Genomic DNA, 576716 nt, shown 5'->3' with positions numbered 1-576716 from the left:
TGGAACACGATCGCTGTTTTATACAATATTTAAAAAAATATTGCTAACTAATACGTTAGTGTGTGGCTGCACTGGTGGCGCGAGAGGGGTAATCTACTCACTCTTTCGTTTTTCCCTCACCTAAGCGTAATCGTTGGGATTCATAGTGCATTCCCCTTGACGAGGGGCGGTCTTGGCTGGGAGTGGGGGCTTGCGTGTAAAGCCCACTATCTCTTCCTTTGCCCAATATATACCCGTGTGGATGTGGGGGCGGTTACCGCACCACACGAGGAGGGGCAACGGAAGTCTTTCCGCTTTCGGTCCTTTCTTAGTCGTGCGAGGATGATCACTATAGAAGTTTTAGTTGGTAGTCTTTACAACCGAGTTGCCGGCTCGTATCGGACATACATTTATACAAACTTTTTTTCTTGTTTTAGTGTACTGAATTCGCCTCTAAAGTTATGTCCTCATATATTGAATCACTTTGTATAAGCCAACTTTTAAAAATTATTAGAAATGTAATATCGTTTTCTGCGAGATCAGGTAATTTACAACTCATGGTTTCTTCGAGATGTTTTATTTTTTCGACGAGTAAAATACGATGCAGCGATACAAAATTTGACCTTGAAAAACTGGTCAAAGTTAATTATACATGCATATTAATAAGCATATATTAATTATACATGCATTTTATAAACGAATCTCCACTGATCCGACGGTATAAAATCAAGCTGTGATGGTTTTGTACATAATTTTAAAACACCCGGTACGTTAACCAGTTCTTATCTTTTTATAACGCGCTTAACTTAATATTTTCAGAAAAAATTGATACGGAGGCACAAAAGGCATTAAATGTAACAATTCTATACATTCTGCTTGCGAACTGTTAGTTTCAGTAATAAAATTTACTACCGACCCTGTGGGCAAAAAAAATGGCGGTCCTGATTTTAGTTTTTAACAGCTAGAGGTATTGTACCTCTTTTTTTCATAAAATAATAAGAATGCCTGACTTTTATGTTGAACCTATCGATTAAACAGGTGTTAAATTTAATGTAAGTGTATATCGATATGACAGTATCATGTTTCAATAAGTTAAATGGTCGTTAATTATACCTTAGGATGAATTCATTTACATATATCAATTTCAAAGCTACATGCATCAATAATATCGAAACACGTCTTAGCCCGATTATTAAATATCATAATACAACAAGAAGTACAATACGGGTGAATTATCTCTATCACTTCTTGGAATCGACTTGAGTGAATGAATACTCAATCATTTCCAATAATTCTTAAAGTTGCCTTATACAGGGTGATTTAGAGTATATGGGCATAAATTTAGAGATGAATTCGATACACTAAAATAAGGAAAAATGTGATGTTAAACTCTTCACTCCGTTATAGTCGTCGCTTAGAATTGATAGATGAGTTGTCATTACAATGCAAATGTTTATTTATGCAAATGCATAATTTGATGTAATCAGAAATAGAGAAGTCGAATTGAAATAAATATACTTTCTACCTTACGCAAATTTAGAAAATGTAACCGTTATTTTGCATACTTCTTATGCTAAATATATTATCCATATTTTATTTCTCTATATATGTACTATTCTGCTCTATATGCACACAAACTTTCATTAAAATCAGTCTTATAGGTAAGAAGAATTCCTTTATACTACAGCGTGCAAATACTTTTTGGAGCCACTGTAGGTAATGAGTGCTGTCTGAGCCGGAATGGGGAAAAGTAACAGGTGCCTCTTACTAAAACTGTATTCTTACGTCAGATGATTAAAATCAGGTATGTCTAACTATCTGCCATGTACCGTAATACAAAAAAGAGCACTCGTCAGTTTTCCCCACTTTATCGCAGGTTGTCTGAGTCAGGAAGGATTCACGGCAAGAACGAGAGCTGAGAGACGGAAGGGGAGTCAAGGCCGACAGAAAACAAAGAGAAGGAGAAACGTAAAGACTCTATCTGGCCACTTTGGTCCCTACTGTAGTACCTGTAGTGGTCTCTAGTATGCGTAGATACTTGATGAAATGACAATTTTCGATTTAACACATAGAGATAATACTGACATGAAACGAACTCTTATTCATGTGGTCGGACAATTGTAATACGTACACAAAGGTTTGACGTACATTGAATTTGAGTTTAAATGTTTTAAAATAAGAATTAAATTTTATATAAAAGCGTTAAATAAACTTATAACTTAAACGCTAATACATTTTGTTTATTGCAAAAAAATTGTAACGTTCTCATCCCTGTTAATTTTTTAATAGTATTTTCAACAAGGACAAAACTTTTAGAAGTGTTTTCAATAATTGCTTGAATATTTTATGAACAACCATCATTTTTTATCACAAAAAATGTTCACTCTATAAAATGTACGACATTTTATAGGAAATATGTAAGGAACATGTTCATAATTTATTTAAGTAGGTACATTGGAGGAGGTAACGTTAAGAAAAAAGTCAAAGATTGATTTCAAATATTGAGTTATTATTCTGATTTTTATCCGTGTTTCACTATACCAGTAATATAACACTTATTCATTCTATAAGTGTTGGTTATTATTTTGTTTCGAAAACAGTAGAATATTTTGTCTAGTTAGCTTATACATAGAGCGTTTGTGAAATAGCTAACCAAAACTTTAGAAACATTCTATTTGTCGTGGGATTAAAAATAAGTAATTTGAATAGAAGTCTCGAAATACTTTTCTTTCGCATTATAATAACTTTTTTATTTATGTCAGCATTTTGCAAGAATGCCTGTTTGGGTTAGAAGTATAATTATTGCTATAATATCTTTTTGTTAATTTTACACTGTGAAAGAGCATGTAACCGGTTTAATCTGTTCGTTACTAATAAGGATCGCTTGAAATTTACATTAAATTAGATTGTTAACTTAAAAGATTAATAATTTTTTGCAAAAAGTAACATAAAATAATATTAACCATGAAGAATCAATCGTACTGTATTATTGGTGTGTCTATTATTGGTACATGTTGAAAAGCTTCCAACCGATCCAGTAATGATCTACTTTTTACTCTTATGTTTACAATAAGTAATACCTGATGGCATACTTATTTAATAACACTTTGTTAAAATATATAAGTTTAGTCTAAAAATCACATGACACGAAATGGCTCGTACGCAGATAGGCAATTACATAAGTACGGAAGATAGCATGTAAGACGAGAAGCAACCCAGTTGAAACACGTACCTCCTTTATTAACGTAATTATTAGTGTATTTTCCCTTCCCTTTCATGTAGTCTATTCATGACATGTTTCTTCGTGGGTGGACTATATAAACGTATTTATTTCTGTTCCTCATTCTTCTATATCCCGCAGGAGCTCAGTGATAAACATCGCGCATAATGTTCTGATAGCACTCCGCAAATTGTGTTTGAAAGTGATATAAAGGAAGTGTTTCTTTGAGTTTGATTTCCCCTTTTGTTTTCCAACCCTGTTACATACAAATTTTACAGTGTGCTTATTTTGTGAAAGATGTGTCGGTTTTCCCTGATTTGGATAAGTACGTCCGTATTGCCCCTAATGTTTTGTGTCGGTTATGCAGTTGGTCTATATGAAACGGCACCGCACATTATTGTGTTCATCGCTGACGATTTGGTAAGGTTACAATAAATTTTTGATGAAAATTACATTAACGTTAATTCTGTTACTTAATACATTATGGTACAACCATAACACAAAGGTATAACACAAAGGGTTTGACATTGTTCTCCGTTTCATTTCTCCTAAAATTTTCTCTAAACATTTGAAAACTACTGATTAAGATATGTCATAAACATATATTTAAATTTTACACTATACATATCTAACAAGGAATTTAGTAGATAATAAATAATTACCTGAACTTATTATTTTATGCAGTCATCGAATCATCATTGTTTTATGTGAGATCAGTGTGTGACAGTTCATAAAGTTTGGGATATATTAATTAAGTAAACCGACTTGTTTGCATCTGAATAACATATGTAAAAATTTAAGAAAAATATAAAGAATCAAACTTGGTTATCTTTGGTTTCATTTTCGAGATAATCAAGTTTGAAAATTCACTTCGTGTGTACACGCGCACTGTTAAAATACAATTCACCGAATGACGTGTAATATATATCGCGTTTGTAAACAATGTTCTGCGACTTTTGATCCATACTTGAACCGTTGGTTCCTCGTGAAAATTCAGTTTTCGTTAATCTGTTACAACGATGATTTACACGAATCGGGATGACGTTGATAAAATCTGAACTTTCGGAGCCTATAACGAAAACTTATCTGCTACCGTTCGTTACTACAGAGAGCTGAATCAAAAGATTCCCGATTGGAGAACGATGTTAAAAATTAAAAAAATTTTTTGAAATTTACATTAAATTAGATTGTTAATTTAAAAGATTAATAATTTTTCGCAAAAAGTAATATAAAATAATATTAACCATGAAGAATCAATTGCGGTGACACGAATGTGGTCGTGTTCATCATCGAAGTTTTACCGAAAATAGTGTTAAAGAAGACGTTTTTAATAATCCTAGACACAGTTCGCGAGTGCTTTCTTCGCGGTATGACGTAAGATCTAGTAGAATTCGTCGCATATTACGCGATAACAGAATGTATCCGTACCATTTGACTCGAGTGCGAGCATTGTCAGAACGCGATTTCACGTCACAAATGGCTTTTTCTCAATAGATACTTCAACAACATTATAGAAATATAGAAATTATGTTATAAAGTTTGTGGATAGATAAAGCACAATTCACTAGAATAGGTACTTTCAACATTCGTAACACACACTTATGGCTACTCAGAAATTCACGTGCAGCGCATGAAACTTATTTTCAAGAGAGATTCGGGGTTAGTGCCTGGCTTGGAATACTCAATAATTATATAATTGGCATACATTTTTCGCGACATACTTTAACAGAAGAATCTTATTTATATTTTCTACCTGAAAAATGATCAAGATTATCAGATAATGCGCTTATGTTAGTTGGAAACGAATAATTTTCTAATATGATGGGATTCCACGATATTTTAACCAAGGAATAAGAAACTTTTTGATTTCGTATTGAACAAAAAGTTTATGGTGAAGACATTCAGAATCGGGGCCAATTAATACAACGTATTAATCACGTATTTGAAAACTTAGAAAATAAAAACACGTTGTTTATAGTTCATGCATCCGTAATTAGACAGGCACAGCTATGCATATGAGAGCAAGGCAATTAGTTTTAGCAATTTTGTAATTAATAATAAATGAAATTGTTAATAGAATAGATTTTTTGTCCTTTCTGGAATATAATGATTTGCATATATCGTGTAAGCACTGTTTACAAATCCAGTAAATATACGTTGCGGGGTGAATCGTATCTTAATCGTAAGTTCGTAGGTACGAAGTGAATTTTTAAGCTCAATTATCTCGAAAATTAAGCCGAATATGAACAATTTTGTTTTACATATTTTTCTTATTTTTTTAATAAGGAATTACCTCCTACCCGCTTGTTCATTCGGATGTACTCTGTATAATACATGCATATTTCCTTAATTTTATAATTCGTTATATTAAAACATAAAAAGGCAGCCTTGTGCAGAGCGATGCTCAGTTTAATGATACTCACACTATAATTTCTTCTTTTAACGATCCTCAAGGTAGTCTCTCGTATGACAGATGTAATTAGTTTTTCTATACATGAACGCGTAAAGGTGATATACTGTTTAAAATAGAATCGCATAATTTTTAATGTCTAAAATCATTCATCATTTCAAGAACATATAGTAACCAGCAATTCTATTTTACAAATTCTTCAATAAAATAACACATGAAATGACAGCTGACTTTGTTTCATTGTTCTTCCTCATCTTGTAAACAAATTTACTCATTGAAAATTTAGAAAATGTAGGTGCAGTTAGATGTGCTAATACCACTTTGCAATATTGAGAATAAAGTATATTCTAAACTAATGATTTTTCGTTATAAATAGGTTAATACTTTTGTGTAGGAAATGAAGAGCTGTATCCATTAGTGCATCAAAAATTATATGATTATTAAATACAGTAGAAAACTAATTAAAGCGAATTATGTCTCCCTCGAAACTGTTCAATTCTTGTTTGGATAATGTTCATACAGTGAATAGTTTACGAATAATTCGCATTTATAAATTACAATCGGACACTCTACATGGGGTGAGAATTTAGGGGATAATAATACAATTGGAACACGTAGTTCAATTATTTTTATATTACTATACTATTAGTTATGAGGTTGTGGAAATTCATTCGTTTTGAAATGCCAATACGATTTCGTATACGGGACGAAATCGTAAATAACAATTCAAAAAATAAATCCCATTATTGCAGTATCAGATAATTAAAATAAAACGTGTTGTCACATTATTGAATTTGTCTTTCTTTATAGTTTAAGAATATAATAAAGAATATATATAGTGCTATTTAAAAAATATATAATAATTCTTGTCTTTTTTATGAAAGAATGGTAATTTAAATATTTTTGTTTACATTTGTAAATTCTTTATTTAATATCAACATACTTTTAACTGAATCTTTTTTTGTTAAATTGTAAGAAACAGTACAAATATCGTGGCAACCGATTCCTTTATTACAATTTTAATTTAATCAACAAATAATCACTTTAAAAAAACAGCACCTCGAAAAGAGTATTTTTCAAAATAATAATTAAACTATAGACGTAATGTTGGATGTGGTCAGTAATATGACTTAACATCAAATAGCTTTGAGTCATGATTTGGTAATACATTAAGTGTGTTTGTTATTGTTATCATGCTGAAAAATAACATCTTTTATAGTTAGTTCCAAATTTTTATCTACTCTTCATTAAGAAAGTGTTTACAATATTTACATAATCTTTTAGAGTCATTCTTTTATTTGTACTTAACCCCAAAGCATAATATTTCCTCCTCCGAATTTTACTGCAGGAAAAAGTCAAAATTAAGAAATTGCTCTTATTAAAATAACATGTAATGTTAAGTTTAAAATATACTAAAAAGTACGTGAACTTCTTTACATAAGATTGGGAGTGTGTAACTTGGTCGGATAAAAGTAAAATGAAGATTGGAAAAGAATGGAAAATAATGAATCTGGAGAAGATAGAATACAAAATTAAGTTAACGATTTCAGATTCCAGGCAGAATCTGGAGGAGAAAACATTATAATATGGAGTTGTATGATTACATTAGGTATAGGTTTAAGAATATAATAAAGAATATATTTAAGTGAATCTTTTTTTAGTTCTTATGAACTGTAAAAAGGCAGAACTGTATATTAGTTCTTAATGAACTCATCGAGTGAATGGAAGAATGACTGCAAAGAACTATGTAAATATTTTAAATATTTAATAGTGTAACAACTGATTTGTATTTATTTGACTCCAAAAAGTGAAAAAAGAAGTCATATACCAAAGAAGAGTCGAATAATCGTTACATTTGAGCAACATTTTCTAACGTCGAATAATTCAGTTAGTTTCTCAATATAATTCAGTTTGAGTTTCATATATACGATTGTAAAATGCGTTTTCTTAAATGAATATACAAATATAAAAATATTTGAAGTATTTGAACTGGTTTAGGATTTGATCAGAAATGATTGAAACACTACTTGGCATAGAGGTCAAACATTCTAAACAAAATAACAAAAACTAAAAATGATCAAAAATACAGTTATGATGTAACGCAAATATCCCAAATGTAATGTGTAACCGCTTGTGTATCGCTTATGTCTGTCTACTTTGCTTAATTTACTACAATTAATCTGTAATATAAAAGCGTTTTGAATTAAAATTGTCCTTAGTTAAGACAATTATCGTAGCTTGAAAATTATCTACGCCTCCGCAATTAATAAGGATGCTAGTGCTTATGACTCATCATAACCGCAAAACAAAAATTGCCCTCTTCTCCATACTGTTATATCACTTACTGAAATGTATTGATATAAATGTAACATTATGTCGTTATAATTTATTATATAACTACTACACTGTAGTGATTTATGTGTATTTCTATGGAAAATAAATACATAGGTATGTGGAATCTAGATCAAAATTAGATTTAAGAAATTAGAATTTAGATAGTAAAAACATAGGTATACAGTGAACGATGGAAAAACTGATCTGTGTCAAATATGTAACAAAGAAACTCAGTATGAAAAATATTGCAGTTGGTATGGTATTTAAATACTTGTGGGCAGACAAGGTTAAACAATATATTCAATACAAACGAATCTACACGTGCAGAAGGTGAACGATCAGTAACTACTAGTAAGACGAATGATTTGCAATGGTAGCAATTAATATACTAGTATTTTTCAGGTCAGAACAAAAGTTTAATTTTTAGACTTGTAAAGAGGCAAAATTATAACTCGCAAAGAACAATCACTTTTTCGCAAGTTGGTTGGATCAATGCATTATCATCAAAATAGAATGATTTAAATCACTGTAACATACGTTTTGAGTCTATCTTTTGACTGAAAACGCCAGTGAAATTACAAAGTTGGTCGAGACGTTGTTAATTTAATTATTGGAAACAAGTGCAACAATCAAATATCAACGTCTCATTTATTCTCGTCTGCATTTCGAAAAATACCAATAATCGATCGGTACAAGATTTTAAGAGGATGATGACGTGGGAAAATAGAGGCAAAGTATAAAATTTTAGCTTCGTATGTTTAATAGTTTTCGAAATATTAATAAAAAGAACTTTTGATACTATACATTGAAAACATTACTAATGTGACTGTTTACGCTGTAGTCCGAATCTAAAAATATAGATGAAATTATTTTAATTATCCACCGAACACTGATTTACACACCACCCCAATGATAATCACGCACTCAATATCCTACCACATATCATTCAGTGGTAATCATGTATCCAATAGTCCAACACACTGCCAGCGACCACTAGATTACGTAGGCTAAACCAATACCAATTTGATAAGTTCGATGCCTGCATTGCAACATACATATACCAACTGTTGTTCGCCACTTACTAAACAGAAGATGCGTGATCGGCTTATGTTTTCCTTGTCGAGAGGTATGCTAGCAAAGACAGACACTGGTAATTCGAAAGGAGTCCTCGAGTGTGCATTACCGTTAGATATGTATATCATCGCTTCATCATCGAGTGATCCTCTTGGAGGGAAGTGGAGCGCGGAAAGACGCGTTTTAGAGGTATTGGTTTTGCGAAATACAAATGTATTTTATTCTACCAAAGTGTTCGACTTTTACCAATCAGAAAAAAATACTCGAGGAATTGACAAAACATGAGATGTCATTGACGAAAAGTAGCGGAATGTATAGAAATGGTCGAATATGAACTAGAAAATGTTGAGGATATTCGAAACATCCAATTGATTAAACTATAGCAGAAAATACATGGTTTGAATTTCACAACATTCCAATGAAAGATGTTCCAAGAATGATATATTATTTTGTTAAAGAGTTCAAATATGAAGATACCCATAATGAAATTAAGAATTTAGGTACGAGTAATATTTCGTCAGAAACAATTCGAATTTTTATTTTAATTTTATTTTTCAGCAATAACGGATTGATTAGTGGTTATAGAAAACTTGTTGAAAGACGAAATGAAATATAATCGGCGAAAGTACGAAAGAGGTCGCGTAGTCGAAAGCCATTGTATTTTTCGAGCTCTGGGCATAGAAACTAAAGACCTGCGTTTATTAACAAGTGTTAGCAAGAGACACGATTAGGCATTAATAATAGAGATTTCTTATCTTATGTATCTAATAGTCTATTTATTAACAGGTGTTACCAAGAGACACGATTAGGCATTAATAATAGAGATTTCTTATCTTATGTATCTAATAGTCCATATACATGCTTATTTCATGTACATTTAAAGACACGTGTAATACTGACCGACAAATTGAAACTTTTTTTTCGCCTTTCAATAATCACTGGACAATTCTTATAGAGTCTTGCTTCTCAAACAAGACTCCGAAAAACAAATTCCTGTATCACCTTCAGTTTTCAAAAAACACAAGTTTTTTTGTAAAAATTCTGGATTTTCGACAAAAATGAGGTATTATAGCGGTATACAATTTATTAATTGTTCTTGGTCATAAATAGTTATAAATTAATGTTAAAGTTTAGGAAAATTCCGATTAGCTGATAGCTTCTCCGCAATATTTTTCTTTTTGTACGAAAAGTTCTTTATTTAGCTTTCTGAAGAAGAAACTACCCAACGAAAGTAATGGAACGATTTACATTTTGTACAGTTCCAACACTTTCTTCTTCAGAAGTATCTACAGAATACAATTCTGGATTTCTTTTCGTGTTAAATAAAGAACTTTTCGTTGAAATAGAAAAATATTACGGAAAAATTGCACCCGTCGGAACTATCTTAAATTTTGACATTAATTTAGAACTATTTATGACCAAAAACAATTAATAAATAGTATATCGCTATAATATCTAATTTTTATCGGAAATCTAGAGTTTTTACAAAAACATGTGTTTTTCGAAAACTGGACGTGACACAGCAATTTGGTTTTCGAATTCTTGTTTCGGAAGCTCTACAAGGTTCACCCAGTGATTATTAAAAGTCAAAATTCATATGAGACAGTATAATTATTCAATTAATTCTATACATATTGAAACAGAAGTCAATATGTAGATGATTAAATCTCAATGGAGACCACTGCGATTTAGACTTTAGAAGGGAGGAAACCAAGAAAAGAATATAAATTATTATTTAAGGATCAGGAACTGATATGTTGTCATTGTTCAAAATTACGGTAAGTACAGTATATTGTAACTTAACATTTTTCTGTCGCAGAAATTAAAACGTAATGCGGGCTGTATTATATTGTTTTAAAATAAGCGGGCCGATTTTAAGTGAGACGCTATTACGTCACTATACTACTCGACTATACTACAGTAAAAACAAAAGCTTTAGTAATATTTATATAGAGAAATTACAATGGATAATATCGAAATGTTTCCATTAATATTTCGAAAATTATTAAATACCTGAAGCCAAAATGTTATATTTTGATCTGTCTCCCGCGCTTTTAAAATTTATTGGCGATCTCGTATTTTTTTGGAAAAATACTCTTACTTTTTTCTAAAAAATTAAAACAGATAAATTATTCAACTATTGCACGAGTTGTAAATTCGTGTGAGTGGAATTCAGTTTTTAAAAAAGATATCAGGTTTCGAATTAATCTTGGTTTCAGAACTGAATTAGAAATTGATGAAATTATTGAAGGATTCAAAAAAGTTGAAGCATGCTACTGGCAATTTAAATTATAACTGTTAATAATTATAACATTTTAATCATAATATTAATACCAATATGTCTTGAATATATTAATACTGCATGTGTTGACACATTACAATTCCACATGTTGTGGAAACAAAAATAAATTTTTACGATGTTTGAGACTTTAAATCAGAGGTTCTTAATCTTTCTAAGCGTGCTGAGCACTAAAACTATGATGGAAAATAAATGATGCACGTTCCACTTTTATCGCATGATGAAATCTTATTGACAGGCTAAAAATTTTATTCTATAACCTGCATTCTTTAGTTTCAAATTAATCACTTTCACGTCTTTTACAATATATCGATGAATAGTTTTATCATTTTAATATTTTATCTTGGTAACTATTATCAAGTTATTTTTATATGCAAAAGATTCTTCATTTGTTATCAGTGCTCTAGAAGAAAGTTCTTACTCTTTTTGATTTCATGGTACAGTTTTCTCAAACTGATCGTAAGACCATTATCTATAGTCTAATTATAAATAATTAGAGTAAGAAATTAAAAAATTATAAACAAAAAAAAATGCATCACATTTCTTGTTAAAAATTGGCACACAGTGTGTTTGATTTCATGGCACGGTGGTTAAAAATCACTATTTTAAACTGCCCTATTGGGTATAAAATGAATTGCATTTAAAAACCTTCAAAATTAATTTTTAAATAAAATCAAGTTATATTGTATAATCAAGTTATACAATAATTCTTCTTAAAAAAAATTATATCATTGTTTTCTATTATGTCAAATCCCCTTCTTGGACATATAGAATTTTACTTATATATATATTTTAACATATTTGACTAACAAGTATACCTCGGTCTAATGAAATATTTTCCATTTTGTCTGCATATATATAAACTGAAGTTGCGAGAAAAATACACTATTCCAATAATATTCTTTTCACTAAATTAAATCAGTTTCCGGTAAAAGGAGTAAAAAAATGTTAATATTTCGTAGGGGTGGAATGATGTCGGCTTTCATGGATCAAATCAAATACCAACCCCTAACATTGATGCTCTCGGATACAATGGAATTATATTGAACAGACACTACGTATTGCCATCCAGTACACCTTCCAGAACAGCGTTCTTTACTGGACAATATCCGATACGTATTGGTATGTGTATCAATAAGTAAATGCTTTTATTTTGAAAATGAAATATATTATTAAAAATGTTAGAGCTTCCAATATTTAGACAACATAAAAAAACAAACCAAATAGATATACAATATCGATGAAAAAAATAAATGTGGTGTACTTAAGGTTGAACATCACGCAAAAATCAATAATCAGTAATTTTCCCAATCAATTGTTGAAAACTTGTACTTTTCATATAATTTTCGATGCTGAATGTAATCGAACGATATTGAATAAAATAAATGTAGATAAATTTAGTTTTTAGTTATTTCGAAAAAAAATATTAAGGAAAAGTAATCGAATCAAAAATCGCTTATTTTTTTTACATCCCTCAAACAATAAATAAACAAAATTTTAACTCAGAAGCTTCATTTTTGTTGGAGTTATTTAAAGAGAAAAATAAATTTTTGTTTTTTCAAGATAATTATGGTATATTTTATGTACCATTGAATTTTCGTTATTCTATATTATATATATACTATTTTTTAACTTTTTAAATGGTTCATAATAACACTCAATATTTTGTGAATTTACTTATTTAAAATAATGTAAGAGATACTAATGATTGGTTTATATAGGGATGCAAGGAGATGGAATACGTGGTGGTGAACCACGTGGTCTACCATTAAATATAAAAATTTTGCCGGAATATTTACGAGGATTAGGATACACTACAAAGTTAATTGGAAAGTGGCATATGGGATATCATACACCTCAATATACACCATTGCATAGAGGTTTCGATTCCTTCCTTGGATTCTACAATAGTCACATTACTTACTACGATTACAAGTATACGAATCAGGTAAAACAAACAAGATTATAAACAATTTTTAAAAATATAGTAATTCATGATTTTTGCTGTTATTTTTATGTTATATATATTTTGAAAGTAACAAAGTAATAGGAACCTTATGACTCCCTCTGTTCTTAATCTTTTCACTCTCGTCAAGCTATTTTCAACACTATTTGCAGAAACTGTCATGCCTCTTTATTAAACAAACGTAAGTTTTGATACAAAATTTAATTTTCAAGATCAATACAATGAAAGTGAACTCATTTAGAATAAATTACAGACTTTAATTTAGATTTAATAATTAAAATATACCAAAATTTTTATGAAATATTTAAATGATACATCATGTACTAAATGATCGTACAGTTAATTATTATACAATTCGTGGTTAAGAGAATGTATTAGCGAGACAATCATCTATCATTAGTTTTCAAGATAAAATTTATAAAATTCTATTGCAATCTTTTTTCTTCTTTTTTCGTGGGGGAAGTCTTCTTAAGACTTCTTCGACCTCTTTGGGTGAACTTAGAGGGAATATGGGATTCGCTATTCTAACTAAAACTGCACGGTGACTATCCTTGTACGACCACATAGGATAATTGGGAACTGCCAAAGAAATAAAACTACACGGTGACTATCCTTGTACGACCACATAGGATAATTGGGAACTGCCAAAGAAATAAAACTGCACGGTGACTATCCTTGTACGACCACATAGGATAATTGGGAACTGCCAAAGAAATAAAACTGCACGGTGACTATCCTTGTACAACCACATAGGATAATTGGGAACTGCCAAAGAAATAAAACTGCACGGTGACTATCCTTGTACGACCACATAGGATAATTGGGAACTGCCAAAGAAATAAAACTGCACGGTGACTATCGTTGTACGACCACATAGGATAATTGGGAACTGCCAAAGAAATAAAACTGCACGGTGACTATCCTTGTACGACCACATAGGATAATTGGGAACTGCCAAAGAAATAAAACTGCACGGTGACTATCCTTGTACGACCACATAGGATAATTGGGAACTGTCAAAGAAATAACATCCGATGTTCTCTACCCTATTTCCCCCCGTGGGTGACTCGTAATTACAATGGCCAGATTTTATTTCCTAAATTGCTGAGTGGTAGGAGTGGGAGAACATAGTACGGTAGAGGCCGTTCCTCTTCTTCATATATTATGCGTTGAAGTCATCAGATTGGGAAACGGTCGCGAATTGTATCGCGATTCAATTCCTTCAACAGACAATGCGTGAAGGAGGAGGACGGCCTGATCGTATTACCTTCTTCCAGTTAGCGATTTAGGGAATCAAATCTAGCCACCGTGCTCGTAACATTAGCTACTGTATCCAACGCAGCAGTGTCATGCTGCCCTGAGTGACGACTAGGTTGCCTTCCACACGGGGGCCCCGTACAAGACAACTAACTGAACTATTTCCGTGTAGAAGCGGCGGACCCGATCAGTCGGTTCTCCTAAATTTGAAAAGAGACTGCCCAGTACGCTAACTATCCTCTCCAAACGAAAGTTGAGGCAACCGAAGTGCCCGCAAACGTATGTGGAAATCCAGCACCTCGGTCTTATGGAGCATCACTTCTAAACCAATTCCCCTGATCTGTTGTATTTATAAGCTCGAGTTAACTTTGAACTTCAGAATCGAACATAATGCGAAGTGTAATTGCATTGCTTACTTTTAATGTTCTTATTCGGATTGTCTTGAGTTTTCGTCATTTATTTCTTCGATCTCTTCAAACGATATCGAAATGGACAACTGCTCTGAGGGTATTCGGCATATTTTCCTCATACGCTTTCATGAGTTAATTTCTGATTATTTTTTCCTGCTATAAACATTTTTTTGTAAATATATATTATGTGATAAATAGTAAATACGAAGAAGTCTCGTAATTGTCTCTCCAGAAATTTCTATTTGAAACTTTAATTTAATCTAATAAATGCCTCTGTTCAAACTTTGCTAGTTACTTTTCCGAAACAATTAAAGGAAATACTACTTAATTTTTTTTTTTTTCAAATATTATACAAGATTCGAAGAGAAGCTTTCATTTACCCTAAAAGAGTTCCGTCATAAATTTGAGCACGATGACCTTACAATTGCTTTTGATGCCACTGCTTTGTGTGTAATTAAAAATAATATAAAAAACGTCGTGTTTGGATATATTTTCATCGAGAAAAATTCGGTAATCCGTTGTAAATAGTCTCATATAAATACAACGATATGTATACAAATTGTTGTTTTCCTAATTTATTTAAAGAAATTTGATTCCGGTGTGCGTGACAGCGCTCTCGACTATCTATTGTTGGTTACATATTCGCGAAGGAGCGGTCGAATAAAAATGAAGTATAATTTACGAATGAAAACGAGAAACAAATAGATTTCATTAGCAGTAAGACAACTAACGAAGGTTGAACTAGGATCCTGTAAGTCCGAATACGTCCAATCATGTCACAGAAAGAAGTCGAGGACCGTTGCAACAGCGTAATAGGGACCATAGACGTAATGGTTTATTTTACGATGAATTCTACGTCAAGTTGCAACGATAACCGTATGACAGAATTGTACTACCATCAGTTTTATAATGACTCGACATACTACAATTATCGTTCAAACAGTCCTATCAGCCATGCTTGTACAAATTATTGTACGATAAATCGTTACGTCTATGGCTTCTATAAGAGAGGAAGTAAAATAGAACGGTTTTAGCCGGCGGGTAATTGTCTCTAGCCGGCTAATAGTCTTGACGTCAATATTGGCGACAATGGATTCTGAATCAATGGATGCTTGTTATAAATAGAAAGAATAATACAAGAATTTTATAACTTTACTAAACTTGAAACTAATGGCCATTCGATTTATAATCATGAATTTCTCTTGAGAATGAAACAATGTACATACATATATGCTATTTAGCTTTTCAATCGTTTGAAACTTTCGTGTTATGTAACAAAAAACGTTGTAATGTGAGTGAACATATTTATGATAAGTTCTTGAAAATTACATCGATATCAGATTATATTACTACACGAACTCGATAGGGTTGCTTTCATTATTTACCATTTGACTTTTACTATTTGCATTTTATTCTTCTTTATATATCATACTGTTTCAAACAATTAAGAAATTTTCTGCGTGGAGATTTAGACGAATCGTACTGAGAATTCAAAAACTATTATAGAATTTGTATTGAATCTTTAGTTTGTTTAGTTTGTGTACTTTGTATGTGTATATTGTGAACTTCGTTTAAATAGATTGTTCCCCTACTTATTGTAAATTGTTTATTGTGACAATTTTAGGTTTGTGTTTTTTCAGAACATGAGCGGATACGACATGCATCGAGGAGACGATCCAGCACACGGGATTAATCGTGAATATGCAACAGACTTATTTACTGAAGAAGCAATTAAAATCATCGAGAACCATGAACTTCTCAGACCTCTTTATCTTCAGATATCACATCTTGCAGTTCATGCGCCTTTAGAACAACCTGACAATCGATACAACGATAGAGAAATTGTGCACATTCGCGAACCAAATCGTCACAAATACGCTAGTACGTATACAGGGAGTATAAATGAAGATATTCAAACATCACCACGAGTATCTCTCAATAAAATGATAGAAATACTGGAATATTGCCTCGTACACTTTCTATTTTGATATCAATTTCAAACATTATTAGGTGTATCTTTTCTCTCTATTGCTCTGCATTCATTTTTGAGTCGAACACGAAGCAAGAGTGTGAAGATAAGAGAAAAGAAGTATCAGATTACACAGAATTATGGTTATCTCCAAATAATTTTTCTTCTCTTACACTATTACTATGAGTCTAATACTTTTGATTAATTTTTCCGTTTTTATTGCTTCTTTTATGTATAGGCCAAATGGATAATGCTTTGATCTCATCTATTTTCTTAGAGAAGCCTCTGTTCAAAAATGCGTGCGTCACAGACGAAACAATATTAATAACTGACTAACCGTTACTTACATAGAGTGTTACTTAAAATCGTACTGTCGTACTAACTGGATATCCACTTAAAAAACATTATTATTATACCTTTACTCAATACATGATGGCTATAAATGAAAATTTTATCTCTAATGAAGAAATTAAACATCTCGTAGACAATTAATTGAAAAAACAAATGGTGGACCTTTCTTTTTTAATTAGTTATCTATGAGATATTTTATTCCGTCAGTTTATTTCAGATATCCGGTATAATTCAAGACTATATCTTGGAAATTTACATGTTATAATGACAATACAAGATTTACAATTCTATTGATAAAGTATAAAAATTTTTTAATTTTCATTATAAATTATTTTCGGATTTCAATTCACATATATACCAAACATTCTAAATTGGTTGTCGATGTACACCAAAGTTCGGGATGTACTCCGAATTCATTTTGGATATACCAAGCGGAAGTTAGTCGAGCGAGAGTTAAGATGGATGGTGAATGCGCTTCTGGAGTAGGTTGGGACATGATAGTGACAAATGATGCCCTCGCAAGCAGAGCGCTTGTTTCAGCTCTCGAGCAATTGGTAGGCCAATTGACGTCATAGTGAAAGGTGACAGGTGTTGAGCAACTGCAGGAGTGGTACGTTCAAACTAAAAAACCCTATTACACGTGCACCTAAAATACACGTGCAAACGTGTAGTCAACACATACACTTTTTAATCCGTATACTTAATACACAAGTACACGGTTATACATGTACGAAAACATAGGTATAGTGTCATGTGTGTGTATTAACATATACACATTTTATTTTTCAATTAAATATCCTAATGTTTATATTTTACATAAACGAGTTGTATGCATTTATTAGGTTACAGTTGAGAATACAAAATATTTAGTCTTTAATCGTTTATTTTCATGTGAAACACTAAGGTATTTATATTTTCAGGGAGTTAACGATTTCTTCTTTACATTACTATCTTTCCAGCATGTGGAAAGCATTGTTCTAACATAGTTGAGGTTACTGGAACTGTTAAGTATTTTTTGGCAAATTGGAAAATTATTTGGTGTTTGTTTTTTCCTAGCTTTTTGCCATTCGAAAAAATTGAAGGACACTTTTCTCGCTTGATTTTTCTGTACTTACTATGCTTATATGTAAATATTGGGAAATATTTTAAGGAAATATTTTATTTCTATAAAACAAATCTAAATAAATTTATTGAAAATCATTTGTGGATAGTATAAAAAATAAAATAATTCCCAATGTGTTGAGAACTATTACAAAACTGCCATTTTCCTTCTCTTTTAACATAAGCAACAAGTGTGTCTCTTTTTCAATTGATGAGGAGTACATGTTTACTATACTCACGAAAAAAATTAACTGAACTTCATAAATCCACATAAAATATTTACAGTGGCAGTGAAAAATTCACACTTTCGTGTGGACAAACCTGCGAATTTTGCTACCGTTGCTGTTATGAATATTTCGCCTTGATCTGTGGAATTTTATAGTGTTTCAAGTTGAATTAAAAGTGCACGTTTTAACGAGGGGTTACTATATAATTCAATATGGTCGAAATCTTTTATTATAGCTCATTTTCGTTTGCATATTCACGCCAATCCATTGGTAATTGTACTGTCATGAAAATATAAAAATTAATTATAAAGATTAAAAATTGTTTAGAAAATATAAAAATTTACATTGAATTCCGCACAAATGAAATTAAATTCTGTATATATGCTTTCGTTGTTCAAGACGATTAAAGGAATTCAGAGCTAGAGATGGTACTATAATAATTATCAGGGAGAAAGTTGACAAACTATGCAGAAGATAATACGCAGTAATTCCTTGTCAAAAGTTGGAATTTTTGTTTCTCTAATTTGAAATCATTTTCACTTACACCCTCCGACTCATACAGTCAGCATTGTGTAAACAAAAATCGACTGGCTATCGAAAATTGTTATATTGATCATTGTATTTTCATAGGAATATTATAAATAGATTGGTAAGATTTTTCAATAGGAAAAAATCTGGATCTGATATTCAGTAGTCTTTGTTAAGGCAAAAAAAAATAGATTTTTGGAATATAATCCCCTATCTTCATCGTTACAACTGTGACTTTTACCAAGGAATTATTGTATGTTTTTATACGAAAAAATAAAACTTGCTGCTACATTTTCTTAAATTTATACAAAGTTTCGATACAATTGGAATTCAAATGCAAAATCAATTGCCAGTGTAGGGAAAGATTTTTACCTTTGTTACGATACAAATTATTTCTTTAACATTTGTAAAATTTTATATCTTTTACTTTCCTATAATTTATAAACGATGTAATCCCTTTGTATTAGGAATGGTATCGAGATTGGACGATTCAGTTGGACGTATCTTTCATGCATTAGGCGATAAAGGAATGCTCAGGGACTCTTTGATTCTGTTTCTCACCGATAATGGAGCAGCTTCCGTCGGTAGATATAGAAATTGGGGCTCAAACTATCCCTTGAGAGGGGTAAGATTACGGCATAAAGTCGGAAAATTTATCATGTTAAAAGTAAATTAACAAAGCTGATTATACGAAGCATCGGACTCATTTAACAAATTTTTCCCCTTTACGAACTTGAAGAGAATAAATGCGTATTATTGATACACCATTTGCTTGAAACAAATTTTTAATCTTTGGATATAATGTCCGCATATGACTGATTAAATACTATCTATACCAAGACGATTTTAACGCTCGGTCGGTCACTTGCATTAAATATTATTTTCTCTATCGTTGCAAGTTCGCAATCAAATTTAATGTAACGTATTATAAATTTGGCGTGCAGTATTTTATTTCTCTTTATTGCAGACAAAGTACACTTTGTACGAAGGAGGTGTGAGAGGTGTTGCAGCATTATGGTCACCAAGAATACAAAAAGCAGCCCGAGTTTCGAACCAATTGGTACATATAACAGATTGGTTGCCGACTCTTTATTCGGCGGCTGGTGGAGATTTAAAAGATCTTGGTGAGATCGATGGCATGGATCAATGGTGCGTCCTCAGTGAAGGACACGGTCATGGCAGAGACAAGCTTTTGTTAAATATCGACGAAGTTTTTAAAACCGAAGGAGCGATATATAGTCGGTTTAAACTATTGCGAGGTAATTTTTACAAAATAAAAAATTATATAATTGTAGTAGTAATTCAATTATTGTGGACATTTGTGTTGGGGATATGTGTGTTGAAAGAGCACCTCAATCACTGTTTATGTATTTTCTTTTTTTGCTCAAGCGGTAAACAACTATGAATTTGAAACCCAACAGGTTGAATTTTAAAACGATACTACGATCGTATTGGTATGGCAGCTACTAATATGTAAACTAAAATCTTTTCTAGTTCTCATTGTGTTATTAGGTTATTCCACATGTAGTGTCATTTCTTATTTTACTTTAGATAAATGTCCGTATATTATTTCACTGATGTGCTTATAGAAACCTTTCTTTTCGTTCAAAGTAGTTAAATTAACATTTTTCATTTTCAACAAATTATATAGTAAAACGAGTGGTAGCAAAAATTATTCGCAGAACTTTATCAAGGTATAGGAAACGATGCATTTACAGAATGTTTCTTTTTTTTACTTGGGGAAAATCTTTCAAAGATCTTCCCGCTGGTCTGGGTACTTTATCCACCTGCCGCGGTGGTAGTTCTCGATCACTGCCCTTAATAGAACGAGAACTCGGTGGCCTTTGTCCGAGTTTTTGTCTAATTACCTCGTAGGGTAAGATGTTAATGAGAGACGACTAAAACCGAGAGGGACGACCGTCCCTCCTGGGACTCTAACTGGCATTAGGCCAGGTCGAGTCCACCCCGCAACAGGTGTCCGGAAATGCAGATGGTAACATAGTTGCCTTATTTATTAGCCGAGCACGACACAAATCCCTCTGTATAGACAATTAAGATAATATATAAGAAAGAAGTATGTGTAGAATCAAAGAATATAGTTTCTTTTTCTACACTATTGAATAAAGTGATAACCTTGTTAACGTTAACAGTAGTAGTATAAATCATTTCTATCTCCTCCGTGCAATATTCATAGCGTTAGTAGCTACACATATTCCACAGCAACGACATCTATTATCTATGCCTTCAACCAATACACCTCATTGTCTTATCAAAGGAGGGTGTTAAAAATTCCAATTTTTGGCATTGCCTTGAAATGAAAAATTCATATAGGATCTTTTAAAGTGTCTACCAAGAAACAAAAAATGTCCTTATCACTTTCCCTAGAAACGATGGGAAGGTTGTCAAAAATATGTTCAAAGTATGAACATATAACGTCATATAACGTCAGTCACGCGGGTGACTTGCAAAGCTAACGGTTTATAGATTCGGCTATATCGCTCAGTCATTGGGTAATCCACTTAGACCCATCGAGTGGACCATTTCCATATGGAGATGGCGGACCCAGTTACCTCCATCCCTTGCTCCAGATTAGAAAGGAGCCAGCCTGGTACGCTATCTACCCTCCCCAATCGCAGAAACAGGTGACCCAAGTACCCCATAAAACGTCAATGATTGTCGAGGTGAAGTACCAGATGAAATATCTGGGACTGATCGTCGACAGTAGCGTCACCCACTCGGATCAAAGGGGGTGGTGGCTCCCGTCGAAATACGTGGAAACTCGGAACCATAGGTATTATGGAGCACCACCTCCAGATCTATCCCCTTGATACGTTCAACGACGCATTGGGTAGCCTCTTTGGTTCATCGGACGGCCCTCCTCCAGTAACGCGGGACAATAGCGTATCCAAGGTTCCATGGCAAGGGGTTTAACACAAAACCTTGCAGGACACCGAGTACACCTATCTCCACTCTTCTTGTACCGATTGGGATACTTTACCCATCTGCCGTGGAGATAGTCCTTGACCATATCCCGTATATAGGCCATTTTAAAGCATTTTAACCGTCATTGCATTACTTCCATCATTAGTCTGGCGGTTCTCTCACCATTAAGTTACGGTTTCCTTCTTTATTAGTTCGTTAACCGCTGTTTCACATATCGTAAGTTACTCAGGTCCAATAAACTAAACAAAAAAGGAACAAGGGAACTAAGTTTTTAAGAAAAAATTCAAAATTGCAATTTTCCAAAATTTTCACGTGTACATGCTCTTTTACTATATCCCCCCTTTTATTATACGGTATTTTTCAAAACGATTAGTCGAAATATAAATTATTATATGTACAAGTCCTTAGTTGTCTGTATTTAGTAGTTTTCTTTTATTTAATTTGAAAATATCACCACGTAAATAACCGTCTAGACTAAAGCATCTCCTTAAGAAAATACGACTGACTTTGATATCTTGGAAAATGTAACCCTGGAAAGATTTATTTATCTTTAAGTTTTGTTTTTAAGGCTCTATTGACAACGGTTATTACGATGGATATTACGGCGACTCTGGCAGAATGATAGAGACCCTACCGGATTATGAGAGTATTGTGCTGAAAAGTTCTGTCTCTCAAGGTATTACCTCACATTTAGGAGGTCCAGTGACACAACCGAGTACAATGAAGCAGTTACGACGAGAAGCAACGGTTCAATGTCGACCAAATACGACGTATTTTAATCGACACATATTCACCACTTGTAACGTTACAGAATGTTTATTTGATATAGTAAACGATCCATGTGAAACAAAGAACATTGTCGAATCTTATCCTAGGGTAAGTAATAATATTGTACAAATAGTATAAACTAATGTACCAGTGTATGTGCAATAGAAAAAGATTAATTTAACGTAAACTACATTTTATACATTTTATTCATTTTTTTTTTTTAACCATTTATGTATCTTAATTTTCGGGAGAAAACGCCAGCACTATTTTAAAGTGTAACTTTACAGTAGCTTATATAAAAGAGATGAAACATTTTTTTATATTATTGCATTTTACAGAATTTTTTCTTCATCCTTGATTCATCCAGTAATCAATTTCTTTTATTTACATCACTTTTGTACTAAACGGCTCAATTATAGTTCGGACCAATTATTAGAGTCATTCTGCTTTCATCCTTCCTTTCTTACTACTTTCATAGAAATTTAGAAATAACTTTTGTTTTAAATTTAGCAGTATTTCTGTATTAACTGAATAAAAACTAGAGTTAGACAAAATGATGGGGTTATGATAATGGAATGGGTTAACTCTTCGCTGGCCTTAACGATCTTTATTGACTTTGATCCGATTATACTTCGATCTGAATTGCCTCTCTTCCTTGTTAATCAATTAATTTGTTTCACAGTGTCATACAAAATATCATTCAACACTCATAATTCAGAATAAGTACATAGTAGTCACCGACCACAATGTTCCAGTTTTCGGTAACAATCAAAATGTGTTGTTCATAGATTGCACAGGACTTGGACCTTTACCTGGAACGTTATGGAAATATATTAGTAAGGCAAATCAAATTACCCATTGATTGGTTCGCTGATCCAAGAAGAAGAAACAACACGTGGGAACCATGGATGAACTCAGGGGCTGCGGTGTACGTTCCTAACACCGCAGCAGTACTTGGGAATTTAGTATACTGTATTCACGTATCAATTATTTTTATTTCGATGTTGTTGAATACTGTTTGATTGTGTAATGTTCATCCAGATAATGGATGTATTTTAGATGTTATGTGACATCAACAAACTATTTAAAATTAATTAACTTTACGACAAATGGTATGAAGAATATCTTTCAAAAACAGGGTAATAGTTTGAACACTCTATAATTTTTTAAACAGTATTATAATTGAAACAATAAATCGTACAAATAGAAATTGAGGACACACGAGTCATACTCTCTCCAAATTTGAGAATAAATATTTAAATAAATTTTATATATGTTCTACATTGCTACTTTTATTTTATTTTGACAGTTTTCTTTCATATTCAATGCTTTTAATAATTCTCCTTGTTTTTAATCAAGTTTCTATGAAACTAAAAGTGTTTAGTTAAGTTGTTAGTTAGTATGTGAATGAAATATTACAAAGAGATGTCGTTTTTCATAAAATACGGATGATATTTCCAGTTGTGCTGCTTTCTTTACCTTAGAAAATGTAAAAATATGGCTCAGAATACTTTAGCCTGGCTGATAAAGTATGGCAATAAACGTGATTAGCGTGGCACGAATTGAAAAAAATGAGTTCATATCTACACCATAATAACTTCATTCATCGTTCTTCATAATTCAAATGAATATGTAAGTAACTTAACCTTTTTAAAGGAATGTCTTTTTCCATGATGTCTTCATCATCTGTAGTAACTTAAGGTATTGACGTTTTTAATATAATGCGTTTAATATTTATAACAAATCTGGTATAAAGTACAGAGAGTCCTCGATTTACACGGTTAATTTGTTTCAAAGCTTTTCGTGTCAATTTAATTGTATAAATATTTCGGGCGTAATTTGATTACATAATCTTAACCTCAAAAGACAATTAAAGTTGAAGAAGGTCAGAGGTACTTCTTTATGTAAATCAGAATTGATAAAAGAAAATTTATTTAATATATAATAAGATACATATACAAATAATGTGTAAGTAAGGATAAAATCGTGTATTTATAAATCCATATAATTCGAGGACTAGCACTATTCGGAAGAGTCCATGAAGAGAATATCAAATATTTTTTTATCGTGATTTTGTTGATACAGAATTGACTTCAAGGTTTTTGAATGGAATCGTAGATTCCACGTGAAAAGAACGATTTTAAATTTGGTATATATGTTTGATCATTTTTGGAATAAATGTATACTTGTTCGTAATAGTTTTAGGGTTTTGATCTATTATAGCAAGATATTTTATTCTAATTTGTAAATTACTTTATTATATGCAATAAGCATATATACTTGAATATTTTCGTTAGTTTCATAAACATTTTTATATAGATATCATCTTTTAATTTATCTCACAGCAACGAAAATGTAATATCGAAAACTAAAATAGAATGTTTTCGAAAAATATTATACATGCATTACGTATAATAACATTTAAATAATTTTCAACCAAAACGATACAATGCTTTATATATTTAAATATTTTATGATTTAGGTGAAGATTGTATTTGGTTATATAATCTTAATTTTAAAAAAGCTACAGTATATATTACAATACTTTGTTCTTTTAAAATATGTAAAATTTCTTAGCGACTCGAACTTTTCGAAATATTGAATTTATTTGCGAGGAGTTGCATAATTCGATGTGACATATTTTTCAAACGCCATAAATCTGTAACGCTAGGTGCATATATAAAAGTTTTTTACACACGATTGATTTATCTGCTTAAGAGTTTACTCGTACTTTGTATTTATACAATTATTAATTAATGTTAAATGAAAGGGAATGTACAATGAATTGTAAATTATAGTAAGAATAAAACAATCAGTAAAAACAAATTGTTTGTGTTCGTGAATTTTAGATTTTACGCCACATATCGGTGAGAATAAATCGATGATTTCAAACTTTTCATAATTTCGAGCGAATCATTTCTTATTTGAAGGTATAGAAAATTCAAAGATTTGTAAAAATTTTAAATATTTCTGCAGATGTTGTAGGAATGTTTTAATATTGACATTGGTATTAATGAGGTGTATGGCAACGACGATTATTCGTGGACTTAATTAGTAGCTTATTACAAGGTATCTCTTCTTATCTGTATAACTGTTTAAATGTTGCCGTTAGTTCGTACAACGTTGTTCTGGCAACCTGTGAGCATATTAAAAAATATCAAGTATTCCGTTTTAATAAATTCGAATAAATACATTCAAAATGATTAATGTTATCAAAAGTATCACGGGCATTATTTCCTGTATAAAGGACTTCTTTGAAAGTATCGGTATTTGTAGCATTAGAAGACCGTATTTGTATCAGTCGAATCGTTTTCAAAAAAAAAACAAGAACAATGACGTATAATAATCGTGGCTAATTTTTTACCAATTACCAATTAATTAATTTCTTGTTAAAAAACAAAAACAATGATGTATAATAATTGTGCTAGTTAATGTCACTTTGCCAAATAATGTAACACATGTAAGAAGTTATGTTAACTTTAGCTAATATTTGAAAGAATATTTGAAAGTTCTTTGGTCTGAATACAGAGATCTTAATTTTTTGAGAATGTCCACCTACATTTCTAAACACACTACAATGTACTAATACTGTTGGCTGAAATCAGTAAAATGGTCTTAACAAACTTAATGGTATTAACAAAGATAAGAAGATCACAGTGACATTTAAATGTTCAAAACGACTTCAGCCATGAAATGGCCACATTCACTATGTAATCCTAGCTGTAAATCCTATTAATTTTTATAGATATTATTATAAAATTATTAGTGCTAATTATCAGTACTATAATTAACAATATTATTGAGAATAATTAAAATAGGACACTTTACTTAATACGTGGAACGATTATTTATAAACACGTTCGTATTTGTTATACAAACATTAGATTAATATGCGTTATTAAATAATTCATTTGGCAGTATGTTTGTAGGTGTGTAAAGAGACGACGTCCTTGTTTTTCATTATGAAATATGTAAGTACATATGTAGACATTTACGATAACTCGGTGCAACCTTCGACGTCAGATGTCTACATAAGCAAAAGTGATATTAGTCAGATCGTAGCATCTCACAGAATACTTTCTCCACTGGTGTTATAAAGTCGGCAATGTATAGGTTACACGGTACAGTTGCGTTCTTGACGCTAAACCGTTGTTATCGAGTGCACGATTCTTATCAAGAGAAACAGGTCGAAATAGTTTTTACGGGAAAATTTATACATTCTTCGTGCTAACGTTTGTACGGTTACTTATTTTTTGTATGCGTGCATCTTAAGCATTTGACCTCCTGTGTTCATATGAATACTAAATTGTTTGATCAGTGATTTGATGTTTACCTGAGTAAAGTTCGTGAGAAGACCGATTTCTAGTGATATTCTCTTAAAATAAGTGTAATAATAAGCGAATAATTGTTAAAAGTAAAGATGCTGGAAACAACGACACGTATTGGGCTTTCCGTACTGACTGTAACCATTCTCTCAGGGTGTTTGTACATAGTACTCCTGCCAAAGTCACAATCCATGAAGCAATCAAGTATGCAGCGCCCAAACATAATTGTTATCATCGCGGACGATCTGGTAATACTACTGTTATTTTCAGATGTTGTGGGCTTAATTTGGTAAATAGTAATAGTTTGCAGATTAGAACATGTTTATTTCAGTATTAATCAAATGGCTATAGAGGCACTCGCCCCATACACTGTCCATCATTCGCACTTATTGTTAGATATAGATCCTTACAAAATATACTACATGTTTAAACCACACGTTTATAATCAATGTAGGAATATTTTATTTTTCTTATTAAACTATCTAGAGTAGGATGGAATTTGTAATATAACCAAAAGGGAAGTGATTCTTCGTTTAAAGAAACAGGATAATAATGAAAGGATCCATGACTAGTATCGTCTATTTGCAACACACTGAATGTAAATAAAAGAATTGAGTTGAAAGCACATTAGTTCAAAATTTTACGACAACACAACATTACTATTAATTTCAACAAAGGTTATCTAATTGGTAGACACAAACCTAGCACAAGTCTTTGATATTTATCCACAACACGACTGGGGGTTATTATTACGTTGTTTTCATGGAAGAAGACACATTGAATATCTTTTATAACCATGAAAACAAACTTTTGTGTCTTATGTTGGTAGGATTCATTTTAATCTCTATACTGATCAAGTATTTTTTACATCCCTTGATAAGAACTTGGCAAGAACCCCTAAAGTTTTAGTTTCTTTTTACAGCCCTCTATATCGAACACTTGTAGTAAAAGCTTTTCATACGAAGCTTCATTTTCGAAAAAGTAAATTTTTAATATTTATCGTGTACATTTCAGCACGATGTATCAAATAATAATTACTTTAGAGCAGTGATTCCTAATCACCGTGTTACGCCAGACAACAGTGTCGTAAAAACGGCTTCAATGCGCGTGAAGGTTTGGTAATAGATTCAATGAATTCTTATTTTATATAGTATAGCTTTTAAGATATTTTTAAAAAATTAAAAATTTGTCCGACTTTTTTTGATAAAACATTGACATTTCGAATATGAAAGTTTATAACTTTAATCCTTTCACAAGGAAGTGTATTGGATGAGTAAATGAGGCGTCTGTTTCATAAGCAGGAAGTATCGGTTCAAATCCCGTGACCTTAGATTGTTCTTTTAACTTTTATTTTACATAACTAAATTTCTTGTTATAGTATTACGAAAAACAAGATCGTATGAAATTTAATCATCCCAAATAAGAGTTGTATAGTTTTTCAAAAGGCATAGAAATCTTTTATCGAAGTTCACCAATATTTTTGATGACACATATCTCATATTTTATCGACTATCAACAACTGTGAAGTCGTATATAATATATATAATTGAACATATTAAGTGTCTAAAGGATCTTTTAACAGATGGTATTGTATTTCTATGTGCATATTCGACAAACTTTCAAAATCGATTTGATCAAAAACAAAATCTCGTACGAAAAAGTTTTATTCTGAATTTGGTAATTCCTAGTTTAAAGGCGAAAAATTAGGTTCGCCAGCAGTCGTAAGTTCAAGATTGGTTGAGAACAAATGTTCTCGAAACTGGTTGAACTTAAAAAGGCCGCTTGAAGAAGATACTAAATAGAAAGATAGTGAAACTTCAAAACAATGTTGCATACATACCAATGTTGCATACATACCGCTAATACAATGTATAATTTTATATATTTTTCATTAAATTTTGATGATAGTATCATCAATGGATTGGCAAGGTTTTGCAAACATGATGTCACTTGAAGACGCGCACTTCTTAAAAATATTATGTTTTGACCACGTTCGCGGATTTGTGGTAAAAAATCACAATGTAAATTAAATTTATAGAACAAAAAAACAGTCTAAAACAATTTTTTCAATACATTGCTATGAAAGATTTGCTACATACCAGTAGATGTAAGAAACAACAGAATTGCTAGGTAAATGAATAGTTTGGTGTAAGAGTTCACATATAAAATTTCAAAGTCCGTGAGTCATGTTTTTAATTAGAACTATTTTATGAAGCGAGAAAAAGACATTCACAAACAAAAACTTCAACCATTTATACTCAAGAAGCAACCGTTCTGTCATCTTTTTCTGATATAAGCTTTGCAACACCTATGTAATACGAGAAATATATATTGTTGGTGTACTGTTGAAATACCGCCAAAAATGCCATTTAAGCATTCACTGTTCGCGTGCAGAAATATATCGATATGGGCAATTAGCATCTTGAATAGCTAATAAAATAAGGTGAGTCACTTCATCTTTACATTCCTCTAATTTTAACTCACCTTTTGTCTTCAAGGTCACTTTAAGGTCGTAAAGTTATAAATCGTTGAACTGGTTTTGATGCTGACTACAATATTACATTATAAGAAACACATGTTAATGTACAGAAAAATGTCGGTGACCTTGAAAAAACCTTTAATATGACCTTGGAAGAAATTTTTTTGTCGTCATTAAATGCACGTTTCGAAACTATTGACAATCCGTTTTGTAAATTTTTTCCTGCATTTAATAGAACACCCTGTCTATGGAGGTGTCAAATAGAAGAGATTTTACTCAAGCCATCATATATACGTGAACAAACTGTTGATACAATAGTGAAGAAAATGTTTGAAATGTTGAGAAAAGGGAGTCAAGTTCGTAAAATAGAGGGGAGTGAAATTCGTAAAATCTATCTATGGTTTGAAACAACCAAGAAGGCAATGGTATTTAGAATTGAAGCAAATATTTGAGAATTTGAAACTGATATCTACAGAGATTGATGCTTGTGTACGCTACAAAAGAACAGAAAACGATCAAATATTAATAACTGTCTATGTAGATGATTTAATATTGGCGTCACTCCATCAAGAATTTATAAATTTTTTTAAACAAAAATTATTATGTGAGTTTTAGATAAAAGATCTAAGAAAATTAAGATATTGCTTTGAAATAGAGTTTGCGCGGATAGATAATTATATGTCACAAGGCAAGTACACTGAGACAATATTGAAACATTTGTGATGACGAGAGATTGGTAATATCTTCAGATCCAGTTGACAAGAAAATTCCATGTAAAGAACTAGTTGGAGATTTGATATATAGTATGTATTTGGCGATCAGTACAAGACCAAATATGTATAGCATTCTAACGAAGTTACTACTGAAGTGAAAGCATGGACACTGGCTGTAAAGAACTTGACTTCAATTGTACTTGCTTGGGAGGAAGTGCCGACCCACATGATGGGTCAGAAGAGGAACTGGAAGGAAGCAAGCGCTATTATCGTTATATGAAGCATGGTGGGTTGCACGTACCGGCAAACGCAATCTATTGTATCGCATAAATATTAATAATTAATCTGTATTATATATGTTGGGGAACGAATATTTTATTTAATTCACGTGGTTAAATATTATTACATAAGCCTTAAGTAAAACGGTATTAATATTTATACTGATTGAAATAATACAAAATAGGAACGGCAGAAAAAAAAACAACTTTTTTAATAAGAATTATGCAAATCTAAAACAAGCGAGAGCCAGATACGAGAACCGAAACAAACACACTTGGTACCACCTATCGGTACCGATCAAATAACTATTGTAAGATTATGGTGGAACATTTGATTTCTCAACATCTCTTGTTTCGAACGTTATGCCCATCTGCTGTAGACATCGTTAACTAGGCCAAAGGTTTAGTAAGTAAATCCTTAGCCTGATCTTCTGTTGGTACATAAACAACATAGACATTTCCAGCTTCCTATTCTTGTCAAACATGATCAAAGTGCGTATCTATTTGTTTCGTCCTCTTATGAAACTCTAGGTCCTTTAACATTGCTATAGCAGCTTGGTTATCTACTTTTAATTCGGTAGATTCTTTCTGTTTCAAACGAAGCAATAATTCTTTGCAGACTGAATGATCAGACTATTGGTCCACCACGAAGTTGATCTTTTTTCCTTTAAGACCCCAGCATAATCAGAATTACAGTACCTTATTAAATCATTTGGCGATTCTCGATATTGGTATAAAGAGAGGTCCATTATACATTTAAGATACTTCATGATTCGTTTCACTGATTTCCAATGAGACTCCAGATCCCTATTTGATCATTTTGTGAGTATGTTGACAGCGTATATAATATCTGGTTGAGATATTAAAACAATGTAGTTCAAACAGGCAATTGCTTCTTGATGTGGCAACAGCTTATCTTTTCCTTTGATAATATTTCAGGTTCCATTACTCTAATCGATAGATCCATCTTGTCCTTGTTTGAATCTATAACGATTTTTCTTCAAATGGCAGACACGGACGATCCATCCTCATACCCTTCCGGCTGTTGCATGTAGACATTTTCTTTGGGAGAGTTATTAAGGAACGCTGTCTGTCAGTTATGTCAGTCACGTCAATGTACTAGTTCCATGTTATATTTGACACTTGCAGCTAATACAACGGACTCATAGCGTACCATCGGTGAAAATATCACAAAATAATCAATGCTTTGAGTTTGACTGAAACGACGAGCAACTAATCGTGCTTATAACGCTCTACAGTACCATTTGGTTTCATTTTCGTTTTAAAAATCCAACAATACTAAACGATGGGTTGTTTGGCAAGGATTTAAGATCCCAAGTTTGGTTCCTGTAAAGTGAGTCCATCTCATCATCCATTGCCTTCTTCCACAGATTTGCATCTTCTTTTGAGACAGTACCTTGATTGTTTTTATCTAAGATACAATGTCAGGCACTCCTTTTTCTATTAATATATTCTTAAGGTTTGCCGAAGACCCTTTAAACGTCTACAGTGGAATTCGTAACGCTAATCATTAGTTATATTGGTGCATACAATATATTGATTTTCAAATAACGCAAGTGTGTTGTTCCAAATTTTTGTTGCCTTCTTTTGAGGCATAAAATCTCCCCGAAGCCATTTATATTACAACTCATATATGTATATACTATATAACACTGGTTCGTTGAAACACTTTTAGCACAAAGCTAAGAAAAGTAAACCAATCGCTTCGTTTGTCCACACTTTTGGCGCATTCAAGATGTGTGGCTAGGCAGATCTCAATTAGTAAATGTAACGTCAATTCAACCAATAGTGGAAATATTGTAACTTTACTTTATATTTCCGTACAAATTCGGAATGGCTTACCAACTTACCAGCGTTATACAGTACATATGTAAAGATACAAAAAGATTCGTATCGTTACTTGAATCATATATAAATATAACTGAATAGTTTTATATTTATACGTTTACCCGATTTAAACAAAAAATTCTTAAAGAACCTGTAAGTTTTAGCGTTTCAAATTAAGATTTGTCAGGATGTCCTCTTAATGAATAAATGCTTTTCTGGTGCGAGTATTGTTAATGTATGTAAATTAGTTAAAACTTATGATAAAAACGGGAAAAATGAATCAATAAGAACATATTAAGTTAAGAAGATAATGACACAATCCTTGTAATAAATCAGTCTCATGTATGATTACGTAGAGAGTAGCGCAAGTCACGTGGTAAAATGTTAAGAAAGATGATTTAAGGAGATGATGTGTCTTCAAGCATTCATGTTTAGTGGGAAAATTTAGTGCTTATTATCTTCCAATAAATCTGGTGTAGATTTCTTATACTCGTTGGTAATTAAATATGTTGTGTTTAAACGATTTAGTATGCACTATTTCAGATATTAATCTCTTTATATTATTACTTCTGAAATTAATAATAGTTCTTTGTTTCATTCCATCTTATGTTTGTTATTTTTACAAAGTTCATTAGCAACAGTTTGTTGAGCTTCTTTTATGTTCTTGCAACCTAGTTTTGTTTCCTTTTGAGAGAATGTCCTATTTTATTATTCCCTAATTTTATTAGATTATTTAATTTGTTGCATGGTTTTTGATTTTCTTCTCTTTATTTTTTATACTTTATATTATTCAATTTGCTATATTTATATTTAGTCAACATTTATTTATTCATGTATATTTTTTCTTTATTTAGGTTAAGAATAATATATGTGCACCTAAAGAGGATGTCACGAAAGTGGGCCGAAACATTGTCTAATACAGTACACGTATACTTCCACAAGATTTCCGGAATTTTCTGCAGTTATATATCAATAAAGTAGAAATAGCTACCTTCTCTGAACAATTTTAACAAATCTTTATTCCCTTAATATATTTCTTATCTCCTTACTTATATTGTTTATACTTAAAATCCTTTCCTCGTAGTAATAAAGAATACTATAATAAAATAATAATAAAATAATCGTTTATTTTCGAGTAATACTGTCAAAATTATTTTTCAATGCCATAAATGGTTTCTGAAAAAAGTATCAACTTTCTTCTAATAAAAATACTTGGATTCAACATTTCATTAAAAGTATCCAATTATTTGAGAGTAAATTTACTTTTAGCTTTTAGAACCAAATTTTTAAATCAATTGAAATTTGCTCGTACTCTCATTATGAACAAATAACAATTTATTGATTCGGTAAATTAACAAATATTAAATATTTCAAATTTTTTATTAAGGGTTGGAATGACGTAAGTTTTCACGGCAGCGATCAAATACCTACACCAAATATAGACGCTCTTGCCTACCACGGCGTAATATTACAACGGCATTACGTTTTGCCGATATGTACTCCATCAAGGACAGCTTTCCTTACTGGACGTTATCCTATTCGAACAGGTATTCCATTAATAGATACGATTTATACTGCTGTAGGCAGCAGTCATATTGTATGTTGTAAGGCTTACAGAGGGAAGGAATCGTCGATAACCTGGATAGTTTAATGATTAGAACAGTCGTCTGGCTAGCGGAAGAACCGGGTTCGAATCCCGGTCCAGCAATTCGATCGGTCTTTATTCCTTTTCTCCTACACGATCGATATATGCTCTGGCATTTAAGTTGGTATATTTTTACCTAACCCAAACCAATAATATCTAAGCTACTGACTAGCCTCTATAAACAAATATCCAAGATGTAATACATATTGAAACTGTAGCGAAGAAAAATCAATGGTATCATTTGTAACATTGTGTTTCATGATTACTAAAATGAAGGAGATTCGTGCAATACATCTGACTTTTAAGCATACACGCTCAATTCATTTTTAGACTATTTAATATACAAGATAACTGTTTGTATAAATTTCGATTATTTAAATGTACAAAAGTGTATATACTTAATGGAATAAATGTAGCATCTACTTAATATTTTCTCAATCATCCGAGTTACGTCTGACACAAGGGTGGTCATCGCACATCTTAAAGAATTATATATGATTATATACGTCACATGTCTTGAATTTGATGCCATATTGCTCGATCGACTTCAGGGGGAACATAATATCTTTTATGGTTGCCTTATTACTACATTATTGCACATAATGTAGAGAATGGAAATATTAATAGAAAAACATAGTAATTTAAATAATACGTTTCCTTTAGTTTTACTTCATACATAAGTTACAAACCTACAAATTTGATTTAAAGATACCTTTTCTTTTAATATCAAAGGTGTGCTCGAAAAGTATCCAATCTTGTGTTGTAGTAGAAGAAAGAATTAATCTTTGTTAATAACAACGATGCCTCTTTTAGAATACTCTATCTTCATCACGCTTCTTCATGCAGCTACAATCTTCTTTCAGTGATCCTTCCTCTTCTGGAAACACTCCTTAAAGTTAGCTTTTAGAACAGCCAACAACTGCTTCGTCACATTCTGTCTTATGTTCTCTACATGCTCGAATCTTCTTTCTATTGGAACATTTTTTAATTTAGGGAACAACCAGAAGTTGCAAGTAGCCAAATCAGGACTTTGGTCAGATCAGGTTGACGAAGTTGCACGATATTGTATTTTACCAAAAATTGACGACTTCCATCCGATAATCTTTTTGATTTTCCAACAGTAACTATGAAATTCATCCCTAAATCTTGATCTTCTAAGGTCTTCTTTTATTTTTCACGCAGTCAAACGATGATTTTCATTAATTGCAATTGGCACTCATTTCGCATTTTCAGATGTTTTAGTCGTTATAGACTTGCCAGAACGAGGATCACTTTCCATTAAAGTACGACCATTTTTGAATTGTCTAAATCATTCGTTCATTAGTGTATCGCTTGTAGATTTATTACAATGAACTTTTAGTATGTGTCGGTAGTACATGTATTACTTTACGAGTCGAACCGATGGGAATTCAAAATACAAAAGGTCAACTTTTAATAAAATTTAATGTAGAACTTAACTCGATGCGTTCGATCATTTTAAAATGCAACACTTACAACTTTTAATACTTACAGAACTGCGCATCGTTGTCGACTGAAAATCTGCAGGGTCGTGTCGCTCGTTACAGATGCTTATAAACGTTCCCCCTAAATGGTGAAAACCTGTTTTTCACAATAGCACAACCAGGTAGAAAGATATATTCACAGGTTGTATACTTTCTGGCACACCTCGTATGTACCTGATATTTCATCCCGGAATGCAGTAGTTGCTGCACTTTCACACCATTAATTTGAAATTTAATAATTGAGGGTTGGATCTACTACAATGAAGGAAACATTGTGGTCATTATTTCTTGAAGTTGTATCTATTGAATATGAAGATGAATGTCGCTAAAAATTAATCATTAAAAATGATCATCAAAACATCCATTGAATCTGAATGTTCAACATGTTTTTCTCACTGAGAGAATCTATTTAACACTATTATTATTAAAAACTAGTTCACTATTATTAATAATATCGTGACATTAGTAGGTGTAAGCACTACTTTATATAGATTTAATAATGCTAATAAATAAGTAATTTTGGTTCTTCTAAAAAGAAAACATGAAATCGTTTTGAATAGTATCAAACAGATTCGAAACATAAACATACCTCAGTACCTTAAAAAATTACTCTATATGTATTAGAAGGGTGAAAATCAAATATCACGGTGTGATTATATATTATTATAATGATTCCTAGTACCGATCGATCCACTACTAATATTTTCTGAATGAGAACTATAATCATCAGATGTACCGAAAGGATTAACAACTTGTTCGACATATAAGTGGTGATCATGATGCTTATTTTTATTATTAATACTACAAAGTGTATCTTTTTTCTACAGGTATGCAAGGTTATCCGTTGAAGGCAGGAGAGCCTCGCGCAATACCTTTAAATAATACTCTTTTACCAGAATATTTACAAAAATTGGGATATGCAAGTCATCTCGTAGGAAAGTGGCATGTTGGCTATTACACTGATTATCACACACCAGCATATCGTGGTTTCGATACTTTTTTCGGATATTATAACGGTTACGTTACATATTTTAATCATACCATTGAACAAAATGTGAGTTCTCTTTTCAAATTTTGACATAGTTATTTATAAGGTTTTTCGGAAATAATTTAGAATTAAATCCTTTTAATATTACTTTTAAATGGAAGTATGGAATTCCTTTACAGAATAATACTGGATATGATTTACATTACGATATTCCTGGGAAACTATCTGTGGATTACAATTATCAATACATAACCGATCTTATAACGGAGAAAGCTGAAAGTATAATTATGAACCATGATCAAAAGAAACCACTTTATCTACAACTGGCCCATGCTGCTGCTCATTCCAGTGACACTGAAGCTGTAATGGAAGTTCGTAATATAAAGGAAGTAAATTCAACTTTAAGTTATATTGAAGACTTCAATAGAAGAAAGTTTGCAGGTGTGTAATGTAAAATATGACTCCTACTGGCTTGTCAATGCCTATAATGGTTTGCATCATGTGAATTGTCACATTTATTTGTCTCGGTTTCTCTTATTTTCGCATACATCAAGAACAAAAATGAGTAACACTAAAACCGAGTAAGATATAATTAAATCATGGGAATAACAGTAGATCATTTTGCAAGAAAAAAATCGAGACAGTGGCAGGACATGATCGCACTCTCTCGCTTTTCTTCTTTCCGGAAGCCGCACGAAGAGTAGTCGGGAGCTCCGCCTCTGGGCGTCTCTATACACGAAGAGGGGCGTGGTTAACGCCCTCCTCCCTCCTAACAAAAACACGAGGCGCACGCGAACATCGCAATGCACTGGGGAGAGGAGAAGAGGGGGCATCGAATATTATGCTGCTCGCAGTTCTCAGTGTGCTTCTGAAATAGTGCGAGTATTAACTAAGATAACATCTTAGTGAGTAGGCTCTGACATTTCCAAATGCAGGGACCCTTACACTAGTGTATAGGCTAGCCTTAACCTCATTCCAAAGAGTCGAACAAATTTTTCGAAGATTATCTATACGTTAAAAAAAAAAAGGTTTGGTTAGGTCGTGGTTTGGTCACGTTGCCTCGTTTCCCTTCTTTCCGAGGGTCGCACGAAGCGTGATCGGGAGCCCTAATTTCACGATCGCCCGCACCTGACAGCATGGGAATGGAAGCTCATCATCCGTCCGCCGTTTTTAATCACAAACGATCCTTAAAGCTAGCCACCTACAGACACGGCGCAGCAGTGTCATCTTATGCCGGAAGTGACTAGGTCGCTCGCCTAAACGGGCCCCATAAAAGGCTACCGAATGGACCAAATGAAGACGACGAACCTGGTTGCTCGGACCCCACAGGTTAGGTAAGATCCGATCTAGGCCATCGACTATTCTCTCTAACCATGGAGCCAAACTACTAAAATATCCTTCAAAACGCTACTGGCTGTCGAGGATACATTATCTAGGACTTCATCTTGACACTGACCTCATCTACCTGGATGAGGGGAGGGATAGCTCCCACGTGTATCTCTAGCACCTTGGTCTTATAGAACGCCATCTCTAAACTAATCCCCTTGATTCGTGCAACAACGTGCCGGGCATCGTCCTTGGCCTGCAGGACAACCCTCTCCTAGTAGCCTCCAATGGCCAGCATCAATATCTTGTCAACGTAACGTGTTAGGCATTTCTTCTCAGCCTATGAATCTTCCGATGTTAAACTGTTGTCACTGACGTCTTGATCATTTGGGGATATGTGTGGGTGCATGATAAATAATGCTGCTTTGCGAGAAGAAATAGGAATTTATCGAACAATAACACTTACATCTACTACTTATTATAATAACAAAGACGAGTGTTCGAGTGTTCTTCAAGCGTGGGCAATCGATCGCTGTTTCATTGTTTCTGAGGTCGATTCTTACTCTAAAGGGTCTCGTCGGCAACTATAGATAATGTCAACAATAGTCTACTACAATCATTTATCATTCATCAGTTTCCAGTTAATTGTATTACTCACAATATCTTTTTCCAATCTTTTCTTCGTGGTACTTTCTTTTTGACTTGTACTCAATAAACAGAATTATACTTTGCTAATACAAGAAAATCTTCGTATTCGCGGTTTCTTGTAGTTTCTGCTGATATGGGATTCATACTATAATATAATATGCCCGGTAGAGAATATCTGAGGATTAGGCAAAGTGAAGGGCTGACACTCCTGACGTTTCTATCGTTCAGTACATAGATACTTAACTAAATTTTCAGCTCTGCACAGTATGTGTGTACCACTCACAGCCGAAATTTTAATTATTTACCTGAAATGGAACATATCGCAGTCTTTAACAGTCGTAGTACATTATCGCAGTCTTTAACAGTCTTTCTCGTAGGATGTTTACAAAACTAATAGTTTTATTTAATCGCACCGCGTTATATCAAGTACTTCAAGCATGTAACATCTTGATGCGTACCGCGAGGGCAGAGTAAAATGAACTTAGTCACTGTCCTCTTGTACGGTACAAATCTATGTAACCGAGTGTATAATATTCTACTTTCAGGTGTGGTTACCGCTCTGGACGAATCTGTTGGTAGAGTACTTAAGGTGTTGAAGAAAGCGGAGATGTTGGAGAATTCGATTATTGTCTTTATGTCTGACAATGGTGCACAGACTATAGGATTTCTAGAGAACTTTGGATCGAACTATCCATTACGAGGGGTAATAAATTTTCTTAATACGAAATCTTATATGTTTTGTTTCTGTCATATAACTATATAGTTTAGTATTATTGTGTGTATTTTTAGTCGCAAAATACATTGGCTATTATAATACGTGGCCTAATGCATAATCTAGTAGAAAATTCCGTTAGTTTAATAATGGTCTCGTCACAACGACTTTTGGTTCTTTCTATTGTTTTTACTTAATAAAAATTTGTACACAGAACATAAAAACCATTTATCATCTTTTATTTGTGCGTAATTAGTATATAATTATACACAACTTTACTTGGAGCAGACATTATCTAAAACAAAATTAAAAGTGCCCAAATCGTTAATAAGTTGAAAGTCGAACGCAATCAGGTGCTTCTTCAATTGTCTCCATTCGATATCTTCTTGTGGAAAAAATTAAAAGTTGATACATATCGCTAAAAACTAAGAGAGAAAATGAAAGAACGAATAATTATGATTTGTGAGAATATCTGGTCAGAAATAAAATATAAATTTCCTAGTCCAAAATCACTCCAAGGTCATAGAATGCTAGATCGATGAATTCGTATTGAAGTTGGTTATAATATATTCTAATAAAAACTATATGAACTCGTTTAAAAAAAAAACACGTACTACCTTGAAATCGTGTAAGAAAAGAATATTTTTAACAACATTTCTTTTCCTGTCACTGTATATCGTTTCAAATAAAAAAACTTTATCTTGAGAAGTTTTCTTATACAACGATAAATAACGGAGATAATTCAGGACTCTATTTCTCGTAATTCATTTTGTATAGTGAGTTCTGCAGTAAATTGTTCATAAAAGTGATATCTTATATAAATATATATGTTATATTTGTTTCTTGTACTAATGTTAAAAATAAAAATATTATGAAAAGATATCACAATTTTCAGTTGAAATTCACGCTTTTCGAAGGTGGAGTTCGTGGCGTAGCATGCATCTACTCACCATTAATACAACATACCTCCAGGATTTCTAATCATTTGATCCATATAACCGATTGGTTACCAACGTTCTATTCAGCTGCGGGTGGTAATTTGGAGGATTTAGAAGGAAATCTTGATGGTATTGATCAATGGCCTACCATTGTTTCCGAAAAGAAGATTAATCGCAGAAGTATATTATTAAACATCGATGAAGTAGAAAATACTTCAGCAGCTTTAATCGGAAAATATAAACTAATAAAAGGTAATTCAAATATACGATTTTTATCTCCTGTTTCAGAACTTATTTAATAGTTTTTAATACAGGGGCGAAGCTTCAGTATGGTGATTATTATGGTGATGGTGGCACGAACGAATTGTATCCAGAATACAACACATCAAGTGTTTTACAATCACTCGTAGGCAATGCGATTACCGAGTTATCGAAATCTACATTAAAAGTTGAAGAAATAATTAAGCTTCGAAAAGAGGCAACAGTAAATTGTGAGAATTTCACAATCTATCCAAAATGTTTAAACAGATGTCTGTTCGATGTATTCAGTGATCCGTGCGAGACCACAGATTTATCTTCTACATATCCGAAGGTATGTACTTGAACAAATTTGTTTAATTCTGAAACTGATTATCTAAAATTATTTTACCATTTTCATTAATAAATTAAACTAAATATACGCATGCTTTTTGAGAATGCATCAAATATCATGAAAGGAAGAAATAATCTACACAGACATCGAAGACTATTGCATTAACAAATGAAATTTATAGATTTGTCTTAAGCATTAGATACGACACTTTTATTTCCTTTCCGCTAGTGCTAAATTGTTATTAATTATTTTGCGCCCCAGAATACAATGTTTGGCCTTCCAATCAATGTTTTACTCATATTGGTATACTTCCACCATTTTTTCTTTTTTTTTTTACGCAGAGGAAACCTTTGAAAGACTCCTCCGACCTTTTGGGGTTGGGCCGAAGAGAGTGCGAAATTCCCCGCACCCGAAAACATTGGGTGCCCCTCAAAAAGCTTCCGATGCCCCCCTCCTCCGTACAACGTAGTTTTCACGCCCTCTCACTTCTTCGTAAGGAGTGGGCAGGACCATGTTGCCCCGCCGCCACTTTCCGTACGGGGCCGCACGACCACCCACAGTCCCTATAGCCACGCCCAACGTCACGGAGGCGGGGAAAGCCCCCGTCCACCATCCACTGTCGGCGTGGTGGTTACCTTATGTCCGTCCTCGAGGGGAGGAGCCGGTCCTTCCCCCTAGAACGGTTCACTCCCATGGCAAGGTCGCCCACTTTTCGGACGACACTTACACCACTTGATTGACTGTTGATTTTTCATGGAAAATTTGTTTTGTTTTATGGCCACTAGCAATTTTGAACCGTGCTATTTTTCTTTTCTTCGCGTAAAATTCGTGAATTATGTTCCAAATTATTATTGTATCTTCCTTGGAACTATGGAACTTATTTTTCATCTTTCGTGCCTGTTTCTTGCCTGGAGATGATATTCTTGCCTTGATGATCGCCAGATTTGAAATCCTCCTTCCGTGTGCTAATTATCATCCTTTTTAACAATTCAATATACAGTAAAAATCGGATAATTGCATGAAAATTGGGATCCAAATCAGGCACTTATCCAATAGACGTGTTGATTTTTAAACTTGATATAAAAAATATGTCTCTTGTTTCTTATTTCAATAATTAATTCTTTAGATAAATGGCTTTAAAATAATTGATATTCTACTGCAATTTCTCTATTTAATAAATATAAATCACAGTAGCTGAAATCAATTTGAAAAAGACACATGATCTTCTTCCGTTTCTACAAAAAACACTTGTTACTCACATTCAACGCACGAAAACTTAAACACTATGAGAGGTCTTTTTTCGGCCATCATTTATGTGGTGATAATTGCTTGGATTTTTCAACTAAAGACAAATCGGATATTTTAAAAAAATATTCTTTCGCCTGACTTAATGTTCGAGGGGTTAATTAATGCTTGTATAGATTTGCAACAAACATAAATAAATCTGAACTAAGTCTAAAAGTTGAAACTGTATCTAAATACTGAAACTGAAAACTCTTTTGAAAACTGTTCTGGGTCTGAATTTATTTTCAAATTCATCTATATTGATTATATTATATTTTGGTTGTATAGTGGGACGTGGTACTCTTAATGGGGTGTCTCAGGGACATGGTGGGAATAGTTTTCGCACCCAACGATTTAGACTTGGGTAATGCTTAATTCAAATCATATTTATGCTTGGGCGTCCTCTACTTGAAATGCCTTGAGTCTCTTTTCGAACCGTTCCGAGTCGGTAAATTATCTATGTCTGGTTATTTGTAAATCATGTAAAGGGATTGATTATTTTGTATCTTCGGTTGAATTTATTGATTCAAAGGAGGAAAAATGAAACCAACAATCATTTCGAGCGGTTGTAGCTACTGGGACATAACCATGCAATATCATCGATATGATTTATTGTAATATAAAATCAGTTACTTTCCTTGTGATCGTTTTTGTAAAATTTATATCGTCTATGCTGCCTAGAAAAAATTTATTTCTTAAACAATTCATTACCCTTGCTCATAATTGCAATCGGCGAATATTAGTTTTATTCTTCTCTTACTTTCGTTGCTTTCTTTTGTTAACAAACTGGCGCTAAGTTTTGATTACGTGTGGTTTACATTTTTATTTGAATTCACTCTATCGAACAAATATATTTTTGGCACATTTCTAACAAGTTCCTTGACAGACAAAACTATTTTCCAGATAACACAGATTATATAACATGGCAATACACTTAAAACAAGCCACCTTAATAACTTACCTGCCACCTTTTGATGATAGAAAACATATGTCGCATCGATCTTGCTTGGTTTCAGAGGGGACATAATTTAATATCAATGGTCCTTTTGTAGAGAAGTAGACGAAACGCACCGATCAATATCTTTTTTTAAATAAAATAATATTTTTAGCTTCTAAGAGAGGGTTTTAAGATGCGTACAATGACCTACAATTAAAGTCAATTCAGGATCGACGATGGAAAATAATTTACTTTGAAAAAATGATAGTACCTTTTCTAATTGTTTAATCTCGCTTTGTAACCACTATACGAATCGTAGAACAAAACAGAAACTAATATTCAGTCAAGTTACACGTTTTTCAAAGTGTGGTTTTGTATTATTCAAACTTCCAAAATGCATTGTGTGAAAGTGGAGAAAGTTGATACGATTTTCATTTATAACAAATGTTGCGAAGTTATGAAAGAAGCAATGTATCTATATCTTGAAAATTTCCTGATTTGTAGTAGTTTTAGCTACATGGACAATGTTTATTATTGTTAATATCCACCAATGTTCAAGGTCAACATTTTGAACACTTATATTAGCAGTGTGCACATAAATAAGTAAATCACCAGAAATGGGATTGCTTTCTTGAAATAAATTATTTTTCATGGTAGTTTATCTTCAAGTGTTTTTAGGTATATAAATCATTGTATGCGCTTTTAAGTGTTCTATTGGAAAGTAAGTAAAAGAATATGCCATTTCATTTAGAAAATCAAATTGATCTTCGTATCTTCTTTATACATTCACCTGCTGAAAAACTATTAACATTAGACTATGACTTTCTTTGAAACCAAGTAAGATTGATTTAATGCGTGTTTTTCCATAGCCATAAGTGAGCAAGTCGTTTGGGTAGCTGGTTTTAAATACCTCATGTTGTATATTTCCTTTTTATTCTTGCGTTAAGCATTTTTCCGTAATTATCTAAACAAGTTAATCATTCGCGTTATGCATCCATCATTGTCAATAAGTAGAAAAATATGAAAAGATATGTGGTTTGATATATATTCTCGTTTTCTAAACTACGGTTCAGATATACCCACTTCTGGTAACACGTTTGACATTTCTGATATTCTATGTCATTTCTGATATATCTGATCTCTCTTGTAAAAAGAGAGTATAGATGAAAAATATTTGTATATACAGTTGTACATGGTTGCAATTACTACAAAACTACAAGCAGCGATATACTTATACAAAGAAAATCTATCAAATATACTCAGCTAAAGAAAATCTACAAAAAATAATGAAGCGAAATTATCCACAGAAAACTATAGATGTAGTAACTACATATATAATCGTCTGCAGTCTCTCCTCTCCTCTTTTGATTCGATAGTTTTCTGCCATGTCTCAAAGCTCAATGCCGTAGATCCATATTGCCTTGATGATTGTTTTGTGAGTAGTGAGTTGATTAGTAGCTCATTTTCTGCACTTGGTTTGGATTTTCTACCCGTTAGACAGCCCATATTTGTGCTTTAAGTATTTAACAACATTAGTTTGAGGTTTGATTTTGTTGTTGATTGAAACACTGGGAGCCGTCTGTTTCCTTAACGTGAAAACTATGCGATTGGATTGCTCCTCATTGATTTTAATCTTCCATTTACTGAACCATCGTTCTACTATCGATAAACTTTGTTGGACCATTGAGAAGGCAGTTTCATGGCCTTTACGTTTGGAAAGAATTACAGAATCGTTAGCAAAAGTTGAAAGGGTTGTTAGTTGTCGTGGTTAGTATATCAGCGGAGTATAGAATGTAAAGAATAGATCCGAGGATACTCCGAAAGGAGTAGATTGATCGCCTTAAGATTGGACAAGGAATTTTCGGTTAGTTACGTATGATTCGAACAACTGATAATCTGATGATGAGAAGTTTGTTGCAATTTTAAATAACAAGCCCGTATGCCTTGTTCAATGCTTTCTCGACATCTAAAAATATAGCTGAACAATATGATTTGTTTCCAAAACATGTATTGATGTTGTTTACTAGTCTGTGTATTTGGTGGATTATAGCGTGTTGGTTATGAAACCCGAATTGGTAGTCCTGTATCAGTCTTATTTTCTCAATAATAGTCTTCATTCTTTTCAAAATTATTCATTCCAATATTTTGGGAAGCTCTAAAGAATTAATTTGAACTTTAATTTGATGGTGTTGTCGTTGTTTGATGATATAATCTATTCAGCTATTTCGTCTAAAAGTTCCCTTAAGGATTCGATTATCTGTGCTTCGATAAAGATCAGTGATGGTTTTCTTTGAACTGATTATGTATGTTTCTTATGTTTCGATATCTGTTTCATTTTATAGGGCTTCGAATGAGTTTAAGATTGATACGTCTGTCAACTATTTGGTAGGAGCTTTGCGTTTTAATGTGTTATCTACTAAGTCTGTATTCATGTTGGCAAAATCACTAGGTACTGTAGTCTTTTTCTTTCTGTGGTTTTGAATAACTGTATAAGTTTCACCAAACTTTTGTAATTTTAATTGGAGATCAGTGTTCTGCCTATTATGAACATTTATGATCATGCCTATGATCGAGTGACTTTTTATGACCAGTAGCAAACCTAACCATTAACTAATCTTTTACTATTAACTAAGTCAGTTTAGAACAGACTAGTTGAAAAATAAAACGAGTTTGACATAATTGTAGTTTAATGCATTTACATTGTGACTGGAAAATTACAATGAATAATTCACACACTTTTAGCTGTTTTTATAAGCTCTAAGCTTATAAAATTTATAAATTGATGTATAATGTTTATAATAAATGCATGAAAGAGTTACGAACGTTTATAAATTTCACAAATTTTATAACAAACATAAGAATGAGTTGTTCAAATTTATACATTTCTTAATTTTACAACAAAAGTATGAAAAATTCCAAATTTCCAAATTCCAGATTTCCAAATTTGTACATACAAAAATCTGTATTTTTGAGATTGTAGCAAACCTCAATCGAAACTCAGATTTTCATAGCATTTTGAGGTGCCCGCTCGAATGCGCGAGGCTTGAGATTTTAGATAAAATGTAGATACGAGAAGTTGCGTTTTGAAGGGGGATTGCTTTTACAAGCTGCGACCCTTAGACGTCCGTGTACGTTAGTTCACTAATTATGCAGTAAAATAATGGCAAATAAAATATTAATTAGTTATTTTTGGAGAAATTTATTTATGAAATGAATTAAGTAACAGATTCAATAACACCTAAATCTGCTAATACTTATGAAAAAAAATGTCATCGATCAAGAGTTTATTTTGAAAATGTTTCTAGAGGTCTTTGACACTATTAAAACACTTATGACCTGTTAATAACGTTTATAGATATCATTAATTAATAGGTCCAGAGTGTGTCAATTTTGAAAGGTACAAGTTAGAAAGAAAGTTATTTTTGTTTCAAAAGTTCCAAATAATCTGATTATATCTTTTACTGAGTTTTGAACACCCACTTTCGTTTGAATATTTGTAAAAAGCAAATTTGTTTGTATTCATCGTATAGCAAAAACCATTATTTGATCCTTTTCAATAAAGGACAGATTAACTCATATTTTACTTTATAAAAATTGCTGATAAAAATTCTTTTTCTTAAACATTTATTTCGTCCATAGATTGCCGAGGAACTGAATCTTTATATAGAGAACTATAACAAAGTTTTGGTACACCAGACAAATCAACCAGTGGATCCAGCTTCCTTACCGAAATACTTCAATGGGACATGGATGCCCTGGATACCTGATAACTATTATCCTTTACACAAATGATGGTAATTCTATATTTTTATTAATATTTGAATTATCATTTTAACAATTTTTGTCCAGAACGAAATAATATCTTGTTATAATACATGCACATGCATAATGAAAAAGATTGGTTTTCTTACTATTCCCCTGTCTCTAGAAGAAATTTCATTTCATAGAAGAGTCGTCCGTACAAATATATATGTATATAGAACTTTGTGATTCGAGAAGCGAGCGATGGCGGTAAGAAGGGACAAAAAGTTTATCACCGGAGGACTAAGTTCGCTTTTTTCAGTGACGTTATTATTTACAGATTATGCAGATGAGACGCTGTCGTTTCAAACTACGTTGATATCAATTTAATTGTATGACATTGAATTAATTAATCTTTATCCACGTGGATACGCAACTTGTGATTTTCGATATTGCAATTTTATAAACAGAACAAAGGTACTGATACTGTAGATATATTATAAAAAATATATTAGTCTATTACTTACTTTATTGAAAGTAGTAAATGTTTTTTTGGACGATAGTATTATTATTATCTTTCACGAATTAGTACTCTCAAGTTTTATGCTTCGAATTGTTTAAATTAAGATGTAAAATTCTTGATTTGGAATGTAAATAATGTTAGCTTGTACACTCGTCTGTAATGTTTCAAGTATGAATAAAAGTACTCTTTGTTTCAAAGGCTTGAATATTATTCAAATAAAATTCTATGTGTGTTATTATCCGAACAAGATTATATTTGTTCATCGTATTATTTATGTGTGAGCAAAATTTTCTTCTAATAATAGGTTAGAAATAAAAAGAAACAAGTAATCGTTTTTAAAATGATTAATAAATTAAATATTTATCGAAAACGCATGTTTATTCTTTGCACCATTTAGTTTATTATGCAGGTACAAAGATACTCGTTTATGAAAATAATTATTCGTATAATATAGTTGCAATCTATTATTTTCAGCATATATATAGTGATTAATGAAAAAAGTCTATGATTTTAATGATTGTCTAGGTAAGAAGTCACACGTAGAACTAGCTACCTAATCGAATAAAAATGTAAATGGTTAATCACAAAAAAATCACTTAAACGTTGTGTTTTATTCGTTACCCACTATATGTCACTTCGGTAATCGATTACATAGTACAATGTATTTTTATTTTTAAATCACAACATGAACATTGAAATGTATTGAAATATATGTATTAAGTTTCTCAAGGAATGAATAAGTTTCTAAAAGAAATCCACGAACAACCGATACATTCATAACAAGTCACTGTTTGATGCAGTTTTAGTGCGGTTTGAGCTAGACATGTAAATAGTACATTCTTTAAAATAGTAAATATTTAGTAAATAGTACTTCTTTAAAAATCAAAACAGCCAAGCAATTACGATTAATGGCGAATGTTACTACATAATGATGAATTGTTTGTGATTAAAATTGGTCGGTATAGATGTTTACAAAAACTTTAAAATAAAGTTTTAAATAAAAACTTTATTACAGACAATGTTCAGTGTTAAAGTTCTTTCAAGAAATGATAATGTCAATTGGTCACCAAAATCGTGTAATATGACGTTATTAGTTTTTTTTATTAAAGTTAGCCAAAAACAAGTCTACAAGAATATTTCACAAACAACAGAGAAACTTAAAGAAAACATTCAACCGATTATTGAAGAAATTGAACAGTTGTAGTGTTCGGATATGATAAAAATTATGGAGAAAAGAGTAATATCGTATAAAAAGAGGTTGTAATTGAAAGTTTATCAGAAATGATAAATATAATATAATAGAATCTAGGTGTGTTTTGGTCTCACTTACATCGAGAAAACCTTATTAATTGATTGATAACACTCTCACAAAGATATTGTTGAAAAATATAAAGGTTTTCAGTTTGCATTAGTGCATCCCTTTGTGTATCTCGTTTATTTTTCTCATTGGACGAGGAAAGTACGAGATACAACATACAATATGGTGCATAACACTTCAAACTTTCAAGAGTTTTAAGCTCTTCAGCCAATATGCAAGAAAATCAATTAGACGAGCTGAAAGGGCATGATAAACAACGAATTTAAAAAATTCTAATGGCTCTACCATCGTATTTTGAAGTTATAGTAGGTTATTCAATAAGTTTTGTCGTTCGACAAAACTTATTGAACACCCTTTATTTACAAAGAGATATAATCAAAAGAGTGATTTTCAATCGTTATTGAACTTCACTGCACGCGTTTTATTTGACTCACTTGTTTACAACAAGCGCATGTACAAACATAGGGTGATTTATAAATGAGTGTCTATACTTCAGAGCGTGAATTTACAAATTAAGTAAAAAATTTCTTATGAACATAAGTCCTGTATTGCTTAGTTCTTGAATTATGAAGAATTAAAGAAAGTGGTCCCTTCATGCCTCAACACATGCTATTGTACGCCTTAGCGTTGAGTTCTGCATTGGTTCAAAAATGTCAGGTATTCCTTGAATAGTCTCAAACTCATGTTGTATTATTTCTTGTAATATAGCTAGTAACTGGAAAGATGACGCCTGAATTAAGGAAAATGTAGACAGGAATGAGCAATTTTTACTTGCAATTAGTCGCAGACGTTTGAAGGTTGACCGAAATTCTCAAATTAATGCAATTCTTAATTTTTTACAGAGGTCAACTTCTCAATTCTGTACAGTAAACGGTTTCAAAATAAAAATGTTGAAGGACGAGACGGTCACTTTGAAGGAATGATAACAAGCAGTTAACAACTGTCTCTATATTCATATATTCGTATATTGTTTTTTACCTATTTTGACCAGTATGGTTATTTAGTTACAATACTTTCTATCAAGATCCCATCGAAACATATTTGGAATGTTAGTATTACACAATATTTATACAGAAGATCGCCAATTTCTAATTGACGGTATGATGGATCTTATTTTTCAACTAATACAAAATTGAAAAGGGTCTCTTTATTATTAACATTTTGTACATTTTATGCGTTCTATATTAATTATGTAATCATTTTTTATTTCTACTATTATAATACTACAGTTGTGTAACTACAGAAAATTATCGTCAATTATGTTTCTTTGTGTGTACATAAAAATGCAAAATGCCTATGTGACAACTTTAAAATGTTTCTTCCAAGTTTCGTTACTTATTGCAATCTTCCAACTCGTATGATTAACTTTTTTGTATACTTGTTCGAGGTTTAAAATTTACGAAAATTTAGGTGGTTATACGTCACGCAATATTATATTGTACATTAGAACGTTTTAGTCTCGCGAGAATTACTGACAACTTATTCTGTATAGATGTTAATATCGAGCATAAAATACTTTTATGTCGTTTCGTTGTATTCAATTTGTCAAAATAATAACATTAAATAACCAAAAAAAATTTCAATTAAAAAGCAAGAATTTTATACAAGTCAATTTCTCGTTCTCGAAATTCTTCACAAAGATTGTGAGTTTTGAAAAAATAAGCAACTATAGTGACAGAAATGTGATTCCATTTGACTTAGAATGGGTTATATATCTAAAGTTTCTTTTTTCTTTTCCAATCTGATTTTTATTCTTATTTTGCAATTTGATATTATTTGTTAGGAAAAATAATATCAATTTCAGCATATACATGCGTTAGCTTTGTATATAATCGCGTAGGGGGTTGACGTGGAAGAAACTCGTGGAATGAGAGGTAACTCTTGCGATCATACTGAGGGTTTGAAGGTTTAAGTCGGTTTTAATAGCCAAGCAGCTGTCGCCGGATCTGTTTGCCCCCTTTTTGTGGTAGACGTCTTCGACGAATAATGGCAGGAAATAATCTGAAACGAACGAAGCGGCCATCCTTCGCAGTCCTCCACCAATAAACCGTTTTTAACTCGTTTCATTCTCCCCTTTACATGTCGCTGAATCTTCTTAGTCGTCATTTTAAGCGCATCGAGTGAAAGTGCGAATATAATTAGTATCGACGCTCTCGTAATGATTCACACGTCACTATAGATCATACAATATCTTCACTTTGCATGAATATTTCAAGTTCTAACTCCGTATTCCTGAATAATTATTAGGTTGACACGTGAAATACCATTTCTTCTTAACCAACTCATTTTATCATGTTCGATTTGAATTCATAAGAAATATCTTTCGAATATTGCAATTTATATTGGGAAACTAATTAAAAAGTATTACTTTTGCACAATTTATCACTAAATATGTTTAGATTTAAATGTTCAAAAGTAATTCGCTATTAAATTTATTTTCTTCTTAGCATAGTTATGACATTCCTTTTATATTATATAATTATATATTATTATTATTATTATTGTTGTTGTTGTTGTTTATACAGGTTAACGTTGTAGCGTCAATAATTAAAAGAAAAACGCGGTCCTATTTACAAAACTAAAAGATATTTGCTTATTTGTCCCTTCTGTTTCAATAAATATTCTTTCTCGGCAAAAATTAAATTCTTTTGAGTTTTCGTTAGAAATTTACCACATGTTCCATATTATAATAGACACTATTTTTTCCAATCGTTGATTAAGATTGCTTTTTAACCATTTACATGTAAATAACTACTAACTTTATCGTAGGTGCTTTAACGTAGGTTTCATTAAAAAAGAAGAAACATTACTGCTAAATACGAAAGAGAAATGTTATGGAGATATAATAGAATCTTAAAAAACTGAAATTTCGAAAGAAAATTTACAATAATTTTAGATAAATTGAATATAGGAAGAATGTATTATTTTCAGCAATATTAAAATTCCAAATACCAGGTGAAACATTTTAATACTAGCACTTAAGTATCTCCACTGCACTTAGATACATGGAAAAACTATTTGCTACAAAGTTAAACTATTCATAAAGCAAAATATAGTGAGAAGAAAGAGGTACGTCTCAAATTAATGTTTCTTTAAATGGAATCATACTTTTTTTTTTATATATTGAACTATTGAGAAAAGGTATTCGAAAGATAGATGCAGTAGTTCCCATTATTAAGAAACAAAATCGAGACCGTTAATTCACTTAAAAGCGGAATACGTAACGATTTTTATCCGAGGTCAATAAGAATTATCCATGCGGGTTATATATATAATATATAATATTGTATGGAGGTAAAAATTGGACTTTGAAAGCAGAAATTACTGTTCTTGACGAAATTTTAAATTACTCGATATTTCTCAGAATAGAAAATAATGCTTTGATACAAACATTATTGTATCACTTTCTGATGTAAATTAGAGTAAATCGAAATATAACAAAAGTGGACGTAACTGTATTACAGGCGATCAGTCATCGAATTTCAAAACGATACACTAATGGAAACTAAAAACCTTTATATTTTTCAACAATACCTTTGTGAGAGTGTTATCAATGGATTAATAAAGTTTTCTCGATGAAAATGAGACCAAACCACAATTATACTCTGACTATTGCACATATCATAATTTATATCTATCATTTCTGTTTTAGTCTTGTAAGTTCATAAAAGAACAGTTGACACATGATTTCATAAATTTAATTCGATCACTTTACAACCATTAGAAATGTATATATACATAGTATAAGTCAATCATTTCTATAATTATTTTATAATAATATATTATATTAATGATTACTTGTTACTTAAATAAATTACACCCTTGGTTAATATCCATTTTCTTTAGTTGCAAATGAGATATAAATTCTTAGGTAACGCTAAGTTTATTTGATGAAATAATTTTAATAAAAGAAATTGTAGATTCAGAGAAAATACACCAAAGTTGGATGTTTAGTCTTCTTTCTGTTACAAACATAGTGATTGCTGTTACCCCGAGTCGAATATTCGGAATCTTCGCAACAACTTCAAAACATGTTATTTAGCACATTACGAAGTCAAACTTTTACCGAATCACGTGACTAAGGGCTAGAATCATTTTCACCCCATAAATACTCGATATATGTATACAACTTAAAAACTGAATCGAATAAAGAAAGATTTAGTCTGAGTTCTGCAAATACTTAATCTCTCGACCTTAGTCTTAGAACTCTTCTTCTAAACTATATATTATTTAAAAGCTACCAATGAAATATGTTATATTATTAATACACCAACGGTTTACTTTATTCCATACAAATAAAATGAAGTGCATAACCACAACGATAATCTGTGTTTCACTATTACAGATATTATCCTTATAAGTATATAACTTTTTAAACTTAAATTTCTAAACATTAAAATGTAATATTCACTAATTTTCCTTTCTTGAACATATGGCAACAACGTATCCTTGCCATCCTGTTACATTTTCAACAATGTCTCAATAGATGCAAAATATTCCTTTATTGTACACTTTTCTGTTTATTGCAATAATTAGTAAACAGACCTTTTGTTCTCTGACCTTAGTTATTTCCTTGCGGAGGGTAGAAATCTTGGATTAGAATTTTAATTCATGTTCGTCGTGACTATTCACAATCGTATTTATTGTTTAATGTTTATAATTTCTATACGTTTATAATTACAATATTATTTTTCATCTATTCAGAGATAGTATATTGGTACACGGATGCAGGTAAACGGTTCGCCCTTGAAAAAAGAGGGCGGGTAATTCCGAGCCAAACTTAACGACGTAATGAACGTCTGACAGAGGTTTATTTATCGACGATGAGAGAGTAAGGAGAGTCCAAAGGAACGAAGACAAGAAGGGAGGTCGTCGTTTATTATTCCGAGTCGGATTGTACTAACTTACAGTGTAAATGACCGAAACAGTATCACATATAATTTACTTTCATTATTATTCAAACCACCAACTATGGAAATGTTTAACGAAAAAATGAAAGAAACATAAAGCGGTAATTGACATTAAATACGAACTGAACGCTTGGTACAAAATGAACCGGCTCTTTAGACCTTTCTAGATAGATACTTCCGTTGATATTTGCAATAGCAACTTCGAGTTCTGCAATAATATACGATACCGCTTTCTCTTCGAAATTAATTAGCAAATCGTACACTTAAATGGTTCCACGTTTTGTAACTGTCCCTTACGTTTGTCAGTTTATCGCGTTCTCGAAGATTAACTCGATTGAATATTTAATTCAAAAGAAGGCACACATTTAACAAAATTAATTCCTTTTCGACGCAACTAGAGGAAGTTGTTGAAATAATTTCAGTGGTTTGCATCTTGTACAACAACTTAGGGAGTCTTGGAAAAGTTTGGAATCGTTTCCTTTCTGTTTACCATTAGTCCATTCTGCCAAACATTTAGATTACAATTAATTAGTTACATTTACATATTAAAAATGTACACTTTATCCTGTATGGATATCCACGAAATATTTTATATAGAAATCTCATTTATATTTAAGATACGTTGGAGATAATTACAAATTTGTAAACCATTCGTGCAAAGAAAATATTCGGGCTATAAATGATTTAAATACGTCAAATCATGCAACGAAGCAATTTTCTTAACGTGGAACGAATTACAAAGTCATCGGTACAGATAAAAACGTGATAAAGACGTTTGAATCAAAAAATTAACGAATAAACTTTCAATACCTTTTATTCTCGAATACATAATGTACAAGCTGTACTAAAATAAAATTACGACCAACTGAGAATATTTTACAGAAAGGATAAACAATAACAAAACATAAAAATTATTCTATTTTTTAATCAAATGAAGTTATCAGCAAATTGTAAATTCCATGAAAACGGATAAACTTACAATTGGAGATTTACTGGGTAGTACTGGTTGGTATTAAATGACGATGATAAATATAATTAAGTCCGTTAGAAAAAAAAATGTTGTTACGCAAAAAGAAAAGAGAGATCCTAGATTCGGTAGTTGCGAATAGAATGCAATGTTTAAAAATTGTTTCCGAAGAAATGGTATCCGGCGAACCAGTTCGAAGAGTGTACTAAAGACAACAGGCGCGACGCTAGACGGAGATCGTACGCGAGTAATACCGTTAATAGAACAAAACAGGCCCCTTAACTTTTGATACGAGTATTTCGTTAGCTCGTATCATCTTCGACTGTATACATTCTCGTCTCCTCCCTTCGTTGTTTGACCGTGTTCACATTCTGATCGCCATCCCTGTGGCCGGTTCCTCGTCCAACGAAAAACGAGTAGGTGAAGTAGGAGGAAATAGAGTAGTAGTAGGAGGATTCCACCTCCACGACGACCGGCAAATCCTGCAGGACGGCTCGACGGACACCTGTAACCACGCAGACTCCCTGCTGAACGGGACGGTGCGAAGGAACTTCCCCAATAGCAAACCGTATCGTTCGCAGATCATTCAAGATAGGGTGCGTTGACGCGTTCGGGTGTCGATTGATCTAAGATTAATCCTGAAGTGACAGTGATTTTCGAATTGTGACATTGCATCTCGTATACGGTATCGTTCGTCTCGAAGTCATTCGTGAATGTAACTCAGCTAGGTGTACACGGTACGTTTTCACCGGGACCGTTTGAAAATAAACTTTAATTGCAATGTTTGTCGTATGGCTGGGAGAAATTAAAAACCACGATTTCACCGGTGATTTGTAACCAGCTGCTCTATCGCCTCATCGACAGCACCAATTAAAGAAATAAACGTGCACGTGGAGTGTATCTCGATTGGAAATTTATACGTAGGTATCCTCTTTGCCCTCTTTGCTGATATTCCTGGTACAGGCAGGTCTGGAACTTCACCGAGTGGTTTACTTCGACGTTTTATCGCGGAAGGAACAATCGATCGCCGAAAACAACATTAGCAATAATAAACTCTCGGTTCGATCGTTGAGAAAGGTTTTGCAAGTATTCATTTTCGAATTGATTAAAAATGGAGGCGGCGAGGGTGCCACGTTCATCCGTGAAACGATGTACCGATCATCGAGAAAAACACAGTGGTCCCTGAAAGAATACGAAAACGTGCGCGAGATAAACTTCCAAATTTCGAACAATCAGTGAAAAAGAAGTCCTAATGCACAAACGCGGGGAAGAATGTTGATTTTCTAGAATGTAAAGTGAGCAAAAATGGTGGTAATGAAGAGAAGCGGTGTTAAAGCTGGGTTGCTCTTGTTCCTGTTGCTGGTCCAAGGTGGCAAGTGCATCAAGTGGCTGTGAGTACCGTAACGATGCAATTTCATTACCAGCTATTGCCATTAGAATTGTTATTAATCGAACAGAGAGTCGGAAACTTGAATTTGTAATTTAATTTGTATTGATATTATTACGATAACGAACCAATTACAACGAGTATCTTTGTCTTTCTATTCGTTTCGTATACGAAGAAACGTATGTAGTACTCGTATTGTAGAAATTAAAATTCAACTTTGAAAGATCTATCTTGCCCAAGCGCCACGGGTCCATCGGTAACGAGCATGTCGATGTTCTCGCATTCGTTCACGAGGGTTCCGGAGAAGTCCGAAGATTAATGTAGGTCCGTTAATGAGAAACAAATAGGTTAATAGCCAAGAAAGATATACGTACGGGAAAAAAAGAATGGGAACGAAACAAGAAACGATTCTCCTACTCTATTATGAAGATTTCTTTCCTACTTGTTTTCTTCGTTGTGCGTGGCCTGCGGGAACAATAAGTCTCAACGAGGATTTATTATGCATTCGAAGGTCTCTTATGCACGAAGCATAACATCGAATTTCAGTTTATTAGGGAATCGCTTGTTCCTTGACTACCTTCCTCAAGTTCGCATAAATATTCCACAAGTAAATCCGTAAAAGTAACGAATATCGTTCTTTTGCCTCCTCGATCCTCGATTAATACGTACGATAAGTCAATTGCAACCGTTATTTGAGTTTTTCAAATTCTTTCGCCCGATCCGCGCGATTAATCAATTTCCCATCCGCTTCGGGGGAAATGCAGATTCCTGTTTTAATTCTCTCTTCCACGAATCAATTATTAATCGACTCCTTTCGTTTTGTCCCTTCCCTCCGTTACCCGGTCAATTCTTATGAATCATCGCTCTTTCCTTCCTCGACAATTCACTGACCGCTCATGAGGCATGAAGATATCCCATTATCATTCACGCCGGAGGTGATCGTCGGTCAAATCTCCTGTATTTCACGTAACTGCTCGTTGACGTTAATTATCGTGTGATTCGAGGCGAATTTCATCGAGGCATGGAATAGGGTGCAGAGAAGGGCCGCGAGGGGCTGAAAAAGCGGAAACAGAAAGAGAGAAGGTTGCTCGGCGTCGGATGATGAATGGTGGAGTGATGGTAGTTTTGCGTGCAAAACCAAAATGCAAGAGGAACGGGAATAAAAGTACGAAAGGAAGACAGCCAGGGTTGGTGCTTGAACAGGGTGGAAGATTAGGGGTTGCCCGCAATTGGTGATTTATAAACGCCGTTTCCAAGAAGCCTCTCCTCGGATCCCTTCTCCAGCACGTGCAATCTATCGGTCCCCTTCCTTTGTTTATAATCATCGGGACGGACAATGAAGAATATCAAAGGGCGATCTCGGCAGTTATGGCTATGATTCGATTCGTTTTTGTTGCTTCGTGGGGCAGAATGACATCGATCCTGTCGTTTCCAGTCCTATGGGAGATCTGTGGTCTTGAGAGGCCAGCCTTTGTATGAAAATTTATGAACAGGTCTTTTACGTTAATTTTAGTCTTGCTCGCAGGACTTTTATCAGAACACCGCCACGCTCGAACGAAAAACTGTGGCAAATCCTGTTGCAAGCTTGAAACAAATGTTCTGCTTTCTACATATTTTTGGAAACCTTTTTTTCGGAATTCTTTATAAATTTAAAATCATAACTTGGACAAACGTAGGTCGAAAATTTACCTTCGGTTACTTTTTGCGTGGAAGAATTGAGTAGTAATCGTACATTAGTAACGCACATTTTTTTATTGCTTACGATGTTGTGATAACACACGACTCGATGTTTACAACGTAATCTCTTAAAATCGTTTCCTTAATGTTCAAATTTTTCGATCGAAAGCAACCACGCATTTTCACGGATAATTTAAAAGAAGGTGTCCATTAATCATTTTCTTAAGGGTCGGTATATCATTTCTATGCTCTTGGACCATCTCCCTCGTTCTTCCAGTGCAGTCTTTGGCTCTTATAAAGAGACCTGTATACGGGGTTCGATACGAACCGGCATTAACGATAGATTTATAATAATTTGCATGAGTATCGTGATTAACGTAAGACCGGTATGAGATCGCGTGGATGTTGCTATTTATAAAATCACACGTAACGAACTCTGCTCTACTTCTCGCTGATTCTTTGCTCATAAATCATCTCATCCTTGTGCAAATGTAGTTCATCGTGGGAGGCATTATTCCATTATTGTATGCCCTTGATAAACTAAACAAGTTTAAGAATGCATTAGGAGATATCGTCCAAATGATCTATTCTAAACAATATTGATGCACGTAGTACAAGAACCGTAGTACTTAATTTGTCACTTTGTACTCTATTTCCTTCTTTATTCGTTAACGTGCTTATTGCTTGCATGCCTTTTGAAATAATATGAACGTAAAATAAACACGCGTAAAGCGAAATACACGAGAGAACACTCGTGCACAAAAGATGTAAGGTGCAATAATGAACGTATCGTTTTTAAACCTAACCTTAAAGGTAACACTCTCTTTGTTATATTCGATATCTTTTTTTGTTACAAATAAAGGTAACCTGAAATGCTAATTTTTATTCGATCATATTTTTACCATTTTTGTATATTTTAGAAACTGTAAAAAGAATTCTAAAATCCATAGAGATGTTCATTTCTTAATATAATGTACAGGAAAAAATACAAATCTATTATTTGATCGTTCGGAAATTACAAAATTAATATTTTTAAATATTGATCACATTCCGATTGTACGAACTATATACAAAAAATAGTCTTGAAAATGAAATACCCCTTAAATGTAAACAACGAAGATATCAATTTCCAAATTTTAGGAATCTATTTTATGATACTGTTAAGACGATACTTATTATTTCAAACTGTTTACGTTCAAGTCGTAGAATTTGTATCTTTATAATCAAGATAATGAAATAGATGAATTAGTGTATGATTTTAAAGGAAGTTAATACAATTACAAACTATTCTGAAACAAAAGAAAAATATATGAAGCTAGATTGGTATACGTGGATATTTGTACAATTAATTACATATAATATTTGTTAAATGAATTGTATAAATTAATTTAGAGTGGAGAAATTGTGCGTATTGTTATAAAAGTCGTGTTACGAAGGTAAAATTCCTCGAAATATCAATGGTCATTCGTTTATAAATTCTGAACCGATCGGTTTCTACGTTTTCAAGAGCTTGAAGGAACCCGGACTATTATCAGGCTTGTAAACACTCTGTTTTATGATCCATATGTCAAAGCCAATTTTGGAATCCATAATGCATATTTTTGTACACTTCCTCTCACTGTAATTTTCAACGGTAGTAGACTTTAAGTCTAATCGATGACGGTATCGGTAGAATGCTAATGTTAGTAGTACAACATGTATAGTTACCGAATATGGAAGCATATGATATTTCAAGTATTTTTTACCCTCGTATATTTGAATATGTAAAATAGTTTCAACTGCTTGGAAATACAATAACGGTCTTAATTTTCTTTCTTTCTTGGATAAAATATAGGTTCAATTTATGCATATTCTTAGTTTTAAATTGTATGCTTAGGCATTTGCTGAATACCCATTGATTTATTTAAAACGAACAAAAACCTACAAATTTCTTTTCTAATTACATGTTTCTATTTTTTAATTTCATTGAAGTTTATATTTCATCTAGGACCGATACACATAAGTAAAATAATTTCATCGTGATAAATTCTAATTATTAATACTATCGAATATTTCATGCGGTTCACGTGTAATTAAGAAAGACTAAATGATAAAATGTTGAAGAATATTTTCCACAAATTTAGTTTTAATTAACGCGTAGGAGGGTATTCGTTTTCTTTTTCGGTAAAAAAAATCATTCTACATTTTTTGTAATTATGTAATGTCCAGTATATAAATGTTAAACATTATGTTAAAATTCAAAATAAAAACAAATTTACAGTTTTTTGGAAGCATATACGCGTGGAATTTCTCTACTCTTGTTTTAGGTTCATTATTTTGTATACTAATAGTATGTATCAATTTATATTTTCCTTGATGTATTTATGTGTTAAAAAGTTTTACAGGTATTACCGTAGAAATTATAGAAGAAACTTTAAACTCGTCTTCTTTTGACACTATGTTTTAGAAAATAGTATCCGTGATAACTTAAAAAGTAAATGAATAATAGATTTGAAATTGTATACACATGTTCTATAAGCATTCCATTATAGCAAGTACCAAAATTACAATCATACGTGTTTTTACAATAACATTGAATCACACAAAATGTTTTAAAATGTCAGTATTCTTCATATTATTCCCCATCATTTTGTTGCATCGCATTGTTTAAAAATGATTGATGTAATTCAAAAATCATTTTGAATCATTTATTTCTGACCAACAGAATGGATGTTACAATGACAGCCATGGTGCAATTAAAAGTAAACACAACTTATGTTTCAACTTACAACTTTTTAAATATTAATGATTTTGTTATATGAAAATTTATAGATTCTTTTCAATAATGTATGAACAGATAAGCAAAATTATCGATTAAAATATTTCGTAGTTTCTTAAAAACAATTACAATTATTATCTATTTTCCATGGAACAAAACTGAACTTTGTGAATTAAAAAGAAGACAGAACTACTGACTCAATATTAACTGTTGAAATTATACACAGATAATTTTTCAAGTTTTAACTAATTATAACAAAATTCAAGTATTCAATATTCTACGAGCTACAAACTGTCACCAACATCGTATTTCGAAAATTCTGCCGAACTAACGAAATTCTTCGAGCCCTTCTTAGTTATCTTAATCAACTAATACAAATTTTTTTAAAATTTATTTAAGTGTGACTTACCAGAATAAATATGATAGAATGGTAGTCAATAAAATGAAAGCCTATAAAAATGTAAAACTTGATTTTAATTATAACGGTGCATTTACTGTATGTATGTAAATGCAAAAAACCACAAGCCAATTGGACCCACCATGTTTTAAATAATTATTGTCAACTAGAAAATTATCATTCCGAGAAAAATGCGTTTAAAGTTTTGAGTAGATATAATAGACTTTCCACGACACCTCCCTTTTCTTCAAATTTATTCTATGATTGAATAATTTAATTTTCGGGAACTGTTTTCTCAACTAGTTTCTTTTATCATGTCGAACAGACATTAGACACGTAGTCATCTGTTACATTGGCAAAATATTTCAATCGTAGTTTCATTTTAATCCCCATCAGTATCACGATTTGTGGAATCGTATTAATATCGTTACTAAATGCATATAAATATGCATATGCAACAAGGTATCAGTATGATAAATTGTCAATTGCCTCAAAGAGCCTTCATAAATAGGATTTTCTGACGATGTTGTGAAATTTCTTTGGATTTCAAAAGCTTAATCCATATATTTTGTAAATACACGAGGGCTATGGTTTTAATTGTCCTCTTTATAGAGGAATTTTCAAAAATAAAAAAACTTTGAAATTGACTACATGAAAATTAATTCAAATTAATGCTACACCAACGTTATGCGGAACTAATGTTCAAGTGTGGTTACACCTGTTATTGTTACATAATAGGTTGTTCAATAAGTTTTGTCATTCGATAAAATTTTTCAGATGCCCTTACTGTAATATATATTAGACATTGACGATCGATTTTTAAAAATTTGCAATAATTTCGGAAAATACGAACAAAAACGTACAAACTTTTTGTACAAAATTCAATATGCCAAATACAAATTGTGTTACCATTTCGATCATTTTTATTATACAAAAATGGAAATGTTTGATCGTCAATGCCTAGCGAATCTATACTAATTTCAAGCATTTTTTGAATTTTTGTTTCAGGTAATTCTCTTTAGCAGGAATCCTGCACACTGTAAGGCCATTTTAAAAAAAGTCATTCAGAGCGATGCCATTAAAAATCCAAATAAATAGCATTTGAAACAAAATTGACACTGTTTTTTTTTTTTATATAGTTCATATCACTGCAAAATAAACTATAAAACCTTATATCAATTAAATGTTTACCTTCTTTTGTCGATGTTTGAAACTATGAGTAACTTTTGAGCGTATCAAATATTATATATATTATATACAGGGTGTTATCCGACGAGTAGCATTATCGAACAAGTAGTAATTCTACGTGCAAAAATAAGTCGAAAAAAGGAATAACATTTTTCCGTCTGAATTGAATTGAAACATTTATTATTAGTTACATTACATTAGGTGAATTGTTGAACGTGTCAACCTTTCTAACGTGTACATAATCTCGCTCTTCTTATCAATGACTAATGCCACGTCATTCCATCGCTTTATTTGAGCGAAAGCATTTATTATTCTTTCTTTTAGCTCTGAAAGATTCTCACTATATTCAGCATACACTATTTCTTTAATATATTCACACAATTAAAAGGATTAAGATTTGATGATCTTTCTAGCCAATTTGCCAATTTAGCACCATACAGACTGGTTAACAGTAAGAGCAGTCCGTAGCCGTGCGGCTGAAGATAGAATCATGCTATGTGCGGGTTTATAAAAAGTTTTAAACTCGATTTTCTCGTAATTTAAGCTTAAAACGGAAAAATGTTATTTCTTTGTTTTGAATTTATTTTCGCACGTAGAATCGCCATTTGCTCGATTGTGCCACTCGTCCGGTAACACCTTGCATATTATATATATTCGAAGTATTCTAATTCCTTTTGTTTTTTAACGTAGGAGAAATCTTCGAAAGACTCCCCTGACTCTTTGGGGCGGTGTCGTGGGCAGTGCCCGGGGGAGAAAGGGGCGTGGGAACTAAAAACATCAAAGATTCCGGTGTCCCCTTCCCCGGCGCAACGCGTTTGCCACGCCTTCTCACATTCTCGTTGGGAGGAAAGCGATGAGAGGCCCCCTTCCACTTTCCTCAGCGACTATATTCCACATTCCGTAGGGGGCCGCACGAAGGGCGGTCGTAAGTCCCAATCTCATAACAGCCCGCGGTCCCTATAATCGCGTCCAACGGCACGAGGACGCATGACACCCCTTTTACCACCGGTGCGACGTTTATCTTGTGTACGCTCTCGGGGGGAGGAGCCAGCGCTCCTTCCAAGAGCAGCTCCTGCTTACGGCGGGACCACCCACCTCCCGGATAAAGCAGGGGCAGAGACACGAGGCCCAAGGCCAACATGCTTCCGCCCACCACTATTAGGGGGGCCTACCTGTACCGACTCGAGCTCGCTCCCGCCTCCAGTCCGCGACCTCCTTCTCCGAAATTACGGTTTGCTGCTGGACAATGCCAGCAGTGCGCTGTCACCTCCCTGCCTATACGATGCAGGTACCGCCCGAAACAACCATGCCCAGACAACACCTGCATCATACGAAAGGTGAGTGAGCTATAGGAGGAGTGGCTGGACAGCCCCGACAGTCTGCTGGACGAACATTGGTTCGGTCAGCCGCTGTTACGGTAGCAGCAGCGTAGACTGTCGGGCCTCATATCTGAGGACTGCCATTTTCTGTCCCGTTAGGACCGCCCCCCGCCCACGAGCACATCCAACAGGGGCAGCCCCGACAGGATAGTCTCCACCTTATAAGACACGGTCCAGTATTCGTGGGCAATTCGTAATGCTAGCCACTTATGAACTCGGCGCAGCACTGTCTGGCTGCGTCGAGAAGAGGTTAAGTCGCCCGCTCATACGGGAGCCTCGTACAGAGCCACTGAATGGACTGTGCCCACGTATAAGCGGCGAATCCGATTTCTTGGACCCCGCAGGTTGGAGAGAAAGCCACCAATCCTCTTTAACCGCGAGGCCAGGAACCAAAAATGCCTCTTAAACCGGCAGTGGCTGCCGAGGTGAAGTCCTAGATACTTTATCTCGAGGAACTCGATGTTCCTCAAGCCCCATCTAATTAACTCCAGGGTAGGGTGTTAAAGGGATTGGTGATGTCAAACAACTTGTCCGCATCATTGAGAAGATAAATGGGGCGGTACGCGGACGGGAATTCGCGGATCTGCCTTCCTTCTGAAAGAGGACCATTCAAACCACCTTCCAAGTGGAGAAGTCCTAACCTCTTAAAGCCAGCTGCCTATGAATCTGGCGGAGCAATACCGTACTACACCAGAATGTAGATAGGTCGCCCCCTCGAACGAGAGCCATATACAGGGCCACTCAGACCCCGTAGATTAGGGATGAGCCGGCCCAGGACATCCAGTATCTTTACCAATCGCGGAAGCAAACAGTCGAAATGCTCCTCAAAACGCCAGTGGCTATCGAAGATCAGTTTCGGATAGTTTTTTAGATATTTCACCTAGGAATTCATCTCGATACTGGTTTCATTCACTCGGATCATGGGAGAATGCTCAGTAGCATGTATCGAAAGCACTTTGGTCTTATGTAGCGTCAGCTCCAAATCGATCCCCCTGATCCTTTGGACGAGACGTCTGGCATCGTCTTCGGACCTTCGGGCAGCCTTCTTTCAGTGACCTCTTATGGCTAGTACTGACGTGTCTTCAGGGAAATGCGTTTAGCCGACGCTGCTTAGGGGCCTTCGGTCTGCAGAACGGAGTCGTAACCGAGATTCCATAATAAGAGTCCTAACACGGACTCCGTGCTCTTCGAGTTGCCACCTAATTTCCCCTTAGGGTAGAGTGTTGGAAATTCCTAAGCATTAAATTTACAAAATTCTGTACATTAGAACATCTTCAAACAGAACATTTCCAAACTTCTGCAGACCAAAAAAAAAAAATATCTCTCCCATTTTACCCTGGAAAACGATTGAGGCCAAGAGAGATTAGATGGAATGAATCACATCAATGAACAAACGTTCCTGCTGGAATTCAAACTGGCACTCAACACTTATCACTGTTTCGAGCAATTGGCCCATATCGTTGAAAAGTTAACCGAGTTGGTACCATTTTATCTTCCGGAGAAGGACCATCCTAGCTACCTTCTAGGTGGAGGGGAATCGCCCAATCTCCAAGTAACAGTCGAATAACTACCGGAAATCGTCTTCAAAGACATCCTCAGCCAAGAGCCAGATTTGACCTAATACATCGTTTGAATACGGGGAAATGTTTTTCGCCTCAAACTTCCAGATAACCATAGCCAACTCCTCCCAGGTGATCCCTAACTCAGCGAACCAGATGTTTGGTTCTGCAGGGGGGTGTAGCTCTTCCTCTTCGACTCTTTAGAAGAGGGCGTTGACCAAGTCCTTGAGCAGCTGAGAATCAGTGACTTAACATACTAAAAACAATAACAGCCAAAGATTAGGGGGGACGGTAGATCTAAACACTCTATTATTAACATATAAAGAAATAATGAGTAATCACCTATAATTAGGCTTGCTCAAATATATTATACTAAAGACTAGACGCAGTAGTCAATAATACCCTCAGAATAATAATAGGATTCTCTTGCTACAGCTGAATCAATGGCATTCTTGGTGAAGCAGTAGAATCACCATTAAGGTAAAAAGGAAATTCCTAAACATAACTTGCAAATTCTGTACAGCTCATCTAACAGTAGAATACATAATTATCCATTATAGAAAGTACAATATGTGTAGAACAGTTCAACATAGGACCTACCTTAGAAAGTAACATAAAGAGAAATAATCCAAATAATAACAATCCAACTATAAAATAATCCAAATTTTACAACAAACTATAAACCTTGCCTTCGATTCTTCAATAACCCACTTGAGTTGTTGATGTAAAAATAAATAATGGAAAGAAAAGAGGGTTAACTATGTAGATTATTTGAGATAATTATTTACCAAATTATGCTGTTAACGTGATCGAAAAACATGCTTTCGAGAAAAATACGATTAAAAAGTTTCAGGTATCGATGGATTATATTTAAAAACCTTTACACCTTATTTACCTCACTCTTAATCAGCTATTCCTAGGCAATATTCTAAATCGTATGAAATTCTAACAACTACTTTCGATGTTGATAAATGCCCCTTTCATCATGATCGCCTTTCGTGCGTCGCGTTTCGTCTTTCCGCTCAACAATGATTATTCGTTACTTGCAACATTGATACACTCCATTGAAGATACAAGTTGCAATACTAAGCGTACTGTTGATGTCTCCACTAGCTGAAATTGTCCTCAGTGTAATTTTTCAAATAAAATTCAAATTTTCGTGGTTGTTCAATCGTTAAGTTCGAACACATTGTTCAAGGAACTCTGGTCTAAAAAGATCTCCGTGAACCGACTTTATAGTTTTTACAACACCTTTCTTCAATGGCTTTTTATGCGTATACTTGTCTAATTTTCTGAGCGCTTCTACGCGTTACCAACTGCACCAAAATTCAAATCCTGCAGACGCAAGTGCAACTGCAGATAATCGTTATCGTCGGTGGATACGTAGATAAAAGTGATATCATACGCATACCAATATAACAGCTGCTATTTTATAGTAACAATTTTTATGTCTCTCATTGTATTTTCATAAAAATATTATCAATATATCGACGAGGTTATCCTGTCAAAATCAATTTTGAAAACACGACCTTATTCGGTTTATTTTTAATCCAAATCTCTCAATCGGGAGAATCTTGCAAATCCATTGATACGATTATTACTCTCATGACCAAAAGGGCCAAAAGAGTAAGCAATAAGCATTGCTGTTTGATTCGTTTTATAAGGGCAACTATGCAGTTATTTATCGGGGAACTATTCTATTTAAGTAAAGATAACAACATTGATATTATAGTAAGATGTCTCAGAAGTACATTAAACAAGTAACATCAATGAAAATTTTATTCTTTTTTATATCTTTGTTTTACCGGTAACAAATAAAAATATTTTTACATGTAATGCTTAACAAGTAAGATTTCTTGCTTAAAGGTAAATTAACCCTTTGCACTCAAGAGGCGACAATGTTTGTTTATGTTTGATTTCTTTGAACCTCCAAGCCTAATGGGTGGCAATACTGATACGTGAGTGGGGTCCAAAGCCCATTATGAGTTCTTCTAGAAACTGCAATATGATACTCCATCAGGAAACGATTACCTGCATACATGAAGAACTTGATTATAAAGGAAACGAAAGCAGTGATGAAGATAGCAATGAAGTAAAAAGGTGAAAAATTAGAATAATAGAGAGCGAATATAAAACTGACAATGATATCGCAGAAAACTCAAATACTCAGAGTTTAAAATGGATACGTTGCACAGAATCCGAAGGAATATCATCGAGAAATCGTTTTATTCCAGTGAAAAAACTCCAAGACCGTAAATATGTATCTGCAGATATGAGAGATTTTTTACGCTATTTTGTACAATTAAAACTCATATCTGAAATAATAAAAGAAGCAAATAATTATAAGAAAAACAAGTTAAAAGAAAGATCGCTATCGTCGAACTTGAGACAGTGAACATGGCATGATATTACTATTGAAAAATTTCGGGCATTTATTGTTGTAATTACAAGTATAAAGACGATGTCATTCATGTGAGCTACACTCTGTCATTGAACGATGTGATCTATATTCTATTTTATCCGAAAACATTCACAAGGGATATAAATTTACTGGGCACTTAAAATTAAAATTTTTAATTTAATTAAAATTTTGTTGGCACTACATTTGAAAACTATTTTGACATAAAGCACAGATTCTGGAATATGTTTGCAGTTAGTGAGCTGCTTTCTTAAGTACATAAATTAATAATTTTTCAATATTTTACATCAAACGAACAAATTTATTTAGATTTGTTTGTACGAATCCATTATCAAGTTAGAATTTTTGTTGTTACTTACAATCCAAAAGAAAACAAGTATTGTAGTGTCGAGTTTACAATCCCCACTAGTTCGTCCCCACTAGTTCTAAAAACTGGCTTCGTGGTATCTGCCGCTTCGATATTCCCTATTTAAAATAAATAAACATATCCTGGCCATGTAAAATTATTTCACTCGCATTCAATATTTCTCACCCTAACTGTACACCCATTCCGAGGCGAGTGAGAATTCCTGGAACATCTACCTCCCGCGATAACTATCCAGATATGATCCTGATCCGCGAACTGTACAGTGTATATTAGAGTCTACACGGTAGCATATTCCAACACAAGCTATGTATTTGTGATATTCTGTTCCATTATAGCGCTATCACAATTCGTCAACGGATAAGATCTGATCTTTCAGTATCAACTAGAATTCCACTGCACCTGTATAAGATGTTGAATAAAATGCCTGGTTGCCAGGAATACTATACGTTCACAGACCAGTATTGTACAAGTTACATTTTGACTCAAAGATTACATAAAGAAAAATTTAATCGGAACGATCCTGACAAATGAATAGGAGTCGCCAAATACGATAAAAGAGTCAAAATTTTACAAGAAATCTACGCTAACTAATCGCAGAAGTAATACATTGATTCTGGCGTGGAAAAATGAAAGGATTGTGACATTATTGATGAATTAGGATGATACGAATATGATATTACTCGTACAAAGACTTTTACGTAGTAATGTTAAAATTACTATCAAAAGAACCAATACTATTATTAACTATATTAAACTTATAACCGATGTTAATTGAGGAAATCAGTGTGCCTAAATATACTGTTTTATAAGGAAATCTTTGAAGTGGTGGTGTAAGTTACTTTTTTAGATATTTTTAAAAACAAAATAGTATGTTTTGTACTCTAATTCCTGTGCTTTGTATAAATTAATAAAAAGACAAAGAAACGAACGGCTGCATAGTCATGTAAGTCATTTATAATATTTAAAAAATCTGGTTAGCCAACTGAGAGGTGAATTTCGACAAACTCCTGATCAGGCTACTACTTTGACTACTAAGTTCAATGAAATCTGTCTGAATGGAAAGCTTTACGTCATTCAAACAGCAACGAAAAAAGATTGCAAAGTTCACTCTTATAAAAGAAAGCCTGGTGAAAGATATGAAACCACATATTACTGCGATGTTTGCTCTAATACTAACAACACATTTTGGAGATTGTTTCGTAAAATCTCACATAATGGAAAAAATATAAAGTTTAATATTTAATGAATTTTGTTATGTAACATGTGAAGCTGTCAAATATTAAAATATAATACTTTTATATTAATTTTGGCGTGAAATTATTTTATTTTCTCCTAGTAAAAAGGTTGTTGATCGCAAAAAGTTAAACAAGTAAACTTTAATATTTTAGTGTTAATAAGTAATATATTATAATGTAGACATATAATATATCGATCACACTAATATCTATTAATTTGTATAATATGAACATATCGGTCTTCATGGATCTGTGTATCGACTGTATTAACGCTTTGTGTTTTGTTTTTAAATCAATTTGCATCCTATGAATTGTCTTTTTTCCAGTTTATCGGGATGCCATATATTCTTTTTACTAAAAAACATGGCTCTCGAAGACGTTCTCAATGTTTAAACGAATTAATTCTTATATTTCGATATCATGATCATCACATTTTGTATTACACATTCTCCTTATTATTATTTCTTTGTTCCACAGTACCTTAAATATTAATATGTATACATTCGTTAAATAATTTTGTGTTTCAAAAAGAGCTATGCTACTTAGTAGTTGAAAGATTAATTTATTGAACTTTATATCCGTTGCTTTAATACCCAACACATAACATGTGAAAAAGTTTAACGAAATAAATATCACAAATATTGCAAAATAATTGATACATATATATTATTAATGTTATTATGTTAATATTTGGACGTTCATTCGTAAATTGACTATGAATCGTTTTTGTATGCGAAATACCTACAAAAATTCGTTATTTTCAATTAACGAATTTACTAATTGTAAGGTAGAATTGTAGAAAATCGCTATTTTAAATAAGAGAAATAAAAAGAAATGTGAATTTGAGATTGACAGAAAATAACACAATTACTTTGAAGGAATATTACAACTACTGAAAAATAAAATCTATAAGCAAACATATACTCTTGGAGGTTTGTCGTGTAAAAAGAAATTAATTCTTTTTTACCATTTTCGTAAGTCCATTTTCTTTAAAATATGCTCCCAAAACAATTTGTAGAAGTACCACAAAATAAGTGATATATAGACGTTTATATAGACAGAAGTGGTGCGCAATGAAAATTAATTGTATCGTAGTTTCGAAATTAACTTTCTACGAATATTGATATTTAAATAAAACTAGATATGCTAGAGTACGATAAACTAAAACAAAAACACATAAGAAAATAACGAAAATAAACTATACGTTTTTAATGTTATATTCTGGCAATACCGCAACTAACGAAGCACTGATCAGAAAATTTACTGACATCTGTATATAACTTTTGACTGTAAAAGATATCACGGATTAATTATTACAATATTCTTAAAAACATTATTATAATATTATAATAATGTAATGTTACAGTATTACATATTTAATATTAATCGACTGTTAATTCTCTAGCTTCGGGATTCGGATTTTTTTACTGTACGATTTTATTCTTATATTAAATATACATGAATCGGATGTTAAAAGTAGTTTAAATACTCCCAATGAAAATAATTTCGAGCCATTAAATTAGAAGAACGAGTAAGCTAATCAATGTCGCCATTTTTCAATACAACTCGTCCAGGAAACATTTCTTGCAAAATTTAAATTGTATCGCGTTCTGTCACATATAGCCCCACCTCGCTGGAACAACATATTCTCCAAGTCTAATCGACCCAACTCAGGTTGAAGACAATTTTCCAATACCGCGCGATAACGCCCACCAGTTACGGTTACCGTATTGCTTCTCTCATCTTCGAAAAAAAAAAAAATGAACCAGTAATGCTTCCTGACTAAATTCCACATCAAACAGGAGCTCTATGTGGATGTAATGATTATTTATGAATAATTCACAGATTCTCTTACTCCCAATAACGACTATGTTGCTTATTAACAAATCTACTTATTTCGAAATGAACTTAGTCACTTATTATTAAATTTTGCCAAAAATTGGAATCGTCAATATCCAACTACAATAACTTCATATTCTGTTGAATATGTTCTCTTCTATTATGGTTAGTGCCTTATAACTCTTGTATTAATTCAATTTTTTAGAGATAGAAACATTTACTAATTTATTTGATATTATTGAGCGGATATTACGGATGTAATATTTTTGTTCATAAGTGCATTACAAAGATCAAATTCCTCGGTCTCTCAGATATAGTAAAAAAGTTTCTAAATTTTTAATTATACAAGCAATAGTGCATTTACTTAGTACATCTTTTAATAATAAGTTTTTATTACAATTACTCATTGCTGACACGTTAAATGTTTAACCACAAAATTAGACGATTCACACTACACAACTATTACTCGAACATTGAAATAATTTCAAGAAAAAAACAAATAACGGCAAAACAAAATAGTAACGCTTTTTTTATGACACTCTGTATATTGAAATTTTGACAGGTCTGCCATTGAGAAAACATTTAATGCCTTCTCTGAAGACATTTTTTCTTTTGTTTTGACGTGCAACCTTTTTTTAGTCAAACCTCTAACAATTTCGTTATACTCATTATTTTCTAGGTTTTTAAGCATGCCTGCTTTCGTATGAATATCATACTTTCTTAAGGTCACTTACGATGCATTTAATAATTTTAATAATGAAAATTTATGAATTAGAGACCGTGTCCTCCTTACTTTTTCTCTAATACTAAATTCGAATAATTTCTTTGTAAACAGACACGAATGATAATTGTGATCTTGTTTCAGCACTTGCTGACTGAGTAGTTTCTAAAGGAGTAGTTTTGCAATCATTGAGACCTTCACAGAATATGTTTTCTAACTAGAGAAAGAATGCACTGAATGATTGTACTAAATAAATGAAATCTAAACAGTAAAAAAGGAAATGTTAATATAGAAAATAACTCATGCAGTAAATTTGTAAGTGTGTCAACGCGATAAGATAATATTTCCTGGCACATATTGTGCAGTTTTGTCTACCTCCGAGAAAATTATATACATGGAAACATAAAAATTCATAATATTAGTCGAATCGTACACAAATATACGTGAGAAATTTCAGATTAATAGTTTCACTTGTTTTCTTCGAAAAAATTTTCTAACATTCCGTAACTTTTAGCGTTCCAAATTAGCATGTTCCTTTGACCAGTTAAATCTTTATCCATTTTTTTTTAAACATTCTGTAGTACAGCTACTCGACATTTGAACGATTATTAAAATTACTAAACTAGTGATGTTGAGTAGCTGTACTAAAATATTTAAGATCTATTTTTCTCTAGACATTCCGTAATACAGGTGCTCAATATTTGTACCATTATCAAGGTAATTGAGGCGTCGGCATGGAAAATGTGCAACAAATCGAAGTTTCAGCCTTTGTTGTAACTGATATAATCAAATAGATAAAACAACTTGAACGATCAACGAGCAATTATCTCGATTTCGTTTTCTTTTTCGCGCGATAGGTTTGCTGCCGCGCATGAAAATACCTAACCGAAAATGGTTGGCGCCGACTTATTATTGGCTCCGTAAAAACGCTAGTTTACGATTCCAGGAATCAAAATGAATTTCGAAATTGCATCCGACACCGGAGGTACTCGTCCATTCGAGCGTTTCGAAATGTACGTCACCGCGTTTTATTGAACCACCGCGCATTTTCATAAGAATGTTCAGCCGTGAACGGCCGTGAACTTCTTGGAGAATAAGCTTGTCCTTACACACTTCCACGTAATGGAGGGTATAGGAGAGAAGAGTGTTTCCAATTTATAGGTGCACCCTTTTTTTTTCGGAACGATTTAGGATGAAGCTATTGTGAAAAGAACGCGGTTGCCGATTGCATCGATTGAACCGAAGAAACCGGTAGCGTATCTACCTTTAACTAGTATATTATATTAAGCAAACTGGTTATTATAATTAGGTATATACGGAATCTGTTTTAGGGAACCATGTGTTAGCGATAAGCACTGTGTTACTCTATGTATTTAATGGAAGAAGCGACGATTGAATGAAACAAAATTACGGTGTCAACGATAATCACGTATGATCTTTATAGTTGTACGTTCGGTACCCTTCTTATAAGAAACAACCGAATACAGACAGGAAACGTTTTGATTAAAATTGTGAATAAAGAATCAATAAAACAAAGAATAGAATCTAGTTATTTTTTCCGTGCTACTCTAACTGGTTGCACAATCGACAATGTCTAGTAAACTAATGTCATTTACCCATGTTGCCGCAAAAATATTCAAAAATTACCAAATCCACCCACCCTCTTGTGAATTTATTTCAAATTTTGCACATTCGTGGATGTGTATATATACTTTCACCTAAGTCTATAAAAAGTGGAGCAACAGAGTGAAAGTACCCCTCAGCGAAATTCGAAATAAATTAATAACTCTTTAACGATTGAAGTCATTTCAGCTGAAGACTTTAACTGAAAAACAATTATTGATTTCCGTGGATATATACGCATTTTTTACAGTTTGTCGTTATTTTAAATGAGTTATATTCATTTATTCTATTCATCTGACCAGAAAAAATGCATACTCGCTAAATTTTAACGAAAATCTATATCGATTGTACCTTGTTTAATGCTCTTTTAATATTAAAACTACCGACGGTGAACGTATTGCTATCAGATCACGTACGTATCTTCGATGTTAGATGGAGAAAGGGAAAATTAATTTACGAGTACCATTAGTTGTCTATTTTAACAATTGTCCACGAATATTGTAGGCAAAGACACCGTTGATAATTGAGTAATTTTAAAAAGAAATTTGAAACAAGTCAAATTGACCTCTTTGGTAGTTCTAGTGTTAGATGACATAAGTCAGATCGGAGAGAAATGTCTAGCTTATGATGTGTAGCATTTTATTTGAACCATGTTTTACGCTCACGATAAAGGAGTTGACGCAAGTGCAACTCGCAAAGTAGAAGTAATGTTGCAAGTAACCTTAATATGTTTTACACAGTACTTGCGACGCTCTTTAACCAAGAAATAGCGTAAACCGTGCAGTGAAGAGATCCGAAGCCATAATTATCACCAGCTAAATCGTATACCACCGACCATTCGTTCCAAGACAAATCTAAATTTTCTAGTAGTAGAGAAGGTTATATCCCTGATTTTTAAATCATGAATTGTCTATACAATATTTAGAAATTATATTATATTCTCATTGCAACAGATTTTACACTAAGAATACCTAAATTTATTACACCAGTACTCATTTACTGGCTATTGTATGGTACTTAAGATAGTATTTAGAAATTGCAAAATTTTTAAATTGCTATTTTCTGTACAAAACTGTCTGCAAAAAATACAAATGCATAAGATAGCGAATAGAAATATTGTACAAAAATATTGTACATGAGTTATAAAATTTTTTACGCCTGAGTAATCTATGACTTTTGTGATGCAAGTGAGAAACAAAATATTATTCGAATAATTGTTAGAAAAATTTGATTCAATCGAAAACGAATTGTTTTACGAAGATTGGATGAAATGGTTCATACGTAAGATTCCTTATATTATTTTTTTATTTATTACGAAATATATTACCTTTTTTGTTTATACAATCACAACGTATTAATACTTATTTCATTGTAATAGCAAATGTGCCTTCTTCTCATCAAATAACCTTCCTTAGATTTGTAACGGTTTATATGGTTCGATCGTCCTTTTTTTTAACTTTTCATTTGTACACCTTGGTATTATATTCGTATATTTTGTATCTGTATTTAAAAGCGTCCAACTTTGCTTTTTACTGTTCACTTTGAGTATGAAGAACATAGCAAGAGAATTTATTTATGGAATTGTAAGTTAATTATTTTACATAAAAGTACAGAGTAACTTATAATTAGAGTAAGATAATGCATTTTAAAAATGCCCAGCGTCTTCCATCAAAAACGATTCATATAAATTGGGGAATAATATCTATTTCTGATTTTTTCATCTAATAATTGAGTAAAAATATTCGGGACACACAAATACCGTGATATGAACAAGTTAATTAAACAAAAATGAGATGATATATTATTCGTTGTAAATAAAATTGAACATAGCTCTTGTAGAGGAAGTCGATATCGATACAAACTATTATACAATGATAGTATTGAAACGAAACAGGTAACGAACGATATTTCTCATCCGTAGCTCCTTCCACAAGTTGTCGGACTTGTTGCATGCTACATAGGTGGTCTCGCGAGACAAGATCTCACTACGATCGTTGAGATTGCATCGAGAATGCGTTCATTGGCTAATTGAAATGGTTACAAGCATGATATATACTGCATATGAATAATAACTCGTAACAAATTTAAGCACACACACTGCAAATTGGATACTGAACTGTTTCCGTCACCGTATTTACTACGAATGATTTACGAACACATATTATGCAATTTAAGCTATGTTTCGCATAATGGTTCGTGTAAACTCTTACATAATTTGTGTATTATTCAATTTATTAAGCTACGTTAGAGAAAAACTCGCGAAACAAAAATTTACATACGAATATTTATTCATCCTATCATCCTGAACACGATACGAAAATTGGGGTAACAAAAATTATGAAGAAGGTTTATAGAATTATAAATTCAAATGAACAGCACCGTGTAAGTTTCCGACCTGTCAAGTGTCTATCACATGTGTGGAAGAAAAAGGAACACAAGAAAATTTGTATCTCATTATTACAGTAAATCGCATTTCCATATTAAAATAATTATCGCCTATCAGTGTTTCGGACAAGCAATTTACGTAATTGTACGGCCACTCTGTCAAGTGTCATTTCTAGAATGTTGAATCTGTCTTCTGAGATTGTTTTCACTGTTTCAGACGCGGTCGTGATTTATTCTTTTCCAAAACAGCCTCAAGCCAGATTTAATGCAATTTTATGTTGCAGCAAAGAAAAAAGTACACTTACCATTTGCCCTTTAGCCATTTTGGACAGTATTCGTAAAAATTACCAAAACTGTTTATAGAAAATGCATAGGATTTCGTTTAAAAATTTAACAAAAATGTAATTTTCTAATCAAATTTAATTTTATGTAATGAAGCAAAAATTAATTTACACAGAATGAAATTTGAGCTTTGATTGCAGCTTGATTACGATGCATTAATATTTAGGACCAGTGTAATTTATTAAATTGTTATAAATGTTTGCCTAATAAATACTTTATGCTTAATTGTCTGAAGGTTCTATACTCTGGTATTCAAAATAATTTATTTACATTAAGCCGTTTAGATTTGAAGTAAATGTCATTATGATTTCATTTCATGAAGAAAAGTTTGCCAATTAATTCAACTACTACAGATCGTATGGTTGGCAGTTTTACAAACGATTAGTAAAAAGCGACAAATTTTATAGATAAAACCTTTACACAGCACAGAGGAGTTATTGGCACACGATAGCAGATACAAATACTGTTTGTGCCTCATCGCTTAATTGATCGAGACACTGAGTTGTAGTTAGTGTTTTATTAACTAAAGTAAATTAATATTTATAAATAAGGTAATGGATATAAGAAAGCGAGGGTTTAGATGTACTAATAGAACGATAAAAATAAAAAGTAAAATTTATCAATAAACGATTCAACATGAAGACTGTTACATTCGATAACGATGCATTTATTATGGTGGCACAAAATTTGCCATCGTTACAAAATAAATGAGATTATGATTATTTTGACAAAAGTGAAAAAGTAAAACGTCTGGAGGACCGTAATGATTTCCATGTTTGGAAAAGAGGAAATCCCAGTCTCTTACTAAAATATATGATCCGGAATGTTGAAAGATCTTGCTTATATAATAATTATACATTAAATAGCGAATTACTTCAGATATCTTCGCTTGAAAGGGGGCGTTTACTACTTCTCCCCACTACATCCCGACATCGGGACGCCTGGTGACAGCCCAGAACCACGCAACCTGACCACCTACTCTGCCGACTTTATTTCCAGGGTATCGCACGAAAAGGCGGTTGTGACTCCGCCCTCACGACCGACCACAGCCTCCACGGTCACGCCCGACGGCAAGAGGAGGGGAGGGTGGGTCATTCCCCGTCCACTGCCGGCACGCCCTTCATCATGTACTCTTGGGTGCCGGGATCAACCCTCCTGCCGAAATACGCGATGTAGGAGAGTCTTTCACGGCCTCTGTCGGCAAGCTCGCGACATTACCCATTCACAAAAAGGGATCACGGCCGAGTATAGCCCTTACCACGTCCCACAACGAGAGATACCCTTCAATTTCACCCACCAAAACACAGCGCTCACCCGCTTAAGCAGAATAGGCCTCTAAGATGTGCCGTGCCATGTCTTGGTCGCCAGAACAATGCTAGTAGCGCGTTCCTTTTCTATATAATGCAGTTACTGTCCGAAGCAACGATACCCGGACCGCATCTGTACCGTACAGTAGGTGAAGCTACCAAAACCTCTGCTCAGCCACTCCGGTCAGACAACACCGACAGTCCATTGGCCTGCGATAGGCTTGATCAGCCATTACTATCACCAGTAGCATAGACTGCCGAGCTTGAGGACTCTTAGCAGATGTTTTAATAAATCTCATGCAAACCTGCGAGCAAATCCAACAGGGGAAGCCCCGACAAGACAGTCGCTTCTGAAGACAGTCCTATAACCGTGAGCGACTCGTAAAGCCAGCTGCTTATGGACCTGGCAAAGCAATGTCATTTTACCATGGAAGGCGGCTACATCAACCACCCACAAGTGGTGGAGCGCCGTGTTCTGGTAAGGATAATTGGGAGGAACCTCTTGCTGCCAAGCGTAGTGAGGACCATGCTCGGCGACACGAGCTCCCCAATAGAGGTCACAGGAAGCCCTTATAGCTAGTCACCTCGCGCCCCTGCATCTCTAAAACACGCTGCTGATCTCAGAGGGTTAGCCCTTCTCCCCAAGAATGCAAGATAAATGCTGCGCTGGTGGCGGACGGAAGATGAGCCACGCCCCCGGCCCCATGCCACTAGGCGTGGCTATCGGATCGCAGGCGGTCGTAAGATTGGGGTTCAGCCACCTTTTGTGTGGCCTACCGGAAAGAAGGACGGCGCTGAACGTGGCCTTTCCCCGCCGTCGGGTGTCCTGACGCCGTTATATTGGGAGTGGAGTAGACTGTATACTGTCGGAGGAGGGAGAAGTGCACGCTCCCGCAGATGTTATGTTGTGTACATCTCGCGGTGTCCCCTCGAAATCGTGAAAGTACGGTCACCGTGGAGATCACAGTGGGTAGACTCCTCATCCAATGGTGCCGTATACGGGGAATTCCACAGTACCTTCCATCCCATCCTAAGAAGTCTTTGGAAGATTTTCGCCACGTAAAAAAAAAGATCGCCTATTTAAACGGGGACCTTATACAAGATCACCAAATGAACAAATGTTCATGTAGAGGGAGCGAACCCGACAGCTTGGACTCTGTAGGTTAGAGAGGAACCAGCCCAGAGAACTGACTATCCTCTCCAACTGTGGGACCAAGTAGCCAAAGTGCCCTTCAGAACGCCAGTGGCTGTTGACGATCAGTCCCAGATATTATTTGGAACTTCATCTTAAAATTGGCCTCATCTGCTCGGATTAGACCTCTCTATTGTCAGCTACCGTCAAAGTACATGTATCTCCAGCACTTCGGTCTTATGAGTTATAAGTACCTCCACCGCAGTCGCTTCCATCTCTACTCCACTTGCTGAAACCGCTCCGAACTCCGCCACACACCTCCTTTGCCAAAAAGGGCACAAGGGCAAAAGGGCAAAGGGGCAAAGAGCACATTTGCTGCTCCTTATCCTATGCGCGGTGGTTCGCAGCACCTTGACGATAACAAACATGGTTGCAGTTCACCGTGGAGGTGCATTGCTGTTGAACAGCGATGAGCACTGGACGAGGATCTCAACTCTCACGGCCATCCACCCTACGAGAAGCCACCTAGCCTCTATCATCCTACGGGCAACAAAAAGAGAACACCAGATCTACTGATCCCAGTCCAAACGAGGACAGTCGGATTTTTTTGACCTTAATATCCTCCTCCGAACAAGTCTCAGCTACTTCTTCATCTAGCCCACTTGCACGGATTTCCTTGTGCTTGATGAGTAGAACAACTCAAACACCCAACCAGCAAGAGCCTCACCCATTAACTAAGCGAAGTGATTCGCCTTAGACTCGCTCTCAGAATCAGGGATCTCGAGAATGAGGCCCTCAGTCACCGCTTGAGTTAGTTGCAGTTCCTAGGAAGTGCCCTAAACGGACCTTGGACTCATTTGCCTCGCACTTCCCAGGCTTCTCAGCTGTCTTAGCTCCCAATAGAGGGGCGAGGGCGGCTGTTTCAACTGGGCAGCCTTCTTAGCTTTCCAGCCAACCACCGCGGCTCAAGCCTCCCCCCATAATGGAAACGGAACCGAAGTCGCTGCCGTGCCCTTCCTAATCCTAGCCGCGAAACGAGGCGCGGCAATGGCGGGAGAGGGTTCACAGCTGCTGTTGCCGCAGATTTTCGGTTCCCCATTACCTCTGGGGCGCCGTCTTGGATAGCTCCACCACTTCCGCCTTCCTTGGTGGCTACTCTTCCTCCAGGCAAAACTAGTTCCGCCCGGAAGACCACCAACTTGGCGTTTATCAGACGTCCTATACGACCGAGGAGGTGCTTCTAAGAGGGGGTGGGCGTCGTGCCACCTCTCCCAGTTTGCCCCGGCCCGACACTTCCGCCTCCGCTTTTACCCATGCCAGTTCCTCGCTCAAGTCGACCACCTGCCCCTGAAGCTGGGCATTGAACTCGCCCAACCACCTGCTTTCGCAGCTCAATGGTCCAGCTCTATCGCTCCATCAGAGCCAAAAAATCAGTTTAGTGTCATTACAGCAATGTAATAAAATTATTGGCTACCTGATTTATTATAAGCTAAAATTAGAATCGGTTTTTCAAATCGGTTTATACATAAGGCAATGCTCATAATTTCAATTACAACATTAATACCAATATTAATCTTAATTTAATTGGCCTTAATATAAATCTAAACGCAATACATGAGTGTATAAATGATTTGAATACACGTACAGACCCAGGAAATAATGGTATTCATCCACTCTTTATAAACTCAGGCATATATATTATGTCCAGAATTCTGTGAATTATTTATAATAAATCCCTCTTTAGTGGAGTTTTTCCCAATTTATGGGAAACTTGTGTTATATATCTTACACAAAAGGATGGCGATGTCGAACATAAAAAATTATGGGCTTATTAGTACATAAAAGAATTTTCCAAAAACTTTTGAAGGTTTGGTTAAAAAGAAGCTCTCCTTCTTGTATAAAAACGTAATTATTCAAAAATAGCATGGCTTCTGTGTCAATCGTTCCACTTTCACAAATCTCATGATTTACCTTCATTATCTGTCAGTAGCTATTAAAAGTATTTTTCAGATTGCCGCTATTTATACAAACTTTTATAAACCGTTCGACTTTGTATGCTACGCAACACGTCTTATTAAGTTATCTCTTAATTTATTTCCGTGTTTAATTATTCGTTTTCCACACATTATGTTTTACTCTACATTTAATTATATTTTTATGAACTTTAGGTTCTTTTATGTTAATAATGTAAGAGACCTTAGTATCACTTTTTTCGTCTAATCTATCTTTCACTATAAATGTTACCAATATTGCATTTGCTGCAGTTTAGTTTGGGTTTCATTATTAGAGCTTCAAGATATTTTAAGGATAGCAATTCTCATACAAAATATTCCAGCACTATATGGTTTCTACAGAAAAAACACCTACATAGTGTAATAAAAGATGTACAACATAGATTTCTGTGTTTTGCTATCCCTAAGTTAAATCAACCAATACCAATTTTTGATCATGATTTTTGTTACATTCAGTGTCAATTAAATCTACTTTTTGCATATACTTAAAATTTTGAATAGGTTAGTTATATGCCCAGAAATCTTGATGCACTTCAAATTAAACGCCTCTCTTTCGGTGTCTCACAGAATCCAATGAAATTGTATCATTACCCTACACTTAGACGTAATCTCTTTCATGTGTTATCTACATACGTACATCTATTTGCCTTTAAATTTCTTTTCATTTGTATACTAAAAGATTCGTGTCTCTAAATAAATAAATATATATAAATGCAGTTAGTTAATGTATCTTCTGGAGAACGGATCTGAATATCAGTCGATTAAATTCAAAATAAAATGCGAATAATTCTTATGCCAGAATTTTTATTTAATCTATTTTCTATTCATAACTTACAATCTATATTACTCAAAGTCGTGGCTAAGACTAATGAAATAGTAAAAGCGACACGACTTTCGAAATATTTCTGTGTTATTACAAATAAAATAAAATCTAATCGTTATGTAACGTAACATTATGTAATTTACGGTCGTATTCCTAAATGAATGAAATTTAATATCGGCGCAAAAAAGGTGGAAGTAACCAATTGCATGGTACCGTACGAGATACGTAAGGGGTTAGAGCGAACAATGAAGGGTCAATGTGACATCCAACTGGAACAGCGTAAATGAGAACGTTTCTCTGTTTTCGTAACTGAAAGATCGCGGAAAAGTCGAAACGTAAGGTTGAAATTCTCCTCGAGTGGAGCTGGTTCGCGCGGTTGCGGGTTCACGGTGGAAGTGCCGACGGTAAATTCTTCGCGCACGGTTCAGTCAGAACCGTAAATCAGGGGTGAATTTCGAAAATTATAGGGCGTGAGGCTGAAAGGTGCCTTTAAGCGGCGCGGGTGGATACGTGCGCCACGGCGCAAACCGTACGAAGGATAATTACGGACACCTGAAAGTCAAAATGGTTCGGGCACGGATACGTCTAGACATAACAGCCCTGGGAATTGCCAGCTCACCAACCCCGTGTCAGGAACCTACCCTCGAAATTACCCTATCAAAAGGTCGTAGCTCTAATTCATTATTCCGTCGCTGACTGCTGCGGAGACTGTGGTTTCCAAGATGCCGTTCGCGTTATAAGCTCGTCTCCATTGACGACACTCTCAGAACTTGTTACCCGCTGTACCTAGAAACGAGCAATCGTAAATATTGACGTCTTCTGTTTTTGCGAGAACCAGTCTGAATTTACGCGTCGACATAGGGTGAACATTTGGTCCAGAGCACGATGAGAAGCAGTCCTTTCTCAATTTTTTTTTTCTAAAATACTATCGATCATTTTTGCAAATTTTGCGCACTTATTTATACACGTTCCTAGAAAACATTTATTTTTTTCGTAAAGAAATATCAATTCATTAAAGAAGTATGCCGAGCAAGATGCTTCGAGGAAAACGAATACGCGCTCTTTGCGCGCGCTACTTTTTGAATTTTTCTTTATACGAAATAAAAAGATTTCACTGTTTATATTTAATTATAAATGATTTTTTAACCGCTAATAGAGCTAGATTTATTTAGTTAGATCTATAGTATAAATGCATCAGAAAATTAATCATATTCGCTAAATATAGAAAGACGTGCCATTTTAAAATCGAGTAGTTGCGTTCGATAAACATATTGGAAGGAATTAAAACGAAGTAAAATGAGTATCTATTCTGAATACTATGTCTGCATACGTAATCAAAATGCAACGAATATTTGTAATGTATTTATAATTTTTATGCAGAAATTATGCCAACTTCTTGAAAAAAAAGACAAATTAAATTGTATTAATATCGTGTATTCCTTAAAAATAAATACTATTTTTTATATAAATAAATCGTATATTTGTACTTGAAAAGGCTGGTTCTTTTCCTTTCAACCATTAATCGCTAGTAACATTTAAAAAAGATTAGTAAATATAATTGAGATTGCAGTTGAATCAAATAAAATTCACTTATTGTGTTAAATTTCTTGATCAGTGGTTCATTATTAGCGTTGAAATTTTTATGCACACTAGCTCAGAAAAACTATAATAATTTTGAGAAGATCAACTTTAAAGTTAAGTCCTGCTACAAGCAACATCCAAGTTCACTACTACAATCCGATTATTAATTTAATTACATCAGATTATTCGCTAAAAAAAATGAATAAAAATACCAAAGAATAAGTTAAATTATTTTTACCTTAAACTTTAACACCACGTGATAACCACGTATGAATTAACTCGGAGCTGACAATCTGTCAGTCCGGTGCTACCTACGGATAAATAATGGATAATGGGCATACGACAGAAGAGTATAAATCAATCTGCACTAGAGAACTAAATATTTATTCATAAAAGTAAAATGTGTAACAAATTATCTCCTAGCTCACGCCTGTTGCGTCAGGAATCGTTTAACGCTGCAACAGTCAGCTAGTTGAAGCAAACGGTTCACGTGAACTGAATACTCTGATTTTCCCCTGCGCGTTGACACCTTTCGATTCCTACAATCTCGTTAGTCTTTTGAATTTCTTCTAATAATTTGGAAACACATGTCGAACTCCTAAAAGTCAGTCTCGTTTGAAACGAACAGCCTACAATATACCTAGAAGTAATATTCATCACAGTTTTTTTAGTTCGAGAATATTTTGATATTCTTTCTATTATTATTGCAACTTTCTTAAAATTGTTTTTTCACAGACTTCGAAGAAAACGGGAGGATTCTGAAATCGAGGATATAGAAAGTAATGTCGATGAATTTTATTTAGAAAATTTGTACAGTGGTAGAGACAATAAATTAATGTATAGAATAAATTTTTATATGTTATACATATAATGAATCGCTAAGAGAAGAAAATCTAACTGTTATGTCACATTTGAAGATAGATTAAATGGGAAATTACATAAAAATCGTTAAAATAAAAAAAAGAAGCAAAAACTACTTAATAATATTATATTTGTTGTACTAATGTTCTACTTCGTATATTAATGAATTAAACTATGTTAACAGGGAAGAATTTTTAGCAATAACAAAATTGGGAATTGGGAGAGACTTCATTCCTCAGAGTACAGGACCACAGAAAAGGGGTGGAAAAAATAATCAGATTCTCACAAGCTGTTAAAATTTGTCTTTTTACAGCCATCTTGTCGTTGTATGTTTCTGGTTTTTTTTTTTTTCAAGTTTCTATTATAAATGGGAAAATATTGGAAAATCATCTGTTACACAATACACTGAGTGCAAACACATCTTAGTGCAAATGAAAAAAATACTATTTTAAATATTTACATAAACAAATTGAAGACCAATTTAGAAGAATCGATTTTCTATATTGTAACTGTAATTTCGTATTGTTAGTGTTTCTGAAAAGTATTTATGTGATGTTCTTAGGTCAGTCTATGTTTATATTAAGAACAAAAAACTTCGCATTATAGCGAACGAATTATTGTTCAAAGAAGTAGCTTCTTATTTCCTAATACCCATGTAAAAATCTAAAACGGCCTTAGAATGAGCCGGCCTTATTACATGCATTTGTTTACATCTGCTGACTTGTTTCGTTGGATCGACTATAGAAGAAGCTGTACAAGTTTTTGCGGAAATCACTTATCAGCTTTCATTCAAAAATAGGATGTTCGTCCTAGAATATGAAAGCACGGTTTCGCTCGACGAGACTTTACAAAAGGAGTATTTACTCATATTTTAAGTCTCGAGAAAAAGAACGAGAGTTTATCATAGTAAGAAATAGATTAATTCTAAGCGGATGAACGTTAAGGTGTTTAATACCTGGAACGGATGTGACGGAGGCATGTGGTTATGGAGATTTTTGTTTCTACGAGCAGCATCTATTCTCCTCGAGTGATCTTAATTCCTGTACTATCCACACGTTGAGATGATTACTTTCCGGAGGAAAATACAAATAATTAATAATTGAACAATTAATAACAAATAATGTTGTACATGTTATAATGTTTTATGTTCTACCGATGCTCTACTGGGTATATCATTCAATGAAGGTAAGCAGTCCGTTAGTTGTTGAAAAGGCAATTTACGAGCTACTTAGCTGTTGATCTTGAGATTCAAATAAATACGATGTTCTGTTTCTTATTTACTACTTTATATTGGGTGGTCTGTGATTTATGGTACAAATTGGGTAAAGGAGATTCTATGGCTCAAAATGAAACAAAAATCAAGAATAAAAAAATTGTGTTAGAGGCTAGACAAGAAAATGTATTTGAAAATCAGTCGAGTGCCCGTGCATCTAACTCGTAAGTACTCATAATTGATATTACGGATTTCATAACAAACCGCTGCTGTGAGTTTTTTGCACATGTATAATGTCAGCGATTATTTACTCATTTCTTGGTACATTTTTAACAGCATTTGCCTTTCTTCAAACTGCCTACTTTTTTTTCAATTGTTGAACCTAAAATTTTGATTCATCAGACCATAGTATCTTTTTCCAGAATGATATAGGCATGTTAACAAACTTTTTAGCAAAAGCTATACATTTCTTCATATTCTTTTTGTTGATATGAAATTTACGTCTTGCCCTATAAAATTTTAGTCCCACTTCATGCAACCTTCGTTTTACAGCTTTTGTCGACACATCTAACCCTATTACAATTAGAATTTGCCATGAGGAGATTGATTTGCTCTCGATGATCTGATCATGTATGCTTGTCCCTCCGTAATTGGTTGATTTTTCGTTTAAATTTAATTTGTGTTTGCACTGACTATAAATATTTACTTTAATAAAGTAATTTATCCTCTTGTGAGGATAAATATTAAATAAAGTTTAAACGTGTAATTATAATGCTGTATTGATTAAATTTAATTGATATTCGTTTTCATCTATCCACTTACTTTGCCCTTGACTGTATATCTGGGCAAGACCTATTAGCACAGACCGCAATAACTCCCACCGGAGACCCTCGTTCTATTGTCGCTAAATTTTGATTCATAAAGTTTCCATATACAGGAATATGGCTACTACGACTTCCTTAAATTAATATTATAGTTATCTCTTTGAAACCTTGAACGTGAATTTTCTCCTCTTTCTTAATCATGACTGCTTCTAGTCTAAGTTCGTGTATGCCATAGATCTAATCCTTTTTCTCCTATCAGTTTCCAGTCATCGTCTTGCTTTCTTTTTTCCTTTTTTCTTTTCCTTTTCTCTTTTCCTTTTCTCTTTTCCTTTTCTCTTTTCCTTTTCTCTTTTCCTTTTCTCTTTTCCTTTTCTCCTTTCCTTTTCTCTTTTCCTTTTCTCTTTTCCTTTTCTCCTTTCCTTTTCTCTTTTCCTTTTCTCTTTTCCTTTTCTCTTTTCCTTTTCTCTTTTCCTTTTCTTTCTTCGTTTTCTCTTGTCTCTCCCCGGGAAAACTCTTTCATTCTCTTACTTTCTTGTTTCGTTCATTTGCTAAGGCAATAAATCTTACAATTACATCTTGAATTCTTGTCTCCCTTTGTGAGTGTTTCCTGCTCTTGGTATTTTCCTATACCTGTGTCCTATTCTTGCTGTTTGTTTTCTTCCTTTCTTTCAGTTTCTTTCCTCTTATGTGCCCATTATATCCAGAGACACCTTGTATCGCACTAGAAGCTGCTGAACATTTAATGTTCTCCATGGAAGCTGTATATCAATTTAGTAGTGCTGTATAAAGATATACCAAACAGCTACTTCTGTGTGATCTTGTGAGCATACATTCCAAGAGGATTGCTAAGATTCGATTTAAATTGGGTTTCTTGATCCGTAATACAAAGTTGTGTGAACTAAATCTTAAAATCCAGGTCTCGAAGAAACATATGGTGACCCTCTTCGCTGTAATTTTGCTACATTTACAGCTTTTAGCCATCTGGAATAACTGATTAAACACTGTAGCAAATGATTGTGGCACTATAGCCAAAATTGCTGCACAAAGCAAAGGTCCAATGATATTCAATTTTGAGCGAAATACGTTTTGCACGTCGATGTATTTTCATTCCCTAGTAAACTAAACAGGCCTGTTCATTATAATATTTTGTTATATTTGACTAATATTTCACTAAGTATGCCAATAAATAAAGACAAGCAGCTGTTAATTGTTAACAACATAATTAAAGAGCTGTTTAACGACAGCTACTCTCAAGATTTCAAATTCTATTTCTTGTTCGTTAATTTATATATCCAATAATGTCGAAACCCAAAATGTATTGTCCACGAAGTATCAGTATCTTCTAATGTGCGTTGAAAGTGAATTACGGTACGTTGTGTAGAATGTTTTCTCCTTTGGGTAGACGTTTTCTCCTTATGCGGAAAGAATTAGTATACCCTGATGGTGTCTCTGAATCATCCGTCTCAGACGTCAACGGCATAGAGTATATAACAAGATAATATATAATTTTATATTTGAAATCATCTTTAGAGTTGGAGTATCCATTATATTTCCTTTATAGAATTTGAGAATCGTTAGAAGTTTTTAAATGTACAATAAACCATTTTTAAAGTGTCTACGACCGATGAATGTAAAACTATTTAATATTATACATATCTATGCTGGACAAATTTTCTACAAATCTGATAGAAAATTGAAAATGGTAAATCAAACAGAAATTCTTACGCAGTAGAATGCAGTTTATTATTCTACTTATTTTAAAGTAGCAGAATATAATTACGTATAACGGTGTTCCCAATTTGTCGTATAGTGATGTCAAGCTTGTCTTTTGTTTAATTTCAGAGCTCTTAGTCGCACAGGAGATGGTTACACGTGGACAAGGGAAGCTTGCACCAGTGCTAAAAGCTCCGGTCTTTTGGAAAGAAAGCAAGCAAGGGCATGCAGAGCAACTCCGGACGTGATGCCCAGTCTGGTGCAAGCAGCGATGGATACTTCGACGGTATGCCAGCAAGCATTTCGACATCGTAGGTGGAATTGCAGCAGCATTGAGCGCGCGCCAGATTACACACCTGAATTACTTACCGGTATGTTCTGCATCGAGACGTAAAATAGTGAGGAACATAACGATTGCGCACATCATATTCTGCTATGCTTCCAAATATTGACAGACGAAAATACAATTGTAGCAAGTTGCATTTTCATAGTATGCATTTTCATAGTATGTGCATTTATATCCATGTATCACCTGTCGTATAGTAAATGCAAAATAAATACGTATAAATATCGTAAAATTACATAACTTATGAAAAATAACTAACATTTACTGCTCCATTAGACTATAAACGAAATATAAATCACATTATATTATTGGAATCCTGGCAAGAAACTCACAAACCTTGGTTTATTAACTGTTCAGACACGAAACAATCTTTCCTCCGTATGACTAATCAAACATTTAAAGATTCGTCCGATACAATGCAGTGATTCAAAATACACATATGAATTAACAAATAGACGAAGTTGCAGTGTTAATACGAAGATTGTTTTAGAGTGTAATCACCGAAAAGATATATTCGTTTGTGAAAATAAGTATGTAAGAAAAATACGTTGATTCCGTACCGTATCCAGTCTCCAACGACTAGCGAAGAGACCTACATGAGTAGATTGGTATAGTAACCCCTCGATAAGTAGCCACATTTTCCACATAGTAGAGAATGAAGTCCATTTCGGGAACTAAAAGGTCATGGGTCTTAGGTTTTTTACCTATAGCTTTTATTTTTGTTTTGATCGTAATAATAATAGTTGCACATGCAATTGAATAAAATCATGTTGCGTTTATAATTATATACTCTCATAATTATTATGTTGCAGGAAATTGATTTTTGCCGCATAATACCTTCATTAGATAATTTAGAAATGATTCACATAGGATATAAATGAAAATAGTCCAACTACCACCTAATTTAGTTACACTTTTATCGAGAGAACCGTACTCATCTAGTGACAATACCCTCGTGTACCCATAATAAGAGCCACGCTAGCAGTTGCGATCATTTTTGATGTATTTTATTCACAGAGGGTTTGTACGGAGGATTTACACGTAGCCAGATCTCATTCAGGAAGTAATTCGCTATCGTTTCTTTTTGAAAAGCTCCACACAAATTCAACAATGTATATTTTATTGAGAAGTTGTATAGCGGTATTGGACCTAAGGTGTTCACAATATAATGTACCTAATCCAACGGTAATTTATAAATGCAACACGATTTACAACAAGAGACTAAGAGTACTAAGAATACTAAGAGTACTAAGAGATTTTTGACTAATAGTCGAAAAATTGCAAATCGTGGCGTGAACCAAGAGCTTGCTGAAATTGAATTGATTCTCAAACGGGACAGCTTTAAGTGTATACAGAGTGTTAATAAAAGTGTGAAACCATTTTTCAGAATCAATTCTTTACAAGGAGATGAATCGTAAAGACCTTTATCTTTTGGTAATCCAAAGTTTCATTTTCGAGATCAAGCAGTTAAAGTTTACCGATATCACTCCCGATATACAGAGTCACGAGAAAGAAGATACCTGAATATCTCAAATAATTCTTCTTCTTTCATTATTTTCATTTACAAATTTACTACTTTTAAAGGAGGGATTTGTTGCCCAAAACGTACCTCTTACATTGTGCTACAAAAAGGCTTATAACAAATTATTTTGTCGTTGGTAAAAGATTTAACATGGAATAATACATGTCTTAAAGATTATATTATATTATACTTTAATATTGTACTATATTATATTACAAAGAGGAGGATATATTTTATATAACATGGAATAATACATGTCTTAAAGATTATATTATATTATACTTTAATATTATACTATATTGTATTATAAAGAGGAGGATATATTTTATATATTTTAAATTTTAACATAATTGATATTGAACTGATCATGAACTCTCACAATCACTTTCTCTGCACATGCTCTGTCGAAAACAATCAGTCAAGCCAGAAGCATCACCCCACTCCTGCTAGTTCTCACGTACGCCTACGTGCAACCCACAACACGCCTATAACAATTCGGTCGTCCTGTACGTCTCGGCATCCTTGTTGAGATTCCAAATCAGGCTTGCTTACACATACGTATTATACATCATATTAAGTCACTATTATAAATCGTTATTATATAACACCTAATAATGTATTATACAACGTTTAAATTATATAATGTTCGGCTGTGAAACTTAAAATATAACATTGGGTAAAAAGTTATGGCACATCGTCTTCCTTTAGCTTCTCTCTTTCAGTGTCGCGGGGGGCCTTAGATATTTTCTATAATATGGTAATGTAAATATCGAAAGATCCACCATTCTGTAAAAAGAGAGGTGTTATATGTTGGTTTGTAACTCATAAGTCCTTTTATATTTGAATACTAATTGTTTATTTTTTGTTATTGCTAAAGCTATACTTCGGACCAATACGATGTCACCTGCATCGTATTTTCTAGCTTCTTTTCTCTTTTTGTTGAAACAATCCTTCGTTGAAACAATCCGTGTTTTAACTCGTTAAAAAATTTTAATTCAGAAGATGTTTATTTCACTAATATTTCATTTACACGGAATATAACTTTAATGTATTTCGTTGATTTTCTTCATTTTTGCATGTTACATGCAAAGCATCGAAAAACAAAATTTATTTATTTTTTACATCGACAAAGAATCCAAAGTTAGCAAACGCGATCGATGCAAGTGAATCTACAACAATTGGAAAATGTGTGTATCACTGAGTAATGCAAAATAATACTTGGTCGTGTGTTCCATTGAATTTTATAAAGAATGACCCACTCTCGATAAGTATTCGTCATCTCAAAAATAATTTATAATTATCTTGCAAATCCATGGAAGAAATACATTTTGCTAAGTAAACCAAAAGTAGATTTATTTGTTTTGACATTTTCGTTAAATATACATAAAGGTTTCAATAGATAACAAAAAATTTAAAGCATTGGCATTACTAAGAGACCTTATAAAACAAAAACTCATGGGTTCATGTTCTACAATCGATCCAAAAATGATAACAAGTGTAATTAAATCAAATTTTGTTTATATTTTCTTAACTATAATTCTTTGCAATAAATATTGTTTCCGATATGATAAATAAATATTGAGAACTCACTCTTTGTCGATCACACTTATTAACAAGGTTTAGTGTTCTGTTTCGTAAAGCATAAATTAATTTTAAATTTAACTCGATAAATACTACACAAACATTTTTTAATACGACTTTTTGTATATTTTTTCCAAAATACGTTAAAATCATCGTAATGAACACGGTTGTAAACGAGTACACGGAAACACAAATATAGACTTGGTATACGGCGCGGCGTGGTCGTCTCGGATAGTGGTACGACTTGTCGTATAAAAGTTGACACACGGTATAATTTATTATTCAACCAGTCGTATCAAATAGATCGCACGATTATACGTGTGTAAGCCCTATTATCCTTTCGGCCGCTATGTCACCGTTCATTCAACTTATATATAGGTCTGAATGTTATGTCTCGTGCTTATTATGGTATCAACATTTATAGTTCTTTGTATATATGAAACTAAAAATACATTTTACATTGCATTAAACTGGTCAAAATCGCAGGAAAAGATAGACGATATGTAAATATTCGAAACAGTTCAGGAAATATAGTAAATAAAATTAATCCTTGTATTAGTCTTCGTTTAAAATACATTTTTGCACATAATAAATAAATGTCGTTAAAAGAAATTAACTTCCATATTTTCTAGTTAAATATTTCCTATTTTTGTTTCTATGGGTTAATTGTTAAAAAGTTTACGAAACAAAGTGAACCAATCTTAGAAAAGCCATCTTTCCTGTTTTAACCAAAAGAATAAAAATGGAGTCAAAGTAAAACTGAAATGCTGCAATTTGGAATTGCTTTATATTATATCTGAATTATCTTATATCATATTATATCTGAAAATTCATTGAGGATATATTTTTTTCTTTTGTCACTTTGTCCTTTAATCGTGTGCACCACACTGCATGCAGCTTTATTTTGAAACGTTTCATAAAAGTCAGTACATGAAAGTTTAGTAATATTGAGAGAGTTGGAGTTTGTTACCATTTTGAATAAGTAATCGCCAATTTCATTACCTCTTGTACCTACATATGCATATAGAGTGGAATCTCCAAAAAAATTTTAACAGAACAGTCGTTTATTCTTTCTTGAATTTGTCTATAAAGTTTTTCCTTTATTTCTAAGATAAAGAATTTCATATTTACCTTAGAACTGCTATTGCTGTTAATGCATGTGTTGTAAATAATCAAGATGGTATCTTGTCGTTCAAAACGATACAATAAATTTCCGTAATGTATTTATTTGATTAATGCACGAATTGTCGATGATAGAAAATGATCTGGCATTCATAAACTGACAAAAACACGTTCTTAACATTAAATTCTTTTAGTATACGGTTTTCTTTTTTACGTAAATTTCATTTTGCAGACTGAGCGATCATCGATATGTTTTATTATCTCGAGAAAGTTCAATTCTAAATATTGCGTCAAAAGATACGAACTCCTAAAATTATTAGTAGCAAAATCGAAGATACAAAACACTGACGAAGAAACATAGGTACATATATAGCCCAGTTTATTTATCGTGGAAAACTAATCCTACCTATTCATTTTCACAGTCTAAAAAATATCTCACTGTCGACTTGTGCAAAAGACAACATAAGCTCCGGAATACGAATCGATTTTATCCTTTGAAGAATTTCACGATAAATAGGAAGACCTTCAAGAAGCACCTCAATTAGTAAATCATTACCAAAGCGATGCTTCGTTCCATCCTCCTTTCTCATTTTACCTCCAGATTAATCGTTCGTATTTAATGATAATTATATTGTAAATAAAAGTATTCCTCGTAAAGGGATCCTTCGTTAATGAGAAACCGAGAAGCCCGCCGTGAGTCTCGTTGCCCGTGAAAAACAGAATTGTCCGATATCTATTTGAGAACTCGAAGAGCCTCCCTTTTCGTACGCAGTACGCCAATATGCTAATCAGCTCTCCTTCAATTATTTCAAATCGCCGGCGACGAAGGGAGACCGTGAATGCCGCCTCTAAAGACACCACGAACTGTGCTATTACCGATTTACTTCGGGTGAGTCGAAGAGATGCGCCTTTTTACCTCGTTAATTGCCGACGTCTGAAGTTACCAGAAAGTCGCAGTATCATTTGGATTTTAACATTGAACCTAATTGACGAAAGATTTAATAGCTCACTGAAATTTCTTACATCTGTTTCGTGTTATAATTTTCAAGCGAAATTGACCGTGTGTAAATAAAACATATAGGGTGGAATCTCCAAAAAAATTTTAACAGAACAGTCGTTTATTCTTTCTTGAATTTGTCTATAAAGAAATCTATATTATAACATAATATAGATTTATCTGTCTTTTTTCACCTTTCTTTCGACTTTGTAACCGACGAATATTTGGCAAAGACATATATTTTATTGCGTTGGAATTACTAAGAAGAGTATTCTATTTGTAATATAAATTTTCTAGAATGTACAACGTTCTCACAGAAATAATTTAACAGTGAAATTGTTTTACTAGGTTCAAACGTGACTTCGCTTTGCAAAATAAGAATTGTGGTTTTTTAAAACGCCTGGTTTACTTTTATCGATTTATTTATATTGAAACTTGACAGAATTTTGACTTTTCACATCGATGCAACAAGAAAGATACACGAATAAAAAGGCTGCACAAAAATATAATATTTCCATTATTTACTTATATTTACCAAATCTAAATTCAACGAAACTACTTAAATATAGTTATAATTTTCACATCTTTACAGATATCTTTACATCTTCTTTTCTTTTGCTATGTCTGTCAGTATCAGGGTGGCCAAGTAAAATCCTCGTGTTCTACTGGCCTTAATTCCCCTTCCATCTCTCTGCCTCTTGCCATAAATGCTACCTAACTCATTATCAAAAAGCCTACGACAGAAAAGGAAAAATAACGTGTTCTATTTTCTTTTGGGTATACGATCAAGGCCGATAGAATGCGAGGAAAAGGGGAATTGTAAAGATAATACTTGACCACTTTAATCAGCATTCGACAACAATCTAGTGCTATATTGCACTGTATTATAAAATAGAATGCTACATTGCCTGTATTTCTCGAATATATTTCATTTGAACTTTACGAGTGTTCAAAGCAGAGGTCAACAACCTATGAAAATCGTATAATTTTAATAAATTGTATCGGTATTCCACATGTAAATATACATATGTGAATATATGTTTATAAGTTAGAGAATATTGAAATATCGAAAACAGATATGAAAAAGAAACATTAAGAATTTAAAAGCATCGAAAAGCTTGCTTTCGTCATCCTTTTTAATCAATGTAAAACAGATCTGTAGGAGATTTTTGTATTATAAGAAGACGAGCTTATGGAAGTAGTAGTTGTAGAAGCAAAGGTTTATTATTACTTCATATCTTCGTTTATTATCTATAAATGAATGTGACTCGATATCTACTCATTGACATTCTCACTCGCCCCTCTCCAGAAGAAGATTGTCGACCCCTGATCTAGATAATGTATAGAATTTTTTTCATGAAAACCGTCATTTAAAATAACTCCTGAATAATGATACTGATTTTATCGATAGAATTGAGGGTGAAATTATTTCTATGTTGTTAATGTTTGATAGGTTTCGTTTTTTATAGATTATATTAAAACCCAGTAACCCAGTTGATTGTTCTAATTGGATACTATACTTTTTTATGCATACCTTTTTAAATAAAAGATATAAATATTTTTTAAATAATAGAATAACATTCTCATTATACGCGTATATTTTATTCTTTATATAACGTGATTCAGAAAATTGTTATATATATTGTTATATTGTTATATTGTTGCATTGTAATGGCACATATATGCGGAAATTAAAATCGCTCGCAGACCAACGTCACAAACAGTACTTTCAATTTTCTTAAATATACGTGAATTGAATTACACTTTGCTAATGCAGTAAGATCTTGTATCTATGGTTTTGTGTATGAACAAAATATATTTATTTCAGTATCTCGAGTATACGAAGAGTTTACTACTGTACATTATGACCGTTAGGAAATTTAAAGTAGGATTTCTTGGAAGGGATTGAGTGAAGTGAGCAAACTATTCGCCTTTCCTCTGTACCATTCAGCTCGTAGGTAGTGTGCCAACATCTCATCTCTGCATAGTACATAAGTAGGGGTCCATATGGCGCACAGTGGAGTATTTCGTCCGAAAAAATTATTCTTTTTATTCTAACGATGCTAAATGTACTTACAAAATGTACTTACATGGTACAGTCTAATTATTTCATAAAATTTTGTATATATATATATATATATATAAACGTACAGGGAGGTAATAAATTTAAAAAAGACCGTTTATATGAATAATTTATTTCAATTATTTATTTTAATTTATTTTCGCATTTAAATATAGAGATTTTCATTAAATGCAATTCACATACGTTCTACATTTTCAGGTGTTTTAGTTGTTGCAGGCCTACCAGAACGAGGATCACTTTCCATCGAAATACAATCACTTTTGAATCATCGTTAATCATTTGAATCATTCGTTAATTTGTGTACTACTTGTCTATTTACTACCACAAACTTTACGAATCGTACCAATTGGATTTCGGAACAAGATTGACCAAACTTTTGACAAAATTTAATGCAGACTTGTTGTTCGACGTATGCAGTAATTATGAAATACGACACTCACAATTTTCAATACTTACAAAACTACGTATCGTTACCGGTTAAAAATCTGCAGGACCGTGACGCTAGACACGAGCACTCATAATGGTCCCTCCTAAATGGTGAAAACCTGTTTTTCACAATAGCACTGCCAGGTAGAAAGATATACTCACAGGTCGGATACTTTCTGGATACACTTTGTATATACATAATCTAGAAGCAGTGTGATCAAGTTTTCTGTAATTATTATTGATTCTAACGTTAGAAAACACTTCCTTTTAGCTTTATGAATCAGAGAATGACAGGGATACATTTCTTTATTAGCACCCTTAATAACTTCTCATTGACTTCTCGTCATATTTACTTCTTTTTGGATAATTAATCCGATATCTTTAATAATTGTAGAAACACTTAAATTTTTCTTTCTACATTCATTTGGGCTGTGTATATTAATTCATCGTTATTTCTTTAATGTTCGGTCTTTCATCTCTTATATCACTCATTAAATTAATTAAAATTTTTCTTCGGGTAACTTACATATTCTCTGCTTCCGTGACCGTGATGAGCAACTTAGTGAAATCATTAAACCAATATCTATTCTTTTCTAAAAATATTTTATTCTTCCTGTACGCAGACGATTGTCTGTGTTTGATTCCGAATTTTATGTATGAAAATTTGCTTCATATTCTTCCTGTAAATAATTTTCTTGGTTTAGCAACAAATTTTTTGTAAATTCTAATTTGTTATTAATGTCGTTCTTCGTACAACTGTTTTCGCATCACTAATTTAACTCCAGATATTCCTAATGATAAATGAACACCTAGATTAATTTAGCAATTTTTCATAATGTTCTATAGTTATATATCAAGTTTAATTTATTTCAAGAACAGAACATATTTCAATAAAGCTACAATTTTTTAAACGTAGTACGATTTGCTGCAGATGTGAAAAATTTAGTTTTTATAGATGAAAAGATGGACAAATGGTGCTGCTTAAATATATTGAAGAATAATCTGAAGGAAACTAGAAAAAATGGGTATTTCAAACACTTTTAAGTTTTATGCAGACAATGATCCCAAACATACGTCAAATGTAGCAAAGAACTGGTTCTTCTGTAACTATAATATCATCGAACACGTATGGTATGAATTAGAAAAAAAATTCGATTAAATATCATTTTTAATAAGCAAAACCTTAAGACCACATTATAAAAAGAATGGAACAGTATTTCCCCCATAAGTCACTAATGTCGTATTCGTTGACACCTACTAACAAGAAAAAGCCGCAAACTTTCAATTTTCTTGAAGAAAATTGTATGATCATTGACGTATTAAAATAAAACGCTAGATTTAAGAAAAAATGTTCAACAATGTTTAAACAGAGTAAGTTGATCGTACGTATTTAATGAGGTACAGCGATTGTTTGCATAACAAGAAAAATTACATTCTTTTTATTCCAAAAACTACAATACATATACCTATATCGTCCTCTCAACAAATAATAAAAAAATTCCATTTCTTCAATTACATTATATAATCTCTGCAATAATCTACTCGTCGAATACATTATCCGCATTTCATTGTCGCAATATCATAACAAATACCGTAGTTTGAGCTAAAAACTAACAGTACATATATGTAATTTAAATGTACAAAAAACTACAAAATGCTCATATGTAAAAATATATAAAGCTAAAATCGAATTTTTGTATTATTCGTCGAGAATGCCCAGTAGATATACTAGGATGGACCTTATTTTTCGAAAGTGGAATTTTGTTTCGTGTCGCTCCCCAAAAACTGGGTCACTGTGTGAAGAAACAATTGGATTTTGAAAATTTATCTTTATTTTTGTACCTCGTTTTCCTCGGTTCTGATACAAATTTCTATATAGTTTTCTTCGTATTGTTCAATTGGTCTTTTTAGTGACTAAAATCCTATATACGACAACGTTTGCATTATGATGTTATCAAGTTATAAAAAACAAAAGCTTCTTTTATTGAACAGGAACAAGGGAACAAGCGTTCGTATACGCGATGTCGGCTGCATCCGCAGTTTGGAGACTGGCTAGGGGATGCGCATTAGGCAGTCTCGCGGCTTGTTCCTGTGCAACACCACCACGAAGGGAACCACCTTCACCGTCCGCGTTGATCTCACCTTCATCCTTCACTGCGCCGTCCGTTTCTTTCAATACACTCTCGGCCAGGAACTCTTTCAAATGGGGCGGCTGCGGCGACGACGTTCGGTCAGCATCCCGCATGGCCAAAAGGTTTCTTCAGGGTTCAACACCGCCTGGTACCGGTTCGACAGCCAAGTTTATGCACGCTGTCAATATGCACAACAACCGGGCAGGTCGAAGGGTAATTAAAACGCTTCTACTGATATACAATAATGAAAGAGTAAGAAAAATAAGGTCTTTTCGTACCACACTAGAACCTCCCTTATTCGAATTAATCGAGGGACACGAGTTTGAATAGTCAACTGTTTGAAATAATCAAACGATTGGATTTTCACAGTGAGAGGGGGAGCATTTATTAACAAATATTCTAGGGTTCAAGTGAAATAAAATAATTTAGATGAAAATCGATTTCTATCGTTCTCGTTCTTGTTTCCTAATCTCCCTGGCCCACATACTTTTCTTCGTATTATCATTGTTAAGGCGAAATTGCTTCGGTCGTATAGAACTTCGAAACTACTTCTGAAATAGAAAATGCATGGTGTGAGACTATGAATATTATTAGAATTACCTTCTTCTTTATCGTTCTCACAGCTTTCGACAACTCTAGGCAACTTACTTGGATAATTAAAAAATAGTAGTGCCAAATTTAATTTGGCACTACTTGGATAATTAAACATTCGGTTGATCGAGGTACGGATAATCAGTCATTCGGATAAACTGCGTTTAAATAATTGAACGATCGGTTACACGATGTTCAAATAATCGAGGTTCTACTGTAGTATCAATTTGGTTTACCAAAATAATTTACAATTAGTGTTTCATTCGGAATACTTTGAAAAATATTCGTTAAATTTCATTGACACTGACGTATCGTCCGGTATACAAACAGAACACGATTTATTATGACAATACAGTTTTCAAGTTGCGCTTAGTTTTCAATTTTTATTTCCATTTAATTCTAGTAGCTAATGTTTTAATTGGTAACTGTAATATTTCCCTATACTTATTTGCGGCAGATAAAGAAGATATTCGATATGAATTGAAATTTTTAATGTTGTTCAAATTGTACATATATGCTAATGAAAATATTTAATGAAATATGTTTCTGAATAATTCTGAAAAACGAATTACCAAAGAAGAAACTTGATATTATATTATGATATATTAAATATCTAACTTAGATGGCATATTGATGCCTTTAAGGTATCGGATACTTTATCAAAGCAACACGTTGTTTTAATGTACTTGGATAGTAAAAATCAATTGATTTAAAAATCGATAAACACAATTCGTATGTAACATTATGTACGCTATTATGACAAGGCAGTGGAACAATCTTTGACCTTGGAATGCAAGTGCCACGGCGTATCCGGATCCTGCAGCGTGCGTACCTGTTGGAGAGGTCTCGGTTCTTCAGGTCCTTCGGTCGCAGGAAATCGTTTGCTTCGAAGATACGCAACTGCGGCAGAAGTTCGACCTAGATCCGGCGGAAGACTACCACCTTTGTACCATCATGATAACCTCTTGTACACCACTAAGAGCCCCGACTATTGCCTTCCTGATAAAATGAGGGGAAGTCTTGGAACTATCGGCAGGTAAGCTGAATCGTTTCTTCTTCTCTTGTAATGTTCAATGTGTGATCTATAGAAAATCCTAAAAAATCGGTACAATATCAGCGAACACGTGGATATGATAATAAATAGTCGGGTGACACTTTTTGAATCGGTTTGAAATCAAATAAAAATCAATAAGGTTCTCTTTCTCGAGTTGTCTGATCGGCGAGGTCATTTGATCTAACATCGCCAGTTTAAAAAATATAAAAAAACGAATCACAATTGCCTGTCGAAATATTAGGAGACGAATTTCTTTGTCTGGGTATCAATCATTTATTAAAGGTATGAATAAGTGTTCAGAAGTCGAAGATCACCATATTGTGCATCCACTATATGCATGTTAATCAATTACATTGCATTGATATTACAATGTAATAAATGTAAAAAATTAATGTAATTTTGTAACAATCTTGTAGATATTTCTCTAAATGTTAAAAAAATAGAGATCTTGCAAACAGTGTTCGAAATAAAAGTTATGCATAGTTTTACGCGAAATAGAATTCTAAAATAACAAATGTAGATTCATGAGAAAGAAAAAAGTTGATCCCGAAATGACCTTGAAAACGTCTGCTAAATTAATAGTATTAAATTTATAGTATTATAGTATTAAGCCATTTGAATCTCTTTTCAAAATCATGAAAGATGCGTTTCACACTTTTTTCTTATTGGTTGTTTATAAGATGTATTATTATGTGAACTTAAATGGAACCCCCTGTATACAAATATAAATAACAAATAAAAAAAAACAAAAACAAAGTTAATCATGATTAGCAGTCGCAATACATTTTCCATTGTCTTCATCGAAAATATCATCTTTCCTCGATAAACGTCATTTATTTTGCGTCAATTTCTGATAACTGCATAATTTTTTCCCCTTTCATATAGATAAATTTGGATAGTTATAAATAATCTCGTTCAAAAATCTTATGGCCAAAAAACATCTACGACAACTACTGTATGAAACATGAAGCAACATGTAGCAGGAAATTCTTGAAAAACCAATTGCTTCAGATATTACAAACCGTTATCAAACAAAAGAACAGATTTTTCAACGAAAAAACGATTTAAGAAACAGTTGCTCAAATCATTATAAAAAAGAACTAAAAGAAAAAATACAAATGAAAAATGCAAACACTTACATTGTCTATTATCTTCCCTTGACAAACTGAAATGTTCTAAGCTATTTTAAAATTGTTTATCATACTCGATGGTTAGTTTGCAAAATGATTCTAAACTTTTGGTTGACAGTGTACATATGTATGTTGGAAGCGCCTGAGTACCTACCCATTGAAATAGAAACGCAAGAAGAAAGTATTAATTCTACAACAGTAATCGCAAGTCGTTGCATATGAAATGATTGATCTTAAGCGGCCCATACACGGTTGAGGTTTACGAGAGTTTTATCCGTTCGTTTATCGGGATCTTTCTCGAGAAAAACACTCGGGCGAAAGACAATCAACTAACAATAAGTCGTGGGCCACCTATGATCCGGATGTAGCAAAATTTGGTACTCTCGTGACTTTGTTAAAAATGATTAGACCAACAGAAATTGTGGACCACCTATGATCCGGATGTAGCAAAATTTGGTACTCTCGTGACTTTGTTAAAAATGATTAGACCAACAGAAATTGTGGACCACCTATGATCCGGATGTAGCAAAATTTGGTACTCTCATGACTTTGTTAAAAATGATTAGACTAACAGAAATTGTGAACCACTAAACAAACATCATTATCTTGACCAAAGACTAATCATCCATACGTGCTTAGATGCCTTACTAATGTTAAACTGATAAACATTTCATTATTTGTCACGTTATCATATTTTACTACAATCGGTTGATTATTGTTTCAAAGAAGGAAGAATTTGTATTCATCGAGTCGACACGCTTCATAGACAAATGTCAACTTGTAACAATTCCACTTATTCAGCTTTTGTCCGCAATACCTCGTATAAGTTACCTGCAATTGGGTTATATTCAACTATAATTCTGGATTGCTCGATATCGAAACTTTCATGAACTGTACTTTCTCTGAATGCTGTGCTAACAATTTCAATCCTAGTCGCTGCAACGTGTCTCAATACAGCATTACACAAGAAAATTATACGAATATCGTTCTTATTTATCTTTCAGTTCGTCTGATAACAATATTCACGTCCGTAAATTTACAAAAATGTGACTGAATAACTCTTGCAGGGGAGCTTTAGATTGATACATGATAATTGACATCTATAATATACAAGGTGTCCCAAAAGTATCTAGATGTTCTTGTTCAACACGGTGCGTTTCAATTAAATTTCTTAATCGCATAATCACATATGTATGCACTTCAATATGGGATGCAAATATGAAGTCAAAGATAAGTAATACGCAAAGCTCGAAACATTAATTATTACTTATTCACGTGTGCTTGTAATTAGTCATGTACAGATTTAGACTACCAACGTAGAAACTATACTATCTGTAGAAGTATAGTTTACAAAATTTTCTTGAAATCGATCATAATCGTGATACGTTATTTGAAAAATACATTTTTGCAAATACACCATGAATTTATTCCCGCTCTAAACTGAAATTAATACAAATTATAAGAACAATTTTAACATATTACAAATACATTCAACTTTTATAAAAAATACATATATAAACATGTCACTAACCAAGAACCTTACTCATACAATTGATGAAATCCCTTCTGATCATACTTATTACTATTTTACATCATTTAGTATAACAATTTTTTATATCAATAGATATTAATCGTTATATATATCGTAAACACATATACACTTTCTAAGTGTTAAGCAAAGCCTATCTTAATTATTCCTTTTTTAATGCTTTTTAACAAAGCCTATCTTAATTATTCCTTGTTTAATGCTAATATAGTTTTGCCAGTGATATTTGGTAACTACTGCTAATTGTCTCTCATATTTCACGGTGTAAAATTATTATGATTTTTATTCGTAAATTATTTTTTTTAATCAAATTTATTTTTCAACTATTTTATGTGTGACATTTGAGACATTTCATTGTTTAAAACTTGAGGCTACCATTTCAAGATAACCATTAGCACTGAATAAACATTGCAAGTAAACATTTCGTGTAGCAAAATGCATATAGATAGGTAACATTGCTCGATACAACAAAAACCTGCAAATAATTATGTTTCAAGATATTTTCAATCCATGATATATACTATTCCTTGGTTAACAAACCAATTCTGTTACCAAAAGTACGAAAAACAATTCGAAATGAACGCTATAACTCGTAAACCAAATATTTTCCTCCAGCCTGACTTAGGTTATTTGAAAAAGCATTGAATAGAGTAAAATTGATATAATTTATTATCGAAATTTGAAAAATGTATATTTTGCTAAAATGATTAATAACTTTTTCTAATCGGTTAAATCGGTAGAATGGATATAAATTGTGTAAAATAAAAATAACCCATACAAATTGTATAACATCTGAAAGCAGTAATTTTTTCTATTTTTTTCGTGACAATTTCATTAAAATATCTTCAAACGTTCAAAAATTAATTTTAATTAATTAATGTTAATTAATTAATTTTGATTTTCACCGGGCAACAACTTCATAATCTCTGGTGCCCCTCTCTTTAAATTTAGAAGAGAATTTACAACGAGAATTGATTACAACCACATACATTTATTTGGAAGAGATAAATTTTTCTTGAAGTAAATCCACAGGTGAGGGGCGGAGAGCTTTAATCGATTTTAAATAAACTCCTTTCTTTGAAATTTACCGTATTTCATCAATATATACAGAGATTCTTTAAACACCCTGTATATTAATGATTACGAATCGATCATTTCAAATGCAATATCTTGGTAACTAATATACATAGACAAGATTGGTTACACGATCTAGTGAAGTAATGCATTCAATATATGTATTATGGAATAAGTAGCATCCCGTACAATACCGATATCTTATGATCGGAAAAAGTTGTAATGAAAGGTTTAAAGCTCTCCAATAGAAATACGTACAGCTCTCAAATAGAAATGAATACCTTAAATAAACAAATGCAAATATTCTGATATTCATATGCCATTGTATACTCTTTAAAATCTTGGACTGCATTGTACATTTCAAACGCATAAAGGTATACAAATATGTAAATTCTTATTCGGTATATTATCTAATAACTTGAATTATATGTGTTCAAAAAGAGAATGTAAAAAGTAAATCTGACTTACTACGAGATATTTGAACGAAATAATATTAAATAGATTTATTTTAATTCATTATAGATACAATATTGTACAGTACCAGTTTACCTAGCTGAGTACATCGTCGTATCATATAAACATTGTAACATTTACTTATTTACTCTTCTTTGTCTGATTCTTAGCTAGTTACATTAAGTAACTTGCGTAATAATCACCCAAATGGAAATTATTTAACTGTGAATATTATAAGTCTAAGCACTACTTTTAGCCTTCTGTTTCAAAATAATTTGAACGTGCAAAGAGCTAATATTGCCGCCAATTTCTTCAACCTGTTACACAGATACAACCAGAAATTGCAACTCATTCAGAAATAAGTTTCTCGAAAAAGCAAAATGATTGCAAACTGTTCTAACTAGAAAAGATTCTCATACATTAGTTTTGATTCTGGTTTTAATATCGGTACTCGTATCGGGCCTATATCTACTCTATAACGCTTTCATATCGGTTTTCATACCGGTTCTTTATCTTCCCCTTGGAGTGAATATTCTTTTTTTAAAACTATAATTGCTTTATTAAACCAAAGTACTCTGGCAAGGTCCGACAGACCTCAATCGACAAATATTGCTTTACGACTAATAAATGCATTACACCTGATGCCCGAATTTTTGTACACCTTTCCAATGATTCACTGGGCACGTGTTAACGTACCTACTGCTAGTGTTTTCTGAGCTAATAATTACATATTCTAAAATAAAGATGCAGTAACTTCTATGACAGGCCAGTGAAACAATAATGTTTCGATCAAAGTAAGTATAACTGCTAAAATTTGTATTCAGTATCGAAATGTGCCACAATGAAAAGAAAGGATATGAAATTTGACATATATTAGAGAAAAGAGTGCAAAATAGTCACAGTGACTGAGAAGCTGTTAAAGCGAGTAGAAAACAGTTGAAATGAGTGAAAAATGGTGAAAATCAGTCAGATATATTCAATACTTGAATCGTGTTAACGATTTTATACACTTTTAACATATTATTGGGGAAAATAATGCAATTCGATTATTTCTACAAGATTTTATTCTCGATAAAACTTTTCTATAAATTGGATAGAAAAATATTAAACGCATTCGTTTTTATCAACATAATTTATTTTACTATTCTATTCTTAAATGCATTCTTTTTTTGCAACAGCAAGTAAAGAAATTTGTTATCTATTATTCTGTCGAACATATTGTTAATTTCAAGCATTTGTTTGATACATTAGTTGTTTAATTTTGAACCATTCAAATATGTTTGTGCTTGCAGTATATACAAAATAGTTTTATAATGATAAAGTAAAAAATATAAAATTGTTACTTTTCCGTAGCGAGGCCGAGTGAGAGAGAATACTGCGTCATTGGCGAAGCTTTCTAATCAAATGTTAGCTATTAAGAAACAGAATGATTTCGTTCCCGTTTATATACTATCACGGATTCGATAAGTTTCTCGTAATGAAAAAACGTCAAAAAGTGTTTCACTTTGCGGAGAATAACCTTATAAATACACAATGGCAAATATGTAGAAAAATTTTCGTTAGTGAAAAAAATTCTATCGCGCGTGCGTATCTTATCGTTCTTAAATAATTGTAATGATTCTAAAAACTCAAAAGGTGAACGAAAAATCGCAGTTACGTTAACTAAGCTTAAAATTGTAGGAAAATTGGTACATGGTTATTGTCGATTCAGTCGATTTTTGATCTTCGATGATTTTAAAGTACAGTGATGTGTCTTACTAATCAGCTAAAACTATGTAAAATCATTAAAATTACATAAAATTTTGAATAGGATAATTTTACAATTCTCCGATGTTAGAGTCTATGGACTTAAAATTTATTTTATCATAAGCCTTTGTAGACTAAGTCTAGGCAAAAATGTTAAAAAATATATGTACATGAAAAATGTATATGCATAACTTAATAAATATCTTACACTGGATTTATCAAGACTGGAAAGTTCTGTCTTAATAGTTAGAAAATTAGTGGCAACTTATAATAGTCAATAACATAAAAAACAATGTATAATTTTATTGTTTTAATCCTTGGAAACTTTAAATCCCAACCTCTTGCCTATATACGCTTTATGAAAGATATACTGAGGAAAATGTAAGGGAAAAAACTTGTTAGTGGTTAACTCCAATATCTTGTAATATCTTTGAACACTTTACGAGCTGCGATTCGACGCAAGTGTAACTTTATTTCTGTCTCCGAACTAGTCAACTAATCGTTATCTGGTACTAATAAAATACTTCCATCGTGTACATCCGCTCGATTCTTCACTTTTTTCTCTGACCATCGTGTTATACCAGCCACACACAACGAATTCCTTCGCTCGATCTTAGTTATCTTCGGCATAGCCAGATACTGGCTTGTTTATGCGACTGTGCCGGTAATTACCTATGAGAGAAGACCTTCGAGATAGGACAGAAACCCATTTTTCGTCGTGATCAGGAAACCTGTTCCCGAAATCAAATAAATCCTCTATTTTACGATATTTGAACAATCTCCTTGATTCAGTACCGCTACGAGCATTCGATGACGTAACATCTGAGAATTGTACATTCGTCCACATAATGCAATAATTATAATAAAAAATTAATGAAATTTATAACTTCGCTACCAATCATTTTATAATATATTGAATTTTCTAATTTGTAAATCAGTATTTTCATTCTGTTGAATAATTTGAAAATTAATTGAAAATCTCCTTAAATGAGAGAAACAAATTAATTCCACTTCGTGATATACGTCATAAATATTTGATTAAATTACAAAAATTGTTTAATGTTGGTTAGAAAAAGATATTCAGTAATTGTTCATCAAAATAGTATACATTGAACAAATTTAAGTACATTTTATTTTTTGCTACTTTTTCGCCAGAAATTAAAATTAAAATCATGAATGCAACAATTAGCTTATCATAATTATCTCGAATTTAATGAAACGTAACGTGGTTGTTATATTTCTTTAATAGAAATGAAATTCGACTTATTAAGATTTTCCAGGCCCCCTAAAATAAATATATGTTATCTCATTGATAGACATATTTTCCTTATCTCAAATAGAGACTTAAGTGTTAAGAGCATAGGATGTTCAGTTCAAATCGAAAAGTTATCGAACATCGCATACGAAGTTGCTCGCAGTGTTATGTATATTTGATACCGATTTTTATTCTAAATCAAATCGTGACGTGTTTTTACTTTTCGAAAACAGTGGTTTTAAAAATTATGTTATGGTGTTAGAAAAAGTGAGTGATTCATTTGAATTCAATATTTCTGACTCGGTTTAAGTCTGTTATACGTGAAAAATTAAATTTTAATAATAATATGTTATTAAACTAATAGTGTGTTGATCGATATATCGATTAGCTTTTAAAAAAGTACGAGTTGTGATTAAATTTAAAGTTTCCTATTCCTGAAGAAATAATGTTACAATTTGCATCTTCTTCGTCCATATCAGTAAGTGTTAAATTGAGTTGAATCGCTCAAAAATTATCCTAACAAAGGGTTTGATTTTGTTAATAAGAAAAAAGTGAAATCTGATAATAAATAATTCATAATTGATTTGATTAAGGAGTATCCAAAGTTTACAGTTCATATTAGAAAACATTGCGAAAATTTATTAAAACAAAAAACTTTAGCAGAAGGAAAATTTGTGTCTTTATGCTGTTGCCAAGTTCACCAAGCTTTAGTATGATAAAATAAGAAAGAATGTGGAAGATCTAAATTATTTTTATCCGAATTACTATACCTCATAACAATTAAAAAATTGTTATCCCCACGAAAAATCTATAACCATCACTGAGCAAGAACAAAAATAAAACTACAAGATTTGTTAAATCACCCTGCTTAATATGGTTATAAAATGGAAACGTAATGAAACATACATCAAATCAAATAGCATATAAATAAAATTTTACTTCTATTGCTTTTGACCTCGCTGACGATTCTGATGTATAATTTATTATCAGTTTGATTCCGATTAAACTTTTTGATAGTAAGTAGTCTTATGGCAAAACGAAAAAACATCATCGACTCGATTCTATAGTCTCGTACAATTTTAATTTATCAGAGAAAATATAAATATTGTCATCTTTTACAGAAAAAATGAAGAAAATAGATTCTCCCGAACCTTGCAAAAAAACTATTTATCAGTATATTTTATCGTATTACTGACCATGTACAGTGACAATGATTGAAGGTAAAATTTGTAATATTGTTAATATTTACAAATTTTTACATGCATAAAAAATTGTTACTTACAAAAGAATATAAAAAAATCTATTATCTATAAATAATATTAAATTTGTAAATATTGTTTATAAATAATATTTTTTCTTATATACTCTTGTATGTAACAGTTATTATTACATATCATTCATAAGGAAAGAAATAAAGTACTACAATAACGTGAGTAAATAATTCATTTTGTCTTTTATTGTGTTTTTTATGCATTTAGGCCATTATACAAATAATTAATTTGAATTAATGCAGTAGGTGTACTGGATAAATCGCGACCTTCTCCCATTCCAATGCCACTGTACTACTTACCTTCCCTCGCTCCTCCTAATCAAGTCGAAGAGAACCCGATGTGGCCACACTAATCGAACCTATCTTCTTTCCTTTTTTACACGGAAAAATCTTTCGAAGACTCCCCTGAGGATAGTGTGAGATTCCCTACAACCCCGAATGTCCGAATGCGGAACCTACCCACTAAAACACCACGGTGACTGCAAATAACATAACAACCGGTATCCCCCTGCTTACTGTACAATACAGTGTCTTCGCGCGCTCTGTTTCTTAACCGAAAGGGGGCGTTTACCTTTCTTCCTATCACTGTGTCAGAACGTCCGGGGGCAGGACAGAGTCACGCTGCTTCACCGCCCCTCTTTCCGTGGAGCCGCACGAAAGAATAGCTGTGACTTCCAATCTCACGATCAGACGCAATTGGGCGAGTGGTTCCTTCACCTTTCACTGTCCGCGACTTATATCTTAGAATGACTCAAAAAAGTATTCATAAGATATTGTAATACTTATACTCCCTCCCTACGATGGAGGGAAGAGTGGAACTGCCCCTTTTGTGTTTTAATATTTGTAGGTTGACGTGGCGCCGCCAACTTACAACTCTAATTTCAGTCACTGCATTCAAAAAAGCAATACAAAAAGGCAGTAATATTGTAAAACATTTCCATCGCTCTAATTTAGTTATATAATATTAACTATTCTGATTCTGATTTACTATGCAGATTAACTGCACTATTCTACATTCTTACGCCCGGCACTCTCACTTTTCTCTGACTTAACCAGTGACTCTCGATTGCTCTTCATACTTATCTACTCAAACACACAGTAAACAGTCATACCATGTATCACTCAACCTAAAACTCCATGTATAGCTTACTGCTGACTTAAAGTCCGCGGTAACAGGAATGCTAGAAAAGTGGAAGGGGTACACATAGTTCGCTATTCGTCGCAGCAGTTACAGACATGTGTGGACTGACTGACGAAGAAGGTAGCGAGATAGAGAGAGTAAATGAGAAACAAGTGGCAGACTAGTGTTTTTACAATATGCTAGGAGAGCATTGATTATACAATTACTAGTAGAAGTAAATAAAATTATTTTCAAGAAGAAAAATAATTTGATAAAAATTTAATTTAAACATAAGTTAAAATAAATGAAATTCATTTTAAAAGAAATTATATACAGGCTGTGGCACATAACTGTTGTTACGATTTTTCAGGCACTTTTAATAGTTTGATGAAAAAATGTTTCAGACAAAAGTTAATCAGTTTCTGGTCAGTTACAAATTTAAATGTAAAAAAATTTTCTTGATAAATATCATAATAGCTTTCATGTGTTGAAAATGTATTTTCCATTACTTTTTTAAAAAGATGTATATTTTTCTTTAAGAAAAAACTTAATTTTCTAGTATTTATTATTCTGTTCACCCTCTATTTTTTATATGAGGCAATAGCAATATTAAATTTTAATACCTGTGGAACATTGTTCTCTTGGAAAACATAGCTTAATTCTTTTTTGTGAAAAATGACTAGAGTTAAGTCGAAGTAATAGAAATGATTTTGAAATATAATCAATTTTCCTTAATGGAATATAATATTCTTTTTTACATTAACTTTTATGAAAAAAACAAACGTTTTATGCATTAAATGTAAGCATGAACGAAACCTCAATAGTTTATAGTCTCCAAGCTTCATATTTACATATTAAGATAGGGGCGCAATTAAAATCTGTTCCTACTACTATGGTAGAGGGCGTGGCTAAGGTTCAGAATGTGCGGCTTAGGTGGGGATGGGCGGTCCGTTCCTTCTTTGCCCCTGTACCACCCCGCAAGACTTGAAGTCAGCAGAAGACGATACCTGTAATTGTATCTTATTTCGGAAAGGAAAACACCGACAATGATTTCTTCCACTTTAAATCTTCGAATCTTTTTCAGAAAAGACAAAGTTAATCCGATCATTTCTGTAGAAATTTTCGACGAATAGTCTGTTAGTGTTAGCAAATTTTTAAGAGATGTCGAGGGCAATTATACCCAAGCTATTTTTTACCACACGATTTATGACAGGTTAGATACTGCGTGTAGACATCCAAATGTTCTTGCACGAGTGGAACTCAAACCACTTGTCAATAAGTAACGGTTTGAACGGTACTGAAAACTCAAAAATACAATAGGCCCGAAAAAGCCACGTCATGCAACGCAACGTGCTCATATCTCGAAGGACTCGTGAATTTGTTGAGTGAGAAAGGAATATTCTACTTCTGAAGACAATATTAAAAAGAATCAAGAAAACATTAGTGATGAAAGAAAGAGAAGAGACAAGTGTTCCTGAAGAAGAAGAGGCACCAGAGAAGAAGAAAAACGAAGATTTGCATTTGACATACGAATTAATAAAACAACATGTGTACAATATATATATGCTACCTGTCGTGTAATTCGTTATACAATTGGTGAGGGAGAACACTCTAAATTCTTAAAAGTAAATAAGTACATATAATTAAATCGAATCGACTTCCGTCCTTTTAAATCTAGTGGTGAGACATTGATGTGTGAGACAAAATATTATGTCTTATGTTCTAAACACTGAAGCCACCAAAGACTCAAACAAACTATGATTTGCCACCGCCATGTGCCCTCTCGCTCTTTCGCAGTCTCGCATTCGCCGTAACAACTACAAAAGCAGAGAATATTGAGACTACTTACAACGAAACACGAAAGACGACTTACAACGAGACAATACTGTATCCATTTTCATCAAAAACCAACAACAGGCTTAAGTGAACAAAAATTAATACTTTCTCCTAGAAGGTAGGGTTCTAGTTGTTATATGTCTGAGCGACTTGTAAGCAACATGAATGTAATTTTATCCATCAGATAGAACTGTTACCAAACTGTAGCTTTCACAAATAGTGACTATTACATCGAATGTCACGTGAAGAGGCTGTAATATATATGAAAAAATCGAAAACATTCACAATTGGGTGAAACAATTTGAAGACACAAATACTGTTGATGACTTACCACAAAATGGTTTGAAAAACAACAGATAGGGAAGATAAACGGGTTGGGCAAATGTTTGCCACAAATCTTTATCTATTCCTGCGTCGTGAGGAAATATTGGAAAAGAAAAATTAAATTATATCCCGTGAGACCGTTCAAAGCGGCTTACGTACTCAGAATGTAAAATATTGAAGCATAATTAAGAAACCTCTTAATTGTGCTTTCTCTCCGAGAAGCACATCGAGCAAAAGACTGCCCAGGCATACGCAAATGTCGGTCGAAATTAGAACAATGTAATTTTTTCGAAGAAAGCTTCTTCTTGGATAGATATAGAAGTAATACTCCTCAAACTTGGTCAACTTCCGCGATCAGACATCTTCAAAGGACTATTAAACGGCTTGTTTAACAATGCAGAGGTGCACATTTAGGGTTACTTCTCGAGGCAAGGATTTGGCACATTATCTGTTTTCACAGGTAATTTGGATGCCCAAAAGATAATAAAAATTCATCAGAGAACTTTAATACCATCTGCAGATAAGAGGTAAAGCGTATACGGATATTTCTTGTTCTTCCGGATAATTTACGAATACTCAAATATTCAACAAATTGATTAGTAAGAACTCTAGTTGGTACAATAATTCGTTCACAGTATGATCATAAATTTCTAACAGAATATTTATTCGTTGAAAGTAAGCAATTCGGGATCAGCGCGTTTTATATAAAGTAGAAACACAATTCCCAAGAGGTCGTTACTTGTTTAATTCTTGTCAAACTCAAGATCTCACTCAGGGATAAGTCACTATCTCCGCCAACTGGGAAGATCTTCGTATGAAACAGTGAAACGTAAATATAACACGAACCAGCTGCCACTTTTTAACAAAACCATCAGCTGACATTTACAGATCACAGACTTGATAAACAATAAAATATTTTCATTTTTGGTTTTATTCCGATGAAGACATATTAAGTGTTATAGTGAAATATATACTCTCCAAATCTTAACAAAAACTTCAATCAAATCTTGTTTAATTTCAGATGATATAAGTCGTATCGAAAGAACGAGTTATATCAATTACAAAATATTATTACACTTAACAAACCCTATGTTGAATCGGAATCTAAATATTATTTATATTTTACTTAAATTTATTCATTTTCTTCATTCGACATTTCATTTGAGCTATTCTCTATTGCAGCCAATCGCAGTATACTTTCAAATCATTCTCTACTTTTAGTGCTTATAAACTCCAAAAGAGTCCTCTGTCTTACTTCCCTTCTTCTGATATTCCTGGCTGTATAACTGTGAAAACTTCATTGTTTTAATTAACTACTTTGATTAAAACTTAAAATTATTAGTATTAAAATTAAATACTTTAATTTTACAAATTCTTGAATCGTAAATTTCATGTCTTCGTGCTTTGGAATTTTATGAAATATATCTTTCAATATAGTACACCAAGTCCTCGATGAATAATTACACAATTTTCCATCGAATGGTTTAGGATCTTTTTTGCTTTTTTCACAATATTAATATACTTAAGAGGTGTTTGAATAACTTCTATTCATTTTAAGAGAATCTTCTGAAACTCTTTATACTTACAAATAAGAAATGGATAAATACTATTATGAAAAAATCCACGCCAACAAATTAACCCGAGTTAAGTTGTTTTTGCACCTAATATCTCAAACGAACAAATTTTATTCTACATTTTCGACCTATTTTTTATGTGAAATCGCCCCTTTGTTAATTATACCACCAATATTAGGACATCCTGTAAAAATAATATTACAATTAATTTTAGTATATTTTGTAAAGTATTCGCGAGTATATATATTGAAGCAAATACGTATATATGTATATCTGTAAGCAATAATTCTTTTTTATGTTTTAGTGAAAGTCTCATTAAAGTATCTTGACTCGTTCAAAAGTTATTAATTTATGTCGATTTTCGCCGGATGGCAATTTCACTGCCTCTTGCTCCATCCTCGTAAAGGGAACATTTACAGATAGATCTACAAGTATTCAAAATTTGAAGTAAATACATAAGTGACGGAAGAATTTTGTTATTTTTTACCAAAGCCTTTTATCGGTCCCCTGGTGTTCGTTACAACTGAGTTCGACTGTATATTTATTTGATAATATTATTCTTGCTGTTGAAAAAAGAAACACGTCTGATAATTAAATTTATCAAAACCGATAATCGCTTCTAACTCTGATATGGTTACTTTTTGGATCAACATTGATGAAGCATTATTAACTGAGCTAAGTGAGTGTGTCCTAAATATTCTGGATAGAATCCTGATAAATAGAAGAGTTTTACTTCATAATTCGTAAACATCCAATTTTTTACCCTTTACTTTGCTTCGTTTATTTTTATCAGGACTGAACGTATGCAACGTACCATAAATTTGTGAATATCCTGCATCTTGCAGCTCGTTTCGACAAAAATTGATACAAAGTAAACAATTTATCGAAAATTAATTCTTAACGAAGGATGCTCCAAGGGCTCCAAGTAATTTCAAAAGTCGTATCACAATCGTTGTTAACGCAAGTAGGAACAAGTAAAAAATGAAAGACCCTTCTTTCGTCAGTGATTGCATTCGCTACGGATTTTCCGGCGGTAAGGCGAAAGGAACCTCTTTGTCGCCCTCAATTATTCACACCTCGGTCTTCATGAATTAAGATCACCCACGGCATTCCCGGAATGGTGACTGGTTCTAGCAGGCAGAGAAAGTGTATGGATAGACTCACAAGGAGAACCATTTTGGGTGATACTTTGTTTCGTTCGGTCCGTTCTATAAATCACGGCTTGAGTCAGCATTTGTGTTCCACGACAAAAATTAAAATCTCTTTCTCATTCTAATATCGATCGATTTTAATTGACGAAATAATAATTCTTACAATTGACGTAAAGCCTATTATTTTACAATTACAATAGATACTAACCATTTTAGTATCTATTTAACCTAAAATGTTCATGCTTACATTTTGGAAGCTGATACTAGATCAATATAATCGTATTTATATTATAGTAAACTTTAACATTTTTCCAACGAGCAAGTTTATATTAAGATAATGAGTAATGTAGCTTTCAAAGGATCATGTGAAATAGACGCGGCTAAAATTTATATTTAGAATCTTAAATCAATGTGCAATGAAAATATAAACAAATTTTAATATTTTCTTTTCTATTTTCTATACAGTTGACACTTTTTCGGTACTACCGTATTTCTTGGGAGGATGTGAAAACGCAATGAAACAAAATTTGTTCGGAGTGACATTTGAAAGCATTGTATCGTAGTATCAAATGTATTTGTGACTTAACTATAAGAACAGCTTCATTTCCTCTAATCTTTACTTCAGGTTGTATTGATAAATGCATTTTTACATTATAACCCAAAATATAGTTTTCAATATCAAAAAATGAAAATCGCTAAAACTTTCTTAGCATAGAGAGTCGTTTGAACAATTATGGACTGTTCGTGACAATGAAACTTCGAATTTGTATACATATTTAACATACTCAACTATAATTCTTAAGCATATGTACTGTACATTGCTTTTTAATTTATGATTCATGAAACATGCCATATATTCAACAACATTTAATGGTACATTTTCTTTGTTAGTATTAAGAGTATGTATCATCCACCTGCAAGAAGAAGACACAGTTGTATTTACTTACATTCCCACTCCAGTTACAATCCACTAGCCCACCTAGCATCATTATCATTAGTGTTATTGACAAAAGACGATGATATAGATCGGTAGCAATCATTTCAAGATCGAGTGAAAAAAAATAATTCATAGCATTAACGTAGCCTTCGAATGAAAACGTCGAAGCAGAATGATTTCTTTACTTCTTAGAGTAAGTCAGTGAGATTCTTCTAATAAAATGTGAATTTAATTCAATATCTTTAATAATCGTTAATGTTTTAAAATTCATTTACAGCTAAAAGAATTAATTTGTATTCATTAAAAATAATATAAATCCATTTAAACTCATTCCTATCTATATAAACTCTGCATAATTACAATTTACACAAAAGTAACTCATGTAAAAATGAAATAAAAGCATAACTTTTGTAATGTAAGAAAACAATATCAGAACATTATAATACATGTTTTATAATATAATTGACACTAGAAAGAAAACGAACGATACCTATCCAAATAGTTTTTTAACAAAACAGAATATATTAGTATATTAAATCGTATTATTAAATTAATATGGTATAATGTATTCTATAAATCGATATTTTATTCACAATGAAAGTTCAAACGGTTCGTTTAATATTTGTTCTATATTAAGACAGTTCTTGTAAAAAACGTGGAAATTTTTTGTTCGAATATTTAATCATAAAGGAACTAACGGATGACTAGTTTTGAACACGCTAATATTTCATTTCTCGCAACTAATATATGATGCCAGTTTCCTTCAGGCCCCACTGACTAGCTTGCCAGTTACAGCTTACAACCGGTAATTATAATCCTCCGTATAATTACACAAAGTGGGCGTGGTGAATGTTTATTACAGCACGGCTTTGCCCATTTCTCCGTGTACTTTTCAAAATTTTTTTTTTTGACACTGTACGCATTGCAACTTTGTATCACACATAACCGTCTCGTAACTGTCCCTGAAGCATTTTTATAGGATCGCTACGTTCATCGTGCAATGAACAACTGTTATTAAAATGTTACTGTTCCTTTCCTTAATTTTCCTAAAGTAATATTCGCATATTTTGTAAAATCGTTTAGAACTCGTTTTTAAGAAAAGACTTAATCAAGACTATCTTTCTGTAACATAATTTGTGTTTAAGTAGGTACAATAGCACTCTGCATCATTGTGTCCATAATTATGAGTATATTTATTACGTCTTGAACATATAAGTTTATAATGTTAGAAATTTTTTCATTTTTCATGCATTATAAACATCATAACATTATAAAAGTTTATCAATTCGTACATTTTATAAATTTAAAACTAATGTATAATAAAATGTGTGAAATTTACTAAGTGTCATTTTTATAATTACAATTAAATACGTTTAAAATTATAATTATACACTTTTAATTGCCTTGCAATTATGTTAAATACACTGTTTATTTGGACTCCCCTATACAATTACACAGAATTAAAAAATAAAGTACTTTATTGACAACTAATGTTTCTTTTATCAATTATCAAATTATTCAGTACTTTTAAGTTAATAAACTAGCAAACAGTTGTTTCAAATAATAAATAATATTAACTTTATTCGCATCTTTATGGAAAATTCATTATTTGTGAATGACATACAATTTATTTAATAGTTTCAACAAAATAACAAAACATAAATTAATCTAATAGTGCCTAATTTTGACAACAATATGTGTGTCGTATCTTCGGTTTGAGTTGCAAGTGGATCATTATCAAGAGACCAGTTTATTGGCTGTACGATGATAATTGAGTCCAATATTTGATTGTAATCAATGTTATCATTATTCAGGTCTTGGTTATCGTATGTAATTAATTACTACACACTTTTATTATGATCATATATCTAATAAAACTATTGTTTTTATATATTATATTTCTATACTAAAACAAGAAGATAAAAAATTTTCCATTAAAATTTTTATTTCGCTAGATGTATAAAATAAATATATATATTAAGGGTACCAAATCCTTCATCTGGAAGAAATAAAGTTTATATCGGATTTATTCGGATTTAATACGATGGACAAGAATCCTTTTTTTTTTATTTGAAAAACTTTTTATCTAGACTAAGAGACAAAGAAACAGCCAACTTTGTCTTGCTGAATAGTAAATATTGTAAACTTTACAGGCCAAGGAATAAAATCGAGAATAGAAAATAATGTAACAATTTTTACATTTTCTAAAATATATAAACGTTAACTTGAATATTAAAATTTTCTTGTATTGCAAAATCGACAAGGAATTTAAAGCCCGACAAGTAACTTTTTCTGTTAGTCCCCAATTACTAAATGTTTCCGGATTAAAATGAGAATAATCTGTACCCTAAAATATGAATTAATATCGTAGAATAACAATATATAAAATACACTGTACAATAATAATTTTCTGTTCAGGCAATGTAATGGCAGCAGTTCTGGTTACGAGGGTTGCGAGTATCTCTGTTGTGGACGAGGACATATCACTAAAACGGAGGAAGTTCTGGAAAGATGTGATTGCAAGTACGTTAGCTGTTGTTACGTAAAATGCAAGACGTGCAGAAAAATCGTGAAAACCTATGAATGCAAATGAATCCAGAGAAACGAAAAAGTCTAATCAAGACCGACGTTCATCGAGTCTAAATAAAAGATACATTTGCACCATTATTCATGGGAGAACTGCAAATGCAGTCCACCATTATGTTTAAAAAATTAAACTTATTTATATGGTATGATTAATTGTCGTCAGAATTTAAAACGATGAAGGAATATTACGAAACACATATTTGTAGCTGTTTTTAGAGATCATCGTAATTGCATCGAAATGTGTACGAACAGCGGGTTAATGATTATTGCGGTAATCATCAGTAATGAGAGTGTTTACGCAAACGTGATTAATAGTAACACTTCATAGAACCCTTATTTATATCGTCTGCTATTTATTGAACTTTGTGTCTTCAATATGTTGCAAATATAGCACAGTGTTGTCGGTCAACAAATTCTAAACTGTTAAAATGTTATTATGAAAACATTCGTCGCAAACTTTGTGGCACGGCAGCAAATTAAAAAAAAAAAAAAAAAAAAACAAATCAAGGAATACTCACAATTTGGTGACAAAGTATCAATTTACAAAGTCAAGTTCAAAGGCAACACTGTTTTAGCCGCATGCTAGACATAAACGTGATTAGTACAATGTAAATAAATTGCTAAATTTGACGTAGTTTATATGAAAATTATATTCTACAATAAATATTACTTGACATACAAGAGCATATTTTTATTTCTCCCAAAAGTGTCGATTTTATTTTTTTCATTGCATACAAATAGCGTGCAAAGTGTCACAACTACGTTCAAAATATCAAATGTAATAGAAAAATTATTGAGAAGGCATTGTGATACATTTTGTGTCCAAGGATTTTGAATTCTTGTCTGGATCATCTTCTTCATCTTTAATATCCAAATCTTTGATAAAAGTACACAAATTTATACCAGCTCCGCAATCCGGTTCTTTTTCCGATGCCCACCAAAGCTCCATCTAGAAATTGTGTAAAAATATCCATGACACTAATTTATTACGAAACACGATTATCGTATCAAATATAACTAAACAGTTTCGTGAATTACAATCGTTTACAAGCAAAAATATCCATCATCCTTGCCTTTGTATTTTTTTCATGTAATGTAATGTATCACTTGACACGATCATGTTATTCGTTTCAATACAAGGAGTGAACATTTTTTGTACAAATTTTTGTAAAATATTAATTCTAATTTACTATGCGAAGTGTTTGTTGAGCATTTCAGAAAGGATTAAAGATATCAAAGAAAATGTTCTTACAAAGATTGTTCAATATTATATAAGGGAGAACATGTGCAATATGAAGGAACATATGTAGTGTTTTTGTGGATGGAAGAATGGAGGAGATTTCAAGGTCAAGTTAATTTTCTTTGATAGCATTGATGGAATGCTATATTTTTTTATATATATAGCATAATAGTTCGTGTTAAGACAAATTCGACGAGTTACTAACGAAATCGTTTTGTTCAGTGAAAATTTGTAAAATTGTCCAGTAATCAGGTCAATATGTTCCACATACCTATGGCTAGCTAAACTTTACCAGATTATGTTGCCTGTGACAATGTTTTTTTATTAATATTTGAAAATCCTTTGAAATTACACATTTAAGCACTTTATCAATTTTCCATGACGTTCTGGTTTTTCCACAAAAAAGTTTTGAAATTTGTTTCGATTGTAATACATTTACATTGTTTTCAATGTCAGACGGACACATTAATTATTATCGTTATCTTATAAATAAAAGTACGTAAACAAAAGTAATACACGATTATCAATGTAAACAATTTTACTGTATATTCGCTTTAACTGTGTACAATATATTTCTCTAAGCATTAAAAGTAATGTAAATAATCTAAACGCCTAATGTATCGTTTTGAAAATGATTTGGTGTTAGAAGAATATAAAATAAACAGTATATGGTTCTGTTTAAAAATTTTAATGTGACTTCATAGAACTTTTAAATAACATCGCAAGATTAAATAATTATCATTATAATACGTACTCCTCTGTGCCACACAACTTTTACCTCAAACCTTTTTCTAGTACTTTTGATACTTGGAGAAATAATCGACTGTATACATTTAAACTGGATATACGGTACATGCAATATCCGTAGTATATATAATAAAAATGAAACACATGAAAATACCTTAATATTTATGGGCGGCGCAGGAGGAAGAGGATCGACTTTTATGTTCATGAATCGCAGAAGATCATTGTAATCTAATTTTTCCTCTTCGTTCTTGTGAATGCTAAATTTGATTGTCATTAGTCAGATTGTGCTTTTGTCCAAAAAAGTATTATAATATGTATTTACATACAAATATTAACACCTTCGTTTTTGAGTTATGATCATTTTTGTGTTTTAATCGTTACAATTATAAATTAAATTAGCGTAACGTATCCCATTTGGACATAAAGGTAGCGAATTTTATAATCAATGTTTAATACCAACGAACAGGTTTCAAGTATTTGTAAATTCTTTTATAATGTGCTATAATTCGTTCTAGTCTATTCTCTCGATAAAAGTAACACAAATCGGAACCAATTTACTCTCGTAAATTGGAACCTGGAAGGAATGGGAGTCCAGTTGTTACGAAATGAACTCACTTATCCGAACAAAAGCATAGCGTGTCCTCACACGCTTTTTGTGCTATTGCTCGAATGAGTCATCCACTAATCCAAATTACAAGCTGCGTACAGTACATGTTGGAAATATTTAATAACACTTTCTGCACGGGCAAATGAACGGCCATTGCGACACAAAAACTAATAATACAAAAAACAAAGAAAAATAAAAAATACTTGCATAAACTTTTCATCTAAAGTTATACCTGGATTTTATGGTACAACCAATGTATTAAACATTTCAAACTTCTCCCCATAAATAGCCCTAAAGTAACTTAAAGATTAATTTGTATTATTTTGGAAAGACAAAAAGAATTAACATTCTTTAATAAAATAGAATCGTTTCCCTAAATGTATTTATTTTTTCCCGATCTTGTCAAAAACCGTGATATTGCATAAACATAAACATTGGGGGGAGGGAGAAGGCAGACTAATATCGTTGCATGAATCCAATGTGAAAGATTAACGATTGAAAGCGGAAATTACTGTATTATTAATTTACATACTGATCGAGTGTAGAATGTAAAAGTTCCACGTCAACTGGTATTCTGGATCCACGAAGTACAGTATAAATTGTGTCACGTGGTAAAAATCCTGTTCTTTCTCTATCCCACCGATGAAGATCTTCTTCCAATCGATCGAGATCGTTCCATAACAATCGCAAAAGTTCCGTATGCATTAGTCTTCTGTTAAAAGCATAATTGTTCCATGTATACTAATACAGAAACATGGAAACGAATGTAATTAAAAGAATATATGTAAAACTTGATTACCTTACGTATTCTCGAGTCTGGAATTCTTTCTTTTCGTGCGAAGAATAGTGTCGAGCAATTGTAATTGTTTCGTGTTCCGTTATCTTACCATTTGAATACTTGAATAAGACTTCTCTAAATTGAGTTGTATGAATTATAGTGAACTTAATATTATTGTGAGTGTAAAAACATTTGCAGTTAAAAATAATTAATAAATAGAAACACCTTATGAAATATCCTACAGGTAATTTTTCGTTTCGAGTAAACTTACATCGTATGCAAAGACAAAGATAATGAGGAGAAAAATTGTCTTTTTAAATTACTCGTTCTAATAGGATCGAACACCGACTTATTAGTAGTCAATCGGCCAAAATGTTTTAACTTATCGTCAAAATGAATTAATGTTGAATCTTAGAACATCCTTCGCTTAATTTAATATTATTTTATCGTGAAAGATTTTTATCGCGGACATATATATAGATAATTTAACTGAAAATAAAATACCTGAATTTCTCATAGGGCAGGATTTGAAGATTCTTGTCAATTGATGTCATCAGTTGTAAACATTCTTTATAATGTGGTTTTAATAGTTGGCGTAACTTTTCCATTATTAATTTGACATCAGCTTGCGGAAACTAAACAGTAATATATCTTAACGTCTTTGACAATGAGATTTGCGATTAGGGAACAGAAACTAATCGAATATTTTAGAATGTAGATTTTGAAAAACAGTGAAACATTGAAACAGATATAAATTATAAAAACCTTATCGCAATGTAATTCCATGTAACGAAGAGCATAAACGTCGGCTGAGATAAGTTTAAAGATGAATTCGTTTAAGTTAACATGTGCTCCAATATAGAAATCCTTCGGTTTGTAATAATCTGGTTTCTTACTTCCTAATACCTCTTGATTAGGCAACATCACCAGTGATCTTTTCTGGAAAAGACTTCGCCTAAAACCTACACGTACGTGATACACATATTTAATTATTAAACGAATGTCATTGAAACATTTGCAGAAAAAATAATCGAAATTATGATGGTGTCTGAGACAATGATCTTTTGAAGTTTTACTCACTTAATGTCATCAGTTCGCAGCACTCGATGCAATTATATTTTTGTCAAAAAATTATTTACGACTATTCTAATATTGTCCTTAAAATCTAATACATAGATATGTAACTTAACTTGTGTACTTTAAACATCTCCGTTGCGTTTGATAATACGAAGAAATGTTAAATCAGGTAAATATTTAATTCGAAGGAGTACGTATTTTTCTAAAGGTTACCATTTCCGAGATTTTAAGCTGAACGATTTATTTATCATTCCGGTGTTACAGCTGATATCAAGACGTATGCATTGATGTGCGATAATATGATCTTCAAATGACATTGAATACGGACAAATTCGGAAATGTACGACTATTGGAATATTTCTTAACTTGGCATTTAAATGATAAACATGAAATCAACGAATATTCTAACATTAAGTTATCGATTTTCTTGAAAATCGACCGAAACTGTGGTTTGCGCAAACTGAGGGTGCATTTGCGACACACCGAGTGCATTGTAACGAAAAAAAATTGTGCAGTTCATTACCTAGACAAAGAAACTCTCTAAGTGGTAGCGATATTTATACACCTCGTTTTGTATTAATGTAAGTGATAGAACATGCACAGGTCTTGAACAAGAAGGTATGGCAAAGAATCAATTCAACTCCAGAACTTGAGGTAATGGCAAACAATGAGATTAGAAAATAAATTTGTTGCACCGTAATAACAAAATGTATTTAATTTTCTTAGGTAGACAATTGTAATGTGGAATGTATATTCGAAGGATTTTTCTAAATATCTTAACAAATTCCATAAAAATTAAATGTATAGCAAATGGAACTACTATAAGATAGATAATGTTTGGCACATAAGTTAGGCACAGATAGAAGTCCTGTAGAGATGAACTACTATAACTGTGCAAATGATATTGCAGTTCACTGAGGTATGATAGATAAAAACATAGGTGAAACTGTGAAAAAGACACTAAATGGCTGCACAATAATAAATTGAGGCATAGAGTTGAAGAAACAGAGTTACTGCAACTAAACAAGAGCAATATCAGACTTTTCTGACTTCGCATTTGCAAGAAGTATAAATCAAACGGAATTATTACGTACGCAATGTTAACTGTTTCTTTTTTTAAATCTCTGATAAATATTGTATTCTATAGATTTAAACTATAAGACTTTTAAAGTATAACTTTAAGTTTTAAAGTATAACTTTAAAACAAGGCTGTACGCATATAAATGTATTAACGACTATTGCAAAATATACATTTCCATATTTTTTATTAATTGTAAAAATAGTTCATAAAGTAAATATCTATAATTTTTCAAGAAAATATTAATACTGAATAAACTATTCTTAAAAAGAGATTTTACCTGAATTTCTTATTCCTAATTCGAAAATAGAAATTGTATCGTCCATGAGAAAAACTCTTATAATGAACAATCTGTTATCATTTTCTGGCATCTTCGTTATCATCTTAGCTCTAAATCTCAAAACATGGCTGTCGAAACCTTGCCTAAAATTACACAAGAAGTTGATTACAAAAATTTAATTAAAAAATAATCTTATTTCATGATACACGTACTTATCGTAATATAAAAATTTAACAACGTCCATCTTAGGTGGTTGTGGCATCACACTGAAACAGTTTCCGAGAGAATCATCGTAAGAACCAAAACCGTTGTAAGGTGGAATATATTTTTCTATTTTTGTGCAAATTTCATCATCCTTTCGAGGTTTCTCCAGAGGCGTAAAGTCATCCAAACCATATTTCCTCCTTCGATACAATAAAAAAAGAATAATAAACTTTAAATAATATTCTTTAATTGCATATTGCGCGAAGCAGTATACAGAATTTTCACTAACTCTGTCAATGCATAACTATAGTTTTTTTTCTGTTCAAGTAAAATTTATATTTATCTCATTCACTTTGTGGATGACTCAAAAAGAGGCAAAGGATGATATCCTTAATTAAATATAGATTACATTATTTCTCGTAATATATAAAAATTTGTTTACACTTTGTAGAAAAACTATTTGTCTTTTTTTTTCAGGAATACGTGACAGAGCATATAATAAGCTAAAGAACAATCTTAGTCCATCTTTATTCTTTTATGTTTCGAATAAAAAATTTGTAATTGTGTCTTACAATTGGTACCTAGAACGTAGGAAAAACAAATTGATCAAAAACTAACAATTAGTATGACAGTAAGAAATAAAATTTTGCTTCGATACAAGAAAAATAATTATGCGTAGGATAGTTCTGTTTAGTCGATATTAACAAAAGATAAATGGTTCAAAACCATCACGTTAAAAGATTTTATTTCCAAGTCATTGTTTTCCAACTATTCAAAATTATTTATATTTTTTTAAATACTATTATTTATTTACTTGTTAATGCAATTTTAAATAAGATTAAGTGCTTTTTCCATTATTTTTATAGTTATCGAGACATTGTATAATAACTCCCAGTTGTGTGAAATTAAATCCAATCTGTTCAATTCCATACTATATGACTCATTTCCCCTTCATATGGAGAAGCGTTCCTTCTAAGAATTAACTCCCTTTCCCTTGGATTGTTACGTCACGTGTTACCTGACAAAGAGAGCGAATAGCATTCACCAAGTGTGAGCGAGATAGAGCAACAACATATGAGTGTCAAATTACCAACACACAGTGAGTTAAAACGAGGTGGAGTGTGAGCGCAAGAGTGGGGATTATGACGAGGGGCCATCTCTTGGTTACTCGCTACTCGCTAAAAAAACTAGCAAAAATTTTGATCCTGTATTAGATATAACTAATGTGTAATAGTAATATGTTGCATCTACGCCAATGAAGCTCTGCCTACCACTTGTTTCTCATTTACTCTCTCTACCTCGCTACCTTCTTCGTCGGTCAGTCCACATGTGCATGTAACTGCTGCGACGAATAGCGAACTAGAATTGAATGTGTGCCTAACAATAGATGAACCCTTTCTACTTTTCTAGCATTCCTGCCATGGGACTTCAAGTCAGCGATAAAGAATACACAGCCCATAAAGTCCTGGCCCACTCACTCGAATCAATATTTGTATTGCTTTTAAGAAGCATCGTAACAAGGAGGATAGTAATAAAACAGTGCCCCAATGTCTGTCAGCTGAGCGTTTACTCCACTGCCTCCTGCTGTTGCAAGTCGGCCTACTCTGCATCCAAACCAGCTTCCAATCGCTACTATTGCTCCTAGTCCTAGGATACTATTACTCTCTGAAGTTTCTAAAATAAATCTTATGGGATTCATAACAGCAATGTCCCATCGGTTGAAGATCTTATCGACATTCTACTTCTGACGTTATCAAAGCACACCTTGCTTCACCGACATTTCTTATCAGACAGCACTATTTACTTAACGACATCAAACAACACTTAATTTATACAACAGTAATTAATCTAATTCGTTTAGGTATCGCGCTTGAATCACATATTTTACATATATATTATTGGAATAAAAATACTTTTTTTGAATAATTATCTACACTTGGTTGAACATCTACAGTCTAGTAATTGTATATAAAATAATGTAATGGCGTAAACTATAAAGACAACTAATGTAAATTTATTTGTGATAGATTATTGATAAAGTTTTGATTGATGATTAAATTTTCGAAGAGTTTAAGACTTTTAAAAACTTTTAAGATCAATAAAAAGTGATACCTTCCCGATAAAAATGAATCCTAATAGTAAAATCTGATTCGGATTTTTTTTTTAATTAAAATCACTTTCGTAAAATATCTAATGATCTATAATTAAAAATATCGTGTTTGGATTGATTTTTGTCGAAAAAATCTTGTACCGTTCCGTTGATCATAGATGTTTACAAATACTAATTTCTGCTTTTCAGTGACAAAATAGAAATTGCTAATTTCCTTGAAAGTGTAACGAGTAGCAATCCTTATCTGGAACTCAAGCCAATGAGGATTACTTGCACCTGTGAGCGCCATCGCTCACACTAATTGTAAGTAAACAGAAACAGTAGTTGAAATGGCTTTGTTTAATTTATCGCGAATAAAATTCGTTCGGTTATTCTAAAGCTACTAAGCTTCACCTATAATATTCCTTTGTAAAGGTATCCATATCCGTAATAGTAATCTTCCTTCCAAAAATGTTTATTTGCGCACCGATACTAAGCTCGTCATCTTTGTAAATTTCTCTGCAAAGTTTTCCACTGTTCAAAGGATCTATCGAATAGTAACCACAGGTTGCATCGTTTCCCATGACATTTAAAACGGTAAATGGATCATCAGCGCCACTCGGATCCAGGTCGGTGGAGAACTGTATTCAGAAATCTATTTGTTAATTACTCAACTTACGAGTTCAACAAAATCAAATTTATATACTCGAATTAAGCAATGCTATCTATACTGCCATAAATGCACGAAAAGCAGTGCAGAAAAAGGAGAGCCTTCCTAAACATATTTCGATTTCCAGCTTGAACCTCAGGTACTCGCACATAGAGTCTGTCTCACAAAAGCGTGTCGCTGATATTTTTGTAAATATGATTTTTTTCGTAAAAAACTTTGTATAAACCGAGTGTACACATAAAACATTAATACGCTTTTACTTTAACAGCGAGTCTAATCACCTCCGTTAGCAACAATAGCTTGACATCTCTTTGGCATGCTTTCCATCAATTTCTCTACGTATGATACGGGTCGTGATCTTCATATTTGACAAATCCGATCTATCAGGGTTCTTAATTTTAATATACGTTTCCCTTTAAGTTTTTGCTTCATGAAGAACCACATATTTTCGATTAGATTTGAATCCGAGGACTGGGATGGCTAATTCAATACGGTGATGCCGTTTGCCTCTTCCCATTCCCTACAGATGTGACTTCTGTGTTTTGGATCGTTATCTTCTTGAAAAATCCATGTGTTTTCGGTTTGAGTGAACCAATGTTTCACTGATGTAAGAAGCTCCTTTTGATACAATTTTAACATTTGAGCAATGAAAATGTTGGATTTTTAGCAAAAAGTTTGAGGATCACTTCATCTTCTCTGGTGCTGGTAGTTCGCTTTAAACCACGATTCGGGAAATTATCGACACTTTTCGTTTCCTTGTACCTATTAATAAACTATAGTAACTTGTGCAAGTATTTTGCAGCACTTGCAAAACTCATTTTTGACCCTTTTGGGTAACTAAACAGGAAAACCGCCTCAAACCGTTTCATACGCAGCACTCATCTCGGAAAGATCTGTTCTCGACAACGATAGAAACTTAGTCAACGCGTATTCGAAAGGGGCGTATACTATATATGTTTAGATTATCACGGTTTCCGCTTCAGTGGATGTCAAGTTTTGAAAATATCACCAACACGTTCTTATGGGGCAGACTGTATCTAGCACAAAATATATATTTATTATACACAAAAACATTACCTTTGGAACCTTCATTCGTCGCATAAACATGAAACCAGTATCTCGTCCAGAATTTGGTGGCAAAATCTCTTTTATCTCCATGGTATTATCGGCAAGGTAGTAATGAATTTCCAGAACGTGAATAATACCATAAAGATTATCCGTGTCGTCCCAATAACCATAAAACCGAAGCACCTGTCTATCATATTTCATGAAATCGCCACGAGTATCGACCTTTCGATTGGGTTTTTTGGGAAACGTTTCCTGTTTTCCGATTAAATAATTAAGCTTAAATCGTTCACAAAATGTTAAAAAAAATGTGTACACTTAATGTAGCTTTATGATAAATATATTTAATATTAATGTTGTTAAAACTAATTAAGAGATCACATTTTAAAACTAATCAGTGAAGTTAATTAGAATGTTCGATCTTGTAAGTGTATTAAAATATGTGAATACATGTAAACTATACACGAATACAGGGATTCAAGGATCTACAGATATACAAACTTTAATCATTTTCCTACCAAAAGTTACAAGTGGGCACTATTCGTTAACTGTGAATAACTCTTTAATTAAACTGCTTAATTCTTATATTGCAAATTGTATTTTACAAAGTTGCGAATAAAATAATCTTTTCCTCCTTTTTAGTATGAAACACAGATGTTATTTGTTCTAGGCAGTGAGTATTGGATGCTCTTTCACCATTTTGTGCTTACAAATTTTCGTTGTTCCATGTAAGAATCTTTTGGTATTTCAATTGGATCTGGGACCGGAATTCCCATGCGATTTAAAAATCGTCTTGTAAATTTATCACAGTCGACAATTTTATATACTCTCCCGAAAATTTCGGGTTCTTTACCAATGTTTAAATCGATTATGTCATAATATCTATATCTGACTGGATCCGGCATTGGGATTCTCTGTCGTCTTAGTAGAACACCTATACAAATGCAGTTACATAACATTAAAATTACATTTTTTTTAATAGCAAAATGATCTGATAAAGCTGTAAAACAATTCGTTTTTCATTATGCATTTTCATAAAAAATACAATACAATGTAGCAAAAAAAATTAATTCTTTTTAACAAAAAGTTTACATATTTACAATTAAATTGCAGAAAATCAACCTCATACTCAAAATCGTACATGTTGTGCAGTAATATATAATTATATACTAATACACAAACATTGTGTACAAAATTTTAATACTTATTGTTAATAGGATATCCTTTATCATTTATGACTTCTTCTAATCAATGTGGAATAGGACTTTTACTATTGCTCAGATTGATGAGTACCAAGTCTGAGTATCCAAATACTCAGATACCCACAGATTCAGATATCCAAGTATTTGGATATATTCGAAGTTGGTTAGAGTATTTGTATATCTACAAGTAATTACTTCTAATCTATATAATGATATAATAAAAATAGATTTGATAACATATAGCGATGATTTTTATACAATAACAGCTTTTAAAATCACAATTGCTGTAAGCAGTTTATCATCTCAATTTTAATTGCAGTGGAATTTCGACACAAGTAGTGTAATAAATTCCATTGTCACCTTGCACTATTCCTAGATCCTCAATATAAAAACTTGGAATTTGAATCAGAAAGACTTCAATGTAAAATTCAACAAAAGATAAGAAACATGCTACATGGTGTGTCAGATGATTATACTTGAAATTTAAAAAATTCTAAAAAAACAGTACTAAATTTTATATACTCAAAAGAAAATAATCAAGAACCGCCGATTACTAAATTTCAAATGTATTTAGCGAAACCACAAATTGATCATAATCTTGATCACATAAGGTGGTGGCAATCGGAGAAAAATAAATTTCCAAAAATTTTACAGGTAACGCAAAAATATTTACGCATTCCGGCATCTTCTACAAGTGTAGAAAGAGTTTTTTCGACCGTAGGAAATATTATAACTGCGAAAAGATCATATTTTTTTTCAGATACTGTAAATGACCTAATTTTCTAATACCAAAACAGGAAATTATTTTCATTATAGTAACTAAATAAAATATTATTAAAGATATTATTTCTGCATTCTTCAATTTTAATCCTATGTCTGGGTTGTTCGAAAATAAAAATAGTAGAACAATGGAAGAACTCTATTTATATCCGTTTCCTTGCTTATTAACATAAAAATTGTGTGACTACTCATCACACACATAAACACATTACTTCTCACAATCCCCGACTAGTGGGATCACCCGACTATTCAGTCATACCACTTGCTTAACCTCTCATATCTCATACACTATTGCCAACTTAAATCTATAACCTATTTTATATCTAACCTTATAACCGTTCAACCTTTCACATAACATTCATATCCTCGCTTATAATGCGTTTAGTAAAAACAGTCTCACATAAGTAAGTATGCTCCTTGTTCCCTTTACTCGGTAACCAAATAAAAAGAGTTCCATATTCGAGATATCAAGAGAAAAGAACCGGATCAGAATACTCGAACGTAGATATGTCCAGATATAAATCCGGACATTCGGATACTCAAATCCAAATTTCAAATTCGATACTCGAATGTTCGGATAGTGAAAGCTCTAGTGTGGACTTAATCACACTTAGGAATTACTTTTCTAAAAACTTGTGTTCAATATTTATCCATGCTCTCTGCAGTGCTATTTCCAACTAATTTTTATTGAGTGCATACACCCTGAACTTGTGTTGTTTTTCCTAATTAATAATTCCTAAATGATAAAATAATACTTCTAATTTTTGTGCATTACTTTTCAGATATTTTTTCAAAATATTCAAATAAATCCACTTGCCCATAATGCCATCTATAAATTTCAAAAATTAAACTCCATTTGCTGAAATACCTCCCAAATCATAACAACTTTATGCTTAGAATTCAAATTTTATATCTACCATTCGTCATTTAATTTCTGTCAAATTTTAATTCTACTATCTGAACCAATAGATTCATTTTACTTTCATCTGTGTAAGTAATATTCTTCCAAAAATTATATTCTTTATTGATGTATTCTCTTGTGAAGTCCACAATGTAAGGTTTTTTATCCATCAACGCAATTATTGTCATTGTTTTCTTAATTCTTCGAACAGTTTCAACACTTATAAATTATTGTGAAGATTTTAAAATATCAGCTGCAATTGTTTGTGCACTTTCTTTTGGATTCTTTTTTATATTTTGAATTATCTATCTCTAATCATTTTCGATTAATTTCTACTTCTGACTGATTTTTGTTTTATTTTTTAAGCGATTTGTTTCCTTAACCCGTTTTACAATACATTGAACTATAGAAACACTTTTATTTATTGTATTTACAATATTTCTATAAGACATACCAGATTCCAAATGATGAATTATAAGTTTACGCTCTACTATTGTTGTTTCCTCTCATACTTCTTTTATCATTTTTATACTTTTTTTAGAATCATTTCCAAACGTAGTATGTGAATATTTAACATACTATATATTGGAGAAACAAATAACTAACAATTAACAATAATACATTTTTTCAAATAGAGGTGGAAATAGTTTGTCATATAATTTTAAGTGTGAGGTCAATTTTCTACATATTTTAGTTGTAATTAATTTTTTGTTCTGATTCGTTTAATAAAATAATAAAAATGTATTAAATTTTGTCACTAAAGTTACAAGAAATGATCTCCAACTCGGAAATTCAAAAAATTCTGAAACTTTGAAGGTATATATAGTATACATGTACCTAGATATGGATATCAATCCTGAAATTTTTTGTTGCTGCCCAAATTCACTATAAAAAGTAGAAATTGAGCCTCAAATGTTTGACTATTTTTTATTTTCTAAATTTATCAATGAATAAATGATTGTCAATATTTTTAAACAATTGTATAAAAATTACAACAGAAGCATGTGTGTATACATGTATATATACACACACATATACATATATATAGTTTCAGAATTCTCTGAATATCCAAGTTGGGGATCATCCCTTGTTAACTAAGGTTTTCATTAATGCTTACTGTACGATTTTCACTGTGAGTAACTGTATATTATAATGAAAATGTAATAATGTAATGATTAAAAATATAATAATGAAAGGTACAGTAACAAATAGACAAGAAAACAATGCACCGTTGAACCTTGCTCAAGACCACTATTTTCCGTAGAAGGTTCAGAAATTTTCATTGTTCCATCCTCCAAGAAAAAGCTGATATTTACTATGCGAATTTGATAAGCTGTTTTCCATCTTTCTTGAACAGTTTCTTGAAAAAAGGCCTTAAACATCAATCTCTAAAAAAACGAATTAAATACAAAAATGGTGTTCTTATATTGTTAGGAGATTTCCCATAGCAAGAATGCTTGTTATATTATTGTTTTGGTCATGTAGCTTAGTGATTTTAGACTAAATCAATGTATTTTTTTATTTTTTATTTTAAAAAACCGTTGTATTTTAACATGAAAAAAAAATATACAAAAATTACGTGTTTTGGAAACGTAAAAAAATCGTTAACTTCGTTAATCTTACTTAATTGGTGAATTAAATTAGGTCTTGGTTAGGCAGCAGTAACATCCCGGCCGCTGTGAAGCGGTCAGTCTTACAAGCTGCAATTCAAAAATTATTGAAATGGATTAAATTTAATCAAATTTTTTGTTCACCCGTTATTTACGCAGTTTGGCTGTTGCAACTCACAAATTGTAGGCGAGTAACGATGAAATGCTTTCGCATCATCGTCCTGACATATGTATATGCTTGATCATTCTATCTATAGCAATATGTTTGACAAATATCTCGGAAATTAAACCCATCAACGGTTATATGTAAAGGAAGAAGTTGCTCTAAATCTCATCCTTTTTAATATACTGAAAAATAATCGAAATCGCCTCGCACATTTTGCAGTTTCTTCAAATTATATTTTCGTTAAAAACTAACAAAAGCACATTATTTTGTCAAGCTCTCCCAATCTACACTTCTTTTTCGTGTTAAAATACAACGCTTTAAAAAAAAAAACAGAAAAAAATTCGTTAATTTAAACCAAAGTTACTAAATTACAAAATTACCATTGTTTTCGCTATAATTTATATTTTTTAACAAGCTTTCTTAATGACTATTGATTTAATTCGACTAATTTATAAATTATCATACTTGACCATCGTAAGCAATCCACGACGGCAATTCTTGAGCTTCTCCGCGAGGATAGAGCGATGGAAAGCTAATGTGATCACCTTTATCTACTTTTTCTGATAAATAATAAACTCCATCGCTTATCTTACCGAAATATTGATTCCTGTGAAATCTTGTTCGACTAAGCTAAACAAATAAAGTACACCGTGTACTTTTAACTTGTTTTCCATTTTAATACGAATTCTTCATTAGACCCCATTCAAAAGTTATTACTTTCATTGGTAAATTGCATATCAAATATTATACAATTCAAAAGCCACTTACATTTTTATCAAATTCGTATCCTGGCAGGCAGGGAAACTCACGACCGCGTTGCATTATAGCAAAGGTTGTACAATTAATACATCAAATATAATTTTAAGTAAATAATTAATGACACTTCACGCTATATAACATCGATATAACAAAGTGGTTACTTCTATTTAGTACTGTTATGTTTCCTTGACGATGGTTCCATGGAGTTAATATAGGAGTAAAATGAACTCTAGAAAATTGCAATTTGAGATACTTATATTTATTCTTTATTATCATTACTGACTTGTAATATTATACAGGTATAATTTTCTATCAGTATGCACAAAAACATAATTTATTTAATATATAGCAATATACAATATAGCAAAAACTCTGGTATAAATATAACATGTATATATTATATCAATTTGTCGCAATAGTTTATGTTAGCTGTAAACTTTAAACGATTCTGTTTAATCATTAGTTTCCATATTTAACAATATAACCAGCAAATCATAAGCTTAATCAATAAGTTATCATTTAAAATATATAAATGCATTGTATATATAATTAGTAATAAAGCATAAATATTAATGATATGGACAAGTATAATCAAAGAAAACACAAATATCTAGTACTTGTAGTTTTAAACATAGATAAAAATAAATTTTTAGTAATAAAATATATTTTGCTAATAAATTTTTATGTAAACTGCTAAGTCATGTACTCTATAAGTAGCGAATGTAATATTATGCGTACAATAGTGTTATGTATGTAAACATTTCTGTGCATATCATATAGAGTTTAGTGACAGATTTATGTCACTTATTATTGACAAAAGTGTTCTATAAGCGTAGATAACAAAATATACTTGAAATATATAGTACATAACTTGCCTCCAGAACTAAAAACAACAGTGGACGGTCTAAGTATAAATAAATAAACGTAATCATTATCACTTTCTCAGAACTTTCATAATGTTACTGGTACTAAATATTTCGTAATTTTTTTAATGCTTTTGCATTGTGCAAAATTTGGTCTGATCACATTATTTGAGCTTTCAACGTTTAGAAAGATTGCATTGTAGCGATTCAAAAACACATAAGCAACTGGCCAAATCTCCACTTGCTTTTCTTCATTTTCTAGTCCTTAGTCTCTGGTTGCAAATCGTACCAGCTCGTGAACGATTTTGTAACATCAATTTCACTCAAATTTAAATGAACTTGGCCCATTACATTACTTCCAGTAGACAACCAACCTTTTTGAGTACACACTAATACTTCCAGCGTGCGCGTATTTAAATCAGCTTGAGACACAACATACTCGAATTGTTCATCAAAAATTGGATTACAGTTATCCTTTATCACTGCTGTTTTACGTTTAGTTTCCTTATGGCGGTCGGGAAGGAGATAAAGTTTTACATATGGATCTGGTATATTGTGTGGATCATTCTGTGGCAGAGGTAAATTACTGCAACAACAAAACATTCAATTAACAACTTACCAAATTTTCTAATTTTCACATTAATGGTTTACATACGCTATTTTATGTATAACAATTATGAGCTTCTGCCTTTGTACACTGTAGCGTAAAGACATTTGTATTCGTCCTAATTTAGATTCGCCTGCAGATGATGATATACTTAAATTTCTGTGAATTAATTGAGGACTTTCAGTACGAGAAGATGGTGCAGTATTAGTGATTATTAATTCTTCATTTGGTATAATTGGTTCTTCAGATAAAATTGCTGCACCTGATCCAGTACTCTGTGTCAAACTATTGACTGATTCTTTTGAAGGTTGCTTTTTCAGTGGACTAGGTGGAACTAAAAAGAGAACATATTGTATTACACTTAAATATAAATAGATAAGTAGTACACTTACGACTAGAAGATACTGTATTGCTAATATTTGATTCTTGACGTTCAATTCTTTTAGTCAATTGATTAATGTCGTGATCATCATCGTCCTCTTCTGAGGTAGGCTCAGGTTGTTCATATTTCAATATCTGCAATTAAAAATATATATATGAATATAATATAATATTTTCATCTTACATGAATACATATAAAATAAAGAAATCGTACGCTTAATGACATAGACAAAATTAGTTTACTGTCAGCCTCAGCCATTTGCAGATCATAAGGCTGTTGTGTAATTTCGAGATTATTTTGGCCCAAAAGTAAAGAGATATTGTAACTCATTTCTCCCACTACGAGAGTAGTCTTTTCATCTGTGATCTAAAACCCAACATACATAAAAAAAGGCTATGTTTATAACAAAAAAAATAAAGAAATAAAATTTGTTAAAAATATATATAACCTTTATATGCAAAACACCTGTCTCCGGATTGCTAACTAAAAAGGTGAAACCTTGTTCCCAAATTGGATCGCAGGAACGTAACATAGTAGCTGTTCTTCTTGTGATTCCACCAATACTTGCTTCAAGATAAACATCAGGCTGTTTATTTCCCCGAATACACTAAAATTTATTAATGTAAACTTACTGTTCTAAAATTAAAATTAATTTTTATTTTAAATTAATTGATTCCATGCTTACTGGTAAATTTTTAGCAGAATCAATATAAAGAATGAGAAGAGCTGTACTCATCGATGTTACTCGAAGTTCTTGAGTTTCAATTAATGCCTATATATATTAAAAAGATGATAAAAAACCAGATATCAAATGGTCAAACTTATAATGTTTTAGAAGAACATACAGCTTTCAAATCAGCAACATTTTTTGAAAGTTGAAACCATGTTAATCGTAGATGAACCATACCATGTTTTGCTTTTTCCAATGAGACCCACTGAACAAAATACATTTTCATTATTATTGCATTAAATATATTATATTTTATACTTACTGTATCAATGTTTCCTTTTTTCTTCACTCGACTAACTTCAATACTGGCCCTATATTATTACAGCATAGAAAAATAATGCTTAGTATGTTATACAATTTATTTGACATATTATATAGTAGCTATCATTAACACATATCTTTTATGATCATGATAATTATACAAGTATAGTGAGATGATTAAAATGCTAAAGTCCATGATACAAGAAATTTGTCATGCATTTCATACATGTTATGTAGCATACATACAGTTGCTGTTATTACAGTAATACATAATTTATTACTCTCATACCATGCATTTTACACATAAGCAATAAATTCTTCTATATTACACACATTCATAGTCATATAAGCAGTACTTTAGAATAGAGATAGTTATATGAGTACTCTTATGTTATAAATAAAGTACTGCCTCATCAAAGGAATAATTTATAAAGAAATAAAAAGAGTAATGTGGTGACATAAATTCTTATTTCGCTGTTTTTGCGACTGACTTTCCAACAACATGCACTATAAGAGCAATACAATTTCAATTTTGAAAATACTGCAGATTTATAAGCACGCAATCTACAGTAACCAAGAAACAGAAATGTTGCCCTAAACTAATTACAGAAGAATTTTCATGTGCATTCTATTCCTGGTAAACATGTACTTGCTACAAGTAGCAATACCTGCCAAGTGGATCATCTTGACCTGCGTTGTCTTTGTCAAAGAGATGGGCAACCACTGTGTTGTAATAGGCTCCCAAGCTCTTTTCCACTATAAACTGTCATCATACAATCTAGTTTAGTTTTTTAATTATCAGCTACAGTCACCTAATCACTCTCATAAAACCAATAACTAAAATTAAAAACAAACTTTGAAATGATAAAGTTATTTCATATTACATGATTAATTAACAATTCTATACCTATAATTAAACTTATTATTGAAACAAAAGAAATTACAAAAATGGTTAATAATTTATAATACAAATACCAAAATATAAATACAAAGCAGAAAATAAATGATGAAGTAGTACAAAAATGCATAATAAATTTATATGACTATAAAACACATTTTTTAAAAATACAAATTATAAAAACTACTATTTACAATGAATGCTGAGAAATTGCAGCAATCTTTTCCTTAATCTCCTTCAATGTTAACTATATTTTACTTGCTTTTACTGTTTCTCACTTGTTCTTCTATTTTACACTCGTTCTCATTGCCCCCATTTATATCTCTGAATGGACAAAAGCAAACAAATTGGAAAGATAACAGCACTCAAATTGTACTTACCTCTTCTGAGAAGCTGCCATGACTTAGTTCCAAGTAGGCAGCAATTTCTCAGTATTCATTGTACTAATGAAGAAGTATGTGTAATAATGTAATAAATGAACAAAGCAAATCTACACATATAATACACATTATATATGCGTTACAATACATAATGCTATAATTAATTCACACTAAGTGCTATAAATAATTAAGAATCATATTAATATAATAGGAAAGATTTATAAACATCAGAGTGATGTGTAATAATATCAATCACTTGCTGTTTATGATTTTTGTTAAATTAAAAAGTATTATATTGTAACTATTTATAAGTACATCTACTACCTGCCAAGGAAGTCATCACACTGAACACATGGAATACTTGCATCCCTATCCCAAAGAAACACCATAGCCTTCTGCATTATACATGAACAGATCACAGCCTGTGTGCCAATATTATGATGTATATAAAATTTTTAAAATAAAAATATTGTTTTATAAATCTTCCATCTATATACTAATAATAATTGCAAATTTATTACTGTTTCAAATGAATTACAATATTTTGAAAACATTTGTGCCATACAGAATGACTATGAATATAATTGAATTAAACAAATTATTTTAATAATAAATAGAAAAACTATACTATGAAAAGAATAAGTGATATTACTAGAATAAATACATTTAAACTCTATTCTACCATGAAGCATTAAGAAATTGCTGACACAGTAAAATGACACACATACAAACACCCACTCTTAAATCCAAGCCATATAAAAGATAGCATATAAACTAATACAACACCAACATGCTCATATCTTATAAATAAAAATGATTGCTTTAATATGTTGATATGTATCAGATCTGTGGATGATCAAGAAAACTCCTGTACACCTTACATAAATTAAACGTTAATAATAAGCCACTGTTTGAATTATTTTGCTTAGTGACATAATATTTATTATTGTAATAATCATAAAGAGTTATGATAATTAATAAAACAATTGAATGTATGTATACAAAACCTTAATAAAAATCAAGGTAAAGAAGTCTCTAGATACTGCAATGTAAATGCATTAAATTATTATGTTTTTCCATTTTTTTCATTATAATGATCAGTAGGTCCACCTTTAATTTTAAAAGTTACACATATCTACTTTTCCTTTGTAGCACCTAACTTCATTATAACAGCAGTTTCATTATTGTTCCATTCATGTAGTTCTGCTTATTTTAATTCAGTTTTGTTTAGTGCATGTTTTTAAATAATTTGTTTATTTCATTCTTCAAGTATTTTGTAGAGTTTGCATCTGGTTCTGAGAATGTGTTCTTCATTTTTTAATTTCATAATTAAATTATGAAAATGATGTCAAGTTTCCTCTTTAAGATACCACTAGACCTTCACGTATTTACATTATCCTTATAAATTATGCATTGTAGAGACATCTTTTTACCATGATTCTACTGAATTTTAAATTTGTCTTGAATTTAATAGTGAACTAATTGTAAAATCGTAAGTAAGTTCTGTTTAACTTATTGCTACACATAGAAAATTAAAAATTATGTACAAATCCTTCAATATGAAGTATTCTTTTATAATTACGCAAACTTATGGTATAGCAAATATGGTGTATAGAAGCTTTACTCACACTTCGTGATATTATGAAAATATACATTTTCAATAATGTAATAAAATAACATTGTCATACATAAATATAACAATTGATACTAATTTTTTATGTAAATTTTACCTTCTATATAAAATTTCAAAATAATATATAATACTATATTCATACCTTCCAAGACTTTCATCACCCTTGGTGTCATCATAGTCCCATAGCAGCACAGTAATTTGTTGAGCGATGGCTGATGTCACGGCGCACTAATCCCACATAACACATCACACATCACATACACACATACATACCAAAGTAAGAAACTAAATTAAATTGACATGAAGTAAGATGTTTCCAATCTTTGTGTATAACCTATTAATTATATTTTGTTACTGTAAGCATAACAATAATTTACACAAATACAAATAAAGTTATAGTTTACTGATCATGATAATAAATGTTAGATCAGCAACATCTTATAACAAAAACAAGAACATGGACATACATATTTGTACAAAAAATAAACACATAGTAAAAGTAATAAGACAATAATTTATGATTTTAAGATCATAAATATGATCAATAAAAAAATAATGAATTATTGAAATATGTGTCATAATTATTCTATACTTTGTTTTGTTCTCTTCAACTAAAAATACCTATTGTATTACGTGCTTTAATTTATTTAAATCATATCATTTCTTACCACATACAAGATGTTGTGCTTGAAATTTCAATAGACTTACAAGAAAAAATGATTGCAAAGCACATGCATTAAGGACATCATATTTAATACTATCAACATATGTTTTGTTGTATAAAAAATTGTACATACCTCACACCAAAAATCCCATTTTGGGTTTACAGTGTTATCTATAGTTTTTGTTCTAAATTCTTGTGCTCCAACATTTATAATGGCATATGGATCAGACTTGCCCTTACCCAATACTCCAATATCTTTTTTCATGAGATGTTTTGCTTCTACTACATGGATTCTTAAAACTCCCTACAAAAAAATGATGATTCATTAGTATATCACACAATAATATGCATTAACAAACTATAATATTTAAAAAACTCACTTCGGGCTCTGGTATTTTTAATGATTCAACTGGTACTGCATCACTTAAAGGTATAACAATTTTATTCGGGAGAACAACAAATGCTGCTATTTGTTCCACTATAGTTTTTCTTAAAATTTCACTGTAGATGGAATATGTGATTATTTATAGTTTTGTTTAGTATATCATATATATACATGCACAGATATATGCGTCATATAGTACTCCGTTTTTCTTACTTAAATCCTGGTAAGTCGAGGACATCTGCAACTCCAACTAAATTAAAATTAACAGCTGGGGGATTTAGGAAAAATGCTTGTATACCGCCAACTAAAGGTATAGCAGGTAATAATGGTTTCATGACAATCCTCATCATTCCACGAATCTAAAAATTACTTTTAAAAGTTAACTAATAAAGTTACTAAAGAATTTATGCAGAAAAGGTTTATTTTCACTGTTCCTTACCTGGAAGTCCTTAATACCACCTTTTATATTACCAACAGAAAAAGTGATATCACAATCACCAGCATACCTATAGTATTGATTATTTAATTAAATAAATCATATAAATTATAGTTAAAATACTAAAGTCAAGTATATTATTAATTTGAATACATACATAACGTCAACATCTACTATCACTTCATTTCTTGAAGTGTTTTTATCATATGCTTTAATCCCATAAATTTTTAAGGGCTTTAAATGTGAATAAAAATTAATCATGATCCTGATATATTAACATCAGACATAAAGATATTAAAGTGTACTTACAATTCGACCTAAAACTAATCTTTCAAACTGAAATCCTTTTATCTTATACTCTATCAATTTTTCAATGATAGCAGGTTCTATACTTTGTTTGCACAATTCACGAGCAAAATGATTTATACTTGGCCAAACTTTATATAAAACCTTAAAATATATATGAAATTAATTGCAATTATTATAAATATAAAATCTGAAATTATACAAAATATTTTTAAATGAACTTTTCCATACTTTATTTAACCATTCAGCTCTATCAAAGTCAGGAAAATAAACCCAGGAAGGCAATTCATCTAATCGACTCATAATTAATTCTTTTTCTTTAGCCATTACAGTAGCTTGGGCAATAATTGCTTTTAATTTGTTGTCTTTTCGACGTTCTGACTTCCATGCTGCTAAAGCAACAGGTGCAATTAACCATGCTATGCTTAGGTTTAGGTATCCCCATCCCCAAATAATACCAGCAGTTACCAATTTGGTAACAAATGATACAGTTAATGAACCTAAATTCATATATGGCCAAGAAATTGGCTTAGAGATTTTATTGTCTCCACATTTGCCTTCCATTTATATTAAATAATAGTTATTGGATTATCAATATCTTATTTATAATGACTACTTCTTACAATTATTTACATAACTCCTTGTTATGTATAAAAAATGTATATTTTTAGTTTTTAATGAATTTATGTATTTGTATCCTTTCTGTAAAAGACAAATAATTATATATTTGTTTAATAAAAATTTTTGTTATAATATGAAATTCTTAATACACAATATACATAAAAATTCTGAAAGACATAAAATTAAAATAATCATGTTAATCGAAGTATATTACTTAAAAACCATACCTTCATAACAAATTTGATAAAAAATGTCTATTATTGGGTCTAATTAGTACTTACAACAAAAAAAAATATATGTAAGTACAATGTATGAAATAAAATAGCAATGAATAATTATGACAATACACTATGGCTTTATAGTTCTTTCATTTCAATTTAATTGTGATGAAATTAATACTTAAAGATCTGTAAAATTGTCACATAAATTATAAAAATATGAAAATTAGTGTTTTATTATTATATTATAGTTACTGATTCTGATACTAAATATTTAATACTTACAAAATGATTAAATTATTAAATCTTGATATAGATAAAATAAATTATGATTATATATGCACATTAAGAGGCATCATGATTTTTAAATAAAATACAATACAAGTTATGTTGCTACAATTGTACAGGTCATATAAAAGTGATTTTGGTCACATTATAATCAGTCTAAGCAGGATGTTAATATCTGCCTCACATAATACTTTACAGAAGAAAGAAGTCATTGAAAATATTTCATTATCTAATTTTTTATTATTACTTACAATTAGCAACGATTAATGCAACGCATTTAATGTGTAAATAAAACAATATGTACATATAAAATGCTTAATTAATTATATTTGACAATATAAATCTTGAATACGTATTACATGACTAAAATGCAAAACTAAATACGCAAATGTAAAATGATATGCTACCGTTAATGGTTCTATTAAATATTAATTCTTGTGTATAATTTACTTACAGTTATAGAAAAGTTGTACGTACGTATATGTATTATTTATGACTTCGTCTAACTGTTGGATAGATAAGCACAGTAAAACGTAATAATACTTCTCGATTAGCTTTACCAAGAATGTATGTTTTCAAGGTTCACTCAATTATTAGAGTGAGGAATCTCTTGAAGTGACTCAACTACAGTGTAACTATATATAAATGAGATTCTACTAGCAGCTAACTTTACACTCATCGGGAGGAATGTTGTGAACGCCACCAGAAAGCAATTCCCATATTTTGCGAAATTCAATATTACAAAAACGTTTTTAATGATTAAAAAACAGTCTATAATACATAAATAAAATTAAAAATGATCAGATATTTTGTGATTAACAATATATATTTAAAACATTAACAATCTGTAAGGAATAAAATATTTCTATTCTTTTTTTTCTAACAACAAGAGTTTCGTTCAAAGTCGAGCAGTAGTAACCCTGGTCGGGTTATGTTTTCGTATACCATACAAAAAATAAATACAAATATAATCGAATTTATTACGGTTGCTGTGTTAATTCTTGAAACATACGTACATATGTACATATAGAAAACATTGTTTGCTTACATTGTTTACATTATACAGCAAACATTATAATTTCTATGGCTGTGAAAGCTATATATTTTCCAAATAAATGAGTTTATCGGCCACAAAGAATTAAAAACAAAAAGGTGTGTATATTTTTATAAATGGAAAAAAAAAGTGACCTTATTCTAAAGTAAAATATTAAAGATATTTCGATTATATTTGAATGCTATCAAGGACATGAAAACTGCTCTATGTAAAATGTTATTTATATTTAAGTATAAACATAATTATCCTCGAATCCTATTTATGTTTCCCTAAATGCTCCTTAGAAACAATTGTTAATTGAGTTAATGATTTTTTGATTATTTATCATTTAAATTAAAATTTTTGCAAATATAATCATATTCGAGTATTTTATATAGTAGTTCTCAAATATTAATTTTAACAGGTACACTGAACGAAGTATAAGATGGATTTATAGTTAATTTAAGTTAAAGATAGAGTAAATGTAAACATTAGTGCCTATATGATCTTCGCATGATCAGAACGACGTGCCATTCTAACCATAAAGTAGATAAGTATCTATTTAGTAGTTTGACGCATATTGGACAAGCGGGTTAAAATATGAACAAACACGACAAACGTTTGAAAAAGCGATGACAGATCTTTTATTAAAAAATGATTACAAATATTTATTTATTTATTTTACATTTTTATTGCATATTAAATGTAAATGTGTTATAAAGGTTGACCTATAAATTTTATTTCATTGAATTGTAGGGTTACGGTAGTTTTTCCAATAGAAAACTTTGAATCATACTTTTTTTTAATAATATGAATTTAAATTTGTCGTATTAGTTAAACATTGAAAAAAGTACACAATGAATGAAGTTTGAAAAATTATTTATTCACACATACAATATATAAAAAAAAAAAGAAAAAAAAAATATAAATAATACTCATTATCACTATCGCTTCTAACAATATCATCTGGTATTATTATACCATGTAATTTGTTTTGTACAATTTTGGGTTAAAATGTATAACAGAAACAATATACCTCATTGAGTCACTCTTATCTGCTTTTAATATCTTCCTATATGTTATAAATTACCCACAGTGAGAAGAAGAAATCCTCCAACCAGGATTCAATGAATCTTTCTCTAATCATCTTCTTCGCGGATAATGAACCAACGCTACTTTCAGTATCTGTTAATAAAATATTGATTACTCAAGAACCGTTTTTCTTTTAAATTTTAAACTCATGCGCAAACATTAAACATATATTTTACCCAACTCACTAACTTTAACTTTAATACCGATAGTAGGTACAGCTAGAAATAATATTGCTTGAACCTGGTTGTCTTATAGCCATAATATGTTATTACATATTTATAAAATAATTTGCAATATAATGCGTGTCAAAAAATTACAAAAGGAACCATTAAAAGAATGAATAACCTTTTAAGTAAAGAAACATTTATTATTTAGAAAACTCCTTCTTAAAATTTCAACTCATGCATGAATATTCATAATTTATCTTACCCTTTATTAAAAGCATCATACATTGCATGTTTCACTGCAAACAAATTCGAAATTCGAATATTGGAAAAGGCATGCCACGCATAATTGATTTATCTTTCAGACATGGCTAATACCTATGTAACGAGCCGTTTGTTTTGTCTTGCATAATTCTTTTTTTATATCTTTTATTTCCTTTACCTCCTTCCTACAAATATTACTTATAAAGAATACTTCAAAATTATTTATAATTTATCTACGATATTGCGCCTTAAATATTTCTAGTTTTTAAGTATCAGCTACAAATGTTTTGTTATGTAAAGTAAAAATGTCAAGTCAAACACTTTTTTATTAATATCAGATCACACTTTCTAAAATAATTGTAACTAATTTCCCTGTTACATCCATACAACATTTACAAAATTATAAATAAAAACTTTAAATAATTCACCTGTTATAGTTCGTGAATACAATTACTAAGAAATGACTATTATTGACATCAATTTCCGATAACCTTCAATTATTTAAACTAGACAATACGTACCTATAATTGCCTCAAAGATAAAACACATTAAAACTAATCAATAACACGAATCACAATAACATGAATATACATGTATTTCTTGACCCGTTATTTAATTAAATTATTTTGAGAAACACACGATAAATAAGCTATTATAAAATCCTATTCTAAGATTAAATGATTCAGATCTATATTGATACCGATAACGTTATTAAACTTTGCGATATAAAAAATGTGAACGTGTTTGACTAAGAAAATATAAAATTATACTAATGTATTGGAAATATATAAATACTATAACAGTACTATTATATAACAATCCTGATACTCTTGCATTCTCTTTTTGCATACACTCTGTTTAATTATACGTTCAAAGAATTATACTAGTAGAAAAGGATAAATTCAATGTAAATTACAGATTGTATGACATTTTCATAGAAATGTTCAAATTAAAAATACCCACCATGTCACGCACAGTGCATAAAAACGAGTTTTTTTACTAATATTATAATACATTTAGGTATAAAAATGCGTTTCTAGATATTCGTTTTTAAACCGAATAAATTGAAAATGTTTCAAAAATATTTTTGTGAAATTTTTTCAAATTTATACTTTAAACACGTCTGAAGACTGATTTTACAGTATTAAATTAATAACAAGAAAAATTGCATTTTTTATTCCAAAAACAACGGTATATACACGATGATTCATAAATGCATATCATACTTCAGGGGATGAATCTACTCTATTACTAATGAATATCTGATATTAAAGTTTAGTTTATCTCAGTGTATTATTAATATTATATGATTAGTGCTACGGTTTAATGCTAGTGCAATTTTTCAGTTTAATATTAGAGTTTAGAACTTAAGATTAGTGAAATATTGTTAACTTAAGTGAATAAGATATAGTACTAATTAAGAAATCGCGTAAGCAAGAACAGACATTACATAGTGTAGTACGGAATATGGTATAAAGAATTATAAAGAAATGTAACGTAGAATGTGAAAGTTTCTCCATCGAGTAAATCATTCAAACAATTGGATTGCTAAATATACTCGTTCATCTATTAGAACGATTATCAGAATTCGTAAAGAAAGTTTCGATTCTGGTAAAGATATGTTCAGATCCCCAGAAAAAAGCGGTCAAGGAGCGTGGATAAAACATTTCATTACTCGAAAAAAGACAGAGGAACAATAAGGGACATTATCAACGAATTTTAAATAAAAAATAAAATTTGTCCAAATGAACCTAAATTATTTGTCGTTATTCGAGAGAGAATTCCATGGAAATTAATAGAGAAAAACAAACAGTATCCGTAAAGTTTTAATCGAAAAGCTAAGTATTGTTGCTTGACAAGGAAAATATCTCAAAACTTTACAACGTTATAGAAAAGAATGGATTTGTAAATCGAACCGAGCTCATTTTCGAAGCATGAAACACGACCGGACATTATCATGGACAGATGAACTCAATCAATTTCGAAAAATAGGCAGTAGAAAAATTTTTGTCACATATTGCAATACTGCAATGATAACGAACAGTCCTCTTTATCATTCGAAACAGATAAACAAAACGTCGACAAAATACTCAACAAAAAAACGATATGATTTTAAAGTACTATAATCTTCGTATAGAGCTTCGCTTGAGTAGGTTGACTATTGCTCCTGTATCAAATAATAGTCTTCCTGGTTGAGTATTCTTGAGTATGATGTATTCTGAATTCTGGTTGTTTTGGTTGTTTCCTTTGTAGTTCATTTCAATAACGTTAGTCACTCTTACCCGACTGGGCTGATGGAAAATTTCGGCGCAATTGATAGCAATTGTTCTTTAAACGTCCAATCTTTCCATTGGTTCTTTATTTTCTTGTTTTAATTTAATGTTGCGTGTAGTTGGGTTGGCATATTTGGTTTGGATAGTATATTTGAGTTCGCTTAATGCTTGTCTAAACCGACTAGTGTAAACATTCTAAACATTCATGGAGATTTCAATATCTTTTACGAAATCAAAAATAGAAATTGAACGAAAAATAAAAAATCTCTTGAGTCATTTTTCGAGCTATTCATCTTACTGACAAGGTAGATGTTCACTATGATGCCGACGAAGTGGAAGTGCACAACCAATATTGGCAAAGACAATCGGCAAAATTGTTGAGCAGTATCAATCAATAATAATTGGCAAATAACTACACAATGAGAATGTTGCTTAAAATCCATTTTTATTCCATTTAGATTTTCCCTTTGCTAGATAAAAATTAATCAGATAAAATGCAAAGCTTTCCCATGTTGGCCAAACTCAGTTCTCAACAAATATATGCTGTAAATATTTAATATTGTACTTTAATATGTTGCTACTAGTATATATACAATGGTAACAGTCAAAATCAAAACATGTTCACATTATGTAGATCAAAAAGTTCGACAATGACATCAGCATCGTTTAATCTTGTGATAAGATTTTATGCAAAATCTTATCGTGTGATTTGTAAGGTAATTTAATCAGATAACACATTAAGCAATATATGTATATTTATTGTGATTTGCATTACTGAATCAAAAATCTCATTTTTCGGAGATTTAACTGTGATTTAATTGTAGATACGTACTGTTTTGTTTAAATAATTCGAAGCTGACAATTTGACTTAAATTTATAATTTAAATGAAGTAATCTTACTATTTGTAACTGCTTAAACGTACTTTAAATTCAATAATACAGATTTTTTATTAAAAAAAAATAACAAAACACATAAATTAATGATATATACAAAAAGAGTTATGAAGAAGAATTTTAGCATTAATTTATATAGTACAGAAGTTCAACTGTAAGAGTTGGTAGTGGGTGGAATTTAAACAGCATCGGCTTTTCACTCATTATTCGTGTATTGTTTTATAAATAAGAACAAAAACGATGCAACATAAGCGACATTCGCACTTTGCAACCGCATGAAAAGAACGCCATGTCTCAAGCGTCAAATGAGTGCTATTCTGATCAGTGACAAAGTCGAATATCGAAAAGTGGCCGGACACGATGATTTCACAGTGTACAAACACGTGAAATTACACAAGACGGTAAAATAATTAATTCAACAAATTACCGATTTGCCATAGTGTGAATATTACAGATAGTACACACTACGATAAATTGGTTGATTCGTATGTTTGAGCTGAACACGTGAGAAAATTGCATATCAAAATGCACATCTCTTGCAAAGGTTTCGTTTAAGACACTTAGAAGAGTGCCGCAGAGACAAAGTTAGATTCGACTCTTCCAAAACTCCAAAAAGGCATCTGTATTGCAGACAGTGAAGCTAGAAAATGTAGCTGAATCCCACGTGTAAGGAGTAGGAAACGACAAAATGGGAGGAGCGAAAGAAATACGGATGTTCCTATTGTATTGTAATTAGATGTACCGTTACACTTTATATCTGGTATACTAATATCACTCCGCCCATGGTGTCGTCCTTTACCCTTTACATATACGATTCAGTTTATTTTTCTGGCTACGACGTAACACAGCGACGTTGCCGTTGCTTAGTGAGTAGAGGACAGATGAGTTTTACTCAAGAACGCATACATTATTCGTACTGCATCGGTGTTATCACATCGATTTTCTTTTTTTCATGGGGAAATTTTCTAAAGACACCTTTGACTCCTTGCGGTGAGATTGGTGGTAGTGTGGGATTCCCCACTACTCACTAAACTCTCACGACCGCACATGACGATCATACTCGCATAATTTCGAGAGAACAGCATAACATCCGGTGTCCAACCCCCCTCCCCTCCCGTTTCTTCATCAGGGTGGAGTAGAGTGACACTCTCTATATCATGGCGTCGAAACACCCGGCAGTGAGGTAGGGTCACGCTGCCCCGCTGCCCATCTTTCCGGGGGACTGCATGAAAGGGCAGTCATGAATCCCAATCTCACGCCCACCCATGATCGCGCCAGGCAACAAGAGAACGGGATACTGGCTCCTTTGCCGTCCTCCATCTTATATTTTTGGGGAAAGATAGAACCTTTTCCTTGCGCGTGAGGAGTGGAGCGACGAGTTTATTATGTTATCAACGAGCACGCGCTCACGCTGCACGGCCTTCTTGTATGACATTACATGTTTGCAGAAGGAGACAACGACCATCCATTCTCTCTCGCCGGCGAACATGACTCTTACCACACCCGGCAACGAGAGGTCCTTCTAAATTTTCCCCATCAGAACACGTTGCTTATGTGCCCGTGTGGGATACGACTCCAAAGTGTGCTATGCCGTGTGCTGGTTACCAGGACAATGCCAGCAGTGTGTCGTCACTTCTTACCCTATACGATGTAGGTACTGCCCAAAACAACCATGCACCGACATCACCTGCACCATTCGATAGGCAAAGTTACTAAAACCTCTGGTAGCCACTCCGGGAGGAGTAGCCGGAAAGTCCGGACTGTCAGCTGGCTTAACAGTGTGCTGGGCCAGCCACTGCTGCCACCCAAGCAGTATGGACTATCGACCCTTCATCTCGTGCTCCTGCTTACCCCGAAGAAAAAACCGAACGCCTTTGAACACCCTATCACGCACGCAGCTTATTTTGGAGGGAAATTTGAGTAGTCTAAAAAACTCTCTAATAAAAACAACTGCTATACCTATAATGATCTTTTAGTCATGATAGGTAATTGGCCAGGTCGCTTGCAAGCCTACATTGCTGTAAAAAATGAATAGTACTAATTTAGAATAGTACTATATTTCTTCTTTTGTAATTAACTGTGTAAATGAATTCTGATTAGATAAAATAATGTTTTTCATTTTTTAATAACTCAATATTTGTAATAGAATTTATAATGGTAAGGATACAAAGTCGAGCATGTTGAACTGATGAGGCAGACCAAGTTATGCATATTTATTCTTCATACAAATGTAGCATACTTGCAATCGAGTAATAATCTGTAGAACATTACTGTATTCAGGACTGACCTTAGAAGCTGCTGAACCTCATTGAGAACAGTTTTGGTAGGATCCTTAGGATCATAACCAAGATTTGTTTCAATAAAATAATTTATTAAAACTGTTCATTCTAAACATAGGCTTCACATAGGAACAAACTAATTAATCAAATTAGGTTAAACCTAATTCTGACTGTAATACGCTATACCACTTTAATTGTGAATAAAGATGTCTGTATAACTAACTATAAACCTTATTTTGTGTAAAAGTTTATTTCTTATATACAATTTCATGTATATACTACCTAGTATATATAATTCATAGTATTTCATTCTCTATATAACATTAAAATCATTGAAAAAATTAGAAATACATGATACGAAACAAATTTGAGAAATAAGTAGATGTAATCCAGAGTCTAATTAGACAACTATGTACTTGTAAGATTTTAAATATTGATTGCAATTAATTTCACTTAATTTCTACAACTCAGCATCTGAGGGTTAAACATATTTCGTAATTGGAATATACAGGATGTTTTACAAAGATAGAACAAGTAAAAACGTACAAACCCCTCATTTGTAAAGAAATGGAAAAATTCGTTTATTATTTTGCAATCTGATACTTAGTTATCGCGATATTAATAGTTATAATTTACTGATATAGCTAAATACACTGACAGATGAAAAACATGTTCATATTCACACGCGTAACCACTTTAATATTTGGACAATAAAATTTCAGATTTCTCTTTACACCAGGTTTACATGGTTTGTGTTGTTCAATCATTTTGAAATCCTGTATAAGAACGTGTATTGAAATTCATTTTCAAAGCGCAATCAAATATATTTGATAAATAATAATTTAATCCTGCAATTAATAACCCATTTTGAATTGTATATATCAAAGAGCAATTGACAGGGTATTGTTATTTTAAAGTAGTTTAGCGATTTATCACACATACATAGGTTAGACGTTTCAAAAACCTAGACTCGCTTCGTATGGGTTGCTATACACGCACATGATACATATAATGATTTGTGGAGTATATCGTTTAGCTGTCAAACACCTTTGTTCGCGAAACCGCGTATGACATACTTATGTTGAGACGAAAAAATATTTTAAATTAAATCATTTATTCCTTAGCTTGCAAGAACCCGTGTAATTGGATACTCGTACTATTGTCAAGTACTTCAACATAAAGGAGAAATTAAACAAAAAATATTAAATTTTGTGATATGAAAATTTCAAATGCATATTGAAAAACTTTGAATTGTAATAAATAAGAAAGAAAATGTATACAAAAACGACTGCACAACGAAATAACACCAAAAATTACTATACAAACTTTGTTGTATAGCCTATATAATTTTTAACGAAAATGTAATTACATAAAATTGAACAAAAACACATTATGTAAATTTTATTTTATTTTATATTGACAAAACTATTCTTTGTATGACAAAATTGAATTCACAAAATTTACATACATGCATAAACCATTCTATCATTCATAGAAATTATCAAAATTATATTACATTTCCTTATACCTACAAATTACAAGTTTATAAGAATTGATTTAATTTGTTTTCATGTTAGATTACATATGTAACAAACTACTTATCTCACAAAACTGGCCATCTTTGAGAAAGTTTGTACTCAAGCTCTGCTATTGTAGTAACTCAAGGTTTTAAACAATAACTGAATAGAACACTTTTAGAAATTATATGATTCTATACATTAAAATATTAATTTATTAATAAATTTTGTATTGTACTTTGCATTTTAAAAGTACATTGTTGACAAAATTCTTGTTGACAAAATTTATACAAATCTTTGTATTGTCTTATGATCTTGCATTTTTTCCAGTGCATGTAGATTATCCCACCAAAGTGGTAATTTATGTTTAAGAATTAACTTAAACCATGGAGTCAATGGTGAATTAAGCTTTTCCACAAACTGATTGCATTCAGATCGTGACACCCAATGAAGCTCACTAATTTCATCAGGATTTGGATTTAACGTTATATTGTCCTTTTGCGCAAATAACACATAATCTATTTCATGTTCACCCCAATAACCATTTGCTGCATGATAATGAATTCTTGTTAGATACAGAAAATCTGATGGCTGAACTTGTGACGAAGGAATTCCTAATTCGTAACTGAGTCTTCTTTGTGCTGCTCTACGAATTCCTATTGCTTCATGTTCTTCGGTTTCACCAGGAATTTCAGCTAATGGATGACTACAACATGTGTTTGTATAATAGTTTGGAAACGTTATCTACAAAAAAATAAATTATCGTTTCTTAATCTGTACATTTTATAAAATGAATAGGTTTTTCCATTAGCAATTAATAGTTCTTGTGGGTATGAATGATTTTTACCTTATTAGCAGAGCGTTTTTGAAGCAGCAAGTCGCCTGTAGAATTGAAAAGGAAGACACTAAATGCCCTATGAAGCAGAACTTGTCCTTTTGAATTAACAGTATGACAATCTCGTTTTGTAGCTTCTCCAATGGGCTTGTCTAATTCGTCAACAAGAATACAACGTTCCTCTAAAGCAGCCTCCTGTAAAGGAGCTGTTTGTACACTACTAAAATTTCTTATTGTAGATGTTAGTTTCTGTGCAATAGCAGATATTTCTTTGATAGGTTTAGCCATCTTGGTGGTGTATGCTTCTTAAATACAATGTTCAGTTTGTAAATGCACTACTTTATATAGAGTTTTTTTTTATACAGCAATGCATACAACGCGACGTATGTATGTAAATGACAGGTTAACTAAATCAACGACCTTGTGTCAATTCGACAGATAAATGACGACAATAACATAAAAAGTTTAACTAAAAGTATAACGTATGTTTCGTAAAAAAGAACTTTCTTCTGTAAAAATGCGGCCACATACTTTCAACATAGATACAACAAAGCTTTTAACTTGACGTCAACATCTCTTGAATATATAATATTCTTCTACATGCTGTGAATACAGTCAACTGAGTACTAACCAACAATTTTATTCTTTATATACTACGTGCATTTGTTTTATCTAAAGACTGTGATAATAAAGTTTTTATCTGGTTATTGATAGTGATCACAAAGTTCATTTTTACGTTGGGAAGAAAAAAGTATGAAAAAAGAAGTATTTAATAGCGACAGGTGAAATAATCATTTTAAAATATACATATATATCTCAAGTGAAATTGAAAAATATGCTTTTTGCACAATTAAACTATTTGTTACATTTGTTACATTGGGAAAAAAATACACCTAAAATTAAAACTGGGCATATTTTTATTAGAATAACGAATAACGAATGACGAATAACGAATAACGAATAAAGAATAACGTTTCACATATGTAGATAAACTTTTATTTGTAAGTTACAAATAAATTTTTATTCAGAAAAACTTTTCAGATAAACGTATATTTGCATGCAAAATTATTTGAATAATGTAAATAGACAAATAAATATTTATTTGTATGAGAATATTTAATTTATCTGTTCCATTCTAAGCCTTTATATGCTTGCACATGTATATGTACGTACATGCACGTAAGTACTACGCCGCATAGATTCATACCAGCCAGGGGACAAATGGCCGCGTTAATGTGACACACGTGCGTGATGTGTCAGATGAGCCACTTTTTTTCTCACAGGCGTATATACAACAATCCCGTGCATAGTGATGGGAGTCAAAATATAGCGGGCTCTGATGAACGTGTTGGGTGATTATAAGTGATGTGTTACAAATGTAGTTTCATTATCACGCGATAAACTCCAGTTCGAAATCTTTTTTTTAAAAATCCAGAAAATTATAAAATTTTACATAATAGTAAGTTGTTAAAAAACCATGACGTGACACGTTTCAGGTAAGCAACCCAAAACAGCTCCAATAGTTGGATTCTTAATACCAGTCAATGATTAATTTATGAGGTAACTTAAAATTATATATATATATTTTTTTAAGTTACGTCATAAATTAATCGTTGACTAAATTAAGAAATATTAAGTTGTGTGTGTATGTGTACGCGCATGTGCGCACACACATAATTTTATATTAACATATGTGTATGTGATTGCTAGTTTAAAAATAGACGAAGAAAATAATGAAAAGTAACTAACTACTATATACATATTCAGACCAGAATGTATAGGGCCCATACCGCGGTCCACTTTAATATACAAACCGAAACATCCGATATGGCAACACTGTATCAGTTCAATTGTCCGATACTCGGTAGTCCGATCAGTGGGTTTTAAAATATGGACTATGGATTAGTTTGTCAATATATGTTATACCGGTTACAATTTGTAATGGTAATTTATATGTAAGTGCAATTCATAGGAACTAACAATTGTAAAGGATCATAAGCTTTAATTTTAACTGACCAGATTTTTACTATTTAAATATATTTAGTGTAAAACGGTAATGCTTTAATACAATTTATGAAGTGTTATATTGTTTTGATAGATGCCAGACATATTCCTAAGTATAATAGTAATTTACAACTTATAATGAGTACCCTTGTATTTCACTACTCTAAGGATGAAAACTTAAAGAAAAAATGATTAGAAAATATACGTAGGAAAAATTAGATTCCAAGTAAATATTCTGTCGTGTGTCTATAACGTTTTAGATGACATGATTTAAAAAATCAAAAAATAAGATAGCAATAAAAACTGATGCCACACGTTAGATTTTTTGTGGGTTATCTTTCTATTTAAAAGAAACCAAAATCGAGAAGTATTCAGATTCTTATCGAAAATATTTTCTAAACTTAGAAGAATCAACAAATAATGATTTATTGCAGAATAAAACAAGAATTTTAGTGAATTTTATACTACCAAGGAAATAATATATATATGTATCTTCGAATTTACATATAGATACTGATTTTTTCAATCTATCCAATCAAAATATATTACTGTAAAACATACACTCTCCAAATTTTGATGAAAAATGATCTCAATTGTACCTTGTTCAATGCTCTTTCAGATCATCATCAATTGCATTGATGGGAAACGTTTGGTTTACAAATGTAATATGTATCTAATTTGGCTTTTTTTTCACGAGGGAAATCTTAAATTTTCCTCGATTTTTGGATCGGGGTTAAGGAAAGTATGGAATTTCCTACCTTGGACCTCTGAGTGTGAAGCCTACTCATCAACCGCCATTAGAAGAAAGATGAAGTTACATCTACTCTTTTCGTCTCCCCCTCTCACAACACAGGACAAAATCATGCTGCTCCACTTCTAGGAGCGCCACAAATTTGGAACTCACGACCGTTTACAGTTTCTTCAACTATAGTTTAGTTTCTTACGACTTTCTAGCGAAAAAAAAACGTGTACAAAGTATTTTCTGTAAAAACCTATTTATATTACTTTTGTTGTCTCGGTTATTTTATTGTTATTGTTATCTTTATTTATTTATTGTTTGTGTTGTTTTTTGTTGTGTTATACACCATGTCAAGCAACGAGCTATCTCTATATGTTTATTGTAGTCAAAGACGATCAAAACTGTGATCAGTCATCGGATGGTGGTACAGCATCCAATAGTAATGGTGAACCAAAGATGGAAGATTCTGAAACCGAAATTGATATACTAGAAGACATGAACAATACAGTTTCAGAATTTCTGTTTTAGTAATAATAAATATTCTTCAATATGTAATTATTGTAGAAGATACGTGTGTAAAACACATTCTAAAATAAATACCATTTTTGTTATAATTCATGATTTTTTCTTAAACGTAAATACGATTATAAATCTACTAGAAACTAAAGCGACCGTCACTGCATTAGTATAGCGTCGGTGAGAAGCTCGAACGATCACCACTGTGTTAGTACAGCATTGACAAAGAACTAGAGCATGAAGAATATGAGCAAAGATTGTGAATTAGTTGAGTGATATATCAGTGTGGATCAGAAGTGGTTCTGGCACAGACCTCCATGTTTCAGTGGTGCAAGGGTTAAATCCTTCCTCATCATCCCAGAAGGGGCGTGAAGCGGGTGACTAGGGGAGCAGTGTTGTGCTGCGACCTTTACTGTTGCGCTTACATTCCCTTTTTGCAGCCTCTTCTACGACATAACATGTTCACAGGATACAGCGCTCTCCAACTCAAGCAAGACAACATAATTTGAATTGATCTAACCCTAACGTGTTTTCAACAGTTATTTTTAGCTTTATCACCTAACAAAAAGTATTAATTATGTATTGAAAAAATCTGAGAACATAATTATCTTTATGTTTTTACTTTACTGTGTATTACTAAATACTTACTTGTATTCGACATCTTCGTTAAAATTTGTTGAAGTCGATTTTTGTGCAAAAATGCATACTTCCAATGCTTAAAAAATAATAATGATAATCCTGATGTGGTAGCCTTAATTTTAAAACAATTAAAGTAAAATAGTTGTAGAACTTAATTAGAAATATAAACGGCTTTGAAATTTTTATTAAAAATTGTTACAATAATTTTTAATTATGTGAGTGTGAAACACTGTAAGAATTTACAGAAAGTTATTAATATCAATGTCATCATGCGATCTTCTTTTGGTATCAATTAATTACACTGCTTAAAAAGCTCTTTTGAATTTTATATTTGTTGGTCGATTAGTCATTAGGAAGTGGTATACTATTTGTATACTATATTTTTCTCTTACTTTTCCTTTTGGAAATTATGTGACATTTTTGTAATGATTTGTGGTAAGTATTTAATTTTTTTACATTAAGCTATGTTTTTATAAAATAGTTCAATTTATTCGATGATATGTTTACTTTTAAATGAGTTAGAGTATTTTCTAAGAGTGTGTTCTTTAGTGCATAAAAAATATTTAAAACTAGTGCAAAATTATATTGAAATTATATTAAAATCGGACAGAAAATCTTCGCCGATAATCGCTGAACAACTATACACAATCGAATTAACCATTCATGAAATTCGTGCGGCAGGTTTCAGAGCAACATCGTACGTCCAATTGTACAAGATGTCTACAAAAGGTAAAATTTTTGTTCTTTAACTCTTCTGTTCATTTTCTAAAACAATCAAACAGGAATCATACTATACTTGTTTTTACTTGACCAAAACACCTTATTGATACCGTTTTTAATGTGCATGCGCAAAATATAGTCATATTAATCGCAATAAAATAACATTAATCTGCCAATATCTTCATAATATCTAAAGTTTAAGATAGATTGTCAGTTCAAATACACATAGTTCTACAACTTTTAATACACCAAAGATGTATGTTAAACTTAGGTGTTCAATATAGACAATATAGTGTCTATAGCAAACGCGAAATCTCAAGACTGTGTTAGTAAAAGTCAAAAATAATTTAATAAAGTATACAGTATTTACAATATATTTATTACAAACACATAATATGAATAGGTAACAAAGTTATTACAAAAGTGTATTACAAAAATTACATTATAAGAAGTCCTCAAAAAGTTTAAGTATATATAATGATGTGTAAACCATAATGATTTATTTACAATTTAAATTTATGTTTAAATTCATTAATTACTTAATTAAGGGATTTAAAATAATTTAGCTGAATACACATTGGTAATGAAGCTTCAAATCATACACTCCTTTATTCTTTAAGATAATTATGAGAAATTATTTGTATTCTTTAAATATTTGATATTTTGTTAGGATTGTCTGAACCTAATTTTCTTCTTCAGTGCACATATAACTTATATGTGTGGAATTTTTTCATTATTTTTTTTGAAACCTGATGTTTACATTCTCTATGATATTGTCTATCCTATGAATGTAAGCAATAACTCCAACATCTGAATTTTTCTGAGATTCAGTATTTTTTTAACATTCCTATTCTTTTTACTACTTTTTAGAATTAATATATCAATATGGTAGTGCATTGTGCATTGTGCAGAAAAATTGCAAAAATCTCTACAAAAAAGTAGTTGATTCTATGAAAATATTATTAAAAAATAAGAAGTTACAAGCAAAATGAAAACAACAAATCAATAGACAAAATTATAAATTTGGTGTTACAATGCTATTGTAAGTTTCATTTTACACCCAATAAGAGAAAGAGCAAAAATACTGAGTAGCTCAAAATAAACACAATGTCTATCGTTTTTCGATTTTACCAAAAAATACTGTCTTTCAAAACATCTAAAAAGTTGTAATATTTGAAGACTATAACTATGAATAATGTTTATTTTTACCTACATCAAGAGCAAGAACGGCTCAATAATTGTTTATTCTCTTCGATAACAAGAAATAAATATGTTCAATCCAATAATTAGATTAATTGCTTTGTGATAAAGAAAAGAATCACAAGCATAAAAATCCAAAGAAAATGGTTAGACCAACCAATGGAAGTAGAATTGATTATTACACAATTCGTTGATTGTTGTAATAGTGTGTGTGTTTATTTAGTTGGAACAGAGTAATTTTTAGAATATTTAATATTTTTAAAATGCAATATAATAGTGAGAAATGGTTTAAAAATTGTGTTTTTTGTAATTTGTCTATTGCTACATGCAAATACAAAAGACACACTATTTTTAAATCATTTCTCATTATTATATTGCTTTTTAAAAGTGTTGAATAGTCTAAAAATTACTCTGTTGCAACGAAACCATCAACTTAACAATGTATCAATGTTGGTACTGAAAAAATGTGATTGGCCATTTTAGACTATGATTACACTTTACACTGCAATCAACTTTGCGCGATATGGTGATCGCTAGTGGCGTTGCACGACTGTTCACGTTAATTTTTGTTCGAGCGATAAATATATGCATGATCAATTTAAGTGACAGTACAATATAAATCGAAGGGTCGTCGATGTCATCGCTTGTATCGATCAAACGTCGTTGAAACAAAAATTAAGTCGAGCATAATGAGCAATCCACCACCATAACCTTAGTCAGCATGTCTTGATTTCGCAGATAAATTTTTAATCTAGATGAAATTTTATCCGAATCATATTTTATTTATAACAAATAAACACTATGAATAATGATTACTCGAATAAAATAATTTTATATAAAGAAAGATTTATTCAAAATTATTAAAATATGTAACGTTCAACTTTGCCTAAACTATGACACAACTAAAAACCTTTACATTGAATTATGTCACCAATTGAATCGTATCAATGATCGATAGTTCTCGTGAGTTCATCTTCGATCAATCGAATCGCTTCATGGGGTAGTTGAATAGTTCACGACATTCAGTGTGCCTGGAATAAAGACCGTTATATAAAAAATCGTTATTCTTTCTTTAATGTGTTATTTATTGTCTACGTTTTGGTATAATTTAAGTAATTTTACATTGACTTGTTAATTTACTAACAAAAAGTGAGATGAGTGAGAACGCAGAAATCACGGGAGTAATATCGCTTAAAGATGCGGCCAGAGCGGAAAAATTTAAAGAAGAAGCGAACGAATGCTTCAAAAGTGCGTTTATAAAATGTTACTCTTAATGTGGTTTTACGGTTTTCCTCACACTCTATTATGAGACTCAGGAAGAAGTCGTAATTACCATTTGATTAAAACAATTTAGTCACGTGTGTGTTTAAAACTAACCCAACTTCCGCAACATAAATGATTATTAAATTATCGAACGAAACTTCATCATTGGATGTAATTAATTAAAGATTTAAAACAATTGTATAATTTATCATAATTTTTGGTACAGTCATGTTTTAAACAATTATTTTCATCTTTTGAAATCCTTATAAATGTGACACTCAATTCATATGACATGTCTTTGTGTATTGTTTATCCCGTGTCACTTATTTCACATAATATTGTATAATAATTTACTAAATATGATTTCATCATAACTGAGTAAATAAGGATTCTTTAAAACTTTTAATTATTAGTAAGAACATATAATTGTCATCAATTGTCTAGAATTGCTTTCTTCTATTATGTTTTAGATCAGAATTATACCAAAGCCATAGACTTATATTCTAAAGCTATAGAATTAAACCCAACAGTGGCAGTATACTTTGGAAATAGAAGTTTTGCTTATTTAAAAACTGAATTTTTTGGATATGCGCTTCTAGATGCATCAAAAGCTATTGAGTTAGATAAAAATTATGTAAAAGGATATTATCGTAGAGCTGCAGCTCATATGTCAGTTGGCAAGTTCAAACTAGCTCTTAAGGATTACAAAACTGTTACTAAAGCAAGACCAAATGATAAAGATGCAATGATGAAATATACTGAATGTGGTAAAATATTAAAGAAATTAGCCTTTGAAAAAGCAATTTCTGTAGAAGAAAATAAAAAGAATATAGCTGATACGATTAATTTAGAAACTATGGGTAAGTTGTCATGTTTAATGAGTTACTGAAATTATTTGATGCATTTAAGTAAATTTCTTAAAAAGTTTCTATTTACTTTGTGTATTTTATAGCCATTGAAGATGAATATACAGGGCCTAAACTTGAAGATGAAAAAGTTACTTTACAGTTTATGCAGGATTTATTAGAGTGGTACAAAAAGGAAAATAAATTACATCGTAAATATGCTTACAAGATTCTTTTAGATGTTAAGATATGGTTTATGGCACAGCCAAGCTTAATTGATATTACAATTCCTGAAGATAGTAAATTTACTATCTGTGGTGACATACATGGACAGTACTATGACTTACTTAATATATTTGAATTAAATGGATTACCTTCGGAAACTAATCCATATGTATCCTTTATAATTATCCATTTATTATGTTCATCACTATTTTTAAATTTCTGATTTATAAAACATACTTCTTAACATTTACATAGTTATTCAATGGAGATTTTGTAGATAGAGGCTCGTTTTCTGTAGAATGTATCTTCACTTTATTTGGATTTAAATTGTTGTACCCAAATCACTTTTTTATGTCCAGAGGTATGTAAGTATTAGTTCGTTTGCACCACTAGCAAGCGATACACATTCATTGTAAGATATGATATTTAGGTAACCACGAATCTGCAACAATGAATCAAATGTATGGATTTCATGGTGAAGTTAAAACAAAATATTCTGCTCAAATGGCAGAATTATTTACAGAAGTGTACAATTGGCTTCCTCTTGCACATTGTCTTAATAACAGAGTTCTTGTAAGTTTATATTATTATGTACAAGATTGTATTGAATGATTTCAATAATTTTAGAATAGTTTAAACATCAATTATTACATGTAAATCTATAAATTATTTTTTAGGTAATGCATGGTGGTCTGTTTTCAAGAGACAATGTTATATTAAAAGAAATTCGAGAAATTGATAGAAATAGACAACCACCAGATGATGGATTAATGTGTGAATTATTGTGGTCAGATCCACAGCCTCAACTTGGAAGAGCACCCAGTAAAAGAGGGGTTGGTGTTCAGTTTGGACCTGATGTAACACAGAATTTTCTGACTACAAACAATCTTGATTACATTGTAAGGAGTCATGAAGTAAAAAATGATGGATATGAAGTTGGTCATGATGGAAAATGTATCACCGTGTTCTCTGCTCCAAATTATTGGTATATTAAGTATATATTTCATGGAACTAATCGTTTTTAACATTTCATATTATACATTCTAATTTTACCTTCTTTTTGAAGTGATACTATAGGTAACCGGGGTGCCTTTATTACACTTAATGGCAAAGATATGGAACCCCATTTCACATCATACGATGCAGTGGTATGTTACAATTAATTGATAGTTTTATTATTTTTTAATTAAACTATGTGAGTATGTTTTTTTTTAGCCTCATCCAAATGTAAGGCCAATGGTATATGCTAATTCTCTACTAAACTTCATGTGCTAGTGGAACACCCTAGGTACAGTTGATAAATAAATGAATATGAGTAGACCAATCAAAGTGTACGTAATATATTTGATACTGAAATGGAGAAGGTGAAAAATGCTTAGGCTTCTCCAAAACAATAAATATTGTATTCTTTCTAGGAACAAGAAAATTTTCTGTATCATAATAAATGCAATGAAGGCATAATATTGATGGGTACAAAAATGAAAAAAAGTTTGCTTGTTTTGACAACGGGCAAATAGATGTATCACATTTTCTTGTCTGTAATAAGAATAATGCCTCATTAGCAATTTGTGTTTCATTATCATGAAATGACGCAAAGAGAATGTTTCTATTTTGTACCCTCAATAAAACCACCTTGTTCATTACAGATATTAGTGTTCACGCACAAACTAAATAAATGATCTCAAAGATCTCAACGGATTAACTTATATTCTAATAAGGTGCTGAACATACAAGGTACATCACATAACTTATCTACAATGAATAATTTTGAAAGTATATGTTCTATAAAAAGTTTTATACAGAAATTGCATGGTAACAAAGGAAACATGTGATGCTGAAAGAATTTTTTTAAATGGAATGTGTATCTTTTTGTACCAATATTTAAACAAATAGTGAATTTTTGATAAAAAAAAGTATTAAATTCTATTTGTCCATTTAAAAAATTTAAGATCTTGATGTCTAGTAAATAAATAAGTTGTTTTAAACAATCGTTTTAGCATTATATATTTCCTTCAATACCGTACAATTTCTACATAAAACATTTTTTTAAAGAATATATACATCAAAAGTTATTTGTAGTGGATAAGAGTTATGTGACTCACCCTGTATAATGAACACACCTATTGTAATTTTAGTTTATTCTTTGATGAATAATGGTGGTTTCTATAAAACAATGATTATTATGAAGATATCTAACACATATGCGATCTAGCATGACTATATACAATTTTCCAGCCAGTCACTATTCGTCACATTATTTGTGATAACTTTTTTATGAATCTAACGTGATTGGAAGGATTTCTTTGATTTAACATTTTGTTTTTTTGTTAAGAATAAACAATGTTTATAATGTATTTGAGATTTATATTGTCTTCCTTACAACAATGAAAAATTATACCTTATGAAATGAGATGGAAAATTTCTTCTGGCAAAGAATCTCGATTTTGAAGAGTAACAGTCATAACTTTAGATTTTTTATCTGCATGGAGGTCTTGAAAAAATGGTAAATATCTCTGTGGCACTTTTTGCATTTCAGGTATTGTTGCAATTATAAAAGGTTTGCTTGAAGTTTCAAAAAATAATTTCAATACTTTCTCATGAAACTTCTGGCTAAATAATTCCATTTTACCAATTTCATCTATAATTAGTATATCCTATAGGAAATAAAAGCTTAGTGACTTAACTATAAAATAAGTATACAAATAATATGTAAGCATAATCTACTCACTGCATTCGAGTCAAAGATTGGTAATGCCATTGTTTCAAAATCATTAAGAAATACATAGTAGATTCCCACTTTATATTTAGATCGTTGTGCCGGACTTATTACATTTCTGTTTGCAAATAATATTACCTTAGTTTTATCTATTTGACTTTTATGTCAAATTAAATTTTTTATAATTACAAAATAATACTAACTTAATTCGTGCTAATGTTGATTTTTCCCCAGGATTGTTCACAAGTACTGTGTCAAATCCAACCCTCCTACCAGTTCGACCTTGTACTTCTTCCGTATAAAATCCATCAAGATTATAATCTTTCTCCTTCATCATTGAAATTAATGTTTTACATATTGTAGTTTTTCCTATACCTATAACAATTTCAATGTCGTTGAAGTAACTATATTCTAAGTAAGTTTTTCATGTTTATAATAAAAATAATTTAAAAATTTACTTTACATAACCGAGATATATTTGTACATTTTAACTATATAGCATTGTTAAAATTACACAATATGATATACCTATTAATGTTATCTAAAAGTTTAAATATTTTAATAGTTAAAGCGTCAAAAATGCAAATTTTTTAAATATTATAAAGGCTAATTTCATGTGACTTTTGGAACACCCTGTAATTTAAAAAGACGCGGACTTACCGGGGGGTCCGGTTAGAAGTACACGCGAGATACGCAACGTGGCGCCGGTATCCATACTCTTTTTTTTTTTAAGTTCAACTAGTGATTGTGGGCACAATTGCATGTAAAGAAAAGATAATAAAACGTTTGGAACACACAGAAAAAAGATTGTGATTTTACGCGACGATGAATTACAGTTAGAGATGTGTGTGTTAGGAACACCGACAACAAATTAGAAAAAAAAAATCGGTAAAGTTATCACGACGTGGGCCACTGAATAGCGATCAGCTGATCATGCTTGAGTAAGACAATCCGCTCGAGTGGGCACAAACGCTTGTGTGAATGTAGGTACCTACGCACTTTGCCTGCGTCGGCAGTGCGTCTGTGCGTGAACGCGCCTCGTGCGACTCATGTTTGTGTGAGTCGTGAGATTATACTCGCGACACGTCTGTCACAGAATAAATATAAGATTGACCACGACGAAGCTTATAACAGTTGCAATTTCTAATAGTCCCGCGAGCTTGATTGCGCCACAAATTTCCCGGCTCCTTAGGTTTCTAATTAGAAAACGTGAGATAGCCTTAGAATCTCGAACAGCACGAAGGATCTTAAACGAACAAGAGAATACGGACGTTAGTTACAGGATACATGGAAGAAAGGGACGAAAGGTGAAGACGACGGTTCTATCCGTTTTCGTGTACATATCAGTATCTATAAAGGAGAAATGGCTCGTCCTTACGCCTGTAATCCGCTTTCGTACCTCATCACACGACAGATTGACAACAAAGTCGATCACTGCAAACGTCTCGTTAATGCTAGATTCGAAACTTCCGAAAACCTATTTCGAAAGGATCTATTATCTCATTATGGATGTGTTAATGCACTTGAATTTTCGAATCAAGGAGATCTTCTCGTCTCCGGTAAGGAATTCCAAATATACTTGGTTTATTTTGTTTGTACGATATTATAACCGTTGATTTTGAAAATTAGAGTTTGATGGAAAATTAAAATTATTTAATATTTAGAATAATTGTATAACATCGTGATGTTTTTTTATGAAACGAACATTATTTTTTTAATGTATCTATCATTTAAATGTATGTGGTTGATTATTGAAACAAAAATATATCATAAAACATGAAATTACTTGACCTATTAATTTGACAGGTGGTGATGACAGGAGAGTTTTATTATGGAAAGTAGAGCAGGCGATACAAGGTGTGGGTCGACCTGTAGTAATGAAGGGTCAACATATTAGCAACATATTTGCCCTTGGTTATGACAGTAGTAAAACAAAAATATTTTCTGCTGGAAATGATGATCAAGTTATTGTCCATGATTTACGAACGTATGAATATTTGATTGAAGATCTTTGTACATAATCATTTACAATTAAATAATGTTTCTTTGTGTCTTATAGACGCGATGTTGTGAATTTCTTTTTACATCAAAAAGCTGTTTATGGCTTATCAGTTCATCCACATAATGACAACGTATTTGCAAGTGCCGGTGATGATGGAAGAGTTCTAATTTATGATATACGAGGTTCCAGCGCTATGGAAACTTTTTGCGTGGCACAATGCAAAACTCCTTTTCACTCTGTAATGTTTAATCCTATGGAGCCTAAGATGCTTGCTACTGCCAATGACAAAGAAGGTGCTAGCTTGTGGGATGTACGAAAACCTTTAGAGTAAGTAATTGATCTCAAACAGTTTATTAAAATGAAGAGAAAAAATAATAATTAAGTCTTTTTTATATTTATAGACCTGTGTTACGTTATGTTCATCAATACTTATCACAGAGTTGTATGAGTGTTAGATTCAATGCAGCAGGTAATAAAGTATTAGCTTTGAGGAGAAGATTACCACCTGTACTGTATGCAGTAGATTCTCCTACTCATTTATGTTATTTTTATCATCCTGGATATTATAATAGTTGTACAATGAAGTCATGTTGTTTTGCTGGAGATAATGATGAATATGTTCTTTCTGGTAAGTAGTAATATTATAATAGGATATAAATAAAACTAACTCAATTCACCTTTAGCAATTATATAAATAATTCAACTTATTGTTTTAAGGTTCGGATGATTTTAATTTATACATGTGGAAAATTCCTCCTGAAAATGAAAAATGGGTAGATTCTGCACATATGGTTTTACGTGGCCATAGATCTATTATTAATCAAGTACGATACAATCAAGCTAGTTGTATTTTTGCTTCATCTGGTGTTGAAAAAATGATTAAGATTTGGAGTCCATTTTCTCTTGGACATGGTTGTTTAGGTGGATTGAAGGTAATATGTAATAAGTAAAGTGTACTTTCATAAGGATTCACCTTGTTAATGATTCATATTATTTTTTTATATTTCTGTTTGTAGAGAGATGCTGGAACTCAAGAAAGACAACGCAGAGTATTTACACATGATGAATATCTTGGATTAATAATACGTAGTGGCCAATTCATAACACATGATTACAGCCATCAATCAACCAGAGAAGATACAAGAATGATGGCTTTCTTCGATTCTTTAATACAACGTGAGATTGAAGGTTGGAGTTCTGAATACATGTCATCAGCACCAGAAACACCTAGTGATTCTGAAAATAATCCTGTAACTGGACGTGCTTATAGTGCAACGGATTCTGATGGTATATCTGTTTTATGTTAAGTATTTAAAATATGATTATACTGAACTTGTAAAAACAATTGTCATATATTCGTATAATCGTCTTTTTTTAGATTCAACAGCATCTGATCGTCAATTAATGTTAAGTATTTTGGGATCAGCAGTAACATCTCGTGGATCCTCTAGAGGTGGAGTAGCTCCTGAAAGACCTTTAGAACCTCCAAATCGTATAACTCGACTTATAGCAAATCGCAGAGAAGAACTTGTGAGACTTGCTGTTATGGATTGTGTTGTGTCATTAAGTAATGCTTCTACTGCAGCACCTGGTCCATCTACTCCAGGTTTTGATAGCATTGGAGAAAATGCACAAATTAAGTGTAGGTCTAAATCAAAATTAAAGGGTACAAAAAGAAAACATGGTAAAATTTCTGGAAGACGAAAGTGTACTGTGTTACAAATTAATAGCGACTCTGATAGTGATGAACAACTTATTGACACAACGCAACCTAGTACCAGTTCTGGTGTAATTTCTAGAAGATCACGATATGTTACAAATGCAATTGAAAGTGATGCAAAACATTCAAGTTACAGCAGTTGCAGTTCAGAGGATAATGGTAGTTCTAGTAAACGGAAACATTCTAAAACTGATTCTGACACTTCCGTAATAGTGCATGGAAAGAAGCACGGAAAATGTAAAAGTAACTCAAAAAGTGATACTAGTAAAAGCAAAAGCAAACGACAACAGGTCGATTATGATACAGAGGAAGAGAAACCAGATTGGAAGATTTATTTAAACGGCATTACTACAACAAAAGTTCAAGAAGATGGTCCATCAATGCCTGTAAATAAATCATGCAAAGTTCCTTCAACTCCTGATAGTGGTATTACATCAGAAGTATCTACAGTTGAAAAGAATGGTGAACAGACACAGAAAGAGCGAAATGATGCAGAAAGTTCAGATCAAGAAAAAACATTGAAAAATTTAGAATATATTAGAAAAAGAGTGGATGCGCTAAAAAGGAGATATTATAATCGATCTATAGGTTTCACAATATGCCAATCACAACTCACAACTGATTCAACTACAACTGATTCTTCCGATTAAGCTCCTATTACCTTCAAACCTTTAATCCCTTTCCCTTTGTACATAATGAATCTGTGATTCCTTGAAGTATATTTTTATAATACTAAGTTTGATCACACGCGAATATGGTCGGTTTTTTTCTATCTTCTTTTAGATTTTATTATTTTTCTGTTATTTTCATAAGTGTCCTTATTAATCATAAGGATCCTTATGAAGTATTTTATTGGAATCTCTTATAATACAGGACACCTTCATAAATGTTTTATCGGAATCTCTTATGATACAAGACTGTTCCAGAGTAATAATACTTTAAAGAATCGGTAATAAATGTATTTTCACCGTATTTAACGATCTTGGTCGTGAACTAATCACAAATCAAGTATTTTATAATTGGTACAAAAAGTTATAAATTTAGTGGTCTCGCATCTTTGAAATTAACGACCGACATAGTAATTATTTAGAAGAACTCGATTTATTACGGCAAGGTAAACATGTTTGGATATGACCATTAAATAATATGTAATCGAAACTACAACAAAACACCGCCGAGAGTTATAGGTAAATTAACGTTACATTAGCTATAATAAGGCGACTCAGCTAATGTGTATTGTTGACATGGTTTGTAAGTGTGATGGAAAATAATAAAACAATAAATTGATATACCTTGTTTTTGTATGTTCAGCTTTCAAACAATTTAATAATTTTGCATTATTTAATCCTCCATTTATATTCTAAAACATGGTAACTTATAAGTTAAGTTATAAATAAAGAAAAAAATGATGCAAGTTTATGTATTATTTTATTATTTTGGTTTCAATTGGAATTAGTGTAGATGGTACAGACGAATATTGACCAGTTTTTATATGTCATTGTGGTTTCCAGTTATGTGTTCACTTCCTTCCTGTGGCTATGAAATCATTTTAGTCCTGGTAAAACGTTTGGAAGTAGTACATGTAGTTTCTGTGGCTTGTAGTTTTATGAACATTAACTATTGTAAACGTTACACTTTAATGTAGTTTTATTAGTAAAATCTAATATGTGGCTTTTTGGTCTGACACTTGTAATGTTGAAATATAACGTATTGACATACAACTTGGATATTAATAATGCTAAAGTATTCAATAATCCTACAATTTTGAATTATAAACGAGGAAGTTATTTTGGATTTTCTGTTGCACTTTACACAAACAAAGAAGAATCCGTATTGCTGATTGGTGCTCCCAGAGCAAATTCAAGTACAATACAAGATGCAATTGAAACGGGGACTGTATATCAATGTCCAATTAATGATACATGCAAAGAGTGGAATGTCGATAAAACTGGAAATAATCAGCACAAACAAAAATCCAATGTAAGTCAGTTTAAAAATAATGCATGGATTGGTGCAACAATTGCTGTAGAAAATACAATTGATCCTAGAATTGTGGTATGTTAACATTTTATTTATATTTTTATAATTATCTTTTATTCTCTTTCATTTTCTGTTGAATATAAATTTCTAACTATTTAAATTTATAAGTAGATTTGTGGCCCACGGTGGAAAAGTGTAAATAATAAATCTAAGGGTAGTATTTATATGAATGGTATTTGTTACTGGACAGTAGTTAAAAATGTTCGATCGTTTGATAGCGAAGCTAAACATAAAATATTACCACTCATGGATTTTTCAAAACAGATTATTAATAGGCATTATAATTATGGTATGGGCCAAGCTGGTTTTTCTTTGCATATTACATCTAATGAATCACAATGGACTCTAATATTAGGAAGTCCTGGTGTATTGGAATGGAAGGGTACACCCATATTAGTTGCAAAACCACTTCACAATGAAATACAAACGATAATTCCTGCAATTACACGTGAAGTAGGAGTTCAATCGTTTAATTATTTTGGTAAATATCGCATCAATAATATATGTACATGTTTAGTAATATATATTTTACCAATAACGAATACATATAGTGTCCTAAGCTATGCACACATCCATCTCTATTAAAATGGAAGGGAGTGGCTTTTTTTAGAAAACTCAAACGATTTCATTAACTAAGGTCGCATATTCTCTATCGAATGGTAATAATTTAAGCTTCTGGTATCAACCTGGTACTTTTATTTCATATTCGGATTCTACGCAAAAATATTGGTCTCAGAGTTTTGTCTCAGATTTTCCGATAATGCGTCTATTGGACGTGAAATGACTGAAAATGTAAATCAAGAATAGGGCAGTTGTGTGAAAATTGTTTGTTTAAATTATGAATTAAGTTTTTAAATAAAAATTTTTTTTTATTTACAAATTAAAATTAAACTGCAAAATTAAGATTGCAATTTAGAATTATAACCCAAAAGAATACAAAATACAGCCTTTTATAGATTTTTTATATTAATAACAATTTAGAAAACAACGCCTTTTCATAAATAAATAAACAAATAATATGGAAATTTCAAGACGAATACAACGATTTATAAGGTCATTTAAGGTTACACAAGGTCAATTGTAATGGGAAATAAATTGTTGCAAGGCTTTCTTCAAATAATACATGATATTATTATGTAGATCTAGTGCTACAGCGGGTAAATGTTCGTTGCATTTTCGTTATTAATCTCTTTCTTAACTCGTTTGTGGTTTTAATTACTCACGCTTTCTGTTTCTTGAATAGTTTTTAATATATTTTCAAATACAGAGCGTAAAGTGTAAACACAATCGAGAAATCTTTCACATACAAACGCATTGTTTCTTTGATAATTTGATGACATTCACCATAGATGAAAATCATATCGACTTTTTCCGCTTTCATGTAGCGATCCACATTTCGCAAAACACGCACTTTGATCAATAAATAAATTCAAACTAATTAGTAAACACACAATGTTATATGTGATTCAATGTTTACTTGCGTTAAGCAGTACACTTAAACATTAGAAAAGCGATATACTAACAAACAGGAAGGACACGAAATTATTCAGTGTATACAGTACTGCCCTGAAATAATTTGTTTTCCATTACCTTGTATAAGCTTCAATGACTTTCAATTATAGGTCATTCTATACGTCTTGAAACGTTCATTCTATCAGAATATATGTAAGTAAAAAGAAAAACACATCATTCTGTTTGAAACAACAGGTTTGACATTTCTATCTTCACTATGCCTCCGCCTATAAAAAAAATTATTGATATCACATTATGGGCCTTTGTACATGACTTAAAATATGTGGGTACACGAAAACATAAGCATACTGGAAAATATCCAATATAATACATTTGAATTTATTATACAAATGTATTATATGGTTCGGTTTAAATTTATACACCTATTTATTTTCCTGAATAGTATCAAGGAGCACATATCGCGATGATAATTATTTCACCTTGTAATAATCTTCGAAAGTTTTGTAAAGGTCACATTTAAATTTTGAATAAGGAACTCTGTATTTTTTTATTTTACATCGAATACACGTGTATTTTGCGCGATTCGTGTCGAGTTATCAACTATCATAATTGATGTGGCCTCGGCATTAGTGTTATCCGTTGTAGGTACAACCTTGAGGTGGTTGTTCAGTTGGACTTTGTATGCCTGTAGAAGAAAAACAATTGAATTGAGCTACATGGATGTTGTTTTGTTTACCATTATTATAGTTCAATCGTTGTTACAGTGTCATTAAAGTGTTTTATTGCTATTTAATAATAGTAATAAAACAAAGAACTTCATCGTAGTAAGTTTTTTTTAGAAATACAGGCAATAAGATATTTAGTACTAAAAATAAAGTAGAATTTGTATTACTTCGAGAAAATGGATACTTATCTTATCGCAAAGTTTTTATAAAATTTCATGAACGCCATTCTAATCGATTAAAACCAACCACAATGATGATAAAGTATTGTGCGTTTTATTGCATTTTTACTGGCATTAGTTTTCATGTTTGTAAATATAAAAATTGTTGAATGTTTTCTGAGCATTGAAAATGTGGAACAAAATTCGAACAAGATCGTCCAAGAGATGTTAAACAAGTATAAATTAAAATCGTTTTGACTTGTTAGAGCACATAAACTTTTAATTTATCAGTATTGTGATCATTAACATCACCAGATTTATCATTGTGCAATTTCTTTCTATGGGGACACATTAGGCAAATAGTTTTTTATACGTCAGTTAAAAATATAAACGAATTGCATCAACTTATTACTATACAGCATATGGAGAAATAACATGCAAAACATTAGAAATAAGTATACAAAAATTAGAAAAACATATTGTTAATAATGGAGAACATTTGGATGGATCACCCTGAGATGGAAGTATTACACATATATATATGCGCACGCACACATGTGTGTGATGTATTACATAAAGACCAACTGTGCAACTTCTTTGCAGTATTCATCGAGTAATGCTAATGGGGTCATATCAATTGTGATAGTTAATAATTCAACAAGACAGTTTATACAGAATATAGGGGTAGGTGATGTTTTGAAAACAGTGCATTGTTAGCTATAAAAATATAAAATAAAAAGTATAGGATTCTGTTTAAAATTTAAATACGACCTTTAGAGTACTTGTAAAGGTCATTTCAGTCAAATAATTATCATCACAATAGGTGCTCCTTGATACCATACAACTTTTGAATTTTTAACACTCAGGGAAATAATTAAGTGTATACATTTAGGTTGAATATACTTTATAAAATAAAAACTAGAAGTAATATTGTTCAAAGAATCAGAGACTTATATTGACATCTAAAATACATACAACTAACATATAACTATACGTATAGAAAAATAATTAAATACTAGAGAATGCTCAATGCAAATTTCCATATACTCCAATTAAAACATTCACCACTCAGTAAACTAAGACGAACTAAAAACTGAATTTTCGAAAAAAATTCTATCATGAAGTAATTAATATTAATAACATTAGACATAGCATTAAAAGAAATCTACTATTTTTATTTTATATTGATTTAAAATGAAAAACTAATAACAAGGGGGTATACAGTATAAACAGAATAATGTTGACTATATTGTCAAAATCGCACTGCTCTAGAAAGAAAGAGAGATCGTACAGTGTAAGAGGTGCCAAAGATACGGATACACCCAAAAATATTGCAATCATATATATTATTGCATCAAATGCTCTTCACCCAACAGTACAGTGTAATAAATCAGCTGAAACACCTGTAATATGTGTCCACTGTGAAGGAAACCATACCACAAGTTACAAAGGATGCCCACTTTACAAGGAATTATATAATAAAGGATTCCTCAATCCATACCTCAATCTTTGACCCCTCTTATATTTTCTGTATACATTCGATCTACGCACTCCATCAGAGGTAATCACTACATTTGTGAATGATATGGTCCTATTATCATCTGATAAAAATTTGTAAGTAGATATTCACATTCCTTCAATGAAGCTTCAACATTTTGGTTCAACAAATGACGATTTAAAGTAAATGAAAATAAATTCACATACATAATATTTACCCTATGAAGACAAAATTGTCCGTCAATGATATAATGTTATAACAATTATCACAATTCTAACCAAAAATATAGTTAAATACCTGGGATTAACGTAATAACAGCATATCAAAGCTAAATGCAAACAACTGAAGTAAAAAGTTAAACAGTTCTATTGGCCCTTTAGTAAACGATCAAATCTAAGTTTTGAAAATAAATTACTACTCTACAAAGTCATTTTGAAACTCATCTGGACTTACAGAATATAGCTATGGGGAAAAGTGAGCAACTAACTACATTAAAATATTTTAACGTTTCCAATCAAAGACAATAATAATAAATACAAATGCACCTTAGTATATAATCAACAAAACGATTCACTGTGATCAGAATCTCCACAATTAAAGAGAAAATATTAAAATACAACAACTCACGTATGAGCAACCATCTAAACCCTTTGGTCACTCAATTTTTATATGATATGATGTTATATGATAATACAGCACACAAACAAAGACTAACAAAATACTATCCTCTGGAAGTTCACAATAGATTTATACAGGTTGAGCTGAAATTCGTAATACAATCAAGCAGAGGGTGATTCTGAGTGAAAAAATAAGAAAAAAATTTATAACAATGTTTTTCTAGTAGGATAATTTCTAAATGTGCAGTTAAATCAGAAACAAATTTTACGGACGACAGATCAAGTAGATAGTTCAATTGCAAAAGATATTGAAGTAGAGAACATAGAGAAAATGCTAAGAAATACATTAGATGTTATGACAATATTAAAAGAGAATATCTTACAATTTTGATATAAAGAAAAAAAAGAATATTCCAGAACAATATTCTTTAGCTCAAGTGGCATTAGACGTGCTACCAACTCAAGCAAGCATTGAAAGGTTATTTTCTCTTCTTAAATATATACTTTCACTATTGCAATGTAATTTAAATACCAATACTTTTAATGGTGTGCTAATATATTACGTACCAATAAAAATGTAAATTTATAAGTTAGTTGCTTTTAAATATAATTATTAACAAAAACATGCCTTACGTTTAATTGAAATACACTTTTTCATGACATATTTCTTATTTTATTATTATATTTAAGAAAAGAAATAAAATTAATTGAATTCTATGTTTTGTATGTGTCCTTTTCTCTTCTTTAGGTACCGCGAAATGTTGTAACTATCCAATTATGAAGAAAATTTTTAACAATTTGAAACAATAATAGAATGTATAAAGAGGATTACATGCCACATAAACTAATCGATTTAACTGTACAAGATCGAATCTGAAGCGACGATGATGTGTAATTATATTATTTTGTAATCTTGTAGTTAGTTTTTTATTTCTTACTTTTCAGTTTTGAAAGACTGTAATCTTGTAAATAATTAATATAATTATAGTATTTGTAATAAAAAGTAATTCATTTTATTAAAAAAAATATAGAATTATAATGTACACCCGTTATGACGCTATTCCGTTACACGGTACAAAGAAACGAGGGTCGCTGCATTAGATTACCTGCCGCCAGTCTTTCGATTTGAAATCTAGTTTATTTTTACTCACCGCACTCATCTCTACTCACCTCTCTCCTCGCTGTTTCACTGTAATCATGTATTTACTTAGGTGGTAACATTACACGCGTGTAAACCCAAACGGGGTCCAGTGTTTGAACACACTTTAACTTGTTACGATTTACAGATCGTCGGAATTATTTCTGAAGCAAAACTTATAGAACATTGCTGCAAAATATATAATATAGATAATGGCATACAAGAAAATATATAAATGAAATTACTTCAACTTCTATTGAATGTCGAACGGAGTTTTCATGTATACTTCTTATACGTGTATAAATAAGAGACAAGAATCATCAAAGCATTTAGCGTATTTTTATAGTCGATTTGATACGAGTCCAATGCGATAGGTATATTGGATTGTATTATAATACATCTACAAACTAATGACTTGTATGCCGGGAATATCTCGACCCGAGACCGCTACGGTAAGGCAGCTTTGCCAAGAATATTCCGTCTTCGAACCACAAGGGGTTAAGATACGTGGGAGGTCAATCAGTGGTACATACATATGTACATAGAAGACGCACGATTTCGGTCACTTATGTACGTGCAAGATTTATGCCGGTATATGAGCAGAAAAAATAGCACAGAGCTTATGTAGCTGTTTAGTGTATCTATTTTCCAACTTTTCTTACTTTACATTCATTTTAAAGATTTATGTAATAGGGTCGTGGTTAAGGCAATGTCTGTTGGCAGTTTAATAGCGACAAAGATCAGATGAACAGACATGCAAAATGAAATTTAGTCCTAACAGCACTAAACAGATGTCAATTTTTCACTGATTAGCTTCCCCACCACTATTTAGGTTCTTCGGCACGAGCGGCCAACAGGTGTATTTTTAAAATCAAGCTAGCTGACCTTCAAAATGATGCTGCACCCGTATACAAACTAAAAACTTTTATATTTCTTATTCTATCTTTGTGAGAGTATAGTCAACGAGTTGTTAAGATTCTCGTAATAAAAGTAAGACCAAACACGACTATATTTAGAATATTTTTAATTGTACATAATTGAAAGTTCTTAAAAAATGTTACATATAATCAAATGTAGTTTGATTCCATTTTTATCGGGAGAACCTCACCAATCCCTTGATAATACTCTCATGAAAAAACGATAAGAAATATAAAAGTTGTTAGCTTGCATTAATGTTGCAAATTATGTTGTCATTTGTCCACTCTCTTTGTTGGACAATTTACACGTAGCTAGGTCTTAACCTGAGATATGAAAGATCTATTCCAAGAATAAATTCTCTATTTTTCTTTCTTAAATGCCTGTATAGATCTGAAAATGTATTTGTTATAGAGAGATTATTATACCGAATAAGATTGTTACTTCTTGTAACAACAGGTTGTACCAACAACCTGTACCAACAGTTTTATAATTTTTAAAATTTTCCACATACTTTCTGAACAATTTTCTGTATAATTATTTTGAAAATCAGATCACCATTTGAAATAAATGAGATCATATTTTTAAAAATTTTAAATATTGTTATCCAAATCTTTAGAACTTTTTTTACAAAATAAGATTTTTTTAACTTGGATACTTTGAATTGACATTACAACAAGCTATTAAAGATCATGGTGTGCTCAGTTACAGATAACTGAGTTATGTGTTAAAAACTAAACTGACAAGTCTCATAAATGTTTTAATGGTGTCATTTATATTTTTGGAATAGTTTTATGATGTCTTATATTTGTTAAATAAATTTGGAACTACTGAAATGATGATAAATCCTAAATAATTTTGCATGAACTACATTAGATTTCAACTTTATAAAAATCTGTGACATCAAGTCTAAAAAGTGATTCTTTGGGAGTAAAATAATTGATTAATATTTAAATTAACGTATTAGAATATTTGTAATAAAATCAGTTTGATGTTCATATTACATTTCAAGTTTGATTCTTTATTTCATTGTATCAAAATCGTACAAAAATTAATGTGGTTGAACTGGTATTGTTACAATCTATCAATCGATAGAAAAGAATATGCTGTGTTATTAAAAAAAAATTGGTAATCTTGAAATAATTTTGAAGCCTTTACTCAGCCATCTTTCTTTTCATACAACAGTTATTTAACCCTATGAATTAGTTTTGATCAACTCACAGTAGTTTTCAAAATATATGTATTACTAGATTAAAATGGGTCATTCTGTATATATCACATACATGTACCTATACATAATAAATGCCAAATTTGTAAAATTATAGGTTTTTTGAAGGAAAATATTTTATAATACTTTCTTTAGGTTATTCAGTAACATCTGGTTGCTATTTTAAACAAGGAGAGTTGTGGTTTGCATCTGGTGCTCCAAGAGCTGAAAATATATATGGAAAAGTTATTATATTTCAATACCCTAATGATAAAAATAAACCATTGACAGTAAAAAAGACTGTATCTGGTGAACAACCTGGCGAATACTTTGGAGCTGCTTTAACATCATGCGATCTTAATGGTGATGGTAAAGATGAATTAATTGTTGGAGCTCCACAATGGGCAAAAGACATAGATGAAGGGCGCATATATGTATTTACCACTTCACATAATGTATGCAGAATTTGTAGCAGAATGTATTATTTAAATTTTTTTTTCATGTATACAAATCACTTACACAAATGCCAAATTTATAATTGGTTAACAAAATCTTTATAATAATTTAATACTTGATGTATGCATTGATTTTTATATATATCGTTAATTGTAGGAAATTGTTGAAAAACAATCATTTAATGGAGAAATACCTAGAAGTCGGTTTGGTTCTGTTATAACTTGTCTCAGAGATATTGATTATGATGGTTATGCTGACTTTGCTGTTGGTGCACCATATGAGGAACACACTGGTGCAATATATATTTTTAATGGCAATAGTAATGGATTACCTAAACTTTACAGTCAAAAGATAATGGGCAGACAATTTGGAGAGAATGTTCGTGGGTTTGGAATTTCAATTTCTGAACCTCGTGATATAAATGGTGATAAATATTCTGATATTGCTGTAGGAGCTTATCTCTCAGAACAAGCAATTTTAATCAAATCCAAGCCAGTTGTAACAATAACAACGAAGTTAATGTATATTGACAAAGAAAAGTTAATACAAAATTCTACATCCTTTCAAATCAATGTGTGTACGTCTTATAATGCAAAAAATGCCCCTAAACATCTCCGTAAGTAAATGGTAAAGAGGCCACAATAAATGTATCTATAAGCATCTTTAACAAATTAAGTTTTATTTAGGAATTGTTGAGATTCTAAAAATTGATGAAGTGTATGGAAGAGCTTTCTATGGTGTAGTAAAAAGTAATAATAATATTTACAAATTTTTTGATACTTTATACAAATCTAAAATCTTATGCAGACAGCTTACACTACATCTAAAAGTAAATTATTTTATAAATATATTTTCTTTTTAAAATTAAACTATTATACTATATTTGATTAATATTTTTAGGAAAATATTCAAAATATGATAGATCCACTTGAAATATCTGTATCAGTTATTTTGGACGAAGATATACAATCTAAAAATAAAGAAATTAATCCACATGTTCTCTGTACATCTTGTGCAGTTATAAATAAATATCTCTCTAAAACTAAAGATTTAATCAAATTGCCATTTGCTATGGACTGTGGTGAAGACAATATTTGTATATCAGATGTTAAGATAGAACTTTCAATAGACAAATTTGATAACAGGTTCACTATTGGATCTAAATCTGCTGTTAAATTTATAATAGATGCTTTCAATTATGGTGAGCCAGCATATGAAGCTAAAGTATATGTATATATACCAGAAATATTGTCGCTTGCAAGTATGCCATTTTCATGTATGGAAAGTTCTCATATGCATAATACTTTAGAAGTAATTTGTGATATTGAAAATCCACTTAGAAAAAATGTAAGTTGTATCTCTTACACAATACAGTTCGTAAATAATATTATACAATTGGTTTTTTTATTAGAAAACGTTAGTGCTGGAATTGGATATGAGCAAAGTTCAATTTGATATTGATCATCTAGAACTATGGACAAATTTTACCATGCAAAGTGATAAAATACATAACTCTTTCAACAACACACATGCTTTATCTATTTACTTTGATATTGATGCTGATATAGTAATAGCAGGGTTAATATGACTGAATATATTTATTATTAAAAAATAAAATAAGTTTCATATTTATCCTTTACATATATATTTATCAGGAAAGCCAAAGATGATTTATACTCATATTTTCACAAAGATGGAGAACAGCAACTAGATAGTCTTCAATTTGAGCACATTTATGAAGTTCAAAAGTTTGGTGTCAGTCCAATTGAAAAAGTTACATTAGCAATTAGTATTCCAACATATTGGAAAGATTCTACTGGAGATATACCGATTATTATTATCAACAGAACAATTGGTCATATGGATGGACAACAATTTTACTGTACATATTTAAACTTTACATCTTCGATGTCTTCCATTAATAATTTTAAAAATCAGGTTACAAATTCTGATTTGAATACACAGAGAAAATTTACAGTGGCAACTAATCCGTCAATAAATTTACCCTCTGAAAATAGATCAGTGTACATTAATTGTTCAAATATTAATATAAAGTGCACACATATTAGTTGTGAATTGGGTCCTTTTATAGATTTTTCATCTATTGCTAAACTTTCACTCACATTGGATCTTCATTTATTAAATTTTAAATGTAAAGTATTTTTATATTTGTTTAATGTATTTTTAATTTTCGAGTGTGTACTAGAATAACTAATTTATAATTTGTGCTTTATTTTTGATTGCAGCAAATCTGATAGAAGGAAAAGATATCATACTTGTTCTATCTAATGGAAGTGTTAATATTGTACAACCATATAATATCGGTCAAAAAAATGAACACAAACATGATAGCACTATTGTTGCTACAATGTTCTTAGGTTCGCCCATAATTAAACCAACTGCTACTTGGATAATACTTGTATCAATTATTTTAGGAATTGTATTTTTGATATTTCTCATTTTGATATTGATTGCAATTGGATTTTTTAATAGAAAAAAAAGGCAGGAACTGAAAGCATTACAATTCGAAACAAGTGTAAGTGTACTTTAAATGAACAAATTTTGTATCTTAGATTTGTAGATACTCAACACACTTGTTATGTTACAGAAAAAACATGAAAATATTCTGGAAACAAGTTCATCAAAGAAAATTTTTAATTAAGAGATTGATGAATGAAGAAATTTTTCATTGTATATATCTTTTTATTTCATATGCATTAAGTAAACAGAATAAATAACAAAGTATTTTATATTCAATTAACACGCATAAAGCATATATATTTCTAAGGCCACAAATATTTTTATAAAAATATAATAAATCTTAAAAAAACATCAATCTGATTATAAATCTCCAGCAATAAAGCTTGGAAAGACTATACAGCAAATATCATATTTTGTCATGTTTCTAATTATCGTGTAGGATACATAATATTCTATAAAAACATATTCGGAGTGGAATTGTCTTAAATAAATAATCTATATACAAAATACCAATTTGTTTAGTATGAAATTCAGGCAACTTGTACTCTATTCCTTTACTTTGTTCCTTCAAATGTTCTATGCTCAAAATTAAATTAGCTGCCTTCTATATTAAACATTTTTCATATAATCCAAAAATGCGCACATTCTTGCAATATTTTAGCTACTTAACATTTACGATAACAGCATATTTTCAATTATATGACAATAAAAGAGCATAAAACTTTTGTTTTATATATATATATATATTTTTTATATGGATTTTTATTTCAACTTACATTAATTGTCCAAACCTAAGCCTTTTGAAATTTCATCTGCAGTTAATTTAGATCCTGAAGTATGACTATCAGAAGATTGAACAGGCTGTGTAGATGGTGGAGTACTTGGTGTATAAGTTGGTGGAGGCGTTGAACGATTTTCTTCATGAGGCTTCTATATAAAAAAAATTATGCAACTAAATTATAAAATTCATAAATTTGCAAAGGATATAGCAGAATAGAGGGGTCAGGAACAGCTAAACCAAATTCGACTTTTAATGAGTGATTATAATAAAAAAATTTGTGTCAAGTTTTGACTAATTCTTGCTATTTTATTAAGTAACAAATTTTTCAATATAATGTGGAAATCTTTTAGATTTTTCATTTGGAAATCCAAATATTAAAACATAAAAGATCACCAAAAGTACTGAAAAATTCTGGTTTTGTATTAAAACTACCCCTTATACATTCACAATAAGTAAATACAATTTTAAATCTCTTACTTTTAATAACTGTGGATAAATTACAAGAGAAATTGTGCGTTGTTTTGCTACTATATCGTCTTTTCTAAATCAGACAATTATTTCTCTTTAAAAACTATGTATATTTTTTTGAGAAAGATATATATTTTTAGTTTTTTCACAATGTATTGATTGCTATACTTATTGCTTTTTTTAGCTGTTATTTTCCTTTAGGTATCTTTAAATAATAGTAACAAGAAGTATAAATTTAGTTCCACTATAACTTCATACTAAATCAGCATTTTTGAGATTTTTTATTCTACAATTTGGATTTTTAACTAAAAGATTTATAAGACTTCCATATGTGCTTTGGTAACTAAAGTGTTTCTGTTTTTATTAAAATTTGTGAGGCACTGAAATAGGAAAAATTGGTAAAAAATGTGGTTACTAATGTTCGTCTTTTAATAGCTCTCAAATTAAGATACAAAGTTGAAACTTGACACAAATTATTTTTTTTATAAGATATTGAATGATCCATGCAAATTGAATTTGGTTTACATATACTTCTTCTACTTACACCATGACCATGTTTGGTTAAACCTCCCAAAGCAGAGTTGAATAAAGAAGAACCAATCGCAGAACCTATTCCAGACAAAAGATCTGAACCTGAACTTGATTGTTGGTTAGGATAACCACTAGAAGGTTGATAATTTCCATAACCTCCTGAAGGTTGATATCCTGATTGTTGATTTCCACCACCTCCGAGAACACCACCAATAATAGATCCAAAGGTTCCTGCTAGTGAGTCAGTTGCTTGATTTTGTGGACGCGCTGGTGCTGCATTATTACCACCTTATTTAACATATATAATTTAGTTTATTAATTTGAATAAAAAATTTAAGTATTAAGTAATAGTTAAATTGAATCAATTATTGAATCATTAATTCTTAGTTTGATAGTTTCTATAATAAATAATATCAGTTTACTCTTTCTTAGTTTAAATTATCATTTACGATGTTTTAACCAAACTCTTATGTTACAATGGAATATTTTAATAAAGAGTTAATTTTTTCAGGAAATGAGAAAAGTATCAGAGTTATTCTTTAAATTGTTAAAATTTGTTAATTTTTGAATCGTAATATGTGATATGGTACCTAATGCTCCAAGAATAGAGCCTAATACACCATCATTTGGTTGTTGCGAAGGTTGTTGTTCAGGCGGTTTATTAGTATTTGTCATTAAGCTGCCTACTAAAGCGAGACCAAGAGATCCAAGGTTTCCTAAACCTCCATCACTTTCTGTTTTTGACTTAGAAGCATCTGATTTTTCATGATCTTTTTCACTTTCTTCTTCTTTCTTTTTCTGTAAATTATAATGAATTTTAAATATTGCAGAAATACAATTGTATTTTTTAGAAATTACAATATTGTTAGGTATTGAATATACATACCTGCAACGCATGTGCAGCTGTAGCTAGGCCTCCTGCAGCAACTAATCCTCCTAATGCTAGACCAACTTTATCTAAACAACCACTGAATGCATTTTCTTCTTCTGGTTTTTCATATCCAGGTTGATAACCATATGTGCTTTGGGGATTATAACCAGATCCTCCAAATGTAGTAGGTGGAGGACCATAGCCAGGTACAGGAGGTGGACCATAGCCAGCTAGAGGAGGTGGACCATATGCACTTGGAGGAGGAGGACCATACCCTTGTGGTGTTTGTGAACCTATTGTTGGATATAATCCACCTGGTGCTAAAATTAATAATTAATATTTCTAATATTTCCTATATGATTAAAAGGAGTAAAAAGGTATAAAATGTTTTATTACGTGGTGGTCCAAAGTTAGCTGCTGGTATATCTGGTATAGGTGCAGTTCTAGGAGAACGAGGTGGATCAATAGGAACATTTTCATAAGAGATAGAATTTAATTCTACATCGCCATCAATAACCAAGTGTGTAACTTTTTGATATGGTAGACGATGAACAAACTCAGTAAAGTGTTTGCCATTTATGGCAATTTTATAACATGTATAATCACACAGAAGAATTATTTCAAATTCTTGTCCTGGTTGAATCCACATGGGTCCTTCATTCTCTTCCATACCCCAATTCATTGATTCTATATGATTTCTAGTAATAAATCCTTCTGAAAAACGTGGCGAAACATGGATGGCTATGTCATCCCTTGGATTTAATGTTGGCCCCAATTGAAAATTAACAGCAAAACGTACAGCATCTGCAGGAACTTTTCCTTGAACTTTTACCATTTTTCCAGGTACTAGGCCATTTTGAACAGCTTCCACGTATGGAACTGGCTATTAATATTAAGAAATTTATTAACGTAACATTAATGCTTCTATAAATACAAAATATTCTGTGTAAACTAATTCCTACATAAATCTTGTCATTTTGAGTTTCCCTTTTAAATTGTATTTACAAAACGTAGATATATAATGTTATAATAAATTATAGAAATATATAATATTTTATAATATATTCTTTGATATAATATATATCGTACTTTTTATTTAGTTTATGCATTTCACTATATAATGTAAGCAGTACGTACAAATACAACTAAAATTTCTTTATAATTTTGGGGATCATTTCCGAATAATTAATAAATTTTGACACATGAAAGTTTTGTACATTATACAATGTACATATATCGAAAATTTATCACAACCCCACTGCGAATACTAAATTTGTAATAAATCAATGATACCTCTTCAATATTATTAAATGAAGTAGTTTTATAATATAAAAGATGAACAATACTCACAGGATTTAAAACTGGTTCAGATGACATTTTTATCAATTGTTTCTATATTAAACGTAAAAATGAAATTTATGTTTCAATAGAGAATCGAAGGGTAACAAACACTTTGCGCATTAGAAGACGAGCTGCGAGCTGCGACTTCCTTTCCAATTCTCTTAAAACATTTCTATTTAGAGTGCTGACGTTTCCAGCGTGAACTGTGCAATGCGGCACAAACTATATGTGACGTATTCGCAATGCGCCGTACTTTCTGCGCACATAAATTTTCAAAAAGATCGTTCATAGCATAATGTCCATCTGCAATGTAGGAATGCACGAATTCAAATTCATTACATATGCGAATAAAGGTACCAATTAGAATAAATCATTTTTAAAGTGAACCGGAAATACGTGGCAGTGAACCAATTATAGGGTAATGATGGTATTATATGTGTGTAATTAATTTAATATAAAGGAAGGCAAGGAATCATTTTACATTATTTCAATTAGTAATTGAAGTAAAATTACGAATTATTTAATTCGTTGAAATATATTAAATAGTTATAGAAATAGTAATATAATTACTTTACATTACTTAAATAGATTTTTTTAAAGATTTAAGGACGCCTTAATTGATTCGAACGTTCAAGGAAACTTTGGTAATTCGAAAATCCTAATTTTTTTTCAAATTTTATAGGTTTTTAGAGGATCTGAGAGAAGTATCAGGCAATCCTTTTGTTGAGTACAATTTAGTTCCCCAAAGTGAAAACACTCTTTAAAGGTAGATAAGGGTTTTTTTTATTTTAAACTATAGTAAACATACAAAAATGGATAGAATAAAAACATTTAATGGTTTTGTATGCTATACAAAACAAATATCGCATTATCCAATAAGTTCAATATACTTTAATAATGAAATTGAATATATATTTATCAACAAGATAGAAAGTTCAACATTTTTTAAAATAATATTGGTGGAAATTTCGTTTTTACTTTCCGGGTCAGCTGAAAAACGATACATTTAAATCGGTAATAAATTTAAACAAATTGATAAATATGTCAATGTTCCTAATTTTTTACCAACAAAGTGAAGTACAAATAAAAGAATAAATTGTTGACAAATATGTGTTATTAAACTGTAAATGTTTTCATTTTAATTTCTCTATCTATGTTTCTTATAAGTTCATTTTCCGTTGACAAAATCTCATAATAAGAGTACCGTGACTGCACACGCACACGAACACGCTATACACTCACAGAGTACCTTACCATACCTTCCACTGCCCGTGGGAAGTGTGGTTTTACTTAATTTTATTCATTATTTTTATATTTGGAAACTTTCAAACACATATCATGGCACCTGTTAATATCTGGTGCCCCAGACTACTATTTGAGTTGTCAATATCTTCAGCTGGCTCTGCAAATACTCCATAGAAATAATACGCAAGTTACCAAGGTACAATACACGCATATACATCACATGCTATGTATAATATAAGATATAGAACAGGCATGTCCAAATCAATGCTCGTACGAGCACATTCAAACGTGCCCGGGCAACAATTTCTGCGGACAGTTAAACCACGTCTTCTACGAATAACGGAACAGATCACACTACTGTCACAGCTAGCTATGAAATCGGAATCGAACAAATGAATAAAAGAGGCTGTAGACGTAACGATCTATCATGCGATCTATCATTACTTAAATAGATTTTTTTAAAGATTTAAGGACGCTTTAATTGATTCGAACGTTCAAGGAAACTTTGGTAATTCGAAAATCCTAATTTTTTTTCAAATTTTATAGGTTTTTAGAGGATCTGAGAGAAGTATCGGGCAATCCTTTTGTTGAGTACAATTTAGTTCCCCAACGTGAAAACACTCTTTAAAGGTAGATAAGGGTTTTTTTTATTTTAAACTATAGTAAACATACAAAAATGGATAGAATAAAAATATTTAATGGTTTTGTATGCTATATAAATGAGTAAATATTAAAAAATGAGAAAACTCTTAACAACGTTATTGAAAGATTTTGCGTCAAATTTGATAAGTAAGCGCCTTTCAGAAAAATCCATTTCTTATTGGTTTATTTCCAAATGTATACCCTCCAAAACGAATTCGGAGTATAAATATAATGTTTAAAAAATTATTTTTCACAATGCTGAGTAATGCCAATTACTCAACGTCTCTATTCAGTGTATTGAAACAGCGTTAACATGAAAAATAGTTATAATTGTATTTCTTAAAGTATGCGTGTAAATGTGATTTTGTTTTTAGGTGAATTATTTAGAAATGTAGAGATGTATATGACGTTTTGTTAAAAAAAAAAAAAAAAAGAATGGTCAATCCCAGTCCTTCTCAAATGCTCAATTGCTATGCCTCGTATAGTCATGTGTCGCGTAATAGATTCTCGAAAACGATTATTGCACCATCCCTAAAAAATTAATAATTAACACTTTATGCGTTACATTTATTATAACAAGCATGACCATACGTTGGTTGGTATATTTATTATATTATGTATAGTAATATATTTATTTATAATATATTGTACTATTTATAGTACATAATTCAACATTACACTTTTTGGAATATATACCTTACAGTAGTAATATAAGATTTACAACTTTATCAATGATACATCGACATTTCTTTATCTGTATTAGAAATTATTTACAGATTTGCTCCAGTTCATACATATTCCATGAATATATTTCGAATTGTTTGGCGGTGTAGATTCCATACTTGGGAATCAACATCGATTTTTGGAAATACATCCGGAAATTTGAATGTAAACTCTCTAAATTTTGGTATCTTTTCCCCGCGAGAGTAGTATCTTCGTCATCCGTTAATGTTTCACAGTCTCGTTGAATAGTAAAGATTGCAAATTTTCGAACAGCGGTAAGATGTAAGTGACTTCGTTAAAATTATCGCTTAAAGGTTGCGTAATTAATTGGTAGAACAGTTACTGCCAAGCACGCACGTATTATCGCCTACGCTCATTTTCGCCCGTACATTGTTTAACTCTACAGGAAACTAAATAAACCGTTCATTGAGATATAGCAGTCTCGCGCGAAAGATAGTTTTCTTGGTAAAGAAAAGGTAAACAACTAAACGGGAGCAAATTAATTTTTGTAGCCGACGAGCAACGTTTCCTTTCCCCATATTAACCGATACATTATTAATTTATTGTGGTATGAAAAACCTCTACAAATAATAAATATTAGACGCAGATAGAATGTTTTGTCTGTATCTGATAAAAGCAAAGATGTAAAGCTTGCTTCAAATTGTGCCCACTGAGTGACACTGACAGTAGACTTGTTGTCAATGGAGATTAAGAAGATATAATAATGTAATAATTAAACGTTTTGGCTTTGTATGTAGGCCTTTCGCAGGGAAAATAATACAAATTTGAAAATAAAGATCTGTCACAAATAAAATGAATTATATAAAACAGAAGTTTTTTCGTTTAATGTGTAGATACAAACATGTACTTATATACTACGTTGTAGAATTGAGGTGAGAATATGTTTTTCGTTGTTTTACATTTTTCGAAATCAGGAATTTTTATGAAATTGGAGTAGGATGTAATGAAATTAATGGGTAAGGAGTGTTTAAGTCATAATTATTCTGGTTTCGAATTTGTTTACAAAGTATAGAATGGTAAAGTTTGCATTTCTTGTCTGTTTTCGCAAAATCTTAAGCCTTCCTCTGAATAATTTCTGTACAACTTTGCAGATTGTAAATGAAAATCTCAAAATGAAAATAAAATATTTGAAAATATATTTGACAATGTTAGAAGATTGGTCGAAGAACGAGAAAATTAAAATTAAATGAAATCACATTGATAAGAATTATATCTGGATAAAACACTAACCTGGAAGCACCACATATAGTATAGTAGAAGATATTTCTCGTAGAAGATTTGTTTTTAGTTTACGTTGTCTTCACAATATTGTTTAGTTAAAAAAAAGAAGAAAATGAGTAAATATTAGTATATTAATTATAAACACGATTGCATATGTATTTCAAAGTTGTTACCGTCGATAAAGAAACAAATATATTTTTCATCGTTCAATTGTAAACTTGGTGGGATTTTTTATCCTCTGCGTCCATTTACTGGGTTCAGGTAATGAATACGAATGAAATTTCCATTACAAATTGTAAACAATCGTATTGTGACTACAAGTTGGGTATTTTATACGATTATTTCAGAGTCCACACATATAAGGTGTGTCATTATAAAAGGTATGTGAAGCGTGTAAGGGCTAGGCAGTGGCACACCCATAATAAGTAAAATATAAGTAAACCAAACGATTCAATCAAATTACCTTCTGTTGTATCATCGATTTCTGCACACAATTTTATAATCTTTTTAATAAGAATATTTCTTTCTAAAATAAGGAACAGATAACACGCAGCATAAAATTAAGGGCGATAATCGAGTAATCAGTTGCTAGAAATCAATTCTGCGAACTATCACAACGAGTATATAAGATGTTTCAGATCTTTGGGTTATCCAAAGTTAATTGGTTAAGAGAACTTATGAAAAGAAACAACAAATTTGTTTCTGAGATATTCAGTTTTTTGTAGTACTTTGTACATTACATATACTGTAGAATAACTTATGTTATGTGTGTTCAGCTTGTCTGCAATTAATAGATAATAGAATGGATTTGTTTTGTTTCGTATTGATTCTCTCTACACTCACAGTAATAACGAGGTTACAAACAGAGGTCATTTATCAAGAAGGTTTATATACTTCAAGTCGTATCTTCGGAGTGTCTTGAATCTACATTTCTTACGGTCTTCTTAAATTTATATTTCTTATAGTACTTATAGTACTTATAGTTTTTACGTACAGTAATTTTTTTTGATTTTTCATAGTTCATAATATAATTTCAGAAGGCTCTTTAGAGTCAATTGCGCAAACGACAAATATGCATTTCAGGCATAGATATACAAACGCTAACGTTACATGTTCATAGGTAAATATAAAGAATTATTAACTCCCAGATTAAAATGGACAATATATAAAAACAATTCTATGTATGAATTTTACTAACCAGTTAAGTTTGCATCTAGAATTCAGAAACACCTTGTACAATTAGTTATTGGAATTGTCTTCGTCGTGTTTATCAGAAACAATTGATTTCTGGAATCAATAAAGATTGTCCGTTGTTCGAGCATAACTTTTCAATTTTAATTCCATTTTAACTTTATTTAGTAATTTGATCATTTGAACACAGTTATTGTTACTTACATTCGAATAATGGTTTATACACTAAAAGCATAAAAATACATAAAACTGTTAAATTTATATCGTATTAAGTGTTAATATGATATTACGACGGATTGTGATTTGTACACCAAGGTTTTTCTAGAAATGAGACGAACTGTTATAGGTAAAAGGTCTAGAAATAATTTTTTCTACGAAGAAATCGGTAGGTAGAGGACTGAACCAATGCAAGGACTCGCCGACGAGATCAATAAGCAACGTAAGCGGACCCTTCTTCGCAAGGCTTTCAATGCTTTCTTATAAGCAACCATCCACAGAGGTTTTACACGCGTATACTCGTCCTATCCATCCCTACACATCCAGGTGTCTGCCATTGTAAGATTGGCTGTGTACATACATGCACGTACTCAATCGTTCACGGTACGCATTCACAGGTACGTCTTCCTACGAAGGTAACAATGACTATATTGTACACAACTGTCAGAAATGCCTACGTTGTACTTATATATACCGTATAATTTAAATAAAATTCTTAGGCAGTGATACGATAATTTATATAACATTTTCTATTTGCTATAAAATCAATAGTGGATACACCACGTTTAGAAATATTTGTGTATTATTATCATTAATGTTTTGGAAATAAATGAATTATTGCATGAAAGTGTTAATTTGTACACCTCCAAAGTTTCCTGTGAATTTTATCACTTTAATTGCTCCTTTCGAAAACGCCTGTGTGCGTATAGTTTCAAATACTATAACTCTTTTCATTTTTCTAGGTAATATAATACTTGTTACATATATTCTTTTACACGAGAGAAGAGATGCAACGATTAACATAACTGTATATGTTACACATTTGTACGACAAATAAACTTAAAGTTTGCAGTGGATGTAAAAATCAGGAAACGTGAAACTTGTTTTAATTTATCATTGCATTTGTATCGTACATAGGCATGAATCAGTAATCGATACGTACTAAGTGTTTCAGTAATTTTAATACCTTGTACAACATGGTGAGTCTTTTAAAGTGTTCAGCGTTCTCCCGAACGATTAAATCATTTGAATAGATGATTCTGAAATTATTTTAAACCGCATATATCTCGTCGATGGATCAATAGAATCATTTCTTGGAACGTATCGCGCGATATTAACAAACTTTTCTACCGCGTGCGGCTAATGACAGTGTAAATGTCCAGAAAATGTTTTCTCTTTTAAATTTTAAGCAGGAAGTTGGTACGAATGCTGGCATCTAATTTCGGATTGCAGCTTTATGTATACGATTTACGTACTCGTGTCGGTTCGTCTATCACTTTATTCGAGTGGTTGTGCGTTTGTTAGAGGCACGTATTCCTAGTTGTAGGATCCTCAGCTGTTGAATAGTAAAAGTGTACACGTAGATAAGTATGAGAGTCGCGTAAAATGTAAATAGGCTCGAGGCCGATCGTCAGCCGTACCCGGTAATTCTCTATATACATATAATATTTTTAAGAACAACGAGATGCAATTTCACAAAGCTGTGTAATTTTATTAAACAATTTCTGAAATCTTCGTACAAACGAAAATGTGAAAATTGTAGAAAATGTGGCGATCGTTTTGAAAGTATAAAAGCGTTTCAATGACTTCCACTTTAATACGACTATCTATTCCGCGTAAAGATACATACCATTTTGCTTCTTTTTATGAACTTGTGGTCTGAATATGATATGGATAACTACGTACTATTGCTCGAAAGTTGTTATTTGTCTTGATCTTAAAATTTACTTCAATAGTATTTATTAGTAGTATTAATTAGAAATTTTAATGGAACTTTGATTAGAAATACGCAGATACCGTTTCTTCGTCTTTATTGTTTGTTTATATCGGTTAAAAAATGGAAATATTTAACGTTTCGAACCGATGGTGATTTATTCTTTAGATAAAAGTTTCTTTCTATGACGTATTCAAATTTTTAAGTCGACCGATTAAGTAATTACAAGATAACGTACACACCGTACCAAAAGCTGTCGTTTCAAGTAAAAGTGACTTTGAAGTTCCATAATAGTGTCAATTTGTTGAAAAAATATTTAAAAGAATGGATTTTTTAATCTGAAAGTACCAGATAAGCCTGAAATTAAAAATCAATGTCACCAAGTAAGACGCATTATTTTCTTATAGCCCTGTTCGAGTAAGTTATAACAATAAAGAGAGAAAAACAATAAACGCGGCAAGTTACACACAATAGCTGTGGCTGTAGTAGCAGCACTATAGAACGATGGTGGAGGTGCCTAACACTCTTTTCAGCCCTCGGCCGGCAGTTGTACGTAGCCCGTAGTCTTCAACGGGTCGTTCGTCGTCGAATCTGATATACATATATACGTATATTTTCTAATATTGCACGCTTTACACAATTTCATTCACGTTTAATGAACAATGAAAAAACATTTCGGTTCTTGAAAGAGATTCTTTAAATTAGCAACTCGTATCTTTGTAAATATGGTGCATCGAAGTGATTCTTCAAGTGAGGTTCTAGTTACTTTGTGCTAGTGGATCTTACCATCGTATTTCAAAAGCGATAAGAAATTTCATCAATTCGAGTGGATGTTCAACTTCCATTTATTTGTGCAGTAAAATAAGGGTAAAGTAATGGTAAGAATATTATTAGTCTTTCTTTTGTTAAATGACAAAAAATACGAATATTTGTGCGACAAATTATTGTAAAATGTGTTATAAAATTGTGTTTAATATTTTCACTGTTTTTACCAACGGGAGTTGCGTACAATATTTTGACCATTTCTATCGATGAAAATCGTATATAATATTTTTATTATGTTCATCGATGAAAATTCTGTACAATGTTTTTATTAATTTTAGAGTCGAAAAAGCTGTACAAAACTGAAAACATTGAATTTACATTCGGAACTAATTCTCGATTATATAAAAGAGAAATATTTACCAATAACGATGATAACTTTTTCTCCGTCGCCTTTTCCTTCTGTTTCTTAATGACAAACAAAAAAATGAGACATTTTGATGGGATCAAAGGTCGACTAGAGATATAAACATGCTTTCGAAAGTATGAGTAAAAAATGAGTTTGAATATTACAATGAACATCGCGTTACTACGATTCTTAATGCATGATAAAGTTACTAAATATATTTTCCAACGCGAAGAAGCATCTTTATTTGTTGCAATGTTTAAGATAACAAATTTTATACTTCTTACGAGGCGCGTGAATTTCTGTACCTACATTAATCGGTAATCGGAAAGACACGAATTTCAATAATACTTTTTAACAAAAACAAATCACAACTTCTTCGTTCAACGTTGTTTTATTTACGCCTATCTTGAATGTTGTTGAACTTTTATTTTATTTTTGTAGTCATTCCAATTGATTTTATTTAAATTAAATCAAGCGCTATATCATAAAAATTTGAGCCTACTTCTTCTTTGTTAGTAACCTGATAGGTTTCTATTCTCAAACAATCCATGCGTTTTAAATGTCATTTATTGATTAACCGAACGATCAGAAATGGCATGTATGAATCTAGTGAAAAGTAATGTGTATCAAGCGCTACCAACTTTCCGCATAAAATAATAATGTAGATAATGTTTTTTTCTAATATTTATTTTACTTTTCGGAGCAAGAAACATTCGAAAAATTGCAAAGATACGTTCACAGTAAATTTAAATGTTCTCGATGATCGTTTCCTTGGGAGAAAAGGTCACATTATAAAGTTACAGTATTAATACAGTTTTATAACCAGCCTTGATTTTACATCGTTCAATATACTCGTTGTTATGTTTATCCATACTGCTATTTTATATCTTCTTCGAAGTCTTCGGAAAACGAATACTTCCCTGACGTAATTTTCCAAATGGATAATATCTAAATTAACTGTCTCCTTAGTCCCAAATAGTTCATGGCTAGTATCGATATCTTAATATCAGCAATTAATATCGGATAAGGCAAAAATATCGAGCGGAAAAGGAGGATACAATTAAAAAGAAGACATTCCACGATGCCACCTTGATTCAAAATGCCAAGACATCCGTGTTTCGCGCACACAGCCCTTAATTAAGCTTAATTAAAGATCGTCCGTCGTTGTCATCAGGCTATGACTCACAACGAATGAAAACTCACAACTTCTAGAACTTATCTCGTTTTTTTGTCGCGATATTCTTACTTACTCTTCACATTTTTCTGATATTTTTATAAGCATTCTAAGGGTATGGGCGGAAAATAACGTGGTGTTGGTTTATCTTTTCGTTCATAGTAACAAATAAACTGTATTTTTGTCAACGGTTAATCGTAACAGTTGATTCAATACGAGGATTCGATCGAAACTGTTTAAATTAATATAAACACGTGTCAAAAATATCTAAATTAGATGAAACTGTACGTTGATAATTTTATGTCACGATGAACATAATGTTAACGTAATACGTTTGTATTCTCGTTAGATAGTAAGTGTGAACAAATTAAAAGTAAAAACTTGTCGATACTGTCGAATGTATAAAAACATTTTGGTATGTTAGAATAAAATTAGAACATTTCCTGGTGTATCGAAATGTTATTTGAACCAAACAATTAAACAGAAGTACGTTAAGGTTAATTAATTTTCTTATATTCGACAAATAAATTTCGCTATGTAATATACGTGTACAAATTTGGATTGAGTCAATTCAAAGATTCAATATTAACGTTCAAGATTGGCGAGCCTTTCGAGAATTTATACTACATATAACGAAGCATGATACAAAAAATGTTACATCTCTTTAGCAATTTCGAATCGTTTTATTCGTTTGTTTGAATTTTTGCAGTTGTATCTATATCGGAGTATTTTATTACCGTATCCTATTTGTATAAAAGTATGATATATACATAAATCGAACAGTATAAGGGTATTATTTCAAACGTATATTATGATTTTTTATACGAGAAATTGTAACTCAGAAACTTATGAAATAGAGTAACACGAATTCGATATTAAAACAGAGTAGACGAATATAAGAGTATTATTTCAAACGTATATTATGATTTTTTGTACGAGAAATTGTAACTTAGAAACTTATGAAATAGAGTAACACGATTTCGATATTAAAACAGAGTGGACCAACTTGACGAATATACCGAGGTTAGCGAGGGATGAATCGTTCTCGAAATAAAATGAATTATACGATCGATATTAAAACCTCTCGTATTCGAGCCAGTTCGCGTGCAGTCTGCGACATTACAACATCGGTCTGTTCAAATATCAGATCGAAAGATAAGATGATATAATTGTTTGGCTTTATCATGCATTTGCGTTGTAATTTTGCTTAACGATGTTTCGTCGTAACTATCAACATGAAATGCTATAGATAATACGATTAGTTGATATTCTTCTATGGATGTGGACGATAACTTTGGTAGAAAAGTTAACAACATCGTGATTATTGTGTCGCGTTATGTTTCTATTTTGGAATCTATTTAATATCGATAGTACAATATTAATAGACCAATTAATAACATATTATCTGGTGTACCGAATGTTACATTGTTGCATCGTTGCAATTTTAAATAATATAATTGAAGAATTTATTCGACATTTACACTTTAAAGAACACATTTAAAACAAAGTCCTTGGCACCTTAGTTGCTTCGGTGTCGGAGGGTCCTTTTCAAGACTTACCTTGGATGATGATGATATGGCAATCGTTATCGTTTAGAAGGTACTGTCTCGCTAGCATTCTTATCCTGTAATCTTGCATACACTTCCGGTTGCGACAATCATTACACCATGCGTATGAAAAAAGTATGGGTAAATTAGAAACAGGGTATAACACTTATAGTACATAAACCACATAAAAGACCAAGAAGTTATTCCCTAAATAATTTCTTAAATTGCTCTAATCGTGTGTTACGTTTAGAATGATTAATTCTGGATAAAAGTTGGAAAGTAATTGATTGATAAACGCAATCGTACGAATAATCAAGCATCAATCCATTAATCATCACTGAGATAAACCATTAATCATAAATAACATTTGAAATCCGTTATTGCAATTCACTGATTCTTTTCAATTCGATGAAAAATTCGTTTACCTTTTCCTAGATCGATTTCAATTTTTCTTAATTATAACAGAAAACTTAACAACTTCACGATCAACGATTAACAAGTTATCAATGTGTAATCATGTCCAATGATTATATTCGACTTGATTAACCCATTCGTCGTAATTACCGATTACTTATTAATCATAGTCAGTAATTACCAACTTCGTTAGATAACATTTTGTCCGAGACTACTCCAAACAAGCAAAATTTGATGGTCCTACGAAATCGTTCCTTTTTGTTTCATGTATCGAAACCAAAGTGGACTTCTAAAAGTTGCCCTGTACTGATCACCTTCGAAGATGTCGAAGAAGAGGCCTTAGTATGAGACATACCGCTGCATTCAGAATCCTGACACTGATCCTGATTCTTGGTAACCTCGAGTCGGTCACAGTGGTGAACCATCATCCGGACGAGGAGTATTTTCTGGAACATGAAGTTCTCTACGAAGACGCGATTGCCGAGGCGAAGAAGCTGGAAATTTATCCCGGTATAAAACACACAGATTACATCCTAGATACTAAAAGCGTTACTTCGAGCCCCTTGTCCGACTTCATTCTACGCCTGGTCTATAAAGCATCTTTACGGAGCACAGAAATCTATTTATCTTTCATCCAAGAATAACTCTCCTTTGATCCATTTAAACGGATACTTTGGCTATGTACATGCATGCTCCTCCTGCGAACCAACATCGTGAATTTTTCAGTTTGTTAAATAGCCTGTATGTTTTCCTTCTTTACGATTGGTATGGAGAGAAAAGGTACCGAACCATGATAGATCGGTACTTTTTGTCTCTTTAGGCAACATGCATGCAAAAAATGGAACGGACACTTTGTTCTTGATACGCTTGTTCTTGCTTGAAAATTATCGAGCATCGGAACTGTTTATTCATTTTTCAATTGTACTATTACCGTGAATAAGAAATAGAAATCACAAGGTTAGCTAGTTTTTAAGTTTAGTCGTTTACAATGATATTTAACGAAACGACTCTGCAAAAGTCTCTATATCGATATTACTGTCAATTTGTACTTGAATTTTCTCTTATAATTGTATTTCTCGTTCAATTTTATTCATCCCTTTGCAAATGTTTTCAATTCTTTTACTTTTGCTTTATTTCAATTTTAATCGAACCTTTAATTACAGTTTCATTTCCTTAAAGTGTTATTAAGATTTTGATGTAATGAAATACAAAGAAATATTTACTTATTACCGGTGAGTGTGTGAGTGTGTTTGAAGCAGTATCGAGAATAATGCCGGCATCGTGTACGTATGTACACATATTCACGACACGATTTCAAAACAATTGCGTAAAACCTCGAGACACTAATTAACGTGAATCATACTTATAATCCCTCGATTTAATGCGATTACCTCATGTTTTAATAATGACACGTTAAATCGAGGATAATGAAATGTAATTCTTAATTGTTAAACAAAAATAATACATTCCGAGATCCGTAATTTTTGATCTCAAAGAACACGGTGTTCCCATTTTCCGATTTCGTAATCGTAGCTTTGAAGAAATTTGCAGTTTGATATTCATTTCAGAAATCTAAGCTTGGCAATTGTCAAATTACAGATAACTTTAACATTGACTTATAAAAGAAAAGTTACTGCAAATCAATGAAAATATTATGTTTATGAAAATGTTACAGGTCCCATACTAGGATGCAAGCCTTGCACGAATTCCGAAATGAAGTACTGTAAGGATGGTAGCGTTATAAACGATCATTGCTGCTGCGACGGCAGTTTTAATAGTGAGTATAATCTTAAAGATAAGAAATTCGTAACATTCGAATCCAAACATTTCTGAAATTCTTAAGTTCTCGTATAATTCGATACTTCTCGGCGAAAGGAAACTATCGTCTTGATGGTCGAGCGATGTCTTCGATTTACGTTTCGTTTACGATTATATCTGTCACGATATTTGTTCTTGTCCTTCGTTTGTTTACGCATAGAAATCGGATGAAAAACCACAATCGCGTGTAGGCAATTCGTGCGTGAAGAATTGACTGTGTTGGAGTCTCGATTGCGCAACTCCTCACGGAAATTTCGAACGACGATAATGGAAGCGGGAATTGCTGCAGTGCTTGTAATTCGTACAACAGCATTATTATGTCGACTTATTAGTCGCGTAATCTGAATCACAAAACGTAATCAAAATTACTTAATTTTATGACGATCTGTTACGCTACAATCAAACTCAATCGGACAAAGCTCAAAAGACAACACGCAACGAAGCAATAATAAATCAAACATTTATTTGAATGATCAAATTCGATGACTGTACAATGAAACGATAGAAACGAATACGTCACGTACGTTGATATAAGAATTACTAAATTTTCGTAAATTACTAATTTTTATAGATACTTGATACGAGTTAGGAAAATTTCATTTAATTTTTTCTTTATCAGAACTAAAGGAGAATAAGTTTATAAAATTATATAAATAACGAATATATATGTGAAAAAGCTGACAACTATAAGAGTAACTGAATCGATTTATGAACCGATTTCATTCAAACTCCAATTGGACTTTCTTGAGTTGGGAACGTGAAACTTAAATATAAATTTCATTGAAATTTAACATATATACGTATGTAGAAAAATTTTGAAATAATTTTTATTACAGAAAAGTATATTTTAAGACACTGATCACATTTTGATCGTTAAATAAAATTTTCGTTAAATAAATTTTATTTAATGGTCAAAATGTGATCAGAGCCTTAAAATATACTTTTCTGTAATAAAAATGATTTCAAAATTTTCCTCGATTACAATACTTTCTTTCCTTCTTATAGGTCGAAAAATAGAAATCGCTTTGTCCAGTTAATTAAAATGTATCCAAACAAAGGAGAAAATAAAACAAATAGTCTTATCCATAGAGTTAGAAGTATTATAAACAAAAGAAAATTTATTTAAACGATTACAAAGATGTAACGTAAGGTCTTGAAAGAATTGCTTTGAACAAAGCAAATATAAGTAGATAACTGACAAAATTGGGAGTGTCCATTTCTAATTCGTATAAATAAATAAATTACGTATGTAATAATGCATTGAGTAATTGCTCCGAACAAAACGAAGAAAAATAACTATGCGATACGATAGTTCAGGAACACCATTTAACTGAAATCAATTTTTGCTAACTCAACATTTATTTCAGTCAGCCATATCTAAGAAAGTCAAATAAAACGACTATAAAAATACGAATACGATGACGAATCTTTCGGTATTTCAAATAATTTATGAATTTATTGAAATACGTGATTTAAACTGTCCGTAGAACTTAATACGTAAACATTCTTTAAAGTAATCTGTATCGAGAACATTAACAGGTACACAATGAAAGAAGTTTTCTTACTCGATAATTTCGAATGGCATTTATTTGTGTATTACATTTCGTTTCATACGAAATTCATCGTATACTCCTATTTTTGTAAGATAGAGTGAAAGACTAATTATTACAGGCAAAAGAAATATTTTGACAACGCTCGATGAAAAATGTCAAATAAATTTGTCGATTACCTTCGCATATAACTGAACGGAAGGACAATCACCTGTTCAGGAAATCATCGTTCGTTGTAACTATCCATCCTTGTCTTTCGCGCGTGCGCTAATGTCCAGACACAGGGTGGTTATACCGGGTGACTCACGCGAAACATTCAACATAGCCGTTAACAGGACACTTACGTATTCTGCGTGTTCCTCGCCTGAACTCTTTACGCGACTATCGGCCGTCGACCTCTAACACCATTTACTCGAATTTCTAATTAACATAACTTCTCGTGACCTTGCTTCAAAGTAGCGAACGAACAACGTTTAATTATTCGGTCATCAGACATGTTGGAATTATTTCACACACATTTATCAAGTATTTATGCAACATTGATATACTTCTTAGCAATACTTCCTTTTTCTTTCGCAAAATTGATATTTCTGTATAGATATTATTATACAATGTTAATTCCTTCCATTAACACGTAATTTACGTAACGCTTAGTGAACACGATCGGACGTTCTCCAATTTTAAAGTGTTTAACACTGACACACACATGGCAGCTGTGATAAAAATATTTCGAAAATTATAATGTAATTTCATTGTTTTAAGCATTAATATTTAAGTTGAAAGCATTCAAATACTTTTGTCGTCCAGAAAGATTAAACCACGAGCAGTCACGTTAAGAACTAATAGTAAAGGTCAATTCCTCAAACTCACCTAAGTTATCTATCTAAGTTATCTAAGTTATCACCTAGGTTATCTTTGGAAAACAATCTTTAAAACCAAGTATTTTATAAGTAATAGTAGTTTCGTATGTTAGGAAAGAAATAATATAAACAAAAACCAACATGTTACTAATGTTTTAGTAATATTTTTTTTTATTAATAACTTACATTTGTACAATAAACGAAAATTTTTGAAACGATACTATATCAAATTGGACCAATTTCATTATAATTATTTATGTATTTTAATTTACTTGAAACATTATATATTTGATTATTTCATGTATGATCATGTAGAGATCCTATTTTGTAAAAGAAATTTTGCAAAGACTAAGTGAATTAGATATTCCACGTTTATTTTACGTAGTATACATATCGATTAAACTTATTATCCATGAGTTACAATTTATGTAAGCATTTAGTTTATTAATTTAAAAAGAAAAATTAATTACAAACAGCTTCAGTGGAAAAATGATCATCATTAGTAAATCGCAAAGGAATTCTTTTCCATCGCAACAACACTAAACCACACACAGGAAGGATAACAGTAAAAAAAAAATATTAATCGAAAATTTGTACCACATCCACCACACTTCTCCGGATTTGACTCCAAGTGATTACCAATATTTCTTAAGTGGTAAAAATTTCAATAATAGTAAACATGTAAAATTAGAATCGATGAGTTTTTTAATTTAAAACTACCAATATTTTTGAAGATGAAATCAAAAAGTTAGAAAATTGAAAGATGAGAAAAGGGTATCGAAAATGATGGTCAATACATCGATGATGGAAAATAAATACAAGTACTAATTTCTTGCACCAAAAGTCACTTTCAGGAAATGATATTACTTATGGGATGATCAATACATGTAAAACCCAGTTGTAAACCACAAACCAACCACGCTCTATAATAAAGCAACGAACCGGGAAACATTCAAAAGTGAAATAGAAAAGGTTGTAAACTACAACATATGTTTAAAAACTCCAAAACAAATACAGAGTTATTCTCTCGCTGGTGAACTCAAGTACAGTGTCTCCATCTAAACACCTCAATGATAATTACAAACGAATTTTGTTTTTAGTTCACAGACGTTACAAATACAACAGTCTCTGCTACAATTGTCGTCATCATTGATCAGACAATGACGCAACAGGATCACTTCATCACTATATACAAATATGGGATTATCGTTTGAGTATTTAAGTGGCGACACTGTTTTTGATCGTTACTTCACCAATCAATACAAAAAAGCAAACGGATATTAATCCTAACTACACGAAGTAAAGAATAAAATATAAAAAGAAACTTAAGAAAAATTGACAAAACCAGAAAACCTCATTTAATAAAAAAACTCCTTAACGTAGCTAAGAAAGACTTGAAAGAAACACTGAAGGACCTCAACAATCAAAAATTTTACAATTATGCCTTCATATAGACTCCAGTCAAAACTACTGGATACTCATTGTGGAAGGCATCTTGTAGTTAGTATGTTAACAATTAGGAACGAGGACGATAACTGGGCTAAATCTAACTTAGAAAAAGCAGCAGTGTTAGGAGAACATTTATACAAAGCATTCCAACCTTGTGTAATGACAGACGTAAATGCAGTACGTAAAACCAAGCGATATCTAGAACAACACTAAGAGAAGTTAAAAGTATTATAAATAACATTGAGACAAAAGAATTCCTCTTTATGAGTTTTATTTGTTTAATTTTTGTTTGCATTTAGCGCAAGACCAAGTTAATCTTCTAAGTATATTCTTCGATATTTTACTACTTTTGTCCGTAGGATGATTTTATTGTTTAATGTTACGGCAGGTGCTCTCTGTTTATTTATTGGGAACATGATTACATTTTCTTATTTACTTTTATTTTCCACTATTCAAGCCATGGTTGGAGCTTGTGTAAAGCCTTCTGTAAAGCTTAAAAATTGATGTTAGCATTTTCATACGGAGTAAAAGTAGCAGTATCGTCTGCAAAGATGGCAGCATTATTTCAGGCGTCGTAGACAATATTTGCTATATAGAGATTGTAAAGAAACGGTTTTGGTACGCTTCCTCGCCATAGTCCTGCGTTGATTGCGTATCATACTGATCCTTCGTCCTGTAGTTTAATTTGAAATTTTCTATCAGTTAAGTACGAGTTGATAAGATACTAGTACGACTGTTTAAAATTGGCTACGATTTTATACAATAACCTTGCATGCTATACCTTATCGATGCTTTTTCAACCTGTAGAAATGCTGCGAAACAGTAGAATGTCTTTTCAAAATATATAATGATATGGTTTACTATTCTCTGGCAATTAGTTTTAGTCTGTTGAGTATTAATTTTTCAATAAATTTTTATAAAGTCGAAAGCAACAAAATCGAAGTAACAAGATAGAATAGAAAGTAACAAGATGCTTGATGAGGATCTTTACCAGGTTTTAGCAACATTATCACCTAAGTTACTTTCCATTGTTTAGGGAATTAAGAATTATGACAGAAAAGTTTTTTCATTATTTTACCAATAATATCGTCGTAGACGTACCAAAACCGTTTCTTTACAATCTCTATATAGCAAATATTGTCTACGACGCCTGGAATAATGCTGCCATCTTTGCAGACGATTCTGCTACTTTTACTCCGTATGAAAATATTAACACCAATTTTTAAGCTTTACAGAAGGCTTTACACAAGCTCCAACCATGGCTTGAAAAGTGGAAAATAAAAGTAAATAAGAAAATGTAATCATGTTCCCAATAAATAAACAGAGAGCACCTGCCGTAACATTAAACAATAAAAACATCCCGTGGACAAAAGTAGTAAAACATCGATGAATATACTTAGGTAGGAGATTAACTTGGTCTTGCGCTAAATGCAGAAAAAAATTAAATAAAACTCATAAAGAGAAACATGGGCTACCTAACAAATGGAAAATCTAAGCTGAATCCAATTAACAACTTTTTTATATATGTATAAGATCATTAAACGCCGTATGCAATTTATACAAATAATCTGTTCCAAGAGGATTGTGTAAGAAAAATCCTAACGATTATACGAATATCTTGAAAAGATAGAAAACAAAGCATGTTTATTTATTTAATAACGTTTGATGGATAACTACTGTTAGATTAATTCATTACTAATTCATATGGCTCTGAAATAGTGTTATTTTACTTACATTATTGTTCCATACAAACAAGTATTATTAATGAGATAATTTAACAATAAACTATACACATTCAATATATTATTAATGGTTTTTACTTCATTCCATTCACTTTCTACAAAATAGTGACATTCTGTCTGGTGATAGTGAGATTCTTACAATAAGATTAAGTCACAATGTCTGGAGTACTATTTACAAAGGAATGTTTTTGGCCGTTATACATACACTGTATACGATGATTCTGCGGATATGTTTATAACCCATGAAAATCTTATCGTCACTTTCGCAAACAATATGGCAATTATAGCCGTAAGAAAGAACTCGCAAAAAGTCCAATCAGTTACAAAATACTCTAAACGATATTCAAGAGTGGTTAAAAACATAGAGGATTAGAGGTAATCCACAAAAGCAATTCTTTGCTATATAATCTTCACTCTTAAGAAAGGCACATGCTTATCGGTGGCGCTAAATACAAAAACAATTCTTACGATAGATTCGGTCAAATATCTCGGAATATATTTACAAGGGGAATGTCAAAAGTGATTCTCGTTGATCGAATATATTTCATTCCATGTTGAAAAAGTATAAGAATTTTTTATTCACGGCACAATATTCGCTGTTAACACGCGTCGAATGGATACGTGAATAACAATCGTAGTAGCAATAAAATCGCGTTGCTGCACGCACCATATGCATGCATCGAATACGTGAGTCCGTTTCGATCAGCCATATGACTCACACGTCCTCCTTTGCACTTTCCTAATCGGTCCAATCGATTAAGCAGAACTGCAGTGCAGCAGAAACCAATGCTGAAAATAATAAATACCAAATGTTACAAATATTTAACCTGTCATGAATGTTATGAAATAAAAATGATTTTAGATATGAATTTGAACCTTTTTACTATTATTTGTATATACAAATTATTTTTAATATATAAATACAGATAATAGTTTAATAATTTAGTCACCAAATCGGTATTATCTATTTGCATATACTCAGGGAACATGCTGTTTCTTTTATAAACATCGGTCTTTTTTATCTCGGGCTGAGACCAAGTTTCGCAAATACTGTCCAACGAGGAAATGAAATAAAATACATCGAGAGTGCAAGTTTCATTTTTCGAAGATAATAAGTTTTAAATTATTAGGAATAAGGCTTACAGTATTAAGGGATTAGGCAGGGTTTTGAACTTTTGAGGAAACTGTACCCGAAAATTAATTTTTACTTTCATAAATGAAAAATATATGACTTTGATCACAATTAATAAAAATAAGTGACTTAAACTTAAAACTTCGAATGGTTTCCGAAAATATATGTTGGTTATTGCAGATGGACAAATAGAAATTGAAGAATACAGAAAATTAAATATAATTGAGTACTAGACTGAAAAATTGGTTTTGAATTATAAAGAAAAACTTGACTATTTTTCTTGCACGGAGAGAAAATATCGAAATATATTTTTATCGTTGAAGATACATGTTGCAAAATCAGTTTCAACGCTGATGAAGTTCACTCCAGAGGGAATTAACTTCGATGTAATTTTACAAATAAGGGAATTCAAATTTTCGTTGTTATTCCGATCATAAATTCTTACATAACGTTCGAAGAGCTCTGCTTTAGAAATATTTTTGTAAATTTTGCTTTACAGTTTTTACAACGTCTTTATGCAACGACATTTTACGTTTATATTCATCTAATTTTCATACATATTTAACTGCTCGACAGATTCAGTGATGCAGCGAGTAGCAAGTCCGTAATGTATTCTTTTATTTTTAAAACACTGTTTTTTCATTTCTTTAATTTTTCCTGATTTTTGCTTTATATTATAGAATAACAAACATAGAACCTGGAGTACTTTTGTTTGCTACTCTTTCCTATCACTCTTCTCGATCCTTATCTCTATACTCGGGGAAGGCGTCAAAGAAAGGTTATTATATAGCATGTTAGGAATTGGATATCTTCGAGTCGTTTCGTATGACTATAAATCAGGTCGATAATTTAGAATTTCCTAGAATTTCATCTCATAAATGTTTTAATATGAATATCCGCTAATACGCACGTTGATCGTGTAAACAAACGACGCAGGCATTTTAAAGATAAAACGACACAGTATCATTCATGAGTAAATCATGAATTTTTCATATTTTTGTAAGTGTAAATAATGAATATTTCGTATTTTCGCGAGTATAAATAAATGGAAATCATATCAGGTTAAGTAAACTCGGATAGATCAACAAAAATAACGCATCAATACTTTTTCTAAATCTCTGACCTAGACAAGATGTAAAAACTATCGACGTATTAGATGCTGTACCGACAAAAGGAAACTACCACTATATCACTGGAGATTCTGATTATATTTGGGGAGATGAATCTAGAGATCGAACGGTGACATTCTGTAGAATATTTCGTTCCAATGTACATTAATTATAAAGAATTAAAATCTGAAATATGTAAGTCTAAATATATAACTTTCCAGAAGGATATGATTGAGTACGCAGGACATCACTAGTCTAAAAAATCATCGAGCAGGTAACACGCGTAGTTAACAATAAAAAAGGACCCTGGTGTTGTTCTGATCTAATTTGAGTCACGGAAAAGTAATTTAGTGTCCCGGTTAAGTCGATATAATCAAGGATCACGGAAAAAAACTCAGTCTTCAGCTAGATTAGCAAAATTCAATTTGTTATTCTCAATAGAATTTATATTACAGAAAAAGGTGAAGAAGAAAAATATCAACATAATTATAATAATAATGAAACGATACAAGTACTGATAAAACAACAGGTGGTGAAAATACGAAACAAGAAACTGATCTACATACATTAAAAATCAACAAAAAATGTAATGAACAACTTACAAAGTCAAATGATTATCAAAAGAAATTAAAATACTGGAAATAAAACAGAAATCAAGCTATACGATAAACTCAATATTGTGTTATTATTCTAGTAACGCAAACTTTTATTCAAGTTTGGCTTGAATAATAATGGCTCACAACTTATTGTTGTAGAGCCATGAAAATAAATGGGGAAATCTTACATCCAATACGGGCAATAAAAGAGAAGTATTTCACAGTACCTCCAAGAAGAATGATAAACTAAAAGGAACTACAGATTATAGCTTCGTTTTAATAGATATCAAAAATGAAATGAACGTTATAGCTAAAGCAGCTAATTTCAATTCATAAAAAGTCAATGTGCTATTATAAATAACAATGCCAAATATCGGTTTCAGTCAAAATGTATAACCTAGATACATATTACACAGACTATCCTCTATATACAAAACCTAATGGATCAAGCATGTCGAATCCAAAATGGATGTAATCTTGTTAGACATAGATCCATAAGTTCCTCAATAAACATAAACAATATATTTAACAGAAAAAATAATTAATACATTAATAATTAAATTCACAGACCCGAATACACTAATACTAGAAGAACAAGTTGGTCTTAGAAGTGATCAATCATACATGTCATAAACATATTATATATATAATAAATTGGGCGTTCTGGCCCAAAAATGGATTTAACTTACAAACTTAAAGATACATTGCCTTTTCATACATTCCTCCACTCTGTGTCTTTCCCACTCCTGCTAAATATATTTTCTATCTCTTCTTTCTTCTCTCCACCTCCCTTAACCAAAAATTTAGTGATTTACATAAGTTTTTAAAATAATTTCCATTTATAATTCATACAATATAGAAAAATGTAGTTAACTTAAATATCTTTTTCTATTAATACTTTAATCGTTTGAATTTAATAATTCATTGGAGGAATATATTTTTGATCTACATATCATTTTAGATCTATATGTCACTTATATTGGATGTAGAAATCTTTGTTTTTTGCGATATTCATCTAATTTTGAAAGGGGGAGGGGAGGGAGCCCTTTCAAAAAATTTGGAAACCACTTCCGTAGTAGCTGAATGCCTTAAAAAATCCATTGATTTATCGAATTCTGTAGTAAAAAACTGATTATTCTTAAAAAAAAAAAAAACAAAGTCGAGCTTAGAAACTTTGAATGATATTGATTTACAATCAATATACCTACTATAATCAGTTTTTAGACCCTATAAATCAAAATATAATTGTTCACTAGTACTGAGATAAATAAAAATGATTATACATATATGTATTATAAAGATCATCATTTTAAATGTATAAATTGAAATGTACTTTTTAATAGGTATACTTATTATTCGTATATTTTTAAACAAAGATTAATGTAAATGGTTTTTAATACTTTACTATTTGATGGCATGAAATTTAATTATTCAAAGTGGAAATTGAATAAAAATTTGGGTTCACATTGAATCGAACTTAAATACTCCCGTTTATGAAGCCAATGCCATCGCACTCAATTAATACATTTCTTTGTAAAGTACTTCTATATTTCAAACCATTAATGTTTTTCCCAAAAACCCACTGAAATGGAACATCCTACACAATGTCATCATTCGATCTTTAGATACATCCCTCCAAATATCAACAAAATTTCCGGTGGCACAGCTGTAGAGTCCCATTGTGAGACATACTATACATACATACGTATAGGTATTTATTTATGTAAGTGATTCTTTACTATAATTCTTTTGAACAATGTATTTACCTGAAACTCATTATTTTCATTAAAATGGTTTTCTTATTGTACGTTTATACGATTAATTAATAATTAAGTAGAAATGCATCTTTTTAATGTCTTTTTCGATTTTTATCGATCGAAAGTTATACTCATTCAAAATGTTTTATACCACATTTTGTATATTTACCAATCTATTGTTTTAGAGGTATTCCCTTTCGTCAAACACACTTGTCGCGTGGGACCAGAAGAATGTAAGGTACAGGTTGGAGATTGTGCTGAATACACAAGGTTACGGGAATGTTGTTGTCATTCCTACTTAGCTGCTCTCTGTAAGTATTACTTTTCCACTTATGAATTATTACGAAATATGCACAATGAAAAACTAAACTTTTGAATACTATTTTATACTTTAATTATGTATAGCGTCAGTGTTCCAATTAGCAACCGCCTTTTGTGTTCAGTAATACGGTTAATTATTTCATAACTATTTAATAATTTGTTATTCAATAACTTACAGTTACATGTATATGTGTATATATATATATTTACCAAATTTCGTGTTATTTCTGAACCTACTTCATTTCATTCCTTTGAAATTGCATATTTTAATTGTTATTTTATACGAACATGGTTTTTCCTCTCTGATTAATTTCAAATGTGCTCAATAAAATTTAAATCCAGAAATTTTTGCTTTAAATTATTTAAATATGTATTCGACCATTATATTGTCTATAAAAACTGATTTCTCCAAGTCCAGAGGAACTCATGCAATCCCATACTAATATATTACCATCTCTATGTTTAATAGTTGACACGATGTTATTATATTTAGATTCAACTTACTATTACATTTTCGTCATACTTTTACTTAGTTTCGAAGACAAAAAGTAATCGGATTCAAAAATATTATATTTAATTTCGTCGTTATTTAAGTCGTATTTCACGCTTTTCTGGTTTCTATGAGGATTTCGATTGGCGATCGTACAACAAGATATTACTTTACACTGCAATTTTAAACAGCTCGTTATAATATCTATTTTTGAATGTTCGTACTATACATATCTGGTTTTATAAAGAACGTTTTATTTAGAAATTGGAAAAAAATATTTCTCAAATTAGAAAAAATATTTTTTTAAATTTCTAAAAGAATCCATCTACAATTTTTATGCTGCAACAATGACTTTTTGAACTACTAGAAAATTTATCCTGAAATGTCGATCCTTTTCAAAATAAGAAAAAATGAACTTGATACGTTTGATTATTTCGAAGATTAGGATTCGTTTGTACAGACAATTTTCACAAAAATAGACAAGTATTTTGACGTTGGATATATTGTAAACAAATTCAATACCAACAAAATGATGATCTCTTTTTAATTTTTGCGTAAACTACATCATACTTTAATATACCTCGAAATCTTCGGTATACTTTTTCAAAATATGTCCAGACAACTTGATATTTAAAAAAATTTGATTAATATTGATTTAATGATTCAAAATGAAATTTTATGTTAATTCTTGAAAGTTTTTTCTATTGAAAATTTGAAAATTATTTGAAAATTTTCTACACTAGATAATTAAGTTTTTTTTTTTAGGGAAATATTTAGCAAATGATGCCCACTCATATACGGAGGCAAATCTAACAAAGTTCCTGGCGATATTAATGGTGCTCAGGTTACTCCTATGACCAGCCTAACAGTACATATTTAATACCAAATATTTTGTACAGTACGAATTATTTTAATAAATTATTTTTCCATCGACATCCTGCAAATTTGTCAGCTTAACAAATGTTTACATCACACACTATAACGAACGATTACATTTATAAAGGTTGTATAAACAGTTTGCGAGAAATTATGAAAGTCATTTAAAAACCATATTTGTACTTTTCTATAAATTAAAAAACATGGATATTAAACAATATGAGTATAAAAACATGTATCGTACAAACTTCCTTTAATTTCATTGCTTCCTCTTGTCGATGTAAATATAAGTAGAACATAATATTATCTTGCTTAGATGGCATTTAACGGTAAAACGATTATTATTTAATTATAAAGAATAGAACAAAATGGTATACAAATACTCTGTAAACAAATCATACTTAGGCATTATCAAGCTTCATTTCTGTGAGATTCAACAATTGCTCGAAGAAACTTTACTTAAAACAAAAGAAACAGAAAAAGTTTGCTATTATGTACAAAAATGAAATGAGTCTCCATAAATTGTGTATGTATATATTTCAAATTCTTTTTTATAATATACAATTCAAGAATAGAATAAAAGTGAGCAAAAAACAGTTTTGCTCTTTGATTATATTATAATTGCGAAATTCAATCTAATCTGCGTCATTCAACTTTCTCCTATGTATATCCATCTTTGTACCTAAGATAGCTATTTTCATCATATGTTGACACATCTTCTATTCCTAAATTGTCACAGTTGCGTTTTGTCGTGGATTTGCTAATGGACTCGTTAGTAAAATTTATTCAATAGACTTCGAATGAAATATAAGTTTTGCAAATGGAGATTAATAACATGTCGTTTCGAAAATAAATATAGATTACAAGAATTCACCTACACTAGATTTATTTTGTAAATATGTTGATAATATCTTTCTAGGTAATAGTATTTACAAACAATTGTTTTAAACTTCAACTACACAAAATTGCTATAGAAATAAAACGCTAATATCAGAAGTCAATGATGTATCAAATAAACTTCTTCGGGCAGCAAAAATATTCAATTCGTTATAAAAATATAATTTTAAAACCATTTTTCATTTATTAATATCAATGAAATGATAAAACAAAGAATAAATTATTTAACCACATATATTGACATTTATTTAAAGTTCGATACAACAGTAGTAAAAGCAACAACGAAAATAATGATAATAATAAAATTTTTCAACTTAATTTTTATCGCTATTAATTATTAAAATTTCAACACAGATTAATTAGATCATTCAAAATACATTTATAAGCGTGTAAGTGTATATGTTGGTCGTTGTATAAATGTAGACGTTGCTCTTGTTGGAATTAACTACAAAAGGAACTTATGTTAATATATTTATCCGCAACAACGTTAAATTATCTATTATTCGCATAAATATAAGTTTCTAATTGTTCCTACTGATTAATTCTAAAATATAATCAATGTTTCAAATAACGATTTACAAATGATTAAGTTAATTAAGATTTTTATGTTACATACTAGGTACAAATAATAAACAGCTAATGAAATAAAAAATAGCTCATTACTATTCGGTTACGGAGAGGATTTTTAAACTCGTTAAAAATTCCCAATGTACTGTCGTCGTTCCTTATTTTGCGAGTCACCGGCGCTTAGGAAGAGAGGAAGAACCGGACCAGTTACAAGTAACGGGTACGGCAACCACTACGATCCTCTCTTACAAAACTCAAGTTGCGTGTCTGTAAATAAGCGGTGCGTGGGATTTAAAAAGAAATCGAAGTAAACGCCACGTAGAGAAGCTTATCTTCTCAGAACAACAGTCTGTGTTCGAAAGTGCTGGCTAAGTTGTGCTTTGAATTTTATTTGAAAAATGTCTATATTCACAATAATACTCAGCATGACTGTCATTTTGCATTTCTGCGTAGCTACTGAATTAAGTGAGTACATTAAAATGTAAAACTTATTCGTTATATTAAAATTTCATTTCTCATACATTTCATCTCTGTCAGTGATCACACGTATTTCGCAATTCGAGTAATTGTCAATGTAAGTTCTTAATGTTCCATTGACAATAATTTATTGTTTGTTAACAACGATATTCTCGTTTAGATGTCTGTGACGAATGTATGCTATTTCCATTATAGAATTTCAGTTAAAAAGGCATTAAATTTCTATTTCTTGAATTTTAAGGAACATTAACCGTAAAGCTGTGGACCCTACATCGCTTAACATTCTTTTTACAAAAAAGACATTTGTAAAAAAGGTTTTATGAACTATGCCGTTCAACTTCAACAAAACCTTTATATAATGCTATTTGTTAAGTAATTTTTCATAAACACAAAAGTTTTTTACGTATTTCTAGAAATGTTTAGAATGAATTTTATATAAATGAAATTAAAGCATTCGTATCCTTTGTGAAAGTATTAACAAAAATTCAAAATTAGGCAGTGATAGGAGCAGAATAATGTTCGTGTTGTTTTTACTTCATAAAATAATGTATATGTACAATACATGCTATATAAACACAAATGATATCAGTTTTTTCGGAAATATTGTCAAGCATTGGAGCACACTAGTGTTAAAAATTAAACGTTATCATAAACTGTGAATTATTCGACTTGTTTAATAACATTTCTTGTCAAGAAAATGTTATTTCAGCACTTTCCAACGTACGATGTCTTGTGTTTTTCTACAGGTTTATGATTAGGGCTCTTCATAATTCTCCCTAGCAAACAAGTTTGCGATGTTATGTAATTTGGAGATTGAATTACTCTATAGACGTGCTTCAAATTTATTGCAATTGCTCCAATAATTTTTCTGCAATGTGATAAACAGACAGTCGCAACTGTGTTTTATATAACATTATTATCCGGATTCACCTGTGTGGATTATCAAAAAATTATAATATTGAACATAACACTTTTCCTAATTCTTACCTATCTCAGGTTAAATTAATTTAATAAAAAGCTTATGAACAATGGGCAATGAAACTCTGTCGCTCATTATTTTTAATATTGTTTTGAGATAAAAATTAAATTTTTCATACAAAGGCATATTATATTATTCAACATTTTTTAACAATGAGTTTAAGTACTTTCGTTAATTTAATTGGCAGACTTGTTCTCTTAAAAGAACTCAATCAAAATCAACAAGATCCCTCTCCTATATAATAGGAATCACGTTGCACATTCTCAGACTTATTTGGTCATTGTCTATCCCCTTTACAAATTTTTTCCTAAGTTTACAGGGGTCACGGTAAACGCTTTAGTGAAAAACTATTGCAATTAGACCTTGTTGGTCTGTTAAATTACATAAATCTGATCTAAAGGAAATGTTTTAGTTTCCGAGATACAACTTTTAAGTCGAATTCGAAAAGTGTTTCCTATTCTAACACGTAGTTGGATGATGAATGTTCTAGAAATTTTCATTTCTTTTCTTTAGTCAAAAATTCAACTTCCATTCTGTCTAACCCCCATGAAGTGTACACACAGTTTTCGATCATTAATTACATGATTTCTTCCTTCGATGTGTGATTTTAAATTCACTACCATTGAATAAATATCTAATAAACAATAATTAATTTACCACTTGAAACATATAATTTCTTTCTTTGTAACGTCTTAAGTACAAATATACAGATCTGACTTAAAAATTTTAAACATATTTAAAATATAGTTAATAAATAGAAAAATGGTCTTATTAATCGATTTTCATGCAATAAAAATCGCAGGACTCGATTTTTTAGCGTATTGATTCTAGTCATTTCAATTCAAAATCGATTCCAGAATTAATTTTTTTACAAGAATCGAACATTTCTAGTTTATCCTGTTCAAAGAGAATACGACGCGTCAACAGTATCTTCTTCTTCGTACAAGTTTCTGCATGCCGCATATTGATATTGAAAAGGATCATGTAGGGTAGAGAAGCTATATGATTTACTCTGACTCAATTTATTGTGCTAAAAATAATACCAATAATAACAAAAATGGTAGCAACAGGATAAGCAGTCAGCAATCTAACTCGTGCAAGGCATCAAGGTTCAGGTAAGAATTGCCTGAATCGTCGAATAGCAGTTGCTCCAGAAAAGAAATAGAAGGAGCATAGAAATATAAATAAGTAAAAAGTAGGAGAAAATGAAACAGAAAAATTCGAAGAAAACGTAGAGAAAGTATAAAAAGTGTAACGAGAAGTAACAACGGTAAGGCTCGTGCGGATTTGGCCGTCAAATATGCGTAAAAACTATTTTGGTTCTCAAGCAAGATCCTAAGAAACGCATTGGTGAAAGAATGTATCGAAAATTGGGAAAGAGCAAGCAAATTTAGAAAAACCATGTCTTTATGCATGTATCAGAGTTGCTCTCAAACGCGTGAGCTTTATTTCTTCTGTAAACATCTATAAGAGTATTTAAGAAATAATTAGATCCATTCTATATTGCTTTAATCAAATAATTGAACCCTAAATAAATCGTCCAATCCTTTATGAATGAAACTTTAACGTTTATTAAAATTACATTTGTTGGGACGTACCTTATATGGTTCATAGACGTCTTTGTAACGTTTATTTCTCGTTGCTCAAAATGTTTCCTTATTTTCTTATTACATGGGTCCCACATAATATGATACATGATTTTTGAATGCATTGATGTCTTATGCAAAGTAATTAAAATCAGGAAATCACAATTTCTGTGTTCATCTTCGGAACGTTGCAACGACAAGACTGTACAAAGAAGAAGCACGAAATTATCAGCTAGAAAATTATAATCGACAGATAATTGATATCTATCATAATACGTACTTCTTTTCAAACGTTTCAGTATACCATTTTAAACCTTTTTGCCTTCGTTCATAATAACTCTTTAAGTTTTGTTTGCTGTTAGTTCCCTATCCACATCACCTATTTTTTTCGTGGGGGAAATCTATCGAAGACTTTCCCTCTCAGAGGGAGAGTGGGATTCCCCGCTCCGGCACTTCACGTGCGGAGTGTACTCATTAAAACTCCGACAGTAATTATCCTCGCGACCACGAGGGGCACTGGGAACTATCAGCGGTAACTTACGGTGTCCCTTCTGGTGCGGCGCGACGACGACGCCCGTGAAGGACGCTATGTCTAACCCACCATCCAATTTGTCGTCCCCGTTGTAGCATCGGAAACGTCCAGCGGTGGACAGGAGCGCGCTACTACGCCACCACTCGTCTACAGGGCTGCCAGTGATCTCTCCGACTGTGCCTCGACGAAGGAAAGACGGAAGAGTAAACAGCTCTACCTTCCCTGTAGTCACGCACGTAACATATGCATACACAGGGGTGGTAGGGAGCAACAAACCCCTCAATCGCCAGGACCAATTTGGAAGGAGCCGATGCAACAGAGTTGGAGGAGCCACTCATGCAGTCATGCTCCCTCTTTGCAGCTCCATCCAAAACATGACTAGTTCACAGAAGGAGGCCACGGTTCTCCACTTCCTCACTGCCGAGCGTAGCGTTCCCCATACCCGATAACGAAAGGTCCCTCCCAATTTCCTCCAGGATACAGCGCTCATACGGCCCTCGCAAGACTCGCAATGGCTGTTGCAATAGCTATGTAAGCCCGCAAGCAGATCCAACGGAGGAAGCCTCGACAGGATGATCTCCATCTGGTAGGACAGGAGTGATCCTTCGAACTAGCTGAGTAGGAAACCGGCGCAGCAGTGTCATGCCACGTTGAGAGGTGGTAGGTCACTCGCCCAAAGAGGGTTCCATATAGGGCTACAGAATGGGCGAATCTCAGTTGGATCGGACCAATCCCACCCGGGTGCTTGGATCCCACAGATTGAGGAGAAGCTGGCCCAAAATATCAACTATTCCCTAGAACTGCGAGACTAGACAGCCGAAATGCCCCTCAAATCGCCAGTGGCTGTTAAGAACCAGTCCCATATATTTTCATCTTAACACTGGCCTTATCTATTTGGATGTGGAGAGAAAATGACGGTTCCTACCAAAGTATGTGTATTGGTAGCTTCTCGGTCTTACGGAGCGTTATTTCTAAACCGATCTCCCTGATCCTTGGCTCATCGGACTGCCTTTCTCCGGTGGTCCCCAACGGTCAGTACCACGTTGCATCAACGTAACGCGTTATGTTGACGGTGTCGGAACTGCCTTTGGTCCACAGAATGGTGTCGTACTCGAGATTCCATAACAGATATCCCAGCACGGACTCCTACAGTATTTCGGAGTACACTTTTCTCCGTTCCATGTTGTACCAGCTGGGATATTCTACCCATTTGCCAGAAAGGTAGCCCTCAATCACTGCCCTTGGCAGGGGATTCCATGTTCTTCCGTCCCTGCCTAATTGTCTTTCAGGGTAGGATGTTAAAGATTTCACTCTGGGTCAGAACCGAGAGGGACTAGACATATCACGTTGATGGTCGACCGTCCCCTCTGGAATCCAAATTAGCACTCAGGGGATTTTCTATTTGTCGCATACTGTAAGGTGAATAAACGTTGTAGTTTGCAAATGTTGCCAACTGAAAAATATTACGTTTGCTCACTTACTAGCTTCGTTACTGCTGTCTGCACGCTATGTATTGTAGGCGCACAAAAAGTTGACCTGGGATTCTATAAGCTAAAATGGCACAGGAATAAAGGTACTTGTCCACTTGCATCACTTGTGACGTGACTGTTACGCCTTTACGCAAGTGTATTATTACTATTGACTTAGTTGAGCATGTGTAGAAGATCACCTCGTGACGAGAAACGCGAACGAAACAATATACGACAAAGTGAGATGCAACGATAGAATTCACGAACATATCTCAGATACGTTTTTCATCTAACTTTGTCGTATTTTGTTTTACTCGTATTTCTCGTTAAGTGGTGGACACTCGCCCAAATTAACAAATAGTAATAGTTTGCCAATAGTGACAACGTGTCTGTCTAGAGTGATGCTGGTGGATGATTTTATTTTTGCCTGTGCCATTTTAGCATAAAATACCACAAGCAACTTCTCGTAAGCCACAAAATAAATGAGAATATCGTTCCTTTGTATTATTTTTACATTATCGTTATTAATGTTTATGTTATTTTATGTAAAATATAAAATAATCGATGTCGAAAATGTAATTCATCCATTAATCGAAAATTCTTTTATACGAATTGTGTTTCAACGCTTAATTATTATTAAGTAATAATATAAAATACACAAATTTTGAATTTCCACAATGATTTCTCCCTTACTTTCATAAAAACTAATTTAAATAAATTAAAGTAATTTGCTAGATATAAACTCAGATATTTTCTGATTTTATAATCAGCAATTTATATCGTACTAAATATTTCTTTTTCCAATTTATGTCACATCCCCTGATTTATGCAAACAAGATGAGCAAAGTAATGCAGCAAATAGTCAAGCAGTAGGGGCCAAGCACGCAATATCATTTACTTTGTTTCCACAAACAAAAATGTATCAGCAAATAATAAAACGCTATAATTTTCCAATCGATAATATTTATAGGCCACCTCAAAACGCGTAAGTACTTAGTTCGATAATTACATTATTTTTTCTAGAAAAAAAGCGATGTTCAACATTCATTACCTAAATTTTAATTAAATCTGATGTTTTTAATCGTAAGATTCTTTACTCTTTCTTACGCTTTTAAGCGAAAAGGTTCTTAACATTTTAACTTATCTCGACTTGTTAAGAATTTACTCTTTGTGAAATGAATGAAACGTTAAATGAATAAAATAACTAATTTATTATAACGAATTTAACATTAAGATCAAAACATTTATTTTTAATTCTTTATAAAATGTTTTTTTACTTCCAGGAAATGTCCTTTGTGCGACAATTCAGTTTATCCTTATTGTGGAGAAAAATTATTGCACGATGCATGCTGCTGCACAGATCCTTATCTTCATGAGCTGCCCTATCAATGTAAATTGGCAGATTGTCGATTTCTTCATGCAAACAGTTGCAGGGAACACAGACTAATTGCTACCTGTTGTTGCAGTGACGACTATCGATCGTTATTAAGAGCTTTCTCAAATATTTAGAATTATCTATTGATATTTCATTTAGCTGTAACATAAAACATATTGACCATGCTTGGACTCTTTCATTTATATCTTCATAATACTAATTAACATATATTGTAGGCAAAAAATATAATTTAATCCAGTTAGTGTAATGAGATACTCTAATGTATTTACACATTTGTGCGAATCAAATATGGGACATGGTTAAAAATAAATAATGAGTTCATGACAGTCTTTACGTGCAACATTTTTTACAATTGAAAAATGGGTCAGTAAATCTGTAACAGATTCGTCATTCAACTATCTACAACAATTACTTTCGACACGTGGTTGATAGAGCAGTGCTTCTCAAACTTAACATACAAAGAATATGTTTTCTTTTCTTGAAAGTGTTCTAGAATTACTTGTTTAAAAATGGAAATGGGAGATATAAATATTACATGTATAATTTACAATAAAAACATACATTGTATTTGGAGAATTTGATAAATGTGAAATAAAATAACTAGAATATGTCAAACAAAAGTAGGTTGTAGGTGGCACACACAACATACGATAAATATTTACGACACTCGAGATCGTTCATTTTCTATGCTATTATTTATAAATAGAATGTTACTTGTTTTTGATTTTTCATAAAAGAATGTGTACTCTCATTGATAGCAATTTATCGTAAATTGTTTTCATAATGTTATTACTTTTAGAAATTTAAGCAAAATAACAATTGTGCTCTTTGAATGGTTTCATTTTTAAAAGCCGAGAACAAGTAAGAAATTATGTTTGGCAAATGTGTGTCAGTTTTTTATAAATCGTTGAGTATGAACTATGTAAGGATCAAAAGTAGTTACAATATCGACGAGGGTTCTTGAAAAGTATTATTATTTCGAATAACTTCGCCACCTGAGAAAAAATAACATCGGTGATTCATATTCTACCAATCGGAAGGTTTCGAACTTCTACGAGGCAATCTAATTTTGATAAATTTTGTGTCGGCCAGTGTATACTCGATTTAAAAAAATGCATAGTCACCGCCAATTATGCTCTTCATAAACGCTTTCTATACTACTGTGACAACATCAATGCAATACAGAATTTGGTATATTTTTCGTTAGATATATTCTCATGAAAGTACTATTAATAGATCGGCAAACTTTTCCTGATAAAACTGTGTCCAAACATAACCTTGTTAGATGTCATATATGGTATTTATATGCGGAATTTGGGAGTGCGATTTTACACACAACTAAAAATAATCAAAACAGGGTCACGATTGATAACTCTTTCATGGAGATACAATGAGAAATATTAAAACATTAAGTTTCATTAGAGGATGAAATTCGATGCAGTGCGTGATAAAGAACACTCTTGGCAGCCAGACAACTTTTATCGGGGTATGTATCGACTAGACGGCTGCACGAGTCGATAAGTTCCTTCGCATTACAGAAACATAAACAATGGTGGGGGTAACTCCGCATCGTCAATCTGAGAACAAAATCCTACCTTGAAACCAAAAATTACTGTAGAGTAGATGAAATATTAGTTCGTTAACGTTTAGCGCTTAGTTTAATTAACCGTGTAGCCAAATCTCGTTGCTATATTGGAATTATTTTGATAATTACTGCTAATTATTGCAGAATGGATTTTTATTCTTTCACACCGGTGATTCAATTTGTTTGATAAATTTTTGCGCAACGTTTTAATATTTGGTAACACGTTGTCTATGTTTGTTATTATAATAAATTATTGGGGTAAGTTTTGATACGATAATATTGTTAAATAATACATAATACACCTTTGTGTGAGAAAATGAATGTGTATGTTTGATATTGAAACAAAATAAAATGAAATGGAAATTAAGAGAATGCTTACTCAACGGTTAAAGACAGATAAAAATGTCAAGAAGAGTTGATACTTTTCAGTCTGACAAATTTAATCTGGTCGTATTGTGTATCTAATGAATAATCAATATCGTCAGAATACAACGAAAATTCACTAACAATAAGTTATTATTTTAATTATACATATATTTAACCAGTCTGTAATTTAACACTTTTATTGAAATTTTACTGAAAGTTTTCTCTCTCAGAAGAAAATGTGTGTACTCTTGAAGAATCAGTACATAAATTGTTATATTATTTTATTAGTTATATCGATTTTTAAACATGGAACACCTTCCAAACAAAGTATAGGTACTATATACCTTTTGCATTACTTACTATAGAAATTCAATTTATCGATATCTTAATGATATTATTTATATATCGAATTATTAATATCATTTCGATACTATCGATAATGGCATCGTAGTTTAGCTCGATACATAAGTTTATTCGCTTTCGAAAAAACTTACTGCAATGTTGCTGCCGATGGATTCTGTCATGCTTCAACAATTGTACACTTCTTTTTTCTGGTGTCGTTGGATCATCTTCGAAAACACTATTATTTAAATAGCCTCGTTTAAAAATATAAAAAGGTGTAAAGGTTGGCGAACACAGTGGAAATTCTATAATTCCAGCTTTGCCAAACCAATCGTTTCGAAATGCTTATTAACATTCTACAAATAGTTTGGTAGTATGTGCGAGTGCCCTATCTCGCTAAAATTGTAGATGTTGCCACGTGTAGAGATTAACATTGTGTACAAGAGCTGGTAATTCATTTTCAAGTAGGCTATCGTAACGTTGAGTTGTTAAATAACCATTAAAGAAGTATGGCCCTGTCACGTATCCATTTACTAATCCATACGGTACGTTAAAAGACCATTGATGTTGATAAGGTATTTGTCAATGCCAATGGAGATTTTGATCTAACCAATAATGAGAATTATAACGATTCGCATAATCTCGAGTTAAACGACCAAGAATTTGAACATTTACCAGACCAACACATTCCTGTGATGTTATACTAATTCCAACAAGCAACAGGAAAGTTATGACTTAATTATTTAATTTGGTCTAAACTATTTTAGTTTCCGAGTAAAAATCCAATAAATGTCAAACGTTCTTCAATTCTACCTAATCAATGAAGTTTCATTAAAGTTGGTGCATAATACATCATATATAATAGTCATCCTGTAAGTTTCACTCTCTAAGAAATCTACATATGCGAGAATCATTATGGTATCAATGTATATAATCAAAAAGAACGAACATTTCTATTTGAGTTATTAGATAAATTTTGGATTCTTTGTAATAGTTTCTTCGAACAATAATTCCTCATAACGGTTTCATCAGGTACCTTTATGAATTGTTTTGCACATTATCAAGTATGTATTCGTAACATCAGAACTTTTATATTGAGTTAGACTTTGACGATTAGACCCTTTTTATATTTTCGGCAACCAAACTTCACTTTGTCGATTTTGACGATTTTCACACACTTACCAATCGAACCATCACTATTGGTGTGTGGTGGATTACTATAACCGACCACGCAAGTTAATATTCGAAATCATTGAAATCAGTAAAGTTTTATATTTAAGTTTATCCGTTATATGTACTGGTTGCCGACCGTCGTTTTATGTTTATCTAAACATTATACTAGCAGTAGTCACTTACTGCTCCATACACTGCCACGAATGTACACGGTCTGGGTTAAATCCCAGTAAGAGTATCGGAAAGGTGCAGAGTTTGCACTTCGGAACATAACGAATAATGAATACGTGATCTACGAATAAATTTACATCGGAACAGTTAAATGTACGCCGTAATCCTGTGCATATATACATACAAACATACTATGTTTACATACTGGTATTAATGGAATCTTCGCTTTTAAAATAGAAACTTTTTGTAAATTTGTTATAAATGTACAAATTTATATTTTAATTCTCTATCAATTTTGTACACATATGTAAATTTATGAATTTATTAATTTTATTACGAATTAACATTCAAACGAATTCACAGATTTATAAATTGTACACAAATTATAAATAGACAAATTATTAAATTTGTAAATATTTAAAAAGGTTTTGAAATGTTTATATATTTGTAAATTTATAAATTATTTCTAAATAATTCTATTCGTTATATAAATTGTTTAAAAATCTTTAAGCATTGTACATTTCTAAACAATTTCTAATACGTTTCAAGTATTCTAAAAAGTTTATACAAATTTTAGATGTTTCATTTAAAATTTAACTAAAAGTGTAATATTCTTTGAACCATTTATCCTCTTTCTTTGACATTTTTTTTTAATTACCTTAATAACAAAGTTGAGGCCTGAAACAGATTCGTGGACCACCATGTATATTGAATCATACATTTATTTGTCATATAATAAAGTTCAAGATATTACGTAACTTAAGTGTTAACAAATCAAAGAAATATATGTCACCAATTCTTTAATATTACTTTACATTTAATATACAGATACGAGATGCATATTCTAAATAGAGTATCACAATAAACAATGTAGTAATATAATAGATAGTTTAATACTATTAGAAAATGTTATAACATAGTTTGTAAAAATCGAGTAAACAGAAGAACAAATTAATGGACATACTTAATAATATTTTATTAACCAATAATATCTTTCCTCTTGTGCTTTACGTAAGTCTTCGATTACGGAAACCTTGTAAAGGAAATGGCTGATCTTCCTCAAGGAAAAAAAAACAAGAATAAGCGACGTTCCTCAAGGTAAATACACCGAACCTAGAATTTAGGGGTAGATGCTCGTAACGTTGAGGTCAGCGCCAAGGTCATACACGTGTCGTGGAGGCCGAATGGGTGGTCCTATGGAACCCACGTGCACCCCAACTTTTGTTGGAGTAAGCAAGAGAACTGTAGGTAAATCAGAAAGAAACATTCAAACAGTCGATTTTTCGTCTCCAGGTAGATCTGCCTTTCTAAAGAAAGAAAGGTTCGCCTTCCATGATCAAAGCCAAGGTTGTGCAGGTATCGCGATAAATTTCAAAGATGAAACTTCTTCGAATGCAATGCTCACTTCCGATGGTTATTACTTTTTAGGTAAAAATAACAAATCTGTTAAATGACACTACTCCTATTTAAACTTCCAAATACAAAAACGAATGAAATTTTCGATGAAAAATTAAAATTTTTCATTTCTGCATCCTATTTTTATTATATATTGGAAGAAGATGGTAATAAATAAAATGTCAGTTATCGTTCGATATGTTTTCCTCGTCTTATTTTAGAAATATTTTTGTTTATCACGGTATTTGGATTAACGAAAAATAAAAAACTTATTTTTGTTTCGCAAGGTCATTTAGAGCTATTTGTTTAGATCCTGGAAATTCACAAGTGTCGGTGTAATTGTATTTTTTTAGAAACTCGTACATTTTTGTCCGGTTTCTGTCACAAAATCTAAATAAGCAACGATGCGATAAATGTTTTAATGAAGTGTTCGAATCTTCAAAGAAATTCTGCCGATAAAATGTTTGCACGATTGGAATAATCAATATTTCATTAACGGTGAAAAGATAACTATTTATCTGTTATCTTGAGTATACTTTTTTAATGTATTAAAAATATGAACATAAATACAAAATGTGGAAAAGAATAATTTGTAATTACAATATATTTACGAATGAAAATTAAATAGTAATTAAAATTATTGACACGAAGTACACGAATGATCACGAAAACTTAAATATTAAATATTCGGAGATGAACTCAGAATACAAAGGTATTAAAAATAATTAGACTCGAGCTACAGAACCATATGCTATAAAAACATTCTCTACATTTTTTTTTAACATATTTTCTCTTTAATAAGACATTCGATTAAGGCTAATAATTATACAATAGGCCCTTTGCCTTTTCGATAACTGTGATTCTGTATAGTAAGATACAATTGATAGTGACAAACATTTCTTCGATTAAAAAAAAAATAAGACTAAATTGGAAAGCTGTAAATAAATAAATCAAATGTCTAAGACAACAGATGATAATGATCGACGAGTCAAACTAATAAACACTGAATCGTGAAACTCTTAAATTATGAAATAATAACCGAGAACGGGACATTGAAATACAATTGTCTCGTATTTCTGGAGAAAACAAGAAAAACGTAAAGGTCCTTTTAAGTTTGATAATTTATACACTCCTGTAGCTAGAATATGTATGTGTCTGCGTGCGTGGATATGTTCCATGGATAAATTTAAAAAGAAAAATAAAATGGTTTCTTGTTTCAACCAGATCCATAGTTACTTATAACGAATACTATTTTTTTTACTGAAATTTACTCAAAATATTACGATCCTTGCAATGATTCATTCACCTACTCTAGCAAAGTGAGTCCTAGCTACTCTAGCAAAGTTTTCTAGATCGTCTACCTGACAAACGAGGAAGAATTGTAAGATACTGCTGTGTTTTTGCCGAATACCTAAAGACCTCAAGGACGACAGAGGGTTACACGTGGCGACCGTTTCAGGGCGACAACCCTCGACACCTAAACGTCGAAAGAAATTCCAATCCGTCTCTCCTGTTCGCTACCTTTTAGACAAATCCATAGCGTTGTCCCCTTACTTCTGTTCCTTCCTTCTTTCACTATTTGTTCTTCTAATTTTCATTCTCCTGTGTCTCTTTTACTGTCTTGTGTTTTATCAGAAAAATACGTTTCGCATAATATTTAGTTCACAATTAATTAACCTAGAGAAACGATTCATAACACGCTTGTAAATAAAAAAATTCACATTTAAAAATACCAAATATTTTGTAGTATATAATAATCTAAATATATACGTACGGATTATGAAATATAGAAATAAATTGCTTAAATTATCCGGGCAAATATTGTCTCGCGTATTATGAATGCGTCACATCAATTCAAACTATTAATGTAACTTTTTAAAACAAATCTTCAAGATCCGTTTCGAAATACGTTTCTCCCTTCTAATGTTTAGTATATCCACGATTCAAATGGTAATTGTTAACAGTTTCGTCGTGATGTTCGATCAGATAGTCGAAGACAAAATCGTTGCAGTATTTTAAAAAACAAATTGCGGATAAGATGGTAGGTAAGAACGATGACATCATTTCGGTATGCATCATCGACATTCGTCTTGTACCACACGGCCTCTGTATGCGGCTTGCGTAGCAGACCAGTTTGAAGTAACTGAAACGAATCGGGGTTTCGTCCTTGTAAGTTCAGACACGTGAACAAATGATTGTAGGACCCACATTCAGTTCGTGTGCCAACTTAATGAATGCAACCGTTCTTGGAATTCATAAACTCGAAGAAAACATCCGAAAATAAACCGCATTAATTGAAAGCTGCTTCGATCGTTGCCTGTAACGATTTGGAATTACAAATAAAGATTCGTGAATGGTTCCTTCGGAAATAAAAATAACGAGATCACAATGCTCTGTTAACGATTAAACCAATTTTTTTGTCAAAAGCGCAATTTAAATTTTAATTACGGTGTTATATTATTGTACGATATGATTATCATTATATTACATTTACGGCATTACTATTATACGTGAAACAATTAGGAGATTACTTTTGAAACATTGATGCTTTATCGAGAAATAAAGTAATTCGAGTAGGTGATCCTTGATCGTTCTTTGAAGTATTATTATGCTGCAATAATTATAATATGAAATCAGTATATATTTATATTTTTTTTACACTAATTATATAATATTATTGTGTATAGAATACATTATATAATTTATATATAGCAATTATCTGATTGGAAATCCAGCCAAGTATTTTCTATTTCTTTTAAAATTATTGGACTGGAAAGCCAGCCAAATGTTTTCTATTTTTCAAGAAATTGTCTCAATTATTATTTTACTCAATTTTCTACCTGAAACATACTATGTAACATCAAAAAATTGAACTTTATGCAAGGCGAACCACATAACTTGATCACGTTTATTGTTTCCTGTGTTACAAAACTAATTACAATTCCTTTTTATATTCTATAGACAGGTTCAGAGGGGTCCACAAGTTGGTCAAAGTGCATTTTTTGTTAAGTAATTCTTTTCCAAGACTTCGGGGTCATTCTTGTTTCAAATAAAACATTATAATTGGTTTTCGTTTAGTTTTTAACATAAAATGAATTCACAAAAATGAATTCAAACACCACACATTATAATTTTCGCAGTCAAAACTAAAGATACTGTTGAAAAACATACTTAAGAGCAATATTACAACGCTGTAGATTTTCCACTTTTGTAAACGACTATATTAATATTTCGATTTATCGCTGAGTGTACGTTTAGAGCAACAGTATACTTTTCGTTGTTATTGGAATATTTTTGTAAAGATTATCTTTTGACATGCCTATAAAAGTCAATTCAAGGGATTGAAATCAGAAAAATGAATTGGTCTGTTCAACCTAGACTCACATTTGTTGAAAGTCGAAACAAGCAGAGAAACTCATCGTCAAAGAACCTATCGTCGACACCTACGATCGACGGTACTAGGCAAAAAACAAACGATAGGATTGTTTAATTATTTAAGTAATCGCAGACGAAAACGAATATCATTCACTGATGACAATTAAAATTTGTACACTTGGGATTTTATCTTTCTAAAAAGTGAAAACGAGTTCAAACGCGATCTCCCTCGGATTATTTTTAATTATATGTAACGCATCAGATATCAATTATGACTAACGTTAATCATATAACAAGTTTGAAAAGTGTACAGCGTTACAACACTTGTTCCTCTTGAATATTTTCTTTTACAATATCGTTATTTCTGTTGACGAAGAAATATCTACGATATTGCAGAATTGCGGATAAAGTTGCAGATAAATGAAAAGAATGATAGGGTTTGATTACAAACAGTTTCAAAATGCAGTAACTTCTTGATAAACGCACGCTGTCGTATTCGCGCGTAAGCTTTTTAAGGAGAGACAATAATGAATTTGTTCTTGGAATGAACAAAGAGTATATTATACTCGCCGTGTTCCAAAGCGTATCGATGTGACAACACTAATACAAACTAACAATTATTATATTTTTCGTTGTATCTTGATCGGGTTATTTTTAAAGGATCGACGAGGTTCTCCCGATAAAAATAACACGAAACTAGACGGAATCGTTTGAAATGAACTTTCAACTACCTGTAATTAGAAATAGCAAAAATACGCTCATCTTTCGTCTGATTTCCATCGTTAGAGTCTCTCATTGACAAAATTCTCATGGAGATAGAATAAGAAACGTAAAAGTTTCGCAGTTCAGCCAAACAATGTTTAAATCCACAATTACCGGACGCTCGAATTGAAAAACATAAGTGAGGATGTTTCGATTCGTTATATATAATATAAAGCAAACAATCGACCAGTAAAGCCACGGAAACAAACCATTTTAGAATTCAAAGTTCCAAATCGATTTACCAGCACTGAGAATGTACGAGATGGAAGTAAAATGAATTGTTCCATCGAATAGAACGTAACCGATTACCTACTAAATGTATACGTTCCAAACTTTTTAACCATTCACCAAGAAGAGGAGGGAAATGGTATTTTTGTTCAATAATGACGCACAGTTGTCGCAGACGTTAAAACTACAAATATGTAGTAAAGGAGGTTCTAAAGTAACCTGTCATAGGACCTAGTTAATGACGCCAGACAGTGAGCGCGATTTGTGAATGTAACAAGCCTGCGGCTGTTTCCAAAGATATTGTTTCCACAAGGGATTCCTTCCTCGATCGGAGTTTTCCTGGTCAGACTAAATAGATCGTATTTCACGTGGAAACACGATGTATTATGCAATGGAAGGTCACTCGTTTGCTAACTCGCGGAAGATCAAGGAGTTGAGGTCAGGCACGTGGAACACGTTTGTCTCAAGAGAGAGGACATACGCACCAATCCCTATAGACATACGAAGGAATCTGCGCACGCTTTTCCAGAGGAATTCACGAAACGATCCCGACGATCGTTTCACCGGATCCATTTCTGCACGCAACCATCCTTCGATCAATATTTTTCTTTCCTTTTAAAAACAATTTTTAATCGATTTGATCTTCCGTTAAGATCAACAAGATAAATGTTCAAAACGTGTAAACGATTCGATCAGTCCTGAACTAATGATTATGAACATTGATTTGCGTCCCGTTCAGGTATTGCTCCTGAACTCGTCGATAAGGTTGACCGTCATAATTATTGAAACTCGTCTTTAATAAGTGTCAATGTTCCGATTTTGGTTGAAATTTTTGTCACGAGATCGTTACTACGAAGATCTTTTCCTTAGGATGGTGAGTTCACTCCAAAATAGGAAATTGTTTAAACGACAAATCCATCAGCTACACTTGAACGAAACACTAAGTTTCTTTCATAGCCATTATGCACCGAACGGTCTGAGTAATGTTATATTTTTATATGCTTCTGTCTCTTCTAGATATCCATAATCTGTCTTAACTATCTAAACTTTCCGATTCAGTATCTACCACTAAAAGCTAATATACTTGTTTTAATAATTCGATAAAAATGTATATATAAAAATAATAAACAATCTCGATATCTTTGCAATGACGTGCAGTGTTGATATGAAAATGAAATAAAATAAAGAATAAGCGAAGATATATTGTTTATCGTATACAAAAATGTGGCTGGTTTTATGTGGCGATTTATCTGTACGTACATATATATATATATATATACACATGAAATACAATTCAATAACAATGTTGTCTTATATAACTTTGGTACACTTCTACAAAGATTTCGATTATTGTAACGATCGCTCATAAGTTGTAAAGAAAAATTGCTCTCTAGGAAACAGTTCACCGACTTTTCCTCGAAGTCGATACGTTGAATCCTGATCATCTTTACAGGCATACACAAGTCTTATCGCTTACCTAGCGCTTATACTTTTTGACGTGGTAAGTTCGACGAACTTGTTAAGCTTTCCATTCTTTGCCACAGTACGTCGCTAACAATACGCTCGCATCGAGAATTGAATACCGACATACATAACTACAAAATTAGCCTTTCTAACGAGTAAAATAAACTACTATTATCTTATTGATATCTAGCAAGGTCCATCAAACGAGTATCGTCGATTTACTTGACCCTTCCGTTCGTGTTCGATTCTCGAAGAAGAAAAGACGAAGAAAAGAAAGAAAGATCAACCAACGTATTGTACATCGATGCAGTTTGCATCGATGACTAGTAAAAGAACGCAGGTCATTCAGATGCTAATTAGAGTTCTAACATTGTCAAATGAAAGCACTTCGGAGATCTGCGATCCTTTACGTTCTACGTACGAAATAATGTTAAATATTCATTCTTTTATATTCACGAAAATGGTAACAATTGTCGATATTTTATCACTTTTAGGATGTACATTAATTTCGGACAAAATTTGCTAACAAAGTACTTGTTAAAATATTATAAACTTAACATTCTCTTTCTAACCGTAATTACTCAAGTCGATAGGATTCGATTTATTAAAATTTTGTTCAATTCCTAATAATGTTTTTGCTAATCATATTCTTCTATCATGTGCTTTAACGACACAGAGCGTGCAAAGCAAAGACACGAAATTGATTGGAAATTCGTAAAACACGTGTAATGCAAAATTATACAATCAATTACTATCGATCCTGATAACGCTCGTTCTTTTCGGCTAAAACGGTAGTTAAAGAATTCATTATCGCGAAACACTCCGTTTCCTAAGTGTTTGTCAACATTGCTCTACACCGGTGACCATTTCATTAATCATTTTCCTTGTTATTCGTTATTTATCTCCCCCTTATTCTTCTTTCGATGATCGAGTTCTCTTTCTTTGTCCCGACACGTGTCGCCACACTTTTGTTTTTCTTATTCGAACGACAGGTGTCGATGCTCACAATTTAGCGAGCAATCGCGCCAATCTCGATGTTATTAACCAATGAATCTTTACGTCTACGAAGGAACAGTTCCGAAATTGTTCGAATTATGACTCGAAATAGTTTCTCGAGGTGTTGTCTAGCGTGGAGATAACGGTTGCCACTACATCTGTAACAAATGAGTATCGCTTTGTTAGGCTACAGCAGTATCGTCACCTACCTCGTATCTTAGCGAATAATGTGCGCGAATTTGAACGATACAAAGTAGTAACTGAATATCTATCATTGACGGCTCTTCTGCAACAGTTTTTCTACGTTTACGCATAGCGTTCGTACATTGTCGGATAAAATTGGTCCTTAACATCTAAAACGAGAAACAATAGCTTTCACTTCGTGAAAGTGTATCGTCTTGGTAACACAAAAAAATGTACGCGTACAATCTTTAAACTTAACTTTGCAGCGTTAAACGCGTACACATTTGACTTTCATCGTATTTTCAGAGTACATACGCAAAACGTGAAAGTTTCACCGATGGTGATAAAGAAGAACATTAATGGACCATTTTCCACCGTGACTTGGACGATAAAAATATACCGTCGCAAATTTTAACCGTGTTTGGAGATTGGTTACGCAGTCGTGGTAATACTGTTCTTCTGCACGAATTCAAAACACCATTATTTTCCCTTTCTCGATTGAAACGTATTTGACGCGATACTTTCTCCGCTGTAAATAAAACACTCACGAGATAAATATCACTTTGCGTCGATTCTCGACAAATTTGTCTCGAGTTTTCCGTATCGTTCGTTCGAACGCATTTCAAAACAGGCGTATAAAGCGAACGAAATAAATATTGTAACCCGCTGCACGCGATGAATGGCTTAGGAAATCCTTGAATGCAAGATTCGCAGTTAAATCACTTGGACGCTTGATAGAACCGAATAAAAAAGTTCCTTTCTTCGACGCAGCGTGTGTCTACGTCTACCTGAAAGATGCGTATGCGCACACGTGCCTACGCATGTTGTACAATGTACAAACACTCGCGGACACCATTCTTGCTATCATAATTTTCATTTTACCGTCTTTGTCATCGAATCGTGCATGCAAACATCGATTCCATCTTCACAACTCGAGAACCATCTCGAATACGTGTTCGTAGAAATGTAAATATCGTCCTTTTGCACACACATGACTGACACCTTTGTACGTACGGGCACTCGACACCTCTACATACTTATACACGCCCCACGTGTTTGTTTCTATTGGTGGAGGAGTTAACCACTGACCGTTGGTGTAGTAGTACACACAGCATTCAGTGGTATATAAGGGCGACTCTTTCGTACGGGCACGCATAACCGAGGGAGTCATCCCATGACACGCGCTGCACACGCCGGGGCAACCTCTTTCTCGATTTCTGCGACTCTTTCGACACGTTGTGATCGCCGTAGCAATTTCTAGTTTGCCCGTCGAAGTGAACCCCGAGGGGTAACTCGAACCTCTCTCCTTGGTTCTGCCATCCCGTGTGAGAGGAACATCCGCGCTTTGCCGTTATCATCGAACCGGGGTCGTTCTCAATTACGCTCGTCGCACGTGTTATCGAAGTGGAATCTAAACGGTACAATATTTGTTTGCGATCGGATAACGCGTAAAACGAGAGAGTTCTCGCTTCTCTTTCGTTTTCCAAAAGAGTGAATCGATCGTTTGAAAATCCGGTTCGTTTCTGACGATAAGCGAACAATTCAAATGGAAAATCGGCTCTCCTGCCGTTTCTATGGAATGCACTGATATTTGAGACCAAGTGGTAATGAACATGCGAAAAACGTGAACACGTGAAACGAAAAGACGTAAACAACGCGTTCGCGCTCCGTTTAAGTGTTCAGAATGTCTGCAGCGACGCTCATGATGGGAGGATCCTGGATTACGTTCATCTTATCGATGTGTCTAATGTCGATAGTTCTGCTCCTGCTGGTGCGACGAGGGAAGTTTCTATACGCCCTGAGAAAAGTGCCTTACCCTCCCGCGTTTCCTATCATTGGAAACGCGTATCAATTATTCTGTAGCCCAGAAGGTGAGTAAAATTACCCATATCAGTTTTCAACTTAGAATCGCATAAGAAACGCAAGTTACGCTGCTTCTTATATGTTGTACAATAAGTAAAACTTATATGTTGTGCGATTCTTTAAAACTGGTCACAACGTTCTTAGCTTTTTAGGAACTAACCGGTGAAATCTACCGGACACGAATCCGTGGAAAGATTAATCGTAAGAGGTAAAAGTAATAACTAAACCCAATTAATTCATTGTTTGAGAACATGATTTTTAGAAGAGAATTTTAGAACGAACGACGTATGGATACACGTTTGTTAGAACCTTTCGCAAATGTATTAAGTGTACTTGTTGTACGTGTGTGAAAAGTGAGACATTTAACGTAACGTCACTGCTTCAAAAATCTCGAGTCCCTTCAATAATAAGAAACCTCCGAATATTATCGCAAATTATTTCTTGTCGTGTTATATTTAACAAGGTTTGAAAATCACCAGTATGTATCTTCTTTTTACATTTTCTCGCGTAGTTTATTTTTTTTTTTAACGATAATAGGGAAAATTTATCGATCTATACCAACGTAATCTTCGATTGCTTTTAATAGGAAAATTTATATCGATGAAATGTAGCGTTCTGAACGGATATTGGTAAATGTCCACACTCGATGGCGTTCGTAGGTCATATTCTTCTAAGGCATTGAACTTAACGGTTTCAAGAACACCGTGTGCAATGTTTGTAGTCTCGTGGAAAAAGAAATTAATCTGTCGATCGCAATATTTGTCTTCTCCGATCTAAATAATTATTTTTTCCGGCAATTTTTTCGTACTGCCCAAATCAACCCAGATGTGTAAAATCTAGTTGACTTGTTTTGAATATTAAATATTTTAGATTTGGAAAAAGCACTCGACCAGAAAGGAAATATAGTCGGAAATTCGGTGTTCGAATTCCATCGATTTATCGATACCAGCGTTTCGTGCTACGTCTCTGAAAATTCGCTAGAACGATGAAAATATTGTACTTTATTCGTGTGTTCGTCGTGTTTATAAAATCGACAGAAATAATATGTCACGAAAATGCGAAATATCGCTGAACATTTTGCCAGATTCGTATTTGTTTAACCCTGACATTCTCGTGCCTTTATTTTCAAATTGGCACGATACAGTGATAACCTCGAGATTGAAAAACTTCAAAAAAGTAACCGTGCAAGTAGATGCATCGATCTAACAATGAGTACAGACACTCGCGAGCATGGTATTATTACATTTTGTACAATCGAACAGGAGAGGTGTAAACACTTAAGGCATATCGGTGAAAGTTAGATCGCGTGACGCAATATCTGTGGCACCCGATACCTGAACATACGTAACTTCAATTAGACGGAACGTTCGAAGATAGTATAAAAATGATAAAAGAATTATTTTCGAAGTTATTCACTTTCGTTCCTAAGATTCGCATAAAAGAACACAGCTATATATTGAATCACCATAAGAACCGCATAAATACACGTATGTATACCGTAGAAAACATTAAAAACATTTTCGGTACGCATTAATTATTGTAACACTAACGAATAATTTAAATAATAATTTCAACGGCGCACTTGGTTTCACAGGTCGTTGAACAAACCAGGCGTTAATTTACAAAGATAAGACTTGATAATTTGGAAACAAATTAAGTTGTCCGTTTCGAATGTTAAAGTCAATCGATTTCGCGCGAAAGAACCGGGAGAAGAAAAGAAGAAAAGAGGATTTATCCATATCGGTCGTACTGAATACCGAAGATAATCGTTAGCCTCTTGCGTGTAACCAGACGAAGAAAGAAGCAGGTCGAGGTCGTTCGCAGTCTGAACAACGCTCTGGTGGTATATAATTGCACGCAATTACGCGTGTTTTAAAAAATGGGAGTTAACAGTGGAATGGCGATTTGAGTCGTACATAGTCCGTAATTTAGATTTTCATATTTGATAGAATATGGGATTATAAATAGATCGTTTTAAACATAACAAATTCAATGCTGCGATTACTTGACCGTAGAAACATGGGGTACTTTACAGTACTTAACCGTAGAAAAATTGAGTCACGATCCATGAGTTACGTTAACGATTAACGGAATAACAACGTTATTCGCAATTATCTTTAAAAATCGACCTTTAAAAATAAACATTTCACGAGTAATGTTTCCCACGTTGGGAAAACGAGTATCAACAAAGAAAAATGTACTTACTTTTTTTGATAAATTTTACCTCACGTATAATTCAACGTAGTTATACAGAGGAAATTTTTCAAAATTAAAATGGATCATAGTGTAACGATTTGGTTGTAATTATTTATTTGAATTTAATCAGAATTTGATACGTCTCGTACCATGCATTTATCACATATTGCACTGATCCTTCGTATGTTTATCTTTTACAAGCATTTCAAGGAGCCGCCATAAATAAAGAATAGACATTTACAATAACAATAGCTACCAATGTACGAAGCATCGAGAAGACATGTTTCAATTTTCATATTTATACGAATAGCCTCTTTTGCCTCTTTCTGTTTGTTTGTTAATGTTCTCGTTAAGTCAAAACTGACGCTCAATTGTCAACCGTAAGGACACAAATGAGAATAAATGGTATTTGAAACATATTTTACGCAGAGAAACAGCATGCGTTTTTGAAAATTTTTGAATATCTGTGATTCAAGTTGATAAAAAATAACCGACAAAAAATTCTACACAAAGCAAACCTTACGTATGCGAGCAATAGTGATGAGTTGAAATAAGATCGAAGATAACGAACCCGATGAGAAATTGACTAAGAAATAAGAGTCTGAAATGTCTCAAATCGTGCAATAAAACGATCGTACATCGAAGATTCACCACTATCTCAAGGTCTACGAGTCTGCGTCCGTTTTCCTTGAGCCTTTGCTGTTGGATGGCCTCGTGTTGCAAACATACACATTGCCATTTTTACCGGTCACTGTCCGATCGTTGCAGAGCCACTCCTTTGCTAGAGCTACAACCACACGTCACTGTAGATAATCTTTCCTTCCTCTATCGGTCCTATCTTCCCCTTCGTCTCTGTCACTGCCACTTTCCTTTTCCAACGAGCAATTCGCATCGTGAACACGAAAGGGGCCTAGAGATATGATAATAACGATGATTGGCCAGACCGATAACTAAAAAGGTCTACTTCTATACGGTGTCTCGGGTCGACGACCATCGGACATCGCAACTATTTCACATTTATATTTCTCTTGAGAGTTCGCTTTTCTTACGAGGACCGCACGAAAATATTTCGATATTTGTAAAAATAGATGTGCGCCTGGCTCGTCTGACTCAAGATACGATCCAAAGGTATTGGTAATCGTAGAAACAACGGTATATTTTTAAAAACTCGATTTCTGCTAGGTTGGAGAAAGTTAAACGAAAAATCCTTCTCGGTACAATCTTCAAGAAATATACCAAACGTGATAAATGTACCAATATACCAATCCTCAAATTTATCAGGAAATATCACTATACGTTTATTACTGCGTTTATTTCCTTTATCGGTTCACCGTTAGCAAAGGAATTTGCGTAAATGTACAATTTTTATGCTACAGAAGCCTTCAAGAAGATGATCAAATGGGGAAAAGAATTAGGGGATATGTACCTGATTTGGGTAGGCATGCGTCCCTTTATCTTCCTTTATAAGGCAGAAGCGATACAACCATTGTTAAGCAGTAGCATCCATATCGATAAAAGTCTGGAATACGAGTATTTACAACCTTGGCTCGGTACAGGATTGGTGACTAGTACTGGTAAGTATACTGAGAACAATATTAAACGCGTAACATGGTCGTCTCGTTAATTACCACCGTTAATGTATATATTTAATTGTAAATGAAGTTTAAATTTACGATTTTTTATCTTCACCATTTCCTCCATCTCTGGTGGTAATGACAAATTCTGTTTTTCATGAAACATAGAAACTTATTTTGCTCTTATAATTATCTAATGATTTAATAGTACTATTACAAGTTATATTTTTGCTTCTAGAAGCAATATTACTTGTTTTGTACCTGATCTGCTAGTCGGACTCGTGAGTAAGGCTTATCTAGCAAATTTTTCCTTGAATAATTTCGAATCTAGGAGAATTCGAATCGAATTTATTACACAGTGCAACACAAATTTTGGTCTGCAATATTCACTAGGTGATCCTAATGAAGGAAAAATTACATTAAACAATGTTAGTTTAAAACATACAACTAAACATATATTTGAGCTAAAAATATATTTGAAAACTAAAAATATATTCGAGAAATATGTATTTACTTGCCCCAATCATTAAAGCTTCTCTTCCTTTTTTGCTTTGATTTAAGGGAAAAAGCCTACTGTTTTCAATCTTGATTACATTTAATGCATCTTGGTGAGCAATGTCTAAAAGATCGTCCATCGACTCAAGAAATTCTTCTTCCTTTTTTTTGGCGTTTGTTAGAGCGTTGCAACTGTCACCAATTTTTCTACAATCCTATTAACTTTGTTATACTGTTATATATTGCTTTGGGGAATGCGTGGTTCTCCTTCTTTTATCACAATTATTCTTTCTTTGAATACCGCTCTACGAAACACACTTCGAACTTTCGGTACATATTAAACCAGAAACGCTTGTCGTTATTAAATACAATTAAGTACGACTCCTTTTAAAATAGTAAAATAACTGTTCCAGACGGAGAATGGTGTATTGATAAAATTCCTAAAAGAATACGTTTCGTACCTCAGGTAGCTGACACAGGTAACAATATGGTCCGGACCATTCGGTTGAGATACACCGAAGCTTGATAGTATACAAAATTTAAGAATATAAAATATATTGTGGGAAGCAATAAACAGGTACTCTTAATATATATTTAAGGAACTGTATTTCTATTCGAGAAAATAGCCACACATTTTTTAAATAATGAAGTACAAGCATATTAAAAATTGATATAAAATTGTTATAATTTTGAAACTTTGACTTGGGTGTGGCATATTATCTAATACTATACTAAATAATCACTGTATCACTTTTGATCGTGTCTTTTCTACGTTTAGTAATTTAAATGTACTTCCTGCAATTGATTTCTTTATACCAACAGACACTTATCATCGATTGGTATAAGGAAATCAATTACCCTTATCTTCTTCTTTGAAATGGCTCAACCAATCCAATTCATTTTTCATTTCAAAAGTATCATTCATTTAAGAAATTGCTTCAATTTACAAAAGATTCTCAAATGGTTCGTCATTATATTTTGCACACATTTTCATAATTTTCTTTATATTATTTAAAACATTGCGGGTTTGAAGTCATGTTCTTTTGATAATTCAATAATTAAACAGGTTTTAATGTTCTGTACACTATTAATGGGACCCAAATACATCTTATCCTTTAAACATCTTCACAGAAAACGTTCAGCATACATAGGTCAAAACACAATGCAATATTGAAAAAATAGAATTCAAACACTTCGAATCAATTTTCGACGAGTGCATCATTTACTGATATATAATCAAACATATTTTTCTATTTAAAAAAACATAGGAGTGATTTTGAAATTTTTGAAATGTTTCCAGCTCAAGAATAGATACATATATTAGATAAAATATTATCCAACACCTTTTAATTTTCGGTAAATACACTTAACTAATCTACGTTTTGAAATGTTCAGAAGTAGGTTCTTCCGATTTAGAAACTTGCATGTGTTCATTACTTGAATGGAATTAATTTTCTTTAAATCTCATTGTCAGCTAATAAATCGACTCCGACCTTTATTATCATATTTTCATAAATTTATAATAATAAAAGACTTCAAGGAATACATATGTTGCTATTGTTGTGATTCGCGTTATTGATTAATTTCAATGAATTCTACCTTTATTATACTTTTGATAAGTACTATCTTGTTTAAATAACTGAAAGCTATCTGACATGTATGCAAATAACAATTATTCATATTGTTTTATGAAACTATTTTACCGATAAAGTTAGTTGAAATGGATTTAAAATTTGAAAGATGTTGGTTTCTATATTAAATTTTATTTCAACTACGACTCTTTATATACAACGATGAAAAAAAATTCAGATATATAGATTCTTTCGTTTCAAGAAACCGCAATAGTGGAATAATAAATTATGCGGATAGCATAAAGTTTTTACTATAAATTTAATTAAAAGGTAACAAAAGTTTAAAAAGTAGGTACATAAGAAATACATTAAACGGAGTGAATTCCGTATTCTGTTACAGGTGAAAAATGGCATTTTCATCGAAAATTATTAACACCGACCTTTCACAGTGGTCTTTTGGAAGTCTACTTGAAGACAACAATGAGAGAAGCCAAAATATTAATTTCTTGTCTGAGAAAAGAAACCGGCAAACCCTCATTCGACATTGTTCCATACGCCAAACGAGCAACACTGGATATAATATGTGGTAAGTGAACCTGAGACTATATAAATCTTAAAAACTATTGCACCTTTCCACATTGTAATACCCAAATTGTATTACAAATGGCTTTATAGCTTACAACAGAATTCTATGATCGGTACGCGATACGTATCGTATTTAGTGCAAAGCATTTTTGAAATGAGACTGAATTCAAATGATGATTAATATAAAAAAATGCAGATATATAGATTCTTTTGTTTCAAGAAACCACAATAGTGGAGTAATAAATTATGTGAATAGCATAAAGATTTTACTATAATATAATAGTGGACGAAGAATTTTGTAAAAAGACTATCTATATTACCTCATGTTGCCTAGAACAGAAAATATATTTGAAAACGTTAATAATATTTTATCATTCTGGATATATTGTAGAAAGAAAGAAAAAATAATATTAGACGGAATTACGAGTCGTATAGAGTCAGTGTATGCAGTATCCAATTTCTTAGTTGGCTCTTTAGAAAATGCATTTAGTATCTGGTGACAGAGGATACTATTAAAATCTTTCTTCGAAAAGGACACTTAGGTTTGTAAAACGATTTTGTTAACTCGTTCATTTGATAAGAGTACTAAGTGTCGAACTTTTTTGCACGAATAACTATTTGTATTTGGTTCTTGTAGAACAAGAATTAGCATTTCATATACATCGTATTATATACTAATGATGTTGAATCAATGATAAGTTTTTATTATGAATTATTATATATGTTATGTATATATTAAACGTTCAAACTAGATTTATCGTAAAAAATTAAAAATAGCAATTTCGGGACAGCAGCTAAGTAGTGGCCACTAGTTAACAGTTAAATGCATCTCATTCAAAATTATCAAACGTGTCGTAATCCATAAGTCCTTTTCGGTTTGATTCTTGAGTTATTTTTGGGATTTAAATTGACCATAATGATAGTCTTATTAGAATTCGAGGATCTCGGCGGACCTTGCTTCCTTCTCACTATTTTTTTCCTTTTCATTCTCCGATTGGTTTTGTTTTGAAGAAACGTGCCATATTCGTGACCAGATTTATTTTTCCCATGTCTCGTGTAACACCTATAATAATATCATTTATTTAGAAGAAAAAATTCCTCTCGCAGAGGTTAACAATTTATATATCCACATTTTTGTTTTTTAAATTCATCTGTTCTTTCTAATCTAATTCTGTATTTTACTAATGTAAATCAACAAAAAATGATAAGTACAATTGGAGCAAGTGTCATATTAGTTATGATAAATGTGGCAATTGTTTAATTTTGAATATATTCAAATTTCCAACTATTTATTGTAACATGCCCTTAAATTTAACCTAATTCTGAATATTTTCAGAAAGTAAAGATCGTTACATATAATAATAGTGTTTATACGTGTGCGTAATATGCATAATACATAAGTTCAAAATAGTATATACTGATACAAAATGTTGTATAGTACAATATCGTCGAAATTTGAATATATTTACCATGTCTTTAATATAACTCCTGCTGCAATTGCATTTTTTGATATTTATTAATTTACATTAATAAAAGAAAGGGATTGTATTTTAAAAATGTTTCCCGATATTGTTAGTTTCTTCTCTGACAAGTAGCAATTTAAACCATCTGTAAATTCAAAACACTGTAAATCGAGGAGTCATAATTCGAAGCATAACTGTATTTTCTTTCCTATTTGGAAAAGTATGAAAAGATTTCTTTAATATGGGATTCGGATGACGTTGTTCCGTAACAACATTAATTCATCAAGAATCTTCTGGTACTTGCATATCAATAATTAGTTTATTAGACCGATTATGGTTTGTTTACTGAAGTAAGCTATCAAATGTCTCTGCATAGCCTTATTTATTTGCAATAATATCGTCGATGTACCCAATGAAATTTTTTCAAAATTAGAAAATTATAAATTGTAAGACTGTTATGAAAAATCATTTACAATTAATTTTGTTTGGATTAATACTATTTCCGATTTGCGTGCGCGTGTGTGTGTAACGAAATACGTATGAGCCTGAGAAAATGTGATGAAGTCTGAGTGTTTGGGATGAACGAGCGAGTGAGGTGTTTTCGATGCGCGAAAGAAGAACGTTTAAACTAAATGGCGGAGTGTCCAAACTAAGGTGCAAAAGACGAGCAATTGAGATGGCGCCAGATTGAGAAAGTTTGCGTGAACGTGACCAGATGCATGGAGTGAGGGAGATTAAGAATTAGAATGAAAGGGAATGAGTGCGTGTGAGAATATAGGGTGCGAGAGAAACGCAATTGAGACTTGCTGTTGTTGTTGGAGATTTGTCGAAGTGTGTCGGAATCGAAAAAAGTCCAGCAAGAGTTACTGCGAGCGAGTTTTTTCTTTTTAAATAAACGTAGTAGTAATATTAAAGGAGTTTCTTTGCTTTTCAAACCTTTCAAACTTAATCACGTGGGATTTGATAAAGATAATCTCTATACATATATCAGGGATTAACAGCCTTCATTTAGTCAAAAGCCAATGACAATGGCAGTGAGTGAAATCTGGCAATATCTGTCTATAGTTAGTGAACGAAGGTAGTAATAACAAGCCTCTACTGTTACAACTACTACCAAAAAAGAAGGAGAAATGTAGAGGGAAAACATATAAATAAAATATAAAGTAAAATATAGTACGCTACAGTTCTTTCTTTTAATAACTCATAACTCCCAAAACGCACGAACCGAAAAACAATTTCTGTCTAAAAATTTACGTTATATGGCAAAGAATAAAAAATTCTAAAACCACGTATCACCTATTTTTGTCCATACTTTATACACACAAAGTTACAGGAAAATTGATTCAATTTTAACAAGAAAAGTGACCAAGAAAATATTAGGTTGTTCGGAAAGTCATTTCGTTTTCCAAAATGGAGAATATATAATTTAATAAAATGTTTATAAACTCTAAAAAAATCGTGTTTCATTTTCACAAAAAAAACGAAATGACTTTCCGAACAACCCAATAGTTTTTGTAATATATTTTTTGAAGAAATTATTCTTTCTGCAAATTTATTTATTGATCACCACTCGCATTTGAAAACACTAAATTTGAAAAAAAGATTTCATCCGGGCCCACTACATGCCAAAATATTTCTAAAAATATGTTTTTGACCCCCAACTTTGTTGTTTCTATTTTCACCCTCTTACTATGGGTGATGGTCGATAAAAAAAATACGTGTTAAATATTTCTTTAAAAATTATCTGTCACGCGGTATCGATGTATCAAAAGAACAATTTTGATATTTTTTATTATATCCTTACAAAAATATTGTCATTGAATTGACGAATTTTTATCCGTGAACATGTACTCAATACTTCTACACTCAAATTGTTTTTAATTATAGGTACGTTATTCAAATAATTTCTAACAGTCTTTCAATTATTGCATACATAATTAAAAGTAGCCCTAATACGTCACCGGTATGATAAAACTCTTACATAAGATAAGAGAAGGTAAAGGAAAGATAATAAATTTTCTTTTGCATTTGTGGTTGAGATGCCGTTGTGTGTCTGGTATCACTTTAGTTTCACTCACGAGTTATCAGGCATTTTCGGGATCGAATTTCCAGCTACCATGCACATGTAATTTAAGACTCGCACATTGCTGTTCTATATATCTCATTTACTTCCTCTTCGAGGGACTTATTTCGGTTCGTTCAGAAAAATAATGAAATTAAAACTTCTAAACTATTGACCATTTGCGCAAACGGCCGTACATAAAGCGAACATTTATCGATTCTCTATTTATGTACAAAAATTCATTAAAAATGAAAGCATATGTTACACGTTGCTTGTTAAGCTAGTATTTCAATTCGTATTACCATGACCTTTCTCTAGACAATTTTGATGCCTTTTTCGAATTTCGAGTTACGTGGAACTTCATTCGCTTTGACTCCTTCATTTTTCGTTTCTTTTTTGGTTTTGATAATTCAATTATGCGTTGCGTAGCTACGAAAAAAATTACATTCGATGATTATTCAAGAATACAAATTCTTACAATCATAATCGGTCAAATCGCCGAAGCAGTAAATGAATAAATGATTTAATCAATTAATGTGCAATTCATTGAGTAATCAATTAATGAAGTATAAGAAAAGAAAGATCTTTTTTACCATTACTAAACAGTAATGAATTATACTCTCCGAACATGTACTTAAGTTTTATATTCAATTGTAAAATAAAATTCTAACCGATTGCTGTGAGAGCGTTAGACGAAACGTATCCAACCGGCTTGGAAGGTTGTTGATAGATCATTCGCGGTTTTGAAAGCTCGATGATACGTGGTGATGCCTCGGGGATCTGCGATGCACTTGAATATCGCAATGATTTTATATTAGCCACTCGAACACGTGGTTGAGCTAACTCATTAGTACGTGCGGTTATTTCATATAGAAAAGCTGATGCTTTCACCTAGTGTAGAATTAATGAATTTATATTTTATATAGCTCAACGCTGCAAATTTCGATACCATGAATATAATATAAAAATTTATTTACAAAAGTACATGAACAACACCATGCTTTGATATGTACAGTGGTTTATAAAAAATATTCAAACACTTGCAATCAAAAGTATTAATGAACGAAAGGATCTTATTCAAAATCGAAAAACATCCCCACCCTTCTTCCACATGGATTTTCTTTACATTTTATACATTTATAGATCTATGTGATCGTCATTAACTTCTGTTTTTAATTTTTCCCCAACTCTATATAGGACCGTACAAGTTAATGTGCCGCCCGTGGAAAATGAAAATCAATTAATAACATTTAATCAATTAAAAATATTTTAATGAACATTACATAAATATGCTATTCAAAGTTTTCTACTGAAAAATTACCTTAATCCTACAAAAATTGTAATGAAATAAAACTTATAGGAAATTCGTCATTTCGTCTCCCATCACCATTTTGTTACACTATGAAGCACAACATTAACTATAGCAATTTCCCCATCATTTGTCTCGTGGAGTTTTTCTCTACAATCTTGGTGACAATCGAAGTTGCAAGCCCGAAATCAAATCGTATGAATGAAATCACCTTTATAAACGTTAATTCAACAAGAAGATAACAAAAGTGAAGTTATGTCAAAACACATACCGCAAGATTATACTAACTTTAGTAACGTACCAAAGCTACAAACGTGAAACGAAAAAAGTAATGGCATTAATTTGAGTTGTTTTTATTGGTTACAAACATAGATCAAAACAGGATAGTAACAATTTTACTACGTACCATTAGCGAACAAGGACAAGAGATATTCAACTTGTTTAATACGGATATGGATAACATAATTTCAAGTTTGAAAAATACTTTGAGTTGTTCTTAACAGCTCTTCGAAATGAGAGCAACAAGTATGTAGTTAAAACATTCAGAAAATTATTAAGTCATGATACTTTTATAGCAAACGTGAGTTCCAATTTGATACATACGCCTTGCACACGTTATTAGTAACGTGTATTGGAGGAATAATACTAACACTTAAGAAAGTGATATCATTGACTAAAATGATGAAACAGGCACTAGAAAATGCTCAGAAGTTGGATAGTACGCAAAGCACAGAATATGCTGCAAATTTTAAAAAAAATCATCAATGTCCCAATCTCAATTAGGTCGAACAAAGCAGAAGCTAGCAATACTTACAGTACATGTGATCAACATTGTCGTTATAAATGTCCAGCAACAGGAGTTAGATACAATTTGTATAACAAAATGGGACATTTCACAAAATTCTACTTTAAAAATAAAAACAATATTAAGAATGTAGAATTATGTCAAGAGCCTGCAGAAATTTGCATTAACAAAAGCTTTGCACCAATTATTGGAGCATAACGAATGAAAAGAATGCAAGGACAAAAGAGATAAGCAGATCAAATGTTCCAATCTTTAATCTAAATAGAATGCTTGTTGCATTATTCAGTTTTTCTACACAGAAAGTATGCTATTTCGTGACCTAATATCTCTATAACCTAAATATCTTGAAAACAGTATGATATTCATTAAAATAATGAAACATCTGCTTGTCTGTATTTCGTTCTTTGTTTTCAGTTCTATCTTTGCATTACAGTCGCATAACAATCTGTCTGTCAGTTTGTGATTGGATTCCAAGGAAGAGGTAATTTACGACACCCTGAAGTGTCTATCATTTTCTCTTCTTGAATTCTACCATGAAAAGTCATACAAACTACACAAATATATAAAGAATAGAGATAAAGAAAGAAAAAATGTGGGACGTTAAGGTGCATGATTTTGGAGAAGGTTTGCTAGATAAAATCCAGATTAACGTTAAAGACTAAAAAAATCATACATAATCACTATATTGTTCCTACTTTTTACTTAAACTCTTGTTAAAATATCTTTAATCATTGGAAAGTTATTAATTTATTTTCATTTTTACCAAGCATCAGGCAGTGGTTGAAAGTAAACTTTTGACTTTATTCATACTTATGTAGAAGAAAAAGAATCGGCTGCCTACATTTTCCTTCTTTTTATGCCTTACCATGTAGTTTCCTTCAAAAGAATACAAAATTTGTTTAAAGAACTTATTTGTACCCACATTAGTTTTGAAGGTACAATTAAAGGAAGGAGAAAACTTTGTAAGTGTAAGCTTCTGCTGTTAAAGAAATATAATGTATATTCCTTACTGCTGCTTTATACACCCGGATTTCATAAAAATCTAGTAACTTCCCTTAATTCGAATAAACGGAGAATCTTCCACGGAATGTCAAACTAACCATAAATAAGATAAATGTGCACGAAATATATGAGATGTACATATGTGTATGTGTTATTTAACTACAATATGCAACATAAAAAATGTGTGACATTTTTATTTTTTAGATTCACGTATTATAAAACGTATTTTGACTTTGATCTCACTTCTTTATTTCTTTCTTATTAAAATATGTATTTATACAAAGGAAAGAGATAAATAAAATATATACATTTATAATTTTCGTAACCCTTATGTTTTTAATAAATGTCTTACAACTGTTATACATGTTGCTAAATTTTCGTTAAATCATGCCATTAGAATTCTAATATTGAAGTTTTATTAGAAGCGTAATAATATTTTGGAAATTTTAGTCTAACTTACATGTCGTGTTTATTACTGCTTTTAATTGCAAGTGTCGAATATATTCGTGAACCACTGCACACGTTTTAAAATGAAACCATTATTATTTAACGTAAACTTCTTGTTTAAAATAAAAATCTTCTTCGTACGTGACTTGGTTCCAAGAAAATACCCTCATGGTTTTTAGATAGCGTTGAATTTACAATTTTCGAAGAAATTTTAAATGATCTTTCCTTTGTGACCTGTTTGGTATATTTAGTTTGTTTTTCAAGATTCCGGGGTATCGAAAGTAATTTATCATTGTGTGGATGTTCTTGCGATTTGATAAATTGTAGTCTCTTCTGAATTGTTTTATTGATGGAATTTAACGAGAAGTTTGATTTCCAATGTCGTGTCATCCGTAATCTAGTCATTTATCATTGATATTTTTTACCACTTAAAAGATTTAGCAAATTAGGAGCACAATATATAATCTTTTTTCTCTTTAAAATTTTGTTATTTTATATGATTTCAGCCATTTTGTACAAAAATTCTATTGGACACTAAAAAATCGAATTCTCACTGCCTCCTTAGACTATTATTAAATTTAATTTCATACTATGTATAATACTTTACACAAATTTCCGTCCAAATATACAGGATGGAGGCCCGTGACACGACGACTTAAAATAATATATGCATTATTTGTTGCACGAAGAAATATTTTAAATAAAAATTCCATAGCTTCCAAGTGAGCATAAATTACTCTAGCCAATTTTGTTATTTTGTTTTTTTATCAAGATACGAAGGTCACCTTCAGTTTTTTAAATGAAATGATTAATATTTCTTCCCAAATTTAGATAAAGCATCGAATTCTACATAAAAATGTATTATACCAAATATAGTTTAGAATAAATAGTTATTGATATTCTCAAATAAGTTATCTTGAGTCAAATTTTCGAAAGATTGGTTCCTTAACGATCTTGATGGTAGGCGTTGTTTTGAGCAACATTTTCTTTTCCATATAATAAACTGTCGGCCTTAGTTTCTGAGATATTCGTAAAAAACTTTTTCGTACAACAAATGACACATATATTATTTTAAGTCGTCATGTTGCGAAACTCGCCCTATATCAGAGATATCAATTTCTATTACGTTGATATAAATACTGAATTTTTATCGGGGATTTGTGTTAAATAATAAACGTATCTTAATGTTACAGGTAGTTCCATGGGATGCCATGTTAACGCGCAAACCAATTTCAAAAACGAATACGTGCAAGCTGTGAACACGTAAGTGATGTTATTTTAAAACTGATTGCCAGAGCGCTTCGACTAATTTGAATTCTGTTCACTTGCAAAATAAACTTTAAATGTAATATTTTTACATCCTCTCTTAAAGACTAGCTTCTATTTCACAAAGGAGATTTTTAAATGTTTGGATGTCTTTTGACCCGATCTTTAAATTAACCACATGGGGGAAAAAGCACGATCGCGCTCTACGTATTACGCATGCATTCGTTAATAAAGTAAGCACGTTTCATTACAAACAATATCGTCCTAGAATATCGTACATTAATTTCATTTCATTTCATTACTGTTATTCTTATCGATAGATAATCACAGAAAGGAAAGTAGAGTGGAAAGCTAAAAAGAATGGAAATTTCAACGAACGGTCTGGTAAATATCAGGCTTTACTTGACTTGCTATTAGACTTGTCGCAAGACGGCAAAGTTCTCACTGATAATGATATTCGTGACGAGGTAAATACGTTTATGTTCGCGGGTCACGATACTACGGCGACTAGCGTCTCCTGGATCCTGTACGCATTGGGACGACATCCTCAGTACCAGGTGCTCCAAACTTTCATCACGTAATTTTGTAACATATAAAATTTATAATAAGAAGCAATATATGTAAGTACTAAAAGTAATATACGGTCAGGTGTCTTAGTTAGTGCCGAAACTAGTTACTTTCTGCTGGTACGGAAAAAATTACTTATTCTTAGAGACACTTTCTCGTGTGCTTGGTATATGTAGGATTCGAGAAAAAAAGAAAGTATATGATCATCGAAATTCAAATTCGAGATTTTCGCGAAAGGCTTTCCTGGTTGGTCGTTTTAAAGCGACACGCGTCCATACACGAACGAAGTTTTGTGGAAGGGGTATGATTTCAAGGATAGATGAAAAGAAACTTAATTTGAATAATCGTGGTAAGGTGCTATATCAAAAATAACTAATTTGAATTTTTTTAACGAAAAGAAAATGAAAATATTAGATATTCTATTTTGTGAAATATAAATATAAAGACAGAATAACACTATGCTAATCTAGTAAGTCAAATATCCAAATCTGTGGTTTCATATGTTCCTCACGGACCTTCAAGATTTCATTACTATCTAGTGGAACTGTTAAAAATCCAAATGTTGAATTTCTTGGGGGGGATTGAGCAGAGTGGGTGGGTTACTCTCCTTGTCCATGTGTCGTTTAGTTTCTAAGTTGCTAGCCAACAAGTGATCTATGTGTATCTGAAATATGGTAATAGGTTACTTCTATTATGCTGTTCTTGACCCCCAATATATGGTTCTATGCATTGAACATATAGTTTCGAGATTATTTGAAAATGACTAAGTTTAAACTTGTACTGTTCTTCAACTCATTGATTCCATTACATATTTTTTATAGTGAGAAACTAAAAGGCTGAACGCCTCTGAAACTATTAGTTTCTAAACATATGTTTATTAATCCCTAAAGTTTGTACCTATAATTTATTTACATCCTGTATATACCTATATATATACCAACGAAAAAATATTTACATCGAAAATTGTATCGTTTCAAGGGAGATATTATAGAGTAGATGTAACGTTTCATTGGTGTAAGCGTTTCATACATGACGAAGGTTATCGTTATTTTTATGTAGCATTATAGTTGCATGTGAAACAAAAACAATATCCTACAGTGATCAAAAACATGCAAGATAATTTAACCATTTAATGCAATACATATAGAACTGGTTATCCTTAAGGTGTGGTTTTACTATGCTGCTTGAAAAATTAGATAATTTTTTTAAAGTAGAAAGTATAAAAGCTACAACATAAATGTATTTGAAATTTTAACTACTAATTTATCTAAATACCAATAGTACAAATTTATTTTTACAAAAAATAAAATAGAGACGTTATATTAATTATCACTTGTTGAAAAAGTGAAATATAAACGTTCTCCTCCACTGACGTAACAAATTGCATCTGTTCGATAAATTTGAAACAAAAAGTTCGAACGGATCTTTCTTCAGAATAAACGTAGTAATAAATGGTATAATTGTAGAATGGAAACAAAAAGAGAAATTCTACAATTTGCAGTGTTTTGAAGTAAAATATTCAATTTAAGTTGTTTATATAATAATTTGCGCGTCCTTGCACATCTAAATAGTCAAATTTGTATGAATGAAATTAACAACACTTTACCGACCGGTAGCCTATTAATAGGCTTTTTGCCGCGAACGCTCACCGTTGTTTTATTACCCTATAATAACAAAAAGCGAACAATAGACATAGTAGGAAAGTTGAAAAGTTTGGTTTAACGTTTCTATAGGCATAAGAAAAAGGCTTCTCGTACCTTCCCACGCGACTGTCTAAACAGTAACAAAATGTTCAACACTCGTCCAGTCGGTAAAGTGTTACGTTGGACTGGTGATGGGCTGTAATGTACTTGTATTTCTAAGAAAGGACTCGACTAATTCAATAGATGTGTACTGTTTAAAAGTATGTTTGAATCTATCTATTTGCTATTTTTTTCTTGCACGTCGACTTTTTCGTAGTCTTGACTGGTGATGCGGAAGGTGGTGAAAAGAGAAAAATAGCACGGGATTGGCTGTTATGAAGTGAGTGGGGGTTGTTTGACCACGGGAGGGAAAAGGGAAGATTTCTGCTCACATGTGTTACACCCGAACGCCCAGGTAAGGCTCAACGGCGACTTGGGAATTTCCCGGAGTGCAGCCAACGTGCCAGCCAGATACGCGGCAGCGTCGCTTCTTTGTGTCTGCACCGGTAATAAACCACTTTCTCAAGTCCCCGTTCTTCGTAATTAATTTTGCGACTTAACAAGATACGTTATTTAGGATAAGTAGATCAAATTTAATAACGATGTATTTAATAGTTTTTGAGACATATCACGTCATCTTGAAGAAGTTTAGTTTTTAGAGAGAAATAAAAAAGCGTTTAAAGGTTCAGGTAAAGTATTTTTTCTTCTGTTTATATCTATTAGATTTATTTTATATAACTCGAAGAAAATTCAATGATGTACACTTTAAGTACAAATAGACAAATGGATAGAAGTGGAATATAATTTTGAAAAAGTATTTGCAGTGATCCTTATATGCAGATACATACAATAGCTCAAAGTAAAACTCGGAGGCTTACATTTTCGTACTTTGTGAAACGATTGGTAGTGCAAGAAAAAAAGTTTGAGCAGAAAATAAGATTATTTTCATGAAGCTTTACTTACAAGTTTCTCGTCTTACTTAGTGCATCTTTCCAACTCTACTTTCTTACTACGTCTTTTCTTATTCTTTCTCTTACTCTTACTCATACCGTCCTTACGTCTTTACCAGTCTCTTCCCGTGATCATACTCTTACTCATACTGTCACTACGTCTTTACTAGTCTCTTCTCGTGGTCATACTCTTACTCATACCATCCTTACGTCTTTACCAGTCTCTTCTCGTGGTCATACTCTTACTCATACTGTCACTACCTCTTTACCAGTCTCTTCTCGTGGCCATTCTCCTACTCATACTGTCACTACGTCTTTTCCAATCTTCTCTCGTGGCCATCCTCATACTCATACTGTTTCTAAAACGCTTCTCTCGCACCCTATATACCTACGCACATTCATTCTCTTTCATTCTAATGCAGTTCCATGCTCGGTCGACTTGCAGGGCCCCCTGTGAAGGGTCGTCCGTGCCCTTCGGGAAACCTGGCAACAGACCGGTGCCAAATGTTTACCTAAACGCAGATCCGCTTTGCATCCGGTCTGCATTCGAAGCCCAAGTGTTTACCGCATGCGATACATTTTTCTAGGCCTACACTCAAAACAGGCCCAAGTGGGCACGGAAAATTTCTATACCACATTACCAATCATTTTATAAAGTACAAAAATGTAAGTGTCCGAGTTTTACTTTAAACCATTCTACATAAATACATACATATCTACGATATGTCGTCATCGATCGGTGAGCTGTCATGTCATCGTACACGTCGTAGCATGCCGATTAATATGCACAAAGTAATGACTCGAAATAAATTGGAAAAAATTATATCGCATATCTTCAAATGTTCCTATACATCGCGAAACATTGCACAAATGTTGTTGCAATACTTTAGAAATATTTGCAAACGACGGACGATTTTCAAATATTTTGTTAAATATTCCAATGTTCTAATTCCTCAACGACTAACATTTCCTCTATTTAATATGCCGGTAACAATAGGCATATTGAAAAGATTCAAAGCAACAAACATACAAACTGATATGCCTTAAGAGTCAGTGAGAGACAAAGGTCTATATCAATGTATAGTCTTTTCATAATTCCACCAATTTCACAAGTTTTTTAATGAAATTTAAATAATATATCCTTAAATATACATACTTTCAGAAAATTCAATTGGATTATTTTGATCCGGCAAGGTTAAAACTTCCCTTAAGGCTTGTATTTAAATGAATTTCTTTTACTTTAAATGTATAGATACTTGAAAAATGAACACTTAAAGAACGCTTTCACTTATTAAAAAATTATAGTCACTATATAATGTCTCTCTCGGAATCATTCAACCTTCGCATAAACAATTATTTAGTATCATATACCATTTTGACGACCTTTGCGTGCGATAATTAAAATGACTACTCGTTGTTTAAAATACATTGTTCAAAATAATTACGAGTATATTATTTACTGATAATCCTTTAATCCTGAATAGGGTGTCCAGTACATTAAAAACTCCGATATATTATCAAAATTAGAACTTATCTACACAGCATTTCCTCTATAGGTGCCCAAAATTTGATAAATTTTACCAAGTTATCGAAAAATGAGATTTCCTAATTGCTTTAAGTAGTGCATTCCTTCGTTGTATGAAAAGAATAATATATTTTTATTAAAACAACATTAAATTAAGTTTCTTTATTTCCTTCCCATTGTAGGACAAAATTCTTGAAGAGTACTACAATGTAACAGGAACAAAAGAATTAACATTGGATGTACTGGGCAAACTGACTTGGTTAGAAGCGTGTATAAAAGAATCTTGGAGGGTGTATCCAGTGGCGCCACTTATCGCAAGACAAATCTATAATCCTATTACTATATGTAAGTATTAATAAATGTTATACATATCGATGTGAATATCTTTCATTTAAAAACATTTTCTTTGTGACCAATAAACATGTCATTTATTTATAGGTAACAAAGTATGTTTTAAATATTTTATCTGGTTTTAGTGGGGCACGACATTCCAATAGGGTCGACGGTCATTGTCAATTCATTTCTTCTTCATCGTGATCCTCGATACTTTCCAGAACCAGACACCTATCGGCCAGAACGTTTTCTTCCTAACGGACCAAAATACCCTTCTTATGCTTTCGTTCCCTTCAGCGCAGGATCTCGAAATTGTATAGGATGGAGATACGCTACTATGATAGTGAAGGTTCTCATTCTTCTTTTGCTAAAAAATTTTCGCATAGAAGCAATAGATACCGAAGATCAGCTGCGCTTTATTAGTGAATTGGTACTACACAATGCTGATGGACTTCAATTAAGAATTACCCCGAGAATAGAGCAAACCTTCGGGTAGCTGTTCTGCAAGAGTATCTAATCAATTTAATGGAACGGACGAAGATACTTTTTTCACATAAATTGCAGAATAATTAAAACATTAAAAATTTTGTTTAGCTAGTACCAAGTGTTGTAAAAAAGACTGATTTTTTTCTACATATCATACGGTCAGAAAAATCCTATTTTGTGATAATTTGACTGAACAATTATCTCGCATTAATCGAGTTTATTATCCATATTCATTTTAAATGAAACAATTTATAAGGAAATTAGGCTAAAGAAATTTAAGGATGACTAGATTGTTTTATACGTAATTTATGGCAGCAGTTTCTCATCGATTCCTGGAAAACAAAACCTTTAGCAATTAAAATATTTTTTTAGTTTATTTTAGAATTTTTTTTGGAAGAAAATGTATTCGTGCGTGAACAAATTTTATTAAATTCAAACGATTTCATATTTATACGTAAAGTGATATACAAAAATAATAATTAGATAGTTAACATAGTGGCACCGGTCTTCTTAGGTTTTATTTTTAATTTTTTGTTATTAAACATTATTAAAAAATTCTTATTATTTGGCATTAAAATTTTATAGTTTTTATTTTTTTTTTAGTAAAAGTCGAGTACATTGATAAAACAATATACACAATTTCAGCTATTCCAAATAATACGCTATTTAAATTTTGGTTTCTTTTTTGACTTTTTTTCTACTAACGACAGCAATCGTTTTAACAGATTTTAATAAGAATAAAACAAAACGGGCATTTGTTTTTATTTCACTAGAGAATATACTTCCTGTTTTATTAAACATTTACCAATACGTTCATAGACTCCCAGGGGTCAATATTTGTAGTCCACAGTTTGAGAAACTCTCATCTATGCAGTATAGAACACATTGTTTTCGATGTGGTCTATAGACTATGGTCTATTACCTTCTAGTTGTATCTTAGAATATCGCTTTATTATTAAACATTTATTATACTTCGAAACTATCATTTTTTGCATCGTATAAGTTGTACTGTTCTATAATTAAAAATGTTGATATTTTGCAAACTTTATACTTTCGTCATATAATTATTTCGTATCATCCAAAAAAGTGCATAGGCATTAAATTAACAAAGTCATGTTGTGACTACACTTAATAATTATTTGTGTACGTTGTACAGACATAAATATTTACGAGTCATTATGATTGAAGTAATCAATCGATTATTACGCTCAATTGTTTGAAATTTTTAATTATCATTAAAAAATGTTTGTAACTTCATGCTTACTTATTTACCTTCATAAAATAATATTTATTTGTGACCACAGGAAAAGAAATACAAAATTCTGCATCAAAGATTGATTTATTATTTTAAAAACATGATATCAATTCTGTCATAACTATTTTTATTAAGCAATCATAAAATTCTTTCTCAAGTACTCTACATTTGTGTTATCAAAACAATAGTAGAACCATAATATTTTTACATTTTATAAAACACCTCTGGCTTATAAAGTGTGTAAATATGATATAATACTATTATTATTTCAAGTAATAGCTGTGAGTACTTTATTTGCATATTTCATGTCTTATTAGGAACGTCAAGATTTTAAAAGCAAAAGTGACGTAACTATCTCTTGATTTTTTTAACTCTTTTAACTTACATTGCTCTTATATCAATGATTTACCAGGTTGCTCAATAAGTTTTGTCGTTCGATAAAAACGTAACTATCTTTTCATTGTTTTAACTCTTTTAACTTACATTGTTCTTATATCAGTGATTTCCTAGATTGCTCAATAAGTCTTGTCATTCGATAAAAACGTAACTATCTTTTGATTGTTTTAACTCTTTTAACTTACATTGCTCTTATATCAGTGATTTACTAGGTTGTTCCATACCATCGCAGCTCATATTCGTCGTCCATCTTTCCATGATCGGAGCAAAATTTATAGATAATTATATTTGATTATGTAAAAAAATCTCTGCACAAGTGGCGTGTGTTGTTAATGCGTCGAAAACAAACGACTTAATGGACATTATTGGGCAGTTACTGATAACAAATAAACGGCACCAAAAGGCGCTATTCGCTCGGACAGAGCGACTTGGATGAGCGAGCAACTCTGCTTGAATGCCTATAGTTGAGTGCTTAAAAGCGCTGTTCGCCGCGAAAGGGTTAAATATAATGTTTCTTGTTGTTTAAGCTGTAACTTTTAACTGCAAAAAAATATCGATTTGATTTTTAAGGCAAAAAATCACAAAAAATTCAAATTTTTCAAAGGTTTACCATTTTGCACGTTTTCAATTTTTTTAACCATATTTTTTTGCATTCTTTTAATTTTCATACTGGTGACAAATTCAAAAAATATTCAGAATTGAAAAAAAATATGTGCATATTATAACAAAAAACTCAGAATAGGGAACTTATTTTATGCTCTTTCAATGGTATAAGCCATATCTTGGAGAAACTTCATCTTCAAGTTATAAACATAGATTTCGACTGAAATTTAGTGGGAATCAATGTACTTTTGTTAAATACACATTTTAAACATGAAATATCGTTTTATTTTTCTCAAACTTTACTATAAACATATCATTAAACTATGTATTTGTACTATATTATGTCATATTCTATTCATAAAATACATTTTCTTAATACTTCTGTACTGCGGATCAACTCAAAAAGAAATAGCATCCATTATGCAATTGTCACAAGCAACAATCAATCATATTATTATGTCCGTAAGAGATATTATTATTACCAGTTTTATACTTGGCCATTTAAATAACATTATCAAAGAAAACAAAGATACAATTATTATTTACTTAACACTAGATTTACCAACCAGACAAAATGACTGGTTCCAACTGTTTTCATAATGAAATTTACTTTAAATTCCATGTAATGTTTTCTAAAGGTGTTAATATTTTTCTATTCCATGTATGTGATCAATTTTACAAATTCTTCTTTTTCCTCATCGATTGATTTTCTTTTAAATATAAATGATGTATACCTTAATATTACAAAATCTGTTGGTAGTATTAGTATTAAATAAAAATTCAAATTTTCGTATAAATTGTAATTATCGGGTCTATATCTTTAGAATATTATACACATTGTATTTTAATTAATTACACAACAAAGAAAAACAAGAAAGTGTACATCAGCAGTTGTTTTTACTGAAACAAAGTATTGACATATTTAAAAAAACTTGCTTTTCCCTACAAAATAAAATGAAAGTTTTATAATATACGCAGGAAATTTCCTTGGTTCAATAGCACTTATATGTTTATTATTTAGTCAACTATTCTTGGAAGAAAACACTGAAACATACAAAATTGGTTGAAAAATGCAAGAAATAACTGCTTCAGAACACAAAGTTAAAATAAATTTATTTAAAAAAGGAAATTCGTTTTTTACTATTGCAATCATAGTAAAGAGAAGTCGTTTTACAATCAGAAGCATAATCAAACGATTTTGTAACACTGAAAGTGTAATAAATGTTCTGCAATGTGGTTGCCCGGAAAAGTTGAGTGAACGAGGAAAACGGAAAGTTGATATTGTGAAAAAAAAATCCTACCAGCACTTTAACACCTATCGAACATCTTTGAGCTCATTGGGAAAACATGTTCTAAATCACCTCATTACAAGTAAACAACAGTTAAAACAAATGTTATTAACAGAATGGAACACCATAAGTGCAGAAACTATACAAAAATTAATACATTCCATACCAGATGCGTTTAAAGGCCATAATAAAAAGATAAGGGAAGACATACAAAATACTAGACTAAATATTACATAACAAAACTACAAGTGTGCCAATATTTTTATTTCAGTGGAAACAGCTGCTAATGTACATTTTTTTGTTTTTCTTTGTTATGTAATTAATTAAAATGCAATGTATATAATATTCTGAAAATATAAATTACCCGTAATTACAATATTCTGTTAATTTTATATATATAGTACACTCACCTCTACTATCTATACAATAAATGTTCTCAATGTAGGACCATTTTATAAATCCTTTTTATAACAACCACTAAAAAGTAACTAAGATCTTTTGTTGATGTTTTATTCCTAATTCATTTTAGAAAATAAGGTGGGTCAAACAATAGCAATAAAGTAACAATCAAATTGAAAAGCAATTACTTCACACACATCCATTTGTTGACTCCTAATCATAAACCGAAGTGACATTTAACCTAATATTACATTTTCATACTATGACCTTACATGTAAGTGCAATAAACTTTTGTGAAGTAGTAGTATTATAAAAAAAAAAGTACTGTGCATATGACATAATTCAATTTACTACAGAATTATGATTACCTAACATTGCGTTATTAATAGACATGCTTACTATTGAATTGCATCCGAATCAGGAAAAGCAAAGCGAAACATTTATTTCAATGTTTCTTACAGTTTAGAATAAAACAGCTTATCGATAATTAACATCGTAAAAAATTCTTATAATGCCAATCCAGGATTGTCAGATTTCCTGCTAGTGCTTTCACTTAGCTTTCGCACCATTAACTGGAATAAGATTAATAGAAAGGAAACCACACGGAATGGTAAGGTAAAGGTGAAAAGTAAAAATAGTGAAAAATAAATTTATAGTGAATAATATTGTTGGAAAAACATTCAAATTAACATTGTATGATTAGGTTATGGCTATAGTCACGTTATTAAGGTTACGTTACGATTCAACGTTGCGTTCTGCTATTAATACGTTGACGTCATAGGTATTTGAAAAGATATTTCGCAGGATGTAATAAAACTTGTTGAATTGTTAAAAAAGTAATATGAAAATGGTTTATTAAAAAAATTATTTAGAATGTAAAACTTGAAAGAATTCTATACAAAGTTGAGGTTCGTCAGGGCAATTTGGACAATAAGTTATTGTTTTCTTTAAATTATCTCGAGCATTTGATCGGTTCGTTCGACATCTTTATTTGCATAACAAAGTTTGCATGCGCGTCTGTGTCATGTGTTTTCTGCCGAAATCATGTGTTTTGTCGATAAAATTCTCACGTTTAGTACAGTGGTACTCGTGGTCTGACGGAATTTCATTGAAAACGCGCGCGGCAAACACATGTTAATGTGCAATTCCCACATGATTTAAAGGCTCTCCAACCATGATGGCATCTAGTATGTTGGCCATGATGGCATCTCTCAAAGTTCTAGTATGTTGTCTATTAGCGTACGCTACCCATTGTTCTGCGAATTTTTTACCTTATCAACGAATCTACAGATCTTTGGTTTTTAAAATTTTCGATAACCTATAATTAATGAATTATGGCGGTAGAGGTCGTATGTGAATTTTAGTGAACAGATGAATCGGTGAGCCGCTCCTCTAAATAATTTCAACCCATAATAGGTATTTCATTCGAATATGGTTTAACGTATAGAACGATTGACTGGACCATGCTTACGTAGAGGCGCTGAACACGGTCGTTCGGACTTCGTAGGTCAGACCTTCCCGAAACTGACTCCGAAGCCAAGAGCTTCTCTCTGCTTCTATCGATCGAAACATTCAACTGTCTTGCCACTCTTAGCCGACCACCTGTCGCTACCTTTTACCTGCCGCTTGAGCTTGAGTTGCGTTATTCTTTTCTAAGCTATTCCTGTCTCTTACGACTGATGACAGTGGTGGGAGACTAAACGGCGTGAAGGGCTTCTCTCGTGGGTAAATCTATTGTAGGTTAAAAAGAAGTCGGCTCAGAGTGCCGACAATCCCTTTCAACAGTATTAAAATATAAAACACTTAGAGACATCTATAACCGAACAGTGGGTTTTGGGGTAAGAGCGGAGCCCTCCGCCCCAGAACAGAAACAAGGTAATCTCTACGCCAATGGTAGACGAAAGACTTCTTCCGTCGCCGAGCGTCATGAGGTTTGAGACTCGTGGCCATCCTTCTTGTGGCTCCCTGGAACTGGGATGGGGGCGTGAAACGAACACCGCCCTCCCGGCACAAGGAATGATGAGGATACCAAGAGATCATGCTGACATACTGTACCAGTGTCCTCTCCAAACCTTGTGCGAGGATGGACACCGTTGTGGTTTTAATGAGTAGTCCCCACGCGGATGAATCGTGTGTAAGCTCATGGTAGGTCTAGCAGGGGAAGTCCCAACAGAACGGTTACCGTTTCATAAGACACCGTCCTGTATGCGCAGGTGACTCATAAGACTAGCTACCTATACATTCGGCGTAGCAGTGTCATGCTGCGCTGGGAGGTGACTAGATCATTCACCATTCTCGTATAGAGGCAGGGGACCCGGTCACTCAACCCCCCAGATTGAGGAAGTGCCGGCCTAATGCATTGGTTACCATGGAGCCAGGCGATCGAAGTGCCCCCAAAATACAAGGTGGTGTTGCATAAACTTTTTCCCTGAGCTCCCTCGATCATTGAGGATCTTGACCCTAAATTATTGAGGGACGTGGTCAACATTCTCCATAGTAGGGAAGAGAGAACTACGCTTTCCGACAAACTCAAACACCTGGTCACTGAGGAATTGATCTCGGGGCGACAAACGTCGCGTATGTAATACATAGAGGTTATATATGTGAAAAATATTTTTCATTAACTAGATGTAACACGATTGAAAATGATGGCTTTCTTGCGTAAGAAAAATTTGTAAAGCTGGTTGTAAATCTTATTAGTTTTTCAACATTTGCAGTTTGCTACACGCTTAAGCAGTCTAAATATGTTCTAATAATATTTAAATAATAGAAGTTTGTATAGAACAAAATATAAATTGATGTAAAAAGAGTATCTTTTTACAAAATGTCACTGAATTCTCCAACTTAAACTACTATAAAAGTTAGATGTACCGTCCAATTGCGAGAAAAAGGCAGTTGAATTTATATCTCTACTCTAGTTACAGTTCTACTAGATATTTTAGCATTACAGACATTGTTCACAGTTAGCCGTAAACGATGACAAAAATTGACGACAATCATTTCGAGATTGAGTGAGACAGAATAATTCGCAGTAGGTGTTCGATTCTCTTAAAAATATCGAATCTTAAATCGATTCTAAATCAAATCACTTGGAATTGATTCACCAAACAATTGAACCCCGAAAAATCAATCTTTTAAAATTTGTAGTTTAGAGCATAAACACTTGATACTTTGAAATCGTTAAATTTGCATATTTATAATTTATAACTAAAATAAAGAAAAGGAAAGAATTGAATAAAATTTTAATATCTTAATATCTTAGGTACGGACAGAAAACAAGAATTTAAAGAGTATTAAAGCAGTATAGCAATAGAAAGCTAATAATTTACAAATCGCAGAATCTCGATACTTTCCTATCGTCTACCGTAATAATATTAAATACAGATAGTTTATTTTGATATCAGTTTCCGAATATTGTAAGAAACATACGCTTTCAACATAAATTGATACTGTTGAAAAACGATGTAAAAAATCACAAATCTGAAACGTCTTTATTGAATCGAACCATTACGTAATGCGTCCTGCGTCCTGCGTGATAAGTTGAATAGTGAAATCGAAATCGAGCCACAGTTCTGGAATTCAGAACGTTCACAAAGAGCTCATTCTACGAACCGAAAAACGATTCACGCTTGACAAAATTAATTCATACCAGAGTTGAATATCAAAAAGTCGAAAATCGTTTAAAAAAGATCGACTCTTCGGAAGATCGATTCTGAATCGCACATCCCTAATTCGTAGCCACATTAGCGTAGTTTTTGAATGAAAGCGTCGAAACAGAATAATTCTTACTATTTGTATATTACCATTAATTCGGTGAAATTCTCCTAATAAAAAAATATGTTTAATTTAATGTCTTTAATATTCACTAGTGTCTTGAAATTTATTTATAGCTGAAAGAATTAATTTGTATTTATTGAAAATAATATAAACGCGTTCAATTTTTTCTTTATTTCATTTAATTTCAGTAAATGTACCATTAATCTTTTTACTAATTTATTCTTCGTAAACTTTTGCTTTCACGTGTCGCGGCATCTTAATATAAAATTTATGAATTTTTCATGGCAAGATCTACGGAGTTATACGGACATTTGATACTCTATGGATTTTTAAAAATTTGAGTTGGTAACACTGCCTAAGCCTTGAAAATTCGATGTGATTAAACGTGTTCAACGCAGTTTATTTATGGTAGACTCCGTGATTATGTAAAGTTTATATGTGTGTGGTTATCTCATAAAAAGTAGTATTAGTAAAGTTTTATCTAGCGTAATGGAGAGAGACACTAAATAATGTTTCACGTGTTCACAGTGCGGCCTTTAGTTTAGTGTATGTATTGAAGAAATAATATGAATGACGTTTACGTGAGACAGCATATTACCATCTATTGTTCCCGATAAACTTACATACGATTTCGAGATAGAATACGTATTTAAATATCTTGAAAACGCGTAAGTGTCTGACAATTCTAGATTTACTTTGATGACATTTAGTAAATAATACAATATGCGTGCAGACATCGCAATTTTGGGTGTCTTCCTCGGCTGTTGTAGCAATGTTATTTTTCTGGAGCTTCTTGTTAAGTAAGTATTTTGTATTTTATATTAATATATTACATAACCATAAACATTAGTTCCATACACTGCTATTTTAAAATTTAGAGATGTAGTAACTCATATTTTTTTAAGATAGAGTATGAAAGTGATTCGTTAAGTGTAGTAATATTTACTATTCAGAAATATAATGAATAAAATAATAGCAATACCTTTTTTTATAGAGAAGATCCTGGTAGTGGAAATCTTATTACATTTGCACAATTCCTTTTTATATCAATAGAAGGATTTTTATTTACTTCTAAATGTGGGACTATAAAGCCCAATATAGGAATAAAGGACTACTTTATATTGGTAACCATGTTTTTTATTGCAAATGTTTGTAATAATTATGCATTTAATTTCAATATACCTATGCCATTACATATGATATTCAGAGCTGTAAGTACCCATAAATAAAATTTATTGTCAGTTAAATTTTTGGACTACTTATAAAATTAATGTTTACATGTATACATGTTTTAGGGTTCTCTGATAGCTAATATGATTATGGGTATTCTTATTTTGAAGAAAAAATATACATTTAGCAAGTTTTTATCAGTGTTTATGATTACTCTTGGAATTGCCATTTGTACGATTGTCAGTGGTAAAGAAATCAAATCGTTGCAACCTAAAAATGTTGAACAAATACCTACCACACCATGGGATGATTTTTTTTGGTGGATATTGGGTATTTCATTATTAACAATTGCATTATTTGTTTCTGCTAGAATGGGTATTTTTCAAGAAGTATTGCACACAAAGTATGGGAAAAACCCAAAGGAAGCATTATATTATACGGTATACTTAATTTGTATTATTATATTTACAATTTTATAAAATGATATATAACATTCACTATTTTTTTCAGCATTTATTGCCATTACCATTTTTTATAATATTGGCTTCTAACATATGGGAACATTTTGTATATGCACTTGCATCAGAGCCATTAGAAATATGGCCAATCAATTTATCCGTGCCAAAACTAATTTTATATCTTATAGGAAACATTCTCACGCAGTATCCTTTTACTAATTTTCAACTATTTAACAGCTTTGTGCTTAAGTTTTTTTTATTTGTTTGTCTATGTATATATTATAATGTTATAAATAGAGATAAAAGCAGAGAATCAACTCAAAAACACCTCAGTGACCTACTCAGGTTGTCTTTCTATAGTTTACAATTATGCTTCACAAAGACTTTCTAATCTAGTCTTACATCTTCCTAGCATTACTAATTTCTTGTCGAATGAATATTATTTGTTGAGTATTTAAAGGGATTACGAGAATCCATAATTGAAAAACAAAAGGTGTTAAACTAGTATCGTAGTTGAACAATTGAGCAATACAGTAGGGTCAAACAATATTCACTATTCCATGCTTAAGTTCTCAGTTGAAGTTTGAGTTAGGTAAACATTTTTGATGCTGCTAAATATATGCATGTTTATGTTTGCACATAAAACAATGTAGTCTAACTCAGACTTTGACACAAAAATGGTAGGAATGCAATTGTACTATTGCGCCCTATTATTTAAATGGTTAATACATTAAATCTCAAAAAATTTATTTATTCTTAACAATAATTTTAGATACCTGTGCATTAGTTCTGTTTTTGTATTAACAGCAGAATGTACATCACTTACAGTAACTTTAGTAATAACGTTACGAAAATTTCTATCTTTAGTTTTCTCTATAATGTACTTTCAGAATCCTTTTACAATATATCACTGGATTGGTACACTTCTAGTTTTTATGGGAACAGTGATATTTACAGAAATATTACCAAGGATTGCAGAAAATTTACAACCTAAGCAGAAATTAAAGAAAGTACAATAATAGTGGTATTATCAATCAAATAAATAAAATATTTCATATTGTTTAATTTAATTTAAAAGAGGAATAAAACATTTTGTGAATAAATATGTGGTTTATCTTTGTATATTCATATTTTTCTAAGCATTACAGTATAAGTAATATTTTTTTGAAAATATATAGTGAATTTTTGTGAAATATATAGTGTCACTAATCTTTTAGTGAAATTTTATTAACATAAAATTAACACTTTACCGACCGACAGCTTATTAATCGGCTTTTTGCCGCTAACACTCACCGACCGGTAGCCTATTAATCGGTTTTTTTTAGAAGTATTTCTTTTGCAAATAATGGCAAAAGAAATATAAATATCATATCAACAATACATTTGGCACAATTAATGAAATTCAGAAACAAATATAAGATCAGATGGTCAATAAAAAAGCCAGATTCAATAGTAAATTATAACAAATATATGAAGGGCGTAGATCGCGCGAATCAATATCTCTCCTATTATTCAATTTTTCGGAAGACAAAGGAGTGGACTAAACTAATTGTTATGTTTTTTATAAATTGTGCACTTTTCAATTTGTTTAAAGAATATACAGTATTAAATGGAAAAAAGATTATATATACAAATGTCTTGGAAAAGTAACAGTTTTGTGGATGGAAAATTGTGAATCAAAGGAAAATTATGAAAATTTATCTGGTACAATAAACATTTCTGCGCTAAAAGGAGAATATCCAGATTAGATTATCCGGGAAGACTATCAAATTTTGAAAAACATAAACTTATAAATAATGACTAGTGACTGATGTAAAAAACTCCAAAAATAATATAGAGTTTGTGCAATTAAAATAAAACAGATATAGAACATGTTTCGTTTGTAAATTTTGCAATATTTCATAAAGATGGTGTTGTTTTGAGTGATATCACATTTTAAACAAATATTAAACTATTATTTACTTGTAATCTAATTTAAATATTGAAAACGATTCTAATGGATTCTAATAAATATTGTTTAATATTAATGTCATAAAAATAAAAAATTTTATTAGACTTATTACCCTATAATAATATAAAGCAAAAAGCTCATACATTCCTACGCGATTATTTAAGACGTAATAAAGTCGGTGTCAAGATCTATTTTAAAAATTACCGGTCGACAAAGTATTAAAACAAGAGTGCATTGTTACATTTCTGAAAAATACATAAGGGCATAGTTTTTTTCATGCTGTTAAATGAGAGAAACTTCTTGATGAACACTTATATTCTGTCAGATACGCATAATTTACTTTTTCGACCATTATGTTATAGTTCAACCTATTACATTTGTTTATGTTTAAATTTAGAACTAATGTTAAAGTTTTATTAGAGTACAAAGTTTCATATTTTCTTATAATAATACTTCTAATTCATATAAATTTGTAACTCTGGATACTATAAATTATTTATATCTTTTCATAATAAACATTCATTTGGGATAACCACTATATCTAACAACTATGCATCTGATACCACATCCTGAAACATAATTTCAAAAGTTTTAGAATATTTTAAAAATATTTTTATCCGAAATGTATATAAAAATAATTTTGGAGCACTTTTTATAATACCGCTTTTGCTGTCAGGTATTCTGTCAATCACGGTATTGTTTAACATTTCCTACACTAAATTAATGTATAAAGTTGGTTTTTAAATCTACTACCTTCAATAATTATGAATTACGACAGAAATTGTGTGTAATATCCTTAATTTTTATCATTGTCTTCGTTGATTACTGGTGTCACTTAATCGATATTAAATACTTTATTAAGTATTTCTGCAGGTCTCATAATTTTTAAAGAAACCGCACCTGCGATAAATGATAAACAATTTATTTTACAACTTCAACATTTGGAAATTGTGCAGAAGGTACAAGAAGGATGAAATGTTGATCAACTTGTTGTTGAGTCTAATGTAAGTAACAGAAATTATGAGAAGGTACAAACAGTCATTATCTATTCGACAATAGTGGGAAAATTCGATAAATCCGATATGTGTACAGTGTGTAAAAAGGTAACGAAAATTTGTGTACGAAGACATTCTTATTACAAGAAAAATAAAGTAAATTCAAGAACTTGACAATTCGGCTAATCAATGGATTTCACGTTTCAAAGCTAAATATGGTGTACGACTAATAAGTGTGCGAATCAAGAGCGAAAGAGTTTATTGATAAGCTTGCAGAAATGTATAAAAAGAATTTTGAGGAAGAAAATATTTTATAATATAAACGAAACTTTAATGTGTTAAACTTTTCCATTAAAGATTTTGGCTCATTGGGATGAGGAACGGGTGAACGGTAAAAATCTAAGAAAAATGGTGTACCTCCGGCATTTTGTGCCAATTCTACAGATACACATAAATTACCACATTTTATTCATAAGTATACTTCTACAGCGGTGCTCTAACTGCGTCTCATAAATACTTGTGATACTTGTTCCAACTATTGGACTGATAAAAGAGGACCTTTTAATATTTTCAATATTATCAAAATGTACAATAACTTCTGCAATTCACGTTCGAATACTCCTTTTTGCACAGATCGGAAACAATTTTTGTTTAAAAATTGATGCCTTACGACAAGAAACAAAGAATTCTAAATACACTTGTCACTTATTTTTGTCCATATATTGTACATATAAAGTTACAGGAAAATTGATTAAATTTTAACAATAAAAATGACCAAAAAAATGTACTTTTTTAAATATATCTTTTAAACAAAGTATGTTTTTTTTTTTTATAAATTTATCTATCGATCGCCTCTCGAATTTGAAAGAAAGAATTTTGTTCCAGGCCCACTAGATCCCGGAATATTTAAAAAATTTGTTTTCGACACCCAACTGAGGATTGTTTCCACACCCTTACGATAGATGATGGCCGATAAAAAAAATGTGACAAATATTTTTTTGAAAATTTTCTACTCTAGAAATTTAATTAAAATTGACGTCTGTCACAAAATTATGTTCCCTTGTTATGTGGATAACATTAAAAAATTTGGTACTCAAGCTTGGCACTTATCCAAGAAAACTATTGATTCTTATTTTACATACGATTTCGAGCCGAGATCGAAGTTCAGTTTTTTCTTTTGCTGAATGTAAATGTGGATAATGAGTGATAAAGAAAGGTGATTGACATTTGAGGTGATAAAAAAACATATCAGTGAGATAATACTAGTACAATGATAAATTTTGGTATTTGTGAAGTTGTTCTGATTAAGTATTTAATGAGCGATGGTAACTTTTTCATATTGCTCATTAAATAAGTAAACATAGTTCAAAGTTTATCGTTTTTGGTCTCATTTTATTTGGAAAATCTTACAAATACGTTAGTAAAAGTTTAATACGTTAAAAAGATAAAAATAAAAAAAGTTTTATTGTTGCATAAGTGTTGAATACACTGCCCGGGTCTTCGAGTTTCCGACATATCACGGAGAATCTTCTACAGTGGTGGGGATGAACAACAGGCATATAGCGACAAACAAAATTATGTGAACAATTAGAGAAAATAGCTATAAATAAAATATAGTTGAAATAGTATTACACACTACTATAGACTTAAGTTTAATATATTATTTACCCTTATGGTACGCAGAATATTTATACAAAACTCAAATTAATATTTACACTTTTGTATACAGAAACCGTACTTAATAAATATATAAGTATATAAAGAGAGAAAGAGAGAGAGTTGTGAGTTACTATCCGTGGAAAACTCTAGAACCCATCATCTGCGGATACCAGGGTCTTACTACGTATACTACGTATATATCTTTTTAAAGAAATTTAATATGGACAAAAAAATACCTCTATATATACATTATTTTGCTCTCGATACATAAAAACTTTCATTAAAATCAGACTTATAGATTCGGAGAATTTATTCATAATAGAGCGTACGCATACATTCATTAGCTACTGTAAATACAGAGGAAAAAGTTGTTACAAATTTCCAAGTTGTCCCTATAATATATCCAAAAATTATAAAAATCGATAGAGAGATAAATTAAAAAATTTCAAATAAAAAGAAAGTTTGGAAATTTAGTGCATCAATTTAGTTATTTTTACACATATATTGAAATTCTGAATAGTGTATTTTATTTACAGAGCATGATTATTCATTGAAAATAATTTTTAATACACAATTCGTCTTGAAGGCGTACTAGTAGAAATTGTTCATTTTCATTTAGTTCATTTGTTCACAGTCATTTTTGTTTCATTTTTAAATATACCTTAGGGATAATCAAACCAATGCGATAATTTGCGGTCTTCTAAGATATCAGATAGAGCAAAGGGTACAGTGTTTTCCGTGCCGCTTGTTCTTTCTGTGCACGCTTTGCACAATTCGTATAGTTTCTAAAATCTTCCGTATTTAATTTTATAACTTAGGATTAGGGATACGGTAAATTTATAACATAGAAATAAAAATACCAATTAATAATTATTGTTCAGAAACGGCACAGAGATTTGTCTAAGTATATCCATCGGATAGAATGATATATGAAATTTCATTGCGACTAGGAGAAGAGGTATAGAATCTCGCAATAAAGATATTAAGAGCTTCATGGAATATTACTGTAACTAAATGTATGAATTTAACATAAAAGAGAACACTACTGTTTTTTTTTTTAGAGTTATGTCATTGTAATATATACATCTTCCAACGAATTACCATAGATTTGAAACTGCTAATTTTGAATATTTGCTTTAATGTAGTCCGCCATTTTGTATCAGCTATTTACTTCTGTTCAATTTTGATTAAAAATTCGTAGGTAGCAATCTTGAAAACTCCAACGTATCAAGATTAGATTGAATTTGATAATTTTTGAAACATATGTTCGCTATTTTGAATTCATCATTCATTCACACACAGTTTACAAATATAACTAAAGTGGAATTTGGATCCTTTAGTGCTTTGAACTCGCTAAAGGAAAGTTTTCGCCCAAGTGTCGCGACGCATCCTTATCCAAATTCAGCATTAGTGAGAGTTGTAAAGCAACATTTGTATTTGGAAATTGTGTATGTTTCAAATACTGTTTTCCAGGAGGAATGACCACAACAAACTTATTAAATGAAAATAGTTTTTCTTTTTTAATATTTTACTTAAATTTCATATTAAAAGGATCACAGCCAAAAGTGAATGGACAAATGTACTTGTAGTTCTGGAATTAATTTACAATTTACAACGTCGTAGTTAAGAGGATGTATATGAGAAAAAGAAGTTAAACATGTTACAGAAATTCAACAAGAAGAAGTTACAATAGACATTGATGTCGGTAAAAAACCGATCCTTATCGGCATTAATTATGCGTAGCTACGGCACTGTTGAATCAAGATAATCGAGCGACGCAACGTATGGCGGCAAAACGCTATGCACGAGTTGCGGACAAATATTTTGTCGGCCTGTTCGAATTGAAAACCGTTTCGACACTTCTGCTGTGTGCTTTCTTTTTCAGAAATGTCTACAGAATCTAATCCTGTGTAGAGTTTCCGGACTAGATAAAGAACTTTTCATAAATATGCAAAAATTATTTGTAAGAACTCCGTACATCGACATTTTGTTAAACTTTGACCATCATTTATAACTATTTAGCACCAGCAAAAATCTAATAACTCCTATACCGATAAATTTAGAAAACTTTTCTGTATTGTTTAAGACCACACCAAAGTCCTTATCGTTTTTAGTTTTCACGAAATACTTCATTTTTAAAAAAATGTGTATTTTTCGAAAATTGAGAGCGATAGAGCAATTCTGCTTCTGGATTCGTGTTTAGGACCATAAATAGTATAAGAATCATAATAGATGTTGTAAATCAAAATTTTGTGTTGCACTGTGTAATTATTAAGTTTGGTTACATTTCATTCCATTTATTTCAGTGAATAAGTTTTTATTCACTAAGATGCACAATTGCCACTAGTGGAGAATGTGTTTTTTCTTAAACGTACGTGATGCACGAGATGAATGAATAATCTGCGGTGACCGAACACTTGTAGTGCGGTTGTTTTTTTTTTACCCAATGCACACGTTTTTTTAAATTAATAAAGTTATATACTTATTTTATGATGTTAATATAATTTGTTTGCAATATACATGGTACTTGATACCTTTAAGAATGATCCATTTTAAATTATATGTAAAATATTAATTGTTAAATCTAATTGTATAGTTAATTGCAATACATAGAGGCACTTATTATATGTATTTTCATATATTGTGGAAATGTGCATACATACATTTTTTCCATTATTACGAATTATTACTAAAAACAATTATTTCATTATAAATATATTTCATTTCAGTAATTGCATGAGCTGATTTTATTACAACTTATAGAATTATTATATATTATATAAAATATGTTGTAACAATAATTTCTGCTTTGAATACACAATTATTTCAATGATACAAGTATAATATTTTCTTATATAGAATATATTTTATATAATAAATACATCCTTTTTCTACTTAGTAACAATTTGTATTCAATATTAGGTCACATTATGAATGTTCATATATTATCATACACATGCTATTAAAATTTCGTTGATTGAACAGTTGTTTGGAAACTAAATACTGAAAATGAATCGATGATTATACGTTGATAGCTTTGAAATGTAACTTTGGTTAATTCATCTGAGGTACAGAATTTAGTATTTTTAAATGTGATGTTTATATACTCATTATAATAAAAAGTATATGTAAATGTTATAATGATGTTTACAAATTATGAAATGACTATCCGTGTATAAGTTTTGTCACATTTCCTTATGTATATTTGTTAAATACAAATATGATAAACAATAGCTGTATAAATGTACAAAAACGTAAGAAACTAAAGCTAAATTTCCAAAAGATGGGCTAACAATTTTACTGTTGCTAAAATATGAGAAATGAATTGTTGCTTTGCAATACAACAGAGTTTTAATATAAAATTAATATAATATACAGCTTATAGTTAATCTCATGTAATAATGTTCAAATTAATATACATATTGAAGATTACAATAATTGAAATTGGAACCCTATCTAGTACCTAACTATTCTTAAATTGGTCAACGTCCATGAAAAATTTCACATTAATTTATCCCTGTTTCGCATCGAAATTCGGCAATCTAAGTGAAAGACATTTCTCTGTAACTTATTGTAAGAGTAAATATAGACTAGCAAGGGAACACCGCGAACCGTCACTCCCGGATTTGAATGAAACTTTGTAGGTTTATAGAGTGATCCAAGACAAGAATAACGGTATGCTTCATTCGTGCCCAATCGCCCTTTAAGGGTGTGAAAACAACCCTCGAAGTCAAATCGGCGTTTCCACTTTTTCGCGTATATCTTTTAAAATACATGAAATACAAAAAAATGTTTTAGGTAAAAGTTTAATGGTACAATGAGCGCTATAAATTTACATTAAGAAAATTTTAAAACAAGTTTTTTTTCTTAAAAAGAAAATTTTTTTTTACGTTATTTTAAAGAATTTCTACATTTTGATAATAACTAAAAATATTACTTGTTTTATTCTGAATTCAACCATGTATACTAATTTTACTATACACCATCGACTTATGCAGATACACGACGAAACGTACACCGTGCGCGCGATTCCGCGCTAAAAACACACAGTAAATTACATATTCAGATTTCTTGTTTTCGTCGCACTTCCTAATACATGACGATAACAAATACAATAACATATTCAAAGATATTAAAATGTATTAAATTTCATAACTGTACTTGTTTTGTATGAGATATATTTAATCTATATATTTTATATTAATGAGATATAAAAAAAAAAATTGAGTTTCAAGAATGCTATCGCGTTCCCCCGATGGTCCTGCGTTTTCAACCGTGTAATCAATTATTGGTAATTTTGCATGGCTGTTTGTGATGTTATTAATCTCATATCTTATGCTCTGTAAATACGAGATAGTGTGATTCACGGAAAACGCATGTCATCCGACAGTTCTTTGTATTAATTGTTAAGATATTCTTTTTCTTATCTTCCTATTTCCTTATAAATACCTAGTCTTCGTCACTGGAATTCATTGTCAGTATCACTGGTACTCTTTCAACTGCATGTAGCATTAGTTATCGATAAAATGGAGTACATAAATCCGGCAAACGTAATTAATTTACTGGTAACGGCTCTACATATATCCAGTAAACCACCGTCTCCTGTTAATCATAGGGAAATCGAACTATCAGAAATTATACATACTATGATACTTGATAGTATGAGCGAAGTTTCATTTACAACCGACTATGTTACGACCCTGGAATACGAAGATCTAGCGCGGCCTCAAGAATGTGAGTTTGTTGAAGAGGGTAATATCGAGGAAAACGTTAGTAGCAATGAATTTGATGAGAGGTGTGTCTCGGGTGAAAGTGGTAACGTAGACCTCAATTATAAATCTCGAGCTGTTGAATTTTGGAGAAGCGGTGAAAAAACGCGCAGGACTCTCGACAGTGTACAACATAAATTTAGAAAAGTTAAATCAGTTAAACAACTGTATCAATGGGAAGAAACATTGGCGAGAGGTGGTACACGCAGAGAGAAGATATTATCAATAGTGAAGTATGTACTGGACAAATTTCAGGCTGCTATGAATCAGGGCTCCTTTGTGCATGACATGGATATAAAGCAATGGGCGCTAGAAGCAAAGGAGGACGTCGACCTTCCTACATTTAAAGCTGGCCATACCTGGATCATGAATTTCAAAAAAGCGCACAACATCGTTTCAAGAAAGGTTACAAAATTCATCAGTCGTTCCACACAACGGGACAAGCAACAATTACAATTGACATCCACCGACTTCGTAAACCGGGTAAAACCATACATTGCTATGTACAATCCAAATAACGTTTACAACGCTGATGAGAGTGGATTTAATTTGGAAATTCATTCTGGTCGTACGTTATCGTACCGTGGTAGAAAGACCATAGAAGCATCCGTGCAGTCAGTATCCTTAACTACACATAGTTATACGATTCTCCCTACCATTTCCGCGAGCGGTCATTTACTGTCACCTATTTATGGTGTTAAAAGAAACTAGTGGGGAATTTGGACCCAGGGTAGAAGAAAGCTTATTTAGACCGGCTAATGTGTATGTTACTGCTTCAAAATCTGGGAAGTTGACATCGCACCATTTCAACATTTGGCTTAAAGAAGTCTTTTTACCAAAGACTGGACTTCAAAGTGTTCTGTTACTTGATTCGTGGTGCGGCCATTGTCCTTCGACTTTTCAGCAAAGTATTCCGGCTGACAAAGAACTTATTACGTTAACCATACCGAAAGGAACAACAGGTTTGATACAACCGCTGGATGTTTACGGTTTTCGGGTATGGAAAAATTTTGTGAGAACTTTTTCAGATCGGGTGTTACTATATGATCTTGATATAAATTTACATCTGCGAAATAATATTATCAAACTGCAATCTCTCACACACAACCAGTTGTCTTCTCCGAGATTCCGGGAATTATTTAAATACTCTTGGTATAAAAGTGGATACCTTGAACAAAGGCCAGACCAGCAATTTGAAAATCCAGTAGATTTCTGTTTCAAATTTCCTGAAGTATATAACCTGCCTCGTTGTAATATGTGTGATAAGCCTGCTATTATAAGATGTGCTTGTTGCAAAAAGTATCTATGTATAGAACATTTCTTTGATGCACATCACCTATGTGAAAACTATGTTGAATGAGATACATGTATAAACCTATTCAAAATAGGATAAAATATTAAATTAGTATGAAACAAATGTTTATGTATGGATATATGTGATATAGTATGTAACATGTCATCAATCTTGATGTAATATCTTATATTATGCTATTATTATGTTATCATACTCAATATCGTCATGTATTAGGAAGTGCGACGAAAACAAGAAATCTGAATATGTAATTTACTGTGTGTTTTTAGCGCGGAATCGCGCGCACGGTGTACGTTTCGTCGTGTATCTGCATAAGTCGATGGTGTATAGTAAAATTAGTATACATGGTTGAATTCAGAATAAAACAAGTAATATTTTTAGTTATTATCAAAATGTAGAAATTCTTTAAAATAACGTAAAAAAAAATTTTCTTTTTAAGAAAAAAAAACTTGTTTTAAAATTTTCTTAATGTAAATTTATAGCGCTCATTGTACCATTAAACTTTTACCTAAAACATTTTTTTGTATTTCATGTATTTTAAAAGATATACGCGAAAAAGTGGAAACGCCGATTTGACTTCGAGGGTTGTTTTCACACCCTTAAAGGGCGATTGGGCACGAATGAAGCATACCGTTATTCTTGTCTTGGATCACTCTATAAACCTACAAAGTTTCATTCAAATCCGGGAGTGACGGTTCGCGGTGTTCCCTTGTTAGTACTAAATTCGAGTTTGAACTTAAACAGATTGAAACGCAAAAGTAAAAGTATTTTAAATTTTTGTTATGTAAAAATTTTGCACTTAACAATATTATTGTACATAAATTGTCACATGGTATTTAAACAAGATAATTGAAATTGCACTTAATGTTTTTATAGCTAGTGTTAATAAAACTTCTCATATAATTATATATTTAATAAACGGTGTACCTCCTACAAAGGAGTTATTAAAAGTTGATAGATCATTAGCACAAATTACATAACTGGTTACATTACAGCATTTACACTACAAATTATTTTCATCATAATTTTATCGAAATTCATGGACATCATTTGTAGTTATAATGTAATTATTATTTCATAGGATTCTTTGTACTATTACTAAGGGTTAGAATGCAACGGCTTCGGGTTTTTCAGCGACTTTAAAAATATTCGATAATTCGTCGACTAGTGTTTCATATCGATAGGCCACTCGAATATCTGGCACATTTGTTCGAGTAATATCATTACCAGCTACTCCCTCTTTAGTATAATTCGGCCCAAGCCAATATTGTTTACTCTATAAAGTAAAGAAAAGTATGTACAGTATGAATTCATTTACCTTCTGCGTAAGATATTAACAAAAATGTAATACATTTTTTAGGATCAATTCTACATATCAAAATAATGAAAAAAGTTTTTGTGCACGTACATGTGTTCGATAAATTTCTCATTTTATTTATAAATAATTTTATATAAACTCATAAAATATTTGTTTTTCAAAAATAATTACTGATGACGTAGGTAGGCCTAAAAAGCTCTCCTTAGTCGTTAACATGACGATTCATAGCTTAAACTTTCTAAGATTAATAATCAACGCGTTATGAACCTTGCCATTGTTATAGGAAAATTAATATGTTGATTTTTCTTTACATAGAAACATTCCACGTCATCTTACGCAAAATGTTCCATTTCGCCTCGCATGGGATACTTTTACAAAAAGTTTAATATTTTCACTTTAACTTGAGAGACAGAGTCTGTTGACACGACAAATCACAGTGTAAGATCTATAAAATGCAATATTTTACTTACCGTCAGTTCCTGAATAAACAAGTTAAATCTATGTTATCTATAATTAATAATTATCATACCACCAGTATATGAAAACTCTTAAGATACAAATACTACGCATTCTGATACTCGTAAAAAAAAACGTTTTCACTAGGCTATAATCGACAACAAAATGATGATCATTTAGTCTGCTGTTATATGATATAGATTCAATTCCCAGCTCTTATTGATCTAAAAAATTGGTGTTCCACTTGTCCCACCACTTTCACTTTCCTCTACTTTCCCCTATATAATTGTCTATTAAAAGTAATAAAAGTAAAGAGTTATCAAACTTCTTATTAAAGTCAGAGTCAACTCTTTTATTTAATTAGCGGAGGCAAACCCATTATATGTCTTTCATATCTTTGCTCTGCTTTTACGTGTCAATCGCTTTGCTGTATTTTTTGCCAGACCCTTTTGTTACATGCAGTGAATCTAGAACAAATTTCATAGCGTCCGCCTGACGCCTTGACTACTTGGATAGTTCTGCGATCCAAACGTCTAGTACCAAAATGCCGATAGTGTTGTTTATCACCGTATGTTCATATGAATTAGTTTCGCTATCTTTAAGCATAGAATTGTTCCCAAGAAAATGTTTCGCATTTTTGTTAACACCTTACATACTGACATAGATGTTGTACATACCTTGTGTGGAAAACCACTCATAAGTACTGAATTACGTGCTAATTCACACATATCACATGAACTGAGTTTCCATACTTGTGCAGCAATACTATATTCTTCCATTAAAGGTTCCTACAAGAAATGTAACACAAGTATAAATAAATATTATCACAATTGCCAAAGAAACGTGTTTAAAAAAATGTATAAATCAATCTTATACCGACCTTGGTAAAGTGGAATTGAAGAGGATCATCTGTAGAAAGACTTATACATAAACCTCTTGCTAAGTATTCTGGAAGTGGATTACGATGATAGTTTAAAAAGAGAGAATTATTACTGAGAGGCGACATTGCAATTCCAATTTGCGCCAAATAATACAAGTACTGTAGTACAGGTACTTTTCGAAGTAAAAGACCATGAGAAATGTTCTCTGCCATCATATAACCACACACAAGATGTTGAATAGGGCCAGCTTCACCACAATGAGGTCTGAGAACAAAGGTGTTGAACCCTTGATCTCTGTAAAAAATCACATTACATATAATTTACATAGGAATTATCTAAATATACAAATAATATTAAATATTTAAAAAAAACTCACGCTCTAAAATGATTCAGAACAGTCATGTTAGCATAAGTGTAGTATTGATAATATCCATAAGGAGGATTTTCAATATCGTCCCATTCTGCTGGTGGATAAACATCTTTGTCAAACAGAGGATTTTCAGGTTTACTTTCATCATCGACTGAATCAAATCCTATTACCTATAATAATTGTTAAAGTAACCCATTTGAATTCCATAAATTTTCGAATATCGTATTATGCCTGAAATTACTTACATATTGAAGGAATTTGTGTAACTCTGGATGAGAATTGGGATCATTTGTCACTTCAAAGAGTGGTAAAAAGATATTATTTAAAATTTCTTGAAAGTTTGTCATTAATTTGTTCAATTTGAAAATGTCGCTGTACATAAATAATAATTTAAGATTAACACATGTTCGTTGTAAATGTAATAATATATCGGGTGTCCCACTTTCTTTATTTACATCATAACATCCTTTACAAATTCAAGGAAAAGAATTACGTACCTACTGCGATTGAAAATTTGTATTATACTTTTCAATGCAGGAGTGGAAATATACGAATAGTGCAAAAATGGTCTGCAAAATTTAAAACTGGAGATTTAAGTTTCAGAGGTAGAGCTCCAAGATACAAATTTATTGTCAAGCAATATCACGGAAAAGTTTAAAGATTTACAATTAATTATTTCAGAACACATCCATAAGCACGGTTTGAGATATTTTAATTTTAATGTTGTTGCAAAATCATGATTCTCTTGTTAATCTTATAATGATTTTATTTATAGGAAAGGTTTTACATGACAATCATTTACACGTATCGCGATACTTTTTCAATCGCGCCCTTTTCTCATTCAATGAAACTAAAAAAATAATTTTAATATAATTCCCTTTCTTTTTGTTTTTTTTTATTATTATCTTTAATTCTTCCTATTCCTGTATCATTTCAAAAAAGATTTCCAAAGTGAATTGTCAGTTTTAAATAAATGTGTCGCTACTGGAACACACCATTTCCATACGCGTGATTGAAATCAATAAGCAAATCGAAGAAAAATTGGAAGCATTATTAGAAAATTGTTTATGTTTCTCCCAAATAATTGTACGATAATTGGGATTATTGTACGATAAGTTGTAAAACTATCGTTGTACTTTGTCATATTGACTCTCTTCGTATGATAAATCTTTACATCTGTAACCCCTTTTATTCGTTTGTACATACACACACATGTTCTACGTTTATAAAGTATCTCTACCAGGGTTCTGTTGCTTGCTAGAAGCGTGGTTTAACTGTTCACGAAAACCATCTGCCCAGGTTCACTGGAATGCAACCGTACAGGCATCGAATTGATGCCTGCTCCATATTGGCCAAAAAGCCAAGTTTGAAAAACAGAACCGTTATCATCTTTTAGTATGACAATTATAAATCAGAAAAGAAATGATTAATATCTGTGTATTAAATAATGAAACAGAAATCTCGGAAGATCAGGTATTCTACGTCATTATACTCGTTTTAAGAACCGTCGTGGGATATTAATAATCGTGTTTTTGATGCTTTTACCTACAATTAAAATAGTTTCGTCTCGCGCGCTCGTGCACACACATACACACGAAAATGAATAGTAGCAAACATTTCGTGGAAATTTAAAATATCGAAAATAGTAGAAAAGAATTACCCGATAAAGTTAGACAGGACACCCTTTATAGTGTACACTGAAAGAACTTACTATAGTCGAGGAATTTGAATAAGCCAGCGCACGTTATCAGAATACACGTCGCTCTGAATGGCCCATTTTGCTAATTTGTCCCATTCTTCTGGACTTTTTCCATAAATTGAAAGACGCAATTCCGCATTTTGGTATTTCGACTCCTCAAGATCGCTAGCAACTTCTTTGATAATGCTTGCGAAGAATTTACCGTTAAGATAATTGTCCGTTTTCAAAAACACCTCGCGGAGTCGACTCTCGCCAATTGGATTATACTTGGCATTGAATTTGTCGAATCTGTGGAACGTATTTCTATCCTAAAAATAAAATTACACATAAAGTCTAAATTTTTAAACTTATTTCTTAACAAAATGGTATCGTCGAAAGCTTACTGCGTGTACGTCTAACATATCGACACTAAGATCATAAGTTGTCAGATTCATGGATTGAAACACCTCTCGAAGAGTCATTGTTTCTCCATTTTTCGAGCACGTGACAATTTCATTCGCATGATTCTTCAAAGTTTTCTTAATAAATCTAAGAAGGTGTTTCTGATTCATACAAGACGCTGCATGAATATGCGTATCAACCTAAAATAAAAATGAAGTTTCAGTTTTCCAGAAGTGCGATTCTTTCAAAATTCATTTCAGATGCTTACTAATGAAGTAAATTTCTAACACACTTTTCCACTGCATATCACTCGTAACTTTTCTATACTGACCTTTCTGATGTTATAGAAATCTCTATGTGGGACCGCTTTTTGACTCGCCAATTCTCTAAGTTCGTTAAGCAATACGTGCAATTGGAACTTCGATGAAAGATAACTCAGTCTTCTGTAGCAAAATGATTTTAAAGGACCATCGGCAATCATTGCACAAAGAAGGTTCATGTCTCGGACAAAAATCGCCAAATCAGGATACGAATGTGGAATAGGTTTTCCATTAGCAAAATCTTCTTCGCTAGCGTACACATTGAAGACCCCATTAACAGGTGCTATTTTGTAATTTTTCGTCGGGGGAAATTCACATTCCCATGGATCTCCTCGAGATGCAGGTGCATGCACGGGGTGATCTGATAATCATATTTAAGGAGTATAATATTATTATCGTTTCGAAAAAGTCAATAGATCCTGGATAACAGTATTAGAATTTTTTTCAGGAAATTGTTAATGTGAACGATTCAATTAAATATTTAAGGTAGCACGATGTTGGAAATTCCAAGTTAAGGACAATGACGAGATGAGATTTGAGAAGTGATATCGGACCGAATATCCATAATTGTAATTTATATAATTATAATCTACCACAGTACCCTTTTAAAACACCAAATCAACAATACGCCATTAATGTCTATTATATTTAATATGTACGGAATGACGTGCAGATGTCCTCGAATAAATAGGTTTTTTACTTTATTTTTTGAAAGTAAGAGCTAACCAAATTGTAATTATGTTGGTTATAAAAGCATAATAGGTAAAAGAAAACTATACAACGAATAAACGTTGTTTATTATATGATACACATTTACTTGCAAGATTGCTAAAACAGTTGTTTGAAAATTTTCAGCCTTTTAGTTTCTTGGTCTATATAAGCTAGAGTGCTTTTAGAGAAATGTTTACATACAAGGAATGAATATCGTGGCGAATGACTAATATTAGCTACGGAAACGTTGTTGAAACGTTAACATGGATTGCTATAAATCAATTGAAATACTAAAAATCGTGTCATTATTATTTTAGAACTGAGAAGAGCTATAAAGAATGTCCCTGAATGATGTCCACGTTATGACAATCATAAATTGTATTTTCACGATAATAATACTATTGATTATTAGTTTACGCGTTACAAAATACTGGCCAATAATTTAATATAACATCCTTTTAAATAAATTCTGGTTGCTAAATCTGAATTCTACCCAGGAGCATGTTTAGCAATTTTTTAGTATAGATATACGATGATAAGACTAACTCAACAAGTTAAATATGATCTTTGAATTCTGAAACGATTTTTCAATCTCCTTTCTTTTCATAATCTTACAATATGTGTTTAGATAACATAAGATATAAAATAACATATAAGATAACACTCGATAGCTATGTTATAATAACAAACGATTGTCTCGTAGTTTGATTTCAACCTCAACTCTACTATTTCAGTTTACGTTCAAACTACTCCTTTAAGAAACTTATTAAATTTTTTAAGCTATAAAAACAATTGAAAGCCGAATTTTTCAAGTTTTGATAGAAGAATTATATAAAATACCGTATGACTAATACGCGATTAATCGAGTGCATGATTCGTTACTGTGTCGCTATTATTCCTGCAAAAGACATAACTATAAAATATTGGTAATAAAATGTTATTTGAACCAACTTAAGGTAGTAATAGTCTGAGTTAATTGATTAATTTTTCTTCTAAAAGAAAATAACTGGAAACTTTTAAATATGCTGCTGGTTTAATAATCTTATAAATAAGTACACAAAAAATCATACACAATGTTTATTTGTTGTATTGCATTCTTTTACTTATCGTGTCTTTATTCAAATATTAGTTAAAATTTGTTTAACTCTTGCTTCTGATAGATAAAATGAAAAAAATGTCTGAACGGATACTTTTGCATGCCAATATACAACAAATCCAATGAATACGAAGGGTAGCATGCTATGATTAGAAAAATAGATCATTAGAAGATATATACCCGCAATGGCTTTACGATCATCGTGTTGAACCTCGTCATCACTGTTTACTGGTCTTTTATCGACACTGCGTAGAAATCGTGACGTTATAGAGGGAAAACTTTGCTTAGAATTGTTCATGTATTTCTCACGTATTGCCAAAGCTTGAACCAGCATCTGGGATGCCTGTTGAAGATCTTCCAACGGTACCTAAAATATATATAGCATTACAAATATCTTCAAAGCATAAATAATTGACCTACTTTGATCAATCTTTCAGTTACTAAATCTTAAAAACCTTAACTATTTCATTTATGATGAACTCATACAACTTGGAATGAATTATCCTCAGGATTAACAAATTATTACTATGTTTTCCTGATAAGAACTAATTATTTTGGTACGACATTCCCCAATAGTGATGTATAATATAAAGCTCGAGTCTCCAGAACTTCAAAGCTCAACCTTAAGGGCTAAGTTCTTAAGGTTAACACTATACGAAGCTTGAGAAAGCTACAAAACTCAAGTTTAAAGTTCAGCTCTCAAAGCTTTTGACGAGCCGGAAAAAGAAATTAACAACAATGCTACATGTTACTTATGCTTATGTTATTAAGCCATGGATTCAAACTATTCCTTCTTATTTTGTGATTAAATTACCAACTTTCTGAAATAATTGTTCACTTGGAACATTTGTGACTAGTACGGATAAAATATCAAAATCATTCAATTTAAATTTGGAAACGATATTTTTTAATAGTTCCATCAAGTAAATGGTTCCTTCTATAGATATAGATTTCATTGGAATAATTTATTTTCGATTTTTTATACCTGAATGTTGGAAAATATAGAAGCGATAGGATTGTTTAATACATTGAGTTCTTTTGCCGAATCTTCTTCGGAATAATAATTTATGCGAATATAGTGATTCAATTTCCTTGAAACATCCATCTTCTTTCTTTTAATAAAATAATCGTTATTTAAGTGAAAATCCAAAACGATTAATTTAATTTAATTTTCATAGCTATAGCAAATTTTTTACGAAGAATATTATTTTTTTTAACGTAGGTATACGTTGTAGTAATATATAAACAATTAGTTGTACGTAGCACATATCAGGACATCTCGATTTTGATAAAATAAGAGTTATTTCATTGAATACGTCAAGATATTTCACAACAGTCTCGATATTATTCCAAGCGTCAATTGAATAATATTTACTAATTCTGACCTTCCATTAGAAAGGTAATTATGACTTCTTTCATATAGATAGCTCGTTCTAACATTAGACATGTTGAGTTCCAACGAACTAGCATTTCTTTAAACAAGAACTTAATGCTTTACACTCATTGTCAGTAAAACACAAAATTCTTCAAATATCGTTGTTTCGCGGAAAATGTAAAATGTACAAGCTTTGATGTCTCATCTATTTCATGTTCAATTGTCTTAAAACAAGTTTGTACAATTACGTTTAAAACGTGATCGATATTTTTATAATTTTCATTAAATTGTGTCTTGGAAATATATATGCAAAAGCATATCACCAAGCTCCTGAAATTAATGAAGTTATAAGTTACAGGTATTCAGTTCGTAATTCGGTGTCACAACACTGATCGGAAGTTACAGCAAAAATGTAATCGATAGCGTAGTCAAATCTAGCTTATGTCAAACATGTTGCAAGTGGAGAACGATGAAATAATTGATGAGTACGACTGGTACAGCTGATGTGAAAATCACAAGGATGCCTGCTTTATTAGATCAGAGAATCTGTATGGTGCCAAATACACTACATATATTGGAGGGGGGCAGTAAAACCTACAAAAACATTTTGGATATTAATTCATATGTTGTAGAAATTCCTGTCGAAAAAAATGAGTGCGTAGGTAGGTAATGTGGAAGAACGAATGGGCACCGGATTGCGAAACGTGAAGAAAACAAATAAGGGCATCAGCTACATTTAGACGCGATCCGTCTCTTGGCTATACAGTCATAGAAGTTATAAAACCAATATGCGAGGATTTATGATCAAAAGATTTATTACAAAGGTGTTTAGTAGCCCAGACTCAGAACAGCAATGAATCGCTCAATTCATTGAGTTGTACACGTTTGCTCCAAAGCACATTCATTGTAAACTCTCAACAATTGAAATAGCAATATTTTTGGCCGTTAACATCTTTAACGAAGGCTCTTGAAATATTTTAAAAGTTATATTTGAAAGGAACATAAGCCAAATACAATTGCATGTAATTAGGTTTGAGATTTTGTATATATGTTTTTCTGATTTTAAATTTTACATATTGGCTACTATGTAATGCATATATGTATGTGTAATATATATTTTTGATTAGATTTTGGTTAGGTTAATTTTTATTTCGTCGAAGAGCGAGGGCCGCTTGCTGCACTCAATCATCGTGGCATGTTTATTACACACTGCATATATGTATATATACAGACTGCACGCACGCATACTCAGGCATATACTGTACACATATAACATTTTTATTAACACCCTTTATAAATAGCGGTCTGCTCGTATAAGCAGAATTCAATATAATGTTTCCAACACTTTTTACAAACGGATACATGTATAGGGAAAAGTTGTTGCAAACGACGTCCCTGATAATATATTTCTAGGTCATTGAAATTGGAGCTGTGAACCGTGTTCCCGATAATTACTATATTATCAAATTCAGAATACTGATATAAAATTAGTCCGAGCTTGATTCTTCTGATATTGAACACGACTAACAAAGTACAATGTTTACCGAATATTTTCTGCATATATCATATTTGCATTTGTAACACGTTTGTTTAGATTTCGATAAATTATTATAATTTGTTCGTTCGTTTTTTACTTTTATTACACATTGGTAACATTTTATTTTTTTTTGTTGCCCTTGTATCTTTTGCTATTTTTACTCTTAATACTTTTCTAAGCATGTTGAAATTTCTAAAGTGTGTACATTTCTTTGTAATCATGTAATTTTTTTTTAATTTGATTTTTAATTAATTCGTTGCTTAGTTCTTGCAGAAATATTGTTCTTCTATTGTTTTTTTGAATTATTCCAAATAAAGCTGCTATATCTGTAAGTGTACATAACACAGAGTCTTTCCTCAACCGCCACATTTGCAAGAATATTTTCTGACTATCTGGTTAACAACATTGCCCCCCCCCTGGTTTCACGACAAAATAAATTTAACTTGTTTTCTTCTAGCGTTATTGATTTATCCTGGTGTTTAGTCGGTAAAAATAAAAAAGTTCGTCGCCTCTTGTTGTTGCATGTTCCAAAACGTTTCGAACATGCAACGACTTATAGAAACATTTTGTTCGCACTGAAGCAACATAATTCGAGAAACATTTTGAGTTTCGTTTCGATGACGCGGCTACATTGCTACTGGCAATAAATCGTCCGCACTTGAATCATTTTGTTCCAAGCTGCAAGCTAAAAAGGACTGAAAACGAATGAAGAAGACTTGCTGCTTGCAGCTGCAACATTTATTGTGTTTAGTGGTGATAGAAAGTGAAAAAAGAATATGTTACAGAGATGCTTGTTGTGCATCCACAGGACGCAATGACTGAAATCTTGATCGGAGGAGAAATGTTCAATTATTTAGATGCGCATATATATTATATAAAGAAATAAGACGGATACAAACAGACTCTTCAGAGATTACGAAGTACCTCCTTTATCGGACTTATTAAAAAATGATAAATTATTCAAATTTAACGCAGGAGAAAGGGAAGCATTTTTAATGTTAAAGTTGATTTCATCAAAGGGACCAGTATTCCATATTTATGATCCTGGGACAATGACGAAAGTACATACAGATATGTGTCAGGAAAGAATTGGAGCAATCTTGTTACAGAAATACCGTAACGAAAAATATTTTCACTCGGTACATTAGATGAATAATATAACGATGAATATCGAAAAACAATTATGAATTAGACATTTTAGCAGTGATCAAGATAATTAAAAAGTATCCACTTATTGAGAATTGAATTCAAATTAGTAACAGATTGTCAGGCTTTTCAGAAGACTCTCAGAAAGAACGATTTGTCGTCAAAGGTGGTCAGTTGAGCATTGTCACTAGAAGAGTTTGATTATGAGGTCGATCAGTCCTGCTGAAAAATTGAAGCATACAGACACTCTTAGTAAATTTCTAGTAATAATTATAGAGAGCATACTAATGCATTTTGTACAGAAAAAAAAAACAAGAAAAGGAGAGGTTACGTATCATAATGCAATCGTTACAGATAGAGCTGTACGAAGATTACATTATAGAGAATAATGTCTTAATGAGATGCAAACAACATGTAAACAGACATGAAACGTGTAAAAAAAAAATAGGATTTTTATCGTTAGACGAATAAAAGTGAAATTCTACATTTCAAATTTGTTCCAATGGATAAAAAAACGTGACAAGCTGTTGTGTGTTTTGTATTCTATCAGAGCGCAAGAAAGGAAAGAAAGAAGGCCAGTTGCATCCGTCACCAAAGGGGGTAGGTATCCCGTTTTCTATACATATGGATCGTGTCAATTCGCTAACAGTCACTAGCAAGTTGTATAAACATATCCGAGTGGTAATGGGATACTTTCTCAAAATTTACACGATTATATCCTACAAAGTCTATAGGTGTAAAAGAGGCGATTAATGAACTAGTAATTCAACAACAGACGTTCGATAATTCTCCACGAATTATCACAGACAGAGGGATTGCCTTTACGTCAGCTGATTTTAAAGAATGAATAATAAACGAATAATAAAGCGTATTTTAACGAAGACGTATTATAACGAGGAATGATACATATGAAATCATTCGTCTCGGCAAGAGAGAAAAGGCTACGAGGTTCGAGAAAAATACAAAAATGGCTGAGTGTCAGGCGTCTGAGTAGACGGTCCTGAAGATAGACCTCTTTAAGATCCATGGCTGCACTTGGCGCAGGCGCATGGAGCAGCAGCGACATGGCGAATGCATGACGATAGAGAAGAATACATTGCTATAACAAAGAACGTGTACAATAAACGTCAAATATAATATTATTGAAAATATACCGTAATTATTCCTAAACTGCATTACTTTTATTGAAGGATCCCTAGATACATCCACACGATATACTTGGTCGAACAGTTTCATTATCTAAGAGATCGATTAGTGGACTGTCGCCATTTGGACTCAAAGGCAGTGCCGACGCCTAAACACCGTAGCGATAATCCCGTGTTTGCACAGCAGTGACAACTGTGCGTGTACATGTGTGAATTGAAAATGAGAGTCCAAAAATTGAAATACTACTCTGCAGTATCGTTATCGCCGACCAACAGACAACACAACAGCAATGTGGATCTCTTTGTCGATAGATTACTATATACAAACACGGGATTAACGCTGGGGTGTTTAACCAGCGATACTGTTTTTAGTTCACTGGCGAGAGAATCACCCAGTAAATGGTTGTACAACGATATTAGGATCATAATTGCAATTGATTCTGCAATTCAATTGATTGAACTTTATCCGGTTCTCTGTAACAGTTATTCCGAATAATTGTACCGAAAATCGGTACGAATATTATATTTGATTGTTTTAAATCCCTGTTTCTTACGTACTAATGAAATACCTTTTCCTCTGTAATGTAATTGTATACTCTTAGAATTCGACGAATTGAACTTTAAATATACAAGGTGTATTTCTGCAATGATGGTACAACCGGACAGGGGGAAATTTTCCATGAAAAAATAAATCGAAAGTGTAAAATAAAATTTTCACTGTAAGTATCGAGTTGAAGGGCTTCTGTTTCTACCCGTGTTTGTATTTACATACGTGGACGATACCATTCTCTGTTTCCTGTCATTGCTACTACTTGCTTATTGTGGATCTGTACTAATTATTTTTTATTTTCTACTTGATTACAATGCTTTCGTATATAAAGATAAAACTATTACTCTTTAAAATTAATTTTGTTAATGAAAAATGTCGATCATGTTTTCAAAGTAAATTAGTATGTAGTCTTTTCAGTACATTGCATATACATATTTCTTTATTCACGTATTATCGAGTAGCTTAGACTAAAAAGAGACTAGTAGTACAGATCGATAATAAGTATATAGTGCCAATAGCTTTGTCCATGTTTATAAATATAAATATGAGCAGGAAGAAGGATCTGTCGACTCGATACTTACAGTTAGTACAAAGTACATATGTATGTATACCTAACAGATTTTCAAAGTAGTTTCTCTCGAAAACGAAGCCTCACGTGCAAAACTTTATTCTGTACTTTCGACTTATTTTTTTCACCAGGAATCATTCTCTATTCGGTTGTACCATAATTGCAAATACACCTGTAGAAGTTGAACACTTCTAGCAACTTTCCAGTTTAAAATATAAGTTCTTAAAATCCGTTAAATTACTTTTACAACTATAATTCCATATTCGATAACACTGAATTGTAATAGTGGTTCTTACAGGAATTAACGAAACATCCTTGTACATTGCATCTATTGAAAACGATTTTTAAAATTATTTTTCTTAATAATTAGGATTCGAGAAAAAAAATGTTATATCACATTGCTAACTTATTTTGCATTATGCGAGAAATAATCCTGTAACGTGTATAAATAATTAATACTATTAATACCTTTGAAGGATTATAAGAGATCTGAATGTTTTTTTACCTTTTGTTTTTGTTACTAATGTGGACAATTACAATCGAAACCTCATTCATAAAATGCTTCTTGTAACAGATTTAGTGAAATACTTTGGACGTATTAGATTATAATGCGTAATATTCCATTATACAATAAATTATATAAATGTATCACATATGTATGTACTTTAATTATATACTTACGCAGTATTTAGTACATTCTTTACTATTTTTATAAAAATACGTTTATACACTAATTGTCCAATAATGTTATGTACAGTTTACGTAAAAGTCAAAATAGGTTGAAAAAGCTAATTCTTTATGGATTAAAGAGTTACTGACAGACGTATGGAAGCGGGGGATGGCAACGAAAGGGGAAATAGAACTTGACAAAGGTTTCTTACGTAAGGCAGCACTCTTGAGGTTTCGTCTCATAGAAATTACAAAAAGATACAATCTACTATGTAACACAGATTTTACGTTCGAGTTTAATCAGTTGGTTATATTCAATACTATGAATAATAATGCACAATAAGCGCAACGTGTATACAAAATGCGATGAAATTGGTGGCAATAACCGTAAAAGAAGGGATTTCACATTGGAGAACAAGATAAAAATATACGAGCTTCCGTTTTCAAGAAAAACCATTTTGGAAATCATTGACTGTTACTCTTGCGCATAACGAGAGAATTGTGCCTCAGAAATTCTGCGCAAGTCTAACGTATCTTAACGCAATGTTTGTTGCATTTATAGAAATAACTTACAAAAAATATCGCAAATTATCATATGTATGTAAATTTTTACGAAACTTTACACAAATGTTCTTGGATCTAACCTAAAAACTATGCTATATCTTTTGCTTCTATTTTTCGACTTTAGGAGAGAAAAAACTACCCCTTGTATCAGAGCCATCCACTTCATTTATACCAATACATATAACACTTAAATTACAAAAGACATTGAAAAAATATTCGAAAAACAAAACAAAAATATTGGAAAATTATATTCATTAATTGACTATCAATCAGGTCTATCACCAGAAGTAACACAATATTTGTTTGAAACATTTTTTTAATATCAATTCGTAATTTAAGAGTTATGTAGAAATAAATAAAGAGGTTGTTGCCCCCGACGAAAAGTAACGGCAATAAAATATGGTATAGTTTTAAAATCGAATTAAAGATCATTTGTGTAAAATTTCATCAAAATCGGTGTTTGGCAGTTCACGACGTCCCCTTGTTAATTAACTTTCGTATCTTAAGAACTTAGTCTTTCAACTAATAAATTATTGAAAGTGTTCTCGTACCAATCATAAAAAGTTATTTATAGAATGAAAAATCGTAGTTTCTCGTCAATACATTTATCATAATATGAAGCAAACGCATGTATACTATCAAAAAGATATTGTTCATTTTTCTTCTCAAAATGATGTAATACAATTAATTTCACTTCAACGTTATTTTGTAATTTGTCGTCTCAATGATTGAATTTCCATTTTAAAAATAGATAATAATTGTTCGGAGTTAAATATAGGCTGCAAATTCAACTCGATAAATTCACATGTTTCTCATTGTTATCTTTGGAACACAAATTCCATGAATTGTGCATAGTCATGGAGAAGTCGCAAACCTTTATCGAATGTTTCTCGTCTCTTTTCTTCGATGATTGACCGCAGTTGTCCCAGTAAATTAATGGAAAATTTACTTTTTAACGATAGTATTGCTTTCCTGAAAATCAATCAAGAGTATGTCATGACAATCCTAAATAATTCTGGTCGTTACTTTTTTCATGGATTAACTGACTTTGCTTTTCTTGTCAGAACCTTGATATGTCGACGCCATTCCATAGATTCTAGTTTCGAAAGAGAAGCATGAAAAAAGACCAAGCTTCTTTCCCACAGTCACAATTCTAAATTTCTGGTTTGCTAGTCTTTGCAGAGCTTCGATAAATCCTGAGCGCAGCCGACTCGACGCCTCTTTTTAACAGTAGAAAGGGATTCTCGCGTAGCATTTACATTACCCCGCGATTCTTCAAACACAATGAATGCCATGAATAGAAAATTCAAGCTTCTTGTATTTCAAAAGTAAGGGAATATAACGTAATATTGATTGAGACTTGTGCCTATGCGTTATAGGCAAGGCTGAGTACAAGCGGACTTTACTACGTATTACACTCACAGCGCTTAATAAACTATATATTCTTTACCAACTAGACTATAATAATTCATAAGATAAATATTTGATTGTACCAATTTCTATTGAACGATTGTAAGTCCGAAACGTTCACGAACATTACGATTATATATTATGTCCAGTAATACATTAAGTTTTTAACGTACCCCAGAAGTATCTTCACCAGATATGGAAACTCTTTGGAAATGCGGTACGAAATCATTTTCTTCGAGATTGAAGAGATGATCAACGTCATCTGGTACACCGGGTCCAAGCGAAGGCTCATAATGACTACGACGTTCCTCTAGATCCTTTGCAGCTCTGGAAGAATACCCGAGACATGATTTTTTTGTACACAGTAACAAAGAGATTTGAATAAAAGATACGCCACACATTAATAAAATAACAACTGCAAAGAAACATATACGACATCTGCTCATATAAATATATCGTGATATTAACGTGTAACATGATCTCGTTAGATACATACGATATGCTTGATTTGTGATACGTATATTGTTACCGAGTCATCTTATAAGTAATGTAACTTTTTTGGTAAACATTCAAGGTGCGAATGGACAACTTTGGTTTATGATTAATCAAGCGTTTAGTTTATTTAATTATCTACAATCCTTTCTTATCTTCCAGCCAGTCTTTCTATCTCTGTTCTGTAGAATTCTTTTTTCATATTGCTTCAAAACTATTCCTTCGTGACACTTTCAACATCATACGTTCTTCTTATTTCTTTTTCCATAGAAATAATGCTCAAAACGTTGAAAATTTGATCGATTCTACATTCGGTGAATATGGTCGACAATTAATGGAAATTTCCTCCTCGATGTTTGGTGCTCGTTGGTGTTTTGTTTTTTACTTTTTTATTTTTTATACTAATTTCAAACAATTTACTTACGAAACAACAGTTCATAACGAACAATTTCTTTCGCATTTCAACAAACAAATAACATTACATCGATAAAACACATTTATCCTTTGTCGACGATTAATTACTAACAGTTTGCGATATATTCAAATTACATTTTCAATTATTTCAGATATTTAAAAAATGATTGATTTATTTAATTTTTTAACTAATTTGTTAACCGTTCTGATCCAATTTCGTTCAACCATAATTTGCAATGTACCTTCGTTCGAGTAGTTTCTTAACTAAAATTTGATATTCTTCGCAACAATGGATTACTTTTCCTTTTGAATTCGAACACGATGTAATCGTTATGTTCTTTCGACATTCTCATTTAAAATCCTTGAAATAAGCAAAATATTCCCTCTACGGTCGTACAATTTTAATACGGTATTTAAGGAAAGTCTCAGCTATATTAGTATTTATATTTAAATGTGTGGATGTACATTGCGACCAGTTTTATTGTTTCATTACTCGAAAGAAACGCATTACTTATGAGATAACCTAGATAACCCCTTGACAAATATTTCTCTACTAAAAAAAATGAATTCTAGAAAAAGATTATTCGTTACCACTATAAATAATATGGTATTAATTGATATTCGAATCGATATACGAAGTATTATCAATTTTAACGAGTATACACTGGGAGGTTATAAAAATATTCAAAATGAATAGAAAAAATTGATTATATTAATATATATATAGGTCTGCAATCGCCTCGTATCAGAGATACAGTGATATGAAGTTTTGCCATTTATAACCGTCGGTCTGTTGATTTGCAGTAATTCCAAGAGACAATGTCCTTTTTAGTTCCGTTGAAGGTTACATTTCACGTATTCATAGCTCTTCGTTAATCCAAAAATTTCGTTACCCCTATAACAATTAATCTTGTTTCGATCCTCGACCGAACCATTGTTCATCTAACGTTAAACGTTTCGAATTTGTTTATATATTTATATGAGCTTTTCTTTCACATTTTCAGGTGTCTTTATCCGTAAGCTTCTGAAATTTATCCGCTAAGTTTGGAACCAGCTTCTACACAAAAATTGAACAATACGTATTTTAATTTTTAATAACTCTTTGAATACTCAAATAACATATGTAAAAGATATATGTTGAATCGTTTCTACGAAGAAAGAACTTGGAAAAACTCCCCCACCGCTCATTCTGATAAAAGGAATTGTTCCCTCACTCTGGTCGGGAGATCAGGAGTGATGGAATAAAAAATATTGCAAGTAGCAATCGACACACCTGATCAAACAACATTTATTCATTTCATGGATACAAAATGGATTCTAGTCTTAGAAAGTTAAATACTAATTAACTGCAAACTTTTCATGGAATTAGGAGAGACGAAAATCGTACAAAATTCTGCATCTCCTGCTTATTATACATTTTACTACAAATTCTATAATGTATGTATGTTTGTCTTCATGGCAGTACATATAACTTAATATTGTATATACATTTTTAATGATAAAATCTAATGCTCGTGTGTAATGCTCAACATAAACATGAATATAAAAACAACACTACAGAAGTGCTTATAAAAAAAATGAGAAAGCATTTAACATTAACTATTGATACGTTGAAACGATTATAATTGTAGATCAATGTATTGTATCCCACGGGATCATTTTTTAATTATTGCGAGACATATAAATTTAACTTTGATAAAGTATTAGTATACTTACAACAAGTCTAATTAAAATTTGAAGGTATATAAAGATCGTTGCTGGCAAGCGTACGCCTTCAAAATGTCTCGATTTTATCCACGAAGTATTAGAAACTACAAACTAAAAATTCGTTTTCAAAGTGATATTATTACCAAGCAATACCAATAATTCAATATGTACTGACTAATGCAATCAAAATATTTGGCGATTACGGACGACGGTTTCCCTCCAGGGAGTACGAGCAATCGTTATTAACGCATTTTATTTTACCTCAGAAGTATCCTATTATCCCTCAGCCATCGTTTCGATTCGTTCGCACCAGCGAACATGTTAGACAATTCTTCTTGCTCTTTATTCCCCTTGTATATACGGTAATAGCGTCAAAAAGACGAAACTTTTCGTAAGGATATCTTCCTTTTTACGTTTATTATTTTATTCTTTGTGTCTTTATTTAGCTCAAACTTCAAACAAAATTGATCACAAACATTTAACAATATGATAACAGAACGACATTCCCGTTTTACATTATTTTTAATTATCGATTTGTATTACACTCCTCATTGTTTTCAATGTGATTTCCTTTCTTTCTTGTTCGGTATTGTAATTACGTCGATAACTCAGTTTACAGTCAATTTACCATCATTACACTCGTCAAACATTTCTACGGTTCCCGGAAACAAAATTGTATGCTATCTTCACTTTTCATATTTAATGTTATTAGATAAATATTAACGAGTATTCGGCTAATGCACCCACAGTTATCATAAGTCAAAACTTCTTGTTAACTTTAGTCACATATCAGTATATTTACAATTCTTAGGTTATGATATCAATCACTATGTACATGTGCAATATGTTGCACCTACACGCGATAATTTTGTATGAAAATTATGCATACACGGTTTAACTATTGAATGACCGAGTTGACATTGTTACCGTACACCAATAACAATTGTTAAAAAGATAAACTCATTTGGGATAAAACGTTGTATACGATCATGCCACAAATCAATGAGTCTTAAATCAAACAGAGGTCCATAACATTTGTTCATACGTTGTTATAATTCCAATAAACCTAAAAGATTCAACAATCGACGAACGAAACGAAATCTCCGCAGTCGTATAAATTTTCTGACCGCATCCGATTCGTTACTGAGTACTCACAAGGTCTGAAATATACATTTATGTAATTAAATAAACACCAGCGAATTTTTATACGAAATAAAATTTCTATAATAACGATCAAATATTACATTTACATTTGTACATAACAATGAAGATTCAGAAAATTCATTCGACGAGTCATCCTTTTAACCATTAAAAACCGCTGAGAAATAGAATCTAAGATTTAATCATCGAAAGATATCGGTTTTGTTGATGTTCAGTTTGGTTTAAATCTCGTCGATACATTTTTCACCGCCTCAGTTTTCAGAGATGTCACAGCACAATCAACACAATTTTCAAGTATGAAATTGCTATGAATCGATACATTGATTCACATAGCCTGCCATCGGACTAACGCTTCTTGCGAGGTCACAAAAGGTATCGAGAAACGATTAATGATTATACAGTTGTCCACGAGGGCAATTTTTTGTGGTCTCGGACCGGAAATGATCTACGTTGCACGCATTGCGTCACACGAAAAACATCGCACTCCCTCGACGGTCGCACGTCGACTGAGCAGGACGACCGTGAGGACCACCGATGTGCAAGCAACCCCTTCCTTCTCTATGCCGCGTACGTACGTATATTCTCGGAGTGTGTGTAGGCAGACGTATGTATAGCACAATTCCGCTGGCGTAACCTTCCATTACGTTTCCAGATTATCCACCCTGGGCATTTCATCATTAACTATTTGTAATTTATTACAAATGTCAGTTACAGAACAAAATTGTGGAAAAAGAGGCGACGTCTATTATAAATATAATAAATATAATGAATATAATAAATATAATGAATACAGATAGAATAAGCAAATTGGTAAATTTTTAAATATTGTTTAAAGTATTATTCGTTTCTCCGTTTTTATTTTGGAAATAGAACGTGCGTGAAAAAATTTATTGCGTATTTATTTATTACTGACTTGAATACATTATTCAAAATGCTCCGATCCTCGGTCCTATTTTAAAAATCTTATAACACAAAGGGGACAATTATTAATTTTGGAATTAATGTTATTAATTATTCCACGTTTTCCTTGATTTTTACCAGAGAGGTATGCGTTAATAATTCGTTACAATACGGTGAAATGATACTTTTTGCAAGCGATACTTCTTATTACGTAAGATTAAGGTTTCCTTGAGTTATGTCACTTATTCTGTAGGGTTTCGCCTTTTTTCGGATACTGCAAACTGGATTTCAAAGTATCACTTGGACCTTTAAAACAAGGTAACTCACACCATGTTCAATTTATAATAAAGGCTTCTGAAACACATAATAAAACGTAACAACTGAATATGTGTTTGTAAACATCCTGGCGATATAAAAACGTGTTATTAAACGAAATTAAAACTGGTACAAGGAAACCGTTTTCCAGCTCAATTTGCTTTTTTCTACATGAAGGTGACAAGAAAATTTCAAGGTTAACAACTTTTTCGGATCTGTATGTTTTTCAACGTGCATAAGCGTAGTATATCCCACGTTTGGACGAATTCAATGACTCTAGTCACTCAAAGTGGATCGAGGTCACGGCTAAATAAAAAGCAACATGTTTTTCAAATTATATTTAATTTTAAAACTCAGATATTATTTGCTCTATTTCATCATTTGAGTAAATGTTTGATACTACTTTCCTGCTTGTAAATATTTCGCGACTCAATAACAAAGAGTGCTTGCTCAGCTGTTTTAATATCGCTTCTATACTAGCTTCGACATATCCTAATTTTCGTGTCAAGACATATACTAATTATCACTCGTTCTTTTACATGTATCCAAAGAAAATAATTAAGAGCAATTAAATTAGGTTTTATTCACTTCTCAAGAATAACTTTTTCCGTGATATTTCATTTCGGCTGTAGAAAGTATTTTACGGTAAACACCAAAACATTTTACCATACTAATAATTTCATTACATTTGATGCAAACAATAATTTAAATAATATGAAGAATTTAGTCAGGCAAAAAACAATTGCGAAATTTTTACAAGTTCGAAATTAACACTTCTAACATCTCGTCTACTGATAATTAAGAATCAATAGATAATAACAAGGTATAAGACATAAATGGGATTAGAAAAATACAATTGTTATGTTATGTTTAACTGCAACTTTGATTTATCATTACAGTAGTAATAATCGTCATTTAATTCCAAATGTGGATGTATATTAAAATATATACAGTTCTATCTGAAAAACAGTTGGCGATGTTAACATCTCCTTGACAATAATGTGTAAACGAAATAAGTTAAGTCGATACGTAGACCCTTTAAAATACTTCAAGTTCGCTTAATAATATCTTTCTACATCAACATGTTCAAAAATATTCAATGGTCACGCTTTATATTCCTTACTTCGTACATATAAATATATATATTCGAGACACGGCGTGATAGTTTTATTAACCAAAATATTCGGTTAATTTCTAAAGGAATATATTTGTAACAGGGTAGGTAACGATTTTTATCTCGAACCGAGACTCAGCCATGCATGAACTGTTCAACGAGGAAACTGAATAGAATAGACCGTGATTGAGCGAGATAGAGTATCGACGAGCGAGTCTCGCATTATGTGCATTCGGTAGACAAAATTTCACAGCATATTCTACACGTCTGGGACCGTTAACCACTAATCTGAAATAAACATTTTTATGTACAGATAGTCCTTAATTTACAACAGAGTTTCGTGTTGCAACTTTTGCTTTTTCTTTTTCTTTTCCGTTATCGAATATTTAGCAAACTTCAAATGTGCTCGCAAAATTAAACAATATTTATCACATTCATATAGAAGCTCATGTGCTAAGTACATTGACCAAGTAAGTTAATGTCCGTATTGCATGAAATCTTTACTCTCAATAGTCTGTTATATGTTCGTGTGTTAGTTGAAGTTTTCCGAAATTCTGACCAGTTCTGGGTGTTCTAATATACAAATCGTTGGAGATTAACTCGATCAGTGACACAATTGACAAATCAATCTCCGAATTCTTCTTTGCGGGAGTAATCAGACCGCGATGCGGAGGAACGCCGCAACTTCGGCCCAGAGTTGAACTTTTAGCGAGGTGATTGCCGAGTATTGCGTATTGAAAACGAGGTCGGACGCTAGAAGTGCCAAACATCAACATCAATATTTTCGGCGGCTTATTTTCAAAAATCACACATACCTGGTAACCGTATCATACACTCAGGTGTAAATAGTCTCAACAGTAATTATTGTAGATTTTATTGGTGCCGAACTATTCAATGCATCACGAAATTCTTTGTCTCTTGAAATGGTAGAGACCATTGTTTGGGATAATTGTAAATCACACTTTGGTTTGTTTTTTGAGTTTATTGTTTACCTCTTTCTTTTATTGCTTTTACTTTCAATGGTGAAAGCTTGAAATAGTCACTTTCAGAACCGTTTGAACCTTTGTTGGAGAGATTGAATGATTCTTCTCTCCATTTTACCTCTTGGGTTAGCGAATCATCCAAATTTTCTTTTATAAAACATACAACATAAAACATTCATAAATATTATTCCCCGTCGATAAACGTCTCGAAAATTGAAATCTTTTTGTTAACTGTACTTTCTGCTGTTATTTCTAACAGAACTCTATTTCTCACCTTCAAACCGAGTAAAACTATGAATTACATTTTCCTATTAATCAATCGAATGCATTTTTTACACGAATTATTTTACGTACTATATTTTCTGTTCTCTTTTTCCATCTTTTCTTTGCTATTCTCCAAACTTTTTCTTCTATTTCTCTCCCTTTCTTTCTTTCACTTCTTCCACCTTTTTCTGTCCTCTGATCTGATTCCGATTTTCTCAATTTTCTTCTTCATTGTATCCACCTCTCCCAACTTTCCCTCCATCTCCCATCATTTTTCCAACTAGTTCATCTCCACTTTCCTTTCAATCTACCTTTCTTTTTTCCATCTCCTCATTTCCCTCATTTCGTTTCATATTTCCGTCCCGTACTAGTTTTCCTCTTTTAACCCTTCTCTCATTTCCTCTGTAAATTGTTTTAAGAAATCCTCTACAGCCTCCATCTCTTTCTCGCCCTGCACAGTGGTCTGTGAAGCACTCTTTTGAGGCAAAAAGTCAATTTTGTCAACTTTTATATCCGAACAAATTTTCTTTCCCTATCAAATGAAGACTCTTTAAAACCTTGAAGTTCGAAATATTAGATCCTTCTAGATAACTCTATGATTATAGATAGCATTTTAAAAACGAAATCGTTAAATTGGGATTACAATTGAATATTTTAATTATTTATTATTCAATAACAAAATCCATGTTTGTACTATATTTTCATACACGTGAGCACATATATTTCAGTTATTTAATTCTGATAGGAGCGTATTTCGAACAATATACAAAATATATACAGTTAAATACAATGTACACTATAAGAAGAGTTTTAAGAAAATCTTTCAAAATACTAGCCTTCAAATTTATCTTATACAAAAGCCCAGACAATCGATACGCAGAAATGTAAATTTTAGCTTCTACTTTTAACTCTATGTGAATTTTAACAAACAGACGCTCGGAATACGTATGCACTCTGACCCTACGCGTTTTGAATTTACGCGTGTATCGCTAGATGCACAATCGCTTTAATAACGGCCGAGGAGTCACGCTTTTATTTCACGATCTTTATTTGCTGTTAGTATAAACATTCCCAAACACTAGCCATGAAGAGTTCTTCTGATAGTGTTTCTGGCTCATCGAATCAGTCTTCCTCAGAACATGCAAAGCGAAACATACGTGACAATCATGCTATAGACATCCATAGCGTTCCATAGTATTTAGTATTTAGTTACGTATTATTAGTTTATATAATTATAATTTATGCAATTATTATTTATCTATACAGTTACATAGTTTATATCAAAGTACAGTTATATAGACTATTATAATTACTTGATACACTATGTTTAATTACGGCGAAAATATTTTATTTCTTCGCGGAAGCAAATAATATCACAATGGTTGAACGATTTTCATTTTTTATTTGTTTATTTCTCTTAGACGGAAATATAAAAATCTTCTTTAAAGAACGAAGATCTCTTCAAATCATGGTAGAATGAAAGAGATTTAGATAAGAAAATAAAAGCTGTTTTCAACTTTATTCTCGATGTGATAAAGAAAATTGATGTTTCCGGAGAATATGTGAAAGCAGTTGAAGAGAAGAGAAATTCTCATCGTGCCGCAGAAAAATTTACATCAAAATATGAAAAATGGTTGGAGGGACATTTCGTCGTCGAGAAATATCCAAATGAGGATCCCAGCTTCAAGTTCAACATCCGTGGAACATCCTCTCCTATTACACGAAGATAAATCAACACGATTACACGAAAGAAGAGAAGCAGCAGCATTTACGGATGAAATGAAAGAGTAAATGCGTTTAATAATGCATGTCACTAGAATGCCCGCAATAAAGAGAGATAAAGTAAAAACACGGATTTAACTATTTTAAAGGAAACAACAAAAAGTCCCAATTGAACGACAAAAACCAGAAGATTAATTTTCCCTTGATGAAACCTTAGAGTCCTTTTATGATAACAATTTCAATAAGTGACAATACATAAATAGTACATCAGAGAAGAAAAAAAGAAATAATGCTATTCTCAATACAACAAAAAAATTGCAGACAACAAAATTGTGAAAATTGAATTTAAATTAATGTTGCCACTCATAGATGGAAAAGTAATATATATTTGTTTCGATGTTATTTCACAAATTGAACAAGATTGCAATGATTTTATTCCTGTTAATATATATATAAGATTCTCAAGCTAAAGAATTTAAATCAAAACAAAAACAGAATGTATGTACTGGATTTAGTTTTCTTTATATATGGATACGTTTCTTTGAATGCGTAATTCATATATCCTATAGATTAGAAATTCACAAATGATAAATAACACTGCAGGAAAATAAAAAAAAATTTATTCGTCGGAAGAATTAAATATAAATGTTGTTTTAGCAGTACATACAAACAACAAGTAAGACTGGTCGTTGTGCCTTGCAACGGTTGGAATAATGTTCAGAAATAATAGGTGTGGATATAAATTTGCTTCAAAATTTTAAAACATTAGAAATCAATAAACAAATGTTTCTAATTTTGGCCACAAAGACCGCTTCTCGAACCACTGTGCCCTGTAGTGAAAATCTCCCTATCGTTCCATTTTTTATATAGGCATGTCTCCCTCCTGTCCTTTCCTAATCTTTTAAAAATACTCCTTCAACATTTCCCGATACTTTCGGTACTACAACTTTTGTAAACAAAACTTGCTTCAAATGTCTATATAAATGTTTCAGGAACATGTTTTCAAGACAACCAATTTTACGAAAATGTAAAAAGAAGTCGTTTTTTTTAGACCATAAACTAGAATGCTCATTTAAGGCAGAAAAAGTTGATCTGTGAGTTCATTTGACGAATCATACGTGGTTCGACCCTACGTTCACTTCACGATAACCTCTTTTTGTTCTAAAACACAGCAATGGAATTAAATGAACGCTAAGTGAAGCAATGAAAAGGAAAATTCGTTATATTGGATAGAAGCATATAATCATCGCGTCTAATGTGAAATCAATGAAAAAAACGATCTGAGAAATCACTCGCCAGTTGCTCGGCTGAAAAAAGCTCCTCTCCTTTTAATGTTTTGGCCAATGACTTGAATAATCCGAACTTTGAAAAAATAAATCTCAAATATAGAATTTGTTCATGTTTGCAAGTGGTTGTCATTACAAGTGGACAACACTCGTAATGTAATGTCGGTTTATCAAAAGACACGGAGTTATAAAGACAAATATTTATTGCTTGAGTTTATATATAAAGGTCCTGATAATCAATAACTGAGATATCTCGAAACTAAACGCAAAGAACATGTTACAAAATCTCTAAATTTTGAAACACAGATTACACAAATTACGTATCAACACTAACATAATAAGAAAGATATATAATTTCGTTGTAATAATGAAAATGTATCGAACTATGTTTCGTGACTGACAGCAAAATTGAGAAAACGACGCACCATCTCTAAAGATATAATTTTGCTTTCTGCAAAGATGCTGGACAATCGAATTATTGAAGAAGAATACCAATTATTTAAATTTAATTTCATTATTGAATGATACAGTAAACTGTGGAATTCTAGACATAAATTTAAGCGTAGGATTTGCATTACAGTCAATATTATGCTATGCAAATTGACAAACGTAAAACTATCCGTAATGAAGTTAATTTACATGCGTTCATTCGATACGAATATAACAGAAAAATGCTCGAAGATATGCTTTTCTACGATACGCTGCTCACCCACAATACCGGTCAAGCTATTACATTATTCAACGACTTAAATGGCTATTTAACGACACATAATGTTAACTGTGTAGGAATGAGTACGAATGGGGCATGTGTAATGTTTGTGCAGTATTAACCGTCTTGTTGAGAAAATAAAAACCATTTCACACAAAATTTACTACAATTTTCTTCTAGATTTCTAAAAAGGCTTTAGCAGCAAAAAAAAAATGCCAGAGCATTCCGCGAGAAAATACTTAAACGATTTTTTGAACCACGAGACGAAGCCAAGACATTTCTTTTCGTAACACCAATAATAAACTAAAATTAAGCGCACGTATAAGTGATGGAAAAATTGCTGAATGATAAAAAAAAATAATTCCAGAAAAACATACCTCATCCAGACATCAGGAATACGTATTCTACTGCGCGCGGCACTGGAATATCAAAATTGTTCATCTACCCGGTTATTATACATTTTCCTTCATTTATTAATATGTAAAAGACATGCGTTGAAAGACGCATTCGATTACAACAATTTTTGCAACTGTTTTACCTAAAACTATCTGACTGGCCCGGTTATGCGTATTAAGGTTTTGTTATAAATTAACGCTGTCCAAGTCAGGTCTCATGAGATCTCTGAGATTTTCTCTTTCCCACCTGAGTACAATTCTATACGCCGTGCGTAGCATCTGTGACCTTTTTTATGACAAAGGACGCTAGTTTGTTATGGCCGCTGCTCGCGTCGCACTATTTCACTAACGACAATATACTCTATAACGTTGATTGGTTAGAACCTAGGACAGCAGAAACCAATCGCTCCGCCTGTTTCTACTTTTGACATTCCCGAGACATGCGACTATGCAGGCCTCAAGTAGTAAATGTGACCAATTCGGCCAATAGGGAAAATATATAAGACCCTGACTCTATAATTCTTCTTGTGCAAGTAGGTTCACTTATTTCTCTATGACCAATCTGATCTGCATTCCTTCCAAGTTTCAACTTGTCAACGTTGGACAATAGTAGGTGTGCTGCGTAGGAAAGGAACGATTGAAAGGAGAAACAGGAGCACGAAGGTCTCCTACATTGGAGCAGTATTGTCTAAGATGGTTGAAATTTTTTCTATCGAGTTTTGTTGCCGCCCTCCAAAATAGTATTAATTCGTACAAAAATAATCGTAGACGTTTAAAGTTTTACACGTTACGTTAAATATACACGGTTCTGCAGTTCCTTAAATTCCTACTCCAAAATGGTTCGTTCACTGGGCGATGTATGTAGGTAACTTTTTATGACCTTTTGTCGTAAAAGTCGCTTTAGACTGTCTTTTTTCTGATCGAAAGACAATCATTTTGAGAAAGAATTACAAATTAGGCAAATAAAAGTCATTTTGTGATAATTATGAATCACGAAAATCAGAAACAGTATCTATTACAAATTTATTAAATATTAATGTCGCCTTCCTGATTACGAAAGGGAAACATTTTTGAAATTAATGCAATGTAATTAGTACATTTATAAAAGTATAAAGATAAAAACCAATTTAATAAAGAAATATTAAATTGTTTACTTGTTGGATACTTTTTTCAGAAATTCCAAAAGAATTTCATTTTATTGTACTAACTCTGCAAGACTGTAGCAGTGCTTGTACACACAGCCGGGATCGATCAAGCAGTCTCGGAGAAAACAGTTGCAAAAGCTATTGTAACTGACTATATTCTTCGTCTGAAATAGCGGCAGAAACGCGCAATGTATATACTATCTACATAGTTTTACATGTAAAACACACAAATTTTGAGGTATGTTATCCAGTACTTCGATTGAACTTATATTTTACTGTAATTATTATTATCTATTGAAACCATTCTACGTGTTGAGATTAAAAAGTAATATGTTTTGAAGACGTAATAATTTCAACTGTTCCATAGAAGGAATCTTTAATGACTCGAGAGGGTGGATAATAGCAGATCGATGATTTATAATTACGCTTTAATATGTACAACCAATATTTTTATATTGAATTTAAATGACATATACATCGTTACGTTTAGAACAAAATTATGAAAACTAAAAATTGAAAACTAAGTTTTTACCTAGTTTCGCTTATTCTATCGCAAAAAAATTATGAAAAAAAATTAGAGTCACTTTAGTTGCAGAGGCTTATATTTGTAAAATTTTTCAAATTTTTCGATTGAAAATTCAAGTTGTAAAAAATAAAAAACGCACAAAATACTGCCAGGGTAATTCATACAGTTTAGAGGGGATTCAATTCAATGGACGATACTAACCATTACAGATACTGTCAAGAACACTCTCCTAAATAACTTCCAAAAGGTTTCAGCCATCGTCCATTGTTCGTTAAAAATTGTTAGCAAACAATGTTTGAAAAGTGTGATATCTATTTTCAATCGTACAGTAGTTTCTCTTACATTATTCCTTAGTTTAGAATCGAAAGTGGACAGCTTTGGAAACGAAGATACTATTCTTCCTGCCTCGCTGTCATCGCTGTCGAAAGCTCGTAAAAGAGAGAGAAAGAACAATACTCGAGGCGGCCGGCCGACTTTAAAAGCCAACATTACAGTGAAATAACAGATGTACGATGATGCTATAATTAAAACGATAGCTTATCTTTATTATTTTTTATTTTTTTTTAGATAAAACTTTGTTTAACATATCGGTGAAATTTTTCCAATTAAAATGAGACCAAACTCGCCATACTCGGACCAGATTTATTTATTAATACGTACCGAGTAAGCCATTTTATTTCATTACACAAATAATTATAACGAAGAATATATTAGAAAAGTCAACTCTTAACTATATATGATATATGGAAGGCAATGTGAACGAGGGTATGTCTCAAAGGAAAATATCAGAGAAGATATGCTATTCGACGGACATTACGAATGGGCAAACACACATTCGACAAAAGATATGAAGTAATAGCTTACTTTCGAAGAACTAATGAGTCGAAGAAACATGAAAACATGATACATATTGATCTTGCGAGAGAAAATGATTAAGCGGTGGATTCGAGTTAAAGTGTTTTTGGTGCACCGTAGTTAAAAAACATTTGGACGTTCCTAGTTATTATCGTGCTCAAATGTAGATACGTGTTCGGTAACAATTTTAATTTTTGGAAGCGAATCTATATCAATTATTTTCCAATATTTCGCATAGGCGCAATCTTGATGAATAGAGTAGCGTCTTTCTTAGATATTCTGAATAATGTTTTCTCCAAACGAGAATAAAATTGAATCTGATTTGAATTGCAATTGTAATCCCTAAACTAAACCGGCGTAATTGTACAAAAATGTGTGATTCAGTATCCGTTCAGATCGCGCGTAATTTAAACTTGTAAAATCGTTCGATAATGTGGCAAAGTATTGACAAATAATGGAACAGCTACGTACTCCATCAGAACATTCTAATGTTCGCGAACAGTTACAGACTCTTGCCACACTAATGATTTTATTTGCAACGAGATTACGCGGCGTGGTTAGGTTCCGTTCGTATAAACCCTAGATAATAATTCAGAAATTTGCATCATTACGTACCATGTTTTCATTTTAGTGTTCAAAACGGCGATACATTCTCCAAAGTGGTTCGATACGAATATCGTTGCATTTCGTACTTTATATTTTTCAATTGCAGCACAAGCTCTTCTTATACGATCTTTCGTATGATTACACAATTGTTGGCACTTTGCAGTGCATTTGTTTCAATTTTTCCCACAAATAGAAATCCAAAATTCCAAAATCATTTTTGATTCTCTGAGTAACTAATCCAATTATTACCAAACTTTCGATTCAGAATGGTGTAATTATGTGTGCCAATCAGGGTCACCATTTTGAACACTTAAATTAGAACTTAGTACGTAAAGGTACTAAGAAAAAATAGATTTTTCATTGCAATTGCCCATTAGTGATTTTGAATGACCTTGAACTGTGCGTCACTGTATTCGTCTTGTAAACATCTATTAAGAAGATAAATAAAAAATGTATCATTTCTTTCAAAGAAATATTACCGATTTTGAAACGTCCTTGACGCTACCACATGGAACCCAAAGAACATCTGTATCAGTCACCTATGAAGTCAAATAGCTTCTCTTATCAATTACCTTAAATACGTTAAATGCCTTAAATGCCCCACTCCCTGCAGGGTGTCCTATTCGAGTTGATACAGCGAAATATCTCGTAGCCAACTAATTAAAAAAGGAAATATACACCTCGTTTTCTTTTTATCTTACATTTTTATTTTTGAATTCTAGTCTACATCAAAATATGCATACATTTTGTCTAAAACGTTTTTTCGTGAAATAACAAATTTTATTGGCAATTTCACAAAATGCCTATCAACTATAATCCAAAAAGTTTCGATATTTCTCTTCATTTAATGTTCGTATTTGGCATTTGTGTTAATTTTACGGAAACCTATTCAGTAGTACGTAAACACAGTTAATCTGATCGAACAGTTACAAATCAAAATGGAAGGAATCTAGGAGATATTGCATCATTAGCCACGTTCAAGTAGTCACTATTTTCTTTCGAGTTAAGTATGGAACGAACACTTAATAGTCACAGAAAAAAATTGAAATGACTTTCATTTATAGTAAATGAAGAGAAAATACTGATAAGGCTATCAATTTATGCATTCGCTTTAACGTAAATGCTTTATCGTGTCGTTAAACTGTTTTTTCAAGATGGTAGCGTACAAACGAAAAGATTCATACGACGAAAAACAGGTACAGACGGAAATAACGAAATTCGCGTGTTAGTTGTAGTTGCTCACAATCCAGATGTGAGTATTCATTCAATATCTCGCAGTTCTAAAATATCTCGAATGAATGTTCAGTGAATTTTAAGACGTCGTAAGAGTCATCTGTACAAAGTGTCGGACCAAGAACTTCACGGAAATGATTTTGAAAGTCGTGTGACATTTTGTGAGTGGGCTCGAGATCAAATACAGATCAATGAGAATTTTTCCACTATGGGAATGATCCATCTACCACTACGGGCAATACGAAAGAGCGAGTCACAACTGTTTATCGAAGTATCAGTAGAGAAACTTTATTATCTGTGGATCAATCATTTATTAAACGCATTAATAAGTGTTTAAAGGCTGAAGAGGTCACTATTTTTCGCATTTATTATGACGTTCTTATACCAAAAAATTACATTACATTGTTATTAGTGTAATAACGTATTGATTTAATAAATGTAAAAAATTAATATAATAATAATTTTTTTTAACGTTTCTCTAAATATCTTAAAAAATAGAGGTTTTATAAAAAGAAAAAAATGTTTCGGACAATAATTACCCATATTTTCATTAATAGGATTCCGAAATAAAAAATGGCCATGTGAATCCCCTCTCAAAATAATGAACGCCATGTTCCACGTTTTTCTTTAATCAATTTCCTACGAGGGATTTTGTTCCATCAATTTACTAAAATGAGACACCTGTATAGATGGTGTTCCAAAAAAAAAAAAAAAAAAAGGAACAAACCGATATATTTACATTCCCCGTGCGGGGAGTAGAAATCTAAAAGTTCGTTATCATTTTGCAATCCGACGCTTCGTTTTCGAGATATAAGCATTTAAACTTTCTACGCATGTGACGTCACGAACACGTGTTCCTCGTATGTAAGTGCGTGCAAGTGCGGCCGCGCGATCCACTGACTGGGATATAAATAGCGCATACTGCGAGTCACATCAAAAAACATTAACTGCTAATATCTCGAAAACGAAGCGCCAGATTGCAAAACGGCGAAGGATTTTTCGATTCTTTTTCGTACGTGAAATTTTCATGTTTCGGCTTGTCCCGTATTTTTTAAACATCTCGTATATAAAGTACAGTCCGATCTGTATGACGGTTAAAAAACTGGAGAATTATAAAACCGATTTTTATGCGGTCTTTACCAATGGATTCATGACCACTCCTTATGGAAGATTTCAAGCTACGGATCTCCACGTTACGCATTTAGGGAGGGTCAAGTAAATGCAAAAAATAATGATACTGAATGATAAAAGTCACGTCTGCTGCACGGAGCAGTGAGTTTGAGCTTGTTCTTATTCATATCGAGAAATGTCAACAAGCGTAGAGGCGCTTTATTTTTTTTATTTCACTATTGGACGTTTCACGTTCTGCTCGAGAATATCTCTTGCTGGTACTCTATACAGCGAGTACATGATACTTTTATTGAATATTTAACTCCCATCCAAATAAATTCTATAATTAATTTGTGATCTGTATTAGTTGAGGAATACTTAGCGTTTCAATAAAATTGTCACAAATATCTTATTTTATTTCATCATCTGTAAAAACAGTATTCGAATTTGAGAGGATTTAAGATATTTTCACACATTACATAGCAACATACGTTTCTAAAGCAACTATTGTACTACAATAACTTTAACTCATTGAGAGTCAAACAGGTTCTACGTTGCATTATTCAATGCTTAACTACATCCGTAGTAGAAACTTTATATGATAATTTTATCGATGATCATTTTACTAAATATCACAGTTTGTTTCGTAATTTCGAGTATTAAAGCAGTACACGTAATATTCAAATGCAAAAGAATCGAGTTTCTTTTACCGAGCTAACTATTAAGAAAGTGTGCATCTTTGATATCTTGAAAAAAGGACATTTTCAAGAATTTATTTCAGAGAAACAAATGGATGAATTAATTTATTTACCAGAAAATGGATATATTGTACATAGATCGCTTAAAAATAATGTTGGAGTTGTATATAACAACAAACTGACCAACAAATTAATTTCCATACAAGCATACAAAGTGAACATAGTTGTATTTTTTGTACGATTCAAGTTCCAATGTTATCGTATTGGCTGTCATGTGTTAAAAATTAAGAAAATTATGTAATTTTAAAAGGAAAAGTGACATTTCGCATAAAAATTTGCTCCTTTTTGTACAAAACAAGTAAATAAAAAAACTATATCTTATCTCGTGTTTTCTTTTTATTTTAATTTACCAATACTTATATATTATTTGCATGTATGAAATCCAATGTTTAGCTAAATGTAATTTAATATGCAGAAGACTACTGTCAAATACATTCAGTATATTTACTGACGGATAATTAATTCAATACACGATCTTTCTAGAGAGCAACCCAACATCAGATCCACCTATATACAAATCGTCACCAAACTCGGAAATATGGATGACTCAAAGGTCTCAAAGGAACTCACAGAACTAATATAGATTTTCTAAAACAACTTAATATTCGTCCGCGAGTCTACGATGATAATTGTCAGGCTAAATATCTTAACACTAAGCTCAAAATAATATTTAAACAGTCCAATGATTATTTATCTTTGAAAAACACTTCCTTGTAAGAGAACATTCTCTTTGATACCTAATTACTAAATTTCACGAAATCGAAAGTAGTTATCTTAAAAGGACTAGTTAAAAACTCCACGAAGAAGAATAAAAAATGTCCTTATTCTTAAAGGATTTAAGCCTATACCTATCGTGCTTTGAAATTACGAATAATACTACCGAACACTCTATTTACAAAATAATTTTTAAATCAAAAACCATACTACTCCAGGTCTTAAAGTTAACTCAGAATCTACTGAGATTATGTGATTCTACAACACTTTTCGTACAGTACTATCGATACGAAGATTACGATCATAGCTCTACAAACTGTAGCAAAGCTTACAGATATCTTAAATGTACTGCTAACCAAATTTTCTAGTCACTTGTATCAACTGTAAAGGTAGCCAACCAGCCAATTACAACAAGCGTCCTGCTCTCTTGTTTTCGTGGAAAAAAGAACAGAAAGTTCAAGGAATCAAACAGTCATACTGAAGTAAAAATCCAGACCTCAATCCCACGATTTCTCAGCTCTAAACATTCAATAAATATACTCATTACCAGCTACTTAATCATTCGCAAATGGCCAAAGCGTGTAATAACTGTATATCTGTGTGTGCACAGTATATCAGCGTGTAAATAGAACTGAGAATTTAATTGAATATAATCTAAGATAAAGAATAACGGTCTTGATCATCACCAACCTGAAAATGATTAATGGCCTGGCAAAGGCCAGGCACAAACAAAGAGTGATATAAAAATAATAGAAAGTGATTCAACAATGATTAATGATGACTGCGTTCATCCTAATTTGATAAAAAGATTTCATACCATTATAAGGGAATACCACTTTCTAATGGTTTATCAAATAAATACAGAAACATTTAAACATTATACTACAACTACGACAGAAGCCGTATAAATAAATAAGCCGAAATAAATTATACTACTGATATTCCATGTTCCTCACAGTACATAGATACATCAGATTTTAATCTACATCCGGAAATTGTTACACACATTTTACTACCTATTGGACAGCTCAACGAAGAAGCCCAGGAGACGAAAAATAAGGCCTTTAAATTAATTCGTAACAAATTTTCGAGAAAATTGTCTCATCTTAACGGTAATACTGATATTTTAAACTTTTTATTTATACAAAAAAATTAATTTTCTATTAATGTATTGGAAATGTTAGAATCACCAACACATCAAAGAGTTCAGCTGTTTCGTTTACTGAAAAAATAAGATTTCGTTATTCGAAGAACTCAGCTTTTCGTATGAACTTTAACGCTACAACTCAAGAATGAAAAATCGTTCAACTGATACAACTGTGATTGTTCATATATATGTATGTACACCGATCAACATAATCTTTTTTAGGGAAACCCTGTCAGATTTCATTCAAACCTGGTGATCCTTCTAGAAGCAATTAAAACATTGTACTATTATTATTTGCCGTTGTAATATTTTTTTTCATGTTTTCTTACATTCTCCGAACCTTCACCTTTTTATGTTGGTATTTATGTCCTATAATAGAATGAACCCTAACTTGACTCTGCACAAACTCGCACATCTACACTTTCTGCGATTATTAATTCTTTATAGTCGCTAAAAAAAATAGTATTAAATTTTAATTGAAGAAAACATTTATTAAACATTTTTTTCAATCATTTTACACTGTTTTCACATTGTACTATATAACTCTTGACCAATCGTTTAAAATTTTTTTAAAGATACACAACTGGTTGATTAATGCCACATTTTTGGAATTTTGCCCCACTATACGAGGGCTATTTTTGTAAGAAGCCACTGACTGGCATTCAAAGGTCGCAGACTTAACAAAAAATTGAAGTTTATCATTTTTGTTTTATAAGCACGACATGATTTGGATAATTTCTAATTATGATAAGCGAGCCGCACAATGAGCTATTACGATCGGTTGACCATACGTTCCGCAACCAAAACCTCATTTATTTATTCGAATCAGTGGGCACTATTGTCTTTAACAGCTCGACAAATTTCAAAAATACATACTCGAGTCAATCTCGAATTTAAAGTAGCTAGTGACTTTAATTTTTACTTTAAAACCAAGGATTACTTATCTTAAATTAGAAGGTGATAGAGAATCTTATCTCGCGTCTGGTCAAATTGAAACTTTCATCTATTTTTCATCAAATGGATTCAATAAAATAGCATAGAAATTTGAAAAATAAATAAATTGAATCGATGAAAATTTTATTAGAAGATTTGTTTGAACATAAAAAGACGATTATTATAGGTTTGCCCGCGCGTTTGGTTGATTGTCTTTCTTGCAGGTCTTTGTTATGAAAAAAACCGCCGATGAAATTTGCATGTAAACCTCTTGTAAAGCTCGAATCACTGTTTATACATGAAAGTCCACCACTTATACTACCAACGAACCGAGTACGTCTAACAAGTATAACTACCGTTGAGCGCGAAACGACTCCATTGTCGAAACACGAGGCAATAGCGTTTTATCATTTCCTATTATATATTTATGCCGGATATGAACAATTTTGAGTCTTCGTTTGACGTTTAAATAAGTATAGTCGGAAATAAGGACAAAACACTAACGACTCATGTTTTGACAATGCAGTCATTCCGGGATCAATACGGAAATGCTCAGTTTGTTAGTAGTGCAAGTAGACCTTAATGTATAAACAGTGATGGCAGATTCTTAATCTTGAATTTGGTATAAAAATTTAACCTCGAAACGGGGAATTATTGCCTAAAGTATCTTTATTGCAAAAAGTTACCGTTAATTCTGTATACAACAATAGTAAATTAACCATATGACGCCTAGTACAACACAATCGAGTTAGTATGCTTTAACGCAGGGTTAACTTCAATTAAATACTATGTAGTCAATTTTAAAGCGTCACCGTTCTTAAACATTGACCTGTAAAATCTCATTTTTTCTGATTGAAACATTTTCTTCAGCTATTAAAAGTAGATATTTCTTTAAAACTATTCCAAAAGGATTTGTTGATCAAATGTTTTTTCTTTTTGAATTAAAGCACATTTTTATTTGGTGGGCCTTTGTTTGCAATGCAAACATCTAAAAAAAACTTATTCTCATGCAATTGCAGTGAAAAGTTAATACCATTATATTATATTTTTCCAACAGTTGTGTAATAGGCTGATCCTTATTTTTTAACTTTCGATTTCTTTTGGTCTTACTGTTTTTGTGAGACTTGCTGAAAAAATGATATATGCAAAATTTGAGAGTGATTGGATAACGGGAACTCGTGTCGCATCGGCGTTAAAGTTTTAAAATTATAGTAATTTAACGCCAATATCGGATAGAAATTGTTCTAGTATTTTAAAAATGTACAAGACTATTTTTTAAATAAAAGTATAACTTCTTAGATATATAATAACATTTATACATGTAAATACATATTTATTTGAAAAATATATTGGAAAGATCATTGGAATTATTATCTCTTAACTTTGTTAGTATAATGGAGGAGTATTTAAAGCCATTGTACGCCGCAGCTAATGAAATCATAATCTACTCGTACACAATATTATTTATCTACAAACATTGATTATTGTCGTTAATTTCTTATGATTAATAGTTATTAAATATTTATTTAGAGACAAAGAAAATTATATTTATGAACATTGATGCTTATAAATTAAAAATACTAAGTTTATGTGAAGTGAAATTATATCTCCCATCTCAGGTATGTGCAATAGAAGAAAAAGTAACATAATCTAAATTAAAATAATACATATGTATTAATATATGCCGGCTATTAAACCAAATTTAGTTGCATCAAAATACAATTTTCGATATTTTTCCAAGACCTGCAAATATACCGTTTGTTTTCCTTACCTTGTATTAATATATTATTATAATTCAATATTAATTTTACACCTCGCTCTGCAATGTCGTTTAATATATTTATGTTCTGTACAATTTTCAACCCGATTTGTAAAATTCATTGCTCTTCCAAGTTAAGGCCTTTTTGTAAAAAGTCTGTTAATATATTAAATTTGTTTAACAGTTTCATACTTTTCTGTGTTATAAAACTTTATATTTTTATATTTATATATTTCTTTTATTATACTTAATTATTTTTTTTTTAACTCTTTCAATTTGCTCATTTATTAAATTTTCAGTAAGACGCTTTTTTGTATCTGAAAATAGAAAATTATTAAAAAATGATAGAGCGACACTTTCTGGTGTCAGATACGACAAATGTGTTAGAAATTTGTGTACTTCTACTTGGCTAATAGTTACATTTATATTTTTGTAGACAAATAATTTATGTAGAAATGTTAAATCCTGATATGGTGCCATCGCAGGGTGTATAGCACTGAGCTATACTTTGACGTATAAATTATAAAAATATATAAATATTCTTCATTTCTATCAATTGTAATAACCTATTCTTCTTTATTATCTATTATATCTTCAATACATAAGTAGCTTTCGCCAACCACCGACCATAACAGGAAGCTCCAGATAGAAGAAAGCTACTTCTTCTAGGAAGGAAAATAACCATGAATTTGAGAAACTCCATATAGTTGCCTCTTGATTGTTTTTACATTAAGATATCTAGACAAAAGTTTAATTTCAAACGTACGTCCGAAAACTTTCCACGTATACAATTTTCTTCCAAACCTAATCGAAAATGCAATTTATCGATTTACGACCAATCTTTTTGTAACGACTTAAATAAACTAATTTCTGAAGCAATTAACTTAGGTATTTTTTCTTCGAATATGGCCCTCGAGATAATAACCACGTACACGTGGTGACAAGAAGAAACGTACAATGAATCCCACCCAACCATTTATTCCAAAACAATGCAACTACCTTGAAATTGTCTCATATTCGACGATATTGGTGTATCGTAGCATATTGCTTAAACATTATCTATTAAATATTCATCTTTTAACAATTGATGTATTATTAACGCCTGTTCTTCACCGTTATATTTCTTTTATGCTCAATAAATTTTTCTTTTTCCTCATATCCGATAACAACAGGAAATCTCTCTACCTGTTCTTTGTCAGTTATTTAGTAACATCTTTCCATTCTAATGTACAGTTACAAATTTTGGGAGATTTTTTTGGAAAGCTTCGCGTACTTTTATTGTGCACTCTTCACGAAGAATTGGAGATTGGTTAATTATTAAATCTTCCAAATTATGTCGCAATGCTTCGGCAGTTGAAATGATCCTAAAAACAGCATCGCAATCAGTCACTTTACATTTATCCACAGTAACGACCAGTTTCATGTTCATGACTTGCTTTTTGCCTCCCCCTTCTCGGATTAATCAATCCTAGCTCATTAAGACAATCAGACTCGTTTATGATGGAACCTTGAAAATCAGAATTTTCCAATTCATCACTCGGTGAAGTTGATTGAAGTTGGACTAGTTCTGTAATACGATAAAAGGGTTTACTCAACATATAAATTAAGATAGAAATTTATTCTACAATTGTGTACCTTCAACTTCCGCCATGGCAACACGTTGTTATTTCCGTAATTCTTCTGCTTCATCTCGAATTGTTTTCCGCTGCTCCTTTTTCATTATAATTCTATCTGCTCCGATCATTGAGTCTGGTCTTTTCTCTTTTGATTTAAGAGAAAAAGTTTATCTTCTTCACTCTTAATTATAGTTAACGCGTCGTTATGATGCGATATCAAAAAAATCATCCAACAAATCAGGAAATTTCCTTTCTTTCTCTTCTTGAAATTCACTTCGACGTCTTTGAAACCATTACATGCAATTGTCGTCCAATTTTATGTAATTTTAATCGTTTTACAACAGCACTGTAACTTTATCTTTGGAGGTACGTGCTTCTTTCCGAAGAAACTTCCACCTCTTTCACTACACAATCGCAGCACTTGATCTAATATCTAGTTTCACTCTTCTTAAATTATAAATAAATACACGCAAAATTTGCCTACTACTAATAAGTTTCGATCCAATAACTTGACTTTCGTCGTGTCCTAAGAAATATGTTCCATCAGAGCTTCTCGTTCTCATTTTTCTATAAATTTATTTTCCGTTTCACTGCTATACGAAATGTACACTTCGAACTCTGAACGATGACTACATAAGAAACACTTGTTATTAGGGACGGTCAGATAATCATTTCGTTTATAATGGTAAAACATAGTGCCCTGCAAGCGCCTACGTGTTCTGGGAAAAAACTTACCTGTTAGGATAACTGAATGGACATTCATGTAGCAGTACGATTCAGATGCTAAGTGTCATATGTTAAGTTTAATGCGAAGAAAAATTCAAAGATTCTGAATATATTGTTGATGTACAAGTTTTACTATTATATATTTAAAAAACTATATTTTTATTTTAATAAATATGTATTTACATGTACAAATGTTGTTATATATCTAAGAAGTTATACTTTTATTTAAAAAATAGCCCCATACAATTTTTAAAATACTGGAACACAATTATATCCGACATTGACATGGAATCACTACAATCTTAACACATTCGGCACAGATGACACACATAGATATGCATCGTTTGATTTCCTGGCTTGGATACAGATAACGCGTATATGCGTCATTGGCACATCTTGCGCCCTTGTTTTAAAATAAGTGTGTAAAAATATATAAACGACTGACAATTAATTGGATGTCAAAAAGTATAAAATACGATGGGAAGAAATTCTAATCTAATTTGAGACGTCCAACTTGTCTCAAAATTTAGTTAAAAAATATCAATTCATTAAAGATTTGTACGCCATTAAATATTCTGCAATTGTTGATTCCCGTTGTTTAATCACTCTGAAATTTTGCACGTATCGTTTCTTCATCAAGTGTCATAATTTAGAGAGGTAAGACCAAGAAAAAAAGTAAGGATCACCTTCAGTGTACGTGATCAACAATTTTCAACATTTCGCAAAATTGTTCAAAACATACATAAATATCGCGAAAGATTACAACATGTCCACATTTCAACCTGCAACGGTCTGTTACTTCAAAAAGTGTCCGATTCGAAATGAAATGAATCTGTGACAATTTTTATTATAAATTTACGACTTAGTTTCGTTGCAAGGAATTACTCCGTATTAGATTATACCGCGAATTAATTAATAAACTTACCTTGTATTTTTTTCTTCCTAACCTCTACTATTTTAATTTAAAGGCATGTTGTTGCTTTTGTTCTTCAACATTTTATGTATACTTTATGTAATATATAGAATGGACCATTTAAGTAGCAAACACTTAAATATCTCTGTTATCAACCGTTCTATGAAAACACTCTTCAGGATGAAGGCACTGTTTGGAGGTACCATTTTTCCAAGGTTATTCCTTTATGTGAACGCAAAGTCATCGATATTTAAAAAAATTTTTTTAATAATTTTGTTTCTATATCCTTGTGCAGCATGAAAAAACAAATCAAACGAGCTTATAAACTATACTGCCCGAATCATTCAATCTCGAGAAATTTACATTTATACGTCTTAACGTTATCAAACGATTACTACTTGATGAATCGTATTGAAAAGTTTATGTTACGATTCTTGTCATTGAGAAAGTTCATTGAAATTATGATTTCGAATAAGTCTCTCAACGGATATATACATAATGTATATGATTTCAGCATCATGGATGTCCGGTTGGTTAGATTGGGCAAAAGAGAACAATAAAATGGCTAGCTCGTTCTTCAGATATAACCCCATTGGATTTCTATCTAAGAGAAAAATGGAAAAAACCTACAACATCGGAATATATGAGATACAGAATTATTGCAACATATGCTTTAATTATCGTACGTCACAGAAGTTAAAAAATTAAAGCGAGTGGCCATCGTTTTGAACACAATAGATAACTTTGTGTCGTGTAATTGAAATGAAATAACTAGAACAGTGTGATTTACAAGATCGTTGGATTTATTTTTCTTGTCCTTTGTAAAGATAAACAAAATCTTAGTTACTGTTCGAAAAATATTACTGGCTTTCGATTCTAAGAAAATGACCTCGGCAGACGTAAATTTTTGTTTTTTTCATAAAATCATATATGACGGAAATATTGAAGTGTTTCCATTCAAATGGTCTACCTTGCATTATAAATGATCAGTTTAGTTTGATTGAAAATAATTTCACTTACTTGACTGTCAATTGCCTTTGAATCAAAAGTTTCTTTTCAATTTGTTCAATCGGAAATTGCGGAACTTCGTAGGGAGCTGAAATTTCATTTGGCAATTCGTGCGGAACAAGCCTCAAAGTAGTTGTACCACCTGTAGCTGCCGCATTACCTTCTAAACCAAAAACTGGACTTTCGCTTCCTGTAATGAAAAATATTACAATTGTAATCAGAGTTGTCTCTTTTTAGTGTACTTTAAATATTCATACTTTAAATTTGATTAAAGAGAAAGGATTCGTTTGAATTCCCAACACGAATTACAGTTAAGTTTCACAATTTATTCATCATTGTGAATCACAATATTTTCGTTTTAATAACAATTCTTAACGTAAATATACAATATACGTTGCATCCGGGAAATTACCATCGTTTTTTGCTTGTTCTGTTTTCTGCAACCATTCCGTTACAGAATTGCGCTTATATCCAGTCAAGTATTCATTGTCACTACCCAGTACCATCTTGCCAATTGTTTTATGCGTCTAGAAAGATTTTCACAATTCGATCTACTATTGAGTTGATCTAATTTTGCATTTGTAATTCGAACTTATCGATCGTCTATCGTAATTGCGCTTTATTGTAACTAACCGATGCGATGATGGTCGCTTCGGTCAGATTCTATCGAGTAATGGTGCTCAGGAAATTCTTGAAAGAATTCAATGCATCTTTCGGGCGTATTTGTGTGCTGAAACACAATTGCACCTTCGAATTTCTTGAAACACAATGTACGTGTAGCAAAACATTGACAGTTAGAAAATAAAATGTACAAAACATATCGTTAAATCAAAACACTATTTACGTTACGTCGTAATGTACATCTTATATGTGCAGCTGTGTTAGTACGGACAAAATTATCAGAACCAGGTGTACTATCTGATAAGCAGAACTGGGAAAAACAGTTACTTGCAATAAAAATCAAAAGTAAATATATCTATTTCGTCGAGTGACGAAGGATATTTTAAATAAAATATTCTTTGGAAACAATTGCGATCGAAATAAATAGTACCTCGAATAAAATCTTATTTCGATACAAAACTTTTAGAAATACTATTTAAAATACCATTTCATTTCTGAATTCGTGAGAAAACGATTTCATATGAAAGAAACCTATATGAAATATTATAGAAATAGTACAGTGGATTAATAAAGATGGTGATATAAGGAAAAACGAAAAAGAATAAGTAAAAATGAGCCCGGTAATGGAAAAGAGACTATCGGATACTGGAGGAAAAACGAGAGCGGATGAAAAAGAAATAAATGATGTCGGTCGAAGAACAAAATGACAACCTATGAAATAAACAATTAAAATGCAACAGAGGTATATCTACGCTGTAAATAGCAGGCAACAGTCTTCCCGTGTCGTATTATTTGTAAAACGTAATAAATAAGGAACAAGAAATAGAAAATATTTATTTCTAATATTTATGCATTCACTTGTTTCACGGAATATAAGTGAAGATAGTAAATAACGCGTGTCCGGAAGATAGTCAGTAAAGAAAATAATATTTTAAAATAGGTGTTATCTTGTTTAAATGTTTCAAGTGACGCGCTATCGATGTGTCTGAAAAATAATTACTAAAGGAAATAATATTGTGAAATAATATTTTAATTTGTCACTCGTGCTGTACTTTTGTCGTGAATGAAAATTACCTCGGTAAACAGGTCGCTTTCGAGCCGCTTACAAGTCACTTTCAGGCAGCCCAAGGGAAAACATGCAAAAACTGCTCTCCAATCAAACGCACTACGTACTAGTAAATAAAATGAAAAGTATAATGACCAGATAGATAGAAAATTTTGTTACACCAATCTAGAAGAACATCAAAATGTATTCTTCTAATGTACACCCAAGAACACTAATTCGTTTCCGTTTCACGGGGAAAGTCACTAACCATTAATCTTTCTGCTCGACAAACAATTTAGGCGATGACTTTTCCCATGAAGCGAAAGTAAATTAAATAATGCTCGCGTACAATGGACAATACAAAATTTGTCTCAACGTAACGGGAAAATGAGAACATCTATTGTAGTTTGCGCACCACGCGGCGCCTGATTTTAACAGAATTAGATGTACGCATTTTATGAATATGCATATATGTATAAATACATATTGGCCTCAATTTGCAAGGAGTTCTACAGCTGCCTCGCGGGAGTTTTTATATTTAAAGGAATTGGTCTAACGATCAAATGACGGCATTCCGAAAAATATTTTGTTCCAATGAGAATTTTGTATAATGAAGATTTGTGGTACAATAATCTTCAAATTTAAGTATTTTACAAGAAAGTGTGTTGAATGAGTACGAACACCGCACAGCATTGTTTTGACCAACGAACAGGTAACAAGCCTTGAAGACAACTAATAGTCATCCTGTCCATTATCACAATAATATTTGCTTTTTTAAAAAAAATGTTGAAACGTAAATGATGGTTGAACCATATATGAATCATTTGGTAACTACATCTGTACAAACGAAACAAGTTGTAATGTCTATATCATAAGAGAAAAGTTAACGAGGATTTCTAATTCGTCTGGTCTATTCACAACGAAATCAGTGTACTTGAATAAATTTTTGTATCCTGACAGTGATAATTGATTGTGAATCAATGGTTGTAACTTGATTATTGTATCTGTAGGATAAATTGATACCTAAATTTAAAATTATAACAAATGTCAAAAAGCTTCCTAACGAAGTTTATCCAAATTCGAAATCCCTGGACATTTAGGAGGCTGAATAAATCCTATAGTACTTTCCGAAATTTTAAAAATTTCGATACTCTTATTTTCTAATATGGGACTGTTTAAGGTTTCTTAACTGTATCCGTTAAATGGTCATACTAAACATAAAATCGTCGACAACTTCTGTTATTTCGGAAAAATTCTGTATGCCTGTTTAAATTTTCAAATCCACTGATACGATTCACTACATCGTTCAATTTTATGCAAAGCCCATTGTTTTTCCTATCAACATCGCAAACAGTAATTTCACTATTCCTTGTTTGTAGAAATCTGTCTACTGTCGCTTATTACGGTATGCGCCATTTTTTCCATTAAACTACATAGAGTGGAAAGAAAAAAGGGTACATAACTTTTAAAATAAACAGTACTCACCAAATGGAACAGAAAATTCTTAATGAAAATGGATCGCAAAACTAATATCAGATGCTTGATACCCTTTTATTAAAGAATTGCGTCCTTTTCAAAAATTCCTAGACGTGTTTTAACTATTTCACTAATAGTTTCTATATTCCAGCGTAATTCATCTATGTTATTAATTGTTGAAAAGTATACTTTACTTTAAAATGTCTCGCAAAAAAAAGAATCCACAAGATTTAAATCGAGGGATCGAGGAGACAACAATCAATCTTTCGTTAAAAATCCTGTTTAAATATTGCCAAACGCTTAATTTGTTAAACAATTAAAACAACATGTGGCTGTTAATTGGTTTGGTAAAACGATAAATCCTAAAAGTTGATTGCCTATCCACAGGTTCAAAAAAAACCGATGTTGAAAATTTACCTCGCTAATTGTAAAATTTTCGTCCGCCTATACATAGTTATTGTGAAAATTTGTAATGTCACTTCTTGTAAACAAAATACGCGAAACGAATTGTAGATTTGATACACACTGAAAGAGAATCCAAAACAAAAACTGTACTTTCACTGGATAATTGGTTGGAGCCAGAGCTTGTATTCGTTGAATACGGTACGGTGGAATAGAATATAGTAAATTTATTTGGAATTGTCAACGCAAAAGTATGACTCATTTCCGCTTATGCCAAAATTCTCCTACTACTTATTTTTGGATTTCCTTCAACCGCCCGTACCGACGCGATCTATTCAAGAACAATTGAAACAAATCTACCGAGTCTCGATATTGTGTTCTAAACGAACTCGTTTCACAAAAACGTCGATTAAGTTTCTTAAACAATGTGTGAAACGATACTTTTCAACTCGGATGTCTTTCTACGTTTTCTACATAAGTTTTTATGCTATCATAGTGCATCCATTGGTAACTCCATAAAATTAATACGTTTATATCATTTCTTGATTAAAATAAAACGATGTCGTTTTTACCACATTCGAAAAATGTATTGACCGTAACTGTTCACTAATCATCAAGATATCTAACTAACACTTCTGTCGCGATGCGACATCTCATGAAAAGATAATCCTGTGTTATGATACACGTGTCGAGCCGGAAGACAAACAATCCATTGTTTTCACATTTTACAATAACTCCTGAAGCGAGCAAGACACTTACGCGGAGATCAAAAAATTGTTCATAACTTTGTAAATATTGTTTTTTCAACCCGTGTTCATTAGGACTTTTTCTGCTTCATTTAGTATTGTCTATCCTAAAAATTATAAACCCTTTTTTCTTTCCATCCTATATAAATGTTTGCGATACTGCAAGTTTTCGCACTTTCCCCCTCACTGTTTCAAAAGTTAGTTTTCTTTTGCTCGCACTTCGACCAAAATAAACATTATTCTACTTCTATTGAAAACTATTATTGTCACGTTCTATCTCCTCTGGATTTTCGTCATCGGGTAAACTTGTAGATGGTTCTTTAGCAGCTAGAGGTAACAGTGAGTCAACCATTTCTGATTCACTCCTAGTTTGCGATGATACCGAGAAGAAACAAAGGCAAGTCAAAAGGACTGAAACCGAGCGTGAAACAATTCGAGACAGACGAACTATTAATACTTTATCTCACTTCGTCCTTCGAACACGTGATATTTATCCTTTGTGCACAATGTCCTTCGTCTGTTCCGTCTAGTATTTTGCTCGTCTTTTTCTAACACGCTCTCGGTCCATCTTGTCCTTGCCTTCAACAAGAAAGAAGCTAAAAACAACCACCGAATAAACATCATGTAGCCTCAGCATTATAGAACCCAAATTATACGTTTATAATAAAATTTCAGGTTCATCCTCAAGGTTTATATTGACAAATTTACGCAAACATTCATCAACAATTTATAAGTAAAATCCATTTTAATATATTATTTAACCAAATTGACGTATTACAAATCTGATTAAGTCTGAATTTTTGGAGAGTTTTTAATGACAAACTTGGCTAAGTTCAGTACTGTTCAGTACTGTTCAGTACTAGTCAATACTAACTTCTGTTCGGTTAGACAAACATGTTGCTAATATGTTGCTTAAATTGTTGGATTGAAAAATTGCAATCTAAGTGTTCAATCAAGATGTTTGTTTTTCAATTGTACTCGTAGCCCAATTGCCATTTGGTTTCATGATGGCTGGTAGTGGAACGAATGGTCGTTTTAGACACTTAGTGAGTCTTTGTAAAAAACAGTTCGTATCTTTATTTGAGGATAGACTGGAAAAGTATGTATGAAATTCTTCATACAACATTGCTTAATCGTGACCAAATAAATGTTTTATCTGGAAGTTTGCAAATTAGATAACTATAAAAACATATTATTTCAAAAGTAGTATAAAAAAATTCATAAATTAACAAGATATGGGATATATTAACTATTAATATATTCCAAATTTAAATATATAAAGTTTTTGTTACTAATTATTTACATAAAAACTTTACTTTTACACTTTTATTTGGTATTAGGATTAAGTTTTGTACGTATTAAAACATATTAATGAACTTGGTGCTCATTACAATGTAGTTGATCCTACCACTATTTTCATTCAGTACAATTCCCTTAACAAAACTAAGGGGAAATTTCTCAAGTCAATTCATTCATTTGCTAAACATTATTGAAATCAATTTGGTTTCTTACAAGTAGGAGTTATTGCATATGTTATGAAAAATAATATTAAATTAAAAATTGACTATTTTGCCATAACCAAACGCATAGATAAAGTTTAATTCTCCAAAGAAAAACGTTTTCTTATCTTAATTTAAAATGAATTCTAGTAACTTCAAAACGAACAAAAATTATCTTCCAGCACGATAATGTCAAGCTGTATACCACTGAAGCCACTGCCCAAATGATAAGAAAGTTCTTTCTTGCCCTATCTAATCCCCGGATACTACACCTTTATACTATCACCTGTTTAGGTCGATGCAACACGGTTTGAAAGGATAGCACTTTAAAAATCATGATAAAACGAACCCTTAGATCGACAATTATTTCACATTTAAGAGACCTGCATTTTTCCGACGTGAAATTCAGCGTCCAGTAGAAAAATGCAAAAAAATCATAAAAACCAGTATTTTAACTAAGGAAAAGTATTCTAATTGCAATATTACATAAATATTTTCGAGTAAAAAATTCGCAGAATTTGATTAACGATATAATTCAGTTTATTTTCAGTTACTGAATAATTGTGCAAGTAAGAAGAAACGCATCTTTTGCGAATAATTTTACTACTTAATACTATTTCATCTAAAACATTAATCTTCTTTCATTAAAACTCTAAAATTTAATTTTCTCTTACTCTTTTGTAATTTTTATTACCGATAAACTAAAATTTACAAATAAATTCGTTTGGCCGCTAACAATAAAACTTTTTGTTAATACATATTATAAATTTTTGCAATAGTTTTACATCGAGTAAAAATAATTATGAATGCAAAGAAATAGAGAATATAAGTCATTTTTTGAATAGAAGAAAATATAAATATTAAATAATACTTTAAATGAAATAATATAATACGTAAAACATTTAAGAAATGCCTAATCAATTTTAATTGATATTCCATTGGCGAGACTGAAAACCAATAAATTTATCGCGATCCACGATAATTGATAAGTTTATAAAACTTTAACTGTAAAATTAATACAATAGACCGCACTGAATAGTCTAAAATCCAAGAAGTCAAGGATTGTCTGTGTCCGTTAAGTGCAGCGAACTTGTTTCTTTCATGTTGCAAGCTGCATAGCTAAATTGTGCTCTACATTGTGGAGACATTACAAACTATTGGCTCTCGGTAAGAAGAATGTGAAGACCGAGAGTCGTTGGATGTCTTGCGTAATACAATATTATTCATTATCCTTTCACAATCAAATTTGTCGAATGAGTGCCGTTTTCATATATAAAAATGTATTATGCTCATATTTAGATTCACCAGTTCCAGTTAACAAGATCAGAACATTTAATGGCCACTTTCAGAAAAAAGTATCTGACTCTGTGAATCATCGACGATATAATTTGGAATCCATTCAAAACCTTGAAACTATACTGATGACTAGAAGTGAAGACAAATCGTGTCAATTTGTTTACGTACTTTCTGTAGTTCACAATTATAGATAAAATATGACACGTCAGCCAATTTTAGTAAGTGTATCATAAGGTAAAAAGAAAAACAAATGTTAGCTTTGTACCATTTCATATACAAAAAATTTTGTGCTTTCAGCGATCAAAAAAATGCAACTTCCATAAAAAATATCCCATCGTTAACGATACTACACCAAAAAGAAATGTATTTATGTACAAAATGTTTCCTAAATTTTTGAACACTATTTTCACATATTTCCGTTCATCTAATAAAAAAATGTTTCAAACAAAGGCTTGTCAATTTTTGATTAGCTAATTTAAATATTAAACTTTAAAAAATTATTTTTCATTTTAACAAAAAATCAAAATTACCTTAATTCTTTTACCCTATATATTTTTGAATTGAAAACTTAGGTCCAATCAGTAAAAAAATTCATGAATGAAAAATGGTTTTACTTAAATTTACGTATTGAAAATAACAATACAATTGTCAAACTGCTAAGTTTATTACAGACAAAATTATTATTCTGTAAATTTAATGATATTGCAATCGTAGTTTCATCCGTACCATATTTCCCATCCAGTTGTAGTAGAAGAAATGCATGCAATATAGTACATTTATAGAAAAAAATATTTCCGAATTAATTTTTTCGTTTCGCGGAAACTTTTATTATCTTAAAATTTCGTTACTTCAATGTGGCAGATTTCTTGACGGAAAACATCATAAAGAACGAATGTATAAAACCTCTTATAAACGAGGACAATGTTACATCGATATTAAGTTACTTTCAAATTAATCTACATGCATCTATTCAACAAATAGCGAATAAGCTGAACATATCAGTTAAAAGTATTCATACCATTACAGAAAAGTGTAGGCATCACCTATTCAAAATGACATTAGGCTAATAACTTCGTGATACTGATGGATCTTGACAATTAACATTTCTTGCATGGCAATGTACTACTTATCAAGAAGATCCTAAAATATTAATGATCATTCTATGAACTGACGAAACAACGATGTTTTTAACCATAAAAACTAACATGATAACATAACTTTTAAGTTAAAATTAGTGTCAATTGTTGATGGGATCATACTTCATTGAAGAAAATTCAACAGGTCAACAATACCTTACCTTCCTAAAAAAAAAAAAAACTTCCAGACTTATTGAAAAACATTTCTCTTAATGTTAAAAATGATATGTATTTATAGCAAGATGGATGTTCTGATCTACATAGTGCGTGAATAACTCAATTCTAAATTTCGAAATTATTGAATAAGAACACAGTCCAATTCCTTGGTCACCGCGTTCTCAAAAATATGTCCCCTTTGGATTTTCATCTGTGGGGATATCTGCAGTTTATTATTTACGAAGACCAGTTAATAATAATATTTACAAACTCAGAAAATGTATAATACACGTGTGTAACAATATAAATCGAAATGTGGAAATTGATTCGACAACTAAGAGTGTCGTATAAAGGGTGGAGCACTATACACAGAACATGGACGCCTATTTGAACATAGACTAATATGTACATACACACAAAAGTTTAATTTATTTCGTTTACTTCATTTATTTTGTTGTGTATCGTTTACACATATCATCCACGTTTATAAATTTTATTACAAGTTTTGTTACTGTTATAACATTCTTTATTATAAGTTCTCAAAAATTATATTATCTAAAATTGAATTTATTGTTATAACACATACGATATCATTAAATTTACATCATAATAATCTTATTTGTCTGTAATAAAGTTATCAATTTCACAGCTGTGTTATTTCCAATACGCAAATTGAAATAAAGCTATTTTTCATTTATGAACATTTTTATCGAGTGAATCCATATCTCTCGATTTAAGGTCATCTCAAGATCATAGTGTTTAAATGGTTGAATTCATCTTGACGTCAATTATAATTATGTGATGAAAAAAAAATAATTTTTTTAAATTTAACATCTAAATATGCAATTGATCGAAAACTGACAAACTTTTGTTTGAAACATTTTTTATCCGATTAATGAAAATGGTTGAAAAAAGTGCTTAAAGACTCAGGAAACACACTCCATAGACTGGTTATTTAAACGTTTGTATCAATGAATGTACGTAATCAAGAATAAAGACTTAACAACCAAAAACAACACATCATCGTTGACCAACAAGAAACGTTAAATTTAAATTATGTTAAATAATTTAATGCGCGTACATAAGACTTATTAAGAAACACAGGCGATCGACATTTCGAAGATCCTTAAAAATTTAATTAATATGCACCACACTCTCGCCGTTTAGAAACGTTGGTTACGACTTTTTAAATTACAACGCCACACAAAGCACAAGTATATCACATCCGTTTCCGAAACAAAATTAACACTTTTAGTCGAGAAAATATGTGACAAAAAATCGACTGAACTGACGATACAATAAACGAGACGCGCCTAGTTCGTACTTCAGAGGGCACTGACCACGTTAACTGAACGCAAGTATCGAATACACTAACTGTAGCGTGGGGTTAGCACTTAGTAGACATAGAGCCCGTACGCGCGCTCTTCTACGCTTGCGTACCACATCCCATCGCTACTAAGCATGCTGGTAACGCCATTACGTGCAAAATTTCCAACGCAGACTCGCTCGAGACGCGAGCAGGAACAATTTCCCTCTCCACATACACATACTAATGCACTTCGTTCGACAACTTCGGGCAATCGAGAAAGAAGGGGAATATGAGCTTTTCTTTTTCCTCTTTAAACAGCTGAAGTCTAGTAACGAAATATTCAATTGATATTAAAATTGCACGAGTTTTTCCATACGAGATAAAAACATGAGTGACAAGAATTACGGAAACGTAAATTAAACATGCTACTGAGATTTAGTTTGTCCGTGAGAAGCAAACAAAGAACGAGAAAAAGTCCTATTTAACGGTTGCGTAGCACATCGCGGAATGTTGCAAATCCTAATGCATTATTTTAAAACGTCGAAAAGCTGGTCAAAAGTAAATTATTCGAAACAACGAATATGGTTTAAAAGAGTTATAATATCATTAGATAATACTTGAAAGTATAAGAAATAATCAAAATTAGCGAAAAAAACTGATTTAAAATTTTAATTTTGATCGATTTATATAGCTTATATAATGCCACTCTCTTAATATTATGTTTAATATCTATACTTTGAAACATTTTTTTTTTTTAAATTACACTTCCGTCTTTGGAAGAGTAATCATTAATAATTAATATTATTAAAGAGATATCATTAAATATCATTAATAATATTCTTATGATCACACTTAAATATATAGACAATTAGAAATATATAATTTTGAGGAAAAATGTTATTTCGACTACCTTACATTATCAATAAAAAAAAGAAACACAAAAAAACCCTCTGGTTTTGCATGAAAATATTCCTGGATATGTTCGTAATAAATATCGTCATATTTACTCCAAATAAAAAAATTAGTATTTTACGTAATATGGCGTTGGGATATTATGTTGCATAAAGGTAATGGATTCAATAATACGACATTACTATTTAAGATATTTATCTTTTATATGATTAACAATATATAATATATTTTACAACATTTTGTTAACTCATTTTTTAATTTTTATCAAAAATCTATAAGTATGTATCGATTGGAGAATGCAAGAGAGAAAACATATATTTATATATTTGTATGTATTTAAAATTCATTTCTTTTTTAATAACTTTGTATCATTAGTTATTATTTTAATAACTTTAGTCACATCATTATGTACATCTAAAACAGAAATTTACACAAATGTCAATCACCACTTTCATTTCAAATGTGTTTTCTTCCTATGAGACTGATACCTAAAAAAGTGTTTGGCCGTTTAGATTAAAAGATTGAAATGTTTCTGTTGTGTTAGATAAAAGATATAGAAATTTTTAATATTCTTCTAGCGTTTATAATTTTCGCTAACTTATCGGTGAACACTATGCAGCGTGTCATGCTGCGGCACTAGTTATCTACTTCGTGAGCCCGCGTAATAGATTGTAAAAGTAAACAATTGGTTTCCTGGTAGTAAAAAAATAAGAAGCATTTAACTGCAGAGAATCTTATTGTCACTTTCAGAGTGTATTTAACCTTAATCCAGACGTACTCTATGATTATCTGATACCGTATAAAAATCATCGTCGAAATCAGCAATGTTAATTTATGATGTTTAGCCTAAATTCAATTCTCTGAGAATGAGAAAAAAGTTTAAGAACGACAGCCGCTTGATATTTTCTTCTTTCGGCCGTGGAAAGTATTTACCAGATACCCGACATATATGTTTCTGATTACATAATTTTTATGGGCATCAACATTTCGCTTCAACAACGCAATGAAACTCCTGTTATCAATTCATTTCCAATTTTTAGCTCCAAGGTATCAGAAATAATCCAGCTGACTTAAGGCTAAATAAATACATTATATCGTTGAAAGTGACAATACGATTTTTGAAACTCCAGCTTCATTCTACTTCAAAATATTGTTGCACCACGAGTATTTAAACTGCTTCACTGGACAGGATGTAAAAAAAAAAAAACAATTTTTGCACGCTGCAATTATTGCGAAAATTATTTTTGCTTTAATCACTTTTTCATTCTCTCCTCTCGATAAAATTATCACAAGTATAATGCATAATTGTTCATTACCAATGTAAGATCTTTTTGAGCCTTAACATTTTTTTCCTTTATAATTTTTATTTTATTTTCTCTTTCCACAGGACAATAATGATGTACATTTATTAGGATTTCTATCCAATTCTATCGACGCTTCTGCAGTTAAGCACTTGCTGTTTTTTTTTTTACTATCAAAGAATCAATTATTTTTTTTCAGAATTTATCGCACCAGCTCACAAAGTAAGGTTCGATGCAGACGTATGACTTTTCACCGCACAATCGTATGTTTTTCCTTATTCTCCCAATTGAAAACAACGAAGTCAAACACACCGAAACGCATGGCACATGACACGACTGGCTACACAACTGCGCCAGCGTTAAGTAAGCCTTTTCTCACTCTTTATTTACTTTGCATGAACAAACCAGATCTCAATGTCATTTTTAATTTACGTTTCCGTAGGCCTTCTCATCTATACTTTCAATTCGTATAAAAAAAGTTGTGCAATTTTAGTATCAATTGAATGTGTTTTCTTGTGAGTTTCCAGTAAATGCAATACGCTCTTGACTCTTGACTCTTGAATGACTCTCGTCAACTTATTTAGACTACGACGAAAACCATACGGCCCAGATATTTTTACTTTCCAATTTGTGAAGAAGAAAGGTTTTGATGAACGGACACAAATTTTGAAAAAATATTGTTCTTTGGAAAAACATGTTTTAAAACTCTTTGATCATATTTTGATTATTAAACTCAAACTTTTTGAACGTACGTTCAAAATTAAAAAAAAAAACTATTTTTTCTGTATTTTCTCTAATAAAGAAAAAACTAAATGTATTTGTAATTCGTTATTTCAATCTTAATTTTCTGTATGTTTTACTTTTTCATCTTATTTGAATTTTAATTATATGTTGAAAATTTTGTTTTCTTTAAATAATTATTTTCTTCAATTAAAATATATTCACAGAAATGTTTTATTTCTGTTAATTCATTTTACATTTTCGGTGTCTGACGTTTTCTGTGTTACAATTAACTCAAACACTAAATATCGATCCGCTCAAGACATTTTACGTACAAAGCAGTATAGTTATTTAATGTTTTCCTTTATGCTTTTGTCAACTTTATATATTAGGGTAAAATTTATTGGATTTATTTTTATATAAAATATAAAATAATTTTATTCATATAAAATACCGTAATTTTTAAGCACATATTATTTCTTTGTCGCATGTTCCCAAAAGCTTGTGGTTCAAGATAAAACCTACAAAGGATCTATTAAGAAATAAATATTTTATAAATAAAAATTGATAAAATTTGTTAAAATGAAAGTCCACTTCCAGCCAATTCTATGCATACTGTATCAGCCCTTAATATAAAATACAATCAAAATAGAAAAACTAGTTACTATAAGAACATGTAGATTAATAATAATGTTGGTTATTATTTACATTAGGAAGATTGAACATTGATTTCGATGAAATTGAAATATGTTATAAAACTCAACATTCTGAATAACTTTTTCTGTACATATAACCATCGCTCAGCTTTAGTTTTCGAGATATTAACAAAATTTCGTTGGTATTATCCACTGAATTCTGCCTATATACATACATATGTATGTATACGAGTACGCGAGGTCATATATGTCAACACGAGACAGTGACTTATCTATTGTGTCTATAAACATCGAACGTTGGTCAGCAACCAACATATATAACGGGTGAACGCAAATAAGTGGTCGGACCTTCTGTCAGGGTCACTGATCAGCGTTTACCCGTTACCAGAGTAGTCAAATTTTATTCTCTAAATCGTTAACTGAGAGGAGTGGAAGAAAATAGTATAGTGGGGGCTGTTCCCCTCCTTCACGCATAGTGCATTGAAGGCATTAGAATTGCGATGCGATTTGTAATCTTCTTTCACTCTAATGCCATCAACGCACGATGCGTGAAGGAGGGGAACGCTCCCACCGTACTACCTTCTCCCACTCTTCCTAGTCAACGATTTAAGGAATAAAATCTGGCAACACTGCGGGTCGTTACATACGTCGTTGCCACGCCGCGACATACTGCATTGTACAGTAATGCCCGCTTTAGCATCTTTTGCCCACTTTAGCGTCTGTTGTTATCCCCTCCCATTCTTCGAAGTCAACGGCTTCGCGTATCGAACGTAACTTGACGCCGATTGTTATCGATACATTATATTTATATACATGCATATGTTAAATCGTCAAATTGTCGATTTCAAGTGAACCGGTTGTGAAATATAAGACAGTCGACATTCAAACCTGCCGGCACGTGTACTGTATGTATAGGCAAAATTCAATGTCATTATAACAACAGTTTTTTTAATACCTTTTTAATTTTGAGAATATTGAGTTTTACAACATATTTCAATTTCAACAAAATCAGTGTTAAGACTCTAAATGTTAATAATTACCACATTTCTCGATAAGTTTTTCAATTTTATTTTACACTAGCTGAATTACCTGACATTATCCGGAATGTGTTTTTGTTTTATTTGCTTAAAATCGATAAAATATATAATTTTTTACACAAGTTACCGAATTTGGCTATTTTGAACTCTTTTTAGGACCATATTAAACACGAATAACCAGGTTTGATATTTCGATTACGATTAATTTGATCAAAAATACGTTTAAGACACAAATATTTTCAAATTTAATTTACAATAAATTTAGTTACACATGTATGTTTTTGCTATGAAGACGATCACAAATAAGGTATGATACACATTCATTTTTGTACGGTCTCTTTCTATATCCCCTTTCTCGGCAACAATGTTATGATGTCATGAAGTTTAAATCGGACTACGCTACAGATGTACTTCAAGTTCAACTGTCTGCACTCGAAAAATTCTCTGATTACGTATCAGCAACTCGAATATACTTTCTTATATCATTTGCTAAATGAGTAAATATCATCCAAATTATGTTATATTTCGTCTTAGTTTAATCAGGAAGATTTTACAAATATTATGGAATTTTTATTCTATACTAGTGGTGGTTATTATAAAATAAAGGTAAATAAAGTTCTAGGATATACGTATATTGAATGAGGTAGTAGTAGGAACGAAACATTAACAAAGCACACAAATAATAACTACTCTGTCTACGCTGACTACGCTGTCTACGCTGTCTACGCTGTCTACGCTATTCTTATTTCACGCGACACGACACGCTTTGACAATTTTCCAACAATGAGTGCCCTTAAACACTCTTCTTTCGCACCTTATATTCTTACACGCATTCATTCCCTTTCATTCTAATCCTTAATCTCTCTTACTCCATGCATCTGGTCACGTTCGCCCAAAATTTTCCAGTCTGGCGCCATCTCAATTGCTCTTCTTTCACGCCTCGAAAACACTTCACTTGCTCGTCTATTCCAAATACTTCAAATTCTCTTCGAACCACATGCAATTCCTTTCATTCTCACGCATTACCACAATATATTGATAAAGGTTTCATGGAAAAAAGAATGTGATTGTATTAATGTTGTAAGTGATTAAGTGGCCTTTAAATTTTGGCATCTAATGTAAATACCTCGACGTTCAGACGCTCTTTCTCTTTCACTTTCTTTCCCTTTCTATAACCGTCCCCACTGTGACGTAAGTATTATTAAATTTACTTTTAATTATATGTCTGAAAATAAATCAAATAAAAACTCAATATTTGGTTAAATTTGGTATAAATTGTAATTATAGGGTCTATATTTTTTGAATATTATACATATTGCATTTTAATTAATTATATAACAAAGAAAAACAAGAAAGTATACATCAGCAGCTATTTTCTCTGAAACAAAAGTATTGGCACACTTGTAGTTTTGTGATCTAATATTTAGTCTAATATTTCGTATATCTTCCCTTATTTTTTATTACGACCTTTAAACGATCTGATATGGAATCTAATAATTTTTGTACAATTTCTGCACTTATGTTGTTCCATTCTGTCGATAACACTAACTGTTGTTTATTTGTAATGTGGTGATTTCGAACACGTTTTCCCAATTTAGCTCAAAGATGTTCGACCGAGAACATGGGAAATTTTCCCCAAAATTTAATTTGTGTACACTTTTTCTTAAATTTTGCTTTAAAATATTCAAATAAATGTACTTATCCATTATGTCTTCAATAAAACAAGCTCACTAACCCCACTTGAGCTCATGCAATTCCAAACCAATACCCCATCACCCCCATGTTTCACGGTACCCTGGGCATTCTTTGAATCTAGCTCCGTTTTAGAGATCCAAAATCATTTTGAAAAGTATTGACTTATTTTGTTCATCACAATATAATTCCTGGCAAACATCAATCGTTTTTCCTTTGTTGATCCGTTAGTTTACATTGGCAACACTTGACGAATGGTTATATAGTCTTCTTTAATAGTCGCTGCAATTTCTCTAAAAGAGCTGGTAGGATTTTTTTTCACAACATTAATAACTTTCCTTTTTCCTCGTTCACCCAACTTTTCGGGGCAACCACATCGCAGAACATTTACTACACTTTCGGTGTTAGAAAATCATTTAATTATGCTTCTGATTGTAAAATGACTTCTTTTTACTATAATTGCAATAATGAAAAACGAATTTCCTTCTTTAAACAAATTTATTTTAACTTTACCTTCCGAAATAGTCGTTTCTTGCTTTTTCTGACCAATTTCGTATGTTTTAGTGTTTTCTTCTAAGAATAGTTGACTAAACAATAAACATATGAATGCTATTGATCCAAGGGAGTAGCTCACGTATAAACATTATAAAAATTTCATTTTATTTTGTAAGGAAAAGCTGGTTTTTTCACTTGTGCCAATACTTTTGTTTCAATGAAGACAACTGTTGATGTACACTTTCTTGTTTTTCTTTATTATGTAATTAATTAAAATGCAATATATATAATATTCTCAAAATATAGACCCGATAATTACAATTTATACAGAAATTAACCAAATATTGTATTTTTTATTCGACTTATTTCCAAATATATAATTAAAAGCTAGTTGTGCCAATACTTTTGTTTGTGACTGTATGTCGTGCCTGGTAACGCCATCTTCCGATATATGTAGCTTTTTAAACTACTGATATCTTTATGAGATTTAGTACTATTTACGGAACAAAAGTATAAGGTCATGTCTGTTTACTGGTAATTACTAACCTCATGTGTATAATTATGGAACAGTTTTCGCGACATATAAGTTATGATTTTTTTTAATATTAAAACTTTTAACTAACACATACAGTTTGTGTTTAGAATCTGATAGTGTTATATATTTTGTACAAAAACTAAAGAGGAAAAACTCAAGTTTTTTTGGGATTAATTGTGTTTGTAATAATAATAATTGTAAATGATGGATTGCAAAAAAATAACCAGGCATCAAAGGATTGGTGGAAATGTTAAAAAATGAGGAAGAAGTTGGTAGTGATTATTGGAATCTTGAAGATTTCATACATAGAAGTAATAATACAGACAGTAAAATAGACTTAAAATGTTTGATATGCGAATAAAATAATGAAGAGTGTACAAAGCTGTACAAGAAGCAAAAGCAGAAGATGAAGGACTAACAAATTTTTATCCTAATAGACATGAAAAGGATAAGATGCAATGGAATCAACACCCACCACACAGTTCTATGCAAAACAGGTACCATAACATGGTAGAGGACCACTTTTGAGGATACACGAGATGCCAAAATTCTTATGGAATGTTTTTCATTATTTATTGATAATGCAGTAATAGAGAAACTTGTTTTATACATCAATATTTATATTACTAAAGTGAAGTTAAATTTTCCACAAGAGAGAGATGCTAAAGAAACTAATAATAACAAAATTCGTGCATCAATCATGGTGGAGTTTTACACAATTCACATCTAAATTTCAAAAATCTATGAAGCACAGATAGAACTAGTGTTGACATATTTTTGGCTTACAATGTTTTATAATAGATTTCTTTTTCTTTTATGGCATATAAGATTAGATAACATCACTATGTAACAAGAGAACTTTGTAATCTTTTATTGCAGAAATTCATCTTGTTATATTTTGAAAGAATGTACTAAAACAGATGTACAATTAGTTGGATTCAGAGAACAATTAAAAGGCTGAGTTTATTTGCGTAATAAGTCCAACAAATATGAATTGAAGATACATGCTTTAGTAGATATACATATATTTTATCTAAGTAATTTTGAAATATATTGTGGACAGTAACCAAATGGTTCATATAAGTTATCTAATAAACAAATTAATATAGTAAAACAACTTGTAGAAAGTATCAAAGCATCAGGAAAGAGTCTTACAATGGATAATAATTGGTATACAAGTGTTGAAATGGCTACTGATTTACCAACAAAAGAATTTAATATAACTTTTGTTGGTACACTAAGGAAAAACAAACCACATATACCTAAAGAATTTATTTCACGAAATCTAGACTACAATATTCTTTTTCATTTGGATTTATGCACGAGATAACTATAGTTTCTTACATACCACATGCAAAAGAAAGCAGTAATTTTCATTATCTACAATACACCATAACAATTGTATTGATATTCAGAGTAATAATTCCTACAAATCAGAAATCATTACATTGTATGATAACACAAAAGGAGGTGCGATACAGTTGACAAGCTTTGTACTATGTACAATGTTGGTAGGAGAACAAAGAGGCGGGCTTTGACTTTACTCTTTCATTTTATAAATCTATGTGGATTAAATACATACGTGATTTGTAAAGCTAATATCCAGAAATTAGAGACTTATGAAAGAAGAGTTAATTTGAAGAGGCTGACAATTGAATTAATAAAAATTCATTGAATAAATAAAATATCTTATTCTGCTGTAAGAATGGACACCAAAAAGCAAATAAGACTAATGACTGGAATACAAGACATTCTAGCTACTTCCCAAGCTATGTATGGCAGATGCTATTTATGGTCATGCAAAGAAGATAAAAAGCAACAAATAAGTACAATACTTGCAAAAAATTTATTGGTAAGGTACATAATATATACATATGTGTATGTCAATTGTGTTAATGCAGATAACCATTTAGATATATATTCACTTCAAAAGACAATGCCAAATATCTTATTTCTTGATTATTTTTATAAAAGCTAGTTCTTATTATTTATGAAATTTTATATTTTTTGTTTAAAAATACTAATAAAAAACTCAGTTATGTTAATAAATAATTAATTTTTAATAAAACAACTATTTTTTTTTATAGGACATTTCATATCATATTGGGGTTATACAAGAACCCATACGAGTACTTGTTCAAAAAATGGTACGTGAGAATTTAAGGGTTAATTTTTGTAAAAATTGAACTCGTTACTTTAGATCAATTAAAGACATTAATATTCAATATATTTTAAATAGTAAAATTATAATTAAAACTTTTAATTTGAAAGAAATATTTGCAAGAAATACAAGTGCTATTATAACAAATTTGGTTAATGTGATGAAACAATTGGATCTACCGCTAATATTTATACAGTCACAACAGATAATAGTCTAAACAAGATTTAATTAATTCAACTTCTTGAATAAGAGCAAGACAATTCTGACAATAATATAATAGCAAAAGTACAAAGTTTGTTTGAAAGTTATAAAATAAGAACAAATCACCCAAACCTATCAGTTAACACTGTACAAAATCAACACTAACAGAAGATTGAGAAGAAAATATTCGCATGACCTGATAGCACATATAATACATAATATACATTTATATGCTAACTTTACAACATAAAGTGAAATAAATATACCATAGAAATAAAAAGTATATATTTGTGTACTTCTTATTTTAAATTCTCGTAGAAGAAAACTAATTTTTCTTATGATTGTAAGAATGTTTCCAGTTGTTGAAAATAGTCATTTGCTAGTTACTTGTGTATCAGGCACAACAATGTAACGTTTTGCAACAAGTAATGGTATAGGAAATCTTTTTGAGTTTTCCTTTCATCATTTTATAATATTATTCCTATCTACTGTAATTTCTTCAAAATATATATTAAAGATGCCTGATAAAATATTAATAATTGTCATAATTTGGAGATTATGACTAATTTTATGGGTGTACTATTATCATTATATTTTCATTAACACTTGTTATTATCTCCATTTTCTACTGGACACAAAATATAATACTTTTGTTCAAATAACTAACTGTTTGATTTCTTTCTTCATGTTTTAAGGTTTGTTTTGTGCGCCGTTGATTTAACTGGGACGAATATGAAGTCGAATCTCTACCGACCTGATACCCGGCGAGTGATAGGAGCAGAAGATATTAGGTTATTGAAAAGATGGGCAGTTGAGCTTTCTCAACTATCTAGACGTATTGGTGGACTGTATAATAGTTTATTTTAGAATTGAATCGCGTACAGTGATCGAAAAGGATCGACAAAACGCGATCTATCCATGCCAACACGGAACCGTGCAAAGCAGCTCAAGCTAAACGAACAAAATAAAGAAATGCCTGAGATTTTTACCGTAACGAGAAGGTTTATTCGGTTCTCCGGACTCCACGGGCAACTTCACGTAGTCGGTGTTTCGTGCAGTGGTAGATTACTAATTGCTTTTCTAATTTTCTGACTGACTTTCTTTAATTTCTTGCGACGACTAACTGCGAATTGCTATTACCGATTCTCTCGTGCTGCTGCGACGACTGACTCGTGGCGGCCAGACAGCTTGTCACCATTGGGAAATTTCGGCTCTTTCCACGAAAGAGGGATCATCGATTGCTGATTGGATCTTGTAATCGTCCGGTCACGTGGCTCAACCGTCGCTGGTTCGAAATAATTGAAAGTGTGGTGTACGTTAATGTACATATTGGGTGTGATGGTGTGCAATGAATCACGAAACGCACCGAAATTGGATAAAACAGAATAATTGAACATCGCCAGAAGCTTTATAAAAACTGTTGACTTGCCTTGGTCGTTGTTCGATTGAATTACAAATACATATATATTAAATTTATTTCCTATGAATATTACAATAATTTTGCGGACGCGTCCATTCTATACAAAAATAAAATCTTAATCCAATCGGAAACAGTTTCAAAAGCCTGTCTTTACATACAGTGAGTCACGAAAGTATTCGAACGCTCTCAAATTACAAGTTCGACGTACATATAAAAAATGCGAGTGCCATTACGAATTACAAAATATTTCTATTCTTGCAGTAACATACAAGCATCGCAGTTATACATGTTAAATTTGAAGTGTCTTCAATAATGTAAACAATATTTATGAGCGATTTGTTGCCAAACTACTAAAACAACAAAATTACTAAATTAGTAATATATATTTTATATAAATATAGAGTTTTTATATTTTGTCGGTCTGCCGTAAGCACTAACAATCGTTTGTAAACGTCGTTGCATACTGTCAATCAAATTTTCAGTAATTTCTTTTTCTATATTACTCCAAACTTTTAAAATGTTTGTTTTTAATCCTTCTTTGGAATTAATGTTATATTTACTAAGTTGTCTGCCAATTTCTGCCCATAAGTAGGTACTCTATGGGATTAATATCCGTGAGGGTGTTTCCACCCATACATTTATCTATATTGTACATATAATGTGAGATACGTTATATGTATATGATCCATCCTTTAACAATGGATCATTATCCTGCAGAAAGTGAAAATAATCTACTAGCCCTAATTTTTCCTCATTTTGCATCAAATTATCTTTTAATATCTGCATATATTTATATTTATCTAATATTCTGTTGATAATAACGAGCTTCCCAACACCACGGGTCGCCATACATCCCACACTATCCACCTCCGTGCTTAACGATTGGACATAGATTTTTAAGATTCATTTCTCTATTTACTTTTCTCCAAATTTTATGACAATCGTCGAAGTCAAATATATTAAATTTACTTTCGTCCGAAAAAATAATGCGTTTCCAAAAGTCCTTCTTTTTGCTCACATTTTACAAGTCGTATTTGTAATTCAGGAGCGTTCGAATACTTTCGTGATTCATTGTACATACAATGTTCAATAACATCGATTACTTATAAGTGGATGCACCTCCAAGATTTCAAAATTTTGACTCTTCCTTTTTCGCCTTTTTAAATGAAACTATATGTTTTTATTTAGGTAAGAGCGTAGTCTATCCCATAATAAATTCATTGGTCTAAATATATATTGATCTTTCAAGGCGATTATAGATCAATTATTGCCGTTCAAAATTTATCTTCGTTTAAATTCTCATTCGAGAAGACAACCTGGTTTAGTCTATTTTCAAATGATAATTTCACAGTTTAAAAAAATGTTATCAACAAATCTTAAATAGTATTAAAGTTCAAATAAAACAGTTATGTAAACCACATGTTTTCTTGTCGGAGAGTATTGCAACGTATTCGTCTTTGATCATCTGGTGTTCTTATTTGCATTAAGTGAAAAATGTAATGTGACTAACCTAATCTGTAAAAATGTCGACACCAACCAACCATTCTTCACGAAATTAGGTACACGAATCGAGTAAGTCTATCTTAATGGCTGGAACTACAATTAGCATGATATTTACAATCACTTTATTTCTATTTACAAAAATGTTTCATTTTTTCAATAAATTTTATTTTGTTTTGTTTCGTCATGTTATTTTTTTTCATCGAGAAACTTCGGACGTTGGAATTCATTTAACGGTTTGAACGTAATCGTTCGTGTTATCAGTACACAGTACATAGTAGATATTCATATTCAAAAACATCGTGTTTCTAACAAAATATTTTCGAAATTTTTCTTAAAAGTGAAATTGTCGGTGATACGAACCAATTATTAGTCAAACGTCACTGTCATATACAGCACTGACAAATTCAGATTATTAATATAAATGACTTTAAAAGAAGTCAGTATTTTTAAATTATTCTTAATTTGATGTCGAGTTATGGATAACTTGATGCACTTCGGTTCTTGATGCAAACGTTTTAAATTATAATGTACAATATAGTTGAATGTTTACCTTCATCTTCAGGATCTATAAGAAAATTCGGTAGCCGCAAGCAGTAAAGGTCATCTTCCATCGAAGTAACACCTCGACTTGACATTTTTCAATTTCTAGGTTCACACTCGTCACTTTAAATTGCATTCACGATAAAACTATGAATAAGTTAAGTCGGTTGTAGTTGCTCCACTTTGTTCGTTTTATGATAATTCGATGTAGAAATGTACAGTCATTTTCTGTATTTCTTTTTGTGACAACAAACTTTGGTCCTAGTTGTAGCACTGCAGTTAACAACTGAATTTAATGTTCGGACGTCGAGCTAAGTATAGTTACCTACTCGACGTTATAACACACACATGCTAACTGCTTTGCTTAGTACTCGAATAAATATTACTCAATATATGCGGTGTCCATGATTTATACAGAGTACATCACCAAATCGTTCGAATTCATTTAACATTAATAAGATACTTTAATTAAATAAATGTTAAAATTATTAAAAATATTATGCCGAAAATTAACTGTTACGAGATTATGTAAATATAATCAATACAAAGTAGATTGTTGACGAATAGATGAGCGTAGTTCTCTTGATCACCAAACGAGGATATTATCGCAAAACGAATACAAGTTATTTTGTTTCTATTCACGTACCGAAACTTCAGAGTTAGGCTAGCACACTGCGTACAAACGGCTAGGAACCTTCGTACAGTGGCAAAAATACTATTCGATTTGGGAAGGTAAGAGAGCGACGTCGAAAGCAAAGATGTTGGCTCTTTGCCAAACTTTAGAAACGCTACCTGCTGATACTGCCATCAAATATAGTAACTTTCTATACGCACGTATAATGTCACTATTAAATTCAACAGTAGTAAATCGGTAGATTTCGTATGCAATGGAACTGTTATTTAGAACAAATAATAGACAGCTATAAAATATTAATAAACCATTATACTGTACTCGAGTTCTTTGTTTAAAAATTACTCATGTAAGAACAAAAGACCTACGGTTCCTTGAACCGTAGTGTAATTTCAAGAAACAAGAACCTCGAAGGTTCTCTCGATTCCTTCATTGAACGAAAAACAGAAACACGTGAGATCCCTAGATGACCAAAGACCACGTGTACGCCAGTCGCTACTACGCCGCTTAATTTATTTGTTATACGTATCGAGAAGTCGTCCAAGTGTCTCAAAACGTTACGGAAAAAAAGTTAGCATTTTCCCTCTCTGGTAGATTTTTACTAATAACATTACACTCTCAAGATAGAAAACTAAAAGCCAATAATCATTAATAACCATCTCCACCGCAACTATTTCAGTAGTGGAAATGCTGAAGTTTACGTAGAACACAATTGCACTCTGAACATGTCACATCACATTTAGATATCACAAACCATCATTACACGTCAAATATACGTCGTATACAAAACGTAATATCACGAATTGGGCACCTTCTAATTTATGACCGTTGACTGGCGTAAAGACAAAATTGATTCTATGGCAATGCTTATGTCAATAACCGGGTACCCTTTTCATATTTTTCCTCAAAAGTTTTCTACGTTCTTGTTAAAATATTGCAAGATCGCTCAGAACCATTTTATACCAATTTACGTTCGCAGAGTAAAAATATACGCAAATTTTAGCACGAAAGTTTCAAACTTATTTATATGCCTGCTCAATAACGGAGTATTCGGTTGAAAGCTATAGTTAAGTGAACTATAGACAATAGTACAGAAATATTTTATCAACATATTGTACAGAATAGAAAATGGTTGATTGGAATTTATATATTAATTTATTTATTACTTTACGACTCGTTCTCCTTGATTCGTCTCTCGTTTGATCATACTTTTACCAGTGTAAATTTAAATCAGAAAGTGGACAATAATTATAGGAATCCCATGCGCGCCACACTTTCATACCATATTTAGCTGACTTTGTAAGAGTGTCCGTAAGAGAAAAGCTACTCGTCAATTGCTAAATTTGCAAAAAACGAACCTAACTTTAAAATGGCCTAAAATCTATTTAAATCCATACTCGGTTATAAAAGCATGAATCTACCTATGGTAAGGGTTTTCCAAATTTTTGGTAATTTTATTATCGATTGTTATTTTTCACTTGGTAAATTACACAAAGGCTAAAAGATAATCGAAAGAAAAGCACAGAAAGGAAGTTGTTTAATTTATCTGAACGGAAACGCTTTGGGTAACCGCGTATCTGGTTATTAACAAACGTAGAAAAAACTGGTTAAAGGGTTAAAGTATTTCGAAATTCTAACATTGAGTTAAATTCTAACATTAAGAGTTTGTAACGCAACAGGGTATAACTTTCGTAAAAACTACATATATATCGTCTGAAAGTGTGATACTTCTCTATTGTTTTAGGGACAGTCTCATCAAATAATGCCGATGCATCGCTCATAGGCATGTAATGTATATAACAACCATAACGTATGTTCCATCATTTGTTGGAATTTTTATATTACATCAAAGGATTTTGCACAATGAAATTATGATTAATTTGAACGGACATCGATATATTTTGTAACGCTTAATGTATTTTGTACACTTTGAAGTGTCGAAAACATATTCCGGGAAGGAAATTTTTTGGAAAATTATGAAAACAATAAAAGTCACAGTTAGACCGCAAGCTAAAATATTTGCCAATTTTAAGATGTAGTATAAACAATCGAACGTCGCCCCTGAAATTATCCTTGATGTACAAAAAAGAATATATATTATATATTAAATTCCAACGGGATTCTTTTTAAACAAGGTTACTCAAGACAGTGAAAATAATGTCTTCGAAAGTAAAATAATATAAGATAATAACTATTTTAACAACACAAGGAACAAGCAAGAATACTTCTTTGATTATAATCTTTATAACATTTACCCTTATATAATATACATTGCAGTATGTAATATTAGATCAAAATATGCAAACTGTTACACAAATCAATGGAGAACAAAATGATATAGAATTATAACATAATTTTTTCAGAAGCTTGAGAGTAAAAGTACCAGTTTGTGACGATTACCAGTTACCGATAGGGCAATACACGTGTCTAGACTTGCAATCTGCACCAGCAAGCAGTTTGGGACAGAATAATTTTATGCACACCTCTCCTTGCTCATCATGTATGTACACTTAGAAAAAGATAACCACTTCGTTAGTACCAACGCTACGTTTGAAGTGCTGTAATCAGGTTGTTTTTAGGCAAGTCTACACACGATTTGTACTTAGTATACATATACGTATGAGGAGGAAAATTCTCTCTGACTCGCGACTGAAATCTGGCATCACGGATCTTCATCCATTATTTCGAGATGCAATGTCAAATATCCAGACGTTCGCTTAAAGCTCTGCTCAATAGGCAACAGTGTTTAACTTTTCTCGCGAAAGACTTTATTCGACATGTTTGAACGAACATACACATTTCAGATTTACTGGAGATTTGCCTGCAGGTTCAATTGACTTAGGAAAAACATCAGCGAGAAAGACGATCAATTGAACTTGTGAATAAGCCTCCAATAAACCTCAGCGTATATGGGATTGCTTCAGTGTAGTGTTTGGGCCAAAAGATAAAATTTGTAACATCTATCCTTGTACAAACGGTTTTTATTATTTTTACGGTTTATACGTACTGCAATACGAACTAAAATCGATTATTTGTTGCTTTTAGAAAATATAATTTTTGTCACAACACTTTGCAACGTTACATTATTTTTGAGAATGGAGAATTAACACGAGCATTTAAATTATTGATGCGAGTGCACAGTTTCTCACTCACGACGAATTGGCAACCATTGTTGTGATGTGTACCCTATCTGGACCATCTTAGCTGATTGTTAGTTATAAGCCAATATTGAACACTATATTCGTGGTGTATTTTATTCTCGTTAAAAATGATTGAAGTCTGGGCAAAGAGTGCGAACAAACAATTACATCATAACAAATAAAATATATTTCAATAATGTTTGTTTACTATTTTATAAAATACGTAATATGAACCCAAAAATAGCATTCGAGCACAAAATGTTCTGGAAAGCGTTCTGGTAAGTAAACGCTTATACCATATGCTAATCTGAAAATCTTGTTAATTATATCCTGATCTATCAACCATTTTGGCCTAAATTATTGTTTTATTGTACAGCACTATTATTTCGAAAAGATCGTTAATTCCTTCGTTGCAGATTGCTTACATGTATACTACATGTATACATACATGAGAGAGTAAAACGTTTAATATGTTTAAATTTTTGAAATGTATAAAATGTTTTTATGAAAAACGATTTTCAAAATTTATCGAGTATGCATGTAATTGCGTACTACTTGGTTGACGTACACATATCTCGTTACTTCTACTTGTGTTGGTGTTCTTAAACATTGGTTGTGATACGGTATTATCTATTCTTCATTGATCTTATCGCCTTCTCACCAGTTAGAGCCAGTTGAACAGATGATGCCATATTATCATTAATGACATCAGGACAAACACCAACACGAGAAAAAATACTGCGTAGTAGACGGAAACGGTAGACAAGTCGCACTCAATGTTACGTGTTTTACTATTCAATCTTATTTTTCTCACAAATGACTTGAATGAGAAAATTTTTCTTTATATTTTTCATTTATTATCTTATGTAGAATGAGTGAATCCTATGTCGATATGGGAGTACATTATATACACATGTATGTATGAATATATTTTTCAAGAAGCTTGTAAACAGTAACGTGAAATTAATTGTATATATTTAAACCGGACATATTGTATATTTATGTAATGTATAAAAGAATAAAACTTAGTTATTTTGCGCAATGATTTATCAATGAAAAAATGTAACTTTCTAACCAAGAAATATTTAATTAAAAGGAAAAATTTTTAATTTTCATAAAATGAATAATAAACTAAATTAAAAAATTAATAGTTAAAAATAAGAAGAAAGATAGAATAAAAAAGAATAGAGACATTAATTTATCTCATTCATAATTGTAAATTGAAGTCTTTATATTAAGTCCACTATAAGTTATTACATTTATCGAGGTCGAATCAATTGATCTATCAAGGTCACTTGCAGATTCTCTGTGATGAACGAAAAAGCACAAACCAATAGTATAACACTATCTGTCTCTTAAACAAGGACGCAACTTAGTATGGCGTAAAAAAGTAGGGATCAGACCTAGATGAATCACAGTTAGGAAACTGACTTTGGCAGTCTGTTCTTTTGCCTTGCAGTATACATACACATATGTCTACATGGAAAGTCAAAGTAAAACTTACGATCGCGATGGGGATCAGCATTGCGCGGCGTTGTCGAACTGTCAGCATCACCTTCGCCATCTAATTCGTAGTAAATCCTATCAGCTTCACCGTTTACGTCCCTCTCGCAATTCACACCTACCAGATCTTCCATATTTCTACAAATATTTATCTATGATATTTTCCTGTGTGAATATGTTTTGATTTTTAATGAAATGCAATATGACAAGAGTCACTATTGAAAAAACTCGGGATTTTGAATGTATCGTTGGAACGATGTTAAACAAGTAGAAATTCACCCCAAATTTATCTGATTGTATTTGAATGTTGCATATCTTACTTTACTTATAACAATGTTTTAATATCAATGTATAAAATACATTAATACTTATTTACAATGAAAAAGAAATAAAAATAACTATTTATCACAAATAAGTTTAGTAATTAATATAGTTTGTATTTTAGACTATATATTTGCCCCAATTGTATAGAAGTTTTTTTTTCGTACTATATTAGTTTTACATTCTACACACATTTAACCAGAGCAATTGCTGTTCAGGAAATAAATGAAGCTTGTGAAGAATTCGAGGTCGAATATATTATATCAGTAGACATACAAGTAAGCTTAATCACATTCGTAAATTGGTGTATAAGAAAAACGTGCGTATCACTTTGTTTCATTTGTTTGCAGTAATTTACGTAATAATTACAATTAAATTAAAAATTACACATTAAAAATTAAAATGGAAGATTCCTTCTACAACTGAATTTGCATAAATAATTAAATTGATAAAAAATCACATTTCCAATTTTGGAAACGTTTGAATTTATAATAAAACATATTATAGATATGTGGTGCATAAACAAATAACAATCATGTATATTTTCATTCTGTAAAATAAAATCGTTAACTAATTCAAGTTATAAACATTCGTCAAAAAAAATGGATAGCTAATATTAACATATGATAATTGAATACATTCTTAAAACCAAATTAAAATATAGGTAATATCATTTCATCCACTTACGTTTTCGTTATCTCTGGGTATTAACAGATGAAACGTCTAAACATACGTTCTTCCTTTTGATAAATTGAAAAAAACATTTGATGATATTAACGAATTGCAGTCATGAGTCACTTATGTGCACCGAAAACTGATGAAACAATCACAATGCCTTATTAATATTTGATATTTTGTAAATGTATGTATACCTATAAGCACTTAATTTGCCTTTTCAAATGATTTTGTATGTAGATACAACATGGTCATAATGTTGTAATTGAATGATATATACGAGAAAAAAAGTTGCACTTATACAATTATGAAAAAATTACTGTCCTCCGTGAAATAAGAGCAAACATTTAGTTGAATAAACATCCGCAACGCACTAATTGTTAAAGCACACCGCACAAAGAAATTCCAGCATGCTGGACCGTATTAGTAGCTACCGACTGTCACTACACGTTTCTGCCACGATGCGTATGAGTAGGACCGTATCTATTTTTTCGAGAGCCTTCGACAAACTCGAATCATTCAATCAAACTCCTCAAAATAATAAAATCTCAATTAGTCTGAATGCATGTTCTTGAATCGGTCAAATGGTAAAAAATAATTAATTTTACCTAATAATCTCAATGTAAAAATATAATCAATCCCTTCTTATAACGAAGCTCTACAGAAGAGAATAAAATAACCTAAATCACGAACTTGATTTTGTTTAATATTCATAAAATACAAATAATTGACGATTCTTAAATTATATATCAGATTACTACAACTTTTAAAACTAGTATTCAAATTTACGGTATGGTATTTGAATATTAATATTTCTCATATTATTTTTATAAATATAAAGATAAATATTCATGAAATGATTAGCATGCGGATACTATAAACGTATCAAACATCAAAATGTTCGATTAGTATGAAATGTTTCACTTGTGACCTTAACACTACTGAAAATAAGGGAAACCTACAGCGAGGAGCAGAATTGGTCGAGTAACACAACGATGATGCACATCACACGACTAGGCGCAGGCTCACGCTTGTCGATTTTACGAAAATCTATATTGTACAACTGATCGCCGTTGGTAGACCCTTTAAACAATCTAAATAACTATTTATTTACACAAAGGATTGATTTTTCTAACGATAAATTTCTGTTTTCCTTCAAATTCCTTTTACATTCCTGTTTTTCCTTTACTGTATTAACAGTAAATTAAAACATATTTTATTATATTATATGAATTAATTATAATTAATATATCTTTATTAAAACACAATGTAAAATAATAAAATTCATGAAAAAATAAAGTACAATAATATTAGAAGAGAATACTACAGAAATAATTTTTTCTTATTAATACATGTGATTTTATTATATTAGATTAAAGTTACATTCTAGACAAATCTACTCCCTTCCTCTCTTTCTCTATATATATGTATATGTATATGTATGTATATATATATATCTATTATCATATATGTTTACTCACCTATCTATCTACCTAATAGATAAATTTATAGATATTGTATATGCAGTCGGTCATAAAAATATTCAGAAACCAATAAAAATTGACTTCAACACTCTGTATGTACAAAATATATACAGTGGACAAAAAAATAATTATTTTCCATTAAAGTATAGTTTATAGACAACAAAAACACAAAAACTTTTTATTTTTATAATAATACAGCTTATTATATAAGAAAAGAAAAACAAAAAGCTAGTTCATTCCTATGTCACAAAAATATTCAGACAGTACAGAAATTCACAAAACTGTACAAAACTTATAAAATTAAAATTAAAATCATTTATGAAGGATTAATATTTCGTAAAATATTTATTTTGTTGTATAGAATATTTTAAATGTGTAATAAATAATTTTTTTTACATAGTATCTATTAATACGTTGCTTTTTTTCTTTAAGGTGTTTTTTAAATTCTTCTTTTGAGGTTATAACATTTTTTCGAATTTTTCAGTCCAATTCGTCTTGGTTGTATAATATTAGCACAATTATATAGGAAATATTATTCTTTAAAATGCTTAAATACGTTTTTGTCGAGAATGCAATCGATAAAAACCAATTCCCTTAATTTCTGAATGGAAACAAAATACAACTCCACACCCCTGTTACCGCGTTTAATTGTCGACTATAAATTCGACATCGGATTTAATTCACCTTTTCACTTTCTCCATACTCTTATTCTTCCATCACTATCATAGATATTAAATTTGCTTTCGTCATCAAAGATAACATTATTATACCACTCATCATTATTTGTTATGTATTCCTTTGCAACCTTGTATCTTTTCATTCTAGTGGTTTTATTGATTTATGACTTTTTTCTAAATAATTATTTTTTGTAGCTCTCCAAACGTAATCTTCTATCTGTATATTTTTCGAATGGACAATGATTCCATATTCGTCATTTAACATTATCACCAATTTTGAAGCGCTTATCCTTGGGTCTTTCTTAATGATACTACATCTGTCACAATCATTAAAAATATATGGACGCCTAGTCTGAAGAATAGATTCAATTCTATTGTTGTGCTTATAATATCCGATATTGTTTTCTTGCTTATTCTTAAAATATTTACAATTTTACGAATTGTTTTTCCCCATTTTTCAATGGAAAATGATTAATTGTCATATATATTGAAAGACGTATTTTTGCCTTTACGACCCATTTCGTAGGAACTTAAAATGCAAGTGTCCTACATTCGAATGTTGTTACTTTTTGCAATTAATTTCGACGATAAATTTTTGACATTCCTTTGTTAGAATAGAAAATTTGTTTACGTATATCAAATGTTTGAATATTTTTGTGGCATAAAAATAAGTTACATTTATCTTTTTGTTTCATTATTTAAATAATTGTGCACAATAAGACAAAGTTTTGCTTATTTATTATCTAGAAACTATACTCAAACATAACCTAAAATATTTTTTGTTACTTACTGCATGCTTATCTAAAATATAAAGCGTAAAAGTAAAATTATATTAGTATCCAAATATTTTTGTGACCAACTTATATGTATTTATCAGAAATGAATAAAAAAAAAAAAACTGTTTTTGTACGAAATTTTGAACGGATTTCGATCAAAATTGTTAGTAGTTTTTACGATTTAATTAAAATCAAAATCACTTTCCGTGTTTGAAATATTCCGCTCAATTGTGCTATCTGTATCAGAATCTAACAAAGACTTTATTATGTCTTTCTTTTTCTTTAGTTCAATTTCGGAAGATAATTTTCCACTTTTACTCTGATTCATATCCAATGTTTTTGAAGTCTTTTCTATTTCTTGACTCCTTGATTCCTCATATTGTTCTTTGTACTTTGGATTTTGTTCTTGGTCTACTTTACCTTCTTGTTCTTGTGTAACCTCTGTCTGATTAGGATCGTAAGGTTGATTTATATTAGTTTCATACAGTTGATTAGGCTCATATTGTTGATCATATGTATAAGAATATTGTTGATTCACATCTTCCTGGTATTGTATTTGAGAATCATGTCCGTATTGATTTTCTGGATCGTTGGCATACTGATTTTCAGAATCGTTAGCGTATTGATTTTCAAGATCGTTAGCATATTGATTTTCAGGATCGTTAACGTATTGATTTTCAGGATCGTTGGCATATTGATTTTCAGGATCGTTAACGTATTGATTTTCAGAATCGTTAGGGTATTGATTTTCAGGATCGTTAACGTATTGATTTTCAGGATCGTTGGCATATTGATTTTCAGGATCGTTGGCATATTGATTTTCGGGATCGTTAACGTATTGATTTTCAGGATCGTTGGCATATTGATTTTCGGGATCGTTAACGTATTGATTTTCAGGATCGTTGGCATATTGATTTTCAGGATCGTTGGCATATTGATTTTCAGAATCGTTGGCATATTGATTTTTAGGATCGTTGGCATATTGATTTTCAGGATCGTTGGCATATTGATTTTCGGGATCGTTAACGTATTGATTTTCAGGATCGTTGGCATATTGATTTTCAGGATCGTTGGCATATTGATTTTCAGAATCGTTGGCATATTGATTTTCAGGATTGTTAACATATTGATCTTTAGGATTGTATTGTTTACTAGTATATTCTTCATACTGATCATCCGATTCTTGTACATATCCTTTATCATTATACTGTTGATATTCTTGATGTTCATTACTTCCATATGACATATTTTGATCGTAATTATATTCCTCGTTTAAGACAGTGTACTCTTCTTCAGTTTTAGGGACATAATTCTCCATTTGATTAGATTTTTGCACGAAATTATGATCGTTATACTCTTTGTGTAATGTTGCAACTTCCTGTTCATCGTTTTCATTTCCATGTAGCTCGTGAACTATTTCATCATAATTTTCTTTCTGTTTATCATCATATTCCTTCTGTCCATCGGATTTAATCTCAAAGGATTCTGTATTGCGAAGCATGTTATCGTTGCTAGTATGATTTCCATCTTCATGTTTTAATTCTTGATAGTGCGAAGTAGAAATTTCGTCTACTTCAATTTTATTTTTCATCATGAAAACATTTTCTGTATCAAGATTTTCGATACACTCTGACTGTAATTCTTTTGTACAATTCAAATCCAATACTTCCACTTTTCCGTCATCTCTAAAGTCTTGCCTATCTGCTTGACTTCCCGGAGTATCTACTTTATTTGAAAATTCGATTTGCTCTATATTATCATGATTTAATTTAAGTTGATCGATAATTAATTCTTTCTCCACGAGTTGGTCTTTAATTTCATCAATTAAATCTATTTGTTTAATTTGCTTCGTAACATGATCTAAACTCCACGGTTCTAATTCTTCAACAGAGTCAAACGAATATTGCTTTTGTTTCGATTCATCTGCAATATAAATTATATCCCTTTCGTTTTTCTCTTTTTCTTGTATGTTGTTATCGTTTTGTTCCATGACCTCGTTTGATACAACGAAATCACCATTTTCATCTTCTTGCACTTTAGGTAATTGTACTTCATATTGAACAAATGTATTAGTGTTACTTGCACTACTAAAATTCTTGTTTTCAGGCCTTCCAATATTTTGAAGCGAATCTAATTCTGGATGAAGTAACGCGATATTGCTGCTATTTTTGTCTTTTACATACGCCAACGATGTTGCGCGACCTTCGTGCGTACCTAAAATCTCAGCAGTATTTTCTTTTGAAATTGGCGTGTAGGTTTGCGTAGCTTGAATCAATTCGACATTTCTATTTTTATCGTTACATACTTTTTCAACATTTGATCTGGAATCGTTTAAATTCGCCATTCTAAACGCCAGATCATCCGCTAACGCTAAAACATTTTGAACTTCTTTGGGAAAGTTTTCTTCTCGTTTATTTTTTGTAGAAAGTTCTAATTTGTCAGACAACAAAGTCGTATTAAAACTATCACCACTTATATTCTGCTCGTGATTGATTCCCTCCACACTTTGTTCATCAAGATTACGATGAAGTTTTCGAATTTTTTCAATATACCTATCTAGCTCGTTACATGAAGTCATCGTTGTTCTGCCTTTATTTTCTTCTACAGGAACTTGTTTTATACCCGTTGGCATGTGGTATGCGCTTATATCATTTAAACGTTTTGGAATAAAGTGTTCACGATGTTTTACCGTGTAGTTGTCATGGGGAACCTTTAACGAACACCCAGGAGGATCAGAAACAGTTTTATGACAATATTCAGAATCTGTCAAACAATGATCCGAGTAATTCGAGTAGGGTTGTTTGGACAAGTTTAAATGTGCGTTGAGAAAGTTTGTGTCAGTTACATTACGTTCCATAATTATTGGCGTGGTCCAATCCACTGGTTTATATCGCAACATATTGCCATTAGTACGATCAGGTAATACGAGATGTGGTGCAGTTTGAATCGTTTCCATTCGTTGCGTCTTTCGGTTTAGTAAATCAATTTGTGGATTTGGTGACGTATTTGGAACATGTAACTTGGGATCAGTTTGAAAATAATGAGAAACAAGATGTACGTTACCATTGTAATACGGTTGTCTTTGTTGTAGTACTTGCAACGACAAACTCTGAGATGGTAATTGTTGAATGTTGCTTTGTTGGATCTTTGGATGCATTTGCACAGAATTCTGACTGTCGTTTATTTGCTGATTTAATGCTCTTAATTGTACAACATTATGTTGGCAATCATTATAATAGATATTTTGTACCGATTTAGTCAATTTTGATGAGGAAGGGGAAATCGATTGACTCGTTTGACGATTTGGCCGAAACATTTGCGACGATGAAATATTTCTTACTTGGTGAGGTACATAAATCTGTTTTTCAATGACATTTGGTTTCAAATTTCTATCTTCAATCTGACCAATCATATCGCTGTTACCGATCAAACTTCCAGGTGGGCTACGAACTGCATACATTTGACGAAGATAAGCTTCATATTGTTTCTGAAAAATAATAAAATATTTTATGTTGCAGCACGTATCTTCTGTTATACGATTCACGTCTTAAATCTATAAGACATTCTGTAATTCATGATAAAACTAGAAGGACAGTGATTCTACGTTAACATACGAATAAAAAATGTGGAATAAATTCTTTTCATGGAAGACGGTGTTTTTGATAAAACCGGGTTTATAGATTTATCATGTAAATATGGATCTAAATTTCGACTAAACGAATCTCTATATAGAATAATATTTTTGTTCTTTCATTTATTAGCATGAATAATAGTAAACGTAACAAGTACTAGTAATACATTTACATAATGTATTAATTCACGGACTATTTATCTGCCGCTAGTGTCTTATACAGTTGTCTGAACTGTGACGGTCTGTATCATTGCACGAAAATTTTCAATTTATTTTTAGATGAGAAATTATTCCCTATTCGATCATGAATTGTGAAACACCCTTAATATTTTATGAGATAAGATGGAAATATCTTTTCCCATCTCTAAATCTCAAATGTTTGATTAAATTCTAAATTATGTAATTTTTCAATGTAAGAAATGGTAAAATGAACAGAAAACGTTATGTTTCGTATGCACATCAAAGTCATGTTTTTTTAACATTTAAATTTCAGAAGGTAAAAAAAACTCACTCTAAGAACATTAAGTCGATTTGTTTTTGAAGTCATCAATGCAAGACTATTGTCTACTCTATCCAATGCTTCGAGAAGTTTATGATTCCTTTCATCCCTCGTACGTTGTTCTTCTAAAAATTCGATGTATCTCAAACGCAATCGATTTATACATGCATCATGCCTGAAATGTTAATAATTTTAGGAATTATTTATGCAATTTATCTTTCATATTGCATGTACATGAAAATAACCTTTCTCTTCTTAAAGAATTATTTGGTTTCTTTTAAGGTGAGATTATTTAAGAGAACATTTACACTATGTTGAAGTTAAATTTACTATAATTCGTTGAGGGGATATTCTTATTTGAAGCATACAAAAAATTGATTTTTTTACATGGCATTTTCTTAAAGTATAAAAACATCGGCATTTAAAGAAATAATAAAAAATAATTAAGATGTTTGATCTTAATATAGGAATTATAAATATAAATACATATTACGAAAGTTATAAGGCTGAAGTGAGATAATTATGTTGCTTATAAATTGGAGATCCTAGAATCGACACATAACGGTCCAGTATTACAAACACATAATAAAACCTTGTTTATCGTACAAACATTTTTCAGTTTTTACTTCATCCGGTAAAGCAACTTGGTTAATATTGAAATATATTTCTTCGTTTTCAAAATATTATAAAGGAATATTAGAATCGTATTGATTAATAAATGAACAAAAATTCCAATTCTGTATTAATAGCATCTCTTTCAAACTATTATCTAAACAAATGAGAAAAATTTGTATCCTTGTAAAGGAACTACTACATATAAGTAAAGAAAACGTTTTTACAATATTCTGTATTTCTTTAAATCTTACAACTTTTATCAGTAATATTTTCACATATTATTTGAAATAACGAAAATATTTAGACGAATTTAAGAGCATCCATATATTTTTTAATGGTATTCCTTGCTATTCTAGAATAATGAGCTGAATACCAATTATGCCAAAACGACAAAAATATAAGGTGTCGTGTAAGAAAATATCAATGACCTTCAAATTTAACATAAAAAATGACCTTGGGAAAATAATAATGCTACTACTACGTGTGCATTCAAACAATGCAACTTTGTCCTGAAGAATTTTTGTATAAAACGATAAATAACAAAAATATTTAAATGTTCTTATTTAAATGATTCACACACTTATAAAAGGAGTTCCACGTAACTGAGACAAGCTGTATCTTTAAAATGGTTAGAGATGGATAGTTATACCCTAGGGTAAAATTAAATGGTATTGAATGATGCATAATCGGTAAATAATTTTATGCATTTTTATACTTCGATGAACTTAAAATTACAATTACACCTTTCTTTTTATAAGATATAATTGTAATTGTAAAGTTTTATTTAAAAAAGAAGAAATATCAATAAATATGTCGTACATATCATTGAGAACCAGTATGCTAACATTTTACAGAAACATGTTAAGATAAAATTCGGACAATTGAAGCGCTTTCCTTGTGAATTGTGCGAGACATTGCTTGACACATCGCATCAAAACAAATGAAAATAGTTCATAAATGTGAAAAAACGGATTTATTTAAACTTTACACGGACGAGGAGCAAATTAATATTAAGTTTTGTAAATATACTCTCATGAACATAAAAAGTTCGCAGAAACTTCAAACGTATTTTTTTGAAAAAGTTTCGCAAACAAATTGACTGCCATGAAAACAAATAAACCAGTGGACTTCAAATTTTACATACATACAAATAAATATATGTCGTACAATAATTTTTTTTACAGCATGTAAAAGAAAAAAAATTGTACAAAAATAGATCTTATATATTCACGAAGTCTCCATTTTTCCAAATTACATTCGTTAAGTATTGTGATATGGACGATAGCCACATTCATGTAGGTCAACATTTTCTTTCTTGAAATGTGAACATAGATGTGTATCAAATTTCAAATGTTTACATCAAATATTTTTTTCTGTATTAAATTCTAGAAGTCACGCGAGAAACGACTTTTCAAATGATAATACAGTTTGAATGTCGACGCGATCGAAGAACATATCGTGACATTGATAAAAGGTCTGGCTCAGTATATACAGATATCAACCACATGAAACACGAACACTGCAGTGCCAAATTCAAACAGTGTCTATGTAGTCTCCCTCTATGTGTACGATCGATGCTTGCTTGACTGAACATATTCGCATTTCAGAACGTAAACACAGGGGACGTGGAATTTGTGTTCGAAACAAATTGTGACACAAGGCTTATATTTACGTATATTGATTGTGACATTCCGTGAAACTAGGTCGTTCCTTAATCAATGCATGATCTCTATAATGCTTTCGTGTTATTATTTCGTAAAAAGTCAATAATACCAGCAGTCTAATAAATCGCAATATTATACCATATATAAGAATATCAGAGGTATCATATACAAGAATGCCCTTTATAACTTGTTTGTTTCTTAATATTTGTCAAGCGTCACTAGTCATACTTTCCTTTGAATAAAATTGAGAAACGCAAAAATCATAGAAATAATAGGGTTATGAGTAAATAAATGTTGAAAACTCACCTATTACGAGATTCTTGTACAAGTATTTTGAATCTCTCATCTAATCTTATTCTTTCTTCTTCGCTGCAATAGTCATGTAATATATACTGTATATCTTTTTATTTAAGGAAAAATGTTAATTTTCATGTTATAGAAATTTTACTATGCATCCTTTTGCCACAAATATATATGCTGTACTTACCTTTTCCGTAATTTTTCTTGCAATTCCAACATTTTTTTGTAATAATCATGACTATCGTAAAACGATGTCATAGTACATAACTCAACTTTCAATTAATTGAAAAAGAATCGAAATAATCGATTATATCGTAGTTCGATATTTGGCGCTTAATAACGAAAAATGTTATTGTAACCAAAGCTCTTTAAACAATGTTTATAAACATTATATAGAAGATCGTAAAAACAATAAGTCTTGCACAAATATCGCACAATGTTTTGCAAATAAATATTGTTTCCAAGAATTATACATAATTTTCGTATTTTGTAAAACCATTAAAATTAATAGCAATTTAAATAAAATAAACTGTTACTAAATACAAGATAACAATACCCGAGATAATTTACTTTGTAAAATCGCTTAGTAATAGTAATAATAACGGTCTTTCTTTCTATCGACGTAACGAATAACTGCCGTATTTGACGTCGCGCAACACGGTAGGGCTAGAGCTTCCAGCAGGTAAATACGCAGGTGTCATCCCTACTCCTGCACTAACAACATCACGCAATAATAATAAAATAGATATATAAAAAATACCATTTTAACTTTACAATTAGAAAGAAGTAAAAACTTTGATTCCTATTAAATTGATATAATATATACTTTAAAAATGATACAAATTTTTTTTAATAATCTTCTATTTCGTTAAAAATACAAGCATAACAAGTATTTTAATATATAATGGTTTATTTTACATATATATATATATATATATATATATATATATATATATATATAATTAGTATCTAGATAACATACTTTTGATTGTATATACAAGATGTTTCATTAATAAGTGGTAAAATAGGATAAAAAATATGAACATGAACTTGAAAAGGCATCTTTTCTCAATTATATTTTGTTTCCAATAGAGTTTGGTAATCAATGCTTATCAAGTTTAGAATTACAAGTAGTGTTATCATGTTTTTTCTGTTAAAAGTAACAAACAACATTTTAATCACACAGTACGAACGTTTTTTAATAATAATTACATTAATCACTGGATTATCAAGAGAGAACCAATTGTGTAGTCTACATGCATCCCTGATATAAATCCTCTTGATTCTTATTGATAACATCTTAAGACTACCAATTTTTTAATGTACTTGACAATCCATGAAATTTCAATGAAATGTATGAACTGTTGCAGAAGAAAATCATAGAAATTATCACAATGATAGCAATTTTTTTTAATAAAGTGTTCATATCTGGAAAAAGAGGTGTTTTCAGACCTATATTCATATAACTTTTTTCATCCTTATGGTGAGAACAATATGCTTCAAATATTTTTACCTATATCTGAAATACCCTATATTTACTATGTTAACTGTATTTGTGATAATATTACTTTATTTCATACATTGGGCATGGACTTGAAAAGGCATCTTTTCTCAGTTACTTTTTGTTTAGTTAGTATTCTAGTGTAATTGAAAACATGGTTACTTTATGTAAGATTAATGTAATTCATTCTATATTTAGTAATTCTCAAAAATATTTAAACACTCCTCCACTTTATATCTGCAGTAAATTGACTAAATATTGTTTTATATTTTACTCTACAGTTTACAACAGTAATTAGCAAATTTTTTAAATGTTTGATAACATCTATGCTTGAAATAAGTGGTATGTTTAAAATGTTAAAAATAAGATATACTCCTACAATTGTCAGACTTTGAAGATGAATATATTAATGGAAAGAGATTTTTAAGTTATATATATTTTTCCATGTCAAACATTTTCATTCACAGACGTCATTGTCTCTGCACTCTGCAGTTTCATCAGAGTCACTTTTTCTACCATCAAGTATACATACTAAAATGATTTTAGAACGCATATTTGTCTTGAGATTTTTTGTTGCAATTTTCTATAACTACTTTGAAACATTTCTAATTTTTATCATTCATCTTTAAGTATGAAAAATAAGAAAACATTTTAATTAAATGTTATGATTTATTTAATAAGGTTTATTAAACAAATACATCAATTTATCATGTAATTTCAAAACATGGATGAATTTGCTCCCTGCTTTCTAAAGGGATGTAATAATTATGTTAAATTAATATACGTGAATCTTTATGAACACAAAAAATTATCTCTTAATTTTAAATCAAAACTATTTTACGTCAAAATCAATTTATGTTGTTTACTGATAATGCCTTAAAATATTAATATTATTATTATTATTTATTTAACAAATTGTCTTTTTTTATTTGGTTGTATTTTACGCAAACTTTCTAACATTTCTTAATGTATTTTGCACACAAATGTTCTTGTAGTTCTGGTGTCTTTGAAGTAGCCATGTACAATCTATGTTGTAAGTAATCCCCAATAAGTTTAAATTCTCTTTGCAGCTGTTAAAATAACAATTAGTTGTGTATAGTAGTTTATTTATTCTATTATTTTTTTAAAATAATTTTACCTCAGTTACTATAGTTGGCTTTGATCCTTTCGTCGGCCTCTGTATGCTAGTAGTTTTCAATTTAATAACTGTATCGTCAACCACTCCTTCTTCAATAGTTGTTACACCAAAATTATGTGACAACATCAAACATACTTTATTTGTATCAGGTATTATTCTTAAAAATCCAACTTCATAATGCAATGGATTCTTTGTTTCAGAATGCCAACTTCGTGCAGTATAAGTTAACATTGGTTGACCAATTGATTCAAAAATAATTTCTTCGCAATATGTAAAAGGTTTGATTGTTGGAAATTTACCAAATCCAGTATTTTCAGTTATCCATGTGCCTTTTAACCAAACTAATGGTTTGAGAACTTCATGTATTGGTAATTTATTCATATCTAAAAGAAAGCAAACTATTTATTAAAATAATTATATTCCCTTATAAAAATAGATTTAACATTGTTTAAATAATTTTTTAGAAAAATAGCCTGTATAAGAGAAATACTTTTTGAAAAATATAATAAATTATATTATACAAATTTATAAATATTATTTTAACATCTTATTATTTAATAACATCTTGTTACCGAATTGTTATAAAACGCATGCACTGTACATACATAATAAATCGTTTTTTTATATAACCTTGTACGTATGTATCCAAGATATTATAATAGTTCCACAAATCGATAAGTGAATCCAAACAAAACCACGTGAGTGCGGCAAGACTTTGATGGTGGAGTTATCAGATGAATCGTTTTTGTCGGCTATTTGTACTGGAAAACAACGATGAGCATAAACAATGTTCTGAATATCGAAGTATTGCAAGCCCCATGTTTGTTGCGCTATGAATGTAAACTTTAGTATCACGCTTTTTTTTTTATCCAAAAAATATATGTTTGGATTTTCTGAAGTAAGGATCTAAGTAAAATTAATCTAAGTAAGGATTTTAATTCAACTCATATTTAGCTTATTTATATTTCAAAAGTGTTTTATTAGTAATGATTTGTATTAATATAAGCAAGAGTTATGCCCTGAATTTGCAATTCCATTTCTTATTTCGATTGACATGAAACTTTACATTCATGTCAAAATTTTTTAATACGATAATATTCTAGACACAAGTCACGCTCAAATGAATTCTGGTCAAATAAGGGGAAATTGACTATACTCCGGAACACCCTTTTATCATAGCTCTTGCACATATGGCACGATACAGATGCATAGCATTGTACTCCTGATCGTATCAGAGTGACTTTAATTTCTTTAAATATTTAACTTGTAAATAATATATCGGTTGAACAACTATAAAAGAACAATATCCTGGTAATAGATCGTAACATATAAAGTATCAAATAGGTTATTTCAAGAATTAAACTATTATTTATAAAATACATCTTCATTATGTTTTTAGAAATAATTTCGATACATGTATACTATACATACAGTACTCGAACAATTAAGAGTACACCTAGGTTGGCAATGACAATTTGCAGGGAAATAAATAAAAACGGACGTATTCATAAGTAAAGACACAATATATATGTACGTACTTTATTTACATACTTTAACAGATAATTCTGTATAAAAATTTTTAATAAAATTAATTATTTACGTATATTTAACGAAAAATGACAAGGTACACTTAGTTTATCATTACAAAACAGAGCATACAAAGAATAGAATTATACAACAAATAAACTTAATTTTAATCTTTTTTTGCATAACCCTGGGTATTTATAATTGCCTTTAAACTTCTAGGCATTGATTCGATTAATTTTTGGTCGTTGAACTCGAATTATTTTTCCACATTTCTGTAATTTTTGCTTTCGCAAAAATCTACCTTTCTGGTAAACCTGTAATTAATCAATTTTGATTTCAATTCCTGCCACAGATGTTCAATTAAAGTGGCATCTGGTGATTGTGACATGCCTGTTAGAATGCCTTTCTTTTAAACCATTCAAAAAGTCCTCTATAACTGAGTAAAAGTCCTTTCTGAAGCTGAAGAAAATAGACCAATAGTTGTAGACCATTTAATTGATCATGCAGACATTAATGTAAACATTGATATTTCGTTTTTTTGGATGGACTATAGATTTGCATTGCTTCCGGGTCACAACTTACGAGCTGCGTACAATACATTATAATCTGTCCAACAAAACGAGGCATCAAAGAAAATACGAACGCTTGGTTAGTGAGTGATAAGATAAGCCGACTCAATAATTTTCAAGTCCTTTTATATATGTGTGTCAGTGGTTGTGAAGAAAATTTTTTATACAATTTACGTTTTCATTTTTTTTTGTTGAAGCATTTTATAAACACGTGTCATTTATTGGATATTTGTTTGGTTAATATGATTTTCAGAAGTTATTATTAGTATTAGATGATTTTTAAAGCTCCTGAATAACTTTTTTAGGATATTAACAATTTATTTCAATTTATTATATTAAATATTTGTTAATTTTAACTTTAATTTTAAAAAAAGTACCTCAAAGTGCCTTCGTGATTGTTTTTATTATTATAAGAAAAATTAAAACTTAAAGCAATGCTAATTTGAATAACCCAAGGTTGACCAAACCAAAGAAAACGTTCATGCTACTTTTCAATCGTTTTTCAGTAGAATAATACAAAACAATGGCGAAAAAAGGTTAATCGATAATAACAGTATAACAAATCGCAATATTAAAAGTTTTCATTATTGAGTTGTATTTCTTTAAATAAATAAATACATTCCTACATTTTCTTTAAAAAAATATTTTGTTGAAAATTAAATAGCTTAATACATTATAGATCATTTTAAATTGTTTTATTGCTTCCATTCGTACCGACCGTGACTGATCGTTGAATAGACTATAGTTGGTAGTGGCAGGGAAATTCAATATGGCACTGGATAGGTTCGATACCTGCCTTTGCATTAAAGTTTCGATAGAAGTATCGTCTCTGTACGTTACTCTACCTATGCTAGGAAATATCGGATCGACATAACGGACCAATGAAATTGTGAGTTCTGTTTACATTTACATCCAACTGCTTTTCCTGGACCGTGTTCGTGACATAAGATTGTAGTGACTAATATCATTATACATAATAAAATATAAAGTTAGATATGAAATATAATTGCAATATTTCTTATTCTATAACTGCAACTGATCCCATTGAATATTCACGAAACGTCACTTTTTTTAATTGAGTTTTCTTAAGGTACTATTATTATTATACATTACGCTACAATATAATAACCTTTTCAGTTAAATATGAATATCTATACTTTAAATTAAATATTAGAAATATTATTATTAGATGTATTACTTACATTAAATTTCTCATGATTTTTAAGTAATTGTACGTATTTTTAAAAAACCGCAACTGCTAAAAGTAATAATATGGCGACTGGAATTAACAAGTACGATTAAATTATACTACAAATATCTGTTCATAGTAAGTTTTTTAACAGTTATACAATAATTTAATTCTTTTTCTTAATTTATAGTATGTCGATTATAAACAGTTTTTATTTAATTTTTATTACAAATTATTTTGTTCATACTACTCATTTTGAAATGCACTTAATGTTTGTATTTGATGGTAATAATTAATGATTAATATTTAAAACATCATTCCATAGAAAATAATTTGATTTATACACATTTATTAGGTATAACATCATAATTATTTATATAATAAAATAATAAGTATCACCACAATAAGAAATGTCCTGTTATTAGATAAATTCTTGATTTGATACATGGAGTTTGAAATATTTAGTTTCATTATTAAAGAATATACTTAATTCTGTAATTCTGTAATTATAATATTTAACTATGTTAAATAAGGTTTTGCAATTTATTATAAATTTGTATGTGTTTAAATTAAAAGTTGTTTTAATGTCATTTTCAAATTATTTACTTTAAATTTATATTATTAGTTTAGAAATTTGAAACAAGTATAACATTTTTAAACAATTACATTTTGTATAAATATATTAATTTCTGTGCAGTATTTTTATTGTATCTGTTGTGTATGCACATTTATAAATATATGTATTTTAAAAGAATAATGGCAGTTTCAATCAATGAAATTTGTGAAAATACTAAGTTGGCTCGGGAAATGGCATTAACTGGAAACTATGATACATCTGGAGTTTATTACCAAGGTGTTGTACAACAGATTCATAGATTACTTGCAAGCATTGCAGATGCTACAAGAAAAGCTAAGTGGCAACTTGTTCAACATCAAATTGTTCAAGAATTTGAAAAAGTAAAGGCTACATCACATACTTTACAGCTTTTTAAAGTAGAAGCACATGGAGAAAGATTATTAGGTATTATTATTATTATTGTTGTTATTTTTCATAATTAATTTTTACCAAAAATGTTTATGAAAATAAAATAATAACATGAAAAAATATTTAGGTACTTCATGTTTATCATTTGAGGAACCTACAAGAGATCCAACTTTATGGAGCTATAATAATTCAGATACTTCTTGGAACCAAACCTTGACAAGAGATCCAGATGTATGGCCACCTTTGACACCCGTAGAACAAAAGTAAAAAAAACATACAATAACATTAATTGTAAACAAAGGACTTTTAAATTAAAATTATTAATTATATTCAATTATGAAGAGTATTAATGTAAAAAAAGTATATTTTTAGAAATATTAGACCACTAAAAAATCAACCAAAACAACAAAATCGGACAAGTGTACGAAAATCAATTGCTACAGGAAAGAAATCAGATGTCAAAACAATCGTTAAAAAAGATGACAGAAAAGTGTTAAGAAAAGATGATTTAAATAAAGTTAGTCTTCTTTTCTATTATGAATAATTTTATATACAATGTAATTATACTAGAATGTATAAACATTTTTTATAGGAAAAATTAGAAACTGAAAAGATTGATGTGGAAGTAGAAGAACGAAAATTTGAGCCATCTGGCAATGATAAAGATCTAGTAGATTTGTTAGGTAATGTATGTGTTCGGATACATTATTAATACTAAATTTAAATCACTCACTATGTAGTTACACTAATGTTGTAGAGAGAGATATTGTTCAAAAAAATCCAAATATTCATTGGGATGACATAGCTGATTTACATGAAGCAAAACGACTATTAGAAGAAGCTGTTGTTCTTCCAATGTGGATGCCAGATTTCTTTAAAGTAGGTATGCACATATTTTGTAATATTCATGGTATTATAATACTTAATGTAATACATATATATTCAAGGGAATTCGTCGTCCTTGGAAAGGAGTACTTATGGTTGGACCTCCAGGTACTGGGAAAACAATGCTTGCAAAAGCAGTGGCCACTGAATGTGGAACAACATTTTTTAACGTATCATCTTCTACCCTAACTTCAAAGTACAGAGGAGAGTCAGAAAAACTTGTTCGTCTTCTTTTTGAAATGGTAATTCTAACTGACAGCATGAAAAAATGTAATTTCTGTATAAAACAGATGTATTTAAGCAAAAATTATTTCTCACTATATTTTATGACTCTTCTATTTCTATAACTGTTCTATGTGTGATAATACTACATATATTTATTTATACAGGCCAGATTTTATGCACCTAGCACAATCTTCATTGATGAAATAGACTCTCTATGCTCTAGAAGGGGATCTGAGTCTGAGCACGAAGCTTCTCGAAGAGTGAAATCTGAACTTCTTGTTCAAATGGATGGTATAAGCTCAAATAGGTAACAGTATGTTATAAGTTTAATAAATTTATTAAATGTTATATGTATCAAAAATAATATTTAATCATATGAAACGAGAACACAATATAATTTTTAGCGAAGACCCAAGTAAAGTGGTAATGGTACTCGCAGCAACAAATTTTCCATGGGACATTGATGAAGCTCTTCGAAGACGATTGGAAAAACGTATTTACATTCCGTTACCAAATCGTAAGTATCACAATTTTTTAGTAGTAAATTTTGTATATTATATAGTGTTTAATTTATTAACATGTACGTATATTACACAGATGAAGGTAGAGAAGCATTATTAAAAATTAATCTGCGGGAAGTAAAAGTAGATTCATCCGTAAATTTAGCAGATATTGCAAAAAAGTTGGAGGGTTATTCTGGTGCAGATATTACAAATGTTTGTAGGTGGGTAAAACTTTAAAGAAAATTTTTTTTTCTTTATCTAAAACTCAGAAATATGTATAAATTTACACGTTTTCAATATAGAGATGCATCTATGATGTCCATGCGAAAGAAAATTGCCGGTTTAAAACCTGATCAAATCAGACAACTGCCAAAAGAAGAATTGGATTTACCTGTATCCGCTGCAGATTTTGATGAAGCTGTGGAAAGATGTAATAAAAGTGTTTCTCAAGAAGATTTAGAAAAGTATGAAAAATGGATGAGTGAATTTGGTTCATCTTGATATCATTCTGCTTCAAAAATATGATTTCCTAAAATTCATTCATCCATATTAGAATCACTTAAATCTTTCTATTTATCAATACTGATACATAAAATATAAGAAATTGCTTCTTAAAACAGATTTATCAATATTCAAATTGCAATATGGACAAATGTGATAAACTTTAATTAACAATATTTTAAAATGACGTTCTTCGTTATATTCTTACTTACATGGGTTACATATTATATACCTTTAAATTTTTTATAATACTGTAAATACATGGAATTTTTTTTAAAACCGAACTTCGTTATGAAAATCGTAAGTGCAGTATATATTGAAAATTACATGAATCAGAATATTAAAATATTTTTTCAAAAATAATTTTAAATTATATCAATATTGCCTACATTATAAAAATTAAATATGAACAAAAATACCTTGAGTGTTCACATATTTGATTATTGTTTATGTATGTATGTATATCAGATTTTATTAATATTTTTTTATTTTATGACACTTTACAATTAATTGTATTAATTATACGTCAATAAGTCTGTTTGAAGAAGTTAAAAATGTTTCATATTAAATTTGAAGTGTATCTATTTTAATTATATTTATAATTCTGAGCAAATCAAACAAAAAGATAGAACTACATAAAATTTATAAAATATATAAAGTACTTAAGAAACAAATTTCATGTATGAATACTAAACTTGAATGTACAATAAATAAAAGTGATTAATGTTACAGATTCCAGCAAAAATCACACAATACATATGTTGATTTAAAATATACTTAAATGGTTTTATGAAAACTTTAATATATACTTTATACAAATTTGATTTATATTATATATAATGATTCTTTATTACATATGAAGAACACTAACAATATTAAAATACAAATATTAATATATGACTTTATTAATTAAATATTTTTTGGAGCACAACCTTCTTTTCTCAGTTTTTTAGTCTCTTCATCAATATTATTTGAATCTTTTGGTGCTTTATAATTTGCTACATGATCAACTCGTATTGTTCTGCCTAAAACCTGCAAAATGTAATTATTGTAATAATTACTGCGTACATGTATACAACTATATAATTTTTAACTTAATTAAAATAATTTGATTAAATGTACCTTAATACCATTAAAATTATCAACAGCTAATATAGTACTTCTTTGGTCCTCGTAACACAGAAAACCATATCCTTTTTGTTTTCCTGAATCTTTATCCCTAATTAAGTTTATATTTACTACTTCTCCATACCTACAATAGTATAATTAATATTTATGAATAAATTATATTACTATATATCGAATAAATATTTTAAACTTACTGAGAAAATATGGTTATGACATCACCCTCTGTTAAATCATATGGTAAACCACCAACAAAAATCCAAGCACTATCTTTATATTGATTATGCCAAGATGTTTTCTTATTACCATATAATTCTTGTTCCCCAAGTTTTTGTATATTTTTTACGTTCCTGAAAAAAGTGTACAGAACATGATTGAAAATTTTTTCAAATTCAAATAATTGTATTCATGGTTTGTAAATAAAATAGCGGTACTCACGTTAAGGGATTCATTATCTTATATATTCGTTATCTTTTATTATATATATAATAAAAAAAAAGGAAGGTACAACTTTTAATTTGATACTCTGTTATACAAACTATATACACGTTCTGTTGATTATTACATACTTATAACGGTATACTTACATACCGCGATCATACAAGTATCGTACATATACAATATAGTATATTTACATTAATACACTTATTGCAATAAAATATTTATTTAATATTTTACTTTTTCATATTAATAAATTTATATACTGAAAACTGGAAATAATTTCTCCACCTCCATATGTCTAATATATTGATCTATTAAGTAGGTAAAAATAATCAAAAAGAAATGTTTTAAAACATAGATACGATGTGAAAATACGCCCGTGGACATTAATTCGTTTTTGCTTTACGGGAAAGTCACCGGCTACGAACCAACCAGGACTTGCTTTTTTCCTACAGGCATTTTGGTCGATGATGATAACTTTCCTTTGAAGCGGGAAAAATTAATGCAAAACCTAACCTAACTTAAACTAAATTCACTAGTGAATGTATACATTCATTAAGTTCTTTTTTAACTGTGACATGTACATTCATTTTATTTAGAATAACTGTTGTAATTATTTTTAAATGTATAAATATTATATTTAAATAAAAATAATATTCACTTTTATAAAAATGGTAAGAATGATATTTTTAATAAAATACCAGATTCTTTTTTAAAGGATTTTTGAAAATTCTTCAAGTTTCTTATTACTAAAAAATGTATTACTATCACAAATGAAAATTAAACCAATTAATACAATGTTAATAATAATTAAATAATATTTAATTTATTTATTTCTGTAGGATGTACAAAGGCATTCTGTACATACTCTTGTATTCAGATCTTTAAAGAGAACACACGACATGTTTTTGTTAAATCAAGGTACTTTACCACCTGTGGATTCTAATTTGTAAGTATATTTATTACAACCAGTAAAAATAAACATTACTCAAGTGATATCTTTTAGGCAAAAAGTAAAGAAATCTGTAAAAGCAAAAGATTGTTATGGCCCTGTATTAGAGCGTGTTAAAGATAACAGTATAGTAAAAACACAAAATGAAAATGAAAATGCTGATCCTCCACCACCAGGCGGTATTTTTTTATATTTTATATATCCAAAGATTATTAGAGAAAAATGAAATGTCAAAAAATATCTGTTTAAGATAAACTGAGAATTTAGGAGCAAACAAAAAGAAACTTTTAAAATTAAAACTTAGATTAACATATTCTGTTTCCAAAATATGGACATTTCCTGTTTTTCCTTAATAATCTTCATTCTTAGAAATTCATTATTGTTTTAATAAGAAAGATATAACTTGATAGATGAAACATTTGGAGGAAGCAATAGTTCTGCAATTGTACCTTATAATTCTACACAAAATAACAATACAATCATGATGACGCAAGCAAATTCTGGTGGAAATGCAATGAATAATACTGTAGTGATACCTCAAAAAAAGACACCTTCTATGGCAAAACCAAAATGGCATGCACCATGGAAACTATATAGAGTTATTAGTGGTCATCTTGGTTGGGTACGGTGCTGTGCTGTTGAGCCAGGAAATGAATGGTTTGCTACAGGTTCAGCAGATAGAGTAATTAAAGTATGATCAGAGTCTTATTTGATATTTTTACATTATAATGTATGCAATGTATTGTTTAATATAGTGGTATATTTTATTTATATTATTTCTAAAAAAATTCTAGATATGGGATCTTGCAAGTGGTAAATTAAAAGTTTCTTTAACTGGTCATATAAGTAGTGTTCGTGGACTCGCATTTTCTCAACGTCATCCATATTTATTTTCTTGTGGAGAAGATCGGCAAGTAAAATGTTGGGATCTTGAATACAACAAGGTTATCCTTTATTAAAAACAATTTTTAATATTTGTCATAATTTATTTTATGTAATCACACTTATTTCTTATTTACAGGTTATAAGACATTATCATGGTCACTTATCAGCAGTATATTCTATGGCATTGCATCCTAGCATAGATGTATTAGTGACTGCAGGTAGAGATTCTACTGCAAGAGTATGGGATATGCGTACTAAAGCAAATGTTCACACACTTGTTGGCCACACTAACACAGTTGCGAGTGTAATTTGTCAAATAGCTGAACCACAGGTATTCTTTACCTAGTATTCTTATATTCTTTAAAAAAAAAAACGTTTAAAACACAACTACAAGGTTTTTTTTTCATTAGATTGTTACTGGAAGTCATGATTGTACTATAAGATTATGGGATTTAGCTGCAGGAAAATCTAGAGCTACTTTAACAAATCATAAAAAGAGTGTGAGAGCTGTAACTTTCCATCCATCATTGTACGTATATTTTTCAAATCCTTTTACATCAATATCTCTATTCATTTAATTTGTACTAATTATATTAGATACATGTTCGCCTCAGCATCTCCAGATAACATTAAGCAATGGAAGTGCCCAGAAGGAAAGTTTATACAAAATTTATCTGGTCACAATGCTATAGTTAATTGTTTGGCTGTTAATGTTGATGGCGTTTTAGTTTCTGGAGCAGATAATGGTACTATGCATCTTTGGGATTGGAGAACAGGGTAAATTCATGTAATGATTACATTGTTACATTTACATTTTAATGTTGCTTATGATAGAATCTACAAACTTCAAGGTACAATTTTCAACGTTTACAAGCTCCAGTTCAACCTGGTTCAATGGACAGTGAAGCTGGAGTCTTCAGTATTACATTTGACATGTCTGGTACTCGAATGATTACAACAGAAGCAGATAAAACAATAAAAGTTTACAAAGAAGATGACACTGCTGTAAGCATAACTTATTTATTAAAAGATAATCGTGTAGTAATCAAAACATGAAATTTAATTACCTTTTTATTCATACTTTTAGACGGAAGAAACACATCCTGTAAATTGGAGACCAGATATAATAAAACGAAGGAAATATTAAACGTCTTTAGATGTAATAAATATTAAATTCAGATACTCATAAGTTACTTTTAATAAAATAAATTTTATTGAAGAATTTCAATATCTTAAATTTCTTCGTCCAAATCAAACTCTTCTTCTGGAAAATCTCCTACTTTAATATGAATTGGTTTTACAAATCCACCATATTTTGGTAAACATTCAAAATACTTTTTTCCATTGACACTATATTGAAAGATGTAAAACATTAAAAGTACAATAGATGAAAATATAAAATAATATAAAATTATTTGTAATCTTACGTTCCATCGTTTTTACCAAGTGGTTCATCATATTTTACACCAATCCACCAACCTTCTTTAAACTCTGTTTTACCTACAAACAGAAAAATTGATATATCAAATTTTAATGATACATAACAAAAAAAAATTAAATTTAAATAATTTTTGCACTCACCAACATACATGATAATAGCTCTTCGTTTTGGTTGATTTGGTACACAAACTTCACAACGATCACCAACTTGGCATAATTGAGCTGCTGCTGCTTCTGCCTCCTCTTCTTGACTTTTTTCTTCTACTTTCTTTTTCATTTTTTCTTCATTGTACTTTCCTAATTTATTTTTCTCCAAAAATGCTTTTACAGTATCTGGGTTATATTTAAATTATATGTAATAATATAAGTTATATAACATAATTAATATATTTATATCAAGTGTAGCACGTCATTAAGTAATGATTTTAGTGAAAAAAATTTTAGGTAAGAGTTGAATAATTACGAGGTGGATGTCATTTAATACAACTAATTTTTGTGAAGAATATATAAACTTCAAGTTTATTTTTTACATAGAATCATGCATTTTTTATTATGTTACTTGATCCAATTCATAGTTTTGTATACACAAATATTAATGGTATAAAATATTATTAGTTTGAGAGATATTTTAACTTTAATTGTGAAAATTATTTTAAATGAAATTTGCCTGGTTTCAAAAAAGGTATATAGTGAAGTATTCGATTTGTTCCTACCATTTGTATTTATTTGTATTTGTGAAAGTTGTTTTTAATTTTTTAAATAGAAGTTAAATTTTTTTTTATTAATAGATAAAACTATTATTCATTAATACATTAATACATTAATACATTAATACATTAATACATTAATACATTAATACATTAATACATTAATACATTAATACATTAATACATTAATACATTAATACATTAATACATTAATACATTAATACATTAATACATTAATACATTAATACATTAATACATTAATACATTAATACATTAATACATTAATACATTAATGCATAAAACTTTGAAAGTGATTTAATGACCATCGTAATACAAATCACTGAATTCTACTACTATCTACTAATTTTGTTATAAAAAATTTGACTTCCATTTAAAAAATTGAAGATGACCTTAAAGTTTTGATAAATATAACTAATAGGAATTGCAACAAATTATGTCCTCCTTGTAATTATTCAACTCTTATCTGAAACATTTCTCACTAAAATCATTACTTATGGTAAGATAAAAGTGGTTCCAGTTACATGTTCCACATGGTATGCAACAAGACTCAGCAACTTATAGTCCACAATCTTTAAAAAAATTATTCTCTGAACTACTATTGTCAAAAAATAATGTAAGTGTTTATTTCTGATCTAATATAAAACCATACGATTTTAATAAATTGTATTGATTTACTGCATACAACAATAAAATTATAAAAGGATTTAAATATTTAAAACAAATATGAAAAAAAGTATTTACAATATAGAAGCAATAACAAGCTTCTTGCTTTTATGATTTTTGAAATAGATTCTTAGATCTAGTATCTCAATAAGTTCGAGATACAATATGAATATATATATATCAATAAGAACTTATTGAGATACTAGATCTAAGAACAAAAGTTTATTATTACTACCTTCATTTATTAATTATAGATAAATTTGATACATCATTAACTCAGTTACATGGTCACTGAACCCTGTTTAGAAGAAAGTTGCCGAACTTATATAGTGTTATGGTTTGTATAAAATATTACAAGCGTTTTTTTTGGAAACTATTAAAGATAGTAAAAATTCTTTCTTAATTTTATAGGATTCATAGGAATTATTTATGTAACATATGAACCTAATCCAGGCCAAAGTGATGAAATCTTTCATATTTTTAAATGAAATAATACATTAATCTTTGTATTTTAGGACAGTTCATCTAAACACAAATAACATTTAATTGAAGCATCTCTTACTATATATAATACTATATATAATTTTAGTAATACACGAATAATTACATTTTGTGCTAATATATTTTGATTACCTAAATTAATACATTGAGATTAATATTAATACAATCAAGAGCACTTGAAATTGTGAACAAATTGTAAGAAAGAAATTAAATCAAATTTCATTTTTTCAGACTTTTTTATGAAACTTTATTTAAATTAATACTTATAGTTCTCATAATAAAAGATGCAATAAAATAGATTATCTCTAATACTTCTGCCTCTGTTAATCCATAATCTTTATTACAAGTTTGAGAAAACACACAGAAAAGAATAAATATATGTTTAGAAATAAATAACTAGTATCTTGAGCATTTAATGCACTAAAAATCGATTATTATTTCTTAAATCATTAGTGGTAGAAAAAAACATTTGAAATATTTGTTATTTGTTCTAAAAAATATAAAGATTTATGTAATGGTGTTAAAAAGAATTAAGAATGACATCTCCCTGCATCTATAATAGATCTAGTTGCAATTTCTCATCTATCACATAAAAAGCTCTCAAGATCCCTGTACAAATCAAAATATAATTTTGTCATTAACTCTAATAGTTTTTGAAAAATCAAATTGTAACTTTATATATTATATGTACCATCCTATATATTTATAATATATACATTCACTTATAACGTATAATGTATTAAAACTATTTTACCTGCTCGTTTGGCATATTCTTCTTCAGATATTTCAAATTTTTCAACATTATTAAGATTTTCCTCAGTACGAGAAAAATTATCTATTACCTAAAATGTTATATATTTTTATTATTAATATGTATAAAATAATTGTCACATTAATTTTATACAATAATAACGAGAGTAAATTATTTTACATGCACTCGCATTCCATCATCAATAGGATATGATCCTAAAAGTCGTTGACCATCATCTAACTTGCAAATTAATTTACTATTCTTATCATATACCTCAATTATCATTGTTACTGGATTACCACCAGTTACAAGTTCCAATTTTCCCTATAATATGATAAAATAACAATTATTTATGTAATAATATGAATAATAAATAGTAAAAGAATAATTATTACAATATTTCTACCTTAAATTCATCAATCGTTATTCCTTTCTGAAATCTTCGTTCTACACAATATGATTGCTGATTAGAAGTAGTAATAGATAAATTTACAAAATCTGACGTTACTATGCTAAAAGTATTCATCTTCGCTTAAATTTAGAAGAAAATATCAGTCTATCTTTGAGTCAGCTTTCAGGTGAAATTCTCTACACATAATAGGTTACTTAGGTTATAACTGAACTATCGATTTTACAAAATAATTCATTTATTAATTAATGATAATTACAATTTTGATGAAAAATACAATATTATTTTATGTGATTAATGTATTATGTCTAACAGGCGCCAAATTGTAAACGAAAGTATTAATGTACATAGTATATACTATACACAGTTATTTGATTAATATTGGGAAACTGCACTATCTCTATGTTTGTGCTGTGTACAAGAGGGAATGATTCAAATATTACATTGCTTATTGTACAAAAACAAAAAACCATTTATTATAAATTGAAAATACATAAATAATTTCTTTCTAACAATAACATTTAGTTCAATACATTTTAGTTTATAATATTTAGTATAATACAGTTTAAATAAAAATTGTTGCATCTTCACGTTACATTAATATTCGGATGCTGTAAAAAACAAATATTTTATATATAAAATTAACGAAAACCTACGATTTAAATATTTTATCGTAAATACTTTTGGTTTAATAACCTCATGCATGCATTTGGGCATATTAAAAATAATTTGTTCCAAATATTTTGGGAAAATAAAATCCCAATCTTCTTTCAGTCTCGTTTGTAACTCAACTTTTGAATTTATTGGTGCTTATCTAATTCTTTGGTGTAATTTATCCCATAAATTTTCTATGGAATTTATATCTATATTTTGTGGCGATGGACGTAAAATTTTTGAATAATTATATAATAAATATTCCTGCATTATCCGAGTTTGTGTTTTGGGTCGATATCTTGACAAAATTTGAAAGTATTTTGTATTCTCATATTATTTATACTTTTTGGTAAATTTTTCTTCAAAATGTTTAAATATTTACTCTTATCTAAAATATCATTGATAAATACAAGTTCACCAATCCCAACACTCAAAATACATGTCCATACTATCATGAAACCTCTTCCATGTATAAAAATTGGTTTTAAATTTTTTGGTTTCAAAGCTTCATTCATTCTTGGCTATGTTATATTTTTCCTACGTTGAACTATTCTTCTACCAGGTTTGAAGTCTGTCAACAAATTCTTTGAAAAAAGCCAATTTTTGTGTCCTATTTATCTCATTTATGTACCACTTCTTTGCTATTCAATCATTATACATATTATTTCTCAATATTTTACATACTGTTTCAGCATTGATTGTCTTTCTTCTTTTATTCAAAATTAAAAGTTGTCCCTTTTGTTTCTTAAATTTAATATGACTCTTGTTTATACCTTTTATCAATGTTGGCAACTATTTTCGTCTTTATGACTAATAATTGTGCAATTTCACGATAAGTTTTACTTTTAATTTAAATTATAAATTATCTTTTAGTGGGTTATAATTGTCAAAATTGATATGTTTTCCTTTTTGTGGCATATTAAATTCCATATGTTAACACTTTAAAATATAACTTTGTACTGAGGTAGAATAGTATTCCAGTACTTTATATATAAAACTAATATATTTTGCAGTTCAAATGATTTTTAGAAATTGTTGGATTGCAAAATGTACACACCTGTCCGAATATTAATGTGACATCAAAATGTAACGATTTTTTGTTTCAAATCTATTTTATAATTAAATATTATTGTTAGGACAGAATTGTTTAGAAATTGTAAAGAAATTATAAGGAAGCTTATTTCTTGCAACATGAATAGTTTGAATACAAAGAAGTATATAAATATTTACATTTTAAATTATTGAAAAAATTTACATTTATTTGACACAAAGCATTATAATACATTGCACTTACTTATTCTTGATCAAAAGTATGTAGTATCTGAATGTTACATGTCTTACAGATGAATTTTGTTATTAAAATAATTCAAATATTAACACTACAAAGAAAAATTACTTATTACAGTGCTTTTACATTGAATAAAAGCTAATATTTCATGTTCAAAAAAAATATATTTTTAATAGCACAAAAGAAATCATACTATGCAACTCTCTTTACTATTGTAGTAGTAATATGAAGAACAATATTTTTGAATATCAGTATTATATTTTCATTTTTAGAACATTCTACACAGTGGTAAATTCTTTTATGCTAAAATATTTTGTAATTTAGGGAAGTTACTGCAATCTATTTAGATCTGCCACGGTCAATAATTGCTCAAATAATAATATTGACTTTATAAAAGTTTGGACTTCAATATTTCATAAACCATTTTGTTTCGAAAATATGGCATATCCTGTTGTGTAAATGTGATTTTCTTATTTGCACAAATATATTCAGCAAACATACAAGAAAACACACCACAGTCACTCCCATTCATTTGTTGCGGAATATTTTTGGCACATTCTAACTTCCAATCACTAGTATCATATGCTTGTTTCTTTTTGTCCAAACTTTCATCTTCCAAATACTGTCGTAAGGCTGATAAACATTTTGAATTGCTGCCACCCATACTATCAAAATAACGAATAGTCCTATCTCTAAAGTCAATAACTGACATACACCAATGAATACCTAAATGTATAGGAACAACTATAAGATCTCGCGCAAAAATATCAATTTTTCTTGTCCACCGTTTTAAGGATGCATGTCCACCTGAGATTAATTTTGGATAAAAAAATGTATTCATAGCATGTACTTTTGGATATTTGTCACTGGTGCTTCTGGTTATTAATAAGTTCATATAAAAATTTATTACTTCATCATTTAACCAATTTAGATCAGCCAATGTATGAATATCTTTTCTTGTAATTCTTAGACCAAAACCTTCAATAAGAACTTCATCTGGTGGTCGAGGAATTAGAGCATTCTTTACATCCTGTAACATTTCTTCTGTTAAAGTAGGTAATAATGTCTCCTCTGGTTCTTCACTTTCATCTAGGACAGCCTCACATAATTTCATAGATCGAGCTAAATGCTCTTCTAGAGAAGCTTCTCTCACTAAACGATTATGTTTTGATAACATATATGTCATCTTTCTAAGCTCTTTTGCCTCCTTACAATGTTGTTCTATTCGTTCATTGTATCTTTTTGATATTTGAGGAACAAAATCATGTCTAATTATAGCTTTTGCTGCTAATTGATCTCGTAGCGTATTTGTTGCTACACGTTCAATTTGTTTAGTTTGAATTAGTTTATCTATATTAACATTTTTTTTATGAGACTGTGTTTTATCACGAATGGAATGTACTGCTTCATCCTTTTTATCATTATCCATATTAATAATCATTACTTTATTTGTTTTTTCTGTATTTGTTTTTTCTCTGTAGGGAGCACTGCAATTCATTTGTAATGTTGCACCATGCTTTCTAGAAGTTTGTTGATTTTTAGAAAGAACCAAGGGATCAGATTTCTCTAAATCTATTATTTCAATCACTTCCTGTACAGGTCTTTTTTCTTCTTGTTTATTACATATAACATCTATCCTATGTGGTAGAAAGTTTTGTAATAACTCGTCATATTGATTTTTTTCTCGTAAGCGATAAGTTTTTGTTAATGTAGGGCATCGTTGATGAGCACCAATATTTTGTACTCTTTCACTTTTATTGCCAAAGTAAACTCTGTTTAATTTATCATAACATGGTTCAGGTTTAGGCATGGAAAAAGATGATGTACAACGTGTAAATGATTTATCTCTGTTACTGCATGTACCATTCAATCTACTTGATGATTTAATGGGAGAATGTTTGTGCTTAGTTAGAATTTGAAAATCATCACTATCACTCTCATCTTTGATTTCAATCGAATCTTCGTCTAGATTGATAGTTTTATGATCACAACAGTGTTTTTTTGGAGTTACAAATTCTTTTTCTAAACTAAATGAGACAGCTCTACGTTTTCTGGGTGCTTCATCTACCCATCCAAACAATTTTTTTAAGAAGTCAAACAACATGATTGTTATAAGAAAATAACTATTTGCATTACAAAGTGTAAATGCTTTTTATTAGTATAACCATTGAATATATTATAAATTTATAGTTTTTTATTTTCCATGTAATCCTAGAAATTATGATAAATTTCTATCAGACATTGGAATTTATTAAAACCTAAAATTTGACATAAAAATCAATATTCAATATTTCCATAAAAGAAAGGTTTTTCAAGTACAAATACTTACATTATATGTATGGAATATTGAAGTATTGTATAAACTTCTGATTGGTGGCCACTGTCTGACAATTATTAATCCAAGTAACCTAAAATAACCTTTGATGTAATACTTTTTTATATTTTAATAAGAAAGTAAATATAAATTTGAATATAAATCATTAATTGAAATCGAAAATTATGATTACATGTAAACTAAACCATGTAAATATACACTTCAAAAAGTTTTAACCTGATATGATTTTATGGAATTCGTAATTTGATGCCAAAATTCTTGATATTTTACATTTTGCAATATCCTAAGAAAAAATGGAAAAATTATATACGTTATGAATTTTATATAAAAATTTAAATATAACAAGTAATAAACCGAGTGTACAATGCCATTGATATTAATGCAAAGTATGGATTGACAACTCCCGCGTATTTTATAGAAAAATTTTGCACCCTTCGGTGTCAATTTCAAGAACTATATACATCTGAACCGTTTCAATTTAAACCTAAAATGATTAAATTATTGCAAATATTAAATATAATCTAATATAAATTCTTATATTATTCTGATATAATGAAAACTTAGAAATATATATGTTGTAAATTTAACATTATACTTACATGTGGCGTGCAACAAATTATAGTACGCATGCGTTTTTGAACATACTTCATACCCTGTCTCTAGAAAGTTTTAATATCTTTATATATCTTCAGGTGGTGTCAAATTTTGTCATTGTTTATAACTTATTCAATGCAAGTGATCGTGAAAAATATAACAATAAGATGCACAGACTACTTACATAGTCAAACTATAAAATTAAAGAAAATTTACAATTATAATTTTACAGTTTTAAATTAGAATACAATAGTTATCCATGTGTAATCAATAAAATATAGTGTAATCATTGAATATAAATAAAGATTATAATAGTTTAATAGAAGTAAAAAAAAATTCAATCTAATGAATAATACCAATCAAGGATTTATTGCTGTGCATGTGGGTATGTTATTAATTTTCACAAAGCCTAATATAATTCTATCAAAAAAATAAATGATTAATTAGTTTCATGATAAAAGTCTGCATTTATTATTGCAATAGTATTTCTTTTTATCAAAATTGTAGCTTGTACATTTTATTAGGAGCAGGACGACATTCAGAAGCTCTTAAGGAAAAGTATCAAAAATTATGTCGTCAAGCATGCAAAGTGGTAAGTCAGTTTTGTTTTTGTATATATGACTAACCCTTATAAAACATGGTACCTAGATCTCTAGAAAATTTTGTATAATATTAGATTATATTTCAGAAACTAAAAAAATAAACAATTATTTTTGTATAACTATCAAGAACATAGTTTTTATTAAAAATATTAATAACTGAATAAACATTTTTTAAATTGTTATATATTTATGTCAAATAAAGTCCATTAACTTTGATTGTTTATATTGTTATCAAGCATAATCAAATGAGAACATTTCTTCAGTCGTATAATACCTTTATTTTGTAAATTTTATTCGCTATCATACAAGTTTTATATATATTCTGTTTCCTTTACAAAATTAGTAATCTGCATTTATTTATTTTTGCTTAATAAATTTGTATAAATATAATAATTTGAGAAGTAAATAATTTTATAGTTCACTTTTAAACTTTATGATTCTTTCAATTGAAGGATCTAATTGCTTAACTAAACTTTTGTTTGCTTGAATTAGTTTACTTTAGACAATTTTCACTAAATGTAAATGGAATTTAAAAAAAAAAAAATTGAAATTATAAAAATCTACATCAAACATAAAAAGATGATTTTTCCCATATGTATTGTGTTATGCAAAGATTGCCATAATTCTTAAACCATATTAGGGCAAAATTATATTGTAAAAATATTGTACTATTCAGGAATTATCTATATAAAGTTTCAGTATTTTATGTTTAACCAAAGATAAATATTTTTATAGGGGATGCAAAATTTAAAAATAGGTGGTAGTACATTGGATGCAGTAGTAGAAACAGTAATTGTATTAGAAAATTCTCCATTAACAAATGCTGGGTTTGGTTCTAATCTTACTTTGGAAGGAACAGTTGAATGTGATGCTAGTGTTATGGATGGTACTAAATTACAATTTGGAGCAGTTGGTGCAGTTAGTGGAATAAAAAATCCTGTTTTATTAGCAAAACGTCTTTGTGAACAACAATCAATTAAAATTGCATGTGGTAGAATTCCACCAAAGTAAGTTTCAAGTTTAAAATGTCTTTATTTAAGGTACTAAAACAATTGTTTATAATTTTATCATATATTAGTTTCCTAGTTGGGAATGGAGCACATGTATGGGCACAAAAAATGGGAATACAAACTTTACCTCCAGAACAATTGATTTCAAGTAAGTAAGGTACAATTTTATTTAATTTTATTTAATTTTATTAAATTTTTGAGTTTATTTTGATAAAATATTTAATTATATTTCTTAGTATACTTATGCATACTTAAGTTAAGCTTATTAACATTTTGATATAATTTTTAGTGAAAGCTCAGAAGGTATATAAGCACTATAAAAAAGAAGTAGACAATTCTAATATAGAAGTTCACAATGTAAGAAATTTTTTATTTATATTTTTGTGAATTATTATAATTATATAATTTTATAATAATTTAATATATAGTGTACTAAAAAAAGAATGGATACAGTTGGTGCAATATGTGTTGACAAACAAGGAAATATTGCTGCAGCTTGTTCCAGTGGTGGCATGATTTTAAAATATCCAGGAAGAGTAGGACAAGTATAATATTTTTTATCTATTATGTAAACTTTTGATACATTATTAAAGTATAATGATTGTTTATTATTTAATGAGAATGAACTATTTATATTTGATTGAAAAATGTAAAATAATACTATTAAAATGTAATTTTAAGGCTGGCGTATGGGGATGTGGTACCTGGGCATATAAAGACAAATATTCAATAGGAACGAGTACATCGGGTTGCGGAGAACATCTGGTTCGCACTTCATTAGCGCGCACAGTTGCAGACGCTATTTCAGATAGTTCTTGTCCCACTACCAGTTTACATAACGCTATGAAAGTTGATTTTATCGGTGAAAACCCGTAATTAATACATTATTACCTTTTAATGTGAAAACATTCCTTCATTTTTAAATTTAATGAAATTAATAGAATATACCATTATAGATCGATAAAGATTTTCTTTTTTAGATTCAAAATTTCTATATGGACTTGAACAAAAACTTGGAGGTGTTATTGCTATACGTTATGCAGCACAGGAAGGATTAGGAGATTTTCTTTGGAGTCATTCAACTAATTCAATGATAATAGGCTACATGAATTCTAGTGAACAAACACCAGTGGTATGTTTTTTTAGGTTTTATAAATGAGAAAAATATAAATAACATATTTACATTTCTTCAGAGTCATATGGCCATTCTACCATCCCATGAAGTTGGCAAAAAAGCAGTTGTTGAAGGGATATGTTTCAAAATTGCTGGAAATATTAATACTTATGAATAGTGTTAACAGATATATACAATTTTCAGAGATAATATTGTTACAAAAACCAGACCATGAAATCCATAACTTCGTTATTAAACATAGTTTGTTTATAATTGCTAAATGCTACATGAAAGCCAAAACAAAACTGCACAATAAAATAGAATTGCAGAAAAAATGACATTTTATAAAACGTATATTACAATATTTTGCTATTTTTGACAAAATTATTAAAATAATGTAAACAAATAATCTTAAATTAGTGATTAGATATAATATTTGTTTTGTTGTAAAATAATGTTTCCGATTTATTCCTTAAATTTTCAACTGCGAAGGGTGTATACTTGCGTGGGTATACGATGTACACATGTTTACAATTATATACGATGAACGTAATATACACCACTAAATTATAATCCAATTATTATATTTATATTTTTTATTAAACACATCAATCAAATTTATGGAGAAAAACTGCGAAGGAAACGTTCTTCGCATCGTGAATGGTGCTTTTTCCGTTGTAAGTGGTAAGAACGTTACATATTTTCGACCAAGAATAACAATTGTTTTATTTTTACCCTTAAATGCATCAATCAGAATTAAAAAATTTATTATAAAAAAAGTATAACAAGATATTTTTTACCTGCCATTTAAAAAATAATATGGTAACAAATGAATTATCACTTAGTATATACTTATATATAAAAACCATTTGTACATTTTTATATAATATTCTCTATACATAAATTTAGTAATAAAGATTTCTTATTAAATAATTGTAATATCAGAATGAAAATATTTACAAACTTCCAATATCATTAAACCTTTTGAGTTTTTCGGGAAATATATCTTTGAATAAAACTGGATCTGCACGAAATTCAACTGATTGCAGTGGCATTGATCCGTAAATTGAAGAGAATCTGTTTATGCATTGCGTACGTTCCATCATATGTGTTAAATCTGCCGAAAGCATTTCAGTATTTGTACATTCTGGACATCGAAATTTTTTTTTCGGTGTTACCTATAACAAAAGTGATTATTTAGTATTTTGTGTATTAATATTTAAAAAAAAATTTAATAAACATACTTTTATTGGTGCTTTTCCAGTAATATTTGCTACTAAAAAATTCATAGCTATATCTTCACAATTCATATGTTCATCAACCCACTCTCTTATATCACCTGGCATGGCAGTAGTATACATATAATTCCAATACTGGAATATTAATTAACATATTAACATAATTTCATACATTATAACATAAGTAAAAAATTAAAATTATTATACTTAATTTTTGCTAAGACATTTTTATTGGGAATGTCGTAAAATAGCGAAAAATTTGTTAGGAGTACCGGATGTGGTTTTTAGGAAAGACTATTAGTATTCAGGAGTTGATGGATTGTATTCTACGGCCTGGAATGAAAATAAAATTGGACACTAAAGTTTCTTAAATAATAAAATATGCTATACTTTATTACTTTATGGTGAAATGCAGCTCCAGTTAGAACCATAGAAATGCTATTAGTCCATTCACTTTCATACTTCCAACAATTAGTTCCATTATCCCATGTGTGAATTCGCGATGGAAAACCAACTATTCGATCTGGAAACTCCCTCCACACCTATAAGTATTTTTTATATTTTTATTTTCATATATTTTACACGATGTTATTTATATAATTATAATAGACAAACCTCGTAAGCAAATTCTAATTCATCAGCAGTCAGCATTATAATATCATCATCTATTGATAAGACTGCTTCAGTTTCAATTTCATCATAAGGATAAAATCTGTTAGATAATTTATTTTCCTTTGTTTGTATAACTTTTAACGGTTTACTCAATTTTGGCCATTTGGATGCTGTGGAATACAAATTTTTTAAAGCTGTTGTTTTATTATCTAATACTTTAATAATATTCAGAAGTAATATATACTACAAATTTACACATACAGTGTGGTGGATCTTTATGTTGATTGTTCCATATTACTAGAACTTTAGATAAACTTGGTACTTTAACAAGTTTATTAATCAAAAGAAATAGTAATTCCAACCGATCATATGTTAAAATTACTGCGGTAAATCCTCGAGTTTTTGGTGCAGTAACAGGTAAATAAAGAGGTGAAGTAGTATCCTAAATATGTATAATATGAAAATGATTATTTCTTTAAGGTTTTTAATATTATATCAATGAGTATAATTTATACTTTCCTTATGAGGTGGTACATTCCAAAATATATAGTTTCTAGCTAAATGTGGAAATACACGATCTGCAAGTATTTCCAGTGTAGTTACTGTTATTTTCTGCATAGATTTAAAATACTTTTCATAAAGCCATGCACCTTGCTCTTGAAGTTCTGTAATTCGTTGTTGAGATACTTTTTTCAAAACTGGTATCATTGACAAGACATCTACTTCGCGTATAAATATAGCAGCTCTAAATAAGTAATATGTTTATTAGCTATAATTTAAAAATTGTTTCTATTTTATATGAAAACTAATAACAATTGATTTCTACCTAGTCCAATCAATTATACCATAAAAAGGCATTGTAAGAGAATCAGCTATAATTACAGGTATACTACCAGCTGCCATACATTCTAGAAGTGTACTTTGACCAAGCCTTGCACCACGGATCACTAGACAAAATGTTGCTGTCTAATAATAATAATTTTTATATAATAATCTTTATTTCATGTTATAGATTAATGATTGTCACAAGTTATGATTAATATTATCTTATCTCTTATTATTTTAGTTTCTTATTTTTGTTTTACTAAAAAGTTCTCCTATTAATAATAATAAAACAATATAAAAATCACACACTACATACTTGAAGTATATTAGGATATTTATAAACATCTTCTCCTGCACAACGAACTGTAGTATTCATCGAATTATAATGTAAACATGGACCTAATATTAAAATATCTTTTGGTGATATAGATTTAATTTCCACTAAATCTTGTTCAAAAGCAGAATTAATATTAATTTGAGATGAAATAACTAACCATATCCTAAAAAATATAAGTAGTAAAATAAGATTTCATTCATGACTAAAAGAATGTTATACATATTACCTTGTATCATTAAAATTCGATTTAAGGTTGTTTATAAGAGTACTATATACTGGTAAACTAATGTCAAAACCAAATCTGTGAGTTAACGATGACATTCCCGCACCTGCAATCATTGCTTTTCCAATGGGTACATCAATTATTGTATTATAATCAGGCACATTCCCAGGTACCATATTAAATATAAGATGATTTTCTCCATTATTCCAGCTGAAAATGAAGAAATAAAACAAATATATCATATATTATTTTTTAAGCACAATATTGTATAAAATAAAACAAAACTTACAATGGCAATGTCTTTAGAGCTTGTGAAACTTCATGTAACTTTAATCTGTTTTGATTTAATGTATCAATGGAAGGAATGAAGATACAAGCCTCATATGGATTCGGCGTATAAAATTTACTTGAAATAATAGTACTTAAAACTAGATAAAATTCTTTTGTCATTTGACTTGTTATAGGTCTTTCTGAGGCATCTACATACATTTTTGGTGGATAAACATATACAAGAAGCTTATTTCCTTGACTACCACAGCGATAAACATTAAAACAACCAAAATATGTACAAGAAAAATTTGTGGTATCGACCATTAAAGAATTTGCATGCAATGTTTGTATATGTAAAGAAGTTAAATCATTAAGAGATATTGCATTATGTACAGAACGTTTTTGTGTATTTCCAAATTTAAAAATATGATATGTTGCAATTAAAATAATCAATAATGTAAATATCAACAAACATATTACAAAAACATTGTGATAATGATATGAGATTCTGTTTGTCTTATGTGACATTCTCGTTAGAAGTACCATGTTGAATTTTTTTTTATATATATAATGAATGATTCTAAAGTATATTGTATACACTGTAATACTATTTTACAATGTAAAAGTACACCGATCCCTAAACGAAATTAACTTAATTGTCATTAAATTCCATACTCCATAAGTTTATTGTATGTTTTATTTTGCATTGATACACCTGGTAAGGACTGTAGTAGCAATAGTTACACTCAGGCTTATAGATAAATAATACCTATCAAGAACTATCAGTTGTACTAAGAGTTGTTAAATAATTCGTTACATGGACCGGGTTTTTCTACGCATGCGCAGCCTGCGCAATGAAAATTGTACATGTATATCAACGTTGTAGAAATCAGTTTTGGCAGGTCCTAGAACGTAGATAAAATTTTAGTTTTGAGTTACACTAACATTCTATTTAAATAATACTTTAAACCTCACTTCATTTCTTCATAGATGAATATGTAAAATTTCATGTTTAAATTTGCATATACATATAATTTTATTTCTTTATTGACTTTTCCAAAACTTTCGATTATTTTGAGAAAGCGTAAAACAGGGAGCCAACGGTACCCTATTTCTCTAGATCAAAACACTTCACTAATCATTTTAGGCACGCATGTGTGAAAAGACCCGGTCAATTCAACCAATTAAATTCAAATAATATCCATCAAGTGGAAAGGCAACTTTCAGGTTTTGTTCTCACATGGTTCCCTTTCTATTACTCTTATTCTTGCAGGGTGGCCATGTCGAAATTTGACGGTAGTTGGAAGATGTAGTGTTTCCACGTTATACCCAAAGATGTGGTACATACACCTGTATTTATAACCATTGGCTGTTCTACCTAGTAACTAATTTAATCGGATAAACCAATCCAAACTTAATACAAATCCAATCCATTAAATTAATTACTGAATAGAATAGTTAGGTTCGAATAAGGTTCGGGTTAGATTTCTTATTCTGGTCGCTGTGAAGTGGTCGGCTACCCAATTTGAGGTTTTAAGTGTACCTGGTATACGCGACTATTGCTGGCCGCCGTGATGTGTTCATAGAAATTGTAGCAATCGGGAATACAACGTTTATGCATATGCTGCCACGGCCATATATGTAACTATAGACGACATCCATTTTAGTAGTAGCAATAGTTTTGTGAAAATCTCAGAAATTATGGCCGAGTGATGGTTACATGTATAGGAAAAAGTTACTCAAAATGATGATTTCTACAACATATTTAAAAATCATTGAAATCGGTGAGACTCCCCCCCGTGCCAACATCTTTTCTAAATAATTTCCCAAATATCATAATTATACATTATTTAAATAAAAAAATGTTATTAATATATTAAACTGTAAAAGCTTCCTAAAATAATCAATAATAAAAAGATTACATTGTTGCATTTGTCTCATGCATTGATCATTTATATGATCATGGACTAAAAGATACGTACGTATGCTATTTTGAATTTTGAAAAAATCAAACGGTTCGAAAGAAACCGAATTTTTCGAAATAAACTAAACGCTTCGAAAAAATCATATTTGGTTCCATTCAAGATTGTTCGGTTCTCTTCGAACAATTTTGGTTTAGTTAGAATTTAGAATTACTTGAATATTCGAACACTTTCGATATCTCTATTTTCTATGTAATTATGGTAGTTTGAAAGTTGTAATGTCTAAATATTGTAACACATTACGACAGTCAGATAAACATACATAATTTTCATGTTTATACTTTTTCAAGAATAGTGCCTTCATTTCTCTTCAATGAATTTCATGTGAAGAATTATAAACATACAAAGATATAGACCATTAGCAGTAATGGGGACACAATACAATGTTCTCAAAATCTGTATATATTTTCTCTAGTAATTTTCAAGCTCTTGATCAATAAATGTGTGAAATGTACATAAGTGAAATGTTAATCGTGTTTCCAGTGATTGTTTAACGGTACACATAAGGCTAATTGCTAAATAATTTTCCTATTAAATTTTCATTTAAATATTATTCTTCATCCTAACTTAGCCAAAATTCATTTCATTTCTAACAGCATTGAGAATAATATCTGATAATATTAAAATTAATACTTTAGAGATGATAAAATCTTCATCATTAATTAATCAAAATGTTCAGAGTGATTGTAATATGTTAATTCTTGATTGTACGTTTTTTCAATATCTGTCTAAAAAGAGTAGTTCCGATATAATAGTAAGATTATATATAAAATGCATAAAACATGTTAAAATTTAAGGATTTTTTAAAGACATTTTGTTATAGAATATTTACTTCTACTTTATTTTTCTTTAATATAATCTTGTTTACGTATTATATAGTTTGTCAGATTTATATAGTTTATGTTCATAATTAAGTTACAATTTCTATTTAAATTTATCCCCAGAGTTAAAGTAACTAATAAATGATAACACAATTAATATGGGGACTAATATATGTTTAATTTATACTCATTTTATACCTAGCCAGTGGTTTGATTCTTTTCTGATTATTCTTTTACTGTTTGTTTAAACTTAATCTAGTAATCTAGCAACCCTGATGTAGTCTAGCACGGTATGCTGTGTAAGCGTAAGAAGATTCATTTGTGCAGAGTAATATCTCGAAGAATTAAATCGTACGAATCTTTCAATATTTCTGTCTCCTAACGCTTGTGGAATACCGCGTTTAAAATTTCAACAAATTTTTAACTCCTTGTCTAATCAATATTTGCAAAAAAACAAAATTAAAGATAAAGAAGAATAATACGAGAAAAAAACAAGTGATTCTTGGTGAAAGTAGACTTATTTTTTCATCACAGAAATCAGCTTCATTCGTTAGTTCTCCGTATAATGACCGCAGTAACCAATCAGGATGAAATTCATATGACAACAGTGAGTTCCGTTCTTTTTTTCTTTTATTACTCTTTCTTTATAATTACAGTCGTAAGTAGTATTAAAGTTACTTTATATTTATTTAAAAACATACTGCATCATTAATGATGCTTCCTTTAAAATTTTTTGTATAACTTATTCCACTTAAATTATTTTATGACACTTAAAAATTTATTTGTATTTTACAATTATTGTATGGCGTATTTACTTCGGAACTTTCATGTACTTAAAATAAGATGTTTAAATATATTATTCATTTTGTTCTAATCAGGAAAAATAGAAAATACTTAATGTATAAAAAAATGCAAATTTATTATACCGTTATTTCGTTATTAATAATAATAAACTTACTTGTTTTGTAGCCAGAACTAATTAAGGTTCATGGTTATATATCAGAAACCCATCACATTTGGACGGAGGATGGATATTGCTTAGATGTACATCGAGTTCTCCCTCCAAAAGCAGATGAAAATTCATGCTGTGACCTGAGTGTAGATAATGTAAAAATCCTGAGTGACGGAAGGGCATCAGAGGTAAAGTAATTATGATGGTATTATTTTTTAATAAAGATGCCAAAGTTACAAAAGTAATCTTTAAATTAATTATGCATATAATTTGACTTTCTCTATTAAAAGTTATTGTATCATGGTTTATAGTGCACATTTTCTGTATAAGCTCTTATATTAACCCATTGAGAGACATGTATTATTATGCTCAACAATTAACTTGTTATTTCTTCTTTTATAATACCTTTTATTAGTACAATAAATTATGCAATGTAATGAAATAATGTTTAAATCTGATTTTCGTATAAACATTCTTTATGGCTTGACTGTAAAGTCTGTTATAATAATATGTTTAAGATGTGCAAATTACATTAAATAATAATTCAATCAAATTTATATTAAAATTAAAATAAAATAAATATTCAATATTCAGTATGCAAATTATGAATTTACACAAAATACAAAGGCTCGAATACCAATCCTTATACTTCATGGACTGCTATCAAGTTCAGCTGATTGGGTACTTTTGGGTCCAAAAAAGGCTCTAGCGTATGCCTTATGTGATAATTGTTATGATGTTTGGTTGGGAAATGCAAGAGGTAATGCATATTCCAAAAAACATAGACAGTATACAACCAGGGACAGAGAATTTTGGGATTTCAGGTAAATTAAATTTTAAAATTGCAATCATTGAATAGTAGAATGCAAATAAATAAAAGTAAGTATAAGATTGATAACAGTGCATAAAAAATTCATTATATTAATTACTGGGTTAATAATTCTACTCTATTTTAACATTAGAAATTAATAACCAATGATTGATAATGAAAAATATTAAAAATTGTTTAGACAAGTGTTAAAATTCCTTAATTGATCATGTTTAAACGTAGACCATGTATTATGACTATATATATATAAAGAGCAAAACATTAATTTAAAATAGATTCAAGCAGTGCAATGATTATGGTACATAATTATCATTAATTGCTATAATCAACTTTGTTATTAACACTTTCATTTTTGAATATGTGAAAAGATTTTAAAAATAACTTTATTGATCAGACCTTTCATTATCAATCACTCTTCATTTTCAAAATCAAAGTTCTGATCACATTGTAGTATATGTTTTGTGAGTACTTGTGTGTGTAATAATACATTATTGTCTTTTTATCTGTTGTATGTATGATTTATTAAACTTATATTTAATTTTTTAAAAACAGTTACTTTTTTTCTATTTTGATTTTACTCTTGATGGATTTAACAATTTTTATAAACTATTTCTCTATTGCAAAACTATTTTAAAGTCGAAGTTATTAAAGGGTTTTTGATTTTATGGAACAGACTTCATGTACGATATAATGAATGGATACAAAATTGGATACAAAATTAATGTATCTATTAGTGTTGCACCATTTAATTTTTTTTTACATGTACTATTTGAATTTCTCTTCCTTTTTTAGATAGGGTGCAGTACCTAAAAAAGGCACTTAAATAATTTTTTTTTCAAGATCAACAATTTTGAAGTTTTAAAGGTCATTTATTTTTTTTTTTATGTAGAACAGCTGTGTTCTCAGGAATTTTAACATTTGGAGAGATGAATTCAAAGGTCAAATGATGATATTTTATAGAATATTTTGTTCCAATAGGCATTTTCTATAAATATTTGAGATTGGAAATACAATAGTCTTTAATTTTAATTTTTTTTTGTAAAAAAGGGTCATGAGAAAGTGTAGTGCACAGAGCAACTAAATTTCATGCACTTTTATTTACCAAGGATTACAATTGATGTGCATCAAGTCTTATGAAACTTCTGGGATTCTCCCACTCTCGCTTGAATGTGACATTGTACATATGTCATTAGTAGCATATATGGTTCGATACAGATAAGCGACTTTCACCATACGATAGTATGTTTTTCCTTATTTTTTCAATTGAAAATAATAAAAACAAACATTCGATAATGTGGTAAAAAGTCGCTCGTTTGCATCGAGCCTATAAGCTCCTTATGACACAGATGACAGTCTCTTTAATAACATAGATATTCTGTAAGGGGGAAAGAAACAGGTGATAGAAAAATGTGAACTGGGCTTTTATGTTGAATGGCACTGATATACATACATCTATGTTTAAAAATATAAAATGTATAAATTTGTTGAAAAATACATTGCAGCTTATACATGGTGATTTTTATTTTTCACCTTAAAGGTCAGAGACCTTTATTTTTCTTTCCACATTGACAGAGTCTTACACTCATACGTCTTTGAATATGACCAATGCATTCTCTTTTATTTATTTGAATATTTTGATCATATAGAGTCACTGTCCATAATGTAATTTGAGTCAATAACCCCATAACGTTCTTGTGATCTCATAAATATTGTTTTATTGCGTTAACGTTCATTTTTCCTGCAGACCATTCATGATTGATAAGTCAGGTTTTTTCATGTTCAAGTTTCCAATCGTTATACTCGGCCGTATCAGTTCTTGTTAACTAGTATTTGCAAGATTTGCAATAACTCGATTTTGTATATCAAGAACTTTTCCACTGTACAAATATAATCAATAAGATAATCAATTTTCAACCAAAGTATCCCAATACTTTTCTATAGAAAATAAAGAGACGCATCTACCGATATGTAACGAAATATATAATTTCGTTTAAAGAATTGGAGGTACCCTTGAAATTTTCGGAACATCTATATTTCGGGAGTAGACACTGATATGTACCAGGTTGTACATCATCCAACACGAAATTTTATTACAAAATCTGAGATCATATATTGTGGATCATCTGTTTGTGGGAGAATATGAATTTTTGATGAGCAAAGAATATATGACAGATTTCGTAAAGTATAATATAAATATCTAATCTCTTCTTTTAATTGAAAGTAAGCTACAATCAAGATACTATGCACAAGATATATATACAATTTTTATTCTTGTTGACGTTGTAAAACCGGCACCTACCCATGCAGATGCCAGTTTTACGACATCTATCGTCTCCGAAACATTTCTAGCTTATTATTAGCAATGTCGAAACGGAGCGAGAACTGTAGGTTATTGTGCTCACGTATTGGTCATTAGATGGGACGTAAGTTTTGGCTGATATTAAACAAACCTTCCATTTCATCTGAATTTTTGAACAAACATTTTCGACATCCACGACCAATATTTGAAGATTAAAATGAAGAAAATGACAACGAATAAAGTGTGTGAGCACATAAAAAAATATTTGCATATATACAGTTGCATGCTGTTTTTAAGTTTGTTGAAATTGATGTATTTTTTAAATAGAATATAGCAAAATATAGTACAGATACATAGTTTAATGATATGTATATAGTGGATTTTGAACAAATAATAGTCTATATCTAAGGTGCGTATTTAGCAAAAATACACTGTTTGTACTATTTGAATGTCAATTGAACATAAAAACTAAAACATGCATAAAAATATGATTAAACAAATAGAAAAAATGTAAGATGGTACATCTTTGGAAAATTTGATTCTTTTGTGATATTTTCTCGGAAGAAACAAATCGACATTTTGTCTCAGTCAAAAGTTATAACCTCCGAAACATTTCTCAAAAATGAGTAATTCTTTCTTTCCCCCGCTACACCGTAGCCACGCATACACACTCACTCATTCGCGCGCACTCATGCATCGGAATGGAAAGACTCTCTCTCTCTCCCACTCGCGCTCCTGGTTGCCGGGATTTGTGTGAAAGAGACTAAAGCACCTTAATCTCTTCGCGCCTAAGCAACTTTGGCTTCTCCTTATCGTTCTAAAAGCAACGTGATTAGTCCACAGAAGGAGGCCACAATCCTTCAATTCCTCTCACCGTTAAGCATAACGTTCATCACACTCGACAGTGTGAAAGGTGTTTCCTAATTTCCTTATCAGGACACGGCACTCATCCGCTCATGCAGGGTACACCTCTAGGGTGTGCTGCATCATATTCTGGTCGCCGAGATAGTGTTAACAATGAGCCGTCGTTTTCTTCTTGAAGTAATGTAGGTACCGTCTAAAGTAACTATGTCCGGGTAACACTTAGAATTACAGTTTTCAGTGAGACTAGCGAGCAAGGGGAGGTCCTGGAAGGATGCAAGGATGAAGTTCTCAAGCGCCAGGTCCGGTAGTTTATACTGTTGTAGTGGCACCTGCGGCTGGGCTAGTTCACCGTTGATTAGTGGACTATGGCGAGCTGTCCGTTTTTTTTTGCTAGAGAGTTGGCTGGACAGAGGTTTCGGTAGCTTCACCTACCGAATGTTGTTTAATCCGGGCATGGTTGCTTTGGACAGTACCTGCATCATATAGGAAAGGTATTGACCACGCGCTGCTGGTATTGTCCCGGCGATCAAAACACAGCGCAGCATAACCTGAAGGTATGCACTGCTTGAGCGTGTAAGTACCATGTCCTAATAGTGGTAATTAGGAAACCTCTTACTGCCAGGGGTGTTAAGAGTTATGCGAGCCGGTTGCCTTGCATCCCTGCTCCTCTGGAGGATGGAAGCGACCGACAATAAGGTAGTTGCGACTCTTTTTAGACATATAACTCACACTAGCAGTTCCCAGTGTCTCCCCGAAATCGTGCGAGTATGGTTACCATGGGGATTTTTGTGGGTAAATTCCGTACTTGGTATTTTCGGGCACGGGGAATCCCTCACTATTCTCGATTCCACATCAAGGTGTCGGAGAGTCTTTGGAAGATTTTCCCCACGTAAAAAAGAAGTCAACTGTCCAAACTGGGGCTCCATACAAAATCATCGAATGGACTATGCCGGTGTAAAAGCGGCGAACCCAGGTGTTTCGACTCCGCAGGTTGGGGAGAAGCCATGTTCCATTTATAAAACTCGTCTTTGGGAATAAGTAACCTATGTCCGATTGATATCAAGAGTTGAAATTACTACCATTCAATGAAACATATCCTAATTGGTTACAAATTTTTTTGTTTTTCCATAGAAACCACTTACTTCCCTCCATTTTAAAAGGGGTGGACAGGTGTTATAGACACTTTGTATACGTATTATTAAAGTTAAAAAAAAACAATCTAAGATCACAGGGATTTAAATTTGAAACATTTTGCTTACGAAGCAGTTGCTCTATGTATTTACTCAATACATTTTTTACGAAAAAATAAAAATTTATAACTTTTATAGCTCAAATCTCAATTATTTATAAAAAATGCCTATTTAAATGAAATACTTTATAAAATAATCATTAGACTAAATGACGATATCATTAGATTTGTGGATTCATTTCTGCATAAAATTCATTTTATCATTAAAATTCTTGAAGCACAGCTATTATGCTCCTTATAAATCATACAAGCTTATATTTGCAGTTGAAAATGATTATAAAATGATCTTGGATTAAAAACTGAAACGAAGAATTATTATTTATGTCCGTAAACGGAAAAAGCTTATTAGTGTACAGAAGTAAATTAATACATACGGAAAGAAAAAGTACATTGTTATAGATAGAATTAAATTAAATAATAAGTGATGTTACGGGCATTGAACATAAAAATGTGCGGGTCCTGTAAGTAAGTTGGGCAACCAAAGCACCGTACGCAATATGTTAAAATCACGCAAATTATATATTTGATATTTTTTCATATCTTCAAACAAAAAAAAGTTATTCATAGATTTTACATTTAACCATAAAGCAAAGCTGTAAAGCAATCGAAGTATTGTTTGAAATTATCTTAATTATATTTGGTTGTTTTTTATTGATGTGTTTAATCGGGCTTATCAAAGCATTTTAACTCTTGATTAAACAGTTACACTAATATTTTAGCTGGCATGAAGTTGGCTATTATGACTTACCAGCAACAATAGACTACATCTTAGAGCAAACTGGATATACTGAGCTCTACTATGTGGGTTACAGTCAAGGTACAACTGCATTCTATGTAATGGCTAGTGAAAAATCTGAATATAACTGGAAGATTAAAGGAATGGTTAGTCTGGCTCCAATAGCATTCCTTTCAAATCAGAGGAGTCCTTTGCTGAAATTCTTTGTGCACTTTTATGGTTTAATGGAGGTGTGTTTATAAATATATGCAATAGTCTTTAATTATGATCAGAGGTGGATGAATTGGATTAGTATTATACGTATGATTATATTAACACAAATTATTAAGCAAATGTGCATATAAGAAAGTGATTAAGACATTGTTTTACTGTACATTAAAATTACATTTGGAAAGACTTTTGTTATTTAATTAAAGACTATTTTTTTATTGATTCATTATGGTGTACGACATCAGTCAATTATTCGGTATAATAATATATTTTTTAGTTCTGACGATTTTATATTTAAGTAATAGGATCTTACATTAAATAAAGGCACGTATGTTATTGTAATCCTTAGATAAAGTAAATAAAATTCACTGGGGCCCTGGACATATGTTATATTGTTACAATACTCTCACAAGTGGTGTTTGCGTAATGTGGGTCACCAATTTAGTTCAAATTTTGTACATAGTTAGTGAATGTAATGAGTAATAATAGATAGTAAATGCATAGATCGTACTATTCTATATTTTTCAAAAAAATTATTAGTTTTCACTTTTTTCACATAGCCGGTATCTTAAGGTATATGAGAATATCTACATAGGAGATTGACACAGCAGTAACGTTTCCGACTGCCGATTTATAGGATTGATAATTTGAATGTTCATAAGATTGGCGATTTTTTCTCTCTTTCTATTTGTATATACACATTTTCATCGTTTTTAATTGCTTTTTTGTTTTATGCGATTACACAATGATGTTTATGATTTGTAATTATATATATATATATATATATATATATATATATTAATTTGCCATGAATGCTTCTTTTGTTTCTATGACAAATACCACCCAAAAAGTTATCTAGCTACCATATAATCCAGTAAATTTTTTAATATTTTTCTAATAAAATTTTATGAATATTATTCATAATATATTGTTTATATTTGATCATATTTTCATTTTAATGTATGAAATTGATTTATTTAAAGTGCATGTAATAGTTTCACTGCAAATTTGTATATAATACGCATATAATTATAAATCATCAACGTAATTAAGTAATCATATAAGAAGAAATAATCGAAAACGATGAAAATATGTATATGTATAGGGAAAAAAAGAAATTAATTGATTCTTGAAAATTTGAACTCACATCCTTGGGGTTTATACTCGGAAACGTTCTTGTTGTGTTAGTTTTCTGTGTAATTGTTCTTCGTATATACTTTAAGATATCGTTTATTAAAAAAATACGGAAACTTTAAAGATAATTTTCTTAAAAAGTATTGAATAGTGCGATTTAAGCGTTTACTATGTTATTATTTATTATACTCATACTATATTACGCGAAGATCCGTTACAAGTGCAAACATTTTGGTCGTATTGGTTTTTACAGTTTGATATTTTTAAACAAAACTATTTTTTGAAAGAGTTTTTTAAAAAAAATTCTAACTTTCTTTTACATCAACGTGAATATTGAAAAATTTTAAAATGTTTACTCTAATTCAGTGTTACAAATTCAAAAATGATTACAAGGGGTGTTCGTATAATTTCACTGATTTGGTTCAAATTTTTCACCATTCAATATTTTTAAGAATATTATTTTTCCGACTGGCAATAAAAAGACGATTATTTATATGGTATAAAATATATCTATTTTTGCATAAAATAAATTTTAACATCATGAATAATCTTTGTAATGTACTTCATATAGATTCTCTTTAGAGAAGCTTCTTCAATCTTTCTAAACGCTTAGAGGGCGATTTTTCTAATATTGGGATGAAATTCGATGTGTCTGTTTCATAGGTTTGTTTTGGGATAATGAAATCTGTTGGATGTAGGTTTTGCATTATTCAATTATGTCGAGTTTCGTAGTAGACCAAAAATACCTGCTGCTGATTAATTATTGGGTTACTTTTCTGTCGCAGTAATGAATGAAGTGATATTTATCGAATACTATTTGTTTCAAGTTTTCTAGAATGTAGAGTTTTAGTTTCTATAAGAAGTCTTCATCTAAAAAGGTATGTTGTGTATTATATTTATTTTTGTTAATTTTTTAAATTCTGTTCTATTGTATTTTTTTTTGATAGCAACAAGACATCTCCCCCTATCACACCGACCAGGATACGGTGCTCACACGCCCAGGCAGGGCACACCTCGAGTGTGTGCTGCGCCGTGTCCCCATTCGCGGGACAGTGTTAGTAGCACGACGTCACCTCCTTCTTTATACAACGCAGGTACCACCGATTGCCCGAAGCAATCGTGGCCGGACAGCACCTGCACCGTGTAGTAGGTGAGCGTACGAAAGCCTCTGCCCAGCCACTTCAGCGGGAGTGGCTGAACAGGTCCGAAGGTTTGCTGGCCCCACGTAGGTTGGACCAGCTGCTGCTACCACTGTAGCAGCATGGACCGCCGGACCTGGGGTTTGAGAGTTTTCACTTCGCCAGGATTTCCCTCCGCTCGCGGACTCTCATTCAACTCTCGTAGAAAACCGCGTGCGAACCTGCGAGCAGATTCAGTGGTAGAGGCTCCAACAGGACGGTTGTCACTCCGTAGGACATGGTCCTATAGCTGCAAGCGACCCGTGGCGCTATCCACCAACTGGACCATGCCGGTTAGAGGCGGCGAACCCGATTGCTTAAACCCCGCAAGTTTGAGAGAAGTCGGCTCAGAACACTGACTATCTCCTCCAAACGCAGAGCCAGCAACTAGAAATGTCCCTCGAAACACCAGCGGCTGTCAAAGATCAGCTCCAGATATCTCATGTAGAACTTCACCTTAGTGTTGATTCACCCATACGGATTGGGGGAAGAGGGTCTCCGTCCAAGGTGCATGTATCGCTAGCACCTCGGTTTTGTGGAGCGCTATCTGCAACTCGATCCCCTTAATGTGTTCGACGACGCGCTGGGCATCGTCCTCTGCGCGTGGAATAACACTCTCCCTCTCATCTCAGACCGTCAGCACCAACGTGTCGTCGGTGAAACACGTCAGGCTGACGCCATCCAGGAGGCTTTCGTACTGCAGAACGGTATCGTACCCGAGATTCCACAGCAGGGGGGGACTTTATCCACTTGTTCCAGAGGTAGTCCTCGATCACTGCCTTTAGATATTGAGTTCTGTAGTTCGCACATCCTTTTTAAAAGAAAGGACGTGCTGCACCTCGGATATAAATCCTATATCAGCTTTGTCTACTCTTTGTCTGGTGATCGAGCTCTACTTTATAACGAAAGCACATACGAAGACATATATATGTTCTCTCCGTAAAGTATCATTGAGAAGGCTCGGAAAGGTCTCGTACCGCCGTTCTAGCCCATTTCATTCTTAAGGAATTTTCTCTTTTGAGAAAATCATCGGTGATCCCGGTGTTTAGGCTTCGCGTTGGTCTTATCGGCGTGCTCAGTGGTCCTCACACCCCCGTCATTAGATTCGATTAGTTTCCAGGAATCGAACGATTTTTCGTCTCTGCGGTGGCTCGTGGGTCTGCGGGATGATGGTCCATGAAGTCTGCGGTTCGTCGTTGTTTGAAGGTTTTGAGTATCGTACTGTTATGCAGGAAGGAAGGGCTGAAGGAACACTCGTGTAGAATTCAACGATCCCTTGGCACTTTACTGAGGTTTTATTGAAATAGATCGACTGACAAGAATTTCACGGACGTAGTTAGCACTTAGACATGACTTAGAGAAGTGACTCTCGGGGTCTTCGACGGGTCTTTATATCGTTCGTTGACAAAGAAGAGTTCGATCGCAGCATGGGGTTCACACGGGGAGTCGCGTAGGCTGATCCAAGAAGTGTTTTGGCTGCCTTACGTTATCTGTCTTCTATGAATCGGCTCGCATGGGAACAATGATTAATCTTAAGAACGCAATGCGGTAGGTATCGTAGCATGATTACGGTATGGTATAACAGTCTTTGTATTGTTGAGGGCTATTTGTTTGAATGTTCTCTTGACAGCAAATTTTTATACAAATGTTCGGTAGTATATGGCGTCCTAAGAGCGAGAAGATTCTATATTTATATAGGATGAATAAGACGGCGGTAATTAGTGTTCCGTACCCCAAATACGTTATGATTGAGACCGATACTTGTCTGGATGATTTAATTCTATGTTCGTGGGAGATATCGCTGAGTTGTGATTCTATATTGTCTAAGCTATTTGTGTACGCTTTGAAATTTGGAGTTACTCTGGGTACTATAGGTAGTGTTTTAAGTTTGTCCAATTCTAACTGAGTTGAATCCCTTCCAAGGGTATAGTTTTGGATTGTTGTATTAACTGAGTATGTGGTACCTCCAACTTTCATTACATTATTGTTGTATAGAAAAGTGCAATCTTCGTTGCTGGTAAGTTTGATGGGTTGATTGATTATGAATTGTTCTTCTTAGTTACAAAGTGAAGTAATCGTGACGGTGTGTTCCAGTATGATGATATATGCGTTAGGCGCGTACATTGGTAGGAAAGTGAGTTCTCGGATTTTAAAAACGGTTAACAAGCATTTGTTGTGATCGGTGCATTCCGAAGTGTTAATGTTTTGTGTGGATTGGGTGTGTTCACAGATTTTCGCAAGACTGGTGGGTTTACAGTAATGGTCTAGGTAGGTGGTGTCGATTGGTATGAATTGTCCTGGTGCTTTTAGTAAGTGTTCGCATTTGAGTAAGGGGGCTACAAAGGTGGATCCTTTTTTATATGGGATAGTATATAGTTTAGTATGCGTTCATTCGCTTTCTTCTAATATGGGGATAATAATTGAGTAGATGATTTTTTGATTGGCCAGGTAGATTTTAAGCTGGCTGATGTTGATTAATGTCTGAAAGTTATGCAGTTCGGGTGATATGTGCGATACAATTAGGTGTATCTTTAGAATTTTTTCGTAAGCGTCCATGAATTGTGACGAGTCAATGATTTCCTGTCGTATAATGCCGTGTTTCCCTAAAGTAATTGTCTCTTGTAGGTCGTCGACGTTTTCTCTAATGTCCGTAATTATGATTTCGGCTAGTAAGAGTAGCCCAAGTGTTTTTTCTGCGTTGTGCATGGGAAGGAATCAGATGCCACTCAATCTGTTCCTGAGCCAATGCGCCGATAATCCTGTCGTTGTGCACGCGGGAGGCCAGTAACGAACTCAATGCCCTTAACTCATTTTGCGCGCCAATGAAGTTCGTGCCATTGTCGGAATATACGGCACGACACCTACCGCGGCGTGAAATAAATCGACGCAAGCATTTGAGGATCGATTCGATGGTTAGGTCCGTGGCCAGTTCGAGGTGCACTGTCTTGGTCACAAAACATACAAACAGGCACAGGTAGGCCTTTCTGCTGGTACGGTATCGTCCGCAGTCCACGACCAGGAAGGTTCCGGCATAGTCAACGTCGCAGGTGGCAAAGGCAGGAGCAGGAGTGACGTGTACGGCCGGTAGTACCCCCATTGGCGGCTGTGCGCCAATGTTTTCCTTGTATTACACTTTAATTACAATTACCGTACCGTCGGTCATAGATTCGTGTGGATCGAATCACAGGTCAAGACTGAATTGTCTCCTATGGGTCGGGTTTTTATATCTGTTCATTCCCTTGTTCTGAGTGTCCTGCGTTATGTAAGGAGTGTCGTTCGTGCGTCATTATGGAAACGGAAAGAGTCTCATGAGTTGTTATGGGAACGTGTACGAAAAGGAATGTTATCAGTGGTTTGGTAGGGTTACACTCTTCCCTTCTTAGATTGAACTTAGTCCATTAAGTCTTCTCTTCAAGATGGATTTGTGGAATCTTGCTCTTCTTGGTTCCAGAGTGATGGTTGGCGGAAATTCATCTTCAAATGAAACGCTTGATTTGCTTGGTTCTGATATTGGTGTATAATATTAATTGCAGGTGCTGTAGCTATAGTAGTCGATGGTGTTTGAATTGTGTTGGATTGTGTACCATGTTGATTTCGCTTGATTTTACAGCATAATATATTAACACAGAGTTTCGTTGACAAACATTTTCCTAGTCCTAGTTTATTAGCAATTAACAGACCCATTATTGCTAGTGAAATGTATCCTATTAATTGGAGGGTAGTTATTCCCCAGGATTTAAGATTTTCAATTCTATGTGAATACTGTAATTGGTCAGTTTTATCAGTTATTTGATCTAATGTATCGAAATAACTATTTATGTTACTAAAAATTTTTGGTGTGTTCTCAAGAATATTTAACAGTAAGTCTAAATTCGTATCATTTCCTATAGGAATTGTCTTGATTTTAATTTCGTACGTTATATTGATTGAATTTCCTCCTATATTCATGTGGTTATTTCCATATAATATATCACACTTGGTGTCTGAGCGCAATAATGGTGTTTGTTTTAGCTTTACAAATTCATGTTCCTTGTTTTTAAATACGGTTGATTTCATTGGTTTCGCTGGTATTGCAATATATTGGTTTTCGGTTTGTAATGGTATAAACGTTATTTCTTCTATTTTGTACACAGAAAATTGACATAATTTTATCGTGTTATCTATACTCATTATTTTAGCTGCACAATCATGTTTAGACCTTCTGTCGTGTATTGGTTGTGTTTGTTTACATAAAAGGAAAGTGTCTTTAGTTCTGCATTGTTTATCCAAATATTCTTGATCTACATTCATATAAGTTAATTCAGAGGCAAAAAATTGAAGAAACCTAGTAGGGTGTTTTGATACTAGGTTTGTACTATAATTTACACTTATTACTGTCTTAAAAACAATATCCATTACCGTAAGGTCCCCTTGCCGTGGTATGTTTATACAAACAGAAGACAACCGTCATCCGGCGTTGCTTTTGATCTCTAGAATCTACCCTCCAAGAAGGTTCCACATTTTTATTAACAATCTGTAGAAACAACAGTCCGTACATATAAGCAGAATTCAACGTAATGTTTACGATAGATTTTTGCGAATATTACGGAAACTAAGACTGTTCGGCAGTTAAATGTATAGAGAAAAATTGTTCAATGTATTAACCTTGATTATATAATTCAAGGTCATTGAAATTGGACCTGTAAATCGTATTCCCAATAATTACTGAAGATAAATCTACCAATTCTAGATCTATCTAGAAATTCTTCTCTTCATTTATTCTTTCTATTTTTTCTTTACTTTCGCTGTTCACAACGCCTGTAAACTCTTTTTTGTTATTACTTTATTTGTGATCAGCGTAGCCAGAAAAATAAGTTGAATTTCATATGTATGGAGTGAGGGAAGGCAGCATGGACAGAATGGGAGACGTAATTTGTCTTCCTATTGTACTAATATATCATGTACAGTATTTTCTCGATATGTGTGAAAGTCTTGGTACCATAATTCACGTTTATAAAGCACTCTCTATGAAAGAGGCAAATGCTGAAGTTTAAAGGCCACTTGATCGCTTGCAACATTAATACAATTACACTTTTTTAATTTTTGGATTTTTTTCACGAAACCTTTATGAACATATTTGTAAGACCTGGTTACTTTTGCATTGATCGTTCGCTAAATCAATAAACATGATCTAAATTATATCCTGTTTGGTCACATTTTAATCAAAAAGATCTGACAAATGTAATAATAGTATTTTCATTAACAAAACACCAGTAATATTAATAATGTATTATAACATTGTAGTCAACTCTCGAACATTGTGAAGTGTCACATTAATCGCTTGACTAGTTTCAAGGGAGACTCCCCTTAATAGTGGGACTAAACTTTTCACATTTATCATGGACATTAGTTTCACATTTATAGCAACAACTGTGTATTTCGTCGAACGATACAATAAAAAGCAACGATTTATTTCACGAATGCATACATGGGCAAATAGTACCAACGTGCTTATCTTAGTAACAATATTAGGCGGGAGATTACTAATTGTAAGTCCAACAGATTAAATCTTGTACTTCAATCATTGAGAAACAACCCGGAACCATAGGTGAACCATTGTCATGTTTGATGTTGGATACAATACACTCTGGAAATATTTTTTCATACAGACCAACAGACAAATATCCATTGGTACGATCCAAATATTTGGAGTTTAGATTCATTCGTTTAAAGGATATGAAATTCAAATCTATTTTTGTTTCTCTATCTTCATTCAAAATGTAAATGAATAAATGTATTTTATATATAAAGTTGTAAACTTGGACAGTATAGGAAACTAAATCCACCTCTGGTCAAGAGATTCTCTTATATCTTTAATGGACACTTGTATAATGAGCATGTTTCAGTGGGGATCCTCTTATTGCAATGTACATCAGTGGTTCCCCCGCAATAGATTACAGGCACGAGCCTTAAGTACAATAATACGAAATGCTCCAGGCAGTCTAACTAAAGGTTTCTGTGTATATTGGTTCTACTTAATTGCTGGATTTGGTAGTGATCAACTAGACAAGTCTATGCTGCCATTAATTATAGGACATTTCCCAGCTGGCGCCTCTGCGAAACAAATTATTCATTACAGTCAAAACATTTTATCAGGTAATTATATAAAACTTATTGTTTTCTTTCAAATATTATTACAAGGATACCGATATAACTTAATCTATTCATCAGTCAGAACTTAATCACTCATCTTCTTTTTAATCCATCTTCCTTCCCTCGTTTCATTTCCTAATTTAAACATCTATAAATTTATCATACTTACCTCTTCTTATTCAGATATCTGTCAAACGTTATAATACGACTTCCATATAACACGATTTAATAAACTTGGATCACTCTCATATTGTACAAATGTTTCATACTACCTTTAGTTTTACATGGACAAAATCTTCCAAAGAAGAAGTTAGAGCCTGCTTGAGAATTGTATGGGATTCCCCGCACTCGGAGATGCTGGATGCGAAGCCTACTCACTAAAATCCCCACAGTGACCATACTCGCACGATTTTGGGGGGAAACCGGTAACTGCAAAGAGCATAACATCCGATGCCCACCCCTCTCCACTCTCCTCATATAACAAGATATCCACATACGTCCCGTTTCTTCGTTGGAAGGGAGACGTTTATCACTCTCCTCCTCATATCACAGCATCAGGATACCCGGCGGCGCAGTTGAGGGGCCGCACGAAAGCCCGTATGTTCCAATATCAACCGCTGTCCTGACGGCTGTTCCTGGCGGCATGAAGATGGGAGGATGGCTCATTCACCGTTCACCGTCAGAGTGATCTTGGTCTTATATTTTTGGGAGGCAGGTCAGGAAGCAGGGGCGCGAAATGACTCCTTTCACGACTCTTGACGGCGAGCTCGCACCTCGCTCTGCAATCTCAAGCCTCCGAGACGGCCTCCGAGGCCACGCCCATCTAGTTGAAGTGTAGCCGTTACCACGACCGGCAACGAAAAGTCCCACTCAATTACACCCATTAGCACACGGCGGTCACTCGCCTAAGCGCACACTTCCATTGTGTGCTGCGTCTTGTCTTGGTCGCCAGAACAGTGCCAGCAACATACTGTTGCTTTCTTCTTAATATGAGGCAAGTACGGCCCAAAGCAATTATGCCTGGAGAGCATATCTACACCATCCGATAGGTGAGGCCACCGAAACCTCTGTCCAACTATTTCAGCAAGAGTAGCCGGATAGCGTTGACAGTCCGCTGCCACTGCAACAGCATGAACTGGCAGTCCAGACGTTTGAGAACTTCAACCTCAACGATCTAATCCAGATCTCCCCTCGCTTGTGGCACACGTAGTGGCTGTTATAGTAAGCTACTTACGAGCTCGTGAACAGATCTAGCAGAGGAAATTCCGACACAACGATCGGCACTCCATAAGAGACGGTACAATAATCGTAGGCGACTTTCAATGCTAGCCGCTTATGGATTCGACGCAGTATGGATAAGCGGTTCCATATAAGGTCATCAATGATGCCCAGTGTCGAGATGGTGAATCCGACTGTTTGGACCCCACAGATTGGAGAGGAACCGGCTCAAGGCATTGACTCTTCTCTCCAATCGTAGGGCCAAACATTGCAAATGTTCATGACGACGGTCCGGCCCAGATTACCTTCTCCTTCAGGCCGGACAACTCAGCCTCTGTAAAAATGAAGTTTTCTTGGAATTATTACATATTTTACACAGACTAATAATTGTAAACGAAAATCTGTAGCCTTGGCGTGCCGAAGACTTTGTAACACTCTGATGATAGAATTGCGTAATTATTATACGATATTTATGCAGAATTTACAATATTCAATAATAAAATCGTAGTGACAACTACAGACAATGGGTCAAATTTCAACAAAACTTTTAAAGTGTACTGTGTAGAACACAAACATATAGGTTTGCAGAGTGTACACGATATGAAAGAGGATTTCAAAATTGAATCGGATACAGACAGTTTAAGAGACAAAAATAGTTTTTGATGATAGAATTGAAGAAATTATTACGAGCTATCAATCAAAGAGTTATGCTCATACTTTAAATCTTTGTGTTGCAATCAAAGTTTTGGAAATCTCGGAAAACGTATTCCGTATTCACGTGCAAAAATTCAATTTATGAAGAGAGACCAGGAAACTGCCGAAATTATAAATTATATTGGATCATACACGGTATCGTCCTTGCAATACAAGAATAAAGTTCGTATTATTTCTTAAGAAGTTAGGACACTTTGAAATTTTGAAAAAATTGAATTTCTGTTGTCTTAAAGTAGTTTTATAGTAGTTTGAAATCTTAAAAATAAGGTGCAAGATGTTTTTAGCCTTTAAAACAAATTATTTATGGAAGTAAACAAACCATGAAAAAGAAAGCGTCCTCAGAATTCACACGAAATTGAAACTGAAACGGCTTCCACCAATATGTCCATAAGAAAACTAAGTGATGATCTGATGAAAAAACCCATAAGTAGTGTGCATATTAAACAATATGGTATAGTGTTTAGTTCTAAAAAATTTGTTTAGTGGCATTACAACTATAAAAATGGTTGTTTATATTATTGACAAACTGCTGTAAAATAAGCTATACAAACTTATATTAATCAAATGTTTACTTTTTTCTGTTGGTGTTTTAAAACATGAGTCATTTTTAAATAAGTCAAAGTGTCCTAATCCTATAAATCAAATTTTAAATATTAAGTCGAAATGCTTTTAGTTATTCAGAGCTATGAAAATTGATAACATATTCAATAAGAATGATTTAAAATACTTAGAAGAGTTTTTGACTTATGCACAACCAATTGCAGTAGGTTTGCTGCAAGTAGAAATACTTATTATGGTATTTAGCTCAAGTCCGTTAATGTACGGGGTGGGTTACGTCCAGCCATCGCCCATCTTCCCGTCATGGCAGTGAACATACAAAGAGTTGTACGATAAGCAAACGTGAGGCCCAAACTTACAGTCGCTTGTGGTTTCCCTGATTGCGCCCCGGCGAAAGAAAGATAGAAGATTGAGCAACCTCCCCGCTACGACACGGCACACCTAAGTGTACACACATGCACGTATACACACGCAAACGCACACGTACACCCACATGCACACACGCCAGCACCGGGGCGGAAAGAAACATCACTCCACCAATTGCCGAAACCTATACGGGATGAGCCTAAGTACCTTGTTCGCCTCGGACCAAAACATCTTAGACCCTTCTTGTCATTCAGAGGTGAGTGGCGTGTAGTGAGCAAATTGGGAGTACGGCTTCCTTCCACGACACCCGTCCCCATGCTCTCTTCTCGTGGGTTCCTTTTATAACATGACCAGTTCACAAAAGGAGTCCACAGTTTTCCACTTCTTCTCACTGCCGAGCGTAATGCTTACCACTCATCAACCCATGTTAAGCACACTTCTAAGGTGTGCTGCCCCGTGTCTTGGTTGCCGAACCAGCATCAACAACATGCCGTCACTTCCTTCTTAATACCATGTAGGTATTGTTCAAAGCAACCATGCCCGGACAGCACTTGCACTGTTCGATAGATGAGGCTACCAAGACCTTTGTCCAACCACTTCGGTTTCGATATTTCGTTTGCGTCTTAATCCTTGACACTGGTCTCACCAGACCGGATCAGATCAGCACTTCGGTCTTATGGAGCGCTACTTCCAAACCGATCCCTTTGATCATCCATTAAAACCTCTACGGTAATCCGTTTTGCACGACTCGGAAGGGCAGAGGGAAATTCCATTGGCATTAAGAGACAACTGCTATCCTGTCTAGCTTCTGCTTTCGAAAAAATAGAAAACAACCGCTTCATATCGTTCCCAAAAACGTCCTAAATCAAAACTCAAACTCAGTCGAGCACACTGTCTGGATAGGGGGCGGTATTCTTCACCGAAGTCACTTATTGACTATAGTCAGTTTCCCCTTCATGAGCCACAGTTTAACAAACTAATTGGTCAGGTCCGCTAGTTCCTCCGAAGAACGTAGCTTTCCCTCTCCCATTATAGGGCAGAGGATGTTGATCTCGTACCCCAGCAACGTGAAGTTTTGGATTTTCTAAAACAAATTGTTGACTTGTTTTGATTCTTCAAGGACAAAGAATAAGGTGTGGAGAATTGTTTAGAGGTCCTTGAAGTTTTCAAACAAATTCCTTGTTTATATTGATAAAATTTATTAATAGTAGTTTTACTGTTTTAATGTATTATACTTTTCAAAATCGTTGACATTATCAATCTTTAGTAGGGTAAAGAATTGATAGTAATACAATTGAAAATTGAATGCTTACTATAGGAATAAACAAATCAGAATATAACACAAGGTAGTACAATGTAGTAGTAGAATGGAATATAAACAAATTACAATCGACTAATTTATAGCCGTCAAGAGGCGCGTTACCATTGCTTCATACCATTCATATGTATTATGTGTAAATATATTATTACAAATTACTGATATATCGGATAACATGTATGAAATTCATAAAGTACAAAAGAGTATAATTATAATGTATGGAAAAATAATAATGCAAAGTAACTAATACTGAAAAACTAATACAAAAATATATCATAATAGGTGAAGTAAAAAGTTTTGAGCGTTTTTCGTTAGATGGCTTTAGTGAGCCATATCTCACGATGTATACGTTGCATCTTGTCATTCTATACTGCGACTTAAAGGCGGCATAACGCTTTAAAAAAAGTTCTCTGACAATTTTATGTTTAGTTGATCCAGTTGTGTGTTAGAGCGTTCCAAAATGGAGGTAAAAAAAGAAAAAATTCGATACATTCTATGATGTTTATGGACCCAATACAATATCGAATGCAACAGCAAAGCGGTAGTTTCAACGCTTCCGTTCTGGTAATATGGACGTCGAAGATGAGAAACGCTCTGGTAGGCCAATCGTTGAAAATGTTGATAAAATCATGGAAATCGTCGAGTCAGACCGACATGCAGACACTTATTCCATTGCCCAGGAACTGAAGATTAGCCAGAAAACCGTTTGGAACCATTTGCATAAGGATAGTTTCAAGAAGAAGCTCGATGTATGGATGAAACACGAATTAACGCGAAAGAACCTTTTGAAGCGAATTGATGCCTGCGATTCTTTGCTGAAGCGTAACAAAATCGATCCATTTTTGAAGCGGATGGTGACTAGGGATGAAAAATGAGTCACATACGAGAACAACAGGCGAAAAAGATCATGGTCCAAGCGCGATGAGCCGCCAAGCCTGGATTAACGACCAAGGTTTTACTTTACCAAACACAGTTTGGTGGGATTGGAAGGGAATCCTCCACTATGAACTGTTCCCATCACTCAATTCGGACCTATACTGTTAACAACTGACCAGATTGAAACAGGCGATCGACGAGAAGCGTCCAGAATTGGCCAATAGGAAGGATGTGTTCCATCAAGACAACGCCAGGCCGCACACATCTTTAACGACGCGCCAGAAGCTCCGAAAGCTTGGATGAGAGGATATATCGCACCCGCCGTATAGCCCAGACCTGGCATCAAGCGATTATCATCTTATCAAGCATTTGCAAAATTTTCTTGATGATAAAAAACTGGCCTCAAGAGAAGCTTGTGAAAATGAGCTGGTCAAGTTTTTTACCAATAGGGACGAGAACTTCTTCAATCGCGGAATTATGAAATTGCCTTTAAAATCGACAAGAGTTATCGAACAAAACGGTGCATATTTGATCTAAATGCAAATATTCTAACTTCGTTAATTTCATCGTCGAAATAAAGAGAAAAACGCTCAGAACTTTTTACTTCATCTACTATATTATATTTGTAACAGTACCCTCATCGATTTGTGTGTGAACGTGCATTAACATGTGTCAATTTTAACTGTTCATTTCTCGGAAGCGACTTATTTTTGTATAACAACTTGAAAAATTAATTCTGCAAAGAGATCTTACAAGTTTGTTAACACTTTGTACAGCTATTTTCATTAGTTATCTTTGGAAGAGTTTGAAAATCTATTTTATAAAAAATATATTTAAATATATTACTATAATCGTGTAAAAAATAGCAACTATTATTGCGTTATTGTAATTAATTATTATTTATATATTGTTATTTATTTTAACAGGGTCGTTTCGTAAATTTGATTATGGAGCGCCTGAAAACCTAAAAATATATGGATCAACACAACCACCAAAATATGATCTTGAAAGAGTTAAAACACCAATTGTTATATTTTATAGCGAAAATGATTTTTTGACCGATCCTGCAGATGTGAAGAAACTTGTTGATAGACTACCAAATGTTATAGAGACACAAAAAATAGAATACTCAAAATTTAATCACATTGATTATTTGTGGGGTAGAGATGCGAGAACGCTTCTATATAATACTATTTTGACTGTATTAAAAAGATTTAGATAAAAAGAAGCATTTACAAAGTTTATTATTTATTAGTTTGTATGTAATGTCAGTGATATTGTTTCGTACGAAAATAAGGGATATATTTTAAGAAATTAAATTTTAATTATATATTTAAATATGTATACTCTATGTTTTTTGATTCTTTTCTCATAAATTGTTTCATAATTTAATGAAAAATAATATTTCATTTGAAATAATTTTACTAGATATATCTTTCTTCCTGCGCAATATACCATCGATCCATTTATGTACATTTAGCGATACTTAAAATTGACTGACCTATAGTATCTCCTACTACATGTTTTTTTATTGTTTTGTACACCTCGTTTGAAACACACGATTTGTATTTTGCTACTATAAATAAACTGTAATATAAGTATTTGTATAATATTTACAATTATGACACTTCTACTGTTTCCATCCTGATAAGTTTTGTGGGTTCAAAGCAAGACTGAGGAAAATAGATTTTATAATAGACAAATAGAAAGAAACATTTTTATTCTTTCGAGTGATACAGGATTTGACAAATAAGCTTTTTTCGAAATAATAGTTATATAAACAAAATAGTCTTTCAAAAATATATTCTAATACTAATTCATACAAATATTATTTTAAAATAAGTATCTCACATAATAATATTACTTCGAACAATAATATTTGAAATAATATATTGTAAATGCATTACAAATATTGCAAGTAACCAATTTTTAACATTATACTTTCATTTATGATAGAAAGCTTTTTAATTTTACTTATAAAGAATAGAAAGTATTGCACAAAAGAAGTTTATGTGACCTACAATTCACTTGATTTGCTTTAAATGGAACAGATTTTTCGAACGTATTATTTTGTAATTAATTTTGATAAAACTAGATAAGAAACAGAAGAAGGAACCATGTTCCTACTTTACCTAAGTTACAATATACATCTTTGACCGAAAGTAAGTAAGATGTTTTAAGTAAAGTACTCGTAAGTAAAATAAGTCATTAAGGATTAAACTGTTATTTATTAAATATATTCTACTGTATTTTAAAAATTAATTCTGATATATGTAATTAACATTTTAAGTACTTTAGTTAAATAAAATACATAAATACATTACATATATTTAATATCTAATATGTCTATATATAGAAAATATATTAGGATATACAACATACATTAGAATACATGAGTTATGTGCAACACTGCATATTATAAATATAAATTGTGTATTTTTAAACTTTTCAATTGTGTTGATATTTGTGGTACTTATAGATTACTGGAAACGAGATAAAATAATGCTAACAGATTACCTGAACAAAATGGCCTATTATTGTTCTCATACAATTATTTATATACTTCATAATAAAATAGTTCTTACCTCAATATGAACCAATAAAGTGACTTTTAATTATATATATATTATATCAAAATTACTTCTAAAAATATAATAAAATATATTTAATAAATAATAATTCAATCTTTAAGTTAATTATAAATTTTATACTTACAAAATTATTGGCAGCATCGTCATTTTACAGCAACTCGTGTATAGGTAACACATATCAGAATTAATTTTGAAAACAGTGAAGATGTATTTAATAATTAATAATTTAATCTTTGAATTAATAACTTATTTTATACTGAAAGTCATAACTAAAGGATGGTGAACAGAATATTATTATTTTACAGCACAAGTAGTTCTCATAGGTTAGATATTTCAGAAAGATACACCATAATGTGATCAGTGGGGTAATACTGAACACCTATCTCACGCAGTGCACGTAAGAAATACAAGTGAAAAAGATAGGGTAACTCGAATTCATCAGTTTTTACACACTATTCGTTATTTAAACTTTGTTAATAAGCCGCAAAAATAATTTGAAATTGTTTTTACAATCGATTAGTCGTAAGTTTCTTAATTAAATCGATTAATCGTTTTCGTTGCCGCAATATCGATAATACATCGTAACTTTTAACAACTTCAGGTTGAGGATTCTTTTGGCCATTATTGCGTTACTGGTAAGTACGCTGATCTTTACTCCTAGCTTTAAATCTAACAAATACTGATATGTAATTGTTTATTCGATATGAAATACTTTTAAAACAATGTTAAACATGATTTAAACTTAAAAAAATAAAAATTATTTCTATTATAACATGAAAACTATTACAACACGTGTCAATATTAATCATCCATCTTTCATTTAATTAGTTACTTTATTAGTATTTTTTGCTTTTTTCATATTCTATTTATTTTAGTTATAAAAGTTTGTACGTTTTTATACATTTTAACTTGGATTTATATACTCAAAAAATTCAACTTTTATTTGTAATTTGGATAATAATTAAATTCAATAAAAAATTTATGTTTATGTATTTAGTTGAAAAATAAAAATTGAATAGTAGTTACACATAGAAGTAAGAGAGGTATATATACCAAAATATTTGTTTAAATTTTCTAATTGATTAATTTCATGTTTAGAATAAACATGCAGTTACATGTCAGGGGGGAGCATACGACTGTTGTCGAATCACATGAAAATGTGACTATTGCAGAATTAAAGGTATGCTAAAAATGTCATATTATTTTATGTTAACTAGGCCTATAATAATAAATATTTAAATTTCAAAGATACTTTTAATTTGAATAATTTTTATAAAGGAAAACTTTTTTTTATTACCTTTTCCATTTACTCGAATCTTATAACTTAGACTGAATCTGATTTAACTTATTAACACTAAGGTGTTAATATATTTTTTGAAACTTTTCACATGTTATCAAGATTAGTAAAAATAAACACAGTCAACTTTCTTGTATTACCTTTGAATTTATCAAAATAGTGATAATATAACAAGGATATATATATATTAAATAAGGATATGTATTGTTTCTTTTATTTACAATTGCAGTAAAAGAGTAGAAATCTTTCTGCCTGTGATCTAATAACTTCATTCACCTGAAATGTTACTCTATCATTTTAAATTATAATAAATATTGCTTATAAAAGGTGCATAACTTTGGAGGGGATAAATAGTGGTAATACTTTCTTCATGAATGGAAAGGCACTGAGGAAATTGAAAAGTTAAATTTATCTTTTTTTATGGATAAACCTAATAGTTTGTTAAATATTTAACTTCTAAAACAACATTAAAACATTGTCCACTGTTTGTTTATGTCAGTGTCAAGGACACATATTTGGCATAGCAGTTCACAGATTATAGTTTTAATATTTTTGTAGAATGAATATATATTATTACTTTTATTATCAATATTCTCATTACTTTATCAAATTCAGACATAATAGACTAATATCCTATTTTAAAAAATGAAGTAAATTTTCAAACCTTTACAGCTCTACCCATTTTGTTAAAATTATATTATGTCCATTTTGAAGTGAACTATTTGAAGCAGTACATTTTCTTATTATTTAAAATAGCAGAGATATTTGAGATGAATAGAATTTGGACTACATTAATTTTTATTGTATAATATTATTAATTATTATATTTTTATTATATAATATAAATTAATTACACATTTTACATATGGAAAAAGTTTGAATGTAAATATATAATTACATAATCTTTTACAATAATGTAGCCACTAGTAAGGTATGTTATTTATAAGAGAGTAAGTTATATGGTAATCTTTCAATGGCGAGAATATTATGACATAAAATAAATATTGTAATAGATTTGTATTTTAAAAGCACAGGAGCTATACACTTTAAAATTGTAATTCATTTTTCATTTGTTATGGTTAAAATATATGTATATGTATATGGACGTGTATATGTATATGTATATGTATATGCATATGTATTGATAAATATTACTAATTGTAACAATATTATTAGTACTCTCCTTTATATTGTAACTTATTTAATAATTGCGTTGAAATGATAACCTAAAGTCAGTACACTTTCTGACTCTGGGAAGAGTAACAACGCAAAATTAAAGCACGAAATTATGAGCTGGTGGTCAGAAACATTTTCTTTGATCATCATTCGCATCATTCGTCAACAAGTAATGCTATTTTGAATAAAATATACATTTTATATAGACATGACTATCTGATGAATCAGATTGCAACTTGTTAACAAGTATTTGCATATTTCTAATTGTTGGATTATTATTATCCATCCTAAATAGTGGCTACATTATTGTAAAAGATTTATAAATTATATACTAGTGCTAAAATTTTAAATAAGGATAAATTATTTATACTTTATTTCACTTAAAATTCATTGCTTTTGTTATAATGAATCTAAATGAACACATTTAAGCATCTACTTTAAATTATGACAGTGATGGATATGTTTTATAATTAATTGTTGTCCAATATCTAATCATTATAATAGATATAAAAATGTTTGAGAGAAACGTTCTGGATTTAATATATAAATGTTTAATGCCTGAGAAACAACAATAGACTAGTTTCAAGAATTGTTTTTGTTAAATATAAACTAAAATTAATTGTTTTTAATTTTTTTATAGGAAAAAATAGTACAGTTGGAGGGTGCTGCAAATACAGCATTCAATCTATACTGTTCTGGCCTTTTGTTAACAGATGAAACATTAGTTGGAGAACTTGCATCAAATATTTTAGAATTAACAGTTTCTCTTCGTGGTGGTAAGGCCTTTTATCATTAAAAAGAAATTTTAGAATTTATTTAGATAAATTTACCTACTTGCTGTAGATAGGTAAATGTAATTAGCTAATTTCTAGAATTATGTAATTATTCTTTCACATTAATTAAATGTTCTTTTAATTGTAAGTACATTGATTTATTTTGTATTAGTTTTTTTCAGTGCTCTATACTTTAATTGCTTTAAAATTATATGAATATAAGGTAAAAATAAATAACAGAACTGATTAAAGTATTTTAACGTTTAGGTAAAGTGCATGGATCTTTAGCTCGTGCTGGAAAAGTAAAGGCACAAACTCCAAAGGTAATTGAATTTTTAGTTACTTCGTACAAAGTAAATTTATAGCACACATAAGGAACTAAATTATTTATAACTAAAAATTATCAAACATTGTTAAGAATAAACTTAATTTTTAAAAATTCTTAGGGGTTTTTACAATATTTGTACAATTGTTGTTACAATTTTGTAAATATCTAATTGAACATAAAATTATAGTAACTTAAATTTTATTGGTTTGTAATTTTTATATATTTATTGCATTAATGTTTCCCTTATTTTCCTTTTAACCTTGTTTTGACTACTTTTATTGATTGTGCAGGTTGAAAAACAGGAAAAGAGTAAAAAGAAAACTGGCCGGGCTAAGAGGCGGATACAATATAATAGAAGATTTGTGAATGTGGTTCAAACTTTTGGTCGTCGGCGGGGACCAAATGCCAATTGTAATTCATAATTGAATGTACATATATACGTTTCGTGATCATGAAAGTAAAATAAAAAGTTAATTATAACAAATTCTTTATTTATTTCTTACTTTTACAGTTACATGAGAATTTCATTCTACGTATACTTGAAGAATATTTAAACACAAAATAGTGATAATTTGTATTCAAACTGCTATTTTTATTTTTGATCATTTTCTTACATTTTGCGAAAATTTAGATATGTATGCAATCTAAGAAAACACTGTCCGCGTTAGGCATTCATCGATCATATTTTCAATTGCGAGTCAAATTTAATTGGTGGTCTTCAATTGTGTGAGACAATTAGTATATTCTTAGCAATGATCCATTCTGTTACTCAACATCAATTCTGATTACAGTTCTCGTATCGGTTCTTGAACGGTTAACGTTATTGAGGTGTTTGCTTATTACATTTGCTATAAATTTAGTTAAAAATTGTTTACTATTAATATTAACTTACTGGGGGGACAAAGGGTACACCTAACTATATAAAGGGTATAGTTTAATAAACAAGGTAAAAGTGTCTCCAAACGAAATTATATTTTATACATATCAGTCAATTGGCACCTCAAAGAAAATCGTTTTTGCCAAGTATCCCTGCTATTAGGGTTGTTACAGGGTGAAATGCAATTTACAGTTTACATTCCATTTCTCTTGTTTTATTGGATAGAAAATTATTTAAAAAATTAAGTATATTAAGTATATTCTACTTTACTAGAATACTAGATACTTTACGTATCAGTGAATTTTTTCACAATTTTTGGTTGCAAAATCGAATTTTAAAATATTCAAAAATTTTTAAATACCAATTATATGTTTAGATCATTAAGTGACCATGTTTATATTTTTATAGTTTTTGCCTCTTGTTATGGTTGTTAATATATACTTTCCTCAGATTTTTCTAAATTGGGGCAAAGGAGTAACATGCTTACACATTCAATACATTTTATTTCTTTAAATAGTTATTCGTAGCTCCAAATGTAATTTTAATGCATTAAATAAGCCAGTGCAATTATTTTATAAAACATCTTACCTATGATAAATATGAATTTTTGATTAATTGTGTGTATAAATGATAACTGGTATTAATAATAAGTTGTACTTCCCTGAAGCTTATTTTATCTTGACTTTTCAGGGTAGATCTTCGAATTCACTTTCTAGACATAATATTATGATGTAGTTTTCTTCGTGTAAGCAACAAAACATAACATTTTTTTAAATTACTTTTGCAAAAATTATAAGACCCGTAGAAGTTCTAAGCAAAATTTTCCACGGCAAACAAATAAATCCAATTATAAATGACGATAGGGAAGAAGATTGAGATAAAGCATTGTACTATTTGTAATTCTCGATATTCTATCAGAACCGCGCAAGATAGTCACCAGGAAAGTTTTAGTTGGTAGACTCCACTTCTGACATCTCCGACTTCGGGGAATCCCACATTAACCTCTTCTTACTCCAAGTTATCGGGGAGCTTTAGACTATTTCCTCCATGAAAAAAGGTCTGACGTTTCATGGCTTTAACCTCAAATACTGTCATGACACAAAAAAGCTAAAAACCGCTGATTTAAATGTAACAACGGGAATAATTTTAGATTTGCCGACTAAAGTCTATTCTTATCGCCGACAATTAAAAATTGTAAAAATTATGAACTAGTTAATTGGTCAATTATTTATTCAATAGAATATTTATGTCCTACATATCATATTCCATCCTCTACAGATGAAAAAATATTTATTATTTCCTCCAAATTTCCATTAAACAGTAATAATTTGAATATTTTTAACAATAAATACCATAATTGATACAAAGCGAGTTTTCCATATTTTTCGATCGTATTAGGATCAATATTTATTGTAAAGAATTACCGTTAATTATTGTTTCAGACTTTCTAATGGTTGCATACCCTATACATATAAGAATTTCAGATAGTGCCGCCTGATCACTACTGACGCCAGTACTTTCGTACAACGTTAACTTCGATTAATTATCATACGTTTATTTTAAAGCATTATCTTCTTTGAAAACCTGGTTTGCCAAAAGCATAAATAGTTCTACATTTTCAGTTTTTTCATTTTTTTCAATTTGTCCTTACTATTAAAATATCGTATTGATTTTAAATAATTGTGAAAAGAAATGTTAAGCACAATTTTAAAAAATCGAGATCTTTCTTAATTGGTATTTTTGTTTTCATTATCATTCAAAACTGCCAGTTCAACCAATTACCAGTTCAATAATTATATTTTATTCGAAAAATGCAGTATTAGCATTATTCTTTAAGTTTTTGAAAAATTTTTAAATTATGTTTAAATATCATTAAAGAATATAATATACTCAAGCTTTAGCAATACCTCAAATACTTCTCCAAAAAGTATTAATAATACTATTACTATAATAGTACTATTTTGTGTAAAATTTTTCCAAAATATTTAAGAATATTTTCTATTTTCTATTAATGATTAATAAAAACTTACTACAATATCTAGAGATGTTTTTTTTTAAACTAAAATAAGTACATTTAATGATTTTTTACAACTCTAATATTGTTAAATATATGTAATACTTGTTTTTAAATAAAATCAATGACTTTTTTAAATTAGTCTAATTTAAAATAAGATCCAATAATCATATTTGAATAAAAAATGTGTAATTTTGATTATTATATTTTAATTGTTATTAATTACATTATTATATTAGTATTACATTTTTACAAATACAAATCTATTAAAACTGAGATTGTATTAAAATCAAATAAATTATTGAAATTAAAAATGATTAAAACCACTTTATAATTAAATTAAATTTTCCTAATGTGTAGTACAATTTGAATTTCATTTAATATACCTACTTTACTTTCTACCTGACTCTGCTTTTTAGTATTGAGCAAGGAGATCTCTAATATCTTTACAAAGGGTTACAAAATCTGGTCTCTGATGACTTTGCAAATGCCAACAGGGATACATAAGTTTTACATAAATTGTTTGTGGACACGTAGAAGGACAAGGAAGACGAGTGCCTCTTTCTAATGCAGCTAGTAATTCGGTACTGCTTTTTTCTTGTTCATTTTGAAGACGTTCTGTACTTGAATCAAGTCCAGGTAAACGGGGTTCTTCTCCAAAACCAAATGTTTCATACATTGTTACACCAAAAGACCAGACATCTGATCGAGTAGAAAATTTTCCATCTCTTATACTTTCTGGAGCATACCTAATAAAATGAAAGAGAAAATAATCAAAATATGTTTTTGTTCAAATTTAACTTTGACAACTTTTTCGAAAATTAGATTTTAATGCAAATAGAATAACGTGATTAATTCAGTTTCAATACAATACTACTCGAATTTAATTCTATGAGACACTGATTTCTTTTAATCATTATTTTAATTTTTAATTTAACTTACTTTTTAGATATTATATAATTGAATAAAAATTAATTTATATATCTTCTATACTTGCCATTTAATAGGAAGGCCGCGATCAGTCTGTAAAATATAATAATCATTCTTTCCAGTGACTTGGGCCAGACCAAAATCACTAATTTTAACTTTATTTTCATCAGCAACCAAAATATTTCGTGCAGCAAGATCTCTGTGAACAATGCTCATGCTACCCAAGTAATCCATGCCTGTTGCAATGTCCAAAGCAAAACCTAACAGTCTTCTATGTGTCAATTCTTGTTTATGAATGGCCAAATAACTTTGTAATGAACCATGTTTTACATATTCCATTACTAAACAAACTTCAGGTTCTGATATCACTCCAAGAATTTCTACCACATTTGGATGTTTCAAGGTCTATAATTATATTAGTTAATATTTATTATAATCTTATTATTAAAAAGATAAACAACAAATATTACTTAATAATCTAGTTACCTTCATAATGGCAATTTCTCTCTCAAAGTCCCTTATGTCTGCTTCAAGTGCTCTAGTTTTCAACTTTTTTATAGCAACTTGTTGTGATTCAATATCCTTCCCAGTTTCTCTTTCAAGTGTACCCCTATAAACTTCTCCATAATAACCTTGACCAATTCTACCTTGTAGAATTACATTACAATCGATGTCTAACTCATATATGCCTCGCATTTGACCTAAAGAACCATTACTACTTCCTCTAGAACCACAATCTTCTGTTCCTGGTTCATTTCTTCCTATTACCTATTTTTATATCAATGTTCTATATTTTTAATACTACATAAATTATTAAAATTTAAAGAAAGAAATATGATTTAATTAAAGTTTTCATTTTATTTGTTTTTTTATGAAATGCAATTAGAGAACCAAATAAAATATTTATATGTGTAATTAAAACGTTACTAATTTACATTTTCCATAAAATAAAAAGTAGTATATTCATTTTATTACCTCGCCCAATTCGCCAGGATGGCCTATACGAAGAGCTTGAGCAGAACGTTCAATACGATTCATATTAGGAATGTTATTTTGAGAAAGTGAACAACCTTCTGAATCCTGTCGTGCACTAGATAACCAACCTAAATATGCAGACAGATCTTCTGTACTACCTACGTAGTTTTCATTGGTGTTTATTAAACCTCGCATACCTATAATTAAAATAATATATTTCGAAAATGAGTCAAAAGTAAGAAGTTAAAATCATGTACAAATCGAATCCATTATCATTAATTTATATAAATAATATATATCATTAATTTTATTTAGAGGGCTTACTAAAACGAAATTTTGATATGCTAAAATTCAAAATTATTTATAAATATGTATTTTACTTTTGTAAATGCCATAATAATTTTCTTTGAAACATAAATGATATTAATATTAAAAAATTAAAATATAATTTTATCTTACTATCATCAGTATCATTCCAGGGGAGACTTGTATTGTCTGTAAAAAGACTACTAGATCTTGAATCGCTATTTATTGATCTGCTATCAATACTATCAGAATTATCCTCGTCTAACTTTTTCAATTCAGAACTAAATAGTTTAGGAAAAGCCGTTGCGTAAGCATGACTTCTGCGAGAATTGTATACTTGATATAGAATTTGGTTTATATCTCTCATTATTGCTTGGGGTTGTTTTCTAGAACCACTTGCATCTCCCCAACATTCAAGTATTAATCTATAAACTTCAGTAGGACAACCATTTGGAATAGGTAAACGTTTTCCAGAGTTATAGTATTTTTTCATAATAACAGCATTTCGAAATTCTAATAATGTAGCTCCTCTGAAATGAAATAATATTAAATGTATAATATTATTATGAGTTTATTGTACTATTATTTACACAACTTTATTTTATATTTAAATATACAACAAAAGTAAATAAATAAATTGTAATTTCTTAAATAATTTTACCTAGCAAATATTTGCCAAATTGTTGTTCCCACAGCCCAAACATCTGCTTGGAAACTATGTCTAGCCAATTCTGGCTCACTATAGGTTTCTGGAGGTAGCCAATGAATATCCGTATCCGTATATACAAACAATCCTGGATCGGCCAGTTTTACCACAAAACTGTTATTAGTGTGTGCATGAACTAGGAGTTTATTACACCTAATGTTACCATGGACAACACCATTTTCTTCAAGGTGCCAGAGAGCTGTAGCTAGGCAAGCTGTTGCTTCTACCATATCTACAGTTTTAATAGTCTGAGAAGATGAACTACGTAAATATTCGTCAAGAGGACCATGTCGTACCAATTCCAAAACCATTCCAATTGATGGTGTTACTGTTAATCCATATAATCTGGTGGAATATGCATGATTTTTAATTTAAAAAATAAATGGCACAATAAACATGGCTTAATTTTTTAATTAATTAAAGGTTTCTAACTTATTGGTTTTAACCCTTTTGCGTCCTTGATTGTTTAAATGTTTCAAATATGTAAATATATGTATATACAGTTACTGACATTAATATTCGAAGACCGTACTATTTCTATATTTGTTGCTTTATGTGAGAAAGTACGATTTACATATCATATTGCTTATTATACAAAACGATAAACCATTTATTGTAAATTAAAAATATAATAATTAATAGAAATGCGTAAACAATTTATTTCTAACAACTATAGAGTGTGATTCCTAACTGCATGTTTATACACTTCAGGGGGTAAATCTACACACTAAAATAAATAAAAAACATATGAACATACAGTACATTTAAAAAATGTACCAACTCCCATTATTTGAATATTCTGAATATTTTAAGTTTCAAGTAAAATTCATTCTATTTGGATTATATACATTTATTAATTAGTTTTTAATTATTTACAGGATTGTCACTATTTTGAATAGTGACCTACCCAGTTACAATACCTAAAAATTGAATTGTCATAACATTTTTACCTACACAATAAGAGTTTTTGAATACATGTAAGTGTTCTTTTCTCATTTGTTAAAAATTAAACATTTAATTTGGTTTATACAAGAAATCGAATTTTACAATACTCATCATATTTTAATACACTGAATTTTATTTTCAGTTTTTATTTCAAGTTATACTGAAATATTTACCTTACAAGTGTTCCAGAACGCAACTGAGACCATTTTCCAGCAAGTTCCAGAAATTCTTTCGTATAATTTCCTTCTTCTTCTTGTTTTAAAATTTTAAGGGCAACTTCTAATTTTTTTCCTTTAGTTAGTCTCCAAATTCCTCGATGAAGAGTTGTTGGTGAATAATGTCGAATTTCTGTAGTTCTTAAAAACGGTTTATAAATTTCAAGCTGATTTTGAGGTACGCAACGAGGTCCAGTTTCCAAAACTGAAGCAACAATTTCTTCATCAGCTGCAACTTCGCTGACTGCACTCTCAGGAGCACAAAGTAGTAATGGTGATTTATCTAAACAATAATTAAAAAATAAATAAGTTGATGTCGTTTCACTTTTAACATTTGCAAATAATTACGTTAGAAATTTTATTCTTATGTATACTTAATAAAATAAAATAATATAAAACGTGTCTCAAATATAAAAATAAGAACAGTACAAATGAAACTACATGTAATATACATATGATGTTCATGTTATTAGTATCTAGTGATTTTTTAAAGTAATGGACGTACGAAAAAATAGAAAAATATAACATTCTTGTATTATATGTCACTGGAATTATCTTGGCTAATATCATATGATATATATTTATAGCTTTTCTAAACAAATAATTATAATTACTTTAATAGTGCAAAACTTTTTGTTGATTTTAAAAAAGATTTGTATTACGTGTCATTCCACGCCAAATCATTTTTTTACTCAATATTAGGAATTTTCTTCAAATTAAAATATATTAGAATTAGTTTAAATTAACTATAAATTAATGAACGACTACGACCAATGGACGACCACGACCTTTCGGAGGTTTGATCGCCGGGAAACTATCATTGACATCACGATAACTTTCGAGGATATCGTCTCCTGTGTGAACCAATGGCGCGTCATCGAGGACTACACAGGGAGCAACCACCAACATATCAAGTTCCAAATGCTTGAAGAAAGCCGGACGATCCCGGTGAATCCTCAGTGAAATCCTCGGTGGAATTTTAATTCCATTCAGGTTGAGTCCTTTGAGAAAGCACTCCGTAACGGACTGCAAAACACCATGCAGCTCACTGGTGACGGTTGAATCCGACTATCAGTGGAGTCGGGTCCAAGAGTCGAGAACAGCAAGTCATGGATACTCTTTTGACCATCTGGGCAGGACGGCCAAAAATCTGGGCACGCGAGCTGTGAGCATCTCGCTATTCGTGGTGGAGGAACTCTGCGTAACGGTTCGGACCTTCCAAAACTGGAAGGCGCTTGTATCCGATGCTTCTCAGCGGAAGTGATCCGTAAAGCAGCCAGGAGTCGAGATATACAGTGGGTGCTTGGCATTTTTTACTCAGCTTCTGAGGGGGCACGTATTTATCACCAAGTTGCGATTACTGTGGCGCGGACAGAGACGAAGCACACCCTCTTCGAGTGTTCGTGTTGACATATCGAGCGTAACCAATTGGAGGAAGCTATCGACCTTATCACCCTTGACAGCATTGTCAAGGTGATACTTAAGAGACGCGTGGAGTGGAATAGCATCGCGCGCTATACACAAAGCATGCTTCGGGCCAAGAAAGCCGAGGAGGCGATGTGGAATTTTCTACTTCCGGCGTGGGGGGAATCTTAGAAACCTCCGAGAGGTGCTCCCCGGTTAGGCGTAGGATGATTACTAAGGAGAAAAATCGTAATTGTGATGATCGTGTGACTCAACCCTCGAATTAGTGTGAAAAACAGTTCCGAGGGTTAAAAGTTGCGATGGGGTTTGAGGTTTTAGTGGATAGAAATCCCACACGTCTATGAAGTGTGGCCATTTTCTAAGTCTTTTGAAAATTCCCTATGTTTCCTTCGTAAAAATAAGAAGAAAAATTTGTAGCATCATTAATTGCTCGAAACGTTAACTTTAATGCCAGGTGCCTTTAAAAAATAGTATATTTTAGGCATCCATTCCACAAATCCTGGATTAAAGTCGGCCCATACACACGAATACTTACGGCTAGTTTATCTTTCTAGAAGTCATTGACTTCAACTCCAGATAAAAATAAGTACTAACAATAGCTTAAAGTGCCAGAGTCGTTAACTAGTCTTGTTTAAAGAAACAAAGACAAAATCACCACCAATAATCTTCAAATGAAGTGCAGGTAGTGACTTTTATTTTGCAGGTAGCTCTCAACGATAGAAGCGAATAAGAGAATACCAACTATAAGCGAAATAGACCGGTAGCGAGGAACAAACGCGTATCGATATGTCAACGATTACAATTTTGAATATTTTTCATTACATATTTATGCAAATAATATTAATCAATTCATGAGCCTTTTCTAATGAGCCTACATTCAGATAGTTTTTAATTGCAACTATAAATTTCTATAAATCTTTCATCTGCTGTGTTGTTCAATAAGTTTGATAAAACTGATTGAACAATCTATTATGTATAATTGAAAGCAGTTTGTACAAGGTCATGTTCAGACTTATCTCCACCAGGAAAACCTCACTAACCCAATGAAAATACTTTCGTGGAGATACGATAAGAAATAGAAAAGTTTGTATTTGGTGTTGTCACACCGATACGTGCCTCACATAGCTAAGATCGGCCATCTGATTTTTAAATTTAGAGTTGAAATATAAACAGTGATAAGAATGGTTTCTGGTCACGAATTCTTAACACAAATTAGATCTTATATAGGCAGTATATTGCCATAGGAAAAATATAGGTTACAACAATGTACTATAATTAATTGTTAAACTATTTGTTTAACAAAAATGTTAAAATAGATAATCGTCAGAAAATTATTTATAACAAGGATAAAATAAAAAATGAACTCACCATACTCTGTAGGTGGTAAGCACTCTATAAGATACGATTGCCCTTCTGAATCTCGGAAAGATGCAACACACTGTGCTAATGAATTATAATAATTGGCAATACCAGCAATGACAAAATCGTGTGACGAAATTCTTCCTTCTATTCTCTTTGAAAATAGTGTTCCCTCTTTGTCACACGCATCTAAGTAATATACATTGTACTCCGTTTCACTTTCTCTAAGTAAGTAAGAGCCAGGTTTATTGGCACGTTTTTGCTGAAGTTTTGCATATGAAAATTCTTGACTGAAATAGAATTTTTTATTTATAATCTTGTTATACTTCTTACTTCATTTACATAATAATATTGCTGAATAAGATTTTTGAAGATTTTGCGAGACAAATTCTTACAATTAGTATCCCTTCAGGCTGTCAGATATAAGTCATGTTTTTTTTCTCGAAAGAGTGTTCATCAACATTATTTTGCAACCAATTTCATCAGTGATTTTAGGCTACATTGTTACTAGATTTTTAAATGCATTTTTCTCAAAAATAAAAACCCCAACGCAATCACGTTATTCTTGATTTTCGTCTTGATCCATAGAGTCCCCGGTAATCGAATTAGAAACACTCGAATATTGCTGAAAAATTATAACATTCAAAGTTCCATAACTTTATTAATATTTCGTCCCTTGGACATCGACCAAAATAAAATTCTGTCGCAATAGTTTTCGATGAATCTTAAAAAAGTTATAAAACTTTGAATGTTACCATTTTTCAGTAGTACTGGTATAGTCCTAATTTGATGGCCAGCGATCATAGAATCTCCTTGGGTTCATTTGTACCACGACTTATGGATGAAGTACGTTTTTGTTGTAAGATCAATAATCGAGACAAAGGAATGGAATTTTCTATTACCATGTTCTGTTCAAGAGCAGCAATAACAACACGTCTACCATCCCGAAGTATAATACCGGCATGTTGAACTTCAAATTCCCTGGAGGGTATTCTACATCTTTCCCTTATTAGTTTAAGTTCGCATCTCTACATATAAAATATTCTATCTACGTATAAAATATTTTAATACGAAAAAACCAGGTTCTAAATTGACTGAATACCTTTTCTCTAAGGTTTCTTAGAATATTATTTATTTAGATGCACGTATGAAGTTAATGTTTGTGATATATGTATTAACACGCATGCGCGCCATTTAAATCATTCCCCTCAAATATCTTTGAAATTATATGTAAGATGACACTGACAAATATTTCAAACAAAGTTAAATGATTTTAATTTAATGTTAATAGGTATTTTGTAGGTAGGTACGTAGAGGATATGGAGGTCGACTTTATTTTTTTTTTAATGCCATCAATACAATAATCGATGCAGGTGATAATTCTCTATAACAAAAGTATCAAGAAAATTTGAAATTTCTAGTATTATAGTCCGAGATGCTTGACTTGAGTCTATTACAGTTATTTACACCACAATGCAATATTCAATTTGTTGGCTAAATTATCGACCACAAAAAAAAGATATATAAAAATCTTTTATTCGGTTAATCAAGATCTACAATTCGAAAGAAAAACAAAGACGATCCGATGACATTGAAAGTTTAATGTTTATAGCCATTTTCTATAAAAGCGATTAGCTACTATTCTAGAATTTGTTTATACACGTTTTTTGTATAATACATCTTACGTATTATTGAAACGTCAAAACACTTTTCTGCTTTAACATGGCTTATACCGGACATCACAATATTCACCCATCAGTGACGGACACCGAATCATTTATGACCCATTCCTTCCGACTGTTATGAAACAGTCAAGCGATGAATTTACATTGTGGTTGAAGCCACAACGACCCCCTCTTTTCCCTCTATATTATTAACCCGTACTTGGTATCATTGGGTTACTAATAACCCGCAACTATTTCATTTGTTGAGTCTCCGTTTGCTAAGCAATACCATATTCTCCGATTTTCAGTATTTTCTTAGCATAAGATATAATTTCTAATGCGACGTTAAAATATTAGTTTTGTTTTGAATCCTGAGCGTCAATTATACTGTAATTGCGTTTGGATCATATTTGACTCAACTATACCAGTTGTGTGTATTATCTGAAAAATAAGTGATATTCAAAATGTCGAAAAGTGTAACCAAAACAAAGTTAGAAGATCTTTTTATGGCCGTAACTGCCATTCTACATTTAGCGTGAAATGTGAAAAAAAAGAAAGAAAAAAAAAAACAATTTACAAACAACATTTAATGCAAAAGAATTATTGCTTCACTTGCAATCATGATTTGCAAACCATGTGAAACTTTACGCTTGTTTTCTATTGTATATTCGTTAACATTATCGTATATAGTTTCGTAAGTCGTCCGAAAATGGTTAAAATAGTTGATTAAAATTTAATTTATACGCTATATTGTTTCAATCGTTTACTTTCATTACACCTGTGCTACTTTGTATATTAATATGTTGCGTTAAATTTTCTATTTCTAATTTCGCATATTGCTTTATAATTACCAATACAATACGTAAATATCTTCTGAAAACTCCATTGTTTTTTTTTTTATGCGTACTCTAAACAACTATTAGATCCGATGCAAACGTACGATCATATCTGTCTTTGTTGTTGTCAGTTGTTTTCAATTGGAAACACTTGCCATTTCCTTTATTCTTCCAATTGAAAACAACAAAAAGCCGCACGTCTGCATCGACCTAATAGTTGTTTAACAGCTCGTTCACTGTTAAAGTTTCACTCTTCGTTCATTGTTAAAGTTTTACTCTTCGTTCACCCGTGTGTACTATTTATAATATTCGCATTACGGTGAATCGGTCGTTTGTTGAATCAATTGTTTTACCATCTTGTACAATTTCTTATGTTTTTTCTTAATTGAGATACAAGTGTGTGATAGAAACTAAGTTAATACATATCCTTTAGAATAGAATGTAGATATTCAGTATCTTCTGTTGATTCTTTTTTCACATAAGAAACGTATTCACGTTCATCTTATCGAAATGCAAGAAACCGAATAAATAAATAAATAAACAAATATCCGTGCTTCCGTGCTTCCGTGCTTCTCAATTTAAAAATCGAGGTCTAATACCTTCTGTATGTGTAAATGTTAAGTCAATTGAATATAGAAGCAAAATATTATGAAACACACAAATGATTTGAAGCTCGAAAACGTTCGAGGTATTATTGATGTATTGAAAGTGGCAAGAAATATACCATAGAATGTGATAAATCTATAATAGAATGTTGCTTATTTATACTTCCCGAATATATTTTTTTCACCTTCAATCATTTTTTAATATTGAATTTTTGAAACATAATTTTAGCGAAAAAAAAGGAAATTTTAAAAATACTAACTTTTCGGGGAAAAATAGTTCTTAAAAATATATTAATGTAAATGGAATGCAAAAATTTGAATTACAAGATTGTTCCAAAATGTGTAACGATAGTAATTTTAGTATGAGTCACTTTTGACCCGGTGTCCGTTATGTGTGCGAGTGTAACGGTTACCATTACAATACAATATAATATATTAAATATATGTAACATGCATATATAAATTTAAATAAATGAAATCCTACCCAACTGGACCATGACATTTTAATCTGTGCAATCTTTCCAATGTAGGAGTAACGATCTCACCACACAAATTAAATGTCCATTTCACTGCTAGACGATAATAACCATCCAGTGCCGAAACAAAGGACATTAAGAGTGCATTCTTTGCAAATTTCAAATATGATGGTATACCATTTTTTCTTGATATTTCTACAGTGTTATCTTGTCTAAAACATAATGAAAATTATAATACAATTGTCATAAACAGTTGTTTTGTATAAATTTTCCATACAATTTTTACCAGATACTAAATTATTATTTTGTAATAGGTATGTAGACATATGAGAATTTTTAAATGTAAACAATTTTTTTTGTATGTGTCTGAAAAATGCAATAGGATATTTTAAAAAATTTTCTTTCGAGACTATACCAATATCAGTATTAAAACACCTTGCAAATTTGAAACAAAGAAATGGAAATGTTATTCTTTTAAAACAAATAATTTGATTTTTCTCAACATAGAAAGTAATTATCTCTCTATATACGGGGTAATTAATTAGAAATTACTTATTTCAGAATTATATTACTACCTCTATAGAAGTGTGAATACACATAATATCACATCTAATGATATAAGGGTCATATCACATCTAATTGAGTATTTTTTGCACTGGATGTCAGAGATTTTAATACAATTGAAATGTGATGTAAATTGCGTGAATTATAGTAGATTCGTGTTATAATTTTAATATTTCTGAATTTATTTAAAAAATACAGGTCAAAATATTTTCACGAAAACGGGCTGTATGTATAAATAAATTTTTATCTTTACAACTACCAATAGCAGTGTGGTCGTTTGTTTTTTGTAGTTTCGTCGAGAATATGAAAATTTTAAGTAAATCTTTATCTTACAAATTTTTCGTGTCAGGAACGATCTTTAAATGTTCTCCAAAATATAATCAGATTCTTTAAAGGTTTCTCTATAAAATAAGATTACAAGTATTTCAAAATTAACATTACAATGAGCTTGGAGTTTATTCTCCATGGCTCTTCTGTCGACCGTGTTAATCGACGTGCAGTTCAATATTTTTTTCCTTTGATCTAGAACAAAGAGAGCCTTTGACTTTGATTCAGAGCCGCGTATTGTCATAATTTTGCATTTTTCATATTACGAAAAAAACTTCGTTTGAATTTTTGTTCTAGATCGATGTAAAAAAATGCTAGATGCATGCGGATCGACAGGAAAGTCCATGGAGAATAACATTTATTATTTCACAAAAAGCTGATAAATTGTAATAAAAAAAAATGTTATATCTTGCAATGGTAAAGAATATATATAAGAATAAAACTTTGGAAAATAATGAAAAGTTTCATCAAGGATATAATTACTTATATCTTATCGTTTTACTTTAATTTATCCCCTTAAAAACGGTGCGATCCGTTTAGGTAACCGATCCACATCACATGCTTGGCTGCTATGGTCGGCAATATCGCTCGCAGACTACATTCTTTGAATGAAGACTACAAACAAAATCAACAAGACACATAGTTGTCTCAATAATACTCTCTATATCTCTAGAATATTTAAATTATAGAAAGAGGGTAGGGGGGCTTTTAAATATAACAGATGGAATGTTATGTTAAAAATCATTTCCAGAGCTTATAATAAAAATATAAAATTTCATTTATTTAAATCAATAGACAAGAGGGATTAATTAAAATACTTAATTAACATTGTAATTTATTTCTGAATTAAATTTTGGCAGCTTATAACTGAAGCAGCACTGTTAAATGATTATAGTTGTTACAATACAATTATAATAAAGTTTCTTAAAGTCAATTTCAGAAAAAAATGTTAAATAATTTGATTTCAACTTTCATAAAAAAACCTGCAAGTAATTAAGGATGTCTGTTGATTGATCTAGCATGAAGTAGATTGATAGAACAATATTTTGTAAAAAAGCAATATTTTGTACAAAAACAATTTTTTGTAAACATCTTTAATGTGTATAATGATCAGTTCATTACAACAACTAACCATACAATGTGAGTTGGTTACCAAAAACAAATCACAACTTGGTTTTTATTAGCTTATTGTAATATCAATTTTAAAATATTCAGGATAATCTTATTTTATAGAGAAAGCTCTAACAAATTTGGCCATATATCGCCATATAGGGTGGTGGTAGTGATAGTGGAAATAAAAACTGTTTGTGGCATAAAAAATTGACAAAATAAGATATTCATACTTTTGTGATGCAAAAACGACTTTTTAGCCTATAAGAAACTTTGTCTTCATTCAATACCATTAACTGTTGTAAAGATCAAAATTTATTTAAACAGTTTATTTTCATGGCAAAATGATGACATAAATTCCCATAACTCGTGCAACTACATCATATTTCAATTTTTTAAATTCCTGAAATCGAAAAAGTGAAATGCAAAAAGTGATCGATTTGGTGTGAAATCATTTGTTACATGACTTTAAAAGGAAGTGAAATCGATTGAATGAACTCTTTTTAAACAGAACCACACATTTCCATTATATGAGCACTATAAAACACATTAAATGTTAATTGTTATAATGGATGAGTATTAAATTGAAATATTTTACAGAACATCATTCTTTGGCTTTTAGATCCATTGTTTCAAAAATCATGAAATCCACTGGTAATGAACTGTAGAATTCTTTGAATTTAAAAAACTATATGCACGTATTCCTATAAAATTCATACTATTATTTATACTATTAAAGACTATGTATGTATAAATGTATATTATTTTATGAAAATTTTTGATTGCATCTTCACTGAAAAATGGAAAAGTCATATATATATCTTTGAAATGCTTTCAATCAAAAAAATTTGATTCAATCTTTTTTATCTCCTATTTAAAAATATGCCAAATAAATTTTATTAGTTTTGTTATAGGAATAATACCTATATAAATCAAAATGATAATTTCAAGTATCTTGTCTTGTATGTTTATTAAACAATTTAATTTTAAACCTTATAGAAACAAAACATAAATCCTCAATTGCACACAATGTAGTCCATGAAGTAGCAATAGCTTCGCAATATTTTACTTCATCTACATTAACTCTCAAACACACTTTTATTGGAGAATTTTGAAGATCTCTATCCATCAAAGCCTCATATTCTTCATATGGATAATTTGGTGCCATGCACTCAAATTGCTTTAAATATTGTTCTTTGACATAATTTGCATCATATCCAGATATTTTACGTAGTGCAATATGAATTGGTTTTTTAATAAAAAATGCATGACGCTTTATACATTCCTTAGGAATGTACTTCCTATATTCTGATTCTACTGTTTCTCTTGGTACTCTCTTTTCCAACATTACTCTACGAAAATATGTAAAATAGTTAAGTTAATATTAGGTAAAAATAAAATTAATTATAAATAATCTAAAAGGGTCAGCCCCAAAGTGACAATCATCAATTTTGATCAAATTTTATATAAAATAGTTCTACAAAAATATTCAATAGTTATTTTTGTTTATCAGTAAACATTTGTATTGAAGGAGTGAAAAATTCAAAATATTTTGAAAATAATTTAGTATTGGAAAAATATAGTATTATAATATACATTACAGTATTTTAGTTGATATCAAATATATTATAGTGCATTATAGTGTATAAGAAATAAATTTTAATTAAGAGAAGGTAAATCCATTTCAGTTGTCACATTTAATAAAAAAATAAAATGTAACATGTACTTTTTAATGGGCTTCTACACAGTGACATTATCATTGAAATATTGAAATTAGTGGTAAATAGTTTTAAAGTAATTAATTGTTTAACAGATATTTCATATTAAAGTTTGAAGAGGAACTGTATTAAATTGAAAGATAAGTCTGTAGCACAATTGATATAGACATATACTTACAAAATTGCTGTTCTTTTTGTACACAAATTGTATAACTTCTAACATCTTTAATTTTCCTATGAAAATTTTATTTTCATTATATATATGTTAAAATAAGCATTAAAATTGTGAACAATATATTTTCTAAAAAGTATAAATTACATTTTATTAATAAGTTACATTTACAAAATGTATATTATATTTAATTAATAAAGATGAGTTATATATATAAAGTGTGAATTATGTTTTATTAATTCTTTCATTATACACTATTTATAAATTTGAATGACATTTATTGTAGAATATAAAATATTATTGTAGACTCATACAAAATAATAATTCATTGTTTACCATTTTATTCAGATTGTGTGTGTGTGTGCGCGCGCGTGTGTGACAAATGCACACTGAATCAGCTATTTAGTTAATTTAATTATTAACTGCCTATGTCTACAACCATATATCATTAGCTGCAATATTTCGAGCACTATCCTATGTAAAAGCCAATTAAAAAGTAAATGTTAAATTTGGGTATATCTCCTTACACAATTAAAATAAATTAAGTACATATTTAATACGCCAGCAAATTAACTAAAATAATTTTAATAGTATTAACTATTAAAATGTAATAAACTATTGAAAATAAAGCATTAAAATTGAATTATTGTATATTGTTATAACCATGGTAGAAATACTTGAGTTTGTCATGATTCATTTTACAATGCATAATACTTTCTAATTCTATGGAAATATTTCTAACATATGAAATTTTTTCAACATGATTAAAAATAGGTTATTTATTTAACCTAAAAATCAATCATTTTAGTTAGAAAATTGTTATGAAATAAAAATTTGTGAGTAAAACTAAAAAACTAATAAATTAATTATTAGAGAACTGGAATTCAATACTGATTTAACTAACGTATAAATATATATAAATTTGTATATCTATATATTTGAAATATCTATTTGTGAATCTAAGCATTGTTCTGGTGTTTTGATAAAAGTAAAGCTATCAAGGGTTTACATTTTTATTGGTATTATTTTCATTGTTATATACAATATTTTATAACACCTTGTTTTGTAATTTACTACATGAAAGATAAATAATATCTAATAAAAAAGTTCTTAAATGATTAAAATAAAATTTGAAATTACTGAATTTTAATGAACTTAAAATTTGAATCATTGAATCTAATCAAGAATTAAAAAGAAAAAGTCAAACTGAAGCAATAAAAAAGAAATTGGAAAACATAAAAACAAAGGAATTGTTACAAAAACTTATTTCTTTTAAACTTATCCTTATTTCTAGATACATGTTGTTAGTTTTGATGTTGCTAATGCTTGCTTTAGAATAGTGATCTAAGGATTAAAAATTTTCAAAATTTGACTTTATAATCGTAATCACTACATTCAAAACCCTAATAAATACAACATTTCCAAAATTAGTTAATTTTTTATTTTTTCTTATTTTTAAGAATCAAAAAATCATTATAGTATTAGGTTGGAACAAAAGTTCGTAGCATTTACAATAGCTTATTTTTGGCAATATTAATTTTTTCTGGCATGAATAAAATAAAAGACATGCTTATATAATCTGGAAATATAATCTTTCTTCCTGCATTTATAAATTTGACAAGTGTTTAAATTAAAGGTTAGAATAAAGAAAAATAAAGTTAAAACAGCAAAAAATATTTGTGCCGTTTATGGAAACGGTATTATTGCTGAGAGATATTCAACATATCTCACATGACGGTTATAAGGCATTAGAAGTTCTTGGATATATAAATCGGTACAGTGTGGGTGTCTCATGATTTAATGGAAAGAAATGTAATGGACCGGTTTCCCATAAATAATTCATTACTGAAGCAAAATGAAAACAATCCATTTTTGAAACAAATAGTTACAAACGACAAAAAGTGGATCCTATATGACAATGTAGAATGAAAAAGCTCCTGAGGAAAATGTAACGAGCCTCTACAGACCTGTGCAAAAGCTGGTCTGTGCCTGAAAAAGGCAATGTTGTATATCTGGTGAAATTGGAAAGGCATCTTGTACTACAAGCTTGTGCTACACAATCAGTTGTTGAATTTAGATAAGTATTGTTCACAATTAGATTGATTGAAGGCAGCAAATGATGAAAAACAATCAAAACTAGTCAATAGGAATAGTGTTGTTTTCCACCAAAATAATGCTAAACCTTATGCCTCCTTGCAGGCATGTCAAAAATTGGTGCAGTTTGGTTGGAATGTCCTGCCTCACACGCCATATTCACTTGACTTAGCACTTTCCTATCACCACTTATTCCGGTCGCTGCAAAATTCTTTTAACGGGAGAAACCTAGGTTTTTTAGGAGCTTGCAAGAAGCATGTAAATGAGTTCATCGCCCAAAAAGATAAGAAGTTCTGGAAAACCGGGATAATGAAGTTATCTCAAAGATGGCAAAATGCACTAGACCAAGATGGAAAATATGTAACAATAAATATATGTAAAAATATTTAAAAAATTGTCTTTGAATTTTACTTTGAAAATACTATGAACTTATGTTCTAACTCAATAGTTTGAGTCTTGATAACCAGTTTGTATCAGATATACCTCATTTCTGTATATACATATTAGTTTTTGGAATAAATATACTAATTAATGCTATGCCATTTACAGGTCTTCTAAAGTTATAAATATGCTGTAGTATATTCATATATATTAATCGGTATCATATTATTGGAATAAATTTTTTTTGTACATTTAATAGGATTTAACACCAACTTTAACATATTTTTTATATGTTTTAATCCTTCCCAAAAAAGTGAATACTTTTGTAAGAATCACTTCATTTAAACATTGAAAGTGAGTTTTGTCACTTAAGGGATGTCTCTTGTAAGTATAAGTAACGAAATTAGAATGAGCAAGGAAAATATTTTCATATAATATCAAAATAAATTAAATCGTTTGAAGATAGAATCATAAAATAAATTTGAATAAAAATTTTACATTTTTACAATAAAACTAAGTTATTATTAAATCAAATGGGAATAATTAAAAAATTCTAAAAAATTATAAGTAAAATTAAAAATTAAATAAAAAAACATATTTTAGTAATTACTTATAATGAATTAATATTAATTATGAGTCAATTTAAATAAAGACCTAGATGAATAAATTATTAAATTGAATGCAAATACCTATACATGTCACTGACACCAAGACCAATCAATTCTTGCTTATGCCTCTCATAAACAATGTCTGGTACTTTATTATCCATAATATCTGAACGTGCTTGTTGAAAATAATAATCATAAGCATTTGCATCAATGAGCTTTAACCTACGTAAGCTTGAAGGTTTAAATCTAAGTCTAAAATCAAATTTGTTTTTATCTTTTGATTCTAAATGATGTGCTACTGGATACCAAAGTTTTGTATAGTGATTTCTAAGAGCAAAAAGATGTCTGGCCACTGGTCCTATTTCTAATGTTTTACAGACCTAAAAAATTAATTATTATTTATACTCTATCAAAGTTAAATATAATTGAAAAAATGTTAAAAACAAAATAAATTGTATTTGAATTGAATATCATTAATATATTATAACTCTAACTTTATAATTTGTGAGGTAGGCCTAAAAAGTAATGAATCTAAAATTTAACGTACAAGGCAATTAAAACAAATACAAACTGCATTTTAATTTAAAGTGTACTTTGATGTAGGTTACACATAAATTTTAATCAGACGTCAATTACATTACATTTAAATTTGACATTTATTAGTATAAAACAATATTCAAATTTTAATTCAACTTAAGTTAATTAATTCCAATTGTAATACTAAATGTTTATAATACTTTTTTAAAAATAATTTAGTTTATTTTTATGCATTTCAAGATTTTAAAACAAACACGTTTAATTTAATTTTAAAATAGTAAAACATAAATAGAAAATAAATATAGCTTTTAAAATTCTTTACCTTGATACAAAGATCTTCGATTGTTTGTCCATAATTAACTAAAAAAGTCAATTCTTTTTCCTCTTTTGCAACGTAAACGATCGCTAGTCGATCGTTTTCCATTGTTAACAGAATTACACGTTTTTTCACATTTTGTTATTCCAATTACTTGCCCATAGCATACTGTTTATTTACAACACGAGTGGGTAGAAGTGCGCATGTCACTGAAAAGTACAAACCAAACTTTGTACACTGCTACCGAAAAAACTTGACATAGTTTCTGTGGCTTATCATAAATGTCGCTGATGTCGTCTGTTTATAATCTGCGACCACAGACCTAAAGGACCCTTGCATTATGCTATGAGGTTGAGTTGTCAGACAGAAGAGAGATTAACTTTTAAAGTTTTTCTGCCATTTTACGTGGATTCATCAATGGCGCTGCCTGACATTAGTATTAAGGAATTTTCTTATTATAGTTACTCAGTTTTCTGTATTATAGTAAGTTTTAATTGATTTCACAGCGCTGTACATACTGACTATGAATGATTACAGTATAACAGTGTACGTTTAATCGTAGGATACATTTAATAAAAGTTGTAATTATAAAATATATAAAAATATGCTACTTTTATATTGGTAGACAATCAATCGATATATTGAAGAGCAAAAGGCACTTTCTCAATCAAATTATTTTATTCAGCTGTTAAATTGTTATACTTTTTCATTAATTGGTATTCCTAAATATAGATTCTTATTTATAATATTACGTACAATTCATTGACGAGTGCAAGTTACTACAGCAGCTCAAAACATGCAGCGAACATATGTATTTAAATTTTGCCGCATTTCGATTAGATGACATCATTAGTAGATCTGACTTGTGAGTAAAATGGCTAAAGGATGTTATTGCAGTCATTTCCACTTATTTACTCGGTTGACTTTACATCTCGTAACCAAGATAATACACTCTACACTGTTCTACAGGTTGTCTTAGTGGCTTAATTATTTAGCATTTGCAGACAACTGTTTCAACGGTAATGTGTTTGAATATTTTTGGCAACAGATCAAAACGATTAATGAATTTTGAAGGTTTACCAATTATCTAAATTATGTTTGACTAAATGTAGAGAACTGCATAATTTTCATAAACCACATGCAATAACATAAATTAACCCTGTAACGTTCGATTTTTTTTTTCACATTATTGGCTAAAAGTAATTAAGTCGTTTTTTTTATTATATTATAATTTAGGATTTTATTACAAAAATTTTTCATTTTCAGTTCTGCTCAAAATATTTTTGCTATATTAGTGCTAAAATAACATGGTTATGCATACAAAATTAATTTTCAGGAATTCACGAATACTAACATTAAGTATAAATATATATGCTTATAAGAGATAATGTGTTTTATTCCTCATATTCTTTATTGTAGATTATGTATCATTCAAAATAAATCAATAGCACAATAATGATAATAACAAAGATAATAATATTAATAGTAAAAAAGAAGTATTATATATAAACTCTTCACGGAGCATTATCCAAAATTAAAAGAGATTGTAACACAATAAAGACTCATAAACTAAAAAAGTTATTATCAGATATAATAGAGACATTCCATATAAAATACAAATAATAAAAGAACAAATAGCCCAAGAACTCAGCTATTACGAACCTCAAGTCTGCATGTGTTCGGGCCCTTCCTCAGGGGCTGCAGCTTGTTATGTTCGCTACAGCACGAGTTTGGCGAACGTGATATACCTAATGCTAATCATACCATAAAACTCCTATTGATTTGGATCGCAACGATTCATTCACAATTCCTTCTTTTTTGGATTTGTAAATGGTACGTGACAATAGGAGGAATGGGATTCTTAGCTTAACCACAGAAAATAACGAAAACGGCAACTCTATTAATTGCCCCCAATTTTAAGCTATGGTGCGCGGTGATGAGATGCATGGCTCTGGGGTACTTGCCAAAGCTCTAGGGACAAGTAGCCGGCTTGCGTGAGGAATTGGTGCAGGTAAGGTCGGAAGTGGAGGCATCGAGTCAGGACGGCCCGGAGTAGGTGGCATGAACGCTCTTCCTCTCCCCTTCCACAAATGCTTCCGTACTTCCTTAGAGCGTCTAATAAACGTCAAGCTGGCGGTCTTTCGGACAGAACTAATCCCTCTCAAAGGGAAAGTGTCGCCAAAAAAGGCGGCAAACATTTTGTACTGGTAGAACCATTCAAGGCGGCGCCTTTGAGAATAATAGGGAGCCAGAAAGTCGTGGTGGCAGTGACAGGCATGAACATTTTTCCCATCATTGCCATCCTCGGCCTTGCGGCCAGGCCTGACCGTGGTGATTGGTCAGAAGGTTAAGAAATCTGCCCGGCCGAAATCACCGGCCTCGGTTCCTCTATTGGGGGCATGGTAAAGCCTGAGAAGAGCGAAACAAAGAAGTTTAAAGCCTGCTTAAGGCACCCCAGGGGCACGTAAGGACTGCAGCGATTACAGTGACCGTGCTTGAGGAGGTTGTCGTATTGTATGCCAGATTAAAAATCGATCTGACTAGACTTGGTATTACGTCGATGCAAACGAAGTGAGCGGTAACTGAGGATCTTATCCTCAAGATTCTCGATCCCGAAGACGGGCCTAAATGGGTGAGGTTCTCTTCCGCCAGAGCGTCCGAGTTACCCAGCTCACCAAATACACGGAGATTCGTATGAAGGGACTAGACGACTCAGCCATCTGAGAGGAAATAGTCCTGACTCTAGTCAGAGCTGGGCCTCGTGCAGAAGGGGACATTAATATCAGTTAAATCCGACAATCCTCCTCTGGGCTGGGGTCAGTTTGGACTTGGTGCCCTTTTTTTGCTGCTCGTAAAATAGCAAAGGTCGGGAGGCTCCTGGTGGGGTAATTAATAGTAAGGATTGAGATCTTTGCGCAGCCCCTGTTCCTAGGCCAACGCGCCTTCGCCCGCTGCTCTTAGGGGGGACTATTCGAGCTCACGCGAGTCCGGTCTCGACTCCGTTCGGTGACCTCCTGCAAAATTACGATTTCGCAGAAGGAGACCAAGGGATCCTGGTTGGTACTGAAACCTTTTGACTTTTCCTTTAGACAGTAGAAATGAATCTTTTCCAATATATCTCTACTCGGACAAAAAAGAACTTATATGCACTATTATAAATGTAAAGTCGCCGAACGAGTTTCTGCTTTTCTAGGGAAATGTCACCAACGCCAACTATATCAAGACGTATGTCAAGGAGCACGATAGGTCTTAGCTGTGTCTGCACTGGTGATTTCCTTTGAAGTGATAAGAATTTGTACAATCGCTTGTACATCGAAACTAAAGATACAATAATTTGTTGATGCGTTGTAGTTGAGGACGATGCGTACTATATAACATAGTGTTTCTCACGTCCTTTTTGCCAAAGGAGACAGTAAAATGAAATGTGAGCAAGTCAAAGGGATTGTAAGTGAGACAGTCACTATTGCACGCGAAGGACGGAGTATTAGGCGTTTGAGAGATGGAGCAAGACAAAGTATTTATCAATGCTTTGCTGCTTCGTACCATTCTCCTCTCGCTAGCTATCCCCTTGACTCGCTTTTATCTTTACAGGATGAAACTGAATAAAAAATAGTGTAATGATCGTTAAATTCTCAGGATATAAATCTAACTCAACGAATAAAACTTTATATGTTAAATTGGTTTTGGGTGTACATTCACAGAAAATATTTATGTTGTAACAGAGGGAGTCACCGGCATTGGTACCAACCAAGACGCCTACCGAGAAAAACTTTGAATTCGTGTCATTAAAATTCAAAGATGGACAATATATTAAGGGATTTAAATTTTCACGTCTTAATAATAATAATGTAACCTTAATTTTATTTATGTAACTATTTTAATCATATTACTAATCTTATTATAAGAATCATTCACAAAATGAAAAGAAATGTATGTATAATAACGATGTATTTCGAATGTACCCATTACACCATTGATATACTAACATCAACAATAATTTCGGTTTTCTTTATTATATTCTTAAATATACTCCTATATCATATTTATATGAAGAAATGAGTGTGTATATTTTAATATTTTATGGGTGTGAATGTTAACAAGGGTGGTATGGGTATTTCTAAGGCATTTTTAAACCTATTGACATTTTTCATTTATGCAGTATTCATCATATTTTTGCTGAATCCTAAAATAAGGTTTCTTTGTTTTTTATTAAAGCTCTAATCCTACATTTTCTTTGTAAACATGATCACAGTGTAAAGGCGTACTGTTCAATGCTTCTGGTCCATCTTTGTCTAAGTTAGTAGATTTTCAAATCTGTAACCTATTTTGTATTCTGTTTTCTTAAGTGTTTTATGTACAGTGCTAGGTAATATGATATTTTTAATTGATAACATGTAATACTTGCAAACTATCTATGCTAAAAACATTTGTATTTTAGTTTAAACTGATTTTTTACATGATATGTGAAATAAGATTTGTTTTAAGCATTGTTCAGCACTGTATAATATACATATAGATAATTTCCTAGAATCAATTTTAAAATTCAAATCACTTTCAGCATAAAGTTAGTATGCGAGTTATAATCATGCATATACTAATACCTAATTAAATCACAAATTGGAAACTATATCTAGTAAGTGGATTTACTGTTTAAGAATTCTTTAATGTTTTAGAAAACTTATGAATATATAAATAATTTAATAAATATGTATATCAATTCCAGATCAACCAAAAGTAAAATAATAATAGTAATAATTATTTTTAATTATTTTCTTAGAGATTTACGTTTTACTTAAACTCAATCTTATTTAATCAGCATCTTGCAGGTAGAACTCAAATTATTCTAACAGTGGTAGAAATTGAAAATAAACAGCTTCTTTAGATATCAGTAAATGAAGCTTTGTGTTAATATTTCAAATCTTTGAATTCTTTTTATATGAAGTTAATAGAAAGTTAAAAGTAACCGTTATAATTGAGTAGAAATTTTTAAATACAAATTGAAATATTATATGAAACGAAACAATGTAAATGTTTAAAATAAAACTTAACAACTACTAGTTTTTAATAGTCTTTATCAAGTCACACATCCCTATCATATATTATATCACTGACTTATGTTGTAACAATGTAAAATTTAATTAGCCAGATGGCATTCAAAACTATTTAATTTCTTTCTATATGCTTTGCTATTTGATCAAATATCTCAATAATTCAATCATTTACAGCTATATAATGTTTCCTTGCAGGTATTAATTAGTCCCCACCTCAAGGGAAAGTCACTGGCTCCACACCAACTAAAACATACAGAAAAGAAAAACAAGTTTTGATTAGTGCAGAACTGGTAACTTTTCTTTAAAGTAGAAACGAATGAATGCCTGCAAGTTTACATTCAATCTTGTATATTACAGGACATAACATGAACAATTATTAAACAAAAATATTCTACCCGAAGTAATGGAATTTTTTTAAAAGAATTTCAATCTTGAAGTAAATTATTTTGTTTCAACATATAGTTCAGAACTTTAACAAATTAATCCTGTCTCACGTATAACAATAAAATAGTATTTAAGTATAAATTGAATGTAATTAACGAATATTTTTTTGTAATTATTTTTTCTATACTATTATCTTCTTGTCAAATTTTTAGAGGGAATTCGTTGAATTCTAAGAGAATAGGATCTTTTTTTGTTAGTAAAAACAACATTAATTTCTTCATGATTGATTTTATACTTTATCAATTTTTCTTGGTCTCATTACTAGAGAGTGAATAGTCTAATGAGAAATATCTGCATTTTTTCATTCTTGTAAATACATACAAGCAAGAAAAACACAAATTTCTACATAAAAATATCTAAAAATTTCATACCTTGACAATGCTGGTTTATAATTTTGTTATAAAAAAAATCATTTGGAACCTATTTATAGGTTTAAATTTAAAAAGGGCTACCTAAAGTATCATTTTTTTATATTTTAAAATATTTGAAAAATTATGCTAAACCATAATTATTAAAGTAATTTTTTTATTTATTAACAACTTGAGTGCCAAAGATGATTGCGAGAATTTATATGAAAAATGCTAAGTAAACGCCGCAGTTGAGCTAAATGAGTGTCACACAGAATCAAGTAAATGATCACTGTTATATCTTCAGTTTCTTGGTTTAAGTCTAAATTAAACGAGCGTTTTTTATACTTTAAACATTTTTTAAATGTTGTATGTATATTTACGCAGTGTGCGTAATGTAAGACACTCATTTAACTGAGATTTTAGCATGGAAACTGTAAGAATGCAACTACGCTCGGCAGCACTCTTTGCAAGAAAAAAGTATTCCTTGGCACTCTTCGCATAGTATTACTACTATTAGAAAAAACAAAATAAGGATATAGTATGTGTATACAATACAAAATAAACAAACAATAATTTTTTAAACAAACAAGCATCGTCAAGTATAGAACGTGTTTAAAAGTTGGTATATTGGAATGCAAAGTAATAATAAATAACTTACGTATCGATAAATAATACAATAATGACAATAATATTAATAATAATAACATAATAATAGTAAAATTGTATTAAATATTACGCAGTGTACGGAACGATTTTTTAAATAACTACAACAATAGACAATAGTGTTCGTGCGTATTTTCTTCAATCTATTTTGTTAAATATAGAACATATGGAAAGTGCCCAACTTAATTGTATATTCTCACGCGTTTTTTATTACCTTGACTATTAAGAAATTACTTAACAATTAAGTATATTTTTGTTTTATTTATGTGACTATAGATGAAAGAATTTTTTGAAGGTAACAATACGAGAAATATATACACTTAAATTGGATACCCTGTCCACACACATACATACACATGTACATAGAAACATGTACCAGAGTCTAGAAATCATATTTAGAAATTATTAATGCTTTTATTGCATTAATTTATACTGAGGCTAATATCAGTTTTATTTTACTTTTAATTAAATTCTCATCATGATTTTATTTTGTTTTTAGATCATTTTTAATTTGTCAAAAAGTTGTTTCACTAAAATATAAATAATTTATTTTTAAATAAAATGTTATTTGAATAAGTATGTAATATCTTTTGATAATATTATACATCTCTGAAATATGACACCTTGACTTCTTTATTTTCATATTTTTTCGTATATTAATACTTCTCTGTACAAATATCTCTATATAAAATATTTCTTGAGCTGACACAATACTTCAGCTATTGCCTCTTATCTACTTGTATATTTATATTTATATGCAACGGTACACACGGCTCGGTTCCTTTTTCGCATCATATTAAATTCATAACTGAAATTTAGTTTACAAAGAATTTTTTTTGATTATTCATATTTCATTTTTGCAAATGAATAATCAAATTTATGATTGTTTTGTGATCATAATCTAATTTCATAAAAATTATGTTGTATACATTTTACTGGAAATGACTATTTTTAATATAATAGAAATAAATGAAATATATGATAACATATGAAATTAATACAATTTAACAAACAACTTTATAAAAAAGCAAACAAAAAAACAGTGCATAAAAGGAATTTAGATAGAAAAAAAGGAGCTCATTGGTATTCTCACTGTTTTCTTCTAAGTATAACTAGATTTAAAACTACCGATAGAGCTTCTGGAATATATTTTGGTAAAGCCCCATGGACGGATCGTTCGTACTATCATAAATTAGGACGATTCGGACGAGTGTGAGCGTTGGCAAAGGTATCTCGACAAAGGCACGATTTTTCCCAGATTTCAGAAATCATTCCTTGAACCTCGACTATTTTACTCCTAATGTAAATCGAAGATACTTATTAATATAGATATTAAAATAAGTAAAATTTTAGTTCAAACATTTAAATACAAATGGATTTCATTTACATTGTCTAACATAAAATGTAATTTTTTTGTTCAAGCTCATAATTTCTCTCATATCAGTCATATTAACATTGTTATTGAATAATTTTTTAAATAATCGAGGTGATAGGCCTTGAAAAACGTTATTTTTTCAACAACTACTGATGACTTTTGCTCAATAAATGCGAATTGAATTGATACAAATTGCAACACTGTTCCCCGCAAATATTGCACTTCCAGGGATTACTTTCACTATGACAACCCTTATGAAGGAAATATAATGTTTGATCAGGGAAGGTAATTCTGCAGTGAGTGCATTGAAGTCCACTGCTACGTTGATCTGGTCTTGTTGAACTAGGAGGTTCGCCTCTTGAATGGGGATTTGAATTTGAACTATTATTACCTATTACAAAATCAATATATATTTATATATATGTATTTTTTTAATATAAGAATTATTTAATATGAGTGTTATACTATGGAGTACTTTGTAATGTGTATATTGTTTACAAATAATAGTTAAAGAAATAATGACATTACAAAATTTATTAATCAAAAAGAATTAAGGCTTTCATAATTGCAATTAATATTCATATGATCTGAAGTGTCAACTATTTCCTTTTAACTTGGTGTGAAGCTAGATATAATAATAACATTACACAAATACTAAAAAAGCTCAGAATACTGATATTCAGAGACTTCAGATCATGTTAATTTAGCGATAAAGCAAATTATTTATATGATAAAATAATGAAATTACCATTGTTATTGTTATTATTGTTATTATTATTTCCAGAGCCAGATGAAAGCTTGCGTCGTAAATCGTCTCGAAGAAGAGATTTCAGTGGAGAAACTTTTATCAAGGATGGTAATGGAAGATTACTAGATGTTGCGCCATTCTCCTCTGTTCCATTACTGTTTGGTTCTTGCTTAATAGGAATAAGTGAGATTGAAGGTGTAATTGCTTCTTCACTCTCACCAAGGTTCCTTTAATAAAACAATAAATTCTAATTGTGTTCAAAGCAGACTAATATTACTTTTAAATTGTGTTCTATACCTATGAATACCACTACTGTTAATAGGTAACTGATGATGACTACTAGTTGGAGCATTACTGTTACTGTCTGCACTTTGTGGGCTATTTGGACTATCTCCATTAAGGGGAGCAGGGCTTGAATTCTGTTGACTTGCAGCTTGCTCGGAATAAGGAATTGATATCTCTATATGAGGCGTCAAAAAGTGCATCGGCGGAGTTGCGTTGTCCGCAGATCGGTTTCCAGTACTGTCTCCACTATCTGAAAGGGGAGCAGAAGGCATAGCTTCTCCCGGAGTACAGCTATTCATTAAAGAACTTGAACTATTTGGTCCTGGATTATCCAGATCTATTCCATGCCTAAAATAATAATTAAGTTAGAAATAAAAATGATTTTCGAAATGAATGATACAATATTTACAATATTACTATAATTAAATACTAACCTGTTAAAAAAATGTAACCTAAGGCACTTCATAGTTGCTGCACGATAATTGCATAATGGACAAGATTTCACCATATCATGTTGGCCAACATGTTCATTCTGGAAGTGTGCTCTCATTGCAATTTGTCTTTGAAAACCTCGATTACAGATTGGACAATGATATGGCAGAGTCTTAGAGTGAGTTGTAAAATGTTCTGCTAAGTGATCTTTACGAAAAAATCTCTTTTGACAGACACGACACTCATATGGCTTCACACCAGTGTGTCTCATCTAAAATCAAATTTATTTTCCTCCATAATTTCATATTTATATTTCTACAATAATTTAATTTGTAAATTTTAATAATTTAAAATATAAACAAATTTAGTTTTTACCTTGTGCCGCCTCATGTTAGCTCCATTAGAAAATTTCATGTTACAAACATCGCATTCAAACATTTTTCTGTGAGAACGAATTCCAGAATGAGTTTCTTCTCCGTCCCCATCATTTTCAGCAGCTTCTATATTCTCTGCGCTCTCTCCTGGCTCAGCACTGGCCAGACACTGGTCCTGATGAGCGCAGAATGCTGTCTTATTTATAGTCTCATAGTTTTCACACCTTTCACACCTGTCCACACGTTATGGATCCTTTGATACGCTATTTAAGACTTTGATTATCTAAACGTTTATTAGGAATTTCTAAATACAAAAACTCAATTACATGAAGATGACGGACCTAAAAGCAGGCACAGCACCATCACTGCTATCATAATTAGTGTTCAAGGCAGCCTCATTATCTGGATCCAAAGTCTCCTCTTCTCTTGGATTCGAGGACTCTCCAACATCAATATGTGAATAGGAATGGGAATCTACCTCATTTTCCCCACCACCAACATCAACCCCATCTGACATGATATCGAGCCCTCCAGACACTATGGTGTTGAACCTGCACCATTCGTCGTTGGTTACCTACAGTATTGTAGAAATGTATTTCAACTCATACTATTGTTTCTAATAATGTGAATCCTTTTTAATATCTTATACTTAGAAATTAATGATTATACATGTATAATACTGAAAATATTTATGGAGACATAATATACAGATTAAGTTAACTAAATATTGCTACTAAGAAATAATAACACAAGAAATAACTAACAAAATAATAAGAAACATTAAAGAAAAACAAGCAAAATAAATGAGTAACATGATTAACTTCCTGAGAAATCTCGATGTTTACCTGTCAGTTTCAATCGAGGATTCGAGGATAACGAGACGATTGGCCAATCTTAAGAGAAAGAGAAAGAAAGAAAGAGAGGAGAAGAGGGGGAGACTACTAGGCATGGAGTGAGAGAAATTCCGGTAAAGCGCAATGCCAGAGTACACTGCACTTTGTCCCAGTTTCGGGGGAATCCGTCACTGGTGACGTAGTTTTCCGCCGATCTGGCTTGACTCGTCACCGTATGGTCGACATCACACTATGAGAAAGAGGAAGCTGAAGTTCTTGGTTAGTTTTCTTGACCAAATTACGCAGGACTAAACATCTCCAATTTTATGTCACTTTAATTCGTTTATCGTAGAAAAATACACGACACCTCTGTGAACCACTGCACACTGCTCTTTTACTGTCTTCTTCCACACGATCGATTAATCGAAACCATCGATCTTACGATATTCGACTTCGAAGTAATTTTCGATTTATCAAATCGTTATTATCTGTCGATTTTTTGTGCATATATACTATTCTATACATGTCACCATAAATGTATTTTATTCAGAGAACGTATTATATGTATATATAAATGATAAGTAAATCAATACATTCATAAGAATACTTTGTTATACTACAGAAAAAAAGGTATATATCTACAAATGACAAATAAACCATTGTATTTATAAATATATTTATTTTACGTAGAAGAAATATTCAATTGACAATCTCATCTCCCAATTGATTTTTCTTTCATTATTTATTATCTTTAAAGAAAATAGAAAAATAATTTTCACCAAGTTTCAATCCCTTATTTTAACTATAGGAGTAGTATTAAACGAAAATATAATTTTCTGTTTAATTTTTTCCTTATCTCTATTGTATGGAAAACTACGAAAAAATTGAAGATGTACAGCCAGCGAGTTATGTACATGTTAAAACATTATTTTGATTTTTAAATGGCGATTTTTTATCGAAGTTTAATTATAACTTCTCTCTCTAATTATTAACTTGTATATTTTTTGAGAAGGTGTTAGAATATTTTTTGCAGATGGGCAATTTATTCATATAATTATATTTTATTGAAAGTATTTTATTTTATTGAATACATAAGCGGAGAGTAGCAAGTTTCCATAATCCACTGTTCCTCACGACATTGACAGTATTTTTAGAAGTTCCTGTTTGTGAATTGATTTGCAGTGTTTTTATGTTGTAACGTCACTCTTTATCCGAACTTAACCGTTCTTTACCTCAACCGGACCAATTCTATTAAAATGAGCTGAAGCATTTGGATTTTTTTTCTTCGTTTTAGTCAGTATATATTCGTCGTTTTCACAGTGCAGACCCATTATAAAAAAGATAATATAAAAATAAGTGGAAGACGTAGCGAAGCGAAGGAAGTTGTAATATTAATACAAGACCAGCTATAAAAATTAAAAAAAAAAAAACGACGAAATAATTGTTACGAAATGAAAATGAGTATTCCAAATACCAGTACGTCCATGAAAACTGTCTGGAAGTATAAAAAATACAAATATTTTCTGACTCCGTTTTACAGTACAACACAAAGTATGTAGAGTACGTTGATGAGCTACTTAAACGTTGAAAAGAGTTTCTTCAGATCCTCAAACAGGATTCATGAGGGCGCCCCTTGGATACTCATACATCCCTTCAGATCACTGTTGAATAAACAAGGACGCTCCTGATTACCGAGAGTCTTAACCCCTAGCTGCTCAGAGTCAAAGCTCCTCTTTCCCATATTTGAGAAGAGGAAGCCGTGTCTCCCAATGGATTCAAACATCTGATCCATCGATCTGGTGGTTCCCAAGGAGGAGCTGGCTGTGGCCATCCTGAACCTCGGAATGAAAAACATCTGTCCAAGTCTAGACGGTGTGCCGACCGAATCTGCCGTTTGAATCTTGGTTCGAGGCAACCTTGGAAACGGTTTCCGACAGATATCCGCCAGATCATCACATATGTTAATTTGTTTTCTTTTAGGGCTTAACCTCTAAATGCTTGAACTCATCACACGAAAAATACCGTTTCTTTGCAATTTTCTTTCTTCAAAGTTGTTTTTTATGTTCTTCGCTCATTTTTAACTTCGTAACGGGTTTTATAAATTAAGCTAAATTAATCAGTAGTTGAGAGATCTCTTTATATTGTCCATTATATAATATTTGATATAAGTTCTCGTCAATAATCGCTCCTATGATGAGTTCGAGTAATTACTCCGTCTTAAACGTAAGACGAGTCTGTTGAAGGTTCTGCAGTTTTGTATGTGTGTATTCAACATACACGATTGCCGTATCGCTGGTTTTTCGTTGTCACAAAAACGTCATCTGTATCCTTAAAAAATTTCATCCAGGTAGACGACTGACCTTTCCAACTTTGATACCACTCCTTTGCTCCACCTTGTAACACGTATGTGGAAATTGTCAGAAGTTGTTATTCTGCGTGTTTCACTATAATTTGTTCTACCAATTTACACCATGTGTTTCGGAGACAAATCAATTGTTCTTCCGTTCAATAGATACGAAGCAACGCTGGCACCAATTTTCTCCAGCACTTGACAAACAAGTTTGTCTAAAGGAATTGCACTATTCACAAGTAGATTCGTGGATCCACTCGCAGGTGTACTTTAGGATACTCTCGTGTATTTCATATCGAACTTTCTTTACGAGTATTATTGAATATTTTACGAGAGGATATAATCATATGGGCACAAAGATTGCCTATCTCACCTTTGATGTTAGAAAATCAAACTTGATTTTTCGCATTTGATGGTTCATCACGATTCTCTTGCCAGAAAGTAACATTGCCTTCCCCACTGTGTAACTACATTCTCTAAGAACAAAGTCCTATTATTAGACAATGCAACGTCAGACTGTTTGCGACTTCTAAACTTTCTCATGGGTTCTTCCAAACAATCCATCCCTGGACGTCCGATAGCTATGTGACTTCAAGACACTAGCCATTGATGACCGTCTGGGGTTTCATTCAATATCCTCTTTAGCCACACAAGCTAGTCCCCTATCATAAATTCATCAAAAACCAAGTAATCATTTGGTCATCGTATTTAAAATTCTCTTCAAACTGCGTGATCGCTAACATATACGAATTGTATGTGATCACTTTAGCCAATAAGAAAAACGCGTGTACTTCGAGGTGGGATGACTAATCTGATTTGTTGGCAACTTATGATCTCTGCATACTATCATGGCAGCCACGATCCTTAACTCCTAACTCTCCATGGCCCTATGCAGCTCTTTGATGACGAAGAAGGACACCGCTGCCTACCGTCATATATTTCGGAATCATCAAACTGTGTAATACTATAGCACACAAAATAAGTTGCAACCCCGGAGGGACTTATGGGCTTGCACGTGACTTTCTATTAAAGCTGCGAGTCTCATGAGCGGAGTGGTCCTGACGAGACTGGAGGTGGAAGCCCTCAAACGTTAGCAATGATAGTAGTGATCTTAGCAGTTGGCCGAACGGACATTCGACCAGAAAACTGTCGGTGCTAACTAGTCACTCATGTTGGAATAGCTGGGCTGAGACTACGGCACACTCACTTCTGTATGGTGCAGTTGCTACCGGGTATGATTGTTTCGGACAATACCTCTATTATATAGGCAAAGAGGTTACGTTGCGTTGCTGGCACTCTCCAGCGGACTATGACACGGCGTAACATACATTGGAGGTGTACATGCCCCGTCTGGGCGAATGAGCACCATGTCCTCATCGGGATAATGGGGGTGGATCTCTTGCCGCCAAGGGTGGTGAGAATCATACTCGGTAGCGAGAGAAAGTGAAAGATCATGGCTTTTTTCTGCGATCACAAACCCTATCTAACAATGGTAGGTATAGTCGTTTGGCAATTACTACTAAATCCCACTATAAAAAGAACAAATAGAATTATAATTTTATTTTTTCGATTTTTCCAATTGTGGCCTGCTATTAAAAAGTCATGTTTATTTAAAACAATTAAAAAAAAATGGTTAAGTTTGATTTAGAACTATTTTTGTTTAGTACTACGTCTTCACTGTGCAGACCCAAAAACTCATTTTCATCCATTTGCTAGTTTAACAGTTACAATTTATTGAAAAGAGTTGGTAGTCTTTAAAAGTCTTTAAAAATTTTTTTAAATTCTTTGTGATATATTTAAATATAACTGAAAATCACATATCTAAGGTTTAATAATATCCGAGATGGTACTCTTAAAAATATTCTACTTCACGTGAAGTGACCCATAAGTCGTGACGGAGTATTTTCATTTTCTGTTACTTTATGCGACTTATTTTACGTAGATTTAAATTTTCGAAGGGATGAAATCGCTCCACCAACGGGATTAGCTGCATAATATTTCTGTGCAAACAACCATGCGCGATGTGCGCGAGACCGAGCTACGTGCTCCTAATAAAAAAGCAACAGAAGCTGGTAACGTTTCCCTCTCATGACACAAATTATTATCGCTATACGTATTAGTACTCTATTATTATACTTTTGATAACAACGCGCGCTGGTTTTGAGTGTTACAAATAATAAAATGTTGTAAAAATTGGCACTTCTATTTACATACGACAAATAAATATTAAACATATTATATGAGTTTGTCAGTTATTTTGTTTTAATTACTTATATATGAGTATAATGAGTTTATATGTATTTATATATTTACAGTACAATTTTGTAGTATCTGAATCAACATAGATCAATAAGGCTATCTTACATTTTTTAAACTGTTCATTAAAAGTTTATCATTAATAAATTGTAATACATATAATGTAATATATTTTAAACAGAAAATATGTTTTATTCTTATCACTGATCGATTCTACGGTGCGATTGGCATGAATCTGTATACCTACGTATGCGTAACTTTACTTAAATTCTCGTTTGGAACTAAATTATGGTTTTGTACGTAACGTATTTGTCCTACGCAGTGAGAAAGAGGAAATTGAGCTGTTATTGAGGTGTTAATATAAAAAACTTCTCATTTATTAATATTGAAAAGGTTATTAAATTCTTATTTATACTATGGTGTGTGCTTAATATCATTGATACTTGTTTATAATTTAATTACATCATGTTTCATTATTTAAAATTCTATCAATGTTACTGCCATTTGTTTTTTTACAGATGTAATGCTTATATTGTAGCAGTTGTGTTAGTAGAGTAATAAATAATGCGTAGAAGCACGAAACTGATATAGAATTCAAATTTCCCGCTACGCATATCCTACCTCAATGCTGCTTTTCTCGTTGCCAGCTTCGCCTCATCTTTATTTAATTCTGTAGCTCAGTCACCTGCGGCGCTGCACAAGGATTCGCTAAAATCCTGAGAGTTACCTATCCCTAATCAGCAGTGTGTTCGGTTACGACTTGCAGCGTCTTGTTCTGTCAAATTGGAGTTTCGAACGTGTCGTGAACCAGTGAAAGTTCAAAGTGAAGGAGAAACAACGGGAGTGGCCTTTCACTCAGTAGAATTTACTGAATTCGATAGAAATGAATTGATTCCTTATACATTCTATCAGAAATATTGAGATTATTTGTGTTCACAATCCTTTATTGTATTGCAATTTGTAACTAGAAGCCATGGAAGGCGATCTGCCGACTAAGTACGATGTCATCGTCGTGGGAACGGGTATTGATTTTTGGAATATATGTCTCATTTATTTTGTCAATTTTTGTATGATTGATATCCATAATGATTTGACAATTTTATGTAGGTATGACGGAGTCCATTGTCGCAGCCGCCGCGAGTAGAATCGGTAAAAAGGTCCTTCACCTAGACAGGTATGTACGACTCTCTACATTCCCCTATATCCCTCTCTCTTGTTCAACTGCTTTTTGCTTTATTTTTGCTATTTTTTAATATTTTTTCCTTATAATCTAAAAAAGTATTTCAAAGCTTCAAATATTTTTATATATATATCTATATATATATATATGTATATATATATGTGCTTGTACATGATTTTGTATATACAATAAAAAATATCAGTCCTGGTAATTTAATTTTGAAAGTTACATTATGCACATATAATTTACAAATTCTTCACCTATTAGTTCCAGACATCAAACAAAAATGTGAAAAGTACAAATAAGTATATATTCCTATTGCATATTTAATTGTATGTTATACAAGTTTGTAGCATTTGCTAATTAAAAATTATGTTTTATATATATGTGGAGATATTAAAAATTATCTGGAATTGTATATTTTTAAATACTTTTATTAAAGTTTACAATTTCATATTTTAATCTGCTTTAAAATATTATCCATGTAAGTCGATATAGTTGTTCTAATATTATTTCGACTGATGAAAACAGTTTTGGAACTCTCTTCAATGGAAAGAATGTTTATAACTTGTTGTGATGTTTCTTTCACTTCATCTACATCAACAAACTGCTTTCCTTTTACAGTTTTCTTCATTCATGGAAATAAAAAAATATCATATGGAACCAGATGGAACAAATAGGGAGGGCAGGGAACAAACCCCATATTGTTTTTTGCCAAGAACTGTTAGACAGCAAGGCTAGCCATTTTCATTGTGTACTCATGAAGTCTTTTCAAAAAATTGAGATAATAATGATTCACTGTCTGTCCAGAAGGAACAAGTTTCTTGTATAGAATCCTGATCACATAACAAAAAATAAATTTTGGTTATTTTTGCATACTCTCTAGTAAAAGGGAAGGGATTTATTGATGTATACAAAATGAAACAAAAATCATTGAAGACCATAAATAGTATTTCCATTGAAGAATTCCTAAACTGTTTTCAACAGTAAAAAAAATGTTGAAAGAATTGTATTGACTCAAATGAAGAGTAGCTTGAAGGAGATTAAAATATGAAATTATAAACTCTAATAAAACGTGTTTAAAACAATATAATTTGGTTATTTTTGAGTATCTCCATATAAATAGCTTTTTAATGCAAAAGTAATAGAAATATTGAATACAGAAAAATAATAAATTTGATTACCAATTTATTATATAAATTATACAATATGTATAACTTGATATTATATTTTTGTGTCTTATGTTGTTTAATTATTGTTTTATTTAAATATTTTTAATCTATTTACATTAAAGTAGAATATTCTATGTGAAATATGTAACCTATTTCATTGTGCATGGAATAATTGTTAAATATGGAGTTATCTATAACATTGAGTGTAAAACAATTTGCATGGAATGTAGTGATCTGGAAAAAGTGAAATTTTGATAATAAGACCAATTATCATCTAACAGGTAGGTAGATAAAGTTTGACTTTTCAATAAGATATTGTACAATCAAAGAACATGAAATGTCGAAGCCTGTGATTATTATTTGATAGTTATATGGTTAATAGTTAATAAATACTTAATTTTAATGTTTTGGTGGCTGCTTATCTGCTAAAGTACAAACACAATTTTCAACTAAAAACATAGCATAGGTGTTTAAATACCTGTCTACCATGCTGCTACTTTTTTGACTAGAAGTTTAAATGCAATTGGAACTTTTTTCCAATAATATATTTTTTTTTTTGTTCATAGCTTTTCTTTTTATTATGCAACCCACTTATTATTTATATTTGAAACAATATAATTTGGTTACTTTCGAGTATCTTCATATACTCAAATGAGAATTCTCTTTGATTTGCATTTATGATTTAGTTTTAATTCTCAAATATAAATAATGAGAGGGCTGCATAATAAGAAAAAAGCATGAACAACAAACAAATATATATAATCAAAAAATGCTTTAACATAGATGAAACTGAAGTCAGAAGGATAACAGCATATATATGGTAAGGATTACCAGGTAGTTTTACTAGCTACACTATGCTCTTAATTAGAATTGTGCTTGTACTTTAGCAGATAAGCAACTGCTAAAACATTGAAAATACATATCCTTTATAATGGTTTGTAATGGTTTAATCTCTTAAACCATTAACTGTGGATCCATCAAATCATAATTATTAACTTCAGTATTTCATGCTTTATCACCCTGTGAAACTTCATTAAAAAGTCAAACTTTTATCTACGGATCTCTTTAGGCAAATGTCGATATTATGTATAACCTGTAGCGTATTCAGGTTATTGATGGAAATGAGTTTTATAGAGGTTGTTATTTGTAGATTATTCTGCATTCAATAATATGGGTAATTCAAGACATTCTGTTTCTTGATGGAAATGAATAAAATGGATAAATGTACAAAATTACTATTAATTTTAATGTTTTTTTAGTCAAGTAATTAGTAGTAAAAAGTGAGTTAGTTAATTTTATTTTTTTCTAAAGAGGGTTAGATACATACAGAGAGAGTAGGGAGAAGTAGATAATTGAAAACCTAAAGAATATAATTTATATCTTATAATTTGACACCAGTATAATTTTGATCCTGTTTCCAGTATTTCAAGTAAGTATGAAATGAAGAAAAAATATTATCTAATAGTACAGTTTCTGCTTAATAAAAGTGTAAAAACTTTTAATATAGTGTTTATAGTTATTTAAATAATAAAAAAATGCAAAAGTATCAAATTCTGATATAAAAATATTTGAAGACTACACAAATTAAACATTTAAAATAAAAATGACAGTTTTTAATTAGCAATTAATATTTTGTGGTATACCCTTTTTGTTGGAGAACCTGTCATAAGCATGTTGGTATCTTGGAAATAATTTTTAAATGAATTTGTAAAACTGACTTCAATTATTGATCTAATTTATTCCATCAGTTTTCAATAGGATTCAGCACAGAGGATTATGGAGTTGGTTGTAGGACATTTGTACAATGACATAACAAGAGTATCTAAATAATCTGTGTTATGAATTTTGAATCGTTGACTTGGTATAACTTAAATCTTTTTCTATTTTCCATGTTGGTAGCACTTTTTATTAAATTGTTTAAAATATCTAAATATTTGTTTTTATTGGAAAGCCAATAATGCACTAATTAGTTAAAAAAGACGGCAAAGGAAAACTTAATAAGAGAAATTGAATAACAGAATTCTGTTATTTTTATTGATGAAAACAAATGTAGCAACTTTAGGAGTGGTAGAAAGATGAGAGTATGACTGAAAGCAAAAAAAAAAATTTAATCCAAACAATTACAATTAATTACAAAACACAATGGTGGATTTGTAATGGTACAAGGGTGTATTTGTACCTCTATAGGTACTCTATAGTAGATAAATTGGTACTTATTGATAACATACGGAATAAAAATATATATATAGACATGTTGAACAACAATTTAGCAAAGAGTACTAAGAACATAGAAATTAGAACAAAAATTTAAGTTTTATTAGGACAACAATCCAAAACACAAAATATGAATTGCTCAAGAATTCTTGTTATATGATTGTATAAATGTTCATAACTATTTCTTTAATCCCTTAAGCTAAAGCCTATTAAAAATTTATGGGATGAATTGCAACAAAAAATTGGAAAATTGACATAAATTCAAAAGAAAGGTTAAAAAACGTTTTATAAATAATGTCAGCATATTGATATCAATTATTTAAAAAACTTATTTCTAAGATGCCAAATCTGCTCATAAGATACAATATAACAAAAGTATATCTCACAAAATATTAATTTTTCATTAAAAATTGGCAATTTTTGTGTATCCCTTCTATTATTTAAATAACTGTATATAATAAATATAATGTTTTTGCATTTCTGTCAATTAAAAACTGTACTGTAACATAATGTAATACATTTTTTTGTTTATTGTATATTTATTTAAAATAAAGAATATAAGATCAAACTTATTGTGGCATTTGAATATTTTTATGACAGAGTATAAATACAATCTTTTCTTCGAATATGTTATTTACATTTAGTTTACCTAAGTATATGTTTATGAATTTGTATTTATTAAAAATACTATATTGTACAAACAAGAGAAATAATAAATAAAAATTTCTAATTATCGCCATTAATTAAGTTTCTTTAATTAATGAGTATTATTATCATACATGTATAAATTTTATAGTATATAATTATTAAAAGTAACAAATTAAATAGATATTATATTTAATCGATAATAAGTATGATTAAGAAATTACTTTGTAGTAATGAGTATTATGGTGGCCTCTGGGCAACATTTAATTTCGATGGTCTACAAAAATGGATAGAGGACTTGAAAATATCCAAAAATAATACCATCGATATGTGTGGACTAGATTTGGAACCAGGAGAGACATTTCTACCAGCCAGTGATGTATATGCTACTGTCAAAAATATTGAAGAAACCTGGTATATTTCAAAGTAAGTTTTTACTTATAATATACATATTTTTGATGTTTCTTTTTTCTAATATAATTCAGAAGTTCAACCATCTTTTTATCACAGTGAAGCTGATTTGCCAGTGGTTTCCTCAAAAGATACTCAAACCGATAGTACTGGTGATGGCAGTGGTAGTGGTGATGAGAAAGCAGATGACGATAAAATTGAAAAAAAAGAGAATGTGAAACAATGGAGTACAGATCGTATAAGAAAGGAATACAGAAAATTCAATATTGATTTGGCACCAAAGGTATAACAAGAATAAAAAAATTGTATAACAACCATAAGCAAAGTGATTATTGATATATTTTAATATTGAAACATTTTCTATATGCAAGGTGAGTCATGTAAAGTGAAATTAGTTTTTTTTTTTTTTTTTTTTTAAACTATTGTAGATATCAATATGCCACTTTTTAAATTAAATGATATGCAGGGGCTAATTCAGATACAAAAAAAGTGAGGGTTGTGTTTTTAAGGAGTTAAGGGAATGTAATCCCTATTTTTTAAGAATGGAATAGCATAATAATTTTTTATTTCAATAGCTCTTATAATACATAATAATATTTAATATATATAATGAAGCTTGCCAGCGTCTTTCAACACTGATTGTCAGCTTCATTGTGTAGATTAAACGTTATTAGGTATGATAAGAGCTATTGAAATAATAAAAAATTAATATGTCATTTTAACTAAAAAAGAATAGGTCCCATCCCATTAACTCCTTGAAGATTTCATGTCTTTTGTATCTGAAACGATTAGCTTCTGTATATCATTTTATTTAAAAAGAAAGGGCATATCGATATCCGCAGTAGTTTCGAAAAAGGAGCTCGTCACGCTTTAGATGACTTATCCTGTATATATAGGATGGTCCTAAAGTAGATGGCCAAACATTAGGATCATATTTTACTTATTATAAGCATGAAAACTATATGAACGAGTATTAGTTTCTTTATTAAGTTATAATCAGTTGTTTTATTCATAATGGAGTTTTATAAGAATACTTGTGTAAAAAAATGTCAAAAAATTAGTTTTATCTGCAATAATCTATATTTCGCATTAACATTTAATAGATAGTAAAATTTCGAAATACTTCCACAATAAGATTAAGAATATTCTTGATTATATAACTGAAATGAAACATTTTTGGACTCTATGTTCATATGATTTTTTATGACTTATAATTAGTAGAATTTGCTTGTAAAATTTGGTCATCCATTTGGAAAACAACTTGTCTAATAGAATTTGTTAAAAAATGCAAATAGATTATATTTTATTTATAACATTTAAGGCTTTTACAATAAATCGGTAAAATTCGTTATCAAATTTGGAAGAGTAAATATAGATGTCAAATAGTAGACATTGGTAATATCGAATGTTCTACTAAAATCAGAACATCTAATGTTTCAACAACAAATTTTTATAAAAGTTTTTAGAATTTTTCAAGATCAGAATATTTGTTACATGAAAACGTATTTTTTTTTCTTGCATATTATAATGTAAGAATTGGTAACTATTTCGCCTGTAGTTCTCAACGAAAAGTCATATCTCCTGGTCTAAAGAACTTTTCAAATTGAATTTAAGTGTTTATTATAGCCCATATACACAATATATAACTGTATGATTTTAACAAATTATATTTTGGATTGGTTTAAAATACATCTGTAAAAGATTTTTGCATTTTATTAAAAAGGATACATTAAGGTAATAGTTATAAGAGAGTTGTTTAAATGAGTGTAGCACCTATTCACTGTCATAGCTCTTTCACTGGAAGGAGGTTACTGACATCTAATGTAGCAGATGTTGGAATTATAATCTCTAATTACCCTTGAACTCTGTAATAGTGATCAAGGACAGCTATTAGAATAGTATGTGACTTTAATGTTTATGTTGATAAATGCTCAAAATGATATCTTTTGACAATGATTTATTATCTAACATGGCCAATGATGGATTGTTGATATTTTAATTGTTTCTGGTGAAATATTAGCATTAGCATTAATTATTTGATTATTCATATCTTCTGAAATGGTAGGTTATTGTTTGTAAACATGTTCTAAATTTCTTTTATTCCTTTTAGACAAGTTTAGTGAATGTAATAACTATAATACATATCTATTAATTCAATATAACAATTTACATCTTTTCTGTTTAATATCTGAGTTACTATCCATGAATAATGACCTATGTAATTGTCATTAGAAAATGATTAAGGGCTCATTTGGTCACTTTAGATAATGCATTGACATTGTAGAATATCGTTTATTAACATAAACAGTAAGCTTGCACACTATTCTAACACTGTCTTGGAGCTTGATTTCTAAAGGGAAGCAGTTTACACATAATCAAAGCACCAATTGACCAATTCTAAAAACTGGAAGTTCTTGGTTGGAAGTAGTGCTCATAGTGTCATATCAACTTCTTTATAGCTTAAGTGAAACCCCATAGGTTAGTAGAAATTATTGATGGATTAAGTATTCACCAGGCCCTTTCAGTTCCTAAACTTGATTAAAGGGGGATTCTTGTGGAATAGGTCTAAAAAATCAATTTCTTTTGGTTCCATAAATTAAAAGTATGACAATTCCTAAACATATTTCTAAAATTTTTAAGTCAATTTTGAAAAAATAACGAAATTATAGCCTATTTAGTGAAATGTGTCAGACCCTGAAAAAATAAGTGATCAACGATAAGTGGGCATATAGCGTCCTAGGCACGTGTCTGTGATGTTTAGGAAATGTGATTCATGTAGAAAAAAGGATAGGTACATGACTTACAAATATTAAGAAAAAGGAAAAATTTGGAAAACATGGTCAACTAATAGATGCACTGATCTAAAAATTAATGATGTACTATGGATTTACAATTAGAAGACATCCAGATTCTGTGAATGAGATGAAAAAAGCTGTATTAGCTACTTACTGCCATATATATTCAACTAATGAAAATCCGCAACATCAGTATTGTCCATCAGGAACTAAGGGTTAGTGCAAATGGCGAGTTGTAGAAGTGACAGGAAAATTTCATGAATTGGACCACCAACATGCCTTTTCAAAACGTGTTCAAAGTTATCTCTTGCCAATTTATGAGGATTTGTCTAGAAATGATCTACTAATAAGGTGTTTAGGTGGATTTACACAAAACTCAAACAAACTAAACATCTCCACTGTGGTTCAAAAACGATTGAAATTGCATTCCATTTGGCTACTGCAATATTTAATGAAAGATTTTATGCACTCCTTAAAATAATGGAAACATTGGACATTGTGATTGGAAAAAACTGCAAAACATGCAAATTTTTTGTGTAAAAATATGTAAATAATATATATATCTATTAAAAAATACATTACGTATCAATCTTACATATTTATAATAGCGATCTTTACTATAGAAATTTATTAACTACGTAATACATACACACACGCGTATATAAAATATATTAATATAATACATGAAAAACATAGTATAATATAATATATGGGTATTTTAGACCACTCCTATTAAAATGAAGGGGAATGATTTTTATTGAAAATTAAAAATATTTTATTAATCATTCCGAGTAGACTCTATCGAATTTTGGTAGTTGCAACTTTTCGTACCGACCAGAAATGGAACTTTCACATCGAAAGTCAGTTTTTTTTTTAAAGTGAAACATGGTGTTTTTGTTCCATGTTCGAATGGTGCGCAAAAATATATGAAAGTTTTGTCTCAAACATTTTTCTCGAAAATGCTTTCATCGGACGGAAAATGATCTTCAATGTATGAATTTACATTTTTCAAACTAAAAATTTTATTTTTATTAACGAATTTGAGCAAGTTACAGAATAAAAATTGGAATTTTTCTTAAATAAATTAATAAATAAAGAAAAATAAACTATAGAAATAAAAAAAAAAAAAAACAAAACAAAAATTACTTGGGGAAATAAACAAGAAATCTAATTTTAGCTCACATAGCTTGGAAAAATAAATGTAACAGGAAAAATGTTTAACATTGGTGTCTAAATAGGTCACAATTGTGTGAGATTTATCCTGTTTTAGAAGGAATCAACAGCTCAAAGAATTTCATCAGCATTTAACAATCGAATCGCTTCTCTTATTTTTTCCATCATATTTTCTCTTGTCGGAAAATATTTTGTTTTTTAATTTTGTTCGTGATATACCAGATCTTTTATTTTTCCTCACAAATAATAATCAATTACGGTGAGATCAGGCGAGCGAGAAGTATGTATAATTGGACTATATTTGCCTATCCGCTTATTGGGAAACATTGCATTTAATTTTTAATGTTCGAGACAAAACTTTTATATTTTTTTGCTTACAATTCGAATATGCAACAAAAATATCGTATTTCATTTTAAAAAATCGATTTCTGGTCAGTATCGAAAGTTGTAACTATCATCATTCGATGAAGCGTACACGGATTAGTTATTAAAACTTTTAAAAATTTTTCTAAAAATCACTCTCTCCCATTTTAACAATGGTGGGCCGTGGTCTAAAATAGCCTGGTATTCATTATTATCTGAGTAATCTTAGTACAATCGAAAAGGGGGCATTCTACGTGATAAAATAAGTCGAATATATGAACAAAATTTGTTCATACGAGACTTTGTTTTCAAAAAAATTGACTTTGAATATTCTGATTAAAGTACACTTATATAAGTCACGATTAAACGTATCTTGATATAGATCATATGTAATCTTGATTCCTTATCAGTTTTTGTGTACTGTTATCTATCTCTGTCTGCTTAGAGTAGGTTTGCAAATGAAAATAAGATACGTAATTTTTAAGATACACTTTATTAATGCAGAAATTGTTCAAAATGATGCTCATGCTGTTGAATACATAGCTGTAGGTACTCTTTAAATTATTACGCATTTAAAACAATCCTTGCTTTTAACTATGCCGAATATTTTTGTCATCTTTGAAATAAACTTGATTTAATAAAAACCCATGAAAAAAGTCGCATGAAAAGTGTTAAATCTGGCAATGGCGGTGATCAAATTACTGTCACGGTTAATTCAACATTCGTGTCGTTTGTTGAATAAATTCTTAACTTGTCATTGAGAAAAATAGTAAAAGAGTAAGACAATAAATCATGACATTATATTATGAGCATATGAAGTCAAGTTCCACAATATAATTAGGTATACGCGTATCAGAAGATTATACGAAGTTAATTTTTACGAAAACAAAGTCTTATATGAATAAATTTTGTTATACATTTTTTACTTATTTTTTCACACAGAACCATTCTTCACAACCCTTTCCGTTTGTGTATACACATATATACATATCGTGCCTCAGAATTATGATGCAACTATATATCATTTAAAATAATATATAGTTTAAGATCACTGTTTTACGTGCATAAGTTGTGTATTTTTTAACAGATATACACTGCCGGCGGAAAGTATCCGACCACCTTCCTTTTTTTCAATTAATACAACTTTTCACTTTAACTCAACTGAAAGTTATAATAATTTGACTCGTAAAATTTCTCATCGTTTTGATACCTGTTTGTACCATCCGGGAATCCCACAAACCTTAATTAGGATTATTTCATAAAAGAAATACATTTCAGCTATATGAGTGAGGATAAAGTAGTAAGCTTTATTGAGTACTGAGACCTAAATTTCGGTAACTTCTAGGGTAATAAGTTGAGGGTAATTATTACCTGAGTAGTATAAACCACATTTTATTCAAAAAATTAATATAAATACCGAAAAATCAGTGACAGATCTCAGTACAGCAAAGAAACTTCTCAGAGAACTGTTCCTTCATAGAAAATATGAAGAAATGAAAAAATCTAAAGAATTAAATGTTACAGTACGAAGTGCTATGTGCACTTTGCATTCTGAAGGAAAATCAGAGTGAATGATAATACTGCCCAATTGAAAATACCAAAAACAACAATACACGATGCCATTGTGCGATAACAAACTACAGGGTTCTATGAATCCAAGAAACGATCTGGCAGATCACGGATTATCACGCAAACAAAAGATAAGCACATTGTGCTATTAAGCAAGAGAAATCGTAAGAAAACTGGGCCAGAAATTTGTGCAGAATTAAATACGGTGAAAACACGTTTGAGAGATGCAGGCTTCTTTGAGCAAATTGCAGTGACCATTACTTGTCACTGACATTACTTAGATCAATTGATAAAAAGAAACGATATCAGTGGACCTGTACTTATGAATCATGGACATCAAAAGACTGGAGTAAAGTCCTCTGGGCCGATGAATCAAAGTTTGAAATATTTGGTTCAAGACGACGTGTTTTGTCACCATGTTTAGAATCCATAATAAAGCATGCTGGTGGCTCAATTCAAGTTTGGAGATGTTTCTCGGCTAAAGGAACATGTGACCTTGTTCTTATAGACGGTACGTTGAAGAAGGAACGTTATAAAGAAATATTAGAAAGTTTTGCAATTCCGTCTGGACTACGTCTAATCGGGCAAGGATTTGTGCTATAGCAGGATCATGATCCATAACACACGTCCAAAGTTTGCAAAGGATTTGTTCAAGAAAAAGAAGAGGAGGGAATATTGAAAAATATGGAATAATGAGCTCAATCACCGGATCTAAACTCTATTGAATTGCTTTGGGATCACCTGGACAGAAGAATTAGACAGCAGTGATCAAGATCCAAACAAGAACTTCAAGAAATGTTATAAAGTGCTTGGAAAAATATTCTTCAAACAACAATAACGAAATTAATCGATAGAATCCACAGATTAATTGGAACGTTAAAAAGACGTAAAGGCTCATTCTTTAACGAAAAGGCTGTTTAACGTTATTTGTATACTATTGATGCCAATAAAGACATTATAATCATAATTTTTGTAATTTTTTGTATTACACTACATCTACCTATGATTAGACGTTAAGAAGCATGCAAAATTGTAGCCGCATTTTTATTAATTCGCGAATCATTTGCATATATCGAGGTGGTCGGAAACTTTTCGCCGGCAGTACACATATCCGCATCGAAGGCATGCTTACATGCTTATCTACGTACGAATAGGTCTTCAGCTAATGTGCGAGAAATAATTAAAAGTCTGCAGTTTAAACTTCTCGTGTGAGTAGGTGCATGTTTATATAAAGTGTGATTCGCACGAATAGTCTCATGCTTTTTCCATTAGAAATGTGTTTTTGGAAGTTGCATAGTAGTTAGAAATTCCAACTTATAAAGAAAAGAACGTACATCACTTATACTCAAAATATTATACATTGTCTGACACATTTTAATTTACAATATCCACTAGGTAATTTTTGAATAGTTTCTCAGAAGCGGAATTGTTCTATCACAATAAGTTTGTGAAACATTTGAGTTTTTATAAAAATACATAATTTTGGGTAAAAATAGAAAGTATTACGTAAAAATAAAAACATTAAAAAGTTTGGATTAATTTTAGAAGGTAGAGAAAAGTTTCCTAAACATACCAATGTATTGTTTTATTAAATTTTGTAATTTTTATTGATTGTAAATGGCCATCAAAGTTTAAAAAAGAGCTGATTTGTCTAATACAAATTTGCTACCTAATATACGATTCTCTAGCTAGTTTTAGAACAAAAATCATCTAGGGTGAATGTCAGAAAGATTTTCAATTTGGCCAGTTTGAAAAATTCATATCAGGTTTTATTAGTTTTCGCAAATGTTATGGCATTTGTGGCGTAAAATCTAGAAAAATCGGTATAACTTTGTCCGGTAACTAAAACTTCAATGCAAGTCTGTGCATGTATGTGTGTGTCAACCATAAGAAATGAGAAAATTAATGTTTTGCATCAGTGTTTGACACACCGATTTATGCGTAATTCCACCATATGCTTCCGTTTCCTTTGTTAGATTTCAAATTAGCCTCAATTTGTTGTATTTCTCCACCGAGTTGATTTTCAATAAAGGTTACATCTCTACCTTTTCATATTTTTTTTCTATATTTCTTGCACCAACTCTTAGTATTAGAGTTTAGAAAGCATCCTATTGTGGTATCGGATTTTCCGTGTCCGCTTGGGCCTGCTTTGAGCGCAGGCCTAAACGAGATAGCGCGTGCAAACAGACCTGAGTTAGGATAAACACTTGGCACCGATCTGTTCGCTAGGTTTCGTGGGAGGCACGAGTATCCCTTTACAGGAGGTCTTGTGAAACGACCGAGCGTGAGAATGCATGAGGACGAAAGGGAATACATGTGGTTCGGAGAAAGTGAAGAGTGTTTGGAAAAGACGAACGATTAGGATGGCCAAACGTGACCGAATGTCTGAAGTGAGAGAGACTGAGAATTGTAATGAAAGAGAATGAATGTGCGTGGCTATATAGAGTGCAAGAGGAACGTTTGGGATACGGTACAGTATGTCCACAGTGTGTCACAGACAGTATAAGACAGTATGACGCGGAGAGTGTGTCCGGAGAGCGTGTCGCGGACGGTATGAGTAAAAAGATGTAATAAGACGAGACAGTTAGAAAAGACGCACTAAGACGAAAGACCAGTAAAAGACATAAGTGACAAAGACGATAAAGACACGTGTCGAGGGCATCAAGACGATTAGCTTAGTCACCCTTAGTGAAAAGCGAAACTAATCATGAACACCACGTCTAATACCAATAATACTGTAACTTATAATATTCTTAAATGTACATCAATACACCGCACGAGTACAACAGTTATTTGGGGACTCGTACGGGGATCAATAACTCACATCACTTGTCTAGCGATCCAAAGTAGAAAGAAAAACAACACTATGAAGATCCATTCTTGTGTTTAGGAGTTGAACTGGGTACACTTCTTTTTTTGGTATGTGTAGCAATGCTCTGCATTCAAAAACTCGTAGATGCGATAAATCTACCCTTTTTTCTTGTCCATTTCTCATGTGGCGTCTTGCTTCTGGCGGCTTTAGAATGAGAACGATTTTTGAGTTAAATTGCTGTTTGTATAACTTGCCCTTAGAATCTAGAATTCAATTTTGTAGTGAACCTTTTCTACTATTGTTCTATTAATTTTCTCTGCAACGCTTATTCTGTTGTGCTGTATATAGTATACAAGGATTAATTCCGTTAATCCTTAAAATCTTTCAAATTATTCCCTACAAACTCCTTTCCATTATTAATTTTAATTTCCTTGATTCTTTTGTGTTTCTTATTTTCCTGTCCAGGAAAAATGCTTCATGGGTGAAAGATTGTTTGTTCTGTTTACCCTTTATGCATACAATGCAGGGTGTTTTTTTTTCGTGGTTTTATAATTAATCCCGATTGTTAATACCTTACGAAGCAGTAACATGCATTTTTCGCTCAAATGTCCTAATCTTTTGTACTAAATTTTTTGGCTGTCAGATTTATTTGTTGCGAAGTAGGGATATGCTGAGTCTAAATCTAATTTATACCGGGTGTCTCAGCCAAAGGAGGCCACCTGAATATCTATTTTATTTTTAATGGCATAATTTAGATGGTATCGAAGTTGGAATACCATAGAAGACAAATTTTTCGTAGTATTTTCAAGATTATAGTCACTTTTATCATGGAAACTTATACTTTTTTTTTCATCTCATCTTGTAGCGGCTGAAAAAATACATTTAAATATGCTTCAGTTATGACCTACAGGTGAGCCTTGAGTACCAAAAATATAATAAAATTGTAGGATAATATTGGGATTATATTTGAACTTACCGTTTATGTTATAATTATGTTATATCCAGCGATACGGGTAACGGCAACAAATGATATGTTTATCAACTGTTATGAGCAAGGTCTGTTTTCTAGTTGATTGCGAAGAGCTCGTTAGTAATACGTAAATGCGTCACAATGGCTTATTATTCGAAGCAAGGGTGGACTGAACTGATCTACATTTATGGTGAAGTTAAACGGTGCTTAAGAAAAGCTACACGGTTCTACGCAAAACGATTCTCTGATCGTAACTATTCATCGCGTTCGACGTATTCTAAAATAATTAAAAAATTCGAACAAAGTAATATTGTTGTAAATAAGAAACGTCAGAGATCTAAAACTGTTACGCATGGGGCAAATGTTCGAAGAGTTGTTGCTGCTGTAAACCAAAATCCGTACATTAGTATTAAGCAACTTTAATATTAATAAATCAAGCATATCACGTATACCGAAGATACAGAAATATCGCCCATTTCACTTATCTCTTTATCAAGATCTTCACGGCAGAGATTTTGAAAATCGCGTCTCCTTCTATCGATGGGTGTTACAACAATTGAAAAATGATGAAACGTTTTTTAAATAAGTCCTATTTACTGACGAATCATCTTTTATCAATCATGGCCAACTAAATTTTAGAAATATGCCCTACCGGTCCGTAGAAAACCCACGATGGATGAAATAAGTAGATAGATAAAGACCGTGGACAGCGAAACTTTGGTGTGGTATTTCAAATAACAAAATCATCGGCTTTTATTTTATTAACGGAACACTTAACGGAAATAGGTACGCAGCATTTTTATCGGGTAATCTGGATGACTCGATGAAATATGTATTAATAAATGTTTGTGCGATTATGTGGAACCAACATGTTGGTTGCTCAGCTCATTACTCATGAGCGGCGGTTCAAGTATTAAATAGATGATTTCGAAATCGTTGGATTGGACGTAATGGTTCCACACTTTGACCAGCACGTTCACCGAATTTGATCCTGTTGGAATGGATGCAACAATGATCCTAAGAGTGCCAGATGTCGATAGGGAATGGTCGATGTCAGTTTTAAGGACTGTCTCCATATTGGCGCGGAAGGGTCGTCCGCTTCTTTTGGATTTTTTCTATCCAGTTCCAAGTCGAGGGTCACGAAGACCACACGACACTGTCGTCGTTTACGTCAAGGCATATTACTGTATACTTGTTTGTTCGGACTTTGTATTCTCATATGTACAAAAACTATACTACTGGATATGCGAGATCAGTTTTCAGTCAATAGCGGCTAACGCCTGTGTACCGAATGGTACATATATTTATTTACATATATTTGTATCTGATTGTAGACTTTCCAAATTTTTATACCTATTTTTTTCAAAATTGGCTAATCATCTACAGTTAAAATTATAGTTACGCTTATTCTGGATATAAATCTATCACTCTGCTAAATTTCATTGCAATCAGTGAGAGTTACTTTTGAAGCTTCTCTTGTTGTACTGTATTCATTAGCCAGCTTTCTAACACGGCTCAAGAAGTTAAGAATAAGGAGTGTCAAAGGTTTAGTGAAAAACATTTTCGAAAAGTATCTGTGTTATGACATACATATATAGACTTGTTAATAGTATTGTTTATCACATTTGATCCCACAATAAATACTTAGTATCTCATAAAAACTATATAACATATTACCATTAAAAGTAAGGAGTTAATTAAAATTAGACAATGATCGGTAAAATAATTTTTCTGATGTAAGTACAATTTCAAGCAACGATGAAGAATAAAATAGTTAATAAGTAGTGAATAAATGAAAAAATATGTATAATTGTTTTTAAATCATATTTCGCGATGTTTATTATGGGCCAGTAAATATATGTTGCTGTTCCTTCAATGTACGAGGTGTTCATTCATTTGTGAACTTTCTATTAAAAAATAATTTCATGTACAAAATAAGTCAAAAATTAGGAGTAACGAAATTGCGTTTAGGGCTTACATAGACTGACTAACGCGATGATAATATCGATTAGAAATTGACATTGTGCTCGATCAGAAAGTTACCTGTAATGTTATGCATTGTGGAGTCACGTTTCAGCCTCAAATACAAACGAAGAACAAAAGTTTTATTCGGAACGTAATATTTGAATATTTGTGTATTTATTACAAGGAAGACCACTCTATATGAAAGGAATGATATCGAAATATTATCTTGTGTACGAATTCAAATGGAGTGTAAGGGAAAAAAAGTTTTTTACAACAAAATTCAAATTCTGGGTTCCTTGATTACAATAATAGTAGCTGTAGTCACTAAGCCAAGAATGTCTAAGCGAAACAATTGTCGGTGCACAAGAATTTGGTCGGAATTCTATAAGTTAAAATGGCATAGGGGAAAGAGGAATCGTCCACTCTCATCACTCTATGCAGGAGCATTGTCACTGTTGATTAAATTGGGTGTAGAAGTCTACCGCTTGACGAGGAACGCCAACGAATCAAAACACAATAAGATGAAATACAAAACGTATCTAAGATGCGTTCATAAACTTTATCGTTGTATCTCATTTTATCGTGTTTTGTTTCATTCATGTTCCTCGTCACGCAGTAGACTTCTATGCGTACCCAACTTACCCAATAGTAACAATGTATTTGCGTAAGGGCGTAGCAATCATGTCATAAGTGATACGAGTGGACGATTCTATTTTTCCCGGCATCGTTTTAGTTTATAGGACCCCGACAAATTTTTCACTCGCCAACAGTACGTAAGCTGTAAGGGATGGGTTCAGTCTGTCCATTTCCAATTTTAACAGAATTTTGCAGAATGTTAGATTGCTGATCCTTATTGCTGTGTATAAAGTACTAAATGTAGAATTCAATAATTTTAAATATAAAAATAATTGAAGTAACATACCTTGCAATCTATACTATACCTACGAAAGTCTATCTTTGAAATGATTGTTACGTAAATGATATAAGAAGGCGATTCATGTGATCAAGGTTGCGGATTGGAGTCCTGGTCACCAAATATATATTTTTATTTGATTTATTTAAAATTGTAACAACGATGGGTTTATACCATGGGCTTATGTTGAATAATAGTTATACATATATTAAAAGTAAAGACACAGTTGTTATCACGGACATACTCATTGATACATTGGACGGCATAGAATTTATCCTAACGTTGCGTCTGTGTTTAATTGGCAGTACTGATTTTTCGAAAACGTTAGGACAAGTTTTGTGTTAGCCAGTGTGCATGTTCTAAATGTACCATTTCTCTCTTGAAAATAAAGGAATAACTTTGGTACAAACTTTTCAGATGCGATTATTATACACATGTGTATTCTATAAGAATCTCCCGTTCAGCGAATTATAGGGTACAGTACTTCTTCGATGAGAACTAGGTTTTGTGACCAAACTTTGGTCTACACTGCTTCTGATTTATTCCTGTTCTACGAAGAAGAGAGTGAGACAAAGTGAGAGCAAGTCAGAAAGACTGAAAGAGAGCGAGTAATTGTATTGGACAGACGGAGTATTGATATTTTATTTTGCTTTGTATATTCGATGCTTGACATTCCACCTTTTGCATGCAACAATGCTTCGTCTGTCTTGTACCATTTCTTGCACGCTTTCGGTCCCGTTGCCTCGTTTTTGTTCCATCTTGGTCTCGTCTTTGACAAGAGAAAAGCAAGATTCATCATTCGAGAATGATCTCCTCATAACATAATGTAGTAAACACTGGTTCCGAGCTGTCTGTTATTGACGAAAATATATTGTACAATTACTGGCAGCTAATCAGACTAGTGTTAATAACACTGTCTTGTATAAACATACAATTTGTTTATACAAATATTTTGTATAAACACTAGTGTTTTTTTCTGGAATAATTCAACAAATCAGGTTGTATCTTTAAATGTTTCCTAAACCCAGATCTACAGATTTACAATATTTTGTCACACGTGGTTACTTTATTCCATACTTCTTTTTAAGTATCATTTATTTCATTACAGCGTTTGTTGCAAAATTGGTTCCGATCCGCGAATTATTTTATAAGATTAGTAAATCGCTTTTTAAGAAAAAGTGAAAAGTAAACAGTATGACTGCAGCATCAAAGCATTTATTGTGTATTCGTGGTGTCGTGTGTTCTTATGTTTTCAAGGCACGCATGATTTCTATTATTTGGCATTATATACATGGATATTGCAATTATAAGTAAATGTAATTAGAAATAAAATATAATTTTCGATAAACGAGATTCGGATACCCAGGATCTTGACCACATGTACTGCCTGCTTATACTATCGGGGCCACGAGTACTCTAACGACCGAGATTGATATTCATACTATAAATTGGCGATTATAACAATCCGCGTTAGGTGTTCCATTTGTAGGCATGCCTGCCGTATAGTAATCATCAAACGAACTAGTCTGCTATGGCGATTGAGACCTTCTCTGTCTATACCACTGTTTTTTTTTCGTTTCCATACTTTGCTCTTGTGGAACGTTCGCTCGGTATTTGATCTGCCCAATTCCTTGTTTTAGACAAACAGGACAAGTCAATAGATATGCTCTTTTTGTTCCAAATATGGAGAAAAACTGATCTACTTATAGTTTTAAAGACAATTTTTCTTTTTAAATATCTTGCAGACTATTGAATGTTAACGCAAATGACTGTTTAATGTAACGCAAATGAAACATTTTTTGGTTCTATATCTATCAACAAAATCTTATAAAACTTAGTACGTAACGCTTCTTATGGTCCCCTTGTAAGAGCTCTTTACATTTTAATAAATATTCTATTTAATAAAAAATGATAAGAGGTTTGCATAAAATTTATATAACTTTTTTTTATGTATTTACTTGTAAAAATGAAAAAGAAATTTTTATATAATTCATAAATGTGTAAAGTATAAATGTTTAAAAGTTTTCTAATACTATTATTTATTTATTTATAAAAAGCTTATGTATTTATAAATTTATATTGATCAAATTTTGTTTACTGGTAATAGTTGCTGTTTGCACGAGGTGAACTTGTTGATCTACTGATCTCCAGTAATATTTCTCGTTATGCGGAATTTCGAGCAGTATCCAGAGTGGCTACTTACATGGATGGAAAATTGACACAAGTACCTTGCTCAAGGGCCGATGTATTTGCAAATAAAACTGTTAGTCTTGTCGAGAAAAGAATGCTTATGAAGCTACTTACTTCTTGTATGCTGCAAGGTGCCGATAGCCCAGAGTTTGATGGTAATTATACTTATTTTCTCTGTGTTTATTCATATCAATTTAAATGAATCAGTAATATTAAGTCTTGTATTAACATAATGCCAAATTATGTTTTTTAGTTAATCTTTCATTCGTTAATGATGTTCATCAAAATAAATTAGATGTTTATGATTACTCAAGAAGAAATTCATTAGATTGATTTGATTTACAACAAAGATTCAGTAATGAAATGCTAATATTAAGAATTATTTATAACGTTAGTATTATGTTTTTGATTTATGTGATCTGTACCAAAAGAATCCGATCTCTGCGAGTACTTGGCCTTTGAAAATACCTCCATCAAGGAGTACAACCCTAAAATTGATCAGTCGACAACAGTACACACAATTGTATGAATGTTGAAAACTTCGAGTATTGCATTTGAAAATGTCCAATCGAGTTGAGCAGAAAATTTGTATCAAATTTTGTCAAAAATTTGTTTAAACATATTTCGAGATAATTAGTATACTCCATAAAGTTTATGACGAATCTATGAGTGACACTTAGATACCAGAGTGGTTTAGACAATTTAAAGACGATCCTGTTTCAGTTAGCAGTAATACTCGTTCTGCGAGACTTTTATCGTTAAGAACTGCGGGAAGCGTGGAATGTATGCAAGTTGCAATAAACGAAAATCGTCATTTAACTATGTGAGACATAGAAGAAGACCTTGGGATCCCAAAAAGTATTATTTTAAAAATTATAAAGTCAAAGGTTGGATACTGTTAGGACAGAGCTCGTATAAGAAAGTGAAGAAGATCTATCAACATATAAAAATATTTAAAATAAACTTCAACATTTAGTTTCTATATGCATTATTATCGTACATATAATACAGATTTTAATTAATTCAATATTACGTTTCAGTAATTTTAATTTATATTATTATTTAAGTAAATTATATCTACTAATAGGATTCCAAGATAAGACTTTCGTAGAATACTTAAACACGAAGAATTTGACACCAATTGTGCAACATTATATTGTTCAAACAATTGCAATGGCTACTGAAAAGACTTCTTGTAGAGATGGTGTAAATCGCACAAAGCATTTTCTCAATAGCCTTGGACGTTATGGAAATACACCTTTCCTTTGGCCTATGTATGGTAGTGGAGAACTGCCTCAGTGCTTTTGCAGGTAACATTTTTGTTAGAACTTCGGTTCTAATGTTTAATATCATAACTTTTAGTATTTAATTTTCATAAATTAAAACTATGATTTCTATTGTCTACAGATTATGTGCAGTATTTGGAGGAGTATATTGTCTGAAAAGGCAGCTTGATGGTGTAGTAATAGATAAGGACAAGTGTAAAGCTATCATTAGTGGCAAGCAGAGATTAACCTTGGAGCATTTGGTTGTTGGTCAGGGTCATCTCCCACCAACAATTGTGGCTTCTGAAGGAGAGCAACGGATATCACGTGGAGTATTTATTACAGACAGGTAATAATTAAAAGAAAAAGAAAATTTATACAAAAATTGCAGTTGTGGGAATTAGCTTATTTTTTAACAAATAAATTTCAGTTAAGAAATGAGTTGTATAATTTTAAAGTATTTCTAAAAAGTACTACTAAAACAGTTATAAATTTATTTTTAAAACACAAAAATCAAAATTTATTAAAATGTAGATGTAAACAAATTTAATTTAAAATCCAATAATATAGTTTTAATTAATTTTGTTTGTATATGTTCACTATATTTTTAAAAATTGTAATATTAAAAGTATTCAGTACTATATTTTTAATAACTAGTAAATTAAGCTAATAATCGGTAAAAGATAAATAAAAAGTATGAAAGTGATTTTAAAAGAATTATATACACAATAAATTGTACAAATTGTTGTGAACTATTTTCTTGGAATCAATTAAAAATAACAAAATTTTTTTTCGATATTTTCGAGTTTACTGGAGTCCTTTGTGTGATATACTAGATACCATTGCTAGGCATTTTAGAGAAGTGGGACAGAATAAACTCTATTTAGTCGGAACGCACTGAACAATGAGAATACTTACTGATCAGAGTTATTATACAGGGTGTACTCTTTAACTTAAACAATTAAAACATCTCTACATTATGAGACTTAGCAAAAGAATTCAGCAGAATTCAACTTAGCAGAACAGATTCATATACACATAGTACTAAACATTTAAAAATTTCTTTTCTCGGTATTAAACGAGATCAGTATCTTCGTGAAGAATCAAACGAGTTTTGATTTGGTATCACTTCGTATCAAAAACTGATACCAAATACCTGCAATATCAATACTTTTCGATACCTCCCATTGAGTACTTTGGTATCGAAATATTCTGGATTCACCACTATCATTATTTTTAAGTCCAAAACATGCTATAAGGTTTAACCTTATCCTGATTTGCTGTCCAGTGGTATTTAATATATCACCTAACAGATTCTTAGAAAATAGCTTGTAACATATTATGACTCAGTCTGTATATACATGTTTTGTTTATATAATTAGTTTTAATTGTGACTAATACAAAAATTGATGTACGTAAATTTGTAAAAGTGCTAGTAAAGAAATTTTTCAAGTTCTTGACAAAATATTGCATTGTGATTTTTGTAGGTCAATTATGCAAGGTGAAAAAGAGAATTTGACACTTTTATATTATCCTCCAGAAGAACCTGGTCAGGAACCTATTACTCTGATTGAATTGGGACCATCTACAAATGCTTGTCCTCAAGGATTATGTACGTAAATTTTTATAATATAAAAATTGGTTTAATTTATATTATATTTACATAACTTTTATGTTTATATGCTAAAGATTTGTTAATTTATTTTTAAACAGTTATGGTTCACATGACATGTAAGCGAACGACGAACGCAAAGGAAGACTTGGCCTACGTTGTCAATAAATTTTTAATAGCAGAACCGTTTGATCCATTGGCCATCCGTTCATCCATTCATAGCCATACACAGACTGTTTCTCCAGATAACAGACATCTTCAGGTGCGTTGTTCTTAAACTAATTTAATTTATTTTTTCGAGGTATTTTTTTACAATGATTATTATCTCAACAACATTTTTCATGACATATAATGTTGTGCCTCGTTAAATATACTTGTGCAGTAATGCTTCACTAATTGTTGCAAACTCAGAAACTAGGAAAGTAGGTATTCCGAGAATTGACTGCTGCCATCTGTTATGATTAACTCTCCTAAAATATTAAAAAATGAAAATAGTGCAAGTGACAATAAATAAGATATTCTTAAGCAGATATAACTATACAACAAGGTATAAATCGCGATAGCTAGCATGACATTACTGTACAAAAGAAAGCATCATATGAAGTGATGTGTATTATATGAAGATTGAGTTTCTATGAGAAGAGCGAATTGGTAAAGGAAACACTTTTTGACTTGAAGAAATCTGTATGTATCTGGCATAAAAATTGCATTTCAAAAATAAGTTGAAATACATATGAACGACTGAGACAAAACGATCACTTACCAATGAAATAACACTGCTTATAGTTACCGCTTAATTGTAGTCTAACAAGGGCGTTGATAAATATTTTGATGAGATTACTTAGCACAAACAATCCTCTCACGCCATGGAAGATTTCTTTTCTGTATAATACACAGGGTTACAAAAATTTGTGCCAAGTTAAGAGAATGTAATATATAATCAGTATGACGTTACTCCTTCTCACAGGGAAGATTCGACAACTCGAAAATTAAAAAAAATGTATAACTTTACACAGAAATGTAGTGCAAACGACCTTAAAAACGAAACGGTTTTCTGAATCTATTTAAAGATGATCCTTGACTATCATCTAGTCAAGGGCATAGCTTTGCCCTTTCTACGGTACTTGCCCGACGAAATCTCTCTGATATCCTAATTCTATTTTACTTTATATAAGTGGACTACACTAGGAAAAATAAGAAAAAGAAAGAATAATTAAGCAGAAAATAACAAAAATGAGGGATTAGGGGGGGGAGGGGGGGAGATAGTACAAAAAAGAACGGGAAAGAGAAGTGGATCTGAAATAGAATTTTGCTTCTCTAACTTTTCTCATTTCTTAGCAACAGCGATACAGAAGAAATTACAGATCTGCAAATAGCAATACAAAAAATGACAAAAATAGGAAAATGAGTTGGGTATAATAGATTCAAAAAGGTATTGAAGTTAGGAAATGAGGAGAGAAAAGATGTGTGCAGGGTGAGTCACGAGAACCAGGACCCCTAATTATTTCCGTTATTTATCATTGTATCAAAAAAGTTCTGAAACAAAGTTTCATTTTTTTTAATGACATATATTTTATGTTTGGTATTTATCTGTTAATTTTTCACTTTAGGTTTTGTCAGTTGTTTTGCTTGGCAATGAACTCATTAAATATACTGCTGTGTAGACCGTTTCTCTCCAGATTCTTTTTCATAGTTTTGATTCAAAGATCAGTCTCCTAACCTTTCCATTATCGTTCTATTCAATCTTTCTGTCCTCCCATTCAGTTGTGGTGTCTAAGGATCTGCATAGTTCATTAATGTTTCTTTCTTCTTACATTAATCCTGCAGTGTATCGTTCATGTCCACATAGCTCTTTACTATATCAGAAACTTCACTTCTGTGTTTAATTTAAGTAGATTGTAGTGTAACTGACATAATTATCTAAAAGTGTTACAAAGTAACTTTTATTATTCCATTCGTGGTAAGACGACAATCGGACCGCCGCGATGATGAATTCTAACGGGCGTTTAGCCCTTTCCCTGACATTTTCGAATTTGATTTGTGTCTGGTTTGACTTCAAGTAGATCTTTTAATATCTGTTTAATGGCAGTTTGAGACATGTGTCTCAGTCTTCTGTGGCCTAGCTTTGCCCGTTCTACGGTACTTACCCGACGAAATCTTTCTGATATCCTAATTCTATTTTACTTTATATAAGTTGTTATCAATCTTTTTACCTTTCGACACTACTTGATCGTGCATTTTACTTCTACTTCATCTGCCTTGATTATTTATTATCGAAACCGAAAGTAACTTTGTTTCAAGCTGCGGCACACAGTATACGTTCTTCATTATTATTCCTTTGTATTCTCCAGTGCTTTATCCTTCTGTAGTATCGGACTTTCCGCATCCGCTTGGGCCTGGTTCGAGCGCAGGCCTAAACAAGATAGCGCGTGCGGTCGGACTTGAGTTAAGCTAAACATTTAGCGCCGATCGGTCCGCTAGCTTTCCTGGAAGGCACGAGTATCCTTTACAGGGGTCTTGCGCGACGACCGAGCGTGAGAATGCATGGGGATGAAAGGGAATACATGTGGTTCGGAGAAAGTGAGGTATGTTTGGGAAAGACGAAAAGACAATAAGACGAGGCAATTAAAAGACGCACCAAGCGAAACTAACCACCGACACTACGTCTAATACCATTATTACTGTAACTTATAATATAATTATATATATATCCATACACCATGCACGAGTACAACAGTTATTTGGGGGCTCGTACGGGGATCAATCACTCAAGATCTCTTCTTCAGTGATTTGAAAAGAGAGAAAAACAGAAAAACCGTCCATGTTTATTCGGTAATTCTAACCAAGGAACTAGAAAAACTGAAAGTCTTTGTGCCAAGATTATTGTTTGTATAACAGAATTCCTGACAAATTCATAACTGCGGTAGATCATGTATATTTCAATAACCAACAGATTATGCGGCCGAGACATTATTCTTGATTTAACGCCACTTTTAAACACCTTAAATTATTTGTTGTAGAGAATAACGTTGTAAATAAATATTGTTTGTTTTTAGGCAAACTATACAGATATATAAAAATTTATCTGCCAGTGCAATTACAAAAATAAAGATAAGAGATGTCTATCTTCTACCTACCTGAGATGCCCTATTGCAATTCTTCATATTCCACGTGACAGACTCCTGAAAGTCTTACAAAAGCCAAAAAGAATTTTAACGTTGTAACAACAAAGTTCCTGGAAAAACAGCTTGTAACATTTTATGCGGATTACCCTGCATACATATGTAATATACGTATAATTACAGTATTGTCTTGTTATAAGTCGTCTGTTCAAAGGACAAGAGCAACTTATAATAAAACAGTTCTTTATTTCATCAGCCTTCTGTTTGGTCTTCTGTTTTTATTGGCAGTTTGTCGTACTTGCCGCGGTTGTTTGCCAGACTATAAATTTCGCTCGAGACTTTGGCTGCATCGACTGTAGTATTATATTTCTCATTATAGTTTTTCTCACTGTATCGCTTTAAATGAACGAAATTGGCTCCAATTGAAATTCTTTATTACGTGAAAAAGGCACTTACTAATCCAAGAATTCCACTTTCATCCAAGAATCCACTCCATGGGTTCGAGGCTGGTTTATTTCACTGACATTTTCACATAATACAAGATTGGCTTAATGACCTACACTTGGTCAAGAATGTAGTACCACAAGAAAATGTCCTGAAGAACGTTTATCACGAACCCTATGAACTTTCTGTAGTTGTTTAATTCTGGGGCCTCTTTTTATTGCAGTTATAAAATTGGAAAGTCACATTATGCTGCTTCGTGTTAAATATGATTCTATTTGATCAAATCTATAGCTTCTATTTATATCTTAGTCAAATCCAACTCGATTGAATCAGATGTTTCTTGTTCAACGTAGTAATTGATATGTATCACATGCCAAATTAATTTTGTTTGACCAATGGGTAAGAAAGTATGAAATTGCCCTCAATGTACAATAACACACTTTATTAAAACTTACTTCAATGCAATGCAAGTAAAATTTGTGATGAAAATAATGAAAAGAGATGACTATCAAATAAGTGAATTAGATCCGAAGGTCTGCAAATATACGAGTAGGTGGTTAATGAAACCCTCATTACATCGATTTTGTCTTGGCTTATTAGTTAAACTTTGGTAATTTCTAATTGGTGGAGACATGAGAAGCAAAAAAAACCAAATTTGGGAGTGGTTGATACAGATTTGGATGTTTAAGAAAACAGAGATTGTGAAAAAGAGTCGTGAGAGAAAATAAAGTGCATTTAAAGATAAGTCAGGGAAAAGAAAATGCGAGTGAGAAGGTGAAGGTAAAACACACAAAGTATTAGAAAGAAAACAGACATAGTTTTGGAGTTGTTGAATAGCTTCTCCTAGTGTATGATTATAACTGATGTAAGACTGTCAAATCCACCTCTGTCCTGACACAGAGCTAATTTTAAAATGATTACATATTCCTTTTAGAAATCTGATCCGATGTCACAGATATCTCGAGCAAAATATATTATCTTACTCATTCGCAGTCTATTGCACTCAACACGGGAACTACAAAAGTAGTGGAGAGGATAGAGAGACTAGTTATAACAAGACAACAACAACGACTTATAATGAAACAATACTGTATATTAATAATAATACTTTAGCCAGATCGTCACTTTTAATGCAGCAGAATGAGATTAACAAATAATAAGTATGTACATACCTTAAATAAAGTATAACAAATCTATATCAAATTAAAATCAATTTATATAAGAATTATACTTTTATTCTTTCTTTTAATGTTTGAATAAAAAGTTCAGCATGTATTAAAACATATTAATAAATTTAGTAGCTCAAAGTTTATTTTATCACAATAATATGTATAAAAATAAAGATTTATAGTGGCCGCGCTGAAATTCCATTACTATTTTTATTGCATACTATGAAACTGTTAACCGAGGCAGTAAATGGTATGAGTTGCTCTCAACATGGTAAATGGCACAAAGTCTCACAAGTCGTTCTTCTCATTTGACTGACTATATCAATGCAATTTCATAAAAATTAATGCCTAAAACTTCATATGACCCGCTTGGCTAGAATACTTTAATGTTTCAATAAAAAAGAATTTCAAAAGTATTTATTACCTAAAATAAGTTTGAATTAATTCGAAATTATGAAGTCTCTTTGTAATTTTCTTGTTATATTATATTATTGTATAGGATTTAGAATTACATTAATGACAATTCAAAATATTTCCATCTGTTTTTAAGAGTAATTAGATAGATTTAAGATAAAATTATTCAACTCATTCCATAAACTTAAAACATTTAATAATTTAAATTAAATATCAGATGTTTTAAAATCATTTATTATATACACATGGAGATCATTTTGAAATATCGATTGAAAACAAAGATTTTCTATTTATAGGAAGGTAACCAAACTGACAAAGAAGAATCTACAGGGAATCCAAAGCCTCAAGTTTTATGGTCATTGTACTTAAACCTACCTGCAAGTGATATTAAGTTAATAGATTCTGCGCCAAGTAACCTTCATCTCTGTTCGGGTCCAGATTTAGAACTTGATTTCGACTTCGCTGTCAATCAGGTTGATTTTTTTTTTTATTTCTACTACAGTTAGTATTGTTCAAATTATTTTAGATCAACTGGAATTTTATATAAATATTATATTTACTTGTAATTACTTAAAATTAATCAGAGATTTATTTACCACTATAAATAATTATATAACTTTTCAAGGCAAAAGCCATTTTCGAGGCAATGTATCCTGAGGATGATTTCCTTCCACGAGCACCTGATCCAGAAGAGATTGTGCTTGAAGGAGACGAAGCACCAGGACCAAAGTTTGAGGCAGATACAGAGGCTGAAGAAAAACAGGATGTCGAGAAAGCTGAGAAAGAGGAATAATTGGTCGTTTTTTCGTCTTTTCATCCTGTAAAAACACAGGCCAGTTTCCTTAGCCGCACACCTCTTTCTATCCAAAGTTACACGCGCCTCCTTACGTTTCAAAGTTGGGTAATCTTTATCCGAATAATTGACGAACTAATTTTTACAAAACTGAATTATAAATCATGCCATAACCAGTACTGGACAATATATAAATAATGTTAAATTAAAAAATCCTTTAAATAAGTATCTAAAGATAAATTAATTTGATTTATTTTAAAATAATCTTTTAAAATATTAAATTAACAACACATATTTGTTATTGTAGAAAATTAATGCAAAATAAATCATAACTATACAATCGTAGTTCAATATGTCTATTAAATGTTTCTACTAGATATATTTTAATTTTTGCCAGTATACAAACTTCAATTACACTATATAATTAAAAATATTGAATTAAATACTTTTATATAGGGTAATTAAATTTTGTATAATGAAAGCAAACAAAATATAACTGGTTGAAATGTTTAATAAACAAATTAAACAATGCATGTATAGCTATGATTTGATTTGTTTGGTTTGGTTTAAAATATTATTTCATTTAACACTCTTTATAGATGAAACTGTTTATTCGAGAAGATTTTATTTCCTTAACATGTTTTATGAAATAAAAGAGTAAAAATTGTTCGTGAATTTTTGAATAAAATTTCAATCAACTGGCGCTCAAGTCTGCGTTATATTCGCTCTTTTATCAAGTTACAGAGTGGCCAGCTGAAAGCATTCGTTTTTCTTTCTTTTTTCTGTGGCCAAAAATGTTTCTTTTTCTCAAATGTTGAGTTTCGGGGAAATGAAATGTAGTTTTATAACATGTAAAGGAAACGTGGAAGGATCAATAAATCATTAAGGAAAATAATGTTTACTACCTTAAATAGCATTTGACAACTAATACTCTATTAAACTTGAATTAAGTTTGAGCTTAATTCTAGATAAAGTCTGAATTAATATATATGTAAATAATTTGATGATTCATATATGCAATCGGTTTCTAGTTTAATCGAAATAATTAAGGCCTATTTGGCACCGATTATGTTTATGAATGATAAAATTTTTTAAATACGGTAGAAGCATAAATCTCATTGACTTCTTTCATTGCTCGCGGTAATATTTTGCACGCATGTAAAGAAAAGTATATATCGTTCCACGTTCCTCTACTGTATGAATATTATAAATACATATTGTAATGTCTTTTATCTGATCGTTAATACATATTGTACATCATTAGTGTATTTATTACGTATTCTATTATATAGTATAGCTTAGTGATTACACATTGTTAGCATAGGGACAAATTTTGCCTGCAAAAAAGCAACCGTTCCTCGACAATTTTGTACTTTTTTAAATTAATGAATATGCCTCATTCCGTTTTTGAAATATTAATAATGTCTATTATTATATTACGTTTACCTTCTGTTGGATTCAGAATTATTATTTTACAATTTTTATTTTATTTTACTAATTCTGAGAATATTTCAAAAACTTTATTTTATTGTTGTTATTTTGCTTGTTTCAGTTTTATGTAGTTGGCTTTTTTTTAATAATTATTGACTATTTATTGAATTCTAATTGAATTCTATTTCATTTACATTATTAATTTGGATCTTATTTCAGTGATTTTATTATATTATTTTTGTTGTTTAACTTTATGCAGTTTTTTATATTTCATTTTTCAAGTGAAATGAATTCCATTTATTTATCATTTTAATTTTCATGTATTTCAGTGAATGAAAAGAGAAAGGAAATGCTATCAGTTGGCCCTGTTCGTATACTATGAACATTTTTAGACACATTGATTGTAGAGCGGCTTGAATGTCAGAGTCGATAATCTTTTCTCGCCGTTACTGCTTCGATGTGTGCGCATTTATTTACATTTAACTGATAATACGCCGTACTCAGCATTGAAATACAGTAAACTGATACGAACCGAAAAATAGTAATTCATTTCACCGAACATATTTCCTAAAGAATGAGTAATTATTAGAATTCTGAAAGAAATTGTTCATTGTTTATTATTCCTTTTCTAGATTTAATAAACTATAGTTATTGACTAAAACGTAACTGCAATAATTAACATTTTTTACTTAAATAAGCCTCAAACAGTTAGTAAAATAAAGTTAAGTTCTTTGCATAACTTAAAAATATATTGTTACGAAAGAATATGGTTACGGTGACAACTCTGCGTGATTAATTGGTCTTTAACAACTAATAGGAAATGGTGCAACAATAAGTTTGAATCAGAATCTGAACGTGTTTGACCGGCGAATTTGAACTAATTGCCTGTAGTTCTGTATTCTGTTAATTGTTATCCATTATACTGGATAAAACAGTGGCTACTATGAGCGTAAATTAGGTTGGGAAGAAATATATAGTGTGTGTCCGGACGTGTGATACAAGCGGACAGAAGACATTTCTACATGTAAAAAGTCGAAAAGAGGAAATATTTTTTTGTTTGAAATCTTGTTTTCGAGAAAATTGAGTTTGAAAATTCTTTCGATTACGTGTGCACTATACTATCTTTCCAATTAATTATCCCCTACAAACATTTTTTCACTTACACTCTTATATTCATTGCTCTCTGTAATGTTCACATTTTGTCTTTAGTTGTACAGCTTATTTTTTCTACTTTTAATTTGTTTCTATCGGTCAAACTGTGACAATGACTTTTTGTAGCAATCATGAATACATTGATATGATAACAACGTTAAAAGCTTACAATGGAAATACAGAAACAACAGCTGAGTAATATAGGCAACAATCTGTGGAAGAATACGTATTACAGAAATAGTGTATGGAAAGCATTGTGACTCCTTTGCAGCTAAACAAAAGAATAATAATCGTTTTTGCTCAAATAAAGCGTTGAAATGATGTGACATCGATCCACAACTTATTAATAAGGAGAGCACAAGGATATGTACACATCAATAAGGACGAAACTTTAAACAATTTATTCAGTAATGCAATGTAATAAGATAATAATAATAATAATAATAATAATAATAATAATAAAAATAAATAACAACCACAACAGCATTGATAATAATGATGATAATGATGATAAATCTATATTATCCATACATTGATATTTCTTAAGTATTAGTATATACTTAAATTTGGAGAGTGTCCAGTGCATGCATACTCGAAAGAATTTTCAAACTTGATTTTTTTAAAAACAAAATAAGGCCTCAAATAAAAAATGTTATTCCTTTTTTGGACTTACTATTATACGTAAAATTACCCCTACCCGATTGAACCATCCATCCGGACACTCACTGTATAGTAATTATAACCATTTAAAGGTGTATTAAATGTTAACGGAACATATACACTTCAGTTGGTAAATAATACCTACAGTTCTTGCGGATTATTTTAGAGAAAAATTATTAATTGTATCTCGTTTCGATTTACATGATTTAAAAATACAAACATTAAAATTGGTTTGCAAACTTGCAACTTTTGATCAAAAATATTAAAAGATGGCAACAAAATATTCTTTACTGCAAGGGTTAGTTTTGAATGTAGTGTTTTATGGTGCAGTTGTGATGTATAAAGGAGTTACCTGAATCAAGAAAAAAGCCAAAAATTCATTTACTTTTCAGCTTAAAAAAATCCATATGAAAAATACTGCTTTTTTGTGCAGAATAAAAAGTCTAAACAAATTGATTCTACCGTTTTCAAGATATTTGTCGCTTATTTTAATAATGCAGTTTCGAAAAAAACACGTTTAAAGATTAACATGAACTTAAAGCAAATTTATTCTTGCTTATCTGCAAAGGATTTTTGCACCTTTGTTTACATACTATGCTTGAAACTCGACTTGGCAGATCGTTCTCTATGGCAGTGTATCTTAGAGCATATTACTTCGTAGAAATGTTCACATTATGCATAGTCTTCAATAGAGATAATGTGTTTTTATTGAAGACACAGTAAAGCTGCCAATTTGGCAATAAAAGTGCCACTATTCATAATTTTAGAAATGAAGATTCGCTTTCGCTATTTTCCCGCTCAAAACCACCGACAAAGCGTTCCAACAAAGTATTCCTACTGAGATCTTCATATATTAGTCGAATAATTTCTAAAACATTCTGAAGTAATTCCTTATAGTTGAGGTTGTATAATTTGATGTTATTCATACGTGTTGTTGTTGGAGTGAACGCAACAATGATCTAAAGAGTGCTAGATATCGTTAGCAAATAATTGATGTTTATTTTAAGGATTTTCTTCATAGTGGTGCAGAAAGGTCCGTTTATTATGCGGTCAACGGGTTGGCTATTTTCTTTTAGGGTTTTTCTTTTCAGTTCTAAGCAAAGAGTCATGAAGAGCACATGAGCATATTTCTTTATCTCGACTTTATATCCTTGTACGTACTACTGTCACTGTATACTATAATAAACTATATATTGTATATGTTCTTGAAGACAAGCAAAAAGGAAGGAATCTTTTTTATATATGTAGGGGTTTAGTGTTGCATCAACTACACAGGTTATTAACGACGATTATTATTGTACTTTAAACTTTATTATATAATGAGATATATTTTAGGAACTAGATAACTTAGAAGATTTCCTTGCTATTGTTAAGGTTGTTTTGTAAGATAGTTTTCAATTGGAATTGTTTACAGGCCCTAAAATAATTTGTACAGTATACGTAGGAGGATATGTTTCACTGTGATTGCGGAGTTACAAATGGTACAATTCGGTAGTTTGGCTTTGGAGATCGGTTGGGAGTGCGTGAGTTTTACGTGACCGATTCTAAGTCTCTTCGTGACTATTTGTTGTTATCGGTAAAAGTCTGACGGTGTTGGCCTGTTGATAAAGAAATTTTGTTCAAGTTCAAGAGCATATGAAGTTGCAGAGTTCTTCCATTTGTTGTTCCAGTGATGTAAACAGACGTTTTATGCATTAAATATAAGCATAAACGAAATCTCAGTAGTTCACAGACTCCAAGCTTTATATTTATATTCATATTTAAATAGGGACGTAATTGAAATATTCCTAGTAATACTATTCCTCCTACTATAGCAGAATGCGTGACTCTTTGTCCCTGTGTCGTCCAACGAGACTTCAAGTCAGCGGAAGGCTATACTAATGTTTTAGTACGTGACAGAACAAAGAAAAAATGTCTCGTTTCATACCAATAAGATGATTGTTTTTTACGTTAAGTTTGAACTGTTTAAAGGGAGCCTTAATTTCCAAAGTGCCTGTATGTACATATCTTTCTAAAATCAAGTCTTATCTTGTGCTTAATGCAATATGTCGTGAAACAGGAAATCTCCCAAAACAGTTGACACTAAGCTTTTGTCTTTATTCATTTATTCTGTAATTATTCACTTCGATGTTCATTTCCACATATTCATTATAACTTTTTCTCTTTTACGTACTAATTACGTTTTTCTTGTATGTCTATTTCGTCAATCTATAATTCAAATTGTAATAAATCAAATTAAATTACACGACCGTACTGAATACCGAAAACATTAAGTTTCCGGCAACGCTACAGCAGATACAAAATTATGAAGCATCGAACGACATATCTGTGAACTTGTACATGAGGAACCTCGACACGAAGAAATTTGTCTGCAACATTTATGAAAGAAGTGAGAGAAGCTGACGAACTTGCTCCTAATCGAGGAAAATGGTACGCAATCTCCAAGATATATTACTTTATAAGTGTGAAGAACATCTGTCAGGTTTTTGCACAAACAACCAAGCGCCATTAGAAAATGCATATTTGCAATAGATAACTGTTTTTTCTTTTTCAAACCAACATTTCCGATGAAAATGAATTAAATCTTTAATATCTTTTTCACGTTTTCAGACAACTTCACTTTCATGCTGAAGAAACATTTGAAAAATGCATCATCGAGTGCTCTATGATGAACGATTGCACCATCGTGAGGATCAATATCAGCTATTACGCGAAAAAATAATGCGTTTAATATACCTAGCGCAAATAGTAAAATGCTCGGGTTTATGAAAAACGAGAAGAGCAATGCGATAATGACAGAATTCATAGTGCAATTGATTAGAAAGATTTATAAAATATTACAGAAGAAAGCATTGGAAATAGAAAATGAAATTGGGATACTGTCTTTATTCAATGTTAGTTAGGTCTTAATTTCATTACTTGAAGTAGGAATTGCTGTACTTCAAATATTAAGTGAAAATTATAACTAAATTGAATTGTATTAAACATATATACAGTGTCAAATTTAGATTAAATATTATATATTTTCCTTACTACAATTTTTGTTAATAGCCAAATTAAGTAACATAAAAAATAAGTTGTTATCACTTTTTATTAAATATATTTACATAAATGTTGCATATAACTATTGAAACTATCAAATATTAAAGTATTTTATTTATACATTTATTTATCTTTAGTAACTTTAGAAGTTTCAGGGAATAGCTTATAATAAAGCTTCTCATATTCCTTTTTCAACACTTCTCTCTGTGCAAAATATTTCGGATATCTAGCCTTTTCTGTTGGATGCCAGTGATCCAATACACTGTCTTGTACATAGACTTCACGTTCATAAGCTACCCCGCCCGGAGAATAAGCGAACTTTATTGGATGATAATGCTGGTGCTGAAATAGTTCTTCTTCGCCATCTAATAACAGTTGTTTTGCAATACGGGCATCCACTATATTTCGGTTAGCATCGAAACGTTGTCTCATTAGAACTGCATACCACCTTAATCAAAATCAAAACATTTAATATATGATAATGAAAATATATTATTATTGTTCATTACTAGTTAATATTTAAGTAGTTGTTATCCTTAAAATAAGTAGATTTTGTTTTTGAAATAAACAGATAATTATGAAATATAATAAAAATTTCAAAATTTATATTTGAAAATCTTGGTAGAAGTGCTTATAAATGAAATAATAATTGTGGTAGTCTTCAACAAATGCCATTCTTATATTTCAATCCTTAATTCTGAATCATCTGCAGAATTTATTTAAGAAAGATAGATACCCTGTATATTGATATATCCTTATATTAGAAGTAGTAACGTGCGAATGCTTGAATTAAAATCATTATTTGTAATAACTTTATCATCATTACAAATTAATTTTAAAGAACTGAGTAATAATGAAAAAGATTCCTTGCACAAAATTATACAGATTTTGGAACCATTTCTTTTTGATAATGGTAGAATTAAATTTGGAAAAATATGTTATTATTTTCAAAAGTCTATTAACTGTGAAGTAGTTACATATTTTCATCAATACCTCGTATGAAAAAAAAGGCATTAAAGAAATACTTTGTTTAATTATGAAGTAAATAAAAAATATTCTATCGCAGTATTAATCTGGAATTTATCTTTCAGTAGTGAAACATTCATTACACAGATACCTAATAAATTGATTAATGTAGCAAATCCTTTACAAGCTGCAATTACGTAATTTACAGCAAATCAATTTGTATTATAAGGAATAATATCTCGGTCAACATTCAGTGCACAAGTATTTACAAAAAATTGTCTTATTTAATAGTGGTGTTTCCAGAATTAAATCACTATATGAAAAAACTATATTTAGCTAGAAATGAGAATTTGCAAATTGAAACTCACAAGGGAATGTTTTCGTGTAATGGCAACATCTGTGCCTTCTGAAAGTCTTTTTTAAAACTGACAAAATAATTAGTAAAAAAGAAATAGAAGAAAAAACAATGTAATAAATAAAATATTATTTTTAAACAGGTATGTAAAACGTTAATCTCTATTTTTATTATTATTATTACCATCCTTACTTTTGTCACATTAATAAGTGTATAACTTTATGATTTCTTTTTATATAATACTCTATATACCTGCATAAAAAATATGTAATGAATTAATTGATATAAGTTATAAAGCACTCTCTGAACATTTTTCAAAAAGAATTAAACTATTTAATTTATTCTAATTTATTTGATTCTTTTTTATTCCTTTTGATTGCAATATATTCAATAAATATTGAACAATTCAATACTAGTTTAAATAATTCTAATACTTTTGGAATTATTAAGATATTGATTCAAGTTGGTATTCTGATATGTATTGATATCATATGTTGACTTCAAATCTCTAATATTTCAATACATCATAAACAGTCAAATTAGTACTTGAGCATTAATTGCTTGAAAATCATGAGAAAGGCTGATATCACTCCCATCATTACATGCAAATTCTTATTCAGCTATACTCTTTTTACTTTTGATTTATATACACTCTTGTTATAACAATAGCTACAATCATTTATAAATATCATATTAACTATCCATGAACTGTTTATTACATATAGATTCTATCTTATTGTTTCATAATATGTACATTAACATTTGTTTAATTAGCTTTTTAAGAGTACTTCATGTTTAATACTGCCATTATTGTTTTTTGTAACTATTTTTCTTAAATTAATTCTGTAGATGATCAAAAATTAAGATCATCTTTTTATTAAATTGTAAAAAAGACATTTGTTGAATTTGATGTATATTAAAGCCACAGAATTTTTTATAGTACAAACTAGATTACTATAACTGATTCAGGCACTATAAATTTCAAAAATCAATAAGAGAAGTATAAATCTTTATCACAAATTTTGTTATAAAACTATAAGCTATATAATGCCAACAAAAAACAAAGAAAATATGTATTATTAAATATAACATCTAACATTCAATGAGATAATATATTATAAAAAAACATGATTTTCTCAAATGACTATTCTTAGTTCAATTATTCACAAATAAAAGCTTCATGCTCAACACATTTTAATTATTAGTATTCAAATATGAAAAACTGTGACACAAACTTTATACAGTCTATAAGTCACAAACAAAATTTAGGCATTATGTTACTTTTTATTACGTTATATTGTACTTTGTGTTGCGTTATAACTCAAAATTTATTATAATTATATTTAATAACTTAAATATAAATAACAATAATTTTTCTACCCAATCATATGAGAATATACTATAACCATTTATAAACAATTACCCACTGAGAATATATGGAAAAAATTAGACTCTAGCAGACATAAGATACCAATATATTGAAAAAGATTGCAATAACAATGTATCAATACTGATATTAAATATCTAATACAAATAATTGATTGTATACCTAATTACTCACAGCATGCCACAGAAAAGATTAGGTATCCAATGACATATCAATGCAATATTTATTTACAATATATAGGTATCAAAAATTAATTTTTAACTTACAATTTATAAAACTATATAAATTAATTAAACAAGATCTACGTTTTTCTCAACTGAAAATAATACTATAACATTGTGTATAGCATTTTCTTAATTTTATTAATCCTTAATTCAATTTTTTTTTATTTCAAATTAAAATAATGAAAAGTAAGTTTGTGTTTTTATATTTCTGTCATAGACTGCGTATGTAACGAAATATTTGAAAAAAATGTCAATGAGTAAACATACCTAAACTCAAGTCTTCTGGGAAACCAGTCCTCTGTAGTTCGTAAAGCACGTTTATAAAGCCTACATACTTTTTGGCTATGAGTAGTTAACCCTGATGGTAACTGCGCCATCTTTTTTTTGCTTGAAGATGAACTTTTTTCAAATATTACTTTGTAATCAAAATCAATTATCTAATACATCAATCATAAACTATACAGGACGCGCAAAACCAGATTAGTTTCTATACCATCTTAAGTGAATACTAACCAATTGAGGGGAAAGTTACCAGGTTCTGAGTTACCCTTTCTTCCTCTTACATAAACAGTACTCGCACGCGCAGTGCGATAAAAATACAATTTACTGGTTATCGCACTCAATGTTAGGACACTGCCGAATACACTGTGACGTCACTGGCGTTTGGATCACGTGACAAATGGGTAGTAGTAAAAGGGAAGGAGTGGGGAGGATCTTAGTAACGACATCTGTCGCCTTTGACGCAATGCAACCCCATTTTTCGTGTAAAATTTAAATATACATATGTATATATGGAAATGAAAAATAAAAAAAATTATTATATATAAATTAATCTCACGTGTATGTCAATTCATTTTTATCTTTTTTATATCTCCTTACTAGATTTCTAAAACGTTAAGAGAGATATGGTTATGTACAATACATTTTCTAAAAACTAACAGATGTGTTACTTGAATTGTAATGAAATAACGATGCTAATACATCATGATGAGTAAAGTATAAAGTATTATTTATTAAGTATACACTGTTATATTTTCAAAATTAATTCTGATTCATGTAACTAATATTCTGAATATTTCAGTTAAATAACATATTTAAATATAATACAAATATTCAATATCTAATACATTTAAATGTAGAAATACATTTTAATATTTTTAAATATAAATATCTATGAAATATAAATAAAATATAGTATACATTACAATGCATTAAAATATGAAATTGTTCAAAAAGTTTGTTTCCAGTTGTGTAAAGTTTTATTACTTCCGGTGTGAATTGACTTCACTCCGCGAAGACTAGGCACATTAACCCCTTGACATACAAATAAAATGCGTGTCGACGTGTCCGTAGAATACCATTTGATTTGACTCAACTGTGGACATTCATGTGCAAGCTTAGAAACAGAACGTTTTATTTTCAAATTTACATTGCTATATAACATACAATAAAGTTGATATACAATGTTAATTTACAATAATTAAGTAATACTATAAAATAATAATATAGTAGTTTTGTAAAGTATGATATATCTCAAAACATTTTGGAATATGTAGTGGAATTCGACATGTTTTACACTGCCAAGTTATTTCACTTATATTATGTTTGATGTATACATGGCACCTCTTTGCAAGATGTTGCGTTTTATTTGTCGCAGGTATATATTCGGAAAGACGTGCCCAATTTTTTGCTTGTAACCGAGTTGGGCATTCACTTTGCGACGGTTTGCCACCTGTCGGATAGTTTGGATGGGACAAATTACAGAGCATATTCTCTGCAATATTCAATCGAAAATTCATAATCGATTGCTTTTGTGAAGTAGACAACTTGGGATATAAGACATAAACATTATAAATACTTATATCAAACATATGAAAGAAAATTTTTTTACATACTTTTAGGATATAAAAACAGTTGAAGAATCTAATAGTATACTGCGCGATGTTTGCCGTAGACGTTTCTCAGACGTCATTGTATGTCAAGGGGTTAAGTCCTGTACCATGCGGCAGTGGTTGATCAACATCAGACCAACGTCTGGAGGAGGAGCCGGAGAGCCATTATTTATTGGTTTCCCGTGTCCACCTGGCGTGCTTACGACGGTGTTATTGCCGTCGTCAACGTTTATGGTCGACGGTGCCACTGCCGCCAATTTCTTTGCTGCGAGCGTCGTAACGCATTTCTCAGTGCTCGCTTCTTCTTCTGCCGGGAGGGGGGACCACAACTTTTACCTCTCATTTTATGCGCGATGGGTCTCCCCAAGTCTGCACGGTACCAAACACCGCTGCAATCCACCGCGAAGGTGCACCACTGTTTGACGTGGTTTGTCTCTAGGAAGCGGTAGCACTGAGGTGAACGCTTCACGAGAATTTTTATCCTCATCACTAATCACCCCACCACGAATCTCTCAGCCTTGGCCACCTTACGAGCGGCAGAGAAAAGGCACTGGCTCAAATCGACTCCAGGTCGAAGGGAGGTAGTCGGACTTCGAATTTCAGGTCCTTCGTGCAGCCTCAAGCCTTGGACAGAGTTAACACGATCTTATTACGGGTGACCGGTCGTTTAACCCGTTAATCTCGCGGAGCTTCGCGTGCTTCGTAAACCGGGCGACCATTTTTGGCGAGACGATCTGTCTTAGCCCCATCATGGAGACCGGGAATTCCCAGGACAAGAGCTCCGGTTACCGCGCACCCGTTATCCCCCCCCCCCCCCCCCCAAGGAACGGTCATCGTTATCGCTACCGTCATTGGGGAGGAGGGGCACTCTAGGTGGGGCTTAAGTTCCTTCGCTTCGTCTTTAGCCTTTCCTTGTTGAACCGTCGCCCTCAGCGCAGCCTCCGTCGGGGGAGGCGGTGACGGTCGCTGGACAGTCTCTTTGGTCGTCTTCTTGGCCTTCCAGCCCGGGACCTCCATCCACGTCACTTCGGTCAAAAGCAGAGAGCTTCTTTTCCCCTGCACCGCCCTTGGTCTTGGGGGTAACTGTGGTGGGCTGGCCCTTGGGCCGTCCAACTTCGTCACCCCCTTGCCGACAACAGCTGTCGTCGCATGCTGCAACTACTTTGGAGGTCCTCGGGGCCCACCACCTGTTTGTACAGGTACCGTGCCTGACGGACACCGGTCCGTCCGAATTTCGGTTCTTGATGCGGTCCTGACGTCTATGAGGGGCTCAACGCTCCTTGGAAGGATCACTTGCGGCACCCGTTCCGCAAATACATCCCGGGATAAGTGACGGAAAGCCACGATTCCGAAGGGCGAGTACGGAGCCTATCCACTAAAATAATAATAATAGTTTTGGATTATTTTATTGAATAAATGCATACACTTAATATGAATTATTATGAGGATAAAGAAGGAAAATGACGTGTGGAAATGTTACACTAGCTTCTAAGTGTGTTGATAAAGAATACAAATAATGTTAAGTAAAAGATGAATACAATATGCATTAATTGTAATCTTTGATCGTTGAAATAATTTCATCATTTTTTATCACGCCTCGTATTCAAGAACAAAATACTACAACAATCAGATCATTTTTCTTATTATGTGAAGTATTCGTGATAAATGAGGTACCCCAAATATCGGTAATTAAATGCTCAATCTCGTTATTTCATTAATGTTTAAAACTGTTTGTACAACAATTACCTGCAATATAATAATTATATAATTTTTATTATATTTTTTATTAAAAAAGGTAAAGAATAGTATGGTATTTCTTTAATGACATTTTTCAATTCATTACAATACAATACAAAATTTTTAAAGTGGCACATTACACTTGTTTTCTTTAATTCAATGTAATACTCTCAAAACCCTTTGTTTTTTTTACATAATGTTATAATTGTACATCAAAGTATATTGCAAATCTTTAAATTAGTATTTACAAAATATAATTTATACACAATTTATAATAAATTTAAAATTAAACTATTAAGAATCAAATTGACTATAGAATAGAGCTATAGCAGGGTCTTCACATTCACATGTAATCAATACATCTCGAAATTTATCCAAAATTTGTAATAATTGAGATCTACGAATATTTTCTAAATACATAATTTCTTCTAAATGATGTCCTCCATTAAAATAACCAAAACGACATAATCTGTCAAGCAATTTCCTATCATCAGATGGAATATCATAATCTTCTGACTGATAATTATATATTCCATTTTCTTTATGAAGATTCAATGATAACTCTTCCTTTATATCTGTTGAAATTCCTTTTGGAGCATCATTTAAATTCCATGTGCTGCTACTTTCTATGATATCATTTAAGTTATGATTCATTTCATCCTTTGTATCCTTCAAAAAGTAGATCTTTAGTTAGGAAAGTCTAAAAAAAATTTCTTTAAACTTACCAATGATGTTCGACCATGCACAGTTGGCATGTATTGTACATATGTATGCAATTGTAAAAGTAAATGATTCTTTAATAACCATATGACTATTTTCACTAATTGTGTTTGTTGTTGAGATTGATTCAGAGGATTTAATTTCTGACTTATTGATGTTGGTAACGAAAAGTCGCTAATAACCTAAACCAATTTATAATTAAAATTGTTTTTATATTTAATATAAAGTATATTCAATAATATAAATAACTTTTTGCATACTTGTAAAAGATCAAGCCCTGGAAATTCCTCAGAAAATGTTTCTAATAATTGATTTGTTATAACAGCATCTGGTGACACAACATAAACATTGCTTTCACAAAGAGGATAAATTATAGTAGCTTTAGCCCAATACACTAAATGACCAGTTAATTGAAAAACCTGAGTAAGTGTAAGATCAGAATCAGCTGCTAAACTCTGTAGACTTTTCAGTGGACTATACATTTGAATTAGACGTTTGAGGGCTGGAGAAGAATCTATTGGAAGTGTATCCAATAAATCTAAAGGTTCAATAAGTAACAATAAGCCATGGTAAGGTCTTAAGCTATTTAAACACCTACAATAAAATTTAATATTTAATATATTACTTCAAGGTTTAAATATTATATTAACACTAGCCTGTCTATTATTTCTGGATTGATAACGAATCCTTTCTTATGAGATTGATGAACTTTTTGTGGGAGGCAGAAACGTACTTGAATCCATTTATTAATCATAATGTTAATTATACCAGAAGTGCTTAGGCTACTAAATACAGATTTTAAATCACGTGCGAGCAAACTTCTTTGTAATATTAATTCATATGGAGATTCATCGCAATCACTTTCACCTTCTGATCTAGAAATATTTATCAAAGAATTCTAATTACCAGTTTTTTTTACAGAATAACAAAAACTATAATTCCATATACCTAGTTGCAACTTCATCATGAGTTGAAACCATAATTCTTATTTCTTTTGTTACGAATCCACATCTCTTTTCTTCATGCCTCAAAGCTATACCTAATCTAAAAAGAATGACACATAAAACCTAAAGTCTGTTATATATTTTCATAAATACAATATACAACAAACCTTTTGCTCAAATCATAATAGCATTTTACTATAGAATGACTAGCTTGTGCTTGTAGAGCAAAGACTATATTGAAAAGCATGGAAGAATTAACTTCTTTCAATCCACGAGATGGAACTAGAGTTGGATGTCCAACGAAACGAACATCGTTTACTTTTAATTCAAATTTTTGTTCACATAATTCTGGTTTAACAGCAAATAATGTTGACAGAACTTCATCGGTTACTCCCGTTAAGTTTCCATTGCTTATATTAGAGGTGAGAAAAGGTAAAGACTGTCAATGAAGTTTATTAAATATTAAAGTATCTTATTTGGCAATATTAATATATTAGAATATATGTATAGGACAAAACAGATTTATATTCCATGTTAGTAATTTTACTGTATACTGAATAAATTTTATATGATAATTTAACATAAAACTGACCTGCAATAAATCTTCTGCAGTAGTTAAAGTATAAGGATTCTTCCTTTTAGTACATTGATTAGAATCTCGTGTATGTTTTGCTACATATGGATAACGAAATAAAAGTCTGTCACCTTTACTATCACTTTTTACAAGAATTATACTTAACGGGTTTATTTCCATAATCGTGACCAACTTATCAATACAGAGGTTATATTACAAGCTCACTAGCAATAAACGCATAAGTGATCAAAAGATAAATTTGACTTTTATATGATTCAAAAACAAAGTATTATCGACACAATAATTCACTGTTACTTTAAATATTAAATACAAATGATATTTTTTTATTGAAAAGTTTTTGATAGATTAATCACAACAGTGTTGCCGAAACCATGCGATTTGTATACATTATGCTATATTTGAATCTTTAAAGAATAACGTCTATTATAGCAAATTTATTACATACAATTTACATTGCAAAAGTATACATATTTTTTATGTATAAAAAATATAATAATAAGTATAATATGTAGTTTAAAAAGTTAGTTTCTGCAATTTTTTTGTTCTGTGGCTATAGTTACAACACACATGGGGATAGTTTATAATTCTTAAAAATACAAAATCTTTTAATAACTTATGCTTAATTTAATTCAAAATGATACAATTGCTTTATTTGATTTTGAGAATTTGGAGAATTTGCTAATGAATATGTCCAATTGCACACATGTCTGCATTACTGAACTTTTAGTTGAACGTTTCTGTTGTCCATTCGAATTCATTGGCGTGGTTTATTGACATTTACGTATTATATTATATTATTTTTTGTTTGAAAAATGTATGCGTTGTATCGAAATTATGATGTAGTCGAAAATCAATAAAAGATTTATAGGAATATACATCTGCCATTGTAATTAGTTTACACTATTCAATTGCGTAAAAGAAATATTAAATCTGGTATTAAGATAATTTACATTCCATGTTAATTTGTGATTACGGATGAAGCGTATAAAATACTCAAAAAATTGCTTCATTGTCGAATACATCGATGACATTGTTATTGGTATAGATGTACAGCGGGACATAGGCCGCGAAATTTTCTCCTGCCGCTCAATACGACAACGCGTGCGCTTTTCTTACAGAGAAGCCAGTAGCCACCCTGATGGTGCTTTCACACAAGGGTATTGCTTGGCGGTGAGAGTTTACTTTTTACTGTTATCGTTGCATGCTTTGTGCCTGGAAGCAAGTAATATAATACTAATCGTGTTGCTTTTATAATTTACCAGCTTTTGCGGTTAAAAATACTATATCTCGAAGTGCTAATTAATTGTAAAATAAAAGAATGGAGTGTAGACAAAGTGTTACAAATATTCGAGTATTTAATTTTATTATTTATTTAAATCAAAAAAATAATTCGATTCATAATATAAATTGCTCCTTTTAAATTAACGTTTCCTTTCTCCCCGAAAATGTTTAGAAATGCAAAATTGAAAGGTCAACGTCTAGTAAAAGAAATCGATTAATTTTAGTCTATATGTTTAATTATTCGATATAATAAAAATATCAATTATTAATTGTTTATTTTGCGAATCTAAATTATAGATGAGAAGTTTTGATTTAACGATGAATAATTCTGGCTGTGCATCTTGTACACTCGAACCTCCGCCCGACATTCTTCACATACCACCACCACCATTCCCGGCTATTCTTCAACAAAGTTCCGATTTTTATCCACGCACGGATCTGCTGTCGTTTCCACCGCATCTTAACGATAGCCCATGCAAGCATTTCTGCGATCGTCGCTCCGAAGGAGTGCAATACATAGAGATGCCGCAGCAAGGTCTATTTTCAAACTAATTATGTTACATTAAGTTATTCGTTTAATTAAAATAATTTGCTTGTTACATTTACTGTAATTAACTTCCTACCGCGTTATGCTATGAGTATTTTCTTAAACAGGAAACAGTAATAAATCGTAGATATCGTGTCCATTTTTATTAGAATATTACATTTCTTTTCTAAGAGTAAACGTAACAATACCTGTCACAATAATTTTAGGTACGGTCTTCGACGACACGTGGTTGCTAGTCTTAATATCATCCTGCGTCGGTGTGATTTTCATAGGCATAATACTAGCAACGTTACTCTTGAAATGCAAATTGTGAGTATAGTCATGATCCCTTATCCTTTAAAAGGTATATGAAAACAAATGCGACCGAAATTGCTGTTAGATACAAAATTACAGTGTCAAAAGCATTGTTTCGTAATTTGATATTAGGTCATGCCGTAAGTAATGTCGAAGGTGGATTTGCATGTAAAAATACAACACTTATAGTTACTTTTAACAAATGATATACATATATTAATCATTGTTTTCAATAACTCTCTACCATCTCTCTCGGCAATTTTTTAATTCCTCTTTCAAGAAAGTGTCAAATCTTCGTTTGATCGAATTAAAATAGAAATCAATTCCAACCAGTCCCTGTTAATAAGATTATTTTTGATGGGTATATTACTATTGGTACAAAATCAGAAGAATGGGACGAGTATGAAGTCAGCTCCCAGTTGTGTTTAACTTTTTCCTTTGTTGTGGTTGGGTCAGCGTTATTACGATGAAAGAGAATCCCTTTACGATTTACTTACGATAGTTATTTTTCCGTGTGTTCCAGAAAAGTTGCACGTACTCTATTCAATTATCGATTGTAGGTGTCAATCTTAGTAGTTAAATTCGAAAATAACTTTCTGGAATTATTTAATTTGGCGTACTATAATTTGGAAAGGAGTGATTCCATGTATAAAATTAAATCGAAAATATAGAATAAAACTTGTTCACACGACCATCAATTATAATTTCGTCTCTAGCAATGGTAACCGCTAAACGCACACTGTCCACGTGAATTGCTTTGGTCCGGAGTATTCAGCACTTAAAGAGTTAAAATTTTCAAAATGATTACATTATTTGCATCTTATCAAACACACGATCAAATTTCACGGAACTGTTTATCCCGTTTACCTATTCTGCTTATAAGGTTATTATGAAAAATAGATGATTAATATGTTGATTGCGCCAAAAATGGTGAATCGAAATTATCCGTTGAATTTGTCATGAAAATTTTCCACGAAACCCGTTTTCCAAGTCTCGTTCGTGCTGGTAGAATTCATAAACTCTCTTAATTTCCATTATCCAACTTTCACGGTCGAGCAGACCTTAATTGGTTTAAAACATGTGCCTCATAAGCCACATGAGTGTTTTTAAGAGCATTCGTAGCTCTTTTTAAATGATTCATTTTTTTAAACATCTGCGACATGAAATACTGCAAATAAATTTCATCGAGATTCATTTTCTATTATTTACTTTGCGATGGAAATATACGATACAAACGCCTCTAATAGTTGATTTACACCGAAGAAAAGTACATTTGACATCCACATAGAGCCGATACCGTAATCGTACTATAATTTGGAAAGGAGTGATTCCGTGTATAAAATTAAATCGAAAATATAGAATGAAACTTGTTCACACGACCATCAATTATCAAGAAAGACGTCTTTCAAAGTTTTCTGCGCATGCGTGCACTCGAGTGATCGTAAGTTTTGAGTTTCGTCTTTGCATATCTGCGAATGAACGAAAATTTTTATTCAAATTTGTATTTACGAACATGTGGAATACCATGATTTATTTTGTAGTAATTTTATTATCTTATTTATCACTCATTGAAATATCAGACTTTACTAAGTTTTTGCAATGTCGAGATTTGCTCCTTGGATGAGAAAAATGTGATACCACTATGTCTGTAGGAAATAGCGTCTAGAGAGACCGGTATTTAAATCGCTATCATCTGAGTAGACGCATAATTCAAATAATAGAGTTCTTGTAAAGAAAATGTTTTCTTTGTTACTAAAAGAAATTTAGTCTTTCAACATAGCGGACAATTACTGTATTTCTTTCAAGAAATGAAAGACACATCCTGAACAAGTGATACGAATATCTATTGAATTATCTAGTTGTGGAGGCCACCACGATCGCTAGACCCAACACCTCTTGACTTTTTTTTTATGGAGTCCTATCAAATAGTAAAAGTTTATTCTAGAATAACTGAAGCATCGAAGAACCAAAAACAATGATTGCTGTAGTGTCCGAATGTAATTAAAGACGCATAACGGGCTGCAAACACTGTATAATAATTTATTTTACAATTGTTAATCATAGAACTGTCTCATCCTTACTCACGAATCCGTTCAAATTGAATACAGTCTACACGAAAATCCGTCAAATATATTTTTTCGATAATGGAAGGTCGTACCGACAAATTTTATTCTATATTTTCGACAAATCACTTCCATTCTGATCCTATTACGATTAATAGGACACGCTCTCAATTTACTAGTTTCATAAATAAATGTTTTGGACAAACTTTGCTCTATTTCGAGTGGAACATTTTACGGTTAACATGGTTTTCTTCAAGGTCAAAGAACTTCCGAAAATATAAAATTAGTTCTACTTTTTTAAATAAGTGGATCATTCAAGGCTATTTGAACTCGGATTTCATTAAATGTCTAATAAATTTGCGAAACTTTTTCACACCACCTTGAGCAACATATTGAATAATTTTATCCATGTCGTCCTGTATAGTAAATTGTACTGTGTAAATTTCGTTTTTTAGGCTAGTGTTCCTCCCTCACTCACTCATGATCCACTTCTAACATGGGGCGTCATTTAACTGTAAAAAGTCAATTTTAATGAAACATATGTATCTAATATAGTTTTTATACAAATATTTTATTCGTACTTTTTTTGATTTGCTATGGTGCATATCTAGGGAGTGAAATCAGCTTTTAAAGTTGGGTGAGATGAGACACATTTTCTTTAATATCTAAAAAATAATGAGATCTAGAGAAAAGTTGTTTAAACATAAATTGCATACTTTTGAATAATAAATTTAACCTTTCAAATAGTATTGCAAAATATCAATTTGTTTAAACGATATGTTAAAAAATCAGATCAATTTTCATACAATTTATTGTTTCGTATCTTTATAAATTTGCCAATATAAACTATAGATCAATATGAAAAATGCACATATTTAAAAATGTTGATTTGATGCTTTCAATAAAAGTTATTGTTGGCACAATAAAATCAGCTTCAATGAAAAACGCGAACTTTTTATATTACAGTCACGTATTGTTAATTAGTCCTTGGCTATCAAAACTTGTCACCACTGGTGGAAACGGTCCGCAGTATTGTTTTTGATTGAAAAGGTAGGAAAGACTTTTAGAACAACTGCCTCAAAACTCTCTACAACTATTGTTAAATATTTCTTATATTTGTTTTGCTAGTAAATGTACTAGTTCAGAAAAGTAACTAACTATATTGAATGTAAATCTTTGAAACTGTTCTGAAGTTCGATTTTTAATATGTTTGTAAGTAAACATTTAGTAGCTTTGAAAAGATTTTATGTGCCTAGAATAAATAAAAAAACGGAAAAACAGGAATGTGGAATAAATATAGTACAAAAAATATTTTACAAAATTAACATAATAATGGTATTCTATGAAAAAATGGAGAAAGCATAAATGCGTTTTGCGCTGCGAACAATTTATTACAATTAATTCACTACACAAAGAGCAGATCATGATTTCTATACTAGTAAAACAATTATCAACTGGATTATTAAATAGATTGAAACTACTGTTAATATAACCACAATGTAATCAAGCGTATTTAAACAAATTTTTGTATTTGAAAGAAGAGAATTGATTATGTGTCAATGACTGCAGTTTAATTATTGAATTTCTAGAATGTAAAGTAATATTTAAATTTAAAATTATGATTAAATCGGAAATTTTTGGGGAAAATTTTTCCATATCCTAACACTATATGCATCTAATGACTGGATAAAATCCGTGGTACTTTTTGGGATTTGTAAAATTTCTATCTGTTTCTTTTCTGGTACAGAGTTTTGCAAAACTTCTTGATTCTGGCCACTCGATGAATCTAACAACAAAACGCTATTTCGTGGTATATTAAATAAGAGATACTTATTTTAGCTATATGTTCATGTGTTTCTTGGTCAATTTTCCTGATATAGAAGTAGCAACGATTACAGTTTCATTTAAAATAATAAATAATGGAACATAATAATTAAAAAAAATATACCGACGTAAAAACTCTATTGCTATAATATTCCCATTGTTTATTAGGAATATTAGGATCCTCGTAGTAGATGCAAACTGCAGAGATAAACTGCAAGATAAAAAATAATTTTACTTTTTTCCAGAGCGTCGAAAATTTTAATTTCGTTACTAATGCAATTTCTTTTGCATTTTTGTACACACGTGGTTAAACTTAAAAGTTTAGTAAAATCATTCTGCAATCTAATCGGACACTCTTATAATGTGATGCTATATTCACTATGCTATACACACATGTAAACACTAGAGATCTTAATCTCGCATGTATTTAAATACACGTGTACACGTGTAATTATCGACTCCGAACTTTAAACTCCTTAAATTCTTAATATACGAGTATCTGTGAATATCTCTATTACACATAACACATTTACATGCTTAAACTTAGCATGTTTATGATAATTAATCGATAAGAACATAAATATACTAAAATGTGTATGTATACGTACATACATATGCACGCATTTACAATTCGTGTACACATATATTAAAAAGTACACATATATTTAATCTTTTAACAGACGGTATGTGTGTATTTTAAGAACACAGATTTTTAATTCCTCAATACACGGTATACATGTACTATGTACACGTATATTTTAAATACGCGTTTAAAATCGTGACTTCTAGTACCTATCTAGATACATATGCAGAGTGTTCTGTACCACCCGTCTACCTCTATTAAAATGGAGGGAAATGGCTTTTATAAAAAAAACAGAAGATTTTATTAAATAATTCGAATATAGTTTATCGCGTGGTAATAGTTTAAATATTCGGCACCGATCGAAAACAGGATATTCATACCGGAACTCGAGTTTCTTTTAATGAAATATGATATTTTTTTATTACATATTCGGATTCTACGTAAATAAAATATAAAAGTTTCGTTTCGAACAATTTTTCCGAAAATGTCGGAAAAATATTGACGACAAGATGAATATTAAAGTATCAATTTCTCCAAGCAATTCGATTATTAGATACTAATGAAATTCTTCGAGTAGTCGATTCCTTTCAAAACAAAGTAGATGTAGAGTTTGTGTCTTACAGAAACTCTCGATTTTAATAATGGTGGACGCGTGGTTTGACACACACTGTATATAACATATAAATAAATTATACCTATTTATCTATTTTATTATTATAACATTTTGGTAATACTTTTCACGGTCCACTCAGAAGTTTCTGTGATTCCGTATTTGTTTTTTATTTATGGCCTCGCAAGAAATATAGCGTGGCTAATTGGAGGGGCCATATAGTTCGAATTCAGAATCGCTGCTCTAGACGACCCCATTCGAAGGAATCAAGATCCTTTCCCTATTCAGCGTCCAGGAAACAGTACAAAGTACAATAACTTGGAAGCTACGGTTTACATACTTATAGCTGGTTGAAATTATCAATGTTTCAGCTGTACGTTTAGCTAAGAAATAGAATATGGCTCCGTTTAAAGTAACAAAGGTGACATTGAAATCTCGGAGGTGTCTCCGCCCGGAATAAAACCGTACCGACCGCAAGATGTTCCCCTTAAAACAGAGCTAGTTTTATCTAAAACGTTCATTTGAATAACTAGTAGTTTTGGAGATAATCGTGTGGAGTGATTAAAATCAGGAAGTCTATAATCCGCTACGAAAACAAAGTGTCCGATTTTTTCGAACCAAGGTAAGGAGTGACACTACTTGTGGTATGATCTAATATTTTACGCCAAATAAGCGTATTAATTAATAAAGAGGACAAGATCCTCGGTGTCACGAAATAACTGATTATCATTCTGTAGTAATAGAAGTGGTAAGAACGGCGTGATTTCCATGCCGAATGCAGCATCTGGTATGCAAACGAAAAATGGAAGGATTCAAAATGAAGCTGTTCTTTATCCTTGTGCAACTGACAATATGCAAGATAGTCGTGTTATGTGGGCTACTCTTACACCGCGGGGTACCACCAGACACTATTTAGAGGAACATACCTATGAAACGATCGGCGGTGGACAATTCCACAAACGTGCCTGTTCAACTACGCCAACTGAACATGTAAAACTTAAGGCAATTTACTGATATTACGTTTGTATATCCAGTATTATTCTTATGCGTTACCAATTTACAAAATTTCGATGTTGTTCTCTTTAAAAAAACTATGTTGACAGAGAAGGCGGTAATTCATTGATTTCTTCCTTCCTTCAAATAATTTCTACATTATTCGTAAAAAATTGAAGACAATATATACATTGAATGAAATAAAGGAACCGGACAAATACAAAATGGGCTTGCAGATCAAATATATTATAGAATGTCTATGAATTGCCAACTTTATACAAATTTGTGCACAACAATGCGGTTGCTTAACTGATTGTGTATTCCCCGCGTGAAATGCGGAAACGTTTAAAATATCTGAAGATAGGTCATCGATTTTTCAGACTTATGCGGACCCACCAGTTACGAGCCCGATTCAAAATCGGCCGAAGGACGATAAAGCGTTTGATAACACGGCGTTTGTAGACTACGAAGAGCCTCTGTCGATAAAGACTGACTATTATCAACTCAATGATGTTCTGGAACAAAATGATTCAGGCAATATTTCATCACTTGTTATTTTAATCGATGAATTTTATCGATGAGTATAGTTCGATAAGTTCAATTTTATTTTATTTGTAGGCATACTCTCGATACAACAAAGAGGGACATTACGCCCACGCGTCAGTTCACCAACAAGAATCGAACATCCAAACTTACCTCCGCTTAATCTTCATCCGAATAAACGTTCCTTTCGTAAAGGTTCTGCTACACCACAGACATCGGATACATTGCTTAGACGTAGTAGCATTACATCGTCCACTTACATCCCTACCATATAAACTTAACCTTTGATCCCTGTTGTACTTAAACGCTTATACAAAGAGAAACATAAACAACACTACGTTTTCAATCTGTTATCTTCACACCAACTCTCTTTGAGCACGTAATAATTGTGCAAGTTAAATAAAGCGACATAATTGTTAAAAAGTATATGTAAATTACATAGAGCGTGTCAAAAAAAAAAATGTGAGATCCTCTCTCAAGATCAATACCTCGTTTGAAGGGAAATTGAAAATCATATCATTTTCCAAGCTTATTTATTGAAATATGAGCAATTAATATTTCACTCGAGTTCGCACTGTTAAATCTCAGATTGGAAAATGGAAGACACGTTAATTTTACATTGGTATGAAGGATTGATCTTGAAAAATGGTGTCATATTTTTGTAAACACTCTGCATACTTCATAATTGAAAAACTACAAAACTAGCGACATAATCGAATTAAATGTACTTAAATACATGTACAGAGCGGACTATTTAAATGAAAACATCTAAATATCTTTTTTGTTGATGGATATATGAATAAACTATTCAGAACAAAGTTGAACTGTTCGAAGAAGCAAATATTTTGATACGAAGAAAATTTTCAGCAAGGTTATCTTTTTCATAAATTTAAGGATATCAATGATTTTCAATACGAAATCGTATAGCTATTTTTAAGACAAATTTAATGACATATTGCACTGGATGAGATATTTAGGTATTCCCATTTAACCGGTCCACTCTATGTGTAATACTATACACACACAGTGAGTCCTTGAATTACACGAATTCATAAATACGCGGTTAGGTCATTTTTTATGTCCTTTACATAATTGTATGTATGTACCTATTTATATTATAAATATAGTTTCCTCTACTTCATTTTTTCTTTACATAAAGAAGTACACGTAATCCTCTTTAACTTCAATTACCTTTTGAAATTAAAATTGTATACCGAAAGTACATCGTATTTATACCATTCGATTTACGCGGGAAATTTTGAAACGAATTAATCGCGTAAGTAGGGGACTTACTGTAATGCTATTATTACTATGATGTTATTACGTAGAATGCCCAAAAAATATGGGACAACGCGAAACATGCACAGTTTTTTATAACATAATAAATTAACGAATTCGTTACAATTTTGAAACATGAAACTTCGTTTTTGGGATACTATAAAGGACGCGTGCTCAGCTAAGAGTTTACTGTGAAGTGACGCGGACAGCACGCGTCGAAAATCACAGCTGTAAATTTTAATTGTTTATATCTCGATAACGAAGCCTCAAAGAGGAAGACTCGGCTGATTACGTATCGATTTTAACGCTTTTTCACATGGTGACACTACGTTGAAAATAAATCGACAGGTCTCCAAGCGTTTGTGTCAAAGGGCCTTACTACTCAAGATTTGAACGTTTGAAATTGAGAACATTGTGTAGTGGATAGTCTGGAAAACTATTCTTTCGTTTATGGAAATAATTCAAGATATACATAGAAACTAAAATAATGAAAAAGTATTAGAAAGGAAATTCTTAAAAGAAAATTAGAAATCAGCTTCTAATTCGAGATATATACATTACTTGTGAGTATGTATTGAATTTAAATTATATACAAAATATAATACGTAATAAATCTTCGAAGTATACTAGTATCAATTTTATTAAAAGCATTCGAACATGAAATCAGCAACCAAATTAAGTGAACAGATATTAGACATGGTTGTTTTTCAAGTTTTATGTGATCGCATGGCTGCTTTCAACGTCCAATGAAATCTCTCGATTTTTCCGTTATTTTGAGGGTGGTATGCCGTGGTATGCTGGGGTTTGATTCCGCAAAAATTCATTAATGAACGAAATAGCTCCGATGTAAATTGTACTCCCCGATCCGTGATAACTTAACTCCAGAGTGGCTACCTCCTGATAAGGGACTCCAAATCGAGTAATCCAGGCCTCATAAAATACCTTACCGACCTTCTCTGCTGTTATACTTTGCAGTGGTATCACTTTCATTCATTCCGTATAACGATCTATGCACGTCAAGCAATAGGTAAAGCCATCGGATGGTGGATATGGCCCGATTAGGTCCATGGTCTGTGTACCATATTGAAACTTTCGTTCGGTTCCTGGTAAATTCTTACCAGTGTTACTTTATTCTTTTGACAACTCTTGCATGTGTCAAATGTCTTCTATGTATTTAGGCTCTAATTACGAGACAAGGTAATTACATTTTGTGTTCTTGGTCGGCGTAATGTTGTTAATTTCGAATTCAGCTTCTACTTGATAAAACCATATTTCGGGTTTTTCTGACCAAAATGGCGGGATTTTTAAGCTCACCTTATTTGTTTTCATCACGTCGAAAAACAAAAGAGCATCTTTAGTTGTTAAATGAATCTAGTTACCGGTATGATGTCGGTAACTAAATACTTACCGTTGCACAAAGTTTAATTCTTGGATTATTCTCTTCATTTTTTCTCAATAGTTTTGTTTTTTCGACTCTTCGTTAAAAATTTTGTTCCAAGCCCTGTAATCAATCTTTATAAGGAACTAAAATTAACAAGATCAAATTGAAGTTTTAAAGCAAGAAACAAGAATATATTTGCTAAAAGAGCGTTTATATTACAATTTTAAAATAGTGAAAAAAGTTGACTGTTGGGTACCGCAGAGTATTTTCTTCATTATACAGATATATTTTGAGATATTTATGATGTTACTACCGCCCCGATGTTACAATCGACCCCGCTCTCCTTTACCTGCGCTGTATTGGCAAAGAGGCGACGGCGCGCTGCTGACACTGCTCGGCGGATCAGGACACCACCTAGCACACCTTCGAGGTAAATGTGTCCTGATCGGTATAATTGGGGCGGATATCTCGCTGCCGAGCGTGGTAAGAGCCATGTTTTTCTCGCTGTCTTCCAATGAAAATGCAAGAGGGCGCGACGATCGCGCTGCACGAGGGAGGGGGGAAGGGCAAGCTTTGTTTCCACCCCAAGGGATCGGGGGAGTCTTGAAAATTTCCTTCACGTAAAAAAAAAATCCCAGCGAGGCTGAGAAGTACTGAACAGGACGTCGACCGTCCCTCTCAGAATTCGAACTGGTACTCGGTGGTATTCGTTCAAACAGTTTATCTGTTCCAAGTGGAGGGAAATCACCCGGCTTTCTGGTAGCGGCCGAAAAGCTGCAGGTAGCTGTCAGTAAGGATATCTTTAGACCCAAACTCGGTTTGGCACGTAGTCACCCCTAGATATACCTCCGCATTTGGAAACACCGAATGCGAAGTATATTAACTAAAACTCCGACTGTGGCCATTTTTTGGGAAGAAATGTTTTTCTAAAAACATTGAAGCTTTCGCTGCTGCCCCCCCCCCCCCCCCCATACAGCAGGGTTTCCACGCTCGTTCACGTTTTCGTTGGGAGGGAGCGGTAAAACAACCTTCCTCCGAGAGCTACTGCGCTAATTGAGGGGTTCACCCCCTTCCCGGTGAGGCGCGATCAATAAAACACAAACGATAGCCTCGCCTTATGAAAAGCATTATATTGCTACTAAAGAAGCAGTAACTACTGCACGTGTCGAATTACACACAAATGTGAAAGACTAAATATTAAAAATACGAATATCATATAAATACTAAAAATACTTAATATCATTTTAGAATCTTTAAGAATGTTTTATGTTGTTGTTATTTTAAATATTTACAACTTAATTACATGCACATATTTTTTATCGATAATCAAATTTCAAATAAACACTATTCCTTACATTTTGTTATATTCTTCATAAATCTTTGCTTTAACGTTAATGTAATATTACATTAAATTAGAATACATGAAAATTTCTTATATTACAAATTCATAAATACACTCATAAACATAATTTTAGAGAAATATATGTTTTAACATTGTTAAAGTAATTTATTTTATTTTTTGTACTCTATTTTATTTTAATGTTGTACGTGTTGTCATAGTTTTTCACGGGGATAACTCTGCATCCTTTTCAGTTTTTTAAGAGCACATTTTGCTGCAGTACATTTTGCAATCCTATAATTTCTTCCAATTCCTTTAAAAGAACCCTTACCAAAAACATCGACCGTAACTCTAACTCTACGTCCATCAGCTAATTTTTCTGGTTTCCCAAATTTCGCAGTTTCAGGTTCTAGTTCCAATAATTCACGAATTGGAGATTTAGGAACATTAGTGCTAAATTGTTCTGCAATAATAATATATGGATATTACTTTTTCTTTCTATAAAGAATACGTATAAATAAGAACAAGAAATTTAATTACCAATTTCAGTTTTCATGATAGCGTAATAAACACCCCAAACTGCATCTAAGGACATGCCACTATCCAAATAAATTGCACCAGCTAATGATTCAAAAACATCACCTAATGCTTTTGGTACCTCTACATCTTCAGCTGCTTCACACTCTTCTTCTCCAATTAAATAATACTAATGAACGATATATAATAATTAAATGTATGTAATTACACATGCATCAAAGAAGCAATATAAAAATTTTGATATTGATGAAAATATTTCTTTCAACAAAAGACAATGTTAAATGTAGGTATATTTTGGAAGTCATTAAAAACCATATATTCTTTTAGAGCATAATTCCACACGTTCTAAGGAATCAGAAATGTAATAGTCATTTATTCCAGAAATATTAGGCAAGTTATAAAAAATGCAGTTTATTATTTTTTATTTAAACAATTTTTAACAAATTAATGAAAAATTTTATAACGCATAAAAAATAATTAAATTCGGAATTTTTAAAGGAATATTTTTCCCTCGTAAATAAGTATATTATAACCTTTATCACTTCTAAACTGAAGAGTTATTGGTTTTTTCATTACCTAGAATATAAGTATTTTGTTATAAAAGAATTGTTTATTTCCAATCATTTTCATCACATAAATTTTGATTATTATTGCTGATTATTTTTTGATTTTACAAAGCACTAGTTTACTATAATTTTTCTAAATAATTTTTTGCACAATTTTCTAAATATTTTATTAATAGATTGTCATTCGAAGAAAATAATACCAAAAAGTTGAAACTAAACGAGTTATAACTTTGGTTATAAGAATTTTATAATATCCTCAGTACTTTTTGGATAAATAGCAATTACATTTTTAATTTTATAGAACATATAAAGTCATGCTATAAAAGAATATTTGGTTCCTGATAACTTCAAAAATTTGCCTATTTTGAACATTGTCCTTACCTCTTCACTAATGGAATGTCCATTTTCTTCTTGAATTCTAACAAATCGATTTATAACAGCACTTAAACCAGGAGAAAGGTGTCGAAAATATTTATGAAATCCACATCTAACAGCCAAAGAAGCAAATATAGTATTATTAACTAAAGCTGATCGTAAATCTGTTAAAGCACCCGGTGAATGTTGCCGGGCATCTTCATATAAATGTCTTGTTATTAAATAATCTAGAATTATAAATTAATATATTACATCTAATATTGCAAAAAATATAATAAAATTCAATCAATTGGAACTATTTATTTTACCTAAAACTGCATCTCCAAGAAATTCTAAACGTTGATAACAATCAGTCAATCTATTGGGTTGATATGAAGCATGAGTAAATGCTTGTAACAGATAACTAATGTCATGAAATTTATATCCAATATTTTTTTCTAATTCATCGTATCCATCAAGCATCAATTTTAATTCATGTTCTGGATCAGGAATGTGTCGAAGTAGAGGATTTTGTGGTTCTTCCAAAGTTCCATAACGAATCTGTAATAACATACTTCTCTTAAAGTATCCTTCAAAATCATAACTAAATTTTCATAATATTTGTAATTAAGATTAATTATAATGACCTGCGTCCATGTTATCTGTCCTTGCTCGTTTGTTCCTTTTATGTACGGTGTACTACCAGGAATTCTTTCTTTTGGTTCTATTTCTTGTATAATACAAACTTCTTCTGTGGGTAAAACGTGTATCCCTAACCAGGCCATAAAAAGTAATGCACCTCTAGGGCCACAAGCAATTAAGTATGCTCCGATTAATGCCTCCACACAATCTGCGATACTTTTATCAGGAATGCTATGTTGAGTAATTAAATTGTAAGGTATGAAACAACGTAAGTTGTCTAAATTATTTGAAAGTGTAGTATCATTACGGTCAAGTTCGCTCTTCATGATGCCCAATCTTTGTTCTGTTTCTCTAACAAGTTGAGTTATTTCAGTAGGATTTACAGCTTGTAAAGTTGGAATGTCAGCTTGGTTCCAAAGTGTAGAAGGTATGCCAGATTCAATTAAAGCTTGTTCAAGTTCCTTTGGAACATAGTAACAAGGAGGTAACCAATTATCATGTGGTTCAAACTTCGTTGCTATCATGCTTTCACCTAACATCTTTTGTCTTCCTAATCTGTATAAATTTAGATTGCTGACCTAAAAAATGTCATGATAGTTAGAAAAAAATTGTATTGAACAAAACAAATATATTTCAATAAAAGTTTATATAATTTATAGTATTAAAAATTAATGAATATAATATCAATATTATATAATGTTTATTTAGTAAAGGTAATTAATATTTTAAGTTTCTGATACCTGTTTAGATCTTAAGTGACTAAGTTTGCCTTCGTGAATACTGTCATATGTACAATATAAGTAAGTAGTTATAGCATATTTTAAAAAAGAATCTCCAATAGTTTCTAAACGTTCTAAATTAATACCATCATTTGCATTAGACATAGTTAAAGCTTGCAAAATTAAACTGGGACTTGGTCCTGAATGATTTTTTAACTCTGGTTGAAAATCAAAACTAAAAAGATTGTTGTTCAGGTAATATGTCAATTCCAATTTGTTAGAATCCTTTTTTATTAATTGCAAACTGCCGTTATTATTTAATATTTCCTTATTAAATTTATTAACAATCGTTTCTATATAAGCTTTATGCTTATAACTTGGCTTACTGACTTCAAATTGTGAATTACATGAATTCTTTCTTTTAATTACAATCTCAGTATTACAAGATATGAAAGACCCACTTTCCATTATTTCACATTCCCTTATTTTAGTAAATTCATAATGAGATTGTCTATGCTTTGCAATTAAAGATTCTTCATTCTTTTTCGTATACGACCATAAAATGTCGTTTGCATTTTTCTCAGTTTCTAATAGATCCAAGATCTTTTTATTAATTTCTTGTTTAGACATTTGTTTTTCATCTTCAACAGCTTCTGCAACATTCTCTCCCATATAAGAAATTCGCAGCCCTCTATTTTCATCTTCACTTTCATCTGAAGTATCGGCAAATCCATCACTGTAAATATCATCTGATTCATATCCTTCAAAATCTGACTCACATGCAGGAGAACCATATCGAACACCATTCCAGTTAAAATCGTTTGACAAAACATTTACATTTAAATCATCTGTACTAAATTCCATAGAATTCATTGCCATATCATTTGACCAAGTACCAATTTCTAATTCATTTTCATTATTTGATACTTGTAGTTCAGTTTCTATTTCATTAATATTCACCAATTGAAATTCATGATTTTGTTCGTTTAGATTTTCTTTTCTAGGTTTATTCAAATTATCTGTTGCATCTTCAAATACATCTTGACATTTATTATCAGTCGCATTATTTAAAGAACTTATTTGGATTATTTCATTCTTAGCAGACTTAGATTTTTCACATTCTTTAGATTTTTTTAAAACCTCTGCTAAACTCCATCCAAAGTCTAATGTTGGCCATTTAAAATCTGAAATAGATTTAAATTATGAATTTAAAAGCAATATTATGAAAAATATTTTTTTAATTTCATACATACTAGAATCTAAATTTTGCTGTCCTAAATTTATCATTTGTGCAACTTGACATCGTATTTGATTAGCGAGTAATAAGGCATTGATTCTATACAAAATACAAGGTAAACAAACTGCTTGTCTCCACAGGGAAGCTGGGAAAGGATGAATTGCACATAATTCAGCAACAAGGATTTGTTTTTGCTCCAGATTTTCCCGTTTTGCACGTTTTGTTTCTTCACTACTTGTAGGCAAAGCAACACCTTTTCGGTTCACATATCTAAAATGGAATTTTTAATAAATGTATAAATATAGCAATACCTTTATAAATATTACATTTGTCATAATATTTACCTAGGTGTCAAGAAATTTAATCTAGCTGATGTATGATCTACATCAAGCAAAGGTTGATCTACATTTTGTATTTGTATATCATATTTCTTAAGGTAATATTCTTCAAAAGTACTATAATCATCACCAGGAAAAGAGGACTTGGGATTTAAATTTGTGCAAATTTCAGCAACATAGAAATACTAAAATGAATAAAAATATATTATTACATTTAATATAATTTACGAAATAATTGTTTATTTTATTAATATTTTACCAAAATACCTGTGGTTGATCTTGACTCCTATACCAAGGCATAATCACTGCATCATGATATTTTGATGCATCAAAGTTAAAGTTCCTTCTGACCTCTTCAGGAACCTTGGTTGGCACTGCACTTCTACTTTTGTATATACACTCTAAGAAATCCCAATCTACTGTTACATCAGACTGTTTATCTACGAAAATATATAAAATATTAAATTTATTTTTATATACTATGCTTGATGTAAAGTGTAATAGATTTTTCCAAAAACTATTAGGTATAATGACAATATATTTTTTTTTGAATATGTAGAATTTTTGAGAATCTTGACTTGAAAAGGAATAGCACATAAATTGCATTCTTTAACAGGTCACATTAGAACAAATACTATTTATTTGATACATTTTTTCTTAGCATGCATAATTTAAGAAGCACAATGATAATTATATTTTAAGGAAAGTGAATTCCATACTACATTAAGGTTGTCATTGACATTGATATTACATGAAATTGTTAAAAGTAATTTCATGGAAAGAATTACACAGGATCTCATAAGTTTAGACACCATTTATGAGACTTTATTGAAGATAAAGTTATACTTGTAGTTCCCACAACAAAGGAGAATATAAACTAAAGAAATACAATACTTGTGTATCTACCATTTCACAATTATTACTAAAAGTTTAAGAAAACATGGCGACTACACAATAAATGTTAGAAATCAATAGCCCACACATAAAGCATTCAATGAAGCAAAATTCAAATACTAAAAGTGTTCTTATTAATGCCATCCACCAAATCCCTTGAAATTTATTTATTATTCTATCTTTTAAATTATATACAGTAGGAATCTAACGAAATTTCAGATTAAAAAATGTAGAAAAATATTCGATTTGTATTGACATGAAGAATTGATACTGAAATATGATTTCACACTTTTGTTAACATCCGGTACATGTATGTTTTTTTAACAATTACTATATTCTAACTAGTTAGAATCAATTAAACCAAATAATACTATGTCACAACCAATGTTTAACATCAATATAAGTAAAAAACACGAGTAATAGTCAGATATGTTAGTCAAATCGTATTAAATCAGACACATACTTAATGAATATTTAAAATTGACTTTTCTGAAAACAAAACTGTGTTTGAAAAATTTTTATTCTATACTTTATATTAATTTTCTCAGGTAGAATTATCATCTTTCTGTTTATATTGTCAGTTACATGACATCTCTGATTCAAATTAAATTTGATTTCAAATTAAATTTGAATTATAAGATCAACAATTTGAACTATATTTACACTTACTTAATTTTACGGGTACAATCATGTATGAATTTTCTGAAGCATTAGGATCAAAAAGCATTAGATACTGTTGCAATCTTAATACATTTGTAAAAGTATAGTTGACAAAAGTGGAAATTTTTTCTATCTGTACTTCGTTTAAAACCACAGTCTGTTTACTGAGTTTCAATTTTACATGAACTTCACCAGATCTGGTATAAATAGGAAAAGGACATAACTAAAACAAAAAGTTAAATATTAACTGTCATTATATGTATAATTGTAGTACGCATATAATTAATATTAGAAGTGCTTTTTGAAGTTTGTGTATTACCTTAGGAATTTCTTTTAATGTTATTATGCCAAAACCAATAGCTGACTCTTCAGGAGGGTAAATACGCCGACCTCTAGTATTTTGTTCTTCAGGTAAAGGACAACTTAGGACCATGTTAATGTGATATAAGTAAGAAGAAACATCAACTTTCGGTCTACAATCCGTTAATGCTTCAGCTGTCTAAAAATTATAACTATGATGTCAAAATATGAAGTAAAAAGAAATAAAAATTAAGACATCCGAAAGTTTATAAAAGACAAATTAATTTTTAATAGATAAAACCTTCTTATAATAATATTGTCTACGTTTAGTCGTTCCAGGTCGCGCTTCAGAAAAATCCACTTTACTTTCATCCGGTAAAGCCGGTACTTCTGCATCTTCTGGTTTAGCTTTAAAGTTTTCTTTCCCAATAGGTAGTAAATTATCATCTATTTCATTTTTTCTATGTAAATCAACACATAACCGCAATGCAGCCATCCGCCTTGCCATAGCTCTATTAGGCATAGGGTAGGACTAAAATAAAGTGTTAAATAAGTGTTTCACTAAGAATATTTTATGGTACATTCCTAAATTATTGTAAAAAAAAGTAATTTACCGATACAATGTATTTTACTGGAGAATTTATAGGGAGTCGTAAAGAACATATATACATAGGCATGTTGTCTACATTCACCTTTTCTGTAGACCATTCTGGTGTTAATCTTGTAAAAGTATCACTAGGTAATTTTGCACAATATCTGTTCAAGCCAATTTTATAAGAGTGTCAAACAATTAAACAAATTTTAGTAATACAACATTAGAGCCATATTTTTTTCATGCATTCATCACATCACATTACCTGTTTACCAATGATATAGCAGAATTGAAAGTGACTGAAGGTGCATCATCTCCATCAAGTGGTTTATAATGTGGTATCATAGCAGCATAGATATCTGCCTCATTTTCTTCTTCTTCAGTTGGTTCGTTATTAGAACACTTTACTAACAAAGTCTACAAAATAGATTGATGCTCTTCCATTAAAATTTTCGACTGGGACGGACACAGGTAATGAACCACATTAAATAGTTGATATTAAAACTGGTACACACTGAAGGTCATGAATAAATTAAATCCAATAGACAGTACAGTCATTAATCAAACATTGGATTTATTTCATATGTTTGATCAAATTTTACGATAATAAATAAAAATAATGAAGAAAGAACCATATACTATAGTATAATACCTTTTCTATGTAATGATACTGGGCTAATTGCCATACACATTCCTTTGATGCATTCTGTGGTACTAATAGTACATGTAACGCATCCATAGCTCTTGCTCGGCTCTTACACTGTACATAAGATTGATAAGTTTTTGGAAAATCATATCTCATTACAAAATTGCATTTTGGGATATCAATGCCTAATAAAAAGAGAATAAAATTATACATTATAGAATAATCATTATTTACAAGTATAAAATCAATTAATCCCAAACCTTCTTCTAAAATTGAAGTTGAAATTAATAAATTACATTCATGTATTCTAAATCTTTTTAAAACCTCTTCTTGTTTTCTATGTTCTGTTTCTAAAGCTCTTGAATAATCAATATCATCTGTATTCTTTTCAATTGCATAAAGAGGTGATAAGAAATGTAAGTCTTTGTCATATGTAGATATTTCATTTAATAAATAGAATAAAACTTTAGCTACAAATGCCTTATCTACAAAAATTACCCCACAGAGTAAATCAAGGTCTGTAACTCCACGCATATGACGTTCAGATTTAGGTAGTTTTTTATAATTTTCATCACTACCTTTCCAATTACATGCTGATTTTTTAATTTCTAGAAAATTATTTTTAAGGAAACTTCCTTTATTATTTCTAGATAAATTTTTTAGATTACTTTCGTTGTTCATTTTATTATGAGAAATATCAATATCCTTGGTATAATATGGAGTATAGGTTTTTAAAACTTGTAGTAATCGATGGACCCTTGGTGTTGTATACTTATATATTCTCTCTTTTTCTGATAAAGCTTCAAATGTGTTATCACATAAAGCTCGTATTTTTGTAAAAACGGATGCCACCATATTCAATAACAAATAATGTCTTTCATAAGGTGTTTTTATTTTTAATTTTTCAATCAAAATTAAAAGAGCAAGTGCAGCACGATCTGCACACCATGGACCAAGAGTTTCTAGTATAAGTAAAAAATCTTGCATCATCTCAAAGGGTTTTTCTGTGGGGTCCGGTATTTTTTGAATATCTTCATAAAACTCTTCGTTATAAATTTCTGTTGGGTCATGTCGATGATCGCGTAAAAATTCAATAGCATGTAATGTATAATTCTCAATAGTATTATGCAATTCTCCTTTTTCATTATTAGAATATTCCACTACATATTCTTTAGGTTTAGGGCTATAACTATTAAAAAAATCACTATAATTATATAGAAGTATGATTTTTTAAAACATTATACTTACCGTAGTATAGATAATATATCACTAGCTGTTTCAACTTCACATTGAAATATAGCTTCTACTTTTTCTATTTCGAGTCCTAATCTTCCAGGTTCTTGCATTAAATTAAACAATGGTACAGCTAATCCAATAATTCTAGGAACATCGATGCAAGTTAAAAAGGTTTGCAAAATGAACATTAATTTGTTATCATGTGCAGATTTATGGCACTCATCAACTATGACTAGATTTATCTGATGTGGTAAAATTTTTTTTTCTGCTAATAATTGTGCACATGTTTTAGAAGTTGTAGCTAATACCTAAAATAAAATGTTTATAAGTAATAAAAGGCAACAAAAGAAAAATAATAAATTATAGAAAGGATAATGTTTCTTACATAAGAAATTTCAAATTTTTCTGTAAATTCTGTAGACGAACAAGTATCACATAATAGAACTTTTAAATCTGTTAATTGCTGTATATAACTTGCTTTTATTTTATACTTTTCCACATCTGTCAATATATATAATGCCCGCTTTCCTCCTTTACTTAACAATCTAAATTTATTAAATAATAATTTTATAGTATTCAACAAGACATTGAAAGAATTAACTGATTTCAATTATACATTACCTCCTATTATTGGTAGCAAACTCTTGGATTAATTTTATAACAATAAAAGTTTGTTCGTAACTTTTTCCTAGACAAACAATTATGTTCTTCTCTTTAGCAGTATAAAATAATCCTACCTGCAACCATAAGTTTAAATATACCGTATATTAATTTGTTGTTATAAAATCCTTTAGGTAATTCAAAAAATACTTACTTGATACTCTCTAGGTGTAAAGGATTTTGTATAAACTTGATCATTTAGTGGAAATGCCATGGAGTCTATATCTTTTACTATCTTAATAATATGAAAATAATATTTTGTATAGCTTTCGATACCCTAATAAGATAAAAATGCCGTTTTATAAGCGACACCAAAGATACACTTATATTTTGGAGTTTTGTTACCTAGATCGTACACAAATTTTAATTTAAGATTAGGCTAGGGCAACTACAGAAAGACAATTTTTATATCTACAGTTGACGCCAGTTGGCGCTAGTTGGCGCCTGAGTAAATGTCTTCTGTTACCACCAGAGGCATTAATTTTTTTTGGCACGAAGAGAAAGTTACTAGTGTAGTACCATCCTAAACACTTGGTCGTGAGAGAAAGGGGCTTGGCGATACAGAGTTGGAGAGTTTCTCTTAAACTGGAAACGAAGCAATTGTTATATACAAGTGTATGTGTACATCTTACGGATTTTCTACATGAGAAAATTAATGATTATTTTAGCATCAATTCTTTGTGTGAGAGGATCCAAACTTGTTCCAAATTTGATGCTCTCGAACGAAAAACTGAAGTGGCCTATGGGAAAGCGACTTATACCATTATAATCTTGCGAGTTTCTACTTTCATTTGCAATAGGAATTTTCCTGATTGCCATAATCGATTGCGCGTTTCCATATTTAAAGCGACCGATGTTGTTTAGTACGCCCCAACCACGAATTTAAATGATTTCGATTAACGCAGTCGGTACCCTTGTATGTTAGTAGTATTGGATAAGCTTTATCAACCTGAACGAATCGTAAGCCATTTTTGCTTGCTCCTTATACTGTTTGTCTTTAAAGTTAATTGTACTTCTTATCGTTAGAAATGCATGTCGTGCAATGCATTTGAATTGCAACATAATATGTATTTTAAAATGCTTCTACTATATATTTCTTATGCTATTATTTTATATTCCATCACAATTTAAAAAAAATCTTTTTACGGTTTTCTATCTTATAACAATTCATAAATATAATACATCTTATTTTAAATACACAGTATAAATGAACATGCATTAAATTTAGTAATTCGATATTAAAGAAAAGGAAATGGTAAATGGTATGGGTATAGTGATATTGTTGGAGCAAACACAACAATGATTTAAAGAGTACTAGATGTCGTCAGAGAATGGTCGATATTAGTTTTAAGAACTGTTTTCATACCGGTGCAAAATGGTCGTCCGCTATGCGGTTAACGATTTGACTATTTTTCTTTTTGGGGTTTTTTTTTTCAGTTCCAAACCGAGAATTGCGAAGAGCACACGAGACTGTCATGGTTCACAAGTTATGCGTGACAGAACAGATGCGTGAGTTCTCTGCACATTATAAACTATATATTATAATCTGAACTTTACAACAGCTATTAATACACAGTACCATATATTTTTTTTAATAATTTTGTGTATATTTAAAGAATTTAAAATCTCAAACTAGAGTAAGCGAGAATTCTTGAAATATTATACATATTCAAATGATGATCAATTACTTACCGAAAATACGAATTACCCAGGTAGCACGAGTATTATTAGCAGCATATTTAGAGAAAGCTGAACTTAAATCCAGGGCATCTTCGAGGCTTAGACAATTATTTTTTGAAGTCAATTCAAATTCTAATTTTTATTGAAATAAAAGCATAATATTTTTCAAACATATAGATTATATTACGATATGGTGAATAAATTTAGGTGCATTATTTGTGTATTATTTATTATACAAAATGTTGGTAATTGAGTTCGAACTGATAGTAAAATTGATAGGATTGTTGTATAATTTCATGTACAATGCAGTCGTTTTAGGTGGCAATATGGCATTGCCATAAAACTCCTTGTACTGTAGATTTGATGAACAACCGGTTAGATCATGTATAGTTGTTTAGCGACTAGTTGGGAAGAAGCTCTCCATGATTTCAGTCTCGAAATTTCGGCCGTGCAGTATCGAATATTCAGAGCTACCGACGTGTTGCGACGCATGTACAGTACACGCGGTGAAAAAAAAATTTGATCCCACTATTACAAACGCACAATCATCACTAGTAGAGAAGCGGCCCCTTCCTAAGGGTACGTGTTGCGCGAGGAGGTGTGCGCATCAAATTATTGTACCGTCGAATACTCGCTGGTGCGTATGACAACGGCAGACGCGTACATTTTCCTGTCAGTAACTAGTAACCTGCACACCACGAGTTTAGGTCATGTTGTAATTTATAAGTATAAGTATTTCTTTAATTACATTCTTTACAGTAAATGCTTTGTATTTATCCGAAAATAAAATGGATTGCTTCTTCGGCCGAATGTATATGCTGGATTTGCTTGCTATTGCAGTATTTTGCTTGTTCCTGGTGTTGTATCCAATTCACTGTACTCTTTAAGCTGCCTCTGTGAAAGAACAAATTCTAGATTGTGTTTCGAGAAAAAATACCAGCCAGTTCTGGTTTTTAAACTTTAAACGAAGCATTACTGTATGAATGACAATTAGCATAGATAGATTTCATTGGTATGGAAAGACCAAGAAAGTTTGGATATAGACGAAGGAACGTTAGGGTCAGTTGCGTTACCATAACAGAGGAAATAAAAGAAAACGATCTTCTAAAATTTTTGAAATGGAGAATGATAACACCTTTATAAGAGTTGCCGGGGTCTTCTCTATATTATTGTTACAATACAACCGCACTAATACATTTTATCATCAAGTGTTTTACTTTTCGTTAAAATTTAACGTACGACAGGTCATTACATTGATACATCCCACGATAAATCGTTATACAATCACTTTTATGGAATGTTTGACTCGCATGTGATGTACCAGAAAATTGATGTAAACGAATTATGAAAAATCTCACAAAATGAATAGAGATGGAACTTAATATCCTTGACTGCCAATACGCAATACTCCACTGCTTGAGTAAAGTCGCCATCTTTTTCGACTGGCCACTCCACGCTTACATAGCTGTCTTTTGCAATATATGAATCAAATGTATTTTCATTTCGCTCATTTCTACAGATTACCAGGTTTTGATTAGTGCATCGATCTGCCCTCTCTTCTAGAGTTAGGTAAGTGAACAAATTACTAGTATTTTTTGAAATATTTGGAGTTGAAACTTTTCTTTATATAACAGTACAATTCGATATCAGAATCTCTTATGACCTTCAGATTGTTTCTGAACTCAGAAGTATTTTTTAAGGGTATAATGAACCATTCACTGCTTAAATCAGTCGTTTTTGTATTTGTAAAAATTCGAAATTTTTCCTTCATATTCGTCAAAAATTGAAATCGTAGTTATTTTTATAATCATCCTATTATACAATAACAACATGTTTGTGATTTAAAAACATACGAGATGCTTTATTTCCTTCATGTAGTTATTTTTTTAACCAGTCTACCTTATCCTTTTGGACAGTTTGTTTTTAGCGATAGATATCTATAAATTTTCTTGAAGTGTTCAGAAATTGATATAGCATTTATGCTAAATTCTCTTAAATATTCTTTGACAGATTGACACGTATTTTATTCGTTTAGAGAACTAAAGGGGCTATTTCCGAACAGACATTTTAAATGTCACAGACTGTTATGATTTGTATAAAGATAAGTTGTGTCTAATAAACGTAGAAAGTATTATATTTATGTAGAAGACAATTTTTTTCACATTGGCATACATAATTATGATTTTGCTGATTATATCCGTTTTTTTAATTCTAAAAAGTTTGGAAACAGAAGTGAAAACGATTTTGGAAAATTGGAAAAATATTGAACTGAAAATGTATATAAGTAATAAGTAATTTATATTTCATAATTCAAAGATTTATTATTATGTAGAATATTTCTATCGAATCGAAAGTATAGCATTATATTACATTACGTATTTTATATTTATAGAACTCAAAGCAAATCCTTATAATTGAGACAATAATTAACTTACTCTGAGTCGTGGAAATACTGTTTCAATTTGTTGTATTGCGAAACGGTGTTGGAGATTCTCATGAATTTTTCCCGAGTCTGTGTCATCCAGCAGGTTGACAATACTAAAAATAAACAGTACAAGCTTTATTATTCACAATATAGGACTACTACTTTAATTATTCTTTATTTCAGATAGAACAGTATAAATACTAATAACAGAAATGGAAAAATAGTATAAGGAAAAATATATTTTTCGCTCTCCTGTATTACACAACTTTTTTTACATATTTAACTGCCTTTAATTAACCTTTATTTGATAGTTAAATATCTGAGAAATATCGTATCAATATTTTTGTTGAAACGCGCATACGGTCTGCGCGAGTTCTTGGAACTCACCATTTTATGATCCATCATCACCAATGGACTCACAGTTTTCAATTTGCCAAATTAGTCACTAAGGTCGACGGTGACCATAATCTGGGGTTTTTGAACAGCTGCAAAACATGTGCGAGGCAATCAAGGACTTTTTCCTTACTTTCAATTATATTAGTATGATATATCCAGGCCAACATCGTGAAGGAACATTCCTACTTCGTGTTTTCCTTTTTTTCAACGAAAACTTAACCCAATCGCATACAACCATGTCCATTTCTCCAACACACAGATTAATTAACAAAAACACACACTGAATCTATCTAAACAGCAAACACACACATAAAAAACATCATTATGTGATCAGTATTCATTTCCTAGTCAACATTCTGTGAATCGTATTCACTCAGTCAACATTTATTCTATTATACATTCAGTATTCAACACACTTGTATCAACATTCGTTTCTGTGAACTTTTTGTATACAACAGGAATACCACATTTACAAACAGTTTACTTTCCATCGTTTATAAATTTCAACGATGCTAATAACGTTAATTTGTTCTTTTGGAAACGATGTCTTTGAGATAATGCTGTCAGTGCCTCGACGACTTTTGTACTGGTCGATCGAGGCACTGAATTGTAGTTACTGAATTTAAACACTAAGTAAATTAATATTTATAAATAAGACTGTGGCGGCGCTACCCACGCTTGCCACCAGAGGGAAACTCACCACCAACCGTTTCCCGTAAGTTCCCGTACCTGCTCCGATCGGTATATATACTGTAGGATCGGATTTTTCGAGTCCGCTTGGGCCTGTTTCGACCGCGGGCCTAAACAAGGCGGCACGTGCGGACAGACCCGGGTCGAGGTAAACATTTGGTGCCAATCTGTCTACCAGCTTTTATGATAGGCCCGATAATCCCTTTACAGGGGTCCTGCACGAAGACCAGGTGTGAGGATGCATGGGTATGAAAGAGAGTACCTGTGACTCGGAGAAAGTGAGGTATGCTTGGAAAAACGAGTGATTAGGATGGCCGAATGTCTGAAGTGAGAGAGACTGAGGAATAGAATGAAAGAGAACGAATAGGTATGACTATATAAAGTACGAAAGGAATGTTTGAAGGGACAGTATGTCACAGTTTGTGTCCTGAGTGCAAGAGTACGACGACGAGAGTATGTCCGAGGAGTGTGTCGCGGACAGTACGACGAAGACGTACTAAGACGAAAGGCCGGTGTAAGACTTAGGCAACAAAGACGATCAAGACGCGTGCCGAAGGCACAAAGACGGTTAGCTTAGTTTAATACGCGGTCGTTCTACCTTAGTAGAAAGCGAAACTAATCACCAACACTACGTTTAATACTTGTATCATTGTAATATATAATATCATTAAATATACTTTAATATACCGCACGAGGACAAGTTATTTGGGGGCTCGTACGGGGATTAATCACTCAAAGATCTCTTCTCCAGAGATTCAAGTGATAGGAAGAGAGAAAGAACAACAATACGATCCCTTACCAATCTTCCAATGTCCCGGCGTATAAGGCAGGGCCTGCTAGGATGCCTTACCGACGAGTCCACTAGCAGGCCCGGGATGAAACGCTCTCCCCACTCCTATTCCTTATTCCTTTCTCATACATTTCAAACATAGAGCCGCCAAAAGACTATGGATATATAAGAAAGCGAAGGTTAAGTGTACTGATGTGACGGTGTTCGGTTGAGTCGGGTGTTCGCTCGTCCTCCTCAGTCGAACCTTGCTCCTTGGAGTCGAATCTGAAGACTGGAGTCTGTGTCTGATAGCAACTCCGTGGTAAAGGAGTCGTTCTTTCTCTTCGTGCGTACTTGGCGTCGTTGCACACGTGGTTGCAGTTGTGTTGCGTTGCCTGAGTGTGGCTAGCCGCTGTCCTGTTCGAAGTCCTGACCGGTTATCTACATAGCACTTGACCGCCATGTCCCATAGCTTGGCCAGCGTGGGCCTGGCGAGAGATCCTGGCAGTCGTTCCCTTGTTTATAACTTCTTCCTGTATTATGAAACCATGCTGTTCCTCTTGAGCCTAGAAGTCCCTTGCAGTGCAGCCTTCTAGCGGAAGATGAGTGAGTTTCAAAAGTAGCTCCCATAGTCCTTAATGGCTGCAACTTCCGCTGTCCTCCCTCACCCAAAGGAATACGCAAAGGTCCCGATAAATGCAAATCAACATTTCTCGCCGACTATCATACAACGATTTTTTTTTCATTTGCGCATTCGAAAATTGCTGTGCTTTGTAGACATTTAAGAGATTTTATTTGCTTATTAGCAATTTATGTTTTAAAGAAGTTATGCAAAATGTTTCATTATGAAAGCTTTTCAGATAAGTATATATACACTGAAATGAAAAAAAATTATTTCGGCATAGTAATTTTTCGACTTCTTTCATTTCAATGTCCAAAGGGTACCATTAACGAATTTTATTTTGCTGCCTATATATATATATATATATACACATTTATCTAACTAAATATACTTAGCTACAATTTGTTTAAAAGTGTTTAAAAGTTATTTTTTCATTATATGCATTTCTTTTGAAGTTATAATCATTTGTAACGAAGAATTACTAATTTTTCGCTCTATGCACTTTCTGCTCCATTGTAGGACCAACAGAATCTACAATTCGTAGTTTAGTCGAAAAATTCGATATCATTGGTTCAATTATTGATCAATGGATTCCAATACCTGTTCACTAGGTCAGTACAGTGCAAAAAGTGAAGAGAATATTTTTGCAGTAAGGGAAAGCGTTGTCGAGAATTAAAATTTATCGATTCCACGACATTCTCTAGAATTAGGCATTCCTCGGACTTCTTTACCGTATTCTCTTCACCAAATGTAATCATGGTAGACGTTTAAGCAATACTATACTTCGTGTATAATGTCATCAAATGTACTTTAAAATAAACAACGAAAACCGGATTATTTTTTGTGCTTTTCATTTTATATCGATTAAAAATTCTACCTTTTTAATCTTATAGAAACCTTTTAATAAGATATACTGTCAAAGGACCAGTATTAAAATTCTAAACGGAATCGATATGTATTGTAAGTGAATGGATCCTACTGCGAAGAAAAAATTAATTGTCACGCGTAACTGAAAACTAAGAATTAAATTTTCAATTGAAATTGAAATCTAACTTTTCAATTGTAATTTAATGCAATTGTAATTTATATTTTACTTAAATTGATCAATCGATTGAAAATATAACTATCTTGAAAAAGATAGTCCCGAGTCTTTTTGACAGAACGAATTCGTGTTAATTAGTAAATGATTGGTAAGTATATTAGGGATGTGTGGAAATTTTCCTAGATGTAGATAGAAAATAAAGACGAAAATTTGGAAAGTCAAGGTAAAATAAGTACGAAAGTAGAAGATTACCAATTAAAAAGTTTGACTTGTTGAAAGAGGTTTGGCGAAATAGAAAACGCATTGGAATGAATGAAAGGATTACTGGTAGCTTGAAGAGAAGTAGGTGATGAGGAGGCAATTGGATATTGATGCGGCAATGCAGATAGTTTCAGTGTAGGGAAATCCAAGACAAGGCTAAAAAATGAGAACGGATCAGGATTGATAATATTGGAGGAAGATTTTATAACGAATTTACGAAAATTTTACAAAAATGAACGTAAAATAATTGATAAGTTACAAAATAATAAATAACTATTACTATTTGTATGCGGAAAATTGGCAAACTGTGGATTAACTAATTAGAAAAATTAAAAAATAATAAACATAGTACGATGATTAGTATCTCAATTTTGTATTAATTTCTTGAATCTTTTTAGTATGATTTTAGTAAGTTTGGTTACGGTGTTTCTATCTATTTCAAAATAAGTTTTTTTTTATGATAATGGTATTCGAAACGTGGATTGACTATTTTTTAAAAGTCTAGTTATGTTTCTGTGAAACTTTTCTTGTAAATATAAAAAAGTTTTGAAAACTTTGAAAAGAAAAGTTTTGAGTAAAGTTCTTTTTAAAAAGAACATAACAAGCACAAAATCCACCCACTTGATAGGTTAAAAATAAATAATCCTTACGCTTTCTTCAATTAATTAATGCCCTAGGCTATTTAAGTACTGCCGCGTACCTTGAACCGTGGTGGTTCATTAGTCTGTCTGTTCTAAAAGAAATGCATATTCATGAAATAATAAATAACAGTAAGACATTTATATTCAGCAGACGTGCACGACGCGTACACACAACTTCAAAGATTCGTTTAGAATTAAGCAGCGTATAGTGCAGCACGTAAATGATTAAACCGATTACACGTGGAATTCTGGGAATTTCAGTAGATGGGGGAGGAGGTTTAATTAGATCGTCAATGAGCGAGCTTACTGATTGGAAAACGGTCGTATCGCACGATTTGTACGTTTGCCAAGGATGGTGTACTTCAGCACGAGAATTCGCAGTTACCTATTCCGCTAAAATTTTAAAATATATTCCAATTCCAATAAATTTGTTTTGCAATAATTTGGTTTAATAAAAATGCAAATATATATCATTATGTATATTTTATGAAGGTCAAAGTATGAATTAGAGTGATAAGTTTTAATTTTACAATCGTATGACTTACAAATTTAGAAAACTCAATTTCTTTTATAAAGAATTTCGTAAAATGAAATTTTCCCTGTGATGCAGATGGACAAAACTGAGTGAAAAGTTGCACTTAGTGTCTCTAGACGAGATGGGTGCTGCGTTTGTTCACATTGAAACAAAAACGAAACCATACTCGTCAGTAATCATTATAAGAAACCTGGTCGAACTACGTTATGTATTGTTGCCTTATCTATTCTATTCTCCAAATGTGGTCCATTGCAATTTCTTTTTGTACTCAAACATGAAAAAATAGCTTGGTGGGAAGAGGTTTATGTCAAACGAAGAGTTTATCATAGAAACAGAGACCTATTTTACACAGTTCGACAAAATCTATTTTTTAGATGGTTTAAAAAAGTTTAAATTACGCTACACTAAGTGTATCAAACTGAAAGGAGACTGTATTGAAAAATAAATACGAAAGATGAAACAAATTGCGTTCTTTTCCCCTAACACAGGTACTTACTATACCACCCTTCTATATGGGGAATGGAGTTTGAGAGGAATGTGAACCAAACTTAAGTCGCATACTTCGAAAACTTAGGATGGAGTATAACCACTATTCTATAAGCACATTTCAGGAGATTTTCATTCATTTGTTTATATTCATTACTGCAATGTTAGTTATATTGTTGTTACACATTAAATAAATCAATTATTTACATTTGTAATAGTTTTATTTATTTGTTTCGATTTTCCCATTTGATGAACAAAATTTGGTTGAATCGTTATGTGTACAATTTTAGATTAGTTACAGAGATCCATATTTTTTATTGGATTCTTTTGGTTGAGCCTTTCTAAATTCTGATATTAAATGAAAAAATAATTTCTGAAATATTTCACATTATCAGATCATAATTTTTTAAATATGAAGGAGAACGTTTTCTCGTTCGCAACTTTGAGGACTGATTTCACCCCCTAGATATGGATAATAGCAGATAAAAAAAATACGTGTCAAATATTTTTCAAAGATCTATATCATATATAAGTTTCATTAAAATCAGCGATTTACGTTTCAGTGATGTTCCTTGTGAGAAGGTCGGATGCAAACATGGTTTGAAAAGGAATCGGCACGTTTGAACGCTGCGCGATCGGCAGCGTGCGTAGAAAACTGATAAACGAACGACGTTAAGAGATAACTGTTTTCATTCTTGACCCAGTCCCTTTCCTTGCGGGTTGGTATTTGCCATGGATACCGCAAGTTACTCAGGTTTCCCCCAAGGGACTCGCGGGAGTAATCATGTTGAAGTACTCACGGTTGTGGCGATCCCTTCGGCTTCCATCGGATTTTACAGGCTCTCCATGCAAGAAGAGAGAGGTTCTTTGTTCGTGGTTGGCTGCGCACTTCTCACAGCCACGGACGTTTGGTAACGGTCATTCTGCGACCCTATACTCATGTATGAGTATAGGGAATTTCAGTAAATGGGGGAGGAGGTTTAATTAGATCGTCAATGAGCGAGCATACTGATTGGAAAACGGTCGTATCGCACGATTTGCCAAGGATGGTGTACTCGTGTGTACTCATGATGGTGACCCATGTCGGGTCAACGAGACGAGTCAGGGAGAAAAAACAGAGCGTTCATATGATATTCACGTGGTTGATGCTGTGGCTACAGTCATTAGCTGCCAAATGACACTTACGAGTCTCATTCAAAGACGCAATTGTAGCGGATCCTTGCCGACGGTCAAGGGCCGCAGGTCGTCGCATGCAAGGTCAAACAGAAATTTTAATGTTTTCCAAATGTGCACACTTTGTCTTTTTTCACGTTGAAATTAAGAGAACAGGAAAAAAGTTAAGAAAACCATAAGTTCTTCATGAGCTACTGAAGTGTACGTTTGCCTTTTTGCTCCTATTGTGTTACTTTCGCTATGTATTTCTCAAGTTCTGATTGTGAACGGGAAAATATTGGAACGTTAACACCTGTTAAAAAACGTGTTAGGCGAACATATCTTAGTGTAAATGAGAAAAACAGTATTTTAAATATATACAGGGTACCTCAGCATCGATGGTACAACTGAGGAGAAGGTGATTGTATATGAAAGAACAAATGAAAAGTAAAGAATAAAATTTTTTCATTTGAGGCTTCGTTGTCAAGAAAATCAACTTTGAACATTCATCGAGTACTTACTTATGGCTTAGATGGATGGATTTTGTTTATGTTTTGTAAACTATTGTTTATGTTTCTACTTCTATACATTTGTGCTAATACGATGTCCTGAGCACTTATAACAGTTTCATTTAGTGGTATGTTACTATCTTCGGTTTTGACTAATAAAACACATAATAGTTTGTGTCAATTTTTCGCAATAAGTGGATATACAAATCGAGAATACGTGGGTATGATACATGCAACTGGTATATCTAAAAGTAATGCAATCTACCGTGTCTCATTTGTTCAGAGGCCGATATATAACTCGGCGTCATCCAGATAGACACGTAATTTAAAGATTGAATTTCAATCTTATCGAATATAGCACTTTTCATTACAATTACGATCTACATTGTTCTCAGTGGATTCAAAATAAGGCAGAAGAAGAAGTCCTAGAAAGTGAGTTTCATAATCTTGAAAAGAACAAAAACAACTTTTATCGAAATATCTGCTGGGTATACTAAGCAAGTTTAATATTATTAAAAGTAAATGAATTATTCAGATGGCCGAATTTAAATAAATGCCTCATCCTGTATAATTCCTTATAACGAATCTAGAGGTATTAAAAACTTGGGTGCTGAATTAATTTCACAATTTATTTATCGTTGATGGTACTTGTGAGTATGTTAACGAGCTTGGTAGTTGAAAAGTTAAATATAAATCTAAACGAATAAGTAAACCCTCATTACGAAGCAAAAAGTGAAGAGTATTCGAAATTTGGTTGGAAAGTTTCAGGTTTCTCTGGTCGTTGGGAAGAGGTTGGAACAATAGGGTTCGTTCTTGGGTAAGGAAGAGGCGAGTGACAAAATACTACAATCGAAATAAAACATTCACTCCCATCCATCGTAATAACTTTGTACGCGTGCTACACTTTCTGGTCTGGTACAGTGACGAAGAGGTTTGTTGCCAACTGTCCAACCATTATTAGGCGGTTAACGCGGCAAAATGCTCGCGATAATAACCGACGGGGGTAGAAGGGTGGATCCGGAAACCGGCCAATAATTATTACACGACTCCACGAAGCAGTTATTGTCCCAATTCGGGGGTCGCTTTGCGGATAATGGCTGTGCTCGAGAGGTCATGTGAGCCTGACGTTCCAGCATGTCAACAGCAACTATGCATCATCGGATGTCTGCTGCACGTAAACGCCTGTTCCCTTCCTACCTTGCCTTCCCCCTTTTCATGTGCTTGTCTCCCACTCTATATCTCATTTGAGCTTTTATCATCTGTCTACTTCGTTCTCTGTCTTTGCGTCGCATTTCACTTTAATCCCCTATTCTCATTGTCGGATCCATAATCGAGCTTTGCTTACTTTCAATTTTGTCTATCATTCTTAATAACTTGAAAGTTTTGTAACACGTTATAGATGTTTCTTGAGTTGCGCCGTACGCCGCTCGTTATTGTCATCGCATAAAATTTTAACTCTGTCTTGTCCCATAATTTAGAAGAATATTAATAATTGTAATGCGTTTGATACTGATTACTTATAAATATTTTATTTTTTTACGTAGGTATTAATTTTGTTTATTCTCAGATATTTCACATCTCGTGACTCGATACAGTAGTATAACCCAATTAACCATGTATTTGTTTCGTTATAGAACTCATATGTATATAAAAATCTCCAAAACAATTCAGAAGAAGTCATATGAAATCAAATTATTCATATATATATATATATATATATATATCTCAATTGTACCACCGATGCAGAGACACCATGTGTATTAAAACTTTCATCATTGTTCTGTGTATCACTGTGTCCAAGAATTGCTACAATAAATCATCGGGCGAGAAGCGCTTGTAAGTAGATTTGATATGTTGCAAAACATTAGGATTAAGAAGCTGTTCCGATTGATACCACTTGTATCAATTGACAAAATTGTTCCATTCTGTAGTACGTATGTTGATTTTGCCTATATTGTATGGCAAATTTCTCCAAAAATGACTAAACTGGTACGTTAATATCCATGCGATTAATAAGATGGTGTGAGGGAAGTAACAATTCTTTCTAACGTACTGCTTGTAATTTATACACTCTTCTATTACACTTGGATGAATTACGAAGTTAAGTAGTTTACAATACGTATGTTTGTGTATTTGCTGTTTAAATGCGTAATTGATGAAAACTTGTTGGTCACAAAAAACATAGTTTTGGCATGGTCATACTAATGCGTTTAAAATTAACCTTAACTCTTGGTTGGGTACGAAGATGGAATGTTTATCCAATAACCCAGACGTATCGTACCTCGTAGTGGGAGACGTCGTGTAGGGGAAAATTATTATTAGTAATTGTATTATAAAAGACTACTGAATGTAGAATGAATGTTGACTAAATACTGAATGTAAAATGAATGTTGACTGAATACTGAATGTAGAATGTATGTTGACCCCTTGAAACATTGCAACTTTATCCTGATCAATTTTTTCATAGAAGCATATATAACGGAGATATCTTAATGCTCTCGTTTAAACATTCTAACCTGTATGAACGAAACATGTTGAAGCATGCATAAAGTCTATGCGAGTTCTTGGAACCCGGTAGTTTATGACAGGATTAGCTCGCGTACCAAACCGCCGAACAATGCTTCCTATCGTTCCACAGTTTCCTCTTTGCCACATTAGTGATTACGCTCGACGGTGATCGTAACCTGAGGTTTTTGAACAAGTTGCAAAACATGTACCGAGGCAACCAAGGACCTTTTCCTGACTTTCAATTGTCATTAATATTATTTGTAAGAACTCCAGATCGATATCGAGAAGGAAACATTCTTACTTCGTGTTTTCCTTTCTTCCAATGCAAAATTAACCCCCTTAAGTGTTCTTAAGATCATGGTTGTTACCATGTCCATTTCTCCGACATAACGATTAACCAATAAGAACACACACTAAACCCATGTAAATAACAAGCACACACGAAACACAATTATTCCGTATAATTCCGTGATTATTCAGTATTCAGTCAACATACATTCTACATTCAGTATTCAGTCAACATTCATTTTACATTCAGTATTTAGTCAAGATTCATTCTACATTCAGTAGTCTTTTACTACTCGACAAAAGTTGTTAGAACGTTCTAACCCACCCGCCGTATTTACCATACATTGCACCCTCAGATTTTCACTTACTTAGGTATTTACAAAATTCTCTTAATGGCAAAAACTTGAACTCTTTGATCGATATAACAAATCAGGTTGAAAAGTTTTTCGATGAGAATTCTGAGAATTTCTAGAAGGATATTATCATCAAGTTTCGTGAAAGATGGAAAAAGATTGTGGAACAAAATGGCACCTGTATAATTCAATAAATGTATATTGAAATTTAAATGTGTTGCCCTTGAATTTTCCTTAAAAATCGACACAAACGTTTGAGATTATCCAATGTTTCTGGGCAAACTTTACGTAGTCTTTCAACGTCGGTGGTCATTAACTATTTGAGCAGGCATTGCTAACAGACAAATTATTGGATTATATTTCTTCAAAGAAACAATTTGACTACGAAAAAACTATTCTGCTTTCATTGTAATAATGCACTGAATCATAATGGTCATTAAGTACTAAACATTTTTGAAACATATTTTCCCTGTTATTGGATTGGTCGTCGAAGTTTTGAAAAATGGTTACACAAATCTTCAGATCTAATACGTCATTTTTTCTTCAAATAAAACTTTGCTTGTCTTTCCTCAAAATTATTAAGGACACCATTTTGGAACCGAAATTACTACACAGATAAATATATACCTATATATGTTTTCTTTTATGGTTAGTTCTCTCGACCAACTTAAATACGATGCTTTATTGTGGAAAAGTCCTTCATTCTTTTACTTTTTCTAAAACAGTGTAGACCGTACATATATTTTTATTTTTAAGAATTATACGATTCTACTGTATAGCATCATTTCATAATGCCACTTATTTATTAATTTTTCATCATTATATTTATTTTCATTTTGTTTGACTACAATTTTAGTTATTTGATAATTTTTGTAGTAACCATCTGCAAATATGAACATTTTCAATTTTATAAAAATGTTATGTCGTTCGATTACTTTTGTAATATTTGTACAGTTAATGTTTCCAAGAAATGCTCTGTAAACATTGTTTAGTATTGGAAGTTCTTTAAATATAACGCGTATTATCTTAACGTATTTTAATAAAAGTATTTTGAAAATTATAATGCTGATTGATTGTTTCAAGCATTAAATGTTTGTTTCGAAAGCCTTCGAATATTTTCGTGAACAACTGTACAGAATGTAATCTAAAATGTTTGTCTGTGTAATGCTTACAAGAATTGTACAATTGTGTCAAGAGTTACGTAAAGATACAGGAAGAAAATAAACACTTGATTGTCTCTGTTGTTCTTTCGAGTGAGAACATTTTGAATTTTAATGAAAGAATACGGCGACGCTGATTGTCTCTATGTTGTTCTTTCAAGTGAGAACATTTTGATTTTTAATGAAAGAATACGGCGACGCTTGTGGCTGCGTTAGAAGGACTTTGTATCCATCGAAGAAGAGTGAAACAATTGTTTCACTCAATTGAGAAATTTGAATCATAACAACTCGTTCGTAAAAGTACGAGTGTCAAATAATCTCTTTCTCCGTTTCTGTTTGAAGTTGTTCGCTTCCTTGCGACATAGACCCTCGTAGCTGTGTGTGCAATGTTGCAGCACATGTATATACTATGCGCAGCAAGTGCAGGATCGAGCAAGCTGCATATCTCCATCCCAGGAATTGGAGTGGATGGCGAACGTGAGTACAATAGTTCGCATTGTATTGGATCTCCCCGAGTGATAGGCACTACCCCTCCATACCCCTGCATCTATCTGTTCCTGTCTATCTGGCTGACTCTGTTTTGCTTCCATCTACAGTTCTCTGCCACCTCCTTCCTCCCCCTCTCCCTCCCCCGTTGCTCACCGTCGTATCTCATTTTGCGAAGGCCTCGAGCACGCGTTATTATGCGCGTTATGCTGGTGCCTCACTATTCTATCACCATTGCGACCAACTGCATCGTTTCTGCCCGTTTTGTGTTCTTCCGGTTGCAGCTACTGACTCTGGTCAGTGCACCCTCCGAGTCACGGAATTTTGACACCGTGAGGTTTCGTTAATTGAATCGATTGTTGATATCCATTTCAAACCCTATGCACAAATTCTTTTAGAAATTTTCCTTCATTTCTTACCTCAATAACTGTTTGCCAAAGATACAGGTGCTGTTTTGAATATTCGAATGACGTAGGATTAATGAGTAACATAGTGTTTGAATATACTTGTTAGTTAGTGTCTGAATATAGTTAGTTTTCTTCGCTATAAATAATTTCCAATATTAATGATTATTATAAATGCAATAATATTTGATTACTTCAATAAAGACGACTTCAATGAATATTAAACTTGAAAGCATATCAAATAAAATTACGCATATTAAATTATATTCATTTTCATTACGAGAAACTTATCGAATCAGTAATAGTATCCAAACAGGAACGAAACTATTCTGTTTCTTAATAGCTAACATTTTGATTAGAAGACTACGCCAATGCCATAGTATTCTCTCTCATTCGGACTTGCTACGACTCGTCGTTGATCTTCGTCGCCGAATTCGTTTAACTGCGATTTCTGCTTGCGATCGTAGGAGAGGCAATGGACTACGACAAGAGTGGGGATGTCAACACTCTGTGTCTTCTTTTCGGGGGCGAATGATACACAGCCCGGCTCGAGGCATCATCACGTCATGATACGCACGACCATGTGCCTGAACCAGGCCCCCTCCTCTTCAAGTCGGGCAACTTGACTTCCTGCCGTGATCAAGTCATGGTAATGCCATACCTCAAAGGGTCTGGGGAGTTTTTAGATTTCCCCCCCATTTTGAGATTAACTGTTTTTTTCTTATGAATCCAAATTTTTTATTTCGAAATTCTATTTTATTTGAAAGTATACATACATTTTACCTGAAATAGTTTTTTATAAAATCTCCATTTTTTATATTTAGAGAAACATCTACTTTGTTTAGTCTACTTTGTCTACTTTGTCTCTTTGCATTTGTTTTGATTATGTAAATGCGGAAGTCCATTTATTTGTAAATAAATACATTTACGAGTTGTATGAGTTAAATATCGAATACTTGACAATTACAGCCAAAATTGAAATGTTTTTATTCACATTAAATCAAAAAGATGTACGCAAGAAGAAACAACTACAAATGGAAATAATGAAGTTCGTATATTAGTTGCAAGTATTCACAATCCAAGATGAGTATTTTTCTACTTTTGACAGCTTTAAAATAACTCAAATAAACGTTCAACGAACTTTAAAGTGTTATAAGCTCCATCCATATAAAGTGTCTTTACACCAAGAACTGTACCGATATCAAATATAAGTCGATGAGAATTTTTTTTACTATTATCCTGACTGGTGAAGTCACGTGATTTATTGTGGTCAAATTCTTTCTTATGGGGTTATCTTAAAGAGAAAGTGTATTACGGTCCACCTACTACTTAAGAAAATAAAAAAGAGAAAACCACAACTGCTTATTGAACTATCAGTAGAGAAACTTTATCATTTGTTTGTTTATCATTTAAGGCTGGAAATAGAAGATCACCATTTATCTTTAGAAGATCTAACATTTATTATTAAGTACTTGGGTCAAAAAATTACATTGTATTCATGTAATACTATATTAATGTAATAAATGTAAAAAATGAATATAATACTGAAACAATTTTGTGGGCCTTTTGTTCAGAACAAAAAAAAAAGTTGTCCTTGAAATATCCTTGAATACATCCACGCATTGAAAAATTAATAATATGATTTAAATACTCTTTGAAAGTCATGAAAGATAGATTTCAGCTTTTTTAAATTAATTGTCTATGAGATATTTCGTTATGTTAATTTAAATGGGACACTTTATGTGTGTATGAACCGATTTCATTATTTTGTTATGTAGATTCGATCTTAAAAAATTGTCTTACGTATATTGTAACATGCCCGTGTAAGAATTTACAGTTACTTTGATAGATTTAATTGGATCTACGATACAAATATTTTTAAACTAATTCGTTAAATTTTGCAAATAATATAATTAATATTTGTAAAGTCTATAACTTTGGTAAATTGAAGTAAAAAATGATCAAAGTTTAATTGCATTCACAACTATATAAAAGTAGAATTTGAAATTGTATAGGTGATTAATAATATTCTGATATGCTTACAAATTTAACACCCGCTAAAGTCGTTTTTTCTGAAGTAATCAAATATTTTTGCAATTTACAATTGCTGAAGTACTTCATTTTCGACATTTTCTGACACGCGAAGTTATATAGCGTAATTTTAGATTTACAGTGTCGTGTGAACTATCAATTCATCGGAGAATTAGAAAGGATGGCCGACATAACACCATGATGGTCGGTGAAATTCCATCGGTAGAAGGTTTCGTGAAAAATGAAATTATCCGGAAACCATGCTAGCTGGCAACTGGAAAGGGAGTTAAGCGGCCTTTGTCCGGCAAATAATTGACGCACGTCAATTAGATTTGTCAGGGTGATCGTCGTAATGAAATTAACAGGAACACCAGCCATAGGCATGTACATACATATATAACTGGTGATAGATATGTGTACGATCACAGAACTGTTTCATGTACAAGGTGCGTCGTAACTCAACTGTCACTAGATTCGATTCGTCTGACACGAAGAATTTATACAAAATTTTCGAAAGTAATATTTGGTAAAACTTGTTCATTTTCTTTTTCTAAATTCAAATTTTGATCAATGTTTTCTTAATGATTGGAACAATTTATTTTAGATATGCTTTGGTGTGAGTTTTGCAAACAAACTTTTTTCATTTTGTATCTATTATGATTTTATTTTACACAGAGTGTCTCAGCTAAAAGGGATCACCTATATATCTGTTTTATTTATTGTTGTATGAAAAACTTTTTTAATACGGATACTTTTTTCAAGGGGCACATGTAACTGTGGAGTGAATTTTTTTTTCAAGAACAAGTTTATAATGATATTTCACGGTTATTATTATATTTATAAATGAAACTCTATGTTTCTTTGTCGATATCTTATAGATCATAACAAAACAAATTGAATGGCCTAAATAACCATACCAGACCTTAATAACTTTAATTTTAAGACATTGCGTTTAAAAATAATTGCAATTTCCCAAACATTTACATATAGATTCTTAGGTTCGTTTCCAAACGTAAACATTATATGTTCTTAGAAGCAATAACCTAAAAAATGATTGTTTAGTCGTTCTTCAGTTCTACTCGAATTAACATAAGGTCAACGAATGCGTTATGTAGCAGGAAAATATTGACTTTTTATTTTTTTATGGTTAAAGTCATCAATATTTACAAGAGACAGTACCCAGAGAGATTTTCAAATCGCGTTTATTTTTTATATCACACAGTTTCAAATACATGTTGTAGAACAATTTTGACAAAACAGTGTCTTCCGTATGCTAAAAGAGGTTCATTTGCAAATTTACACCAAGAATTGTACTGTACCAAATGTTTACTTTTGGAAACAAATATGTGAGTCGATATGTCGTGTGAATGTTTAGAAAATTTTAATTACATACATCTTTACAAGCTAATATCTCAAGATTAAATGATTCAAACGATATGGTTATTAAAGACATTCAATTTGTTTTCTATGATCTGTAAACAAACCATGAAAAATATAGGATTTCATTAAAAAATACCGATAACCTTGAAATTTCATTAAAAAGTTATCTCAAGAAAAATGTATTCCATCGTTATATGTGCTCCTTGCAATAATATAATTTTTCTTGAGAAGTTTTTTCATATAACAATGAATAAGGCAGATATCTAGACGATACCAATGAACTGAAACACTCTATAGAGTGGAGCATATGGAGCATCAGATACGACACGTCAGCCTAACGTGTTATGCGGATGACACGTTGGTGTTGGCCATCGGGGGGGATTGGAAAGGGACCGTTTAGCGCGCCGAGGATGGTGCCCGGCCTCGGGGGGCTAGGCTTGGAGGTAGCTCTCCACAAAACCGAGGTGCCTACCAGTCACGCACCTCGGAGAGGGCCACTTCCGCCACCCCTGATCCAGGTGGTTGAGGCCGAAATCGAGGTGAAGTCTCAGATAAGATATCTGGGGCTGATCCTCGACAGCTACTGGCGCTTCGAGGGCCACTTCCGGGCTCTGGCCTTGCGGTTGGAGAGGATAGTCGGATTCCTGGGCCGGCTCATCGCAAACCTGCGGGGTCCGAGTGAACGGGTTCGCCGCCTATACGTGGGCATGGACCATTCGGTAGCCCTGTACGAGGACCCCGTGTAGGCGGGCAATCTAGCTGTGTCTTGGCGCAGCTAGAACATGCTGTGCCAGGTCCACAGAAAGTTGGCTCTGCGGGTCGCCCGTGGGTATGGGACTGTGTCCTATGAGGTGGCCACCATTCTGGCCGGGCTGTCCTGCCGGAATAGGAGGTGGAGGCCCTGTAGTGCCAGGCCCGGCCGTCTATGCTGCTGTAGTGACAGCAGTGGTTGGCCAAACCGAAGTTCAGTCAACAGACTGTTAGGGCTGTACGGGCATTCTTGTCAGATACCTCACCTAACGTATGGTGAAGGTGCTGTCCGGGCAGGTGTGCTTCGAACGATATCTGCACCGTACCCAAAAGAAGAAGACTCTGGCACTGGCACTGCACTGTCAGGTGCTGGCACTGTCAGGCAGACCAGGACACAGCGCAGCACACACTAGATGCATGCCACGTCTGGACGGAGGAGCGCTGTGTCTGGTCGACGTAATTGGGGCGGATCTCTCGCTGCCGGGCGTGGTGAGGGGCATGTTCAGCGGTGAGAGAATGGGAGCAGACACGGGAGGCAGCCTCTGGGTCACCCTAATAGGGCCTATTCACCGTGGTGGCGGCGCTCTCGGGAGGAGGAGCTGGCCCTTCCTCACGAGAGCGTAATCAAGGTAAACGCTACCCGGGCAGTGCGGGAGTGTCTTGTTCCCGTACCGCTGGGTGCGGCTGCAGGGACTACGGGCGGTCGTGAGTTGGGGCCCATTATGTCCATTTGCGGCCTCCATGCGGAGAGGCAGCGGAGCGGTGCGGACCTACCCCGCTGCCGAGGGTGGACGGACGGAGCGGGTCCTTATACCGCGGCAAGGGGGAGAACAGGATATTTTGACGTTTTTAGAGGTGGAGAGTAATCCAAGGGTCCAGTCAATGACGTGTCAGATGAGTCTAGCCTCATCTAATATCGAAGACGAGGACCCGGGTTTCAGGAGCGGCGGTAGAGGCTCACCAGATGTCAAAAATCGTCCATTACGGCCCAATCATGCTCAAACCGAGCCGGAGCTGGCACCGGCTTCGACTGTGACGAAAGAACCCGATCGGATGCTACGTACTCCCACAAAGAAGCATCTACAAACACCTGTAGTATTGACTTAACACCTGTCATGCTGCAAAACAGCAAACTCGCCGCTGGCAATCAGGAAAGCAACACAGTTGTGATGCAAACGAGCAAAAGTTTGGGCTCGGACTCAAGTGAGCTAAGGGTAGATGCTCCCTACTAGGGACATGATGCCCGAGGTCATGTCCTATCTACGAGAGTCACGGACGTCATTTCTGGCTGGTGCGCCTCCCAGAAACTGGAGCTGTCAGCGACAAAAACCGAAATGGTCCTCTCCAAGGGTTTCTTTGACAAAGGAAGGCGTCCTAAGACCGCGCGAACGTTTCACGCGTTCCAACGAAGAGAATCCTTGCCAGAGCTCAGAGACGTGTGTTGCTCGGCGTCACCAAGGCCCACGGCACGGTGTCTACCGACTCGATCTGTGTGATCGCCGATACGATGCCGGTAGACTTGGTGATCGCAGAACGTGCGTGCGTCTTTAACATCAGACGACAGAACGACATCGCCTTAGGTGACTATCGAATAAGTCACAAAGACTTGTCACAACAGGAGCAGTATTCCTCTCGGAGGCAACAGCCCGGGTGAGGGAGGAACTCCTACGACAGTGGCAATTGAGATGGTCGTTGTCCGAGAAGGGAAGGACCACCTTCCGATACTTCTCGGATGTCTCTGACCGTTCAAAAGCCGTTTGGATACATCTCGATCACTGTGTGATTCAATTCCTTAGCAGACACGGAAACTTCCGTGCGAAGCTAAAGAACTTTGTTCCAGTTCCGGATGAGAACTGTGTCGAGGCCGAAACGCCCTATTCTACTGTCCGAGGCACCGTAATGCGCGAGAACTCCTACAACAGGTAGCCAAAGGCAACGGCCTTTCATGGCCGGTAACAGAGGCTGACCTTGTCACGAAACACCTATACCAGGAGTTCCGGAAATACGCGCGTGCGGTGCTGGGCACCAACATCAAAGGGACGATATAGGGTTGATTATTTCCCCTTCGCTGCTCAATGGGACATGATTCAAACGCACAACGCAACGCTACAGGGTCGAACTCCTTTCCTGCGTCGCAACACTCAAACCACTTGAATACATCACGCGACAGTGCAGGTACTAATCCCCTCCCGTTGCAGGAGGACTTGACTTGACTACTTGAACGCAGACAGTCTTGTGTTTTGGTCAAGAATCCTCGGGCCGAGAACCAAGCCCCACCCGGCGGGTGTACCCCGGATTGGGTCAGACTCGAGGTGGCAGTGAAGGTTCGCCGTCGTCACCCTCCGAACTATGTAACGGTGCGACAAGAAAGTAGATGCTCGAACACCAGGCAAAAGTAGTATCGCTGGTATGGACATCAGGTCCGAGGCACAGCGCGTCTCTTCGTTTGTGAACGGACTTTGAACGCACTACATACTTAGTGCAACATGATGTTTTCAGTTCTCGGTGCTCCCCCCACAAGGTGTAAGGATGGCCGCCGTGGGGGTTTTAGTGGGTGGCCTCGCACCCGGGGAATTCCACATCCCCCCCCAGGGGGTCGGGGATTCGTCAGTTTTTTGAAGATTTCCCCCACGAAAAAAAAAGGTTTGGGCGTGTCTGCCCGCACTCGCATCTCAACTTCTCTCGAGAAGATAGCAACGATCGGCTGTAAGTAGGCTGTCTCCCCTCAACCGATGACGGAGTTGTGCTCTCGAGAGGAGTTTGGGTCCCTTTGGGCGACCTTTCGGAGACAGGGGCAGCATTTGTCCTGCCCCGTCGCCTGGCGTTGTGCCCGCGGTGAGATGCGTTGAAAACATCGAACAAACGCTCCTCTCCTGTTGTACCCGATATTCTCCCCACACTTTGTGTGAGGATGGTCACCGTGTTGGTTTTGGTGGATAGAGTCTGCATTTGGTATTGCAGTATGCGGGGAATCTCATATATTTCCGTCCCTATTCCAAGGTGTCGGGAATGTCCTTCGAAGATTTCCTCACAGAGAAAGGAGGCCTTAACTAGTGGATGTGGTCAATTCAACCAATAACGGAAATACAGGTGACCCTACTGAATATTTCCGTGTAAATAGGCTGGTTTTCTCTGCTTTGACCAGTTTGACTTGCATTCTTTCCAATTTTCAAATTACCAGTGTTATAGAGTTTAAATGTGCTCAGGTTTTCTGGATGAGGAACTGTAGAGGAAGAATTTGAATCAGTGTATGGAAGACATTCCAAAGCATATTGAAAGAAGAGGGGATTGAGATAAACGGAGTGGAGTAATTATTTCACTCACAACCAAAACAGGATTGTTGGGAAGGCTCGGAATAGAGACCTAATGAATTCAAAAAGAGATCTAAAAATTCACACTGAATAAATAAGAGGTAGGAAAACATAGGAGATAAAATCGATGATCTGATTTCAAGTAAAACACCAGACACTGTTGCTTTGCTCAGAGTTTTTTTCGTGAGGCAAGAGGTGAATATCAAAGTGAGAGCTGTATGAGCAAGTCCACGCAGATTTTGTTATATTAATTACTCCTTTCTCGGCAGCAGTGTTTTGAGAGTTGGTATAGGACAACGAATTTTTGCAGAAATTATTTACCAATCTTCGCTAAAAAAGAGAATGTGTTGCCACAGAAAATTCCACTTAGTATGCCAATAAATCGACAGCTATTAGTTGTCAGCAAAACAATTGACGAGGTGTTTGGGAGTTTTTCTCGAGATGTCAAATAGATGTAACGTTTTATTCTTTATTCACTAATTAGAAGTATATCGTGCGGTTACAATATGCTTCTAATACTGAAATTACAATGGACATGTTTAGCTAATGAAATAGGTTAATCGAAACTAACGAGACACTCTGTATAGACGTATCTGCGTAGCAATGTATACACATACATAGGTAGTCTCACAGTAGAGTCGGTGGCGTGAATTTAAATTTTTCCAATACCGGATACTGCTAATTCCGATAATACAGTAAAGCAGCTAGAAATTCCTATCGCACTTCTTGTTAACGAAGACAACCCGATTGTTCTGACTGCTTCGTTGAAAGAATGGGAAACTATCATAGATGATCTATTCATTGATGATAACCTCCATATAGCATCAAATGTTTAATCCTTTTTAATTGTTCTCAATTGTTCAATAGAATTAAATCTCCGAAATCGACATTTATACGAATATAAATATATTATCGAAACTTTTCATTTCAAAGGTAATAATCACTAATGATGGAAATGATGTCGAATCAATACTACTAATACCATTCCGTAAATTATATTCTAGTATCGAACAGTACTACTGTTATAGGAATCGATATAATCTTGATAACTCTATGAGGTTCAAATACCTGTCTCAAAAACAATACTGTTCCTCAACGTCTACGACATAAACTTTAATCATACATTTGTTATATATTGTATGAAAATTTCTCGCTGAAAGTAAGGTCAAACACGGCATGTTTCGTACAATTACGAATGTGGTTACACATGACACATACTCATTCTGTCATTGATTGCATAATGCAACGGCTTACATTTTTCGAAACTTTTAAACTAGATGCAGTTAATCTATCTGCAATAATTCGGCAATTGAATGACTCTGTGCTCTATGCCATACGATTGTAGGAATTCTATCTAATCTTTCAACCGTGTGGTAATTTCGTGTGCACAGTAAAAGAGAAGAGATAGTGTGCACTGAGCCATAAGTTTCACAAAAGGAAACGCATTAATGCGGTGATGTATACTAGGTTGTTCAATAAGATTTTTCGTTCGATAAAACTTACTGAACAGTATAGTACTAAGTTGCTCAATAAGTTTTATCGAACGAAAAAACTTATTGAACAACCTATTATTATTTGATGGTTATTTTTGAACTAACAAAAGATCTAGGAAGGGTAGAAAAAGCTCCGGTAATGCGTCCAAGTGTAGAATAGATGGAAAGAACATATATTTCTGGAAGAAGGTAATTGGAACAATGAAAGTATTTACAGAGCATCATTTTACTAATAGTGGGACAAACGGAAAAAACTGAATAAAAAATATAGGATAAAATTTTTTCGTAAGAGGTTTTGTTTTCGAGAAAAATGATTTTGAAAGTTTATTGAATACATGTGCACTTGATCAAGATTTAATTCAACGGGTTTCTCTATATGCTACTTCTACTATTGGATATTTTGGAAGCATTGTGTTATGTGATGGGTTTGCAAATAGTGATGTTATGCTTTTTTGTAGCGTTTTTACTCTTCTATTATAATTACGTGTGTAATAAATGAATATCATTTTGAACAAACTTTAAATTGAAAATTTCGGAAAAGTAACCATTTTGTCTTATTCTGTGCCTTCGCAAACAAACATTTGGAATGTTTATGAAAGCCGTTGAGTCGAATCAAGTGCACGCGTACCCGATAAACATTCAATGCCATTTTTCTGAGAAACAAAGTTGTGCATAACAAAATTTAATTCTATACTTTTTATAAAAAAACGATCGGGAGATAGCGACACTACTATTAATTATTATTCCACCAGAATTTTTGCAGTCAGATAAAGAGCTGAAAATAAAATTAATATATTTTATTATATATTATCTACCTCAAATGTAAATTGTAAAGATAACGTTAATTTTCGACCCAGAACCCTGAATTTTTCTTTAAAATTAATAACCTATCTATCGAATAACAGAAAAAATATTTTCCAATTCCGTGCTATACCTATCGATCACAAAGTTAGTCTTAAGTAACTTTGAAATATGATATACACCTTATCTCGGGAACACAATATACGAGGGCTGTATGATAAGTACCCGTTTTTAACGTCTGAGGGCACCACTAGCTCAAAGTTCGTATATCAACGTTTGTCAAAATTTCAGATTTATCGAGTAGTTTTGTTTTGATAACTGTTTAAACTGGACAAGTTTGCGTTTATTTCTAACTACAGAAAAAGAGTAACATCGATCAGTGTTTCGGTTCCTTTTTCTGGATGGGAAGACGTGTGAGGAAATTAAAATGAAGTTCCATGCTGCTTATAAGGATCATACACCTTCGATCACCAGTATTAGATATTGGTTCAATGAATTCAAGCATGGCCGAACATCCGTTTTTGATGAAGAGTGCCGAGGGCGTTCGATTGAGGTGACTACGGAGGATGTGGTCAACAAAATCCATTATGTTAGTAGACCGCCGGGTGAAGATTAGAGAGATTGCTGACATTGTAACCATATCAATTGAACCAGTATAAAATATCCTACATGAAAAATTGAGGATTAGAAAGCTATCGACAAGATGGTTGCCGCGTTTGCTCACGGTGGAAGAATCACGAAACCGCACTCTTTCGTAATCGCCATGGTAAAACTGGTCGAAATACGTTATGTATTGCTGCCTAATCCACTCTATTCTCCAAATTTGGTCCATTGCAATTTCTTTTTGTTCCCAAACATGAAAAAATAGCTTGGCGAAAGGAGGTTTATGTCAAACGAAGAGGTCATCACCAAATTAGAAACCTATTTTACAGAGTTGGACAAAATCTACTTTTTAGATGGTTTAAAAAAGTTTGAATTTCGCTGCACTAAGTGTATCGAGTTAAAAAGTGACTATGTTGAAAAATATGTAACAAAAAATACAATAAAAAATGTGTTCCTTTTCCCTAACACGGGTACTTATCACAACGCCCTCATACACCTTTACTCAAAACATAACGAGAATTCGAGTCTCAGTTTGACTTTGCTACAAATACGAAAACTCGGGTATTCGTATGTACAATTTGTATAATTTTGTCATACGTATGTTATAAACATTACAATATTATAAAAGTATGTTTATCGATAAATTTTATAAGTTAAAAACTAATGTGGGATGAAGATATAAAACTATGTAATTATTTAGTCACAATTACAAAAATAATTATAATTATATCAGTGCAATTGTCTTGCAATTAGGTTAAACCCACATTATTTTTTACCACCCTGATCTAAGACGAGGTTCAGGTCGCTCTAAGCCAATTCGATTGTCACCTACTATAATAATTAATATACACTGTTCGATTTCGCTTATTGAATTTATTTAAACATTTTTCAAACTAAATGTAATATTCTTTCTCCTATATATTACTTCATGTGTTATTCACATTAGATATAATGTTCTTTCTCGTTGTATTATTTTACGCATTACTCCAAACTAGATCTAAGGTTTCCTCTTTGAACAAATAGCATTACGTTCGTAATAATCCATTTGTTGCAATATTCCGTTCTCGAAGTTTCGATCAAATCAATTGAAAATCAACGTTCGCCAACGTCCTGTTCTCGAAGCTTGTGAACGTTCTGTTCACCAAAAAACCTTCACTCAGCGATCGCGAGTAGAGAAACTATCTATGGCAGGGTCACTTCAAAAGAAATCAATAATATTCCCTGGAATATTCGCGAAACTGTCATTAAGCCGTTAAACCGTACATGAAAGGTCAACAATAAAAGTGAGTACGTACCGAGTACCAGACCAACATATTTGAGAAAATGGGCCACATACGTCTGTGTGTATCAATGCAAGAGATTTGTCTGCCCACTGCCTTCCACTTAGATTGAATGGCTGCCTCGTTTGTTTGCCTTTTATGCACACTGTACGCGGTTTTTGGCTCGATTCATCGTACTTAATACCAATTGCCATACCATTTCGTAAAAATTTCATGCACCATGGGTTCAGATGTCCTAATCTTCTATACCATATTTCTTAAGTTTGAAGAGAACTCACTGCACTAAATGTAGCCACTGGTTTTGTATGCAATTCGAATAGTCCTTTTTGTTGCTGTTGCAGTGCACTTTTCCCTTTACATTGAAGTCAAAAACAATATTTCATTGTCAAAATCAAGTGTGAAATCTTTATCAGTTAAAGTGCCAACAGACAGCAAATTTGTGTTTAAATTGGGCACATTTAATATATTTGTGATTGTTTTAATTACAGACTGACCTGCTAGTTTTCTTGCTGCATTTCCAGTTCCTGTGGCTGGAAATTTTCATTATTTGCTATGGTGATACTTTGCTCCGAAGTTTGCGCGAAGTTTTGTAGCGAATTTTTATCGGAAGTTGTAAATAAATGAAGCACGCATATCACGTCTTATTCGCTCAGAACACACATCGGGAGGAGAATAGAAAGACAATCAATCGAGATCGTTCGACTGTTCTCCCAGTGTCGCTTGTGTATAAATAATACAGCGTCGTTACACGACATATTTGAGCGATGCATGCCTTTAATCCAATAGAAATCATGTGATGAGTTGCTCCCGAGTCAATATACCATTTTTCTGTATTAGTTTTGGCTGTTAGAGTTGTCAAAAAACTCCACCCTTTATTAGAACCTGCTGTCCTAGTAGTTATCGCTGATGTTTCTAGTCTTGAATTTTTGCATTGCCATTTGGTCAATCTTTTTGCACTATAACCATAGCATACCACCACTCTTTTATGAAATTTATTTCTATTAAATTTATTTTGATTACGTGAACGCAACGTCTTTCATTCAATCTGTACTTTAACGTCTTTTTGAAGTAATCTTCATTTGAAGTCAACACTGCACCCGAGCTGTCGAATGCCATAACCATGGGCTTGTATTCAGAAGGCAATTCAATTAGGAAAATTTGTGCTAATAATTTATCCTTTACTGAATTCCCTACATCTGCGAGTTTTTGAGAAATTGATAATGCTTCTGTAACATAATTGTTCCTATTTTCGAAATTGCTGTAATCGATTTTAAGTAGACTTCTCGTTAAACCTAAAGTACGAATTAGACCAGTGTCTTCGTAAATTTTATTTAATTTATTCCACGCCTTTTTAACAGTTAACGTGTCCTTCCGATGTACGTGACAATGTATTTCTACGTTTAAACAAATAGTTGCAAAGGCCTCTTGGTCCTTTTTATGATCTAGCGTATCCGTATTTTGAATATCGATACATTCCATTCCAATTAACATCACTTCCATAACGAATTTCCATGGCGCATACTTGGTATGTATATTTGCGAGCACGTTGATCGACGCCATGACAGATCGAATGCTTGTTCGCCATGTGGCAAATTGTTTGACTTTTGTACCGATAATTTGCCAACAACAAGTTTTATTCGGCCTTTGTGCACAAGTTATAAATTAACTTTTATTATTTTAATCCTGGTCCCATAACTTGTTAGGTTAAATTATTTAACTATATTAATTATATTCTTAAGTAGATGTTCGCTTGATTTACAACACAGAAGAAGTGACCTGTCAACAAAAATGGCAAGATAAACTAGCACCCACATATATTAGGTTGTTCAATAAGTTTTGTCGGTTTTTCCATTATGAAAATATATTATGACACTTTAACTTTGAACAACTGTAAATATACGAATGAGTCGACAGATTTATATGAAACTTCACACATGTTCATCAAATAGTACTACCATCTTTAGAAAAATAAAACGAGGAACCTAAGAGCTCCATTTATTATCGAACGTCAAAATTTATTGAGCTACCTATTACATGCATATACCTACGTATTTTACGTAGGTAAATAGAATAAACGGCAAAGCAAAGATGTCGTTTATGTCGTTTGTTCCAATAATAATGGTTCACAACTGTTGATTTAGAAAGCCAACGAATGTAATTACTGACGTTTCTTTAGATTCAAATTTTCGTTTCAGCTCCATGCCATGAAGCTTTCTAATTAGACAATGATTTGTTCGTTTTACCCAGATATTTTCTAGATCAATGCGTTTTACGAGTTTACAACTTGCAAACTGTAAGGAACGCGCGGAATTCCCGCGAGCGTCACTTGAAAAATTCGTTTGGATGTCTTTAATTAATTAAATGCAGGGACCGTTTTTCTTTCTAAGCTAACAAACTTTTCATATCAATCACTCGGTGTATTACTTTCCAACAATACTTATCCCTAAACAAATTGGATATAACTTACTATTTTATTGTTAATTCATTTTTAAGACTGATAATGGTAATTATTTACAATATTAATGACGTAATCGTTTCCAATGACCTTGAATTATCTTGGAGAAGGAATATCATCGAGTACTCGCAACTCACGATTAAGGAAATAGGATAGTTTGAAATTTTGAAAAAATTTATTTCTTCTTCTGTTTAACATAGTAGTTTAAAGTCTTTGATATAAGATATAAACGATCTCAACCGTTAAAACAACTTATTTTTGGGTACAAATGACGTATTGAACTAGTATATGCCTATAAATATGTTTTAATCATTCGCTACATTTATCACGTTTTATAGGTGAACATCAGTTGAATCTCTATGTGTGCGATTATAAGTGGCAGTTCTTGTATCAAAACGATATAGTACTGTGCCTCAAATTATAATCTAATGATATTACTCGAGTCTCGCAGAGAACATCTGCAAAGTGTTCCCTTCCCCTAAAATTCTAAAATTTTGTATATTTATAAATTATTTATAATTGTATATTTATATATTTATAAATGTAAGGAATACGTATATTTTTTTGCTGCGGTAACGAATTCTAGCGTTGAACTTACCTATCAAGTTTGCACGTCTAAATGCTATTTTGTAAGCTATTAAAAGTATTATATAAGGAAACTTTTTAAATTAATTTTGTACAGAGTTTAACGGAATATCAGTAAAATCATGCAAAATTTCATAAAAATTAGTGTCGGAAACTTTGGTAAGAGTATATTTGCAATTTTACTCTGTTTACAATATAAAATAATATTTTATTATTACTCTTACTTTGGTAAGAGTATATTTGCAATTTTACTCTGTTTACAATATAAAATAATATTTCACCTATAGCGACAGAACCTTGAATTCACGACAGTTAACGGAACTGATTTTCACCTTAAAATCGAATATTATTGTATTGATATCAGTATTCTTAAATGGTCGATATTTTGTTTTGAAATTTCACACATTTCAATGCAACAATAATATTTCTTCCAATATTTACATTGTACTTTCGACAAATTTATTTCTAAATTCCATTGAATATATATTTTGAAATAGTTGCACACTGCAAATGTTCAATTAGAATTTAACAAAGTTTGAGTACACGTTATTCCTAATTTATTTATCCCATATTAATAATAGTTAAAAATATGAAAAACTTTAATTTTTATTAGTCGATGGCATTTGGTCCCGTTTGCATTTCTTACAGACCACGCATAAATTAATGAGTGGTTGCCATAGAATAAACATAAATAGCATTAAAGATAATTCCGTTACTTGAATCTTAGATAAAAATTGTCACTTCAAAGTGGAGTTTACCGTGTTTACGACCTGTCGGAATTTACTGCTTTTACGCTAATTTATAACAGGGCAGTCGTAAAATGATCAACCAAGTTGGGAGTTGAGTAAATTTGTCATGCCTTTTCATTTATGACTTTCTAAATTATTCTTTACATTTATTAAAATTATTACATAAAAACTAAAAACATTGAATGCTAATCGTGTACTTACTATTTCCAATAACATTACTATTGTGCATTTAGAAGTTCAGAATTTGTTTGTTCAAAAGTAAATATATATTTATATTTGTAACAAATGCAGATAAAATTCTATGAAATCACAAAATTAATTTCATTGTCAACTAATAAGATATTGGGGTTTATTTATGCTAATCGTTTTAAGATTAACGATTAGTATAAATATTTAAGTTTTAAGATAAGAAATGACGATCCATGGTAATCATGGAATCATGGAAAAGTACGTTTACGAGCCTGAAGAAAATATCTGTTTACTAATTATGAATAACGGCGTGTTTGAACTCATTTTCATCGAACAAGACTGACAAATTTATTTGTAATACTCTCACGAAGATGTAATGTAATATATAAAAATATATATTTCGCATTAATGGTTGACACATTGATACATTTACGGAATCGATTCGAAGTTTCAACAACTGAGGTCATGTAATGTGAGGCTTGCTCACTGTTTTTCAATTTCGTTTAGTCTCGGTGTTTCCCATTTACCATTCTAGGCAAACGGTTCACTACCCTACTTTCAAGTGAACTGGTGGTATTGATTTTGTTACTTGAAAGCGAGAATTTCTGTGTACGGACCGGTGAGTTGATAGAAGGCCCTCCTTGAGTGACCTGCACATTTCTCCGATTTAAATCATTTATATTTTTATTTATAGAAACATCTCAAGACGCTTGTTTACAATTTTCAGGAATTTTTGAACGTCATTGACAATTTATGATACGTGTAGACGTACATACATTGTTAGGGAAAGAAAATTATTTCTAGAAAGTTGTTAAATGAAATAAGCAAACAAAAAGACTTTATATTTTCGAATGAAGGAAGTTTAGGGTTCATATATACATCATCTTTTTCTATACTTAATATGCGTCGAATACGTTCTTAAACTTTGATCATCTATTTCAGTTACACAGATGAATTTAGTTTTATGTTAGCTGCTAGGACGTGGCAAGAAAAACACGTGTGGATTCGTTTAAAGGAAAACATAAAAGGAAAGGACCATTGACATTTTGAGAAAATTGATCATGAAAAAATGTTTAATTGTAGTATTTATTCTCTTCGTCTATTTTTAAAAAGTACTTACTTGTATTTTACGCAGAGGTGTAAAACTATAATTCTTCTTTACATTTTACTAGGAAAGTGTTTATTCCTCTAATATTAAACTTGTTTCTTCATACGGACACTAATATTTTTATGAATGGATTACAAACTACATGACTATTTCGTTTCATGATATTAAAACTAATTAAAATTTGGTGCATCTTGTATAAATATGTTTTCGCAAAGATTACAATCAACATTTCTTTCGGTCGACCAAGACAGAGTTTTTTGTAATTGTTGATTGGTTCGGTATTAATATTAGCTTGCACTTGAACTACTCGAGGTGTAATAATATAAATTACATAATTCATATATGAAGATTCATAATCTAATTATGAAGTCTACTAACTAGACTTTGGATTCTACCGATAGTATTGATAAAATAGATTATTCGCAAAGATTTTCATGGGTTCATTTGTTAAATATAACTGACTATGTTCATCGAGAGTTACAATTTTTGAGTTCTTTTATTATCGAATGTTTGCATATATTTATCATCATGTTTTTTTAATTAACTACTACAATAATTTTCTAATAATTTAGACGACACAGTAGTAAGATTAAATATCTTGATAATATTTTATCGATTGCCTTTATTCTATTTACAGCGATTAGCAATATTTAGCATAAGTTAACGGCAGTATGTATCTTGACAAATGTTATTCAATTAATGTAAAAAAATCCAAGACACACAAGAGAGATTATTAACATAGTATACATTTCATACAAATGAGTTGCAATTTAAATTTAAAAAATTTGGTACGATAAACAAATATGATATTGAGTTGCGCACAAATTATCGGAGAAGAATTTACATAAGCACGTATCACTTTGCAATTCCCTGTTATACAGTTCCCTTGATAATGAGAAATGTTTTGCAAAAAATAAAATTGTAGTATACGAACTAACAATACTCCATTTAAGGAAATCTTCTACTATAAAACGTATGTTTCTTTGGTATCTTTTTTATAAAGAAAGTATACAATTTTTTGTATCGGTGTTTTTCATATATATTTTCTACTCTTTCAATAATATTTATAAATTACAAATTAATATTTATAAATTTATACAACGAGAAACAGCCAAAATTAGTGTTGGTACAGAGCTTCATACTCAAGAGCCTACTGAAAATGTGCTTTCATAGTCTCCACGATGTTGGTTTAAAGCAAAACAGTGAAAAAGACTGTTAATCAGGATTCATTTTTCTACAGTATATATCAAAAGGACAGAAAACATTAACAATTAAAAAAATGGCAGCATTTTATAATTAAAATACCGAATTTTTGTATTGGTTTCAATTTTAGTAGGCTAAAAAAAATGAGAAAAAATAATGATTTATAGCGAGACATGTGCTGAAGATACACAACAAATTTGAACGAAATCGGTCAGCTAGATCTTGAGATATAGAAACCATTTTAGAAAAGATAGTTTTGAGAAAAATGCATTTAAAGCCTTTCTGTATTATCTCAATTAGAATGACAGAGTTATGTGCCAGTTTCGGATCGCAGAGAGGACATTCCTTTTGTTCAAAAAAGTTTTGCTTAGATGATTTTTCAGCTCTTCGTACAATTCGGGGTTTCTATGCAACATCTGTTACCCGTTGCTCCGATCGATCGTATATTTGCGTATATTTCAGCTTGCTGTCCAACAGTTATCTTCATTTCAGATATAACTTTCAAAAGCCAAAAATGTTTGCTATTTCAATTGTTGGGAGTCCATAATGAATGTGCTTTGGAGCAAACATCCAAATCAATGAATTGAGCAATTCATTGCTGCTCTGGGTCTCCGCTCTTAAACACTTTGTAATAAATCATCCGATGATAAATTCTCATAAATTGGTTTTATAACTTCTATGACTTTATCATTAAGAGGCAAATCTTATTTACTTTCTTTACGTTCCGCAATTTAGTGCACGTTCGTTTTTCCATATGACCTACGCACTCATTTTTTGGACAGTAATTTTTCACCATATGGATTAATATGCAATATACCTTTATGTGTTTTACGATTTATATATAATATAATACGACATATATATATATATGTAACGTATTTGACAGCATACAGTACCTCTGTTCTGATGAATATTTCCTTTACATCGATCTTCATTTTATCTCCACTATCAGAATAGTTAATAATGCAGGTATCCTTATGGTTTTCGTACCAACTGCCATACTCGTCAAGTGCTTCATATTTCTTTGCTTTCCACATGCTGCATGTTTGACACAAGTTAGATTTCACTACATTATCGATTATTTTTTGTTGTACTTTCTGATAAGTATTCTGACACCGAACATCAAACTGTACAACTCGACCGAATAATATGTATAACTCCGGTAATTTTAGAAATTTCGCGATATGTTTTTGCACACATTTCTAAGACCATATCCTTTAAGAAAATGAAAAAAAGAAAAATCGAATGTTTTGACAGTTTACAGTAGAAGAACCCCTTAAATAGATTTTTGCCATACACGTAATTGTTGCACTGACCATTTAAATACTAACTTTCATTCTTTTTATCGCTGTCAACTAATACAGTCAATTTTCTACCGTGTTCGTTATGAATATTTTCAGTATCATTATCAAATATTTCTAAACCCAACACGCTACTAAAATCATTACAAATTTAGAATCATATGTCCTCTTAATACGAATGTTATTAATAATACTTTCGAAAAATGTATATATGGTTTTAAGAAGTGAAATCGAAACCCCAATGGAGGAATCGAAATCAGCACTTTCTCACTGATTTAAATACAGTCTCTCTTTGTGTAAAAGGCGCGCGTCTGGGAATATTGTAGCATTTAGCTACATTAGATTTAAGATATAGTTTGTAATTTCAAACGAACAACGGGACAAACCGGGACAAGCTGACTATTTTTATAAGCATTCTAGAATGTTCAGCGAGTAGTTCCTTTTGGAAATGATTTTGTCGAGAAGAGTTTTTTTTACAGCAATATACATGATTTTTCTGCTTACTCTGTTCCCGAAATTTCGAAAGCGGAACATTCCACGAGCCGGAATATTCCAGATAATATATAAGCTGGTGCTAGCCGATATTCGAAGCGTATCGTGCTCCTAACACCGTCACGCATCTCTATACAGACAAGCATACACAGACAACGTTTGATTCGTCCGTACGACGGTTGGGCCACGTGACCAGGGCCTCACGTGATCTCGAAAGCGTGGACCAATCCCGGATCAGTTTTTCCCTCTTCCGCGGGAAGAATCGGAATCTGCCCGTAGCGACAAGCTATTTGGTCGCCGCGTAGTAGATAAGTCGTTGCAAAGTAATCGTAGCGAATCAATCGTCGTAAATAAGTCGTCATAGTCAGTCGTCGCAAATCAGTCATCGCAGAAAGTTGAAGTTCCAGAGTTAAATAGAGAAAACTTCTACCACTGCGAACCTGAGCATAGAACACCGACCACGCGAAGTCGTCTGCGGAGTATCTGGGGCATGGAGTTAGCTCTCTTGTTGCGGTGAGAAATTAGTTTTCGTGATCCGTACAGCGGATGGCCCTTCCTCGCATTCTCACACGCGTTTGCTTCACGCTAAGCTTGAGTTAGTCCGTGCGGTTCTGTGTCGGCGTGGTTAGATCGCGTTTCCTTCGAGTCTAGTTAAGCTACGTGTGCGCTATTTGCCTATTCGATAAACTACAATACAGTCCACTAACTACGTCTCGGCAGTTGAGAGGACTGAACTGCCCATCTCATTGTACAACCTCCTGCTCCTGGCACTCGTCACGCATCAGGTTGGTGCGAAACCGGCTTAACACTCGTCCTGATTAAACGACCTGTCGTTGAAACACTGACTATGAACCTCCCATGTTAACGCAGCATCCAAAGTAGCTATTTGAATTATTATTGAATACATTCTTTAACTCAAATGTTGATTTTAAACCGTTGACTTTTAATTAAGGAGTTTTAATTTGTTTTAGTAAAAGCTTTTGTTTTTTAAAAGACCCAAAGAGACCTAACTATATACAAATTTTGATATTTAATATGAATTTATAGATTATTTTGTATAAAAATGACTGACCGAGGACAGTTAATATTCTATAGTTAGCTTATAGTCATTTCTTGCTATTTAAGCATGGTTTCATCCAAAAAGCACTTGAACAGATCGTAGTCTCGTGAAATAGCGTAGAATTCAATTATTTATATAGCATTGAAAGGAATGCAGATGTTGTTCATCAGAATTTTGAATACCGACTTCGTTGGTTCTTACTAAGCTGCATATAGAGTCGGAGAGACCGCGGATGGCTATGAGTTTGGATCTCATGTTCGTGCATCATACAGCCTCCTAGAGAAGTGATGACGTGGTCACCAGACACACCGACGTAATGGCAAAGGAGAAGAGGAGGTACGGTCATTGCACCGTACGAGGTGGCGCACCAGATGATATGCTATGGCAGTTTCTGATATAATACTTTACTGTAGGCATGTGAGGGTAATAACCGTGGGGATTTTAGTAGATGGTCTCCGTACCCAGAATTTCAAGGCGGGGAGTTTTCTTCCCCCAATCCAACCTCTTCTTAGTTTTAAGATTTCATTCACGATGGAAAGCCATCCACAGACGTTCCTGGAGATATCGCAAGCAGCCTCCTTATCTTCGCAGAAGGTTCTGACGGGACGCAAGGTTGAAGCCCTCCAGCGCCGGGCTTGACAATCGTTGAGCCAGCCCACCATTTGCCAGGATCGAAGGAAATGTGGAATTTTCTACAACCGGGTTAAGCCTGCCCATTAAAAACCCCAAAGTGATCATTTTCGCATGATTTCGAAGAGAGACTGGGAAATAGCTACAGCTTAACATCTGCCCTCCGATTCCTGTGCTGCGATGTACCATGCGCAATCCGCGCTTTCATCGAGGGGAAAACATTTACCACGTCCATCCGCTAATATTCCGGTGACGAAACGTCCGGAGATGAGGCAGGACTACGCTGTATCCTGCGTAGCGGCTTGTGTGTTTGCTGCAGTGCGGGTCTGGCGAACACAAAGTACCTGGTGCGCGATTTTGCTGGACCACCAGTATACTGCCCGGCGAGGAGATCCCCGCTTGATCTGAAGTATCGCCCCATTGCGAATTCTCGCGACGATGCACCCAAGCTATGCCACATCTCCTCCAAGTCGGGCAATCTCGCTTCCTATAGCGGCCAAGTAACCGCAAGAGCGGTTGCCATTAAGACGTCCTTGTCAAGGCGCTGAAGCGCCCATCTGCATGATGGAGTGCTACTCTCACCTGAGAAGTAGTGCCGTGGTGTGGCCGTTGCGGAATCGGAGACAGAGAGGCCTATCCGGATATACCGGTGGTCCAATAACGTTTCCCCCCACCAGCACGTGTCACTTTCTGCCCGGGTTACGAGAATCGCAACTCTATAAGTTTACAAGTTATGGTGCGCTACGATGGGATGCGCGGTTTCAAAAAGGAATACCAATTCCAAACGACCAACTCTGAGGTACATGCCAACTCCCCAAATTATCTAGGCTTGTCTGGGTAACGCGGTTCTGTTGGGGATGACTCAGATTTCGACTGCACTCGTGGGAACAGTAGTGAATTCTGCAATCAAATTTAAAATGACAGGCAAGGGATACTTACGCCTCCGGGTGGCTCGGTGACCGAGGGGGCACTTGTGCCCGCCTCGGTGCTAGTTGGGAAAGAGGACGAGACCGCTTCAGTTTAGTCCTTGTCGTCTGCGGCTAGGATCGCGAGTGTGAAACGACGTAAAATGTGAGAGAAGCAGAGGGCAGAGGTACTCGAGCTCGTTGCTTTCTCGATCATAAGCTAGAACGACCTTAGGGACGTAGATGTGCAGGCCTGTATTGCCTCGCCCCTGAGGTCAATCGAAAGGGTGACTTGCGTCTTGTGAGGTAGGAGTACGGTCTTGGTGAAGGCTGTGATGTTGGCGATGGAGAGGACACATCGAGCATTCCAGGAACTGGAACGAAGATTTTCAGCTGTGCTGGACACCACAAACGTTCAGTTGCGATCACAACTTTCAGATATGCGAGATTAACTCTTCCGATCTTGAGGGAAGCCGACGCTCTACGAAAGCATGTTTCTTTAACACTCGTTCCTGGGCGTGTCTGTGGCGAAGATGGCGGCCTCAAGGGCCAGCACACCACAGTTCCCCCAAGGACCTGGGCTAGCTCAACAGAGTATCCCTCCCCCCCTACGGTCCCTAAGGCCAAAAGCAATGTCGTTAAGGCTCTTGCCGAAGGAAGGAAATTTTCTGCAGCTGAAGTGATGCCAGCGCTGCCACCATCATCCTAATCCGGAGAGGTGTGGACTGAAGTTTTAGATTGAAACGTCAAGAAGACTGCCATAAAGGCCGTCCGGCCACCGCCACCACCATCCTGGACAGGGACTGGGGCAGAAGTGACGGCATAATGGCAATTATCACGTTGAGGGAGGCGTCGTGCCGAAAATTGACCTAGCTATCCTCAAAATCGAATTGCTGTGACCGAAACGGACGGTAACTGGGACTCTTATTCTGAAAATGCCCGGTCTTGAGGGCAAGGTTAAAATGGGTGGCTCGCATCGTCGGGCACCTGTTGCAGGGAGGGCTCGAGCTGGCTGAGTGCCAGTTCGGGTTCCGGGGGGCCGGTCGACGATCGACGCCATTTATCGCGTCCGGTCCCTCTCGTCCTTACCCATCTCCCAAGATGGAGTGGCATTAGCGGTGTCCTTAGGCATCACCAATGCCTTTAATGCCCTATGCTGGGAGGCAAGCAGACGGGGGTTCGAGAAACATCGAGTGTCCGGGCTGGTATGGTATGGAGCGGAGAGAAGTGTACTTCGGGGTTCCCAAACACGGACTGTGGACCTCCCAGATGGCGTCAGCCTAACGTGCTACGTTGACGACATGTTGGTGTTGGCCGATAGAAAGGATTGCAGGGGGGCCTTTCAGCGGGCCGAGGACCGAATCAAGGGAATAGGTTTGAAGGTGGCTTTTCATAAAACTGAGGTGCTGGCGATCCATGCATCTCGAGGAAAGCCGCCTCTCCCCCCCCCCCCCTGATTCGGGTGGCTGGAGCCGTTGTTGAGGTGAGGTCCCAGATGAAGTATCTGGGGCTGATTCTCGACATCCACTGGCGGTTTGAGCGGTTGGCATTGCGGGTCGCCCATGGATATAGGACAGTGTCCTATGAGGCGTTGACCGTCCTGTCGCAGCTACCCCCGCTAGACATGCTAGCCGGATCGCACGCGGCTTTCTACGAATGACATCGACAATGCCTTCAATTTCCTACACGATATTCGGATTGAGTACCCAGGCGGTGTCATTGAACATTGCTAATGCCTTTAATGCCCTACCCTGAGAGACAATCAAACGGGGGTACGAGGAACATCGAGTCCCCGCCTATCTAAGGGCAGTAGTTGAGGACTACCTCCGCGACAGGTGGATTGAGTATACGGGCTGGTGCGGTATGGAGCGGAGAGAGATGTATTCCGGGGTTCTGCAGAGGTCCGTACTAGGGCTTCTGTTATGGAACCTCGGACACGATATCTTTCTGCGGACCAAAGACTTCCCCGTCAGGGTTAGCCTAATGTGTTATATGGACGACATGTTAGTGCAGACAAAACGTAGTTCCACAGGAGACCGTGGGTCGGCGTTGGGAGCAGTCCCTACCTCATTGGTCAATCAGGGGTTGACTCCGCCAATGGATGTGTGGTACCGGATTTTCCGTGTCCGCTTGGGCCTACTTCGAGCGCAGGCCTAAACGAGATAGCGCGTGCGGACAGACCTGGGTTAGAATAAACATTTGGCGCCGATCTGTTCGCTAGGTTTTGTGGAAGGCACGAGTATCCCTTTACAGGGGGTCTTGCGAGATGACCGAGCGTGAGAATGCATGAGGACGAAAGGGAATACATGTGGTTTGGAGAAAGTGAAGAGTGTTTGGAAAAGACGAACGATTAGGATGGCCGAACGTGACCGAATGTCTGAAGTGAGAGAAACTGAGGATTGAAATGAAAGAGAATGAATGTGCGTGCCTATAGAGTGTGAGAGGAATGTTTGGGACACAGTACAGTAGGGCAGAGTACAGGACAGTACGTCCACAGTATGTCACAGACAGTATAAGACGGTATGACGCGGAGAGTATGTCCGGAGAGTGTGTCGCGGACGGTATGAGTAAAAAGATGTAACAAGACGATACAGTTAGAAAAGACGCACTAAGACGAAAGACCAGTAAAAGACATAAGTGACAAAGACGATAAAGACGCGTGCCGAGGGCATCAAGACGATTAGCTTAGTCTTATACACGGTTCTAATTGATATATAGATACATATAATTGGTTCAAATAAAAGGTTATAATCTAATTATATAGCAAATGGCATGTTAACGGCATTAATAAGCATTCAATTTTCTGTTTTGCGAACAATTTAGAAACATTTGAATCCTGTAATGCTCTAGAAAACTAAAATAGTTGAAATGAATATTGATATATTTCAATTTTTTACGATCTTTGAAGACATAGCTATTATTTTATATTGTAAAAATTGTGACCATGATTTCAAAATACAGTTACTATAATATATTATCACTTTTGCATGACTTGTATAAAATGTGTCTACGTAAATAAATTAGTAAAGTGTTTGATAGAATTGGTAATTCTTAATTGGTTATGCCTATTAAATCTTTCAAGATATTTTAAGTTTGAAGAACTTTTATTTCCGAATAATAGTAGAATTTATTTAAATTTGTCATTAAAACGAATAATTGGATTAAAACAATTTACATTCACTGAATGTGAACAATGCTTTGGACAGAAGTACATTGACAAATTTTTTAGAGGAAAGAAGTATAAGATAAATAGTAACGAAAAATCGGAAGGAAAACTCGGTATCACTGCGGAAACACCACGTTGACAAATTGATTTCATTCGGTATCGACTTTGTAGCCTGCAGAGAACGTGGAAAGAGTTCTCAGGAAATATTTCGGGTTTAATTTTATAGAAATGAAAGAACCTAATTTTACATTACAGTAAAGCCGAGGATTAAAAGTTGCCATCAATATTTATAACATTTCATTAAAGTCTTCGATTATTCTGAATTTATCGTATAAGATTAGATTAAACATCATATATTATTGTTTCTGAAACTACTAACTTTAGTAAAACAGAATACTCTGTCTCTATCAAATATTTGTAAATATTTTATATTTATTAAAAGATCGAAATCTACGATAAAAGACAAACACTTTTACTCGTATCCAGTTTTATTTTATAATTTCATTTTAGGAGATGGTTTTGATGACGTATAAAACCATTCCTTTGTATTAAAAATTCATCTGATTACCAAATTTCCTATCAAAACGATATACATACGGAGAAATAAAAGAATCATTGCTATTTTTATAAATGATTTTCTACATTTATATAAATTCTTGAGAATTGAATGCTCGAAAACGTATATTGTGAAATAGATACTAATAAATATATTGTATTTTTTGTATTTAACATTTTGTATGTAACATTTTAAATTACAATATTCAGTATGTATGAGAAATGAACTTCAATAACGACATCATCTAATTGCATTCTTGTTAAAATTTTCTGTATATCATATATTTCTCATCTATTGAATGAATTATTATTTCTTTGCAACGTACAATCATATCGCTGTATTTCTCTCCGAAATCTTATCGGAAATCCTTCAAATATTTCTACAAGACAGCAAGATGGTGAAACGACGTAGGAATCCATTCTTGAATGTCAAAGTGTTGAAAAATCGCTGTTCAGGTTCTGTCTTGACGTAGATGTGAGATTGGATTGGAAATTTGTATAGAATGTATCGGAGACGCATACCACAAACGTATGGTAAGCTCAGCATGTAAATTGTTTAGCGCGGAACTGTACATTACCAAATTTATTGAACAAATGCGGATTTAACTTGAAAAATCTAACTGACAGAAACTTATCGTTTTTAAAGTGAATTATTTTATTTTTACATCTTCCTGCCTATTAATACTGCGTTTACAGCGGTACCATGTAAAACATATTCATAGTAAAAGAAAACGATAAATATTATCTTATCGTTTGATCGACTCGTGCGTGCTTTCTTTGATCTGGAATTATTCTTTTAAACCCACTAACTTGACCGCAGTTTAGTGTCTATGTTATATTCATAAACCCAAGTCTCATCTCCCATGATTATCTTGTTTAAAAAATTTTTATTTCTTTCTGCTCGTTGCAATAATTCCTCGGCAATTTGTTTTCTGTTTTGCTTTTGCTCAACCGTCAATATTCTTGGTATGAATGTTGAGGCCACTATTGATATCTTTACTTCTTCTGACATCTTTCTAATTGAAATTCGACGGTTTTGTTGGAGAATGGATTCGATTTCTTTTTTCTTTTCGTTGGTAGTGGCAGTTGATGGCCTTCCCGAGTTTGGATCATCTTCAATAGAGATTTGACTATTCTTAAATCATCCATATCATTCATAAATCTGTAAGCGGCTCATGCAAGCATCACCAAAGACGCTTTGACGCATCTCCACTATTTTACATGCATTTTCCTTCAAATTAAAACAGAATTTTATGCACGTTCTCTGTTTGTGAAAATCACTCGTTTTTAAAAATTTCCAAAACGTGAAATCGGAATTTATAGAACTATCGATTATTACACAACAATGTAATCGATTGTTACAAAATTTGGCACACATATAGCTAAATAATGTAAGATGACATACTGTGATTTTCATGCTTTTAATACGCTATCAACGTACTTTACTCTACAATCAAAGACCGGAAACGTTTTGAACGCACCGTGTAGATATGGGAAGTAAGTTTTGTCACGTATTTTTCTATGTGTTTGTATCTGAAGTTGCATCTTCTCAGTTTCGAATTACAATAAAATCTCCAATAGTTGACAATCACATGTGTGTTGTACATGACTTGTACAAATAGCAGTTGTTATCCCTACTCTACAAGGAGATTTCCTCGGATTTAGTCAACCGTGTAATCAAATTGTTAATTCGATGATTCCAAACTTCTTTTATGTAAATACTTCTTTTGTGTAAATAAATTGGAGCATATCCGCGATGTAAAATATCTCCTATCTACTCCATTGTTGGCATTCGAAGGTCACGAGCTACTGCCATCTATGAAGCCTTTACTACACATACTACATTTTGTGTCCTCAAGCACGCAACATTTTTAAGTATACACAATAGTAGTCTACAGTTTACAATTGATTTTCTGAAATTATCTTTCGTAATAATTGCACTTAAGCCGTTCAAGTTGTGCCATTCTGCGATTAAGCAATTACTTTATTCACCCTACAATTTAGCAATAGATTTTTTGTTAAAAGTAATAAACATGCTTTTAATGAAAAATCTATAGATTCTAAGATATAAAATCTGCAAATTTATAATCATAACATTAATATGAGTTTTATAATCTAATAAAAAGTCTAAAATCAGCATTCTGTGGTAGCATGCAGGTTAGTAAGTTATGAATAGATCAAATATTACGGTATATTTATATAGAGAACGCATTACAAAATGTTTCATAAGTTATACAAGTTTTCTTTCGTTCCAAAAACCCCAATTTATGATAGTTAGAACACTAAGAGTTCATTTTGAATAACACCTAACCTTTGTATACGTTAAAATTGGATAGAATGTATGGTGTCCCCCTGGTATCCAACTGGATATCTTTGGACATTCATGATTGGCGACAGTGGGCGGTGGAAGAGGTAGGAATGCGTTCCTGGGAATTATTGAAGCGCGGAGTAGTTGCTCTTGGAGATTAATCACGACCTAGATGTAGTACGGAGAGGACATGTAGAGATAGGTAAATGCGTATCGTATAATTCGAAATCCCTACACTCTGTGGTTAATTCCGACTACATCCAAGAACTTTTTTCTTACGATGTTTATGTACACGACCTTCTACACTTTAATAGCACCACCTTGTAGCGTTTCGATAATATTTTTCTACAATCGTAAGCAAGCTTAGAATATATACTTTCTTTTTAATTGTGAGTCTAACTGCTGTTTGATTGTGAGTCAACTGCTGGGTTATAAGCAGCAACTGGTGGGTAACATTCTGTAAGATACTTTACAGAATTTTGTTAAAGAATTGGGTTTCTTTTACGAATCTCAATAGGTAATAGATTTTTTAATTTTCCATTTATGTCATCCTTCATATATGGTATCGATGTGTATTTTCTTCGGGGTATGCTATACTTTGGACAATTCAAGATTAGGTGGTCCATTCTAATCTGGGTGTTACATTCATTACACAGTGGTGCTGGTTCCTTAGCCAGAAAATATGAGTGGGTGATTCTATAGTGTCCTATATGAATTCGACTGATTACAACTTTGTTTCTTCCAGGTTGATGAATGAGTATTGCGCAGTTTATGAAGAAGTTTTGTCGTATGTTTATGATGTGGAAGGAAATGCATTCTTCGTACATATTTTACTGTATTGGATTGTTGGTATAATAACTGCTTCTTTGGCAGCTTGGTCTACTTTTTCATTTCCGATTATTCCTACATCGCTGATACATATGATTTTAATTTTGGTAATTTGGTGATGATTTGTCGTTGATTGCTGTTATAGCGCTATTTGACTCAGTGAATATAACTAACTTCGATTTGTAGGATTCTATTGTATATGTACCGTTTGAAAAAAGCTTGGTTAATGGTCATTAATTTCGTTGAGAAAATTGTCGTTTTGTCTGGGAGTTTGATTTGATAAGTGAGATGTAATATGATTCATCCAATGCCTGATGGAGATTTTGAGTCACCAGTGTAAATATGTATAAAGTCATTATAATTTTCGATGATATCTTTTACTAGTTGCTGATACACACTTCCATTTAGTTCCAGATTTTTAATGGTTGTATCAACGGGTTTGTTACTTGCATTGCATTGCTTTGGTACATGGTCTTCTTCTTTGCATATGAAACACCCTGTTCAGGATTGCCCCTGAATATTCTAGAATAAACCGACTTGCATTCAAAAAATTAAACCGACCAAATTCCAACGAGCAAAACCAGAGTCAGTTGCCTGTTCTTGCTCCTAATTCCGGAGCATTCGGTAGCTCAAAGCTGCTTCTTCTAACGACGACCTCCTAGAGGAAAGTTTTTGTCTGTCAGGTTTACACGTCGACAACGGTTTCAGCGATCTGAGTCCGTTAGTCGAGCACTTTGAGTCGTCGAACGTTCCAGAAACAATCAAATCCGCCCAAAACATAATTCTTCGCTTTTCGCGTGCTCGACACACAATCACACATCATGTATCGACACACCATCACACATTGTGTATCGACACACAATACACAGACACTGGGATGAGTCGTACCGCACGACGGTTTTGGATCCGTTAGCCAGCTCATCCCGCGTTACAGAACCTGCGACCAATCAGTGGCCTAATTAGCTCACTTACGTGGACCGCGAGGAAATTCGGTAGGGGCGTTGTGGTCCACATGGACCAGGGGATCCCGTAGCCGCACGTAGCAGAAGTTGAAAAGCTGCAAAGTAAGAGTCGAGAGTAGCAGTCAAGAGCAAGCAGTAAAGAGCAGAAATGAGTCGAATCTTTGTACAGTAATTAGAGTTAGATTCGTAGTTTGCGAATCGAATAGCCGATCAATGTTCGTAATTCTGATCTACTCGAAGTTCACTGTAACTTATTTGGGATTCGAACTATTTCGACCATGATCGATCGTCCGCGATCAGGGATTTACAACATCCGATCCATGAAAGCACAATCGCACCGAGTTAATCCATTGCATCAAAATTAGGTTGCTGAGCAATGATAATCCGCCATCACACTCATCGGCTGTATTCAACGCATATTTGGGTTTCAATAAACTAGTTGTTAGAATAATTTTGTCCCTTCATTTCTACGCACCGATCAATCTCGAACACACCCGATTTTTTCTGTTAATGTAAACATTCGGTATTGCGTGTTATCGTAATTGTTGAATTTCCAATGAAGTATACTATTAGAGCATAATTTCTACTAATATTATAATTCATAACAATGTTTTCCCGATATTTCAATCCGAGTCAATTATAGTTTTCATACTAATCATCTTTAATGAAGAATTAGTAACTATTTCAATGAACTAGAATTTACCTTGCCTCCTATGGAAAAATTCGAACTGGCGGTTCTCCTTCATAGACGTTGAAAATTTCAACTGTGAACTTATCCTTCAAAGCAAACGAAATGTTCACTATTATATCTTGTGGTATCGGAATTTTCCGTATCTAATTGGGCCTGTTTCGAGTGCAGGCCTAGAAGATACATTGCGTGCGAATGGACTTGCGTTAGGGTAAACACTTTGGCGCCGATCTGTCGCCAGGTTTCTTAAACGGCACGAGTGAACCTTTACAGGGAGTCGTGCAAGACGACCGAGCGTGGGATTGCGTGAAAGCAAAAGGAAATACGTGGGGTCTGGAGAAAATGAAGAGTGTTTGGAAAAGACGAACGATTGAGATGGTCGAACGTGACCAGACGTCTGAAGTGAGAGAGATTGAGGATCAGAATGAAAGGGAATGAATGCGCGTAAGGGTATAGGGTACGAAAGAAGCGTGTTTGGGACAGTAAGAGTACGAGAAGAGACTGGTAAAGACAGTAGAGTACGAGAAGAGACTGGTAAAGTCGCGGTAAGAGTACGAGAAGAGACTGGTAAAGACGTAATAAGAGAGGAAAGTTGGAAAGACACGGTAAGATGAAAGACTTGTAAAGACGCAGGTGACGAAGACGATAACGATGCGTGCCAAGGGTACTAAAACGATTAGCTTAGTTTTATACATAGTCGATCTATCTTTAGTAAAAAGAGAAACCTATTACCAATACCACGTCTAATCTGTAATACTACAATAACAATAATAATACTAATCTAAAACTAATATATATATATATGTATGAGATCTACAATTCAAGTTTATCAATGAAGTATATAATTATTGAATGCCAGAAATACGCTTGCAAAAGAAGAAACTATGACAAAGATAACACCATATTCATATTAACAACATATCAGGAAAATATAATTCAATTTTGTAAAAATTTTTAAAATTTGTAATGACATAAGAATACGACAAATCACTATTGATATTTGTACAGTCGATAATAATTGTACAAATAACTGTACAAATAGTGGATAGTATTTAAAAACAAGTATTTTAATTATTCTAAGTAACAAACTGAAATAGTGACACATTCTTGTCATCCGTACGCTGTTAAATCTTATGTTTACATATTATCGAATAAAAGTAAAGTAGAACCAGAAATTATTATTGGGTACATATATGAATGTCTTTATCAAGAGTTTTTGAGGTTAGGGGGACCTAACCCATTGGATTTATACATGTTACTAATATTTTTCTTACTTCCTCCATAAAGTACTCCCTATAAGATACGTGTCAATTGATTTCAATGATCTTGAATTTCAGCTTGAGTAGCCGGCCGTCTGATGGCAGCCGAGCTATTAATCTAGCCTAACCTAACCTAATCCACCGATTAAGTTAGATTAGGTTAGGTTGGGGTTAGATTGTTTCGGTATGGGGGTGAAAGCAAAGCCTCTGCTCCACGCGTTAAAATTTTAAATAAATTATAATTCACTATTATATTTATTTAATAAATCACTTTTTATCTGTTATTCGTGGAATGAAAATTAGGATTTGAATTATAGAATGAAGTATTTTACATTAAATAAATATAAATTTAAATGTTTTATCGAACGACAAAACTTATTGAACAACCTAGTATGCATGTTATGGCAGCTGACGTGATATAGAGTATTTATAAAGTAATGCAAACTTAGAGTGCCAACAATTTTCTACTCCTCATTAAAGCTCCTTCTTCGAAAACAAAAACAGTTTATTCGGCACATCATCTTAAAAAGGTAACAACATGTTGACTATCTTAATGCATTCCAATTAGAAATAGGTGATTTATGGTTTCACAATCAGTTAAAAACTAACATTTACTGTTAGTTAATTTTACTTAATCGACAAAATTCCTGTTGAGTTGTCAACAGGAAAAATGGTTAACCAATAAATATCATCAAAGAAAGTTGTTCTGAAATAATTCCCGTCATTTAAAGGCTTGCATTACAGCAAATATTGTCTAGAAAATTTCTAGCTAAATAAATCAGCTAAAAAGAGATTTTGAAAGCAGTTACTGTCGAATATTTAAACATGGTGTTATCGAACTAGTGGTACAAACCGAATCTACATGAAAAAATAAGTCGAAAGTGTAGTGACACTCTCGTCCAAAAAATTATGTTTGAATAAATCGAAATCTCATTTACACCTACATCAGAAGGATATCTCTCTGCTATTCGAATTACTATTCCGGTTTTTTATTTTAAATGCTAAGAAATGAATATTAAAATAAAATTACTTTCTGATCACAAATTTTTTAATTAATTTAAAAATGGTTAGAAATGTCTTTCGTTTTTTTACCAACATAATTGTGTTCCCTGTACTACATTTATAAGAACGTTTTTCAGGGTACTTTTTGTTTCGAAATGTTCCAATACAAACAGCATTTTCTCTCTAATAATCTCGTCATTTACAAGGAATGTGATATGATTCCATAAGTAAAAATTCATTAGTATTATGTCAGGAAATTGTACTGGCCACATTACTTCACGACTGATTCAACTGGGATGTTTGTTGTTCAAAAAATCTCTTATAAATCTACCGAAGCATGATGGTGCTCCATCTTGTTGAAAAATTAAATTCACTGGAGTTTCAACCAAATCTTCTAACAAATGTAGATGTCAGCAATTTTGTTGACGATACCTGCAGTAATCAGAAGCCATAGATACGTTGCTATTACATGCATCTAATGCGAGAATCATGTCCGTGTACTCTTCATTACTATATGTGATCATTACGAGAGATCATAACAAAGATTGATGTGAAAGTCTAAATCTTAAGTCTTAAACTTAAGTTTAATACTAAGAAAATCATACTCGGTTTAACGAGACGAATCAATAAAGAAAAATAAACGTTTGTGTGTAATCCATGTGATAGAAGACAGACTATAAGTTTGGACTTATCTTGTCCAAGCGTCGATCACATGCATTTGTTTACATCTGCGGATTCATCTCGTTGGATCGAGTTTAGTCGATACCATGGTCAAGTGTAAGCGTAGTTACCAATTTTTAACATCGACTTATTTGAAAAGAAAGTTTTACGCAAAAAAGTGTCACTGTACACTTTCGACTTATTTTTTCATATAGAGTTATCTCCTTTCGACTTGTACTACCAGTGTCATATCGAATTAATTACTTTTCGGGACAACCTTCTAAGTAACTGTGGCGGTACTACCCACGTTTGCCACCAGAGGGAAACTCACCACCAACCGTTTCCCGCAAGTTCCCGTACCTGCTCCGATCGCTATATATACGACCTCTTACCGATCTTCCAATGTCCCGGCGTATAAGGCAGGGCCTGCTAGGATGCCTTACTGACGATTCCACTAGCAGGCCCGGGATAAAACGCTTATTCCCACTTCCTTATATAATATTTCCGTTCTTTCCTTCCTCTAACATACTTAATTTAGCGCCGCCAAATAACGAATAGTCACATCTCAAATATTCACGCGCAGTAGTAACGTTGACCGGTGGAAGAGGCGCGAATACGTTCTTGGAAATCACTGAACTACTTGGTTGGGAGCCGGTGTTCGGGATTACTTCGAACGTAGATGCGGTGCTAGGAGTACACGTGCTAAGGTATGAGGGCGCGTGCCATTCTGATTGTAGCAGCTACACTGGGACACACGAGCCACATACCGACGATTCTTGGTTCCCTGTGGCGTGCTTAGACATCCTGAGAATACTTATGAGATACTGAAGTGTACCGCTCTCGGCGAAACTAAAAGTGACACTGTTTTGAAAAGTCTGAGCGTTTGATTTGGTCCATCTTCGGCAATTACGAAGCTCAACCCGTAGTTAAGAGTAATTATGAAAGGAATTGAAAACAAATGGAACAAGGTATGAAAACCTGTGAATAATTTTGACCTATTGAGTCGAAAATATAATTTGCTTACTTATGTTACATAAGCACACTTTACGTTAAGTTCTTCTCGGTACAACCTCGCTTGGATTCCCAATTGCTAACTATATGTATTTACTATTATTTAATTTGAGTTTCTTTCCTTTTGATAATTTGAATAGTGGTCAGAACTTGCTATACACAACGCACAAGTTCATTATATGTGTAATTTTTCTATCTGTATATGATATCTGATGATTCTATGGATCATACGAGAATTATTCTGCGTGAAATTGTCATCATTTTTGTACACTCAGGGATTTTGTTCACAATTGAAATATGCTGTAGTCTATGTAAGTATAGAGGAGGGAAGAGGGGTAATTTATCACTTTTTTGTTTCCAAAATTATTTGAAACACAGATCCCCAAAGTTCAATATTATGACATTGATTCTTGTTTTGCTTTAATCATATAGAATTATTTGTTTCAACTCATTGTTTTATTCTGTGATGGTACCACCTATACTCGCTACTAGAGTGTGACTCGACCGCTGACTATTCCCCGTAAGTTCCCGTACCATCTCCGATCAGTATATATACGATCTGTTAACGACTACCCAATGTATCGTTTTCCGCTGACTTGATGTCTCATGGGATAGCACAGAAGGGTCCATGCCCACCTGAACCACACGTTCTGAATCTTAGTCACGTGCTCTGCCATACTAGTAGGAATAGATTTCAATTGTGTCCCTATCTCAATATGTATACAAATATAAAACTTGGAGACTATGAACTACTGAGATTTCGTTTGTGTTTATATTATATCCATAAAACATCTGTTTTATCTCATAAGAGTTATTTAATATAAAAAAGATTATTACGTAATATTAACAGTTTTTCTATAGATGGAGTAATAAAGATGATTTTGAAAATAATAAGTTTAGTAATAAAGATAATTTTAAAACTAACTAATTTCCCTTAATGAAGTCAAATATTTTGTATAACACAATCCGACTTAACTCCAATCATTCTCCACAAAAACAATGATCTAAAACACAAGTTGAGAATAGTTTAAGAATATTTATTGTATAATTGTCCGAAAATGATCAACCCTCTACTACAGACATCGGATTTAAATTCAATTGAGAATTTATGGGTCTTATTGACTCATAAAATTCGGACGACACGTATAAGGACAAATAAAAACTAAAAATATGCATAAAAAAAAAGTAGATACATATTGCTTAGAATTACTTACAATTACTGATTTCCAAATTTTTTCAAACTTAAATCGGAGGTAAAATTTTCAAAATAAGCAAATATTTTTGTACTAGAGAAATGATCTCACGAATAAAATAAAATTAGTTAAAAGAAACAATACCTTTGCAACTAGAGCAACAAAAAGAGATTGACATTCTTTTGTAAAGATTCTTTTCGTAACAATGGGTAAGGACTGCTAATTCTCGGGGTGCAATATATCTCAATTTGAACGAAATCATTGTCATTAAGTACAAAATTGATACAAATCAATTTTAAATTACCACCTTGATTTTCGTCAACATGATTGTATCTCCTTATACAGTGGTGTAAATAATTATAGAGCCCAAGTAACTGAGTCTAGATATTCTACTTAAAAAGGAGGGCTGTGTACATACACAGTAAGTTTTTGAATTCTGTGGATTCATAGATATGCTGTTGTTTTTTATATTATATTAATGTTCTTATATATATTTTATATAAATGTGTGTGTGTTGAATATAATTTTCTATTTCTTTAAATTTTTCATAGAGAATGACTAATGAAATAAAATAGGTGTATGATAGAGGGGCGAGTAACGAAACGAAAGCGAGAAACGAGGAGTTGAGGCCATCTATTGAGAAAGAAGTATAGCGCAAGAGAGAGGAAGGTAAAGTAGGATACAGGACAATGGTTAAAGGATAGAAGAATTTGGAAAGAGGAAAAAGGTGACAGACAATGGAAGAATGTATAAAGTAGAAGCGAATAAAGTAAATAAGAAAGGGCGGTACAAAGGGAAAGCGAATAAAGAGACGACGAGGGTGAATGAATTGTGCATTTTGAGGTGTAGAAAAAGCTGTAAAGAAAACTCAACAGAGAATGATAAAAAGTTGAAGGAGATAGGGAATTTATTGACACAAGCTATAGAAGAAATAAATCGATAATTAGAAGAGGTGAAGGAGAATGGAATGGAAATATTGGAAGAGATGATGAGAGAAATTGAAGGAAGAGAAAGTTTGAATGGGCTGGTTGGAAACGTAAGATGGAAAAAGGCAGAGGAAAAGTACAAGAGGAGCCAGGGAGTCGCGAAAATAGAGAATAGATATCAGAAAATAAATTGGAAAGTTCAGAGGGAAAAGTATGTGACGAAGATAAAGAATATAGAGAGTGGATTTGAAGGAAGTAGCGTGAAAGATAGAATGAGAAAACAAAAAGAAGTTTGAGTTAAGTGAAGGAGAAGAAAGAGGAGAAAATATAATCATTGAAGGTTGAGGAAAGACAAGAGGGACACGAAGATAGTAGTGATGGAATATAAGAACCAAGGGGGAGGGGGAAGGGATCAACAGATTGAAAAAAGTAAAAAGAGAAGGTGAGGGAATAAAGAAAAGTCACGATAGTTGTATGTTTGGAAGTTGGAAAAAGGAAAGAAAATTGTTGGGAAGGAGACGAAAATTGAAAAAAAGAGATGAGAATGAGAAGAGAACTTCATTTTTAGAAGAGAAGAATGCAATAGATGATAAGAAGGATCCTAAACTAAGAGATGTCAGGGGAAGAGTATGAGTGTTAACTGTAGAGGAGCTAAGATTGAAAATGTATTGCGGAGATAGGAGGAAGAAGAAGTAGTACTGAGGGATAGAATACCCATGATAGAAAGAACTAGAGAGAGGGCAGAACAAACAGGAAGGATAAACGAAGCGAATATAGTACGAAATGAAAGGATCGTAAAGGTGGTTAGAATAAATGGACGAAAGAAATAAAAAAGGAAAGGATCAATAGGGATGGAGTAGGTCAGAACCAGGAACAGATGGATAAAGAGAGGAGGAAAAAGGAAGAGAAGCTCTAAGAAAGGGGAGGTTGCTAGGGAGAACGAAGTAAGGATAAGTGTGGTGGGTATGAGAGAAGAAGTGAAGAGAAATTAAAGAGGAGGTGGGGAGAAATAAGAAAAAGGGAGAGGAGAGATGAAAGAGGTAGTGTGCTGGTAGTGGACGGACGTGAAAGAGTGAAAAGGAGCTTACTGGCTTACGAGTAAGGTGAGTACCTCGGCAAAACATAAGCGGTGAAGGGCGAAAACATTACATGTGTGGCAAAAGTCAGAGCCAGTAGCTGAGTTGATTTATATTGTTTGTGTTTTATTGACTTTTGGATTGGTTGTTCGATGAAATTGATTGTGGACAAAATAATTTTTTGTTTACTCTGCAAAATAATATTTCTAGGACTTAAACAAAGCATTGTTCACTTCCGTTTTACAGTTATAGAAGTTATGAACTTTTAAAATACAAGGCACGTTCTAATGTTGTATTATATTCTTGAGATTGAATTTCACGTGAAAAGAAAAATGATGGTTCGTGTATTATAGCAAACAAATTGAATTTTACTTTGAAAAATTCATTTCAAGACGTTCAGTTTCAAATGTTTAAAATTGGAACCGACTAGATGGATTCCAAGTGAATATATGCAGTAAACAGTACGTTTTCAACGTATTAACCCGAGTTTCAAAGTTGGAAAGTATTCCATGCAAAAAGTTTCTGGTCTTGTTCTTGCATAAATTGGTCCTCATCGAAATTTTTTGCTTATTATTTGCCGATACGTTTCAGATCAATCAAAGGAACTTGAGCTCTCCTACATAGTAAACTTACACGAGCAAGTTAGTCTATATATTATAAAAGTTAGTCTATATAAATTTTGTTACAGCCTATTGCATAATAATACATCAAAAATCAAATTTTATAACACGATAGGCTTATAAAGAAAAATAACTAAAACGAAATAAAATTGTTTATATTTTTCATTACATTCTAACGCGACGATTACAAATATATTAGTCATTAGACCAATCTTAGATTTAAACTATTATAATTTAGACTATTATAACGGATTGATCATGTTTTCCTGGTGAGAATAAGTTTGAACACGATGTCATTTAGAATATTTTTAATTATACGTTAATCAAATTATTTGAAAATCATTCAATCGCGTATAATTAAAAGCAATCCAAATAAGGCTGTAACTTCATCAATCCATAGATAATAATCTCATAAGAACATAATGAAGAATATAAAAGACATAATTTTGTATTAGCGGTTGATACTGATATATACTATACATGACAGCATTTTAGATTTCGATCGTTTACTTTTCACTTCAGATGATAGATGCGAATTTCAAATGCAAGGTAAAAATTGTTACACTACACTGCTTTCAAGAGTAACTTGGTAGTGGCAATTTTGTTGCTTCAAAATTGAAACAACTGTAGTTCGAGATTCGTTCCCTGTTTCTCTATCTTGCTCACTCTTAATATATTCTGTTACTCTCTCCATCTGGTCGTCATATATTATGCGTTGCTAGAAAGATGTTTAACGGGACAGCATAAAAGCAAGAGGAATACCTCGCTGACTCCACTTAACTCCTACATTTAACTCTCCCGTGGCTTCCACTATCGCGCTGCTCTCTTTGCAGTATTTTGCGTCGTCACAATGCGTCTCATAGAATTATTTATTTTTTCTGCAAGTGTACTGCTCTACACTCTTAATCCATAATGTGTGTTATATATTATCTACTAAAGAATTTATAAATGTCATAATTGTTTTATACGTAAATACATAGCTCACAGTCATTCATGAGTTATCGGATTGTTACTTTCTCGGCTTGAAAAATGCAAAATAAAATACATGTACAATTTTCTGAAGCGAAATCGTTTCTCCGATAGAGCTAAAAGTAAACGAAAATAAGTACTTATTATTATATAAATCGAAATTGAAACGTTCATGACCCTTGTTCGTAAGTTCTGTATTGAAAATATAAAATACGATAATTAGAACCAATGTATATTACAGTTTACATTACTTTACAATGTAAATTCGTTTTTAATTTATTTTTATTAAGCGTTCACTGACTTACGAATGGAAATTCACTTTCCTTTCTATTTTTATAAATATCGACTTTACGACATAACTTATTTTTATTATCAGACAATGCTTAACATTAGAACACGCACACTTGATAAATTTTTAAAATAGATTATTTTAAAGATGCTTTTATTAAAAACTTTCATTTTTTTCATTTTCATCTTACTTTTGCACGAGGAATCAATTCCTTTTCATCGGAATCATTAATAAAGCCTAATACTGTAAACTGCCTGAACTATCATGGAGAGTTTAAAATTTCTTTACAATTGAATAATATTATATTCCTGTTACTCGGTATTTTGTCAAAATAACATTATTAATAATTAACAATTTGCTTTGTATACGTTCTAAGCGTTTTCCACAAATTAGTACACGTCCTACCTTTGCATACTAATAGAATTAATAAAGGGTCTCGTATTTCATCCAAGAGTGTTTGCAAGTGGCTTATGAAAAGCGAGAGAATTAAAATATCCAATGGTATTTGACATTCTCTGATATAAAGTTTCATTCTTGGAATTGTAGGAATTCTATTTAGCTTGTGTTTGAGGACTTCATAAGAGCTAAGTGGATAAATTGAGCGTCTTACACAGCTTGTTACTGGCAAATTCTCTGGTTGAACTATCAAGGCAAACTATGAATCTACAATTCGTTCGTGTAATATTGTATTGTTATTCGCTTTCTTCATTAACTTACTTAAAGGTGAAAATTTAAAATAAGTCTAGCAAAGGGTATACTCAATAATACAAAAGAAGTACATAAATTGTAGTTTATTTTAATACTTATATACATCAATGATCAAATTTTTATTTGCATTTAAAGTGTTTCAATTATTTGTAGCTAATGAAAAATCCAACAACGCAAACGAAGTCATACAATTTTAGATTTCACTCCTTTTATAATTGGAATCTACTCTTAAATGGTTAGAAATGCTCATTTGAAAATCGTTCCAATTAATACGGTTAGTAGTTGCACATAAAATCGCTACACCGCACTCTTACTAATAAGAGACTAATTACTAGTCACTAATAATTGTTTGTTTGTTAACAAATTTATTTAAACGGAATAAATAGCAGGATACAAGGTTACATAGTTTACTGTCATAACCAGAACAGACGCCTGTGTTTTGGATATAGAGTTTCTACACTGGTAGAAATATCTACATTAATAATTTTTTAAACGTATTTTAACGATTACTATAGTTTACCTAACCCTAAAACTGCACTCACGTAAGATGACAAAATAATTACTTTTTCAATATATTGAGATCGGCTAATAGTACTGAATTGTTATAAGATACTTATGTAATTGTCCACGAAGAGAATACGAAGTTATCGCTCAGTTTTTTGTCTTAACCTACTGATACCACTACTACACTACGATACTCTTTGGTAATGGATTGTTTACAATGACTAGCCGTCAGATATTCAATTATTACGTGTTCATAATAGGAGGTTTACATTTCTTGGAAAATAAATCATCAAATATGCAGTATTGGTAAATTTTGCACAGACCGCAACTTGAGTCGGCTCAATCCGCTAGCTAACCGCAATGTGTTAACTGATCCAGTTGTACTGTGACTAGCTGAGGGATGAATCGGTCAACCACGTCGGGAGTCGGGTCGTTCGAATGTCTATTTGGGAAGTGTTATGTTACATTCCTCGGTGGACGGGAAAAGCTTCCTAAGCTCTGTAATTCTAACATTTGCTAGGGTGGTCAGTTTCGCTTAATTTTCCGGTAATCTCGAAGTCCATTCAGCAACCCTGGTTCTTCATAATATGGAGAAGGTAATTTGTAGAAGTGTAAGCACCGTATCCTTAAAGACTTTACAATAGTTACGACGAGCCTTAAAATATCACGTTTGCTTGTTCTTTTATTATTAACACACTATTAAACTATTTACAAATTTATAAAGATTAAAAAGATTATGAATTTCAAATTTGTAACAAGTGTATACGCTAATGTTCGCGTCACTTTCTATTTTTTCACAATATGCTTCTAGTTGTCGTATAGTTAAAACGCTAGATGGAGTTACTATAACTGTGTCACGTAGCGCAAAGACTCATTCTGCTATCGATCTCATGATAGAGCGATGTGAATTTTCCGAAACATCTAACTTAAACACGACTAATATACATAGTATGTGTCACATAAACTTCAACGAAATGAAACTCAATAGCTTCACGATATTTATTTATTTTAAAGATTAATGATCCATTGATTTTATTATTTGTTATTGAATATACATCAGCAGTTCCGGAACAATATAGTATTAATTTTTTCAAGAAATTGCTTGCTTGTATACTTGTTTGAATACTGCTTTTGAACTATTCGTTATTATAAATTTAAATTCACGAACACTGTATGGAAATATATATTTTATAACCACTATACAATTTTTTTGCTAAATACTTAATATACATATAATGAAATTCTTTTGATTACTAGGATTCTGATTAATTAAAATGAGACAAAACGTGATAAAATTTTAATTATTTATCATTAATTATATGTGATTAAAATTAAATAAAATAAAATACCTATATACTCTATTTAACGAATTAATATGTTTATTATATAATAAATACGTTGTCTTTACTAAAGCTGTTGGGAACACTTTTCTGTGATTTTTTCTTTTATGTAGACGTCTATTTGTAGGCTATAAACAAACTCTTCGTGAACTGTTCGTGAACATTACGCGAATTGATCGCAATCTATGATTGTTTTCGTCTATAAATTCCTAGCCTGTCTAACAGGCTATACTAAGTCAAAGACAAATCATTTCAGTTTCGATTTTCAAAAGCGTAGAATATATGTAGAACACAGCAAAAATTAAATATATAGTATAAAATTAACTAGCGCATTAATGCTTATATTAATTTTAATAATGGACTTAGTGTTAGCATTAAATTAATGTTAGTAGTAGTATTTACATTAGTGTTAATAATAGTCATACTCTAATAATAATTATGAATCAAAATTACAATAATTGATAGGAGAAAGTGCGATATTATTCGTAAATATTTCAAAACCTGTGATATTAGGAGTAAACTTAATTTTCCATTAAACATTGAAAATGTGAAATTTATTTTATAAAAATAAAATATCCGCAACGCTCGAAACTGATAGTATAGGAAATTCATTTTATAAAAATAAAATATCCGCAACGCTCGAAACTGATAGGATAGGATATTCATTTTATAAAAATAAAATATCCGTAACGCTCGAAACTGATAGGAAAATTGACGGGATACTAATTATAAGATTAAATTTGTAACAAAATTATGAGTAACAAAGAATTAATTTTTAAAAGTAAATTCTTTTAAAATATTCAATATGATACTTAAAACGTTTTGTATGCATGTATGTACTTCTGAACGTGATTGCGAATGTCTGGAATGCATCACGTGCATTGTACGTATAATACTTTTGAATATTTTTCTCCTACACTTTGTTTTACATCATGTCCAATTTAGTAGCTCATTTCATTGGATTTCTGGATATAAAATTAATCTGCTTCGGGTAGATTTATTAACTATCATTTCGATAATCCTATATTATAAGAATAGGGATATTGTATAATCTTAAAGACAGAGCCACATTACTTATTAACTCGTGGCACCATAACAAAAATATTAATTTGATACAAATTTTATTTCATAATGATTCTCTCTTTAAATTGATCAGCAAACTGATTAACAAGAGAATTTCACTTGTTGATATCAAATAAAATTGTTGTGTGAACTTTTCTAACTTTAATTCTTCTTCTGACGATGATTTAAGTTAAAATAAAATCAAATAATAATATTGTTTCAAATGATTTCCATTTAGTTTTCGAATCTAATCAACAAAGTTAAGAATATAATTTTCTTAGATAGAAACGAGATACAGTTGATTCAAAATGACAATATTTAAAAATATTAATTGTACCAAAGTTTGGGTTATTCCAAACGTACATTGGATAAATAAGAAAAAATGAAGTATAGCATATCGCTGAATTGAAGTCCTGTGACAGGAATGCGAGAAAAGTAGAAGGGGTATATCTATTCTTACGTACACGTTCAATTCTACTTCGCCATTCGTCGCAGCAGTTACAAAACATGTGGACTGACTGACGAAGAAGATAGCGAGATAGAGAGATAGAGAGAGATAATGAGAAACACAGCAGGCAGAGTTCCATTGACGTAGATACAACATATTACTATTTTACAATAATTATATCTAATACAGGATAACAATTTTTTCTAATTTTTTATAATATGCTAGGAAAGCATTGATTATATAATACCAGTAGAAGTAAGTAAAATTCTTCTCAGGAATGAAAATAATCTAATAAAAATTTAATTTAGAATTAAATCAAAATGAATTTTCATTCAATTCAAAAGAAGTTATACACAGTATGTGTATATAACTGTCGCCACGATTTTGCCAGCACTTTCAATAGTCTGATGAAAACATGTTTCGAATAAAACCGAAAAATGTCAGTTTCTGGTCAGTTACAAATTTAGATATAAAAGAATATTTCTTGGTAAATATTGTAATAGCTTTCATGTGTTGATGTACCGAAAAAATGTATTCATTGTTTTCTTAAAAAGGTGTATACTTAACGTTAAGGAAAAACTTAATTTTCTGATTTTTATTATTCTGTTCACCCTGTATTTCTTATATGCAGTACTAGGAGTGTTAAATTTGAATATCTTTAGAACATTGTTCTCTTGGGAAACATGACTTAATACTTTTTTTTATGGAAAATGATCAAAGTTAAGTTGGATTGTGTAATATAAAATATTTGATTCCATTAAGGAAAATTAGTCATACTTCAATATAATTCAATATTTTTATTTATACTAAGCTTTACGTAAAAAAAAAAACAGACGTTTTATATATTAAATATAAGCATGAAACCTCAGTAGTTTATAGTTTGGCAGTTATTTAAAGCTTTATAGTCATTTATATATTGAGATGGGGATGCAATTTAAATCTATTCTTACTACTATGGCAGAGTGCGTGGTTAAGATTCAGAACATGCGGCTCAGGTGGGGGTGGGTGGTTCAACCCCTCTTTGTCCCTGTGCCGTTCCGCGAGACTTCTAGTCAGTTGAAGGCTATACTATGGCTAAGGAATACTTGGAATGCATATAAAATTCAAACTTTATTATGATTAAAATGTACGTTGTTCTCACAGGACTCGACGTGCATTGAGATGTTCAGATACTTGGTTTTAGAACTAATCACTGGAGAAAATTAGTTTCTGAGATTGTACAAATTAAATCATTCTGTCGTAAAACCTTAAATCCTCAAATTGATACAAAATAGTCTATGTATGTGGAAGGATCTAATTTCTGAGTTAAAATTTACTCAGCAGAAATAGCATTGCTCGACTATATTAGCGGTCGACCCATTTTGGAGTAACACCACGGATTTTGCTGAAACTAGGACATATTATAGGTCTTTAGCGATGTTTAAGTATATCTGAAAGGATTTTACAAAATGTTGAAAATCGTCGAATTTGTAACTATTTGAAGAATAGGTGTTTCGTCCGCCTCTAAACAGGTAGAGTGGAAAGAGCAGGACGTCAATATAATTGAATGGGCAGTGAGACTTTACTGCTAAAACTCGCAAATGGACTATGTTTGACTTTATTGTAATGTATTACGTCACACGCAGCAGAGGAAAGATCGTATATTCGTAATTGAATGGGCACTCAAACACGGGACTGCTTCAAATTCGCTCGATTCGAACGAAACTTTTAAATTTGCGGGCACAATAATTATTCCGATAACGGGTGTTTGGCCGGTGGCCCGAATTCGTCGCGGGCAATTTTGCGTGTTTAGTGTTCCGCGGGATGAATCGATTTACTGACTTACTGCTGCTCTCTCTGGTGGTCCTTTGCGATTGCCGAGTAGAGCAGCAGCCAGACAGCGCGTCACCGATATCGAATTCCAACTCTTTCCACGGAAGAGGGAAACTTAGACTTTTAATTGGACGACGCATCCGATCAAGCAAACAGTCGGACGCGTGGTTCAACCGTTGCGAATTATGACTAATCGTTTCGGTTTGTTTGAGCGTTATATATATATGTATTCTTTACCGCTAACTTGAAGTCCCGTGGCAGAAATGCGAGATAAGTGAAAGGAGTATACCTATTGTCAGGCACACATTCAATTCTAGTTCGCTATTCGTTGCTGCAGTTACAGACACATGTGGATTCACTGACGAAGAAAGTAGTGAGATTGGCGTAGATACAACATATTGCTATTATACAATAGTTATATCTAATACAGGACAACAATGTTTGCTAGTTTTATACAATATGCTAGGAAAGCATTGGTTATATAATTACCAACAGAAATAAGGAAAATTCTTATCAGAAACAAAAATAATTTAATACAAATTAAGATTGGCGTAGATACAACATATTGCTATTATACAATAGTTATACCTAATACAGGACAACAATGTTTGCTAGTTTTATACAATATGCTAGGAAAGCATTGGTTATATAATTACCAACAGAAATAAGGAAAATTCTTGTCAGAAACAAAAATAATTTAATACAAATTTAATTTTAAAAGAAGTTACGTGGTCACGATTTTTCAGGCACTTCCAATAGTTTTATGAGAAAATGTTTCAGACAAAAGTTAATCAGTTTCTTGTCGGTTACAATATAAAAAATGACAAACAAAATTTGTTTGTATAAAAAATCAAGGTCATCTTCATTTTTTAAATCGCATTGCAGAGTTCTTGCTATATGTTATTATAATTCGTGTTAGGACGAATTCAACGATCTGATATATCATGATCTTCGGATGACCTTGACACAAAATCTATTCCTAATACTATGGTAGGAACCGTGGCTAAGGCTTAGAATGTGCGGCTCGTGTGGGGATAGGCGGTCCGATTTCGCTTTGTCCCTATGCCGTCCCGCAAGACTTCAAGTCAGCGGAAGGCGATACATTTGTGTGGAGGGTCGCGGCACGCATCGGATCCGGTTTGAACCAGATTTCAAGTTTCTGGAATGTTCAACGGCTCGTGGAATTTCTAGCTATCGAATCTTCTAGAAGCTCAGCGATACGACGTCTTGTATATTATTACAAAAAAACTATCTTGTGCAGGGTTATTGGAAGAAGAAGCACACCATGAGCCATCGTTCTGAACCTGAATCCAGCTTTGGGGCATGGCGGCAATAATCCATATCCAAAAAATATGTACAAACAAGAATTCTCCGCACAACAAACGCTCTTTTTGTACAGGAAGAAATTATTCCTTTAACGAACAAGCACAAAGCTAGAATCGACACCCACAAAAACCCACTGACAATAAATTGTTATGCTCCCACAGTCAGAAAATTAAAACATAAACACCCAAAAGACTTGTTAAAATCATAACTCTTATGTATATGTCACCAAGTTTATTGTAGTACATGCTGTTTAAAGTAACGGAAATCAAACGCTATGAACATTTAAATAAATATTTGTGAATATCTTTTCCTTTAAATAAATACAAATAATAAAGGGAATATAAAAAAATTAGTATAGTAAAGGTCATCTTTTATTGTTGAGATGATAATGTGAATGATAATATGTGACAATAAATGTGAATGAATTTCTTGGTAGTTAATTATTCTCCAATTTTTCAATGGGGAAGACTTTTTTGTATCATATTTGCCACTAAATGGTCCCTGTTATAATCGTCAACTCGCAGTGATCAAGTATCATAAAGCTTACTCGATCAGCTTTAACTTATTCGCACCTTTACCCAAGATGCAGTGAACATTGTTTCTTTGTAATCTTACGATTTGAAAAGAATTTAAAGATTGAAAATACAAATGAAAAAATTAATAGAAATAAATAGCTACCAGACACTTTGTAATTGCATTTTTTCATTCGTCCACATGATTTTTCTTAAAAATAGTAAAGTATGTTTAAAATGTTTTTAATAGATTTATTTTCATGTACAAAATATTTAACATTTTAAAGCTATTTAAGCTAGCAGATCATTCCTTTTGTTGCACCATTCTTCAAATTTTTCATTAGTGAGATAACTTTTAATACAACAAACTTCGCAAATAGTTCGGCATCGTTTATATTTAACTTTCTGGGATTTGAAATAAAAAAGTGCTTTCCTCGACATAAACCCATAAAGGAATTTCTCGTAAAAGAATGTATTCAAATATTTTCATTTCTATACAACAGCTTTTCCAGAGGTTCAGATAATAATCATTGCAGATGTAACAAAATCTATAAATCCTTAATAAACTAAATACACTGCTATTATTGCTTTGTTTCTTTTTCAAATTGGAAATTATTTTCACAACATTTATCAGTAAGAATATTGCGCCCAAATAGCCTTAGTTTTAACGAATTTAAATCGATAAGGCGTCATATATTGATAACAGGTTGTTCAATAAATTTTGTCGTTCGATAAAACTTATTGAGCAACCTAGTATTATACTGATTTATCGAACGACAAAATTTATTGAAGAACCTAGTATATTTTAGGATCGAATTAATAAAAGAAAAAATGTAAGACAAAAATGATGTTCTGGCTAAAAAGTAAATTAGAGTACATAAAGTCAATTTAAAATGCGCCTGGAAAATATCATAACATTCCTAGTACTCTCCATTAGCTACAATATCGTTTCATTTGCTTTCGAATCATACAGCGAATTTTCTTTCAGCTCTTCTACTGACTCGAAAGTAACGCAATTCAAATTCGTAAGCAGTAAAAGTTAGATGATGTTAAGATGATGCATGGTGAACAAGAGGCTTGTAGGAATATATTTGTCAAATGTTTATTCAAAAA

At 31.7% G+C, this 576716-nt stretch overlaps 41 protein-coding genes and 7 long non-coding RNA genes across 105 annotated transcripts; 25 read left to right on the top strand and 23 right to left on the bottom strand.

Moving 5' to 3' along the window:
• Positions 1-3342: 3342 nt before the first annotated feature.
• LOC143145227 (arylsulfatase B) lies at positions 3343-25640 on the top strand. The gene is made up of 8 exons (XM_076308404.1): positions 3343-3619; positions 12279-12438; positions 13038-13264; positions 16590-16830; positions 19593-19750; positions 20093-20384; positions 22637-22944; positions 23625-25640. Exons 1-8 carry the CDS (start codon positions 3497-3499, stop codon positions 23856-23858), a joined length of 1743 nt encoding a protein of 580 aa, XP_076164519.1. The 5' UTR covers positions 3343-3496; the 3' UTR covers positions 23859-25640.
• A 1291-nt stretch (positions 25641-26931) lies between these two features.
• LOC143145961 (arylsulfatase B) lies at positions 26932-47231 on the top strand. Of its 2 annotated transcripts, XR_012991815.1 has the most exons (9): positions 26932-27409; positions 33867-34026; positions 36454-36680; positions 36794-37055; positions 39134-39291; positions 40196-40490; positions 40553-40830; positions 46691-47062; positions 47133-47231. XR_012991815.1 is itself a non-coding variant. In XM_076309841.1 (8 exons), the coding sequence occupies exons 1-8, from the start codon at positions 27257-27259 to the stop codon at positions 46841-46843; spliced, it is 1686 nt and encodes a 561-aa protein (XP_076165956.1). In that variant the 5' UTR covers positions 26932-27256; the 3' UTR covers positions 46844-47163. The 2 variants fall into 2 exon arrangements, 1 of the variants encoding a protein (XP_076165956.1); XM_076309841.1 differs by having other exon boundaries at positions 46691-47163.
• A 40007-nt stretch (positions 47232-87238) lies between these two features.
• LOC143146118 (protein Wnt-11b-2) lies at positions 87239-117560 on the top strand. The gene is made up of 5 exons (XM_076310129.1): positions 87239-87267; positions 87382-87623; positions 97322-97674; positions 98817-99088; positions 116941-117560. The coding sequence occupies exons 1-5, from the start codon at positions 87239-87241 to the stop codon at positions 117113-117115; spliced, it is 1071 nt and encodes a 356-aa protein (XP_076166244.1). The 3' UTR covers positions 117116-117560.
• Positions 117561-117842: 282 nt separating this feature from the next.
• LOC143145650 (EF-hand domain-containing family member C2) lies at positions 117843-132547 on the bottom strand. Its single transcript, XM_076309221.1, has 14 exons — positions 132371-132547; positions 132068-132232; positions 131064-131214; positions 127654-127877; positions 126956-127198; positions 125623-125849; positions 123128-123319; positions 122916-123058; positions 121246-121442; positions 120985-121115; positions 120502-120615; positions 120235-120414; positions 119250-119352; positions 117843-118057 (listed from the first exon to the last, which is right to left on the bottom strand). Exons 1-14 carry the CDS (start codon positions 132422-132424, stop codon positions 117899-117901), a joined length of 2283 nt encoding a protein of 760 aa, XP_076165336.1. The 5' UTR covers positions 132425-132547; the 3' UTR covers positions 117843-117898.
• A 307-nt stretch (positions 132548-132854) lies between these two features.
• Esyt2 (extended synaptotagmin-like protein 2) lies at positions 132855-141637 on the bottom strand. 4 transcript variants are annotated; one of them, XM_076309218.1, is made up of 17 exons: positions 141511-141637; positions 140138-140608; positions 139910-140050; positions 139758-139834; positions 139604-139670; positions 139378-139523; positions 139160-139280; positions 138913-139083; positions 136807-136904; positions 135206-135254; positions 135059-135148; positions 134899-134985; positions 134662-134820; positions 134427-134579; positions 134224-134347; positions 133880-134165; positions 132855-133810 (listed from the first exon to the last, which is right to left on the bottom strand). In XM_076309218.1, exons 2-17 carry the CDS (start codon positions 140468-140470, stop codon positions 133483-133485), a joined length of 2430 nt encoding a protein of 809 aa, XP_076165333.1. In that variant the 5' UTR covers positions 140471-140608; positions 141511-141637; the 3' UTR covers positions 132855-133482. The 4 variants fall into 4 exon arrangements, with proteins under 4 accessions (XP_076165333.1, XP_076165332.1, XP_076165334.1 ...); XM_076309217.1 differs by having other exon boundaries at positions 141488-141628; XM_076309219.1 differs by lacking the exon at positions 136807-136904 and adding an exon at positions 135873-135967 and having other exon boundaries at positions 132857-133810; positions 141488-141628.
• Positions 141638-150419: 8782 nt separating this feature from the next.
• On the bottom strand, positions 150420-151977 carry Idi (Isopentenyl-diphosphate delta isomerase). The gene is made up of 2 exons (XM_076309623.1): positions 151397-151977; positions 150420-151293 (listed from the first exon to the last, which is right to left on the bottom strand). Exons 1-2 carry the CDS (start codon positions 151670-151672, stop codon positions 150835-150837), a joined length of 735 nt encoding a protein of 244 aa, XP_076165738.1. The 5' UTR covers positions 151673-151977; the 3' UTR covers positions 150420-150834.
• A 4383-nt stretch (positions 151978-156360) lies between these two features.
• LOC143146367 (uncharacterized) lies at positions 156361-182871 on the bottom strand. Of its 2 annotated transcripts, none has more exons than XM_076310595.1 (7): positions 182683-182871; positions 181729-182215; positions 181348-181652; positions 181052-181259; positions 180475-180749; positions 179458-179611; positions 156361-158233 (listed from the first exon to the last, which is right to left on the bottom strand). In XM_076310595.1, exons 1-6 carry the CDS (start codon positions 182707-182709, stop codon positions 179459-179461), a joined length of 1455 nt encoding a protein of 484 aa, XP_076166710.1. In that variant the 5' UTR covers positions 182710-182871; the 3' UTR covers positions 156361-158233; position 179458. The 2 variants fall into 2 exon arrangements, with proteins under 2 accessions (XP_076166710.1, XP_076166709.1); XM_076310594.1 differs by lacking the exon at positions 156361-158233 and adding an exon at positions 170020-170171.
• Ppd3 (protein phosphatase D3) lies at positions 158198-161907 on the top strand. Of its 3 annotated transcripts, XR_012991919.1 has the most exons (9): positions 158198-158450; positions 158936-159325; positions 159418-159704; positions 159791-159896; positions 159966-160108; positions 160213-160520; positions 160602-160683; positions 160751-160866; positions 160951-161907. XR_012991919.1 is itself a non-coding variant. In XM_076310592.1 (8 exons), the coding sequence occupies exons 1-8, from the start codon at positions 158357-158359 to the stop codon at positions 160808-160810; spliced, it is 1470 nt and encodes a 489-aa protein (XP_076166707.1). In that variant the 5' UTR covers positions 158198-158356; the 3' UTR covers positions 160811-161907. The 3 variants fall into 3 exon arrangements, 2 of the variants coding, with proteins under 2 accessions (XP_076166707.1, XP_076166708.1); XM_076310592.1 differs by having other exon boundaries at positions 160751-161907; XM_076310593.1 differs by lacking the exon at positions 158198-158450 and adding an exon at positions 158491-158636 and having other exon boundaries at positions 160751-161907.
• LOC143146368 (cancer-related nucleoside-triphosphatase homolog) lies at positions 159467-163647 on the bottom strand. Its single transcript, XM_076310596.1, has 5 exons — positions 162912-163647; positions 162455-162626; positions 162264-162369; positions 161934-162189; positions 159467-159977 (listed from the first exon to the last, which is right to left on the bottom strand). The coding sequence occupies exons 1-4, from the start codon at positions 163012-163014 to the stop codon at positions 161935-161937; spliced, it is 636 nt and encodes a 211-aa protein (XP_076166711.1). The 5' UTR covers positions 163015-163647; the 3' UTR covers positions 159467-159977; position 161934.
• LOC143146364 (uncharacterized) lies at positions 162984-167260 on the top strand. 2 transcript variants are annotated; one of them, XM_076310591.1, is made up of 8 exons: positions 162984-163234; positions 163528-163810; positions 164058-164238; positions 164311-164580; positions 164655-164881; positions 164971-165185; positions 165270-165540; positions 165632-167260. In XM_076310591.1, the coding sequence occupies exons 2-8, from the start codon at positions 163615-163617 to the stop codon at positions 166621-166623; spliced, it is 2352 nt and encodes a 783-aa protein (XP_076166706.1). In that variant the 5' UTR covers positions 162984-163234; positions 163528-163614; the 3' UTR covers positions 166624-167260. The 2 variants fall into 2 exon arrangements, with proteins under 2 accessions (XP_076166706.1, XP_076166705.1); XM_076310590.1 differs by having other exon boundaries at positions 162984-163810.
• Positions 167388-178988, top strand: LOC143146363 (integrin alpha-8). The gene is made up of 10 exons (XM_076310589.1): positions 167388-168028; positions 168125-168494; positions 175901-176199; positions 176357-176816; positions 176887-177029; positions 177101-177547; positions 177612-177778; positions 177856-178352; positions 178447-178736; positions 178809-178988. Exons 1-10 carry the CDS (start codon positions 167639-167641, stop codon positions 178860-178862), a joined length of 3117 nt encoding a protein of 1038 aa, XP_076166704.1. The 5' UTR covers positions 167388-167638; the 3' UTR covers positions 178863-178988.
• LOC143146369 (uncharacterized) lies at positions 170432-173500 on the top strand. 2 transcript variants are annotated; one of them, XR_012991921.1, is made up of 2 exons: positions 170432-171983; positions 173233-173500. It is a non-coding gene; the product is annotated as an uncharacterized LOC143146369 (long non-coding RNA). The 2 variants fall into 2 exon arrangements; XR_012991920.1 differs by having other exon boundaries at positions 170432-172962.
• Positions 182872-190188: 7317 nt separating the features above from the next.
• On the top strand, positions 190189-207709 carry LOC143145768 (uncharacterized). The gene is made up of 5 exons (XM_076309482.1): positions 190189-190524; positions 194235-194462; positions 195628-195729; positions 206151-206276; positions 207542-207709. The coding sequence occupies exons 2-5, from the start codon at positions 194297-194299 to the stop codon at positions 207631-207633; spliced, it is 486 nt and encodes a 161-aa protein (XP_076165597.1). The 5' UTR covers positions 190189-190524; positions 194235-194296; the 3' UTR covers positions 207634-207709.
• On the top strand, positions 198563-200840 carry LOC143145770 (uncharacterized). 3 transcript variants are annotated; one of them, XR_012991763.1, is made up of 2 exons: positions 198563-199152; positions 199281-200840. It is a non-coding gene; the product is annotated as an uncharacterized LOC143145770 (long non-coding RNA). The 3 variants fall into 3 exon arrangements; XR_012991765.1 differs by having other exon boundaries at positions 198776-198835; positions 199035-200840; XR_012991764.1 differs by having other exon boundaries at positions 198784-198835; positions 198915-200840.
• A 1730-nt stretch (positions 207710-209439) lies between the features above and the next one.
• Positions 209440-216088, top strand: LOC143145769 (uncharacterized). The gene is made up of 3 exons (XM_076309483.1): positions 209440-209581; positions 214997-215144; positions 215443-216088. The coding sequence occupies exons 1-3, from the start codon at positions 209515-209517 to the stop codon at positions 215666-215668; spliced, it is 441 nt and encodes a 146-aa protein (XP_076165598.1). The 5' UTR covers positions 209440-209514; the 3' UTR covers positions 215669-216088.
• A 12687-nt stretch (positions 216089-228775) lies between these two features.
• On the top strand, positions 228776-250114 carry LOC143145600 (cytochrome P450 4c3). Its single transcript, XM_076309123.1, has 8 exons — positions 228776-229466; positions 233031-233228; positions 235695-235880; positions 244161-244230; positions 244340-244466; positions 244554-244790; positions 249140-249302; positions 249434-250114. The coding sequence occupies exons 1-8, from the start codon at positions 229280-229282 to the stop codon at positions 249784-249786; spliced, it is 1521 nt and encodes a 506-aa protein (XP_076165238.1). The 5' UTR covers positions 228776-229279; the 3' UTR covers positions 249787-250114.
• Positions 233829-255364, bottom strand: LOC143145602 (uncharacterized). Of its 2 annotated transcripts, XM_076309126.1 has the most exons (3): positions 255190-255364; positions 236833-236942; positions 233829-233930 (listed from the first exon to the last, which is right to left on the bottom strand). In XM_076309126.1, the coding sequence occupies exons 1-3, from the start codon at positions 255288-255290 to the stop codon at positions 233902-233904; spliced, it is 240 nt and encodes a 79-aa protein (XP_076165241.1). In that variant the 5' UTR covers positions 255291-255364; the 3' UTR covers positions 233829-233901. The 2 variants fall into 2 exon arrangements, with proteins under 2 accessions (XP_076165241.1, XP_076165240.1); XM_076309125.1 differs by lacking the exon at positions 233829-233930 and having other exon boundaries at positions 236491-236942.
• On the bottom strand, positions 239703-240517 carry LOC143145462 (uncharacterized). The gene is made up of 4 exons (XM_076308857.1): positions 240505-240517; positions 240337-240404; positions 240076-240295; positions 239703-239833 (listed from the first exon to the last, which is right to left on the bottom strand). Exons 1-4 carry the CDS (start codon positions 240515-240517, stop codon positions 239703-239705), a joined length of 432 nt encoding a protein of 143 aa, XP_076164972.1.
• Positions 255365-257867: 2503 nt separating the features above from the next.
• Efr (ER GDP-fucose transporter) lies at positions 257868-260243 on the top strand. The gene is made up of 5 exons (XM_076309124.1): positions 257868-258295; positions 258490-258706; positions 258791-259105; positions 259176-259327; positions 259896-260243. The coding sequence occupies exons 1-5, from the start codon at positions 258219-258221 to the stop codon at positions 260140-260142; spliced, it is 1008 nt and encodes a 335-aa protein (XP_076165239.1). The 5' UTR covers positions 257868-258218; the 3' UTR covers positions 260143-260243.
• A 6547-nt stretch (positions 260244-266790) lies between these two features.
• Ampdeam (AMP deaminase) lies at positions 266791-342081 on the bottom strand. Of its 12 annotated transcripts, XM_076308878.1 has the most exons (15): positions 321975-322275; positions 314212-314309; positions 313150-313246; positions 312929-313043; positions 312529-312706; positions 286179-286332; positions 277222-277408; positions 275246-275595; positions 274917-275114; positions 274546-274841; positions 273080-273206; positions 272841-273004; positions 272464-272758; positions 272261-272371; positions 266792-271085 (listed from the first exon to the last, which is right to left on the bottom strand). In XM_076308878.1, exons 4-15 carry the CDS (start codon positions 313020-313022, stop codon positions 270915-270917), a joined length of 2325 nt encoding a protein of 774 aa, XP_076164993.1. In that variant the 5' UTR covers positions 313023-313043; positions 313150-313246; positions 314212-314309; positions 321975-322275; the 3' UTR covers positions 266792-270914. The 12 variants fall into 12 exon arrangements, with proteins under 12 accessions (XP_076164990.1, XP_076164989.1, XP_076164993.1 ...); XM_076308875.1 differs by lacking the exons at positions 312929-313043; positions 313150-313246; positions 314212-314309; positions 321975-322275 and adding exons at positions 340651-340787; positions 341658-341710; positions 341843-342081 and having other exon boundaries at positions 266791-271085; XM_076308879.1 differs by lacking the exon at positions 313150-313246.
• Positions 267952-271729, top strand: LOC143145477 (uncharacterized). Its single transcript, XM_076308886.1, is given in 2 exon segments — positions 267952-269183; positions 269185-271729. Coding segments are annotated over 2 exon segments (1602 nt in total). The 5' UTR covers positions 267952-268254; the 3' UTR covers positions 269858-271729.
• Positions 307168-310496, bottom strand: LOC143145479 (uncharacterized). The gene is made up of 3 exons (XR_012991695.1): positions 309889-310496; positions 309690-309820; positions 307168-309617 (listed from the first exon to the last, which is right to left on the bottom strand). It is a non-coding gene; the product is annotated as an uncharacterized LOC143145479 (long non-coding RNA).
• Positions 331256-340185, top strand: LOC143145478 (uncharacterized). 5 transcript variants are annotated; one of them, XR_012991694.1, is made up of 7 exons: positions 331256-331407; positions 331638-331697; positions 332608-332703; positions 332780-332972; positions 333100-336576; positions 338370-338506; positions 338586-340185. XR_012991694.1 is itself a non-coding variant. In XM_076308887.1 (4 exons), the coding sequence occupies exons 1-4, from the start codon at positions 331256-331258 to the stop codon at positions 332865-332867; spliced, it is 396 nt and encodes a 131-aa protein (XP_076165002.1). In that variant the 3' UTR covers positions 332868-337633. The 5 variants fall into 5 exon arrangements, 1 of the variants encoding a protein (XP_076165002.1); XR_012991693.1 differs by having other exon boundaries at positions 333096-336576; XR_012991692.1 differs by adding an exon at positions 337751-337789 and having other exon boundaries at positions 332780-336576; positions 338586-340184.
• Positions 342082-343520: 1439 nt separating the features above from the next.
• On the bottom strand, positions 343521-351617 carry LOC143145283 (uncharacterized). The gene is made up of 4 exons (XM_076308507.1): positions 351479-351617; positions 351298-351360; positions 348725-348887; positions 343521-348069 (listed from the first exon to the last, which is right to left on the bottom strand). Exons 1-4 carry the CDS (start codon positions 351547-351549, stop codon positions 344764-344766), a joined length of 3603 nt encoding a protein of 1200 aa, XP_076164622.1. The 5' UTR covers positions 351550-351617; the 3' UTR covers positions 343521-344763.
• Positions 351618-353469: 1852 nt separating this feature from the next.
• LOC143145674 (peroxynitrite isomerase THAP4) lies at positions 353470-355127 on the bottom strand. Of its 3 annotated transcripts, none has more exons than XM_076309267.1 (3): positions 354503-355127; positions 353931-354313; positions 353470-353862 (listed from the first exon to the last, which is right to left on the bottom strand). In XM_076309267.1, the coding sequence occupies exons 2-3, from the start codon at positions 354309-354311 to the stop codon at positions 353746-353748; spliced, it is 498 nt and encodes a 165-aa protein (XP_076165382.1). In that variant the 5' UTR covers positions 354312-354313; positions 354503-355127; the 3' UTR covers positions 353470-353745. The 3 variants fall into 3 exon arrangements, with proteins under 3 accessions (XP_076165382.1, XP_076165383.1, XP_076165381.1); XM_076309268.1 differs by having other exon boundaries at positions 354536-355127; XM_076309266.1 differs by having other exon boundaries at positions 354561-355120.
• A 1659-nt stretch (positions 355128-356786) lies between these two features.
• On the top strand, positions 356787-360636 carry Kat60 (katanin p60). 6 transcript variants are annotated; one of them, XM_076308559.1, is made up of 12 exons: positions 356926-357116; positions 357253-357353; positions 358011-358236; positions 358328-358463; positions 358573-358717; positions 358793-358883; positions 358958-359079; positions 359148-359327; positions 359475-359617; positions 359715-359827; positions 359908-360034; positions 360116-360636. In XM_076308559.1, the coding sequence occupies exons 3-12, from the start codon at positions 358023-358025 to the stop codon at positions 360312-360314; spliced, it is 1470 nt and encodes a 489-aa protein (XP_076164674.1). In that variant the 5' UTR covers positions 356926-357116; positions 357253-357353; positions 358011-358022; the 3' UTR covers positions 360315-360636. The 6 variants fall into 6 exon arrangements, with proteins under 6 accessions (XP_076164671.1, XP_076164675.1, XP_076164674.1 ...); XM_076308558.1 differs by having other exon boundaries at positions 357968-358236; XM_076308556.1 differs by lacking the exons at positions 356926-357116; positions 357253-357353 and adding an exon at positions 356787-356915 and having other exon boundaries at positions 357968-358236.
• Positions 360637-361105: 469 nt separating this feature from the next.
• Positions 361106-362352, bottom strand: LOC143145840 (RNA-binding motif protein, X-linked 2). The gene is made up of 4 exons (XM_076309606.1): positions 361878-362352; positions 361637-361789; positions 361437-361566; positions 361106-361346 (listed from the first exon to the last, which is right to left on the bottom strand). The coding sequence occupies exons 1-4, from the start codon at positions 361889-361891 to the stop codon at positions 361224-361226; spliced, it is 420 nt and encodes a 139-aa protein (XP_076165721.1). The 5' UTR covers positions 361892-362352; the 3' UTR covers positions 361106-361223.
• On the top strand, positions 362104-364869 carry Tango4 (transport and golgi organization 4). The gene is made up of 10 exons (XM_076309603.1): positions 362104-362554; positions 362723-362829; positions 362887-363011; positions 363243-363523; positions 363627-363776; positions 363854-364048; positions 364128-364246; positions 364315-364494; positions 364569-364722; positions 364805-364869. Exons 1-10 carry the CDS (start codon positions 362552-362554, stop codon positions 364862-364864), a joined length of 1374 nt encoding a protein of 457 aa, XP_076165718.1. The 5' UTR covers positions 362104-362551; the 3' UTR covers positions 364865-364869.
• Positions 364512-369934, bottom strand: Tbcb (tubulin-binding cofactor B). Of its 2 annotated transcripts, none has more exons than XM_076309605.1 (8): positions 368469-369934; positions 368207-368388; positions 367981-368124; positions 367804-367891; positions 365299-365490; positions 365145-365217; positions 364912-365067; positions 364512-364820 (listed from the first exon to the last, which is right to left on the bottom strand). In XM_076309605.1, the coding sequence occupies exons 2-7, from the start codon at positions 368324-368326 to the stop codon at positions 364950-364952; spliced, it is 735 nt and encodes a 244-aa protein (XP_076165720.1). In that variant the 5' UTR covers positions 368327-368388; positions 368469-369934; the 3' UTR covers positions 364512-364820; positions 364912-364949. The 2 variants fall into 2 exon arrangements, with proteins under 2 accessions (XP_076165720.1, XP_076165719.1); XM_076309604.1 differs by having other exon boundaries at positions 364512-365067; positions 368469-368820; positions 368906-369933.
• A 371-nt stretch (positions 369935-370305) lies between these two features.
• Positions 370306-373058, bottom strand: LOC143145388 (uncharacterized). Of its 3 annotated transcripts, XM_076308723.1 has the most exons (4): positions 372850-373058; positions 372703-372769; positions 372481-372559; positions 370306-372409 (listed from the first exon to the last, which is right to left on the bottom strand). In XM_076308723.1, the coding sequence occupies exon 4, from the start codon at positions 372253-372255 to the stop codon at positions 370540-370542; it is 1716 nt and encodes a 571-aa protein (XP_076164838.1). In that variant the 5' UTR covers positions 372256-372409; positions 372481-372559; positions 372703-372769; positions 372850-373058; the 3' UTR covers positions 370306-370539. The 3 variants fall into 3 exon arrangements, with proteins under 3 accessions (XP_076164838.1, XP_076164837.1, XP_076164839.1); XM_076308722.1 differs by having other exon boundaries at positions 372703-373058; XM_076308724.1 differs by having other exon boundaries at positions 370306-372362; positions 372703-373058.
• A 132-nt stretch (positions 373059-373190) lies between these two features.
• Positions 373191-376701, top strand: Tasp1 (Taspase 1). 2 transcript variants are annotated; one of them, XM_076310366.1, is made up of 9 exons: positions 373191-373465; positions 373605-373672; positions 374418-374689; positions 374761-374840; positions 374982-375049; positions 375121-375237; positions 375374-375554; positions 375673-375824; positions 375886-376701. In XM_076310366.1, exons 1-9 carry the CDS (start codon positions 373426-373428, stop codon positions 375982-375984), a joined length of 1077 nt encoding a protein of 358 aa, XP_076166481.1. In that variant the 5' UTR covers positions 373191-373425; the 3' UTR covers positions 375985-376701. The 2 variants fall into 2 exon arrangements, with proteins under 2 accessions (XP_076166481.1, XP_076166485.1); XM_076310370.1 differs by having other exon boundaries at positions 373192-373465; positions 373588-373672; positions 375886-376700.
• On the bottom strand, positions 376150-380818 carry Sotv (exostosin glycosyltransferase sotv). Of its 2 annotated transcripts, none has more exons than XM_076310361.1 (11): positions 380287-380805; positions 379331-380216; positions 379045-379251; positions 378798-378981; positions 378483-378622; positions 378178-378401; positions 377918-378100; positions 377660-377826; positions 377443-377586; positions 377051-377179; positions 376150-376984 (listed from the first exon to the last, which is right to left on the bottom strand). In XM_076310361.1, exons 2-11 carry the CDS (start codon positions 379855-379857, stop codon positions 376763-376765), a joined length of 2127 nt encoding a protein of 708 aa, XP_076166476.1. In that variant the 5' UTR covers positions 379858-380216; positions 380287-380805; the 3' UTR covers positions 376150-376762. The 2 variants fall into 2 exon arrangements, 1 of the variants encoding a protein (XP_076166476.1); XR_012991865.1 differs by having other exon boundaries at positions 376844-376984; positions 377435-377586; positions 380287-380818.
• Positions 380646-404256, top strand: LOC143146250 (lipase 3). 6 transcript variants are annotated; one of them, XR_012991867.1, is made up of 9 exons: positions 382315-382465; positions 382649-382721; positions 383084-383254; positions 383661-383890; positions 389027-389273; positions 397451-397700; positions 397976-398122; positions 398250-400809; positions 403674-403804. XR_012991867.1 is itself a non-coding variant. In XM_076310363.1 (8 exons), the coding sequence occupies exons 2-8, from the start codon at positions 382407-382409 to the stop codon at positions 403967-403969; spliced, it is 1326 nt and encodes a 441-aa protein (XP_076166478.1). In that variant the 5' UTR covers positions 380646-381095; positions 382374-382406; the 3' UTR covers positions 403970-404252. The 6 variants fall into 6 exon arrangements, 4 of the variants coding, with proteins under 4 accessions (XP_076166478.1, XP_076166480.1, XP_076166479.1 ...); XM_076310363.1 differs by lacking the exons at positions 397976-398122; positions 398250-400809 and adding an exon at positions 380646-381095 and having other exon boundaries at positions 382374-382465; positions 403674-404252; XR_012991866.1 differs by having other exon boundaries at positions 397976-400809.
• On the top strand, positions 386448-388552 carry LOC143146254 (uncharacterized). Its single transcript, XM_076310373.1, has 2 exons — positions 386448-387631; positions 387775-388552. Exons 1-2 carry the CDS (start codon positions 387615-387617, stop codon positions 388094-388096), a joined length of 339 nt encoding a protein of 112 aa, XP_076166488.1. The 5' UTR covers positions 386448-387614; the 3' UTR covers positions 388097-388552.
• LOC143146252 (uncharacterized) lies at positions 392842-394670 on the bottom strand. The gene has a single exon (XM_076310371.1). The coding sequence runs from the start codon at positions 394660-394662 to the stop codon at positions 394207-394209; it is 456 nt and encodes a 151-aa protein (XP_076166486.1). The 5' UTR covers positions 394663-394670; the 3' UTR covers positions 392842-394206.
• LOC143146255 (histone-lysine N-methyltransferase SETMAR-like) lies at positions 400817-403666 on the top strand. The gene has a single exon (XM_076310374.1). It carries the CDS (start codon positions 402441-402443, stop codon positions 402744-402746), a length of 306 nt encoding a protein of 101 aa, XP_076166489.1. The 5' UTR covers positions 400817-402440; the 3' UTR covers positions 402747-403666.
• Positions 404257-405933: 1677 nt separating the features above from the next.
• On the top strand, positions 405934-409396 carry Rps30 (ribosomal protein S30). The gene is made up of 5 exons (XM_076310372.1): positions 405934-405973; positions 406437-406518; positions 408452-408587; positions 408852-408907; positions 409203-409396. Exons 2-5 carry the CDS (start codon positions 406444-406446, stop codon positions 409332-409334), a joined length of 399 nt encoding a protein of 132 aa, XP_076166487.1. The 5' UTR covers positions 405934-405973; positions 406437-406443; the 3' UTR covers positions 409335-409396.
• A 2596-nt stretch (positions 409397-411992) lies between these two features.
• Positions 411993-430278, bottom strand: Hop (tyrosine-protein kinase hopscotch). Of its 2 annotated transcripts, XM_076309020.1 has the most exons (12): positions 430079-430278; positions 429301-429599; positions 425239-425598; positions 422254-422457; positions 418674-418954; positions 415839-416163; positions 414676-415065; positions 414168-414544; positions 413709-413905; positions 413220-413501; positions 412801-413138; positions 411993-412552 (listed from the first exon to the last, which is right to left on the bottom strand). In XM_076309020.1, exons 1-12 carry the CDS (start codon positions 430178-430180, stop codon positions 412219-412221), a joined length of 3489 nt encoding a protein of 1162 aa, XP_076165135.1. In that variant the 5' UTR covers positions 430181-430278; the 3' UTR covers positions 411993-412218. The 2 variants fall into 2 exon arrangements, with proteins under 2 accessions (XP_076165135.1, XP_076165136.1); XM_076309021.1 differs by lacking the exon at positions 429301-429599 and having other exon boundaries at positions 430079-430254.
• Positions 430279-430410: 132 nt separating this feature from the next.
• On the top strand, positions 430411-434652 carry LOC143145544 (uncharacterized). Of its 5 annotated transcripts, none has more exons than XR_012991718.1 (4): positions 430432-430555; positions 430805-431091; positions 431492-431905; positions 431994-434647. It is a non-coding gene; the product is annotated as an uncharacterized LOC143145544 (long non-coding RNA). The 5 variants fall into 5 exon arrangements; XR_012991717.1 differs by having other exon boundaries at positions 431492-433128; positions 433266-434647; XR_012991719.1 differs by having other exon boundaries at positions 430411-430555; positions 431492-434652.
• A 350-nt stretch (positions 434653-435002) lies between these two features.
• Positions 435003-441050, bottom strand: LOC143145959 (uncharacterized). Of its 3 annotated transcripts, none has more exons than XM_076309837.1 (7): positions 440640-441050; positions 440121-440368; positions 439796-440027; positions 439423-439691; positions 439001-439336; positions 438704-438930; positions 435003-435366 (listed from the first exon to the last, which is right to left on the bottom strand). In XM_076309837.1, exons 2-7 carry the CDS (start codon positions 440309-440311, stop codon positions 435338-435340), a joined length of 1284 nt encoding a protein of 427 aa, XP_076165952.1. In that variant the 5' UTR covers positions 440312-440368; positions 440640-441050; the 3' UTR covers positions 435003-435337. The 3 variants fall into 3 exon arrangements, with proteins under 3 accessions (XP_076165952.1, XP_076165950.1, XP_076165951.1); XM_076309835.1 differs by lacking the exon at positions 435003-435366 and adding an exon at positions 435945-438346; XM_076309836.1 differs by lacking the exon at positions 435003-435366 and adding an exon at positions 435945-438346 and having other exon boundaries at positions 440136-440368.
• A 4882-nt stretch (positions 441051-445932) lies between these two features.
• Positions 445933-478123, top strand: Rep (Rab escort protein). 2 transcript variants are annotated; one of them, XM_076308357.1, is made up of 11 exons: positions 445933-446255; positions 446341-446407; positions 450676-450870; positions 450955-451138; positions 465523-465760; positions 466693-466915; positions 467013-467219; positions 468358-468482; positions 468584-468744; positions 473928-474132; positions 474257-474421. In XM_076308357.1, exons 1-11 carry the CDS (start codon positions 446207-446209, stop codon positions 474286-474288), a joined length of 1686 nt encoding a protein of 561 aa, XP_076164472.1. In that variant the 5' UTR covers positions 445933-446206; the 3' UTR covers positions 474289-474421. The 2 variants fall into 2 exon arrangements, with proteins under 2 accessions (XP_076164472.1, XP_076164471.1); XM_076308356.1 differs by having other exon boundaries at positions 445937-446255; positions 473928-474104; positions 474257-478123.
• On the top strand, positions 453051-457683 carry LOC143145206 (uncharacterized). The gene is made up of 2 exons (XR_012991637.1): positions 453051-453865; positions 457264-457683. It is a non-coding gene; the product is annotated as an uncharacterized LOC143145206 (long non-coding RNA).
• A 2617-nt stretch (positions 478124-480740) lies between the features above and the next one.
• On the bottom strand, positions 480741-484255 carry Nd-b22 (NADH dehydrogenase (ubiquinone) B22 subunit). Its single transcript, XM_076308359.1, has 2 exons — positions 483909-484255; positions 480741-481157 (listed from the first exon to the last, which is right to left on the bottom strand). The coding sequence occupies exons 1-2, from the start codon at positions 484016-484018 to the stop codon at positions 480833-480835; spliced, it is 435 nt and encodes a 144-aa protein (XP_076164474.1). The 5' UTR covers positions 484019-484255; the 3' UTR covers positions 480741-480832.
• Positions 484256-487444: 3189 nt separating this feature from the next.
• Positions 487445-489878, bottom strand: Nprl3 (GATOR complex protein Nprl3). Its single transcript, XM_076309127.1, has 7 exons — positions 489527-489878; positions 489102-489373; positions 488939-489034; positions 488647-488865; positions 488251-488584; positions 487996-488172; positions 487445-487939 (listed from the first exon to the last, which is right to left on the bottom strand). Exons 1-7 carry the CDS (start codon positions 489686-489688, stop codon positions 487565-487567), a joined length of 1635 nt encoding a protein of 544 aa, XP_076165242.1. The 5' UTR covers positions 489689-489878; the 3' UTR covers positions 487445-487564.
• Positions 489879-490489: 611 nt separating this feature from the next.
• LOC143145604 (uncharacterized) lies at positions 490490-500171 on the top strand. 4 transcript variants are annotated; one of them, XM_076309129.1, is made up of 6 exons: positions 490490-490699; positions 491108-491345; positions 491564-491666; positions 497469-497721; positions 498105-498258; positions 498343-500171. In XM_076309129.1, the coding sequence occupies exons 1-6, from the start codon at positions 490505-490507 to the stop codon at positions 498540-498542; spliced, it is 1143 nt and encodes a 380-aa protein (XP_076165244.1). In that variant the 5' UTR covers positions 490490-490504; the 3' UTR covers positions 498543-500171. The 4 variants fall into 4 exon arrangements, with proteins under 4 accessions (XP_076165244.1, XP_076165243.1, XP_076165246.1 ...); XM_076309128.1 differs by having other exon boundaries at positions 497469-497733; XM_076309131.1 differs by lacking the exon at positions 490490-490699 and adding an exon at positions 490734-490880 and having other exon boundaries at positions 497469-497733.
• Positions 490992-498479, bottom strand: LOC143145607 (uncharacterized). Of its 2 annotated transcripts, XR_012991739.1 has the most exons (6): positions 498421-498479; positions 498035-498239; positions 494296-494379; positions 494094-494226; positions 492519-492819; positions 490992-492428 (listed from the first exon to the last, which is right to left on the bottom strand). It is a non-coding gene; the product is annotated as an uncharacterized LOC143145607 (long non-coding RNA). The 2 variants fall into 2 exon arrangements; XR_012991738.1 differs by having other exon boundaries at positions 492519-494226.
• On the bottom strand, positions 500168-501767 carry LOC143145606 (uncharacterized). Its single transcript, XR_012991737.1, has 3 exons — positions 501276-501767; positions 500954-501046; positions 500168-500859 (listed from the first exon to the last, which is right to left on the bottom strand). It is a non-coding gene; the product is annotated as an uncharacterized LOC143145606 (long non-coding RNA).
• Positions 501768-502236: 469 nt separating this feature from the next.
• Positions 502237-512015, bottom strand: Dcr-1 (Endoribonuclease Dcr-1). 2 transcript variants are annotated; one of them, XM_076309232.1, is made up of 20 exons: positions 511801-512015; positions 511608-511723; positions 511372-511531; positions 510999-511294; positions 510011-510939; positions 509757-509935; positions 509370-509521; positions 509127-509268; positions 508814-509044; positions 508532-508711; positions 508222-508435; positions 506926-507098; positions 506665-506843; positions 506337-506590; positions 505105-506267; positions 504370-504942; positions 504052-504283; positions 503750-503970; positions 502806-502971; positions 502237-502728 (listed from the first exon to the last, which is right to left on the bottom strand). In XM_076309232.1, the coding sequence occupies exons 1-20, from the start codon at positions 511858-511860 to the stop codon at positions 502481-502483; spliced, it is 5868 nt and encodes a 1955-aa protein (XP_076165347.1). In that variant the 5' UTR covers positions 511861-512015; the 3' UTR covers positions 502237-502480. The 2 variants fall into 2 exon arrangements, with proteins under 2 accessions (XP_076165347.1, XP_076165348.1); XM_076309233.1 differs by having other exon boundaries at positions 509205-509268.
• Positions 512016-576716: the final 64701 nt, after the last annotated feature.

The sequence above is a fragment of the Ptiloglossa arizonensis genome, chromosome 4, assembly GCF_051014685.1.
Source record: "Ptiloglossa arizonensis isolate GNS036 chromosome 4, iyPtiAriz1_principal, whole genome shotgun sequence".
Taxonomy (NCBI): Eukaryota; Metazoa; Arthropoda; class Insecta; order Hymenoptera; family Colletidae; genus Ptiloglossa; species Ptiloglossa arizonensis.
This window is presented reverse-complemented; position numbering and strand designations above follow the sequence as displayed.

Coding starts and splice junctions, on each gene's coding strand:
- Efr (XM_076309124.1), top strand. CDS start 258,219: ATGCGTGCAGACATCGCAATTTTGGGTGTCTTCCTCGGCTGTTGTAGC. Junction 259,106..259,175: donor AGGAAGCATTATATTATACG/GTATACTTAATT, acceptor TATTTTTTTCAG/CATTTATTGCCATTACCATT. Junction 259,328..259,895: donor ATAGGAAACATTCTCACGCA/GTATCCTTTTAC, acceptor CAATAATTTTAG/ATACCTGTGCATTAGTTCTG.
- Dcr-1 (XM_076309232.1), bottom strand. CDS start 511,860: ATGGCATTTCCACTAAATGATCAAGTTTATACAAAATCCTTTACACCT. Junction 511,295..511,371: donor AAAAATTTGAAATTTCTTAT/GTAAGAAACATT, acceptor ATTTTATTTTAG/GTATTAGCTACAACTTCTAA. Junction 502,729..502,805: donor TATCATGAAAACTGAAATTG/GTAATTAAATTT, acceptor TTATTATTGCAG/AACAATTTAGCACTAATGTT.
- Kat60 (XM_076308554.1), top strand. CDS start 357,936: ATGCACATTTATAAATATATGTATTTTAAAAGAATAATGGCAGTTTCA. Junction 358,718..358,792: donor GAAAAGATGATTTAAATAAA/GTTAGTCTTCTT, acceptor CATTTTTTATAG/GAAAAATTAGAAACTGAAAA. Junction 359,828..359,907: donor TTACATTCCGTTACCAAATC/GTAAGTATCACA, acceptor TATATTACACAG/ATGAAGGTAGAGAAGCATTA.
- Idi (XM_076309623.1), bottom strand. CDS start 151,672: ATGGCTAAACCTATCAAAGAAATATCTGCTATTGCACAGAAACTAACA. Junction 151,294..151,396: donor AAAAACGCTCTGCTAATAAG/GTAAAAATCATT, acceptor ATTTTTTTGTAG/ATAACGTTTCCAAACTATTA.
- LOC143145283 (XM_076308507.1), bottom strand. CDS start 351,549: ATGACATCGTTTTACGATAGTCATGATTATTACAAAAAAATGTTGGAA. Junction 351,361..351,478: donor CAAGAAAAATTACGGAAAAG/GTAAGTACAGCA, acceptor TGACTATTGCAG/CGAAGAAGAAAGAATAAGAT. Junction 348,888..351,297: donor GTACAAGAATCTCGTAATAG/GTGAGTTTTCAA, acceptor TTAACATTTCAG/GCATGATGCATGTATAAATC.
- LOC143146368 (XM_076310596.1), bottom strand. CDS start 163,014: ATGCAATTGTGCCCACAATCACTAGTTGAACTTAAAAAAAAAAAGAGT. Junction 162,627..162,911: donor ACTTCTAACCGGACCCCCCG/GTAAGTCCGCGT, acceptor AAATTGTTATAG/GTATAGGAAAAACTACAATA. Junction 162,190..162,263: donor CAATCTTTGACTCGAATGCA/GTGAGTAGATTA, acceptor TATTTCCTATAG/GATATACTAATTATAGATGA.
- LOC143146363 (XM_076310589.1), top strand. CDS start 167,639: ATGTGGCTTTTTGGTCTGACACTTGTAATGTTGAAATATAACGTATTG. Junction 177,548..177,611: donor AAAATCCACTTAGAAAAAAT/GTAAGTTGTATC, acceptor TTTTTTTATTAG/AAAACGTTAGTGCTGGAATT. Junction 178,353..178,446: donor TCATTTATTAAATTTTAAAT/GTAAAGTATTTT, acceptor TTTTGATTGCAG/CAAATCTGATAGAAGGAAAA.
- LOC143145227 (XM_076308404.1), top strand. CDS start 3,497: ATGTGTCGGTTTTCCCTGATTTGGATAAGTACGTCCGTATTGCCCCTA. Junction 12,439..13,037: donor ACAATATCCGATACGTATTG/GTATGTGTATCA, acceptor TGGTTTATATAG/GGATGCAAGGAGATGGAATA. Junction 20,385..22,636: donor TCGGTTTAAACTATTGCGAG/GTAATTTTTACA, acceptor TTTGTTTTTAAG/GCTCTATTGACAACGGTTAT.
- LOC143146252 (XM_076310371.1), bottom strand. CDS start 394,662: ATGGGGGTACTACCGGCCGTACACGTCACTCCTGCTCCTGCCTTTGCC.
- LOC143145674 (XM_076309267.1), bottom strand. CDS start 354,311: ATGAATAAATTACCAATACATGAAGTTCTCAAACCATTAGTTTGGTTA. Junction 353,863..353,930: donor AGCCAACTATAGTAACTGAG/GTAAAATTATTT, acceptor TTATTTTAACAG/CTGCAAAGAGAATTTAAACT.
- Ampdeam (XM_076308874.1), bottom strand. CDS start 340,783: ATGGAAGATCTGGTAGGTGTGAATTGCGAGAGGGACGTAAACGGTGAA. Junction 286,333..312,528: donor CAAAGGCAATTGACAGTCAA/GTAAGTGAAATT, acceptor GTATTCTTCCAG/AGCTGCAAAGGATCTAGAGG. Junction 274,842..274,916: donor ATATGTTAGACGTACACGCA/GTAAGCTTTCGA, acceptor TTTTATTTTTAG/GATAGAAATACGTTCCACAG.
- LOC143145600 (XM_076309123.1), top strand. CDS start 229,280: ATGTCTGCAGCGACGCTCATGATGGGAGGATCCTGGATTACGTTCATC. Junction 244,467..244,553: donor CGCATGCATTCGTTAATAAA/GTAAGCACGTTT, acceptor TCTTATCGATAG/ATAATCACAGAAAGGAAAGT. Junction 244,791..249,139: donor GACGACATCCTCAGTACCAG/GTGCTCCAAACT, acceptor TTCCCATTGTAG/GACAAAATTCTTGAAGAGTA.
- LOC143145602 (XM_076309125.1), bottom strand. CDS start 255,290: ATGTTTCGATCGATAGAAGCAGAGAGAAGCTCTTGGCTTCGGAGTCAG. Junction 236,943..255,189: donor ACCGTGTTCAGCGCCTCTAC/GTAAGCATGGTC, acceptor ATATTATTATAG/GTGTTACACGAGACATGGGA.
- LOC143146255 (XM_076310374.1), top strand. CDS start 402,441: ATGGACGTCGAAGATGAGAAACGCTCTGGTAGGCCAATCGTTGAAAAT.
- LOC143145462 (XM_076308857.1), bottom strand. Junction 240,296..240,336: donor ATGGTATCGAAATTTGCAGC/GTTGAGCTATAT, acceptor ATTCTACACTAG/GTGAAAGCATCAGCTTTTCT. Junction 239,834..240,075: donor TAACGCTCTCACAGCAATCG/GTTAGAATTTTA, acceptor TTTTTTTCGTAG/CTACGCAACGCATAATTGAA.
- LOC143146118 (XM_076310129.1), top strand. CDS start 87,239: ATGGTAAATCAAACAGAAATTCTTACGCA. Junction 87,268..87,381: donor CAAACAGAAATTCTTACGCA/GTAGAATGCAGT, acceptor GTTTAATTTCAG/AGCTCTTAGTCGCACAGGAG. Junction 99,089..116,940: donor AGTCTTGGAACTATCGGCAG/GTAAGCTGAATC, acceptor TTTTCTGTTCAG/GCAATGTAATGGCAGCAGTT.
- LOC143145604 (XM_076309128.1), top strand. CDS start 490,505: ATGAAGCGTATAAAATACTCAAAAAATTGCTTCATTGTCGAATACATC. Junction 491,346..491,563: donor CATAGAGATGCCGCAGCAAG/GTCTATTTTCAA, acceptor CAATAATTTTAG/GTACGGTCTTCGACGACACG. Junction 498,259..498,342: donor TCTGGAACAAAATGATTCAG/GCAATATTTCAT, acceptor TTTTATTTGTAG/GCATACTCTCGATACAACAA.
- Ppd3 (XM_076310592.1), top strand. CDS start 158,357: ATGAGTGAGAACGCAGAAATCACGGGAGTAATATCGCTTAAAGATGCG. Junction 159,705..159,790: donor CTTCGGAAACTAATCCATAT/GTATCCTTTATA, acceptor ACATTTACATAG/TTATTCAATGGAGATTTTGT. Junction 160,521..160,601: donor TTCTCTGCTCCAAATTATTG/GTATATTAAGTA, acceptor TTCTTTTTGAAG/TGATACTATAGGTAACCGGG.
- Sotv (XM_076310361.1), bottom strand. CDS start 379,857: ATGGTACTTCTAACGAGAATGTCACATAAGACAAACAGAATCTCATAT. Junction 377,827..377,917: donor ACATAAAGATCCACCACACT/GTATGTGTAAAT, acceptor TGTATTCCACAG/CATCCAAATGGCCAAAATTG. Junction 377,180..377,442: donor GAGCTGCATTTCACCATAAA/GTAATAAAGTAT, acceptor TTAATATTCCAG/TATTGGAATTATATGTATAC.
- Hop (XM_076309020.1), bottom strand. CDS start 430,180: ATGGAAAACGATCGACTAGCGATCGTTTACGTTGCAAAAGAGGAAAAA. Junction 425,599..429,300: donor GGTGTCAGTGACATGTATAG/GTATTTGCATTC, acceptor ATATTTTCGTAG/AGTAATGTTGGAAAAGAGAG. Junction 414,545..414,675: donor ATTTGGCAAATATTTGCTAG/GTAAAATTATTT, acceptor ATTTCATTTCAG/AGGAGCTACATTATTAGAAT.
- LOC143145840 (XM_076309606.1), bottom strand. Junction 361,567..361,636: donor GTCATAACCATATTTTCTCA/GTAAGTTTAAAA, acceptor ATACTATTGTAG/GTATGGAGAAGTAGTAAATA. Junction 361,347..361,436: donor ATAATTTTAATGGTATTAAG/GTACATTTAATC, acceptor TACATTTTGCAG/GTTTTAGGCAGAACAATACG.
- LOC143145650 (XM_076309221.1), bottom strand. CDS start 132,424: ATGCAACGCGGTCGTGAGTTTCCCTGCCTGCCAGGATACGAATTTGAT. Junction 131,215..132,067: donor GGATTGCTTACGATGGTCAA/GTATGATAATTT, acceptor TCGTTTTTTTAG/AGATTGATGTTTAAGGCCTT. Junction 120,616..120,984: donor CTGCCCTATGAGAAATTCAG/GTATTTTATTTT, acceptor AACTCAATTTAG/AGAAGTCTTATTCAAGTATT.
- Tasp1 (XM_076310366.1), top strand. CDS start 373,426: ATGAATAATACCAATCAAGGATTTATTGCTGTGCATGTGG. Junction 373,673..374,417: donor GTCGTCAAGCATGCAAAGTG/GTAAGTCAGTTT, acceptor ATATTTTTATAG/GGGATGCAAAATTTAAAAAT. Junction 374,690..374,760: donor TGTGGTAGAATTCCACCAAA/GTAAGTTTCAAG, acceptor ATCATATATTAG/TTTCCTAGTTGGGAATGGAG.
- LOC143145478 (XM_076308887.1), top strand. CDS start 331,256: ATGGACACCAAAAAGCAAATAAGACTAATGACTGGAATACAAGACATT. Junction 331,408..331,637: donor GCAAAAAATTTATTGGTAAG/GTACATAATATA, acceptor TTTTTTTTATAG/GACATTTCATATCATATTGG. Junction 332,704..332,779: donor ATAGGAGCAGAAGATATTAG/GTTATTGAAAAG, acceptor AGTTTATTTTAG/AATTGAATCGCGTACAGTGA.
- LOC143146364 (XM_076310591.1), top strand. CDS start 163,615: ATGGCTCGTCCTTACGCCTGTAATCCGCTTTCGTACCTCATCACACGA. Junction 163,811..164,057: donor AGGAGATCTTCTCGTCTCCG/GTAAGGAATTCC, acceptor TTAATTTGACAG/GTGGTGATGACAGGAGAGTT. Junction 164,581..164,654: donor GATGTACGAAAACCTTTAGA/GTAAGTAATTGA, acceptor TTATATTTATAG/ACCTGTGTTACGTTATGTTC.
- LOC143145768 (XM_076309482.1), top strand. CDS start 194,297: ATGAGACATACCGCTGCATTCAGAATCCTGACACTGATCCTGATTCTT. Junction 194,463..195,627: donor GAAGCTGGAAATTTATCCCG/GTATAAAACACA, acceptor AAAATGTTACAG/GTCCCATACTAGGATGCAAG. Junction 195,730..206,150: donor CTGCGACGGCAGTTTTAATA/GTGAGTATAATC, acceptor CTATTGTTTTAG/AGGTATTCCCTTTCGTCAAA.
- LOC143146250 (XM_076310363.1), top strand. CDS start 382,407: ATGCTGTGTAAGCGTAAGAAGATTCATTTGTGCAGAGTAATATCTCGA. Junction 382,722..383,083: donor ATGAAATTCATATGACAACA/GTGAGTTCCGTT, acceptor CTTGTTTTGTAG/CCAGAACTAATTAAGGTTCA. Junction 383,255..383,660: donor GTGACGGAAGGGCATCAGAG/GTAAAGTAATTA, acceptor TTCAATATTCAG/TATGCAAATTATGAATTTAC.
- Tbcb (XM_076309605.1), bottom strand. CDS start 368,326: ATGAATACTTTTAGCATAGTAACGTCAGATTTTGTAAATTTATCTATT. Junction 367,892..367,980: donor ATGATGGAATGCGAGTGCAT/GTAAAATAATTT, acceptor ATAACATTTTAG/GTAATAGATAATTTTTCTCG. Junction 365,218..365,298: donor AGCTATTATCATGTATGTTG/GTGAGTGCAAAA, acceptor TTCTGTTTGTAG/GTAAAACAGAGTTTAAAGAA.
- Rep (XM_076308356.1), top strand. CDS start 446,207: ATGGAAGGCGATCTGCCGACTAAGTACGATGTCATCGTCGTGGGAACG. Junction 450,871..450,954: donor GAAACCTGGTATATTTCAAA/GTAAGTTTTTAC, acceptor TTTTTATCACAG/TGAAGCTGATTTGCCAGTGG. Junction 465,761..466,692: donor CGATAGCCCAGAGTTTGATG/GTAATTATACTT, acceptor ATCTACTAATAG/GATTCCAAGATAAGACTTTC.
- LOC143146367 (XM_076310595.1), bottom strand. CDS start 182,709: ATGTCATCTGAACCAGTTTTAAATCCT. Junction 180,750..181,051: donor CTCTATTCTTGGAGCATTAG/GTACCATATCAC, acceptor ATGTTAAATAAG/GTGGTAATAATGCAGCACCA. Junction 179,612..180,474: donor TAACCAAACATGGTCATGGT/GTAAGTAGAAGA, acceptor TTTTTTATATAG/AAGCCTCATGAAGAAAATCG.
- LOC143145769 (XM_076309483.1), top strand. CDS start 209,515: ATGTCTATATTCACAATAATACTCAGCATGACTGTCATTTTGCATTTC. Junction 209,582..214,996: donor CTGCGTAGCTACTGAATTAA/GTGAGTACATTA, acceptor TATGCAAACAAG/ATGAGCAAAGTAATGCAGCA. Junction 215,145..215,442: donor TATAGGCCACCTCAAAACGC/GTAAGTACTTAG, acceptor TTTTACTTCCAG/GAAATGTCCTTTGTGCGACA.
- LOC143145388 (XM_076308722.1), bottom strand. CDS start 372,255: ATGTTGTTTGACTTCTTAAAAAAATTGTTTGGATGGGTAGATGAAGCA.
- Nd-b22 (XM_076308359.1), bottom strand. CDS start 484,018: ATGGCGCAGTTACCATCAGGGTTAACTACTCATAGCCAAAAAGTATGT. Junction 481,158..483,908: donor CCCAGAAGACTTGAGTTTAG/GTATGTTTACTC, acceptor ATTTTGATTAAG/GTGGTATGCAGTTCTAATGA.
- Tango4 (XM_076309603.1), top strand. Junction 362,830..362,886: donor CCACCTGTGGATTCTAATTT/GTAAGTATATTT, acceptor GATATCTTTTAG/GCAAAAAGTAAAGAAATCTG. Junction 363,777..363,853: donor GGGATCTTGAATACAACAAG/GTTATCCTTTAT, acceptor TCTTATTTACAG/GTTATAAGACATTATCATGG.
- Nprl3 (XM_076309127.1), bottom strand. CDS start 489,688: ATGGAAATAAACCCGTTAAGTATAATTCTTGTAAAAAGTGATAGTAAA. Junction 488,866..488,938: donor CATGATGAAGTTGCAACTAG/GTATATGGAATT, acceptor AAATATTTCTAG/ATCAGAAGGTGAAAGTGATT. Junction 487,940..487,995: donor TGCATGGTCGAACATCATTG/GTAAGTTTAAAG, acceptor TACTTTTTGAAG/GATACAAAGGATGAAATGAA.
- Esyt2 (XM_076309218.1), bottom strand. CDS start 140,470: ATGGAAGGCAAATGTGGAGACAATAAAATCTCTAAGCCAATTTCTTGG. Junction 139,084..139,159: donor TAAAAATACCAGAGCCCGAA/GTGAGTTTTTTA, acceptor ATTTTTTTGTAG/GGAGTTTTAAGAATCCATGT. Junction 133,811..133,879: donor ATTGTTATACATAAAATAGC/GTATGTAAACCA, acceptor TTGTTGTTGCAG/TAATTTACCTCTGCCACAGA.
- Rps30 (XM_076310372.1), top strand. CDS start 406,444: ATGCAGTTACATGTCAGGGGGGAGCATACGACTGTTGTCGAATCACAT. Junction 408,588..408,851: donor AACAGTTTCTCTTCGTGGTG/GTAAGGCCTTTT, acceptor TTTAACGTTTAG/GTAAAGTGCATGGATCTTTA. Junction 408,908..409,202: donor TAAAGGCACAAACTCCAAAG/GTAATTGAATTT, acceptor TTGATTGTGCAG/GTTGAAAAACAGGAAAAGAG.
- LOC143145959 (XM_076309835.1), bottom strand. CDS start 440,311: ATGTCAGATGGGGTTGATGTTGGTGGTGGGGAAAATGAGGTAGATTCC. Junction 439,337..439,422: donor AGGTTACATTTTTTTAACAG/GTTAGTATTTAA, acceptor TTATTATTTTAG/GCATGGAATAGATCTGGATA. Junction 438,347..438,703: donor CAATAATAACAATAACAATG/GTAATTTCATTA, acceptor ATTTTGTAATAG/GTAATAATAGTTCAAATTCA.
- LOC143145961 (XM_076309841.1), top strand. CDS start 27,257: ATGCTGGAAACAACGACACGTATTGGGCTTTCCGTACTGACTGTAACC. Junction 27,410..33,866: donor TTATCATCGCGGACGATCTG/GTAATACTACTG, acceptor TTTTTTATTAAG/GGTTGGAATGACGTAAGTTT. Junction 36,681..36,793: donor ATCATACCATTGAACAAAAT/GTGAGTTCTCTT, acceptor ATTCCTTTACAG/AATAATACTGGATATGATTT.